Below are 565,643 nucleotides of genomic sequence, written 5' to 3' on the forward strand. Positions count from 1 at the left end.
GTGAGCTGACCCTGGGGTGAAGGCTCTTCTACACCTGGCATGTCAGAACTTTGAAACAAGACTCGCAAAGACCAGGCTGGCCTCCAAGCTGTTAACTGCCCTTTAGCACGAAACTCAAGATTCTTAAAAGAAGGCCAACAAGATCTAGGGTCTCGACAATTCTGCATGTATAGCCTCCAGCACCCAATTAAACGTTACTAGACATGTGAGGAGGCAGGACCATGTGACCGAGCAGAAAAAGCAGCCAACAGAAAGAGACCCAGAAATGACATAGACAATGGAATTAGCAGATAAGCATTTAAAACAGATATTATGATAGTTAAAATGGATAACAAACAAGAACCTACTGTATAGCACAGGGAACTCTGCTCAATATTATGTAACAGCCTAAATGGGAAAAGAATTTGAAAAAGAATAGATACATGTATATGTATAACTGAATCACTTTCCTGTACACCTGAAACTATCACAACAGCGTTAATCAACTATACTCCATATAAAATTAAAAGTTAAAAAAAAAACCAGATTTTATAACTATTCAGAGGATGTAAAAGGAGCCTTGACCATAATCAAAAGAGAAAGTGTCATACTGAATCAAATGACAATTCCAAAGACAAAAATATACAAGATATGAACATTTAAAAATGTACTGGATGGAAGTAACAGCAGATTAGACACTACGGAAGGAAAGATCAGGGAACTTGAAGATAGGACAACATATGCTATCCAACCTAAAGCACAGAGAGGAAAAAGCCTGGGGAAAATGAGCAGAGGCTTGCTGATCTGTGAACTGACATCAAGAAGTCTAACGGTACGTGTAATCAGAGGCCCAAAAGGGTGAGGGGGAGAACGGTGGTTAATTTAAAAAATGGCTGAAAAATTTCCCAGTGGGCTAAACCCTCAAGCCCGCAGATCCAAGAGCCTCAATGATCTCAAAATGGCATGAATCCAAAGAACTCCACACCAGGACACACAACAAGTCAAAGGGCTAAAAACCATTAATAGAAAATCCTGAGAATAAAGATGAGAATAACGGCTGATCCGTATCAGAAACACAGCAAGCTGAGAACATGGGGACATCTTTAAAGTGACAAAGGAGAACAAAACTGTCAGCCAAGATGTCCATTTCTAGCAAAACGTCTTTCAGGAAGGAAAGTGAAATCAAGACATTGTAGGACAAAAGCTGGGAGAATTCATCACTAACAGACCTGCACTACCGTGAATGTCAAAGGAAGTTTTCTGGGCCATAAGAAAATGATAAGAGATGTAAATTCAGGTCTGCACAAGGCATAGCAGCCCCCTGGAAATTGTGAATATGTGGATAAACGTGACAGATTTTTTTCTCTGTGTGTTTTTTTTAAAGATTTTTTTTGGATGTGGACCATTTTTAAAACATCTTTATTGAATTTGTTACAATATTGCATCTGTTTATTTTTTCTTTTTTTTGGCCCTGAGGCACGTGGGATCTTAGCTCCCTGACCGGGGATCAAACCCACACCCCCTGCATTGGAAGGTGAAGTCTTAACCACTGGGCTGTCAGGGAAGCCCTTCCATGTGTTTTAAACAGATTCTTTTCAGGATAATAGATATTGAAAGCAAAACTAATGACAGTGCACTATGGAGTTTTTAACATATGTAGAAGTAAAATACAATAAAAACCCAAAAGACAGGAAGAGAGCGTAGAAATATACAGTTGTAAAGTTCATATATTTTACATGAAGTGATATACGGTCACTTGAAGATAGATACTGATAAATTGAAGATAAAGCCCAATCCAATGCTTAATAATAAAAATCTCAGCCGTATAGGAATAGAAGGAACTTGCTCATCCCGGTAAAGGCCATCTACAGCTGACATCATACCTGATGGTGAAAAACTGAGATTTTCTCCTCCATCTCTGGAACGAGGCAAACGTGTTCACTTTCACCACTGCTATTCAGTGTTGCTCCTGGCCAGAGCAATGCGGCAAGAAAAAGCAATAAAAGGCATACATTTTGGAAAGGAAGAAGTCTGTTTCTGTCTCTGTCTCTGTCTCTCTGTCTCTGTCCCTCTGTCTCTGTCTGTCTCTGCCTCTGTCTCTGTCTCTCTGCCTCTGTCTCTGTCTCTCTGTCTCTGTCTGTCTCTCTGTCTCTGCCTCTGTCTCTGTCTCTGTCTCTTTGTCTCCCCCATCCCCCCTCTGCCTCCCTTGCTTCCCAGAGGAAACCACTACTTTGAATTTGGTGTGTTTCCAGCTCATGCATGTTTTTGCTCTTTTCCTACACATGTGTGTCACCATAAATAGTCTTCAATGTGCTTCCTTGAACTTCTAAACTCTGTAAATTGTAGCAGGCAGAAGGCCTGTACTCATGGGCTCCATGCTGGATGGGTCCTGGCAGGGCTCGGGCAGCTGAGTGTTGGAGGGTGGGCCCACCCCAGATGCCTGCAGCAAGGCCAGGCTGGGGGCCCCGAGCTCGTCCTGGGCCCAGCCGTAGGCCCCCTGCTCCTTCCACCCCCTGATCCCAGCCTGGACGTCATGGGGGAAGGGTTCCTCCGAGGGCAGGCTGGGTGGCCTGGGGGCAGGCACAGTGGCGGCGGGGACCAGTCTCGCCAGCCTGGGCAGAAAGTGATTGAAGGTGTTCCAGGGCCTCCAAAACTTTGAGCTTCGTGGTGGACCCTTTCCTCAAGGTGGAGATGGGCAGGACACACTGTTTTCAAAAAATCATTGAATTGAGTTATAATGTACATAAAACAAGATTGCCCCTTTAACATGTAGTTAGATGAGTTTTCAACAAGTGCATCGTTGCATAAACACGATGGATAGGGAACACTACCTCACCCCAGGCGGCTTCCTCACGCCCTTGGCAGTCCAGCCGCCCTCCCCAGCCCCAGCCCCAGCCCTGGGCGCTCACTGGCCGGCTCCCCCTTGCTCAGGGATCCCGGCGCCTGCAGCTTCCTCCACGGGGCCTGGTGGGGAGCCCTGGCTGCGAGTTTTGTTGGGTGCCTCAGCAGTGGCTCCTTTCCTGAGGAGTGGAATTCCTTCCTTGGGTGCCCCACAGATGGTTTTCGGAGACAGACTATACAGACGATGGCCGACCAGACGTGAAAGAGGACTTAGACCTCTGCCCCACGACGGATGGGAAACAGCTCAGGCAGCTAAACCGGAAGCTCCACACCAGTCGGCCAGGACCTGCTCAGGCCGGGCCGCTCAGTTTGGTCCCTGCTTCCAACTCAGGACCAGCCAGAGAAAGCCAGGTGTGACCCCAACCAATCCCGTGGGGCGCCCCCATTATAGTCAGTGCCTGCAGATCCCCCAGGCCCTCAGCCCCCATCAGGGCACACCCAATGAAGCTCCCCCACTCCTCTGCCCACCTTTGAGTCTGTGCCAGTGCAGGCCTGGCTGCGTCAGGCTCTGAGTAAATGGCCTTGGCCTCTTTTCGTGGTGGGGGGCCTTCCTTTATTTCCACGGTTTACATACTCACTCAGCAGTGGATAACCTTCGGGCTCTGTCCAGCGCAGCTATGATGAGCTGAGCTGACACAGCTGAGCTGATGAGCTGAGCTGAGCTATGTCTCAGCGCTGCTGAGAACAGGGACACACAGACGTCTGTGTGGCGGCATGTTTTCAGTTCACTGCCTTTCAGAGGCAGGCTCCTGCTCTGCATCGACTGGAAGGCCTGGTGGGCTCAGGAGTCCGGGGGCCACAGCTGGATCCCAGGAGAGCAGAGCTGACCCCCTCCCTTGGGGTTTTGGGTGGGCCCCAGGCCCTCTGCGGGGCCTCAGCTGGTGCCCGGGCTTCCCCATCTTGTAACCTTGGAATTCCGTCCTCTCTGCCCTGGAACTCTGGAGCAAAGCCCGCTTCCCTTTCCTGAATGGGGCGTGAGGTTTGAGGGGGATGTTGCCAGGCGGTACTGAGCCCAATGCTCTTCCCTTCATGGGGACCGCAGTCCGGGCTGTGGCTGGAAGCCTCCTCCCGCCCCAGAATCCCCCTCTGAGCATCTTCTTCTCCTGGGCACCTCTTTCCGGTCCCTTTGTCCCCACAAAAGCCAGCCTGCGTCTGGCCAGTTTACCCTGAATTAGGACATTTCTCAATTTTGGGGAGACTTTTGCTGTCCCGAGACATAAAGTTAAGGGTTCTCAGAATAGCTTCTCTGCAAATAACTGACGGTCTCACTTGGCCCAAAATGAATCCGAAGGGGAATTCAAAAGCATCTCTTCTCCCAGAAAACAGATTCCTCATTGACATTTTCCTCCTGTTGGTTTTTCCCTTGTTTCCAAAATGGAGTCTTTCCTCGACCCTTTGTGCCAGGAGCTGGGCCTCAGGGAGACAGAGTCTGCTTGTCAGCCTGTTCTGTGTATCTCTGCCCTCTTTTCCTCTAGGGTCTCCCTGACAATGGGGCTCTTATCAGACAGGCTCGTGTCCCGGGATACTCCTCTCCCCTCAGCAGAATACGGAGAAAGGCTGCTGGGCTGAACAAAGATGGGAGGGCTGGTCCCCTACAGCAGCCCAGCTGGGAGCTCGGGGAGGGTGTGACGGGGTGTGCTGGAGACCAGCACTCAAGCTTTCGGAGGTGTGGCCATGCATCTGTTCTGTGACTGACATCATTTGTCCTCCGAGAACGGGAGTGTATTTCCCAAAGTGTGTCTGTGTCCGGAGCTCTGGGGCAAACCCCACATCTGAACATGGGCTTCAGATTTCAGGGTGTCAGTCACACCAGGGAGGAAATCACCTTGAAATGTTTAACTGATTCCCCCAACCAATCCCTCCCTGGGAACATGCACTTACTTGACTCTGTGAAGAAAGTAAAAAGGCCCAGTGCCCGGATTTAGGTCCAGGAATCCTGTTCCAAGATCAGCTGCAGTTCCTTCCCTCTGGTGGCTCCTGGTGCTGCTGTTTAGGGACACGAGGCCTTTCTCCCTCCCGTTACCTCCTCAGAGTACGTTCAGACCCCTCCAGAGGCACTGGAGGTCCCAGAATCCATGTTGAGTGAGGGTCCTTACAGCAAACCATCCATCCAGCATTCGTCCACCCATCCACCCATTCATCCATCCATCCATCCATCAACCATCCACCCATCCACCATCCACCCATCCATCCATCCATCCATCCGTCCATCCACCATCCATCCATCCATCCATCCGTCCATCCACCCACCCATCCATCCATCCACCATCCACCCATCCATCCATCCATCCATCCGTCCATCCACCATCCATCCATCCATCCATCCGTCCATCCACCCACCCATCCATCCATCCACCATCCACCCATCCATCCATCCATCCATCCGTCCATCCACCATCCATCCATCCATCCACCATTCACCCACCCATCCATCCATCCATCCATCCATCCATCCCCACATCCATCCATCCATCATCCATTCATTCCTTCACTGCTTTGTGCAAGCTGCCTTCTACTGAGTGTTTCAAGCCAGGCTTTGGGGATGGAGAAATAAATCAGGTCACTTTCCATCTTCAAAGTCCCCAAATCCAGTGCATGTAATAGTTTCTGACTCTGTGAACAGACAGAGGCTAAGGGGCTCCTGCATGTTCTGGGAGCCTGAGATGTCATCTGTGGGGGAGACTCTGGACCCCAGGCACTTGAAAGCCTTGGGGAGAAGGGAGATGCTGCCCGATTTCTGTTTGACGTGAAATCTTGTTTTCTTCCTGCCTTAAACGTCTGGGGAGGACCATGGGCCATGGTGGTGTGGGTGGGTTGTTTGGTCAGAGAGGCACCTCATCAGGTCTCTTTGGGTGAGGAGGGTGCCGCCCACATCAACCCGTGCTCTGGGGAGGATTGGCCACTGGTGTGAGAGTGCTCGTAATTTGAGAGCCATCTCCCGTGGCTTGAGTGGTGAAGGTGGTGTGTAAGGGGGGGCCAAGGAGCTTTGGGGATGGAGAGGAGGCCGGGACTGTGTGCCAGGGAAGAAGTTACCTGTGGGAATGCTCAGGTGAGTCAGCAGTGGAGGCCTTGCTTATGAGCAGGTGTCAGGCAACATAAATGTCACCTACGGAAGCCCCACCTGGAGATGCTGGAAGGCCAGCCAGCGGCGTCCACTCTCCGGGGAAGCTGCCTTTGTCGTGGTGACCCTCTACCACCCAAAACTTCCAGCCGAGGGTTTTCCAGACATGCCACCTCCGGCCTGGCACCCTCCAGGTGTGCCCACCTCCAGGCAGGGCTGCCCCTGAACATGCCTGTGTTGGAGGAGCGGGGGTCTGCGGGGAGTCTGCCAGCAGGAGGTGGCAGTGAGGAGCCCGGGAGAAGTACGGGGACCCGGCCAGGGTGGGGGCTATTTGTATGTGGCAGGCGAGGCTGGCCCAGAGGCTTCGGGCCTAGAGGACACCTGAGTGACACTAATTAACCTCTGTGTCACCGGAAAGTAGAGGGTGAGGGTTCGGGCACCCCCCCGGGTGGTCTCACAAGGCCTAGTTCGGCACAGAGCACCCGCCCTTTGCAGTTTAATGATTCAAGGCCTCTCGGTCAGAGCAGAATCAGACTGGGGGGGCCCCTGTGAAGAAGGTCCCCAAGAAGGAGTACGCAGAAGGAGGGGTGCCCTGAGGGCTGGGTCGGCGCTCCCTGCAGCCTGGGCAATTGCTCAGCCTCTGTCCTTCCGGCACGCGTGAGGGTGGGCCCACCTCAGGAGGACACACCTGGAGACCACCACCCTCACTGCAAGGCCATCCAGGGGAGTTGGTGCCCTCTCTGAGTCTGGAAAACGGGAGCAGCAAGGGGACCTGCCCTGGCGGTGGTGTCAGGAAGATGGCACAGGGGTGTCTCCATCAGGACGGGTGGAGAACCTTGCCACGCCCCAACTCTCAAGTCCATCGCCCCCCGCCCTCCCCAGAGGCCTCTGTTCTCCCTGAATGAAGCAGGAGGGCACGGAGGCTTAGAAAAGCACACAGATTTATTGCATATCAATCTCATGTATAAATTCATCGTAGCTTCGGAAAGATTACATTTGGTGTACAGTCCTAGACTACAGCGTCAGCCTCGAAATCGGCGTCTCCTAGGCTTCACCTTAAAGACGTTTCTCTACACAAGTACATCTGTCTTTATCACAAGCATCCAAATGAAATCTGCAGAATCGCTCTCTGAATGACTCCTACACTTGGTGTCCTTTTTATTTCCTTCTCCCACAGCGATTTCCGTATGGATTAAGAACTGCATCTTCCGCGTGGGCAGTTCGAGACGTCTAGTCTTGAGGACGTAGACCCTAATCACAGATTCAGTAACTGCATCTACGGGATTTTCCTTTCTGTAAAAATTTCACGAACAGACACGGTAATGACTGCTACACACGAGCCATGCACAGTTTACTTAGAACAGAAGCAATTTACAATCGGGGGACGTGGGACACACACCAGCCTCCTTCTCAATGGTTTTTTAAAAAACATTCTATGAAAACCAGACATTTACATTTGATTTCTTTTACAACATTATATAGCTCTGAAAGAAAATAAAAGAAACCGAATCTGTAATGTAACAATGGTGAAGGATGACATGGGTGCACAGGTTTGGAGTGTCACCAGCGTACGCATACAGATGCTTTCAGTGCCGTATTCTGACACGGGGCTCAGCTTCCCTCGTCTGGAACAGAACAGAGGATGCAAAATGCATGGAAAGGAACCTTTAGGGTTACTTTGTTCACAAGTGAATTGCACATTTGGAAACTCAAGCTGCCTTTTCATTTCATCTTCTTTTATTTTTTTCCAAAAGTGGTAATATGAATCAGTGACAGAAAAGAAATAAAACAAAAACACTGGAATGGCAGGAGAAAAGGATCGCTCCTTGGAATAACGTGAGGACGTCTTAGTCACAGTATCACTCATTGCTACAGAGACACAGTTTCATGGCTTTTGAGACCCGGCTGACCTCCACCGACCAGGAGCAACCGTATCTTCGCGTCCCCAGCCGGGAGGGGAGCGAGGTGCCCGGCTCCCTGTCCGTCCCCCTACCCCGGGCAGCAGTGCAGGGTGCTCTCCCGGGGGGTGCTGCCCCTTGCCCCTCCCCCAGGACAGCACAGTGAATACAGCTCAGTAGATTTCAGTCACTTGGCCGGGGGGCCGGGGCACAGGGGCTCCATAATCCAGTGCTTGAGGCTTCGGGGCGAACACGAGGGATGTGTATTCAGGTAAGTGCTTTGTGAACTGAGGAAGCAGCCAGGACAGAGAAGGCCGAGGGCCCTCAGGGCTTCCAGGGCCAGTCAGGGTCTGGACACACTGGCTGCACCCTTGGCTTTGTGCAGGAAGGCCACGCCGGCCGGGCAGTCTCTCAGGCTCACCCTGTCCACTCGTCCGCACCCCAGGGTCCCAGGCCAGATGCAGGAGCGCACGCCCCTGGGTTCAGATCGGGGGGCTGAAGGGCTGGCCGGCCAAAGCATTGGCTGCCCTGGGATCCTACCCCATGGTCCTGGGAATGAGAGGGTGTGGGTCCTCGGGGGACTGGGGTTTGAGGGGCGGAGGAGGGAAAGGGGAGGGGGCTTCCTTTCGAATTTCCATTTGGGGGTAAGTGTCCACAGTCCAGAGAGGGAAGCAGCAGAGGCTCGACCGAAGGGTCCTGGCCCCGGACACACCTGGCCCAGTGGGACACCCAGTCCACAGCCCTGACCCTGGCCACCCGCCCACGGACAGAGTGGTCAGCCAGCCAGCTGCCTGCTGTGTCTGCGCTCCGAAGCTGGGATCTTGGAATTCTCCAGCCCGGGCTCCCTGGCTCCCAGACCCCAACCCCAGAGGGTCCCCCGGCACGTGGCGGCGTTGGGGCCTGAACAAGCAGCTGGTGCTAGAGCCCACGGGGCAGAGAAAGGCCAGAGGGGGGGCAGCTCGCTGTGGTTGGGAGCAACGCTAAGCTCTGAAACCGGGCTTCACGGACACACCAGGCATAGGAAGTAAGTGCTTTCTTTGCCCAGGGGTACAAGGACAGACCCCACCTCACCCCCCAGGCCGGCCAAGTGTTCAGGCCAGAGGAGAAACTGGGCTTGCTCTAATCGTTTTCAGAAGGACAAGAAAACAGGACTTAAAATGTGCAACCGGGCTTCTTGGGGAAGGGGAAGAAAAGAAGGAAAGGGAAGAGATAATGTTTAAGAAGATCGCCCACAGAAGTCCGACCGTGACGGTCACAGAGAGACCAGAGGTGAACGGCAGGGCCGGGCCGCAGGGAACAGACCCTCGGGTCTCCCCCAGCCCAAACGTCCTGTTTTGGACTGAGAGAGTCATATCGCAAAAAAAAGCACACACCTTATTCTTTAGCAGAAGAAATCATATAATTTGGGTTTACAGAAATGGGGAGCTGGTATCTGAGGTTGACTTTTCAAGGGGGTCCCATCTCGGCGGAGGGGAAGTTGGAAATTCCTACACACCAGGCGGGTCTGGCCGAGGCGGGTCGAGGATGCCTCCGAGCAGGTGTGAGCCCGACGTTGAGTCTGCAGATCCTCACGGGTGTGGCCACGGCCCGTCCTCCACCAGCAGCTTCTCCGGCTGCCCCGGGGGCGACCTTCCAGCCGGCGCCCACATGCCAGGTGCTCTGAGCCTGTCACCTCGACTGGATCTGGGAAGGGCCAAAGCCCTTTCACTGGGACCCGCAGGTCTGTGCGCCCCCGGGGACTCCCCACCGCAGGTCTCCAGCACGAGGCTGGACCCCCAGTGCCCGGGTGGACGATTGTCTTGGCCTGGAGTGGCTGAACGCTTGGCCACTCCACAGCCGTTTGTATTTTCACACGTTTTTTAGGGCAACTTGGGAGATTTTTTTTTTTTCTCTTCTTCTCAGGATGCTATTCTGCTTCTTATCTTCCAAACAAGAAAAGAAATAAATAGAGCACTTGTCTTAAACGCAGCTGAAACTCAAATTGAACAGAAACACATGATTGTCTGGAAAACGGGCAGCAGGATCTGCTGGGCGCGGGGGACGCGGGGTATTTGGCACTTTCAAAACGGCCCCACTCCCTGGTTACTGATCACACATCACACGACCTTATTACACGGTTTTGGTCCTTCACTAGATACTTATATTAACATTATTTCTTCACAATAAGAATGTCTAATGCCAAAAATACTGTTAAGGAAGAAATAAAATAAGAAAAGAAATGAATTAGAAAAAATTACAAGTTATATACAGATTAAGGTCAATTCCATCAGGGAAAACAAACGATTACTCGAAATTGGCCCCTACGGGAATAATTTAAAGCCCATCCGAGTGGAGAAGTAGCCTGGTCCCCGGGGAGGCGCCGTCCCCACGGGGCTGTGCTGTCTTTGCTCTTTGCGGTAGGTCGCGTCTGGACGCCCTTCGTTCTGGAGCCGGGTCCTGCCCGCCAGGAGCCCACACAAAGAGCGAAGTGGCAGTCGTGTCTTGGGGTGTCAGGTGCACGTGGAGCTTGGCGGCCTGGAGCAAAAGGGAGCCTTGAAGTGTGGCCCCCGGTGGCCCCCGCGGAGGCCCGCTTCCTCCCCCTTGTCCGTCTGACCGGGGGTGGGTGAGGGCTGGAGATCCGAACGTGACCGGCAGGCCTGCCTTCTGAGGACGGTGGCGGGCGGGCTGGTGTGGGGTGGCCGAGGCACAGCCCTTGTGGGGAGAACATCAGGGAACCAGCCACCGCTCCGCCCTCCCCCACACAACCGGGCGTCTGGATGGGGGCCACGGGCACGAATCGCGTGGCACACGATGACAGGCACATCTCCGAGTCCCAGCCTTGGGCCAGCCCAGGACACCGTATCTGATTCCCGGGCACAGTCCGAAACTGCTCACGGGAGTCGGCCCCCCAAACTCAGTTCTGCCCGGGGGGGACCCCAGAATCACCTTGGCTTTACAAATACGGTCAGAGATAGAAAATTTCTCTGCATCTACAGTATAAAGAACACCCCCAAAGGCAGTGCTGGCTCCCAGGCAGGTTTGGGTTTGCAAATAAGCGGAGATTTCAAAGCAATGCAAAATTACTTTTAAAAAACAATTGGCAAGTCACTTTTTGATTTTGCTTTTTAAAAAATACTGTCTATTTTTAAAACCACATGCTTAAATAGACTCTGTCGTCAATAAGATTACCAAAAGGGTCATTCTTGTAATCTTCATTATAAAAATCATCTGGGCGATTCCCTCCTTAGAGCACACCCAGCTGTCCGTTCCCTCTCGAGACAGCACGCGGGCGCCTGGGAGCGGCCCGCCGGCCTCAGTTTGGGGTTCAAATCCCACCCTCGCCCACGGGCTTGACTCTGCAAAGCAGCCCCCCCGCGCTGCACCCGGACACTGTGAGCTGAACCATCTCGAACGCCGTCCTCAAGACCAGTTCTTAGAGCCGGTGAAACCCTACGACGGCTCCGAGGACTCCGGGTTCTGAGTTTTCGTTGGAAAAGTTAAAGTTGGACCATGGCCGGCGGCACAGACGCTGAGGAGAGGTCAGACGCAGGTGACAAGGGGTCTCCTCGGCCCCGGGCCGCTCTGGCTCCCCAAGGCCCTGGCCTCCATCTTCCGCAGCTGGGATTTCTGTCGGGACGTCGGGGGCCCGTGGTGGCCTCGCTTGGACTCTGACCCCAGCCCTTCGGGGGGCAGTCAGAGGTGGTTGATGGGGTTGAAGGCTCCGGACTCTGGCGTGGCTCCCGCGATGTTCAACCAAGCGTCCAGAGGACTCTGGGAGGAGGTGTGGAGAGGAGCGTCCTCAGAAAGGGACAGCATCATTGCATACGCCTGGCGGGAGAGAGGGCGGGGCACACACGGGACGGGCAGGTGAGCGGTGCGGGCTGCGGTCCTGCGGACCCCAGGCCGGCCCCGTCCCCTCCCGGCCTCCCACCCGCTCTGGCTGGCCTCAGCTCCAGAGGTAGATGAGGGCAGAGGCGCGGGGGGCCGGCCCACAGAGGAGGAAGGCGCGGTGGGGGGAGCTCTGTCAGGCGCTTGTGCAGAGTGCCACGAAGACCCTCAGCCTCTTTGGGGCACATCCCCCCTTGCAGTCGCCTCCACATCCCCTGGCGATCAGCACGCGTCCCCAGGCAAGTGTGCTCTTTGGGAGGGACTGGGAATGCTGGGAGTTATTGCTAAGACCCTGTCAACGAGGCTCAGGCCCTGCCTGGTGAGGCCTGTCCCCTGTGGATGACCATGGTGGCAGCACAGAGATATTCTGGGGAAACGATGTGCAGCGTTTCTGAGACGTGCCTCTGGCCTGGAGCCCGGCTTAGCCCACAGGGCATGAGCAGACGGGAGCGGGGGCCGCTCAGAGCAGGCGGGCTGGGGGGATGTCCCCCCGAGTTCACGCTCCGACAGCATTAGTAAAAAGACGAAGACAGACATGCAAACAGCTCTTGCTGAGGTTCAGGTGGGCTGCAGAGAGCTGAGTGAAACCCCGAGCCCCCCAGACTGGAGAGAAGCAGGAGGCAGGCTCCTGCGACACCTGTGCTGAGGAACGGGACGTGCCCAGCCGGCCGGGTGCCCGCTGACCCCGTCACGGCTGTCGCTTGCAATCCTGACCCCCAACGGGGCAGCGTCCTTCGAGAAGACCCTGGGCTATCATCATCCCTGCTCGGGTAGAGGCAGAGGGAGGCCAATGCAGCCACAAGGGCAGGGCACCTGCTGTGGACGCCTCCCTCCAGGGACGTGAGGACGGGGACCCACGCGTCCGCGAGCACTGCGGGGGGAGCGCCCCCGTGACGGTCTCGCTTGCGTTCATCTGCCCTCAACCTCTCCCTGCCCCACCCCACTTGTGGGCAAGGGCAGTCACTTGGGGGTCTCTCTAGCCGATGCAATAGGCGCAGGAGGTGTCCCCAGGCAGACGTGGGATGGTCACAGCGAGAGGCGAGGCTGTCCCTGGTGGCGGGGGGCGCGGCTGCCGCCTGCCGTCCAGCCTGGGGAAGGCGAGGGGGTGGGCTCTGGCGGGTACCTACCTGGTTCTTAGCCTGCCTGTACAGGGTCTGTTTTAAAGTCTCAGAATCTAAGGTGGAATTAAGCACATCTTTAACTTCCAATGCTTCCTCAGCTGCTCTGCGGAGATCCAGCCCCTTCCCAAAAGTCGGCATCGGCTCCAAAGCCAACAGACCGCCTGGTCGCTCCTCAACACACCTGCACCAACGACCGGAGAGGGGCCTGCCGTTAGCCGGCCTGGCCTCTCGCCACCTCTCTGATGCCCCACAGCTGGCTCCATGCCTGCATGCGCGTCACGGCATCTCCACGGGCCACGTGCACGAGGAGACAGACACACGGACACACAGACACCTGGACGGAAGCCACACGGATGCAGGAGAGCGACAGAGGGAGATGAGTACGTGCACACACTGCAAGCAGCAGGCGGGGCGCTTGGGCCTCAGGGATGGGGGCAGCCGGGGACACCTCGGTTCCCGAGAATCTGGGCGGCCCGGGGCTCCTGACCCCAGCACTCAGGGCTGGGAGGAAACGGGCCGTCTCGGAAAGGCCTCCGGTATCTACGGGCCTCCCCCAGGAGGATCATGGAACGCCGGCAGCCTCACCGGTGCCGAAAGCAGGCGGCGAGCGGTCGGGACCTGGGGGATGTGGCTGTGGTTCACCTGCTTCCAGAACTGTGGGTGCTCAGCCCCCGCCCCTCACAGCCTGCTGGAGGCCAGATGTCACCGCTCTGGGTTCTTCCGCAGGGCCGGACACGGCCCGCGGGTCCAGGACCAGCTCCCTCTCAGCCGTCCCCTCCCCCAATCTGCTTCCGGGCCTGGGGAAGCGTGTGTGTTTGCGCGCGCGTGCGGGTGTGGGGGGCTGGAGCCCTGACCCCCTTTCCTGGGGCCCGGCCTCACCCCCGCCTGCACACAGAAGTCCCTGCAGTAGGAACGCCTGCTGGGAAGGAGGGTGAACCCCGCTGGGCGGATGGTGGGTGTGGGAACGAGGTCCCCCCGGTGCGCGGGGCACCCGGGGGCCGGGGGCCGGCGCCCACCTTCGGGTGTGGTCGAAGCCCATGGCCAGGGAGGCGGGCCCGTCCTCCTCGTCCTCGCAGGCAGCCTGGGGCTCCGGCGTGGGGCACACGGTGTCGTCCTGGGACCTCCCCGCCAGGCTGTCGCCGTCGTCCTCCAGCTCGTCCTCTTCCTCCTCCTCTGCATCCTCGGGCTTCCCGCCGGCCAGGCCCGGGCACGGGGGGGCACCGTCCAGGTCCTGGACTTCCGGCCTGAAATGACACGGACGGAGCTGGCCACAGACGCCCAGAGGCCAGTGGGTCACGCCTCCGCCTTCCCTGACGGCCGCCCCGCCCCCTTCGAAGGCAGCCTGCCCCCCCGCGGTCACTGAACTCTCAGAGCCAGGGTCCTGGGTGGCTCGGCTGCCATCCTTGTGGAGTGAGTGACTCAGGCCGAGAAGGGGGACTGCTGAGGCCTGGGCAGGGGCTGGGTGGGCACCGCTCGGCGGCAGGGCTCCTGTTATGCCAGCGAGGACAGCGGGCCACTCAGTGGCTCAGGGAAGGAAGCCACGGCCGGGCCGGTGGGGAAGGGGGCTCTGGGCTTGGGCACCGCACAAGGGGCGCCCTTGGGGGGGCTCAGAGCATGGGAGGGCTGCTGGCCCGGCCCTGATGGATGCTTGCTCCCACCGCCCGCCGTGAGGACATGAGGACAGGGCGGCCCCTCCGCAGATGGAGCGTCTGGGATCCAGGGTCCCGGACCACGCGGACCGGGCTGTTGTCAGCGATGGAAACCCGCCAGGGGGCTCTCTCCTGCAGCCCGGACCCCACCTCATTTCCCTTGGGGTCCCTGCAGCCGGGCGAGCCTTTCCCACCCTGGGTCCTCATCACTGAAAGCAGAAAACAAGCAGTGAGGGACAGGTTGCTCATTCCCTTCAGGAAATGTCACCAGCTGTGTCTGGTGCGTCTGCAAGTCTGTGACCAGGGGCTGCGGCCACAGGTGGGCTGGGCCCGAGGCCATCTGGGCGGGGGTCCGACACGTGGGCGGGGGGGGTGGAGGGCGAAGCACACGCTTCCGGAGCCCGAGTTCGGAGCCCCCCGTCCCCGCTCCTCCTGGACCCCACACGGCCCACGGGAGTCTGTTCACTGCTGTCAGGGGAGACTCAGGCTCCCGCTCGGGGCACCAAGGCGAGAGGATACGTCCCCCCCGAGTGGTCACCACTTCCAAATGCAGAGAGGGTGGGGGGCCGGGCTGAGCTGGGGGAGACCCCGATGGCCCTGCTCTCGCCCGTCCCTGTCTTCACTTCTTCTCTTTCCACAGGGACGTATGCGGATACTGAGAGCTGACCTGCCCTCCAGGACGGGCAGGACCCCAGCACATTTCCCTTGTCACCAGGTGCACGCCCGTCCACCGCGGTGAGGACCCCAGAGCCAGGTCCTGCCTCCCACTCTGGGTCTTGGTAGGGTCCCCTTGGACAGGGCTTGCCATCTCGGAGCCCACGCCCTCCCAGGGACGTGGGAACAGGCCCCACGCTGAGGGCTGGTGCACAGTGCAGGTGGGGAGCCCTGCGCCCCGGGGCTCGGATCAGTGCAAAGCCCTGTGTGTCAGTTGAGCAAGCCTGAGCTCTCTGTGCAGGTTTATACGTGAGCCCCTCTCTGTAGGAGCAGCAACCTCGAGCGCTTTGTCTCTGCGTCCCCAACCCCGCCCTGCATAGAGGGTCTGCTCGTTGGTGGGAGGCCTGCATCGAGCATCAGAGCTCGCTGGGTGGGGACAGGGGCGGATATGGCGGGGACAGAGCGGGGGATCTGGCTGGAGACGGCTTCAGACAGAGAGGACACCAGGACGAGTGTCCAGGCCTCCACACGGCTGCCTGGGGCGGGGGAGTCTCCCCGAGGCCACCGCACCAGAGTAGCACGGCTGCGGCTCAGACAGCGGGGATCCACCCCTCCCTGTCCTGGAGTCTAGACGTCCCAGGTCCCGGTGTCACAGGGCTGCTTCTCCTCCCGGCTCCTCCCCTGGACTCCAGCGGGGTGCTGGCGATGCTTGGGACTCCTTGGCTTGTGGGCACATCACCCGATCTCTGCGTTGTCCTCACACGGCACCTCCCTGTGCGTGTGTGTGTCCCAATCTCCCCCTTTTCTAAGGACACCAGTCCTATCGGACATGGGCCACCCGACTCCAGTAAGACCTTATCTTAACTAATTACAACTTAAGACCCTATTTCCAAATAAGGTCACACTCTGAGGTGCTGGAGATTAGGATTTCAACATAGGAATTTGGGGGGGACAGGATTCAGCCCAGGAGTTTCTGGGATTGTAGGGCCAGGAAGCCTGGCAGGCCCTCAATTCTCACTGACGGTCAAGAGAAAGATGCTGGTTCTGGATGTTAGTACTGGCCCCTAATAGGACCGCCAGCATCCTACCGCTTTCCGCACGTTAGCCGACAAACGTCAACCGTGACCATGGTCTCCATATCCGACAACGATGTGCAGGCACCTCCAGGGGCTCCCGGCTCCCGGGATGCAGCGTCAGCAGGCGGGGCCAGCCGAGGGCCTGGGTTGGCACGGGACGTGAGGCCAGCCTCCTCTGAGCCCCACGGACTGCCCCCCAGGGGCCCTGGTTGAAACGTTCTGCTCCGTGGGGTTAGGATGGTGCCGTCCCTTCTTCCCTCTGGGGACAACCCCTCTGTCTGGTGGCTCTCCTGGAGTGTCCTCCTCGTGGCTGAGAGCTGGGCCTGTCACCCAAGCCTGAGGTGTGGGAGCCACCCGGCGCGGCCGCCCACCCCAGGGAGGATGCCCCGGGCATGTGTCAGTTCTCGTCTGGCTTTGCCCTGGGCACAAAGGAAGAGTCTTCAACAGCTAGGACGTGCCTCGTGGCCCAGCCCCTGGGTGCTCAGGTCCGTGACTTTGAAGGCGGAGATCACAGAGCTTGAACTACGCACAGCTCTCAGAGCCGTGGGGCGCTGTCTGAGCACAACTCCACACCCCGGAGCAGATGGCAGGGCCTGGGTTCCCATGAGACCATAGCGTGTGCCCAGAGCCAAGGACGGCCATGGGCACTTTGTTGGCCGTAGAGCAGGCAGCGCTGCCCCCAGGAGTGAGGTCTCCACTGCCAGCCAGGCTCTGGGATGTGCAGCCCATGGCCAGCCTCTCCCACTTCCCCTCCTCTGAGCCCACCCAGGCGCCAGGTGAGATCACCTTCCCGGGCATAGATTCAGGACTTAGCAGAGCCAGAAACAGTCCAAGTGTCATGTCATGCCCATCTGTAGATTTGACAGGTCTTTTTGGTGCCCCTGCTCTGCCCCCAGGGGCACCAGTGATGTGGGAACAGACAGGCTCTTGGGGAGCTGGGTGTCCTGGGGGACCCTCGTCACCTTGCTGGAGATGGGTGGGGAGGGACCCGGGCCCTGGGGCCGCAAAGCCACAGCCCACCCACTCCTCTGGGCCTCTGCAGAATTAGGGGAGCACATCCCTGAGGACTTTTGGAGTTTGGGCATCTCTGATTCTCTGCCAGCTGAGCCCCGGGATGGAGGTTATGCAGAATACCCTCCGCATCCCTGAATTCCCAATTCTGCCGTTCTCCTGCCTCTGTGTGTGTGTATTTAAAGGGGCAGCACTCTTGCTAAGCAACCTTTTCTGCCTCGGATTAAATGAGAATGTTCTGGAGTTTCAGAGGCGCGGCAGGTCTCATGGCAGGAGCCATCGCCTGGCCCATGTCCGGCTGCACGTCTCAACCGTGAGGCCAAACTGTACCATTTAGGCCTGTGTGCTGGTACCACACTGAGCGTGTGACACACGCCATCAGGCCAGGGCGCCTGTTCTAATCGCCCTCTGCAGGTGGAGAAACCGAGGCAGAGAGGGGGCTGGGATGGACACTGGCTGCAGAGCCCACGGGCCTCGCCCTCTGCGGTGGGCCTGGGGTCCCTGGTGCTGGGACGCGGGACCCTGCTGTGGGCGTGACCATACAGGTGACCATGCAGAGTCCAGAGCTTCCTGGGGCCCCGGGATGGGTTTCTTACCGTTTGTCTGTTCGCGTTGTTGCTTGGTTCATCTCGCTGTTGGCAATAAAGTTTCTGATTTCTGAGAAATAGGCGTCTTCCTTTTCATCTAAAAGTGCATGGTGGTCCGACTCGGAGGCGGGGGAGGAGGTGCTGGTCGCCAGGTGGTTCGTGAGGACCCCCGAATGCTGGCTCACTGCAGAGGGGCAGCGTCAGAGGGGGGCGTCCCTCAGCTGAGCCCCTCCCTCCGTGGCGCACCAGTGGCGGGGCGGGCAGCCAAGGAGGGTGCGCATTTGGGGCGCTCTCAGGGAACCCACTTCTTGGGAAGACCCAAGAGCACAAGATTCTCCGTAATGACAACGGTTTGAGGGGTGACTGCAAGCTTCCCCACAGAGCTAGCTTGAGTTCCCTTCGGCCCCGCCCCCTCCCCGCCGGACAGACCCCCACCTGGAGCGTGCTCGTGCTCATGCTTCTTCAGGTGTCTGTCCAGGTTGGTCTGCTGCCCGAAGCAGCGGTTGCACAGGTGGCATTTGAAGGGCTTCTCCTTGTTGTGGATGTTCCGGACGTGCCGCTGGAGGTTGGAGGAGATGCTGAAGGAGCGGTCGCAGTACTTACACCTGTAAGACACGGCGCCTCAGCGGAGCCCCTGGCCTTGAGGAGACCCCCGAGGGCCCTGGGAGGCGGTCCTGGCGAAGCTGCCCCTGGGCGGTGGATGGTGTCGGATTGCGCCCTGAACAGGCCAGGGGGACCCTCTGGGGCCTGCGCCCCTGGGTGGGCAGCACCGGGACCCTCTGGCGTCTCCCCTCATCTCTCAACCTCTCTGCTGTCTGGGTCCGCCCAGCGCAGAGGCCAGGGCCTGGCGGTCCACGGCAGAGGGCGGCGTGCTCCTGGCGGCCTCACGGGGGCACCCGCGCACCAGGAAAGATACTCCTGGCAGGTTTTCTTGGGAAGGAGCCCAGACCCGCTGCCTGCAACCTTCCTCCCTGGCGGAGAACCCTCCCCTGGCCTGGTCCCGGCCCCTCTCCACAGGTCCTTGGGTGGACCGCATCTCCCTTGGGGCCTCAGCTGGCCAGTCCACTAACAGGGCACGGGGGCTGCCCCAACTCTCTCGAGCATCCTTCACTGCCCTGAGGTGAAGAGGCCTCCCAGCCTCACCCCGTCAGGTGGCCTCCGTCCACGGACCCCCTTCAGTGGGGGGCGCCCTCAGCCCCTCTGCAGGGGCACCCGCTGCCAGGCTGCACGGCACACTTGGGAAATTAGAAAAAGGCGCTCTTTCCTCCAGATGCTTCTGTTGTCAGAATATTGTCGTGACCCCCACAAGTTTACCAGAGCAAAGCGCTTTACTGACGGGAAGTTGCCATGAGGCACGATTTGAGACGCCTGCCATGTGCAGGTCCCCGTGGGTGTGGGGCCTCGTGCGGGCACAGCCTTCACGACCACCCTTGGAGGCCCCGAGGGCGGGGAAAGGGAGGGTGATCACCCATGGGAACTGACAGAGGGGCCTGAGCACTGCCGGCACTGAGAGAATGAGAGAGAGAGAGAGAGCCGGGGAGGGAGACGGAGGACCCACAGCCGCCAGCTCCACCCACGGGAACTGACAGAGGGGCCTGAGCACTGCCGGCACTGAGAGAATGAGAGGGAGAGAGAGCCGGGGCCGGGGGACGGAGGACCCACAGCCGCCAGCTCTGCAAACAGTGCCACCTCCTCCTGGCGGCAGGAGTCCGGGCCAAGGCCGTCCACTGCTCCCACCCGCTCTGCACGCCCAGCTGGGCCATGGCAGAGGGACTCCGGCTCGGGGGTCTCCAGTCGCACACGTGTGCGAGCGTCTCAGAGTGCTCTTGCACACACGTGTGGCTATGTCCACTCTTGCGGGTGCAGGTGCGTGTGCACACGTGTTGGTGGGCACGCTCGTGTGCACCTGGCCTCAGAACTCCCCCAGGGATGCTCATCCAAGTCTCAGATGCACAGGGGCACCGAAACACCCATCCCTGCGCTCAGGTCTCCTCCTGCTTCGGAAACGAGCTTCCCCGGAGCGACAAGCAGAGAGGCGAGCACGGCAGGACGCTGAGCGGCCGAGCCCTTCAGGAGGCAGAGTCTGTGCAGCCAGTGCAGAGGGGCATGAGCTCGGGACGTCAGGTTCACCCAGAGGGCGTGGCTGGAAGGCGTGGGGACCTGCCGTGAGGCCGCGGCCTGGCATTCCTGCAGGGGCCGGTGGCCGTGCTCCAGCACAGCGTACTGGTCACGAGTGCTCGGTCACGTGCACGGGGACATGTCTGAGGACGCTCTGGGGCCCTGGCCTCCCATCTGCGGCCGGGCTGGCGGGGGCCTTTCTGGTGCCGCCCACCCAGAACCCGAGGTGCCCGCCTGACACTTGACATTCAGAGGCTGGCCCTGCCCGGGGAGTCCGGGCAACCTCCGTGTTCGCAGGGCCCCCACGAGCCGCCGCTGGGGCCCAGGAGCTGAGCTTTCCCTGCTGAAGGGGTGGCAGCCTTATGAAGCTCTGTCCTGGTAGGTCGAGAGGCTCCAAGTTACCCCCGCCTCTCCTCCTGCGGGATAACCCCTGGGGAGAGGGGCCCAGCTGGAGGGAGCCCCTACGGCTCCCCTGGTGTGATTCTGGGGCTCATTTACTCAGTTCCCGAAGCTTCCACATTCTGCCTGAGGCCAGGCTAACGCTGGCTCCCTCCATGGCAGATGGGCTAAGAGCTGTCGGTGATCTACACACTAACCCCCTGGGCTCCCCGTGAGCCACCCTCGGCCTCCTCTGCTGCTAGGTGCCAGGCCGGCCTGTTGGGCCAGCTGAGCTGCCCCCGGGCCCCTGGGTGTCCCTGGGACATGGAACCTTGGTCCTCCCACAGCCTCGTGACTTGGACCCACGTCCTGGCTGCCAGCACCGGGAAGGTGGTTATCTTGTCTTTCTCGGCCTGCGGTGCCAGAGAAGTTGGGCTGGGGCTTGAGCTCTCTCCCTGGCTGGGCTGAGCAGAGATGCTCGGGTGTCCTCTGACCTGGCGCTCCCCTCTCGACGGTCCAGAAAGGAGGATTCTTACATCCCAGCCTGCACCATCTCGCTCCCCCACTCTGCCCCCAGCACACCCCCAAAGTTACAGAAACCCTCCACCCCCAGTGGCGCCAGGCTCGCCCGTAGGGCGAGTGCAAGGCCAAGCTGGCCCCAGCCCGGGTCTGGGCGTTCGCCCCCTGCCTGTCCAACAGGCTTCACACGGGCTGCGTGGTGCGCCCGCCTTGGTCTACACAGGTGCCTGCACACTTAGCCTCCTTTCCCTGTATCTTTGGAAATTCAGGGACCCTCTGCGAGCTCCACCAGCGGCCGTGCATCACCCCAGAGCAGTGGGAACTCTGAGGACAAAACAGGATTGGCCGAGGAGCTCATCACAGACCTGAGACCTCCCAGCCCCAACCTCTGCGGGGCTGGGAGGGGCTGGGGGGGGCTGGGGGGGCAGCGGCGCGTTCGATTTGGCCACGGAGCCCTGAACCTGGCCCTCTCGTGGTCCTAATCTAAATAAATGGCCCAGAGAAGTACATTTGAAATTTTGGGGACTGGTGAGCCCAGGGCTGCGAGGGAGCAGGGCTCTCAGAGCAGCTGGGATTTGCGTTGTAAATAAGCTGACGAGTGGCTGGTGAAATTTACGGCTGTGCTGTATAAAATAACACACCATCGTGCTCCAGCAGGAGTGGGAGAGCAGAGACCCGCGCTGGCCACGGCGGCGGGCAGGAAGGGCCTCGAGGGGACCTTGCTGTGACCGCATCTGCCGCCGCCCTGGGAAAGCCAGCCATGGTAGAGACCCAGCACCACGTGGGGAGGGTGAAATGGCCCTTGGGGGGCTGGCAGCGTCCTCCCCGGGACCCAGTGGGGCCACACCAGCCATCACAGGGAGAAAAGCCTTCGGTCTTTGTAAGCGAGGAAAGGAAAGAAAGAAGAGATTTTGAAACCCAGCCCTAACAATAAAATGAGCAAAGAAAGGACACCTATGGGCCACCCGTAGCCCCGACAGAAATGGTAACAGGACCTTGCTGGGTGCTTTGACTTAACACAGTCAGCGAGACGGGGAGCCAGATGGGGACGTGAGCATCCTTAAAGCCGGAATCCCAGGTCCCGCCAGGAGCCCACGGCCAGTCCACGAGCGCTCGCATCCGGAGTGTGACTCGAGGCCCCCCACCCTGGGCAGCAGCTGGGGGGACCCCTGAGCACGGCAGCTGCCAGCACAGATGAAGGAAGCGGCCCCCCTCATTCCCAGTCCAGTTTTTATATCTCTCCTCCCACGTCTCAATAAGCCCTCCGTGCCGGAGCTTGAAGGAATGTGTCACCAACTGCCCCTCGCCCCGCAGCTGCACGCAAAGATCTCGAAGCCAGGACACGGGCTGGGCCGGGCAGAGGTGTGACCTCCTCTCCAGCAAACGCATCAGTCACACTAAGGGGTCTGTCTTTCTCTTGCTTGTGAGGGGCACACATGCAGCACACACACGTGGGCTCCGGGCAGGCGGTGGGCGGTTTTCATCAGACCTGGCCTGGGCCAGCAACGGGCTTCTGTGGACAGACCTGCACATTTTCCTTCTCCAATTCAAGACGTTCTGATTCACAGAGTGAGCCCAGAAGCCTCAGTGACGTCACAAGCACCGTCCCACACCCCAAACTCCTCATTGTAGGCTGCCTTGAACCAGACGTGGTCAGGATTTGCAGCGCAAACTTTCAAAGCAATCATTGTTACCCACGTCGAAACTCACAGATTGGAAAGGGCAAAAGAAATCGATGATAATTAAATCCTTCTATAAACACGGCCCCGACGCCCCAGGGGCTCTTACACGCAACACTGTCCAGAAGTTGGTTCTCCTTACAGAAAACACACGTGGCTCCTTTCCAGGGAGGGAACCAGGCCAAACCAGCCTCCATTAAGTTGTAAGCCACTTTTTGAGGGGAATGGGGTGGAGGGGGGTGTTGTGGGCAGGCCGAGGGCACTGAACAGATGAGGTGAGCTGACGCTTACCCGGCCAGGACAGGGCACGGGGACTGTGACACTTGCAGGGGTCCCTGTGTGGCCGCCCGGCCGAGGGATGGGGACACACCCCCAATCTCCAGGGCCAGTGGGTGACTCCCAGCTCTGTGCGGCGGCCAGAGGACAGGAATCTCATGTTGCCAACTTAAAACCACACCAAACCCCTTACTCCCGGTGACTGCTGTTCACCAGACAGCCCAGAATGTCGTCCTGGCATTGGGACCAGCGTTTCCCCAATTTGCCTCACGGTCACCATCTCCAGGGACTCCCAGGGTTCCCCTGGGTGGGGTCCCCAAAAGACAGGGCACTACCCTCAGCTCTTTTCCTGCCCGACAAACGCCCCAGGGACCAAGGGGAAAGGCCAGAATGGTAAACTACCATGGCCATGATCTCGGACCCCCGGCAGGTCAGGGGCGTCTCTAAGCCTGGGGCTCCAAGTCTTTGAAATGGGGTGATGCCTCCACTAGTTGTGAACATGAAATGCACTGGCTCTCACACCCCGCCCCCCCCCCATGCGCTTGTGACCACACCTCTGCAGGCAGGAGCCCAGGCACCGCGGAGCGAGGTTGGGGGCAGAGGCGGCGTCCGTCCAGGGCGGTCAGGGGGATGTAAGGAATCCCTCAGGATGCCCCACGCTTGGCTGGGACCCGCATTTGCACGGAGCTCCTTTTCCTCTGAGACCAGCCCACCCCGCCGTAGGCGCTTGCCCTGGTCCCCTGCCCAGGGCTAGGTCAGCGAGGGCTGCCGGCCGTGGTGAGGGGGGCAGAGTGGGGCTGGGTGGTGGTGAGGCTGAGGCTCCCCCCGCCAGACCACCCCTGGGCCTGGCTTCTCTGCGCCAGTCGACACCCCAGCGGCAGGTGGGAGGGTTGCTCCTGAGCACCCTTCTGGGTCGGCAGATGGGAACCTTCCGGTAGCCTAACCTTTACAACGCCCCTGGGCGCAGGGCGGCTGAGGGGCCAGGAGGGAGGGGCGCAGGTCCCACCCGTCGCCCTTCCTGTCCGCCAGGAGCCTGCACCCCCTGCCGGGCGGGCTCCTACCTGTACGGCTGCTCCCCGGTGTGTGTCCTCAGGTGCCTCGTGAGGTTTGCTGATCGGGGGAAGATCTTGCCACAGTACCTGGAGTGGAGGGGTGGGTGAGGGATGCGTGAAGCAGACGCACGGCCGAGACTCGGGCGCCCGGGTGCTTTCCTGGTGCTGCTTCTCCCACACCTGGGGGCAGGTGGCCCGGCGGCACACCCTGGATTTCAGTCTCTCCTCGGCCCCGGGGCCCAGCTGAGCCTCACAGAGAAGCTGGACTCGCGCCACTGGGCAGACGGCACTGGCCCACCCTGGCCCGCTCGGGGCCGTCCCCCACCGCAATCCCCCCGCTGCCAAGCAGTTTCTCAGCCCCGGAGCCCGGCCTCGGCCGAGCCGGCAAGGACCGGCCTGCACAAGCCCGTGCACCTGGGGCCGGACCATGTCTCCCCAGCACTGGGCTCCCCACCGGCCCCAGAGCTGTGGTTAAACACTGACCGCGGCACCTCAGCCTCCGGCCTTGCGAATTCCGACCGGCCGGCCAAGTTTGCACTTTCTTGCGCTCACGGGAGCACAACCTGGTGGGGGGCACGTGCATATCTCTGGGGAATGATGTCAAGGGGACAACGGGCCATCGGTTGCTACCACGCTGTACCCGGGCTGAGACTGAGAGCTTTCTCCTGGAAGTGCAGGCGCACGGGCCAGCGTGGCACCTGTGGCCACTCTGCCGGGGCCGCCCCAGGGGCTCTCAGCGTCTCACCTGCACGTGTAGCGCTCCTTGCCCTTCCTGAGGATGGGGTCCGAGAGCGTCGGGGGTGGGGACCGGAAGTTGAAGGGGTGGGGGGGGAGGGGCTGCAAGGAGCTGCCGGATTCCGCCTTCATGGCCGCAAAGCTCTCCAGCTTCTCAGTCATGGTCTCGATGGCTGACATCTGTTGGCAGGAGAGCAGGAGAGACTATGGGGCGCCCCCGAGCCGCCCCCTCTTTTGACGCGCGGGAACCCGCCCCCACGGGCATCTGGGGGTCCTGGATGACTGAGCACGTCACGGGCCCCCAGGACAAGGAGGTCGTCTCTGGAACCCATGGTCTCCTCCTTCTTCTTGACCACTGGGCTGGGTTCTTTTGCTTTCTGCGGCCAGCCCTGCTCTTGTCCTTGCCTGGAACCCCGTCACAGTCCAGGGTCTAGGCCGGGAGAGCTGCAACTGCCCTGCCCCAGCCAACCTGCGCTGGGTGAGAAGTGGGTGACGCGGGCTGCCGACACCTGCAATTACACAGCCCTTTACTTTGAGACAAGCCAGCAAGGCCCTGCTGGCTCGACTCTTGGCCAGCACTCCTGACGGCTAGTTTGGGTTAAAGACAGAATTACATCCCTTTTTTTTTTTTTTGGAGTGGTGAAAAATTGATAGCTACCTGAATCAATCTCAGGTTAAAACATGAATCACGAGCCTGAGGCACTACCAGCACCTAGGGGCAGCAGGCCATAATTGCGGGCAAAGCGCTAAAAGGAAATTCAACAGCCTAAGGTTGGATTCCACTAACTGAATGTTCGTAATGATAACTCCAACGTGACATGGCACAGGACACAGTGACACAGGCAAGAGGGGCTGCCTCGCTGCTCCTCGGAGATGCCAAGGCGTTGCCTGGGGAGGAGAAGGGAGTCACCTCCTCCTGGCATTGGTCATTTCCAGCTGGCGGGCAGGGTTCTGATCAGAATCCCAGGCTGCACCTGCCCTGAGGCCCTGGGGCTGGGGGACAGGAGAGGGGAGGGGGCTGCACAGGCCTCAGCAGCACTTCTCCCCCGGAGAGTACCCGCTGCAAGCCAGGCCCCATGGGAGGGATGAGGCCAGAAAAGGAAGAGCTTTCATTATGCCCCGAGCCCCTCAAGGTTTAGGCTGGGGAACAACCGACTGGTTACAATAAAACACCAGAAAGGGGTTTACAAACAGAAAATGGGGTCCATCCTAGTGGCTGAGCCTCTCTTGACCCTGGGCTGCCCCTGGGCCCTGGCCAGCTCTGTCCAGTTGCAGGGCTTTGGGCCTCGCCACCCTTGTGGGGCAGGCACGGTCCCCATCAGATGCACACGATGCTTCCAGCCACGGGTGGCCCCACCCATCCCCACTGATGGACAGATGGACACGGCCTTGCCCCTCAGCTGCCGTCCAGCCTCTCATTTAGCCCCTCCACGGCCCGGATGATGGGACCTGGGCATACGGACTGCTGCTCATCTGCCTGTGGGTCTCAGTTTTAGCCAGAGCCGTGGGAGGCTCTGGGACTCTCCACCACCCCAGACTCCCCAGGACCCCAGAGGTGGTGAGGGGCAGTGGGCTGGCAGGACTGCCTCACCCTGCACCCCATACACCTGCGCGTCGGGCCTCAGCAATGAAAGGCCCTGGCAAGGTCCTGCCAGGCAGCTGACCAACGCAGCCTGGCGTCTTCGTGCAGTGGTGACCCCTAGACTTTGTAGAGCCCACAAGTTCTCCTGTCCGAGTGACGGTCTGACCTCAGACCATTTAATCAGGCGACTTACTAGTCCTCTCTCCCGCCCCCACCCCTGGCTCTGGGCCCGCGGGCAGGCAGCAGGGCTGGCAGGTGGGGGGAGCGGGCAGCAGGCACAATGGGCAGCCGGGCCCCCGCCAGGCCCCTCTTCCTCAGGCCTGGGAGGGTCCGGCCTGCCTGGCCCACGCCGCCTGAGCAGATATTCCCGGCCGAGCTCCCGCACAAACACAAACACAGGATGTGCCTGGCTGGCCTGCCGGCTTGTTCCAGCCGGTCCTGAGGAAATCAGGGGAAGTTCTTAACCAAACTCCGAGGCCCCAGCAAGACAATGGGAGGCTCTAAGTTTAGCTGTGAACCCAGGCAGGGCACAGGTTCCACAAACCGGGGGGTTTGTCCCAGGCGGGAAACTCGGAGCGAGAGAACAATGCCTGGGTCTGGAGTCTGGGCCCAGGCCTGTCCCACAGCTCAGCCCCCGGCCCCTCCGGCTGGGACAGGGGAGGCCTGTGGCTCTGGGGAGGGGGCTGGGTCCCAAGCAGTGAGGACAGGTGGGCACCGGGGCAGGGAATCAGGGGGACTCCGCCGGCCCTGCTGCTTACTCCCACTCCTGCCACCTCTCTGCACCCACCCCTTGGGAGGACGCGGCCAGGGGCACACAGGAGTGCCTGTAGGCTTGGTGGGGTCTGCGGCCACTGCCCAGACTTGGGGGTTCTCTTTCCCAGACCCCTGATTCTAGTCTTGGCAGGCGGCCTCTCCACCCTCTGCATCCCCGGGTGAGGGCGGTCCCCCTGCCCACTGCCCCCCGGGACGCCCTGCCCTCGACGCCAGTCCCTCTGCTGCTGTCCTGCTCCCTACTGCCTCTGCCCCCTGCACTCAGGCCCTTCTTCTCCTGCTCTTTTCCCTTAAGGATCCCCGAGTCCCTCACACTGGAGAGACTGCTGGTGTCCACACCTCCCCGGCTCTCTCGTGTCTATTCTCCCTACATTCAGAATTCTTGTGTTTGCTCCATCCAATCTGCTGCCCACTGCCCCATGCAAGTTCACTCCCCCTCCTAGAGCTTGAGCCGCAGGTCAATGAGGCCCCTTGTGGACCCACAGGGTGCCCCCACAGAGAACCACCCTCCTTCCTCACCCGTCCCGGCCCTTCCCATCCTCCCCAGCCTCAAAGAGACCTGTGGGTTTTCAGGGACGGGAAGCGGAGACCCGCCTGGGGTGTGTGCCTTGGCCCGTACGGACCTTGGGGCTCCTGGCTGGGCCTTACCTGGGGGTGGAAGAGCAGTGGGGACGGCCGCAGGTACTTCTCCTTAAGGGCTCCCACCGGGTCGGTCACCTTCCGCTTCTCCACCCTGCTGGACAGCAACACAGAGGGTTACGGACCCCACCGAGCGGCCCAGCGTTGGGCGGGGAGGCGCTGGGGCCCCCGCCCCTCTGGGCGCCCACCCGTGCCCCGTCGGTCACGAGCTGGGGGGCCACCACAGCGGCCCAGCTTCCATGTCCCCTGTGGCCACGTCCCACCTGACGCTGTGGGGACGTCTGTGACCCAGCCTCACAGTCGCCTGCCGAGCACACGCTCCCCATCACCGTGCCCAGGTCTGGACCCTTTCGAGTCTCCCCAGTGTCCACCCCCTCCCCCCCCAGCTGCTGGCACCCAGGCACGTGAGGAACACTTGATGCTGGAGCCGGGAACCTTCTGAAGGGCCCGTGTGCACCAGCCTCTGCCAACCGGCCTGTCAGCCCAGCGAGGGCTCCCCCGAAGCAGAACGTGGAGCACACGGGGGCTGCCACCTACACCCCACGTCCCTCTCCCTCCCGGCCCATGGCACAGGCACTCTGCCTGATGGGGCGGATACACGTGAGTGACCGGTAGGTCTCTATCCTGGGGAGGCTGCAGGGCCTCCCCGCGGCAGCCAGGCAGGGCCTACCTAAAACCTCAAGAGAGCTACTGGAGGTGACAATTCTAGAACATTCCCCAAATGCCAGGACAGCTGTCAGTCACAAGCAGAGGAGGTGGCCATCCCTCCTCTCCCCGACCCCTCCTCTACTGTGTCCCAAGGAGGCCTCCCTCAGTTTCCCCTGGGGGATCGTCGAGATTTACAAAGTGGGATCTGGTGAGGCCTGCCGCCTCCCCACAGGCAGCCACAGCTGCGGTGACCCGCCGCCTCGCTTGCCTGGGGCCACGCTCCCAACCCTCTTAGGCTCAGCTCTGCCCCCAGGGGACTGGCTGGGGCCTTGACCGGAGCAGGACGGGGATGGCCGCAAGGACAGGGGCCCAGAGGCGGGAGCACCCGGGGAGCGCAGGCGGCCACAGGTGACCCCACCGAGACCCCAAGCCGCTTCCAAGGGGAGGAGGTGGTCTCCACGTGGGAAGTTGGCTTGAGGGGCACCCCGCTTTGCAGGGCTTAGCAGAGGCCCTGTTCAAAGCTGGACTGAGTTGGCCTTTCAACAGGCCCCCTGGGGGGCGTGGTGTGGCCCGAGAGGAAGGGGCCCCACTTCGGGGGGTTGTTAAATGTCTTCTTCTGCCTCTTCCCGACTTCTGTGTCTAGCGACAGCCGAGCAGGCTGCTCCAGGCGACCCCCGCCAGCTGACCCCACAGACCCCAGGGGACACGTGCTCTTCCAAGGCACGTGGCTTTTGTCACCACACCGTCCCCAACCCATCTTGCAGAGACAGCAGCACGTGGCGGTGAGAGGGGCTGGAAGGCTGGGGGGTCGCCAGCCTGGCGGTGTTAGGGTTCCTTCACCCTGGGGGAGGGAGGATTGTGGGTATACGTCCACAGTCACTGCCGGGGCGTGGCCTGTGGGGAGTTTCGCTGGAGTCACCCCAGAACCATCCAGGAGCTGAGGGGACCCTGTCCCCTAGCCCTGGGCCAGCCTGTTAACAGGCAGTGACAGTCGCCCACACCTTCACTTGGAGGTGAATCTCCCCGACACCATGAGTGTTTATCTTGACTGGGCTTGGGGGGCGGTGGGGAGAAAATTTGGAGCTAATCCACTCTCGGGCATTTTGCTGGTGCCTGTGTACAAAGTTGGGGGCCAGGCAGCCCCTCCATCAGCCACTGTACTCTAAATCCTGAGGGCAAGAGCCTAGCACACGCCGGGGCTCGGAGGGGCTCGGACAGGACCCGGGTTGGGGGCGCCTGTGGCCAGTTCCCGCCTCGGGGCCCAACTGGCTGCTCCCCCAGCTTCCAGAAAAAGGCCCAAGGCCCTAAACCAGGCCTGGAAGTGGGAGGAGAGGGGCACAGGAGGGTTGGGGTCCAGGAGGAGAGCTGGGACGGGGCGGACAAGGACGCCAGGGCCTGAGAAGCCACAGTTAACCGAGAGCCTCTTGCAGGCCTGCTGGCTCCGACTCTGGAGGCCTGACAGCAGAGTCCCTCCCTAGGTCTCCAATCCTGCCCCCCTGCTCTGCACAAGGGCGGCTCCTCCCGGGGGGGCATCCTCCCTCAGGCCCCAGGTGTCTGCTGGCTCCCCGTGGGTCCCGGAGATTCTTATTCTAACTGGCAGGTGCTCCCTGGGCCTTTGATGGCTATGTTCACCCCAGAAACCCGATGAGCTGCTGTCAGCAAACCATCCATGGATGGCGTGTTCTTAAAGAAAGACCCAAGGGGGGCATTTTTCATGTTTCCTGTGATGACGCCAGCAGGACCTGGCAGGAAACGGGACCGGCAGCAGACGCAGGCCGGCCAGGGCCCTGGGCGAGCGTGGAGGGCGGGGACCCAAGTCGGCGCCAGGGGGCGGAGCAGGAGACTGGCCCATCGCCCTCGCCGGCAGCTCTGCCACCATTTCCTTCCACTGCACCTTTAGCAGAGGTGACCTCACCTGCACACCCATCCCCAGGTCCTGCCTGGCCCCTGGGGAATAGCAGCCCTCAAGGCAGCCACATGCTCCCTGAATGCCCGTGGGGACACGCTTACGTGTGTGCACGCGGGCCCCTCCCACACAGAGCCGTGGGCCTGTATCAGGGGCTGAGCCAACACGCCTGCCTGCCTGCCCCTCCAGGCCCCCTCCCAGGCCCGTCCACGGGCACAGCCCCCTCCTCAGGGCTCAGCCCGCCCAGCACCCCCAGGACACGTGTGGTGGGAGGTCAGACCCCTCTCACCTAACAAACCCGCCTGACCAAACCGTGCCCAGAAGCCGGGGAGGGGGATTCAATTGGCCCCTCGCTGGGAAGGTGCCAGAGGAATGGGACACTGCTTTTTGGCAAACCTTCCAAAGCTTCCTCCTTCCTTCCTCCCCCTCCTCCCGCTGGGAACCAGCAGCTCGTCCTCTGGTCTCCCCTGGGCCACCAGAAGCCCCAGCTGTGGAGCAGCCATAGGGAAGCAGGGACGCTGAAGCGGAGGGAAGAGCCAGGAGTGTCGTGGGCAGAGTCTGTGCAGAGAAGGTGGCTGGAGCCTCCAGCGGGTGCATGTCTGGGGCGGAGTCTGAGGGCAGGCTGCCGGGGAGGGGTGGGGGTGGGGGTGGGGGTGGGGGGTGGGGGGGGTGGGTGGGGGGTGGGGGGAGGTAAGGGCTCGAGAGAGGACGGCAGGGGTCCCCCAGCGCCTGTCAGCGAGAGGGAGCCAGGGGTGCCCAGGAGACCCCACCAGCTGCCCACCCCAGGAAAGGGCCGAGCCGGGCATGGGCCCCAAGCGGCACGGACACCCCAGAGCCGAGGTGCCTGCTGATGCCGCAAAGGCAGAGGGACGAAGCCTGGGGGGCAGGCGAGAGCGTCCCCTCCCGCCGCCGCACCCGCCTGGCGGCCCACCTGGGTGGCGGCCCCTCTGGAGAGCGGGTGAGGGCGGGGCATGTTAATACCTGTAGATGGGGTCCATGAAGAAGGGCGACGGCCTGGCGTAGTGCAGGGACGGCTGCTGAGGCAGCTGCGCCGGGCACGCCTTGGGCGGCCCCTCCCCGGCCCCCAGCCTGCGCTCGCCATACACGTGGTTCTTGCGCGGCTCCCGGGTCCCTCCGTTCTGGCTGGCGCGCACGCGGCTGCCGATGCTCAGGTCCAGCGGCTGCTCCTCGCTGGATGCCGGGGCCGGGGGCACCTTGGGCGCCGGCAGGACGGGCTTGGCCTCTTTGGGTTTGGTGGTGAGGTCGAAGGGTGACTCGGCGCTGGGGCCAGCGGCCTTGAGGGCGTCCCGGGGCGACTTTGGCTCGGCCTTGACCAGCAGGCTGTGCGCGAGGGCGCGGTCTGTGAAGGGGTACAGGGAGTGGGGGAGGTTGGGCAGGAGCTGGAAGGGGAACACGGAGTGGTAGGGCAGCGCGCCCAGCTTCTTCTCCTGCGCGCCCACAAAGCCGGGCCCGAAGTACTTCTCGGCGATGGACGCGATGGCCCTGATGGAGTCGCCCGCGGCGCCCGACGCTGTCAGCAGCTGCTCCTCGGGCGGTGGGAAGAAGTGCTGGGAGTAGAAGACGGGCACCTCGCCTGTGCTCTCCGGGGCGCCGGGCGCCGCCGCGCCGCCCCCAAGCTCGCGCTTGCCCTCGGCCGCCTTGCCCCTGTCCGTGGTCTTGTCGCGATCGCTGTCCACGTCGCTGTCCAGGTCGGAGCCCGTGCCCGTGGTTGTGTCCAGGTCAGTCCCGGTGGTGGTGTTGATATCCTCGAAGTCGCTGCCGTCGGACAGGTCGCTGCCCCGGGGCTTGAGCTTGGCGGCATATGCGTCCTCCAGGCGGCTCTCCGGCTTCTCCTCGGGCCCCGCGGCCGCCGTGGAGCCCTGCCCACTGCTGCCGATGGCGGAGACGAGGGGCAGGGCCGGGTTGCCCATGGGGCTGGGGAGCTTGGCGTCCTGCGTGTGGTTCCGGGGGCTCTTGAGCAGCGGCATGGGAGGTAGCAGGGGCGGCCGGGGGTACAGGGACGGAGGGAAGACGCCCGGGAAGCTGGGCGTGAGTGCGGGGAAGGCGGGGGGCGCCGCCGAGAAGGGCAGGCTCCCCGGGTGCGGCCTGGAGGGGAAGTACTCGTTGAAGCCCAGGCTGGCGTGGTTGAGGCTGGGGGGTGGCTTGGCCTTGTCCATCATGGGGCTGGGGGTCAGGGGCAGGCCCGGAGCGAAGATGCTGCCCGGCGTGTAATGGTTCTTGCCCTCGCAGAAGCGCCGGTGCTTGTTGAGGGAAGAGGTAGTGCTGAACATCTGCCCACAGTCCTTGCACTTGATCTGCGTACGGCAGTCGGCGTGCATGCGCTTGTGGCGGCACAGGTTGGAGAACTGCGTGTAGGACTTGTGGCAGACCTCACCTGAAACGTCAGCAGAAGCGAAGACCGGCAGCTATGAAATGATGGAAACCCTGCGCTGCAGGGTCCCGGGGGTGGAGGGCCAGGGCGCTCTGGCCTCGGTGACCAGGAGCAGCGTGTGCTTAGGTACGTGAGCGTCTGTGTGTGTGTGTGCGCGTGTGCGGGCATATGCGTCACTGTGTGTACCTGCATATGTGCCCACATGTGTATGCGTGATGCATGTGTGGACACGTGCCCGTGGACACGTTCACACGCGTGTGTACATCATACTTCAGGTGTGTACGTCATACCTGTGTGCTTGCACGCGCGTGCGCACGCATACGTACAGATGCGCGTGCACCCGACCTGGGACTGGCCTCTGGTGACCAGCACGGATTGGCAAGGACATTCCCGTGCCTTCCCGGGGATCCTGGGCCAGCCTGGGTAGGTCTCCAGCTGCCTCGACCTCCTCTGCTGGAGAAAGGGGCCCTGCCGCTCTCTGTGCCCTCCCACCCCCATGAGTTTGCCATGTGGTGCCAAGGCCTTCAGAATCGTTCCCAGAGACAAAGTCGTGGCACGCCATCACGTCTGCAGCTGCACCAGCCGCCCAGAACACCCACCCACCCTCCCTGCCGTGTCAGCTGCGCTGCTCCAGCCAGGGCGAGGGAAACACCCACCCCCGGGCTAGGTCTCCCACCTTGTAAAGTTTAAAATGCTCTCAGCTTTCTGCCCTCTTTCTGTCCCAGGACCTGTGACCTGCACCCAGGACGGGAAGGCCTCAGGAGGGACCGGCCCCTTGGGGCTCCTAGTCCTGGAGGCTGGGCTTTGGGAGCACGGGTCCTGGCTGTGTGAGGTCACCGTCTGGGGGGGGCCTGAAGGTGGAGATGGGAGGGGAGCCACGTGGAGAGGGCTAGTTCCACGTTTGAGAAAGTCGAAAACTCTCCAAACTGGGACGGAGAGGCCGCACCAGCTCTGGTTGCCAGACGCCGGCCTCTGCTCTTAACAGGAGAGGGTGGTGGCGGCCGAGGCCAAACGCCAGGACCCAGAGGCCCTGGGGACCCAGTCTCGGCCATTTTCCCAACGGCCTGTGAGCTGAGTGTCGGCCAACTGCCAGTTTTTCTTTCTGCTCGTTTTTCTAACCAGCAAGGGAGGAATGAACACACACACACACACACATACGCACACACACACATGCATGCACACACATGCGCACGCACACATGCACACACACGCGCGCACACACACGCATACACACACACACACACGCGCACACACGCTGTGTGTGTCTCTCTCTGCAGGACGATTTGCCTCTTAAATGCAGCCCCAGTGGAAACAATGATTTCCGCGCATTTCTTGCTCACCGCACACTCTCCACTGCCTGATGTCACGCGATTCTAGCTGGGCGCGCTGGCCCTCAGGTGATCCTGTCCTTTAATCACAATATCTATTTATATGAACGGCTCTGCCTTCCTGGTCGTCTGGCTTGGCGGGACGTTTTCAAGGCTGACGGAGAAGAGCACTGCCCCATTTGATGAAATCTGCCCATTTTGGGAGGCGGCTGGTGCAGAGAGGCTGTGCCACAGATGGTCTATAAATACCCACAGGCCTCTGCCAGCCCTAGGGGGAGAAAGGCCGCTGCCCAGCTCAGGGCACCTGGCCAGACCAGTGATACCTTGCTGTACCCCCGGCCCCCGAAGAGGCTCTGTGACACCCTCTGCCCCCCACAGCAGGCCTCTGTGGCACCTCGTTAGTGGCTGCTGCCATCCTGAGCTTGGAAACTGGCCTTGAGCAGGCTCCCACCCAAGGCAGCTCTCAGGAGGGGCCCCTGGGGCCAGTGGCCATGCCTGGGCACAGGGAGCCTGGGACCCTTGCTTCCTACCCACCCACTCACACGATAAAGGGATCCTGCAGAGATGCTGGGGCTACAGAGAGGCCTCTGGGAGACTGAGGTCCTTGGAGAGGCAGGTCCTGGCCCTGGGATGGCTGACCGCTGGCTTAGAGCCGGTGATGGGAGGTGGCTGCCTGCAGGGGCTGGGAAAGGCCTGGGCAGCCCACAGTGAACTGGACGTGGGACCAGCGCCTAGTGGATGGTGCCCCAGGCCCTGCTGGGATGCAGAGGGGCCCTGGCCAGTACTTATTCTGATCAGCAGTTTCTTCTCCTGTAGGGTATGTGCAGGGATGCACACACACACACACACACACACGCACACACATGCACATGTACATACTCACTCCTAAGAAGGTCCTTTCTAAAACGTGCCCAAAGGAGCCTGTCTGCCTGTGTGCACGGATACACCCTCGCCCCGACCCCTCACACTTGAGTTTCCCGATGCAAGACACCCCACCGGGAGATTATGCTGCCTTGGGCTGTGTGGTCAGTGAGGCTGGGACTTGGGGCAGGTTTCGGTGCCCATCATGTGTGTTGTGTGTGGGCGCCCAGGGGCCGCCCGGCGGGGGATGGAGTCTGTGCACGAGTGACCGGCCGCCGTGAGCCCTTGCTCCCCCTGTGGCCCATCTTTTCTCAGAAGCGCTGTATCATTTACCCACTGCTCATTTGTTCGCAGCTTCCTTTCCAAACCTGACCCCCTTAACCGTGGGCCAAAGGATGCTCTGCCCTGGTCGAGAGGACGTGCAGGCTGATGTCCACGTCTAAGCTAACTTCTAACGTTTGCATCTCCCTCTCATACGTGGCACCTGGCCAAGTCTGGGGTTTTCTCTTTCGCTTTACCCCCTTGGCCAAAAGCCAAGGCCCAAGGTGGGCACGGGGCACAGACGAGAGGCGGAGGGCTGCCGATAACCGGTGGGGCCCGTCCAGGCTGCCCGTGTCCTCCCCATCTGCACACAGAGTCCGTGCAGGCAGCGGAAATGGTGGGCTCGGACCCTGCCCGACTGCTGAGGTTCCCAGAACTTACGCTGTGACTACAATCCAACAAGACTTCACAAAGCCCATTTGCGCGCCCAGAGAAGAAATGACTTGTAAGCCTGTGTGCAAGTCTCCTCTCCAAGCTTTGCTGAAAAGCTTAGAAACCTATGACAGATGCACTCACGTGCACTTCCTCCCACAGAGGGACTTGCTGGGACGCTCATCCTGGAAGCAGGATATGCACCAGGCCCAAAGCCCCGGCCCCCAGCCTCTACTCCCACCCAGCTCACTCCTTCCTGGCCCCTCCCAGAGGGAATGGGCCCTGCTCCCATCGAGACTCGGATGCTCTTTCCAGGGTCTGCAGGTGAAAGGGGTGGTGAGGAAGAGGAAGATGGCCCCAGTGAGGTGGCCACCAGGCAGAGTGCTCTCTCCCTCTGCTTCCTGGACCAAGGGAGCAGGTGACCCAGGCAGGCCGGGGGCTCAGTCACCTCTAGCAGGACAGCTGGAAGTTTGGGCTCGAGGCAGTGGGCAGGAGGGGGGCCCAGACTCAGCTATTCAACAAAGGCCCGAGAAGCCAGTCAGCATGGCCTCTCTGGGGAAGGAGTCAGCCCTGCACAAGCCCCAAGTTGGTGAAAACACCCAGAGCCCAGTCTTCCAGCTCCCAGAGTCACCCCTGACACACAGTGACGTGCTGGAGCCCGAGAGGCCCCAGGCTGCCCAGTCTGGGCTCAAGAGCCAGGCCCCTTGAGCTGGAATCCGGGCCCTGCCGCCGAGCCTTGAGGGCCTGGTCATTTAACGTTTCCACGCGTTTCCTCCTCTGTCAGTTCCCTTCAGCTGGACATAGTGTGGCCCCTGCTCCATAAGATTTTGGAAGGATGCTGTGAGGTCATGTGTGTGAAATGACGGCTCAGCACAATCTCATGTGGACGATGAGTCAGCGCGACGCTGGTGTGAATGATGAGTCAGCGCTGTGTTGGCATGAACCGTGACTCAGCAAAACCTCGTGTGAAATGAGACTTGGCGCAATGCTAGGCAGAGAAGAACCTTCAGTATCTTCCAAACTCCGAGAACCGGGGTCATGTCCCCGCGGTGGCCCACCAGAGCCCCAGGCCCAACCCCTGTGACCTCTGACCCCTCTCTCCCCAAACGCACCCCAACCTCAAGGCCTCTGTGCTCACAGCCCCCTGTCGCGCGCCCTCTCTCCAGGCACCCCCTTGGCTCACCCCCATGCCTCCTCCAGCCCTCTGCTAGGACGCCTCTCGCCCAACAGACCATCCTGACCTCCCAGCACGTGGACAGGACAGCACCCACCTGGACACCTGGAGAGCCTCCTGACCCTGCACTCCCGCCCCTCCCCGTGATGTGCCTGTCACGGGTGCTGTTATGATCTGTGTGGCTTAGCCTCTGTCTTCTCCACTGGCAGGTAGAGCTCCATGAGGACAGGGGTCCAGTTATTTACAGCTGGCCCCGGCTGCCCGGGTCAGGGCAGGCACACAGCCCGTGCTCCCCAAAGGCTGCTGGGGGGTGAACAGCAGAACCTGGGGGGCAGCAGTGGGACCATCATATACCTGCTGGAGCTCAGGGCAGCACGTGCGTGTGGGGAAGAGGAGGGGAAGTGGGGGGCAGTGGGCTGCTGGGTCCTTCTGCAGGACCCGGATTTCCTCACCACCCACTGCCCACCTCTGGCCACTGGAGGGGCGAGCAAGGGGGAGGAACCAAGGAGGGCAGCCAGGCCTGGGCTTCTCGCGGCAGAGGTGTCAGCAGCTGCCGCCAGTGTTTTCTGGACAGACGGGGTCCCACAGGCGGGGAAGAGCCTGGGGTTTTCAAGCCTTGGCCTGACCCCCAAGCGCCCCCACCTCACGGCTGGAAGCCCAGGCTAGGGGGCCACTCACATATGAAAGGTTTGACGGTGCTGTGGATGTGTTTGTGCTGCTTGAGGCCCGAGGACGTGGCGAACGTCTTCCCGCAGTCGGGGCAGGCGTGGGCCCGGGCGCCCACGTGCTGGGAGCGGATGTGCCGCTGCAGGTTGCTGGGGTCCGTGAACACCTGGGGACAGAAACACCGGCGAGTTACTCCCCGCCTATTGGTTGCTCCCCTGCGGGCCTGGGTCTGGCCACGGGATGGGGGTCTCCCTGGCTGCTCTGCCCCTGCACTGAGCCTGGCCCGGCGGGTCTCTGCTGTAGCGGTGACCCCCTGCATGGCTTTCAGTGAGCCGTCAGGCCTCCCTTGACTGTGTTTCTTCAACGATAATTCTCGAGAGAACTGTCACCCTGAAGATGCTTGAGACAGGAGCTCAGAAGCGTTCTTAAGCTCCAGTACTTTGACCCATGACAGCCTGTCCTGCCACGTTGACAGGAACCCTGAGAGGACCCAGGTCTGGCCCCGGGCCCTCCCCCGCTGTGCTACCCAGCCCACTTCCTCTCTTCCCCCAACGACTCAGGGGCCCGTCACCTGCATCTCGACAGTGGGGGCGGGGCCGGGCTTGCAACCATGTTACCTTCACACAGTTTTCACATTCGAAGCGCTTGCCACTGTCGTGGGACATCTGGTGGCGGATGAGGTTGGACTTCCAGTTGAAGGCCTTGGGACACTGGTCGCACTTGTACTCTCGCTCCTCTGTGTGGACGATCATGTGCTGCTCCAAGCTGCACACAGTGGACGGGGGTCACTGTGGGTCCCCCCCCTGCCCGCTGCCCGGGAGGGAAGGGCCCCAGCCCAGCACGGCCTGCTCCCGGCAGCCCCTTGGAGCCCCTGCCACTGTCTCCTGCTCAGAGGGCAGAGTGAGGTCTGGCAGCCGGTCTGTCTATCTCCCCCCTGGACAGGGCAAAAGGGGATGGACGGGAAGGCATGGCCTTCCCACGTGGGATGGGGGGGAAGCCAGTGCATGGACAGAGCTCGGGCCCTCACCCAAGACCACCCCCGAGGCACCCAGCGGCAGGCGGGGTCCCAGCTCAAAACAACTTTCACCTTGACGCTAACCCTGGGCCTAAGAAAAACGGGGTCTGGAGACTTCCAACACTGCCACGAGCCCCAGAGTGGGGACGAGGCCCAGGAGACCCAAGGCCACCCTCTGAGTGACCTGGGGTTGCTCGCTGAGAGGCTGCCCGCCGTGCACACACCATGGAGGTCAGCGGGGAGTGAGGGCCGGCGTCTCCAAAGGAGATGTGATAGGCGGGGCGGGCACAGCTGCTGGGCGGGGGCGGCTGCACTTGGACGAACCAGCAGCTTGGAGCCCCCTCCTCTCGGGGGACGTCCCGCTTCTCCTCCTGTCCCAGGTATGACCGTTAATCTTCATGAACAAGGCAGCAATACATCATGGCCCGTTAATTACGGGGCCCAGCCATCCATTTAGATCAGAAACGCCTGGTTCTCGAGCACCCGGCAGATTGTAGCTTTTCCCCTGTTGTTAATTGTGATTTATGTGTTTATGTAAAGAAAACACGGACCCTCTTGAGCGGCGCTTACCGCCAAGGGCCTCAGTCGGGATTTGCCCAAACTCTTATTTTCTCAGTCATCCGTTCAGGGTGGAGGATTTCCCGTCCCCAGGGGGCTGTGACAGGACTGGCATCCAATTCTCCGCAATCCCACAGCCAGTTAGTGACCTGATGGGGTTTTACTCTGACTTTGCAGGGCTGCCCTGGAGGATATTCTCAGAGGCAGAGGAGGGGCCCACATTGGGAAGGTCTTCACTGGTCCCTGGAACACTGGGACTGCCCGGCCTGCTTCTCCCCACATGGGTCCCCGGGGCTCTGCTCCCAGGGGCTAAGGAGGCCACGTCCGGCCATCACACAGCTGGCCTGGCATCTGTGCCCACGTCTGTGAAGTCTCCGGGACAGGTGGGGGGCCCCAGGGGAAGCAGAGGCTGGAGCCTGGGGTGGGGGTGAGGGGACCCCTGGGGGCCCTTTCCTACTCCTGCCCACTGTCTGAGAAGTGTGTCCGAGGGCCAGGCGCTCCAGGAAGCCCCTGGGCCGCATCCCGCAGCCTGGTCCTGGACCTCACCACGGTGGCCCTGGGGCCTCACCCCTGTCTGTCTCCACAACTCGGCCCTGACCCCAGGATGGTGGGGCCAGTGGTGGGTGGCTCGACCTGGTGACTTGCGGCTCCTTCGTGGAGGGGGGGGGGCTCTGACCCGGGGCCTGGCCTTTATGGTCAGAACAGTGACCACCGGTGGCCTCCAACCACCAGCTGGCGGGCCTGCTCTGTCCCCAGGGGCGGATGAGCTGGCCAGGGTACCTGCCCCTGAGGTATGTCTCCACCTGTCCTTGGAGCTTTGGGCCTGTCAGCCTGGGCAGGCCTGAGGGGTCAGGGGTGACCTCTGCCTTTCTGAGGGCTTCCTCTGTGCCCGTAGGGCCTGCCGACCCGGCAGTCCTTGACTGGCTTCTGGGGGCGTGGCGGGGCGGGGCAGGGCCGGGGCGGGGCGGGGCGGCACCTGTACTTGGTGGGGAACATCCGCTCGCAGTCCTTGCACTCGTGGGCCTGCCCGTCGGTGCCCCCGCCGCCCAGGCCCTCGGGCTTGAGCTCGTCGGCCAGGCCCTCGTAGAGCACGGCCCCCACCGAGCTGCACGCGTACTTCTTGTGGCGCCGCAGGTCCAGCTTGGACGGGAAGAGTTCGTCACACGCGTCGCAGCGGAACGTGGGGTCCTCTGCGAGGGAGAGAGGGTGGGCGGTGGACGGGCGGCCCTGGACCTGCCCCAGGCCCGCCCCAGGCCCGGGGCTGCAGGGGGTGCCTCCCTCACCGGCTGTGCCCCCTCCCGCATCCTCCCCGCCCTCCTGCTGGACCTGGGAGAGGCTGCCCCGGGGCGGGGGACACGGAGGCGGCAGGGACCTGCGTCTGCCCCACAAGAAACACGGAGAAGCGCTGGGCCCCTCCCCGCGCCTCGGGAGCAGAGAAGGAAGGCTGGCCAAGAGCTTTGTGTATGAATCAGAAGAGAGACGGCACGGCTCCAATGCGTATCATAAACGATTGTCGTCAAGGTCAAACAAATAAAAGGGAGGCGGCTATTATGAAGTTTACAAGGCAGCATCCTGAGGACCCTGCCAAGCCAAACAGCTCAGAGTGTGAGTCCCCAGGGAAGGACCTCCGGGCCCATCCCCAGCCCGTGGCTGCCCCGGCACAGCTTTTCCCTGGAGCAGGGGTCCCCCTCCCCGCCGAGGACCACCTCGTGTTCCCCGCAGGTCTGAACAGAGAACCTGCACGAAAAGCTCCAGCACAAATGAATCGAAAGGTGTGCTGCTGAGTGGCTGTGTGAACGCGTGTGCGCTCCTTGTGCACGGGTGTGCAGCTGTGTGTGTGCACGGGTGTGCACGTGGGTGAATATCTGAGCACGTCTGCCTCCTTATCAGGACACCTTCGCGTGGATGTGCAGGCATGTTTGTGCATCTGCACTCGTGTTTGTGCTGGTGTCATGTATTCCTGTGCACGTGTGCATGTGTTTCTGTCGCCGCCACAGGTGTGAAAAATGTGTGTGTCCGTATATCTGCACACTTGCGCACAGGTGCATGCAAGTGTGCCTGAGGGGGCACATCTGCATTTGTGCACGTTTGTGTGTTCCTGTGTGTGATTACTTGGCACACGTGAATGGATATGTCCCTGTGCACGCATGTGTGTTATGTGCGCACACGCATATTAAGTATATGAATTCGTTTGCATGATTGACCATGTGTTAAGTGTGTTGGGTGTGCATGTGTATACGTGAGTGCGTGCACATTTGTGTGTGAATATGCATTTGTGTGCCTGTAAATGTGTGTGCAATTGTGTGTGTGAATATGTGTGCATGGGTGTGTGTGTGAATGTTATGTGATTGTACTTGTGCGCATGAGTTAGTGTGTTTGTGTGAACCTGGGTGGGTATGTGTGCATTTTTGCACGAGTGTGAGTGTGTGTGTGCGCACGTGAACAAGGACCTCTGGGCCTGGCAGTGGGCAAAGCCGTAACCTTGGGCTGGATGCTGACTAAAAGGGCCTGACCCTCAGGGGTGCAGAAGCCAGGGAGGTGGGGGAGATGGGGGCAGGCAGAAGGACCACCATCCACGTCTCAGGACAGGGGGCAGCTCTGCAACCTGGGCCTGTGGGCGGGGGCAGGGCGGGGGTAGGGGAGGACTCCTCGAGACTGGAAGCTTCCCTGAGCCTGAGGGCGAAGGTACCGCTCCCGGCGTCTGGCCACACCCGGTGCCCCCACTGGTGGGCACCCAGAGTCCCCCACGCCCAAGGGGGACACTCCTGTGGGATCCATCTCTGAGATGCCCCCGGGCCTTGGATGAAGCCCTTGGACACACACAGAGGCAGCTGTCACCTTCCCTGGGTGACAGGGGAGAGCTGCGGGGAGGAGAGGAGGCCAGGGGACGCGTGTGTGGGGGGCAGGCCAGGCGGGCCCAGCGCTGGTCAGACACAGCCGAGTCCCAGCGTCCTGGCCTGCTCGCCGGCAGGAGGCTGCGGTCAAGAAAGTGCTTGAACAAGGAGGGGAAAAGCCAGCTCGTGCTCAGAGTCTGGGGAGCCCAGTTACAACCCCCAGCCCTGCTCTGGGCGCGGGGACCTGAGCTGAACTCGGGGCTTAGAAGGCTCTGCCCCCACCCAGTATCCCAGAAAGGCCATCCCTGGACCTGCCCCTGACACGTGCTGAGCCACAGAACAGACTGGAAGGAGGCAAGAGGGCCAGCCGGTCCTCAGCAATCACAGAAGCCCAGGACGGAGGGCGGCCGCGCCAGTGACCCTCGAACCAGCGTTTGCGAACACAAGGCCAGCAGGACCCCGGCGTCCCCACCAGCGGGCAGCCCCACTGGGCAGAAGGAATAGGAGGCGGTGGGCTAAGTCAGAAAAGATTCTAAAACGAGGCCCACTGAGGCCCCGGGCCGGTCCCCGGGTGCTGGGGTGGAGCCCCAAACACAGTCCCGGGAGGGGGCCGGTGGGAAAGGAGGGCACACATCACAAGCTAGTCACCTGGCAAGTCTGCAAGATGCTGCCTCTAAAACAGCAGGGAGCCTGAATGCTGCTTTCAGGGAAATGGCCGCTGTGACGTGGAGGCGGGGACCCTCCACGTGGCAGGCTCCACCCCGGGAACTTTATATGGTGTCCCCTCCCCCGAGCTCCGCATCAGTCCGCATGCTTTGTCACCGGTAAATGGAGGAGGCCGGGGGAGGCTACCTGGCTCCCCCCGGGGCACCCAGAGGGGAGGTGGCAGAGCTGTGTTCGTGGAGCCGTCGCTCTGCTGGGTGCCCGGGGCAGGCGGTTGAGTCCCAGCTTCCCGCTGAGGGTATAAGAAAGGCACCCATGTGGCGTGCGTGTGGGCACGCACTGTCATCCACCCGCCCCCGCAGGCCTTCCCTGTCCTTAGGAACGTGGATTCCTTTCCACTGGGTCTGAGTACCAAGAACACCATTTTAGAACAGAACCGGATGCATAGACCCCGCAAAACTGCTCTCGTGGGCTTGTTCGGACTTCCTGGGCCGGAATGAGGCTGAGGGGGGCCCCCTCCCACCAGCATCAAGATGAAGTTAGAAATGCTAGTTTGTATCTTACTCTTTCTGGACCCACCTAAGAACAGTCACCAAAGTTGAAATTTGCAAACAAAGACAAGAAGAAGGGCCAGCCCCACCCGTTCATAGCCCCACCCGTTCCTAGCCCCACCCACCCATAGCCCCACCCACCCATAGCCCCACCCATCCATAGCACTGACCAACTTATGTTTCCAGTTTGGATCTGGACTTTGGATTTACAATGAAAATTCAGCCTGTTTCTCACTCTGAAGGCATTTGAGGGCGTCCTGGAGGCAGTGGAACCAGCCGTGGAGGGCACCCTCTCCTCCATTGCCCTCATCCCATCACCAGCCCAAGTTTGCTGCTGTCCAAGGACAGAGCCGAGGACAGGACACGTCCAAGTCTCGCTCACCTGTGCCATGGTGTGGACAGGTGTCCCAACGACTTCCACGCAGGTACAGTTGACATTGAATACACACCCAGGGCAAGCTGGACGGGGCAAGAAGGATGTGCCCAGTGCACGTGGTTTTCACTTTCCCAGCAAAAGCAACTCCATTTTAAAGAAATACTAGAGTATGTTACACTCGGGTTCCATTATGTTTATTGTGTTGTATTGCTGTATTATATTATATTATGCCTGTCTCATGCTTTATACCCAATACAATGCAGCCTCTTGATCTTTTTTGGAGAGGGGGGAAAAGTTAATAAATTTGAGCCTTTCTCAAAAGAAAGGCATATTTGAAAGGAAATGATTTTCTTTATTTTCCCCCAAGGGCAAGAAGTTCTCCTGAAAGAGAAATCTTTCCCCTCTCCATTGAAAGAGTAAAAACAAAATAAGAAGTCCCTGGAACTAATGAATCTGAAAGTGGCTTCCCTCGGCTCTGAATCACTTGTAGGTAAATGGGAACTGAATTTCTTTACAAAGGGGCAACTTTGAAAGAGCATTGCCAGTCCCAGGTCTGCAGGACTGGGGCTGTTTCCCCCAGCGAACTGGCAAAGCAGCCCCCACCCCCATTTCTTCCATGACACCTGGACGTTGTCCTGGCAGAGCCCCTGCCCCCAACAAGAGCACGCAGAATTGTGATTCAGAACTGAAGTCTCTTCATCTAAATCTGGGGAGGCCGTGGACCGGGGCTGAAGCTCTGTCTTCTACCCAAACCAAAGTAAACCAAGGCCATGGCGGCCTGATGTTCTGTTTGTCAAGTCTCAGCCTCACGTCTATCTGAAGTTCTATCAGCAACTTTTCAAGGCAAAGCAGGAATGTAGCAGGAAAATACATCAGTGCCTAATGGCTTCAGGGAACCCAGGGGGACACAATTATGTGGCATCTGCATGCTAAGCTACCAGACTGGAGGCTCAAAAGCCCTCAAGAGCGCACTCCAAATTCCTGCCGCGATAAGGGGCCGCTGCATTTAGCTGGGGCTGGGATAAAAGATTTTTTATGATAATTATCTTAGTCAGGAACATTTTTACATTCTCTTTCTGCGTGATTCAGAGTTAACTGGGTGCAGGGGGGTGCGGGGGGGTGCGGGGGGGACTGTTGAGAGGTGAAGGAGTGATCTTGACAGCAAAGGGTATAGAGAGTCAAATATTTGATGTGGGACTATTATGTGCCGAAAGCAATTAGCCCACAAACGTCTGGTAAATTATTAGGAAAATGTAGACACAGGTTATTGAAGATCGGGCGTTGGAAGGGGGACAGGAATCAAGGTTTTTGAAACCTTTTGGAAGAAAGACATGTCATCATACAAACGAAACCCCACCACCGGGCGCACTCCTTGGGTTAGGCAGATTTATCTCTCTGCCTTCTTGTGCATTATCTAAGATTCACAGGTCTTTTCAACAATTATTTTAAGTAAAGTGAGACCACCCCTCTGCTACCCAGAGCTCAGCCATTCTTTTCTCCATGGCTTAATTAAAACCAAAGTCTAGAGGAGAGCATGCGTAGGGCCGTCTTGCAGAATTGTCCTTCTGTGGAGATAGCCTTTGGAACAACTCACGGGCACACAGTGCTGCCCCACAAAGGTGGGCCACACTCGGGACCACAAAGGTCGCTCTGCTTCCTGCTAATTCCAACGCCCAGCTCCCTGGCCCAGCCAAGCGCACCCCCGGGCCATGACATTGGAGCAGTTCCTTAGAGAAACTTGCAGTAAGTGGCGTTAATCATTAACCCCTGGAGTGTTTGGAGGGGAGGGGAAGAAAGACAGGAAGGGAAAGACCAACCTCCCCCCTTTCTCTAGCAGGAATGGAATCCTGAGCTCCGGAGATGGCCAGAAGGAGAGGCTGCCTGTCTGCTCATTGCTGGGGTCTCATTCAAAGAAGACACACGGTCTACTCAGCAGCTGCGCTTAGGGAGTTAACGGACCAGCTGGTACTCCGCTGCCAACGCAGCGTCCTCCAACCGGACTTTTCCTCAGCGGCTTAAAAACGATTCCAGAATCCCAAGGCTTAGCGACGTGGATGAAGGAAAAGAAATCTGGATTTCAGAAATCCGAGCTTATACGAGACTGTGATTTTCTCAAGCGTCCTCTGATGTGCCTGAGCATGGATGAACAAGGAAGGGAAGTATGTCTACTGGACAAACGCCAAGTGACCAACCGAGAGGAAAGGACATTTGGGACGCTTCCCGCAGTCCTGCTGAAAGAGCTCAGTGGCCACCGAACCACCGAGGAGCCCGCCGAAGCCCTAAATCTTCCCTCTCACCACATAAATTTTCCCTTAACCTGTCTCTGGGACTTTTTGCTTTTAACTGCAGATGGGCGTTACTTTCAAAGACACTTATGGCATCAGTGCCCTCTCTTAAATGAGACCGAAACTTTCCCCTGGCACAGACTCTGGAGGCAAAGGTTTCCAAGCCGCAAAATGGTTTTGTTTGTTTTTAAGTCATGTAGAGAACAGGCAATGCTGCTGCTGCTAATACTAATTATGCAGTTAAAAAAAAATCGCCTAGGACTCTACCACTGCAGAGCTGTAACCTAGGACTCTACCACTGCAGAGCTGTAACCTAGGACTCTACCACTGCAGAGCTGTAACCTAGGACTCTACCGCTGCAGAGCTGTAACCTAGGACTCTACCGCTGCAGAGCTGTAACCTAGGACTCTACCGCTGCAGAGCTGTAACCTAGGACTCTACCGCTGCAGAGCTGTAACCTAGGACTCTACCGCTGCAGAGCTGTAACCTAGGACTCTACCGCAGCAGAGCTGTAACCTAGGACTCTACCGCTGCAGAGCTGTAACCTAGGACTCTACCGCAGCAGAGCTGTAACCTAGGAATCTACCGCTGCAGAGCTGTAACCTAGGACTCTACCACAGCAGAGCTGTAACCTAGGACTCTACCACTGCAGAGCTGTAACCTAGGACTCTACCACTGCAGAACTGTAACCTAGGACTCTACCGCTGCAGAGCTGTAACCTAGGACTCTACCGCTGCAGAGCTGTAACCTAGGACTGTACCGCTGCAGAGCTGTAACCTAGGACTGTACCGCTGCAGAGCTGTAACCTAGGACTGTACCGCTGCAGAGCTGTAACCTAGGACTGTACCGCTGCAGAGCTGTAACCTAGGACTCTACCACTGCAGAGCTGTAACCTAGGACTCTACCGCTACAGAGCTGTAACCTAGGACTCCACCGCTACAGAGCTGTAAGGCGGCAGGACACCCATCCACACGCACTGTCTGAAGTCGTCTCGAATTCAGGGTGTGGCCCATGTAACCCAAGGAAGGAGAAAGCAAAGCGCTTAGGTTAAGAAGTTGTTAGGAAGAGGCTGGTTCTCTCATTTGGGGTCCGGGTGGTGGGCCTTGGGCAGCAGCCGGGGGACCCCCGGCCCCTGTCACGTGGCCCGAAGTGATGGGAGCTCCAGGCGTCTGCTCCTGTGGGTGGGGGCTTACCATCCAGGCTGGGGGGCACCGTCCCCAGGGAGTACGAGCCTTCTTTCACGTGGACCAGTAGCTCTTCTCCTGGCTCAATGTCCTTAATGACTTTATAATAAATCTATGACGGAGAAACCAGGGAGAAAGCGTCAGCATTGGCGGCCTTGCTGCTTAAAAGCCCATCGCGCACACCCAGCCCGCACGCCACTGACACTGCTCACTGGGGGGCTGGCCCGCTGGCCACTTGACCTGCCTTCTAATTGCTGCTAAGAGGTTCCCCTTTGGAACTTGACAGAACACACGCAGAAGGACTAGAGTCTATTTTTAACTTGTTTGACCCAGATTTTGGATATTGATAAAAGGGGTGCAAAAGGAAATAGGTGAGGATTAGCTCCAAAGTTCCCAAGCAGGGCGAGTCCTAGAGGGAAATATTAGGAAAAGTGGATTTTTCATCAGGAGTGGAGCCTGGGCTGATTCCCGGGTTCCTTTTGTCAGTATGTATGTAAGACACCCTTTGCCGTCTGGGGGCGGGGCGGGGTCTTCAGGGGGCTCGAGAGTGAATTTGGATGTTTATGAAGGTGACTATGAACACAGACGGAGGCCCGATCAGCAGGTGTGAGTCTCAGGTGAGCGTGGACGCCACTTGTGCCTGCCGCAAGCTCGGTGCCAGCAGCCGTTGGCGGTCTGAGATGGGGGACACCTCTGAAAACAGAGATGGGTCAGGTGGGGCTCAGGGTAGAGTCTGCAGCCTGGAGCAAGCTCTGAGGGACGTCCAGCCTCAGTACTCCGAGCAGCCCCGTACCCTGCCAAGGTGTCCCCTGAAAAAAACACCGTCTGCATGGGAGGTGGCAGCCACGATCTGGAGAACCCCAGCAACTCAGAAGGGCAGCACGACAGGGCCCATCGGGGATGGAGCCCAGGGACCATCGGGGATGGAGCCCAGGGACCAGGCTTCAACAGCCTGGGGGGCTTTGGGAGAGGATGGGGCCTTCCTTGCCTTTCCAGACCCTACCTGGGAGCCCCTTCCCTCCCTGGGGACCAGGGACACAGCTCCCCTGCGTGGGGGCACCCACTCCTCACGTGAGCAGGGCTGACGCCAGGAGCCCTGCATCTTAAATGGCAGGCAGCAGAGTACATTACTCTCAGGCCAGTCCACTTCCTAGCATGCTGGCACGTGGTGTTTGGGTCTTTCTTCAGATACCAGTAACCAAGGAGCTTCCAGGAGCCTGAAAGCTCGGCCACAGGACTGGCTGGGGGGCCAGAGAAGGACCCGAGACGAAGTCCCTCTGCCCTGGGAGACCTGGGGGCTGAGGCTTCTCCAGGCCATTTCCATCCGAGGTCCCACAGCACCACCCTCCCCATGGAGGACATGGCGGTTAGGTGTCAGGCCAGGCTTCCCAGAAGCAGCTGGCCTGGTTGTGGCCCCAGGGACTGAGCTGGGCACCGGCCTGCCGGTCTTCCTCCTCCCGCCCCCGGGTCCCGCCCTGGGGAAACATCTGGAAGGCTGAGCTTCCTCATCTCTGGTGGGGCCCCTTTCCCCCTTCTCCCCAGGCCAAGTCCAGCTTGGACGCCCTCACAGCCAGTCTCGACTAACTGCCGAATGACACCAATGTGCTCTCAAAGGGACAGCAGAGCCACACTGCGTCCCCAAACGCCCAGCCGAACACTTGGGACTGCGGAACTGCACCCAGTGGAAGAGTATGCGCATGCGCAGATGGCTTACCAATGTGCAGAGTTCCTTTCCCTGCGCTCGTTAGGAATTTCATTTCGCAACTATTCCCTGGCACGTCGCTAAAATAATGATGAGATTTTGAAAATGGAGACTAGAAACTGTACCATATTACCTTCTGTAATTAAATCAATTGTTATTAAGCTCCCAGTTTTGTATTATTTTACCTAAAAATTACACAGTGGCTGAATCATTGTTTTAAAAAATCAGACTCGAGTCACTGTATTTTTTTTTTTTTTTGCGGTACGCGGGCCTCTCACTGCTGTGGCCTCTCCCGTTGCAGAGCACAGGCTCCGGACACGCAGGCTCAGTGGCCACGGCTCATGGGCCCAGCCGCTCTGCGACATGTGGGATCCTCCCGGACCGGGACACGAACCCGTGTCTCCTGCATCGGCAGGCGGACTCTCAACCGCTGCGCCACCAGGGAAGCCCGAGTCACTGTATTTTAAAATCGGACCCAGAGTGAACCCCACGTTTCAACAAAGCTCGGAGGAGCCCCTGAGCCATCCCGGGGAGGTGAGTCAGGTTTTATTAATACACGGGAACAATCGCACTTTCATCCCCGCGGCGGTGAGTGAGCGCATCCAGCAAGTGCAGGCTTAATGCGCCCGCGGGCCGCTGAGTTCCCGCGCGCAGGCTGGGGCGGGCCCGGCGGCGCGGTGTCTTCTCGAGGGTCCCCGTTAGAGGGCAATGTGGACCCGCCCGCAGCATCTTTCCCGGCCGCGCCGCCCGCCCCCCCCCCCGCCCCCACCCCGCGCCAGCCCGCTAGCGCCAGGGACGCGCGAGACCCGCGGCACTCTCAGACCCGGTCCCGGCTCTGCGGCGGCCGCATCCTCCCGCGGCCGGATGCTGGGCTCGTGCTCCAGCCGGGCTGCCGGGGATGGCGCGGCCCGCCTCCCTCCTCCGCCTCCCCCTCCGACCCCCTCTGTGGGCCACCCAGCCTTCCAGGACCCCCACCCCACCCCACCTCTCCGAGGGCCCTCGGACCCCCAGAACCCCGCCCACCCCTCACTGGGAGGCTGCCCGGGTCCCCTCCCCCCCACCCCTCCCAGCTCTGAGGGCTGCACTACCTCCTGCTCCCTCTTCCCACGCCCCACCCCGCTCCGACCTCCTCGGAGGCCGCCTGGCCTCGGGGGGAACCGACCCTCCCCAGTCGCCGCCGGAGGGTCTAGCGCGCTGGCCGTGGGATGCAGTTTTGTGCGCAGTGGACACCCCCGCCCCGGCCTGGGACCCTCGGGGCAGCCCGGGCGCCTAGCAGGGGCCACCTCGACTTTGAGCCGCAGTCGGAATTAAGCGCTGTTAGCGCTGATCGCAGAGCCTGGGGCGGGGCTGGGGGCGGTGGGCGTCCCCGACCTGCCTCCACCTTGAGGACGGGGCGCGGCGGCGAACCGGAGACCACTCGAACTTTCCCAAGCTCAGCCGGTCCGCCTTTGCCAAGGGCGCCCGGGTGCGCGGGCCGCCCTGGTCCACACGAAGGCCGCCAGTGCTTTTACGACCCGTTCGCAGTGGCACCGAGGTCTTATCAGCCAGACGCGCAGAGAAAGACCCGGTTCCTGGTCTGCGGGGTCGGGTGACTTCCCGGGACAAAGGCCGGGCTTAGGTGGGACTGAGGCCTGGGCAGTCTCCTGGCTTACAGGGCACAATTACAAATTGCGCATTGACTGTACCGGCAGGCCCCTTCCGTTCGGGGCCCGTAATAAATTATTATTGCAACCCCTTAAACATTCCTAAAGTCGGTTTACAACCTGCCTTTCATTGTATGCCCCTCCGTGGGTCATATTCAGACCCCAGGGCCAAGTGGGCATCACGGACGGGCTGAGTCCTAAGGCTTTGCACAAGAGGGAAGACAGAAGCCTGTTCTCCAGGGAAGAAGGAGCCCTGGCCTCGGATGCCCTTTCGTTCCCAGGCTCAGCGCAGACCTGCCTTTGTCGGCATCTGAGTACCCAGGCCTGTCTCTAACAGCAGCAGCCCTGACACTGTTTAAACTCGCCTCAGTCCTTGGACTGTGTAGCAAGGCAGAGCTGGAATTTTCTCTCTGGTTTCAGGATCTGAGGGTGGGGGCCGGGCGGGGGGAACCCAGAGCAACAGCTGAGTTTACTAGCGCCAATAAATGTCTGCTCTAAACGGCTTTAAAAAATAACAATGCCAAACAGACCTGATCCCAAGTTAAGTCCTTGTTCAGCATTTCAGTTCTCTTTGGAACAGCGAGACCTGATTGAACACGGGCGGGCGACACCAGCAAGGGGGCCTCGGGATTCTAACTGTATTTACCCCGACCCGGCCTAGTTTCTTCCCCTGTTACAATCTCTAGACACAAAGAGACAGCTTCTTGTAGGTGAACGGAGCTGGGAAAAATAAGTGGCCACGTTCTCAGCAAAAGACGGAGAAACTGCCTGAGGAAAGTTGGGTTTCTTACGGGCCACATTCAGCGAGACCCAGCCTTTTAAGAAAATGAACATCATTTTCTTTTCCTCCAGCAACATTCTTTAAGACAAAGAAATATTTCAAATTGATGATGGCTGACACTTTGGGATATTTTCTCCTTAGAGTTCCTTAAGTTTGTTTCTGTTTTTAATACCAAGTTAGTTTCACAAGGATAGGTACTATTTTCAAACATGAAGACTTACGTTCCACAATTTTTGTTCCTCCTTAATCTTAGAATTTTAAAATTTGAATAGGTGAACAGCTCCATCCAACCTACACTGGGTAGAAATGACTAGACTGCAGACTTCCAGCCTGTAGGTTGAATTCAGGCCAAAGCTGTGCTCTCCCCTCCCTGGAGCAAACGGTTTTCTTAAAAAACATGAAAGTGATAAGTGAACTGGACCATGTTTCCCCGCTGCCCGCCCCCCCGCCACCCCCGACCAGTTTGAGAAATTTTAAAGGCGTATTTGAGTAAAGTAGGTGAAATCTCTTTCACGGTGCTTATCTTAAAAAAAAATTGAACCTCTCTCCATCCTGGATTTCAGAATTCACTTGTGCTTCAATTTGTGAAGGCTTTCGGCGTGGTGCACAAGGGGCTTTTCACGAAAGAGAAGCACACAGCGAGGGGAATTTGCATTGCTCTAAGATCTTGATGAAAAGCAAATTCACCCAGTGGCCAGTCTGCCTTCGGAGAGGGGAGGCTGGTCTGAGGGGTATCCCTGGGCATTTTTGGTCTCTCAGGATCCCCAGAGTGGTGAGGTGGGTCCTAGCGCCGCCTCATTGCTTCAAGACCTTTGGAATTGTCACCATGTTTCTTCATTACTTGCTGTCCCCAAACGTGGACCATCTCTCTCTGGGAAAGTTGGTGGACACTGGAGTCCTGAGGCTGGTGGAGAGGTTGAGCATTTGGAGTTTAAAAAACAGCCCAGGTGATGCTCCAGGATGGAGCAGGGAAGCAAGCGTTCGGAGCTGCCGAGGGTCTGGGCAGGTGTTTATTTCCCTTTGCCTTCACTGTGGGAACCTTTCCCTGGCCGTTTCAGAGCAGGGTAGGAGCAAGGGGACGGCCAGCCACTCTGGGTGCGTTCGGCACCACCCGCAGGCTCCAGGGACGAGCAGACAGTTCTTTCCTTAGGCCGAGAGAGGGGAGAAAGCTTGTCATCTTTGGGATTCGCCGCTTTCCTCTCTTCCCAAGTGTGGCTGAAGCAGCGTGTGCCTAAACCTTTACTTTTTGCTGTTATATGTTCTGCCACCTTCCCAGCAGCTCAGCATTGAAAAACATCTCTCTCTCTATCTCTTCTTAGTTGTACAGTTTGTACCTGGATGTTACAATTATATTTGTTATCTATGAATTATTATATTTATATATAATACAAAAATATATAGAATACAGTTTGTACCTAGATTTCATTTTAATGTATATATATATATATATATAGTGTAAATTATTGGTCACAGTTAGATTGTCTTCATTATTCTTAAGTGCCTTCTTCTAATAAGGTATCCCACTTAATTAAGAAGAAAACAATATAAATTCTGGTAAATGATGATAGCCAGTATCGTGAATGGATACCTTGCCCTTTGCCCCAAAGGGGGTCAGTTTGCTCCAAAGAGTAAAATCCAACAGCTTTCTGACTCAAAACAAATTTGCTGTATTTTTTGTCTTTTGTCTATTGGTTAAGAAGCGCTAAAATGAATTCCCCATCCTTCTCATTTTCAAACGGAAAATTGTATCTAATTGTTTGGAAGCTACCATTTAAACCGGCCCATCCATTTACGATTTTTAATTAAAAAAAACTGTGGAGGGAGTGATGGGCTGTCCGGCAACAGGGCAGAGCAGGGCGGTGGACGTTGCCTGCCTGTCGTGGAAAATCCTAGCCCTGGCGGATCGCTCGCCCTGACGTGGGGGTAGGCGGTGGGGGAGGGGAGGTGGTCCACACCGGAGCAGCGGAAATGAAAGCAAAAGAAAACGCCATGAGCTTTGGCCCCGGAACACCAGGTTCTCATTAGAAACAAGTGTTGGCTCTCAAAGACAGGGTGCTGCGTGGCTATCCGTTGGCTCATCTGCTAATGAAATTCCTTTGTTTAACACACTGCGAAGGAGATTAGCCTTTGTCTGCTTCCACTTTGGGGAGACTCGGCCCCTCTCCTCAGGCTGATCCCCTCACTTGCCCTCGGAAGGTGCTGTCAGTGGTGGGTTTTCCTCATGCCCGGCCAGCTCCGGCCGTGGGGGTGCAGCGCGGGCCTCACAGCCCCTCCGAGGCGTGCTGGGGGCTCCGACCCCCAAGTCGCGCTCCCCAACACGTGTGTGTGTGACCCCAGCATCATGTGGTACCATCTTCAGCCCCACCGGCCACCTGAGCCCCGGCCACCGCCATCCTTGCCCTGCTGCGGCAACGTGGGAACGGGAGAGGGAGCCGGGCCGCGCACTGGCCTCCTCCTGCCTTTGCTTCCTCGGGTGGGCACTTTATTTCCAAGCTCTCGTTTTCTTTCTTACCATTAAAACAAATCCAAGAACAGACCCTGTCTGTGTCTTCTGAAACAGCTCAAACCAACTTGTTTGCTCATAATCGTGGGAGAAAGAACCAGCAGGGGGGATCTGAGGGTCTCGCGTTTTCCAAAAAGAAAAGTGGGGGTTGGAGGCTGCTGGGGCAACGGTCGAGCCTCCAGCGTGAACCAAGTCTCCCGTGGGCTCCTTGCCTTCTCTTCCTGCTAAGCTGGGAAAGTAAATCAAAGCACCCCAGGCTCTACAGCTATGGTCTGACCACCCCCCAAAAATCCCAGAGGATGCCATGTTCCGCCACAGCTGTCTGCTGTGGGTGTTTCGTTCCTAGCACCTGGGCAGCCCTAAAGCTTGTGTGGCCTCAGGACCGCCTGTGGGTTCTATGCAGTAGCAAACCACAAGTCACCTTTAGGTGATGCGCTGGGTGCAGGGGGACATTCATGGCCCCCCTGGCCTTTGCTGCCTGGGGCTCGCCCCTCCAGAGCTGCACAGAGGAGGGCTAAGGCTGTGCTGAAGCAGGAGTGACGGGCCGGTCACCTCTCCCCGAGGTCCGCTGGGGCAGGGACCGCTTTGAGCCACAGGGCTCCAAGAGGGGCACAGATGAGGACCTGGGGGAGGGGCCCTGAGCACGGCCCTGCGTCCCACGGCTGGGCGGGGGGCACGTGGTCAGTGGCCTGAGCGGCTCCGGGGAGAACGAGGCCCGACCAGATGGAAGGAGGCCATCCTGGGGGGCTGCACTGCCCAGTGCCTGGGCTCCCCGAGCACCCACGAAGCAGCTGGAGGGCTGCCAGCCGCTCAGAACCTCACGGGGCATGGGGGGTACGTCTGTCCCCACGGCCCGTCTGGCCACAGGCAAAGGCCGTGCTGGGCTGAGGGGTGTGAGACCCCCTGACCTCCGCTCGCTGCCCCACGTGGGTCTCTCCGGAGGACTCGGGACCATCCAGGGGGCCCGTCCGGAGCTGCCTCAAGTCCTCTGGCCGCTGTGGCTTCTGGAACGTTCTCTCTAAGACACCCTCTCCTGCCTGGTCTCCTTTGTCCTCTGGACACTGGGGCTCATGGTTACGAACTTCAAGTCAGTGCTCTTCTGACGGAAGTCACCTCTCTACAGAGTACCATCTGGAAACACTGTTCCCAGAAGCCGCTTTTATGGATCTGAGATCTTCAACCCGGTTCCTTCCCTGTGTCTGTGCTGTGTTGCAGGAGGTGGTGTGTGTGTGTGTGTGTGTGTGTGTGTGTGTGTGTGTGGGGGGGGTGGGGAGCAGAGGAGAGAAAGGGAAATTGTTCACTTAAGTGTGTTTGTGTGTTTGTATGAGTGTGTGTCGTCGGCGGGGGGCGGGGGAGGGGGAGTTCCCTAAGTGGCAGGAAATGCGGGTGGAAACTCTTGGGATTATGGAAATCTGAGAAACCCCATTAATATCGTGTAATGTTTCCTTCTCAAAGAGATGCCTGTCTTCAAAAATCTTTGTTTTATTATTAATATTTCAGGGACGTTTTTATCCCAGCTCTACACAGGGTCAAGCCGGTCGCTTTGCAGCACGCTGAGTTGCCAGCGCTCGGGACCGGGGGACGGAAGGAAAGACTTTCTGCTGGGCTGCATGGCCATCCGAGAGAGCACGTCAGGCTCTGAGAGACTGTCTACAAAATAGTTCGAAATCTAGCATACTCCTTTCAAAACTATATTTCTAAAATTCACTTCATTCAAACCAACAAATACTGAGAATCTGTGTGTATTTCAGAGCAGTTTTCCTATTACTATTAGAGTTTAAAATTGTGTTATTTCTCAAATTGTGTTATCCCTCAAATTGCCCATCTTCCTTTGAGATCTGAGATGCGGCCGCCCCCCCCCCCCCCACCCCTTGGCTCCTGTTTTCCTGGTGTTTGGAGGCCACTGCCATGCCGTTAAGTTTGGAGATGGGGACGTTGGCGGGAATCCTGGTTGCCCCGTGCCAGCAGGAATCACCCACCATGGTCCCAGGAGGCAGGGCAGAGGGTCCTCTCTCCCTTGGAGGATGCAGGGTTTGAAAGGCCCTGGGTGGAGAAATTTTACTGCTTCCGGCCGTTTCATTTTTTTTATAGATTTATTTATTTTTATTTATTTTTGGCTGCGTCGGGTCTTCGTTGCTCCGCGCGGGCTTTCTCTAGTTACAGTGAACGGGGGCTACTCTTCATCGTGGTGGCTTCCTTGTTGCGGAGCACGGGCTCTAGGCGCACGGGCTTCAGTAGTTGTGGCATGTGGGCTCACTTGTTGTGGCTCGCAGGCTCTAGAGCGCAGGCTCAGTCGTTGTGGCGCACGGGCCTAGTTGCTCCACGGCATGTGGGATCTTCCTGGACCAGGGCTCGAACCCGTGTTCCCTGCACTAGCAGGCGGATTCTTAACCACTGCGCCACCAGGGAAGCCCCCAGGCCATTTCATTGTTGTTTTTGCTTAAATAGGCACCAGAGTCCTCTCCGAGCCTGTGAACTAAGATGGGGATCATAAATCCCCCAGCTTTAGACTGCTAGAAGCATCAGCAGGCGAGGATGAAATCTTGATGTTACGTTGGGTTTAAGTATTCGAGTCAGGTATGGTTGCGAACGTAGGATGGAGCTTGGTAAAGCACTGGGGTATAAAAGTGCGGTTAAATGAAAGGGAACCCATGAGTTTAGGGTACTCCTGTCCACTGGTCCTGAAGAAGGAAAGAGTTTGCTGCCAAGTAGTTAATTCCATTTGGACCCTGCGTGGAGCTGAAATAAAAGCCAACCTGAAACATTAATAATAAAACAAAGATGTCGGAAGACAGGCTTCTCTTTGAGAAGACGCTACGGCTGCATTTTCTGCATTTTCAAAAGCTTGCCACATAAAGGCACCTACCAAACATTTCTTTTTTAAACAAAATATCTGGATCCTTCATTATTTTATGCTGCATCTCACAAAAGTGCAGTCCTGGCCCCGGCCTCCCGGTATCTTTTTCACTGCCCCTCGGCTCCCAGACACACGACCAAGGACACATGTTCTTTGCAAAGACAGACAACGGAAGGACCATCTTCCCACGTGCCTTAACCCTGATTCTCCTTCACTCACATTTCACGTTCATCTGGAAGGGGGAAGTGTCTTTTCTTTTTAATTTTTATGATTATCCTTTTCCTTTATTTCCTCAATATATTTTGCAATTAAAAAAACCCTTTTTTTCAAAATGTTGGGTTCTCAGTGGAAGCTGTAGACCTCTCAGTAGCAGAGGTGGATTGGAGCATCGCTAGATCGTGTCAGTGGAGGGAGGGCTGCTCGGTCCAGGCTGAGCCCCATGGCCGGGGACGGGGCTGAGCAGATGAGGGCGAGGTGCTCGGCAGCTCACGCGGGCCCCGGGGCCTCCTGGGTGTGTGCCGTCTGCATTTCTTTATGCAAAACTGTCTCTCTAAAGTCGAAGAGCCTCAAACGGCTTTTAGAGGTTTGCACTGGCGACTCGAAGCTGCACCCCCTGTTATGTGGTCTCCACAAACCTTTTTTAAAGCAATGGAATCCTTTTTGCAAATGAAATCTCACGCGAAACCCCAAGACAGAGGCGAAAGCAGACTCCTCTGCTGGAAGCGGCTGGGCCCCCGGGCATCTCGAGGAAGCCGTACCCTGGGGACCCAGTGAAAGCGTGGCCTGAGGGGCCTGGCTCTGAGCAGGGTCTCTGGGGGCCACTTGCAAAGTCGTAATTAAAGACATTAAAGGACTAAGGTTCCTTCGTGGTGGAAACTCCGCGCGGCATCTTCTGTCCTGATTGGTTCCTGATACTGGATGCCTGCAGCCCCGGGCCGGCACAGACGTGGAGCAGCGGGAAGGGTCCAGCGTGCCGAGGGGCGTCTTCGGCCTCTTGGGGGCCGGCAGCAGAAGCCAAAGCATCCCTTGGCCCTGGTGTGGCCTGGGCTGAAGTCAGGGCCACGCAGCTCAGGAAAGATATCAGTTGGCTCCCAGCAGGGCCAGGATTTTGTGCCCAAACAGGGCTAGTCCCCTCCGCAGGCTGGCTGGGCTGCCACAGCTATTCTTGGCGGTTCTGGGCAGCTGGGGCCTCACCTCAGCCTTCCAGACAGCCAGTGCGGACCCTTCCGGGCAGCTTGGATAAACAGCCACTTAGACACGATTCTCAAGGACAGGGTTCTCTACTTCTCTACTTCTCTCACGGGGCTGGCATTTGTCGGAATGTGGACCCTGAAGTTTCAGACCCGCCCGCTCCCGGCCATGTGTCTTCCCATAAGCCTCAAGCCCCATCAGCCCCGGAGCAAAGGCTCTGATGGAGCATCCGGGGGTGTCGCTGGGTTCCCGGAAACTCAGCACTGGCTAAGTGTCGGGTAGCCCCCCGCTGCAGGACGGGCTTGGTAGACATGTGGCTAACCCTTCACCTCGGCGGCTCCACTCCCCTCCCTCCCGGTGCCAGGGCCCCAAGGCCGAGGCTCTGTGCGTGCCCGGACCCACCTGCTCGTTGATCTGACACATGGTGAGGTTCTGGTCGTCACAGGAGCACGCCACGCGGATGTACTTGAGCCAGCTGCCGGCCCCGGCCTGATTAGCGTCCACACAGAACTTCCCACTGCCCAGGTCTTCGGAGATCTGCCCGACAAGAAAGAAAACCAAGAAAGGTCAGAGGCATCCTGTGCGCTACAGCCGACACACTCTACGTTTGCCCAGCAAGAGAGCCCGCTGTTTGGGTGCAGAGTAGGAAGGCAGGCCAGCCTCTGGACATCAGCCGACCCTCCGGGCATCAGCCAGGCCCTCAGCCCACCAAGCCCACCGACGCCCAGGCGTCTCCGGGAGGGAGCCCGACGCGGAGGTAGGAGGACTGCCCTGTCTTTTCTCACCGAGCAGATCGCTGCCCTGGCACAGATATAAAAGTGCCAACGGCCTTGTGAAAACTCCCCAGCAAGCAGCCCCACATGTGAGAAAGCAGAGGCCGCAGTGTCCGAGGGCAGAGACCTCTGCTGAGAGCACTGGGTTGGGCTGGGGGTGAGCGGTCTCGAAGGTGACGTTGTGGTCGGGGTGTGGCTGCGGGCGAATCTCGACGCGTGTGCGCCTGTGAGTGTGCGTGTGCCAGCGTGCACGCTCACAGCAGTGTGCACGCCACCCTGCAAGAAGGAACATCATTTGGTTTTCTTAAAAGTGGAAGTTTCCATCTGACGCTGGTGTTTGCAGAAGCCCAGCCGGCAGAGGCCCCACGGGCCCGACTGGCCTCAGGTACTTTGCCACTGCTCTTGTTTTCTGAACGCCCTTCTGACAGGCAGAGGCCCGGGGCTTCTCCGGCGTGCGCACCTCTGAGCAGGTCGTTTCCCAGAAGACCGACCTGACTGCTGTCCCTGCTGAGAGGGGGATGCCCCAAAGCCGCCGGGCGCCGAGGTGGACGCTGCAGGCACAGTCCCTCCCACCTGCTCTGATCAGTGCCTGCTCAGGGGCCCGAATCCAGAGCCGTGGAGGCCAGTGGCATCGTGGGCAAGCTTCCTGGGCAGCTGAGCCGGGAGGCTGGGAGGGAAGGAGGGAGGGGCTGAGGCCACCACCACACTGAGGGCTGGAAGTAGGTGTCCAGGAGGTCGGGAGTGTCCAGGTGGGCAGGGGTATCTAGGTGGGTAGGGGTGATGGGAACAGGGTGTCAGAAGGACTCAGTGAAGTCAGGGCAGGGGGTAGGGACATGTCTTAGCACAAACAGAGGAGGCCGACCCCAGGCGCACGGCCCCTGTTCCCCTGGGAGGTCTCCCCAGTGCCGCCTGATGAACAGGTAAGGACCCGAGAAGGGAGGGAGGCTGCCCCTGAGGCCTGGAGAAGCCCCTTCTGGCCAGAGAACCAGATGCTCTGTAAACGGCTCAGGTGCCTCCCAAACGCCCACGGACACCTTCTAAATGGCCCAGGGTCCCGCCTGGCCTGTGAGTCAGTGAGGTTTTGGGAAGCAGCCGCCTTGCTGTGGGAGGGCCTAGAACCGACCTCTAGTCATACTGTGCCTCCAAACCCCATGGGCCCCCGGAGCCCACGGCAGCCCCTCCTGTCATGACGAGTCTCTGAGGGGCCGCCAAGCTGACCTGGAAGGGGCTGTGAGCCCACAGGCCTCCGTTCTGACGATTCTCCATTTGGGGGACTTCAACCAAACGGCCCTAATTCTGAAAGAGCGCCTGGGCCAGTGTGGCCACAGGGAGGCTGCCCAGCCCAGCCTCTGGTCCTTGGCTGCCAGGGGTGAAGGGACACGGCCGCTCTGGGCCCCATCGGGAGGCCACTGTGGGCTTGTGGGGGGCAGGCCACACGGGAGAGGCCCCTCTCCTGACGTAACGCCTCTCACGGGCCCCTTCTCTTACCTCCCACCCCCAGTGCAGGAAACCCGCAAGAGAGACCCACCAAGCAAAGCTGTGGGTAGCGGCACCGTCACTTGGCGAGGCCCCCGGCCACCTGGCTCCATCACAGGGAGGGAGAGGGGCCGGTTGGCCAAGACCCAGGGACTCCCTCACCCCCCACCCCCCCACCCCCCCAACCCCTCCCCCACCCCATCCCTGTGCCTCCCACCCAGCGTCTTCACAGGTGGGTGTAGGCGGGCGGCTGCCAGTCTCTCTGTCTCTGTCTCTTTGCCTGTGTCTCTCGGTCTCCTCCCCCGACCCATGGTCCAGTCTGGACTAGCAGAGACGGTCAGTGATGCTGTGAGCCGTCACAACCAGCGCAGGGCCCTCCTGCGTCTCCCGTCCCCCCCAGAGAGCGTGCTTGACCCCGCGGTTCTCAAAGGATGTGTGGGGTTGGCCAGAAAAGCGCGGGAGGCCGGATGCAGGCATGGCCCGTTGCCTCTCAGTTCCGGTAGATTCTGCGACACTGCAGGGCGGCTGGAAGACCCCAGGCTCATCCCCCAGCCCCACACCCGAGCCCTGCCTGACCTAGGAGCAAATCCACACTTCTGCCGGCACACCTGTGGGCACACGCACAGACCCACCATGGCAGCACTGCCTCACGGAGAGTAACTTCTGTGTGGCTGGGCCCTCCCTCCTGAACGTCCCCTCTCGGCCCTCTGGAAACAGGCCTCTCTCTCCTCCACGTGACAGCCCTGCAGGTATTTGGACACGGCCCTCGTTCAGCAAACAGCTCCGGGCCTCTCAAGCGCGTCTGAATGTGGACACGGCCGGTGGCTAACCTGCACGGACACTGCTCTGGGGCCTCTGGCCATGTGGCCATCCTTCTTGGGGTGCAGGGCCCAAAATTCAGAGGCAAAAACTCCTCCAGGGCCCCGCTGCCCAGCTCCAGGGGGTGTCTTCTCTCTGGTGAGCAGCCCCTCCCGGGAAACGTCCCTCCTCCTCAACCCGGAGAACCTGCTCCCCCAGCCCCGACCATCTGGACCACCGCAGGGTGCCACTTACTTCCTGAAGGTCCCTGAACGTCCTTAAAGGTCCGGGGGCCCCTTCACCCTCATGGCCACCCTGGCTGGCTTTCTGGGGTGACAGAGGAGGTGTTGGTTAATGCCTTCCACCCAAAGAGACTAAAACTCTCCCTCTGAGAGGCAGCAGGGAACGGCTGACCTTTCCTCCAGGGAAGGCACAAGAAGCCCTGGTCTTGGGGCCCTGAACCAGTGATGCGGGGCCAGGTTGGGCAGTGGGGCTCACCCCGATGCCAGGACCACGTCTCTATCCCGTCTCTGTGTAGAGAGTCCAGCCCTGTGGGGCACACTGGGGCGTACCTGGGTGATGGAGCCGGGCCAGGGGGCGGGGGCGGGGGGCGCAGGCAGGAGCCCGGCCTGGAAGCTGCTGCTTTTCTGCCTCAGATCAGAGAAACACTCCCAGGAGCGGCCCTGGGCCTGGGCCTCGGGCCAGGTGGACAGGGTGCCGCAGGCTTGGCTTCTTGTTTGGGGCGTGGACGGGCCATGCCGTTTCTGATTACAGAAAGGGCGGAAAGGGAGCGACGTTTGTCTCTCTCTGGCCTCCTTTCCTTCTGTCTCTGGCCTTCTCTCCAGGGTCTCCGCCGTGGCCAAGCTGGGCCCTCTGGGGTGCTCACGCCATGAGCCGCGTGGGCTCAGGCCTTTCTTGGTACCAGCACTGCCCCTTCTTCATCACTGCGGACCTCCCAGGCAGGGGCTGTCATTGCGCATTTTCAGGACATGAGAGGGAGGCTCCAGGAGCAGGGCTGGGCCCAGTCCAGGGCCCCCACATGCTGTCTGAGCCGGATCGAGGACCAGAGAGAGGGTCTGCGTCCCGGCTCCAGGACCCACAGGACTCAGCACGCCCTGGGATCCAGAAAGCAGGCCCGGGCCGTCACAGGTCCCCCCTCCCGCCTCTCTTGGAATGAGACTTTCCAGGGCCCATAAGGACGGGTCATGTCACTCTCTGCCCAGATCAGCAGGGCCTGAGGCCTGGTTTGGTCTGTGCTCAGAGCCGTGCCCCAGGAGGCCAATACAGGTAGAAGTGGACGAAGCAGGTACAGGTGACTGCAGAGCCCCCGCCCCAGGCTGCGAGCTCGGTTCTGCTTCTGCACAAGGCATGCACCAGGGAGGGTGTGACGGAAGGAAAGAGTTGGCCCAGTTGCCCCCTAACCAATCGCCTAGGGCAACGTTAGCAGGCAGCGGCCTGGAGGCTGCCATGGCCTCGGGGCTTGGTCTCTCTGCAGATCTGAGGTCCGGCCCCTCTGCCTGATCGCATCCAAAGCTTGGCTCTGGGCAGTTTGGGGCTGAGCCTTGGGGGTCCCGGAGCCTCCAAAGGAAGCTGCCCTCCTGCCCGCTCTCCCCCACTTGGCCTTCCAGGCCTTTCCACTCCTCGTCCCCCCACCAGCTTCCCCAGCTCATAAATCACCCCCACCAGAAAGGCCTGGTTATGAAGCAAAGGCATAGAAAACTCTTCAACTTGACAATTGTTTTTGCGCATCATTTGAGGTTTCCTGCACCTCGAATTTGTGGGCTCGCTGCTGGGCTGCTCTCTCACGTTTAATGGGCGTGGCCAGCCTCCGGCCATCTGGGGTTGTGCGTGCCGGCGGGAATGCCAACACATCTGTCGTCAGCCGCCTAATGGGCTCCGAGCGGGCGGGAAGGAACGGGCCTGGGAGTCCGGTCCCTCGGCCGCGCGTCCTGCCTCTGCAGCTCAGCTCCATGGAGGCCTGGGCCTCGCGTCCGCTTCCAGCTCGGGGAGGACCCAGGGGGCAGATCTCATCCTTCTCACCCTGACCCCTTCTTTAAGCTGATCCAGAGCCACGAGCTCAGCCGCCAAGCTGTGTGGGGCTGTCCTGCCCACACGCACCTGCACGTGCGTAACACAGACACACAGACACACGCACACACGCACACACACGCCAAGACTTATGGCATCCACGAGTAGCTGAACAGAAAGTCCATCTTGTGATGGAAGGCGGCGGGGGGAGGCCTTCTGGAAACACCTCTGCTGGGCGCAGTGTGGAGCCTGGATGAGCTCGCAAATCCTCTGTCCTGACTCTCATTATGGGGCTGGTGGTGACATGAACAAGCACCAGGGAGAAATGCGGCCAGTGGGGAGCGGTCGCACGGCTGCCCAGCAGACAGGAGTCCTGGCAGGAGGGTCATGGGGCCCCACCTGCTCAGGCTGAGAGGAAGGTCGGGGGTGGGGGAGAAAGGAGGGGGAGAAGGAGGGAGGAGGGGGGAAGGAGGGGGGAGGGAGGGAGGGAGGGGAGGGAGGGGAGGGGGGAGGGAGGGAGGGGAGGGAGGGAGGGGGGGAGGGAGGGAGGGAGGGGAGGGAGGGGGGGAGGGAGGGAGGGAGGGGAGGGAGGGAGGGAGGGAGGGAGGGAGGGGGAGGGAAGGAGGGAGGGGAGGGAGGGGAGGGAGGAGGGAGGGGGAGAGAGGGAGGGGGAGAGAGGGAGGGGGAGGGAGGGGGAGGGGGAGGGGGAGGGGAGGGAGGGGAGGGAGGGAGGGGAGGGAGGGAGGGGGGGAGGGAGGGGGAGGGAGGGGAGGGAGGGAGGGGGGAGGGAGGGAGGGGGGAGGGAGGGGAGGGAGGGAGGGGGAGGGAGGGAGGGAGGGGGGAGGGGAGGGAGGGGGAGGGAGGGGGAGGGAGGGAGGGGGAGGGAGGGAGGGAGGAGGAGGGAGGGGGAGGGAGGGAGGGAGGGGGAGGGAGGGGGAGGAGGGGGAGGGGGGGAGGGAGGGGGGAGGGAGGGGGCTGCTTCGAGGAGGAACTCATGGACACTGTTCTTCCAAGATGGAGGCCAGTCTGTCTCTGAAGCTCACGGCGGGGGGTGGGTAGAGAGAGCCAGTGTCCATGGGACTTGTGCCCAAAGGAGCCGCGTGGGGTTCCTAGGACACCCCTGCTGACCGTGACCTCCGTGGGACAGTTCCAGGGCATTGTGGGGGGATAAGGGCCGGGGTCCCTCGGTCTCAGGGACCCAAGAGCACAGCCCAGGATGGAGATTCTGCAGAGGGAGCTGGGTGCCCGACAGCTTGCTGATGGTGCAGCAGGGCACGGCCCCAAGCCCCTGCCTGGGGGAATTCACTCATGTTAGCGATGGGCAGAATCTCTCAGCTTAGAGCCAGACCTCAGAAACCACACTCTATGTGTTCGGGGGCCGCAGATGCCTTCAAAGGTCAGACCAGAAATCACTTACACACCCAAGTGCTATATAAACACCTCCGGGGTTCTCAGACCCTCTCCCCTCAAAATCCTGACAGCCAGGTGCCCCGGCGCTCCCTGGGGTTCACAGACCATCTCCCACAAAACACCCAGATATTCGATGCTGCTGCGTTCCCAGGGTGCACGGCCCTGGGGGCCCAGCCTGGAGCCCAGGAAGCAGAGCTCACGGCCGCTGGACTTTCCTCTTTCCTCCCCATCTCCTTTGGCCCCTCCTCCCCATCTCCTTCAGCCCCTCCTCCCCTTCCATCGGATTCTTATTTTACTTCTCCCTTTTTCTTCTTTTCCTCCTCAGGCCAGGGCTGCACATGAGGGGCCAGCTCTCCCAGAAGCATCTGTGCAGTTTGCAGAAAACCAGAGGGTGAGAAGGCGGCAAAGCGGAGAGGTTTGGTCTGCTCCGTGCATCGCCTGGGCTGGAGCAGAACTTAACGTGCCTGATCTCGCAACAGCACCCAGGGGACAAGAAGAGAGGCTTTGGTGAACGTGGGGCTCTGTGGGCTATTCCGAGGGTCCCTGGCCCCTGGTTTGGCCTGAGCACAGCCCTGCTCCTGGCCCGAGTCGGGTGTCTGGGGGCTCGGCTTCCTCCCAGCCTGTCCCGTACATCACGGCAAGTCGGCAGGCTGTGTCTCATCGGCCGTGGGCCATAGCCCTGACCCATCAGAAATAAACGGGCCAACTGGTGATTGAAACTAGTGCCCTGAAGTCTGCAGGGAAATAAATGAGTGAGAAACTTGCTCAGACACAGAAACCCCTCAGGGCGATCGGCAACTGGAGGGGTCTGATGAAACCTCAGGACCAGCAGCTGAGACGTCCCTATCGGCAGCCTGTGGGGTGGGTGAGAAGCCTTGCAAAGGGATGAGCGCCCCGTCACTGTGGGGATTCAAGGACCATCTCTCCAGGGTGCTCCAAAGGGAGACCGGACCTCTGACCATAGGTGCCTTTCCAGCCCTGACATTATGAATTCCGAACCTGACAACGTGGGGATTTTCTGGGCTCCAGCCTCAGTTTCCCCTTTGGAACTGGAAAGCCTTTTCCCTGCTTTCCAGCTGCGTGGAGGCCTGCGGCTCCCTGCAGGGAGCGCACACCGTAAGGATCACTTGGTTTGCTCTTGGTAGCTCCTTGAAGACACCCCGAACAGAGCCCCCTTCCCACAGCTCTGCCGGCTTCAAGGGCACGTGTGCTGCGGGGACATATGTGTGGCCACGATGGCTGTGGGCATCTGCTGCTTCCCTGGCTGTCTGTACCTGCTCATCTGCTCTTCAGAAATGTGCCAGGTTGGGAGTTGGCTGTGCCCACTACAGGATGAAGAGGGTGCTGGTCAGAAGCAGGGCCTCTTCCTGGGTCTGCTGCGTAGGTAAGAAGCCCAGACTCCTGGCCAGTCGGGAATCTTCCGTGGGCTGCCCAGGGCCCCCGAGAGACAAACCAGCCCTGGCAGTGAGTAGGAGAAGGCCCCCAGCAAACAGGTCTACCCTGTGCCTCCTGCTTCAAGAATCCCTCTGCCCTCAATGTTCACAGAAGCACTACTTACCATACCCAGGACATAGAAGCAACCTGAGTGCCTGTTGACGGAGGAACGGATAAAGAAGATGTGGCACGTATGTACAATGGAATATTACTCGGCCATAAAAAGAATGAAATCATGCCATTTGCAGCGACATGGATGGACCTAGAGATTGTCACACTGAGTGAAGTAAGTCAGACAGAGAAAGAGAAATATCATATGATATCGCTTACATGCGGAATCTAAAAAAATGGTACAAATGAACTTACTTACAAAACAGAAATAGAGTCACAGATGTAGAAAACAATCTTATGGTTACCAGGGGGGGAAGGTGGGGGGAGGGATAAATTGGGAAATTGGATTGACAGTTACACATGGCTGTAAATAAAATAGATAATTAATAAGGACCTACTGTAGAGCACAGGGAACTCTACTCAACACTCTGTAATGACCTGCACGGGAACAGAATCTAAAAAGGCGTGGATACGTGTATATGTGTAACCGACTCACTTTGCTGTACAGGAGAAGCTAACACCACACTGTAAATCAGGTATACTCCAATCAAAATTAATTTAAAAAAAGAGAATCCCTCAGCCCACCTGTGTGTGGGGCTATTGCATCATAGTCGGAGGTTCTTGGGGTGTCCCCAGAGAGAAAGCCCCTGGTCCCTGAAGAGAGCCTGGGCCCGGCCTCAGCCCCCAGCAGGAGGGGGCCCTCCTCGCAGACCCAAGCCAGAGGCTGAGCCACGGGCTGCCTGGCGGAAGCCCCCGGCCCCTCTCTCAGGGGGGTGGCGGGCAGCTTCGGCCACCCCCAGACGGCACTTTTGCCCAGAGGCTCCACCTTCAGCATAATGCTGGTAGCAGATGGTGGTACAAGACTTCTGTGGCCTTTCTGCGGCATTTCTCACAAGCACTGAGATGGGATTTCAGTTGCTGTGTGGACACCAGGGTCAAAGCAAGAATTTCAGGCTGAACCTGGACCTGCCAAGGAGGACAAACAACTGCGGACCCCAGACCTGGTCCCAGATTCCTGGCCTCCCTTTTACTCAACCTTGAGGAGATGGCTGGTGTCGCCAGGGCAGCTCCCTGCCAGATGGGTTCTTGCAGAAGTTTCCATCCCCAAGTAATACAGGTGCAAACCCTGCCCCTCTCTGTCCCCCTGCCCTGGCACTGCAGTGGGGGACCCACGAATGTCTTATGGAGGCCCCTGTGCAACCATGCAGCAGGGGCTCCCAACAAACACCGGCACAGACGGCCCAGCCTTGCCCAGCTCCAGCCTCAAAGGGGTTCTGCTTCTTGCAGGATGAAAATGTCCACATCTGGTCCAGCCAACAACAGCTGGACCTGGGCGCTGACCAGAGAGTTTGATACTCAGGGAAGGGCAGAATCATGAGAAGCCATCCACGTGCCAACACCGGGATGGTTTGGACAGGTGAAGGCTATTGGTGCAGAGAAGCCTCCCCAGATCCTGGCCCGGCTTGTAAAGTCCCCCCCAGCTAGCAAGGTCCTGGCCTCACCGCAGGCTGCAGCCTGCCCCGCTCCCTGGGCTGCCATGGCTAAATCGCTAACAGCCCAAACACATTTTCAAACCCTGATCTGATTGGAATTTGGGTCCGGAGCAGAAGTCTCTGAGCCTAAATTCTGCACATAAGCGCAGACTCAGCTGTGACATTCTGAAGTGACACACTTGTGTTTGTTTCTTGATCATAAAAAAGATTGGGAAAAAAAAAGCCCAAACGCCCCAAACCAAAGGTTTGTGGCAGCATCCCTGCGAGGGCCGAGGCGGGAGCCCGGGGGCTGCCCACAGGAAGCGGTTTCTCTGTCGTTGAGTTAATGCGAGGCCCCCGGGAGGTGTCACATTCATAACCTTTTTCTGGTCACATTGATGGTGACAAACTGCAGAGCTTGTGACGGGGCATCCCCCCCCCGCCCCGCCCCGCCCCCTAGCAGGTGCAGGAGGAATTCCCACAATGGCTTGCCTGCTGTAGATGGAGGGGTGGGACTTTCCAAAGAGAGCACGCGTGCTCCCTGAGGCCAGACGTAGGGGGCTGCCCGCAACTTCTCTTGGCCAGACAGAAGTCCCAAGCGTGGGAGCCGAACGCCAGGCTGAGGAGCCCACCTAGGATGCCCTGGGCTTCCTCACCCACCTCTCTGCCCCTTGGCTGGGATTCTGCTCCCTCCGGCCCACGACCTCAGCCCAGGGCCTGTGGCCCTCAGACTCTCTCAGACGACCCTGTCACCGTGGACAACAGCCAACACAGGCTGCACCTAGGAGTGACGTCCAGATGCAGCCCTCAGAGAAGTAGACACATTTGGGCGGAGGAATGCTCAGTCTTCCCCCTGTCTTCCTCTTAGACATCCTCTTGTTCTCTGGAGGGCAGTGACGTGCAGAGCCTGCCCTGGGGCTCTTTCCACCCCACCCTTGGTCAGGAGGAGGCCACTACAGACTGCTGACGTTGCCTCACTGCTGGCTGCTGCTGGGTCTCATTCCCGGGTCCCTAGATGCTCCCCTCCCTGATGGAGAGCCTCTGTTGTAGCCACATTTGTAGATGAGGAAACTGAGCACAGAGGAGTGAAGTAACTGGGCTAATGTTGCACAGCTGGAAAGGAGCAGATCAGCTGGACACTGTGCACTGGCTGCCTGTCTTGCCCATTTTATGACCTGTGGGGACCACGTATCCTGGCCGGTCCTCCCCTTCTCACCTCTGTTCTTCCTGAGGATGGTGGCCAAGAGCAACTGAAGCTTCCCTAGAGCCTCACCAAGGACAAGTGTTCACACAGGGCTCACTGAACAAGTCCATGGAAGGATGGGTGGTGGATGGATGAGTGGATGCTTGGATGGATGGATGAATGGTTGGATGGATGGATGGATGGGTGGATGGATAGATGGATAGTTGGTCAATGGATGGTTGGATGGATGGATAAGTGGATGATGGATGGATGGATGGTTGGATGATTGGATGGATAGATTGATGGATGGATAGATAGATGGGTGGATGGATGGATGGATGGATGGATGGATAGATGGATAGATGGATGGATGATGGATAGATGGATGGTTGGTCGATGGATGGGTGGATGGATGGATAGATGAATGGTTGGATGGATGGATGGATAGATTGATGGATGGTTAGATGGACGGATAGATGGATGGAGGGATGGATGAATGGTTGCATGGTTGGATGGATGAATGGTTGGATGAGTGGTTGGATGGATGGATGGTAGATGGGTGGATGAATGAATGGATAAGTGGATGGATGGGTGGATGGATGGGTGGATGGATGGATGGATGAGTGGATGGATTAATGGATGGTTGGTTGGGTGGATGGATAGATGGATGAGGCACAGAATTCCCCCAACCTGCCCAGACACTTCTGGCTTTCTCCAACTCCCAAGGTGAGATATAAGGATACATTCTACCAAGAGTTGTAAAGGTGGCAGAACACAGGAACACCTCTCCCAAGAGGACTGCACTGATCCCACACATTGGGGTGGGACCCTCTGAGGGGCTCTCACTGCCCCTGCCCCATCACAGTAAGGATGATGGTAGACGGTGGTTGTCCTGTCCACATAATTTCTTTCTCTTCCCCTGAATGATGAGGGCTTCGAAGGTTTCATCTGGCCGATTCCCATGGCCAGGCTACAGTGGGTGCTCAATAAATGTTTGGGTGACAAATAATGAGTAGGTGCCTCAAGACAACGGAGAACTTCCCCCAATATTCCATAGGGCTTTGCCCAAGGGTCTTTCTTTCCTCACATCCCCTTGTCGCATTCCGGACCCTCTTCCTTCTCATTCTCCCACGGATTCTGCTGAAGGACATACAAACCCTCCTTTTAGTCCCTCTCTGGAAATCAGTTGCAATTTTTCCTGGATCCAGTGTTACAGTGTTTCTCTCCTGTGCACAGTGTTGCAGTGTAATTTTCCCCCGAAGTCATTGTGGCAACATCCTCTTTCCAGGACAGAGGCCAGGCTGGCTTGTCCATCTCAGCACCCTGTGGGACCTGGCACACAGTAGGTGCTCGTAGAATGTCTGGCGGTGGCCAGGACGCATCCAGCAGGGTTATATTTAGTGCCTCCCCTGCCACTGACTCAGTCCCTCTGGGCCCATCCTTCTTCCTTCTCTGGGGGACACGTCAGTCTGGAGAAGCTCCGTGACTCATCGCCTCTGTATCAGGCCTCATGTTTTGAAATCAGCTCCTGCAAATAGTTCCAGTCTCAATGGGACGAATCTAAGCCCCATCACGAGCATTGCTCGTTGCTCTTTGATGGACAAAAATGGCCACGGGAAGAGATCCTGGTGCGGACGGCGTCTGAATGCCTGGCTAGAGGCCAGCTCTGGTTTCCTCCCCCAGCACCCGGGTGCCACATGTGAGAGCGCTGGCCGGGGCCTGGGCCTTGGTTTTGGCTTTACAGAGAGAGGAGGCGTGTTTCTCTCTGAACAGTTGGTTGTAATCGCTCCACTTCCTAGGATTCAGCTGTCACCTAGTGGCTGAGTGGGGAGGGGTCCCGGGGTCCTGGAACTGTAACCCAGTGGGCTCATCCTTTCTCTTGCCCTCAACCCTCCCAGCACATTGGACGTGGAGTGTTAAGAGTCTGGGGTTGTGATGCCACTTTTTTTTTTTAAAATTAATTAATTAATTAATTAATTTTTTGGCTGTATTGGGTCTTCATTTCTGTGCAAGGGCTTTCTCTAGTTGCGGCAAGCGGGGGCCACTCTTCATCGCGGTGCGCGGGCCTCTCACTATCTCGGCCTCTCTTGCTGCGGAGCACGTGCTCCACATGCGCAGGCTCAGTAGTTGTGGCTCACGGGTCTAGTTGCTCCACGGCATGTGGGATCTTCCCAGACCAGGGCTCGATCCCACGTCCCCTGCATTGGCAAGCAGATTCTCAACCACTGCGCCACCTGGGAAGCCCAATGCCACTTTTCTGGATCCTGTCGTCTCCCTCTGGATTCCTCCGTTCTCGGGAGCTGTCACCCTGGCCAGAGGTCATCAGGTTGCTCACTGATGGACCCTGAGCCTCACGCCAGGCCTGCTCTTGGATGTGAGCTCAGCCTGAGATGTTGTCCTGGGAACCCAAAGCCGGCTTCCTTCCCAAGCTGTGGGCATGTTGGGTCTGACCAGCAAGTTTGAAAATGATTCATAGGCAGAGGTGAGGCAAAGTCAGTCTTGAATGACAAATGGAACCAATTAAATTCAATCGCTCTCCTTCTCTCCCCGTGTTCCAGCCAGTTCCTACAGCCAGTCACCTTTGACGAAATATATTAAAGGAATTAAGAGTATGTCCCCCACAATGATATTACCTGGACCCCTTTCAAGTCCACACCAGTCAAGTGCAAACATCTATTCAAGCCCAGGAAATACAATTGAAACGGTTTATTAAAAATCTAATCACCAGCATTTATATGACACAAATGGTTCTGAACAGCACCACCAGCCCCACAGCCTCTTCAGGGGCAGCACAATGCAGCCGATTACCCGGAATTTAAATGGGGGTGTTTAAGAGCCTCGGAACGTTTAAATCGGGTCTTTTTTTGTGGGTTCTGCTATTGTATTTTTCTCTTTGGAAAAAGGCGAAGGATGGGAGGACACATTTTCTTTCCTCCTCTGAGTGAGCTTCATAGGACTTATTCTGGCAGATCTGTTGCTATTGATGTTGTCAGGACGTGAATAAAACCCATGGGAAAAGGGGACACCCCGCTTTGCTTAATTAAAGCAGCGTGGCTCGCCCGGCTGCTGTCCTGAGTCGGGACACCTCCCAGGTGACCGGATTGGAGCTCCCTCAAGATGAGGGGCTGCTTGCGTGCAGAGACGGTTCCCTTCTTCCCCAGGGTGGAGGCGGCTGGGGCTCTGTCTCTGGGGGAGGGGCAGTTGGTGGTCTCCTTTGCCTCTTGGCTTCCTGGATCTCTGGCTCCCGCACAGACGGTCAGAACGGCTGTGGGTACAGAAGGGTTTCCTCTGAAGCCTTCCTAGCCAGCTGCAGGCACCCAGAGCTTGATGGTCACAGAGTCTCCAGGGGCCGAGACCCCCCAGACTTCCTCCGGATGGACGTGCTGCAGACCTGGTCTTTGGTGTGACTTCTGAGCTGGGAACTATGTCCTGGAGACTCTGCCAGAGCTGCCCCACGTGGTGACTGGCCTCCAGCCCCACGCGGCAAGGTTTGGGGCCGCTCCGGGCAGGCAGGCGGTCCTCAGCCATCCCTGGGAGGTTGAGGATGCTCACCGAGCTGGTGGTTTCCCTAAGTGGCACACGGCTCTTCCCCTCTGTCAGGGCCTGGGCTCTTTTCTAGAAGGTTCCCTGACTCTGTGAGGAGAGTCAGCCCTTAGGGATGTCAGATGGAAAATGTCCCTCAACCCCCTTTTCCTTCACCTCTCACTCTCTAAACATACATTCCTTTACTTTTATTTTAAATTCTTTTTGTTTAGTCTTCCTCTCCGAATGATGACTATTTTAAAATTATCTTTTAAGGAAAAATAATCACTTTGATTCCTTCCCAAGTGTTTTTTTTTTTTTTGAAGACGTGTGTTTTTTTTTCCTATTTAATGCCTAATTTAATTTTTTAAAAAGTAATGGAAAATATAACAGAATCAAAACATTTAAACTAAGTACACTCACTTCCTACTCCACTAATTCTTTGTCCTATCAACCATGAATTACGAAACATAAGTTCGTAAATGTAATTACTTTAACATGCGTGACTGCTTCCACTTCTGTCAATATTTTACATTTATGTGTATATAGTCCATGGTGGAAACTCTCTCTGAAGACACCATCTCCTTAAAAGCTTGAGGAGCTCCTTAGAGGCACGGTCAACAGCTGACACATAAAGTTGGAGTAGACGCCTTTGGAATTTGGCTTCTCGCAGGTGCCGTACAAGGACCAAGGTGCATTTGAAAATGGATCTCCAGCTGGGTGGGCCCCAGGCTACAGCATCAAGGTGATTTTCTTTAGACTCATATTCACAGAGGTGCCTGATTCTTGGGGTGCCCTGCACAACAGCCTGCGGGGGCTGAGAGGGTGTCAGATGCGTTGCTTATGCATTGCCTTTGTGACTGAGGACTCTGGGGCTCATCCTGGCAGTGCTGGGCGGCAGGTCCTGCTTGGGGTCCTGGGCTGTGACCCCTTGGACGCCATCTCTGGGAAAGGCATACCCTGCCAGGTCCGGGTCTCTGCCAGCTGCACCTTGGGGAGGGCAGGGCAGGCGGTGGTGGCACGTGGAGATGCAGCTCAGGGTGACTGGTTGCTTTGCCGGGTCCACTGTTGCTGTGGCCCCAAGGCACGTGGGTGTGACCCCTCACAGAGGCAGCTCTGAGTCCCACACCCAGGACCGGGTCCCTGCATGATGGCTGGGGAGAAAATCCACCACGCGAGGGTTTTCTGTAGAGGCTGGGGGAGAAATTTCTGGATCACATGGACCTCAGACGCTAGGCTGCTTTCATGACCAGCTCCCTTGCAGACAGTAACTGGGTTTCATTTTGGGGGTGGGGGTGTGTCTCTCCCGCTTTGCCAAGGCCCCTCTCACTTGAGCTTGGCCCTTTCTCCTCCAGCGACTTGAATGGGACAAGCTTTTCTCATTTTCGTGTATTTGGGTAGAAGAGGATCAAATTAGGTTGGATCTTCATCTCGCACGGCTTCTGGAGGGCCGTCCGTTCACAGGAACCTCAGAAAGTAAGCAGTCTCTTTGGAGAGCCTGTAAGTGGAGACTTGGACCCAAGACCAGGGCGCCGCAGGGCTGCATGCGAGTTTCTGGGTGACGGACACGTGGGCGCAGCTCTCAGGGAGGTGCCGGGCTGGTGGCCCCGTCAGGTCCCTGCGTGTCCCAAAAAGCCACGTGGCTGTTGGTGAGCCGGGCTGGTGGTCAGCCGAAAAGGAGCTTCTCCCGTGTCCCCACCCTCCTGGCAACAGCTTGCATTCTCGGCCGGTGGAGACCTGCCCAAATCACGCCCCACCGTGCAATGCACACGCACAACCTCCTGCCACTGGAAAAGGAGAGGCGACCTCCCACCCCCACGACAGCTAGATCCCCAAGCCGCAGGGACCCCTCTGCTCATCGAAGGGCAAACACCAGAGATGCTTGCTCCTTCTTAAACGGGTCGACATCTCGAAAACAAAGCAGAGCAAAATAAAACACGCCGGTGCCACCCCTCACTCCCCTCCCCCTCGCCACAAAGTTCCCTTTGTGCCCCGGGAGGCTGGGCTGGACCCGACTGGGTGTTCGAAGACACACTTACAGCCTGGTATTATGCAACAGGATGGTAACCGCACATTCTAATAAAAAAATAAACTAAATAATAATAAACATTTGACCTAGAGTAAAGATCTTTCACGAGACGCCCTAATCACTTTTCTGCTCCGACCTCAGTTTTTTCTGGACCGGCTCCAGGGAGCCCGGGGTGGTGCGACAGCCTTTTTCTTGGAGGGAACAAAAGGTCTTTTTTAGTCCTAAGGGCTGTCAAGTTTATCCAAATATTCTCAGCTTACTACTAGCCCCTTTCTGAATTGATATTTCCAATAAAAGGACACTTTGTATCTTTAAGCCACTCGGCCCGCCGAGCGAGGATGCCGAGGGCAGGGAAGCCCGCTGCACAGCCCCTTCGGCCACTTCCTCGGAGACAGGCGGGAAGAAGGCGGCCCCAGTGTGACGGGGTGGGAGTGGGCCGAGCGCAGGGGTCCAGGCTGTGTGCCGACGGACGGAGAAGACGGAACCCACAGAGGGTCCCCCCGCACCGCACCCCGAGCCAAGGCATGGCCACGGCCCTGCGTCCTCCGGCATCTGTTCCCGTTTTGGCCGGGCCCGTCTAGTCTGTGCTCTGCTGCCAAGCATGTTAAGTCGTGAGCACGCCTGGTGACGGAGGGAGAGTGCGTTTCAGCCAGGCTGAGCTGTGCCGTGCCAGGCCTGTGCTCCTGGCGGTCAGCGCTCCGGCCTCACTGGAGCCCACCTTTCACGAAAGGCAAGGGCTGTTCTTAACACTGACTGGCTCCACCCCATCTGCCAGACCACCTTCCACTAGCCAGCCCCGGGGCCCGGTCCTGCGTGTGCATGTGCATTCGAGTGCGTGTGTGCACATGAGTGCACGTGTGAGCATGTGAGTGCGTGTGCACAGTGCACGTGTGTGCTTTCCATTGCATGTGTACAGTGCGTGTGTGCATGTGCACGTGTGTGCGTTCCATTGCATGTGTACAGTGCGTGTGTGCATGTGCATGTGTGTGCACGTGAGTGCACGTGTGAGCATGTGAGTGCGTGTGCACAGTGCCCGTGTGCACCCCCACGTGTGCACTCCCCCTTCAGAGCGGCCTCCGCAGCCCCACAAAGGGCACTTCCTTCCCTCCCCAGCCTCCGCCAAACGGCTCTGATCAGCGTTAATGATAATTCCCATTAATCACCTTCGGCTCCGCTGCAGCTGGAAGCAAGGCTGCGGCGAGGTGACAGAGCCATTTAGGCGGTATTTACGATTTGCGAGCACAGCGGCAGCACCGGGCCCTGACACCGCTGGCCCGCGACTGACATCAGGGCTGACATTTGGGGCTGCCGGCTGCCCGGCACAGGGCCTCAGTGTTTCTTCTTTGTGCCCAACATCAGGGATGCCGCCAGCCCCAGGCCCCTCCTCCTGCACAGGGTGGCAGCTCCTTCAGGGCCGATGGTGGAGGGAGGGGGCCTTCGGGGAGTGGGCAGCCTGCCCCCGAGCCGAGATGGAAGAAGCAGGAGGGGCATGCGTATCTGCCAGAAGCCCCCTCCTTCCTTCCCGAGGACAGCCGCCCCTCTTCCTCTCCCGGGGGATGGTCAACTGCTCTGGTTTGCGCTCCCTTGGACCCCGGCACAGACTCCCCTGCGCAGGGGTGGGACTGTGTCTGCTCCACTTGGGACCCTCGACAGCACACAGTAGGCGCTTGGGGGCTGAGCGCACAGTGGGAGGGGCTGCATTGCCCTCCCAGGAACCTGACCGGAGCCCGCACCCCACACCCTGGAGCTGCCATCCCCTTCCCTCAGTCATTGCCGAGCCCGGGCGACCTTGCAACTCAAATCACTCATTCCCAGACAGACCACAGAGAACCCTCCCTCTTGTGACTCAGGGTTGCCTCCAGGGGACCCCCTCCTCGTACAGCCCCATCCACCGCGTCACCCCCCACTGAGATGCACCCGGTTTATTCTGGGGACCCCTGTTATCTCCCTTTTATGTCCACTCGCAGCCCTGCCCTGGGGATGCTCCCTGCGGGGTCAGATGGCAGTGGCACAGGTGTGGGAAGAACGGTGCTGGTGAAGGATCGGGCCACCCTAAGCACCCCACTTCCCTCAGAAGCAATAGAAGTGTCTTTCTCGGGGCTCTGGGGGCAGGGCGATCGGCCCTACTTGTCAGCTTCTGGTCCCCCGGCTGGACCACGATAATTAAAACTGTGCTCCGGCTCTGGTTTCTATAAGGCCCACCTGTTCCCCTGGGCCGCTGGGGGAGGGGGAATAATTGCCCAGGCAGCAAATAACTATGTTGCCATCAGCGGGGATTAATTTTGCCTGGGCACCAGGGGGCCACATGCAGGGGCACAGGGTCATTACTAGGCTGTTGCTGGGGAAGGGGCGGGCAGCAGTGGCCCCAGGTGGTGACATTTTGGATGTAGACATTTTGTTAAGGTCTGGGTTGAAATGGAAAAGGAGCCATTGCCGGGACCTCTCCAGAAAGTGCTGGGTGGGTGGGTGTGGCTGACAGATGAGCAGCTCTGATCCACTGTGCTAACCCGGGTCCTTCAAGGCTGCAGCATCGCCAGACCCGTCTGTGTTCCTGTTACAAGGTCAGCTGCTCTGCAGGGCTGTTCGGGGTCCACTTAATGACAAACCAGGAACCCCCGAAGAGCCGTTAAACCGCCTCCACCCCAGACCTCACACCCGGAGGAAAAACTTCTAAAGTATATGAACTCCCACGCCACGGAGAGAACAGGGTGGGTTTGACCGCTGTGCCCTTCCAGAAGCCCACCTGAAGCTCTCGGAGAGCTGAACCCATATAGCAGCCTGGTGGGAGCGGACGGCCGGGAGAGCATCCCTTAGACCGTCATCTGGGAGCTCCTATGCCCATGGCCACGTGCAGCCTAGACCATGCCCCGAACCCATGGAGAAGATAAAGGCATTCATTCACATGTCCAAAGACCTCCGGGGCTGATTCCAGCGGACGGTGCTGATGCGGGCCCTTCTGGTCCCTAATCCAGTAGCATCTGCTTTCAGTTGAGTGGTTTTTACTGGGGTGGGGACGGCACGGACCTGGGTGTTGTTTTGTTTCGGGTTTTCCCCCCTCCCCCTCCCCCTTCCCTGCTTCTCGTCCTTCCCTGCTCCTTCCCTGCTTTCAGTTGAGTGGTTTTTACCGGGGGTGGGGACGGCACGGACCTGGGTTTTGTTTTGTTTTGGGTTTTCCCCCCTCCCCCTCCCCCTTCCCTGCTTCTCGTCCTTCCTCTTCCTCGGGATTTTGGTCCCAACATGGAGTTTCGTGAACGTCTCCTCGGGGAGTCTGTAGTCACCTCCTGCCACGTGCAGGCCGGCGTGGGAGCTTGTTGGAAGGTGGCCTTTTGCAGGCTGGGGGAGCTTCTTACGGATTCTTTTCTTATGAAGTCCATGGTGGGCCACACTCTCAGGAATGAAGACATCTTGAATGACACTCGGGCCCCGTGGGAAAATCCAACTGCTTCACCGAGGGGCGAAGCCGCCTCGTGTGGGGCCTGGGGTGGGTGTTGAAGCCACGGCTGCCCGGCCTCGCCTGGATTCCTCGGCTCTGAGCTTTCCTGGGCTGTCAACCCAGTGATTCCTTCCACAGTGGGAGGAAGTCCCCAGAAATGAGGCCTCCCCTCGGATGTTTAATTAAGGATGATGTAGCGTGTCCATTTCACGTAGGTGTTAAACTAGTTGTCAAAGGAGAACAAGAATGGACAAACCGCAATTAATTGGACACGAGCCCGTTACCCAAGGGCTGGGCGGCCCCTCTAACACGGACGGTGCGGCCTCGCACCTCGGGGTGGGTGGGAGGTCTGAGGCACCTGCCTTTGGCGCCTGACTTGTGAAGCTCAGGGGTCCCTGTCTTCCCCTGGGGGAGCAGTCATGAGGGGGTCCTTCACTGGTCCCTGAATAATGCGGCTACAAGTTTTGGGATCTTCAAGGGCCTGCTTTCCAGAGAGCTCTGAAGACATACAGTCCTGTTGCTTAGAAAGAGCTCTGTATGTTTATATCTATCTAACCATCTACCTACCCACCTACCTATCTATCTATACTTCTTTTTTTTTTTTTTTTTTTTTGCGGTACGCGGGCCTCTCACTGCTGTGGCCTCTCCCGTTGCGGAGCACAGGCTCCGGACGCGCAGGCTCAGCGGCCATGGCTCACGGGCCCAGCTGCTCCGCGGCACGTGGGATCCTCCCGGACTGGGGCACGAACCCGCGTCCCCCGCATCGGCAGGCGGACTCCCAACCACTGCGCCACCAGGGAAGCCCTCTATCTATACTTTAAATCATGTTCTCGACGCCCTTTGCAACCTAAGGTGAGGCTGTGTTCGTAGCCCCATTTCCGTAAGTGACCGGGGGCTGGTCTTCTGGTGACCGTCCAGCCCCCGCCCCATGTCCCTGCTTCCCTGCCTGCCCCCATCTCCTCCCCTCCAGGGAGGCCCCTGCCCACCTGCACAGCCACGCCTCCTGTTGAATCCTTCCCTCCTGCAGCAGGACCCACGACTTGCGCTGGTGCACACCTGTGTCGTCTTCCTGGTTCTCAGGGAAGGACTCCCGGGGCGCCCCATGCACAGGGTGGGCGAGCCCTATGCCACCACATCCCCTCTGGGTCACGGCGTTTTCAGACAAGATTGAGATCAGCATTATAGACGCCCAGAGAGGGACTGAGGCTTTTGCTAGGAGAGGGCGGCCAAGCTCACCAGAGCCAAAATGAGGCCACTCCAGACCCTCGGACAAAAGTCCACTCGGAGGTGGGACTGAGTCCAGAGAGGGTACCTTCCTTCACCTTTCCATCGGTGTCCCGGGGCTCGCTGGCCACCGTCTGGGCCCATTTCCCAAAGTCCAGGACACACCCACCTTGTTCCCGCCTCCGAGGAAGTTGGGGTTTGGCAGGTGTTCTGCCCGGATGAACGTCAGGGTGGCACCCGGTGAGATTTGGACGCCCCATAGACCAGTGTGTGGCTGTGCTCCACGAACCTCTCTCTCCCTCTCTCTCTCTCCCTCTCAGCATGTTTCTTTCCTTAACCAAACAATGCTTTTCCTGGGCGACACACAACCTCGGCACGGTTGTTCTGTGTGCTTGAAGCAGGGGCTCCCAACTGTCCGCAACATGGAGAAGTTCTGGGTAGCTAACACCCCGTGCTGGCTCCTGTCCCACAAGGTGTCACCGTCCGCAGAGACCCCGTCGCGGTCCACTCCCCCTGGTCTCCCGCTCCCCTGGGGAGATGGGTGCGGGTGAGGCGTGTGGGCTGAGGTGGGGCCCTGCGGCGCGAAGCGGACTGTGCTTCAAAGGCAGGGGCTTCTGAATGGGCATCCGTGGCCCTGTCCACCCACCGGGTCAGAGCTGAAATGTGGGACGAGGGATGTTCTCTTCAAACCGTCCGCACTTGAAAAAGGCTTTTCACGCGGCTCAGCGGCACACGGTTCTGCAGACACTGCCCTGATTGTTGTCAGCGTCTTGGCACAATCGTCCAGAAGTGGCTGGTGGAGGAAAGGAAAGTGCCCAGAAGCCCCGGGCCGCAGCCCTTCCCTCCTCCCTGCTGGGGGACGGTGCCAGCACGTTTAGCACCCCTTGGGGGAATTTCCAGGGATGTTCCACTTTGGAAAACCGGAGCAGTTGGTCCACAGGGGAACTGGGAGGTGCGGGGCGCTAGGGCCGTCACCTCCTGTCACCCTGGGGCAGTCTCCCCTCCCATCGTGGCCCCTGCCCTGGCGGCCCCGTCGGACGCAGCGTGGCCCCGCTGAGCTCTTCCCCCTTCCCTTCCCCCAGAACCCGGCGAGGATGCAGACAGCCCAATCTCCAGAGGTCAAAGTGGGCGCCCCCTCCAGCCCCTCCCCCCGGAGCCCACGCTCAGGGCAGACCCGCCTCTGCGGGGGCTGATTCTCAGTCCAGGACCCCAAAGGCCAGGGCGATGGGGGCCCCCGCGACCCAGGGGAATGCCCCCCACTCGGCCGTTCTTGGCCTCCGCTTCCCGTCGGGGACCTGTGCCCACTGGAGAGGGGCCTGCCCGCCATGGGGCACGACGACCCGGTCCCAGAACAAAGAGTAGCTCAGGGTCTGGAAGGATAAGCTGCTTCCTGAGGTGACCGGCCACCCTTGCCTGCAAGTCCTGTCCACCACGTTTGGGCAGCAGTGAAAACATCCCCCTGGACTCACGTCCCCGGTCCACCCACATCTGGTCATCATTACAACGCCTTGTCCTGGACGACGAGTTAAAAGATGCGTTTGATTCAAATATGTGACAATTAGGGACAGGGGACCGTGGCCCTGCCGACAGGAATGCATGGCGTTAACCACATGCGCCGGTTGCTTCTCGCTGGCCGTGGAGCCACCGAGGGGGCCCCGCCGCACCCGGAGGGCTGGCAGCCTTCTTGACCGAGTCGTCTGCGTCTTCAGGGGCTGCCTGGCTGCCCGTGGGCGTGGCCCCTACAAAGGCACACGCTCAGGGCCTCAGTTTTCTGAGCGACCTTCCACATTCCACATCCAAGGCCCCTGTCTGATTCCAGCTTCTAAATAAACACACCTTCTTGCAAGGGTGGTGCTTCGAATGGGGGCTCGTTTCCAGGCTTCTGGCTGTCGCTGTCCCCTTCAGTTACACGGAGGACACTTTTTTCCCCCCCCTCTGGGGGAAAAAACGTTAAGATTGCCAACAATTTTCTAAAGATCCTTTAAAGGAGGACCCGGGGAGATGGAGCTGTGAAAGTTGGTGAGGGTAAACCATGATGACAGGTGGAGTCGGGGGTGAAATTCGAGCCCCAGAGTAACTGCAGGAAGAGATTCCTTGCAGATGGCGCGGACAGCCCTGCATCAGGGAGGTGGCGGCGGCCCCTCCGACGGGGCCACGGGAGGCTGGCTGTTTGTGCGTCTTCCGGGGACCCTGTCTCCAGCCCTGAGACCCTCAGGGGACGGAGGGGAGACCCTCATGGCCTTGAGATACACGTGGTCAGGGTGGCCGTGTTCGTGATCTTTAACACCAGGGATAAAGGAGTCCTCCTTCCCGGGACACCGGCCTCCGCTGCGCGAGGGTTTGACTTGTGCCCTCGATTCTCTGAACTTAGAAAATGATTCTGAGTTCAAAAAATGTCTGCGTAATTAAAGACTCCAGTGGGCAAACGGAGGCTGCGTACGTAGCTGAAAGACGACCCTGCTGACAGTGTTCGCTGCAACTGTGGTAACGTTCTTCTGCTGCCAGTACACGGGCGCTGGCCCTTGTTCAAGTCTCCACGATCCTCTATTCCAGCACCAAGCGATGTCCATTCCCCTCAAAATGGTCTGAGCTGGGAGTGAGCCCACCTCCTTGCTTGTCATGAGTCATCACGCACGGAGACTGTGCAGAGTCTCGGGATACGGTGGAAATCAGACCTGATGTCCGTTCGTTGGGTCCTGTTACCTTTGGAACTACTTGCACAGGCGTGGTGGTGTTTTTTCTGGGCGTCCCATCTGGTCTGCAGCCCCTTGGAGACCATTACCCTTGTCGTCACACTTTTAAAGATGTTCGAGGGCTCTCAGCAAAGGTTGGGGGCGGCGGGAGGGGGGGGTCACTCCCTGCCTCTTCCCAGGGCTCCGCCTACACGCCCGCAGCTCTCTGAGGCCACAGACGGGCATCTGGAGGTCGGCAGCTGGCTACTTGCCACGGCCGCCAAGGTCTTCTGCCTTCGAGCCCCTGGCTGCCGCCCTGCCCAGGCTGAGCCTGTGAGAGGCGGGACCCGGAGTTTTACAGTGACTTTTACCCTCGTTCAGAGACGTGGGACAAACTGCCCTTCAAGGTGGAAAGTGGCCCACTGCACTGTGTTCCTGTTGCCCACACTGACCCAGGCACGGGGCCCCATCCCTGTCCTGGCCCTGGGGACACACTTGTGCACGAGGGCGGGACATGGGGACCGTTGACACTACTGTCACCTCTTCCTTCAAGTGAAACGGCTTCTGTGTACTCGGATTCTGGCGTCATCCGAAGAGCACGGCGAGATTTACCCGCCCTGCGCCTTTTTGCAGCAGCGTTAATACACGTTAACGGCTTTGTTCCGTTAGGATCACAGCCTCAGCGGGTTTCTCCACCTCACAACTGTGGACATTGTGGTCCCCTCACTCTCTGCTGGGGGTGCATCCAGGGCACTGCTGGTGTTGAACAGCATCCCTGGGCTCTACCCACCAGCTCCCAGCGGCGACAGACAGAAATGTCTCCAGATACTGTCGATGGCCCCTGGAGGGCAGAGTGGCCCGCGGTGGAGAGCCACTGGTGGGAGGCACAGTCGTTGAGGCGGGAGGACCTCTCTGCCATCGCTGTCAGGCTTCCGGGAGCGTGCGGCTGGGTCGGCAGCTTAATCATCAGAATGGGTCTGGGTGAGATTACCCCGTGAACGGCACCTGCACCTCTCCTAAGGGCACCGGTCCAGGGCCCATGGGGAAAACTGCTTCCTGGATCCAGAGAAGGGAGAAGGCGGTGTGGGCGGGGCCTGGGGCTCTAGAAAACTCCGCAGGTGAGCCGTGTGGAGGGGATCCGCCCAGGCACGTGGTGGGTGCCACGCCGACTGCATCAGGTTGCCCATGGCTGACGCCTGGGGCCCAGGATGGGGAGAAGGCTGCGGAAGCTCCTCTGGCTCAGCCCGGGCTGGTGCCGTAGGAAGCGACGGCCCTCCATCCGGTGCGCGCAGTGCCGAGGGTCCTTGGAAGGAAGCGTCTTATCCATTCAGGAAGCGCAGGCCCCAGATGGAGAGAGAACGCCGCGTCTCTGCTGGGCCATGGGCAGAGTGGGAGCCCGGGGACGGCTGGGCACAGGATCTGGGCTTCCTCCTGGGCCCGGGCTGTTGCGGAGCACAAGCCACTCCTCTGTGCCCAGTGCCCAGCTAAGGATGGTGGCGGATCTCGCTGGGTGGGGTGAGGGTCCCCTGGTGTCCCCACGCTGTGTCTGTGTGGGCAAGCTGCAGCCAGGACGCAGGCTCTGGATCCGGGCCGGGCGCTGGCCGGCGTGTCTGCTCCAAGTCCGGAGGGATGGGAAGTGGAGCCGCCCCACCTGTTTGGAGACCAGCATCCCAGCCTCCTGGACCCAGGGTGGTGGCACTGCCTCAGTTCCCTGAGCAGCCCTGCAGTGTGGGGACTTTCTTCGCGGGGGTGGCCCAGCTTCCAGGACCCTGCCTCCGAATCTGGGCCTCAGGGAGAGTGGCCGGCTCTGTCCGGCAGTCGGGGCAGCACCCCCCGGAGCTCCCGGCTCCTCCCCGTCCTGCTGCCCGATCTGCCCACGTGACTCCACTTGCCTTGCCATCAGCGAGCTCGTCTGTGAAATGGGTATAAGGGCAGTGCCTCCCTCGGGGCTAGTGTAAACCTTAACCAAGAGCACAGATGGCACCTGGACATACCAGCGTTCAGAGGGCTGGCTCTGCTGCCGCTGTTTTTATTTCTAAACGCTCTGCCAGCAGTCAGGGGGCAGGGGCAGGGGACGTCGTCCTCTGGATTTCTCTCCGCCGTGTTGCCCTGCTGGAGAATGAGGACTTCAGACACCTCCTCCCCCTCGCGTCTCCTCGGAGGGGCTGGGGGTGAGCCCTGACGCAGGCCTCCCTCCGGCTGATCAGACGGCGGCCGCACATCCTGAAGTGGACAGCCGCTCGCGTCTGCCCAGAGCTGCTCCCCCGGCTGAGAGATGACGGCTCGGCGGGGAGGGGCTGGGCGGCTTTGGAACAAGTCCACAAATACCAGACACGCTGGGCCTGCTCGGGGCCGGTGCGACGATCCATCTGCCCGCAGCATGCTGATGTGGGCAAGGAGATTGTTTGCTTAAGATTAGGGAAGTTTTGCTAATGCCACCATGGGAGTCATGGGAAGAGCATACGACCCCGTTTGCAGAAGAGCGTGGAGGGGTCTTGGGCCCTGAAAATTGCACTTGATTCAAGGCGTAGGTGGCAGCTGTCACTCTGTCACCGACAGGCCAGTTGTTCTTGTCGGGAGGTGCCCGGAGGAGCTGGTACTCTGTGTCTCCGGCCACGTTATTCTCTGATCTCATGGCCGGGGTGATGGGGCAGGGGAGAATAGGGGATGGCAGGCGTCCTGATTTCCAGAGGTGGCTCGTGGCCTGGAGTTTGGGAGGTCAGCCCGGCACCCTGTCCAGCTCTGTCCACGGGGCCAGGGGCTTAGCTTCCTGCTGCTCTCCTCTGCGTGATCCAAGGGGCACTCAGGTCCACAGTAGAGTGAATGCCACCCTCATTTTACTGCCGTGGCCGCATCCTCCCTAATCAGGGTCCCTCCCAGCCACCCCTTCAAGCAAGAGCTGCTGCCGGAAAAGCCTCTGAAACCGATTTCCTGCGAGGAAAGAGCAGGAGCCGTGACGTCCTCTCTCCCGGGCCTCCTGCATCCCAGCCACGGGGAGCAGACTCTGTGTGGCCTGTGGGGTGCGGAGGGGGCGGCTTGGGGCTCCAGCACCCAGACCCCGGGGCACCCGCGGCCTCACGCACACCCCGGGGAGGCTCAGCTGGATGGGGCGGTTGAGCCCTCGTTTACCGGGCACGGCAAGGAGACCAAGCTGCTCCCACCCAGCTGAAGGCATGGAAATGAAGGTGTGGGGTGCTGGAGCTCTGTTTATGATTGGAGGACTGCGGGCGAGACCAGGGACAGAGTTGGCTGAGGCGAGGCGGTGGGTTCAGAGGAGAGCCTGCGTGCTGTCTCCCCGCCACGGTTCAGCCCTGTCGCCCTGGGCCCACCCCTGCTGGTCTCCCACCCGCACCCCGTCCAACCTCAGCCCCCGTCCCCGCCTCAGGACCGCTGACCCCAGAGCTCCGTGTGCCCCTCCCACACCTGCATGTCTGGGTGTCCTGAGGCCCTTGCTCCAATCCCCCACAGCCGGCCCCCCAGCTGGTCCCACTGCAATGCCCTTCTCCCTCTGGTCATGCTTCCCCAGGCTGTGGGATGCCCGCTCTGGCCAGCCCAGACCCGGCCGTGCAGACCTTCCTCTCGCCTTGGCACACACGGTGCTTGCCTCCTGGGGCCCCACCCGCACTTTGGACGCGTGGCCTTGGCCAGCGAGAGGTCCCCGCGCTGCCCAGCCCGTCTGGGTATCAGACACGCGACCTCTTGCCTTCTCTATCCTGAACAGTCCTTGCTGGCAGGTGGGTCAGGATCTCAGAGGTCCTGGTCCCAGCAAGCACTGTGACAGGCAAAGCTGCCTTCTCCTTAGATTCCCTCCCATGTCCTGTAATTCGGAATCCCTGGTCACCTGACTTTGGATTAATTCTTATCCGTTTATGGTGTCGACCGGAACAGTCTCTGGAGACAAGCACCTCAACTAGGAACCAGCTCCATGAGCGTGGAGAGCCCCTGAGAGCCTGGAATTCACTGGGCTCCACATCTCTTGGGACCCGGTGGCCAGGCCAGTGGGCTGAGCAGCCCAGGCCTCAACTGTGTGTGGTCGCCGGGCCTCTTTGGCCTCTGGAAAGGCCACTGGGCTGCTCCGGGCAATGCTGCTGGCTCAGCTGGGAGCCGGGACAAATTCTGGGGAGGGGGTCCATGGTTCGGGGCAGCACAGAAAGATGCGGACCCTGGAGGCTGGAGGCCTGGCCTCAGTGGCCACCGGCTCAGCTGCTCTCTGTGTGTCTGGCCGTCCCCAGACCCGCAGGAGCCTGAGCTTTGGTCATCTATGTCTCTGCAGAGCTCACGGGAGGCCACGAGGATGAACTGAGGAGGGAGGGCGACCAGCTTTGCGACTAGAGTGTTCTGCCCATGCGGTCCAGGTCACCCGTAGATTACGACCTTGGCCTGTGGTCACCTCAATCCTTACATGGAGTGTAAGAGGCTGACCAGTGAGAATACCCTTGAAGATGGTGTTTTGGGGCAACCCCCGGGACAAATGCAAGAGGCCGCCGCACAGCCTCACGATGGGCACCCCTGGGCCAGGCCCACGTCCAAGGTGTGACCGGAGGTGCCCTGGGCCTCCCCCTTCTGCTGTGCGGGCACCCTGGACGCCGCTGTGCAGGTGAGCGGAGCCCGTGCGCTAAGTGGATCACAACAGATTATCCAGCGTCGTAAACTTCCAGCACACCCCACTCAGCGGCATTTCACACGTGGTTAACTTTTACGACAAACTCCAGGAGGAAGCATGATGGCTGCGGAGCAGAGGAAGGCGGGCGGGTCCCAGCCTGGGGGTGAGGGGGGCTGGTTGGGGGCCAGTTGGCGAGCTCTCGGGGCACACGGTGGCTGCCTCTCCCGCCTCGCTCTGGTTCCTCCTTGGGGGCTGCCCAGGTACAGCCCAGAGCCCGGCCCCGCACAGCCCCCAAGGGGCCCCCGGCCACTCCTGGGGATAAGCCTGCAGGCTGAGCGCCCCAAAGCCCGCCCTCTGCCCGCACTCAGGTCCCGCCGCAGACGCCGCTGTCCCCTCCCCTCCTTTCCATCCCTCTGCACAGGACGTGGAACTTTTATGTCTACCAACTGTGGCCCGACCTCCACCCTGAGCTGTCCATTGTTCATTAAACTGGGCAGAGGCCCTGGTGGGGACCCTGAAACTGGGGGGTGGGGAGTGGGGACGGAGGCTAATGTCTGTTTTCAATATGCGGCCAATCACGGCCCCTTTTTTTCTGTTTAGTATAATTTTATACTGGGTGGATGTATTTAGGGCCTGAATGGCTTGACAGTGATGATTAATACCGTGCATTAGAAGATTCCAGAGCAAGTACTCGGGGCCGCTGAGCAGCCCCGTTCTCATCAGATGGCCCAGCCCGCAGGCTATTAAAAGCAGCAGGGGACCTTGAGGCTTAATCACAGAGGCTGGGCCCGCGGAGGGAGAAGAAAGGGAAAGGAAAAGAGAACAAATGAAATGATAGAAGGAGAGGGAGGAAATGCTACTGGAATCCCGTCCCCCCCACGCGCAGCCAGCAGGCGGGGCTGGGGGCGGGCGGAGGCAGTGAAGGGGAAAGGACTCAGGAGGGCATTTAGGGGGAGAAAAACAATTAAAAACTGCAGCCACCGCCAGAGACCACAACTCTGTGATGGGAAGTCTGCAAGGGGCGGGCGGCGCTGGGCTGGGGGAGACAGAAATAAATCAGCCGGTGAGCGAGAGGCACAGCCCCGAGCCCGTGGGGGGAGAGGGCACCGGAGGAGGTGGGCCCTCCACTCGCCGGTCCCCCCTCCGGAGGACGGCCACGTGCACGTTCCCTCCCAAGAGCGTTCCCTTTGGATGTGAAGCGTGGGGACATCCTACTCTCGGGATCTGGAAGGGGGGCCAGGGCAGGGCTGACGTTGGCACATCTGGGCCACCCTCGGGCATCACCTCCTCTTGCCCCAGGAGGCTGGATACCAGGTCACAGCACCGTCGGGGGCCCCTGCTCGGGGAGAGTGTGTGCCTGAGTCCCCACCAGGGACCAGAGCCCCACAGAGTGGGCTGGGGGGGCGGTGCAGGGAGCATGGTCCAAGCAAGGCGCTACAGTGCAAAGTAGGACACGGCGTGGCCTGGCGATGGCAGAGCTGTGGTCTGGGGACAGCAGGCAGGGCTGGGGAGCCCTCGTGTGCCTCCCGTCTGGGAAGAAACCCTTCCTGATTGGAAAAGGTGAAGTTCCAGGCAGAGGGAGGCTTGGTTCTATCTGAAAACGCAGCTCTCAGGACCATTTTCAGAGCCCCTCTGTTTGGCGGGGGAGGAAAGAGTCAGTTTGGAGACAGAGGAGCCCCACCCAGCAGGGACCTGCCCCCTTCGCCGGTGCGAGGCGTTGATGGGCCCAGACCCTCCAGGGCCAGTGCGGGAAAAGATGAATAAGAGACAATAACAGTCCTCTGAACTTTTACATCAAAAATACGGGTCACCGGCCTAAGTGAGGTCGGAGGTCAGGGTGCTCCTTGGGGACTGTGTGCTGGCCGGCAACGGGGGCGGGAAGGCGGGGAACCAGCAGCCCTGGACCTCGCCCAGCCCTGTGGGGCTGCACAGCCCTGGGCACCCGGCTTCAGAATGGGGGCGGGGAGGTGCCCTGGGACCCCAAGTGGCCCCTGCACACAGTTTTCTCCCTAAACCCAGCCCAGGCGAATATGCTTTCCGGTCCAAATCTCCAGGTGGGCCTTCAGACTACCTGTCCTGGGCGGGGTCTCTTCCACCTGAAAGGCCGGCGGAGGGGGCACTCGTGCCAATCCCTTCTGTGGGTTCCCTCTGCCTGCCCATTGCCTGGTGGGCTAGGATGTGTCCGGCGTGCAAGCAGCTGCCGGTCGGGGCTGTCGTGGACCCTTGGGGGTGCGACTCTACTCGGACACCCCCAAGCCAGTGGACACGCTCCTCCCCCCACGACGCCACACCTACCCAGAGAAGGACAACCGCCCCAGGGCTCAGGGCCCCTCGGTCCGTCTGGCCTGGGAGACCTGCCACACCAGCTCCACGGTCCCCAGAGGGCAGCCTACACCCCACCAGGGGGAGGGGGCCGTGCAAACATGCAATGGCACAGACAGTTCCCGCTCCCTGCTGGCTAGTTTTGGAAATGGTTTTCTGATTTGTTTTTCTCCCAGGCTTCAGAAGAAAAAGAGCTAAAGTGGAGCCCTGACGCCTCCTTCAGAGCCGGCCCTACAAGGACTGGGGCCGTGGGGCCCGGAAGGGCGAGGACTGGCCGAGCACCACCCGCCTGGGTACAAGATGCCCGTGAGGCCCAGAAGGAGGGAACCACGGGGCGCTGCATCGGGACGACGCCTCACGCAGAGCTCTTGCCGGGGAGGGAGCGACGGGTCTGGGCTGCCTGACTGCTTCCATGCTGGAGAGGCCCATGGGCACGCAGGCCCACGACAGGGGCCCTGCCCGAGGGCGCTCACTGGTGCAGCCACCCCGAGGCCCTGGACGAAGGCCAGCTGTGCCTGAGACCCACCGGGGCGGGGCCAGCTCCCTCTGCTTCCTCTGCCCCTTCGTTCTCCTGACGGAAGCCCACTCCATCCACCCCCAGCGGGAGGGGCCCCGGAGCGGCCTGGGCTGCCGGCGTCCCGTGGGCCACGCCGGACACTTGGCACTTTACGTTTGCACAGACACACACCTCGCCTGGGCCGGAGCTTTACACTCAAATGCTCACTGAGCCCGGACCCTGGCCGCAGCCTCTGGCCGCACAGACGAGGAAATGGAGGTGGAGGAGGGGGTGACGGTCAATCCGAGGGCCCCCAGCTCCAGAGTGGCGGAGCCCCCACCAGGGACCTGAGCCCCACAGGCACCCCCGTCCTCTTCTCTGGAGGACGAGCATCTCAGGGTAGAGGCAGGGCCCTACCTTCTGTTCTCCCTTGGCACTCGGCGCTCGGCACTTGGGGCTCAGGGCCGGGCCAGGCAGACAGCGAGCCCTGGGCTGGACTGAGCCGAGCTAAGTGTTCATGGCAGAGGGCAGCTGAGCAGACCCAGACCCAGGCCACTGGGGCCGTCGGGCTTTAGGCCCCTCACTCCCCACGCCCATCATAGCACCTGGCAGCGCACAGGCCCCACGAGCGTTCTGAAGAGCAGAGAACCCCCCAGGACAGATCCTGATGGCACGTCGAAGAACCCCCCGAGGCAGGGGAGCTACCCTTGACCTGGGAGGCTGGAGAAGGCACAGCCTGAGCCCTGACAGCTGCCCTTCCCCAGCAGCACGCCGGCTGGGGGTTCCCCTCGACTGGGCTGGGACAGGGATGCCTGCTGTGTTCAGGACGACTGGCTGACATGAGTGGGTGCTGGGCACCGACGGGCGGCGACAGACGGCTTGCTTCCCGCGGCCGCCACTTGCTGGGGCCTGACCTCCAGGTTATCAGGGGCCGCAGCCTGGGCGATGACCTCATTAAGCGCGGTGGCCACGTCAGCACCTTTCTGAAGCCTCTTTTATCACTCACAGCGTGCCGGGGCGGCCCCGTCGGCACCTCCTCCCTGACACGGCTCTATCTTATCTCCCTCGGGCGAGGGACCCTTGCTGGGAGCCAGCGAGCAGGTCTGGGAATGCCACGTCCAGACAGCCCGGCCATTGGCCCCCTTACAGGCGGGGGCAGGGCAGCGCCTGTGGACTGCGGGTTTCTGGCCGACGGAATTGTGCAGAAACGCATTGACTTCTGGCTCCTGAAATTCAATAATCATCACGGCGATTATGCGCGCGAAGCCCCAGGCTTTTCCTCCGCGGTTCTGCACACGGCGCCGGCCCCCATCACTCCGCGGCTCACCTGGGCCCAGGCCCGGTGGAGAGGAGGGTGACCGTCCCTGGGAAGAGCCCAGTGGCTGGTGTCAGGAGTCCTGCCTGGGGCGTGGGGGCACCAGCGTTCAAGGTCACCTCTCAGGAGGCACTTCTTGAGCTCCAGGAGGAGGGCTTGCAGAGCTGGCTCGTGTGCCCCCGCCGCCCCGCTCCGCCCTGCCCCGCACTGCCCTCCGCACACACTAGGGCTGCCTCTGCGAGGGCGGCCGAGCCACAGCTCTGATGAAGGGGTTCTTTGTCCCCTGCCCTTGGCCCGAGAGTGGAGGCACGGCGCTGAGGGCCGCCCCTCCTGCTGGCCTCTCTTCACTTTCCTTTTGCTTCTCCCGGGGCCTCCATTCGAATACTAAAAAGGGGCCCAACCAGGCAGCGAACGTTTGCCCCCAGAAAGCGCAGGCCTGGGCCCGTGTTGATGGAAGGCGCTGGGGGCCGGGCGGCAGGGAGAGCCCGAGCAAGCGGGTGGCTCCCCACACAGCCAAAACCAGCCCAGAAATGCCTGGGGGCCCCTCCGTGCTCCACTCGCACCCACTCCGCGTGGGAGCTGGGAGGGGGGCTTTTCTCCACCCAGGAGTCCTGCAAGAGCCCTGAGCACCCTTACCTGCAGCTCAGCTCCGATCTAGGCGGGATGAGCCACTGCGATACTCAGCCCAGGGTCCAGATCCTCAGGGGAGCCCAGGGCCTGGCACAGAGGACCCTGCGGCCACAGGGGACGGGCCCAGGAGAGGCTGCTGTGCAGGACAGGGTGCTGCCCTCCCTGCAGGGGGCCCGCGGGGCCAGTGCTTGACCACAGAGTGTTGGGGCGTTTGGGGTGGTGGCCAGGCCCAGGTCTGGCTTGGGGCAGGCTGCAGCTCGCTCGCACTGGGGCCCTGCTCCTCTGCCCGGGACCTGCCTGTCCACAGAGACCCGTCCCCGTGCCTCAGGCTCGGCAGCCTGAACCCTGCCCGGCACGGGGATGCTCTGCCTTCCCGCTGCCCCGCCGCAGCGGGCCCCTGGCTGCGTTCACTCCACAGGCACTAGTGAGCACCCACTGTATGCAGGGCTCGGCCCAGGGTGCAAAAGGGGGAGGAATGGAACCCCCAGGAGCAGGAGGACAGCACTCCTCAGTGGGACTCCGGTCACGTCCCCAGAACCAGGTCCAGACGCGCACAGCCTCTAAGGGTCTCTCCCTCCTCGGTCTTGTTTCCCACCTGGAATACGGCCCAAGGTCCCTTCCAGCATCTGGGCTCACTCCTGGCTGCCGGGTGCCTCCCTGCACGTGCCCTTGGGGTGGAACCTCATGTAAGATGATGATTCCAGGGCCGGTGGCATGGGAGTGTCCGCGCCCCGCCTGCCTTTCCGGGGCCATCGTCTGGGGCTCCCTCCACGCTCCCGGGATGAGATTTGGAAACTGGATCTTTTGAGGTCCTCGAGGAGACCACAGGGAGGCCGTGAGACATTTCCCCAGGCCCCCGCTCCCGCACCAGAGCCCAGGCCTCCCGGCCAGTGCTGAGCACTTTGGGAGGATCCGGTTGCAGCCCAAACCCCTGAGACAGATGTCGCGGGCATCTCAGATGAAAACACGATGCTCCAGGAGAGGGTGGCAGAGCCACACAGAGACGACTGGCAGGACTTGAGCCAATCCAACCGACCGATCAAACATTCTGTCTGTCCAGCCGCTCCCCACACGTGTGCACGGCGCTGGCTGGACACCAGGGTCGGGCGTGTGTCTGAACCACCAACCCACACCTCAAAGCAGAGGGGGTGCTATGCACAGGCACCAGAAGAGACCCCTGGCCTGGTGCAGCTGGGGCAAGAATGGACACTGGACACCGTTTCGAATGTACTTGGAGGACAGGGGAGTGGACCTGCTGGCCATCAAGACGGATCTCAGGGAGGAGATGGCTTTGGCATGGCTGCCGGGAGACCGGGGTGGGTGGAAGAGAGAGAAGGAGACCTCGGGACAGAGTGGCGGTGGGGAGGGTCATGCAGGACCCTCGGGCGTCCTCAGAGGAGCACGGGCTCCCAAGGAGAATGACGGGGAATCCAGCTGGGGGCACGTGGGGGGAACAGCATCCCCTCCTGAACGTCTGACTGCGATTCAGATGGTTGCCACCTTCAGTCGGGCAGGCCCCAACGTCCCGCCCAAGACCCGGGGCTCTCCTCGGCCCCCTTCGCCATGACAGCCACATCAGACGTCCAAGGCTCATCCGCTGGAAAGGCCAATGCCCCCCGCCCACTTCACACAGAACTCGAAGCACAGACACCTCTGCTGACGTGCCAGGGGAGGGCACCACCCCTCACCACCGTGGGGCAGAGCCCAAGGGAGAAACAAAAAAGGAAACCTGATAAACAGTTTCCATATCCAACATTTTCCACATTCAATTATTTTTAAATTAAATAATCTCTCCCTAGGAGAAAAAGGAAAGTTCCCGTTATGCTCAGCCCTGCCAGGCCTCACAAAGCCCACATTGTGGGGCCCTGGTGGAGAATGCGTCTCCTTGGAGCCCGCCCCTCAATGCCCCCTTTCATATTCACGCTCACAGGCAGCCCCTCATGCTGCCCCTGCACGGTGGAGACCCTGGACCACAGCCACACGGCCTCTGTGGGGCTCTTGTCAGCTCCCGGGAGCCCGGGGGGTGGGCACCAAGCAGCTCTGGGTGGAGCATAAAGACGCCAAGAAAAACTGAGCTGCAGGAGGCAGCGTGGAGAGGCGGCCGGGGCAGGGGTCCCGCTGCACCCGAGCGACCCACTCAGAACAACAGCTGGAAGGGCAGGGACTTTGCAAGCAGCCCGGTGGCATTCACGGCCCGAGTGCTCTTGCGACCCGTTGGGTGTCCTTAGGTGAGGTACTTAACCGGTTTGAGCCTCGCCGTCGCCAGCTGTAAAATGGGAAGGATGTGTCCCCGGGCTGTGGCGAGGATAACGGAACAAGGGCACCCGGACATGCATGCGGGGGCCCTGGAGGCTCCGGTTTCAGGGATGGAGGTGTAGCTTGTGTTAGACTCACCCTCCTGCAGACACAAATATACACTGTGGACAAAATAGTAAAAAAAAAAAAAAAAAAAAAAAAGATTCGAAGGCCTTAGAGGTGGAGTAAAAGCCTTGAAAGAAGTCCACAATTAACTGGCTTTTCCCTTGAGGCCCCGACCCAGTCCACTTGGCACAGGGCAGCTAGAAGTCCAGCAGAAAGCTTCAGTCTCATTGAATTTGGGTGTCAGAAGCTGGGGTTGGTGGCTGCCAGAGCAGCTGGACATCAAGAGGGGAATTCCTAGAGAGGACACAGCCATGGACAGGTGACCCTCAGTGTGCATCCAACCCCCCAAAGCTTGGGCTCACCCATGCATTGCCCATGCGTGGGGCACATTACAGGGAGCACAGGGGAAAGCAACGGCTGGAAGGCCAGGACGGCTGAGTAAGGACTTCAGCTGCTGCCCACCACGGCAGGGGAGGGAGAATCAGGAATCTGGGTCTCGTCCACTTGGAGTGGCTTGGTGAACACTTTTGATTTTCCATGAAAATTCTGGGAGGGCTATGCTTTAAGGGTAAAGCCTGCATCCTGAAACTAAGAGCAAAATGGAAACAGACACATCCTAACCAAGTGTTAGTCAAGCTTCTGCAAAATGAGCTCAAGGTGAGCAGCTGGTAACCGAAAGGCCTGTTAGAACAAAAACCAACACTCTTTGGAGAAAGATCACAGAACCTAAGGTTTCTACAGTGTATCATCTACAATACCCAATTCAATAAAAATTGTAAAATTGCTAAGTGTACAAAGAAATAGGAAAATGTGACCCTTAATCAAGGGAAAAATTAGCCAAGACAAACCATCTCTGATATGACCCAGATGTTGGCATTAGCAGACAAAAATTTCAAAGCTGCTATTGTAAGTATGTCCAAAGACTTAAAAGAAAATATGACCAGAAGGAATGAGTAGATAGGAAATGCCAAATGGAAACTGTATAAAGAACCAAATGGAAGTTCTAGAACTAACAAGTCCCTGGATGGGCAAGTTGGAGATGGCAGAAGGAAAGGTAAGTGAACTTAAAGACAGATCCATAAAAATTATCTAATCTAAAGAAAAAGAAAAAAATTGAAACAAAATGAACAGAGCCACAGTGACCTGTGGGACAATACTTGGTATGTGTGTAACAGGTCCCAGAAGGAGAGAGGAGATAGGAGATGGAGCAGGAAAGAAAAGCCTGAAAAAGCACTAACTGCACAGAGATTTAAAACATCCACTAATCGAACAACTCAGCTAAGGAAATGAAAAGGCAAGCCAAACACTGGGAGAAAATATTTGCAATATATATAAATAACTAAGGAAATGGATCCAGAATATATAAAGATCTCCTAAAAACTAATCAATAAAAAGACAAAAAAATCCAGGAAAAAAGTGGACAAAAGACTTGAACAAACATTTCGCAAAAGCAGTGACACCCAAGGCTAATAGGTGCATGACGTGAAAATACGCTCAAATATCCTTAGTCATCAGGGAAATGCCTCCTGAAACCACAGTGAAATGCTTCTTCATACCTGCTAAGATGGTTAAAATTGAAAAGATTGACAACACTGAACATCAATGAGAATTGGAGCGACGGGAGCACTCCACCATCGCTGGAGGGAAAGCAAAATGGTTCATCACTTTGGAAAATGGCTTGGCAACGTCTTATACGTTTAGTCATACATTTACCCTACGACCCAACAATTTTTACTCCTGGGTAACTTACACAAGAGAAATGAAAACTTAGGCCCAGAAAATGGTTTGTACGTGAATGTTCAAAGCAACTATACTCCTAACAGCCCAAATCTGGAGACGACCCAGAACGCCCATCCACAGGAGAATGGATACACCTGTGATCTATCCATACCATGCGATACTATTCTGTGATAACGAAGAATGAACTTCTGACAAATGCAGCAACATGGATGAATTTTAAACACTATTACGTGGAGCAGAAGAAGCTCCCCAAGAGAGTACAGACTGTGTCAGCCTCCTTTTATGAAGTTCAAAGACATTTGAAACTAGTTTAAGGAGAGAGAAATCAGAAGGGTGGTTGTCCGTCTGCCCTTGGGGAGTATTGACAGGGAGGGGCTGAGAGCGACGGTAACACACGCTGCCTCGGTCCTGGTGGTGGTTACATCAAAGTCACCCAAGCGCACACTTGTGACTCGGGCAGTGTATCATCGTACACCCCACGTGCGGGGGCCATGAGGCCGGGCCACCCGGGTTTGAGTCTCGGCTCTGCCACGGGCTCCGTGGGAGACCGTGCGCGTCTTAGACCCTCTGAGGGCCTCAGCTCTCCAATCAGCAAGTCAATCAACAGTGAGGATTGTGTTACAGTTGAATGAGGTGCTCAGGTCAAGCCCTGGAACGGAAGAAGATGCCCTTGTTAGCGCTCGCCGCTTTCTGTGTAGGGTGGGCTGGAGGCCCCTTTAGCACTTAGGGAGCTTTCAGCGTGTTCAGGGGCCATGGACGCTTCGCCCCACAAGCTGCCTTCGGAGCAGGGAGGGGCTTCTCTTCGGAAACACTCGTGAACTCCCCAAGGACGAGGACGGTGTGCACTGTGGATTCCGAGGGTATCTCTGGGGTTGAGGGGGAGGGTGTCAGGGACCTGGGGAGCCATGCTGACCAGGGCGGCCCTCGGAGCCCCCGGGTGTGCTGCTCTGGCGGTCTCTTCCCTGCTGAGCGAAGAGGCCGCAAAACATCATAGTAATTTTGGCTGGAAGCGGGGCTCGCTCCGGCTTTGAACTGTGAGATTTCCGATCTTTAAGTTAAGAAAGCGTGTGTGCTTTCTGACATCCTGGCTCCCCCGTTTCCGTGTGCTCCTCCTGGCGGGCCGCGCCGGCCAGGCCAGCCTGACACACTGATGGGGACTGTTGGGCTCCCTGGCCTCCCTGGCGACTCTCCCCTAGAGGCGGCCTCCAGGGCCACACGCGCCTCCCTGGTTGGACTGGATGCTCCCCGAGTCTCCGGCCCCTGCTGGGCTTGCGGGGGATGAGTGAGTTCCCGTCGCTGCCTTTCTCCTGATGGCTGGTTCAGGGCTCACGACATCCTCAGGCCACCTGGATCTGTCCCCTTACAGCAAAGGGGAAGCGAGGCTCACATGGGGCCACTTGGTTCATGAGAACGTGAGATCACACGTGACGTGCTCCCCAGCCTGGGGCCTCCAGCCCCGCCCTGCCTGGCCTGGCGTGAGGGTGGCCTGACGGGGTCCCGTCGGGCACAGGCTCGCTCACCCCAGCACGGGCTGGGCGGTTTCGTCCTGCGGCCGCACTCCTCCAGGGCTGGGCTCTGCTCCTCTGCCCATCTGGAGGTCACGGGGCACCGTCCTTCAGCCACCGCGTCCTCTGTTCCCGGTCCCTTCGGCCCCTTTGGCTGTTAATTCCATAAAGAGGCCATTGTTCATCTCGATGGTCTTTACAGAAGCACGTCGCCGGCGAGTGGAAACATTTAGTTAATAATTTAACACTGTGCTGTCTGCTGAATTTTCAGGCCCCCAAATAAGATCGATGGAGCTAACAATCGGCTTATTGAGTTTGCCGGTCGTTTCCTGAAGACACAGCCCAGCGTAGAGGGATGGTCACGGGCGGGGGAGTGGGGGCAGCACCGTGCGGGGAAACAAATGTAGATGGTATTGATGCAAGTTGTCAAAAATAATTGTTTTATTTTCCCTGGGAACGTTCCAGATACCCCCGGACGCACTGATCCGTGACGCCGGCTCCCGGGAAGCAGGAGGTTGGTGTTGGTCAGCATTTGCTGCCCCTCCCGAGATGTTCATCACATAAATGATCGTTCTGTTACCATCCATCTCCAAACTGTTCCAGGAGGGGGCAAAGGGAAGGAGAGGCAGTGACTCGCACCCCCTTCTGTTGGCCTTTCAGGGCACTTCTATGGGGCAGGCTTGGGGGGCCTGCCTCAGAGGGTTGGGGTGTCCGAGTCTGTCTGGAGTTTGGGGGAGGCTCTGGGACAAATGGAGCCAGGGCAGCCTCGTGGGCATGTCTGCAGCCTGGAGACACGGGAGACCGTGAGGCTCGGGCAGCGTGGGCAAGACCCCAGTAAGAGCACAGCTGCCACAGCTCTGCCCAGGACCCGAGGGAGGCCCAGCCCAGAACCCCCACCAGCCTTTTACTAGAAGAAAAGGGGGATCACGCTCTGTCCATGAGGACCCTGGATGGCAGGTTGCACAGCTGTCTGCCCTGGGGACCGTCCGGCAGCCCCGGAGAGCGAGAGATGCTTAGGGAGCATAGGGTCCCCAGTCCAGAGCCTGCCTAGGAGTTTTTCCAGCTCCAGCCTGCTGCCCAGAAGAACCACATCTTCCCATAGAACGAATGGGGGAGACTGTCTGACCCCGGGACCCAGCCCCCTGGCTGGGAGGGTTCCTTCTTCTGGGAGTGGACAGCTCTCGGTTGCTTCTGGCAGTAGGGGGAGCACGCCAGGCAGGCAAGGGGGGGCTCAGCCCCACCTCCCACATTTCTTCGGGGGGCGGGGGCAGGAGGCATCAAGTGAGCCCAATGAGGTTGTCGCCTTCACTGTCACTTCAGGAGGCAGTGGGGTCTCATGAGAGCAAGGTGATGGTCTCTCTGAAGCCCCCCCCCCCCACCTGTCTGGCCTCCTTGCCCGTGTCCCTTTGCTAGAACAAAACCTTACGGTCCTCTAAGTCCCAGCCCAAGCAGCACCTCCTCCAGGGATCCCTGGAGGATCTGCCAGGTGGGGGGGGACACCCTCTCCACCATGCTGAGCCCTTTCTAGGGTCCTGCGGACCACCTAGGATGGTCATCACTTGTCCATCCGTCTGTCCATTCATGTTTCCACGGCACCGATACACCAAGGCCTGCTGTGTCTCCTCCAGGCAGGAGCCAGGGATGCAAAGATGGGTGGGACACCTCCTGTCCCTGGGAAGGCTGTTTCCACTGGGAACAGTGTCCCACACAACACGGCTCGACTATCAGCGGCTGGAGGAGAGCATGGCCAGGAAACTGTGCTCCGGGAGGAGAAAGATCAGAGGATACCTCTGAGTGCCTGGAAAGGCAGGGCCTGGGACGGGCAGACAGGGGTAGGCAGTTCAGAAGCCACCTGTTAACAGCCTTCGAGCTGCAAATCTCCCCAGAGGGAGAAGGGCTCCAAGGCTAATGGTCACCCTCAGAATTAGGGTCTTCCCCCTCTCTGGTGTTTGGGGGAGCTTGGCACAGTCCCAGAAGAGGGGCAGAAATGGTTCAGTGGCTGCTGTCGGATGGGGCTCCACTGCCGCTAGTCCTGTGGACTCCGTCGACCCTCGCTGGCTCCAGACGCACCCCCCAGCTCCCAGCTGGTGCATGTATGCGTGTTTACACGCATGTGTGTACATGTGTGTATGCGCCTGTAGGCCTGTGTGTATGAATATGCGTGCCTCTGTGCGTGCATGTGTACGTTCACGTGCATGCATGTGCACGTGTGCTTGTGGGGCTGTGTGAATGTGCACACATGTGTGTACACACACACATGTCTTATGTGTGCAGGTGTGTGTGTGTGCCTGCATGTGTCTGTGCATGCACGTGTCACATGTCTACAAGGCTGTCTGTGCACGCACTCCTGCATGCATGCATGTGTGTGCACATGTATCTGGTGTGTGCACGTGGGCATGTGTGTGTGTGTTTTGTCTCTTCCCCTCCTCCTTCCTTTCCAGCACCAAAGCTCAGGGTCTCAGGCTCTAGATCCCCGGGTGAGAGGGGGTGGAAATGCAAATCAGTGAGAAACTCCACCTCCTGGGCCACCTGGCATTCCCAGGCAGAGGGCAAATGGAAGTGTCCCAAATCAACGGCTGGAACCCAGAGGGCTGTGTGGTGCGTGTCCACAATGCCCACTGCCCCGGGCCAGCAGCGCCCAGGTCCTCGGCCCCAGAGTGGACACGTAGCCATCCTCTGGCCTCTCCACCTGCCCTCAGAAACAAGGACCCTGCGGGGGATGTGTTGGGAACCCAGCTTGGTCTGGAGGCTCGCTCTGCCCCCAAGACTGCAGCTTCAGAAATCAAAGTCCTAAGAACTCAAACGAGGACTGTTCTCCTGAAAAGAAGGGAGGCTGCGGGCTCAGAGAGGCAGCAACCGGACGCTTTGGGCGCAGGCGGCGCTGGGAGCGCTCAGAACATCGGGGGAAGCACGTGTCTGCTCCCAGGCAGTCCCTGCCTCTCCTTCCTTCCGAATTAGACTTCCCAGCGGGTGTGCACATGTGCACGCACACACACACACGTGGACGCACATACGTATGTGGGTCCACACACACACACACACACACACACACACACACACACACACCCCACATGTGCACACAGGCACACAGATGCACATGGTCACAGGTGCACACCCCCCGCCCAAGCACAGTGCCCTCGTGTACGTGCCTGTATACACATGTACACACACATGAATGCCCCCCCACGAACCGGGTGTGTCTGGAAGCCCCCATGCAGCAGCCCCCATGCAGCAGCCCCCATGCAGCCTGGTGTTGGGCCCTCCGTCCTCCTTTTTCTGCCACCATCCTCCAGAGCACAGCTGGTGTGTAACTGGTCTAGTAACACTCGGGGGTACCTGTGTTTAGACCTGTCATAGCTTCCTCTGCCTGCTGCCCTACGGGATCAGGGAATCAGGAATTCCACGAGGGAGATTCACGGATGTAGGTCCTGACGACCAGAATGAGATCGGTGCTGGCCCGGCTCACCCGGACCAGACCCAGCCTCCGCCACCCCGAGCACTCGGCGGCCTGGCCCGCACGGCGCCTGGGAGCCTGTGAGCTGGCAGGGGCTGCAGGGGCACCTGGGGCATAGCGGGCAGGCGGGGCCCCACACGGGCCACACTGGCGCTTTCTACGAGGGTGTGGCACGGAGCACGGGATAACGGTGGATTTTGAAAGGAGATGTTTTACTTTGGAAAGTTTATTTGCAGATTTATGTCCGAGGGCGTGTTTGTTTTAAACCTTAGCCGGAGGTTAGATTTCAGATGTCCTCTGACTCCGCAGCTCCTTTGAAGTCCTGTTTATTTGTTTGGATTGGCCAGCCGGCAGCTCAAACGCACAAACCCTGCTTGGTTTAAGGCCTCGTTAAGTGCGCCTTTGGACACGCGCCGCGCTGGCTGTGACTGGGTGAAGATCGCGCCCTCGACGGATGGCTTTCCCGCGTCCTCTGAGGTTTCACGTCGTCTCTCACTCTCAATAACATTCTTTCATCCACTTTCCAAAGCGGAAGCTCTGAGAACGGGCCGCCTGGGAAGCGAGTTTCCTCCTGTGGGACCGGCCCCGCGCAGGCACGCGCCCACCACCTGCCTTTGCAGAAAGATGCTCGGTCCCCCAAACGCAGCCTCCGCTCCAGCCTCTGCCCAGGGCGCCGGGGGCTTCATGCACCGTGGCTCCTTCTGGTCGGGGCTGCAGTGTGGCGTGAGCCCGTGGACCTCTCCAGGGAAACACCCAGCCCCGCTCCTCCGGCCTGTGCTCATGTCACAGTGGGGCCGGGTCTCTGGCCCTGAGTGCACAGGGCAACTTTCTGCTGTTGGCAGCCACACTGTTTTCCGGGGCTGGGGACGGAAGCTGGGAGCAGAGGGCACAGGTCTCGGCTGCCCTCATCTGTGGAATGGGTCTGGGTAGAGTTCGCTGGGAGGGACAAGCTGGCAGCCCCCTTCCCTGTGATCCCTCTGGGGTTATCGTCCATGGCAGAGCGTGCAGTGGGCTGTGGAGACCTTGGGTGAAGCTGGAAGTGCCCAAGGTGGTGGTGGGCAGGGGGTGGGGGCACTGAGTCCAGGCGGCTCTCAGCCGTCTCCTCCCACGCTGGAGCCTCGTGGCCTCGGCTTCATGGGCCTGGTGGACTTGGTGGGCCCGTCCTGTGTCCGTCCTTCTTTCCCAAGCACAGGAGCTGACAGAGGCTCCAGCAAGCAGAAGGGGTGAGGTTGGACGGGCTAATATTTGATGGTGAACATGGGAACCTCAGAGACACCGTGGTGACCGGAACTGGAGGGCCTGGCCTGGCCACCTCGACTTTGGGGATGACCTGAGTGATGTCTAAGTGCCCTTCAGAGAAGGGGAGGGCTGGCTTTTGGGCTGACCCGCTGCCCTTGGCATCCCTCTTGGGCTCTGTGGCCTTGGGATGGGAGCCCCTGGGCCCGGGGCTGGGACCTGGGCCTGGGGCTCTTCAGGGGGAACTTCCGGCCTTGAGATGCTCCCTGTTTCTTTGCTGTTGTCACTGTGAGACCTGAGCTTCATGTCGTGTCAGGTGTGGAACCGCAGAGACTCCCACACTCCCGTGTAGGGTTGCTCTGTGAACCTGTGTCCGTCCATTCAACAGTTGAGGAAGCAGACACTTGGGATTGCGGGCAGCCTAGTCACACAGCTTGTAAACAAAATGTGCACCGAGTCAGTTAGACTCTGCGCCTGGGCCCTGGACTGCGATGGCTTCTGGCAGAGAGAAGATTCCAGAAGATTCCTTTGGAGGAAGGCACTCGAGGGGCAGGTCTCTCATCCTTAATCTTGTGGCTCAGGTCTGAGCCCCCCATTCCCATAATCCCAAAGTGAGCTGGGGAGGCAGGAAGTGCTCCAGAATCCGTGTTCTGGGGTGCACCCGGTACAGATGTAGCCCTGAGACCCATCCTTCTCCATCCAGGCTGCTGCACCTGGTCCTGCGAGCCTTCCTCTCGGGAGACGAGCCCCTCCGCTGCACACAGGGTCCTGGGCCTCCCAAGTCAGACCCCTACGCTGCCTTGGGGGGACCCTGATGCTCCTGCCTCATTTGCTCTGGCCCCCACCCCAAGGGTCTACCAGCATCCCCGGAAGGACAGGCACTCACCTCCTCAGGACACCTTAGCCCTCCTGCCCAGCACCCCTGCTGCCAGCCTGCTTACACTTTGTCACTATAAGACTAGATATTCCTTGCCTTAGGGTGGGGTTACGGCCTGATAAACCCATCAGAAGTTGAAAATATCCTAAGTCAAAAATGCGTGTAGTTCACCTGACCTACCAGACATCCCAGCTCAGCCTCGCCCACCTTAGCCGTGCTCAGAACGCTCACGCTAGCCCGCAGTGGGCAAAATCATCTTACACAAAGCCTATTTTATAACAAAGTGTTGACTCTCTCTTGCACTTTACTGGATGTTGTACTGACAGTGAAAACCAGCATGGTTATCTGGGTATAGAATGGTCATAAGTGTATCCATCGTTACCCTCGTGATCTCAGGGCTGACTAGGAGCTCTGGCACCGCCTAGCCTCACAAGAGAGTATATACCCCCTATCGCTACCCGGGAAAAGATCACAATTCAAAATTCAAAGTACGGTTTCTCAGAGAGTCAAAAAATGGGAAGTCGAAACATCATAAGCAGGGGACCATCTGTAGTAGGTAGAGCATAAGACCCGGCAATTCCATCTCTAGACACACACCCTAGAGACCTGAAAACAGGTGTTCAAACCAAACTCGAACGCAGATGTTCGCGGCAGCCCTGTTTACAATGACCAGAAGGCAGAAAACCCCACACGTCTAGCAAATGAGCAGATAATCCAAATGTGACCTATCACACGATGGAATATTATTCAGCCATAAAAAGGAACGCGTTCCTGACACGTGCTGCCACCAAAGTGAGCCCAAAAACACTGTGCTGAGAGAAAGTAGGCCAGACACTAAAGGCGGCATAACGTGCGATTCCATTCACAGGAAACGCCTGGAAGAGGGAAATGCATAGACAGGAAGTAGATTCATGGTTGCCAGGGGCTGGGCAGTGGGTAGGGGAAGTGACTCTAGTGGGTACAGGGTTTCCTTTTGGGGAATGAAATATTTGGAATTAGAGGTGAGAGTTGCACAACCCTGTGGATGGACTAAATGTCTCTGAACTGCACACTTTAAAATGGTTACAATGGTAAATGAATGTTATCTATAATTTGCAACAATAAGGAAACCGATTCTTAACACTTCGGATTGATTTAGGAAAAAACAAAAAACACCAAATTGACCCTCATAAAGAGCTCCAGGACCCCATCCTCTTCAGCCGCCTTTCTCCCCCTCCCGTGGACACGTCACACCCCTGGACGCTCCCAGGCTGGGGTGTGAGCAGCCCGGGGGCCCCCGGGAGCCTGTTTTCCTCCCAGGGTGGGGAGGCACCCTCCCTGCCATCCAAGGTGGAGGCAGGAGGCTGCGAGGCCCCGAGAGGAAGGACGGGGCTGCAGCTCAGCTCGGCTCACGGGAGCGAGGGCTGGCCTTGCTGCACCCAGCGGCCCGCGCCCCTCCGTGGGCTCCCCCTGCAGCCCCGCCAGCAGAGGCGCCATGATTGCTTGCCTAACCAGAGCTCCGCCTGTAACTACAGGGCTGCCTAATTGAAATGTATGAGAAACAATTAAGAGTAATTGGAATCAATTAATAGATGATTTTCTTGGGAACTAGTACACAATGTGAGGCAGAATCTAATTACAATTTCCAAGGGCACACATCTCCCCAATCAGGAGAGAGTGTGTTTCGTCGGCGAGTGGGAGAGGCCACCTCTGCACGAGGACCGCTGAGCCGGCGGGTAGGGGGGCAGCCGAGGCTGGACAGAGGCGGGCGGCCCCGCCCGAGCAGGGGGGTCTCCAGCCTTCCCACTGTCCAGGGGGTGCCCGCCCAGCCTCACGGCCAGGATTTATTTTTCAGGGATGCGGTTGAGCCACTGCCTGGGCGGGGAGGCCACCCTCCCTCGTCCTTTGAGACCTGGGGACATCTGTGTCAAGTGAAAAAAGACCCCAGGCCTGGAGTCCCAGAGCCCCTCTGCAGAGGAGCTGGGGTGACAGCTCGCCGCTGTTCCACGGAGCAGGGAGACGGCAATGAGGGGCCAATTAGCCCAGAACAGAGCCTCCGGGAGCCCAGGACGGGGGACCCAGGGGTGCACTCCTCAGCCTGTGCCAGAGCCTCTGCCCAGGGTGCCGGGCAACAGAGAAAGGCCGTCCCTGCCCGTTCCCACCAAGGGGTGTCCGGGCACCACGATCCCGCGGCGGCTAATTAGGGGATTTGGACGAATGTGCTTTTCCTTCAGGACCTGGCTCCCTTCTGAAAGCAGAGGCACGGAGAAGCCCTTCCCCCACCTCCCTCCACAATTTTTGTCATCTTTTCAGCCATCTCTGAGCCTGGACACAAAGCCTGGAGTATTCGTTCGCTCGTTCGTTCCTTCCTTCCTTCCTTCATGCAACAAAGGTGTCTGCGCACCTCTGGGCGGGGGCTCCGGTTTGGGGGATTCCGCCGACGGGCCATGTCCTCTGAGGAAGAACTAATCAACAGACGGGGGATAAAGGACCCCGGCGAGCTCCTTCCTCTGGGTGGTGGGGAGAAGCGGCCCCATCAGGCCGGCCTGGGGGCTGCTTGGTTCACAGGGCTGAAGCCCACCCAGGCGGGGGTGGAGGCCAGGGCGGGAGAGAGCCCGTCCCTGGGGAAGGGTCCCAGGCTGGGCCCGTTCCAGGCTGGCGGGCAGAGGCATCCTCCTTTCCTCCAGGCTGGAGCCCGGGTAGGCGGTGGGCGGCGGCGCCTGTCAGCGAGGGTTCAGCGTCCTCCTTATCAGATGCAACCGGGCGCTGCTTGCCACCCCCCCCACCCCCGGCGCTATTCTCCCACATTCAGGCCCACTTCCTGTGAGCTGAAAGCCAAGCTCTGGGCACAAAGGGCTGGTTCTTATCTCCTCACCCCCTGACCCCAGGTGGGCACACGAGGCAGCTCTAATTTCTGCCCAGAGTCGCAGGTGACAAAGTCTCTGGAGTGGGGTGCGGGGGCGGCGGGGTGAGGGGGGTAGTGCTCTCAGCTGCTCCCTCTTCAGCCCACCCGCAAAGGAGGTGCTCTGCTGTGGCCAAAGACCTGTGGGCCTTGCGAGGTCCCAGTCTTCCTCACGGTCATGGTCCGAACGCAGGTTGGAAAAGAATTTCCAGGCACAAGGCAGAATGTAAAGGAGACAGAATTTATTAGAGGGAAGGGTCGCTGCACCACGCTCAAGTGCTTCTCAAACAACCCCACCTCCGCCTGCCATAATCCCCCTGGTTGCTGGTTTTCTCTGATTGGACCCTTGTGCCCCACGCAGCCCACTGACACTCTATCTGCTCAGCTGTGGAAGGTGGGAAGAGTGCATGCTGGGGAGGGGGATTTGACAGGGGGTCTGGGGCTGGGGGCTGGCTGGGGGCAAGGCCGAGCCTGAGACCCCAGCGACCACCGAGAGGGTGGGTAGAGACAAAGGAAGCGCCACACTTTTTAGAGTTAAAGGGAATTGGGGCTGGAGGGGCTGCTGGGAAGCAGGAGGCCAGTGAAAGTAAGGGATGAGAAGAGGCAGGGCCAGGGGAGGGTCAGGCTGGGCGTCTGCAAGGTGGAATGTGTGCCCTCCGCTCAAGGTCACCACCGCTGGCATTCGGGCTACTGAGGTCTGCAGTTCTGGCCAGGCAAGGGTTAAGCACTGCAGTGTGACTTGACAAGTCCAAGGTGAAGTGGGTGGCCAGAGTCTCAAAGGCATCCTTAACCCCTCTTGGCTGGGAATTCTAGCTGTTGTTCTCCGGATAGACCCTCCCATGTCACTCGTCTGGGGAACCAGAGATGCTGGCAGCCCGGCAGGCTCGCGCTCTTAAAGGGACAGTGAGCCCTAAACCTTCCTACCGAGGGAACTTTTGTGGTTCTCCCACCCCAGCGCCTGGTGCGTTGCTTCTCAGCTGGGGGAGCTCCACTCAGCCCAGCGCAGATCCCAGGGATTGCCTGCTGGGTGGGTGCAGGGTGGGAGCAGGAAGAATGGCTGTCGTTACGGGGCGGGGGGGAGTTGGGGCGCTTCACCACGAGGAGCCTCTCCAGGGTCCCACACAGACTAGTGCGTGCCCGTGGACGCTTGATTTCCTGCAGCCGGAACAACTCGCAACCCACTGGGCTGGCAGCGGATTGAGCGAGGACCCACCCGGGCTGGCGAGCCTCTGTGCTCCCTGGGGACCTCCCAAGGCCGGAGGGCTATGCTGGCTGGTGGCCACCTGCCTGGATCCTCCCCAGCCTCCTTGGGTCTTAGTGGCATCAGGCAAACAGTGCGCCTGCAAGGGCCCCTCCTGGTGAGCCCCTTCCTTGCTCTGGTTTTCCTTTCTGAGGTCAGGATAATTCTAGACAGGCTGTTCAGTGCCTCAGCCACACCCAGTCCCAGGGGTCAAGGGTGAGCCCTCTGCTCCCTGCCCGGCCCCGTGAAGGTGCAGCCTCGACAAGCCAGCAAGGTCCCTTGCCCTCCCAGCCCACCATCCAGGGCATCATTGGCCCCACTCTCCGCAAGCCAGATGCCCGAATCCAGACAGGGAGATGCAGTGGAGGGGCGGGGGAAGGTGGGCTGGTGGGTCCGAGGGGTTGTGCCCTGATGCTTAGCCCTTTAGACGAAGAAGCAGGAGGAAAGTCCCCGTCCTCAGACCCTCATCGCATCTGCTTCCCACCCCAGAGGCCGGTGAGCCCAGGACTACCCCATCGCCGAGAATGTGGGTCTCCTGCCTTACACACAGACCCCCAAGCTCCCGCCTCCCTTAAGGTACAGGCGGAGTCCAGCCCCCAAGCCACGTGCTCCCCCAGCCCACCCTAGCACACGGCCACCAGGAATAAAAACACCGGGCTCCAGACCGGGCCCCTGGGTGAGGACGAACGGGGGAGCAGCCTCCCAGGCTGAGCCATGTGGGCTACTTAGAGGCTGAGGCTGCAGCCGCGCCCACAGGTGCACCCCGGTCCCCTCCAGGCAGACCAGCCACATCCAATCTGGGGTCCCCCTTGCATCGGCTCCGCCCACGCCTGCAGCCACACCTGACTTGAAGGCAATACGTTTAGGTGCCTTGGTGGACAGCTTGGGACGAGGGGAGCCAGCTGATGGGGGTGGGGTGCACGCTCATCCTCATTTTCCCACCAGAAAACGGGCGCAGGGAGCAGGCCCTGGAGAAAGCGGGGCACAGAGGCTCAGGTAAAGTGCCTGTGAGCCTGCCTGGCTGTAGAGCCAGCCCACGGGTTCCGGGGCCTCTGGAGTCCTCACCGGGCTGCGACAGCTGAGCCTGCTTCCGGGGTCTGGTAAAGCCCACCCCCAGTAAGAAAGCCTCTGCCTGGGACCGTCTTTGTCCCCAAGGAGGAGCTGTACAGTCTGGGGGGGCCCTTGTGACATGGGCGCCCACCGTGTCCCGTTGGCACCAGGCAGGACCCCGGGGCTGTTGCCCTTTGAAGCGGGAGGGTGTCTGCTTGTTTCCTACCAGCCTTTGCAAGAACCCTGCTGCCGGGCGAGTGATGAAACCTCCAGGCAGGCCGTCAGCCCCCCAGGGAAGGCAGGGTTGAGACAGGGGCTTTGGGGATTTGGTCCTCCTTCCCCCACCGTGACACTTGGCACCGTATGGGACAGTTTTGGTTGTCACTGTCATCTGGTGGGCAGAGGCCAGGGATGTTGCCAACACCCGACCCTGCAAAGGACAGCCCCCCAGGACAGATGATCTGAGCCCAATGTCAACGGTTTCCAGGTTGAGAAACCCTGACAAGGAAGCAGAGTCCCATAGCAGCTATGGGGGTGGGGCTGAGCTGGGGAGTTTCTTGGAGTCTCTCCGGGACCGGTCAGGTCACTGCCTAGCCCACACAGATAACCAGCCCCCCAAGGCTGTAGATGTGGACCCAGAGGCAGCCCCCAGGCTCCCCTGTTGGGGTTCCATTTCCAGAGCCCCTGCTCCTGTTTCCTAGGAGTCCCCAGGAACCCCCAGAGGTTTCAGCTTGTTTTCTCCCACGAAATGTCTTTTCGCCTCAGTGGACTAGGGGACCCTGTGCCCCGGGCACCCTGGGTCTCACCCCCACCCCTGCCATCGCTGAAATGGGGAGAACGGACCATCTGCTGGGACCTGGGCTGCGAGGGGCTGCCTGGAAAGGTCTGTCGGGAAGCAGGGTTCCGTCTTGAATCTCGGAGACCCCCACGCGGGGCTGCCCTGACCCTCTCACTGCCCTTCCCTCTGGGGCAAGTGGGCGATGGTGCCCAGGCCGTGCGTCTGGGGACCTCGGCGCCACCCCCAGCCCCCCCCCCCCCCCGCCCCGTGTGTCCTCCTTGCCACCGTGACGTGGCTTCTCAAACGCAGCCGGGCTCCAGGCCCCAGGTGTCTGCGAGTGGCAGCCGTGTGCTGCCCCGAGAGCCGACACGAGGTATCAGTAAACAGATCGGTGCCCGGGTCAGATAACTCATTGTCGGGATCAACAGAATTCCTGCCGGGACCCGCGGCGATCCTCCGTGCCATGTGTGGATGTGCGGACGGGGCGGGGGTGGCGGTGGAAAGATGACTCCAGGTGTGCGATTCTGGGGGTGGGGTGAGGGGACCGCGGGGACGGATGTCCGAGCAGACAGGGAGGCACACAGGTGGCTGGGGCCCAGGCAGAGGCTGGAGGCCGGAATCCCAAGGTGTCCTTGGGAACGACCTCCCTGACCTGGATTTGGGCTGTTTTACCCCTGAAATCTCAGGAGCTTCTGGGAGGTGGCTTTTAGGGGACTCTGCTGAGCGGCCATTCAGAAAGAAAAAGAAGGAGGATAAAGACAAAAAGGTTTTCAAACTCCCAACGTTCGCTTTGCAGAGCCTCCCAGGGCCTGCCTGCAGCACCCTCAGGGCATGTCTTCCCTCTGGACGCAGGGGCGTCTGGTCCTGGCCCTCCCAGGCCCCCAGCCCCGTCCCAGAGGCCCTCTCCTGCCAGGATGGGTGTCTGCAGAGGCCCACAGCAGCCTGGGGGGCCAGAGAGCAATTTCCTCTGAGACTAAGGAGGCGTTAGGCCCAGGGAGCCGAGTGTGTCCTGGTGTGACAGGTGTGTCTCTGCCCCACTCCCGGAGCCCAAGCGGCCTCCCCGGCCGGGGGGAGGTGTGGGAGCAGAGAATGCTGGGAGAGACAGCCGTCAAGGGCCTGTCTGGTGTGTGATGGGACAGGCGGCCATGTCCCCTTCCTCTGCCCTGGGCTCTGGCTCCCAGGCAGTGCAGAGACCTTCTTTCTGCTCCTCTGATGAGCTCTCAGGGGGCTGCACTCATGTTTGGAGATGGGGTGATGACGGAGCCTGGGGGCTGCACCCGGGGAGGGATGCCCACCCTGGCCATCAGCCATGGTCAACGGGCCTCCGGGCAGGGCCGAGATTCTAGCGCCAACCTGGCAGCACCCACCCTCCCCGAGAGCTGACCGTGGTCCCTGCAGTGGGTTCAACAGTGTCCCCCTAAAACCCACATCCCCCCCGAACCTCAGAATATGCCTTATTTGGAAATGGTGTCCTTTATTCTCCACGCAGGGACACTGCCTCCACGCAGGGACACTGCCCTCCACTTCCACGCAGGGACACTGCCCTCCACCTCCAAGGGGTGTCCCTGCTTTTGTCCCCCAGGGAGAGTGCTGACCCAGTAGGACTGGGCTGGCCCTTCAGCTGTGCCTGCCGGGTGGCCTGAGCCTGTCCCGAGAGCCAGGGGCCACCACGGCTGGTATCCTCTTAGTTGCCTCGTCCTGCTCTGAGCTCCGGGCTGGGGGGTTGGCCGCTCCCAGAGCCGGGGCTCCCCTCTGTGTGTGTGCAGGAAGTGTTCGGAGGCCGGGGTCTGGGGAGGGGCGTAAGGTGCCCCCAGGCTGGCCGGGGGCTTTGCCCAGACCTCTAGAGCATCCGTCCCTGGGGGCAGTTTCCCGGGGACTGGGGTCCAGGCCCAGGGGACAGCTGACTGCCAGGCCTGGACTTGGTGTCACGCCAGGTGAAGTCACATGTGGCCCCAGGATCGCTCACGGGGTTGAGAGCAGAGGGTGTGGGAGTGACAACAGACTCAAGGGGACAAGCCCCGTGGCTTCAAACCCGCCTACTCCCGGTGCCACGTCTGAGGGCCCTGCTAGGGCCTCAGGGCTTGGGAAGGGTCTGCCTGCCCAGCTGAGAGGCCATGCCCGGGAGGGACACGATGGCCTGGCGGAGACTGTCTGGCTTCTGGCCTGGGCGATGAGGTCCTTTCAGTCTGTCTCCAGGGAATGAATGAAGGAAGGAATGAATGACCTGTCAGGTTTGTGTCTCACCACCACCCGCCTGCCGTTCCAGCAGCAGCAATGTGGGGCGTGTGTGGGGAGATCGGAGGTCATAGAAAGAGGGTGGGAAGGTGACCGTGAGGCTCCAGGATGGTGACAGGGGGTGGAGGATGTGGCGGGGTGACCTCAGAGAGGGGACAGCGAACAGGTCGGTGTGGGGGCAGCCCTGCAAAGCAAGTCCCCTTCCTTGGGGTTCTGAGCTCCCCCCAGGCCCCGCCGGGAAGTCCTGCCCTGTACCCACTTTGTAGAGTGGCCGGGGGGGCCTCCCTGACCTGTCCTGTTGGCACGGGGTCCCCACCAGGCCTTGCTTCTCTGGCCGAGTGTCCAGGCGTGGCCACCCCTTCGGGCTTCTGACTCGAGGGTCATCCTTCAGCTACAGACCTTCTGCCCTCCCCAGGATAAGGTGGGGGGGATGGAGCCCCCCACCTGCCCCCTCTCCCCCCACCCCCAGCAGGCCCTTTCCTTTCCACTTCCTGAGAAGAGAAGAGGCTGCTCCTGGAGTCCCTGCCCAGCCCTGCCTGCGGCCCCAGCCGTCAGGAGCTCTCTAAGCTGAAAAGGCTCTTTGACATCATTACATAAGCCATCACATTGTTACCGGCCACGCCAGAAGTTGTAAATACTCGCGGAAAAAGCCCTCTTTGTTGACGAAGTTCTGGGATGTGGGGCCTTGCAGTTTTTACTGCTTTGGATTAAGGGCAATCAGGCCTGATAGAAAGTGCGCAGCCCGGGCACTTCTGTGCCCCTGATGGGGCTTTTTATGACCGCACGATCGGCTTCCAACGCCGGCAGCAGGGGCCCAGGGATTCCCTGTCCCAGGGCTCACAGGCTCCCCCGGTAGCTGGTGGCAGGTGGGACCACCACTGGTCCACACGAGCTTCCTTCTCCCTGGGCCCCTGGGGGATCCCCAGACAGAAGCCCCCAGCAGGAAGGAGATGCTTCCCCAGGAGGTGGGCAGGCACAGCTCCCATTCACTCGCAGCCCGGGTTACGCCCCAGCTCTGGCGGTGTGTGTGGCTTGGAGGTCAGGAGCCTGGAGACACCCTGCCCAGCTTGCCTGAACTTTCTGATTTTCCCCAAGTTCTTCCGAGTCCAGGTGGCCCAGCTTTCAAAGTTGCCTTGGGGATTGCAGATATCTTGTCATCCCCAACCTCACGATTTCCCGCAGCCGATACCAGTGAGGGACAGGGCTGCTGGTCAGCGCTGACATCTATATCAAACTTCTTAACCTCTGGAATATTTATCTCTTCACGCCTACAAATTACTATATATATATATGACACCAGACACCTCACGGAATCCCAAGCCTGAAAAGATGACGGTAGCATCTCATTTCCCACCAAAGGCACACAGCGCTCTAGCAAGAAGCTCACGGATGACCGTGGACCGTACGATGCCGGGATGCCCCACAGCCAACACACGAGCCCCTGCCCGGGAGCCCGACAGCGGGTCACAGTCAAGTTTCCCACGAGGCGGGGGCTACCCAGCCCCCGACACGCCAGCCCTGCCCTCGGCACCCACGGGCCCGCTCAACCCCACCGCCGCTCGGAACGTGGTTTGTTTCTCAGCATCGTTGGAAACGCAGGAGAACCACTGCTAGGTAACTGAACCACAGCCAGAAAGGAGAAAGTCCAGAGCACAAGCAGTCCCCACTTTAAAAAATACAGTGGAATTTTCTTTTGTTTCTCCCCAGGTCCTTAGCACGGGGGAGGTTCTGAATGAAGAAAGCAGATGAGCAGACACGGTGCCAAGGGACCGACATCTGGGTAACGAGACACTGTGCCCATCCAAGAAGGCCGCCAGGGGAGGGGCACTGTCCCGGGCCCTGGCCTGTGGGGCTGGAGGCCACGCACGGGACAGCAGCCTGTGACATCTGGGCCCGCCCAGGTCTGTACAGCAGGAAGGGGCCCAGAAATCAGCAAGGGTCTTGGGGTGTGGCATGGTGCCCTCCCCACCCGCGCCCCAGCTCCAAGGTGGGACCCGCCCACAGGCCGCAGGGGCTGGAGCCCGGTGTGTCCAGGAGTCTCTGTTGTTTTAAATTCTGTTTTCACAAGGTGCGTGGGATTTATAGGCCCCCGAAGGGAAGAAGGTGATGTAACTTGAGTCAATCAGCAGACTGTTTATCCCGGGCCGTTTTCTCCGTCTCTGAGCTCTGGAGACGCCCCGTGAGCATGTGACCTTCACAGAGGCCCACACACCGCACACGCCCACACGTGTACTGCTCACTCCTGCTTCACACCACAGCCAGGGTCGCTGGCACATGCTCCCGCCCCAGCACACGCACGCGCAGGCGCAGACACACACGGAGTCCCCCGAACCCTGGTGCAGGCCCCGTGGAGGATGCTCACACGCTTCCACATGCTTCTGCCCTCACACACCCCCTCCCCGATTCCCCGCACTCGCTTACTTTGTGAAACCCCAAGGTGCCCCCGTAGTGTTTCACTTGGCCCCTGGCAGCAGAGAGTAGGGTCCCCTGGGGAATGACGTACATTGTTACTGTGCGGGGCCCTGCCTAGCTGGGGGGGTGGGTGGATGCCACATGCCGGGGGGCAGCCGGCTCTGTCCCCTCTGAACTGTGACTCTCCCTGGGGCCTGGCTGGTAGCTAGAAGCTCTTCCTGTCACAGCCAGGGCTGGGCTGGGCTGGGCAGGGGCCCTGAGTCACCTGGGCTTGGGGAGAAACCTTTGGAGGGATGGATGGAGATCAAAGCACTGGGTTTTATCTCAGCAGGACCTTTGTGCAGAGCTGGGGAGCGTGGCTGCCGGGGCGGGGCGGGGGGGGTGCTCACATGTGAGGTTTCCTCCGGATGGCAGGTCCGCACCGACGATGCCCGCCTCTGCCCCATTCACGGTCAGATGCAGACTTTGTGTCCTGAGGTGACAACAGCAGTGACATGGGCCCCCTGGAAGACGAGCCTGGGCCCCGAGAACTCAGGTGCCCAGCAGCCCGCAGGCCCCGCACCCTCCCGGGAGGCAGCCCCAGCTTGGTGCTCACTTCGCACACACGTGTGTGACCACACGCACAACCCCATGTACCTTTGGGTTGGCCCGTGCGAAGGCCACTGCCTCATACTCAAAGTCCCAGGGACCTGTAGGGTCTGGGCCCTCACAGGCAGCAACGTATTTTCCTGTCTCGGCCCAGTTTAGGTTTCTTTTAACTTGGCGCACTTGTGCATTTTATTAAGGCGCTGCAGTGCAGCTAACTGACAGTAGAGGGGGTGAGCGTATGAGCGTACACTTTGCATTGCTCTGCATCCAGGAAGAAGGAAGCAGGTCTCTCGAGAGGTGGTACCTGGCTGTCGTGGCAGTGAGCGCTAAGCACCTTCCTCTAAGGGCAGCCTTGCCACTCCCTCCCTTCCTAGTCACCTGTCACGCGTGGCCAGCGTGTTTCTGACTGACTGGGGCGCTCAGCTGTGCTGTCCATAGGCCAGAAGGCCCATCAGTCTAACCCAGCTGGTCCTGCCTTGCTTTCCTGCAAGTGTGGGCAGACGATGCCAAAGCTCAGTGGAGAAGCCATGGAAAGCCATAGAAGGAAACGGTCCTTCTCAGGGACAATGGCTTCTAGTGCCATGTGGGTGAGCTGGGGTGGCACTGAGGAAAGACTCCCCCCCAGGGCGGCAGCAGGCTCTGCCCCCACTTTGGGGAAGCCAGTGTTACACCTCGGCCTCAGTTTCCCCAACTGCCATTGAGCCTGGAGGTCAGCCAGGTGCTCAGAGCCCTCCCTACCTTCCTTCCATCCCTGGAGTCAAGGGCCAGCCAGCAAGACGCCCACCCGTCCCCGCCACCCTGGGGGGCGTCTCCCCCGCTCGCCCCACAGTCTCCTCCCTCAGCTCGGCTGGGACCAGGAGGCCAGGCGTCCACCCCTGCCCCGGAGGCCGACGCTCCCAGGCTGGAGGAGGCTGGAGGAGGCTGGACTGTCTGGGGCAAATGCCCACGCTTGTCAGAAGAAAACAGTGGCTGCCTCTGACTCGCCTTCAAAGGTCGAGGTTCCTTGCCGGCTCCTGCACAGGGAGGAGGACCCCGTACGCTGGACCTGAAGGGGCCACACAGCCCAGCCTCACGCCCAGCTGTCCTCCCGCGGGGCCTTGGGACCAGCTAGACCCCCGACGGCTGCAGTCCTCGTGCGCCCCGGACACCACCCTCCATGGGTCCTGGAGGAACAATCTCGTCCCTGCTTCCCCGACGGACATCAAAGCGGGACTCCCGGGTCAGAACTCCCGGTGTCCCTTCAAATGTCACGGCATGTTTGTAGCCATTTACGGCATTAAAAATGTAAATGAATTAATCATAGCGCTCGGGGCCTCTATTTTTCATTCACAGCTGCATTTTTCTAAGGAAAGTGGGGTGAGTGCTGGCAGCCGCTGCAACTCCGTTGGCGTTTTGATTACTTTTTATTGTTACAAATCTTTCAATAAGCGGGGGAAACACACCCTCTATTGCTTTTTGGCTTGCCTGAACTATCTAGATGATGCTCGGAATGTAGAAATTTACTTTGTTACTTGCAATTTGGAAATGCGGTTGTTGAGCTTCCCCATCCTTCAGGGGAGTTCAAGGCCACGAGCGCTTGTCTGGCAAGGATGGAACTAAGAACCCCGAGTTGGAAAAGCAATTACACACGTGGCCCTCCCCCCATACACACCCCATACACACACGCCACACGTACACACACGTGCACATGTGCACACACGTACACACATATTGTCTTGACACTTTCTTCCCCACATTTTCTGGTTTAAATTGTAGAAGAATAAGAAGAAAAGTGACATGGAAAAAAGTGAAGTTGAGCCAGATAATTTTCTTAAAACACACACACACACAACACCCCACATCCTCAAGAACAGGAACGAGTTTGCACAAGCTGTAGGTGCATAGCCCGATAAGACGACGCAGAAAAGGGCTCGAAAGACATTCTTGCTGCAGTTATTAGAAGTCCTATATGTGTCTTCCCTTGTAATTGAATTTCACCGCATAATTTAAGAAAAGCCACACACAAAAAAACTTGTAGTAAAAAACTGGGGTATAATTTTCTTCAATCAACTCTGGCTCATGACTGCAATTACCCCAACCCTTTGCAAGCCTTGCTGTGATGCTCCGGGGACGGGCCTTGGAGCCGCCGTGGGTGGTGTCCTTTCATGTGCCTCTCAAACCCTTCTTTATTGTAAGGTTTCAAATTAGCGCTAGCAGCAATGAGCAAATTTGATAATTCGATCTCAAATTAGTTAATGTAATGTGCCAGTAACCACTAACTAGTGTATTACAAAGAGGAAAATGTATCTTTTTGGAGTTGGGATATAAAGTTGGCCAGCCTGTCATTTTGCCTTTGGAAACTTTTTTGGGTCTTTATTAAAAGGAAATAATCCTATAAGCAATGTGCATCCCTCTCGGCACTGGTGGTGCACGGAGGAGGGGGGAGGGTGTGTGGGGGCGGCTCGGGGCCGCGAGGCTCACCCCACCAGGCCTGCCCTCAGAGGGCTTCCCCGGTGTGCTGGGTCTGGAGGTCAAGGCCATCAGAGGTCCTGGGGAGGCGCTGAGAGGCGGGAGGGATCCACCTCCACGGCAGCTCCACTGTAGGAAGTCAGGTCCCGGAGGGAAATTCCGGTCAGGACCAAAGCAGGATGCTGTAGGGAGCCCAGGGACACCTAGCCCTGGAGACCTCCCGTGGTCCCACACCTTAATCCCAGGACCCCGTCTACCCAGGAATGGAGCCAGCACAAAGAAAAGGGCGCCTTGGCGAACACGGCCCTGGGTTGTCCATCCTGGCCAGCTGGGATCCCCCCGGGGTCAGTGAGGGTCTGGCTAGGAACACCCTTCTCCTGACCTCAGCCCTGTGGCTCCCGGGTCAGGGCCTGAAACATCACAGGAGCAGGCAGCATAGGGGCAGACACCCTTTGCAAGTGGCCAGAGAGGTAGTCTACCCAACTGTCACACTGTCAAACCAGACGGATCACGAGTGCACGCTTACCCAGTGCATCAGGTGCTTTCTGTGCACCAGGCTGTGGAGAGCCACTGCTCTGTGTCTGGGTTATGATATATGTCACTGCTTCCTGGCTACACTGTATCCCTCCTTCCTACACACTGCACCCCTGCTTCCTGCGACACTGCACCCCTGCTTCCTGTGACACCGCACCCCTGTTTCCTGCGACACCGCACTCCTGCTTCCTGAGACACCGCACCCCTGCTTCCTGAGACACCGCACCCCTGCTTCCTGAGACACCGCACCCCTGCTTCCTGCAACACCGCACCCCTGCTTCCTGAGACACCGCATCGAGACACCGCATCCCTGCTTCCTGAGACACCGCATCCCTGCTTCCTGCGACACCGCACCCCTGTTTCCTGCGACACCGCATCCCTGCTTCCTGAGACACCGCATCCCTGCTTCCTGCGACACCGCACCCCTGTTTCCTGAGACACCGCAACCCTGCTTCCTGCGACACCGCACCCCTGTTTCCTGAGACACCGCACCCCTGTTTCCTGAGACACCGCATCCCTGCTTCCTGACACACCGCACCCCTGCTTCCTGCTATACTGTATCCCTGTTTCCTGTGACACTGCACCCCTGCTTCCTGCGACACTGCACCCCTGCTTCCTGCTACACCGCACCCCTGCTTCCTGCAACACCGCACCCCTGCTTCCTGCAACACCGCATCCCTGCGTCCTGCGACACCGCATCCCTGCTTCCTGAGACACCGCACCCCTGCTTCCTGAGACACCGCACCCCTGCTTCCTGCAACACCGCACCCCTGCTTCCTGAGACACCGCATCCCTGCTTCCTGCGACACCGCACCCCTGTTTCCTGAGACACCGCACCCCTGCTTCCTGCGACACCGCACCCCTGCTTCCTGCTACACCGCACCCCTGCTTCCTGCAACACCGCATCCCTGCTTCCTGAGACACCGCATCCCTGCTTCCTGCGACACCGCACCCCTGTTTCCTGAGACACCGCACCCCTGCTTCCTGCAACACCGCACCCCTGCTTCCTGCAACACCGCATCCCTGCGTCCTGCAACACCGCATCCCTGCTTCCTGAGACACCGCGTCCCTGCTTCCTGAGACACCGCATCCCTGCTTCCTGAGACACCGCATCCCTGCTTCCTGAGACACCGCACCCCTGCTTCCTGCGACACCGCACCCCTGCTTCCTGAGACACTGCATCCCTGCTTCCTGCTATACTGTATCCCTGCTTCCTGAGACACCGCACCCCTGCTTCCTGCTATACTGTATCCCTGCTTCCTGAGACACCGCATCCCTGCTTCCTGAGACATCGCATCCCTGCTTCCTGAGACACCACACCCCTGCTTCCTGCTACACCTCATCCCTGCTTCCTGCAACACCGCACCCCTGCTTCCTGAGACACTGCATCCCTGCTTCCTGCTATACTGTATCCCTGTTTCCTGCGACACCGCATCCCTGCTTCCTGAGACACTGCATCCCTGCTTCCTGCTACACTGTCAGCTCCCTTCCTCTTCTCAGTTCCCCTCTCTCCTGGTTTCCTCCCAGAACTTGGTGTATATCGTTGATATTTAATAAGCACCTATTCTTCCCTGGATGCTGGATTGATGTGAGTTAAGACATGAGGGATTCGAGCTCTTTCAGGCTGGACCTGATCCCTGCCTTGGGAAACGCAGGTTTCTTTGGAATGAGAGGATAGTGCCCCCTCACCCCCCACGGCATGGGGTAAGCCCAGTAAGTAAAGTGGGAAAGAAGGGCTGGAAAGACTTTCGAAAGCTCCACCATGGCCCTGAACTTGCTACTTTAATCAGTCCTGAAAGGTCCCTCCCGCCCCCACACGCCCTCAGTCAGTGACAGACGACTCCGGCCTGAAACGGTTTAAAAAGGAACAGGAGACGCTCTTTATCTGTGTGGCCTGAGCCCACGTACTCCAGGAGAGCCCCAGCCCCTGTCCGGCTGAAAGCCACGGCTTGTTCTCTCATCTGATGGATGAAAGGAATTTGGAAGCCTGATACTGTCCCTGGAGATGTCATTCAAATCCTCAGATACCTTCTCCAGGCAGGGCCACCACCACCAGCCTACGCATCCCTTCCCCTGCCCGCCCCCCCCAGGCATCCTGGACCCTCACCTCTGAGCCAGGCTCTAATCAATAGAAACTAGAATGACGGGGGGCGCGGGGGTGGGTGGGGGTGGGAGGGAGGTGTCTCCGATTGGTAGCCAGGAAAGTAAAAACATGATTAGGAATGAAGTCGCTGGGGATGCTCTAAATTGGGGCTCTTTGAAACCAGCCTGGGCAGATCAGCTTTCCTTCATGGGGGGATTTCTTGTCAGTTCTCATGTAAAGGAAAAGGATGAAAAATGCAAAAGACAAAGCTTGTGGCCCCTCCTCTCCGGGCTGCACTGGGGACAGCGGCAATGTTCTCTTGGATCATTAAAAAAGTACAACAAAGAACAACAACTGCTAAGTGTTTCCTCTTAAAAAGAACAAAGAGAAAGCCACAGGTCTTAATGGTTCTTATTGATGGCTCATAAATGTGCCCATGTCCTTCAGCTAGACGCTCTTCCTTGCCAGTCCGCCTTGGTTTTATTCCAAGCTCCCCTTCCACCGCAACGCCCCCCCACCCAATAATAATTCAAACAAACTTTAGAATCTATAGATGCGGCATTCCAGAGTGATGGATTTCCCCTCTTCCTGAAATTCAAATATAAATCCCCCGGCCTTCTGCAGAGTAACCACGGCAGCCTGATTTATTCGGGCTGCTGCAGAGTTGCCCTGTAGACTTTCAAAAACTTGGAAAGGCAAAGAATGCGGGGAGAGGGAGAGGGAGGGAGGGAGAGGGGAGAGAGAGAGCGAGGGAGAGAGAGGCGCTACAGTGAGGTCCCTGCCTGCCCTGCTGGAGCTGCCATCCCGCCTGAGAGCAGGGGAGGGAGGGGATTTTGTTCAGAGCAATCCCATGCGCTCAGTCAATCCGTCTTTCCCCGGATATCGCTAATCTGCACATTTCTCTTCTTGTGTGATGTTACCATCGCTTTATCGCAAATGGGCTATGAAGACATTTGGAGCTGCTACTGTTGTGATCTATCCAAGATGAATAGGGGCAAAGGCTGAAATAAACTCCCCGTTTCCTGTCCCATCTGTCTGCCAGACTGCGGCTGCAGGTCAGGGCCATCCTCCCTCCAGGCTGGTAATTGCAAAAAAACGAAACAACTGAACCCAAACCAGAAGATCAAAGAGCTCAGGAGGAGAGGAGGAGGGGGCACTTTGCCGAGAGCACACTGGCTCCGGGGGCGAAGGCGATTAGGGGAAACAACAACGCAAACCCCAACCTCCCTTCATTAACAAAGCGCGGGACAGAAGGGGAGCGGGCAGCAGGGTACCCGGGCACGCCGGGCACGGGGCGGGGGGCAGACGCTCGCTCCATCTTCATCCTCGCCACCTCTGACCCACAGGCTCTCGGTCATCTGGTCATCAGATCAGCCACACGTGCAAGTCAATCCTTCAGCCTCCGTGGAGAGACATGATCTGCCCTCCCTCCGCCCCACCCCACCTCTGCCGCCTTCTCTCCAGGGCCGATGGGGCACCCCACCCGTGGCCCGGACACATTGTCCTCCTGTCCCCAAACATCCATCCCCTCCCACCACCTAGGACGTTCTGGTCACCGTGCCCACCACTGGCCTGGCCACCCCGGGACCCAGGTTTTCTGTCCTTAGATTTAAGCGACGGAGGGGTGGCCGGGTCTGTTTTTCGGGCCCCAGCCCCCGTGTGGAGGGAGGGTGTGTTCCTGCCAGAGGGTCACGCGCCCCTGAAAACTGTGGTGGCTGGACCTTGGTTCTGGGGTCCCACACTTGGTGACCCATTAATTACATTTGATATTCAAGTGGACGGCACTCCGCAACCAACCAACGCTTCCCCACCACCACGGGCAATAAATCGTAGCTGGGAGTGCTAACAGCACTCACATTTACTCCCATTAATTCTTCCTGTTTCTGAATGCTGGGTCGGGTCCAGATTCGCTGCATTACAAGCTTTCCTGCTGGAGAAGCGAGGCCTCTAGGCTGCGTTCCAGTTATCACTGGCAGCTACTACCTTCACACATTCGCAAATCCCAGACCCGCCGGGGCAGGAGGGAGCTCGGGGTTTGCTGGGGGTCAGCAGATTGCCGCGCTCGCAGCCCCTGGGAGGCGGTTCCAGCCCTCGAGGGGGCGGGCAGAGTGGGCCCCATGCAGCCCCGAGCCAGGGTGAGGGGCTTTGCCAGTGCAGCAGGCCCAAAGAAATGATTTCTAATTTGGGGGGAAAAGTTTCCATTCCCATTTTCATTTTTCTTTCCACTTCCTCCCTCTCACCTGGATTCTGGGAGGGGGTGGGGGGACCAGCAGGGCCGAGGGCAGCGCGCTCTCACCCTGAAATGCTCCTCGTTTCCTGACCTACCCGGAGCGATTTAAAATGTCCCAGGGAACCAGGCTCTTGCCTCACGAGGGTTTCTTGTAAATTCAGCGCCGAGCGCTTGCATGTTATGCTTCCCCTTCTGACTCAGGGCTTCTGTGATGATTCAGCTCCGGCGGCTCCGTGGGCAGAGTGGGTCTCCCTGAGTGTTTCGGGGGCAGCTAGCAGTTAAATTCCTTTCCGACGACTGCTCCCGCCTTAGGGTCTAACCCCTCATGGGCAGAAAGCCAAGGATGAGGCAGCGGAAACCGCATCCCCTCCACTGCCGGCTCGTTCGGAAAGGCAGCCACGGCTGGAGCAGAGGGCAAAGGTCTGCTGGGTCCCTCAGCAGGCACAGCGTGGCCCCTTCACAGGAAGACGCGGGCCTCCCAAAAGCCCTACGGTTGACAAACGCACACAGTGCCTTTAGGCTGTAGGCCCAAGGTACATGTGCGCGTGGGTGCCCACGCGTGTGTGCCTGTGTGTTTTGCAAAGCGTTTCTTCCCGGATGTCAGGATCACACGTGTTCAAAATCCAGGCGCACTGTTCAGAAGTTATTTCTGGAAAAATGTTGAATCTCATAGCAGCAATAAAAAGAAAATACTGCCTCAGCCAACATAAATGTCTATTTGGAACATGCTTGAAAAGCATTGGAATATTTGTGTAAGTTTGAAATTCCAGCCTTCGGAGGGGAGCAGCTTGGCCGTCCGTGGCTTCGAGGAGGGGGACGGAGGGTCCGTTTCCGAAAGTCCCGCACTGAGCTTGTCCGTCTGGTGGCCTGGACCTGCTGGCTCTGGGCTCCCGGATGGGCTCCCGGTGCTTTCCACCGAGGGAACGACGCCGACGCGGGACACGGCTAAGGTGGGGAAGTGGAGGGCAGGGTCCAGCCTCTGGGTCCGGCCTCGGAGGCGATGGGACAGCGGCCTCTTGCCCTCGGGGTCCTGGGGTCCCGCAGCCCAGTGCCTGCCCCACTGCTCTTCATGCTACCTAATCAGCCACACACCTGCCAATCGCCACCCTGACGGCTTCCTCGCTGGGGCCCCGCACTGACCCCTCGTCTGGCACCTGGTGGGCATGGGAATAAGCAGAGAAGAGCCCGATGGGGGCCAGGATGCTGGTGGCACTGCTGCTGCCTGCTGAGGGCCTGAGATGGGCCAGGCTGAGCACAGGTCCCTTTGCACATGACCTCATTCAGCCCCACTCCCGAGAGTGGGGTCCCAATTCACACGAGGGGAGACAGAAGCCAAGATCAGAGCCCGAGGCATCCTTCCAGGGACAGGCAGGCTACCAGCCTCCCAGGTCTGGACACTGCGGGCCAGGAGCTGACCTGTGAATCTAGGGAGGGGCTGGCAGAACAGACACTGGCTGGTGGCTGGGGCAGCCTCTCTGGACCCAGGGGCAAGGGTGGCTCTGTCTGCAAGGCAGACATGGGGGCATGTTGGAAAGATAGTGAACCCAACTTCCCTGATGGGAGGTGGGACAGAACCTGGGATGACAGACCAGCATCAGGGCTGCCTTTGGGGTCAGGCAGACCTGGGCTCCCACTCTCGCCCTTCTTGGCTGTGCCACCTGGGGGAGCTTCTGGACCTCTCTGTGCCTCAGTTTACCCATGGTCAGGTGAGGATTAAATGAAGACAAATCTGCCATGCTTGGCCCGGTCTTGACCTGTAAGTGGTCCTTGCCAATTCCTTGTCTCTCTCCCACTGCACCTCTGAGTTCCCTGGGACCTGCCCGCTGGGCCCGGGGATCTCAGCCCAGAAGGTTCCCCGGAGCCAGGATCGTGCCTTGGAGCCATAGGCACGAGCGAGGTGGACACCATCGGAGGGGCAGGCTTCCAGGCAATTTGGGGAAGAAATAAAGAATCTCTCTCTCTCGGCCTGGCTCCTCCTGTTTGTTTCCAAAAGTGAAAGAAAGCAAGAGAGAAAATGTAGACATACCGCGCCTACTTTTTGGGAAAAACAACAAAGATGCGTCCCTGGGGGGAGTGGCGCTAACACTGCAGGACTGTTGCAGGAGGTCTGGTTCTCATTAGCGGGAATGACTGCCCAGTCCCTGCACAGTTTGTGGCGCCTGCAGTGCGGGTTAACCCTTCCCGCCTCGCCACCCTTGGCCACGCGAGCGCGGTGGGCATCTCAGGCTGGGGGAGGGGGTCTCGGGCCAGGTGCAGCCGAGGACCCTGCCACCAATGACAGCTCACACTGGAGCTTGCACACTCATGTGCACACGTGTGCATGCACACGCTGGGACGCTTCTCCCTGGGGCTAGCTCATCTGAGGTTCTGCAAAGAGTCGCCAAAATAACTGAAGGGCAGGAGGGAGTGGGAGAGAGGAGGGGAAAGATCAAGGGTGGCCATGAAGGGGCCGAGGCAGTCTGGGTTGGGTCACACCATGTCCCCTCGGGTGAGAAGAGCTTGCTGGCTGCGCTTGTAGAGCAGGGGTGGCCATGGACATTGGGGACCGAGCGACCCAACTGATCGTGGCTCTGTCCCTGGGGAGCCTGGACCTCACGGCCGGGCTTGGCCAGGACCCCTTGGCATCCCAGAGGCCCCTGAGACTGTGATGTCAGGGGTGGCCGGAGCTGCGAGGAGGAGGGCGGGTGCTAGGACTCCACCAGGCTGCCATCACCTCACTTAGCCAGGGAGAGGGCATGTGGCAGTATGGCTGGGGGCTGGGGTCTTCCTGGGGATATGGGTGGGGGGACCTGGCTCACTGTGGGCTCCTGCCTTTGAGTTCACCTTTGAGCAGCCTTTGCCTGTATTATCTCAGTCAAGCTGTCCCAGGACCGCTATGGAGGGATCATTCTTGGTGACGCTCACTTTAGAGATGAGGGTGTGACTGTCTCATATCCTCAGCTGGGCAGGGGCAGGGGCAGAGCCCCAGCCTGCGGCCCTGGTGACTGAGTGTCCAGGCGCCAAGCCGTGCTTTAAAGTCTCAAACCAACAAGGACCTGCATGTGTGACAGTATCCTGGCTTCCAAGTGGAAAATGATTAAAATACAGTAAAATCCACTTGATGCACAAACGCGCACACACACTCAGTGAGATCGGGGTCTGGGGGTCCTCTCACTGGGGGTCAGGCTTTCTGCACCCCCACCCCTGCGTGGATCCCGGGGTCGGCGGGCGACAGGCTGCTCTCAGGCTTTCCTTGGAATATGTGGTCTGAACGTGGTGCTGGGTGCGCCTTGCAGTTGCTCTGAGGGGCCCATGGTAGAGGCGCCCACACTGGGCGCCCTCGGCCCCTAAGGTGGTGGTCGCTGAGGGGGACAGTGTGCATCCAGAGCCGTCGGCTTCAGCCCGGTGGGGCCTCAAGCTCGAGAGTCACAGCAAGCTCACTTAGGGCACTCGGTCCCCGAGGGATGTGGGAAGGGAATGATGATGATGATGATGGTGATGCTGGTGATGATGGTGATGGTGGTGATGATGGTGATGATGATGGTGATGATGGTGATAGTGGTGATGGTGGTGATGATGGTGATGATGATGGTGATGATGGTGATGATGATGGTGATGATGGTGATGATGGTGATGGTGATGATGATGGTGATGGTGATGGTGATGATGGTGATGGTGATGCTAATGATGATGGTGATGATGGTGATGATGGTGATGCTGGTGATGATGGTGATGGTGATGGTGATGATGATGATGGTGATGGTGGTGATGATGGTGATGATGGTGATGATGGTGATGGTGGTGATGGTGGTGATGGTGATGATGGTGATGGTGATGCTGGTGATGGTGATGATGGTGATGATGGTGATGATGGTGATGATGATGATGGTGATGATGGTGATGGTGACGATGGTGATGATGGTGGTGACGGTGATGATGGTGATGATGATGCTGGTGATGCTGGTGATGATGGTGGTGAAGATAATAATGATAATAGTTTTGACCTCCATTTATTAGGCATCTTCTCCATGCTGAGCGCTGCTGCTGTCTTTTTACTTTCAGCCCTCATTGCTTCCCTAAGATATTGTCTAAGATGTGACGTACATCCACAGAGAAGTCAAAAGAATTGCCCAAGGCCACAGACCTGGGACAGTGGGTGACCCTGAGAAGCCATGAAAATGCTCCCCATGTCCGGGGACACTGTGGCCAGACCACGCCCCGCCCTGAGTTGGGAGGGGCAGAGCCAGGCTTGGGTGTGGCACCCGGAGCAGACCCGCACCTCAGTGCAGCAGGGGACGTTTCTGATGGTCAGCACCAGGGCCCTTCCTGTGAGCCTTCCACCGTCACTGCTCCAAGGAAGCAGAGGGCAGACGCCCAGGGGACAAGAGAGGGCACACCCGGAGGAGTTCCTGTCACAGGAGGGGGAGTAAAAGGCCTTCACAAAGGGAACCAGGTGCTGGGCGGGGGTACGGGGAAGGGCAGAAGCCAGGTTTCCTCAGGTTCTCCCCATCCTTGGGGTGAAAACCTGGGGTGGGGACAAGTAGGGGCCTGGAGATGGCACAGATGGGATTTGGGGAATCGAGGTGGGGTGGGGGCATTGCTTGGTATTTCCCAAGGAGGAGCCATGGAAAATTAAACTCGCAGAGGATGTCCAGGCCACCTGGCACCACAGAGGGGGGCCAACCCCACATTATCTCCTGCACTGCGTTATCTTTCGTGGATCCCACCATCACCCCACAGCATCACTGTGTATCATGCTGCACGGCATCCCAGGTGCACTCTTACCACCATTTGTAAGAGAGGAAACTGAGTCACGGAGACGTTAACGTCACCTGCCACCATCACGCAGCCAGGAGGCGGCAAAGCCAGAAGACAAGCCAGCGGTCCGGCGGGAGCTCAGATCTGCAGGCTGCCCCTCGATGGGCGGCATCCGGGCCTGAGTTCGCTTCTTCCTCAGGGTGGTGAGAGGATACAGCAAACCCCCGCCCTGAGTTGGGGGCCTGGCAGTTACGGGCGAGCTGCTCTCTAAGAAAAGCAGGCGGCAGGACCCACATCACAAACTCGAGAAGGAGCTGCGGTGATTCGTACCCAGAATGGAGTCCCGCCCCCGGACACGGAGGAGTGGAAAATCAACCCCCCACCTCCGCCCAGCATACACTGTACTCCCAGCTATGGTCTCCTGGTGGGGAGCAGGGCCCTGCAGGCCACCACTGGGGCCTGATCCACGGATGCCACCAGTCGTGTGGTGTCCCACGTCCTGGTTTGCAGGAGGCTGAGGGGTCTCCGGGGACGCAGGACTTTCAGGGCTAAAACCGCGGCAGTCCTGTGCAGACAGTGTGGTTGAGTGCCTGCCGAGGCCGCGCAGCCGCGTGCCGTCAGAACCGTAGCACTGGGCAGGGGGAGGAAAGACACTGCGGGGCTAGGGACGGGGCGGACTGCCCAGCACTCCGTGGGGCGCACACAGGGCCACACGACGTGGTCCCCAGGACCGGAGACGGACGGGGATCAGGGAAGTGAGGTTGGAGCCCCCGGGACTGTGTCTGAGGTTGAGAGGTGCTCTCCTCTCCCCTCCCGGGGTGCGGGGGCGTATTTGCAGGTGACCCCCCCCTCGGAGAAGGTCACCCCACAGAACACAGAGCAAGACACTTGTAGAAGGCCGAGCGGTGGCAACACAAGACGGCACCCCGCGAATTGTACCTTTGAACTGGTGTATTGTTTGGTAGGTGAGTTGTATCTCAATAAAGCCATGTTAAACTGCAGTGTTTGCACAGGGCAGGCATTTTTCTGTGAAACCTTTAAAACTTCTCCGAAACATCCTACACCCGTGTGCAGTGGATTTTCACAGAGACGACCTCCATCTGTGACATTCCTCTGTCTCCGCGTGGCCGCGTCCAGGTGTAAAGAAAGTCCAGCCTTTCAGAACCATCAGGACCTGAGGCGTCTGAGGCTTTCCAGGTAAGAGAGGGGGTGTCCCTGTCAACCCCTCAGCTCTTTTATATGGAAGATTTCTAAAGCAGGTGCCCGGTTCCTGGCCTTCTTAAATAAGACAGCGTGTGTCGTGTGGCTCTCATTATACCTTGGATGTGATGCTGAGCTGCCCCCTCCAAGTGCGCCCCTGCGGTCCTAGGATGGAAGATGGCTGCAGTCCGACCAGCGGGGTGAGTGCTGCCCTTCCACTTCTGATCTGCTGGAGGCGCGGACCTCCGGAAACCAAGCCGCCTGCAAGTGTGGGAATCTGAGGAATCTGTTCTGAGCGGGCCCCTCCTGCAGGAGGGGACACCTCTGCCCAGAGACTTGGCCACTTTTCAGAGTCTGCAGTGACCTGGGCCTTACTCAACATCCAGCACATGGACTTGAAGAGAATAGAAAGGGAATCTCCCCAAGCTTAAGCCAGGGCCCAGCACCGGGGGGAGAGCAGCAAAGTGCTCTGTCCATGCATGAATAAATAAACGGCTGGGAAAGATGGAAAACAGGCTGGCAACTGCGTTTTCTTACCCAGAAGGGTTTTCTTCTCCGTCTTGGAACACAGCCCTGCTCTAAGAGGTGAGGTCACTGGCTGCTTGGCTTCTGCGGGGATGAGGCTCCTGTGTGATGTGGGGCTGCGAAGCTCGGGAGGGCAGCCCTCCCCGTCTCCAGCCATGCGTCCTGCCCTCACGGTGGGCTCCGGTGCCTGATGTCACACTGCTTTGTTGCCATGACAATCGGCCACACCAAAGGCTTGTATTGCCTGACGAACTTCAGCCAAAGTCAGGAGCGACACGTAAGAGGCCACGAGCAAGGGAGCAAATGGACTGAAAGAAAGAAGGAACTGAAGATCCACTTACACCTGAGTGTGCCACCGACCAGGCCCTGGACCCTTAAGACCAGACACCAGCCGGCGGCACCGGGAGGGCAAGGCGCTCCTTCTCTCCGGCCGGCCGGGGGCGCAGCTCTCCTGGGGTCTCGCCGTGCGTGCGCTCTGCACGCGGTTCCCTGCAGCCCCTCGGCTGGAATTGGGCTGTTTCAGTGTCTGTGGCAAGCTCTTCTGGGTGGGCTCTTTGTGAGCATTAATGGAAATATTCTTGCACAAAAGGACCAAAAAGCTTAACTGCTGCTTGGAAGGCGGGCAGCCTTCTGCATCCAAAACTCTTTCCAGCTCAGAGCATCTCAGATGTGCGTTCATTTACCATCCATCCTGGACAAGCCTTTCTCAATAGGGTCCATTCTGGGGGGTCAGAGTGCAGAGGTCCAGAGGGTACCTGTGCTCTGAGGCCACCCTGCCTTCTCTAGAGGATTCAGGGCCTTGCTGGACAGCTGGAGGCGGGCAGGGGTACAGGGGGGTGTGTCCAGCTCCATCAGACCGGCTCCCGGGGCAGCTGTGTCCTTTGTGCTGTCCTCAAGGCACACAGAAGTCCCCCTGGGGTTTGGCAGGGACCGGGCTCCGCGTCGTCCTCCTTGCTTGGAGAGCCAGGCCAGGGCGGTGGCTCTGCGGCTCGAAGGTGAAATGCAAGGCTTCGTTTGCACAAAATGAGCGGGCATTTCTATTGGTGTCAACAGACTAAGGCCTGACAAGAGAAAGCTCCCTGGGAAACGGCCTTCTTCCCTTCCTGCTCGTTCAGAGGCAACAACGCTCACACAGACGTGCCACCTCCACCCAAGCCCTCGGCTGGGCTCCTGCCACACTCACTGCCCGCAAGCATCTAAAAGCTGGCCTCCTGCACTCCCTAGCACTTCATCTCAGAAAGCAGCACACACAGGCTACACGTCACACCCGTGGGGATGCTACCATCAAAGACAGTGACGCTGAGCGTCAGTGAGCGTGTGGGGACGTAGCACCTGGTGCACCATCTTCGGGAAGGTAATACGTGACACCGCTGTGGAAAACAGACGATGGTTCCTCAAAAAGTTAAACGTAAAGTCCCCACATGACCCAACGAGTCCACTCGTCAGTATACGGCCAAGAGAAACGAAAACACAGGTCCACACAAACATGTGTGCGCGCACAGCCATAGCAGAACCACTCACAACCACCCGAAGTGGAAACAACCCAAACGTCCATCGACGGTGGGATGGACAAGCAAAGCGTGGCCTGTCCCCGCCGTGGGATATTATTGTACCGTAACCAGGATGAAGTCCTGACGCGTACACACTACAGCGTAGACGGACTCAAGACCTTATACTCAGGGAAAGAAGCCAGTCACAGAAAAGCCACATGTCGTAGGATCCCATTTATCTGAATGTCCCAAACAGGCAAACCCGTAGAGACAGAAAGTGGCTTCGTGGTTTCCAGGGGCTGGGAGAGGGGGATGGGCAGTGACTGCTAAGGGGTATGGAACCCCTTTTGGGGGTGACGAAAATTTTCTAAGATTAGGTGGTGGCCACGGTTCCACCACTCTACTCTCAATATACTAAAACCCAGCAAATTGTGCCATTCGAAAGGGCTGAGTTTACGGTATGTGGGTTATATTTCAATAAAACTGATCTATACACGTCGTAAGCTGATCTATACGCACATATACATGTTTACATTTACACAGCTGATTCTCATTATTGACAGATTCCGTATTTGCAGATTCATCTACTTGCTAAAACGCCTCTGTGAACCCAGACCGACCATCGCGGGGCTTCCTGTCACCCTGAAAGCGCGCGGAGGGGTGGACACGCGGGTTCCGTGTCACGCACGTTCCCAGCTGCGGCTGAGGGAGAGACGCTCTGCCTTCTAGTTTTGGCTCAGACTGTTATCAAGCTTCCTCTCCGCAGCCTCTTTAGTGTCATGTGTTCGGCATTTTGTGGGTTCTGCTGGTGATTCCCTATGTAAAATGACCCCAGCCTGGAGCTGAAGTGTGTCTAGCGTTTCTGGGCACAAGAAGGCTGCAATGCGCCCGACAGAGGAAATGTGTGTTGGATAAGCTTCCTTCAGGCGTGAGTGACAGCACTGCTGGCCGTGAGTGCAAAGTGAGTCAATGTTATGTATTAAATTCTGGTCTTTAAACAGAAACACGTAAAGCAAGTTATGTACTGATTGGCTGATGACAAGGTAGTGACCGGAGCTGGCAGGAACCTAGCCCCCAAAGTTCGCTAGGAGCACACTGGGTCAGCGCTCTCAAAGATAGTGCTGGTGGCGCCTTGTAGAACTTTACACGGATAGAGAAAGTCGGCTGTATATACATGGGTGCCACCTGCGTTCTCATTTACCGGGAGGGCTCCCCAAATCTGACCTGAGCTATACCTGTGTGCACCCAACGGCCAGGCACGTGCTGAATGCCCACCCTTGGGAGGGTCCTGAGCTGGAGGAGTCTGATGGAATAATCAGTCTTGAGGACACTCAGGTGGCCAACTAATAAGGCCACCGGGAAACATGGGGCACGCGTGGTTCAGGTGTGACATGGATGTCGGGAGGGAGTGCCCTGGATGCTGGGCCAGTTTGGGACGTGGCTTTGCTTGGGGAAGTAATAACCCACCGGACAGTCTGGTGGAACCCATTCTCTGGCTGGGCGCCTGTGTGTCTTTGCTGATTGGCAAACGTGCCTGTCCTGACCTGCGTTAACTCTGTAAGCCTCGGGCAGAGTCGCAGCTGAGGCTTGAAGAAACCCTTGTTGCAGGGGGCCGTGTCCTGCCATCCCATCGGGCTACGCACTGGTCACCAAGATGCTGTCCTTTGAAAATACAAAGACCACGGAGGGCTTGATAATCAAGGGGCCACTGAAAGTGACCAAAGCCAAACTTCCCTCTGTCTCTAGAGCACGTATCCCCAACCATGAAAGCATTTATTATTTTTTTTTCATGTGCTCATTCATCGGCAGGTATTCCTTGAACCCTGTGAGGGTTCAGGCTCTGGGGTTAGTCCTGTAGCCTTGTCCCCGAGAAACCTGCGCTGTGGAAGGGGGCTGGGAACAGGGAGACGCAGTTACTTGTAGGGATAAGGGCAGAAAGCAAACAGCGGCACCAGGAAGAGGATGACAGTAGAAACTGGAAGACACGCTGAGGGCCAGGCACAGACCTCGGCAGAGTCGGACGTGAGAGACAGAAGCTCACCCAGTGATCCGTGCACCCCAGGTATAGGGCACCCCACGGGCACCAGTGAATGGGTCATTGCTGGAAGAGGAAAGGTGTTCACGGAACTAGACGGGGATGAGGGGTCTGCAGCGTGAACACCCACAGGGGCTATGTCCCCAGCGGCAGAGTCAACGCCTCGCTGGCGGTGGCGGGGGTCAGGGCAGGAGTTTCAGGAGCACAGAGTGGGGCCCTTCATCCCGGGTGGCCCCAGCAGGACTGGAAGCAGAGCCAGCCCGTCATACGTGTGGTGCGAGGGTTCCGTCGGGTACGGACACCTTGACGCTGCAGGAAAGGCTTGCAGGAGAGTGAAAGGGGAAAGGAGGACTTTTTGCCCACATGTGGCCACAGCAGCACGAGAGTGCCTCTCCTCGGTGCCCCTGACAGCTCCAGAGCCGGCATATCTGTAAGACCCCTTCAGTTCTACACAAGCCCCCAGAACTGCGCCCCGGGGTCCAGGCAGGACGCCCGGACCTCCGTGAACAGAAGGGCTGGAAGAACGAGAGTTTCCCATGGGAACCCATCTCTCCCAGAGGAGCCCTCTCACTGCCTCTCCAGCTCACACGGAAAGAGCTGCCTCGTGTGAGTGCGGGCACCGAGGACAGGGTGCCACGTGGCCAGGCCTCTGCCGAAACCGTTTGTCGGCAGCCTGTGATGTATTAGGAAACAAAGGCCCATCGTCCAGAGCCGCCCCGTCCAACGGGCTCGCCGTTTACGCTGAAGACAATAAGGGGAAATCAAATGAAAACGTCACAGCCTCAGTGGTACCGGCCACGTTCTGCGACTCGGGGGCCGCATTTGGTTCATGGCTACCGTCTCGGCCAGCGAGGTTCTAGAGCACGTCCACCATCATATACAGTCCCCTTGCTCTAAGCCCCTGCCGCTGGGGTCATGCCTTCGAGGAGAAAGGACAGTGGATGCTCGGAGCCACGTGAGCGGGACACGGGGGGAGAGGGACGTAGGGCTCGGGCACGAGGGGACACACCTCCTGCAGCTCAGGGGCTGCTCAGCAGCTAATGTGAACCCACTTAAAGGACAGAAGATGCCCGACCGCCTTCCACTCAGCCCCGAGCCTTGGAAGATGCCGGGCCCCCCGAATCCTGCCCCACCTGCTTCTTTCCTCTCGTGGCTCCTGCAGGCCCCCTCGTGTGGGCTGGTGACATGGGAGCTGCTGGTGGACTTTGGATGCCATTGGGCGGTGGTTCCCTCTGGGCCGTGTTCCATCCTGGAGTGCTGGACCCTGGACTGACTTCCTTCCTGGTCTCACCTCCTGGCCCCCGTCCTGCCGCCGCCTTCCTACCTGGGGCAGCCTGCCTCTGACTCCTGTTCCGTCGCTGCCTGTCAGGGGGCCTAAGGGCAGGAGTCTGGCTCTGGTTTGATGCCGAGAGCCTTGGCCCCCCCTCTGATCCCTTCTGCCTGCCTGCCCTCACGCCACCCCCAGCCCGCAAAATACGCCCCCCCACACGCACACATGGATAGGGCTCCCTGGGTCCAGGACGTGGCCCCAGGCACTGGGACGGGCCACGAGGAGGACCCAGTCCCATAGGCCCCGGCGCCCGCGAAGGCAGGGTGGGGGGTCCGTAACGGCGAGGCCGCCCCTGGAGCACAGCCGCTGGGCAGGTTGTGGGTAGGTCAGGATGTTCAGAGTTCGGGGGCCGTTGTGGGCCTCAGTCCCAAATCTGCCCCCCACACCACTCTTCCCCTTCCTTCGGCTTGAACATAGTGCTGGAGTGATACGTGAAAAGATTCGTCTTAAAGAAAACACCGACCCTCCTTCCCAAGCGCTATCGTTTAATGCTCTGGCCCTTCTCCCCCTCAGGCCGCCTGTCGGCCTGCGGTCCTTGCACCCGGCCACCGTGAGCACCCGGCCCGCCCGCCTCTGCCCTCGGTCACCCTTTACTCATTCCTCTCACCCCTGCCTCCACCACAGGTTCCTCGGGGGCAAGGCCATTGCTTGAACGAATCACCCCGTTTGCAAGGGCCACACTGGGCAGCAGGAGGCCACCCCTTTGGCTCCTTCAAGGTCCCTCTCGGACCGTCAGAACCTGGGGCCCATCTGCGTGGGGCCCGATGGCATCTCAGTGGGGGCATCGGGCCAGAGCCTTGAGACCACCGGAGCTAGTCAGCTGGGCCGAGAACTGCCCCCCGCAGACGGCACTCGGCCCCGACGCCGCGGGCCGTTTTGACACAGAACTTGAGGGAATGAGGCCGGGGGCTGGGATTCGCGCAGCCCGTTGTTTGGTATGGTTTGAAGAAGGCCCCCCATGCTTCGGGGGGGACCCCGAGCTCAGCATCACAGTGGAGCTGCCCGAGTCCCTCCTCACTCCCCACCCTACGCTGCCCCCAGACGCGCTCCTGCTGCCTGGCCTTCCTGTGGGCTGAGGGTCACGCTTCGGTTACCCCAGGTCCCTGCAACCACTGTCGCCCTGGGGAGAGACAGGAACTTCTCCATTGAGCAGGGTGATTTACTCTCCCCTGGGGCTGCATGAGTGGTGTCTTCAGCCTACAGAATTTTGGAAGAATCTGGAGAAAAAAGAGCCCAACGCCCAGAAACCCAGACTAAACAAAGCCTCCAGTGGGCGAGCTGCGGTGCGGGCCTGGGAGCGGCTGCGTGGAGGCCAGGGCTGCTGAGTTCCAGGCGGGGCGGTGCCCCGGCCCCAGAGGTGAGGGTGAAGGGGCCCTTTGTTCGGGCACACGTGCAGGGCTACCTCTAATGAGAGCGGGAGCTGCACACCTGCATCAAAGGATGCCCCCTTCCCCTCCCCCACGGTGACCATGCTCCCGGGGGTCCAAGCAGGGGGCACGGGGGGTCAGCGAGGGTCCCAGATTCGAGCGTGCCCTCCATGAGCCCCTCATGGGAAGTCAGAGGCACCGGTGATGGGAGGAGCCCGACGGGAACTCGCCACGCGTTCTGGTTCCTGTGATACCCTCCTCCCTGCTCTCAGAGCAGGGCCCTCGTGGGGAGAGGGGAGCAGAGGCTAGAAGGCCTCAGGCTGTCTTGCCCGCTGTCCCACGTTCGTCCTGGGTGCTCTCTTAGAAGTGTCTTACCCACAGCAGTCAGGCATGTCTTTCTACACTGGGGCCCAGGCCTCCCGCATCAGTGGCTCTATAGAGGCAATGACAGCGGACACAGAGCTTCCGGTGGGGTCGGCCAGAGCTGGGGTCCCTAGAGAGGCAGCTTCCTAAAGGCCAGTCCCCGCCCCACAGGCAAGAGAGTGCCTCAGATAAGCCCCGCAACACCACTGAGGTCAGAGCGGGAGAGCTGGGCACTGACCCCACGGGCTTCGTTGGCTGTCTGGGGACAACCCAGAGGCCTCTGCGGGCCCTGCCCATCGTGAGCCTGCAGGCGAGCTGGGAGCGAAAGCCCTGAGCTGTAGGCTGGAGACCTCTGGGCGTCTTCTGAACCTGCCAAAGGTGGAGCAGAGATGGAGATGGAGAGAAGGTCCAGTCTGCCACCTGCTTCCTCCACGTGGAAGCAGCCCCTCAGGGGCCTCGTGGAAAAGGCCCGGGGGGCGCACAGCCCTCTCCATCCTGGGACGCCCCACGTCACAGTGCCTCTGAGCCAGGCTCTGCCCCGACACGGAAGCTCTTTCCACCTGCACTGCTTAACCTGTTTACCTGGATCTCGTCACCTGCTGCCTCCCTCAGGTGGGCACACAGGTGGGATGCCTGGGCCCGAGGGAAGCAGGGAAATGGTCCAGCCATGGCTCTTGTAGGGAAGCCAGAAGCCCACGCCTTATCACAGGAGAACGCGTGCATGTCCGTGCACACACACACATACGCACACCCTTTCTGAGCACCTGCTTGGAGCTGTGGGCGGCGCCCTTCAGAGACTCCAGCACCTGCAGGGCCGACATTAACCGGGAGATGATGCGAAACCCACTAGAGACGGAGCAACGGCCGTACTAACTCCCCACCACCCAGTGACCGTGGAGCGCCCTGCACAGACGGCGCGCAGGATTCCTCCATAAATCCTGTTCAACAAGCTCTTCACAACGAAACACCCTACTATTAGCCCAGACAACCACTTACTCAAAACAAATACTAGTCATGAGCTGAACGCAAACGTGGTCCCCAGTGATCACCGGTTCCTGGCCTGGGCACTTCAATCTCTCTATTTATGAAACAATAATGGAATTCTATTTAATGGCATGGTGCCCGGGTCCGCCGCCTCTGATGAGTTTGCATTCCAGCTTTGCCCCTGGCGATCAGCTCCTTCCCATTACCACCTCGTCCTGCTTCACAGATGGATGAATCACCGCTCAGATAGCAATACAACTTTTACCCACGTATTATTATCAAAACCAGGGTCCATGGCGATTTTCAAAGGTTTCATTCCGACACAGCGGATGGGCTGGGGATGCAGATGCAGACGCGGGCCTGATTACCATACCCCCATCCCCAGAAGCTGGTGGTGCGACTCTGGGCTTCTGGGCGGCGAGGGAGCCACCCGGGACACCTGGCTTTCTGGAGTGCTTGGTCGAGGCCCCTCCCTCCCTGGATGGGACCCTTCCCATCCCCTCCAGTGAACGTTGGAAGGCGCCAGGGGTTCATTCAACTGCCTCTGGGCCCTGGCCCATGTCAGGCATTAGGGTGGGATAGGGCGTCGATGGGATCTGGTCCCCCTCTTCGTGGGGTCACCGGTTCTTGTGAAAACCCAGGCATTAGATCATCCCCTGTGCTGGTAATTAACTGCAGAAAGACAAAGTCCAAGTTCATGCGACAGAACTGAACGCTTTCATCTAGGACAATTTAAGCGAGGTGAGTTGGAACCGTCCGCGCCTCCCTTGTAGCGCTCACCACCCCTTCAGCGACCTGGTCTGCTGGGCAGCCTAAAGATACTCAAGGTGCTGGTGGAGTATGTCAGGCGGGGCCGCATCTTTGCCTCTGCACAGATGCCCTGACACCTGTCCCTGGGGGTTGCGCCGGCCCAACGGGAAGCCGGCAGCCTTGTTCCCACCTCAGCTTTGTTTTAGGGGAGCAGGCAGCTTGTTTCCCTTTCCTGTCTCTCTCAACTCCACTCCCACCCCCACCCCCGCCTTCTTATCTCCCACCAGACCGCGCGGTCAAGGGTGAAGGTTACGTGTGTGCTACTCGCCAAGAGGGCTCTTTTCAACACTCGGGGAAGCAGACAGCAGTGCGGCCCGGGCGGACTCAACTCGCTCAAGTGCTCTTTATCTTTTCGTGCCTTCTGCTTCCCACGGGTGGAGACTCTGCAGGCCGGGGTGGAGGATCAAAGGCTCCCCGGATGTAGCCGGACGCGGCTTTGATTCACAGGGGCTAGAAATGCACGGGTTTAGAGAGGCCGGTCACCCCATCCCCTCCTCGCCTGCTCAGGCTGGCTCTGCGGGGCAATAATGTGGGTGTTGATTAACAGGCCTGAAGCTCGGCCACAGGATTCCTTCTGGCGCTGCCCTTGGACAGAACAACTCCACGTGTTTTCCCCTCAATAAATCTATCATGTGTGGAAGGTCATTAGCACGACCTTGAAAGGCAAGTGTCCCGCCAAGACCTCTTCAGCCCGTAGACTCTGGTCTCCAAACCGGCCTTTCTGGAACGATCATGTGCCTTCTCGCTGGGCTCCCGCTGCCGTGTCCAGCTTTGGGCCCCCCGGGAGCCCCTGTGCCGGCCACGGAGGGGGATGCGGCCCCAGGAGGAGCACGAGGGCCGTCCCGGGTGGGTGCCCAGCAGCGGGAGGCCTCTGTTACCTTCCCACAGGGAAGAACCTGGGAGAGCAGGGGCTGGAACTGGGCCTGTTCTCTGTCCCCCCCGCGGGGTCTCATCCTGAATTGGGCTTACCCGCAGGGCTGATTCACAGCACCAGCTGCACCCGGGCCCCACTCAGCGGGTCTGGGCTGGGCCCTGAGGACCTGCCTTTCTAACAAGGTCTCAGGTGATGCTGAGAGCTACAGGCTCCACGTACCACAGGTGTGGCACTTTTATTTAAAATGGGCACTGATTCAACTGATCGGCAGTAGGTGGCTGGGGGAGGTCCCGTCCCATGCTGGCCGGTGGTCAGTTTGCATGAGGAAATGGGGCACCAGGGGAAAGCCTGTGACCTGCGGGCTGGGATAAGCACAAAAGCACACGATGTCGACGGGACATCCCCCGGGGGCCTGTAGCCGTGCCTTTACCTCCTTTAACCTGCACAGGTTCCCCAGGTGTAGATGAAGAAACTGACGCTCAGGGAAGTGGGGCCCCTGAGGGGTCAGCAGTGGGCTGGCGCCGTGTCCAGGTGAGTGTGACTCAGGGCCTCTCCAGGGCCCCGTGTGGCATTTGGTTGGCCCTTCCGTGGGGACCCCTGACTACTAGGGCTATCTCCACCCAGGCCGTCCTCCACTCTGGTACACTGTGTTATCACTGCCCCAAAAGGAGGCCGCGTGGGTCACACTGTGCTGCAGACCTGCTTCCTCCACGCCTGCCGTGCGGCACCCCGCGAGGTCCCCGCGCTTGCCGGGTGTCCCTCCTGCCTGTCTCCGCGTGGCTGAGGCTGGGGACGGCCTCTCCCAGGCCCTGAAGTCAAGAGGCCAGGCTGCTCCTGTCACACCGTGGGACAGTTAATAAGGCCCCTGATGAAGGATGGGGATGCGTTTCTGCACCACTAATTTCCGTAACTATCGCTCTTTGAAAGACAGCTTGGGGCCTGGGCGCTCTCGGCCCTTCTAGACAGAGCTGTATTATGTGGCCAAGTTCAGGTTTCGTATCCCGTTTCAGGGATCTAATGCGGCTGCCTCGGAAAATTTTGCAACATTTTGTGATCCACAGCCCCCGTCTTGAGTTTCTTCCTCTGCTGAGCGTCCTCCTGGAGCCCACTTCTCTCCTGGGTGGTGGGGATGGCGTTCCCTCCCCGGCACGGAGCCGACTCGGGCTGGGGTTTACCATCGGAAGGGCCAGCGTTCGGGGAAAGGTGTGGGATCACCCCAGACTGGTCCCCACCACCGGAGGGGCTGCCAGACTCGTTGGGTCCAGGCCCAGAATGGTGTGAAGGGCAAGAGGGAGGGAGGGATGAGAGAATCACCTTTGGGACATAACTGGGTTCTGGCTGTCAGGGTTCCATCCTGGCCCTGTGGGAAGCAGAGCGTGTTCCAGCTCTCTGTGCCTTGGTTTCCTCATCTGAGAAACGAGGATGCTGAGACCCCCGCCCGTCATGAGGAAGAAAGGGGTGACACGTATGTGCAGGGGCCTCAGGGTCTGCAGGGTTGGCAGGCGTGCTCTCTTATTAATCTTTCCCATTTTCTACTCCCAAATGCCAGGACCCTGCGTTCTCGGGGACCCTGCCCAGGAGCCCAGTGTCCTGGTCAGTGTCGTCAGGATGCTAACTGTCGGCTCCAGGGACAGGTTTCCTTCACACCCAGCCTGGGGCCGCCTGGATGGGGCGGGGTGGGTTCAGGCAGTACTGGACACAGAGGCGGCCTGGGGGCCGGGGGAGGAGTCAGAGCCGGTCCGGGGGAGGAGTCAGGGCCGGGTCCGGGGGAGGAGTCAGGGCCGGGTCCTGTGAGCTTGTGAACACGCGTCTGCTCGGCACTTGCACGGCGGCAGCACAGGTTTTGGCCACTTCACCTGCCGCGTGGGATCTGTCCCATCCTCCAGACTCCTACAGCCGGGCCTGGGGCTGACTGTCCAGGCTGGGTCTCCTCAGGGTCTGTCCGCCTGCAGCAGCCTTGTCATCGTTGCTGGGTCCCCAGATTGTGGGGGCTTGTAGACCTGCAGGTTCCCCACTGACGCCCCTCCCCACACACAAAGTGTGTAGGACGCAGTGTGTCTGGTGCATACCCCTGTGTCCTGAGACCGCACGTCCAGTAGCCTGGCTCCTTCCCACCTGTGGTCCCCAGTTCGGTGCCTCCCCGTAACTGCAGAGACGGCCTCCCCTCCCCTTAGTGGTTCTCCACCTGAGCCCTGCAGCCAGTGACCAGTGAAAGTGGGAGAAGGAACCCCTGAGCCCCAGACGCAGCACCCCCCCTCCTCCCCAGGGATGGGGGTCTTCTCCCAGGGGTGATGGAGTCCAGGCCGAGGGCCAGCCCAGTGCCCTGCCACAAGGCCCTGAAAAGAGGTGGCCCCAGGGGGAGTGTGTCAGGCCCTCCCCACTTTGGAATATTGCAAAATCCCGAATCTGCTGGGCAGTGGCCAGAAGCAGGAGGAGAACACCTGTCTTCCCCCTGTGGCATCGGCTGAGAAGGGGCGTCCTGGACCCTTCCCCTTCCTACAACACGGGCCCCGGGCAGGGAGACAGGGAAGGCTGACCGGGCTCCTGAAGGGGGAGGCTCCCAACGGGCCAGGCCTCGGGGTGTCTCTCAGCCACACGCGGAGACTCAATCAGTAAACTCCCTGCAGCACAAGCTGCGGGAGGCCGAGGGGACCCAGAGACGGTAGGTAGGCGGCTCAGTCCCACGTCACTGCGGCCACTGCTGGGCTCCAGAGGCGGCACCTGCTCTGGGCCCTCGCTGGGCTCAGCCCCAGCCCCGGTGCTTGGGGCCGTGACCTGGACTTCCCAGTGAGGAGCCTGGGTACAGAAAGCAGAGAGGGGAGCACTTTCCTGGCGGTCCAGTGGTTTACACTCTGTGCTTCCACGGCAGGGGGTGCGGGTTCCATCCTTATTCGGGGAACTAAGATCCCACATGCTGCACGGAGTGGCCAAAAACAAACAAAAAACAACAGAGAGAAAAGTGTTGGGCAGAAAGCAGACAGGGGACCCCCGGGGTGGGCTTTCCCTGCTAACTGGGGGAGCAGAGTCTGGAGGACACCTTCTCCTGGCAGCCAGTGCTGTGGTGAAGAGCAGAAAAGGGGGTAGAAAGGGGGTCCGAGCTGCCCCTCAGCCCCGCCCCAGAGCGGGAGGTCCTGGGGACCTGCTGGAAGCTGACCCCGGGTCTCCGCTCACGGCACTGGACTGGGGGCCTGAGGGTCACAGGTCAGTCCTGGACAGCCAATCCCCCGAAATGCCAGAAAGTTCACCATGTTCTCCCTGAGGGGAAGACCGGCTGGTTCCCTGGGGATTCAGCCCATCGTGGCCCAGAGTGGACACTAGGGACCTTCCGGGCAGCCTGCTGGCTGTGAAGGCTTTGCCTCCTTGCCCGTGTGGCTCCGTACAGCCCTGGGCAGACGGCTTTGGGTTCTAGCCCTTTCCGCTTGCTAGCAGGCCAGCCGGGCAGCCCTTTGTTTCCCTCTCTGGAGCGGGGCCTCACAAGATTGAGCACCCAGCACACGAGACGGCGCCAACACGGAAGCGGATCAGACGGCACGCCTGGCATCATCGCCGGCATGGGAGGAACCAGGGCCGTGGAGGTGTGCGCACGCCCTAGAGATCCCCAGGCCCTGCGGTGGACGCAATGCCCAGAACCCTGCGACGGGAGCCTGGGGGCCCAGAGGGTCGGCAGGCATAGAGCAGGCGAGGATGCCCACCAAGAGGAAGGAAAGGAAACTGGCACCCCTCTCTGGAATGTTCTGGAAGGCTCATGTGTCACCAACCCCGGTCTCTCTTCCGTAGGGAGACGCCACTGCTGGGCCTGCGGGTGGGGTGGAGTGAGGTTGGGCCATCGCGGGGTGGACTGCAGACGCTTCTCCCGGACCCGCACACACTGCCTGCTTTATCAACACGTGCTTTTCATTACTCACAGGACGGAGGGTATTTTGTTGTCTGTATCCACTTGATTCAATTACAGGGACCACGGTGAGGGATATTCCCTGCAGGGGACCCAGCAAACGCTCCAGCGCCCGTGGACGGGGAGAGGGGGCCGGCAGCAGGGGAGGCGTGGGGAGAATGCTGACTCCTTTCCTTCCAAACTCCTGTAATTGACTTTTTAAAAAATGACATTAGCATTTAAATGGTCCCATCGTTATGAGGGTGAAGGTTCACTGGAATATGATCAATTTATCGAGCTCTTCAAATGTTCTTTGATATTTCTTTTCGGATGTGTCACGCCGCAGGGCCTCTCCACCCGCTCTTTGATTAGGCTCTGAGTCTGCACGGAGAGGTTGCCCAGTCCGCCTGCAGGGGGTCTGAGCTCTTCCCGCCGAGGTGTGCCTGCCTTGCACCCCTCTGCGTGTCTGGGGGGTGCCATGCTCTAGCGGTCAGCTACCTGGCCCACCTCCCCTGCCTCCCTGCCCACGCGCCAGCTGCCCTGGGAGCACCGGGGAGGGAGGCTGGGTGCCCCTGGGCTTGGGGCTGTGACACACCGGATGCGGACGTGGGGTGGGTGGGGGACAGAGCCCGGTCCTACCCTGGGGGCTAGAGCCCTGACCGAGCCCGGGGCCGGTGGTGGAGCCAAGATTTCTGCCCAGAGCTTTGTGGGTGGGGACCAGACACCAGCTGCAAGAGGGTCGCTTCGTGGCCTGGGAATGTTCAGCCAGAATTACAGGGATCAGGTGAAAATGTAAAATGACCTAAAGGAGAGCCCACGGAACAATGGGACGCAGGCAGGAGGGCAGAGCGGCTTTCCCAGAGACACCTGTACAGGTAATCAGAACGTCCAGGTGGCCAGCTGGGGGGGAGAGGCGCTTGCCCTCTGCGGGGTTGGGGCTGGGGGACAGGTGCCCTGAGCCAGACTTGGCTGGATGGCTGCGGTTCACACACCCACATCCTGGGCTCCCCAAGCTGTCCTGGGGGCCCTGAGAAACCTCACCAGGACATGCTCTGGGCTGGCCAGAACTTGGGGGGGCCCCGAGCGCCGGCTGGCATCCCTCCCACACCATCCAGGTACCCTCCGCTCCCGAGGCCCCGAGCTCTGCATGTAAGGACTGCGCTGGCTGGAGGAACCTGCCAGCATCCGCCTCCCGAAGCCCAGGGTCTCTGCAGGAGCACATCACGCTGGGGCTCGTGGCAGGGAAGGGGCCACGTGCCACTCGGGCACACTGGGCTTCCTTCAGAGGCTGCAGACTGCACTGCATATGCCAAGTCTGCTTTGGTCCTTTCCTCGCTTTGCCCTTGGCCCTGGGCAGGACCCTGTATCTCCGTGGCTCACGTGTGATCTCTGAAGTTCTCTAGATAGAAGGTCCTTTCAAGGAGCTGAACTGCCGGCGAGCAGTCCTCCCGCCCTGGCCCAAGGCGGGCCATCCGTGTCCCACCCCAAGGCCCTGAGCTTGGTCTGAAGGCCACTGTCTGTGTCAGGACCGTGTCCCCATTCTCCCAGGGTGAGGGTCTCTCTGGGGGACCCAAGCTGTCCCGACTGCTTGACACCAGAAGAGGACAGGGACCCAATGCCAACAGACGGCAGCACCTGACAGCAATCCCAGCATCCTATCCAGGGCTCCGGGGGGTTGGCTGGAGTGGGCGGGTGGGATCTACTCTCTGGGCTGGGTTACACGCCCCCATTGCCGAGGCTGTGTCCGTCCCCCGCAAATTGATTCCCGAGCGTGTGACTCGTACAACCTCCGCCAACAGCCTGATCCCGCGCGCCCTGGCAATGCTTCCAGGGCGGCTGCAAATCTAAACAGCTTGAGCTGTGTGGAGCCTGATTTTGTCAGCCCAGGGCCCCGTGCTGGCGTGGCCCGGAGGTTAGCGGGACCAGAGCAGTTTGGAAACGAGGTTCGGGCTGCTCAGAGGCTCCCACGCACGCAGAGCTTGTCTGACAAGGTCTTGACACCCCTGCAACCTGGAAGGCCACCCACGGTCTCTCCAGAACCCAATCTAATATTTCAGGAGAGCGTCGTTGTCACGAGCACAGGTTGGTTCGTGACTGCGTAGCTCCCCTCCCCGCCCTGGCCCCCAGCCAATCTGCACCTCCCATGCTGTCCTGCTGCTGGGGGACCTCGGTGCCCCCCACCCTCGGGAGGAGCCTTCGCTGTGAATCCCGCCCTGGCAAACAGCCCTCCACCTCCGGAGCCCTCGGGGGCCCCGTGCGGCCCACACGGCTCGTCTGCCCAGCGAGGCCCGTGTGTGGGGCTGGCATCCACTCGTCCAGCCAGGAAAACCAGACCAACGCTCCAAGTCATAACTGTCCCTGCAGTGAGTCACTGGAACGATAAACAAATTGCTTTGGAGGAACAAAAAAAATCATCCATTTGCCTCCAGGTGGAAAACCGACACTTTAGAAACAAAAAAACAAAAAAAACCCCAAACCCTCCATAAAGTATCTAAAGGTGCTTATTGAATGTGACGTCTGAACAAAGGCAGTTTCCAACCTGGAGAGGAAACGCTGTCTCCCCAGGCTGGACAGGAAAGCCTTACGGGCTGTTTGTTCTGTCCCTGCTCGGCTACTGTGTCATCACGGAAGAGCCCGAGGACCCCAACCCCACAAAATGCCGCACCGAGAGGTGTGAGGGTAGAGCCCGCTCGCGTCTCTCACGCCCAGAGGTGGAGGCGTGCCCCCGTCCCTGCTGCTTTCAGAGCTTTCTGAAGTGCTTTTGCTCTCGACAGAATTCCAGGCCACGGGGAAACCAGCTCATCATTTTGGCCGTATCTTCAATTGCTTTTCTACGAAAACTGACTTAGCAGAAGGTCCGTATGCCTCTCCCTCCCTCCCATCCCCAGGTAAACACAACCAGCTAAATGCTCTGAAAAACACTCACGCTGCAAGAACCACACGGTTTATATTAAAAGTCAGATGGGAGCTGGAAACGCTTGCCTCTTTCTTTTAAAGGTTCCCCAAAGGCAGATCACGTCTGGGGAAGCCGGGGCGTTTGATGCTGGTTTGCAAAGGCTTTCGGGGCTGCCGGGCTTTGGAGACAAGACGTCCCCCAAGCCGGCGATAGAGGGCGCCTTCACCCCAGCGGCTGGCAGCCTGGTAGCAGCCCCGGCCCCTGCGGGCCTGGGCCCCGGCTGCAAGAGGACCACCCCTCGGGTCCCCCCAGACCGCCTGCTGCCTGCCGCACGGAGCAACTGGGTCCCGCCAGCCGGGCCCTGCAAGCTTGGGGTCTTGAGATGCTCCTGCACCCCTAGGCAAGGAGCTGGGTTCTCACCCAAGTGTCACCCCTCAGAACTTGAGTTGTGTGCCCCCTGCCCTGGCACCTCCCTGGCAGGGAAGTCCGCCTGTGGCGGCATCTCGGGGCTAATGGGCACCCACGCCCGGACCACTGGGCCAGATTCCTACAAAATACGGTGTAGGGAAGGACAGAGGGAAGCCCACACGTGCTGATAAGTTTCTCCCCTCCACCTGGTCCCCCAGGGCTTCACCTTTTCTCTAGCAGAGGATGTTACAGAGACCTGGTCTATGCTCACTGAGAGATGACCCAATATCAAGGGAAATGCAGGAGAAAATAAAGGGAAATCCCCGCCACAAGCTGCCCTGATAGCACCTCGACCCTCACCGGGGCCTTGGGGGAAAGATGCCCCCATCTCGGTGCACCCCGGCTCCTCCCATGCTTCAGACAAATAAAATGTGGCCTGGGGGGACACCAGGGGTGGTCAGTTCACCTGGGGAGGGAATGAATCCAGGTTTACCGAGAATTACACAGGCAGCAACTCAAGCCGTAATAACCAAGTTTTCAATCGGCAGACTTCCCAGCCCCGCGTGGACACAGGCCACTGGCTTCCTCTGCAGGTGTTTTCCAGACACAAGACCGGGGTCCAGGCAGACCTCAGTGACCTTTACTCCTAAGACCCTCCGCCATCTCGTAGGAGGCGACCTTCCTCCTCCAGGGTGGACAGCCTGCCATGGTTGCTGGGAGGGGCAGGGCCGAGGGAGGGGCCTCCCGAAACAGAGGCCCTGGCAGAGCCGGCCCAGCCGACAAGGCATCCCAGGGTCCAGGGTCCCCCAGACTACCAGGGGTGGCCAGTCACCAGCCTGAGCGCCAGAGCTGGGGGCCGGGTCTCTGGGTCAAGGGGCCGGGAGCCTCTGCCTGGCTCACAGACAGCCCGCACCCCCCACCAGCCTGGTACCCAGGGCCAGTGCCAGAGCCTGGTTCTTACCGACTCTCCATGGAAACGCCTGCGTGCCAAAGCCAGCCCCACACACATTCCTCGTCTAGAACATTCTGAGAATGCACGGAGCAGCCCGTTTACAGGTAGGAGAGCGGAGCCAAGTTGGACACTAGCTTCAGATGCCTTCCGTTTGCAAGTCCAAAGGGGCTTCCTTGGTAAAAGAGAGAGTGCGTGGTTCCACGCCAGGGGCTGGGCCTGGGACCTGGGCAAATGCGGGGTCAATAAACGCACGTGAGGAAGTGATGGTTAGAAGATGGGGCCCTCTGCCGAAGGCCACCTCCGAGGACCTCTGGCCGCACAGAAGGCCTAAAAGATGTGTAAACCCCGTGGGAGGTTCAGGCCTGCGTCTCAAGGGGCCTTCGGAGCCCCTGAAAATGTTCTGCCACAGAACTTGCACTGGGATCACGTTCCCAGGGTACCCACCCTGCTCCTGGCTCCGTGAATTCATTCAGAAAGTATCCACTGCACACCTACTATGTTCAGGCTGGGCTCTGGGGGCCTAAAACTAGCAGTGACAGAAAAAGATTCTGCGGTCAGAGCCACGTCTGAATCACCAGGCTCTCGGGGGACCCTGCACATGCCACGGCTCTGGGCTCGTGGCTGACTTGGCCGCAGTCTGAGACACCTTGTCTATACCGGCAGGTCCCACAGGCGTGTCCTCAGGTGGAGACGGAGGGGAACCAGCAGGACAGAACGGCAAAATTCACAGTTAAAGAGAACACCTGGGTACCTGGCGGCATCGTTCTGGTGACCGGATGCCAAACATGCCCGCTTCTGCGTCCAGTGCCCCCTCCCAGCCCGTGCCCAGGGTTGCACATCAGTGTCACTGTACCTCCTCGGCTGCCCGGGAGGCTGACGGCATCGTCCCCACTTCACAGGCGAGTGACTTAGACTTGGAGAGTTTGGGGACTTGCCCAGTGTAGAGCTGCTAGCATGTGAAGAGCTGGGGAAGGTGTGCGGCAGTGTCCCCGCCTCCCAGCCAGAGCCAGCCTCCCTGCTCTGCTCCTGGAATTTCGGAAGGAACCACCTTGGTGACTTCAATGGCACCTCAAAATCCTCCCTTTGTTTCCAAGTGATTCTTCCAAATTCTGCCTGAGTCCCTGAGCGATTTTCCTTCCCGCCCGGCGTGCCGAGGGAACCCGGCCCTGGTTCCTCCTGGACTTCTGGTTCTAAGAGTGAGCATGCGACCCCAGGGAAGGCCGTCCACCCTGCTTCCTACTTGCACCAGGAACTGGTCCTGCCCAAGCATCCTTGTTCTTAGTATTGATTTTTTTCGAAGCTAAGTGCTGGTTTCAGACCTCAGCAAAGGTTTTAGATGGTGCCAGTGGGTACTGAAGGAACAGCCCGTGGTGGGAGCTGGGGAGCGGCTGCACCTGCACCCCATCACGTCAAGACAGAGGGGGTGATGGCAGCCCTGAGGTCCTAACGTGGATGCTCCCAGATGTGGGGCTGGACGCTGACAGTGGGGGGGCCGTGGGGAAGAGGGGAGACTGAGAGAAAAGCACTTCCTGTGCACGCAAGAGATGAGCCTGCTACAGAGCACTTCCCACCCTCCCAGGTCCACCTGCCCAGGTGAGACGGGGGTCCCTGCATGATAAGTGACATCCTCTGAGAAGGTCGTCGGTCTAGCTGGCTGTCCAGTGATGCTATACCATCACCCCCAACAGCCACTGCAGAACCTAAAATGCAAGAGCGCTAAAGCCATAGGGCAATACCCCATGGCGATACCCCAGGGTAAGTGGAAGAGGCGAAGGTCTGAGGTCGATCTCGGCTGTGAGCATGCAGACTTGATAAGTACGTGTGTACACGCCTGCACCGCCCTTGCCCACACACGCACACGCAAACACCTGTGCGCACAGGTAGGCACGCCCCTGACCATGGACACACATTCAGCTACTGCCGGTGGTCCCTCACTGGCTTAGTGCTGACAGTGGAATTGAGTGTCTCTTCCTAGAGCTTGGGTGTTTGTCTTTATAGATTAGCAGAGGAATCATGGGTAGTTTTGATTTCCTTATTTAAACGCTCTTTGTTTTCCTCTGCTTGCTTCACAAAGCATATACGTTATTATCATGATTGGGAGATAAGTCAATATTCCTTTTAAGAGATTTGGGATTCCACAAGGTTTTGTCCAAACGGGGCTCATGCTTTCCCAGTGACGTAATGGAGAAAACATCTACCCCCTCGGTGGTGGGCGTCTGGTGGCTCTGCACTGGCTGGCCTTCTGGGTGACGCTGCTCAGGGGACACGCTAGGCACAGGCTGGCTTCCCTGTCACCTCCCCGGTGGTCCCCGGCCTGACCTTAGCTCCAGGCCATGGATGGGCCTTTGGGCGGGCTTCCCTCTGTGGGAGCCCGGGCAGGTCGGAAGAAAGCCAGCCCAGGGCAGGGGTTGAGGCGCGGAGCCGAGGGGCCTGGCTGCCGTGCGGGGGCAGCTCCTCTGAGGCTGCCCGCACAGCCACCTGGGCAGGCGGCTGAGACCCGTCCAGCTCGGGCCCTCTGAATGCCCTGCCCTTCGCCTCTCTCTATAAGGGTCTGACACGAGGGCATTTACCCCCATTCCAGCTGTGCCCCGGGCCTGGCCTCAGGCTGTGCTAATCCCTGCTCTGGTCACCTTGCACCTGCCAGAGAGAGGGCCCTGCCCTGCCGCTGGGACCCAGGTCGAGACACCGCCTGCCCTTCTGGGCAGACAAGCAGGGCTGTGGGGCCCCGGTGAGCACAGGCCCTTGGGCAGGGGCGGTTCCCACCGCAGCCACCCCATCCCCACGGTTCAGGGGCCCAGGGCCGCTCTGGTGGCCACTGGTGCAGCTTCCACACCTGCTTCCTTTGCAAAGACAGCACAGAGGGAATGCACGGCCCGGCCCTGACAGCAGCAAGAGGCTGAGGAGGACACACAGAAGGTACGCTGTATGCCCAGGTCTCCCCAAGACCAGCTGCAGCTCTGACAGCTGGGGCAGGAAATACAGGGCCGGGGCTGGAGAGCCTATGGGGGGCTTTGAATAGTTCCCGCCCGGGGGCTTTGGGGAGCCTGGCCATCGGGAAATGGGGGGGTAGTTTGTGCTGGGTTTCACCCTCCCCTCCTAGATCTCTGTTTTTAGACCAGCGGAGGTTTTCTGAATTGAGATGCGTCTCCTGAAACACACCATCGGTCAATTGATCGATGCATTTGGAAAAGCTCCCGGGGGTCAGTATTCTACGGGTTGCTGAGGACGCAGACCTCAAGGGTGGGCCTTGCACTGAGATGCCCATGGCAACATCCAGCCACAGCTGCATAGCCGGTGGTCCGTCCGCGGCCGCTGTGGTTGCCGACGTGACCCCCAGGCTGTGGGCAGGTGTCTCGTGCCAGCACAGGGACGTCCCAGATGCGTCAAGCTTGCTGACCATCGTACTCTGCGTGGTGCACGGCGGGGGCCTCCAAACGCCACCAGGGCTGCAGTGGTCAATTAAGTGCTGCTGTGGGGACGTCCTGCTTAGACGTGAAATCACACTGGCCACCCGCGCTCTGCAGGCTGCTGGTGGGGTCCGACCTGCGGCAGGTCTTTATTTCGTCCCCCGTATGGCATCCAAACAGCAGGGGGCTTGCGGTGCTTCTCCTAAGAGGCGGCACCGGGCCATCCCTGGGAAAGGACATCGCGTTGGCTGGTGGTCCACGGGAGGGAGTGGGGTGTTGGGGGAGACCCAGAGAGGCCTCGAAAAGCTTTCTCTGCCACGGCAGGAAACGGGTCGAGCACCAGGCACGGACCGTGAGGACGGAGAGGCCGGCTATGCTGGGGTCTCGGGGCCCTTGGATGGTGGGTGGCGGGGGGGCCGTGATGACCAAGAAGAGCATCTTTATGTGAGTCAGGAAGTCCCCAGACACACAGTTTCCGAGGCCCCGGAGTCTGCAACCCCAAATGCCTGCTCTGGCCTCTCTCCTTTTTGGGTTACAGGACTCCCTGGCCCGACGGCAGCATCGGTTCACGTACAGCTCCCAGAGCGTGGGGTTCACGATCTCAGGAGGGCGAGCGCCTGTGTGCCTGAGTGTGTGCACGTGCGTGTGTGAGGGACTACCCCCAATTCCGGGGGTCTCCCGATATGCCCAGGCCCCAGTGTCGCAGGCATTTGCACCCACCCCGTCCCTAAGCCAGCCAGAGGCTTCCCTTCACTGTGCCCCTGTCTCTGCAGACAGGGCCAGGGAACAACATGCCCAGGAGAAGCCTGAGGGGGCTGCTCTGTGGAGGCGGCGGGACCTGCACAGGGCCCCCGGGGGGCCGTGCCGCTGATCTGCCCTCTGGTTTCCCAGCCGCCCTCCCAGGTGTGCAGGGCGGATGCCAGTGCCCCTGTGGGGAGGGGCAAGCCCATGGTGCTGGGTGGCGTCCCCAGTGGCACCTGGCCCAGGGCAGCCGGCCCTGGGGATGGGGCACTATCCCAACCTTCCGGTGGGTCCGATGGAAGGCAGACACATCCGTCTGGCCCACGTCACCCCGGCTGTGGGCCAGCCCCTCCTGAAGCCTGGTTCCTGTCTGTCTGCCGGCCGTCGTGTACAGTGACCACAGGCAGCAGGTGACGAATGGCCGATGTCAAGGCCTGTCCTGCCAACGGGGCCCGGAGGAAATGCGAGAGGCTCTCAGAATGGCTTTATGACCAACCTGTGGCCGCCGAGATGATCAATCATGTTGATCAGGGCAGGCAAACACGGGAGACGAGAGGCAGATGGCGGCCCGGAGGCTGGGGGTCAGTGCTGGGCGGGCGAGGGGCGGCCTGGGGAGGATGGCGTGTTGAATGCTAAGCCTGAAGGCTGTGCAGGCCCCGTGGACTCACGCTCGCTCCTTCCGTGACCAGGCTGGCCTCGGGACCCTGGCAGGGCGGCCCCGGGGGTGGAAAATGCCAGAACAGCACGGCAGAGGGATAGTTTGGGCATGGGGGGCGGTTCCCTCCCCCGGGAGGAATCAGAACCCGGGGAGTTTCTCTGCGATGGCTTTGTTCACAGACCTGGAGCTGGTGGTGGAGACAGGGGTGGGGGCCAAGCCACTGACCCCCTGGAGAAGGCCCTGCTGCTTCTCTGGGACCCAAGTCCCGAGCTACCTGAAGGCCGGTACCGGAGACAGCACGGGGATAGACATCACAAGAGCTGGGGCAGCTGGCCTTCCTGGCAAGGTGAGTCAGGTTGCTGCCTGTGTCCGCTTCGCACGGCCGGTTGTGCCAGGCCAGCTCCCTGGGCAGGGCCAGCTGCTGAGTTTCCAGATCCTAGCAGTTGCCCCCTTCCCGGACGGGTCCCAGAGAGCCCTGTGCAGGCGGGCGCTCCCTCCACCGAAGCGTGGTTTCTGGGCCGTCACGGGGTGGCTGCTCTGGGCCCCGGGCTCCCATCGTGGGCGAGTGCGGAGAGCCCCTGGCTAGGAGCGTGGGGCCCGAGGGGGTGGGAACGGGGGCCGCCGCTCTCGCTGTCCAGGCCAGGATGAATCAGACCTTTCCTGGGGAAGTGTCTCCCGCTCAAGGACATTTTAGTCAGACGTAATTGCTAGGAAAAATAAACCTGCCTTAACAGAAAACAGCTTTCCAGTTGTTTTTTTCCTCCTCGAAGCCTTTCAACTCCAGGTTTTGGCAAGTCCTGGCTGTGGGTAATTGTCAACACCGTGTAGTGTCCAGAGACCAAAACCAGGGGAACGGAAATGGCACCCGCAGCTGAGAGGGACCCGGGACGCGGCCCTGCAGGCACGCGTGTGCTCACGTGTGTGCACACGCCCTCGCCGAGCGCGCTGACCGCAGGCAAAAGGGAACTTTGTCTTGGCCACAGAGCAGGTGGCTCGGTGTGCCTTGGAGGCTCTGGTCCCAAGCAGGGAAGCTGGCGGGCCTCCCTGGGAGCGGCCGGAAGGGCCGCTATGGTGCGCAGGGCTCTCCCGGTTCAGGGTGGCTTCCTGGCTCTGCCTCCCTGTTCTCACGTCCCCCCCGCCCCCCCCCCGCCCAGTGAAGGTCACCCAGAGTACGGGAGAAGCCCCAGCAGCATCCTTCCTCGAGGAAACTGGATGGAGTCCCCGAGGGACTTGGAAAGCGGGCAGGGCTGGTCCAGCATTGGGTCCACAGCTGCGTCCCAAGCTGTCCCCCGAAAGAGCCCTCCCGGTGGCAGGACAGGGTGACGGGGCCGCGGTCGGGAGCAGACACGTCTACCGCTGGCACGTGAGATTTGTGTGCAGCTACCGCCGCTCTGTACCTGCCCCCTGGACGGGCCACCTGGACCCTCCTCCTCCCTCCGTCTCTGTCACTCTTTAGGGGTCCTGCCAAAGGGGCATGGGGGCAATGGGGCGCCAGGAACAGGCAGCTGTGGGGAGGCGGTGGGGGGCCTGGGGGACAGGACGCCCATCACTTTGTCATCACTGACGTCCCTTGTTCATTTCCAGGAACTTGTTACAGGCGCCGTCAAGCCCCCGGCTGACAGGTTGATGTTACTCACGTGGCTGGGTTCTGGAAAACTCAGGCTCATTTGCCAGGCAAAATTAATGAGAAAAGAAAGACTTTAACGAGATAATAGTCTATGGCTTCCACTGGGCCAGTCTCCCCGTGCGTCGCGGAACGTTCCACGTGAAATGACGCCGCACGCAAGGAAGCTGAGACGGGGCGCTGCTGGGTGGGCCCTCCCTGGCCCCCGGCCGGGACGTGCGGGTCCGCGCACCAGAACACCCATTTCTAAATCTCAAGCCCAAAGGAGCAAATGCACAGCGTTTGTGCGAGTCCTACACCCGAGCCCCGACCCAGGCCCAAGGCCCCTTCTCTTTCCTCCCTGCCCCCCAAAAACACAAAGGAGAAGAATGGAATGGAAAAGCCAGCAACGCGGCAGCAAAGTAAACCTTTCCTAATGGCCACCAAACTTGCTGAGTGTCAGTTAGTTACTCTGTGCACAGTCTGTAATAATCACGCAGCTCGGAGACAAGGCCGCTCTCTGGCAGGAGCCCCTGTGACAGGGCCTGGAAGGCAGGTGTTACTGTAATTAGCTATTGTTTGACTATGAAAAGTCAGGGCTGATTAAAGCCACTAAGCACAAGTGCACTATTTTGTTTCAAAGAATCTTATGAACTGCACGCTGGGGCCCTTTCAGAGAGGCCTCCCTTCCGCAGCCGGCAGTAATCAAACACGAAATCTGCATAAACCTTCAGGGTTTAATTCAAGCAGAGACCTTTCATTAGAAATATGTTACTTTATGAAATCTGGTCGCCAGCAAGGGGAGAAAAATGTGACTTCTTAAGAAGAGTGAATGGTACCTCTTTAGTGATTAACCCGAGATTAATGGAGGTCCCCACTGCTCGGCCTAAGTCCATTTTATTGCTAATTCATTTAGGTACCATTTCAGATACGCTGGATGGGGGTTACCTGCCAGGGCGACAGGTTTTGGCAAGCAAGGGTAGCCATTACGGTCAAATCCCAGAGACACTTTTTATTAAAGACGCTTTGAGCAGTGTCTTGTATTTAGTCTTTTTTTCCCCTTTCTTTTTGGGGGACTTTCTATTTAATGTACTCAATTAGTTAAAAATTCGGATCCTAATTCGTTAATCAGAGATGGATGTGACTGCTTCACTTTTAGCGGCCCCTCCCTTCCTTCCTTCCTTCCTTCCTTCCTTCCTTCCTTCCTTCCCTCCCCAGCGCTGAGTCCATGGCGAGGGCGTTGTACTTGGGACACACACCACCACACATGTGCACACACTCAGGCACACCCACCCATGTGCGCATGAGTACACGGGGCACACACATGTGCGCACACGCACAGTCTGTCCACCCACACTCATGGACAAATGCCCCCTCGTCCACACATGCACGCACGTGCCCACACTTACCCACCACCCACACAGATGCACACACACGTGCATGCACACACTCGCACTTGAACACATGGGGATCAAAGGGCTCTCAGGGCATCCTGGGTAGGATCGCAGTAGACGTGGAAGGGGGTCCCCCCACTCACCACTTCTGCCCCCAAAGCCCCCTCCCACGGCAGAGCATCCATTGCTCTTCTGGTCACTGGGACACCCGGGGGGCAGCCCCCACCCCTCTGTGAGCCCTTTTCACCTGGTTCAGAAGAAATAAGGGATCAGATGGGTGCGAACAGGGTCAGGACCTGCTAAGCCGTGGTGCCCCCCCAAGTCCTGCCCTTGGACTCCTCTCTGCTTCTGGGGAGGGCGCTCTGCCCTGTCTTCCCATTCCAAAGGCATCCCCTCCCATGCAGGCCCTGGCCGCCCCTCTGGCAGCAGCGGACCCGGGCTACCTGCCCAGGCTCAGGCGATGGACCGGCCGCTCCCTCCACAAAGGCACATTCTGACTCAAGGGACGTCCCTGCCCCCCTCCCAGGGAGTGGGGAGGGTGAGTCACAGCCCCAAGAAAGAGGGTGAATCAGTGTACGCGGGCTTCTCTCCTGCTCTAATCTCTTCCCCAGATTTGATTGGAGTCTTGGTTTATATCAAAAGGGAATCGAATAATACAGCAAAGAGCATGGAATCACGGAAAACACTGCTGTCGACAACTGTTGACATTTTATCCTGTTTGCCTGGAGTCTTTCTTTTCCATGGAAGAGACAGAGCTCCCCATGTAAGGGGGTGTCCTACTTTGGCTGGGACTCTCGGAGACCTGAGGGTCTGCCCAGTTCACGTGTCATCACGCCGTCCCTGGAGCTGGTCCCAGGGACCAACAAGGGTCTCCACACTCCAGGCCCCATACTGCTGGGAGAGTGGCCACAGGCTAATCACAGCGGTCCCCGCTTCCAAATCCATCACCAGCACGTGGCTGCCTGACGTGGTGTCGGGGCCCTGCTGCCCCTCCCGTCACTCTGCCCTTCCCTGTGTCCCAGCCGGGCGGGGGGACTCGAAACTCCCTATAAGTGCTGCTGCCACGCGCTTCCCGACGGCCGGCCCTCGCACTTTCTGTTCCCCTCGAGAACTCCCTTCCTGATGGCCTCTATTCCACCCTTTAGGTCCTGCCCCAGCCATCTCCACCCGGAAGCTTCCGCAGCACTGCCCACACCTCCCTTCAAACGGCCTGGCTGCCCCTCTGCCCCCAGCACCGTGAACTCTGTCTCCGTCCCCTGATTTAGGTGAGCCCAGACTGAGGGCGGGGCCACATAGGCCACGCGGGCGCACAGAGACGTGGTCAGTGAACAAGTAGACGGATGGATGGATGCAGGGAGACCCCGCCCCACCTTGGACCCGGTGCGGAGGCTGGGGCCACAAGGCTCATCCCAGGAGCGCCGTGGGCCTCGCCTCCCAGTGCTGGGGGCACCCTGTGGACGGTAGGTCTGTCTCTCACCATGTGTGGGGTCCCCCGGGTCGGCGGCAGGGGTCACTCTGTCCCTGCAGGTCCAGTGAGGGGGACAAGGCATGGAGAAGGGACCCCCGACTCTCTCAGAGGAAATGTAGGTCCTGGCCACGCCGTCACGGCCTCGTGTTTGTGGGGCACTGGCTGTGTGCCCCGCTGGGTCCTCAGTGCAAGCCCAGGAGGGTGACGTGACACAACCCATGACCACAGTCCCCACTATCTGGCCGGTGAGACACCTGAGGCTTGGGGTGCCCACCCCCGTCCCAGGGCCCAGGCCTGGTCCCACTGCCCCTTCACAGCTCACACGGCCACTGCCCCAGAGGGCACGGGGAGGGGGCCATTCCTCACCCTTGGGGCTGGGGGCACAGGGCAAGGAGGAGGCCGTGGGCTTGCCCACCTGGTCCAGGCCTGGAACACTCGTCCCACACCCATGTTAAGGCAGCAGCCCCAGAGCCGGCTTAGTGCCTCCCAGAAACCCGGCATCACATCAAGAGCTTCTGAATCACCCTCAACTAATGCACGACGGACATGCAGCCAATACACCAGTTACTCTAAAATCCACACTGTGTCCCAGGGGAAACATGACGATCGCTGGGTCACGGGGCTCTGAGCCCCCGGAGCTGGTGTGTCCGGAGCCCCTTCCAGGATCCCAGCCTTCCGCCAGCTCCCTGGGGGCCAGACCCCGCGTGGATGGCGCAGCAGGGTCCCGGGGGAGATCAACAGCTCGGGCTGCATGACGCCAGCTATGCATGCGCTCAGGGGAGAGCCCAGCACCTCTCCTGCTGAGGTTTTTTTTCCTGAGTCCTGAGAACTGCAAGTGAAAATGCATCCAGCCCCTGATCAGAGCCGGGGGTTGGGGGGACCCAAGACGCACAGGCTCCAGTCGCTCAGACCCCCTGCAGATGCGAGCTGATGACGCGCTTCCGGGCCACGAAAACAGTCCCTGTAGAACCTGCCCTGAAGGAAACTGTGAGCCAGATACCCCAGGGTGGAGTGCTTCCTGGGTGCCGGCCGTCCCTGGAAGCTTCCAGAATCTGCCACCCTCCTGCAGCCCACGAGGGCACCGGGTCCCAACCTGACCAGCCCTGGTCAGACAGCTGCCCCCAAAAGAGCGAACGGGCAAGCGGGGGCACTATCGTGGGGACTTGGTCTCCTTACAGGGGCCTCGGCTGTCACGTGACGGCGGGGCGTGGGGTGAGGAGGTGATTGTGCGGCCCATCCCACCTGCAGGACAGGGAGCTGAGGATGGAGTGTGTGTGGAGGGAGCAGAGAAGAGGAGGAGACTCCTCATGTCCAAAGGCAGGGCCGGGCAGACCCAGGTCAAGGTGAAGCCAGGGTCACCTGGCCTCTGAGGCAGGAGCATCCTTTCCCTGCCACCCAGGTCCACCTCCAGCTGACCGTGACGGACGGCCTGGCCTCGGCCCAGAACCGGAGCTGAGAGACACGGCCCAGGTTCCGTGCAGTTCCAGAGGCTGGTTCCACCTGCTGGCCTCCGTCTCCGGCCGGTTCATTGGGCGGTAAGTTGATTTACGGCACAGGCAGCTGTGAGGCCAAGGCTTCCTGGCAGCAGGGGCTGAGCCTGGCCCTGTCCCTGGCCGGCTGCAGGACCCGGGTGACCACAGCCTCTCTCCGGGCGGAGCTCCCAAGGGCTACCGTCTTGTCATTCTTGGATTTGGTTGGCAGTGACTTGAGAGTGAATTCTTTACCCAAACTTTTGCCGTTTGCTGTTCTCCGAGGCCCGTCAGCCATCAGGGAGTCCCCGCCTGCTGGCGCCTCTAGGGTCTGGGACGGCCACAGAAGAGCCCTCCCACCGGGGGGTAGGATGTGGGGGGCGTCCTCCATAATTTGGGGGGGTGCTTTCAGCTCCTCCCTCTCAGATATCTGGCACAGGGGGATTGGGCTTTAGATTCTGACCTTGAGACTTCCAGGACCCCAGAGGGGCCTGGCTGCCCAGCCACGGCCCTTAAAAATTAGAAGGACTTGCCCTGCACTGGCAGGGCTGGTGGGGCAGGGAGGAAGGCCACACTCCCCCAGGCCTGTCTAGCAAGGCTCTCCACCACTGCCAGCTGCTCCGCTCCCTTGAGCCCGAAACCTGTACCCGTGTGTCTCTGTTCTGCCCCCTGAAAAAGTGAGAAGCATGCCCAGCACCCCCATCTCTGAGACCCCCGTCTCCGAAGTGTCTAGCAGGGTCTGGTGGGCCTGCTTGCCAGGAAAGGCTCCTAGTGGGTGGGAGCCTTCAGTGGGTTACGGGGCCTCTGCACCTCACAGGGCGGGTCTCCAGCCCCAGGGCCTTTGCACCTCTGGAGGAGGTCCATGTAGTCAGTGGTTCTCCCCCAGCAGGAGGCAACACCACCCCCCGCCAGGGTGAGGCTGGAGACGAAAGCAGAGCAGCTGGGATTGGATGGGGAAGGCAAACGCCTCCCCTCCCCCGAGGCACTGGGGGACCTGGGGGCTGGGTCCCGGCCCAGGTCATCACTGACGGCCCTACAGCTTCCACATTCTAGGAAGGTTAGACTCTTCTAGTGGCCCCAGTGACCTCCTGGGCTGGGCTGGGAGGTGGAAGGCCCTCCTTGGAGGATCCTCTAAGGGACCGTTTCCCCACCCTGTTCACACTCCCTGGGATGGTGAGCGCTGTGGAGGCTGGGAGGACCCTCTGAGGGACCGTTTCCCCACGCTGTTCATACTCCCTGGGATGGTGAGTGCTGTGGAACCTGGGAGGACCCTCTAAGGGACCGTTTCCCCGCCCTGTTCACACTCCCTGGGATGGCGAGCGCTGTGGAGGCTGTGGCTTCCGCTGAGGACCATGCATCTTTCTTTACGAAGGGACAGGCGTTCTCTGACCTGCCCCAGGTAGCTGGGGCCTTGGGCCCGCCCACTGGCCAGGGCTGCCCACCACAAGCTGTAAGTCTCCAGTGGGGCTCCCTCACCCTCAGAGCCCGCCCTGCACAGCCGGCTGTCCTGTCCTCTGATACCCCATCTCACGGTTCTCTTTTAAATGCACGTGTTAATTATCTTACCACCGCTGTAATTTCTCCCTGTAGTCCATTAATTAAGGGGTCACGATCTGAGAGCATGTTTACCCAATAAGCTTTCTTTTTTAATTATCCTAATTGCTTGGAGACTGACAAAGACTCTACTCTTCCCCTCTGCGGGTGGATTAGCGAGTGACAAACACACGTGCACACGCGCCCCACCTGACGCCTGCCGAGGGGCTGGGCCCGCATCCACGGTGAGGTCAGGGGCTCTGGGTGGCCCCGTTCAAGCCCCAGGGCTGCTGGGAACATGGGACCGTGGGGCTGGCAGGTTCGCACCCAAGGCCTGCTCACCACGCGCTCACACACGTGTAGGAATGGGAGCCACGGCTGGTCGCTGTCAGAGGGCCTGGGAGCCAGCCTAGCAGGGGTATGGGCGCCTGCTGGCCGTGTCCCAGGGTCAGGGCTGGTCAGCTTGTTCTCACGGACGTTGTCTGTAAGCTGTAGGCAGACCCGGCCCTGATCTAAGCAGGACCTGAAAAGACAGCTTGGTCTCCTGGTAGGACTTGCTCAGAGCCAGTGTCAACGTCCTTCGTCCTATGAGTGGGGTTCCCTGTGGGCCAGGCCGGGCCTTGCCTCCCTGATGGAGGGGCTGGTACCTGCTCTACCCCATCTGCAGAAGCGGAGACAGGAGCTCTGGTCACCCAGGGGTCAGTGGGTCGGCCCTTCAGCCACTCTGCGGAGCCCATTCTCATTCTCAGAGCAGCTCTGGGTCAAAAGAGTGTGGACACTGGGATGTAAAATGGGGCAGCCACCAGGGATACAGTCTTGCGGTTCCCCCCCAAAGTTACCCAGTGTCACCACAGGATCCAGCAGGTCCAGTCCAGCTATTTACCTAAGAGAATGGAAATCAGGGGCTCAAACCCTGCACCCTGGGTCCTGGACCCTGGCACAAGCACATTCACTGCAGCGCTAGTCACAACAGCAAAGATGGGGCAACTCAGATGCCCATCCGTGGACGAACGGGTAAAGATGCGCTGGTCCATCCACGCAGCGGAACCTTTCTCAGCCACGAAAAGGAACGAAGGACCGACACAGGCTACGACGCAGGTGAACCTCGGAAACATGATGCTGCGTGAAAACCTTCAGACGCAAGGGCCACGTCAGCGACTCCATTTATACGAAGGGTCCGGAACAGGCAAACCACAGACGGAGACAGAGGTGGGCTGGTGCCGGGGGAGTGGGGGTGGGGGACGGGGTCCCCTCGAAGCTAAAATGAGTGCCTGGAACTAGGTAGGGGTGGTGGCTACACCCTCACAAATGCACTAAGTGACACAGAATTGTTCACTTTAAAGGACGGATTTGTATGTTTTGTGAATTTCACTTCAATAGAAACGAAAGAGACGAGGAGATGGCAGCCCCCCGCCCCCCACTCTTTCACTTCTTTCCCAGGGGGCTGTCCAGCTCCCGGGGCAATGATGGATCTGCGTCTGCCAAGGTGAGCGCAGGAACCCAGGGCAGAGGGGATCCATGCACTTGTTCTGCGGCGGATATGGTGGAGGGGTGTGCGGTGCTGGCGTCCTCTCCGGGCACCCGGCTGTGCCGGGCAAGCCCGCCCATTCCTTGCAAGTTTACGTCTCTTTAATAAAGATTAAGATGTCAGGGGGCCAGCCTTGCACAAAATCCACTTTTATTAACTTCTCATTACCAGCTGAAGGGTGAAGCCCATTTCTGAGCCTCTGAAGCAGCGAGAAGAAAATAGTTATTAAACGCGCGTTTAGGACGACCGGCGCTTACGGCCATTCTTGCTGACTCAGCGCGTGCGCTCACGCCTCCCCGGCTGGGCTCCAGTTGACGGGGACCTGGTGAAAAAGCGACCTCGCGGCCTGACCTGGGCTGGAGCCACCGGGCTCGGGATGCAGAGGGAGGAGGCCGGAGCTTGGCTGGCCAAGCTGGGTGGGCTCACGTGAGGGGATCACAGAGACGAGGGGCCCGGGGCCCTGACTGGAAACGGGTCCTGGGCGGCTCAGTGGGCACTGAGTTCGTGGTGCGCTGCACTGGCTGGACCTCGAGTCCCTCCAGCTGGGGTCGCTCTCATCTCCCCATTAACCACCTGCCGTTGCCATCCTTGCCTCTCGGGACGAACCCCACCATCCTCCTTCTCCAGGTGGCCCCTGGGCAAGGCTGTCACAGAGCCGCTGTCATTTCAGGGCCCCCAGACCAGGAAGCTAGTCCTGTTGACTTCACCCCGTCTCTCCAAGGCAACTCAGCACCCCTTTCCCAGGACCTCAGGGGGGTCCCCTGAACCACAGGTCCCTGGCATCCCAGCTCAGGGGACGATGCTCTCGTCCAGGCTGTTGATCACACTGTCCCTAGACCAGAGTCAGTTTGGCTCCATCTTCCTGTCACTCTCAGTGCCAGGGTTCGCCCCCACTCCCCTCCCCCTGCTCTCAGAGCTCCAGAGCCATCCAGCTCCCTCACAGCCCATCCGGGTTCCCATTTCCCGGATGGCCGCCCAAGCCCCAGGCTTCCTTGTACTCAGATGTCCTCTGGGACGTTCCTGGCGCATCTCAGGCATAAGGCGCACCGAGTACCAAGCTAACATCCCCACGTCCACCTGCCCCACCCCTTGCCCAGGCTCCTCCTGCAAATGGCAGCCCCCAGCCACCCCCGCAGGTGCCTTGGCCTCCTCGTGTCCATATGCTGATGCTTCTCCCTCAAAAGTACCCCGAATACATCACTTTTGTCATCTCCCTGGTCCCTCCCACGCCCAGCCATCTGCACCCTGGAATCCCTACTGCCCCCTCCCCTCGGAGCATGCCTTGATTCACCAGTGCCCGGGACGCCCAGCCAGGTCTGTGTTACTTTTGTTAGAACATCCCGAGCAGAACGAGACAGACGGGACGGGGCTCCACGGGTAGGGGCCTGACAATCACAGCTGCGGGCTCAGAGCCCAGCTCTAGCCCCGCGTGCAGCACGTCCTCAATAAACGTGTGCAGCGGGAACAGCTGAGGGGCCATGGGGACGGGGGCCACGTGCTAGATGGCCACGTGGGAACTTTGGGCAAAGTCTCACCACCGTGTGCCCGGAAGCCTGGTCTGCAGAGCGGGCTTACCCGTCCTGTGGGTGAAGCTGTGTGCCGGGGACAGTGCTGGGGACAATGCCAGGGACAGTGCCGGGAACAATGCCGGGGACAGTGCCGGTGCAGAGGAGGCTCTGCCGGATCGGTCCCCTGAGCCAGTGACTGAACGGACGGATGCTGACTTGAGGTCCCACCAGGCTCTGCCATCTGACCGCCGGTTGCTCTTCCAAAGGCTGTTGAAGACTTCTCCGCGTTTCTTACGTCAACTATTTAAGGAGCTGTTTCCCTCGATATCAGTCTTGCCCAAGCAGGCTCTCTGCGGAGCGAAGCAAGAGGTTTGCCAGGGAAACGGCTGCTGCACCCAGGGGGAGCCGTGGCAGGACACAAGGTGGGGGCCCACTGCTGTTGGCGCTCTGGCTGGATGTTGGGGGGGTTCCATTGGCGGAAGCCAGGTGAGGCGGCGCCGGCCCTCAGGCCCAGGGGGCAGAGGCCCCATGGCCAGCAGCGGCCTTGCTCTAAGCCTGTAGCGGGACGGCGGGGCAGCTTTCCCGCCACCTGACAGGTGCCCCGCAGGAGAGCAGCGCTCCCTACATGTTTGGGATCGTCCCGGAATTCTGGGCTGGGCCTCATTTTCCCACAACTGCGGTAAGGCTGCAACAAAGCCTGGTGAGAGGGGAGACCGGGCCTCGGGGCAATGGGATCGTCACGCCGGTCAGGGTCAACCAACCACGTTCTCAGAATGGCCTTCCATCCCTGGGCCTTCGACGCAACTGAAACCCAGGCAGAAGCGGCTCCGGGGCCGGCGACACACCCGGGGGAGCACGGGGGACACACCTGGGGGCAGAGCGTGGCCAGGCTCCAAGGGGACAGTTGAGCGTGTGCTGACAGCACTGGAGCAGAGGCGGCGCCCAGAGGAGCCGCTGTGCGGGCAGGGCCCCTGGCCTGGGAGCATTCCCGCCACAGACAGACCCTCCCGCCCGTGGGCAGGCAGGCTCCGCTGGGACAGGGGTCCGTTTTCAAGGAGCACAGCCAGCTTCGAGCCCTTTCCACACCCGGCAGCAACTCGGAGGGTGCGGACAGACTCTGAGCTGCCGTGGACTGAGGACCGAGCGCGGCCTGCACTCCTGTTGTCTGTTGTTATTATTATTATTACTGCTGTCATCGTGATCGCTTCAGGGCTTCCCTGCAACGAGCACTCGTGAAGGCTGGAGGCTTGTCTCTGTGGGTGCTCTGCAAGCTCTCCTCTTCCTCATGACCCCTTGTCAGGGAGGCCATTTTGGGGACAGGGCAGCCGGGGGCAGCTGTGAGGGAGTAGAGGCTGGTGGGGGCAATGGGGAGGCCCTGACGCAGACTTTCGGGTCTGCGTCACCTCTATGGCGCCCCGTCAGGGCCTCGCAAGACAGGCTCCTTCTGGCTCCGCCTCGATGGGCTCCATCAGTCCACAAACGGGTGCTGAACCCCTACCCTGGGTTCCCAAGTGCTGACAGAGGGAGTCCTGGGTCTTCAGGGTCCAGGGACTGCCCCACCCCCGCCCCAGGTGGGCCATGCACACTGATGGTGCAAACAGACCCTTGTCTGTCAAGGAGGGGCACATCACACTGCTAAGAGCACAGAGCCAGATGACCTGAGCTCAGACCCTGGCTCTAACCTCTCAGCTGTGTGACACTGCACAGGTTACTGACCCTCTCTGGGCCTCGTTTCCTCGTCTGCAGAACGGGTTCTAGTTGGTCTCGAGTGCTGGTCCCACAGCCAGCCTTCTGTAGCAGATGCCCGAGCTCACTTAGTTCTCTCTTTCCCAGAAAACAACCCGCACAGAGCCATTGGTTCAGCTCTGGGCAGCACGGTGGGTGGCTTGGGAAGGAAAGGGGACAGAGGGGTGGACAGCGCTGTCCCTTGCCATCCTGCCGCCTTGTGGCCCAGAACGGCAGCGTGACACGCTCCCTTTGACCAAGAAGCCAAGCAGGCCGCCGCCCAGGCCCACCGTCAGCTGAGCAAACCCGCGCCACGGGGACACTTCTGAGTTGGGGCCAGGGGGGCTGTGAAGGCAACGCCAGCTCTCCCGGACTCTGCCTCGACCACCAGGCCAGCCAGACCGGCACAGCTCCAGCCTCAGTGTGTCTGTCACCCGCAGAGGCGGGCAGGTCACCTGGGAATCTGGCTCCAGGACGGCCCCGGGCAGGTCCCCCCCAGCCCCGAGGGCCCGGCTGGGCGCAGAGTGTGGGTGGGCGGGCACTGTCCTGTGCCCCGTCCCCGCCCAGCAGGCACTCAATACCCGGCGCTCCGGGCCCTGTTTACCAGAGGGCGGGAGAGGGCCTTTCGCTGCTGTGTAAATAGTCTTTCCAAAGGCCTCTGCTTTCTCACCCGTCCGCTTTCCAAAGGCACATTATGAATTGGCGGCTTATCAGAAGGGCCGTCTGGCAGTTAAAAGATGTTTCCACGCATTGTGAAGCTGCATGGAAACCGAGTCATGTCAGCCCCGAGGACAAAGGAACTCAAGTGTTTGAGACGCAAAAATATTTTGACCCGACTACATCATTTTTCAAAGGAAGAAAGTAATTCGCAGCTCACAATTCACTTGCTATCTCACAGGAAGTCCTGTATTTCTTATTAACTCCCCAAGGCCTTCTTCTCTGGGTGAGAGGTCACCTCGGAGGGCCAGCGTGTGAGGGGCATTTACGAGTTTTCTTTCCGTCGCTTCCTGTTGTTTTTTTCTTCCAGGGCTGCCTCCTGTTTGTGAGGGACTAGCCACCACGCTGCTCCGAGCCTTATCTCCAGGGTTCTCCCAGACCAGGCACTGGAGCTGGGCACAGAATGTCTGCCCTGAGTTGCCAGGTCGGAAACCAAGGCCCCGAGAGGTTAAGTGACTTGTCCCAGGTCACGCCCATGATGGTGGAGCCAGTACAGGAAGTCCTGTGGTCTGGTTCCCTTTGTGGACATCTTCTCCTGGCTCTTTGGTTCCCTCGTGGAACGATGGTGTCTGGTGGGACCTCAAGGTTCATCATTATCAACATCACCACCATCATCATCACCAACATCTCCATCACCATGGTCACCACCCTCTCCATCATTGTCATCACCATCTCCTCGGTCTCACTCTGAGCCCTACACTTGTGCCACGTGCTACTTTAAGTGTGCTTTGCACACAGTAACTCATGTAATCGCTAAACACAACTTTGGAGCAGGAACTATGATCATCCCCATTTTACAGGAGAGGAAATTGAGGTCCTGAGAAGATAAGGAAGTCCTCTGACAGTCTTTTGCCTTCCAAGAGGTTCTTGCCACCACCAAATCCCCCCGGGCCCCAGAAAGTGCTGTGGACAGCCCTTCGTGTGGGCTGCAACTCGGGCCAGGCTGAGCAAGGTCCCCACTGCCTCTGAAGCTGTGTTTGGGGGCCTGGCCCCCAGAAGCACAGGAATCGGGGCAGTTCAGGAAGCGCTCCCCATGGCAGCACAGGGCACTCAATTGGGCTCCCAAGGCAAAGGCTGTACCCCGACCCCCGAGCGTAAGGATGCAGAAAGGGATCCAGGAGACACAAAGCTCCCCTCCTACCGTGTCCTGGAGGCAAATGATTGTCGTGTTGGGAAACCATGGGCCCAGAGAGGGGTGAGGGCTTTGAGGAGTATTACAGTGACACTTTGGGGTCAAAAGGTGATTATGAAAGGAGAATCACGGGTGTTTAATAAGGAAGCTGGGGTGAGGGACACACGCGTAGCACCTGCTGTGCTAAGGGGAAGGAAGACAGGACGCGGCAGCACAGTGACCGGTGAACCCACCCAGGAGAGGCAGCGGGAGCTGGCCCAGGCGAGGACCTGCCCTTGGTGCCTGGCTCTGGAGACCCACGCTTTCCTATCAGACACCAGGGACGGCCCAGAGGGTGAGCGGCGGGCCGTCCTGCACGATGCCTCGCTGGGTCCCCCCGGGCTTTCAGTGGGAGCAAGTGTGCCGCCTACTGTCTGCGTGGCCTTCGGGGGGGATTTGCCTGTCTGAACCCCAGGAAGACGAGCAGCTGCCTCACAGCGTTGCCACGAGGGCCCCGCACTCTGCAGATGTGACCGGAGCTCGTCACCTCTGCCAGGTTCAGGGACGCTGCAGTAAGCACGCAGATGTGGCCTCTGTCTCCCCGGGTCCTGGCCCCAACGTGGGCTGACTTTGCTCACAGGAGACACAGTCGCTGTGCCTCGCCTGCTGAGAACCTGGCATTAAGCCCTGTCCTGGGATCTGCCGGTCAGCGCCCACCCAGACCCTCCTCCTGGGTGAGCTTCACAAGAGACAGCCCTCCCCTGGGGCCGGTTCTACCTCTCAGGGGCTGCATGTGGGCGACACAGGACGAAGATGTCCACCGGCCCCCAGTGTGCCCACTGGTCCAGACCTTTCTGAGGGCTAATTTGAAGTTTTCCTCTACCTTGCCAGTTCCCTTTTATTGTACCTCTACATTTCTCGCCCAAAACAGAAATACAAAGGGAGGAAATCTATTCAAAATTCCTCCTCCTCATTTTATTTTTGTAGCTCTCCAGGGTGCCCATGCTTCAGATTCCCTTCCGATAATTATCTGCCCTTTCGGGGCCTTGGTAACCCAGAGCCTCGGGTTTGAGTGGCAGGAAGCAAGCGCTGGCCTGGCCGCGGCACACGGGACATCCTCGGTGACACTGAGACCCGCAAGCCTGGCCCGTCCCCTTGGCACTCAGCGCGAGTCTGGAGAAGCAGATTTTTATTATTCATTTTTGTCTTTGAATACCTCTCCTTACTCTCAGCTGATCTATGATGAACAGCACGTCAGACTCTTTTTATGCGATAATTTTCCATCCCCGGCAACACACACATTTCTGTGGCTAATACTCTGAATCTTGGCCATTGCTCAGGAATAACAGAGGCAAGGTTCCAACAGAAAATAATAAGTCTTGCTTTTTATGACTTAATTTATCAACACTATACTGGAGAAACATCTTGCTAACTGGGTAAGAAGAAACCGTTCGCCAGCACAGCCCCGGCTGATGGGAGTGGCGTCACATGGAGATGATGCATCCCGTCAGCAAACGGAGAGCCAGTGCTGAAGGAGCGATCATTCAAAGAAGGAAAGATTAAGTGAGAAAATGATACCCTCACGCCAATCTGTTAGATTAGGAGTCCCGCTCCTTCTGGCGTGCATCAATTTGTTATCCTCACAATTCTCCCCTTTCTATACTAGAGAACACAAAGGAGAATTGCCCAGAAATATGACTGCTTAGAAGCGCCAACCTACAGGGATAGGGCCAAGGCCATGTGACAAGATGGGGGCATTTCTACCCAAAATGCACAGAGCAGACAGCACAAGAAGTTCTTGGAAGCTTGCCCACCACTAGGAGGAGTGTCTGACCTGGGACATTGCAGCTGGGCATCACCAGGGGACCAGGGGCACCGAGAACAAAGGCTGTGGCAAACCATCTGCGCAGGTGATGGGTCTCAGAACGTGAGCCGTGAGGGCAGAGACCTGGTGGAACTCGGCCTGGTGTCTCCAGCACCTGGGACAGCGTCCTGCACACAGTAGGTGCTTGGTAAGTATTTGTTGAAGGGGTGAGTGAGTGAGTGAGTGAATGAAGGGGGTTTTGAGATGATGCAGAATGAGACAAAGCACCAGGAATTCCCTAAACGAATCAGTCAGGGTGAGTGAGGTTATGCCCCAATAACAAACAGTCTCCAAAACCCAGAGGCCTGGCAAAAGCTGCCTTTCTGCTGCATGTCTGGCGAATTCACAGGGTGGCTCTGCTTAATCACCTCAGGATCTATCTTTCTGGCTACAGTGTCCGAGGGCACAGAGCGCTGGAAGGTATCATGCTAGCCACTGGCCACTGAGCTAGAAGTGACCTGCATCTCTCACAGCCATTGGCCTGACAGCTCATCCAACCACAGGGCAGGCAGAAGGTCCATCCTACCTCGGTCCCAGAAGGCACAGTCAGACACGTGGCTGAACAGCACTGAGGGAGCCCACACGAAGGCCCGGGGGGGAACCCTGGACTACCAGGAGTTTATAATCTAACTAATGGGAATGCTCCCTGTGGACTGACCACGGTCACCTCAGTGGTAAGTCCTTCGCCACTTACAGTGTTGCTATGGGACAGGAACTGTATAAGCACTTTATGCGACTTAACATATTTAATAACTAACATACCCCATATAGATATTAATTTTAAAAAATCACCCATTATATCACCGCAAAGAATGACAGTATTTTTGTATATCACCTTCCAGCCTTTTCATATTACGTATGTCCTTAAACGTGAGCATATATTTTATGAAAGATGTGTGTGTGTGTATAATATGCCACTTTCTGAAAATCCTTTTTTTAAAGAAGTAACAGCCCTCATTTTTTAGAGCAGTTTTGGGTTTACAGGAAAATGAGTGGAAAGTATAGAGAGTCCCATGTACCCCCCTGCCGTCTCCCCCGCCAACGGCTTCCCCGGTTATTATCATCTTGTATTAGTGTGGCCACTTGTTACAGTTGGTGAGCCAATAGTGATACATCGTCTTTAAAGCCCCTGATTGACACTAGGGTTCACTCTTGGTGTTGTGTATTCACAGGTCTGGATAAATATGTGATAACATGTACCCACCAGTACAGTATCTTACAGGGTAGTTTCTCTGCCCTAAAAATCCTCTGTGCTCCCACATTCACCGCCACGCCCCAACCCCAGGCAACCACGATCTTTTTGCGTCTCCATAGTTTTGCCTTTTCCAGAACGTCATAGAGTTGGAGTCATAGAAAGTGCAGCCTTCTCAGACAGGCTTCTTTCACTTAATAACACGTATTTAAAGTTCCTCCATGTCTTTCTGTGGCCTAAGGGCAATGATGATTATGTGCGTCACCGCCCCCTCCTCTCCTGCCGCCACCACCAGAACAACACTGCCCATGTACCGTGCTGGATAAGGAAGAAACTGGACCCAACCATCAGTTTGGAACCAAGCCCAGCCGAGCCCAGACTAGATCAGCCAACTTGCAGACAGGTGAAGGTCAGTAAGTGTTGTTTTAAGTGTTAAGGGTTTGGGGTGGTTTGTTACACAGCGCCATTGTGTAATAGCTGACTGCTATTACACCAACTTCAATTACTCCAGCCCAACCCCCTCTTGCTTTTCTCTGAGTTCAATCGTATTTATTGTTCAATCATATTTACCCCAATTCTTGAAGGGTCTGGAGGGCAACACACAGTACAACATGAGACTTAGGAACACTTGCTTTGGAGTCTTGTGGCTGGCCCTGGAAAATCCCTGGCCTCCCCACTGAATCGTGTGGCCTTAGGCAACTGATAAACCGTCTGTTCCTTAATTTTCTATGCAGTAAAGTGGGAATAATAGTGCCTGGGGGTGATGGGGGTAAATGAGCCGATGTGTATATAGAGCCTGGCAGGCTTTCTGTAATGACAACACTGACCACGACGGCGGTAAGAACAGCAGCAGCGCCCGGCTCCCAGGGCTTGTGTTCAGGAGGGGACAGCCTCGTTGGGGGCAAGAGAGGCCCAATTCCACTTCCCCACAAGCCCACCCACCCATCTGCTGTCCTTCCTCCCCAACACCCGCTCCCCCTGCCTCCCATGCATCGACACAAGGCACAGTCAGCCTGCAGCGACATGACCCCAGAAGCTGCCTTGGGAGCTGGGGCAGAGGCTGGGGGCTCAGGGCCAGGCTCTGACAGGCCCCACGGGACCCTACCCCCACGCACCCATCTGTGCCTCACACACCTGTTGTACACACATGCAGGGAGCCACCTCCCATCTCAGAGAAGTCATGAGCAGAGGTGAGCTGAGAGGCGGGTGGACCTTCCGCGGCCCCGAGCCCGGGGCAGGTGCCTGTCGGGACAGCAGGCAGCTTCTCAGGCGGGCTGGGGAGGACACAGCCTTCCCCAAGAGGTTCCACCTGCCAGGCCGGCCTCGGAGACCCCCAGACGCCAGGAGGATGAGGCCCTCCCCGCTCTAGCTCAGGCCTGGGCCGAGAGAAGCAGTGGAAGGTTCTGTTCCCCACTCTCGGGACTGGGGGCCACCCAGGGCCCTGCCTGGAGACCACGTGCCCATGGTCCCCCTAGACCTTCACGGGTGGCCATCAGAGGCACGAGGGGACCTCAGGAAGCTGGCTCTCTCTGGAGTCCTGGATGTCCCGCCTGCACCCTGAGAGAGAAGTGACACACAGCTCAAACTGACCGGCCGTGGGAGGGGCCCTGAGGGCCCACAGCACCCGCCCGCCGCCGCCTTTTACCCTGGAGAGGGACGGGCCACCTTGACACCGTGTGTGTGTAAAACCAGAAGTCAGCCTTACACTCAGAACGATAATAATCGCACTGATGACCCGACGGCAGGTTTTGTGGAGCAAAGGTGAGCCGTGTGGCTTTCCCTGTGCCGCAGGCGGAGGACGCGCCCACGAGCCAGCAATGCCTGCCGAGGAGGCTCGTGTCTACTTTCAGAGCGGAAGGCGCTGAGGAGGCCTCAAGCTGGTATATTGTTCCCTCTTAATAGTGCGGCACAATTTAATTAACTCACCATTGCCCCCACCCGAAGGTGACAGAGTTTATTGACACCACCATCTGGCTCCTAGAAAGCCGGTAATGGAGACAGTAAATCCTCTTCATCACCTGCTGCCGGCGGAGGCCGCCTCTCCCCGCCACCTTCCCCAGCGCCGTCCCGCGAGGGCCGCCTGGACACCCCAAGGTGCTGCTGCGGTTTCCAGGAGAGCGAGGCAGGCACGACGCCTGTAACCTCTGACCCGCTGCAGGTGGTGTAGGGCCCGGCCCGCTGGTCCCCTGGCCAGGGCCACCCAGGGCCACGTGGGCCCCCTTGTCCCACACCAGTAACAATAACAGTAACAGTGGCTACAGGCCCCAAGGTCCATCCAGCTGGCCTGGCGACCAGAGCTGTGCCCGATTTATCACTGTCCTCCTGCTGCCCAGGCCGTGCAGGGCTCTGGATCATCATTTCCCCGTTCACAGGGGAGGAAACAGAAATGCAGAAGTTCAAGTTCAGGGCCTAGAGCCACACCACCCAGGGCAGAGCCAGGTTCAGAGCACCAGGGGTGGGCAGGGCGGAGGCGACGGACCCAGCATGGCCTCCCGACCCGGGTCTCCAGTGAGAAGGAAAGGGTCCTTTGTCTACTTTCCGGGTAATGTACGTTTTCAAGTTCTGAATCTGTCCTTTGAAATCAGCGATGTTTTGTCTGCCCTCGCTTGAGGTTTGGGCAGAAAGTGTCAGCAGGGTGGGGGAAGGGCCTGACCACAGAGATGTCACCTGCTCCCCATGTGCCCTGCCAGGAGCTGCTGCTGGACCCCAAGGAGGGGGGTCCCGCTGGCCGGGCTCTGACCCCCCTCACACCCACCTCCCTCCTGCAGGACCCCCACCCCAAGCTGCAGTCCAGAAGCCTTTCAGAAGGTTTCACGAGGGATGCTTCAGTATGAGAAAGAAAACCCAGCTCATTGCTTTCTCAGCAGCAAAAAATGAGGGAAAATTCACCTCTTATTTCTCCCACCCCCCAGGAGAGGTTCTCAGGGTTGGGTGGGTCCGTCTGAACAACGTGCCCCCTCTGCCTGCTCTGAGCCCCTGCCCCACCCCGTCCAGCTAAGACGAGGCCCTCCTCAGACACGCAGGTCTGCAGCAGGTAATAAATTACTGCGGAGGAAATTAATTACCTGCATCTCTCCCCAGCTTAATCTGATGGTTTAGGCTGACTTCAGGAGCCCTTAGGTTGGGCTGGGGGTGGTAAACTCAGCTCAGTTGCTGGGGGAACAAAATGCAAATCCAGCCTGGAGCTGCCTGCGACTCGCCCTCGACACCCTACTGCTGTTGGCCCATTAATCACCCTTATCTGCCTGGGAGGGGGCCACAGCGCCACGGCCCCCCAGAGGGCAAGTTCAGGTGCTGCGAGGTGGCGAGAGGGCAGAGTCCACCCGGGACGGCTGATGTGGAGGCGGCCAGGGCTTCCAGGCTGCGGCCCCTCCCTCAGGCTGGATTTTCTGCCGGCACCCGAGCCACCAGGGTCACGCCTAAGGGCCTCTTCAGATAAGCGTCTACAGTTGTGAAAAAATGAGGCCTCTGGGAGGGGCAGGGGGAGGGGCAAGAGCTAGACGCGGGGCTGGTCCCCAGCGGCTGAGGGTCCCCAAGGCCACCAGCCCAGAGCTGCTGCGGGAAGGGGACCGGCGGAGGCGGGGCTTTCCGACTTTCTGCGTCTTGGCCCCATTACACTTCTCCACCCGGCAGCCTTTGATTCAGCAAAATCAAGGATGCAAACTTCTTAGGAGTACTTAGTTTCCATGGCAACCGAAGCTGACCTCAACATTATTGTTCTCAAGAGGGGACTGACTTTACTATATGTTCATTCACTGAATTAATGGACTCCTGGTTCTTTTATCAGCAACCCCGAACAAAGGAAAGGGAAGCATGTCTCCGCAGGGCTTTCAGCCACTGTCCAGCCTTTGTCCGGGGCTTACCGGAACGAAGCAAGTCTATCCAGCCTGAGATTATCAAAATCAACTTGGAGCTGTCTCCGTGGCAGCTAAGCACACTTTGATTTCATAAAGACATAACCGATCCCACATGCAAATTATTAATTGTGAGCCCGGGCCTCTTAGGGCTTGGGACTCTGCTGTGATTTTTTTCAGGAATCAAGCGCGTTGTAGGTAAACTGCAATTGAATTATAGCACCTGGGTGGCTCCTGAGCGTTGCTGGCTGGGGGGTAAAGAGGAAAAGAAAAGGATTTCTAAAACTAACCTCGCCGGCACAGGCAAAGCACAACAGGGACAATCAACCTTGTTCTGGTCCCAGTGAGACCGGCCGACCGCGACGCGTGCTCACTGGCCCTAGTCCTGGGGTCTCAGGGCTGGAGCGTCTCCCCATCTCTTTTTTTTTTTTTTTTTTTTTTCGGTACACGGGCCTCTCACTGTCGTGGCCTCTCCCGTTGCAGAGCACAGGCTCCGGACGCGCAGGCTCAGCGGCCATGGCTCACGGGCCCAGCCGCTCCGCGGCACGTGGGATCCTCCCGGACCGGGGCACAAACCCGTGTCCCCTGCATCGGCAGGCGGACTCTCAACCACTGCACCATCAGGGAAGCCCTCCCCGTCTCTTGTTCCAGTCACAATCTTTCCTTCCCCACCAGCCTTCCTCACCCTCCAGCCGCCTGGAAAATACCTCTGCTTCCTCCAGGGGAAAAACAAGGCAAAGGAAATAAACCACATGAAGTGACACTGATCGCAGATGCCTGGCTCGAAACCCCCGAGGCACAGCCTGGTCGCAGCCTCCCCGAGACCTGGGGTGTGTGATCTTCTCAGCTAATTGCTGCACAAAAGACACTTAGCAGCTGCCTGTCCATCTCCACTCCCACCTTCCCGGGTTTCCTGGCTCCCGGTCATCCTTTATTAGCCTTCCGGTCCCTGGGGAAGGAGCCGGGAGTCCTGGGGCGCCCATTACCAGAGGCATTTCGCCCTGGCCAGGCTATATAAAACATGCACGTAGAACAGCCCAGTGGGACAGGCCGAGGTTCTCACATCCAAACAATCATTTCACGAATTATCATAATTATCAATCAATCACCCTATTTGGACAGTGCCAGGTTGGCTATCGGATGACTTTTATGACCTGTAGCATTTTGTACGGAATAGCAGAGAGAGATTTATGGACCTATCATGGTCCCTCGCCAGCAGTAGGGCTCTATTAGCTCAGCTTATTTTTGACTCTCCTTCAAAGCCTCGGGCTCCCCGCCCCTGGCCCGGAGCGCTGGCTGGGGTGGCCACAATCTGGGATGCTTCCGAAGACGCACCTGTCCCAGTCTGGTCCCAGCCCCACTGATGCGAATTCTTGATTCATTTATTTATTTTGGAGGGGCGGAGGCCGCATGGGCAGAGAAGTGGGGGGAGAAAAGAAGAAAGAAAAAGGTCACTTCCCTCTTCATTTTCTCCTGGTTGTACTGTATTAACATGTCCTTCCTTTTCAAGACGGTCAAAGAAAACAAGATAAAGCAAGACCATGGGACGGCTGCTGGGGGCCTGGTTCTTCCCCTTTCATATCACCAGAGAGATTGAATCAAAATTCTTCCAGCTGATACCATCTCCCCGGGTGGACCACACTCTTGTTAACGGATAAAATCAAGCCCTCCAGAAAGTCAAAGAATAAATTTAAGCCTTTTGCCAAATGTCTATCCTATTGGATTTTGATAAGACGGCCATTGAGTCTTAATAATGTCTTCCATCCATTTTCAGCGGGCCCTTAACACCGCTCTTTATTCGTCCCCAAAGCCTCTTTGCCCGGCCTTTTTATTACGGGCTCTGGCGGGCTCTCCAGGGAGCCAGGCGACCTGAGTGATGGATGGACAACTCGCTAGATTATCTCCTGCAGATGTTTGCTCTCCAGGAGCCCCGGGCTTTCCCTCTAAGTAAACAGAGACTAAAGAGAGTCAGCAGCAGCAGCAGTCCCAGAGGTCCCGGCCAGAGGCTAGAAAAGGCGACCAGCCCGACCTGCAGCCAAAGTGACTTCTGGGGGGAAGTGCGTGTGCAGCCCAAGTGCACACCTGGGCTAGTGAGGGGCGGCCAGGGCACCAGCACGGAGCATGAAAGCTCTGGGCTGCACTGTGCAGTGGAGATGGGGCTCCGGCAGGAGGATGCAGGAATGCAGAGATGGGGGAAGGGGTGGGGGGGTGAGGTGGGGAGGGTGGGAGGGTGGAGGGGGGGTGGGAGGGATGAAGACGGATGCGTGGCACTGCACGGGGACCCAGGGGAGACTGGGGGACAGAGGGACGTAGGAGGCCAGAGGGAGGTGGGAGACCACCAGGGGTGGGGATGGAGGGGACCGGAAGGAGGGGCACAGGAGAGTTGGGGGGAGGGGGATGGAGGGTTCTCAGGGGCGGGGCCAAGCCCGGTGCAGGCTCACAGGCTGCGGTCGCTGTCACTCCAACGCGAGCCCGGCCCTGAGCCATAGACCCTGGGTTCGAATTCCGCCTCCACTGCAGAAGTAGGGTCCGCTAGCCTCGCTGGGCCTGGATTCTGTCCCCCGTAAACTGTTTTTTTTTTTTTTTTTTTTTTTTTTTTGCGATACACGGGCCTCTCACTGCTGTGGCCTCTCCCGTTGTGGAGCACAGACTCCGGACGCGCAGGCTCAGCGGCCATGGCTCACGGGCCCAGCCGCTCCGCGGCATGTGGGATCTTCCCGGACCGGGGCACAAACCCGTGTCCCCTGCCTTGGCAGGAGGACTCTCAACCGCTGCGCCACCAGGGAAGCCCCCCTGTAAACTCTTGACAGGTGGATTCCACAGACAATTCATCAACCTGGCTCTTTAATACTGAGAATTTATAACCACCGCTTCCTACAAAACATCACTGTTTCTGCATCTCTTGTGTCAAGCCACTGATTGAATTAATTAGCCTCAGTTACATTTCAGCAACGCACACCAATAAAGAGCAGGAAGTGTGATTCAGTTAATCCTAAAGATGGAATAAGTGATGCTCAGAGGTGTCAGCTGACCAACCCAAGGCTGCACAGCCTCCAGCGCGGCCCCAGTGTCTCTTACGGCCCCCAGACGTGTGTGTCTTTGGAGGGGGAGACCCTTGTTCAGCCGGACATGAAAATCCTAAACCACAGGACTGGTAAATGGGGTCTACGTCCCATTACCAAGGAATTCGCTAAATTAGTCCTTACATAGCGCACTGAGACACGTGCGGTCCTCTTACGTAATAAGCTTATATGTATCTCCACAGCTGTAAGTGACACACCTGCTGGCAACCTGCACCCTCTATTTGGGAAGAAGGTCAAGGGAACGCTGTGATGACAGAACTCCGGCCCCGCAGTGGGACCCCAGCTGCCTTTGCACCCGAGTCTCTCTCAGCCCCTCCCTCCCTCCCTGGGAAGTGACCAGATGGTTCCAGACACCAGGCTTAGTTTTCGATCATCTACCAGTGTGACCTGGGTCGCTGGGCAGACGGCACCTGCACCCACCCCGTGAGTAGCTCTTGGAAGGACGTCTGGATCACGGTAGCCAAGGCCTGATGGCCCTGCCATTTGTAAAAGGAAAGGCCAATCGGGAGATGGCCCTGCCTCAGGGAACGGAGGATGTGCCAGTTCAAAGGCATCCTCTCCTCCTCACGACCTTAACATTAGACCCGACCTTTCGACCTTCCGCTTTGAACCTTGACCCCAGGCCGTCCCACCTCTAACCTCCGGCCTGGTGGGTGTCAGCCCGTCAGCCGCTTCTGTGTGGAAAGGACGACTGTTCCACGTTCTCTCTAGAAGTTAAGAGACGCGCTGACTGCAGTCCCTGCTCGTGGGAAGTGGAAATACCACAATTCTCTGAGATGTGGGAACGCTGCTTCAGCTGCTCTCGCCACCTTATCCTTTAAGAAAATACAAGTTCATTCCCAGAGGCAGGAAGGGGGAAGGGTTGCTGATGCCTTCAAGGAAGAGAGGCCTCAGGCCCCCGGGCAGCGGGACAGGGAGAGGACACCTTGTCCCAGCTCTGCTCAGACAAAAGGGTCCCCCCGGGGCCAGACACAGACCACAGCTATGGAGACGAACGAGGCCAGAAGGTCACCGCTGCCAGAGGTCACCCCTTCACGAGGTCACCACAGGGTCAGACAACGTCCCCCATTGCACAGTTTTCTCCAAAATCAACGTCTCCGGGGTTGACCCTGGTGAGAAGGGCAGGCCCCCATCCCGCACAGATCGGCCCCCCCAGACGGCGGCTGCCCCGAGGCCTTGGCTCTAACCAGCCAGCCAGACACAGGGAGAAAGTTACAAAGTTTGGCAGAACCAGCAAATTGCTTTCTTTTCACTTCCAGACCCAGAAAGGAATTTTCATTATGACGGGAACGCACGCTCAAGCGGTGGCGTTGGACCCTCCCAGAAGAGGTGACAGCACCCCGTGAGCACAGCTCCGTGATTCTGACATTAAGAAAACAGCCCTTGATAGGAGCTGGGTAGCCCCTGGCTGGCTCATCACCCCAGCCGCCCATGCTGTGCTTCCTGACGTGGTCGGGGTACCAGGAGGAGATGGGCTCTCTGCTTTGTCTGGGTGGTGCTTTGAAGCCAAGATGCCAGGAGAGAGAAGGCTATAGTAATCCTACTGGAAAACTCAAATACCGCATCAGCTACCGTGTGTGTGTGTTGGTGTGTGTGCACGTGTGTGCATTTGGGTGTACGTGTGTGCATGTGTGTCTCTGTGTGTACATGCATGTGCGTGTGTATGGATGGCCCGAATTCTATGGACGTTGAACTCCACCCGACGAACGGCGTCTGGGTTTTGGGGGTGATTTCTGCATCCCATCCCTCTGCCGTCTGTCTAACGTGCAGTGTGCACACGCAGGAACGTGCCTGCCTGTGGACGTCTGCTTTCCTCTGGGGGCGTGTGTATTTTTCTGGGCCTAGTTCACTCTCTGAACCTTTTGGAACTAAGGTTTGTCAACCGGCTGTTACCCATCACCAGGGGACGATGCGCACGTTGGCGCTTTCCTTCGCTTGGTGGTTTGCTTATTCAATGCCGTGCCCGAGCCCTCTTTGGAGGCTGAGGACTGCAAGCGGCTTTGCTGAATCTGCAGCCGATTGTGTGTTTTTTCTCTCTCTATTCTTTTCACGTGAGTATCCAGTGGAGATAGTTAAATAAACACAACCTGCATTTATTTAATTTCCACACGTCAGCCTGGCCTGAAGCATTCCCACAGGTTCGGGGCTTGCCTCGGTTCTCCGGAACTAGGATGGTTCCGTGAAGTGAGCCCCTACTGCTACACAGTGAGAACAAGCGTCCGTCCTAATCCCTCGGGAATCAGCGTTCTGCACACACGCCGGACCGCAGATAACCTCGTACTCGGGTGGACACTGGGCGGGAGGGGAGAAGGCGCAGACCAGCTCTCCTACCTTTTGAATGCAGCCCTCCTGGGACGACACCTCTGCGTCCGTCAGCATTTGCTGCAAAACAATTTGGAAAGGGGTTGTTAGTTTCCAACAAAAGGCGGTCCTCAAGCTACGGTGGGTTATACATCGCGCGAGCAGAGCGAGCGTGCTCTGAAATAACATGGGTAAGGCGGGTGGCTTCTTCAGGATAGGCAGGAGAACCGGGATCCTCCATTCCAACCGTTTGTTGCACAGCGATTTGTTGGGGTGGAGCTGCCCTGTGGAGTTCAGCCTGGTCCCGTAGTGACTGGGTACAGACCCACACGGAGGGTCCTTACTGCCCGCCGCACGTACGAGTAGGAATGGTCCAACGGGGGCACCGAGATGCCTGAAATGTGTAACAGGCTCCCTCCTTGTTTCCTGGGGTGAGCTCCTGCCCCAGCAGTGGGCGGTGGCAGCACCAGGAAGCCCTCCCCCCGCCCATGGGACACAGGCTTGGGACAGAGAGGACAGAAAAGTGCCCGTCGTTCTGGGTCTTTCTTCCACTGGACAGCTTTGGCTCGGAACTCTCCTTGGCTCGGCCCTGAAGAGCATTTTGCCTGGCTGGCATCTCCTCCTAACCACCAAGTTCCACTCCAGAGGGGTGGCATTTCAGCGACGGGTCCCAGAGCGCTTTCTAAGCTAAGCAAACCGACAAATTAGCTGTATCATTGGGATTTTCCCTTCTGGATCGCAAGCACCCTGCACAGACACGTACATAAATTTGTAATGTCATTTCCAGAAGAATAGAAAGCAAGATGGAAACTAATATTCGGAAAATAATAAGAGAAATGGGGTCAAAGCCAGGGTTTTTATTTCCCCTCCCCTTAAAATGACACTATTGCCTTTTCAAATGACAAGCGTGGAAGAGAGTGCCCGCTGGTGCCCACGCAGGCCAGGTCAGGGGACCGAGATGATGCGTTCCAAAATGCTGGCGGATTTGCCCAGGCTCAGCTGTAATAACAATAAGTCATATTTTTAAATGTTGAGAATTCTAACCAATTGGGGATTTTATGTTTCTTTTAATAGATTCTGAAATTGTGGTTTGGAATGCAACTAGGAGTGAAAACAGAGAATGAGACAGAAGAGAAGGACACGGAGACACCGGAGAGGTCTCCTCAGGAGAGCCAGCTAGACACCAGGTCACTAGTTGCTCTGTCCCCGCTGGCCCGGGCTGGACAGGCCCGGGGGAGACCTGGGGGCTGAGCTCTGCCAGCAGACGGGCTTGTGTAGCTTCCCTCTGGTCTGTCTGCTTTTCACTCCCAAAGCCGGAGCCTAGAGGGCTGGCTGGAGGCTCGGTCGACGCTGGGACAGGAGGAGAGAGAGGCTGACTGCTTGGATCCCAGGAAAGCCTTGGTGTCCAGGAAGGGACCGTGCTCCCCGGGGAGGGAGATGGCCCACTCTCCGGCCGCAGGCTGCCCGGGCCTGCGCCTGGACCGGAGGCCTTTGTCAGCATCACGCAGAACTGGGGTCTGAGCGCTGGCCCCGAGTCCTGTGATCACTAACAGGCCCCTTATGAAGGGGCGGCTTGAACCAGAGGGAGAAAAAAATGTGTATTAATTTTTCTAAGCCGCGCAGCCTCCAGGGCCCGGGACAAAACCACGGAAGGGGCGCACCCGTCCGAATGACTCCCCTTCCTGGGTCCTGTCCCCTCATGAAGGACAAAGGAGGCCCCTACCCAACGCCCGCCGTCGAGGAACTGGAGCCTCACGACCCAGCGGTGCCACTTCTCATCACCCTGCTGCTGTGACTCTTCCCAGAGAAGGGGCCTCAGGGACCCTCCCAAGTGTCACGAAGCCCGGCAAGGGTGCTGACCGCCAGGCGACTGTCCTGAGGAAAGTGACAAGCTGGCCTTCTCAGCCGGGCCCAGCTCATCACGTGCCCATGCAGGCCGTGCACTTGGTTACGGGCCAGGCTCGCCGTTGATTTGGGGGCACCTGGAGAAGCCACCCTTGGGAGACCTGTACCTGCCCATGGCCTGCAGGCCTGTGCTGGCGGCAAAGCTCTGGTTAGGGGTAGAGAGGCAGACGTTCAAACCGCACCTTCGTTGAAGGTCAAGATGCCAGCACAACACACCAAGCACAGCCCAGCACCGGGCGGGGCCGGGCGGGACCAGGCAGACGAAGGTCTCCCCAGTGCCCCTCGGAGCCTGCCCCTCGGCTCCCCCTGGACAGGCCTGGGGTGTGGGCAGTTGAGCTGCAGGACCACAGGTGAGCAGAACGGAGCCCCACCCAATCCAGTGATGCAGAGAGAGCTGGGGCCCTTGAGCCCAACCTGGCCGACACCCCCATCCGGAGGAAGCCTAACCCTCTGCCAACGACTCCGAAGAAAGAAGCATTCTCCTGACGGGGAGTGGGTTCTGGCAGCTTCTCCACGCCCGCCCTGAGGTACCGGCCCTCCTTGGTAGGTGTGCCTGCCGCAACCTCTGCTCTTTGCCCACTGCCGACCTCAGGCGCAAACCCGCCCCATGCGCCCCTCCTGGAGCCTCTCTCCGGCCTTCTCCCCGCCAAGGCCACCGCTTTGCTGAAAAACCTCTTTATGTTGCTCGTTGGGCCCTCGGCACACGCGCCGCTGGCCGGCCGGCTGCTGGCAGCGGCGGTCTCTGCTCTCAAGCCCGTCTCCGCACCGGCAGAAGTATTAGGTGTGTTTTGATTCGGCAGTTTAGCCAGAAAAGTGAGGTTTGACCTGGAGCATTTGCTTCTCTCGTGGGTCTCGGTGCCAGGATGGAGCTAAGTGGGGTTGCTCAAAGCATCTTTTTTGACTCTTAAAATAAATAGCCTCTGTTCTGCAAAAAGCCAGCCCAGAGGAGACACACACACAGACGTCCGTACGCTCACAGCTCCGGAGTTCTGGCGCGTCCCCCGAGGGGGCCAGGCTCTCTGCTTGGTGTCACAAACGGATCCCAGAAGGCTCTCTCCCTTCAAAACAGTCTGTTATTAAAGGATCTGAAAACATACCTACAGGAGGAAACCCAGACAGAGCCCCGACCTCGCGGCTTCCAAAACCAGAGAGAAGTGAATGAATTCCCCACCCCCTGCCCAAGTCTGGCCTGTGGTCCAAGGGGTCACCAAAGGTTCTCATTTACCGACCTCTTCCTCTTGGCCTTGGAGCCCAGGCCTCTCTCTAACCTGCTCCTTTCTGTCCACTGCTGCAGTCGCCTTTTCCACCCAAAGAGGTAGGTGTGTCTGCATCTAGAAGTGGCTACAAGCTGATTCCAAGGCCCCTCCGCTCGAAGAAGCCTCCATGGGCCGGGCCAGGGCCGTCTGCGCAGGTCACTGCTCAGGGCTGTCCCAGAAGACAGGGCTGGGGTTAGGGTTTGATAGAGGACCCCCTCCCGTGCCGACCTGGCTCTGAGCCTCAGTCTGCTGCCCTCCGGGAAACTGGGGGACACAGCCTGAGCAGGCAGGTCAAGACGGAGGCTGGGCCGCCTCCCAGCCCCGTGGTCAGCTGCTTTGGACTCTGCATCACCTGCCCTCTGAGGAGGGTTTCAGGCCCAACGAGGCAGCGCCCGCAAATGCCCGCAAATGCCCCCAACGCGCTCCCGCTCAGAGCTCATCGGATGCCCCTGTTGCGAGCTCATCTGAACTCCTGCAAAGAACGCCCAAGGCCTCACGTGTGCATCCTCCCTTCCTGGGAAGACAGGCTTTTTAAGGAACAATTCTCACGCTAAGTTTTCTGACCAAATCAAAGTCCTACCATGACAGCCACTTTCCCTGGTAGAAATGCCGCAGTGACCGGTGATGGGCACAGTAGCAGCGTGGTGACAGGAGGACAGCGGGGGCGGCGGGTGCTGTCCGGGCCCCCAAAGGCGGATCCCCCATCCTTCTCACGGCTGCCGCATCTGGGTGAGCGCTATTGTTATACCGGCTTTACAGGTAGGAGCTGGAGGCTCGGGAGCTGCAGGGACAGGGCAAAGATCAAAGAGCTGCTGGGTGCTGGAGGCTGCGTCCAAGCCCCGGCCTCCTGATTCTGGAGGAACGGGGGGCGGTGGGGCACTGGGTGGTGTGTCCGGTGGAAAGGAGCCACACGCCACCGACCCGTCCGACAGGGACTCACACCTGAACCCCGGCCAGACCATCCCCCTGCCAGGCCGGCCGTGTGGCCTGGGTGGGGTCCTGCTGGCAGCGCCCCCAGGAGCTGTCAGGGCGGTTAGGCACAGGCCAGCCCGCTCTGGCTCCTGAGCAAAGGCTCCAACGGTGTTGACACAAACTCTTGAGCTCTCAACTGGGAGTGGGTCACATTTATTTATTTTTTGCATTAAAAAAAAAAAAAAAACTCAGCTTAGCCGTGTTTGAGCTTCAGAAATGATTTTTTTGAAAGGCGCCTTGGACACTGTTTTTCACTTTTATGCCTAAACAGATACTTCTCAGTTCTTTCAAGTGAGATCTTACCCAATGAATGGAGACTCTCTCTTTACTCCTAAGAAAAATATTTACACAGTCAAGTATGGCACGAGAAAGGACCCAGGCTCCTTCGAGGGCCTGGCCGGAGCGCATCTAGGTCTCCGCATGCTGTTTACATTCCCAGCCCGGCATCTCCGCCCTCCCCTCCCCAAAGGCATTTCCCAAGCCTCCCGCTTGGGACCCTGAAGTCGGGGTACTGGGAGCGGCCCCTCCCCGGTGTGGGACAGGAGAAACCAGCCCTGCTTGAGTGACAGCCAAGTCCCACCTTCCCTACTTTTCCCTTTGGCCAACAAAAAACCTGGGCCCCCTGCGAGGGCTTTATCTAGACTCACCCCAGTTCTCCCAGATCCCCCCAGACCTCCACCCCGGAGCGGGGGCCTCTACGTCTCTTAGCCTCTGTGCAGTGCTTCGGGGCCTTATTAGCATAAGCTAACGAGGGGCGGACGGCTTCTCCTGGCCTACGCTTCCCTGCATGGCCCCAGCGCTCTGGGCATGGCTTGCCCGCTGTCAGATGTGCTGAGAACACTCTGTTTGCTGGCAGCCCCTGGCCGTGGGCACGCGCCCCTCTGCTGGACACCCTGCCCTGCCCGGGGCTGTCGGGTGCCCATACCTCCCCTCCTGCAGGACAGACGACTGAGTGAGTGAACGAATCACTCCCTCTGAGTCCCCCAGGTTTATGGTCCAGTCTGGCCTAGGTCCCCTTCACAGCCTCCTTCCAGAAGCACCCACTGGGCGCCTTTGGTCTGCCCTGCCCCATGGAAGGTGCCTTGGAGACATTTAAAGAAATATTGAAACCGCGTTGATTCCAGTGTCAGCTATTTTGGGGAAGAGGCAACGGCTGAAGCCCACCCGCTTCTCCAACAATACCAACGCGAACAGGGAGCCCCCTCAGAAGTTAGGGGTAGAGGTGGGCAGATAAGCTGGCCCAGAGGGCGGAAGGGACCGCCAGGTTCAGAGAGGCCCCGAGGGCCCCGCTGCCTTGGGCATCCTCAGGTGTCAGGCGGGGTTTCAATTTGCCTCTGAGGGTGAGTATGGATGCTGGTGCTGGCCAGGCAGATGGCTGGGGGCCGGGGGCAGGGGGAGCAGGGGAGGATACGGACAGGGTCGTAGGATACGGACAGGGACGGGTGGCCTCGTGTAAGGATACGGACAGGGACGGACAGGGACGGGTGGCCTCGTGTACGAGGATACGGACAGGGACGGGTGGCCTCGTGTAAGCCCTGGATGCTAAGTGGTGGCAGTCCTCGGGTCTTCCCTGCTCACCCGCCTGTTGACACGCCACGGTGGGCTCCGGGGGTGGGGGGAGGCCCAGAGCTCAGGCCGCAGGGCCCCGGTTCCCCACCATCAGCTGGGGGACCTGTCAGAGGCCGCCCGAAGGGACACAGCGAGATAGCAAGGAACAGAGGGCCGGCCGGGCCGGGCGCCGGGTGGGCTCACGTTAGGCATTAGAACTGAGAACAAGCCTCTGAGGGAGAGCGGCCGTCACCCTCTTCACAGATGAGAAAGGGGATCAGAGAGGTAGAGTAACCTTCCCACATGTGCACAGCTGGCGAGGGTGGACACAGGCGTCCACCTGCAGGGATGGAGAGTACGGGGCCCGTGGGGCAGGGGCACCGAAATAGGGCAGGGCTGTGCAGCCCCTTTGCCAAGGAAAGACTGAAGGCAGCCCAGGTGTGGACCTGCCTGGTCTCTGACCCCTGATCACCCAGGCATCTGACAAAGCAGGGCTCCCGCTGCAACCATCTTGCCAATAAAGAATCCAAAGAAATAAGGGCAGCGCCACCAGCCCCAGCTTCCTTCCAACCCACCGGCCACCTTGTAACAGCCCAGTACCTGAGCCGAACTCACCACGAACACTCCCCCAGCAGACGGCAAGTCCCTGGTCTTTCACTCGGAATCACAGGCCCCTCAGAGCCGTCTGGATGGGGGTCCCACCTGTCACTCCCGCCAGCTCCTGGCCTGGGCAGCAGCCCACCCAGGCCCCCAGGGCAGTGACACATGGCCCCCTTGGCCTGCCACCACTGTGACCTTGCCTTGTCCCCTGTGTCTGATGCCATGGGGACATGGGCGCACTTGGGGCAGGGCTCGGGCTGACCACCTTCCCTGGGGGCGGCAGTTGTTCTGGGGGGGTCATTTGCAAGGACCCCTGCTCCCCCAGGACTGCCCCCCAGAGCTATCCCTTTCAAGAGAGAAGAGAGTGCAGGTCACGCCCAGCTCAGGCCACCCAACCTCTGGCCGAGCCGTTCCAACAAGGCTCTGAATTCTCCCCCAGACCAAGTACAGGTTCCTCACACATTGGGCAGCTCGGGCCTCAGAGCCCGACCCCACAGACACCGCTCAGCCCTTGCTGTCACCATTTTGTGAATGGGGTGGCCTGGGTCCAACCCTGACCTGGCCTAGGAGCCCCTGCCCTCTTGTCCTGGCTCCAGCAGGAGCTCGTTCCCAGAGCTCCTACCTGGGGGCTCGGGTCCAGCTGGGCTCTGGACACAGAGAACAGTCTGGGGGGACGGGTCATGAGGGGGTTCAGGTCGGGGCGCCGACTAGGCAGGCGCTGGCAGGAGGAGGCCACTGGGTCCACGCTTGTGTCAGCCGCCGTGGCACGGGCTCTGCCAGGCAGTGAGCTGAGGCCTGAGCCCAGGTCGGCCTCCGCGGGCCCTCGTCCTGAGGAGGTGCGTGTTCCGTGTCCCACCTGGCCTCAGGGGACAGCTGCTTCCTCCTGCTTCCGGGAGATTGATGTCCCCAGAGGAAGTGCACATAAATCCTAAGAGCTGGGTGACGTGTGGCACATCCAATCAATGGCTCGTGACAGCCATAACTTTCAGCCTTCAGGAACCACTGGTGCGTCCAGGGGCCTCGCGATAGCCGGCTCCAGGAGCTGGAAACGCACCCCTGGAAACCAGGGAAGCAAACAGCTGTTTGTTCCTGGATCTGGTGCCAGAGCTTCCTCCTGAGCGTCTGGGTTCAAGAGGAGAAAGCCAAGAGCTGGAAGGAGCGTGTGGACTCGGGAGGCCTCAGACCCTGCGAGAGTCCCAGCTTTTCTAGAACGTTCTTTCACATTCCAAAAGCCCAGTGTCCCTGTGCGGCCGACCCTTCTGCGGCCCCAGAACGTTGGTCATCCATCGCGAGTGTCAGGCGCGTGCAGGACCGGCTTCCCGCGGCTTCCCTGCTGTGCTCAATCCCGTTCGCTTAAACCAACACCGGGCTCTGCCCATCGCAAACCAGAGGTGGCTCTGCCCACTCACGTCTGAAAATACGTCCTTCTGGGACCACTGCGGGCCATGCAGACTGGCTTCCGGACCTTCTGATAGCTGTGCTCCAGCCTCGCCCGGACACCTGGATGGCAGCCCATCTGGAGAAGCCGCCTCCGGGGCCCTGCAACCCGGGGGACTTTGCACCTTGGCGTCTCCCAAGGGGGAAAATAAATCACAGGTCAATTATCGGTGCTACACGCACATTTGTCTTTTATTCTCAACCCTTTTTAGTTATAGAAATAACCTGCGTATTGACAGAATCATATTAATGCACTTCAACTTGACCCCGCTTATCGATGACCTGTTTGTTAGATGATCCTTAATCATAAGTGAAGAAAAAGGGGTCATGGATCTCCAGCGACGGCTGCTCGACAGACGCAAGTCTGAAAGTCCAGAGACCCAAGGCCGGGATGCGGGTGGGGCTGGGCTGATGCTGAAATGTGACAACCCTCTCCCACCCCGCCCCGCCCACCGTGAATCCCCTGGGATTTGGGCTCTTCTTGGGCTGTGAATTCCCACCCCTCCTACTGGGGCATGGGGTCACCTTTAATAACTTGAAGGTGGGCGGGTCAGAGGTGATCACCCCCCATTTCAGCACAGAGTTGAATTTCAACTCCCGTAACAATGTCAGGCAGTGCTTTCCAGGGACGGAGAAGTGACACAATGTGAAAAGGCAGCCACCAGTGGTCCCTGTGCCCATGGGGGCAGTGACCTGGGGACAGAAGGCCTTTCCCCATCAAATTCTGGCCTTGTCTAATCCTCACCCTTTAATTATTCCACGTATTCACTCTGCAAATATTTGAGGACCCTCTCACTTTGGGGATCGCAGACTTCCAAGCGCGAAGTACATTGTTTCGAATCCCGATTATAATATTGTAGCAATGACAGTAATAATGGCCCAACTGCCAGCCCTGCGGAAGGCACAATAGTCTCTAATAATCCCCATTTGCCAGCTAAGCTCAGAGAGGTTGAGCTCCTCACCCGGCGTCACACAGCTGGGAAGAGGCCGAGCTGGGATTCCAACCAGGCCGCGCTCGAGCCGTTAGGTTGTGCAGCCTCCACAGATCTGGCTCCATCTGGGGAACGGGTCGGGGGTGGGCGGTGGGGAGGAGGGAGGGAAGGATGAGAAAGGGAGCTGGGCTTTCTCTCCCACAAAGGATGTTTCCAATCTGGGGGGAGGAGCCAGCCCTGCCGAGCCCGAGTGCCTGGGCTTTGGTCACAGCTGCCGCGCTAACTCGAGACCACCGTGCGTGGGGTCGGTAGGAGGTGGGGAGCCGCCCAGCAAGAGCTCACACTTTCCTAATGGGGCCCAATTACAGCAACAGCTGTGTGGAGGAATTCCGCACTGACCCGCTGTGGAAAATGGGCAGCCTTTGGAATCTTAGAGCATCCTTGCAACTGCCGTGCAGCCAGGAGCCCCCAGGGCCCGGGTCTGCTCTCTGGGGGGCAGGTTGAACCAGCAGAGCTGGGCCAGGCCACCCACTCCTATTCCGCCTCGAATTTCCAGGCAAAGCCCATGCCGTCCCCTGCCCCGCTTCTGCATTTCCAGCTCAGGGTCAGGCACGTTGGGGATGAGGGAACTTGGGAGGACTGCCCAGACTTGGGCGGGCCCGTGGCTCAGGCCGCCTGCCCTGGGCACGCCTGTCGGGGCTTCCCGGCCAACCTGGGGCGTCCGCTGGACCCTCCTTCCTCAGGGGCCTTGGCAGGGCGGGAGGCCGGCTCTCCCGCCCTCCATGCCCGTGTGCCCCTGCTAACCAGCCTTGATCTGCTCACCTGAGAAAAGGGGGCACACGCGTCGGAGGCTGGCGCTGTCCACGGCACCCCCTCCTGGGGTGGGGGGAAGGGGAGTGGCCTACAATAAGGTGCTCAGAAACCACAGTGGGGAGGAGGAGGGCTACCTTGGCCTCTGGCAGCGTCGGCGGGGCAAATCCAGCCTGTGGCCTGTGTCCATGTGGCTGTGAGCTACGAGGGCCGTTACATGTTTAAAGAGTTGTGAAAATAAAGAATATGCAACAGGGATCGCTCGTGGCACAAAAAGCCTGCCATGTTTACTGTCTGGTTCTCCGCAGAAGCAGCATGTGGCCCCCCCCCAGCCCAGGGCAGACACCATCACCAGAGGACGGAGGTGGGAGGTCTCGTGTCCTTGGAAATGCGGGCACGACGCTTCCCGAATCCTCGGTGAGCACGGAGGGTGGGGTGGGCAGAGACAGCTCCCCTGTCCCAGGGCAGCTTTGCTCAGTGGCCAAGAGACGGGGCAGCCCGCAAGCCGGGTTCCCAGAACACCTGATCCGGCGAACAGCTGCCGCGCCCGCCCGGCCCCCGCCCAGAGCACATTCTCAGCTGCAGCCTCCTGCCGGGAAGAGATGGTGTGAAATTGGAAGCAGTTTGAAACCGCTCGTTCCTTGTCTTTCTTTCCTTTCCTGTTTGTTCTCCAACAAGAAGCGCTTCAAGTTGTCATGAAGGAAATCTCCAAACACCCATTGGGATGTCCACCTCGAGCCCCTCAACATCCCGGTGGGACCCCTCAGATGGGGAGACCCTTCCCAGGGGGCAGGTCTGGTGGCCGAGAGGCCCTGGTTCATTGAGGTTCCGGCCTGGGGCACTCGGAGCGTGCGGGTGGGGGACACATCTTCATGACACTGGGGGACCTGGGTGCCCTCGCCAGCGCCTTCTGGAGAGCCCCCTGCTCATCAGGAATGGGTCGCAGGTCGTCATGGAGGCCGCTCTGGCTCTCGAGACCTCAGCTAGGGAGCTTGGTGCCCGAAGCTGCCCTCTGCCGAGTTCCCTTTAGCACGACGCCCAAGGATGCGCCTGTGTCACCTCGGGCCACAGTGACACCCCCAGAAGCGCAGAGAGTGACAGACACCGAAGGCACCTGCTGACCGTCCCGACTTCCGCACGGAGTGTGATTTCACACCGCATCCCCTCTTTCTAACGAGTCGCCAGCGGGCGAGAGGTCACGTCAGGGCAGAGAGCACACGTCACTCCCCTCCGGCCCCCGCCCGAGGTCTGAGATCTGAGGTCTGGATCCCACGGCTCTCCTGAGAGCCGGTGTCCAGCAGGCAAAACCCTCGGGACACGTGCACACCCCTGCCGCCTTCCTTCCTCTTTGTAGCCCTGAAAGCAAAGCAGGAGCTTCTTCAATCCTTCTCTGGTTTTCCTGCAACCGCCAGAGGTGAGCATGGGCAGCTGGAGCCCGGTCCACAGACCCTGGAGGAGCGGCGCGGGAACAGGCTCCCATCGGACCTGTAGCAGGACGGGCTGCAGGCTCGGGCCACGTGGGGGGAGGTGGGGTGACACTCTGGTGCTCGCTGCCATGCCTGTCACTTTAACATGACAAGGTCACCCTCTGCCTGCGGGATGGACTCAGGAAACCGACCCCCATCTGTGCCGGAGGTAGAGTGGGCACAGGGGCATGTGTGTCCCCAGGGCCGTCTGGAGGGGGGTCGGGAGGGCGCCTGGGGACCCCGCGGGCTGTGAGCCTCTCTGGTCCTGCCCCACAGCTCTGAGCTGGTCTGCAGGCCGTCGGCGCTGCCAGGGAAGACTGTCCACGCAGCCCGTGCCTGGGACAACATGGCCTCAGGGAAACACTGACCGCGTTCACAGAAATGTTCTTGGGGCCAGACGGAGTTTTAAAACTATTCTTGGAGCTGGGAGATTTTGTTCAGTAGCACAATTGATTTGCTTTTTCCAAAGACTGAGAAGAGAGCTGAGGTCTGCCGGGCTGCAAACCACACGAGGTCTGTGCAAGTACTGCCCGTGGGGGGCAGGGGGCGGGGGCAGCGTGTCCCACACCTGGAGAGAGACAGGCAGAGATGGGGGACATAAAGTGTCAGAGGCAGAGGGAGACAGAAGGAGAGAGAGAGGTGGAGGGGACAGAGACAGAGAGCGATGCGGGGAGAGACACAGAGAGCACACGCAGCCCCTGGAGACCCCTCCCGGCAGGGGCCCAGGAGAACCGGGGTAAACTGAGTGGGGAGGGCACGGGGACAGAGACTGGGGTCCCACGGGCCGAGCTCAGCAGGCCTGCGCCGTGGAGGTGGATGGCTCCCGGACAAAGCCAGCCTGAGCTCGTCAGAGACGAGCATCACACCTGCACGTGTGCACAGCCGCAGCTGGGCCGGCCTCCACCTCTCAGCACTTGGGGAGAACAGCGAGACGGGCCCCATGTTGGGTGCCTCACTGCTCCTCCTGGACGGCCCCGCCCCTGCCCCGGTCCCCGTCCGGCTGGGCAAGCCCTGCATCCTCATGCCCTTCATTTTTGGTTGTTTGGTTTGGTCTAACGGTCTCGATTACGGCACATTCGCGAACTTAAAAGACAGATTCCTCTGAGTGGAGGCTGCCCGGCCCCACAGAGTCGGCCCGCAGATGGAAGCTGACCTCTGGGCCATCTTCCTCCCCCAGCTCCACACCCGAGGCAAACATATCTGCGTGCCCTGGTCGGTTCGCTTTCCCTCCCCAGACACCCTGTGCTTCTCCGGGTTTCTGTGCCTGGGAGAGGCCCTCGGACTTGGACAGATGCCCCCCTCAGGACTCTTTAGAAGAGGGACATCCCTGCGGATGGAATCGCTGATGCCAGCTGACGGGGGCAGCCTCGTGGCGGGTGACTCGTTCTCGTCTGGTTTTCCTGTATCAGAAAAAAGGTTTACTTGTATGGAACGATAGAACTTGGGACACAGCAAGGAGGCCCCGTCTCACAACAGAGGACTGGACAAGTAATAAACTTGACCCCCGGGTGCCTGTGTGTGTGGGGGCCAGGACGGCGCGCCAGCCCCAAAGCCAACCGCAGACCAGCACCTGCCCCCAGAGCCCCGGGGCGGGCAGCCAGCTGGAGGAACTCTCCACAGCCAGCAAGGGAATCTGGCCTCTGCGTCTCACCCAGTCAGGTCCCAGAGCCGGGCCCTGAGTCCCCGATCCTGGGCTCCGATCTGGGGCCCACGGGTTCTGATTTCCTCCTGGCGCTGGCCATGAGCGGGCACGGCAGAGCTGGCCACGGCCGTGTCCCTGCTCTCTGGGCTGTCTGCTCTCTGAGCCCCTGCACTCAGCAGCTCATGCCTGAGAGACACCACAATCTTTTTACCCAATTTTCCAGCTGAGTTGACTGAGGCCCGCGAAGGTCAAGGAGCTTGCCCGGGGTCACTGAGTAACACGGCTAAGCCTCTGGCCTCGGGACGAGGATGCAGGACTCTGGTTCCTGTTCCTGGTCGCTTCACCAAAGACGCTTTCATAAATAATAGAAATAACAGGGCTTCGTTCTTCGCTGGAGGATGAACTCCCCAAACCACCGCCAGGGCTGTGGCCAGCCCACACTGCCAAGCCCTCGTGGGGTGCGAGTGGGCGCAGGCATTGGTTTGTCCCAGCCGTCCAGAGGCCTGGAAGCAGAGTCTGACGCTGGGTGCCCGCAACAGGGGCTGATGAGTCACCACTGACAGTTATTAGCCTATTGTCACACGTATGAATCGCCTCGTTCATACCACATGCCTATCCTTCAAGGGCTTTATTAACTGACATTAACCAACCCAATTAGCAAAAGACACTGTATTTGTGTAATTAGTAACTTGAGGCTTTATCCTGTCTTGCTCTTAAAGAGAAAAGGCATTTGAGGCTGATTAGCTTACACTGTACAATTAGAGAAGAGGTCGGGGCTCCGACAGAACGTTCTGATCCCCGGGGTCCCGTTAAGGTACCCGGCCCTCCAAAGACTCGCAGGGGTTTATGCTTGTGGTGTTTAAGCGTCTCCAATTGCTTCCTCTCGCATCCAAGCCCCTCCCTGCTGTTGGCATGGCCTTCACCATGAGGAAGGGGAAATATTTATTTTTATTATAAACGTAGAGGCCCAAGCAGTGAGGAACCTTGTTATTAAACCCTCCAAGCCCAGTTCTGCAGAAAAGCTCAAAATCCAACTCTGAGTACTGATTGCAAGGTTTTTTTTCTAATCGGACGCCAAGAGGAACTCAGTGGGGAAAGATGTGTCGGGGCCGGCCCTGGAGGGCAGCTCCTCTGTTTGCGTCTCTGAGCGAACAGGCCGGTTTCAGAGGGGCCAGATGTTCTAGCTAAGAGCTGCAGGCTGCAGGCTGCGTGTGTGCACGCCACACGGGACTTGCGAACCGGGCTCTCACCCCGTCTGAGTGATCGGGCTGCAAGGGGCTCACCAAGAGGGCCCCGTGTTGGAAGTGACCATGGTGCACGGGCCAGGGGCCCTTCTGCACGCCCCATGGGAGCCCCACACTCCATTTTTTTCATTTATTTTCTTTTAAGATTTTTTTTGATGGAAACCATTTTTATAGTCTTTATTGAATTTGTTACAATATTGCTTCTGTTTTATGTTTTGGTTCTTTGGCCGCGAGGCATGTGGGGTCTCAGCTCCCCGACCAGGGATCGAACCCACAGCCCCTGTGTTGAAAGGCGAAGTCTTAACCACTGGACTGCCAGGGAAGTCCCCTCAAACTTTAGTAGTTTGTGAACCTGCAGAGCAAGCTCTGTGGCTCTGGGTCACTCCCCCACTAGCTTTTCTTTTATTTGTATTTATTTACTAGGCGCGCCGGAAAACTCATAACCGGGGGTTGCTCGGACCATCTTCCCTCTGACCACCCTCGAGTTCTGGACGGGAAGGAAGATGGCCTCTGCCTTCCTTCCCGGCACCTGAGTCACCTGAATGAGGGAGCTGGTGTTTCACCAAAGCATCCTTGAACCTGCCCAGCTGCCCGGCACCGCCCACACCCCCAGGCTGAGCCATCCTGAACATAGCCGCATCGGTGATCCAGGCTGGCTGTCCCCTCACCCCCGGAGCACAGAGAAAGGCAAACCTCCTGCACGGAATTCCATTGTTCGACAGAGGCGACAGTCACCTTGCAGGGCCTGGCGGTGCGTGCGGCCTGGCTGCCCTGCCCACACGTCTGGCTGCCCCAGGAGCTCTGTCCCGGGATCCGACACTTCTGGGGGCGGAGCTGGATTTCCTGCTTGCAACCCAGATGCTCGAGCAGCGAGCAGACCTCCCCGACTTCATTCCAGGGCCCGTTTTAGAGGGACGGAGCCTTTTTTCAACTCCGTCAAGTAGGATTCTCAGGCTTTTTTTTTTTTTTCCATTACTTCTCAAAATGAAGTTCAAACGCTTTAAGTCTGAAAGGCTCATCTCTTTTCTGGTCATCCTTGCTTTTATTCTCTGCTGCCTGTTCTCATGCACTTGCGCGCACACGCACACAGACACACACGGACTATCTGCCCATCACAGGCAGGTGGGCACGAGTCCGCCGGGTGCTCACGGAAGGCAGGACAGACGAGGAGACCTGGGTGCAAACACTGCAGAAACCCCTTCAAAATATTTGGGTTTGTCAAAATCCCAAACCGCTGTTGCCAGGCACTTTTCCCGCTAGTGTTTGAGCCCTCGGGTATTTTAAAGGAAATGAAATCCGTGTGTTTCTGATTTATTTATACTTAACTCATCAAAATGCTGTTTTAAAGCACTATTTTGTGTCCAAAATGCCCTTTATGCCTTTTTTCCCTTCCAAACGAAAAGCCATGTTTTGCCAAGTGTATATGACCTTAAATGCTAACATATTCAAGGTGCTTTCGAAAATCCAGCTCGTGAAGTCCAAACAGACCTGAACTGGAACCGACGCCCACTGCCCCCAGAAACCCAGCGCTGGATGGGCAGGCGACACCTTTTGCCCCCCTGCTTTTAGCTCTGTGGCTCTGCCCCAAGCAGGGGGTCCACCTGTCCCCACCATTGGAGCCCCCTGGGGCTGTGTCCGGTGGGAAATGAGCAAAATTCCCAGAGACGAGAATCCCCCGTTCTAGGGTTTCACAGGCCCTCCCCGAGCTCTCGCTGGCCCAGCTCAAGGTCACCTTGAGTGTGGCCCCTGCTTGCCCCGAGGACAAGGGGGCAAATGCTCCTCCTGGGAGAGGCGGGGCTCCCTGGTCCTGTGGACCCCCAAGTGCCGTTTACCCCACTCGTCAGGGTAACCCTTCTGCCTCGTCACCCCCTTTGGACCTGCTGAGTGCAGGCAGCCAGGTGAGCACACAGTTCTGATGCCGGTTTAAACCACTTCAGACCAGCACAATATTTTCTCTCCACTAAGAGAAGAAAAAGGTGGCGGTGTCAGCCCTGAGCGAGTGCAGGAGGGGAGGGGACAGAGCCCCACTTGCCGGCTAGGTCACTTAGAGGGGGACAAGCTCAGGCCTCCAGAGGGATAAACAAATGCAGTGCTAGCAACACTGTCCCCTGACCTATAACACGGGGCTCAAGTGCTATGCTTTGGGTGTGATATTTATTTCTGGCCGATTTCATGCGATGGAGTTCAATTATGAATTTGATTGCTTTTTTTGTGCACGATATAAAATCCTTTATCCCCACAGCATTTAATTGTGTTCCCTGGCAGATTTGGTATTCATCATGGCCCTGCTGTCCCCAGCCCCAAAGATAAACCATCCAAGGGGCAATAAATGTCCACTCTGATTATTGATGCTTTCAGGGAAATTGATTATCTATTTGAGGGGCGGAGCAGGCTGATGTATTACTGCCTCTTTCCCTCACATGAGAGCTTCCCCGAAAGACAAATCTCTTGAACGGTGCAACGGATTTTCTATCATATTTAACATTTTCCAAAGTGATGCCGTTTTATCTTAATATTTGGAAAAGGAGGTACAGCTTCTGATGGAGCCCGGAATTCTCCGTCATCTGCTCGCGGCATTTAAAGTTGAGAAAAGCAATGAGATAACAACTCAGAGCCTGGTGGGGGGAGAGGGGCTGCTTCCTTATTCTGGTTGCACATCCTCTGTCCCACAGCCGCGGCTGAGCGCCGGGGCCCACGTGACATTCGCATCACATCTGTGATTTACTGAGAAATGTGCTCCCGGGGTTGTGATATTAGTGTGTGGTCCAAATATTCAGAATTCATGGAGTCTTTTCCTGCAACCCACGGGAAGAAAAGCAGGCTTTGGAAGGGTTTAATTGGATCCAAAGGGAAAAAAAATTCAAGCGATTTTAGTCTCGATTCAACACCACGTACTTTGATGGCCAGAACGGCTTTCTCCCTTTTGTCATAATTGTTTAAAATGCGTGTGGGGGAGGACCGTGTGGTGCTCACACACCTGTGTGGGGAGGTGCCGCCCTCTGGGCTGGGAAGGAGCCGAGTCCAGAGATGAACTTCGGCTCATCAGCATCGCTTCTATTAGTCAAAAGATAACAGGTGTTATAAACGCGAGTTTGCCTCCGCGAAAATCAATAGTGACTCCATAATCAACATTGTGATTAGCTGTACCCTGGTCACGATTAGCCCAGGCTGTGTTCATGCGATAATTCCCTAACGGCAGAAACAGGCCTTTATTTTGGCAGCGGCAGAGGCGGGGGATGGGGGTCACTTTGGCCTCATCCTGGCCCTCAGCAGATGCAGCGCACCTGTGGGCAGGTGGTCCCAGGGAGGACGCCCGGCTCACACTCGCTTCTGGGAGTCCTGGAGCTGTGCCTTCCACGGCTGATCTGAACGCCCGTCAGGCCTCCCTGGGCCTCCCTGAGAGTAGCCAGCCCCGGGCTTTGCTGGCAGGGTGGGCAAGTTGCATACTTTCTCCAGTCCCCTTTGGATGCAAAATGCCCGATCTTCGGGGTTTGGAAACCACCAGTGGAGGAATGACGGGTGGGTGCACCTGAAGGCACAGAATTGGCCGCGGTCACGGTGCTGAGGGCTGAGCTCTCCTCACTCCCAACACGAGGCCCCACCCTGGAAACATCCAAAGATTCTGCAAAATGCCGGTGCCTGGGCCCACCCCCGTCTCATGAGTGTCGTGGGTGTGGGCCAGGAGGGCGCGGGCATCGCAGTTCGTGAAAGCTCCCGGGTGATTCTGGAGTGCGGCCAGGGCGAGAGCAGTCCCAGCCCTGCACGGGGTCTGGGAGCAAGGCAGCTTGGCGGGGGTCTAGAACATCCCAGCAGGCTCCACCATCCGAAGCCCACCAAGAAAGGAGGGACGGTGGACGGCGGGCTGAGAGCTCCCACCCCTCATGGTGGAGGGAAGGAGGGAGAGCTTCCCAGAAGAAAGAGGAACCCAAGCATTGGGGCTGTGTGGAGCCTTGGGAAATGCATCCCAGGCCAGGACTGCCTGAGCAGCGGCCGGCAGGCGGGGGGCCAGCTCGCCCCTGCGGGCAGCGAGGTCTGTTGTCCTCGGCTCTTCCATCGGGCTGCTTGCTTTGTGGAGGGTGGGCCCCACGGGACCTGAGTGCAAGGTCATGGCGCCTGACGCTGAGGCCGGCCCTGTGGGTGCATCTTCCCTCCCCACCTGGGGCACGAGCACCAGGCCCGCAGGCCCCTGTCAGGGAGCAGTGAGTTTCCCGCCATCCAGAGCAGACCCCGGGGTCCAGGGAACAGAAGAGTGAGAAGCCATCATCACGAAGTTTCCTGTGCTGTTCTGTCCCCTGACAGGCTTTCCCGCACACATTTCTCCACACCACGAAAACTCGGAAAGGGGCTCCCGGGTCCTGAGCCTCAGAACGAGGGGAGAGTGATTCTCCATGAGGGACTCACGTGTGCATGCATGCGCATGCGTGTGTGCGCGTGTGGGTGCATGCCTGTGCTCCGTGTGCATGTGCACACACGTGTGTCCCTGCTACACCTGTGAGCACGCGTGTGTGTCACGTGCGCTCAGGCTCCGGCCCGCTCGGGGCCTAGTGCGAAGGGGCCGGATGCAAGACGCCCATCCTGCCTCTGCTCCTTTGGGAACTGTGCTGTGTGCACTGTGCATCTGAGGCCAGACTTCTTCATGATTGATGGCCTGGGTGAAGAAAATACAGTGCTTATAGACTGGGTCCACTCGGTACAAAGGGGTCCCACAATGCAGGCTCGGGCATTCTTCCCTTATTTGCACAAACACCATGCATCCAGGCAGCTCTTCGCATCTTGCAAAAAAAAGTCCCACATACATTATCCACTTTGATTGTCCCTCTTACGCTGTGAGGCAGCTCAGCAAGGTTAAGCGACTTGTCTGAGGTCACACAGCAGTAGAATGCACCAGTGCCTGGGGGAACCAAGTCCAGGCCTCTGCTTCCATCAGCTGGAGACTGTTTACCTAAGGTCAGAGTGAGACAGAGGCAGTGGGGCCCTGCTGGGACTTTCTCCAAGGTCTCCTTCTATACTAGTGCCGCACACGGTGGTCTAAAGCAGTGGCCATTCCAGGGCCGGCCCTGCCTGAGCCATCTCCACTGTCCACCTAATGGACCTCTGGCCTGTAATGTGCTGCTCCCCAGACAGTGTGTTGACTGCAGGGGTCCAGCGTCCTGGTGCAGCGTGGGTGCTCACACTGCGGAGTGCGGAGTAGCTGACAGATGCTGGCTTTGCTGGGATCGTGGTGGCTTTCTCAGGGCTGGGCCGTGTCGGGCTAGATGTCCTTTCTCGCCCAGGCAGCCTGTCTCTAAGAGGCCTCAGCAAGGACCTCCTCCGTGCAGGGCAGAGCATCGGCCTCCGGGGAGGTGAGCAGACGGCCTGCAGGCCTCCAGGCCGCTTGCATCTCTGTGCTCCTGTTTGCCCGGCTGTAGCAGCACTCCGTCCACTGGAACTGCTTCGAGGCTGGGCCCTTCTAGACCATTCCAAAGTTCACCCTCCACCTGGCCTTTCAGGTGGAGGGCACCACGGGCAGCCAAGGTGGGCAGCAAGTCCTGAGGACGACAGTGTGGCTTGCTCAGCCAGAGGCGGCTGGCGCTGCTCCAGAGTCTTCCCAGGCCCTGGTGACCTGGTCCAACGCCCACCGAGCGGACCAGGGGCGGAGGACACCAGGGGAGGCCTGCTGACACCTCCTGGACTGGCCCTGCAGGTGTGTCTGAGCCGGATCAGCTGCCCCAGCTGATGGCTAAGGTGCCGAGGCCTGGCTCCACATGTGTGAGCCGGCGGGGGTGATGGGCAGAATCTAGGGCCCGGACGCAAGGAGGAAGGTCCTCGGATGGAGAGCCGGCGCAGGCTGGGCTCCGAGCAAAGTGCTTGCACCTCCCCCGCTGCTCCCGTGAGTACTAGGCATCGTCTGCAAGGTGAGGCTCAGGTCTGAGATGCAGGCAAGCTTGTCCTGCAGAGTTCCGCCGCAGGCCCTTACCGTCCGAGGTTACGTGGTCAATGGTTTTCAGGAGAGGCTCATTATTACCTCGGTGCCGAACATCTGTGGCCAGCGCGGCCCCCTCGCCGGTTCCCCAGGGAGCCCCCATCAGTCTGGATCCTTATTCTACACCGACTTCATGGATCCCGAGGTCCTCCAGCCCACAGGGGGTTGGCCGTTCCGGGTCCTAAGGCTCACCCACGTCGGGGAGATGGTTCTCGAGATTCCAGGGGGAGCCCCCCACCTCCCCACGTCCCACATCAGCGGCTGGGGGCAAAGCCGGGTAAGCGTCGAGCATGGTGGGTTACGGCGCTCCGCCCGGCAGCGTCGAGCTGGCCCCTCTCCCGGGCCCGTTCAGTTATTAACCCTCGTAGGACATTATCTCGCACCGAATCTCCCGGGTGCAGAGCTGTGGCCGGGCTCTGGGAGAATGTTCTCGTCCTGTTCCCGAGCGCCGCAGACAGGCCTGGGTGATCATTAACCCGGCTCCTGATCCCCTCTGCTCTGAAGATGAGCCTGCCGCTCCCGGCCAGCCCCTGCCCTCTCCTCCCACGCTTGGACCCCTTCCCCCGCCCCAGCTCCGAGGGGAAAGAATGGGAAAGCAGGTCCTCCGGGAGCTGGCGCGGCAGACAATGGGCGTCTTGTGTGAGTAATTTAGCGCTGTGACCAGTCAAGCTGGTTTCTGGGCCCGCTGCCCTGACCCTCTTTAGAGAGGCTCGCTCTCTCCGGCACAGTGTGAAACATTTCCTTTCACTACACTGACACTCTGCAGATTGAGACATCAGCTTGGTCCAACTGCAGCAAATTAGCAATTTTTCTTTTGCTAATTGGAAATAAAAATGTTTGCTGAGGGAGCCGTTCGTCGGCATGCGGCTTTCGGTTTCTGTGCACCAGAAGGGCAGCGTTGAAAATGCGTCCCGAGAGGCTGCCCACCCCGGGGTGCCCCTCACCGCAAATCCTAAGGGGCCTCAGGGCTGTGGTGTGTGGACACGCCCCTCCCTGGCAGCTCACCTGGGACCTGGGCATCCCTCGCATCCCGGACCCGTGTCCTGGAGGAGCCAGGCCCCGGGGCTCCTGCCCCCACTTCAGAAAACCATTAGAATTGGGCAGGTTGCAAAGCTGTCGGGTGAGAAAGCCCTTTGCCGGGAGGAGGAAAGCAGAAAATCACGGGTGGGGAGCCAGGCAACCTGCACCGCTCCTAAGCCCCGAGCGTGGCCCGAGAGAGCCAGCTGGGCCATCTGATTTCTGAATAAGTGTGCAGCGGACGGCACGCCCTTGCCCCGGCACGCACCCGGGAAGCACCATCCTCCGGCCCCCCCCCAGGGGACTTGTAGCTTCAGCCCCCCTCAGTTCCAAGGGTGGAAAAGAGCCGGGCGCTTAGGTAGAAGGGGACGGAGGCTCCTGCCGGGGTGGAGAGGAAAAGAGGCCTTTTCTGCAGATTGGAACAAAGAAAGAAGAGCCTCAGGGAAGGCCCAGAGCATCCTTTCCAGAGGAAAGTGGCCCAGGACCTTCAGATCGAGTGAGGCGATTTGGAAATCTGCATATAAACGGACCCCCCCCCCCGCCCACCCCTCCCCGGGCACCCACATGCCTCGTGCCCGTGCACGCGTGTGAGCCTCAGGGCGGCCGCGTGCACAAGTGCGTGCTGGGGACCGGCGTCCAGCCTCTGGGGTCCACGGCGACCCCAGCTCCCCCGCGGTCCCCAGGGTCTCTCAGGAATCAGGCTGTCGGGCCAGCGCCTAAAGGGTTACCGTGTTCCCCCTCCCTGTTTTTCTGATAAAGCATTTGACAGCCATGCCTAATAATTCTTTCTGCTGGGTTTTTTTTCTTGATGTCTTTATGTGAATATGAAGCCAGAATGAAAGGCTTTGGGGGACCCCCACGAGAGAGGAAAAGCATGAAACAGGGGGGAAGAAAGACGGTGCGGGGGGCTCCCCGCAGTGAGCCAGGCATCTCCTTTGGCAGCCCGCACTTGGCTTCAGAGGGTCCTTTGTAAGTGGAAACGAGTCTTCTTCACTGGGCCACGACAATAGGTGTTTTGTCAGAGGGGGCCGGGTGAGGGAATCGCGGCTGCAAGGGGCTAGCCCCCGGGGCCTGCAGATGTTGGACGAGGGATGATTTATGGCTCCAGTGTCCTCAGTGGCATTTGGCTACCTTCCCAGACCCCAACGTCGGTGACGGAGGAGGGAGGAAGGCGAGGGGGGAGGGGGGACAGGGCGGCACGGCGGAGGGGCCCCCTGACACCTTGTCTGGGGGGGAACGGCAGCATGCCTGTACTTCAGGGCAGAGGAGAGGGCAACCCAACCAGTCCTGAACAAGCTTGCAGAGAACTTGAAGAAGCCAGGCTGAGGCTCTCAAGAACATTCCCACGTTTTTTTGTTTTTTTTTTAAAAAAAAGCTGCACGGGACGCGGCGACAGAGGAGCAACGACTTGGGTGAAAACGGTTTGCTCTCAGAAGCCACCGGCCTGGCCGCGGTGGCTGGCGCCCCGTCCACTTCCTGCACTGATGCGGTACCAGCCGCGTCCTCGCCCGGTTCCCCAGTGGCCGCCTGTGTTCCGGCAGCCAACAGCTGGCGTCGTTTCACCCGAGCAAGGAGCAGAGAGCGGCAGTTCTCCCTGGGTTCTGACCTGGCCCAAACCCGAGAGGCCGTAAACCCAAGTCCAACCAGGAGGGCTGTGCCCATGGGGCCCCCGCTCCCAGCCCAGACCAAGTTAAGTCTGGAGGAGACGGGCAGGGGCAGCCCGGCAGCCACGGCACGGTTTCCCGAAGCAGGAGCCTCTGAGCCGCCCGTGTGTCCCCAGTGCCACACCCGCCCAACCCCCATGCCAGACCCTGCTGAGCTGGCACGCCGGACACCAAGCCAAGGAGGTTCTGGGTTGTTGCCAGGGAAAATAAATTGCTGCTGGACAACTCACTCACAACCGAAAACCGCAGCTTCCTCGTGGAATCCCGCGTGGGGGAGAACTCCATTTTGGGCCTCATCCCGTTTTGGAAGGAGTTTTGAAAATACCAAAACTTGGATCGAGGAGCCCTGGCGGGGCAGGGTGGGGGGGGACGTTACATAAAAACATCGTCATCCCCGGTCCAGGGCTGGGTGTCCTGTCTCCCTCTGACCTCACAGCACTCCAGCCGGGAGCGGCGTTGGACAGCGAGTTTCATTATGTGCAGGAGGCAGCACGATCCTGGGTGGTGGGTTCGGGCCGTCAGGGGCAGCAGGGGCCCCTGGAAGGGACGGGGAGGGGCCCGGAGGCAGGGTGGGTGGCGGGTGCGGCGGACGGTGGGTGCTCGTTGCGGGACCGGCCGTCAGCGATCTGTCAGCTGCAGTGTGCGGTTGACAGCCCGGCAGCCACAGTCCCACCCTCTGTGACATCAAGAACGATTTCAACGGCTTTAGCCTCAGGTTCGGGCCGGGCCTTCGTTCCACAAGGCCAGACGTGGCCTAACGACAGTGTGGACCATGGCTCCTCTCCCAGGTCCCGGGAGACGCGGAGGCTCCCACCTACACAGTCTGCAACAGGCACGCAGTCTGCCCATCTAAGCCGGGTCCAGCAGGGAGAGCCACCCTGGAGCCCCGCTGGGCCACACGGCACTCTGAAACCCACGGGTCCCTGGATGGAGCATGCCGTGCGTGTCTCCTCCAGGCGGGCTGGAGCTCGGAGAGGCTCCAGTGTTCCTTCCGAGGAGGGGGCCCGGGCTGCGAGGACCCCCATGCACGCTCTGAGTGGCCATCGCCGTCCGGCTCTCAGCCCGTGGCACTGATGTGTCACCGCGCTGGCACGGACGTGAGAACCACTCCGGGCTTTTTTGTTCACAGGACAGTATTTGGACACAGCCCGTCCAGCGTCTTGAGGGCCTGGCAACTGCCACGTCAGCACAAGTATCCCCCCCGACTTTTCCCTGGGATATGCAGACACATTTTTCCCATGGAAAGAGAGTGTGGCCTTTGTGAGGGGGGCACGGCCAGCCCGGATTACAGTGAAGATTAATCCCAAACAAGAGACAAGCAAATTAGACAAAGGCCATCATACACTTCACTTTTCAATGGATGTTTTCATAAATGTATGAATAATTTAAATTATCATTGCCGAGTATTTATTCGAGTGTTTCAGGGGGAAAAATGCCTCCTCTTTTTTCTCCCTCGATTCTTTTCATTTTTGTCTCATCTCTTTTATGTGCTGCATAGGCTGTTTTCTTGCCATCTGAATCGGGCCGGGACAATGGGATGTATGCGGCTGAAGGGCTGCGGAAGAATGCCGCCCTTGTTGGTGATGCCGTGCTTGACATTGATTAATGAGGGTGCGGACACGGGCAGAATCTCTGAGAGCCAAGGGGGGATCAGAGGGCCCGAGGGCACCCCGAGGCGGAGGGCAGGGCTGGCAGGAGAAGGCCACGGCCACCCCTCCACGCCCAGTGGGAAAAGGCAGCGGGGGGACCCCAGCACCGGAGGGTCCTCTAAGGACAGGGCACCGGGAGGGAGCCCAGGTCCTCCATCTGCTTGGGGAGGGCGAGCGAGCCAAGATCCATGTGCCGGGGACACCGGGCAGTGCAGCCAACCTGCCCTTGCCGGCCAGCTCCCACCTCCCAGACACGCTGCCCCCCATCTAAGGGGGGCTGGCCCAGAGAGCGCGCCTCCGAAGGGGTCACAGTGGACCGTGGCCACGGCTAGGCCTTGATGAGTTTCCACGAGATGGGCCCTTTCTCCCTGATATGGGCCACGCATACCTGCCAGCCCCAAAACGGGTCTGGCCTCTTCTGTTCTGTTCTATCCCACTTCACCCTAGTCCATCCCCTCCTGCCCTGTTTATCTACTTATTTTTGTAATAGGAAACACGACCTGCGCCTGACCCCTCAACCGTGAGCTCAGGACGGACCCTCAGGACCAACGGAGGTGACGGTCAGCAGACGGGATGGTGTCACTGAGTGGCCTCGTGATGACAGCCCAGTCGGCTGAAATGAATGCCTTCAACAACCAACTGTGTAATCCACCTACAGAGGCCCCGGGGCTTAGTCCTGCCGCTGCTGACCTCCCAGATTGAGGGCCCGAAGGGAAGGTCCAGGAGGCAGACACCCAGGGCGCCACGCCAGGATCTCTGCCGGTGAAAGGGCAGGTCTGCAGCAGAGCTTGGGCTGGGGTCCCCTTGGCCAAGGTCAAGATTGTTGCAACCCTCTCCCCGGCTGCGGTGTTTCTCTTGCCAGGGCCTGACACGCTATGCGGATGAAGAAAGAGTCTGGAGACAGCGCCCACCTCTGAAGATGCTCCCATTTTGGGGGCCACCTCTCTGGCCTCCGCAGGATGGTGTCATGGTGACTCCTGCCATGGTCTCGGGGCCCAGCGAGCCCGACTGGGGCTCCCGCTTTGGGAATCAGCTCCTAAAAGCCGCCGTTGCTCTGTTCGGCCTGACAAAGGCGTTGTTGCTTAGACATACAGAGGTGGGGCTGGGAGTTGCCAGGTGTGGGCCCTCCGCAGGCCTAGAAGTTTCTGGTTTCTGTCCGACAGGAGAGTGAAGAAGACGCCTATCTAGTAGGGAAACCACTTCCCCTGCCCGTGCTCTCCCTGGGGAAGAAACATTTTACGGGGAAACGCTTTCACTGGGTGATGCTGACCCCCCTGGCCCCGGGGCCGGTTGTGCATCGCGCAGAAAAGGGGGCTGCGATGGCATGACCGTGGGTTCCAGACCAATGTGACCGAGTGGCCACGAGACTCAGACACGTGTGCAGGCACAGCGCCCCCGGCCGTTCCGTTCAGCTCGCCGGCCACTCCCTCTGCTCTGCATGCTTCTGAATTAATGGACCGGGCGAGCGGCCTTGATAATGATCTGGAATCGCAGGATTAATGGGGGGCGGCGAGGTCGTGTGGGAGGGCGCCCGCCTGGCCTTGTGAGTCCTCGGTCTACAGCCTGGCTGTGACCTTGTTTGTGGGTGACCTCGGGTGGACACGGCGTCCCGGAAACCCCGCTTCCCCACCTGGACAGAGTGGATCCGATTGGGAGCTGCTCTGCCTCCTGGCGTCCTGGGGAAACACTCGGTTAGAACACAAGGTGCTTAGGGCACGCCACGGACCAAGCTTGCATGTAGCGACCCACACTTCGGCCCAGGCCATTCCTCCCACGTTCAGATGCCCGCTCCCCGAGGGAGGTGAGCACAGACCCCCTCCAGGGGACCGCACACCATCACCCTACGAGCTGAACTGCAGGGCACCACCGGCCCACTTGTGGCTTCCCAGCCGGTGACAGTCCTGAGTGGCAAATTACAGCCATCACAATTTTATAATTACAGCGGCTGACGACCGGGGCCCCGCCCCATGCCCCCCAGCAAAGTACGGGGGGGCTGTGTCAGCAAATGAAGCAAACGTGGTTATATCTACAGCTTGATGGATTTGCTATGTTTAATTCATAAAGATTTGAGTGTTTTTCTTTTTTTTCCCTCCCTATTACCGGCTAATTTGGGGATCCAAAAATCTGTGTTTGTTGGTGCCATTGGCGGTGGTGGCCCCTTCCTGGCAAAGCAGGCGCTGCCAGTGTGGAGGATGGGGTTGGCGGAGGCTTCCGCGAGGCCTCCCAGGGAAGCACGTGGCAAGTGGACGGAGGGAGGGGGGCACCCCTTCCTTCCTCAGGTGACATCGTCCTACTGCAGGAAGTCCCTCCAGGTCCCCCGCCAGCAGCTCTGTTGGTTAGACCTTTTAAAACAGTGCTGCCGGGGCGGGGTGCAGGGGGCGAGAAACCCAGTGAAGCAAATGGCCGCGAACCCCGTCCCAGGAATGAGGGAGAGGATCCCTTACAGGGCCGGGCACTTAAAAACGGCCCCTTTGACGCTGAGCTTCATGGGGAGGACACAGAGCCGGGGGTGGTGACAGAGCCAGGCGTAAGGGCCACGGGACAGCACACGTTGGGCGGGAGCCAAAGGGACACTGCCTGGTTAATTTTAATTTGCGTGGAGCCCATATATTGGAGTAAGTGAGGCAGCAGCGACTCGGGGCCAGAGGACAAGCCGCCCTTCGCTCCAACTTTCAAGACTCCGGCAGTGCAGGGATTTGCAGCCAGGACCTCGGGGTGGGGGGGGCACCCCACGAGGATGGAGGGACGGATAGGCTTCGGCCCGCCTAGGGCGTCTGCATTGGGGCCAGCCCCGCCCTGTCCCAGCCTGGACTCCCAGATTCCTGCGGTGTCCCCACCTCAGGCCACCCTGCCCCCACCTTCCACTTGGGCTGGGGCTGGGGTTGGGGGGGCATCGAGATCACCTGAAAAGGCAGCCGGAGGGTGACCCAAGCCCTGAGCCCCGGCAGGGACAAATGAGAAGCTTAACTAGTGCAAGACGGCATAAAAGGGAGAGGGAAAAGGAAGAACAAAGCTTCCGCCAATTTGCTCTTTTGGGCTTTGTGAAAACTGGCCCCTTTCCCAGCGATCGCCCCCATTGAATGAGGTCGAGCGCGCAGCTCTTCCGCAGCTCTGATGGGTTTTCACGGGGTGGTGAATGGGGTGCAAATTAGCGGAGCCCTCGGGAGGCTTGTTACTGTCACTCCCAAGCTGACGTCCAGAGGCAACGTGAGCGCTAATCAATCCACAGAGCGCGCCCATTATCGGGGCAAGGTAGGAAGCTATTTACTGTCTTCTCTTTCGCGGGTCGTCCATTTTGCCCACTGCGGCGAGGCGTTCTGAGGGGACAGAGCCGCAGACGCACACCTTCGCCGCCTGCACACTCACGCTCAGGCCCTGGCTGCCAGTCACGGCACGCAAGCATGCACACATTCAAGTATGCACATACGCACGAGCACACATGCGTGCCTGCAATGCACACACATTCAATCACACCCATGCACGCACACACACAAGTCTGCACGCACATGCATGCACGCACACATGTACACACAAGCACATATGCAAGCACACACACATTCAAGTACATACACATGCATAAGCACACATACAAGAGCACACAAGCACACATACAAGTATGCATGCACACACAAACACATATACAGGCACACATGTGTGCACGTACAAGTGCACAAATGCCCACATTCAAGTATGCACACATGCACAAGCACACGCGTGTGAGCACTGTGTGCACACACAAGCACACACGCACACAGACATGGATGCACATACATGCACGTACACGCACATATACAAGTTTAAATGCATGCTCACACACATGCACACACAAGCACACATGCAAGCATACACACATGCACACATTCAAGTACACACGCATGCATGCACAAGCACACACAAAACATGGACGCACACACATGTACAAGCATATGCACAGGTTCACATGCGTGCACACACAAGCACGTATACACGCACACACAAGTATGCACACACGCACACGCACACACAAGCACACACCCCATGGAGGCACCCTGTGCCACTTCCTGCAGGTTTATTGCTCTCCAAGAACCAAGGCTGGCTGCTGGCTGAGATGCTGGGGTAAGCAGCCCCGCGGGTGGAGTGGGGCATGGAGGGTGGCCAGCCCTGTCTTCCCACGGCCGTGGCGAATGGCCTCAAGCAGGCCCCAGAAGAGCAAGGACAAGGGTGGCCCGGGGGACAGTGTCCCGGCATCTCAGAGCGGAGAGACGAGCGGAGCCAAACCACACTCGTTTCCAACACTGAACCCACTGACGCCCCGACGTAACCAAGACATTTCATTTCACGCTAGACCCGTCTTTCCTTAGGGGCCCACCAAGAGCTCATTTAAAACTAGATCAAGTCCACGGCTTCCGAAACTGGCAAACTAGGCCTTTAGAAGAGACACACCATCAAGCCGACCCTTTATTCATCTCGGGATTGAGGTGGACGTTTCCAGGGAGAGACTCACACTTACTTCTGATTGTTCTACTTAGAAAGAAATCAGTGCTGACAACGCGACCCAGGGGCTCACGGTGACCAGCTCGGTACCTGGCAGGCGGCAGCCTCTGAATGATAGACACACCTAAGGAGTGACTGAACAGGCGAACAAACGTCTAATGAACCAATAAAATAAGTAAATGCCTGATGAGTAAGTAAACCAACATACACTAGTAAGTTAATAAACAAGTATCCAAGTGAACAAAGGAGTATACATCTAGTGAGTGAATAAATATCTAATGAATGACTAGATAAACACATATGTACCTAGACGTCAAGAATAGCCCTTTCCAGAAGATGTGGTGTGTACACACACACACACACACACACACACACAATGGAATACTACTTAGCCACAAAAAAGAGTGAAATAATGTCATTTGCAGCAACATGGATGGACCTAGAGACTATCATACCAAGTGAAGTAAGTCAGAAAGAAATAGACAAATACCATATGATATCACTTATATGTGGAATCTAAAATATAACATAAATGAACTCATCTACGAAACAGAAACAGAGCCACAGACATGGAGAACAGACTTGTGGTTGCCAAGGCAGGGGGTGGGGGAGGGATGAACTGGGAGTTGGGATTAGCAGATGCAAACTATTATATATAGAATGGATAAACAACAAGGTGCTACTGTAGAGCGCAGGGAACTATATTCAATATCCTGTGATAAACCACAATGGAAAAGAATAAGAAAAAGAACGTATATATATGTATAACTGAATCACTTTGCTGTACAGCAGAAATTAATACAACATTGGAAATCAACCATACTTAAATGAAGTAAATTAAAAAAAAAAAAAAGAATACCCCTTCCAGCCCCTCGAATCCAGGGCACACATTCAACGGCAAATGCTCTTGGATTTTGATCCCTTAAACTTAGCATATGGTATCTGTTCTCTAGAGCATGTCTAGGAAATATTTTATCCGCCTTATCAGGTGGCTTAAGCTACTGAAATTGGACCTGAATGTCAAACACGCACGCACACGCGCGCGCACAGACACACACACACACACACACACACACACACACACCCCTCTGAGAGTCTCCTGTGACGCCCTGGACTGGGCTGCCTGCAGGTCTGGGCTCTGACCTAGATTCTGAGTCTGCCCAGCCTCTTCCTGTGTCTGCAGGATGGGTCACCTTCCTGGGCCTCAGTTTCCCCATCTGACACAGGAAGAACATTCCTCATGGCAATAGCTCAGAGCTGAACGGGTCACAGAGACAATGTCACCTGGAAGCCAGCCCTACTGCCCGTGCAGTTAGCCAGCCGCAAGCCCACAACAACGAAGTTTAACTGCCTATATGCTGCATATAAAGCACTATTTTCTGATAGAATAAATCAATATATTCATCTTCTAGACATTCACACCTGGGTTACTTTTTAAAGTAAGATGATACTAATAATCGCTGATTTTCTGTGGCTGAGAAAGAAAGGTAGCCTTAAAGTGTCAGAGGTCCTTCGTGTAAATGTCTCTAGAAAGTGCGACACTATTTCCTGTGCGAAATAAGGACTTTGCTAGTGGGCCGGCAGGAGAATGAACGACAGGGAACGTTTCGGGACTCCTCACTAGCCAGGGAGGGTAGAAGGCAGCTAGTGGCAGATACTTTTCTAGAACATCAGCCTTAGCCAGATCCTCTTTTTCTGCCAGTTTGGAAAATTCTGAAGACAGTCCTGGGCCGCGAGACACATCTGTGGCCCAGAACTCGGGGAGGGTACTGCCTGGGGTAGGTGGGGCTGAGTCTCCTGGGGTCAGTTGCCAGGGAAAACCCCAAAGCAAAAGGTGCACTTGCAGTAAACTGGTGTTGCCAAAGGCTCCTGACCTGGGGTCCCAGGAAGCTCCCCTGGGTGCCCGGCTTCCCCGCCCCTGGGGTGCCGTCAGCTGAAACGTGTGGAGGGAATACGGCCGCTACAGCCACTCCATGCTCAGCGCTGCTGGTCTGGTCCCCAAGGGAGCCCTTTATGGAAGTCACCTGTCCAAACCTCCCCAGGAAAAGGGAGCCTGGGTTGGCTCCAGTCTGTCCAAGGTCATGACGGGGCAGGTGTGGAGGTTGGGTCAACCCGTCAGCACCCGGGGACGGGCCACAGTGGAGCTGTATTCTCTGCTGTTGAATGCAGGGTGTTGCCTGGACTCCTGTGGTTTTAAGTGTGACCATGCTTGGTGAATCCCAATCGAAGGTTTATTTCATGTCCTTAACTTCCTGTCCCTTTCCTACTCCGGCATGAGCCTTTCCCAGATCTATCATTCATTTTTCTTGTCACTGGAGCCAAAACACTCCCATACTTTTGACTAAGACCTTCAAGGCCACCAGATGCCACCCAATGTCAGTCCTTCCCTAGCGAGCGTAGCCCCGATCATTCCCTTCTGAGTCTCTTGGAATTCCCAAGATGCCCTCGTGTTTGTAGATTCCCCAGAGTTATGCCCAAGGCCGCTCCCCAGCCCCCAAGCACAAGGAAGGCTGGAATAAGTCACCCAGACTGTGGAGATACCACCCCGACCCGCATAAGAGCATGAATGCCTGCTGAGGCGAGAGCAAAACGGTTCTGCGCAGAGCGCACCAGCTCCTTCCATCACCAAGAGCCTCTGCCTCTGTGTGGGGGTCCTGGCGGGGAAGCCACGGTGGCGTGTGTCCAGGTGACCCAGGCCGGGTCTGGATGGGCTGGAGAAGCCACTCCAGGGCCTGCGGCCTGCTCAGCCACCCAGAGGCTGGATCACAAGCTCATCCCTGTTCAGGGCCGGACAGAAGGCTGTAGAAGGGGCAGGAAGAGGCCCCTCCTCTGCTCTCTCCGTGTCTCAGCTGGGCTCTCCTGGATGCTTGCACTGCAGCCTCAGGACAAACCTGGGGGCCCCAAAACCGGCCACACCCTTCGAATAGAGAACAGGTGATGCCCAGGCCAGAGGCCATGTGGACGAGACCCCCCAGCCTGGTCCTGAGCCCACCAGCTACGTCACCCCCAGATCCTGCCTCAAAGGGGCCGATTGCACACGTTCCTCTCCTGATGCTGGCCGCTGGGCAGGAACGTGCACACGGTAGGAGATCCGAGGAGGGCTAAGGCAGGATGGGGCTTGAGGCGCGGGTCAGGGCAGAGCAGGACGCAGCCGGCGCCTGGGCCCCCTGGAGCCTGTAAGCCTCGTGGGTCCCCTGTGGGCACCTGGTCCTGGCAGAGAACAAAGGTCTCGGAGGGCACCACAGGAAACTGTTCCAGAGGAAGAAGCCGGAATAGGGGGCTCACGGGCTCCTACTTAAGTCCTGTGGTTCTTAACTGGGGGTTCCCACTGCCCAGGAGACACCGGCAATGTCTGGAGACACCTGGTCGTCACGATCGGGCTGGGGATGCTCCTGGCGTCCAGCCAACTAAACATCCTTTGTCGCCCACTGCAGGGAGTGCCAGGCCCCAAGAGTCAACGGAGCCAGAAATGCCTTTGTGGGGGTCACGCCACTTGCCCCTGCCCCCCCTTGGGCTGGTGCCCCTAGGACAGACAACCTGACTGTGGGGACCCCCACGGGCTGCAGAGGGACCGGCCCTCTGAACGTGGGACATGCAGGGCAGACCGTCCCCTCCACAGTCCCCATCACTGCAACAGCCCGAGGGGCTGGGATCCCTGTACAGACAGGCACTGAGGCTGGGGGCGGTGGTGGAGTGACATTTTCAAGGCGGAGCCAGGATTTGCATCCAGGGCTGTGGAAACGGGTCTTGAGGCCACGCAGCCTTAAGGCCAGTGAATCGGGCAAAGGGCCTTCCGGCGGTTGCTGCCCACAAGCAGGGATCATAACTAAATCTGAAGGCAGCTGCCTTAAAGCAGCGTCCGCTCCTACGCTAGCTCTGCCCAGCGACCCTGAACTCCAAATGTACTTGCTTCCCCCTTGAAACTCTCAATGGAAGCACAGTGGCCTCCGTGGGAGCAAAGCGTCAGTATCTGCACCAAGCGCGGAGGCCAAAGGCACTGAGATCGTAACGCTAGCTGCTCAAAAGGAAACTGGCCTTACATTTAGGTCTTTAGCCCATTTTGAGTTTCTTTTTGTGTACGGCATTCGGGAGCGTTCTAATTTCATTCTTTTACATGTAGCTGTCCAGTTTTCCCAGCACCACTTATCAAAGAGGCCGTCTTTTCTCCATTGTATATTCTTGCCTCCTTTATCAAAGGTAAGGTGACCATATGTGCATGGGTTTATCTCTGGAAAACATAGGCAGAACACTCTATGACATAAACCACAGCAAGATCCTTTTTGACCCACCTCCTAGAGAAATGGAAATAAAAACAAAAATAAACAAATGGGACCTAATGAACGTAAAAGCTTTTGCACAGCAAAGGAAAACATAAACAAGACGAAAAGACAACCCTCAGAATGGGAGAAAATATTTGCAAATGAAGCAACTGACAAAGGATTAATCTCCAAAATATACAAGCAGCTCATGAAGCTCAATATCAAAAAAACAACCAACCCAATCCAAAAATGGGCAGAAGACCTAAATAGACATTTCTCCAAAGAAGATATACAGATGGCCAACAAACACACGAAAGGATGCTCAATGTCATTAATCATTAGAGAAATGCAAATCAAAACTACAATGAGATATCATCTCACACCGGTCAGAATGGCCATCGTCAAAAAATCTACAAACAATAAATGCTGGAGAGCGTGTGGAGAAAAGGGAACCCTCTTGCACTGCTGGTGGGAATGTGAATTGGTACAGCCACTATGGAGAACAGTATGGAGGTTCCTTAAACAACTACAAATAGAACTACCATACGACCCAACAATCCCACTACTGGGCATGTACCCAGAGAAAACGATAATTCAAAAGGAGTCATGTACCACACTGTTCATTGCAGCTCTATTTACAATAGCCAGGACATGGAAGCAACCTAAGTGTCCATCGACAGATGGATGGATAAAGATGTGGCACATATATACAATGGAATATTACTCAGCCATGAAAAGAAACGAAATTGAGGTATTTGTAGTGAGGTGGATGGAACTAGAGTCTGTCATACAGAGTGAAGTTAGTCAGAGAAAAACAGATACCATATGCTAACACGTATATATGGAATCTAAAAAAAAAAAAAGGTTCTGAAGAAACTAGGGGCAGGACAGGAATAAAGACGCAGACGTAGAGAATGGACTTGAGGACATGGGGAAGGGGAAGGGTAAGCTGGGACAAAGTGAGAGAGTAGTACGGACATATATACACTACCAAACGTAAAATAGATAGCTAGTGGGAAGCAGCCGCATAGCACAGGGAGATCAGCTCGGTGCTTTGTGACCACCTAGAGGGGTGGGATAGGGAGGGTGGGAGAGAGATGCAAGAGGAAGGAGATACAGGGATACATGTATACGTATAGCTGATTCACTTTGCTATACAGCAGAAGATACCACAACACTATAAAGCAATTATACTCCAATAAAGATGTTAAAAAAAAAAAAAAAGGAAACTGGCTGGGCTCCTCCACCCAGGGCACTCACACAGCAGGGGCACTTGGAGGGGTGGAATTAATGAAATGACGTTGCATTTTGTAACTGCGAATTTCTTTCCCAGGCCTAACAAGGGGCTAATGCGCTGGGCTAGAGCCTCTGGGAAGTTCTTTTGGAGGCGCAAGCTGGCGGGGCTGGCACACTGGCCCCTGTGTGGACGCGTCCACCTGCCTGAAAGCCTCCTCCACCGACACCGTCCTTCAGGCTCTGGGTCCTGACTTGGCCAGTGGCTCCTTGGCCTTCTGTGGGCCCTGCCTGCCTTCCTGGGAGCTGGCGTACGGTGGAACACACAGGTGGCGTGCTCTCCTCCGTGCACCCCCGCGTGGGCTGCTCAGCGACTCAGAAGGGTCCTCGCTTCCTGGGCCAGACCCCGGGCTCGGGGAGCCCCTGCAGGGGGTTGGAGTCCCCAACTCCAGTCACCTCGCCTCCCCTGGGGCTGTTTCCTTACTGCTGCTCAGGAAACAGACTGATGGTCCACAGGAAAGTAAACGAACGGTACACCTGCCGTTTCCTACAGCAGCCAGGTCTCTGCCCTGCCGAGGGGCCCTCCCACTCCCCACACCAGACACGCAAGGGTCCCCGGGTGCCTCGCTGCCAATAAACGTGTGCTTGCTCATCCCCGAGGGCACAGGTCCAAGCCCACCCGGCAGCCTCCCCTGGAAACAGCCTCGCTCAGCCTGGGACTTGGGCACGGCTGTGCTTTCTCCCCAGCTTCCAGCCAAAGCTGCACAGTAAAATCAGAGACCGTCGAAAATGCTCGCGCTCTGCCACAGTTCTGTGCTGAGGAGCTCGTGAGCGTTCTGGAACAGGGGCTGTGAGGCTAGGCCCCGAGACACCTTGAAAGGGCCAGGACTTGCCGTCTACACGGGCATCGTTCTTGCACGGGCACCTGGCAGGCCTCGCCCACTCCATGGACGGGAGGGACACATGGGCCCCAGGGAGCAGTGGCACAGCCAGACTACCCGTGACACCCCGAAACGAAGGCAGCGCGCCAACAGCCCGATTCCATTCCTAAACACCCACTCTCGGGCACTGACGCTCGGGGACCCCCTCACGTTCACCGGACAGCCCTTCGGGGTCAACACAGGAGAGGTGTGACCGGGCTCAGGTCTGTGGGGGTCAGTGGGCTCTCAAAGGCCACCATCGGCAGCTCTGTGACCCCCGACAAGGCGCCTTTGCTGAGAGACTTGGGACAGCGGTGCTGCTTGGTGCCGTCAGGGACACGAACGAGGTGGGGTGCTGTGAACCGGTCCACGACTCCAGGAACCCCTGGGGAAAGCGAGCCTCATCGTGGGCTGGTCAGGGCCCAGCTGGACCAGGCAGGGGTGGCGGCTGTGCACCTCGCTCTCTGCAAAGCCCTGGAAGTCTGGAGTCGGGGCCCTTTGCGTCCCCCGGGCTTTCAGTTCCCCTACGAGAGGGTTAACTGCGCGGGACCCCGAGATTCCGGCCGCTAATCCGGCACATGCGGCCCACACTCCGAGGGTAGAGTGGGCAATGGTCAGCCGGCTCCCCTCGCTGTGGGGGACCGTGAATAGCAAATCAGCTTGTCCAAGTGGGCAATTACCAGGGGCCGAGCCAGCCTGTCCTCGGCTCCCCCCAGAGGCACCCCAGCCCCCAAAACCTCACACATACCACTTTCCTTTCATCTCCTCCAGGCCTGCCTGAGAATCAGATCCTGCCTCGTTCCTAATTCTTATTCTTTTTAGAAAACGGATTAGGAAAATCTCATCTGGAAAATTAATTAATGTGTGAATTCAACAAATATTTACTGAGCGTGGCACTTTGCTAAGTATTTAGTTTTTACATAACTTGTATGTTTCCCCCTCCCACTTTTGGTTGGCTGGTCAAGTTTCCGGCTGGTCCATTTCTGTATTTCACGCGTTTAGTTGCTATTTCCAATAATATTATTCTCTAATTCAACTATTAAGATATATTCTTGCATACCCAGTCGGCCACCAAAGCACATATTAAACCTCGAAATTTTAAGTGGAGACAGAAATCAAATGGCCTTGCCAGACGACTGGGGTCAGGCGTCCTTGGCGGCCACGGCCCCACTAACCCGGGTGACATGGCCCACGGTCCCAGGAGATCGCAGGAGACGGGGACTCTCTGGAGGCCCTTGATGAGTGCCCAGCGATTGTGTCCGCTGTCATCCCACCGCTGGCACTGGGGATTATTTTCAATGCCCCATTTTCCCGTCCCCCTAACCCTCCTGTCACTGGCTGTAGGTAAGTACACCCTCCTAGAGCAGCCCCCGCCCCCAGCCAGACAAAAGTGAACTGGCCTCCTCTTTCCCCAAGAAAGGAAGCCGAGCCTTTTCATGGGCTGTGAATGGGGCCCCTCATTTAGGCCGCATTATACCCGGGCCTTCATTTCCCCTTTCCTTCTTTCCCGCATTCAGGGGGGCTCTGACTTCAACTAATTCAATGACAATCCCGCCAGGCCTTCCCAGCTCCCGACCCGGGAGCACATTGTCTGGGGTGCAGCCTTCCCCTCGGCCGGGTCCGCTCTCCAATTAGCCAACTGCTGGGCCTTCTGTCCTCCCCGCTCCTCCCTGCCAGCCGCTCATTTTTAACCATTTCCTTTTGAACCGGACTGCGGAGGGCCCTTGGGGGAGAGCCTGGCGCCGGGTCAGCCGACCCGGGCTCAGGTCACACTCGTGCTGCAGAACCGGCACTGGCCTCGCAGAACACGTGAAGACCAGGCATAGGCGGACAGCCAGGCTCTGCTGTCCCAACCTCAGCCCACGCTGTCCTCCTGGGACGGCGAGGTGGCCAAGGCCTGCAGCTGGTCCTGCGGCGTCAGCACTGCCTCGGGGCTGGTCTGGGATGTCTTAGAGCTTTGGTCCCGATGACCGCTTTCTTCTGAATGTCGACACTGCATCTCTGACCCCCAAGCCAATCTCTCCTGCTTGAAGAAAAAGCGTCCCAAGGCCTGCAGGGAGCCACGTTCCCTCTGGTTTTTTCCGTCGCAGGTTCACGGAGTTCGTACACACACCCACACACACACGCGCGCACGCACAACGGGGCTCAGAAGAGGCGGGTGTCGGAGAGTGGTCAACCCAATACCCATGTTTATTCCACTGCTGTGATCTTCGAAAGAAAGACGTTGGAATTGGCTAAAAATGTCAACCCTGGGCTCTGACTTGGGTTAGCAAGGTTGTCATCAACTAAAGCCCTCCTGGGTCCCCACCCCTCATGCGCCCAACACAGGCACGGTTCCTCTTGGTGTCAGGAGGAGACCTGGCCGGGAGGGTTTGGGCACCAGCATCCACGCAGAGACACGGCACCGGGTGTGCGTCACCACTGGTTCCTCTCCTACAACACCTGGGGATGACTCAGTGCAGGTATTTGCTCTCTGAGGGTCTGTTATGAGCTGAATTGTGTCATCCCCCCCCCATTCATAGTTGAAGTCCTAACCCCAGCACCTCCTAATGTGACCTGATGTGGAAATAGAACGCTTACAGATGTAATTAGTTAAGATGAGGTCATGCCGGGGTGGGTGGGCCCCGGGGACAGGTCCCCCCTGAGAGGCTGCGGAGGGACCGCGGCCCTGCCGACATCCTGATCTGGGACCGCCAGCCAGCCTCCAGACTCTGAGAGGGTGTCTGGGTGAAGCTGCCCATCGCGGGCACTTTGCTGCCACAGCCCTAGGGCCCAGCGCGGGCAGCTCTGGGCGCAGCAGCTACCTCCTTACTGTCATGCGCCCTGCGTTCAGAAACATTCAGTATCCAATTGACCAATTGGCCGATTGTACAGGGAGAACTCACCAAGGCCGCCTTGGCCGTCACATCCTTATTTTCCAAGTCCTCATTGTTTGCTAAATCCAGTGTCTGAGGAGTGGGGTGGAGTCGTCTGTGGGGTACCTACTAAAGACCCCGCCCGGCCCCCTGCTTCTGCGTAACCTCCCGGAGAACTTGGTGAGCAAACTAGCATGTGGCTTTCCGCACCGCTCAGGAGGAGGTGGGAGGGAGACGGTACGCATATGCCTCCATGCATCCCTGTGGCTTCAAGGCTGGGTACCTCAACAGAGATGAGAAGGCCGTCAAGGGGGGCAGAGCTTCTGTGCGGAGAGACAGGGGCCAGGTGCTGGGGCTGGAGCCGCTGAGGGCCCCATGCTGACCCTTCAGTCCAGAGGATGTACCAGCCTTGCCCATCCCAGGGAGCAGACTTTACAGGAATACGTAAATGCAAAGGTTGCCGTGTGGGGCCCACGCATCTTGGCCTGTGTTTGGAATGTATTGAAAGTAGGCATTTCTTATTTCCAAGGGGTCCCCTGAAAGGGGCACATTCGGGTCCTCCAGCGAGGCAGTTCCCAAGGCTAAGAAGACTCGCGTGCATTTCAGCTCACAGTGGAAAGAGAGAGAAAGAGTTCTATGGAAATTTTAACCACCACGTGGTGGTGGAGGGACGTCCAGTGAAAAATTACTCACTTTCTCTTCCCCCCAGATCCAGCAAAGAAATCTCTCCCCCGCTCTCCACTTCCCCACCTCTCAAAGGTGAATACCAGAGTATTCAAATGACACACGCCTTCAGGACAATTCACTTCAATCCTTGCTTAGCAAGTGGAGAAACCGAGGCCCAGAGATGGGGCTGGCTGCGCGGGTCTCTATCCACGGCACGGCTCCCCCCCGCCTCGTGACACAGACATCTCGGTAACCTGTATGCTGCCTCTTAGAAAACCTCATGAATTTATCTGATGTTTAAAAGGAACAACAAGAGAAGGCTGGATGCGGCCATTCTAACCCTCATCTACTCAGCGTTAATGGGGGTGATGCCGTCCTGATAGCAGCATGGTAGGTCCTGGCTGTCCTGGGGCTTTGAAGGCCCTTGAAAGTGAAGGATTCAAGAACTGCCCCAACTCACGCAGGGCCAGGCAGCCAGCAGCCGGGCCAGGTCTCCCTGCACGTCCCCGCGTCTGCCGGATTCTCCCAGCGTGAGGGACGCATCTGTTTACTGGAAACAGGTGACAAGAGCAAATCCCAGTCTGGGAGCAGGAGTCTGATGTTCTAGGGGGCAGCCGGAAAGCCCTCCCGACCTCCGACCTCCACCCGGGAGGCACAGGGCGCTGGCGGGGCGCGGGGGTGGCTTAGCACAGCCGAGCCCCAGAGGGCAGTGGGCCCCTCGCTGCAGGGAGCCCTGCCTGGTGGATGTGTGACTTCCGTGGACCTGGACAGGCACAGCTAAAGCAAGGAAGCCAGAGGTACTGGGGCCAGTGCTCTGGGCTCAACCCCAGGGTGCAGAGGTGGGGAATCCTCCGGACCCAGCTGGAGCATCAGCCTCCCCTGTCCCAGCACGGAGGACCCACCCGAGGGAGCGGCCGCGAGAACCGTGCAGCTCTGCTGGGGAGCGGAAGCCCAGGCTCCCCAGGCCTCCCTAGGCCTGACCGGCCAGCTGATGGGGTGAGCCCATCTTCAATGTATTCTAGGTTCCAAGAAGGATTAAATTAGGAGGTCAATCCAAGACAGACCTTCAAAAGTTGGGGAATTCTGGTGTTGTCTTCGGGCTGTCAATGGGCCCCGGGTTCCCGCAGGAGCCTCTCCGGTTGGGGCCTGGTGTGGACTGTACGTCTGTCTGGGTGAAGCAAGTGTGGGAGAAGGCAGGGAGTCCGGGCTGCCAGGGTGTCACCGAGAAACTAGTGACTCTACCAACCTCAGTCCTGCAAGGCCCTTTGAGGGCTTGCTGCTCCAAGGGGCCGTCCCGCACCCTCAGGGCTGACTCAGAAGCCCCAGTGAAGACCAGAGTCCAGACCTCACCAGGGACTGGTCCCTGAGGGCTACCAGACTGACGGGGGAGCAGCAGAGGCACTGGGAGCTTAGCTGGCCCAGCGGCCCTTGGACAGGCCAGGCCCAGGCTGGGCTGCCCTCCCGAATGCCCAGGTCAATTCCTCGTGGGCTGGAGATTCCACCTCTCAGCCCCGGTGCCGCGTGTCCTCCATCCCTGGACGAGCTGTCAAGTCAGTGCCACGAGAGTCTCCCCCATGGCGATGCAGGCTTTATGGACAAGGCAAATACGTTCCCCTCAGCATGGCAGCCCCTATGATACAATCAGTGGAGTCTGAAGGCTTTTATCAAAATGCAAAACAGACCCCTTTTCCGTCTCCCTCCTCGAAGGAAGGCAACGAGGTTCACGCTCCCTGAGCTGCCTCCCCAGCGTCCTTGTGGCCCATCCCTGTCGTCGCTGTCGTCGTCATCCTCCCCCTCCCCCTCCTCCTCTATCCCCCCCGGCCTCTCAGCCATCCCTCGCTCTCTGCCCGTCCACCTGTGAGCTGCCACCCCAGAGCTCAGCGGCCTCCCCCGGGCGCTCCGGGGCCACAGGCCATTTCATCACCGTTATTTTTACTTAAGTCCAGCGTGCCTCATACTTTGTCCACGAGGTTTTACTTCGGCCCTGAAGGAGGCCAGGGCAGGGGGCTTGGCCACCTTGCCTGGACCCCGCCACCTGCAGGCCTCACCCTCTCTGACGAGCCCCATCCTTCCCCACGGCAACGCACAGTTCCCATCCCCGCGGACCCTGAGGTGCGCCATTGAGAACGAACCAGCCGGGCGTCCTAATACCCGTCCACCCCCACTTGGCAGTGCTCTCCCGGGCCTCCACTGAGTACCGGCTGAAAGGAAGGCTGATAAATTAGTCTAGAGGGAAACAAGGCGGCTTCTACTTGTAAAAGGTCATTGCGACTTTGTTCTGGGTGAGGGTTTATCTCAGCTGCCGCGGGGACAGACAATGCCTTGGGCCTAAAAGGCAGAAATCTTAGCTCTGCTCCTGAAATGACTGTGCTGATAAGCCGGAATGGACTTTAGAAAGATCTAAATGGGAAAGGAGTGGATGTAGGTATTGTTCAACATGATTGAACAGGGATGACACAATGGGATGTGCAATTAAACTGGGCATTAGCCCAGGAGGCAGGAACGCAGACTGAAAGCCAGACAAAGGTGCTCCCGTGGCCCGCTCAGGGCTGGTGATCCTGGCCCTGCCCTGGCAGCCGGGCAAGGGGCACAGCCGGGATAGCAGGACAGCAGGACGGGAGCCCCGCGTGCCCTGGGCGCTGCTGTGGAGGCTGGTGCCTCTCTTCAAGCCAACCCCCTGGAAACACGGTGGCACGTGTCACAGGGGGACAGGCACACAGGTGAGCAGGGACCGGCACGCTGGCTCCTGTGATGATGACAGGGCATCCTGTCTTAGCATCTTCCCACGCGGAGGAGCAGACGCGACCACCAACACCAACGCGCATCCTGTCGGCTGACTTAAACCGTCACCTTTAGGACGTTTTCTTCACTGTGCTCTAAGCAATATGAGGGCCGGGCGGGACGCCGCCCCAGGACACTGGCTCCGGGGGGTCCCGCGGGGCCTGCTGCCGTGCGCCCAGACTGACCTCTCACCCGGAGAGGCCCTCCTGGCCTGACCTGGCCTCGATCAGAGCAAACCCAGCTGCATCTCAGTGCCCAGCAGGGCCCCAGAGAGTGGAGGGAGCCCTACGCCAGCCCCGAGCAGAGCAGGAGAGGGTGGCCTGCTGGGGGACCCTCCGACAGCTGCTGCCCCTGGACGCGTGGTGAGCGGCTGCATCACCCTGGTTTCTGCTGAGGCCGAGGTGGCCTGTGACACGCTGAGAGCATTCCTAACCTGGGGATGACCAGCCCACAAAAATTCCCAACTCGAGAGAACCTTTGATAAGCGGGTCTGGCTGGGAGGTCCACGCCCTTGTCCCGTGACCCAGGGAGACCTTTTATGGCCTGCGAGGCCTGTGATGCTCATCTGACCCAGCAGGGAGGGAGGCCCAGGGAGGGGGTGGACGATGGGCCAGCCAAGGCCGTGCTGGGGGTCCCTGGGGAGCCTCCTGGCCAGTAGCTGCCGGCTCTCAGGAGGGGCCACCCTCCCGGCCCGTCCTGCTCTCTGCGAGGCCACTGCTGGGAAAGTACTTGAAATAATCTTTCCGTGTATATAAGCGACACTGCAGATGCCTCAGTCTTAGCAGGTGGGTCCCACCACTTGCTTCCTGCCTGGGGGAGGCGGGCTCAGCCCAGAGAGGGCCGGCCAGAGGCAGCCCAGGCCAAACCTGAGAGCTACCCCTGCTCGGCCGGCGGTGTGGGTGCAGACAGAGGAGGCTGAGGGGTACGTCTGAGCCACTCCACACCTTACTGGTCCCCGCTTCCCTGGAGGAGCTGGGGCCTGGGCCATCACCCACTGGACAGGGTGGTGGGGGTGGAACGCCCACGAGGGCTGGGGGCTGCTCTAACTGCGGCGGCTGGTGCACGGGGCCAGCGCGGCTGGCCCAGTCTCCGTTCTCGGCATGTGTTGGCTGCAGGAACTACAGGGGTAAGCGGCAAGGCAGAAGGGTGCCGCCTGGGGCTTCCCTGTCTGGTCCCTCGCCCCTGTGCTAACTTACCATGTGACCCTGTGGGACCCCCTTCCCTTTCTAGGGCTCGGGGTTCCCACCTGCACAGTGAGGGGGAGAAATGGTGATGCCCCAAGTAATCTCCAGGCGTGACACAGACGCTCGGTGCCCGGGAAGCACCCCCTGCCCCAAACTTGACCATCAGGCCATGCCCTTGGGCGGGTGTCGGGTCACTGGTCAGTCTCCAGCAGGCTCCCCTCCGGAGGACAGCAGTGCCAGTGGCCAGCTGTCGGGGTGCGGGTGGGATCGCTCCGGGGCCCCTTCCCGGCCTCACCTGCCGCCCAGAGCTCCACCAGGAGGACAGTGGGGCCGCTGGGCTGCGCCTGGCTCCGGGCTTGGGGGCAGTGGCGGAGGGGTGCGGGGGCAGGAGCAGGGAAATCCACGGCAAGCCCCTTTCTTGGGGCTTCCACCCGGGAATGGAGACCTCCCAGTGGCCCCTCTTCCACTGCTAAATAGAATGCAGATTCCTGGGGACCCCCGTCAGGAATTCTAACCCACTAGGTAAGGGTGGGGCCCCGAATCTGCATTTTGAAGGTGACTGGGGGATCCTCAGCACGACCGTTTGAGACCCGCAGCTCCGTGGGACCCACGCCTGAGGTGAGCAGGTGGCAAAGATGTCCTTTTAGATTCCTGGACTTTGCGCCTTGCAGGCTGATGGCCTGGGGCGGGGACCCCATGGTTCCTGCCTGAACACGTCTCCCCCTGCCAGCCAGGCCCCAGGCGCCCTGGGACCAGATCAGGATCCTGGCTCCAGAGAGGCTGATGGCTCTCTCCGGGGTCCAGAGAATTCCACAGCGGGGCACCCGAGGGGTGGACACTAATGCCCGCCAGGCCCTGCTACGGTTCATCGGGCTGGGACTTGGGATCTACTTACAGACAGAATGAGGACCACGGAGTAGAAAGCGCCTTGCGTGGCCAGCGTGTGCACACAGCAGGGGCCTAATGAACGCCAGGCCTTCCCCTCTCGCCCACGCTTTGGGCCACAGAGCAGCTGTCCAGTCAGCCTGCCCCAGCCTCGCCAGTCCCGCCCAGCACAGGGACCCAGGTGCCCTTGCCATCGTCCCTGAACGTGTGATCCCCATTTCCCTTAAAGAAAAAGGAGGCGGGAGGGCAGGAAGAGGTGACAGAGCACCCCATGCTTGCCGGCTTTCTGGGAGCCAGTGGGATAGGCTGAGCCCAGGTCCCCTGGGGAGGCTGAGCGGCCACCCGGAGGAGAAGCCATCTTGCCCTCCTTCCACCTTCCCACTCGCTCCCTTCTGACAACCCCAAGGCTATTTCCACGTCTCTGGTTCACAAGCAGCCTGCTCCAGGGTAAGGGCGGGCTTGTTGTCACTGGTGTGAGTGTGTGTGTGTTCCTGTGTGTGTGTGTGTGTGTGTGATACAAATGGTAACATACCATTTAAGAAGTTGGTATTCATGGACGTCTCTCGAATATGAAAAGAAAATATTTATTTCCTTTTTCGCTTGTGAATCAGAATGCTCTATTTAAAGAAAGTACCCTCTGCTGGACTGTGTCTGAGTTATTACCCCTTAAGGAAATAAAGAAGAACTACCAGGGAGGTATTCTTAGTCATTCTCTCTCCTTTTTCCGAAAATTCCTTATATACCCGTGCCTCGGAGCTGGGCCTAAGATAGTGCAGGATTTCATGGCATTCTTGGGCTAAAAACGTCTGGACCTGATGTCATGGTGCTTGGGAGAGATGGCAGAGGGTCTGCGCTGGGAGCGGTTCCCGAGGAAACGCGAGGGCATGGGTTTCTGTGTCCCCAGCCCTGCTGCACAAGCGCAGCCAGGCCGCCTCCCATTCGGCCCTGTTCCCACAGGACAGCCCCTCTCGTCGGATCCGGATTCCTGTTTGACAGCCTGGGAAGAGGTCCCCAAACCTGTTATCATCCAGGTGTTTCCACGGTGTGTGAACATTCACTGGGCGGCAGCTTAGACTTTGGACGCTTCCTGAATACACGTTACGCCTCCTAAACACATTCAGAAAATCATTCCAGGGGGACAAAAAGGCCCTGCCATGTTTCTAGGTCTAAAATAAAATTCCAGACCACGCAGAAGGAGGGTCAGTGTCAGGGGTGAATTAGCCGGCTGGGCAGAGGAGGGCAAAGTAAAGGGAGACTCCGGGCTCCCGTGTCCCTGCGGGGCGGGATGCTGCCGGGATGGTCCCAGTGTGTAACCTGGTGCCACGGAGAGAAAGGACAGAAAAGACTGGGGACTGAGAATACCAAGCCCTGTGAGTAAGGCCGTCAGACCAACAAGAGGCCCAGCCTTTACAGTGGAGACCGGTCCTGGCCCCCTTCCCCAACAGGCTTTCCCGCACGGCTGGAATTCCAAGAGTAAACACAGCAAGATGGTCTAAGACCCAAAAACAAAGAAGCAGAGAAGCATTGCCTCGGCATGGCCCGAGAGCACTTGCCCCGCGGGCTTCAGGGTGGAGAATGCACGGAAGAGGCTGAAGTGTGATCCTTGCACCAGGATGAACGTGGACGAGAGAGGGTAGGAAGTGTGCTCGTGTGTGTGTGTGTAGCACGGAGCACGGCCACCTGTACTTGGGCCGCAGGGGTGGCTCTGGGACAAGCCGTTCCCCGCAGTAGCATCGCCTGCGGAGTATCTGGATGCCCCCAGCGACCCAACGCAAATCGTCCCCCTTGCCTCCCGGGGCCCCTGGTGCAGATGCTGGAGGTCCGGAAGGATCCCCCACTTCTCCTTCTTTCCAGACTGGCTATTCTCACCCCCACGGCACATTCTAACTTCCTAGAAGTTTTCACAAACCCAGTGCTCAGGGAGGTTTCTTGGGACTTTTGGTTCAAAACCAGGACAGTCCTGGGCAAAACAGACACGGCTAGTCCCTCATCTGGCCAAAGCCTGGCGTCTCTCAGGTGAGGTCTGGGCACCTGCTTTTCTGATGCTCCAGGCGATTCCGTGTGAGGCTCTCGGATGGAGACCTCTGCTCTCAGGTCTCAGACGCCCGGGAAACGTCTGAAGGGCAGTCCTGACCTTCAAGTACCAGCTGTCACATTTTGCTCTGCAAACTTAGCAGACGCTGTCTAGAGCCAGGGCTTGTCCCTCCTCCCAGGCTGCGTGACCCTCCTCTCGGGGTCACCTGGAGCAGTGGGGGGCTGCTGAGCCCAGCTTTCCTCTCTCACCGTCCTGGGACCACAGGTCCATCCACGGGTGGGCTGGGGCTGAAAGAGCCGGGGATTCTGTGGCTGTCGGCAGTTCAGGGCCACAGAGGAGGTGCCCGCCGGCTGGACACCAGCTCTGCTTCCACAGGGCTGCTGGCGAATGACATGCCTGCGGGTGCAGACCAGCCGCCACTGTTGCTGTTCCTCCTGGAGGTTGAGCACCTCCTTCCTGAGCCTTGGGGAACGGCCAGGCCTGGCCATAGGGGCGCTGGCTGCCTCAGCTCTTTTGAGGCCGGACAGGCGCCCACAGCGCCAGGAGGTCAGTGCAGGGGGCAGGGCGCCGGGAAGCTCAGGCTTCCGGGGCTACCAGGTGCATCCAGGATCTTTCAGGTGACAAGTCCAGCACGTGTCTGTCTCCCGGTAGACGGGATTTCTCGTTTGGTCCTTATGCGGCAGGGACTAGAGAGAATCGAAGCCCATTCCCAAGAGCCTCGGGAACCCTGTCCCAGGGGTAGGTGGGTGCTTGGTTATAACAGGAGTCACTGCTGCCTGAGCCCAGGCCTTGATGGCCTTGGGGGCAGGGAGCCCCCGGGGTGTTGGTGAATCGTGCTCACATTCAGGGGTGTGGTAAGTTCAGCAGGAAAGAGGACAGGGTCCTTGAGGCCAGAGCGTGAGGGTGTAAATGCAGGAGAAGAAAGAAGTGGAGGCCCGTTCCCCACGGAGACCTGGGGCCAGCGCTGAGGTGCCCACGTGACTCCCGGCCAGGCTGGGGCAGGTGCCAGGGCGCAGAGGCCAGCCCCGCCCAGGAGCTCCTGCCCCTCCCCGTGTCGCACTGAATTTGGTCTCAGCCAGTCTTACATTAGCAGTAACGTCTCATAATCTGAGCGTGCGCGGCTGGGTAGCAGCTTTTGCCTGGAACATCCCCTGCCCTAGCATCTCGGGATGTGCTGGCAGCCCGTGGTCCTCGGGGGTGGCCGGTGGGTCCTGGCCCTCGCCAGAGCCATGCAGGGGGAGCCCTGGACCCCAGAGGAGCTGGCTTGGGGGCCGTGTGATGGTAGCACCCGAGAGACAGGGCAGCCTGAGGCCTTGGGGCAACTCCCCCTGTGACCCTGGAGCTTCCCACAGGCCCTGGCCCAGACACGGCCATTTGTTGATTGAGCAAATGAACACGTATATTAATATTCAGGAACCATAGCCAACGGGATGAGGTAATCCACTCAAGTCTGTTCTTCAGATAATTGAAGCCCCATCAATTCACGTTAACGTTTTCCACCAGCTCCTTAAACAGAGGCAGACGCATTTTTTTTCGACAGATGATGCTTGAGTGCCAGCTACAGGCTGGGCAAAGCTCTGGGCACCGGAGAGCCTGCCTTTCTGGGGGAGACAAGCGCTGCACCAGGAAACAAACAGAACCAGGTGCTTGCGGTGTGCAAACCACTCCTGCCACCTCCCCGTGGAGACCAGCACAGCTGCAGGGCCCCGCCTCGGGGGCAGGTGGCGCCTCTGAGGAGAGGGCGCCACAGCCCAGCTCCCTCTGGGCTGTCGCTCGCAGCCACCTCTTAATTAGCAAAATAAACAGCACGATGATAAATGTCATGATTTACTCAACAAATGATCAAAATCATTGTTTTTCAGACCCCAGGGCAATAAAATGCAATCACTGGGTGATTTATTCTGGGCAGGCTGTGTCTGGGGGGAGGGGTCCGGGAGTTCGAGCATCCTCCCGGGCACGAGGACAGACGACCTTCCTTTGAGATGGAGCCCACGGGGGCCGTTTCCACACACCCCACGCTCCCATCTGCGTCCAAGGATGCGGCTGCCAGGTCCGGGGAGCTCGCAGAGCCCATCTGTGCTTTCTTCCAAAATGACAGGGAGTCACTTCCTGGTGTCCCCCAAAGCACCCGGTGGGAGTGGGGGAAGGTTTAGAGTCATTGAATGTTCCTGACGCCCACATGGGGAGGAAGGGCAGATGAACAGAGGGGGGAGGGTGCCAGCCGCGGGGCGCACACGCACCTCCCCATTTTGCTCAAGTAAAATTCCTACATGAAACAAGGCTGCTCCTGCCACCTTGACCCTGAAAATGCCAGGTCACTCATGCTGCCCCAGCAGGGACAGAGGCATCGCGTCACCGGAAACCGTGTGCACCACAAAAAGAGAAAAGGAGATGGGACCCTTGGATTTTAGTTCAATGGAATGGTCCGCGATAGGAATTCTGTTCTCTGGGTAGAAAGAAAATTGTTTCCATGGTGTACCAAAAGGAGGGTAGGAATAATCGGTTTGACCTTGATTTTGAGCCCGTCCCCCGAGGGACACCCACCCTGTGCCTGCAAGGGGCTGTCTCTGGACCCCCCTCTCCTGCTGGACCCCAACACCAGACCTCACAGGAGCAAGCACACTCCGAGCCCGGCCAGGCCACAAAACGCTCCCACCACCCTCCGCCCCTCAGGGATCCAGATCCTCCCAGGCGCTCCCTCAGAGCTCCTTTGCCACCTTCGCTACAACGTCATTACCTGTTCTTTCTTCTCCGGGAACTAAACGTCATGTAAATTGTAGTAAAACCAAATCAACCTGATTTACGAAGCTTCATTACCAGCATGAGACTCAACATCGACGCACACACGACTCGGGACCGGACTGCAGGCCTTTGCGTATTGTCCCTGGGACCCGCCTCTGGCGGTCCTGCGTCTGCCCTGGCCTCCTTGGCTGTGACACTTAGGCCCTGACGCGTTGCTAGCGATTGTCTTGGTCGCCAGGCCTGCTCTGGGCTGAGCTGGCCGCAGGCCCGGGGACAGTGTCCCAGCAGGGGCATGTGAGGGCGTGGCCAGCGGCCTCACCTCGGGACTCCGGGGCTCGCTGGAGACCCTTCTGCGGTCCGGAGCCACAGAAGGATCCAGGCTCTGGAGGCTGGGCTTTCCGCCCCTAATCTCGAGCCCTGTTTGCAGCAGAGCAAAGGCGAGGACCACGCCTGCCCTTGAAGGGGCAGCAGCCGCCGCTCCTCTGGCCCAGACGCTGTCACACTCGAGCAGGGCACAGAAACAAAGTGACACATCGGTCGCCTGTTTCAGGATGCGAGTGAGGCTCTTTGAGTTCCACCCCAGAGACCCACGGTGCTAGAAAGAAACCACCTCGACCTTATGATTTATTTCAAGCAAAAGCGGGTTCGCCCTGATTTTCGGGGTGCCTACTTCGTCCTCCCCCTCCTTCCAGCCCGATTCTGCCCTTGGGGCTCGGCCACGATGACGGTGACACAGACAGCTGCTCACGACCGCATTGGACGGGACGGGACAGGAGGCCACGAAGCCCAGAGCAGGTGGTCAGGGCCCGGACTCGCCGAGGAAACAAAGTCAGATCCCGCCGGCGCGTCTGGAACTCTACGTGAGGACGTGGACCCGGCCGGCTCCGGGGGGAGGTGGCGGTCAGGTCACGGCCCCGGAATCAAGGCGCTGTCGGGGGAGGTGCCGTGGAGGGGAGCGTTCCCGCACGTACACGGAGGACAAGTGATATCGCGAAGTCAACAGGCACCACCGGGCAGATAAGAGCCACGGCCCGTACCAGGCCCGGCACCCAGGGCGGCGGCGATACGGGCTGTTTCTTTAAAAATAGAGCAAACAGAGGCCTGCATCAGAGCAGACGAGAGCCAGGTTGCCTCAAGGTCACCCATCTCACTACCCGTAGGGTCCGTTTGCCCTGCAGCATCTGAAGGCGCCTCCTAATTCAATAGTCCAGGCCTTTCCGAGCACGCGACACAACACCCCCAAATTCCTTCCGAACAGCCAGGCGGGAAGGACAGGACAGGCCGTCTGCAAAAAGCCACCGAACAGCCCAAACCACTTACCCGTCACGTTGTCCGAAGATGCTCTCCTCGGCCCAGCGAGGGCCAGCCACCCTGTGGGTCTCCGAAGAGCACACGACCTGCCTCCAGGAGGGCCGCACCTCCCAACTCCTCACCTCCCACCTCACCTTGCTCCCACCTGGCCGGCCGCTTCTGCAGGTGACCCGACCTCGAGAGGCACACACGGCGTCGGGCGCCTGGGGACAGCAGGGCACGGTCCAGCTGGCCGAGCTGCGGCCTCCCCCACTCTGGACCGTTGTGAATTCTGGCTGGCCTGCTCTTCTGTCCATCTGGTCAACCCACTACCCCTCTAAACCTTCCAGGTCTACAGAGCTCAGGCTGTCAGCTGGCACCCGGTAGGGGGCTTCTGTGTCCCCTGATGTCTACACTCCATGTGCTACCACAAGCCACACTCCACCAGCTTGCTGGAGAGCGGGGGCGTCCTGCGTCCGGGGCACCCCCGTGTCCTTGTGAAGGGCATGGCGGTCTCAGGTCTGCGGCCGCTGCCACCAGCACGTGCACCGACTCAAGCAGCCTCTTTGACCTTTACGGAGGGTTTCCAAAGCTGACGGGCCCGGGGGAGATGCTCAAGGGCTGCGGGGGGTCCAGGAGCTTCCCAGGGGTTAGGAAGAGGCCGTGCACATCTCTAGGGAGCAGCGGAGGCTCCAAGGCAGCCTTCCCAGCTGTAAAGACCCATGAGAGGGGAAAGACAGATCCAGATTCGCCCCTTGCTGTACACAGAACGCCGAGACGCACAGCTTGGGAACTTCTCCAAAGCCACGGAGCAGCTGCGGGGAGTCGGCTCCCCTGACCCCCGCTGCCCTGGTCCACTGTAGGGGACACGGCTGCCGGCCACACAAGGCCCTCTTCCCTCCTTGGACAGCGCGCCCCTTCCTAGAACTGACCTCCGTCCAAGCACTTTTGGAAGTTGTGAAACACCCAGAAGGAATCTGCGTTGGCATTTGCATTTTCCGTCCAGGCAGGGTCCCTGCCAAGAATACCACCGAGCATTGGCCCTGTGGAGCCAGCAGAAAGGCTAGGACCAGAGGGGAGAGCGCGCCTGTGGGGCCCACGGGCCTTCTGAGACCACCCTGAAAGCCCCCCCACTGGGGCCCAGCGACGCTCATGGCCCGAGCAGGATACCTCCAGAGGGAGGGCCGCCTTTGGGGGTGTCAGTGGCCGCCCCCCACCTAACCGGCCTCCCTCTCCTGACCGCACATGGGCTCCAGGACCCTCGAGCCAGGCCCAGGTCGTCAGGGAAATGTTAACCACAAGGTGCGCCTCTCTGTCCCCGCTCGTCTGAGAAGCGTGGGCTGCTCTCAGGGAGCCCGCTGACCGGGCAGCCCGGCAGGAGGCCCTTGGCATGGACGTGCCTGGGGCATCTGCGGCAGTGCGGCCACCAGGCACGTTTTACAAGCTGCCCCTGGCTGCTCCTGCCAGGAGGTGGGCCCCCATCTGAGGGGCCTTCCCGGGAGCAGAGACTCCTGCTCTGGGAGAGGCCATCCATCTCTGAGGTTCTGCCGAGATTGCAGCCTTAGCACCTAAGATCCAGACGGGAAGCTCGGGGGGTTTAAGACATGAGCTCATTAAAGACACATTTCCGGGAAGAGAGCGGGCACAGCGGACGGGGGCTGCCAGGCAGCTACGAGGCCCTCTGGTGTTTTCGGAGTCGCGTCATGCAAGCCGCAGGATAAAATAAGCCTGGGAAATGTGACATTCGAACGCTCTCTCCTACCCAGCCTCCTGCCCCCGGCGGCTCAGCTCACCCAGCCTTATAAACAGATGGAGCGCGAGATAAATGGCCACTATCAGTCACCCTGCACGACAGAGCTCACCTCCCAGCCGAAGTCCACCTCCTTCAGCGCGGCCCGGGGCGCCACCATGTACGGGCCAAACCGCTCCCCGACCTCCATCTTCTTCTTGGCCCAGATCCCCAGGCCGGCCCCGGGGATAGAGGACTCGCGGAGCTCGAAGTCCGGTGGGATGGGGATGTCCTCAGGAATGTAGACGGGGGCCTCGTAGGGCGAGCCTTCCTTGGGCGTGAAGTCCTCGCTGGTGGGGAAAGGGGACGGCGGCCCCATGGGGATGGGGGACATGATGCTGTCCTCGGTCTCGTCCTCGGCGCTCTCGCCAGCCAGCAGGTCGGGGTCCGGCCCGTACATGTTATTTACAATGTCGCCGTCACCTGGAGGAGACAAGGCAGCGTCAGGCTCTGCAGCTCGGCTTCCCAGGGCTCAAGGCTCGGGGACCACCTGGGACATGGGACAAACAGAACCAAGGGCGCCAGAGGCCCAGGGGTCACCCGGCCACCACCCCTGCCTGGGAGGCACGGCCTCTGCTAGGGGCTCCCAGGGGACTGTTCCAGCAGCGTCTTGGGGAGCAACGCAGACCCCTGGGGGGCTCCCCGAGGCCCCAGTGGCAGCCCGAGGACACGCTGGCCCGTTCTGCATTAGGACAGGAGGGAAGGAGGTGCCCACACTCCACGGGTCGGGGGTGGTGGGGGAAGCCGACACACCAGACACCCAGCCCGGGGCTGATGGGGAGGCATTCCTTCTGGAACTTCTTTGTGTCCGCAGCCTTGGAAATTAGGGAATGGGGGCAAGTCCCACGTTCTTGGGAGGACTCAGAATTGGGGTTACTGTGAAATTTACCCCAATACCTGGGCTGCTCTGGGCAGCTCAGTGGGGCCGGCTGGGTCCTGGGGAGAGTTCCTGGGAGTTCCCGATGAACTCATGGCAGGTTAGGACAGAGACCTGCTGAGGTCATGAGTATGGGACCCATGGGGTGGCAGGTCATGGGACTGAGCAAAAGGCTCCCCGGCTTGTCTGTCTGCTGTGGGTCTTTCTTCGGGGTCCAGCCCAAGAGACAGCTGGTGCCAAAACAGTGCCACCTAGGAGTTCACCCAAGGGTGGCCCGAGGCACAGAAAAGATAATAGAGTGGGCGGGGGAGAGACAGGGCAAGCAGGCAGGTCCAGCAGCGAGGAAAGCGGCTTCACTCCTTGGTATCGACCCGATAGTGGAAAACAGGGAGGCCGAGGGGTGAGGATTCCCGGCAGCGTTAACCCACAGCCCCTCAAGGGAGGGGCAACCCGAGTTCCATCCACAGACGAGGGGATCAACGCGTGTGGCCCATCCCCACAGCAGAATATTGATAATATAGAAAAGAGAAGAGGATCACGGACACGGGCTGCACACGGTGAGCCTTGCAAACGACCCTCAGAGCGAAGGAGGCTGAACACAAAAGGCCACACGTCCTACGACTTCATTTATGTGAAACGTCTGGAAAAAGCAAATCCACAGAGACAGAATCCATGTTGGGGGGGGACCGAGAGTGACCGACCGATTGGCACACGGTCTCCTCTGGGGGAAGGAGATGTTCTGGAACCAGACGGAGGGGGCGACTGCACACCCTGGTGACTGTGCCCCGTGTCCCTCAATTGTGCACTTTAAAAATGGTTCACTTTTGTATGCTGTGAGTTTCCCTCAATAAAATTAACGAAGTCAGAGGAGAGTGAGAGGAGGAGAGGGGAGGCCCGGGGGTGGGAGGCGCGCGGGCGGATTGCTCGTGGCTCGGAGCCCGCTGACCTCTGATCTAGATGCTTCTGCCCAAGTCCCTCCTTCTGGGACTTGAAAACCTTAGAAAGTGACCCAAAGGCTGTGGTCACTTTGGCCCTCGTCTCGCGGCCCCCTCCCTGCTCCTGAAAGGGTCGTCTCCAGGGAGACGGGAACTTTTCAGTACGAGTAAGATGACCTCAGATCCAACGGAGAAGTAACAAAATGTTTTCTTTCAAAAGAAACCAAAGTCTTAAAAAAAAGGGGGGGGGAATAACACTTATTTAATTTAGCAGTATTCACAGAAGTAATTATTATGTTTTATGTGGCCAATGGTTCCTTTTTAATTGACTTGTAGAATCCTTTCAAAAATGCAACAACGGAACGGCCGCTGTCGCTCCCCCATCCTGGGGACCCGAGGCTGTTTAGGTTTGAAAGAACACCCCGACCCTTCCTGGGGCTGCGCGCGCACCAAGGTGTATCGCGGGGATAATTAACGTGCCACCTTATCATGTGACCTGGTGACTGCACAGAGCTCCCAGCAGACTCAGGTAGGACCCCCCAGCGCGCTCCCTGACCCCTCCAGGGTCAGATGCCTTTGCTTCCGGGCCGGTGAGGAGTCCAGCTCTGTGCGTGTGAGGGCGCTGGGCAGAGAGCGGGGACGTGTCCCCGTCCCGTGCACATCCACCTCAGCGGGGACGTGCCCCCGTCCCGTGCACATCCACCTCAGGGCTCTTTTTGTTTTCCTGGGTTGTTTTTTGTTTTGTTGTGTTTTGTTTTCTTTCTGTTTGAATTCGACTTCCCCAAACTCGTCACCTTCTGGAGGAAAATCAGCGCTTGAAGGGCACGTTTGATTTCCTGGCCAAGCAAACAGCTTAGGAGGGAAAGGTGGTGTTTCCTGCTGATTAAAGGAAGGCTGTGCGTCGCCCACCTCCCACCCACCGCAGTCACCAAGGTTAAGTGATTGCCCGGAGCCGCCAGGAAAGCCCAGGTCTCGTTCGGCTGCCCCACTGCTGGTGGGGAGGGGGGCCTCTGTTTTCAGACGTGGCTGAGAGGAGGCCTAAGGGTGCGCAGAAAACATCTGGAGAAAAGGAGGCGCGCTGAGCAGCCCCCCAGGCCCTGCAAGAAGCAGGAAGCAGCTCAGATGCTGCTGGAGCCCGTGCAGGACCAGCACAAACTGTCCCCCCGACCCCGGGTCCCCGAGCAGCTGGGAGGCTGGATGGAAAGAGCATCCTCCCTCGGCCCAGTGCCCCAGCCGGACTGCCCTCAGGACGGGTGGCCCAGCAGGAGCCCCTCAGCCCCGGGCTGGCGGGCATTTCCAGGGAGGGGGCATCATTGCCCCCGGCCCCCGCCCCCTGCCACCCAGGCCTGTGACCACCGTCACATTCCCAGCCAGTGCTCTCCGGAAGGGCGGAATGCAGTGCCAGGAACACGAGCTTTTCATGACCTTGGGAATCCAGGCTGTGCCGTGGCGTGTTATTTACTCACGAGGAGACCAAGGTCCTTCACTGGGGTTCTGTGGTCGTTTCAGGCTCAGGGTTCATGACTGAGTCCGTCATCCCCAAAATTTCTCCTGGGAGATCCACCCAAATAATAAAAACGGGGAGGAGAGGGGAGGGGAGGGTGCAGGCAGCGACAGGAGTAAGAGGAGAGGCACGGAGCGACCCTGAGCCACGGCCACGGCAGTCAGGCCACAGGGCACCTGCCACTGGGGCCGGGGCCCAGCCAGGGTGGCAGGCTCTTGGCGGACTTCATGCCGAATCCCCGTTGGAGGCTTGTGTGCCCTCTCTCACCCAGATCCCTAAAGCCGCCCCTCCACCCCCAGAGAGCCCCATCCAAACATCAGACCCACGGCCAGGGTTTCAGGGTCTGGAGAGAGAGAAGGCCCCCAGTGAGCACCACTGTGCCTGACGGGCCGGGGGCAGAGGGTCCCTCCAGTCCCGTCGTGGGGCTGGCAGCCCTGCCATGGCTAAACGAGCAGTATCCCGGGACGGGGACATAAAGACCCCCGCCCTTCCCCGAAGCTCCAGCTCCTGGTTGCTTGTAACCCTGGAATCAGGCCGATTGAAGCCTCGATCTGCAGCCGGGGGCGTGCGAGGCGGGCTTCTCTGAGTCCCTGTGTGCTTTGCTCTGCTTCCTCCTTTATCGTGTGGCAGGATTTGTAGGAGAAGCCCTCAAACCATGCAGGGCACGGGCAAGGCCGTGGGCCGCCGCCAGGAGCCAGGAGTGAGCGGGTGGGTGTGTGGAAGAGGATGCGTGCATGCACGTGTGTACATGTGAGCGTGTGTGAGTGCGCGCACGTGTGCGAGCACGTGTGTGTGCAGTGTGTATGTAAAGAAGGGGCAACGGATCCTGACAACAGGCTCGAGGCGACCTCAGCCAGCCCCGGGCCTCCGCACGGCCCTGTAGGTGGCGGAACGTGGCTGCCTCTGTCCGGAGACCCCCAAGAGGAAGGGAGGAAAACGCCCCGTGTGGGGGCCGCCCTCCCACCTCCACCAGACGGGCGGCCGGGAGGGTCTCTGGGGGCCGTCGTACTGTAGTCTGCAGAGAGGTCAGGTGTCAGGGTGGACAGAACATCACGTGCTTGTCAGAAGACTGGCCGTTATTGGAAGAAGATGCTTCAATGCTCCTCCCTAAAAACACCTGCACCCAGCCTCCTGGGCCAGCCCTGTCCTGGGGTGCAGACCCCAACCTCTGACCTGGCAGCCTGCCCCTTGACACCCCCCTGGTCCAGCTGGAGCGTCTCTTTTGGGGCGGGGGTGCTACACATCACCCCACAGACACCAGGGCAGAGGCACCAGGAACAGGGGACGGTGTGCTTGGAAGAAGCCGTCTGGGCCCAGAGGTGAGCTCAGCCTGATGACGCCTGGGCCTCACCCCACAAATGCCACAGAGCTTCCTCCCCTGCACCCCCAGCACATGCTGTGAGACCCTCCTTTCCTCCCCCGAAAGAGAAACACCCTCAATGCAAACAGAACACACAGGTAGCGCCTTGGGGTAACACTGAAAAGGCATCCAGGCCTGGGTCTCATTGCCGGTTCAGTTGTGTCTCGCCCACATCACTGGGTTTAGAAGCGTAATTGGGTGTGTGACTGTCACAAGAAGGCAAAGTGGCTGCAGAGGCTCCCGCGGGGTGACACGTGGCCTGGGGGCCCAGCCTGCGGGACGAGGCAGCTTGACCAGTGGGCCCGAGCGCCCCCTCCCCCCAGCATAGCCTACGCAGCAATCGTCTCGGGGTCGGTGGGTCAAAAGCAAATTACCCTCAGCCAACTTGATGCTGACTCTGAATGGGGTTGGGGGGACTACTACCCCCCAACAGGGCAGAAGATAACCTTGCACGGTGGGAAAAGAGGGACCCCTGGACCCCCGTGAGCTGAGCTGCCCAGGAAGGGGACATGCTGGTGGCTGTGCTGGACCTGGAACTCGGCGGGGAGGACAGTCCACAGCGGAGTCCACCCAGGTGCCGAGAGATCACCTCGCTGTCTGCCCTCGGCCTTGGCCCGCCCTCCGTGGACCTGGGATGCTCGGCCCTGCCCACTGAGGACTCGTGGGCCAGATGGCCGCCTGCTTCCGGGCTACGCCTGAGGTCCTCCCTGCCCTCTGCAGCCGGCCCAGTCACTCCACAGACCCCAGCCCCGGAGGCTCTGCCCCCTGCTCAGGCCTCAGAGCCAATGGAACCGCTTCCTGTGTTCATCCCCAGAGGAGGGCCAGGCAGCCTGGCCTGGGCCGGCCCCTCCGCTATCAGCTGGCCACCCTGGAAGTGGCTGGGTTCCCGGAGCTGACCCCTTCTCCATGTAAGTTAGAATAAACGCACCCGCCCTGGGCAGCGACGGTGACACTTGCGGGAGTGGTATGATGGCCAGGCCCAGGCTCAGGTCTCCGTTGGCTCCCCGGAAGCTGCTGGCCGCCCACATCTCTTTCCAGGATCACGTCTGGGGCTGAAGTTTGTTACAAACCTCCTCCTCAGCCAGGGTCATGCCCAGGTCGGGTCAGGCCCCCAGCACATTTTGTGAGCCTCCCCCTTCCTGGAGCCCCAGGAGGCCCAGTGCAGACCCCGGGCCGGGAGCCCCCTTGGCCGTGCTGCATCCTGTGACCTCTTGGAGGAGTGGGGTTCTCGTGGGAGACCTGCCTGCCCGGCAAAGACGTAAGCCGGGTCCCACAGTGCTGACGCAAGGACACACGGGGACTGGGCGCCGAGGGACACTTCTTGGGTCAGACAGTGAGGTTGGCGCTGAGCTGAACTGAGCTGGGAGCTGCTCTCAGGTGCGGCCCCTTGTCTGAAGGAGCCCAGGTGCGATTAGGAGATGACGACAGATCCCAAGTGCCCCTGGAGACAGGACCCTACGGCGTGGCGTTCCAGCTGGGGGTCAGGCCAAGGTCCAGCAAGCCCCACACCCAGAGCTGCCCACGGGACACAGACCAGCTGGGGCGGCCCCCAGAGCATCGCCCGGAAGGCCGAGTCCAGTCTGAAAGGTGAGTCACTGGCAGAGCGGGGGCGGGGCCTCTGCGCATCCACACTGCCCGCTGACAGCAGAGCAGGGCAGCCACGGTGCACACGTGCAGGACTCAGCCTGGATGTGGGGGGCGTTCTGCCCCTCTAGCTCAGGGCTCCTCAGAGCGGGGTCCCCAGACCAGTGGCACCGGCATCCCCCGGCACTTCTGGAGATGCCGCTCCTGGGCTCCACCCAGACCTGCCCAACCTGAACCTGAGGGGGCTGGAGAGCCAAGCGTGAGAACCACTGTGGGAGCTCAGCAAGGGGGAGGGGCAGCCGCGTCTGAAGAGCCCTGAGGATCAGAGTGCATCGGGGGGATGGGACTCAGCACAGGGGAGCAAGTCGCCTTAACCCTTCTGGGAGCTCTCCCTGGCAATCTGGACCAGCACCCAACTGCACGGCCCCGTTTCATTCATCCCTGACCTGTTGCAAGTAATGGAAGACGCGCCACGCAGCAGGAGAAAAGCCGCCGTCACCGCATCTCCGGTAACCCTGCCTAGTCTGCACCTCAGACTGTTGTCCATCAGAAGCCCTTGGAGGAAGAAGTCTTTGTTAAAGGAGCCACATCCCAGCAGAGCTCGTCCCGGCCTGGTTCATTCCACGTACCGCACAAGCCGCCCAGGCTGGACAGGGAGGTGGGGTTTGCCAAGGGCTTCCCAAGGACGGAGCGAAAGCCTACCGCTGCCCGGCTCGCAGAGCAGCCTGCAAAGGGCCAGCCGCAGACACGAGCCGCTTACTTTTATCAACGAGTTTTGTGGGGTGAAAGGGGACGAGAGCTGCCACAGCATGTCCAAATGTTCCCCCTGTCCTGGTGTTGCCGGCAGGGACAGGACCCACAGGCCATGCAGGACACACTCCATTGCACCTCAGTGAGATGGGCTGGGCCAGGCTTTCCGGCCTTTTCAACGGAAGCCTCCTACACAGAGGCCACCAGACACCGGGCCGAGGACCTTCCGGAAGTGCCCTCTCCGGGATCTGTGGCGGCCCAGGTCTGAATTCCCTGTCGTATCATCAACAGCAAGGACCCCAGACCATGGTCTCTCCCAGGGAGAGGCAGGCTGGGGCACGGGCACCCCCAATCCCACAGCCAACTCCAGGTTTGAATGCCCAGGTAGTGATCAGTTTTACCAGGCCTGTCAATGCAGTATTTAAAACTTACTGTTCAAAAAAATGTTTTTTTAAGAGTTAAAGTTACTGTTCAGTCCAACTTATGAAAGGAACATGGTGGTCGCGGCGAAGCCAAGTGGAGAACAGACAAGCCACCCGGTCACGGCCCTGAGACCTCGGGCAGCACATCCCTGGCTGGCCACACGCCCATGCAACTTGAGGACCGTCCCGGAGAGACTGCAAAAGCAACCTCAGGACCACAGGGGGCCTGGTCAGAACACTGTCTGCCTCGGTTCTGCCCGCCTGTGTGTGACAGGTGCTGACAGGGCTCAGGGAGCACGCAGCCAGAACTGCGGTTACTCTAATTCCCGCCACGCCCCAGAGAGGAGGCAGAGATACGACTTCACCCGTCTTGTACATCATGGGAGGGACGCTCGGGGAGTGAGGACTTGCTCAAGGCCACACAGTTAGCCAGGGCCAAGCTGGGAGTGTTTAGACAGCCTTGATCTAAAGCGCTCAGACCCCGTATCACACAGCTCCGTGTTCCCACCCCTGTGCTCTAGATGCACCTTAAAGAGTGCCCAGCCTTCAGTGATGACCTTCCTCGTGTCCACAGAAGATACATAGGAAATGAATGGGTAAATGTATGGGTGGACGGTTCGGTCAGTGCATGGGTAGATGAGGGGATAAGTGGATGGGCAGATGGATAGATGGATGAATGGAGGGGAGGGGGATGGAAAGATGAGTAAGAAGATGGATAAATGGTGGATGGATTGTGGAATTGTGGTCAGTGGATGGTGGATGGATGGATGGGTGGTGGATGGGTAGTGGCATAATGGTGGGTGGTGGTTGGTGGGTGGAGAGATGATGATAGAATAATAGTGGATGGATTGTGGATAAATGGATAGATGGTAGATGGATGGGTGGATGGATGGATGGATGGTGGATGAACGAATGGTGGATGGGTGAATGGTGGATGGATGTTGGGATGAAGGGTGGATCAATGGATAGGTGGTTGGTGGGTAGACTGATCAATGGGTAGGTAGTGGATGGATGGGTGTATAGGGGATGAATGGATGGATAAAGGGATGGGGGCAAGGACGATCTTCCCTGAGATGAAGCCCCCTTAACAGGAGGCTCAAGTCTGAGTGGTTATTCTGAAGGCGATAGCTGGGCTTGCTAGGCCCAGACCCCACCTCTTGGAAGAGGGCCGGATGTCTCTGCTGCTCGTTCCGGGCATCCCTCCCTCCACCCACGCAGGGTGGCATGCCTGGTCCAGCAACATAGGGGTCGCGGGGCACATCTGTGATGCCGGGGTTCAGCCGCAGGCCTGCCTGGCCCTCTCACCTTCCACCGGAACCTTTTCAGAGAAACAAGATGGGCCTTTGGTTCCCATCCTCTGACTTTCACTTCTTGAATCAAGCAGAGAGGAGAGCTGTGTACTGCGCCCCTCAGAGACCCCCCAAACTTCTTCCCCAGAGCCTATAAGTCCCCGTGGTCTGTGACTGTCGCAAGGACCATCTCAGCTGCTGCTGGGGTGGGAGGGGAGGGACAGAGGGGTGAGCGCGTCAGAGGAGCCGGGCCTGGGGGAGCCACCGGCTCGGGCGGCGGAATAAGATGCCCTGATTTCCAATCAGGATTTCGGTGCAGCCACCTTCCCGCCCAGCGTAACAGGCGGGCGAAGCCCCCCCTCGGTGGGAGGGTCCTCGGGCCACAGCCCCACTTCCGGAAACGGTTTGCTAGAAAGAGAAACCTGGGAATTGACAGGGTCAGTCTCGCTATTGTCCTCGAGCTTTTAATCAACCGCAGCCACCACGGCGACCCCTCCCCCAGCCCTGGACCTTGGCTTTAAGACAGGAACTAAGAGTCCCCATTCCAGGAACGCCCCTGCCCAGGGCTGCGGCCACCAGGGGTCTCACCGCCTGCCCGAGCTGCCCAGGGCTGTGGCCACAGCGGGCACCTGGCTCCTGGCCTCCCCCTCGCCCGTCACCGCCGAGCTAAGCCCGGAGCAGAGCGCGGCTGTTGTTAACGCGGCAGATTAATAGCACCGGGAAAAGACGTTCCTGCAAACACGCTGAATATTAATAACAGTCGGTGGCCGTTTATATTTCCAAACCCACTCCAGGGACCTTGCCTGCAGGGACCGGAGGCCACGAGCCCCAGCTGCCGGGCTAATGGAGCTGCACTGTCATCAGGGCCCGGAGAGACCGGGAAGGCACAGGGCCTGGGGTCTCACCGCCCTGTCCCGGCCACGCCTGCGAGGGCCCGAGGTACGGACACCTTCCCCCGAAAGATGCAAGCTCCCCGCTCCTCTCCTCGTCCTGACAAAAGACGGCAACCACTTTCCTGGCTGCTGCCACACACGTGCACTTCTTTTGTCTCAAACCCTGAGCTGGTGGTGGCAGGTCCAGGCCTCTGACTTGGCTGGCTACTCCACCGGCCCCCACTGCCTCTGGTCACCTGATGGCCATCGGGAGCTGGTGCGACCCCCAAGACGTCATGGCCTGAATTGTGCCCCCAAAAGAGATGTGCAGGTGTTCGAACCCCCAGTACCTGTGGATGTGACCTGATCTGTAAATAAGGTCTCTGCCGGCATGACCAACTTACGATGAGGTCATTAAGGCGGCCCTGACCCAATGGCTGGTATCCTGATAAGAAGAGGGGATAGAGTCACTCAGAGAGACACCCAGGGAAGACGGCCACGTGATGACCAAGGCCTCCAAAGGGGAGACGGTAAACGTCTGCCGTTTGAAGCCCCCAGTTGAGGGTACTTTGTTACAGACACAAAGGCTCAGGCACATAGAGCAAAAGGCTGGAGGGCCCTGACCAGCCACGGTACGTGGCCCCGGGGCTGCCGTCACCTCTCACAGGGTCCCCCAACAGAAGCCCCCCCGCCTGCCCTCTGTTCTTAGTCTACCCGTAGCACCGAGTAGCAGGTCACCATCTACCCATTTTGCAGACGAAGAAACTGATGCCCAGAGGGTAAAGCAGCAGGTGAGGCCCCTGCCCTGGTCCCCACACGAGTCTCCACTGCCAAGCTCAGCCGACCTCAAGGTCAGATTCACCTCCCGGGGTCAGCCCTGCACGTCTGGGAGGACCAGAGGTGGTACAGAGGTGAATCCAGAAGGGGACCCAGAGGACCTGCTCCTGCCGCCCTCCCCTCCCACACGTGAGGTTGGTGGGTGGGCCCTGGGCGAGCGTCACACCCACCCCACACCCCCGGGGCCCCTGCGCCCTCCTCAGCATCCTGTCGGCAGCCTGGCCCCCGTGCCGTGGGACTGCCTCTGAGACAGCTCCGGGAGCCCGCTGCCCTCAGTGGCCCCACCCCAGGCCCCCACGGCCCAGCCGAGTGGCCACAGGGCTGTGAGGGGCTCTGCCGGCAGCCCAGACCACCTGGCCTTCCTTAAAGCCGGCGCATGATTCTAAGACGATTATTTCTCCGCGCAATGCTCGGGGGACTCCGGCTCTGGCGTGCCTATTTCAGGCCCCGCATCCACTATTTCCTCCCTGCCTCCGTTGCCCCGGGCAGGCTCTGAATGACTCGCGATGCCACTGTAATTTTGATCAAGGCTTGTTCCCGGTCAAAAGCCTCTTTGTTTCAGAGAGATGTGATTTGGCCTTTTTTCTTCCTCTCCTTTATTCCTTGGTTAATATACCACTTCCCTGAGCCCCGGGGGCAGCGAGGTAGCCCACAGATTGCTCGAATCTCATGTTTTTCTTCTAAATCACCGCCGACTCTCCCTGGCCCCTGTGCTAAGCACCGTGTGAGCCGGCGGCTCAAGCAGGGGGTGTCCCCTCACCCGTCACCTCCAGACTGTTAAGGCACCAGAGGGGCCCTGGGCCCCAAGACGTCCCCAAATGTCAAGGGACGTAGGCTCTACGCACCAACTCTGCAACCTCACATCTGGCAACACCACAGTGTGCTCTTGCAAAAACTGAAATAAAAGATGCATAGCGTAACATTTACCACCTTAATTATTTATAAGTGCACAGCTCAGTGGCATTAAGCACAGGCGTGCTGTTGTGCAAACATCACCACCATCATCTCCAGAACTTTCTCATCTTCCCAAACCGACACTCTGCCCCCATGAGACACTCACTGCCCACCCCGCCCCCAGCCCCCGGCCCCACCCTCCTCCTTTCTGTCTCTGTGAGTGTGACTCCTCCAAGGACCTCACAGAAGCGGGATCACACAGAATTTGTCCTTTTGTGTCTGGTTTATTTCACTCGACATCGTGTCCTCAGGGTCCATCCACGCTGGAGCCGGTGTCAGAATCTCCTCCCTTTTTAAGGCTGAATAATATTCTGTCGTATGGATGGACCACATTTTGCTTCTCCATCGTCTGACGATGGACACCTGGGTTGCTTCCACCTTCTTGGTGATGGTGAGTGATGCTGCCGTGAACATGGATGCACAGGGGTCTGTTTGAGTCCACAGTGCTTTCAGCATCACCGTAGCCCACAGGAGAGAAGGTTCTTACAGGCTGTTCGCCCAAAGTGAAACCAGCTTCCGTCCGTCAGCCCCTCACCCAGATCCTGGGCTCTCCCTCCCTCCCCGTCCTGGCTGATTCTCAGGTGCCGTAAACACAGACAGGCTCTCATTCCAATACGCCTACAGACGCTCTCTGGACCTCAGCCCCCACCCCCATAAAAGACGGGTACATCCAACCTGCCCAGAGGTTCAAGGTACCAGCGCACCCCGACGTGGGGACACTGTCATCGCACGATCGCCAGGGGCCCCATGCCGGACAGGGCGCACCAGCTGCCAGCAGGACCCACGGCACCGCTGGGCTCCTCGTTCCTCCAGTGTCCCTCTGTGCCCTGCGGTGCCCACACGCACTCCTCAGGAACAGGGGACCCCATTCTGCTGGACAGCACGGCCTTGGAGGCTCCCCAGTGAATGAGGCTTTGCTCTCTGGGTCTGGGGGCTGCTCTGGGATTTGGGGTTTGGGGACGCCCTCATCCAAGCTGGGTTTCAGAGGCACCTCCTCCGCTGGAGGGTCCCCAGGCCCCTCCCCTGCTCAGCCAGGTTTTCTGGGGCCTCAAGGTCCAAGGGCTGTGGAGTTCTGGACCCTCCAGACAGAGGAAGGGAGGAGGGACCCACGAGGGACGTGGCTCAGGTGCCGAGGGCAGCACGTGGCCAGGACGGGCGTGGAGAAGGGATCCCAACGGCCACAGGCGCGGTGAGGGGTGGGCCGGGGTGCGGACAATCCCCTGGCCCTAGTCAGCCGCCTCTGCTGGGGGTTTGGGGGGATGAGGCCGAGCCCCGGCACTGAGGGAGGAGCATGCAGCCGGCGGAGCGTCCTCCGCTGCGGTTCCCCCCGCCTGCGCGGCCCCGCCGAGGAGGAACGGGTCGACGCCGAGCCAGCACCCCGGCCACGCCGCCGCACTATTTATAGACACGTTTATCTCCTTAGTTCCCACCGACCCAGCCTCTGCGGCTCCATTCACAGGCCATGCAGTGGACAAGTGTTGCCCGAAAGAGAAACAGCTGAAGAGAGCGGTCCAGGGGTGCCCCTCTGCCCCCCTGGGGTCCCCGTGGGCTGGGGTGCCCGTGGGAGTGCAGGCGGGAGGGGCCGGCTCTGGGCAGGGTGGGTGGGGAGGACACGGCCCTGCTTGGAGATGCCATCAGCCGGACGCTTGGGAGGCGGAGCCCTTTCCTCCTGGGCTTCTGCTCCGCGGCCTCCGCTGCCATCGGAGCAGGCTTGGCGCTCCCAGCAGCTCGGGGTGCTCAAAATGAGAGCTGGGCCAGAGGAGGGGGCCGCCGTGTCCATTTGCCTGCAGCCCTGGAGATGGCGTGGCCGGCGGTGGGCGAGGGCTCCCTCGAGACCAGCTGGCTCCCTGCCCTACGCTCCCTGCCCCCACCCACCAGGGGTGGGGGGATCCTTAGGCTGAGCCCCTCGGAGGTCAGGACTGGGGGCTCAGGGCTTCTCAGCTCCCCCGTGGAAAGTGATGCCTTCTTGGGCCTCGGCTCTCAGGGGGCCGCGAAGACCCTCCCTTTGTCTCTGCTCTGCCCAGGCACCTGCTCCCATTCCCCTCTGCTCTCCTCTCTCAACTGCCCGGACATTAAGGGGCTGCAGACGGGAGGGACGAGGGGTCGGCTGGGGGTGCCCCGTCCTCCGGGCCACAGAGCCAGCGGCAGCCACAGCGCCCCTCTGGCAGCCTCACCCCTTGCAGACCCCGGGGGGGCTGCCCACTTCCACACACACACACACACACACACACACACACACACACTCCCAGCCCAGACCAGTCTCTAGCTTCGGCCGCCGCCGACACCCACCCTGGCCCTCCGGCCACTTTCTGCCCTAATCAAGACGTTTATAGTTTCAACCATCAAATAAAGTGCTTGACTCCACCGCGCCCAGCCCCCAGCTCAGCGGCTCTGCAGCTTCATTTAGCAGGCCAGTGGCGAGAAAAAAAAGGAAGAAAAAAATTCATTAATTTTTATTAACAGGGAGAGCCATTTGTTCCCTGTGACAATATTTGACTTGTCGAAATGATTTTCACCTCTGCCATGAGGTGGGCGCCCCCCACATACATCACCCGATTACTCGGAGCACGCTGGCCGCAGTCATTAGGCAGTGAATTAACGACAATCCCACCACTATTAATCACCCTGACAAAGGCGTGAGCTCGCTGCTGACCCGAGCGTGGCTGGCCCGGGACCTGCAGCCCGAGCAGAGGCCCGGGCGGCCCTGGGCGGCCCCGGGGGCTGCAGCAGCCACCAGGCCCTGCCGCGCCGGCCCCCGGCCTCCTGACACCAGCGTGGGGGGGGCAAGAACTGAGGTTTCTTCCTTGGGGACGGTGTTGTTTTACTGTCACCCTCCTCATCCAGGTGGTGACCGACATCCACGTGCCTGCCGGGAAGTTCACACCAATAACCTGACGGATCCCCGAGACACAGCCCAGCATCGAGGTCCATCATTACCCCCATTTTATGGATCAGGAAACTGAGGCACTGAAAGCCAGGACCTGCCCACGGGGCGGCACCGGGACTGAAATCCGGGTCTGATGAGCTGCGGCCTCTGCTCTGGCTCTGGCCCCCGTGACGAGGTCTCTGATGCCCCCGAGACAGCTGCTGCTGGAGGCGGAATCAGGGAAGCTAGTGAGGGTTTTCTCTGGTTCCTGATAAGCTTCACAAGAATATTTTCGGATTTGCACATACTCAGAATGGCGGGGCTGATGGGGCAAACCTTAGAAATCTGATGTTCATGAAGTTTATTGGCTCCTAGGGTCCCAAACTATGGGTTTTTTGGAAAAGGATGAGCAGAAAAGTCTCAGGTAGTACAGGAGATGCCCCACTTAGATGAGGGGAAAGTGAGGCTGGGAGGGACCTGAACAGGTGGGGCTGGGAGACCCCAAGGCAGGGACATCGCAGACCGGTTCTGGGGATTTCCGTCTCGCGAGAACAGCTCAGCTCTGGGCTGTAGACTCAACGGCAGCAGCCTTGGGTTCCCCTGAAATGGTCCCATTCCAGGTCCTTGAACCTGAGGGGTCGGCCCCCAGGAAGGAGGACGGGCAGAGGGTCTGGGCAGCACCCCGGGCTCTGCGTTAGCTAGACGACACGCCTGCCTTCGTAGCTCCTCTGCAGAGGGGAGCGATAGGCCCACCTGTCAGAGTCCTGGTGGGACCAGTGACGTGACATCTGCAGAGCACTTGACAAGGGCCGGGCAGGTGGCAGGTGGCCCAGGAAACACTGCCCCTCCCCTCACTCCCTGACACCACTTTAACCATTTTCGCACATTAATCCAATTAATCATCTCTACCTCTTAAACCAATGTCTTCCCATTAGCCCAGCCGTCAGATCTGTATTTCAGTCTGGTCTAAACCAGAGTTTGAAAGCCCGCGGGGCGAGGGGGGGTGGGGGAGGAGGGACTAACTCCCGACCCATTTGTCTTCTTTCTCTGGACTTCTCATTTTTTATGCTTCAGCAAATTTCCTAATTTTCCTCATTAGCGACTAATTCACAAGTCTCAACAATCTTTCCACCTGTTCCTTTCATCGTGGTGCTTGCGAGATGGGAAATAGCCCCTTGCTCACTTGTGTGATGCTGGGGCCGCTTCCCAGCAGACATGGGGGTGGGGCCGGGTGGTTCCACGGAGGCGCAAAGGGAACGAAGAGGTGGCACCTTCTGTGCTTCCATCGGATCCCCAGGCGGGCCCCCGGCCCCCACGGGACCCCTTGGTGACAACACCTGACCCAGCTCCTTCTGCCTCGGGGCCTCTCCCTAAACCCGCCTGCCCCGCGGCCCGCGGCCCGAGCTCCTGGGGCACAGGGAGCGTCCCACGGGCGGCTGGCTCCGGGTGGGGTGTTTCTCAGGAATCCCTTTCTCGTAAGGGTGCGTGGAGGCTGCTCATGCAGGACGGAGGCCTGGGGCTCTGAGTGAGTATCCTCCTTATTTTTCTCTCGACAGTATTCTTGGAACACTGCTTCTCAAGCTCGCTGCTGGTAGCAGTAGTCATGCAGTGTAGACCAGCACCGACTGGGCCCTCTCATGTGCCCTCAGCTCCTTCCAAGGCGGCAGGCAGGAGAGGCAGATGGAGCGCTGGTGAGACAGTGTCCGACCCTACTTACTGCATCCGGCTGTGTGTTCTCGGACAGGTGCCTGCAGGTCTCTGGGCCTCGTGGCAGCATCTAGACAGCACGGTAACACCGGGGCCTGCTTCTTAGGGCCACCCTGAGAGTGAAATGAGCTGACACAGGCAGGGGGGCTTCTGAGCACGCTGGACACCAGAATAGCTGGCCTGGTGAGCGTCCCACTTCACGGATGAGACCTGAGGTCACTCAGGCCAAGAACCTGGCCCGGGGTGACCTCACGCTTCTACCCGCCTCCAGCCGACCCTCAGGGAGACTCTGCCCAGCGCCCACCACCAGCAGGGCCCCTGGTCCCTGGCAATGCACAGGGGTTTCCATGGCATCAGCACTTTCTGTTTTAAGCAGAAGCCACAGGCCACTAGTGACACACTCCCGCAGAGCTGTACCACCCCGCGAAGGCCCCCCTTAATGGGACCCTGAGCCCAGTGGCAGCTGGTACATTTGAACGGGGCCCACCGCGGGCCTGGGGACTCACTGTCCTTCTAAGAATTACCCAAAAACACACTTAGAAAGCCGCATAATGGCCCACCGCACCTGGAGGGGACCCCAGGGCGTCTGCAAAGTAACCCCCGTGATGTCTGCCACCAGCCACGCCGGGAGGGCAGACTGTCTGGCTTCTCAGCGAGCTCTCTGGGAGCTGTTTCTCGTTACTCACTCGCATCACTTTGATTTGCTCTGCTAAGTGGAGGCTGTGGGAAAAGCTGGGCTTGGAAATCCATGCTTTCCTGGCACTTAATGAATTTCAGCCAAACGGAAAGCAAGGTGAGGCTCCATTGCAGCCTCAGATCCAGACACAGGAAGGACCAGGGGCTAAGAGGGGGCTCCACCCTACCATTCTGCCCCCTCAAGAGCCCACAGAGCCCCTCTCCAAGGCGCTTCCCAGCTTGCATTCTGCTGAGTGTTCAACATACCTGTGGTGCAGCCACAGGGAAAGGAAGCTGGGTCCACATTCCCGAGTCCAGGTGAGCCCCCACCCCTGGATCCAGGGGAGTCCCATCCCTGAGTCCAGGTGAGTCCCATCCCTGGATCCAGGTGAGCCCATCCCTGAGTCCAGGTGAGTCCATCCCTGAGTCCAGGTGAGCCCATCCCTGAGTCCAGGTGAGTCCCATCCCTGAGTCCAGGTGAGCCCATCCCTGAGTCCAGGTGAGTCCCATCCCTGAGTCCAGGTGAGTCCCATCCCTGAGTCCAGGTGAGTCCCATCCCTGAGTCTAGGTGAGCACCCACCCCTGAGTTAAGGGAAGCCCAGGTGAACCCCTAAGCCCAAATGAGCCCAGTCTCTGAGCCAGGGGGGTGGTCACCCCAGGAGATCACCTGCCTGTGATCAAGTCTTCCTGGGGAAGGGCTGAGCGGAGGAGGAGCTTGGAGCTTCTGCCACCAACCCCAGCCTGAGCCATGTCTGAGCATTTCCTCGTGTGCTGGGCCACCTCGCAGAGGCATGGCCTTTCCCCGCGGTGTCACAGATACGGGGGCTGGTGGGAGCCACCTGGAGGGCGGAGATCCCCCCCAACTATTGCACAGCTGGGGAGCAGGCCTGTGGTCCAAAATAGCAGGGGGGAGAGCAGGTCCGTCAGGGTCCCCTGTGCCCCGGCCCACCCGACTGACCCCCGTGGGATCTGGGCAGCCCATCGGAGGCTCAAGGCAGTCCCACAGCCCATTTCCCAGTAGCCCCCAACACGGCGCCTCCCCTGGAATTGCTTCCCTGCATCTTCTCCTGTCAACACGGCCAGGCCTGCATAGGGCGTCACCGACACAGGGCCATGACCTCATTTCTCTTGCAGGTCACCTCGCTCACCCCCGCCCCATCCAGGCCACCCGCTGCCACCAGCACTTAGCTAGCAATTCCTCACACTTTAAATCCATCCTTTCCAGACACACTTAGCCGACTACACGGTGGAAAAGTTTTCTGTCCGATCAGCAGATTGCTTGCGGGATTACGTCGCGGCCAGAGGGAGGCCGAGGGCAGGTTTCCAATTTGAAGAGCGAAAGCCTTTCGCTCACACGGCACAGAGGCTGGGGCTGCGATGCCCTAACCCGCGCGGCCCTGACGGCCTGCGTGCGTGAAAACCATTCTGGAAGCTGCCAGCCTCCTTCCCAGCTGACACTGATCATGTTTCTAAAAATTAAAACAAGGCAGCAACATCCTTCCATTTGAAGAACTCCGTCTTCTTCAACTGCCGATCACACTGTCTGCCAACCCCAGGACAACCTAAAATTACTCTAAATCACTTTTCAAACCTTAGAAAACCACGAAGCAGAATGATCTCCTGTGTTTATCACACATTATACTTAAGCTATTGGCCGGCCGTCTGAGCGGCATAGAAGTCACAGGGTGGCAGCCTCTGGAGTTTGTAGAAGACATGGGTTGGGGGGTTAGGCAGGCGAGGGCCAGAACCACAGACGAACTTCACCCCACGATCGTGTCAGAGGGGTCGGCGAGCTGGCTGGACAGAGGGTGGGGGTACCCAGGTGCCCGCAGCACCCCCAAGTGGCAGGAGCCACAGCCTGGCCAGGCAGACCTCTCCCCAGAGGCGCCCTGGGGAACACGGTTCCATGCGGGATGAATTGGGCAGGCATTCATTGTTGTGGGCTGGACAGTGTCCCCAGATTCACGTGTTGGAGCCCAGCATCTCAGAGTGTGACCTTGTTTGGAAATAGGATCACTGCAGATGTAATTAGGGAAGTTAAGATGAGGTCTTAGCGGGGCCCTAGTCCCATAAGACTGGTGTCCTATAAAGGAGGAGGTTTGGACACAGACACAGGGAGAGGCCGTGTGAAGGTGAAGCAGAGCTGGGGTCATGTGTCCACAAGCCAAAGAGCCCCAAGGATCACCAGCACCCCACCAGAGTCCAGGGGAGGGGCCGGGAGGAGGAACCAGCCCTGCGACACCTGGATCTCAGACTTCCGGCCTCAAGAACAGGAGAGGCAGATCCCTGCTGTCTGAGCCCCTGCTCTGGGGTACTTGTAGAAGCCAACACACCCACTAATCTCACTGATGGATTTCACTTCACATCTTTTAACTGAGCACCCACTGTGCACGATGGTCCAGGGGCTCATTCAGGCCGTCGGGAGGGACACATAGTTTGGACAATCAGGGTTTGCTGAGTGAGCTGCCCGTGTTTCTTAAAAACATCCTCTGCGGCTCGGTGCTGGGGGCTTCCACGAGCACCCCCTTCCTAAAGCGTTCTGGAAGCTGAGTTTGCAGGTCCCCAGGCCCTGCCTCTTGGAATGGTGCTACGCTGACCCTTGACTCCTGCCGCTGTGTGTCTGAGACTATAAAACGAGGACAGCCTCGCCCCTGCCTCATCACCGACTCAAGGTTAAGGGACAGCAGAGCCCAGACCCATGCCGCACGTGTCTACACTTTCCAAATCGCTCATCTTATTTCCCGACTCACCGCCGGGTCTCCCCAAACTGCCACCGGGATTATTCCCTCCTCGGCAGGTGTGTGTCTTCCTGTTCGGCTGGTTCACTGCTGTCAACCCTGAATTACTCCCTTCCCAGGGGCAGGGTCATTTCTGTCCGAACAGGCTGCTCACAAAACCAGGGTAAACAGGCGATGAATAAATGCGCAGAGACTGGGACCCGGGCAAGGGCACTGCGCTCCCGACGGCTCTGCAGCGCTGCCCGTTTGGAGCTCAGATGATCTTTGCTCCCCTGGGATCCACTGTTCCATCTTAAAAACATAAGCCAGCACGTCCGTAAGGACAGAAAGTAGGAGAGAGAGTGCCGCGGGCTGGGGGAGGGGCGGGGTGACGGTTTAAGGGGAGGCGTTTTTGTTGGAGGCGATGAAAAAGTTCTGGGACAGAGAGCAGAGAGAGGTGGCAGCCATGCGCACGGGGACGTCCTTAATGCGGCGAATCACACGCTCACTGATGGTCAAGAGGACAACTCGGATCTGTTGTCTATTTCACCGAAATCGGAAAGTTCTGGGGAGAAGCTGCTCCCAGCACCCCACCTCCTCCTTCCCATCTCCACCTCCGGCTCCTTCAGAAGAAACCCCGCGTCTCCCCCAGGTCACACACTCGCTCTCCCTCTTCCACACCCAGTGACACGCGTGTGGGGACCAATTGAGGACGCGGTGACTGCATGGGACGGGGAGGGTTTGTAGACCCAGGGCGGCCCCTCCGAGCCCCTCGTGGAGGAGAGAGACCCCTCCACCCGCCTCTGGAGAAACCTGCCGGCCCCGGAGCCTGGTGACAAAGTGCCTTCCGAGCAAGGGGACAAAGGGCACGGCCCAGGAAGTGATTTTAAACCTAAGGGTTCCCGCGTCTTTTGTTCAGCATCTTCGGGGCGCCTGAAAGGCCTGCTCACACTGCATCCAGTGAAAATCGCAGGAAGGCCGATGTCTGGGATCTCGTAACAGGGGCAGCGCCTGGTCGCGGGATGGAGCGAGCTCATGTTTTCTAAGACGCCGAGAAAAATCCCCACGCAGATGTCTGATCGCTCCAGAAAGCAGGCATGCTGACAGCCCCTCTGGACCGCGCTGGCTGCGCTTGGGAGCCATCTCTGGCAGCCGGGCGGGCAGGGGACACTTAATTGTGGGCCGTTCACTGGCAGGGAGCCCTGCCTCTTCCAGGGGCAGCCAGCATGGTAATGAGACAGTTTCTATGGAAATGAGCTTATAACTATTCATTTTCTCCCCATTCCCGACCCATCCACAAAGAGGTTTTCCAAAGTGACCCCCATTTTCCTACCCCCGACATGTCCTCACGCCATCGCCGAGCAGCTAATCAGCCTGAGGAGAAAGGAGAGAGGAAATGCAGGCCTTTGACAAGATGTGGGAAACCCCTCGGTCTGCACTCGCTGTGTCTGTGACCAGCAAACAAAAAGCCCTCGCCGGCCCCTTAGCCAAGTTTCCAGTAAACTTTCCCCTGAGTCCTCTGAGCGCGTTTTGTGTGGGTTTTCTGGTGGGATCTGAAGCACGCCTTTGCCATCTTTTGAGAAACTCTGCAAACCGTCCTGTTCTGCTGGAACGTTCGTGCCTGGCCTCCCTCACCTGTCGCCCGGTCCCCGCGAACCCGTCTTTCCTGGGACAGAAAAGGGCCCCAAGGGGGAGGGGGGTCAGGGTACCGTCCAGTCCGGTCGCTCACCCCCTTCAGGTGGTCAGGGATATGGGGAAGGGGGGCTACCAATTTCATCGCATTTCCTCTCCCTTCTTGGGGTCTCAGAAACTACAGGACAACATCGTCATGGGGAGAGGAGAAGGAAAAGAAGGGAAGCCACCAACCCACAGGGGAGTCTGCCTGAGACGCGGCGCAGGGGCTCAGACCTGGCCTCTTCCCGGCTGTGTGGCCTCAGGCCGACACTTGATCTCTCTGAGCCCTGCCCCCCATCTGGAAGTGGAGGTGGGCGGGCCCCCCTGGTCATTGCTGACTATTGAGGTCTTGTCACCCGCTGTCCCGGTACGGCCTGAGGACACTGGCCGAGAGGCGTCCTGACCCGGGCTCTGTCTGTGCCTCACCTACGCCTTGGGCACGAGGAAGGGGGACCCTATTTGCTCCTTGGGCCCCGGGGGGGCTCCCTGCCTCCTTCCCTTGAGGCCTCCTTACTCCAGGTGGGGGTGGGGGGGCGTTCCTTGAGGGCCTCTGTACCTTCAGGCCCCCGAGATGCCCGAGGGGTGCCTGTGCACACAGGAGGCGCTGCACGGATGCTGGCTGAGCTCATCCCTTCCTCAGGGCGGGAGGGGCGTGACGGTGTCCCAGGCTGACCCGTCAGCAGGTGATTTTGACACGGGCTGAGCACAGGAGACCCAGGACTCCGGGCAGGCGGTCTTGGCGTCCCACACCGGCCACTCACTGCCTCCCCAGCCCCCCCAGATGCCACACTCTCACCCAGGGCCTGACGCCCGCGGGCCCCCCAGCTCCATGTGCGGGGGTGAGACCCCTGGCCGCGGGAAGAGGATGCCCGGCTGCCCCGGCCAGGCCCTCGGTGAGCACGCGAGAAAGTGTGAAGGTTCCACCCTGGGGAGAGCGTGTGGGTCTCAGCAGATAAAAGTACAGGACACTCAGTCCTGAATTGCAGATAAACAACAGGCAAATTTTTACTCTAAGTGTGTCGCATGCCGGATGGAGGACTCTCTCCCACCCGCTCACCCTGGGCGGTGTCTGGGGCCGCCCCCAGGTACACGTGGGGCTGCAGCCTGGCACCCAGCTCCTGCAGACCAGGGGGCTAGATTATTAAAGAAAAGTATTTAACAAACCCTGACACCCAGACTCCTTCCCCCACCCAGAAGCTGATCGCATCCATTGCATCAACTTCTCCAGGTCTCGGTGTGGGGAGGGCGCCTTCTCAGCTGTTAAAGAAAGTATCAGTTTTAAAATTTAACTGACTCAGCAAAAACCCGAAACTACCAGTGGCTTAGGTACAGGATTAAAACACACACACACACACACACACACACACACACACACACACACACACACAATTTTAAATGCCTCTCATTTAAATAATCGTAGTACATTTTAAACAGAAAAAAGTTTGTAAGATCCAAATTGGGTCGGTTCCCTCTTTTGGAAAGCAGCCCCCTGGAGGACAAGACCCAAGTTTTACTTTGTCTTGTGTTTCATCTTTGCTGCAGTCAGGGTGCCTCTCAGGGTGCAGCCGGGTCTTTTGATGGAGAACATGGACCATTAAACGGAGAGGAGACCCCTCCCCGTCCTGAGACCCTGGGCGCTGGTGGTCCTTGCTAACACAGACCAGGAAGGTTTAGATGCCAAAGGTGTGGGGGAATTATGATCTCAGGTCATGTGTCGTGTATATGAAATACTTTACATGTATGACCAAGGGGTTTCCCACATCTTGTCATAATTAATTTAATTTATATATAACACACAGACACATAATTTATGTAATTTTTGTATATTATATACCTATACCTATATATAAAAGATAAACATACAAGACTGAAAACGTAAGCAAATATTATCTCTATGTGATAGGATGTGAGATTTTCATTTTAAAACTATGCTTCAGTATTTTCTACAATGAGGATCCATTATATTTATAATTTCATAATTCTTATAGCATGTGACAATTTATGTTAAACGTTTAGGTGGGAGAACAGAGTTCTCCGTGCAGAAGCTGCTGGGCCTGCGGCGGCAGGGGGCTGGACAGGAGTGGGTGCTGGGCCCTGGTGGCCCTGGGAGTGTCCTGCAGCATCACCAGCCTGGAAACTGCCCACCTGGGTGTCTCCCAGGACCTCTCCGCTTGCAGACAAGTCTGAACCACCCACGCAGAGCCTCCCGGTACAGCAGCTGACAGGGCGCCCCGTCAACTCCGGGAACTTTTCAGGAGGCATCTGTTCGGGCCATACGACCCTGCCCACAGAATAGGCCCAAGACTCCCCGAGTTTTCTGTAACACATGAGCCAGCGTTTCTCTGCAATCTCGATCTCTGTCTCTGACCCAGCATCTCTTTTCTGCACAGGTGGACCTGGTCCCTCCAAACTGGACCTAGCTGAGTCTCATGTCAGTGGGAATCTGTGCCCCCTCCCCACGCCGTTCTATTTCGAGTGCGGTCAGTGCAGGGCATGGAGCCTGGGGGAAGGGCTGCCAGCTAAAACACAGTAAATACGATCTAAAATGCAATCAATACAACGAAAAGCATGCTGTACTTGGGGCATACTTCTATTAAAGATTATACGCTGTTTATCTGGAATTCAAGCGTCACTGGGCATCCCGGGTTTTTCATCTGCTGATTCCGGCCCCCTTCCCTGGGGATCTGACGTTGGCTTGCGCTCAGCCATTGCAGGGGGACCTCCCTTTTGTACTTCCTGCTTTGTGAGCCCCACAGGCTGGCCGGGCAGGTGCTGAACCCCCTGTCCTGGAACCTCAGCCTGGGAGACCGGGTGGCCATGCCAGGCCCAGGTGAGCATTTGCCTCTCAGACCCTAGGCTGCCCCTCCTGCCCACCCCGGACCCAGTCACCACCTAGAGACTCGGTGACCTACGGCATGATGCCACGTGCAGACCTCACAACACGGGGCTCCCAAGTATCATTGGTCCCCCTCTGGACACTGTGGGAACCACTGGTCCCCATTGAGGCAGCTGCAGTCTGTGCCCCCTGGGCTCCCGGAGGCCACGTGGATGGTGCAGAGACCCCCGCAGATGCCTGACTCCCAGAAGCAGGTCTGGGAGGAGCCGGGGTGGTGGCCCACTGACCACAGAAGCACTGAGGCTCTGCACGGGTCCAACACTGTCTGCCGCAGAGAAAAATCTCCCCCAATAGGTATCTTTCCCTCTTTCCCGTTGCCATCAGTTAAAATCCATCCAAGCGCGGAGCTCAGGCCCTCAACGGGAGGAGGGAGACACCGGCAAGCAAGACCCTCCAAACCAGAAACACACTCTCGCCTCTTTGGAGGGGGGCATTGACTTGAATGGGGCCAATTCTTCTTGTTAATACCGGTCATCGACCTAAACGGACCCAGCCACAAAAGCAGACACAGCGGCTACTTATTTTCTCTGCAGAGAGAGAGACGGGCGAGGATTCTCTGCAGGAAATCATCTTTATCATTTTTCCTCCAAGAATAATTTCCCCCAAAGTCGCCCCAAATCAAATTGATCACAATTAACATTCAAACCGGCCCCAACCAAACGCGTCGCAACTGTTCTGCCACCCCAGGCCCGGCCCCATCTGTTGCTGGCCAGCAGAGCCCCTCATTCTATCATGGTCCAAGTAGGTTATGTGAATAAATGGGAGAGGAGGTCAACGAGATATATTAGCTCTGCGGGATATTCGTCATCCCTCCGTCTCTCCTTCTCCAGGAATATCAGTGATGAATTTGCAAATGGTTCTGGGTTATGACAGAGAGTTTTCTCTCTTCTTTATTTATCCCTCCTCTGAGCACCTTGATCAGAGGCCACAGTGACAAATGCATGAATAAAAGGCAGAGACAGTATTTTAGCAACGTGTTGTAAATCTCCTTCTACACATTATTGATTTAAGGAAGTCCATTACACCACACAGCTCTGAGGAGGAAGCAAAGGATAAGGCAGGAACGGCCCCGGCACGGAGGGTCGGTGAGAGGAAAGGAGAAACCCAGCCCTGTCCGCGAGCCGAGGTCGGGCTGGTCTCTCACCAAATCCCCGAAGCCTTCAACCACCGAGGTTTTATTTAATTGAAAGACGAAACATTTGCTTCCCACAAATGCAAGCACATTTTGCAAAGTGGGAAATAGCACAGCTTGCAATGCTCTTTCTTGAGGAGCTGGGACGGCGAGGCCCACGGGCTGCAGACGGCCGGGTGGGTCAGGAACTGCTGGCCCTTCCTGGAGGGAGGAAGCAGGAGAGCAGATGGGGGAGCTCAGGGAGGGAACAGTGCGCTGGCAACAAGGCAGCACCACCATGACATCCGGGCGCAAGCCGAGAGCCGGGCAGGGATGCCGGGAACCCGAAGCCAGAGTCCCTCCAGAGGATGCTAATCGGGGCGGCAGGCAGAGGTCACATCCCCGCCCGGCAGCCTGGGTTTTCTTCCCCCATTTTACTTTCTTTTAAAACCCTCCAAGAAAGGAGCCGCGGGCCCCGGCCCATAACCGAACTGTTGCCCAGAGACCCGGGAGCAGCCTCTCCCTGGGACCTTCCTGGGCAATTTGCAGGGAGACCACCAGCCCTGCAACCTGGGGGTCCCTGAAGAAAAGCCAGGACATCCTCGAGGTCAGGGAGGCCACTGCCCAGCTCAGGCCAGGATTCCCATCCCAGGGCTCTGGACCCCGCGTCACAGACCCGCGTGCGGCCGACCGGAGCTCTGGGGTCGGGGAAGAAGCAGCGTTTATTTCTAGAAGGGATGAAGGAGGTGGCTCACGAAGACCCTTCATCCAGCCACACAAACAGTTAGTTTTGGTGTTTGCGGGATTTTGTAACGACAGAATCTGGGTTTCTTTTTCTTTTGCTAAGACTGATTTTCCAGCAGTTTTCGTAAGTGTTCCTCCCCGGCCCTGCCCGACTGCCTTCACCCACACTCGTCCCCCGGGGTTCCTGATGTAAGGGAGCGAGGGTGCCTGCCGTGATGGCTGGGGTGCGGGTCTGCGCTTGCTCTGCGTGCCCTCCTCGGCCAAGACTGGCACCAAGGTCCCCCCACGGAGGCGTGAATCGGGATGCTCCGGCAATGAACACGTGCTGAAGGACTTGAGAACACCGGGGGCCCAGCTGGGACCTTGGGGGACACGGAAGTGGGAAGTGGGGAGAAGCCCCTGGAAGCCCTCTCAACCTGGAGCCCGGGGTCACAGGACGGCCGGGTCCTGGAGCTGGATGGGCCACGCCGCTGACGGCTGTCCTTCAGCCCCTTCTGACAGCGCCCCACGTGGCATCTGTCTCCCTGAAGTGTCAAGCCACTTCTGGAGAACGCACAGATGACTCTGTCCCCTCCTGTAAATGCCCGCCCAGTTGGGACAAGAGGACCCACCAGAAAATGTCCGCCCTGCTCCCGAGGGAGAGTGCGCCAGCCTGCGGCGACAGCCCCCATCAGCCCATTTGGGACACGGTGGTGGATGCCATGCAGGTCCTAATGACTCATCCCAGGCAAAGCCCCGGTGGGTCTGCGTGACGGCACAGCTGCTCACGGGAAAGCAGTGGCTCTAACATTAGAAACATACAGACAAAAGGGTTCACGGATCGGGAGAGACAGGATTGGAAGGGGGGCAAGAGATCCCAGGTGGATTTGACTTTATTTTTTGTTCATCAGCTTAATTGCGTCGGAAGCTGTGACTTTCTTTAAAGTGGAGCTCGGGGAAGGAAGACTCCCCGGCAACACGTTAAGTCAAAGTGCCCGAGTGTGGATCTCCGCGCAGATATGCATGTATTAATTTGAATTTTGCAAGACAAGTGTTGCATGTTATTAATATAATTGCCAGTTACAGAAACGGCATATTTACGGAGTTTTCTCTATAACCGCGCGCGACGCACCGCCCAACAGTGACAGTTTAATATTCAGCTGGTGTTTACTTAGCATATGACTGTTAATCAGCGTAAATTAAATGTGTACTTGAAACCTCCACTTAAAGCTCTGCTAATTATTTTTTGATCCAAACAGGACGGCCTCTTCCGGAGGGGGATTGGGCTCTCCAGGACCAAACATCAGTGAGAGAAGCTGTTGCCAGCGCTGAGGATCGTCCTCCAAAAGACCCAAGGCAGGTTCTTGTGGGCGTTTTCCCCGCAGCGAAGGATGGGGATTTCCCCGTGAACCCCGCTCTGGTTCAGCCCTGTGGCCAGCCCCATGCCAGGGACCCCAGCCTTCCACCCAGGAGAGCTAACTGTGCGTTGGTTGGGCGAAGGCTGTGCGTTCCATCCCGCTGAACTGCTGAACTGGGACCACGTTCCGGGCACAGGCAGTGTAGCCTGGACACGCGCACAGGCACACGTGGATACACGCGTGCACACGTGCACTCACATCCCAGGGCCCCATGCTGTTTCTGGCTCCACTCCCAGCCCCCCGCAGCCTCCACCCCGCTCAGCACTCCCGTCTCCTGTGAACACGAGCATGCGCGGGCCAGGAGGAGGACAGGGAGGAAAGAGCGGGCAGGCCCGGCAGGGAAGGCCGGGGATGGGGTCACTCCCTTCTCCCACTCAGAAGAGAAGAGGCAGACACGAGCACCGCCTGGGAGCAGCTCTGGCCTGCCGTCGGCCTCAGGCTATCTGGTCAGCCGCTCTGGGCTGGTACTTCCTGGACATCTCCTGCCTAAAGGCCCTTTAGAACAGCCTCTGTTGGGGCTCTCCTGGGGCTCAGGAGTCCTCCGGCCCTGGGCTCAGTGGGGAGAGAGGGGCCCCAGTAGGAAAGGTGGCATAGATAGCGGAGGACCAGCCTGAGCCTCTGGGCGAAGCTCATCCTGCCTGAGGACGAGAGCCTCCTGGGACACTGTCCTTCCTCAGGAGTCCTGGCCACCTGGGTGGTGTCTTCGCAACCCTCTGCAGGGGGCCTGGCCTGGGGGTTAGGACGCACGTGGACAGCAAGCAACACAATCCTGGAGACCACTGGCCCTTGCTCTCAGAGACCCCAGGGGGAGACATGACTCATACATAAGTGCATTCAGTGCTGTAGAAGGCGCCACAGTGGACAAGGGCCCACTGCAGAAAGAGGGTCACGGCAGGACCCCCACACGCTCCATACCCCCCCGAGCCTGCTTCTCTGTCAGAGACGGGGATCGAGTAGTGCCTGTTTAGAGGCCCAACGGGCCGGAGCAGAGACGGTGCCTGGCAGGTGAAGGAAGGCACTCAGTACATCTCAGTGGATGGTGGATGGAGAGAGAAATGGGTGGACACGTGGGTGGATGGATGGATGGTGGATGGATGGATGGATGGAGAGAAGGAGGGATGGATGGATGGATGGATGGTGGATGGATGGATGGACGGATGGAATGAGAGAAAGATGGATGGATGATGGATGGTGGATGGATGGATGGATGGACGAGTGAATGGTTGGATGAGTGAGACAGAGTCACCCTGAGAGCCTCCTCCTCTGGTCCCTTCTTCCCGGGCTCAGGGGAGCTTTAGACCATGGTCACCTCTTCTCCAGACCAGACAGGGGCACAAGGGTGCCCCAGGGCCCTGAGCCCACCTCCTGGTGAGGGGACACACACTGTGGCCCCATCTGCTGTGTCCAGAGACAAAGGCAGTGGGACCGCTGGATGACAACACAGGGGCCTGAGGTTCTGGTGACGATGCCATGACCAGGGGTCAAGGGTGACTCCCACAGAGTCCCAGCGCCTCACCTGAGGGCTGCCTCTCCCACCTCCCCACACGCCCCGGGGGATAAAGAGCAGGGTTCTGCTGAGGCTGCAACGTTGTGATTGTGAACCGGCTTCCCCCGACGTCTTTTTGTTCTCCCACTTGTTTGGAGTTCAAGTCCAGAGGGGACCCCCAGATTCCCTGGGGGCGGAGGGCAAGCGTGCATGCATGCGCTCGCAGTGGGCGTCTGCAGGGGCCGGAGAGGAAACGCCTCCTTCTCAGACAGCTGGGGGCCGCGTGTCCACATCAGACAAGGAAACGAGTTCTGGGAGGTGGCCCAGCTCCCCCAAAGCCCCTCCACTAACCAATGGAAGCCGGGGGTGCAGATTATGCCAGTGTGGTTGGGTGCTGGACGCTGCAGATGTGGGGAGGGATGTCTGTACCCGTCCTGGCCATCCGGGGTGTGTTGCCTCCTTTTAGGAGCTGCCCATCCCCTGGGGACACCACGCCAGCGGGTCCCCAGCACTCAGTGTCTAGCATGGACACACCCGGCCACACAGGCCCCTTGCCAGCATCTCTTGTCCACCAGCGACAGAGTCTTAGGAAACATGTGGGCTCCTGGCCCCACAGAGCACTGAGTGTTAACCCCAAGGACCAACGTCGGCCAGACCCCAGCAGGAGTCTGTCCCAGGCCCAGCGGGAACTGCGGCCTGAGGGTGTCTCAGACACTGTGTCTCCCCACACTGGAGTTGGACGGTCAGCCTCACTGCCCCAAGCTGGACTCTCTGTCCTGAGCAACTTAGTTGCCCGAGAAGTTAATTAATATGAACTGTCGGTTTCTCTCCTCCTGGTGAAATAAAATCCGGCAAAGTCTTGGCATAAAAATGGTGCTCCATGCCTGTGGGCCGGTGGCCACTTGAGGCCCCGCAGAGGCCAGCCTGGCCTTCGAGGCCATTGGCACGGGACCCTGCCGGCTGGGAGCGTCCGCCCTCCCTGCAGAGGGGCTGCGACGTTGTCTCGGGACAAGTCCTGCGTTCCTGACTCCCCAAGGATCCCTCACCGTGGGATCCACGACACAGACCACCTGCCATGAGTGACACCACAGCCACAGAACCGTGGGCCAGACCACAGAACCTCCAGATGGACGGGACCCTGGAGGTCGCTGTGGCCGGCGCCCCAGCAGCCTGAAGGGGACGCGGGCATAGAGGGCTTCAGGGACTTCCCAAACTGCTACCGGCCCCCAAGCCGACATTTCTTGCAGGAGGGAGAGCCAATGTGTGGGGGGATGTGGTGACTCCCCGCTGATTAAAACACAGCCGCGGATGCCCTGGCTTTCTAGAGGACTTTGGACACGTGCTACATAGAGAGGACGGACTTGGAGATGCTGTGGGCACTGGTGTCTCAGGGGAGCAGGGCAGCGAGTGAGGGGCCACGGTTCCCGTGAGCCGGTGGTACTCAAGTCAAGACCCCTCTGGGTACCAGGGCGGGATGAGTCCGGCGGGGCGGCCGTGTTGAATACCAGGGAGGGAGGAGCTGGGGCTGAGCGGGGCTGGAGGTCGGTCCTAGCGCTGCCTTGGGGCAACGCCCAGACCCCCTGCCTTGCCCACCTGGTGTCCAGGGACACCCTGCTCTCAGGTGACTCCCATCTGGATAGGCTGATACATAGGGCAGGTCAAGGGGTACAGACTATGGGACTGGGGGGAACTGGGACCGCCGAGATCCCAGGCCCAGCCCCAGAGAACACCCACACCCCGCGGGCTGCTCGGTTCACAGGGCTGAGGACGCGCCGGCCTCGCCCAGGTGATCAGGCTCGGCGTGGACCCACTTCTCTCAGGGGTCCAGCCCCAGCGGTGTCGGCTTCTTCTCTTGGTGGCTGTAAACCCAGAGGAGTGCAGTGGAGCCCCTTCCACGGGGGGGGGGGGGGGGGGGGGGGTCACTTCTTCTGCTACAAAACCCAGAATCACTCACAGATTCGCTCCCCCACACCACCCCCCCACTCGGCCACAGAAGGGACAGAAAGTTGCGGTGGGCAGGCTCTGTTTTCCCTTTTACAGACCAAAATGGAACCGAGGAGTCCTAAAAACCACTCATTGCTCCAGTTCCACTGGGAACAGGACCCGGGGAAGCCGCTACTTGGTGCTTCCAGAGGAAGGGCCCCAGAGAAGCAGGCAGCCGAGGTCAGGAGGCCGTGTGGAGCGGCCGCTCAGCCCTGCCCAGCAGGGAGCCCCCTAGACACTCGCGACCCCTTTTCAGCAGCCCCTCTACTGCCCGGGGAAGACGCCCTCAGGATTCTCCTGGAAAATTCCATCTCACAAGAGAGGTCATTGACTCAGACGGTGTGACCTTCCCACTGAAGCCTGGCCCTCTCAAGGTCATTCAAAGTCACCGCACTCAACAGCCCTGAGCACAAACAAACCTTCCTGCTCCAGTCGGAAGGAGGGTTTCTCTCCTCAAAGCTGCTTCTGGGAGCCCGAAGGGCTGCTCTGGACGCTCACAGGTGAACTGAATGTTCCGGCTCATCCGGGGTCATCACAGTGACCGCCCCCCCCGCCGTGGGTCCTGACTGTGCCACCGCCTATCACACACTGAACTCACAAGAAAGATTTGTCAGAAGAGGAAGCAGACAGAGAATATTCCACAAATTCAAATCAGTAGAACGCACCTCCTCAAACTGTCCTGAAAGACCTGGCACTTATGATGACCCCAGAGACACCTCTTAAGCTTTCAGAGAATGTTAAGCCTACAAGGTTCTTTCGTCAAATGGCTTAACTCCGAGCAAACTGAGGCTCAAAGGAGCGGGGAGGGACTGCCCGGTGTGGGCCGCGGGTGGTAGAGCCAGGGCTGGTCAGGGCATCCCCCATCAGGTGCGCAAGCGTGGGGCACACCTGTGCCGCGGTCCCGATGCTGGGGGAGGCCCCCTGGATCTGGCCCGGCCACACCTGGAGGAAGAACAAAAGGGTAGACGGTGGTGCACCGGGTCCAGGGAGCGCAGCACAGACGGCAAACCCGCCCCAGGCCTCCTCCCCGAGCGCTAGGGTCCCAGAGACACGGTTGCCTTCCCGTCTGCCTCCTGGATGGGGACGACTCAGGATAAGGGGGTGTCGAGGAAGCTGCAGGCTCCTTGGCGTCGCTGGCAAGGGCAGGGTGGGGGACCCAGCAAACACTGAGCCCTTTGCAGAGGACGCTCTGGCCAGAAAGAGACTTCTAGAACTCCGGGGACAGCTCAGCCAGGACACTGCACAGCTCACCTGAGGCTTGAAGACCTGGCATCCAGGGGGCCTCAGAGGCCCCGGGAAGGAGCCGACACACAGGAGGGCAAGCGGGCGTCTCCTGGATTCCAAAATCCAGAGCCCTAGCCCCAGGGCAAGGGCTGCCTGCAGAGGGGAAGCCCTGCCCCTCGGAAGTGGGAGGGAAGTTCAAGGAGGGGGTGCCAGCTGCTCTGGGGGAGGGGTGACTGACAGCTCCCAGCGCGTCAGCCCAACGGTGCGCGTCTGGAGGGCCGGCTCCCCTGAAGCCCCGGGCCCCTGGCTGTGCAGGGCTGCCTGGTGATGGTCAACCCTAGAGTGAAAGACCCCGAGGGGCCTCCGCCTGGGAGGCCGCTCTGTCCTGGCACCTGGCCTGCTCCCAGTGGCGTGACGTCACCCCCAGGACCCCTTCATTTCCCTGGGACTCCTGCTTCTCCCTCAGTCTGGGGTCCCCAGCGTGAAGCCACGCTGATACGCAACCAGCCCCAGCCGCCCACAAGGGCACGAGCTGCAGGCGCTATGCCAGGGCCTGCATGAGGGCATTCAGAGCAGGAGGGGCGGGCGCGAGGGCCTGGAGAGGAGACTGCCCCCTCGGAGGCCGGAAGCAAACGCTGCCCATCTGGGTCTCTCCAACGGCGGCTCAGAAGGTGAGCGGAAGAAGAAACTCACAGAGCAGAGCCCACGAGCAGGTGGCAGCAGGTGGCCCAGGAAGTCAACATCTGAATGGAGGGATCCTATGAAATGAAACAGGAAGCAGACCCTGATGTATACACGGTGAGCACGGCGCTGGGTCCGGCTGGAGCAAGTCGGCCCCCCTCCACCGGGGGAACCTGGAACCTCAGGCTTCTGCTCCTGACCTGAGGCCCAGGCTCCCGGATGGAAGCCAAGGACCTGCCAGTGACTTGGGACCCAGCCCCCATGCCCGGCACCTCACTGGCGAGCAATGCTGTCATGTGGACCAGATGCACCTGGGCCTCCCCAAGGAGCCAAAGATCAGACTGGGGTCCCATCCTTCACTAGGACACTGCAGGGCCATGGTGGTGGATGCCAGCACCTGGAGCCCACTGCTCAAGGAGGAGAAGACAGGAAAGGAGCGATAACCAGAGAGGGAGGGACACACAGGCAGCCCCCGGCCTGTATGGCCTCAGCTCACCCATAGCCTCACCTGGGCCGGCACCGCGGTACAAAGCGGGGTCACAAAGGCATCGGCATTTCCGAGTCCGCCTGAGTCCAATTGCTGGACAGCAGTCGGGGGGACAGCAGAGACATGAGTGGGACCGGGGGGACCACGTCACACACCAAGGCACACGGGTTTCCCCTCCTTCTCCTTGTCCAAGATTATCCAGCATGAGGAAGCATCCTCACATCACTACTTAGAAGTGAGCACACCACACACACGCACGCTCGTGTGCTCACACACACACAAGTGCACAGGCACATGTATGCACCTACACACACGTGCCCTCCTTGACGGCAGACTTCACGCTAGTTTTAAAGCACATCGTCTTTATAAACCGTTTCCAGGAGGATTCATGAATGCTTTACATCGTCCCTCAGAAACTGCAGGGGGCTGGTTCCAGGACCCCTGCAGACACCAAAACCCCTGGACGCTCACCTTCCTTATCTGAAACGGCACAGTATTTACACGTAACCTATGCACATCCTCCCACACACTTTAAGTCACTGCTAGGTTACTTCTAATACTTAATAGCAAATATGATGTAAATGCTATGGGAACAGTTGCCAGAGCCACACAGAGTCAAGTTCTGCCCTTTGGAACTTTCTAGGGTCTTGTTTTCAAGGATTTTCAGCCCGTGGTTGGTTGAATCAGCGGATATAGAAGCTGAGTATATGGTGGGCTGACCGTCTGTGCCCCCGATGGTTTGCCTTTCTCAGAGATCAGGGGGCACCAGCCGAGAGGCCCTCTCAGTACAAAGTCGATGCTCACTCCCTGATTCGTGGACCCCCATCTCTGCCAGAGCAGGTGAGGGGGTGTGGTTGCCCCCAGGAGTGCAGGAACTGAGACTTTGCTGTGACACAGAATCCTGACACCCCAGTGCATATGTCGGGTGGGGGGCGGGGTCTGAATGTTTTCCCCACCAACAAACCCTGGCCTGCAGAAGCCTGCATCCCATGGACCTAGAGACCTAGACATTATCATACTGAGTGAAGTAAGTCGGACAGAGAAAGAGTATCGTATGCTATTGCTTATATGCGGAATCTTAAAAAAAAAAAATGTTACAAAGGAACTTATTTACAAAACAGAAACAGACTCACAGGCTTAGAGAACGAACTTACGGCTACCAGGGGGGATGGGTGGGGGGGCGGGACAGCTAGGGAGTTTGGGATTGACATGTGCACACTGCTATATTTAAAATAGATAACCGGGCTTCCCTGGTGGCGAAGTGGTTGAGAGTCCGCCTGCCGATGCAGGGGACCCGGGTTCGTGCCCCGGTCCGGGAGGATCCCACATGCCGCGGAGCGGCTGGGCCCATGAGCCATGGCCGCTGAGCCTGCGCGTCCGGAGCCTGTGCTCCGCAACGGGAGAGGCTGCAACAGTGAGAGGCCCACGTACCGCAAAAAAAATAAATAAATAAATAAAATAAAATAGATAACCAACAAGGACCTACTATATAGCACAGGGAACTCTGCTCAATATTCTGTAATAATCTAATTGGGAAAAGAATTTGAACAAGAAAAAAAAAAGAAGCCTGCAACCCCTTATCCCGCCCCGACCCTCAGAGGCCTCGGGAGGTCCAGACCCAGCCGGGAGGCCACGGGATCCCCCAAGGTGGTGGTCACATCCTTCCTGACGCAGGGGGCTGCCTGACCTCTGGGCGACAGGGCTGCCCGCGTGCTGGGCGACAGGGGGCCAGGGCTTGCTCGGACACAGTAGACCGTTAACTGGACCCTGGCTAGACCCGTCGCACTTTCTTAACACAGTGATCGGGAGCCCTGGTGAGTTGGAAGGACCTCACCATGTGGCCGAGACCTGGTCTGGTGAGCTGGAGGCCCCTGCCCCCTGCTTGCAGGTAAGATCTCTTCCCTGGAGGGTGGGGGTGGGAGATTAGGAGAGGCAGGATGTGCCGGGCCGCAGGGGTGCAGCCCCTCCAGCCTCGGCCCTGACCACACAGACACGACCAGTGACGCCGGGGGAGGGGCTGGCGAGTGTTGCGCTTTGCACAGGAATTTTGATTACTTGACTCTGCTGCCCAGAGGAGGGGAGCCCTGGACGTGGCTGGATTAGGGTGACCTCAGGGAGGGGGGCGGGGAGACCTGGGGAGAAGCTCCCTGGACGGCGGGCCAGGTGGCATGGGGGTCCCAGGGGTCAGCTTCACAGATGTCTCTGAGGCAGAGGCCTCTGGGTCCCCCCAGGACAAGGGAAAGAGCTTCTCCTTTCTCGAGGTGGCAGCCAGGTGAGAGGACTCTCGGGGTCACCTGCTGGCCGTCCCTGCCCTGGTGGATGGAGAGAACAGACACCTGGCCCAGTTGACTCAGACGCGTCCCGCGTTGACCTTCTGGCCCCGGGGCGTCCTGGAACTCACTGAATTTTGGGGAAAGGGAGCGCCCTTTGCTGGGAGCTGCCCCCGGCAGATCCCTGGGTCTTGGCCTCAGGCAGGTGGCCAAGCCCCGCTGGGGAAGGGGGCTCGGCTTCCCCGTTTGTCAGCAGGGAGGTCACTGCAGCCGCCCGGGTGGGGTAGGACACCGATGGAATATTATTCAACTATAAACACTGAGGCCTTAATCCTCACAAGCAAAGTCAGCTCTCAGGAAAGAGTCTGCAACTCATATTAAGAGTAGCTTCATCCCTTCATTCATTTGCTTATTCACTCATTCTTATCACTCTATAATACATTTGTATTTTACTAAGATTCAAACTATAGGGCAAGACCTCAGGCCTCCTCTAACCATCCTGCTTGGGGCCTCCGTCCCCTGGGCCTTCTGCCCGGCTTCCCCGCAGGCCTCCCCTGGAGGCCTCGGTCTGGCCCGGCCGCCGCTCTGTCCGGCCTGACGGGATGGAAGTGGATGAGCATCGAGAATCATGGGGCAGGGCTGCTGCCCCTTCTCGGCAACGAGGACACCGAGACAGGAGAAGCTGGTCCCAGGGCTGCATCCACCAGTGAGGACGCAGCAGCCCAGGCTGACCCCACAGATGGCCAGTGCCCGTCGGAAGGCCGGGCCTCACACTCCCTCTCACGGACTCAGCTGCCCACATCCTGGGGCCCCAGCACCTTCTTCTGTGGGCAGTGGCGGCTGGGCCTCGCCCGCTGGTCCCATGGAGGTAGAACCAGCCTCCAGGGCTCAGGGGCATCCCTCCCACAGTGACGGGGCACAGGCGGTAGGAAGGGCCCGTCACCCAGGACTGTGGTGGGCAGAGGCCTGCAGCACCAGGAGGGGAAGTGGTTGCCTTCAACACTAGCAGGGACGACCCCTCCCCTAAAACAGCCTGCCTGAGCGTCTGCTGTGAGGACCCTGGGCTGACACCTCAGGGACACAGACCAGTCAGCCGGTCCCCGCTCCGAGCTGCAGACGCCGCCCCTCACGCTGGTTTCAGATTCAGGAGGCTCAGCCCTTGCCCTGAACCTCGCTGCTCATAAAAGAGAATCCCAGATGGTTTCAAACACTGTCGTCCTTTTCTTCTATGAGGAAGAGAGACAGGTGGAGAGCCGGGCTCCCATGGGCAGCGGGGAAGCCGGCGCTGCTGCCCGTCCCGATGCCCCGACGGCGGGCAGACCCACGTCCCCTCTGCCCCGCAGACCGGGGCTCCCTGTGCCCCTTACCTGAACAGCCGGTGAGACCGGGGCACTCGGGCCGAGGGGTCCCCCTCTGCCCCGTCCCGGAAGGGCCTCGAACCAGCCACGTGGCCTGGCAAGGCCCCGATACAGCGACACACGCTCTCTTTTTGCTTTTATTTAAAAAGACAGGCGGCCGAAAAGACAGAGTGCAGGCTTCTGCGTGTGGGCGTGTGTGCCCGTGTTCACCAGCCCCCGTGTGATCTAATGAGAAACATAGCCGGAGCCTGCGTCTGAGCAAATGTTTAGGATTCCCTAACGGAGAAGCTGCTACCGACGGATCGGGGCGCTGCCGAGGAAGCCCGGGAGCTGGCCGGGGGCGTGTGACGCCAGGTTACCCCTCGCCCGCGGAGACTACCTGGGACCCGGCCGACGAAGCACTTTGCCCGCAACACGTTGCCGCGGCTCTGCTGGCCGATAATTATGTGAACGTCCCGGTGCCCCGTGCTGATGCCGCGTACGTTAAGGTAAATGCCCGCTCTCGGGGGCACCAGCTCAAGGAACCCCCCCACCCCCCGACGCACAGGCTGTCTGTCCTGATGCCCAGGCCACCTGAGGACCACACAAGTTCTAGCTACGGCCTTCGAACGTCTGCTGCTGCTGCTGAGAACGCGCCCTCCTCCTGTGCATCCCCGAGACCCAGATGCAATTGTGAAAGTGAGATGAAGGACGTGGGCAGAACTGTGGCCGGAGCTGACCTGGCCAGCCCTCACCCCAGCGCCCGGGGCAGGGCTCCCACGCTCAGCCGGGCAGCAAGTCCCGAGCTTGTTCACAGATGTTTTCACTCGATTTGGTAAATGTGCTCCAGGTCTAAGACATCTCTGTTTGTTCTAGAAATCAAAAGGTCTTGCCTGGCTGTGAAAGACGCCTGGCCACCCCCGCCCGAGCCCCTCCCCACCCCTTCCTGGAGGACGAGACCCGTGAATGCACCGGGGCAGGGGGACGCAGGGGGACGCAGGGGGACGCAGGGGGCGGGGGATGCCAAGACTTTCGGTTTCTCCCGAGCTTCGTCTTACAACGTGCTCCCCGCTCCTGCAGGCTGAAGGTCTGCGTTTGGCTCAAGCCATGGTGTCCGTCCCCACAGCGGCCCATGAAGAGTGTGACCCCGAATTTAAGGAAGCACTTGCCCCAGTTGGGCCCGAGGGCCACCAGCTCCTGGGGGCCAGGAAAAAGGTCCCCTTCCGTAGCGACACAAGCCTCCGCCACAGGACGCCTGGGCCAGGCCAGGTCTTTGCTCGGCCACAAGGCGACCAATTTCAAGCGCTGTCACCACCACGAAGTAAGAGGGTGGGAATGGGTCCGAGGCTCAGCAAAGTGCTGATGCGTCCCACCGTCTCTGTCTTTCTCCTTCTCTATTTCTCTGTTTCCCTCCGGCTCTCAAAAAATCAGGACTGGCAAAGCACAACAGAATAAGGCTATTTATTTCCACAAAATCTATCATCCCCTGAAAGGGCCGCAGCGGCCAGTGTATTATTTACGCCTTGTCGGGATCCACCCTCCACTCCCTCACTCACATCCTCCGCAGCCGGGGGTGGGGGCAGGAGGGTGGGTAGGAGGGTCCGGGGAGAGGCCAGGCCCGGCTTTGATATCTCACTGATAACGTATTGTACAATTAGATCAATTTGACAATTTCCATTATGGCTGATAAAATATTTATTGAGCCTTGGAGATGATGTCTGGTCTCTGCACCATTTGTTCTGCTAATGGGGGGGCAGTGACGAGGCTGCAGACAGAGCTGGGAGCTGGGTCCTCACCCCCTCCTCCCCATTAGGTTTGCAAATTACCAGCACCAGTCGTAAATTACCACCCAGCCCAGCGAGATTGATGCCAGGCTGACAGGGTAGGTAGGTGACTTGTGATGACATTGTTTCGTGGAGGCATTAATCACGGCAGAAAGAGGAAATACCCTCAAATTGGCCCATACGTCTAAATATTAAGGAATGAGAAGCAGGCAGCTGGAGGATGGTTTTAGCAAGAGCTGGAAATTGGGAAATGAAAAACATTTTCTATTATTTAACAAATCATCTTAATAATTCCCAGTGTTTTTGCTCGGAGATCCGGGGAGCCCAGCCTGCAGGGACCAATCGCGCCGTGCTCTCTCGCCATCCCCGATGGTTAATAAAACGTGTCGGCCTCCGAGGCCGCCTTTGTCGCCGGATTTCCATGTTGGGGGAAAGGGGTGAACATCGGGAGTAAAAGCAAGTGTGGTGTCGCAGGCTGGGGCCGCCTGCCTGGCCGGTGCCTCCGCGGCAGCAAGGCTTTCTCTGAGGTGACGGATGCCGGACGCAGCCTCACTCGGGCCAAGCCCATCAGAGAGCCGCTCGCGTGCTCCGAAAACTGAGGCGGGGGGACCGGATGGGCTGCGGGGCTCGGGACGCAGGGAGGGGGTGCTCGGCCGTGGTCCCTACCTACAACCCACCATGCGGGGCGGCAAGCGTGCCCCACGTGCTGCTTCGAGGCCACGAGTGTCCACACTGGCCCGTCTTTACAGCGCTGAGCTGGGCTGTGCTGGTGAAATATCGCTGCAAAAGATAAATGGCCCTTAATGAATTGCCCCTAAGTTAGAGAGCCGACGTGGTTTTAATGGCAAATGAAAAATAAACACACCAATAAGTGAGTGAAAACGGTGGTCCGGGGCCGGTCCTCAGCAGAGACGGGTGGGGGTCGGAGAGGTTGGGGTCCGAGCCCAGACCCTTGGCCTGTGCCCTCCCGAGGCTGCCGGGCTCATCCTGAACTGGGGGCCCACTGGGAGCCCCCGGTAGCCACGTTTCTACTCGGAAGGCCACAGTGCAGAGTAATTAAATTAAATTGACGCTGTCCCTGCTTTGAGGCCACCCTTGATTTAAGGCCAGAAAAGGAAGCAATTAAATTTAATAAAAACCAGGTTCCTAAACAAAGATACAAGGCCGGAGCGCCATCCGGAGACTGGTCCGCCCGAGGGGGACACTTTGGGTGCTGCCGCTGTCGGCTTTAAAATAAAAGACACAGTCGCCTCCGAGCCTCTTGCTAACGCGCTGCTCTGAACGCCGGTCCCGCTAATGACTGTGTCAAACACCAGAGCCCACAGTCCTTCCCGGGGGGAGACGCATCAGCAGGCCGACTGCAGGGACCCGAAGCCCGCGTGCGTCTGGCAGGCGTCACTGAAGGTGGACCGTGGGGGCTCAAGGTCAGGGCGCATGGTCCCCCGGGGGACGTGTGAGGGGATGGCCGAGACGGGGGATGTGACGGGTGGGAGGTGCAGGCGCCCCGGCAGGCTTCCTGCTGAGCCCCCGGCGGTGTCCGTGCTCCCAGGCCCCCCACCTCGACCACACGCAGCCCAGGAGCCCTCCCTGTGATGGAGCGGCTCCCGCTCCTGCAGTAGCACCAGAGGTGGGGTGGGGGGACCGGAGTGGCAGTTTCTACAGAAGTTCTCCACTCGTGAGAACGCGAGAAATCACAGCCCAGCAGGGAGAGGGCGAACCACAGCAGGACAGCTGACCACGCCGGCCACTGTCCATGGTGGATTAACGGTGGCTGTGAGCTGGCCCTCCCCTGTGCGCCCCCCAGCACGTGGCACTGCGGGACTGCGCCCCGGAGGGGTTCAGTTCAGGCGGGTCTGGGCCCCAGCTGGAGCCCTCCCCCCACAACCGGCTAACTGCTCTGTCGCCTCGCTCTCCTGGCTGGATGACCGGTGTTTGCAGAGTGAGTCGTCTGCTATCAATCTGCTGCCTGCTTTGAGCAAAGGGGCAGGTGATTCATTATTTAAACATCAGTCCCCGCACCCCAGGGTCACCAAGGGCGGCGCAGCCCTGTGCTTCCAGGGTCCTCACGGAAATGGATGGGCTCTGGGGGGGTGGGGCGTGGTGAGGAGGGAGGCCGGCGGGGCTCCAGCCAGCGGGCGGGAGAGTGTCTTGTGCTGAGTTTCCCTGGGGAGGTCAGGACCCAGGACGGGCAGCAACGGTGCCAGGCAGGGCGAGAGTACAGGACATCCCTCTCCCCCGGCCAGCCCCTCCAAAACGAGGAACGCAGAGAAGTGCAAACGCGCTGTGTTTAGCTTTACCAGCCAGGATAAGTCACGGGAGACACTGCATCTCTGGGCAGCAGCTCCGAAGCCGCCCCAAGAACAGAAGCTCCATTATCTCATCCTAAAGGTCAAAGTTGAACGCCCACAGCACCGGGAAAACTAGTCGAGGGGGAGGTAGGAGGGCAGCGCAGGGGATGGCCCTTGTCCCTCCTCCCTACAAAAGGACGACGAAACAGCAGCAAAAGGAGAAAAATCCCAAATCCACCAGCCAGCCCCAATCCAGGGCGCCAGCTCATCCCCCAAGGTTTTCCAACTGAGTAACCAGATGGCCATGTGCCCCACCCCAGCCCATGTGTAGCTGGAAGGCCTGTGCCCTGGCACCTGCTGGGCCAGAGCAGAAAAGCCTTCTGGAACTTTCCAGAACTTTCCAGAGCTTTCTGTGCTGAGTTCTCCCACCTCCCAGGGGCTGATGCTGTTTTCTGAAAGGAAGGGTCTGTGACGAGAGGTCAGGCCCTCTTGGTTGCCCCCAACTCCCACGCAGGTCTAAGTGCTAGGGTGACGCACTGCCAGGGGAGCTCAGCTGGCTGAGTAACGGCTCGTTGGCTGGATGGGCCCAGGCACCCTAAGGAGACGCTGAAGATGCCGCCTGCACCTTGAAGAGGACACAGGACAGAGGCTCCAGAACACGCGGGGCTCTGAGGGCGCAGCCGTGACTCGGGGCAGACGCGGGGTCCGAGCGGCCTTCCTGGGGGACAGGACAAGCACAGACCCAGACACGACCTCAACCGGGCGGCCCGACTGTCGCCCCAGCACCTAGCGTCTCAAGGCTGGCTCAGCGAATCATTCTTGTAGCTCACGGGTGGGTTTGGCTTTCAATTCTCTAAGAGGTGGACGCAAAAAGGCTAAACGTCAGATGATGTCGAACTTGCGGCAGGTCCTTTGGATTTTACACGAAGCTCAGGGTGGATGCGGCCTCACCCTTTTCCTCCCCGAACTCCCAGATTACAGTTCTCTGACGGGGAAGATGGAGTAGGGGTTGGGGGGGACACACAAAATTACTTGAAAAGAGGTTTAGGGTTTCCCCCCTTTTCCCATCAGGCTCCATCCTCCCTGCTGCCCACCTGGCCAGTGGCCCTCGCCCCCCAAGGGGTCCTGAGACATCTCAGCCCAGAAACCACCAGACCTTCCCACACTGGACACGCAGGGGGTGCTGCTGGTGGCTCTGCTCCCAGTGGGAAAATTTCAGGGGCTTCTGTGAAGCAGCGTTTTCTTCTGCATCAGGGATATTTCCATGAACCCACTTTGTAGGAAACCTGATTCCCAGCTGCTGTGTGGAGGTGAGAGGGGAACTCAGGGTTCATGTATTCGAGAAGGAAGCCTTCTCGAGTCTTTCTTTATTCGTCACAGGAAGTCTCCACCCTCCTCCACCCACACGAAGCCACCTCCTCCAGGGAGCCCTCCAGGGCTCCACATCCACCCCGACTCGTAGCACCTCCCTGGCTAGCAGGCCAGGCACCCCGGGAGGGGGCTTCACTGCCAGAACATTCTGGGATCTTTGAGAGAAGCATCCTAAGGACTCAGCCTGGGTGGCTGGGGACAGCACCGGTAGCGTCCTCCAGGCAGCCACCACTGTCCCCAGAACTTATCGCACATGATGAGGCTTTGCAGGAGGGAGGGGTCAGCTCTGCATTCCTCGCTCCTTTCACGACAGGCTCATGTCTAAATCTGCACCGTGTGACCCATCTCACATGCTGGCTCTCGGGCCAGGTGGCTGCGAGGTCAGAGAGAGGGGAGAGGGGCCCGGGGGCCGCCCGAGGGTGCTGCTGCAGATACGGGCCTGCCCTCGGCCCCTGGATGCCTGGCCTGGGAGCAACCGGCAGCAGGGGCCGCCCCAGGTCTGAGCTGCACATCCCAGGCTGGGGCTGGACTCCACCTGCCTGCACGGCCTGGTGGCCTCTCTCTGACTCAGGTTCCTCATCTGTAAAGTGGGATAAGACTCCTGCCGCTGGCCCTCCCATCCACCCCATTTGCCTGATGACCTAACCCTGCGAAGAACCCCCCCAGGGCTCAGACCTCCCTCTGCACCAGCCCCAATCCAGAGCTCCCCTCAGTGACTTGGGCCAACGTGAAGGCTGCAAACGAGTCTCCGGCATCCCAAGCACTGGGGCTGCCCCATCACCCGTCACAGGACAGGAGGGGTACGGGCTGCAGTCTGCCCAAAGGAGGGGGCTCTCGCGTTGGGCGGCAAGGAGCCTGCAAGCGTCTACACAGCAGTGCGTTTGCCGGGAGGAGGAGGTGGGGACGAGGGGGGCAGGCAATGCCTGATAGCCCTATTTTTCTCTCCACGCCCAGTACCGGGAGCCGCTGCTCCAAGAAACAAGCATCTATGGCCTGGGACAGCTCGGGAGCCCTCAGAGCTGGCCCATCAGAGCTTGTGGACACAGGGACACGGCAATCATTGTGCCCAAAACTAGGAACCGGCTTCTGCCCACTCTGCAACCCAGAGAAACAGTGACAATAAGGCACTAGGGGTCGGGGGCCCCGGACACAGCCAGGCCTCGGTTCAAATCCCAGCAGCGAGCACTTTGGAGACTGTGGTCCTCGGAGAAACGCCCCCGGTCTCCCCAGGCCTCTGCCTCCTGTCTGTAAGATGGGCGACACCAGGGCTGAGCTCCTCGCATGCTGTGAGGACACTGGATGGTGTGTGATCCCCGGGGGGTGTCGCTCAGTGCCTCCACCTTCCCTGCCGTCAGCCAGCCTGGGTGGGGGGCGGCCCCTCTGTGCCCAGCCCCACCCCAGCCGGTGTCCTGTGGCTCTGGGGACAATACCAGCAAAACAAGCTCGTTGCACCTGGACGTTTGATTTCAACTGCTGTTAAATGAGAGGAGACGCCCTCGTGCTCACCCTCCAGGCTCACCACCCAGCACCCCAGGGAGGCCCCTGCCCCCTCCCCAGACCCCACCTTCCCTGGGCCGCTGGAGCACACTGAAGAGAGTCCCGGGGGACGGCACACGGGGTCCCGGCCGGAGAGCCAGGGGAAGGGAAGGGAAGGGGCAGCGGGGGTCTGTCTCAGGGCTGAACAATGCCAATACCTGTTTCTCGGGGTAACCCAACCCTATAATTACGCTGAGCCCCGGGGGTGTGCTGGGGCCACGGTGCCGATGCTCGGAAGGAGGCCGGGGAAGAGATCCCTCAGTTGTCACTGCCACGCCGGCACGCTGCGGCAGGTGTGCTCCGGTTACCGGGCTCACAGCCGGCGTGCTACCTGCCCGCGTGGAGCGGGGGCGCGGCTGGAGCCCGGAGCCCGCCAGGCTGGGCCCGCTGGCCTTGGCCACGGCTGCTCGGGCTCCTGGCACTGGACGTGCCGTGACGGCCCCTTCCCGGCGGCGCGGTCCCATTGTTTGCCCTCAGATAAGAGATGGGGGCTCGTGTTTTCTTTGCTTGAGAAAATGTCGGGCCCAAGGATGGTGTCTGCAAGACAGGAAGAGCTGGGCGCAAGGGAAGGGCTGCACTGGCCCACGCTTCCCCCCAGGTGCCCCTCCCCAGGGTCCCCACCTGCCCTCCGCCCAGCCTGGGGGGATGCAGGCTGGGGGCCCTCACGTTTGGCACCCGACCCCCAGGGTCCTCCAGGTCAACATGGGGACCACGGGTTCACCCTCCTTCCCGGGCAGAGCGGGGCCCGAGCCCTGGGGGCTCTTCCTTGGTTTCTGGGGTGCTCCGAAGCCCCCCCAAACAGATGGGCAGCCCAACTCTGCCAGGAAGATGCCCATCCTCCCTTCCACCCTGACCTGGCAGGAGGCCGGTGTGAGGACGTGGGGCCCCAGGCCCCAGCCTGTGGGTGGCCGGCAGCTTGGCCGTCTAATCCCCAGCTAATGCGACCCGATTCCCTCCACCAGGGAAGGTGGGTCCCGGGTGCCCCGTGTGGGCTGCGCCGTCGGGCCCCTCCACCGAACAAAAGGCCGCCTGTTCGCTGCCTCTGCCCCATCGCGGCTTAAGGACATTTTTGTCATTTTTGACCAGCTAATGTCTTGAAAAAGAAAATAAGTTCTAATCGCTTTAAGTTTAATCTTCACTGTTTTGAACACTCTAGGTGCCGATGCTGACTTTCCTGGACCAATTAGGTCCAGGCGCTGCTGCTCACAGCTCTCTTCCTGCCCCCCACCCCCCGACGCCCGCGGTGCGGGCAGAGGTGCCCTGGGAGTTGGCGTCAGCCGTGGATGAGACCCCCGCCCCCACGTCCTGTCCAGGGGACCCACGAAGCGCTGCCCTCTCAGGCCCAACTGTCGGTGCGTGGTCCCCGCCTCCCGGCCGCTGCTTGGGCTGTGCCCTCTGCCTGGCGTTCCTTCCCTCTGCCAACAGCTCCTCTGCCAGCCAAGTCCTCGTCTTTAAGAATCAAGCTGCGTGCCATGTTCCAGGGAACCTTCTGGGCTGCCAGTCTCCTCCCCTGCTGCTGGCCTCCTGGCCCTTCCCACACAATTCCCATTATTCGGGCAGAGGCTGTGTACGGGCCTCCCTTCCCATCGGCCGTCAGCTCCAAGGGGCCAGGCCTGGGACGCACGCATCTCCCGCCCCTGCACCGACCCGGGGCCCATCGTGAGCCTGGGTTCTGGGTGTCAGATCACTGGCTGAATGATTTCATGGGAGCCGTTACCCTTTCTGCAAAATGGAGCCGACGACTCCGTGTGCTGTGGGTTCTGTAGAAGTCCCATGAGATCAAACACGATGGTCGGGTGTCTCCCGGGGGCACTTGGTAAGGCGAGGGGAGGGCCCGGAGTGGCGGGTGCTGGGGTTAGCAGCTCGGGACCACAGGCTCTCAGTCGAAGGACCCCCACCCCCCAGGTCAGCTCCAGCCAAGCCTTCCTCTGGGGAGGCCCTGGCTGCTCCCACCCGAGGGCCCTGTACCAGGGGCCACGGAAAGCCAGCCCCGCGAAGCATTCCAGTGTGTTTCATCTCCTCCAACACCCAGTCAGGTCGTCCCTCTGCTCCGTGTGGGGAGGGGACAAGCGTGGCCACCACGCCAGAGCCTCATACCCACCCGTCCACCCACCAGTCAGATGCACAAGGGCCTCGGATCGCCGATGCGGCCACACCTGCCGCAGGTCTGAGGGCCCAGCCTCTCTGAAGCGCGCTGCTGCGGTGTCTTCTGTAAACATTCACCTTCCTGGGGCAGTCAAACACTGCTCGGTGCTAATTACAGGCCTGTTTCTCCATAAATTGGGGGCAGGAGCACAGTATTTGTGTTTGCAAGACGCAGGGGCCCCAGGCTGCCTTGCCAAAGCCACCCCGTGTCCCTTCAGGAAGCAAGGAATTCCTAAGCGGAGGCCCCCGTCTGTCCCACCAGGCTCTCCTCAGAGAATGCGGGACCAAAGGGTCACTTTGCTTCAAAGATAAGTCCTGTTTCAAATGAATCATCCTCTCTCTCTTAGGAAGCGGCAAGAGTACGGACAGCGTGGCTCAGAACGTTCTGGCCTCGTGTTGGCTCCAGGGAAGCCAGATCTGTCGGAAAGACAGGGGCTCGTGATGGGAGTAGGTGGAGAAGCCCCCTCCCACCCTTTCCTAGCATCTGGGGTCCGAGGCGGTGACCTATGCAGGATGCAGCCCATCTGCTTCTCGGAGCATGTGTTCTCCTCCTCTGGAAGGTTTCGGAAAGTTCCAGAAAGGCCTATGTGGGCTGGACCCTTAGGGCCCAAGGCACTGCTCTGACCAGGCCCAGGCTTCCTGTCCAGCCCCCAGCCAGCAGCCTCCTCTCCTTTGTCTGCTGGCCAGAGGAATCTGGGCAGGGACCAGGGCCTGTGTCCAGGTTCTGACGTTTCGTAAGCATCGTCGAAATAATAAGGCGATATAACGACCGCACATTTCTCCCCGCTGTGTGGCCACATCGCCCTTCGTCCCAGTTCCGAAATTTGCCCTCGCCCTCCTCGGCGCCCCGCCTTCCAAGCCGCTCAGGCTATAGAGACCCAGCCCCAAACTCTGATAAATAAGTTTAAACCTTTAAACAGTGCCCTTAATGCCCCATTGTGCCCCTGATTGCTCATTCCCCAGCTATATAATTAGCACATAAAGAACTCTCTCCTCCAAATGAAATGGCAGTAATTGGGTTTTTAAAAAAAACTAATTTAAACCCTAAACCCTTTGAAAAAAAATTGTCATTGTTTACATATTAAACGGACTAGCATTTTAAGTATTATGGGGCTAATTTAACAGGCTTGTCTAGGACGTGGGCCACAGGGCGAGGCCCGGAGGAGGGCCAGCGGCAGGAAAAGAGCCTCCCCTCTCACGACGAAGGGGGGGTGCCGGAACCCCAGGGCAGCCCTGTCACCGGGACAGAGCTCAGGGTCAAGGTCATCTTTCGGCCCTTGCTGAGCTGGGAGCTGCCCCAGCCTGCAGCCACCTCAGGGCGCTCAGACGGGGCGCGGGCACCGCGGAGCCGGCACAGACCAAGGGGCAGGGGGCCAGCACTTTCCCAATGGCACAGAAACATTTGCTTATTGTTTCTAGAATTGCCTCATTACGTTTACTTTCTGCATTGGAGTCAGTGGAGGGGGTGTAAGAATTTGAATTAGTTTCACTTCGAAATATTTTATTTTCATGCTAAAAAATCCTTTGAAGTAAACTGAATGAGAAATGGGCTGGGACGGCTATGAGCGAAAAGACAAAATTTTTGTGAAAACCTTTTTTTGAAAAAAAAAGAAAAAACTTGACTAAATGGAGACACAGATCATGTTCTTAAATGGGAAGGATTAAAAATCATAAAGTTTTCTATCCCCTGAATGTTAACCTAAACATGGAATAGACGCCAAAATTAATCTCTGTTGTTTAACTTGAAAAAAATGACTCCAAAGTTTATCTCGTGGTTGGGGGTTGGGAATATAAACCTGGACGATGATGATAGATGTTTAAAAGAGAAGGGGAACCTTGCTCTTTCACAGATTTGAATATTCAATATATTGTGCCAAGAGAATACAAATAAAAATAAGATAGCTGAGAATTTCGAGGTGGGGTGTAGACAGGAGGAAACGCAGAGCGGGGTCAACCACACACTGAACAGGGCAGGCTGGAGGGTCACAGCAACTTCACTGCCTCCCCGCAGGACCAGCCCACTCCCTCCCTCCGTCCCTCCGTCCCTCGAGCCACGCGTCAGAACAGTGACCCACAGGTGCAAGTTCCCAACACACCCTTGGAACCCACGAAACGGCCGGAAAGAAGCAAACAAGAAGATCTGCACCATCTCACGCGAGGTAGACGGTGTGAAGGGGACCGAGGGGTCCAACCGCACGAGAGTCACAAGTTGACATAAAATACAAAAATTCTGCACCACAAGTGAAGAGGTACCCAGCTCCCGACGGAAGGAAGGTGAAATCTGTCTGTCACGAGCTCTTGAAAATTCAGAAGCTGAAGCTGAGTGTCTCCAAGGGAAAGGCTGGCAGGGGGGTGGGCAGAGGAGGGGACGTTGAGTGTCAAGTCCCAGACATGCCCACTAAATCGGTGGGGGCGTCGGGGTACCGTCCACAGCTGGGGTGGCTGTGAGGAACGAGGCGCCTCAGTTTCCAAGCCCGAGGAAGTACCCAGGCTCTGACCACGCGAGGACTCAGCCCCGCTCCTCCTGGAGCCCGGACACTTGCTGCTGCCTTGGGGTTTGCTCGTGGTTTGCCAAGGACATATGGGGTTGGGGGCACAGGTGGGTGTGGACTGACCCTCGTGGCCTCCAGGTAGAGCCCGGCTGCCCACAGGCCCCAGGGACCTGGGAGTCAGGGGACCACTTAGCAGTGGGTGTGTATCTGGGGTCTCAGCACCTTCAGTCTTTCTTCAAATCATTCTGGAAACACTTCTGCCAGAGCAGGTCCTCTGCACGTGAGCGCAGCTGACCCTTGGTGGGTGCAGATGGCTCTGACCCTCCCGCGGCCCTAAGGCCAGGGGCACTGGGGGCTCCCCGAGCCCAGGCTGGGCTCCGTCCTTCCACAGGCCTGCTTTTTGTTCTCTTCCTTTATCGTTCTCATAGAACGAGGATCCTTATCTCATCAGGAGAAAACTGCCAGTAACTACGATGTAATGTATTATGTTAAATAAATTATATGTAATAGAATATAATCAACTATATTTACATGTGTACACTGTACACGCGTGTATACATACATGTACATACACAACACAGACAGAGAGAGAGGAACAGAGAAAGAGAATTTGTCAGTTTGGGGCAGGGCAAGTCTAAACCAAATCCTTTTTCTCTTCCAGGAGTTTCTGCTCTGCAGGGTTTGGGACCCAGTGCCTACGGAGCGCCCCACCCCCGCCTGTGGCACAGACACCCCCAGGCTCTGTCCTCAGGCTCTCCCACAGCCACGGGGAGGATGGGAATCTGCTGCAAAGGCCCCTGGGCTCCCATCCGGTCCTGCCTCTGCCCGTGAGCATCAGGATGGGTCCATGTGGGTTTCAAATGCGTGGGTGCTCTGAACCTGCCGCCCTCTGCACTGGTTGCAATACACAAGGGTGCACACGCGTGCGTGTGCACACACCCCAGGTTCCCCCCCGGCTGCTCCATCAGGCTGTGCAGACGGCCCTCACGCCAGGAAGGAAGTGGGCAGCGGTGACAACGCCCCCACCAGCCCCCCTTGGTCACCCTCCCCTCATTGCACACGGCCCTCCCACTTTCCAGACAGGACATCAGGCTGGTGACAATGGTGCCAGGCAGAGGCCAAGCAGACCCCAAATCCCAGTGAGGCACTGGCGGGACTGCAGACAAACATGACATCTGTCTGTCCAGCTCGTTCCCATGGAGCCCAGCTCGGGAACCTGGGTGGCCCGCTGCTATCACTGCCCAGAAAACACCAACTGACCGCCAGTGAGGTCACTGCCAGCATAAAGGAATGAAGGAGCAATCCCATAACAGTCTCAAGCCCGTTTCACCTAGGACAGAACAGGACCCAAAGTGGACTTCACGGCCCCGGAGCTTTCCGGCACCAGGCGCCTAGGGTCAGAGCGGTAAACAGATCGCTGCCTGTCACGCTGGGTGCTCCTTGCTTCCCTTTTGCTAAAGATAATTTTTCTACCAAATGCCAAGTCCGCGTGGCACACAGACCAATCTTTCTTTCTATGTTAAAGCACTCAGGAGGGCTCCTTCTCAGAGCTGATCCCTCAGCGGAGGGGCTGACCAGGGGGACAGGAGGCTGTGATTCAAGCACCGTCTGAAGTGGATGGAAATATACCGGCCCGTTTCGCAGGAATTAGCCATCTAGGCAGGACGCCGGGGGAAGCGTCCCAGTTGCCGGGAGCTTCCCGACAAGGGCAAGTCCAGAGCCTGACTCTCGGCACAGAATCCCTGTGACCACCCCATCCAGCTTTCTGGGCTCCTAAGTGAGCAGCCGGGGCTGACAGGCCTCCCCGGACCGGGGTCTGGTGGCCACTTCCCCGCTGCTTCCACTCACAGAGGCAAACCTGCCTCCGCCCAGGGGAGCCGACCAGCCCTGACCCAGGTCCCACCGTCCCCTGCCCTGCGGAGAAAGGGCCGGGTCTCGCGCACAGAGGGAGTGCAGTGGCCTGGAGCATCTATATTTGCTTAGCAGCAAGTCTTCCAAAATGAAACCAGAAACCAGGTCTAATCATTTGAGCCCGATAAAGATTCCCCAGGTGCCCAGGAATCCGGGCTGCGCCGCGCTGGTAACTAGCATCCTTTCTCTCCAGACCTACGGCTCCTGCAAGCCGCCAAATGAAGTACACTGGCTGCACCCACAGCGTGGAGGGGTGGGGGAGATCTATCTCACGAGGGCATCGTCTGGGTAAGATGATATCTGATGTAGCAAAACAAGAAAAGCAAAGTTCAAGAAAGCAGCGCGGATCAGCTTTTGGCCAAGTTTGCGCACGGCTGTTATGCATTTTCAACCACCCGATGCCAGACCGTAGCAGCCTCCCCTGCCAGGAACCAGGAGGGTCAGGCAAGGATCGCAGAGGAGCTCGGAGATTTGTCTTTAAAAAGCACGGTGCTGAAATCTATTTTGAGTTTTGCAAAACAAGAGGCCGTCGGGCCTATCTCCCTCCCTCCATCTCTTCTCTCTGACCTTTCCCTTTTCCTTTAAAGCTAGCCTCCCAGCCGCATTCCCCCTGCCGGCCTCCAGCTCCAGGCCTGGCTGGGCTGACCAAGGTGTCAGGACAGGATCCCAGCAGCTGTGTCCAGGACCACTCGCTGCCTTGCCCACTCCCAGCTCCAGGGCTTCCCAGGGCTTCCCAGCCGAGCCTGGGTGAAGCAGGCTCCCAGCCCTCCGAAGTCTGCCAGGACACACAGGGAGGGCATCTGGGGACTGCGAGCAAGTGCTGGCCCTGACATCGGAGAACCTGTGCTCCACCCCTGCCCCATGCACCAGCCACACAGAATCAGGAGCCTTTCTGGAATGTTCCTTGCACCTCCCTGCCTCTGCACCTTTGCTCGTGCTATTGCCAGCCCCAGTCTGGGCTGGGAGCCTCACCTCCTCCCCTCCCTCCGGAAGCATCTTCCCTACAGTATAGGCCCCAGGGGCTGGGGCCACTGGTCTGCCTGTGCTCCGGCCCCCCCAGCCCTCCATCTCCCACAGAGCATCAGCCAGCGCCCCTGGCCTCCCAAAGCCCACCTGGGGACCTCAAAGCCACACCAGGTGCCAGAACTACTTGTTTCTGAAGGCACCTCCACAAGGGCAAGAGAATCTGGATGCTGCCCGCAGGTCACCGGGCCCGTCACTCACTGTGCAACTGCCATCCGACCCTCAGGCCTCACCATATCCATCTGTACAATGGGTCCACTAGGGCAGTCCCCGCAGCACAGGGAGGAACTGAGCCACTGGGAGCCGGGAGGGACTGGCGGAGGAGGACGCACCCTGGCAGCTGGGCTAGGCTTGCCTGGGGCCTGGCTGGGCCGACACTGTTCCCAGGCACAGCCGGGCTGGCCGGATGAGGCCCGGGGACCTACCACCACCTCTGCCGGCCGGAGGAGCTGGGCCGGAGAAGGAGGCCACAATGGGCCCCTTTCTCCCCTAGTTGATTGAGACAGTTCAGTTGAGAATATTTAAACAGTTGTACATTCACAGATTGCAGCGAGGGGCGAGGAGACCTAAGGAGGGAGCCGGGATCAATGCATAATCAGATAACTGCCCGCTCCCCGGGCTTTAAGCGAAGATCAGCCACTCAGACCTCTAATTCCTCCTGCTAATTAAGCAGCCTGTTAATTGCTCTCGGGGCTTGTAATGCCCGTCATTATGCCTGTAACAGCCCGCTGACAGCAATGGGCCTGAGGCTCGGGGCCCACAAAGGAGCCCAGCCTTTAATGAGTCGCCGGAGCTGGGACCCCGCACCGTGGGCCGCGCCTCCCCTGGGTGCCTTTGCTCCCCCGAGGGGCCCGGCACAGAGGGGTCAGCGCCCCTCACGCCGACCAGACGGAGCACAATGCTGGGACTCGCCAGGATGGAGAGCAAAGGAGAGGCGCCCGGAGCCTGGCTCTTTCTTCCCTTGAGAACCTTGCCTGCTCCAGGGACCCGCATGACGGCTCCCCCAAAATTCACAGCTCCCTGAAATCTTCTCGAGCACCAGCCGGGTCAGCGTGGGGCCGCGTTTCCCGAGTGCACGTCCTGCTGTGCCGGTCACGCTGCCCTTCGGAGCCTCCGGGCAGCCGCTGAGCGGCCTGGAACAAGTGGCCTCACCTCTGGGGCCTCAGTTTCCCCTGTGTGACCTGGTGCTGATGGTGCTGGCCTCAGGGGGTCACAGGAGACCTGGGGGGCTGAACAGATCCCAGCCAGATATAACACAGAGGTGGCCCACCCCTCCTTCCACCCTCGTCAGTGGGCACCGAGCCCGGCCTCCGGGTTAGCTCCGGGGGGCTTTCAGGCCCAGAGCCCCAGGCCTGGGCTGTGCAGTAAGAGCCCAGACCCGGCCCGAGAGATTCCAGGCCCCCGAAGCCTGCTGGCAAAGGGAGGATGGGCCTTCCCGAGGAGGCACATTGCCGGGAGGCTCCCGTCACAAGCCCTGTTGCCTTTGGCCACTGAGGCCCCTGAGCAAGGATGAACTGTCAGGGCCGTTGGGCACAGAGCAACGCGGCAGGGCTGTGTTTGCTTTGGGTCTGCTGAGTGGGGTTCCTCTAGAGACCCACAAAGAGCCACAGAGAACACCAAGGGCCCAAGGGACTGGGGGAGGTGAAACCGGCAACTCTGAGCACAGGGGTGGGGAGGCTGGGGTGGGGGTGCAGGGGCTGGGGTGCAGGGGTGGGGGTGCAGGGGCTGGGGTGCAGGGGCTGGGGTGCCAGGGGGAGGCTGGGGTGGGGATGCAGGGGCTGGGGTGCAGGGGGGAGGCTGGGGTGGGGGTGCAGGGGTGGGGGTGCAGGGGTGGGGATGCAGGGGGGAGGCTGGGGTTGGGAAGCAGGGGTTGGGGTGCAGGGGTGGGGATGCAGGGGGGAGGCTGGGGTTGGGAAGCAGGGGCTGGGGTGCAGGGGCTGGGGTGCAGGGGTGGGGGTGCAGGGGTGGGGGTGCAGGGGCTGGGGTGCAGGGGTGGGGGTGCAGGGGCTGGGGTGCAGGGGCTGGGGTGCCAGGGGGAGGCTGGGGTGGGGATGCAGGGGCTGGGGTGCAGGGGTGGGGACGCAGGGGGGAGGCTGGGGTGGGGACGTAGGGGTTGGGGTGCAGGGGTGAGGGTGCAAGGGTGGGGATGCAGGGGTCGGGGTGCAGGGGTGGGGGTGCAGGAGTCGGGGTGCAGGGGTGGGGATGCAGGGGTCGGGGTGCAGGGGTGGGGATGCAGGGGTTGGGGTGCAGGGGTGGGGAGGCAGGGGTGGGGCTGCAGGCGTGGGGATGCTGGCCTGTGTGTGGGCGTGGCACTGCCTCCTTCCAGGGCTCCTTCCTTCCTTGCAGGTCTGCCCGGGGGAGGGGCCGCAGACCCCTGGGCCGGGCACAAGAGCCAGCGTGGGTTAGACATCACCATCTTGCCAATGTCCTCCCAAGGTCTAGAGGGCCACTGCGGTGCCAGGAAGCCAAGCAGGGGCCCAAGCCCTCACTCCTCCTTCCCCGCCCGGGGGCCAGGCAGGATGGCCCAGCGGCATAGCAGCCAGGCGGGGCCTGCTGGTACAGCCAGGGGGTCGGCCGTGGCCCAAGGGCCCTGCTGTGGCCTCTGCCTCTGTCCTGCCTGGTCCACTGTCTGCTACTGGACAGTGGTCACTTTGGAGGCCCCTGGCGAAGGTCACCACCGGCCCAGCAAGGCCAACAGCAATGCAGAGAAGCTGCAGGGGCTCAGAAGACACCGGGCTTCCTGCCAGGGCCGCTGCACCAGCTCCACAGGGGCGCTGGGGTCTCACACCTGATGCGGGGAGGCCACTCCCAGCCTGGGCACCAATGGCAGAGACAAAGTCCTGCCGGAAGCCTGCGGAGGCAGAGCCGTGCCCGCCCGTGGGGTGGGGGCTCCTCGGCCATGACCGTGGCTGGGACTCTGGCTGTGAGCGTTTCACAGACGCCGCCTCGTTCAGCCTGAGGAGGACACGAGTTCTTTTCTCTCCCCCAGATGAGGAGGGGCGGAGTGACTTAATCCACATCTAACCACCACCTTCTCCCCGATCCCAACTGAACTGACTGGACCCATGGCCTCCAGGGAGCGCACGGCAGGGCCTGGACTGGCTGCCCCCCCGGTTCTAGCTGCGTCCACGTCACCTAGGAGGCGGACGCTGCTCTCTGAAGGGAAAGGCAGTAAAGAGGAGGGTGGGAGTTCAAGTCACAGCATGGCGCCTCCTCCAGGAAGACCCCGTGGGCTCCAGGCACTCTCCCCCCGCGTCTGGGGGAAGCGTTTTACCTCGGCCTCCTCCCTCGCTTGGGGGTGTGCAGACTTGACGGGGGCCTCGAGACACACTGCCCTTAGCTCCCCCATCAACGACGGTCTCCTACAACCATCTCGCCAGCTCTCCCGGGCTCCCCTGCAGGTGTAGGCAGACAGGCTCCCAGACACGGCCAGGTGACATTGCGCAGCCCCTGGTCTCGTGTGGGAGGGGAGGTGCCCGGCGCCTGGGATAGGGTTCCGAGCTGCTTCACGGTAAGCGATTCAGGGCTGGGAATCGCAGCGCAGGAGGCAGCCAGGACGGGGATCCCCTGACTGTGTCCAGCTATGGCCGCAGCGGACACACAAAACCTGAGCGCACCCTCCTCCACGTCTCGGCCGTGGCACCAAAGACGGCAAGTGGCCCGGAGGGACGGATGGCTCCTTCGTGCGGTTCCCTGCCAGAGCTCCCGGCCCACCCTGCACCCTCCTGGGCCTCGGACTCCCCTCGCCCCTCCTTCCAGAGGGCCCTCCCTGGCTCAGCGTCTGGGCCACTGGGAGGCTGGGAGCCTGGTTTGAATTTGCGTGGCCGGGGCTGGTTCTCATTGCCGGCAGCCGCCTTCCCAGAGCCCCTACAGGAAGATTCAACCTGTTCAAAGTAGAAATAAAATAAAATACAGCGGCATCTCTCCACCCCTTATTAAATTAAAAATTCTGGCCAGTAAGGGAAACCCCTAAATTTGATTTCCTTTCCTGGACTGTTTTTGGTGGCGGGGGTCAGAGTCTGGAAGAAGGCAGGACTGTGGTATTTGTTGGATTGAGACGGTTCATTTTTTTCACTCATATAATGATCCTTTCTTTCCCCGGCCTGCACGTGAGTTGTGTTCACTCTGCCCAAACCCGTCACTCCTCCACGAGGTGCTCGGCACTGCCAAGGAGTCCTGGGCCGGGCCGGCCCCTCCGAGGGACCGTCGAGGCTTCTTGAAGGTGTAGGAGAGACGACTCCTCTGACCAGACACCTGACCCTCCCGAAAAAGCCTGCAGACACTGGATTTTCCCGGATCGGTGCCTTTGGGGGTTCACTCACCGCAGCAGCCCCATTTGACCGCCTGGGGGAGGACGGACGTGAGGCTGTGCGATCAGACAAAGAGGATGATTTGCAAAGAGAGTTTCGGGGCCAAGGTATCAGGAGTCGATTAGAAATAGTCAGATTGCCTATTTTACTTTTCCCCACATTGGACGGAGAGGTGGGTGGGCAAGGTGGGCAGGGGGTAGTCCTGACTGTGCTGCCACCCTCCTGGCCGCCGTGGGGCCCCTGACCTCCTCGGCATGTGCAGGGAAGGGGCCCGCGGTGAGCAGGGCTCCCCTAATAGAATCCATATTCCACCGGCTGCGCGTTTAATATAAAAGATCTGGCGATACCCACCGTCCGCCCTGCTCTGGTCCCACTGAAAGGCCTTTGTTCGGGGAGATTAGAGAAGGATTTGCTTTCATTTTTCACGATGTTTCACTCACTACATCACCGGGGTTATTGACGTGGCTGCAGCCCCTCCTCCCCTCACAGCCCGCCCAGTCCTCGCATTCCTGGGGTCTCCAGAGCCTTGGGGACAGGGTCCTGGCTGAAGGGACGCCTTCCCTGGGCCGGCTGCATCCGGCCAGGCTGCAGGCGACTGTCTAGGCCAGGCCACCGTCCCCACGAGGCTGCCTGGCTGCCCTCGGTCCTGCCCCGTGTCGCTAACCAGGCCCGTCCTCCCCTCCTGTCCAGACTCACATCTGTTTCTCTGCATGCCCTGGCCATTCTTCACTGCCACCCTTTGTCCCCCACTCCCGGGTCCCGGCCGGGGCCTGGGACACACTCGGGCGGAGCATCAGGGCCTGAGGGCTGGCGGCCGCACGATTCCCGCAGGTCTCGACAGAAACGGTTTTGTTCCGGTTGGGGGCCTCTGCGCTACGGCTTGATCTTACTGTGTTTTGTTTTAATTAAGAGCTGATCTTTTTCTGAGCCCATTCCTGAAAATAGCTCCATGTTGCTTTCCTCCAGGACATAAGGCTTTTAAAATAAAAGTCTTTCTTAAAAAACAAATAATGCTGTCCCCCCACCGCTCCCAGGCTCATTTTCACGGGCAGATGCCAGTGCCGGAGCTACTGTAGCCCCCCGGCCCTGCTGGGAGGGTGGGCTCCCGGGGCCCAGACCAGCTGAACCCAGCACGTGGAGGCCCGAGGCCGCCCTGTGGCCGGCGGGCTTCACGGGGAGGCCGGGCCCCGGGCCCTCCACTGCCCTCTGCCCGCAGCCACCACCCCCTCCGCCAGCCCGGCCTCCGGAGCCCGGGCACTAATTGGAGCATTTTCCTGCACAACAGAAAGAAAGAGGAGAAAACACCCACTTATGTTGTCCCAACATGAGATTCTGACATGTTAACAAGTTTATTATATCCTGTTTCTAATCTAAACACAGAACGAGTTCTCTCTGCAGAAGTGGGAAGTCGGCCCTAACGGTCTCTGGGGCCGCAGCCTCCCTTTGCTCCTGGCCCGGGCTCGGCCCGCTGCCCAGGGTCCCCTGCTCTGCCCGCCGGGGTCACTCCCACGGGGCCCTCCGCTCCTGGACAGCCCCCAGCACCTACCCAGGCTCTTCCCACTGAAGGCTGCAGAGGCCCCAGCCCACCCTGTCCTCCCTGGGGTCTGCAGGGCTCGAGGAGAAGGGGCTGGCAGGCAGAGCTTCACTCTGGCCATCCGGGTGGCGATGACCCTTTGAGGTCACTCACTAGAAGTAAAGGACAAGCACGCACCAGGGGTGATTTCGGTGAGGAACAAAGCCACCAGCTGCCCTTCAGCTCCCTCTGTCCCATCCTCCGGCAACACCCTGGGCAGGGCGGGTGCCCTTTACGCCTGCGGAATTTCACACCGCTCCTCAGCTCTCTTTATGTTTTGTCCATCTCCTGGCAGCTGGGGCGGACAAGGAACACAGCTCCCTGAATGCGGCCCAAGCGCATCAGACACATCCCCGAACCTTCCAGCGCCCGGGGAGGGGTGGCCGCCAGACTGTGAGTGGCGGCGGGGCGGGGGGGACACTTGATATTTGTGGAACAACATGATATGGGACCAGTGAGGAGACATCCTACAGATTTAATCCATCCCCTTAATGACTTGGATTTCAAGCTGCGAACTGATAAGAGCCCGGCGGCAGGGGCTGGCCCATCATCTTCCCACAGAGGCTCAGAGAAGCACCTGTGGACCCAAGCCAAGGATGGGCAATGGATGGCTGCAGCCACCGCCCCCCCAAGCATGGGGCCCCACATGCCAGAGGGGCCGCGCCCCAGTTCCCCCAGCCCTCGGGGAGAGACTACCAGCACCCGCTGTCTGGTGGGGCTCGATTCCAGGGCAAACAGGCAGAGCTGCCAGCCAGGAAGGGGGGCTCCCCGCTCCCCTCCCCAGAGACCGGACAGCAGCCGAGACCACCAGGCAGGGCAGGGGTCCTTCCTTCCTGCAGCTCTGGGGGCTGCAGGGAGCGGGGTGCACCCCTCCCCCAGCCTCCGCCCTCCCCCACGGCCTGCAGATGGGCCTGTCAGCTGCTAAGTAAGAGACAATCCAGCATGACCAGAGGGCAGGCCTTTCTCAGCTTCTGGAACAATTTTCAAACACTTAACTCCATGGCTTACATTAAGAAAAAGGATCAGTCATCAAAATCTCATTGTGCAGGCACGAAAACCTGGCGCCCCCTCCGTCCCCCATGTTCCCCAGTCCCGGTCCTCGGGCTCCTGCCAGCCCGGCTGCGCTGCCCCAGAACCCCGGCCGCAGCACGCTGCCCAGCCCAGCCCCCCGGGGGGCTGCAGAAAGGACACGGAGCAGGGGGGCCCCTAGGGAACGTGCTGCCGCAGTCATAGCCTCCGTGCCGAGGCCTCGGGCCCACTGAGGCCGCACCTCGTCCCACTTCCCCCAGCCCTGCCCAGACCAGCAGGGAGGCGGGGGCCGGACCCAGAGCCCCCCTCACCATGTGCTTTCAGAGAAATGACTTTCCAAGCCGGGGTCCGGAGGAAGGTAATTAACCAGACCCCAGAGGGCTGAGCCTGCAGTCGGCTCACCTGCCTGGCCACACAAAGAGCCACCACCGGGCCATGCCGGGCTGGCCACGGCGCTCCACGCGCACCACGAGGCAGGGGCGGCTTGTTCTCCTCCACCTGCACCTCGACAGGAAGCCCGCTGGGGTGAGAGGGGCGGCCGGCTGCTGCGGAAGGGCGAGCAGGGCTCAGCCGGGCAGGGCCGGCCCCGCGAGCCCCCGGACCACGGGCGCCCAGGTGGCGTCATGAGGCCACAAAGGCCCTCGGCTGAGAGAGGCGCTGAAAGCGGGGTGGAGGCGGCCCCAGGGCGGCCCCAGGGTGTCCCGGCCACGCCGCTCCCACCTCTCTAGGCCAGCCAAGCCGGTGGTCGAGGCCCTGCCTCGCCTGCCTCGCAGGCAAGCAATCCTGAGAGCTGAGATCGCGCAGACGCAGGGCCGCCCTCCAGAGACCCGGGCCGCTCTTCAGTGCTTCCTGCGACGGGAGTCCCCAGTGCCACCCGGCCACAGAGGCACTGCCCGTGGCCGCCTGTCCACAGGCCTACACACGCACGCCAAAGCACATGCGTGCACAGATGCTCACACGTGTGCACTCACACGTGTGCACACACATGTGCTCTCACATGCGCACACGTATTTGTGTGCCCCCAGCAGAGCCCCCGCGTGTGGGCCTGGTGCTCACGTCCCTTGGTGGCCCCCTCCCCACTTGAAGCCTCCTGCCCAGTGGCTGAGATCACGTCAGCCCTGTGGTCCCCAGGACAGTTTGCTGCCCATCCATGAACGCCATCCTGACACAGGCCAGAAAGCCACGCGGGAAGGCTTCCGTCTCTGAGCGCGGCTGGAAGTCTCCTTCCCCAGGAGCGTGGAAGAGTGGGAGGCCCAGGTGCCACGACCCAGGCCCTCCTGTAGGTCAAAGGAAAACACAGGAGCCTGCTTACAGCTCCGGGAAGAGCAGCGAGTGCTGGGTTTATGGCCCCATTGAAGAGTCAGGGCAAGGGGAGCTCAGACGCCTACAAGGACCACCCGGTCTGTGGTTCCAGCTCCCACCATCAGCATGAGGCCAGCCGTGCCCAGGCCCAGACACGCACGTGCCCTGGTCCTCTGGACCAAGCCGTCCCCCGGCCCTGCTCCCCACGCTGGAGATGGCCGAGCAGAGGCCAGAGAAAGACCCAGGCCTTTCCGTGAATCACCGGCTGGAAAACAGAAGACAGTAGAACGGGCCTGCATGGCAGCCGGGGGCAAGGTGGCCCTGAGCTCCCCACGCCCGCCTGGGCCCCAAGCCTCCCCCAACTGGCAGCTCTCCCTCGCTGCCCGGGGGCCGGTGATGCTGGGGCAGGATGGCGGCTGGCTCTGCGGCGGACCCCGGTCGGCTCCCAGCGGCCCTGCCTGGGCCCTTGAACCCCTGGTTCCAATCGGCCCCAGCCCTACAGGGTCTAATGTGACTTCCTCCTCCTAAAGAGGCCACGGCCGTGACCCCAGGAACAAGGGGCTGACCCTCCGGGGCCCTGCTGCCACTAGTATTTAAAATGGCCTTAAACCTGGCCCGCCCGGGGCAGCCCTCACAGAGCTGGGTGTGGAGAAGAAAAGCCCAGGAATGAATCATTCCAAGAGGACGTGAGCTGGCAAAGCCGTGACTACAATAACTAAGAGTGAAAACCTTGGTGGGGGGGGGGGGGTGGGGTCTACCCCACAGAGGACTGTGCTCCCCCGATAGGAGAGCCCGGCCAGTGCGCGGTTCTGGGGGAGCCTGTCACCCCACCCCCGCAAGCGACTGCGGGATGGGCTTCCTCGTCCATCTGGCGTTGCAAGCTCGCTCATCCCACACTCAGGATGGGTGCCGGCCCAGAATTCCTGGGGACCCCAGGTGTGAGTGGTGTCGAGACTGTGGTTGTCGCCTGGGCTGTGGCCAAGTGAGCGGCACTTTGCTGGGCTCCATTACACACGTCCACGTCCACGTATTTCTTCTGAAGGGTCTGGTGCTGAGCTGTGTGACAGCCAACAGAAGCCACGGTGACCTTTCCCTCCTGTTAGGGGCGGCCCTCAGGGTCAAAGCCCTATGCCGAGTCACCTGCCGGGGTGTGATCCACGGGCAGAGCCAGCCTGGGACCAGGTATGCTAGACAGCCAGACCAGTGGGGAGCTGCTCTGACCTGCCTCTTGCCCTGCCCCAGGTCCGTCCCCTGGAGGGGAGACCCCCATCACACCTGGCCTCGGCTTGGGACGCCCTGCGGTCGATGGGCCCACGTGGTGTCTGTAATCAGAGCCAGGGCTGGGGCCCTCCTGGGGCAGCCTCTATCCCAGGCAGGGAGAAAGAGAGGCCTGACAGGGCCTGGCCAGGGAAAACAAGGGTCCACATCCCAGAGTGACCAAGCCCAGGCCAGGGCTGCTGCCTGGGAGTGAGGTCAGTGGCACCCAGGCCAAGCTGCCATCTTGGGGGTGAAGAGACCAGGGAAACGGACCAAGCATCCCTCCCCGGTCCCCCGGCGCCTCCCCCACTGCACTGCTCACACGCACTTCTGTCCCTGGCTTTGGTTTTGGTTCTGTATACAGTAAGTACTCAACACAGGTGGAGCGAGCACCCCAGGGAATGGACACAGTGAGTGAGCCTCTCTTGGGTGACCTTCTGGCAGGCAAGGGCGCCTAGGGGCCTGGGACCATGCCTTCTACGGCGTCCTCCAGGTGGGGGCCCTGGCCCTGATGTGGAACACAGCCTCCTGGGGAGCCGCTGGGCAGGGAGGGGCTGCCACAGAGCCCCCCAGGCAGGCAGCCTGGACAGCGGCTCCCAGTACTGGACACAAGGTAGGCAGGCCACACCGCCCAGTCCCTGGGGAGACCAGAGAAGAGACAGGTGGAGCCCCAATATGGGAGTGGGCATCCGCGGCCTGGGTGCCCCTCCAGCGCGCTCCCCCGCGGCTGGACCCTCGGGCACGCCCTCACCCCGACATGGACGTGCGGCGCTGCGGGTGGCAAGTGCGGACGCCGCCATCGCCCCTTTGTCCTCGGGCGCGCTCGCGTGGCCTGCTGGGCTTGTTTAGAGCTGGGGGTATTTGCCACTTTCCAAGCCTGCCCCCACTCCTTCCCCGACGGGCGTTTACAGGGCACCACATTCTCACATCCCCCCACCCTCCCCGCGGGGAGAGTTGTCTGGGGCTCCCCCCCGCCCCTCACATGAGGGTCCCGTTGGCACGGACCCATTTGGCCCCATTATTCCACAGCAGGCATCTCCCAGTGACTCAACGAAACGAGTCCCACCGTCCTTTTCAACCACCATGGCAATGGCGAGCACAGAGAGGTGCTGCTCTTGACTCAGGGTCACACAGCAAGGAAGGGCTCAGTTGGAGTTGAGAGCCAAAGTCCTCAGGCTCCAAAGGCTGCATGCGAGGCACCGGGGGTGCCGCCATCCCCAAGGCACGGGCTGGTGGATGGGTGGGCAGGGGTGTGACCAGAGGAGAGAGAGGCCGGGACCCGCTGTGCAGAAGGGACTCCTCCTCTAACCAAGGGTCCGAGCCATCTGGCCGGCATCTCGGGGTCTGCAGGAGCCTTCTCTCTCCTCCCCCACCACCGACTTCTGGGCTCTTTCTCTTGTCCCCCAAGGCCGTCCTTGTGGCTGGTTTGGAGGCAGGAGTGATGCCTGGTTGGCGGGGCTCAGGGGACAGATGCTGAACGGGGACAACAGTGCAGGCGTCCTCGCGGCCCAGGAGCCCAGCAGCAGGGGCAGCCAGCTTTCCCTGAGTGTGACTGTGTGCGTGCAAGTGTGTGAGTGTACGGGGTGTGCGAGTGTGTGCACGTGTGTGCATGTGTGTGCACGAGTGTGTAAACGTGTGCTTGTGTGTGCTCGCGAGTGGGGGTAAATGCGGCTGTCTTCAAATGACACTGACACTGACATTTCAAAGGAACATCTAAAAGCCAATCTACATTTTAAAAACCTGGCAAATTTGTTGCTCAAATTCCTCCACACATTACTTGGTATTTAAAAACAAAATCAAACAAAACGTTGGCAAGCGGAGGAGACTACTCCAGTGCTTTTCCCCGCGCATCCCGAGTGTTTAAAATAAAAGAAGGAGAAATAGGAAATATTCTCAAGTCAAACTCTAACTCTTTACATCCCAGGCCCCTGAGCTCAGAGACTGCTGAGGGTGCAGCGCTGACCCCTCCCCACCCAGACCCCGGCACCTGCAGTGCAGGGAGGTGCTGGGGGGTGTCGGCACCTTGGGGGCATCCAGTGGGTAGGGGCCGGGGATACCCCTCAATGACCACGACGCCTCGGACAAGGGATCTTCCCGAACAAAGTGCCCACAGGGTGAGAAGCCCTGCTTCAAAGCTGCCCCGCCCGCCCCCGCTGCCCCCCCTCACACCCCGACTCCCTGCCTTGTTCCTAAAGCCTCTGCAACAACCACCTCCCTCCTTCTGTCCCTCCTTCCCACACCTTTACTGAGCACCTACTGCGTGTGGGAGCTGAGTCTCTCTGGGGCGTTGAGCCCCCATCACAGCATCTCTCTTCCTCTCACCCTTCCTCCCCACCGTCCCCTGGGCCCCCCTGGCCTCCCTCCTCCGGCCGTGGCAACACCACGGAAGGCAGAGCTCGGGGTGGGGGTGTGCGGGTGGAATGTTCTCGGCCCTCTGCAGAATCCAGACACCCAGACCCTCTCCAGGGGGGCCTCGGGTGGGAATGGGCACAGCTGTCCAGACAGACCCCAGGGAGCGGCTCTGAGTCAGTTCTCGGGCAGGCTCGGGTGCCGGGCGACCAGGACTGGTGCTGTCCGGGCTGCAGAGGGCCCGCCTGGAAGTGGGGGACAGTGTCCCGATCTTCTTAACGGTTTGCTGAGCCTGGAGTGAGTGGCGGGCCCTGGGCTGCGCCCTTTGCACACCTGACCTCAAGTCCCCAGGGTCCCTTCCCACCAGGACACCCCGCTGGCTGCCCCATCGACCCAGAGGGAGTCGCCCTGCCCTTCACCTCCCTGAATGGCTCCAATTAGGGGCATTGCAGACTCAGATAGATTCGTCAATAAGGTGTGACTTCCCCCTTAGTCACTGGTGCCCGGGCCCAGAGCAGCTGCTGGGCCGCGGGGAGGGGACCGTGGGGGGCGCAGCATGGACAGTCATCGCCGGGGCCCTGGGCGTGGGGTTCGAGCCGCCAGTCGCTGAAGTCATCAGTAGCAAAAATAAACACCCGGGCGAGAGGGGCCGGGCCCATAAAAGCAGGCGGTGCGGCTCCGGAGCGCCGAATGTTTACGAGCCCGCTGCCTCCCCGCCCCGTCCGCACGCGGGGCTCCGGTTTCATTTTATTTGGGGAAAACTTCTACTGCAGCAAAACAGTGCTCATGACTAAAGAAAAGCGGAACGTGGAGGCCGGGCACCGCGGCCGGCCTGATGCTCAGCGCTGCGTTTCCTCCGAGCGGGAATTCAGAGACAAAGGCGGCTCTTCTCTCCGTTCCCAGTGCCCTTTGTCGCCAGAGGAGAAACGCTGGCTTCCTCAAGGTCTGTTTAATCCTTTCAGGCGATGCCCCCATCCTACTTTGCCTTTACCTAAGACCTTTTTGGTATTTCCTTCCGATCCCCCCAAAAATAAAGGGAAAAAAAAAAAAGAAATGACAAGGAAATCAAGGAACTTCCCGAGCTGGTAAGCGCGGATGGGGCCGGAGTTTTATGAAAGTCTTTTCTATTTACTTCCCACCTAGATAAGATCTTAATCACAGCCCCCAAATTATCGGCACTGACATTTGTTGAGGCCGGGCCGCTCCCGCCCGCGCTGGCCATCAGCCTTTCTTCCTGCCCCCCTTTCAATGCGAGTTAATTTCGAGAACATGATTTATCTTGCTGGGCGAGCAGCGCCGAGGCGGCCCACCTCGACAAAGGGCGGGCTGGGGAGTGAATTGCAGCCGAGCTGTCCGGTGATTGGGTTCCGTGGGGAAGGAGAATAGGCAGCAGTATGTTGCCTGATGTGATGCTGGGCCTTTTCAGCCCGCAAAGAAAAAAAGATTAGGCTTCTGACGGCGGGGCTGACAGGCGAGCTCGGGGCAGCAGACAAAAGGCCGGTACCTGAAAGCCAGACCAAGCCGTCCCCCAAGGGGGGGCGTGCGCCCCAACCCGCCTCCTCTGCATGTGCTCAGGCGGCCTCAGCGCCCTCCACTGACCGCTCCCCACCTCGCTCTTGCCCTCTCCCTTCTCCCTCCACCCCCTCCTCCCTCTCCCCCTCCCCTTCATCCCTCCTCACCTCCCCCCTCCCCTTCCCCTCCTCCTCCCCCTTCTCCCTCCCCCTCCTCCACTTCCCCCTCCTCCCCTTCCCCTTCCCCTCCCCCCTCCTCCTCTTCCTCTCTACCTCTTCTTTCCTCTCCGTCCTCCCCCTCCTCCTCCTCCCCCTCCTCCCCTCCCCCTCCCTCCTTTTCCCTCTCTCCCTCTTTCTCCCTCCTCCCTGCCACCTCCCCACCCTCCCCTACAGCCCCAGGTCCTACAGTCAGGTCACTGCCTGGCTCTCAGCCCTCCTCGGTGTGCAGATTCCTCCCCGTCAGCACCCCCTCAAGAGGGAGAATCTTGTCCATCGTGTCCCCACCCCAGCCCCCAGCTCAGGGAACACACAGAGGCCTGTGCAGACCGGCCCCCATGGTCCGCCTGTCCCCCGGGGATCCGGCAGGGCAGGCTTCGAGCACGGGCGCAGGGTTCCAGCTGTGCCCAGGGTTGGGGTTTGACACTGGCTCAAGCGGCTGCCCTGGGGATGCCCAGGACCCTCCAGGGCACAGCCAGCATGGGGTCCTCCACCCCTGCCCAAGGCCTCCCTGGCCCGCACACTTGAAGCAGACCCGCTGGCCTGGGGCTGTGTCCTGGCCAGCGCCCCGCCACCATCCTGCCCAGACACCATCAATCTCTGGCCTCTCCTGATTTTGACACATCTCCCCCGGGAGCCGCAGGAGGGCAAGGACTGGGCCAACGTTCTTGTCCACTGACCAGCCCGTGTACTGACTCCCAGCCTGTGTCCACTCTCATGACCCGCACCCCACCCCCCACCCCCCCACCACCGGGTCCTTCTCTGGAGGTGACGGTGCTTGGACCTGCTTCCTTGGAGCTCTTGCTCCCAGTTAAAGGTGCTAAGCCTGCCATGTCCTGAAACTTCCCTCCAGGACCACAGGAATCCCACGACTCAGACAGCACGCTAGGGGAAGGAAAATTCACACCAAGCCAACCGTGACTTCCTGACAAAAATAAACCATCTCTTTGGATGTCAATTTGCAGGACTGTGAGAAAAGGCCTATTTTAGATCCACCGTGGTCACTGAAATACGCTAATTTGAATATGAGGGAGACAGAAGATCCTTGGGTGGGACAAGCAGAGGAACTCTGGGCAGGGGGCTCCGAGGCCCACCAGTTTCCGTCAGCACAGCCCTAGGCTGCCCAGAAGAGGTGTTGAGGTGGGTGGAGCCCCGGACCTCGAGGAGGCCCCAGGACCCAGCACAAAATCATCCTCTAAGAGGACAATGTTGTCCCTTCCCCAGCCCAAGGGACCAGCCCAAGTGTTCACAGGGAAGCCAGGCCCAGGAAGGCGGCACAAACCTGGGGGTGGGGCGGTGCCTCGCTTGCTGGCTCCAGGCCAGACAGAGGGTGGGTCCCAGCATCATGAAGTCTTTGCCTCGTGTCAGACAGACCAAGTTCACGGCCGGCCCGGGCACAGGCCCCATGCCCGAGAGCCGGTCAGCCACGCCCTCCCCCAGCTGCTTCTTCCCCTTCATGGGCGGGGGTGGGGGTGATGATGAGTGAAGGAAACACTGCCTGAAGCCCCCCCGCAGACCCAGCGCTGGCCTGCACGGTTGCTGTGCGGGAGATGCTGTGCTCCTCCTTACGTCAAGAGCGGGGGTGAAGGCTGCAGTCTCAGGCAGCCACCTGGAAATGGTGAGCCTGGGACTGCACTGCGTCTGGGGGGACGATGCCACCGCCCCAGAACAGAAGCCAGTTTCCGGGGTGATGAGCTTCCCCCCAAAGCTCTCATCACAGACGCCATGCGGATGGCGTTTGGGGACATTTGGCTTCGGAGACCCTGACTGCAGGGCCTCAGATGGGGCTAGAGATCCTCCCTCCCCACCCCCTCCCCCGGGGTGAATGCCATGCTGGTCACTGATGACCATGGTTTCCTGCCCTGATGCGAAGCCGTTCCCCCATCGCTGCTCAATTAATCCTTGGCTGAGGTCCCTGGTCTAATGGCTTGCGATGCGTCACTTGGCCCCCGGGAGCGTTAAGTATGAGACAGTTATTAAAAGACAGTTGACTTCTGGGAGCTCTGTGGAGTGGAATCATTTTAGCATCTGTTTAGAGAGCCACGCTGGGTGCTGGTACCAAGCAGGCATGAAATCACGGCCCCGAGTCCCTGGGGTTACAGGGGTGTGGCTGCTTCCGGCAGTGCCATCCCTTGGCTAATAGTAAAACAACAGCAGCAACAATGATAACGCGTACAAGTTCGTACCCACAGCATTCAGTCCCACCCGAGAAGCTGGCCGCTCACCCACCTGCAAACACTGATGAGCTCAGTAAGTACCCACGGTCCCACCACAAGGAGGACCTGAGACATCCAGAGAGAGGGGGAAAGCCCCGGCCTTTCTAGGGTAGCACACACCTGTATTTTCAATATATGTGACTTTACTTTACCCCATTTAACAATGCTCCGACGCCTTTGGGAACAATCCATGGTGATCCTAGAGTGAGGAGGCGTTGCTGCCCCTGGTTTCCTGTTCCAGTGTCCCCTCTCCTAAGGTTCAAGAAGAGAACCATCCTCTTGGGCCTGGCCCCCAGCCTCCTGGCAGCTCAGTCTGGCCTGGAGCGGCTGCCCTGGGGACCCCGTGGCTTCTGGATCTGTGAGTGCAGAGTGAGGCTGTGCGGACCAGTCTGAGCCTCACACCCTCTCTGTGCCTTGCCGCCCTCTAGCTGCCCTCTCAGGGCGGACCTCGGCGCCTGGCACCATGTCCACTTGCATCCACGTGCCTGTGACTAGCTTACGATGGTGACTGTGCAGTTCCCTCAGGCCCTGAGCATTGGCCGCCACGGGGCCAGTTGACCCATGGGAAGGGGGAGGAGATCCAAAAACCGACCCTCGCTTTGGTCTGTGGCCCTGCAGGTGACCTGGTGACATCTCAGATCACAGTCTAACACTGCCACACTACCAACCAGCTCAGAGAGTGGCTACCCACGTGGAGCATAAAATAAAGTTAGGTCCTGACCTCACACCATATACACAACCCCCGGTAGAAGGACTGAGGGATTTAAATACAGAAAGCAAAACTTCAACACTTCAAGAAGGAAGTGGGAGAGGATCTGACCTGGGGAGAGGGAAGGAATTGTTAACTGAGACACAAATGCACCGAGGACAGAAGACAACACTGATCGCTCAGGGTTCCCCACGCTCCCTCCCTGCACGAGGTGGGCACGTTCCCAAGCAATACAATCAGTTCGTCCGAGCAGGAAAGAGCTTGGCAGGGCCAAGACCGCCTTACAAAGGCAACCTCGGTAGCGCAGGTGCCTCTGTGGCTTTCCCTCAAGACCCCGCCCCGCCGCTACCCCTGAATGCAGGAGCCACACGCACGCACTTACGACCTCGCGGGAAAACCCAGCCCCAGGCCGGCCACACGGCTGCGTGGCCATGGAGGGCTGGCGCTCGGCCAAGCCCAGGGGCGGAGGGTGAGCAGGGACCTTCTGGGGGCTGTCCTTGGGGAAGCGCGTGGGCTGTGGCCAGCAGAGCTCCTAGGATCATGTGTAGCTCTAACAAGGGAAGGTGGTTCTAAGGTGTTAGTCCAGCGGGGAGGACAATAGGGGCTGAAAATCCGCCTGGGCCGCTTTCCATAATTATCGTGATACCCTACCAGGGTTGGCCACAAGCACAGCCCGTCGGGGGATATGGGCTGAGACCAGAGGAGTGAGCCCGGCAGGTACCTTGAGCCTGCTGGTGTTAAGGAGATCTGCAGGCTCCCTGTTGAGCATTAAATGATATATACTTAAAGGATTGCTCTATTTACATTAGAATTAGTCCAGCAGACTGACACCAAGGAATCGCTGGCTTCCAAATCCCAAGGCCGGTAATCCCCACGTAAGCCTCCCCGTCCAAACCACCTGGGCCCAGAATCCCGAGTCAGCAGCTCCCCGGGGCTGGCCGCCGGCTCCCAGTCTTTGCCTCTGCCCGCCCCCCCCGGGCCAGGCTGGGGTAAAAGCCAGTCTGCAATCCACCAGATTGTCCCCCCCAAGACCAGCAGAGCGGGGACCCTCCCAGCGGTGGGTTTCAAGAGCCCCACAGGGTGACCCTCTCCCTCGATGCCAAGCAGCTGTGCTCTCGAGCACGTGGCATCTACTCGGCTATGCTCCCCACAGCCCTGCTTCCTGGGCCCCAGGCCCCTGAAGCCAGAGCAGCAGGGTCCCTCGACGCCCATAGGGCTCCCACTGTCTCCGGCCCGACGAGGTCCGGGCTGCCCACTCCAGGCCACAATGCCAGGCTTGACCCCAGGCCACCTGACCCAGGGCCTGCCCCCCCCACCCCCCGACCACTGAGCAATCCTGCCCCTCTGACCAGGGCAGGGACTTCCCACTCTGCTTCCCATCAGCTGGGCTGGCAGGGCTCTGCCGGCCCCCAGAACAAGCTGTCAGGGGGCTACGCCTGCCCAGCCAGCCACATCAGACCTACAGACCCAGCTCGTGTGGCCCACTGGTGCCGGGTCAGCGATGGCTCTGCCTCCCATGCTGACCCAAAGGCAGGGGCCGGACCTGCCCCTCGGTGTGGCCCCGCAGGCCGGGCAGGTCAGGACAGAAACCTGGGGGTGTCCTCCCTGCCCACAGCCCACACGCAGCCCTTCAGCAGCTCCTGTAGTCCCAGCCCCGACCTTGCCCGCCCCCGCCCCTCCCCCTGGCCTGACAGGCAACCCCTCACCTGCACCCACTCAGGCACCCCTACTCCCTGTGCTGGAGCCCGCGGGGTCTTTGACACGCAGGACCGGGCTCGGGTTACCACCCGTGGGAAGCTCCTCTGGCGCAAGCTTCCGTTACACCTCGAGCAAAGCCAAGCCCTGCACCTCCCGCAGGCCACCCACCGGCCCTCCTCAAGGGCCCCAGCCCTCCAGCCCCTCCTGCAGCTTCTCCAGCGCCTCAAGCTTCCCCAGCCCCCGGGGGCGGTTTCCTCCCTCGGGCAGCCTGAGTGTCTCCTCCAGGCTCCGTTTCCGACCGCCCGCCTTCACCCAGAGAGCCCAGGCCCCGTCATCCTCTGGCATGAACACATTTGCTGCCCACTGGTGGTGCCCTCCCTGCGGGCTGCTCACCCTGCATTCCCCACGCCCCGCACTCGTGCCACGAGAGGAGCCGGCTGGGCTTTCCTCCGGGATGGGTCCTGCCCCAACCCTGCCAGCCAGAAACTGGGGACAGCAACCCCAGGGGTGGAGGCCAGGCCGAACTCGCAGGCCGTCCCCGCAGTGGGAGCCGAGATGGAGCCCCAGGGGACACACGGAGGGCGGTCCAGGCAGGGGGAGAGTCTTGTGGTGGTGGTGGTGGGGGTCCCTCTCCTGGTCTGGCTCCCCTCCTGGACGTTCCGTGGCCGGCTTGGCCCGCCGCCCTGAGGATCTCACCCATTTCCGCCCCTCCTGGGGAAGGGAAGGGGCAGAGCTGGGCCAGAGGTAGGGGAGGCCCCGGCCCGTCTCCGGGAGGGACCTGCAGCCCCTGGAGGGGCTGATCTGCATGCTGCTTGTGGGCCGAGCTAGGAATGTAATTACCGAGGGGGCCGCGCTTGCCCAGGAATGCATTTGGAAGGTTACCATAGGAATCGCTGGCCTATTCTTCCCGTGCGGCCTAATCACGGTCATGAGGAAAGGATTGGGGACAGGCCGCGGGTTACACCCAGGAGACGCGGAACAAAGCCCCCCCACACACACTCGCGCCTTAACCCTTTGGGGTCCAGACCAGTGACCGTGGGCGGCCCACACCTTCCCGAGTCAGGTCCAAGCACGCTGCCCCCCACTGCGCTTCCAGAAGAGTCCACCGGCCAGGACAGCAGCCAGAAGCGTCCAGGATGCATTGCCCACCCAAGCGCCTGTCTTTGAATGGATAGCAGGAATGAGGGGTGTTTAGGCCAGAGGTGAGCGGCCAGGGCCCTGCTCTGGGCCGGGCCGTGGAGGCGGCCAGACGGCCACGGTGGCCCAGAGCGGTGGACAGGATAAAAAGGACACGGGCCCTCGGTGCCCAGAAACACGGAGATGTGGGTTTATCCCGGTGGGCAGGGCAGGCCTGGAAGGCTGGGCTGGGGGAGACAGTGGGCAGCAGGAAGGAGCCGGGGCATGGCGGCGTCCAGTACGCTGGCCCCCGCTGCCGGGTGGAGAGCATGTGGCCCCCATGCCGGCTCCCGTCACTCAGTGCCGGCGGGCAGTGGGGTGGCCCTGGCTGTCTGGGGAGGCGAGCCGGCCTGCCCTCCTGCCCGGACACCCCTGAGCCAACGCCTGTGGTGCCATTCGTTCCAGAACAATCTGTCAGGTCCCGCCCCCATCCCTGCACCGCCAGTGCCTTCCTTCTGAGGGACTCACACTGACCCCCGCCCCCATCTCTCATCATGTCTTCCGCGAGCATTTATTGAGCGCCTACTGAATACCAGAAGCTGCTAGGTGCCAGAAGGGACAGGAAAACCATCTGGGGGGAGGGCCGGCCACAACCTAGAAATGCAGGGTCAGGGTACCATGGCGGGGAGGGGAGTGTGGGCTCTGGAGAAGGCTTTCGGAGAGGGGTCTGCATGGAAGAAGGAGCAGAGGGGAGATGGGGCTCTGGGATAGGCCATGAGCTCCTGCCCGAACGTGTGGGAGAGGTCGGCAGGGCCAGCCCTGCGGAACCTGAGGACAGTCCCGGCTCTTCTCACCTGCCCAGCGCCGGCTTCCTTGTTCCTGCATCCCTCTCCCCGAGGGGGATGAGGGTCTCTGGGGGTCAGCTTGGGCATCCCGCCCTCCTGGACCCCTGACTGGTGCACACAGCCCTGGGCAGGTGGGCCGACCAGGAGAGAAGGCAGCTCTCCCCCGGGCTGTCCTCGGGACTGGATCTCGGGCCCCTGTTTGAGGGCTCCCTCCTTCTGGAGGCGACTACACCTTCCCGGCCCCTCCAGAGCTGTCCGTCGGACAACCCCCCATCCTGGGATGAGCTTCACTCGCTTGCAGCAAACACAAGCTTCTAGAAGGGCAGCCCCGGTGCACGGAGGCTCCCGCCCTCCGCCACCTCCCAGCGAGGACTGCCGTCCCCGGGCTGCCTCTGTAAGGCCCCGCTTGCCTTCTGGAGGCCGCCTCCCAGGTCCCCACAAAGCCGCTTGTTAGCAGGTCCTCTGAAAAGACCGGAGGGGAGAGAGCGTGCGCTCGGCCCCCGAGCCACGCTGTTCTCAACAGACCTCGGGGGACCCTGGCTCCGTGGGATCCGCCATTCAGCGGTGACCCAAGGAGCTGTGTGTTGTCAACACGCCTTCACCGGGCCAAGGAGCAGCCTTGGGAAGAGGAAGGCAATTTGTTTGTGAATTTTGCCCTTTGTTATGGAAAGCTGTTGGGTTTTAAAAAATTGTAAAGGTTTGAACCGTTAACTCCCAGGGCAGTCCCGCCCTGTGGATGGGGAGGTTTAAGGATGTGTTTATTTCTTTAAAAAAACAAAACAAAACAAAACCCAAAAAACATACAGACTTGTTGTTAAGTAGCCGTATGCAAATCTCCCGGGGCTGCTGGTTTTATTCTCTTGAAATCTTACTGAAAAGGCGCAGCCCCACAAAAATGAGAAAAATTGTGCTCTCCAGTCAAGCCCTGATTTCCATGGACGTTTCTCAGGTTCAAGGCCTCTCTTTTAAGCTCTTTTGGCCTTTCAAAAAGGAGCGTTTGTGCTAATTGCAGATTTCTCGCCCCCTCTCGGCACATCTGCTCACAGGCCGCCCAGAGGCCCCGATCACGTTTGGGCTCTGCGGTCAGGACACCCCCACGTGAGGCGTTCCTGCCTCATCCTCGCCAAGGGCCTGGGCGATCCTGGGGGTCCATTTGCAATCAGGTTTCTGGGGGGGTGTTGGAATATCATCACAGACGATGGTGTTTGGAGAGGCAAACCAAGTGCGGTCTCAGGTCGACGCAGATCGTGGGGAAGGGCATTGTTTCAGGTCGAATTATGACCCCCAAACTTGTGTGTTGGCATCCTGACCCCAAGACCTCAGAGCGTGACAGTATTTGGAAATAGGGCCTTTACAGGGGTGACTAAGGTAACATGGGGGCGTAGGGTGGGCCCTAATCCCATGTGACTGATATCTTTATAAGAAGAGGAGATAGGGGCTTCCCTGATGACACAGTGGTTAAGAATCTGCCTGCCAAGGCAGGGGACATGGGTTCAAGCCCTGATCCCACATGCTGTGAAGCAACTAAGCCCGTGCGCCACAAATACTGAACCTGCGCTCTAGAGCCTGCGTGCCACAACTACCGAGCCCACGCGCCACAACTACTGAAGCCCACGTGCCTAAGAGCCCGTGCTCCGCAACAAGAGAAGCCACCGCAACGAGAAGCCCGCCTGCCACAACGAAGAGTAGCCCCCGCTCGCCGCAACTAGAGAAAGCCCGCACGCGTCAACAGAGACCCAACACAGCCAAAAATAAATAAATAAATAAAAATTTATTAAAAAAAACAAAAAAGAAGCAGAGGAGATAAGGACACAGACACACACGGGGGGACGACCAGGTGAGGACACAGGGAGGAGATGGCCATCTACATGCCGAGGAGAGAGGCCTCGGGAGGAACCGGCCTTGCCTACACCTGGATCTCAGACGTCCAGCCTCCAGGACTGGGGGAGGAAAAACGTCTGTGGGTTAAGCCGCCCTGTGTGTGGTGCTTTGCCAGGGCTGCCCCAGGAACCCAGGACAGGCTCAGTGAGGGGCCGGAGCCACCCAGCCATCCTCTGCTGCCCGACCCCAGGGTGAGGGAGGATGTGTTGGATCCGAGCCCCAGGCCGGGATGAGCCTGCACGGGTGTCACCACCGCACAGACACGACCCGGCGGCTTCTGGTCTGAAGGAAGGCGGGCATTCGGCGCACACGGGGACTCTCACTCCACTGTGATGCTATCATTCATGTCCAAAACTACCGGCCAGTGGGGCACAATCTCATCTAAAGTAAGAAGGAGGGGAGGAGCCGGGTGGGAAGCCGAATGTTCTGGAAAAGTCTACCTCAGACACAGCTGTGCCTCACAGGCCATCCTGCTGCACGAGCTCCCGCTCTGCTCTCGGCTCGTGAAGTTCTGCAATAGGAACCAGCCTGCTCGTTCAGGCAATGGCTGGGGTCCTCCCTCCAAGGAGTGGGGAGGGGGGTTCCAGAAACATCTACAACAGAGCATCAAAGCCCATGAACCTGGGAAACTTCACACCCAGCACAGAAAACCCCGATTAGCACTTCCCCAAACACCCAGAGACCAAGACGCGGGGCATTCTGAATCCACAAGTGCCTTCCAGGAGAGCAGCCAGAGGTCCCCCGCCTGCTGGTCAGAGCTGGGGGTGAGGCCTTGAGTGTTGATCGCAGACACTCTCAACCAAGACCCCCAAGCCCAGAGGTGTCCACCGGTGACAGCCTTCGCTCCCGGCACTAGGGCATTCCACGACTACGTCTCGAGCGACTGCTCTGTGTGCAGCCAGCCCAGCTGAGCCTCCAGCACCAGGGAGAGGGACAGCCCCAGGGGCGCACCTGCAAGCCCTCCCTCCCTGAACATCTCCCCAGCCCTGCAGAAAGACGGCCGTGGGCACCTCGCTGCACCACGGATCGCCTGGGTGGCCTGGACACATGGCCTCGCGCCAAGTTCTGCATCTGTATAATGGGCATTACCCAGGGATGCTGACTGCAATTGAACGAGGCATCACTGTGGCCCGGGGGTCCCCAGGGGGGGCTCCTACTCCTTGCCCAAACTCATCTTGTTAATTAGCCCCCCCCCCCCCCCGTGTAGTTCAGGTTTAAAAGGAGCCCAGTTGCTAAAAGTGTCAGGACGCTGCCCCTGGATCCTGCCCCCCTGCCTTAGATGCAGGGGGTGGATGGGGCAGCCGGGGCCGGCCGTGCTTTGAGGACGGCCCCTAGCCAGGGGCTCTCTGCCCCCACCCATGGCTCCACTGCTGGGTCCACCTGGGCTGTGCAGGCTTGGAAGGCACAGGGATGGAGTGGCTTCTCTAGGAAGTTCCAGGTGGCTGAGGTCAACGCCTCCTCAGCCCAATCTGCCCTGAAGACCCCTGCTGCTCCCTTCCCGCCGCTGGCTCTCCCTCTGACCCCACCAAGCTCGCACCCTCTCTGGGGCCCTCCCCTGGACGGCTCTGCCGGGGACCCCAGGGCTCCGGGCCTCCTCTCCCCAGTGGGTGAGGTGCGTGTCCCAAGGTGCAGCGGGGACCTCCCTGCAAGGAGGTGCCACCCCACTCCGAAGGTGCCCGGACAGACGCATCCAAACACGTCCGCTCACGCTGCCGAGTGGCCGCCATTCACACAGATAAGCCCCTTTAGAAACGAGGGGGGATTTAATTCAGCGTCTGAGTGACAGCGCGAAGATTTATCCCCTGCCCAGACAATACAGCACTGGGGCTTTAATCTCCCCCAGACAATGCACTGCGGCTCGGCCCTCATCGCGGGCTTTTCCCACGATGCTGGTGATTAGCTGAGGTGCCCTGGATGAAGCACTATCTCTCGGGAAGCGTGTCTGCGTCTCCGTCATCCAGGCCGGCGGGGAGGTGGGGGAAGGTTGGGCTCCTCTGGGCACCATCTCTGTTCCCCCAGCCAGAGGGGCACAGCCAGGGTCTTCCCTCCCTGGCCTTCCCAGGTGCCCGGCAGGCCCAGGTGAGCCCAGGTAAGCGCACACCTGAGCAAGAGGCTGCTTCCACTCTGATCACACCCGCCGCAGATGCTGCAGTTCACCCAGCGCAGGGTGGCCTCTCCCCAGCTGGACACCTGCCCAGGTCCTGGCCCTTTTTAGGGGCCCCGTGGCCAATGCTTCCCCCCTCCTCCTCCTGGAAGCTCCAGGCCAGAGTGTCAGCCAGTGACAAAGCGACAGGGGTCACCTTGAAGCGAGCTCCTCCTTTTCCGACAGCGCAGCCTCATTTGCTACCTCTTGGAGGGGCTCCAGCCCAATCACCAGGACCACCTGTGGTGTCTCCCCTTCCCTTGGAGGGTAAGGACCACGTTTATCCATCATCTTCCACGCCCACAAGCCCAAGCCCAGGCAGGATCCCCCCTCCCCCCACTCCCTTGCCCTCTGAAACGACCGAGGAGGCCTCCCGCTGACCTAGGCGGGCATCTCTCCTCCTCAAGGGAAAGTTACAAGGGGGCTTGTTCCCGAGCAGACGGCATGAGCGGGGGCTCTCAGAGCACCCGCCCCAGAAGAGCTGGCCCCGTGCCCTTCTCCAGGCCTGCGGGATGCCACGTGGGAGGCACCTGTGAAGGGCCCCGTCCACCGAACGAGGGTGCATGTCTGCGGGGCGTCCGTGGAGCCGCGTGAGGGTGCTGCCCCCCGTCACGCTCCTCTCAGCAGCCCCGCCTGCGGTAGAGCCGGTGGACAAGAGCGGACGCTTTATCTCCTTCCCTCTTTCTCGCGTGCCTACTATGAGCCAGGGCCCAGGTCTCCGGCTCCCCTCACCCATCACCTGACCCCACCCCCTGCTCAGCCACTGGGCCCAGGGCCCCCAGGAGCCAGCCCAGCCCACAGGACCTAGCCCTGGGGTCTTTCAGAACCGGGCTGCAGAAGGCCCCCCATCCCCGCCGGTGCCTTCTCCCTCCCCCCATCCCCTTTACCTTCCACGGCCCCCTTCCCAGGGGAGAAGCCCCAGGGAGGGGTTTGTCTACACGGACCTGTCATACCCTGGAGAGCCTGGCTCTGCACCCGCCCCATGGCTCACAGTCACCACGTGCCCCAGCCGCCACTTCTCCCTCGGCTCACTCCACACATGTGTGGGGCCCCCGTGGTCCAACAGCCCACCGCCTGGACGGTCCCGCTCAGCCCTCGTCCATCTCCCGGACACATGTCCCTCCACGCAGGGCCAGGGAGGTGGGGCGGCCCAGCCTGGGGCCCTGCGGCCGGTGGTGGGAGAGGCACCGGGCAGAGAACTTAAAACAGTAACAGGAGAAGCTGTTCGTCGTCTGCCTTCTATTACCACCATGTGCAGCCACTCCGAACACAGTCAGGGGTCCAGTGCCCCTCCCTGGGGACTGTTAATCCGGGCGTCCCCACCAACACAGCGGCGACACAGCTAGACCAAAGCACCGAAAGCTTCACCCGCATGGCGCCCTCCTCCTTGCCAGCCTGGTGCTCTGTGTGGAGACAGCCCTGCCCCCACCGAACACCCCTCCTGAAGTTGGGACCTGGGGCGGGCTGTCGTGGCTCTGCCATTCCACAGATGGCAGCATGCCAACCGCGGTGGAAGTCAGCACCGACCTCAGCTGTGCGGCAGGAGGGGACTGCAGCAGTCGCCCCGACGCCCCCACCTGCACTTACCAAACCACCTGGGGATGCCCTCTGAGTCTAAAATCCAAAACCCGGAAACCGTCCAATGCAGAGGCCGGCAGTGCTAAGTGTAAAGGTCATGGAGACGGGCCTTCTTCCCTTTTAGGAGTAGTTGTTTGAAAGGTAAAGAAATGAATCAAGAAAACCATGATCGTGGGGACCTTCCTGGCGGTCCAGTGGTTAAGACTCCAAGCTTCCACTGCAGGGGCACAGGTTCGCTCCCATGACATCCTGCAGGCGCGCGGCTCGGCCAAAAACAAAACAACACCAAACAGGAAAACGTGATCGTGATAGTTACCGGGTTGTGACTAAAACGTTTTTGTCACATAGAGGAGAGCAGAGTTAACAATGACAGTGGTGGGTGTCAAACCCCAGGACGCGATGCTGCCCCGCGGCCACCTGCCCAAGGCCCGCCACCTGCAGGGCTGGCTTGGCCTCATCCTCGCCAGATCTCCCTGACCCTCCAAGCTGGCGTTCGGGGGCCCCCAGCCCCGTGCGCCCCTCTAGTGGGACAGCTGGGCCTTGTCTCTCTTCCCCACCATGCTGGTCACTCCCGAGGCCCGGGGCACCCTGACATGTGCCCGGCACACACTGAGTGCCCACAAAGGTCAGCCAAGTGGCTCATCCTGACGGAGGGGGGAAATGGGGCGTCTGGCAGAGGGGGTGACCTTGGCCTTTCCCTGGACATGGCCCCCAGGAGGCCAGCCACACCTGCAGAGCTGCTCCTGTCCAACACTGCGCCCTGCGCCCGGGCACCCCTACCTTGCTTTGGGAGGCAAGGACCACCCCCAAAAAGCCACCAGAGGCAGGAAGAGATGCCCTACAACCACGCCCCAGAGGGGTCTTCCTATCAACAGCCTAGCCTGAGCCAGTTCCTAGAATTTCACTGCAAAGGTCCTCAAATTGCAAAACCAGCTGGGGCGTCCACCTGCCCCTCCCCCCACCCAGGCTGGCAGGCAAGGGCCTCTGACCGGGCGCTCGGCAGGTGGGTCCCCTGGCTCTCCCTCCTCGGTGAGGCTCTGGCCACTCACCAGCACGTGCCAAGTGCCCTTTGCCAGGTCCCAGGGTTAACACGGGTGGGACACGGCCCCTGCCCTCCAGGGCCACACGGCTGGGAGTGCAAGGAAGCGGCTTCTGCCTGCGCTGGGGCAGAAGAGGCTTCAGAGAGCAGCCTCTGTCCACCCAAATGAAGTCAGGACTCTTTGAAGAGCTTGTGAGTGACCCTGGCCCACAGGGAAGCTCTCTGCTCCTCGAGACCCAGCTCCCCTCCTGTCCTGGCAAATCCCTCATTCCTGGCCAGAAGGGGGTTTGGTGAGAGGCACCTGGGCAGAAGTGGCCATGGGGACCCGGAGGCCCCTGCATAGGCATTCAGGGGAGGTGGCCAGCAGGGAGCCCCTCCCACCCAGCCTGGGGGTGAAGCCTCGCCCATCCTGCCCCAGCTCGTGGCAGCACCAGCCCAGAAGAACCCGCTGGGCCGTGGCTGAGGAAGGGGAGCCTGGGGAGAGATCTTCCCACCTCCGGGCATCCGACCTGGTTTGGGGAACCCAGAGCAGTGCAGGGAAGCTGCAGCCAGTCTGCAGGGCCCTCGGCCGGGGTCAGGGACATCAGCGGGACTCAGGGCAAAACTCACATCCTGGCCTGGGTGTGCTGCTTTACACACTGGGAAGGACCCTTGGCTTCACTGAAGGCCCCTTGCCCACGAGGTGAGCACAGACAGCAAAGGCGGCTTGGAGGAGTTTCTAAGCCTTCAGGGCGCGGGGCCGGGTAGGGGTGGGGGGCGTGGTTGTAGGGCATCTCTTCCTGCCTCTGGTGGCTTTTTGGGGGTGGTCCTTGCCTCCCAAAGAACTGGCCCCCGGAAGGGCAGGTCAGACTCCCTTCCCGGAGAGTTGGGGTCCTGGCTGGGGGCTGCCTGGACAGAGTGGGGGTGAACTCTGCTGTGGATGGGGACCCTGCCCGCATGTCGCAGTGATGGGCACTGAGAGGAGGGGACCCCGGGGCAGGCGCCCCAGAACCCCCCACCCCAGGTCTCCTCGCAGCCCTGCGTTGCCACGGCGGCTGCAACAGACCCGGGAGTCCAAGCACCTTCAGCGTCCCCACCGGCCTTCTGCCCTGTGAGCCATGTGCCTGGACCACCCCGGGCATCTCTGCCAGTGACCAGGCGCAGAGCCCGTGCTCTGCACCAGCATCCTGGCTGCTCAGAGGAACCTTCTCAGACCCTTTCCGCTGGGCCTGTGGCAGCCACTGCCCCAGCCCCGCAGCATGGCGCAGTGGCCACGTCTCCAGGACCCCCAGAAATTCCCCCTGGCGAGACGGGTAGCAGCACCGGGACGGAGGCCCGCTGGGAGCTGCGAGTTTTGGGGGTGATGCGTTTTTAAGATCTTTTCAACTGTGGTTCGGGCGACAGTGTTTCTGTGAGATGAGAGGACCCTGGCCAGCTCCTGCCTGATTTGTAACCCCAGGGGAGACCGAGATGCAGAGATGGCAGCCTTGCTGCTACCTTAGTATTCCTGCTGTGGAGGATGGTGCACTAGAGCCCAGTTGAGCCTAGCTGCTCCCAGCTGCCCCGCCCAGGGGGCATCCTCACCCCAGTCCTGTAGACAAGGAAATGGACTCAGGTGAGGAAAGCTGCCCCAGGTCTCTCGGCCAATGAAGGACCATCAAAATCCTGAGCTCTTCCAGCCAAGCCACACCCTGTCCTTCGGCTCATCCAGCGACCCTGATGCCCTGCCCTTGACCTTTCTCATGACCTCGGCAATGCAGGCGGCTTCTCTGAATTGCTCTCTCCTCACGGGCGGAAACGGGCTGCGGCATCGTTGACCCCAGCCCTGGCCTCACGGTCCCCAGGGACACACACCTCGAATGCCCTCAGGCAGACGCGTCTCTCCTAGGGAAAACCTGAGGGACGGAGTGAAGAGGCGGCGGCGGGAGGAGGGCGCGGCGGGGACTGGCATGACACCCCTTTAAAACGCGGCACCAAGTGACCAGCAAATGGCCCCGCTGGTCCACCTCAGTGGGCTGCAGGGCAGAGGGCTCACGACGGGGGCAACTGGGCTCGCCCTCCTGGCCACTCCAAGGGAAACCGAGGAAGCCCAGCGCCCTGCAGGGCACCCACCTCTCTGCCTACTCACCATCCGCCCAGCTCCAAGGCCCAGCTGCCCGCTCCGGAAGCTTCCGGGGCTTGCCAGCCCCAGGCCCGGGCCCCCTTCCTCTTCAGGGCCCCAGGACGGCGCTGACAGTGTGAAGGCAGGGATGGGACTGAGGGAGGCTGGGAAGGTGCACGGGGCCGGGAAAGAGGAAGAGGCCGGACCAGAGGGGAAGTGCGGGCCGGTGAGGGGCTCTCGCCCCCGCCGAGGTGTGGGTTCTAAAAGCAGACCCTCCCCTTTCTAAGCACACGTCCCCGGCACCCCCTCCTCCTCCAGTGACCTCATTCCTTCCCAACTGATGGTCCGACTTGGCTGGGGCAGCCGGGGTAGAGGGGGAGGCGGCAGCGAGGGGCCCTTCCCCTCCAGTGGGCGGCGCGGGGCGCCTGGTCCAGGGCGTGGTAGGGCCGGGTCCACCACACACCCGAAGTGGACGGGCCGCAGGCCACGGGGGCTGAGAGGCCGCAAGCCACCCTTGCCCAGGCGGGATGGAAGGGCAGGTCCGGGGCACTTCACAGGGAGGTGGCCCAGGGACAGAGGTCACTGGGCATTTGTAAAGCAAAAGCGGGGAGGGAGGGTGGCTGAGCCGGGTTCCATCCTGACACCTCGTGCCTGCCGTCAAGTTCTCTCTGCCGAGACCAAAGGATCTTCTACTTAAACCATGGACCATGGAGTGGGGGACAGTGTGAGGAGCCCCCAGGGCGGCCCCTGAGCAGATGGTGCGCCCCCTGGACACCCCAAGTGGAGAGTCCACTCCTACAAGGCCCCTCCCCACCCAGCCCCTGCTTCCCCCGGCACCTGCAGGGCCAGCCCCACCTAGAATGGGTACAGGGTCCCCGAGGGCTGTCTGGACAAGAAGGCCCAGCCCAGGCTTCGTCCCAAATGCAATTGCTGAGCTGGAACCCGGACCGGCAGCTGCAGCCGGGGCCACAGTGGCCAACCGGGCAAGCCCCGTCCTCTCACCGAGGTGGGAGCTGTGTCCAGGGAGGCCCTGGGCGGGCCCAGAACCAGCTTCCCTTCCCGCGGCCCACTGCCCGGCCTCACGGCCTCTGTTCACGTTCCTGAACTAACCACAGTGTTCCCCAGACTCTGGGGTCTTCCTTCTCCTCTCCCCGTCCCGCTTCCCCAGGGCGGCGGGGCTGCTCTCACGGGCACACGTGCCGCTTGGCTCAGGAGGGCCCTGGGAGGGAGGGGGCCTCCGAGCCCAGCCCGGCTGAGGCCTGGTCACACGCTTCGCCACACCCCAAACTACTGAGAATACACCCGCTTCCCAGTCGCTCTGCTTTCTCTTGTGAACCCCAGAGGGTGAGCCCAGGCCCCTTCTGGGTGGGCAGCCATGGTGTGTTCAGACCACGCTGACCCACCACAGGGCTCCTGGGCCGCGGACAAGAGGGTTACTGCCTTCTCACCACAAGCGGGTGGACGGGACAGCGGGAGACCCCTGACTGCCCGCCAGCACGGCTCCCAGCACCCCGGCCGGTGCCTAGTAAGGGTGACCGTGGGGCCCCCTGGGGTCAGCACTTCCCCGGGCCGGAGGGGCAGCAGAGCGGGGCCTGGCCATCTGTGCACGGCAATGTGGGGACGTGGGAGGGGCCTGGAAAGGCAGAGACCCCAGCCCCCAGTCCTGCTCGGGTCCTGGCTTTGTCTCACCCAGCTCGGAAAATTCCCCAGGCTGATGCAAGACACCGGGGGTTCCGTACCTCGGTGGTGCCCCCTTCCTGGCCCACGGGCCCTGCAGACGCTGTCCCTGCCCCCTTCCTGGCCCACGGGATTCTCACAGCGGGGGTGGGAGGCGTATGGCCTGGAGTCCCCACAGGGACGGCACCGGCCGGGAGGTTTCCACGGGGTCCCTGCCCACTTGAGCGGGAGCGAAGGGGCAGGCGGGATGAGCCGGGTGTGTCCGGAAGGCGCCGCATCCTCCGTCCGCCGAGCCCGGGGATGCCAGTGTTGGCCACTAAACCACACCCATAAGTGAGCCGCTCCAGCACGGGAGCCACCCCCCAGCACGGCTCGCCGGGGCCCAGCGTGGGTGACGGCTGCCCTCTGCAGGGTCGAGGCCAGGCACCGAACCTGTCAGGGGCTGAGAAGCAGCCGCCCTCAGGTCCCCAAACCTCCCTCTGATCACGGATTCGGATCCTGAGACGGGAGGTTGGAGAACCCACTGTTTACTTAACATGGATTTATTTTTAAGTCAGTCCATTCTGAAAATTCCACAGCTGCCCTAGATGCTTAGAAGCCAAGGGGAAGCAGCAAGGCAGGCTGGGAACCTCAGGTGTGCGTGGGTCCGCCCCCCCCCCCCCCCGCTGTTCCAGGTGCCCTCAGTGCCCCAGCGCCCACCCCACCCACGAGCCCCGGGCCCTGGCACTGTGAGTTCCTCCTGCCCTGAGCACTCAGACGCTGGTTTCTGGGTCACCGGCAACCACAGACCACACTGGCTGTGGCCACTGCTTTTCCCCAGACCACGGCCCCTGGCCAGAGCCACAGCTTCTGTCTGGAGCTTCCTGGAACACAGCAGCCTGACCACTGAACCACACAGGTCCACATCCTGCGGTGACTTTCAAAACTTCTCAGCGCGCGGGGAAATTTACCAAGAACTCCCTCCTTGACCCACCCGCTTAGCCAGGCTGGGCGTGCCCAGGCCTGCCACCCCACCCCAGCCCGGAGCACCCCCTTCCTGCCCTGTACGTCAGGGCCCGTCTGCATGGCCCGTTGCTCTGCTATGGTCCAGGCAGGGGCTGACATTTGCCCCGAGATTCAGCGGGCATCTAACGCTGTCTGCCTCTGACCCCAGGCTCGCCTGGGCCCTGGACAGGACTGTGGGCGGTGAGAACACCCCCGCCCCAGCCAGGTCAGGAGGAGCAGTGACCAGGGGAGTCACGGGCAAGCCTGTCAGCCGGGGCTCCCTGCTGGTTCTGGGCCATCACAGAGCCGAGCTGTCATCTCCAGAGGCAGGAAAATTCCTCCATAGAACCCGGAAAGCCCGCTGGGCCCGAACTCCCAGCCGCCCACGGCGTCATTCTGATCGCCCACTTCAAAGGTGCTGAGAAGGCTACGGCAGCAGCCTTCACCATCTTCCCTGGGTTTTAAAGGTTTTGCCCTGAGACATCACGGCCCCCCTGAGACAAGTGGAGACTGGCCCCACCCCGCCCACATTCCCAGCCCGGGGGCAGCCTGGGGACCCCGAAATATATCAGCCCCCCACCTCACAGCACAGTGCCCAGGCAGGGGCTGCCCGGCCAGAGGGAGGAGGGCTCCACGCCAGGCGGCATCCAACTCGGGACTCATCTAGAACCTTCTGCAGAAGCCCCGGTGGGAGGCCCAGACGTCCCAACTGGGTTTCCATTTCCCGCTGGCGGACCATAGGTGGTGGGCATCCACCAGGATCCCTAAAACTAAACGGCACATTTTACCCTGGAACTGAAAAGGGAACTCCGAGCGGAGCTCGCAGACCGCCCCTTGGCCAGGCCCGCAAAGCCCTCTCCCGGACGCGTCGTGCCCTGGGTGCTGGCGGCCAGCTTGGGGGCCCGCAGGGTGCGGCAGGAAGGCTTAGGACGTGCGGTGGGAAAGGTGGCTGACGGCACGCAGCACCCTCTGCCTCGGGGTCCACTCTGGGACCTCGCACCACACCGTCTCCACCGGGCCACCTCTCCCGTCCCCTTAAGGGTCTGGGCCCAGCTCCAGAGCCACAGGATGGAGGTCTGGACTGTCAGCGTGGCCTCTGGGCCGGGGGGAGCGCCTGCACGTGCACCCCACAGGGGGACCCGTATGTCAGGGCTTGTCGGCCACTGGCTCAGTCTTATCCATTATGTCGGGGTCACATCTCCCCAGGAGGCCTTCCCAGGCCCCCCGCCCAAAGCAGCTCTCCCCGCCCAGCTCCTCATCACCCTGAGTTTCTCGGCAGTTCTCACATGTGACCACTCGTCAGTGTGCTCACCTGGGAGATAGGTCCCCGAGGACCGGCCCTTCCTCTCCTGCCCTGTTCTCAGCCCTGACTCCACGGCTCACACAGCAGTGGCAGGTGGCGGCCACTCGATAAACCTGTGACCACTGAAAGCAGGCGGCCCTGCCCAGAGTGCCTGCCGCGTGTGTCTACAGCAGGGATGACACCTTCCCGTGTGTCTGCAGGAGGGACCGCACCTGCAGCCTGTGCGTCCACGGCGGGGACGGGGGACAGCAGGGCAGGAGCCTGAAGGCCCCCAGGATTGGTACCAGCTCGGGGGGACCCGCAGAAGTCAGCCCAGGTGCCCTCCTGGGCCACCTGTCTGTGGGTGGCCATGTCCTGCAGCCCCTTGCCAGTCTCCTGGAGACAGGGGAGCGCGGGCAGGCTCTCGCCGGAAAGCATGGGAGGAGGTGTGGCCATGGCCCCAGCCTTTCTTATCGACTCCCACGTGGATCTGAGCATTTCTGAAACTGGAGGAAACCAGGAAGGGGAGCTTTGGGAGAAGCAAGAACTGGCCTCGTGGTGCCGTGCCCTGTGGGAAGTCCAGCACAGCCACGTCCAGGCCATCGCCACTCCCCGCTCCCCGCCCCTGTCCACCGCAGTGAGTGTCACGTGACCAGCAGGTCTGGGCCCTTAGAGCTAAGAGCCCCTTCCTGACCGGAGCCCCGACTTCAGGGCAGCCTTTGGTGGGGGAGCGAGACTCCTCAAGAGGCCGCGACCAGGCCTCCCTCTAGCTCTGCTGGGCATCTGTGGACAAGAAGACACTGCCGCTGCCGTCGTGGTCTTGCCTGTCCTGAGAGCCCCATGTCTGGGAGCCTCAGAGCTGGGGTTTCGGGGAGGAACTCGGGGAAGCTGCCCTGTCCGCCTCCAGGCTCCCCGCAGACCCCACACAGGGGTCGGGAGCGGAGATGGGCTCCCCCAACCCTGGGAGCCTGGGGAGCTGGGCACGAAGGCTCTGCTTTCAGCCCAAGGGTCTCGTTCACAACGTGTCCCCCTGCCCCCAAGCAGGGATGGCTCTGCTGCTTCGGGAAACGGGGATCAGGCGCCCTGCTTAGTCTCCGGGGAACGCAGCTACAAGGAGAGACACTTTCGATTTGAGGTCGGGGTGCCTCAGCCGGAGGCCAAAGGTGGGGAGGATTGGGGGTTCCAGTGAGAGGTTGCCGTTGGCATCAGAGGGAGCGGGGAGCCCCCAGGCCATGCCCGGGGGCGTGACTAGCCCAGCCCCCTCAGGGTGCGCCCCTGGCCCGCCTCTCGAGCGGACGCGTGCCTGGCGGGGGCACAAGGGGCGGCCCAGCTTCTTTGGTCAAAACGGCCACTTGATTCCTGAGGCTTTTCCACCGTTACAGGGGCCACCCTGTGTCCCCTCCAGGACAGCGATGTCTCTGGGCTGCTTCCGGGATGCCAGCGACTCATCCACCTCTCCTGGCGGCAGGGGGACGGGCCGTGCCTGGACGGTCACCGAGGGGCGGAGGAGCTGGATTTGAACCCGGGCCCGTCTAGGACAAAGCCGGGGTCCCTAACTGTCTGCCACGCCCAGGGGCAGCCCTTACCTTCCTGACCCCCGGGCTGTAACTTGGTGGGTACTTTTATCCCACTTGCCCAGTTAGGCTGTGAGCACGTGGCCAGCCAGGAGAGAGTTTCCTAGACATTGGGGGAAGCAGAGGGACCCCCGTCACTGTCACTGAGGAAATGAGTGGATGGACAGGTGGACGAATGAAGGGACTTTGAGCCCCGGTCACAGTCCCTCGGGTGCTCTCCGGGCGACCGGCAGGTGCGGGAAAGCCAACACGAGTGTGTTCCTATTCTCACTAAATCAAAGAAACGCCCATAGGGAGTGGACTGGGGCCTCAGGACAAACACTGGGATTAGGCTGGGCCTGGAGCAGAGGTGATAAAAGAGGGGAATTTGCCCAAACGCACAGGAGAGGGTCTGGCCTGCGCCTGGCGGGCACTTCTGCCTCCGTAAGGAAACTGTTGTCTAAAAAAGGCTGATTGACCGGCACGCGTTTTCTGGCCTAGGGACATTTCATCTCTCCTGTACAGGAGCACAGGCAGCTGCTGTGCTCAGAGAGTCTCCCGCCCTCCAGCACCTCCCGCCCCATCAGTGAAGTCGGCAGACCCCCTCTAGCTCCAGGTGGGTGGACAGGCTCCGCTCCAGCCCACTCTGTGGAGGATGCAGGCCCAGGCAGAGGCGGCTTTGGTGCACAGGGACACAAGGCTGCATAGGAGAGGAGGCCCAGGGCCCACACGTTTCAGAGGGTGATGCTCGACTGCGATCTCAGCCGGGTACCACGATGCAGGCAGCAGGGATACAAAGAGCTACGGGGTCCGTGCACATCTTCTGGCGGGGGTGGTGCCGGCACAGGTCACCTCTGTCTGTCCGTGGCAGGGCCACGCCTGTGAAATTCCCCAAGGCTGTGGCCCCTGACAGGGAGAGGACGGGTGAGGTGACAAGTGACCAAGTGCTGCGCAGCCCTAGAAACACCTGCATCTTCCAGGTGCACGTGGGGAGAGGGTCCCTTAGTCCTTCTGGAGAGGGACTGGGGTTCGGAACTAGAAAAGCATCCCAGAGCTATGGGAAAAGGCAGGGGCCGCTGAGTGGGCAGCACAGAAAGCTGCCCAGGGCTTGGGAGCTGGCATTCAGGCACTGCTGGCCTCATTTCTTCCAGGAAAAACTCCCCTGTCCATTCTCACCCAAAGGAAGGGTCATCCCCAGGAGTGGGCAGGGGGAGAGGGTGGGCACGGGGGGTGGGGATCTTCCGTAAATGCTTTTCATGCCCCCACTCACTCCCACCTCAACCAAGAAGCAGCTGTAAGTTTATTCAAACACATGAGAACCCGCACGGGGAAAAGGCTGTCTAGGGGATGCTGCCGTTGGTTTCTGGATCATCCTCAGTGACTCTGGCCCCCAGTTCCCTGATTTAATGCAACAGAGACCCCAGAGCCCGGCCTCCCATCTCTTCCAAGAGGGGTTTTCTCAACCAAACAGAACCGGCGTGTACACACTGCACGGACAGCAGCAGCTGAGGTCACGGCTGGAGTGGCAGAGAGAACGTATAAAATAGACGGTCCTGTTAGAAGTTTCGACCTCATAAATCCCCGCCGCGCTGCCGGCTGGCTTTAGAAGGTGAGAGAAACAACATTACAAAGCGAAATGAGGGGAGGAAAAGGAATGTAGCATGAAGGCCAAAGAGCAGGGAAGTAACAGGGGGACGGAGGAAACGCAGCTCACGGAGAAATTCAGTCTAATCTTTGCTCAACCGCAAGCGGGAGGCCGGACCCCAGTGCCACCGACAGAAACGTGCCTCCCTCCCTGGAAAATTGATTTGTCAACAACCAGTGGCTCGTCCAAAGGCATCTCAAGGTTGTTTAAAAAAAAAAAAATGTAATGATGAAAACCACAGGCAACGGTTTGCACGACCGAGAGACGTTTGTGAGAAAAGGGGATTCCAACAATAATGCGACTGCTGGATGGATGGTCTGGAAAGGTCGGATTTGTAACATCTGAGGGCACATGGGGCATCCCTAGCTAAGAATTCGTTTACAAAAAAAAAAAATCAAAGTTGGTTTCAATCTCCTCCTGTGATCTAAAAACTCCCTCCTACAAACCCAAGAAATGTGAATTTCCTCATTTGGGGTTGAGTTGCCTGCCAAGTGCCAGGAAGGACCCTTGACCTGACCCCGATGTGGACGGCGGTTCCCCACTGGGACCCCCGGGCCATGTGAGTGGCACAGTGACCCAGAGGGTGGAGCCCGGGGGGCATTCCCGGCACCATGGCTTCTCAGGCCCTGACATGGGGTCTCTTTCTGCTGCAGACTGGCTGCCCAGGTGGGAAGCCCCCTCCCCATCCAGCTTCTGTCGCCAGAAGACGGCGGCCCTCCAGCCCCCCGCTCGTATGGGTGGGTCGGCTGACGCAGGTGACCCCCTTTAAGAAGCAAACCTCACCTTACCCTTCACCTCCAAAGGAGCAGGCGCTTCCAAGGAGGGGGCGGGCTGTGTGCAGGTCCCCCCCAACCCCGGCCACTGAGCGGAGTCCAGTCCCAACTGCAAACACGTGGTGCTGGTCTGCGAGTTGCCATTGCTCGGACCTCGGCTTCCTCTTTCCTTCTTTCTCCTCCCCCCGCCCGCCCCCCCCCCTGCACCAACACTTTTGTTAGAGGAGAATATCATGTTTAGATTGCGGAATTCCATCACTTAATTGCTTCACGACTGGAAATTTCAGGAGGGTTCTCGTTTTTCGCAGAAATCTCCGGGCGCAAGCACGTTCTGTAGATCTTTTGCCTAATTAACAGCAAACTCATAAAAATACATAAATAAATAAGGCAAGCACCGACATTACGCAAAGAACCCTTCATTTGCTCCAAGAGGAAGCCTCGACAGTGGGACAATTCGGTGAAACCTCCACCCGAAAGGTCTCAGGAGAGGACGGAGGTGGCTGGGCCTGGGGTCCGGCCCCGGATGGGAGGGTCTGCTCTGCCCAGGCTCTGGGGCCCAGCGCTCATGGGTTCCAACCCGCAGCGCAGCCGGATCAGCCCCCACGGCTCTCTCTCGGGCCCCCTGCTTCCACACAGACCAGCACGTCCAGACGAAAATGCAGCCTGGGGAGGAGGTCAGGCAGCGGGATGGTGGGTGGGAGCCAGGCCAACGACTGGGGCTCGAGCTGTCTCTGTTCTGAGGGTGTGCAGGGCCGGGGGTGTGGGGAGACGTCTCGTGGGGCGGCCTGGGCCCTGGGGGAGCCTTCCTGAGCCAGAGGGCCAGGCCCTGCAGCACCAGACGGGGGCACGGGGTGAACTTCAGCTGCAGCATCAACTCCAGGCTGAAGGGATGCTGAGCCTGGGGGGTCAGAAGCAGTGACCCCGGAGTCCAGACCGGCCGTTCTGGCGGTGAGACCCTGACGTGGACCTCGCTGGGCAAGTGCCCTATATAAAGACCCCCGTATGCACGAGTGTTCCCTGAGCAGGCCTCAGTTTCCCCGTCTGCCTTCTCCCTGAAAAGAGGGGAGCTGAGGTGCGTGCACAAGGCGCTCGGGGTAGATGGCGGCCCAGCCACCCCAGGCCACCATTACCTTCAGTGGTGCCTGTGGACACTTCTAAGGCCACCCTGAATCAGGCTAGAGGAAGGTGCCGGCTCCGTGCCCAGACCAGCGGGTCTGTGGTCAGGTGCCGAAAGCCTCAGAGCCCCAAGCACGCAAGAGCCCACACGTCAGTCAAGCCACGCATCCGGAGCGCCAATCCTCAGGGCCTGTGCCCACCTGGGGCCCCACGGGCCCGGGACGGATCCCGACCGAGGCCTCCCACAGGCACCCTGAGAAGACCTGCCGTGGACGCTGCTGTGGCCCCTGCCAGGAGGCAAGTGAGCCCAGGGGCAGGACGCTGACTTCCAGGAGGGACAGGAAAGCTGGTTCTTGATTCAACCACAGGCCCAGAAGTTACGGGTCACCTGTGTCCCAGAGGGAGCACTGAGCTCAGAGAGGCTGCGTGGCTCGGGTCTCAGCTTGTGGGAAGCGGGTGCGGGATTCGGGAGGGGTCTGTGTGAGCCCCAAGCCTACGCCACCTGCCCCCTAACAGCCAGATGGTGAGCCCTGACGCCCCACCCAGAGGGAGAGTCAGGAAGGAAGCCGTCCAGCTCCTGCCCCGGTCGGTCCCTCCTTCCTGCACCCATCCCAGAGCTGTTTGGAGTCACATTCAGCGAGTTGAACCTCCCACATCTCTGGTCCTCCCAGGCTCTGCCCTGTAGCAGACCAAGTTCATCCCTGGGCTGTGGAATGATTCCCACCCAGTGAGGCAGAGACCCCCACCGCTGCGGCTTTAAACACCCTGGGGTCCTAAACCCAGCATCCCGCCGAGATGCCGGTGTGTCTTCCAGACGGCGATGCCACCTGCACGGGTGTGGGATGTGCCCGGGGTCCACCTGGACTTGCGTTCTAGAGTCAGGAGTAGGTCTTGGGCACCAGCCCGGAGCAGCTGGATGTGCCCACGTCCACTGACAGAGACGGGAACCATCTGGGGAGAGACGGGGCAGGAAAGGGGGCCTGGAGGTTTGGCGGAAATAAGTCCCAAGCAGCCCACAGCCCAGCCAGCCCTTGCAGCAGGTGTGCGGGTCCACCTGGTGCTTCCACCCAGGAGCCCGCAGGCTTCCTGACTGCAGCTCACAACGGGCACCCAAGAGCTCCCGGCCCGAGAGCCGCCCCGTCTGCCCTCCCCACAACAGCTGCGTCCACTGGGCCCCGCACGGTGACTCCCCCCGAGGGAGGCCGCGAAAAGCCCTGTCTGGAAAGTAAGATGCTGCCCGGTCTCTCCAGACTTTGTTTTTTGAAGCAGGCAGGAGCCCCGGGTACGGGACCCGACAGACGCGGTCTGGACTCAAATTCTCCAGGGCGAGGGTAGAGCGGACGGAGCCTCCCTGGCTCAAATGTCCTGGGCCAGCGGCCTCCACTCTGGGGCCGCACCTCAAATTTCGGCGACAGAAAGGCCACAGAAAGCAGTCCGCTTTATCGGCGGCCTGCGCGAGCTCTATATTGCCGTGGCCCATTGCCCCCAGCATTCCATGCCTCCCGGGGGGGGCAGATAATCCCACAAAGGGCCTCATGCCAGAGCCCGATGTTGCAAAGTGCTTTCTCCAGCCGCTGAGTGCTTTTGACTCCATCAGCGAGGGGTTCGCAGGAATCTCCTTACTGGGCCCCAGGGTTCAGATCGAATGTCCCTTTGAAAGGGCCAGAGGGGACCCTGTGCCCCTGCTCCTGGGTCTGCGTGACACCAGATCCAGCCCGTCCTGGCTGGGCTCTTGGAGGCCACTGCTTGTCCCGCCCCAGAGGGTAGGGCCCCCAACACCCCAGGGCCTGTGGGGAGGAGGGAAAGGCCGTCCCCTGGCCCGGCAGATGCCGAGACCCTCTCTCTTGCCGGGAGCCCACGACCAGCACTCGGACTCACTGTCCCAGCCTCCCTCTCCTCTCACTCCGTCTACAGGACTGTGGGACCACGGAGGCCCAGTGACAGCCCCCTGAGTGAGGGTCCCCTTCACCTGCCTAGAACACACTCCTCTCTGATGTCGACGTATCAGCCTCCTACATCGTCCAAGCCTTGAAAGCAGAGCCTGGCTCGTGCAGTCACGTCTGTGTGCAAGGAGACCTCTGGGTATGTGTGCGCACATGTGTGTGTGTGCACGCACTTGTTGCACGAACACACTGCACTGTGTGACTTGGGCGGGTGTGCCTGCACGTGTGTGTGCATGCACAGGTTGCATGTACCCGTGGGCACGTGTAAATATGTGTGCACACGTGTGCGTGCACATGCACTTGTGTTGCATGTGTGCCATGTGCATGCACGATGCAAGTGTGCTGCCTCATACGAGTGTGCCAGTGCATGTATGTGCATGTGTGCCTGTACACACGTGTGCGCGCGTGTGTGTGCCAGCTCACACGTCAGACCGATGACAGCAAAGCCCCAGTATCCCGTGGTTCTCTGAGCGAGTCCTTGGCATGTCCCCCTAGACAGCATCAGAGCCACAGCCTCAGGGGTCAGAGCAGCAGCTGGATACCTAATGGCCCAGCGAGGAGAAACTCTTCCCCCCTTTCAGCTTTGGGACCTGTCACTCAGCACAAGTCCCCTGGAACTAAACCAAACAGGAGACCCCAAAAGACAGGGTCTGCTCTAATGCCTAGAGGGGATGCACCCCCCTCCCCAGGGCAGGAAGCTTGCCACGGCCCCCAGCTCTACTCCTCCCAGGAACTCGGTGGTGGAGGCCCCAGCCCGGGTCACACGGAGAGCACAGCCACCCCAGGCAACCCCCAGCCCTCCGCGTGACAGTGACTGAACGCCTCCGCCGGGGCCCAGGGACCGGCATGGAGACCTGCCCAGTGTTTCACATTCGTCTGCTCTGCACTCATCACAATATTGTCTGGAAGAGCTTTTTCATCTTTAGGCCACATCCAGAGGTCCCCCGGGGAGACTGCTCAGCCCCACACAGTCACACACAAATCTGCCTTCTGCCAGGTGCAAGAAAATTCCAGAAACCCAAAGTAGCTGCTAACAATGACAGCCCGGATCCTGCAGAGAATAACAGCAAGAATAATACCACGCTCAAGCGCCCTGCAGACGTTATCCCAGCCTTCACTCCCCCTCCAGCAAGCCGGGGCCTGGTTTCCCCAGGTCACTTGCTTACGGGCAACCCTCTTCTCCGTCTCCGCCATGGCCAAGGGTGGTTCCAGATGAGGACGGGCCATTGTCCCTGTGACACAGGTCCAGCTGGCCTGGAGGTGCCCCTGGAGACTGCAGGGCCCCACAGCCTTTCATCATGCCCCCCGCCCAGAGACCCCCCTGCCCACCTTCCCTTCCCCCCAGTAGCCTAGGGCCCCAAGGCCAGACTTCCACCCCAGCGGCCAAGGCTCAGCCCGCAGGTGGGCCCACCAAGTTCCTCTGGTTTGGTCCAAGGTCAGCTGAGGTCATGGAGCTGCGCATCCCGTTGGAATCTGGGAAGTGAAGACCAAGAGCCAGCCCTGTGGGCTCCGGGCTGGGAGCTGGTGGGATGGGGCCCCTGGTGGTGCGCGCTGGGGGCTCCCCACATCCCCGGGGCGCCCTGGCTTCATGGCCCGGTTCTGCCTGCTGGCCGAGGGCCCTGAAGGCCTCTGCCTCCGGGCCAGGCAAGGCGGGGGCGATTCAGCTTGGTTTTGCCGTCACAGATTCGGCGAGTGTCGGGGGCTTCTTCAAGGAGGAAAGTCATCCCGGCCCCGGCCCTTCCCACGCACCCTGCGGCCAAGCCGTGCCCACTGCTGGCGACCACCACCCCGGGACGGGAACCAGCATCGTGGTCACAGTTTCCCAGGAGGCCCAGGTCCTGCCAAGCCCAGCTCAGGCCTCGCTGAATCGAGGCATCTCCGCACCCCCAGGCCCTGCAGGTGAGGCCAAGTATTATGCTCTGTCTGGTGGATAAAGAATCAGGGGTTCTTTGTCAGAAAACTCAAGGCTGCGTTCCTCCACGCCCGGCCCTCCCCTCACTCTGCCACGCCGAGTCTGTGGGTCAAAGGGGGGTGTCTCCCGGGGGAGGAGAAAGGCCCTGGGCTGCGGTAATGGGCTTCTCACCCTCGCCGTGGCCATCAGCCCCCCTCCTCTTTGAATGAGGGTAGTCTGTCACGGTCGGGAGGCAACCTAAAACCCCGGGTAAACGGAGACCTGGGTTCCTGATCCAGGCTGCCGGCCGCAGGGACCAGCGGCTCGGCCGAGATGGGCCTGCTCCGAGCCGCCGCCGTCATTAGCAGATGAGATTCGATAACCAACGGCAGCCTCGAGCAGCTTTATCTAACCTTCGGAAGGTAAGATTAACACCTTCGATGGAGAGAAAGTTAAGACTCGGGGGCCCCTTCGCTTTGCAAGTCTGACTCCCAGCCGTGAAACGAGAGCCCCCCTTGGGCCGGCGATCTGCCCGGAGATTTCTGAGCAATCTTAATTTCCACTGGTTTTTTTTTAAGCCCTTTTGTTCCTAAGGACACTCAGCCAAACGTGAGGCCGCCGAAACTCCACCCCCCACCCCCCACCGCCCGCGGGGACACTCTCCAGCACGCGCACGTGCTCAGTACGGACGTGCGGGGGAGCCGAGCGTCGGGGACCCAAGCCCCCCGTCTCAGCCGGCTTATGTCAGAGATGCCACATCTCCACAGGCTCCGGGTAAACGTGAAAAGCTCCTGTTGGCCCAGGGTTACTTGTTGCTGCTCTGATTTCATTCGCACAGAAGAAGACAGGGACCCCGGTTCCCCTGGCCAGAAACCTGTGAGAAGCCCCCTGGTCGGAAAGGGCACTGGGCTGGTTCAAGGCTGCCTCGGCTCCGCGGGAGGAGCGGCCGGTGGATGCTTTCACAACCGACATCGGTGCGGTGGACGGCACGGACTTTGGGAGGGCGGAGGAGCGCGCCCGGCATCCTGTCGTGGGGCTTATTTTTAAAGTCACGTCAAATCACTTCCAGGGAAAAATTGATCTGTCTCTGATAGCTTTTCCTCCTGCTAACGTGATAAATAAATAATTAGCCACATCGTTGGGCTGGTTCGTTAAAGGAAAGGATGGCTGGATGGGCCGAGATAGAGAAGCCGATCAGGAAGACGGAGCCCGGCTGTGACCGCCCCCCCACGTTTTATGACACCATTTGTATTCTGTCAGTCACAAGCTTTACGTTCAGCCCAAGCTGGGAACTGAATACCCTATTCAGAGAGGTACTCACGGGCGTGTTATTGCAATTTAATATTTTCGCACACAGACACATCATTATCTCGGAACCTGACACTGGCAGCATAATTCTGTAATTTTTCAAGAGGGCCTAATTTTTCTAATGTGAGCGTGAGGGCCCGGGATGATCTAAACAGCCCCCTCTCCTCTTTGTTTCTGCTCAGGGGTTATAAACTGCAGGAAAGTGCTCACACGTCGGCCTCTCTGCACCTCTGAACTTCTCCCGTCTCTGCTCTCGCTACAACCAGCTTCAAACGGCTCTGGGCTGGGAGGCCCGGCTGCCGCAGCCCCCGTTCCAGACGCTGCGGGGAGCTAAGTGGCGTCGGAGGACAGAGAGAGCGAGGGGGTCTTTGCAGAGCACAAGTGGGCAGGGAGGTGCAGCACAGCTGACAAAAAAGAACGGCCTGAGGGTGCGTCTCATTCAGACAGCAGACCCAGGCTTGCCCGGGAGTGCCCGCATACGTGTGCACGCACAGCACACACGTGGATGTGTCCGCACGCTCCCCAGAGACCACCTCGGCACGTTGTCCAGATGAAGGGTGTATGTCAGGGGCCGCGTCTCCCTCGAGCTGCATCAGTTCTGGCCAACAAAATGCTCCCCGGCTTTCAGGCAGTTCAAGAATGCACTGGCTTTTCCAAGAATGAGCTGAGAGTGATTTGCGAAGAAGGCCGGCTTCCCAGGAAGGCATCTCGGGACGAGCAGGTGGCAGCGAAGAGGAAGGTGGCACAGCCCGTGCCCCACGCTGTTTGCTGCAGCCCCAAGCAGCTCGATGTTTACCGAGCAGTCCACGTTCTGTGTGTCACAAGCTCCCTCCCGAAAGGGACCCCGGGGGCCTTCAGGCAGCCTGGCGTTCTTCTCCTCACTGACACCGCAGAAATAGTACTCAGGACCCCACCTCGATCTAACCCTGACAGCAGCAGGGCGACGCGTGGGGAGAGGGGTGCCCCATAGCCACGTCTGAACCTGGGGGCTGGGAAAGGCTGTCGGGTCAGCACAGGCCGGTGACGCTCATTCCAACACAGTGAGGACCTCATCCTCTCGCCTTCCCGGAACCAAGGGCGGAAGCGGTCTCCGTGGCAAAAATATAAATTCTAGGGACATGGCCTCACTCTGAACCTTCCCAAGGAAGCGTCACCTGAGGGCAAAACAGTGCCAGGGAGCAACAGGGGCCCCGGCTCATCTGCGCCAGGGAGGGAGGAGGGACCCCAGGGCTCTCCTGCGGTCAGCACTCCGGGCTTCCCCAGTGAGCGTGATTTTCAGTCTTTGTTTCAACGTTTTAAGGACGAGGTGACCAGGCATCTCTGAAGAGGCTGTTACAGCCCATTGAGCAGATACAAATGTCTGAGCGTTTTTAAGTGCCCGCCCCTTCCCCTCTGAGAAGCAGCTAGACAGAGCAGCTTAGATGGGAGACTGTTATATGAATCCATATCTCAGCATAACGTTGACTGCCAGCACCTGAATGCAGATACGGAACTAAGCTGTGTCCCAGGAAAGGTTCCCGGTCCTGTTCAGTTCCCATCCGTCATTGCTTGACCCAGGCATTTCCCTCCTGTGCTGAAATGCTGGAGGTGCCCTGCCTGCCACTGGTACTGGTGAAGCACTACACAAATTTCATGTGAGCCACTGAATTTAAGGGCCGGGGGGCTCACTGAAGCAACGACAGCTAGGAAACCTCCTCTCTGGCATCCCTCCCTCCCTCCCTCCCTCTCCTTCTGGCCTTTCTAACTTGAACTAGAGAAGTTGGTTGGGAGTTCCGCCACCCCTCCATCAGCACAGAGCCAGGGCTCGGGAGGCCCGAGAGAGCTTGGGGCCTCCAGATGTGCTGAGCTGGGGGCAGCCTGCTGGCTCGCTCCCCTTCCGAACAGTTTGAACACAGAAGCCCAGCCCCCACACAAGGACCTGCTGGCCGGTGAGGGCCAAGAGTCAGGTGGGCACCTGTGACTGCCCAGACTCATCACACTGCCCAGGGCGCGGGGACATCACCACATCGTCCTCCAGGTGGGTCGCCCCGGGCAAGCATCCCGCAGCTGCCCGGGACCCTCAGGCACGTCTCAGAGCCCGGCACACAGTAGGCCCACGGACAACGTTCAGGGATGAATGGACGGATGGAACAGAGCAGCCAAAACAAATAGAAGACCTGAGCCTGCAGGACGTGGGAGGCGTCTGACGAGAAAAGAGCCGGCAGATGCCACCAGCTGTTGGAACCCCGAAGGCAGATGTGAGGATGGAAAAGGCTTAGCGTGGCTGAGGGGCCGGGAAGGCGGCTGGAGGGAGGGGCCCAACACACCCCAGCACCTGTGCTCCCCGGTTGGAAGATAAAATCACCAGCTAAGGACCGTGTGTGCTTTATGTCCCGGCTGAACTGGACGGCCGGAATCGAAGTATCAAAGTGGATGCTTTGCTGTGGCCCCGAACGGCCCCCACGGAGGCAGGTGGCCGTGGACCAACAAAGCATCTTCCCAACCAGGCCCGGGAGGTAAAAGTGACACTCGGTCCTGACTGTCTGTCTGCCTGGAGAGCGGTGTCCCGACTCAGCCCCACCCCGCCCGAGGACCCTCGCCTCCAGGCAGAATCACCTCCCCGAATGCCATGGACCCTTCCAGAACCTTCTGTGTGGTCATGCCTGCCTGCAGCCAGAGACGAAGCACACAAGGCGCAAGATACCCAGGCGTCCACACCCTGCAGCCCCTCTGACCGAGTCACAACTCACTTTCACCCTCCAGGACGGCCCCCCTTCACCGGCTTCAAAGGCGGGGGCTGGTGGTCCTGAGCCAAGGCAGGCGTGGCGGTCGGGAGGGGGCACAGCCCAGCCCAGAGTCGAGTGGACGGAGTGCGGGCTCCGGGGACTAAGAACTCCATCCTGCCGAGCCCGTCCCTCGGGGCCGACTCTGGGGTGCGGTCCCCCTGCAGCCTCAGGGGCAGCACTCACGGGGCCGAAGGGCAGAGCCTCGGTATTTGCACCAAGCGTCCAGCTCTGTTATTCCTTCTAAAGTAGGAAAGTGGACAAAGCCACTCATTTCTCAACTCGGCAGAGCCTGAAAAGAAAGCAGACCTCACGCCTGACGACCGCCCTGGGCTCATGGAGTCACGGTGACTCGGCCTGGTCCCCAGAGCCGGGGGTCTCCGGAGATCCAGCCTGGGCCCTCCCGGCCCTGGCCCTCCAGCCACGGCCATGAGAAACAGGAGGGGGCTTCAGACCCAAAGAGGAGGTGCCGGGGTCTCCCTCATGCCTCACCATCACCCCACATCAAAATTCATTACGGAATATAAATTGTATGCCAAAAATCAAATCTCCCTAAATCCATCCAGGGGAGTCAGGAGGCTAAAGGGCAGGGTGATAGCTCTTAATGTGGCCAGAAGTGCCCAAGTATGTTTCTGGAACCTTCCTAGGAAACCCCTGCATGCGTTCCCGGAACCCGTCTCCTCCCACATCAGCGGGACAGCAGCCCTGGTGCCTGGCTTCAAACCGAGCCGCCTGGGGTCTTTCCTTCCTGTTAATTCCCCTTGGCATTGCCTGGGGCTGGGAGGGAGACAGGCCCCCAGAGGAAGCCCATGGCGCCAGCACAGGGACAGTGACAGTGGGCACGCAGGCTGAGCCGGTGTGTCCTGCCCCTCCACACCCCCATGCTGGGGAAGCAGAGGCTTTGGAGCACGACTCAGGGCTCCTCGAAAAGCATCTCAGAACCAGGAGGCGGCTGGTCAGAGGAGCCCTGCACTGTGCCCACATCCTCTTCCACAGATGAATCTAAGCATCTCCAGCCACGTACCTGCGGGAGGGAGAAGCAAGCGTCCTCCACCACCGGCCTCATAACTGCAGAGCAGCTCGGGCTGGGCCAGGGCTCGCGTGGGCAACTCGGCTCCCAACACGCACACACTGGGGATCACCCCCTAACGCACCCCATGCTGGATGGGGTGCAGACCAAAGGCACACACCTTCCTGGAAATTGGTGACCTGCTGAGAAGCGGCACAAGTCTGGTGAATTTCCTAACCGAGTTCATTTTGCAGAATCCTCACGTCAGGTTCAGAAAGTGGGTGTTTGGGGTGACCGGTTATCTCTTCGGAGATGAGCAGAGCACTTCCCCAAGTTGGAGCCCGCGAACACCGTCCACGGAGTGGCTTTGCTCCCATGCCTGTAGAGCCTGTTTGTGGGCCTCTCCTCCCACCTGGGGGGCCCAGAGGGGAAGGCTGGGTACGCTAAGGGCTCTGCAGCATCTTGGGGTCCCCTCTGCCCCGAGGCGAATTTTAGATGAGCCTCTTGCTGCATCAACCACTCCACCTCAAGGGCAGGGTCAGGTCAGAATGAAAAAGGGACCCAGCGCTCGTCAGATTTGTTTAAATATAGGCTCCACCGTCTCCACCCTGAAAGATGCGTGTTTGGGGTTGAGAATGGCACACGCGTCAGATGGAAAATGTGCACGGGGTAATGTGGAGCCTTATTTGGAGGAGATAAAATATTCACCAGGACCCAGCCATGTTTTAAAATGATTATAAATTATTTTAACAGTGCATTTGCAAAGGGTTATAAAAACAGCCATAATATATTTTTTTCCTTAGATTCTAGAATTACCAGTGTGACAGCTAATGCAATAATGATTTGTTTCAAATGCCAGTGTTTAAGCTGTAGAAAGCTGATTTTATACATTTTTCCAGTAGGCCGCATTGTAGTTAATGAAATTAAACACACCAATCGCATTTGTCCCCAGGGGACGAGGAACTGAACACACCACTGGTTTATTTTTTTATTAAAATAAATTGCAGCCGGCAAGATGGACTAATTGCATACAGAATTGAAAAAGAAACATTCCATTGATATAATTAAGCCAATTTTCATGGACAGAAATAGTTATGGTGGATATAAAATAAGCAAAGCCTTCACCAGAATCTGACTTTCTTCCTTTTTTTTCCCGCAGAATGTTAACTATTAAACAAATATGTATCTCAGGCCAGCACACTCCTATCTGCGGCCCCAGGGCATTGTTCCCCGGAGTCCAGGGAGAGGCCGCAGGCCTGGCCAGAGCGCCTTCAGACCGAGGAGGATTGGTGAAAGCCGGAGAGAGGAGAGTGGTCAGAGCAGAAGCGGCCACCCCCCTTGCCCTGGGAGCTTGGGAGCACTGTCCGGCCTGGAACGGCCACCGTGGCCCTGGCTGGAGCTTGTGAGGTGCCCAGACTTGAGGAACAGAGGCCGATTCCGGGCTGGACCTGAAACTGCAGCCACCGGCTCCCCCGCCCTGCGGGTCAGGTCCACCACGGCCACAGTTCCTCCTCTCCCCGATTGCCTGGGGGGGAGGGGGGAGGATTATTTCCCTCCAGATTTGCGGTGGGTGTGGGGGTAGGGGCGCGAGGGGGGAGCCAGCAGGTCCTACACCTCCGGCGTTGGCTCAAGGGAAAGGCAGTAAGTGGGGTGCAGACGAGGCCAACCCCTGGTCAACACTCCAGCTCTCCTGCACCTGTCCTTGGGAGAGGACACCCAGAGCCAGGGGCTGGAGACCCTAGCAAGGCCTCTGCCCAGCCTGCGTGGGGAGAGCAGAGTGGAAGAGTCCAGTCCCGGGCGGAGAGAGAAACCAGTCTGAAGCAGGCGAGTGCACAAGGCACCCAGTTGCTTTCACAAGCTGTAAGCACATGGATGTCTTACTTGCTTTTTAAGAACAGACCTGTTACAAGCTGACCGTTGGCCCCGGGAAAATGCTTAAAACCTGACACATTAAATAAAATAAAATAAAATAAAATCCTCGGAATTAACTGCAGCCTGCAGTGCCCTGGTGGGGGGCGGGGTGCTAAATAAGAAACCCTGGAGGGCTTCAAAGAACATTCAGTTTCACCATTAACTTGCTGTGTGATCTTGTCGGGTTATTTGACCTCTCTGTGCCCTGGGTTTCTTACCCAGAAAAGTGGCGCCGGCTAGCCACGCTTTGTCCTCCTCAGGGTCAGTGAACGGGGTGGGTCATGCCTCCCAAGCGGACCGTGAACACCTTTACGGGACCGTCGCCCGGAGGCTGCAGCGGCACGGAAACATGGGCGGCGGCTCAGGCTGCAGCCCGCTCGGGTCTCCCCGCAGGTGCGTGCCAGAGTGCACGGACCCCAGCGGCAAGTTCGGCGAAAGGCAGGGCTCGTTCCTGGGAAGCCGAACGCCCACCCCCGCCTCGGTTTTCCCGCACCGGCCCGACTTAGACCCAGCCTTCCGGGCCCGCTGCCGCATCTCTCCCGGCCCAGGTCCGCGAAGCGACTTGGAACCGCACACGGCCTGCAGCCCGCGGAGTCTGAGCGAGGGTCAGCAGTCGGGAGGGCTGAGGAGCCCGCCCTCCTCGTTCCAGGAAGCCCAGGGAGGCGGGGACCCCTGGGCCCAGACTGCGGTCCTGGAGGAGGAGGTCTGGGCTGAGACCAGGGGCTCGGCGAGGCCACCGCCACCGACCCGCTGCGCGGTGTAGACGCGGGCGCTCCTCGCGCCGCGCCGTAGTTGCCGCGACTTTGTGCGCAGAGAACCTCGGGCCGCGGCGACCATCCGCTCAGCCTGGGGACCCCCGGCCCGGCCCGGCGCGTCTGGAGCCCCGGGCAGCCTGAGTCCGCGCCCGCAGTTAGGCCGGGCCGGCTCCCTCCACCTCGAGAAGTTTCTTGCCCGCCGCGCGCGGGGACGGCGCCCAGGCTGTTCCTAGAGTCCTCCTGCGCCGGCTACGTGAGCTGCAGCGTCCAAGACTTGTTACACGGGTTTGATTCAAAACCTGATAAATTGTATTTAACGCTATTTGAAATTTTTAAACGAAATTATTCACAAGATTTTTAATCCTGGACAATTTTTGTTGAAACTCTAATTATAGGTCACCTTAATTACCAGCCCAGCCCCCAAGGATCCCTAATTGCCTCCTAATTGAATAAAACAGGGGGCTAATCGCGCCCACGGCGGCGGCCCAGCGAGCTGGCGCGCCTCCCCCAGGGGTTGGTTGATGGGACCCCCGGGCCGGCCTCTCCGCCCGCACCAGGCCTCTCAACAGAAACGAGGGACTGGGTCCCCTGCCCTGAGCTCTGCCCAGAAGGGAGACGCCCGGTGCGTAGGGGGCCGCGGGCGGGGAGGGTGGAGGAGGACCGGCCCGCACCTGCACCACGACAGCAGCCAACGGGAGCAGCGGGGCGGCCCTGAGCGGCGCAGGGTGACTGGGGACCCCAGGGCAGAGCGGGTGCCCTTCCCCCAGGGAGCCCGTCGGGAGGTCACTCCACGAACAGGGATCCCCCCTCCAGCGGGGCCTCGGCACCCTGGCACGCCCGCGGGGGCCCCCCCCCCGGCAAGCCAGAGCCTTCGGGCCATCAGCGCACCGCCGCAGGGCACCTGGCCTTGGCCGCCAGCCCCGCACCCCGCCCCTCCACCGCAGCCTCCGCGTTTTCGCCCGAAGCGGGGTAAGCCGCCAGACTCCCGCTGGACATTTCCTGGCGCTGCTGCCCTACCAAGCATCCAGATGGGAGGCTGCTGTCCGGCTCCTGGGAGAGGACGAGTGGAAGAGGCAGGCCTCCGCCCTCCCCCACCCCCGAGGGTGGGAGAAGGCTGGGCCCAGCAGAGCTGCAGCCTGGCCTGTCTCTGCCGGGGAGAAGGAACCGGCTGGCAGCTCAGCCTACAGCCAGGCTCCCCCCACCCTGTCACACACATCAGTCTCCAGGGAGGCGCACGGAGCCTTCATCCAGCAGAGGCAGTGCCCTCACCCACACCCCAGGGGCTAGGTGGCAGTCAGCAGCTGTCTGGAGGAGACTCTTCCCGGGCCTGCAAGATGCAGTGTCTCGGACTCTGGGGTCTGTCACCTCCACGGGGATTAGGCCTCACGGGCCCTTCCATGAGGGCCCTGGCTGGTTGCTGTTTCGGGGCCACATCCTTCCTCCCACTGGGTCCCTATCTGCCCACCTGGCCCCCAACAGCGGCAGAAACACGAAGCTTTTGTGTGGCATTTCATTTTTAAGTGTGGGCAGGGACGGCCCCATTTCCCCACCGGCCAGCAAAGCCTAGCCGTGTGTGAGGGGACCCTGGCCCCGACCTGTCCTCACCCCGCTCAGGCTTCCCAGGCCCAGCTTGAGATGGAGGGCTTCCCAGCAGCTGACCTGCAGCCCTGGCCTGAGTGCCCCAGTGTCCTCTGACCTTACAAGCTCAACTCACAGCCCCCAGTGTGGGCCCCAAAGTTCCTACCAACTCAGCCAGCACGCAGACCCAGCGGGAGAGACCCCCTGGAGTGGGGTCCTGGGGAAACACAAACAAAATCAGAGCCCCAGATGCACCCTCTAGGGCAGCCCCCCAAGCTCTGGATGGGGGGGGGTCACACCCCAGCCCCGACCTGGCTGTCCTTCCATGCCTGGTACACGGCTGCAGGCACAACCCAGTCCCGCACACTGGCCTCGGAACCATGACCTCTTCCCTGCTCCCAGCCCCCTGACCCTGGCCGAGATGTGGCTTGGAGGGAGAGGTTCTGTTGGTGGCACTGGGTCTGCCCCACTGCCTCGGATTCAGGTAATGGAGTCAGGTCCCTCGGGACGCCCACATCTGCTTAAAATATTGTCCAAAGAAATGAAATTTCTCAGTGGATCCAGTGATCTGTGTCGGGCAGGCAGCGAGGTCCCATGCCTGCCTGGGCCACCTTTTTGGGGAGGGCTGGGGGCAGCTGTCCTGGCTGTGGAGCACAGGCAGGAGGGGTTCCCACAGCTCACTCCAGTGTGGCTCCAGCTGGGTCTGGGCCTGACAGCCCTGCTCCGCGCCGGCTTTTTCTCAATAAGGACTCCCAGGAAAAGAAACTCTGTGCTCTGCCCTACCTTTGGGTCCAGTTCTCCCACCTCTGAGCCGGGCTGCAGGTCGCTGCCAGGCACCCATTCTAAGGCCCTAGGCAGAGCCGGGCCGGGAACCTTCCCCACCTGGCTGGCGTGGAGTACACAGAGAGCTGAGGGCCAGACGGGCAGCCGGCGGGCGTGGGACGCTCACAAGTTTCCGCGGCCGCGCCGAGCACCCTGAGCCGGCCTCTCGCTTGCAGCGAAGGCCCGGCGAGAATTCGGCCGCTTTCCACTTTCTCGCTCCAGCTTCGGGCCCTTCCTCGGGAGAGCCTGACCCGGGCAGCCTGCCGCCGGGGAGCCGAGCCACTGAGGAGATCCGCGGTGCACAAACAGACCCTGACACGCACACGAACACGCATACTCCGCGCGCCCGCCGGCGGGCAGATAGCACGCGCGCAAGCCACCGAACGCGGGGCCTTGTTCGCACCAAGAGGGGCCAGAGGTCACGGGAGGCCGGGGAGGCCGAAGCCACGAGCCCTGGGCAGAGGAGACCGGCTGGAAATGGGCGCTTCAACGAGGGGCCCCGAGCGGCTGCGGGCGGAGTCCAGGGTCGTCCTGCGGAAGCTGGGAGCTGCTTTTCCCCCGCGGGCCCGACGCGAGGCCTACGACTCGGGGGGAGGGGGCGGTGCGGCTGAGCCTCTGCCGAGCACCGAACCGAGAGGGTAGGACTTCTTCGGAAAAGTGCCGCGAGTTTCGCGCCCCCCGGCTCACGCTTGGGGGCTCGGCCCTGCGTGCTGCGAGGCCCGGACGGGCAGGGTCGGGCCCAGGAGGACCGGACCAATCGGCCTGGTGGTCCGGCAGGGATTCCCCAGGGGAGCAGGCCAGGCGCCCCTTCTGCGGGTGGGCGGGCGGCCGCGGAGGAGGGGGCGGCGAGAGCTGGAGGAGCCGAGAACGCTCGGGACGGCGCTCGCCGCTTCGCTGCAGCCGGGCCGCGGCCGGGCTTCGGGAGCCGCGCTCGCCGGGCCGCGGCGCCGCCGCCCCCACCTGCCCGCCTCTCGGGCCGCAGCCCCGGGCCCGCGGGCCTGGCACCGGATGGCGCCGGCGGCCGGGGCGCGGAGGGCGCGCGGATGGCCCCAGGCGCGGCGGCGGTCTGTGGGGCGGGCGGCGAGCGCACCAGGCCGGCGGCGAGGACCGGGCTGGCGGCGGGCTGCGCGCGCGGAGCCCTGGGCTCGGCCCGAGACGGAGCGAAAGAGAAAGTAAGACCGGGGACCGGGCAGTCTCGCCGGGGGCAGCTCTGTCCCCGCCGGGCCTCGGGGCGGTGCCAGGCGAACGGGCGCGGGAGGGTCCGAGCGGGGCCGAGGTCGGCGGCGGCGGCGGGGAGGAAGGCGGCCCAGTGGGAACTCTCCTGCCGGGAGCACCGGCGCCGGGGCGGCCGCGCGGGCTGCCGGAGTCGCGCAGGAGCGCCCGCCACCGCGCGGGGCACCAGTTGGGAATAAACTTCACGACCATAGTTCCAAGCCCAGGAAAACGCCTCCATTTTGCTCCCCCAGTGGCTGTGGCTGTCCTGCCGTCGCCACCCCTGCCCTTGCGCCCGAGGAACCGGGTGGGCGCCGGCCCGCGCCCCCTCCTGCGCCCCCTCCCCGGCTCGGGGTCTCCCTCCTCTGCGCCCGGCTGGCGGACGCCAAAGGCGGTGCTCTAGCGCCCACTATTTCAAAAGCCCGGAATATGATTTGACCAGGACTGAGAGCCACTCGGAGAGAGAGGGAGAGAGCGAGCGAGGAGGAAAAAGTTGCTCTCCCCTTTCGTCAACTTTTCGCTAACTTTCGCTTTTCGCTCCCCTCCACCCCCAGCCCTCCCCCTCCGCCCCCCTCCCCGGCCCCCACCGCGCGCCTCGGGTTCCCGGGCCCGAGCGCTTGACACTGGGGGGGGGAGGGGGTTCGGCGAGGAGGGGGCCGGCGCCTTCGGGGAGCGCGCGGCCCGGGCGCCCCGAGCCTCCGCGCCGAGCCCGGCCGCCCCGGAGCGCGGGAGGCGGAGCAGCCCCCGGGCCGCGCGGCCGATCCGGGGGCCGAGAGCCTGAGGCGCGCCGGCCGCGCCCCGACGCGCACCCCTGGCCCGGGCGCCCCGGCCCCGCGGCCCGGGCCCGGCGGCGCGGCGCGGCCGAGCGCGGGAGACTTACTTTTGGCTAGCTTCCTCGCCCTCGCCTTGGATCGCATGGTGTCGGCTCGCGGAATCTCTCTCCTCCTCCTTGAGTCCAGAAGCAGCTACACACTATCTTCATCTCCCCAGCATTGTCAGTTTGGACACCTTCGCACATGCGCACAGAGCACTCAATCTGACACCCCTCGCCGGGGCCAAAAAAACTTTGCAATGTATTCATCATCCTCATCGTCGCGCCGCCGCCGCCGCCGCCGCCTCCTCGGCGCGGGATTGGGGGGCTCTCCTCGGCCTTCCTGGTCTTCACCTCACTTATCTCTCTCCCCCCTCCCCTCCCTCCCCCTTCCTCCCCCCTCCCTCCCCCTCCCTCCCCCCTCCCTCCCCCCTCCCCTTTCAGCGCAGCTCGGAACTGGCCCTTTAAGAAAACATTCCGTGCTCGGCGCTCCCGCCCGGGGCCCGCACCCCGGACACTTTAAAAGGACCCAGGTGGCCCCGGAGGCGAGGTGACTATTCGCCCCCCCCTTCCCCTGAGTCGCGTCGCGCTGCTGCTCCCGCCCCAGCTGGGGCCGAAGATGGAGTGGCGGCGGCGTTTGTCCTCGAGACTTCCTTGGATATGGGGGCAAACGCGCCGACAGTTCGGACGCGGGTCTGGCTGGTTTTGCTTCGTCTTATTGCATTTTATTACTAATTAAAAAGCTTTGCGTTCACCGTCGCCCCAGCCCGCTTTCCTGTTGGCTCTCCCCTCCGCCCCTGCCCCTGGCCCGCGATCGCCCGAACCCGGCTCCTTCGAAGCCCCCTTCGGGCCCCGCCGCCCCCCTCGGGCCTCCCCGGCCCCCGCCCCCGCCCCCACCCCGCCCCCACCCCTTCGCCCCCACCCAACCGCTCTAGCTTCGGGCTCCGCGGCTCAAAAACAACAGCAGCAGCGCCGCCAGCTCCGCGCTCCGCCACTGCCCGGGCCGGCGGGCGGGACTCGGACCCGCCGCCCTCGGTCCCGCACGGAGCCGCAGGGAGCAGTGCGCCGGGCACTGGGGAGGCGGCGCCGGGGCAGCCGTCCCAGCGCCGGGCGCCCTGCACCTCGCCGCCTCGGGCGGGCCCGCTCTCTCCTGCCTCCGCGGCCCCAGGTGAGTACCCAGCGGCGCGAGCGCCCGAGCTGGGCCACCTCGAGCGACCGGAGCCTCTGGGGACACGTCCCCCTGGCCTCGCGCGGCCCAGGTGCGTCTCGGGCGGGAGAGCCGGCGAAGGAGCAGGTGCCGGAGCGCGGGCGGGAGCCGACTGGGCGTTCCTTCTGCCCCACTGCCCTCAAATTCGGAGGGGCGGCGGCGGAGGGGCAGGCTGGGCGCAGGCAGCGTGTTCCGGGCCCAGGGGCCTGGAGGGGACGCTGAGAACTGCTCACTCGAGTATGTCTGGGATTCGAGAAGGAATTGGAAGCAAACGGAGGCGCTGACCCCCGCGCTCTTTCAAGTACCAGGGTTCTGCCAGGCCGCGGGACTTGCAGCTGCCAGAGAGTCTCCCTGAGCCGGGGAGGGGTCGTGTGCGCGGTGCGGGGTCTCTGCCGCCCTGGGTGGGCTCCGGGCCGTGCCCCTCCCCTTTGTTGTGCAGTGAGACCAGTGGCGCCTCCGCTGGGACCTACATTCGGAACCCCGCGTCCTCGCCATAAAGGAGGTGAACTGGCAATGTCCAAGGAGCTGCCCCCAAAACCTCGGGGTCCTAGCAGAGGCGCCCCGATGCCGAGGGGCGCATGGCCCACGCTACCCCAGAGGAAAGCCCGACGGAGCCGGGCTTGTCAAAAGCCAGCGGCGGCAGCACGCTGAGCCTTCCACCCTGGCCTCTCGGCCGTCCTCAGCCGCTTCCCTGCCGGGATTCGAACCCCGACGGAGCCCCCACTGCTGGGGGGTGGTGTGTCCAGGCTTGAGCCCGCTCGCTTGCTGACCCGGACGGAGAAGGCGCTCTCTGCCCGGCCGGGATGCCCACTGACCGCCGCCTCTGTTGTTTCCGGCCCTTGGTGAGTGTTGCCTGCGGTGGCGGCCCTAATTCACCGTCAGCTCAGTCCCCTGGCCTGCAGCCCTCCAAGGGCCTGTGGCTCGCCGCCTCCCCCTCGATGCCTCCCGAACCCTGACCATCTTTCCTCAGGGACTGGGCAGAGAACCCCCAGGCTCAGAGGCCCCCGGGGCTTGGAGGAGAGTCGCCACGGGGGGCTAGGGCATGGCTGCAAGTCCTCGTGGGCTCAGAGTCCTCTCAAGCCGAGGGTGTGTCGGGGGGGGGGGTCGCTGGGACAGGCAGGAAGGGAGCTGGAGCCCCCCGCTCTGGAGCTGGAGCCCCCCCGCTCTGGAGCTGTCTCCCTCGCCCAGCCACGGCAGGCTCCAGCGGGGAGCAGAACTGCGCTGGGGCGCTGGCCAGAAGAGCACAGACACAGGGTCTCCCTCCCGCCTCGGCACCCCAGATTCTCCCAGCCAGGTTAGGTGTGAGGCCTGGGGGGAATACAGTGGCTCCCGTGAAGCCCTCCCACCTGCAGAGAGGGGGTCCCCTCCGCACCCCACCCCCAGCTTAGCACGGCTTCTCCCACCCGGGTGGCAGCCGGCAGGACCCGAGGTCAGGAAGGCCCAACCTCTTCTGGGGGTGCCCCAGCTCACTCAGGCCCTCTCTGTGCTCCCTCCCTCAGCTCATGAGGTGGTTAAAATTGTGGGGCAGCCTCCGGACTCTGGGACTGCACCCTTGCCGGGGCCCAGGAGAGGCGGGCAGGCGTCCGGGGAGAGGGCCCGGCTGTGCTGTCTCTTGCCCGTGTCCCCTAGGGCCCTGGAGGGTGGGGAGAACTACAGCTCAGAGCCTGCCTGGGGAGGGGTAAGCTAGTGACCAAGGGAGACAGCCGAGGTGCCGACACCCCCAGGGTGCCAGCCACATCAGCTTGAGAAGCCCAGGCAGGCGTCCCCAAGGCCATGGCCCCGGCCAAGGTTGGGTCCCGGCCTGGCCAGGCCCTGCCCCCGCGTGGTGAGACTTAGACCTGACGGGGAGCAGGTCAGGCCTCAGGGAGAGTCCTGAGGAGCAAAAGGGTGGAGCAGGGAAAATCAGAGGCAGGTCCTCCGGGGCGCCCAGCTCTGTGTCCTGCCCCACCGCTGACATGAAGAGACTTAGGGAAACAGGTTGGGCCAGGGGGGCTCAGCCAGAATAAGGCAGTTTTCATTTCAATGGTACTAAAAGGTTTAAAGGCTGTTTTCAAACTGAGCTAAGCTTTGGGGAATTCTTGTGGCCGGCCCAGAGCTGGGGCCAGGGGACTCCGCACTGGGGTGGGAGCACACAAGTGCCGCCCAGCCCGTCCCTGGTACCCTCATCAGGGGCTTCTGTCCCTGCCAGGCTGTCCGAGGCTGGTGACGTGTGGGTCGCCCACAGTGATGTGCTCTACACCCTGTGGAGTTTGGGAACAGACTTCAACGCTGCGGTCTAGGGGACGGGAGGGGGCACTTTTACCACCAACTTCTCCCGCAGCCTAGAATCCTGCTTCAGGCCAGAGCTCAGCACACTCCCAGCCTCACCAGCAAGCAAGGAGGTGCAGCTGGAGACCCAAGACCCAATGAACTCCTTTGGGAAGAGGCTGGGCTTGGGAGAGAGCAGGTGAAGTTGGTCCTGCAGGGCTATCGTAAGCCTCACTGTGGGCCCCGGGGCTCCCAAGAAGCCCATTTGTAGTAAACCACACTGGGGTATAGTACACTCCCAGCGTCCACACTGTGGGGCTAGAGGAAGGGGCCCCATGCCAACTGGAAGGGGCCGTGCCTGTGGAGAGGAGGTCCACGTCGTGAGATCTGTGGGCCTGGAGGTGCAGGGTCAGAGCCGTCCAGCAGCCCAGCCCAGGACCTCAGGCCCAGGGAGCCCCTCTGCACACTGTGGCTGCGGGGTGGGAACAGGCAGCCAACGGGCCAGACGCACTGACCCTGCTAGGTTCCCGCTGCTTTCCTCCACGTTCCCCTCTGTGTTCACCGAACTCGCCCTTGGGCTCCAGGCACTCAGTCTCCTGGCTGCATCGGATGACGGTCAGGTTCTGTTCACCCTCCAGTTTCTGCTCAGAAAAGAGTAGCTGAGAGAATAAAGGCAGGCTCCGTTCATTTACACGGGGACGCCTCTCAGGAGATCCGGAATCGCCCCGGGAGGTGTCCAAACCACCGGTCCTCGCCCCACCCCCGACTTAGGGCCACTGAGTGAGGCCAAGATGGGGGTCTCCCTCTCTGGGCACATCCTGCCGCACACTAGGTGGAAATGGCTCCCACTTGAGCAGCAGCAGGAGACCACTCGGGATGCTTGGGGACAAGCAGTATGGTTCCCACTGCACACAGAAGGAAGCGGAAATGGTCTCTGTGGCCAGCAGGGGACCCAGTCGGGGACTGAATGCAGAGGGCTTCCAGCCTGGGGTGAAGAGTGTTTGGTCCAGCATGGGGTGGGGGGCACAGGCAACCCACAGAGCCCTTTCCTCCCCAGCCGGGCCTCCACACTGGCCCCATGGTGGGTGCTGCCCCAGCACTGCATCTCAGCCCCAGACTGGGACCACAGGAGCCTCCCTGGACCCTGGGGTTAATATTTCAGACCTCCTTTTGCCCCTCTTCCTACCCCAGGCCCAGAGACACTCGCTGTGACCCAGGTAAGTTTAGAAGCCAGAAGCACACAGGACCTGATTTCTGGCCAGCGAGTTCAGAAGCTATGTGGCGGCTCAGAGCGGAGGCCTTCCGGCACCCACACCCAGTCCCTGGTTCTGGAGTGGGTCGCAGAGAGGGTTGGGGACGCTCCCAACCAAGACTTCCCAGGAATGTGAGCCATGGAGCTGATTGCGAACAAACCCCAGATGTTTAGAAGCCTACTTCCTTCTCAGGCAGGAGGACGCTCTCTCTTGTAGACGGGCAGCCTCTTGGGAGGGCTTCGGTGATTCCTCTGCCGGGATCTTGGAGTCCTGGCTCAGGCCACCATCTTGCAGGAGCGCAGGTGCCCGTAAGGGGCACCTGGGGTCTGCCACGTGCTTCGGCGGGATGTGATCAGGAGTTTTGTTTTCTTTTTTTTTAATTTAAGAGATGGAGGCTGTGAGCTTGAACTCCCTCGTTTGAGCCAGGTGGGAGTTGACTCCAGTATCTCGGCCCAAACCAGCACCCCAAGAAGCGCAGAAAGTCCCTGGCGACTCGTTCCCCCGCAGCGCGCAAAGCGGGCGGGACTCAGCGGCTAAGTCCCCGGGCTCCAGCAACCGCGCGGGCTCCGGCTCCGGCCTCGGCCGCCGAGCGCAATAAACGGAATCGGTTTCCCACGCTTCCCCTCTCCATGCCAGAACTTTTCAAAACTCGCTTAAGAATTCCGTCGTCCAGTTTGCGCGGGTCCTGAGCCTCGCGTTCACCCCGCACCGCCTGGAGAGAGGACCCTCGCGCCGCCCGCACCCCCGGCCGCCCGCCCGCGCACGCGGGGAGCAACTTCGTTCCCCTCAGCGCCCTGGCCCTGCGGCGCGGGCAGAGCTCCGCCCCGCAGAGGTGGCACTGCGGTCGCTACGGAACGCTGCCCGCGTAGACGCGGCCGCCGCCTTCTGCTCCAGGTTCCGGCTGCGCGCAGGCAGGGCCCTGGCAACAACGAAAACGGAGAGCCGCGTCGCTTTCCGGGCGTCCGAGTCCCGGGAGCCTCTGGGTGGGAACCCGCCCTCCGCGTCCCCAGACGCCTCAGAGCCGAGCAGACTCCCCCATCCACACCTCGGTTTGCCAAGCCCTCTTCTCTGCGTCCTCTGAACCTTGGTCCCTGCCCCTGCACCGCGACCCCGTTAGTCTGTAAACCAAATTTCGCCTTTGGTCCTGCCGCCTCCTTCCGACGTAACCGTGCAGGAGGATTTCTTCACGCCTCAGTTTCCCCATCTGTGCAATGGGGCAAAATACTCCTGCGCCCCTCCCAGGGTTGATGTGGGATTGGCAGGGAGAGCGGAGGGTGGAAAACGCCCGGCGGGGCCCAGCGCTGCCCACCTTTTGGGGCTCAGAGGTCGTGCCCAGACTGGAAGGGGCCCAGGGTTGCTCTTGAGCGATCGCTGCCCTCCCCCTTTTCTCCCCCCGCCCCCACCCCAGAACTCCCCTCTCCCCGGAGCGGTAGCGGAGGTGCCAGGGTCCCTCTCGTTGCCCAAGCGTCTCCAGTCTCCGCCCTGTCCCTGGACAGGGTTTCCCTCGCCCTGGGCGGTTCTCTCAGTTTCCTTTGGGGCCCGGATGCAGGGAGGTTTAACACAACAGGCTCCAACTCTCGGGGTGGTACCACCGGGCACCCAAAACCTCACAGAGGGTGGGTGCTGGGGATGCCGGGGGAGGGGGACAGGCGATAGAAGCCCTGATTCCAGCTGAGCTCGCAGAAGGGAATTTGACCCCGTCCCTCCCCCTCCCCACGCCGCGGGGTGTCGGGCTTCTGGGCGGGGCCCTGGGGCGTGACCCAGGGCTTAGAGATCAACCTTAAACTAGCCCAGCTAGTGATGAGGGAGGGAATAGGGAGCTAGGGGAGCTCGGGGAAGGGCACGGCCTGTTCAAACCGTCCAGGCTGCCCACTGCTTCTGGGCAGGACCAGTGGAGGATGGGGGGGTGGCCAGGGGGCGCCAAGTGGACACACCCTCCCCAGGTCCCCTTGACCTGCCACTAAACCAGTAATCGCCGGCGGCTCTCTGAACCGGCAAGAAAACGGAAGAGACCAGGACCGCCCCAGGCAGGGAAAAAAATTACCTCTTGTGCTGAGTGACCCGAAGCTGAAGGAATCAGTTGGGGATTCCTGTCCGCTGGGGCAGGGCTGGCTGCTTCTGCCCCTGGCGCCCAAGCGCAGGACCCGGGGGCTCTAGGAAGCGAGCAGGGCTCCGCTGCCCCTGCCAGGGCTTCTCCACCTTCTCTCCCTTCTGCGAGGGCAGTGGGGCTCCGTCGCCCGTCCTCCTTCTCAAATCTGCACGAGGTTCCCCGGTGAAGGAAGGAACGGTGGCCGGAATGGCAGAGACATGCTAACACAGGGCCCTGCGCCTGCAGCTCAAGCAGGTCAGGGGTCCTCCTTGAGGACTGAGGGACTAGGGTAGCAGCCCCTCACGCATGGGGCACCCCCCCATGATATCAGTGGAACTATGATGAGTGCCTTGCCGGGTGGGGGGCAGCAGAGGGATTGCCTGGGCACTGCCCTCACCCTCACTAACACAGGACGCCTCCCCTGCCCCCCCGAAGGACAAGCAGACTGCTGGGGGGAGAGGGGGGGCAGGAGGTGCTCAGCTTAGAGCCAGCTCCTTCCCCATGCCACCTGGGACTCTGGGTCAGCCCCCCACCGGCCTCCTGGGCACCCCAATTTCCTGCTGTGCAGTGTGGGGTGCTGTGGGCACAGCTGCCTGCAGGGGCGGGGCCTGGCACCTCCTGGGAGCGCTTGAGCACTTGGAGAGGGGACTGCTAATGGCCGGAGTCCCTGCACCCTCTGACCCCTCCTCTCTCAGCACCAAGCCCTGCTCCCAGGGCTCTGAGCTGGATTCGTGGAGGGCAGATCCTCGCTCCCTTGCTGGACACAGAGGGCAGATCGGGCCAGGACTCAGGATGGGGCTCCCGGGAGCCGTGGGTCCCCCTCACCCTGCAGCTCTGAACACACTCCCAGAGTCAGGCCCACCCTCTTGACCTTTGTCTGGTCAGAGGAGAGGCTGTCTGAGGGCCAGCTGGTCTCCTGGCACCTGCCTTCAGTGCTTCTTATAGGTCGCCACCTGCCCCCTGAGAGGCCAAGGCTCTCAGACTGCGTGCAGACCTAATAGTCATTCATCCATTCATCGATGTACGGCCAGAGGCTCTGGTAGGGCTGGTGCGCCTGGAGCTACAGTCGCGGCTCAGGCTGAACGTGAAGCCTGTTCCTCCAGCAGACCTGCAGCTTCCCGAGCATCTTACCCTCCCCTCCCCCGCTCCCCCCAGGGTCCCAGTGCCTGGCCCACACCTGGGAGTGTGCTTGGAGCTCAGTGAATGAATGAACGAATGAACGAATGAAGAGGGCTGAGTGAGCAGAAGGTGACCCTGGGACACCTGAAGGCTAATTTCAGCCCAGGAGACCGAGGGGGCGGGGGCAGCCTTCCGGGGATGGCAGTGGCGGCGCAGCCCCGTGCTCAGTGCCCCGTCCTTCAGCTGTCCTGATCCAAAAAGGGCTTCCCTGCATCCAGCAGCCTGTGCCGAGGGACCGGGACGACGCAGCAGTGAGCAAGCCACCCAGGCCCCCGGCTGCAAGGTGCAGGGTGTGCAAAAGGGAAGCCCACTTGCTCTGGGGGGTGGGGTCGGTGGGATGATGGAGGCAGGGGACAGTGGCAGAAAGAGCATCCTCGGGCGACATGTGGTCTCTCCATTGGGTTCCCTGGCCTGGGGTGATGGAGCCCGGGTGGTGCTGGAGTGATGGAGCCGGGTGGTGCTGGTGCCTGTACCAGGCAGGGTGCTGGTGGCCGCCCAGCTCACTCCCATCCCCGGGCGGCATCACCGTGCGTGTGACCCTCACGATAACCCCACACCGTGGAACCGCAGTCAGGAGAAACTGGTGCTCAGAGGTGCAAGGACTTCCCACAGAGCTGGGACAGTGGGAGTCACCTGCTGGACACAGATCCCTGTTCCAGGTGACACACAGCAGGATGTTTTCAGGGTTTGCGGAGGACAGACGGACACACCGCCGTGGAGGGAGGGGTCTTCATCCGGGACCTTTCCTGGGTTTCATGTGGTACCAGGATTGTGAGCTCCAGAGGGGGCTCTGGCCTCTGGGTCACCATGTGCTCCTGACAGTGACCGTGTCCAGAAAGACTCAGCCACTGGGGCTGGCATTTTCTCAGAGTCCAGCTGTCGCTGGGGAGTCAGGCCAGTGGCTGACTGCCACCCAGTGGCATCCCAGGACCATTCTGGGGCCGTCCCCGGGGCGTAGACCAGTGGCTTCGGGTGCCCAGTTTGGAGCTAACATTTCAAGCAAGTCAGGCTCAGAATCTGGGCTTCCAGGAAGAAATTTCCAATCATGAAATGTGTCATTTGAGAAAATATATGTGTCAGTTAAGTGTGCGCTGAGCCTGGACCACATGGGACATGGTTGTTCTAATAAACATGAATGAGCCAGTTTTCACATTAGAGAAATAACAGTTTCAAGTGGAAATGTGGCACTTTTAAAAGGGGTTAATTAATAAACAGCAGGTAATTGTTCACGGCACATGGTGGCAGAGGGTAATTTTCATTTTAGAGTAGAGAAGGGCCAAATGTGCCCCCCCCCACCGCAAACTTAGATTTTTTGTGTAATAATCACCTTGGCTTCACCTCCGCCTTTAATTTTTACAGCTGGAGCTGTTTATCATCGCTCCAACTTTCGCTAAAAAGGAAAAACTATCACTTAAACAAAGCCATTGAAAACTCAGCATCATATGTGGGTTTCTTAACATAAATAAATCATGCAAACCAAGATTTATGTTCTCCCAATGATGTCATGCGCTGAAGGCTGCCTTCCCAATCAAATCAACAGCTAGGGACTCTCCTTTTGTGCGTGTGCTTTTTGCAAAATAAGAAGAGCCGCTCTGGCATCCTCGTTGCTCTTTTCTCCGCTGTGCCCAGGACATCAGAAAGGCTTCTCCCTGGATCAGCAGAAGTGGGTGTAAAAGGTGGCCACAGCTTCAACGCCACAGACTGCATTTCAAGCCTTTGTTTTGGAAACCTAAGTTCTGAGTTGAAAGACTATTAAAGCTTCCCGAAGGGTTTGTTCAGACCCCAGCAGAAGCTGAGGGCCCTGTGGGTCTCCCAGCACCTGGGATGAGAGCCATCACATTGAAATGAATGAGGAAGGTGAAAATACCACCAGTGATGCATCCGCACTACAGAGGAGTGTTCGGCCGCAGCAAGGAGCAAAGGCCTGACGCAGACCTCCATGGGCACGGACTCCGAATAAAGCTAGTCAGACCAGGCCACATACCGTACAATGCCACCTATGGGACGTATCCAGGATGGGCAAATCCATAGAGACAGAAAAGAGGCCAGTGTTTGCCAGGGCCAGAGGAGAGGGATGTGGAGGGGACTGCTTCCTTAGCACAGGGTTTCCCTCCGGGAAGATGAAAATGTTCTGGAACTCGATAGCCCACTTTAAAACAGGGAACGTCATGCTGTGTGAATTGTATCTCAGTAAATCGCTTATTTGAAAATCACGACTGAGTGTGTATGTTTCAACAGCTTTATGCTCTTAAAGGTTTTTCAGTTTTGAAATGAGCGTGCAGATGGATGAGTGTGTAAGAGGCACGTGTAGACCTGCAGGGGGTAACGTGAGCGCTGGCCCCAGCTCCTGGGTGAAGCATAAGCACGTGACCATTTTCTTCACAGCTCTCCGTGCAGCCCCCTTTCCCTAACTGTGTCGCCTTCCCACCAGCCCAGAGGTAACCACCCCCAGGTTTTTGTGTTAACCATCTCCTTGACTTGACTTCCAGCTTTATCGTGTAATATAGATCCTGAAACTGTGCGTCCAGCCACAGGAGCTTTTCCTCAAATTGCAGTGAGTGAGGAACATTAAAGTCATCAGTAGTGGGTGCGTGAAACGTGGTGAATCCAAAGTGTGACATATTTCTCAGCCAGCGACGGGAATGGAGTCCTCACCCGTGTTACAGCATGGAGGGCCCTTGAAAACATGATGCTCAGTGGGAGAAGACAGTCACAAAAGGCCACATATTGTATGACGCTGTTGATATAAAGTGCCCCAACTAGGCACATCCAGAGGGACAGAACACAGATCAGTGGCTGCCCACCTGTGGAAGGAACAGCAGTGGCATCTCAGCAGGTGGAGGTTGCAAGAGATGAGCCAGACCACCGTGCGGCTCCAGCCCCTGGGCGTGGACAAGAAGCCCTCAGCTGGAAGCCAGCAGGAAACTAAGGCTGACCGAGGTCAGGTGCCCGGTGATCGCAGTGTGGGTGATGTATGCGTTCAAGAACACACGTTCATTGTGCACCTGCTACGTGCCAGGGCAGCCATAGCCCCAAGGATATAGCAGTGACTGAAACAGACGAAAGACTCTCCCTCCCCCACCAGCTCCCTTTCTCATGGGGAGGGAGCCATAAGCCAGATGCAGCGGATGGAAGGCTGTACTACTGTGAGAATAAGGAAAGAGGAGAGGTGAGGGTTTGGGGCTGAGGAGCGTGCAATTCTCAATAAGGAGGCCTGGGGAGACTTCCCTGAGGTGGTGGCATTTGAGCAGGGATGTGAGGGAGTGAGAAGGGTGCCATGTGCACATCGAGAGGAACAGCATTTGGGCAACGGGAACAGCCAGTGCGGAGTGCCCAGAGGCAAAAGCACCCAGTGCTGGAGCAGAAGGAAGGAGGAAGAGGAACAGGAAATCAGTCAGGGGGTAGTGGGCTGGGGGAGGCCGCAGACTGAGGCTGTGGCTGGAATTAAGATGGTTAATCAGCTGACCTCGAGGTAGGGAGAGCGTCTCCTGGGTTACGTGGCTGGACCCAGTGTCATCACAGGCTCCTTAAATGTGGTAGAGGGAAGCAGAAAGAGTCAGATGGTTTTGCTGGCTTTGCATACGGAAGGGGCCAGGAGCCAAGGAGAGCAGGCAGCCTCTAGAAGACGGAAAAGGCAAGAAACTCTATTCTAGACCCTCCAGAAAAGAAAGCAGCCTGACCAATGATACTTTGATTTTCACCCAGTGAGACTCACTTCAGACTTCTGACCTGCAGACTAGTAAAATGGTAAATCTGTGCTATTTCAGGCTACATTACAGCGACCACAGGAAACTCATACGGGGGGGACAGGAACCTCATCCATCTGTGGTGAAGACAAGCTGGGTCAAGATAAAGGTCTGAGCCAGGCTCACCCAAGTTAATCCAGAGGACAGTGGCTGCGGGGACGTTGGTCATGGCCGTCCTCACATCCGGTTCCTACTCACTCTGCTCCAGTATGGATGGACCAGTTGCCCTTGACATCCCACCCATGGCCACAAGCCTAGAAGGTCTGGTCGTTATCCCCTAGGGAATGCCTTTGCATCTTCTGCTCCCTAGTGCTTGTATTTTCTTGGCTTACTTTCTCACATTTGTGGAGCACATCCTGCAGTAACTTCTGGTAAACTGGAAGATACATTTCATTTTTAGGACCTCACGTGTCTGAAAATGCCTTTATTCTTCCACCACCCGGAATGCTAGCCTGGCTGGGTGTAAAATTCTAGATTGGAGATGATTTTCACCCAGAATTTTAAGAGTTTTGCCCCACTGTCTTCTTGCTTCGAGGGTGGCTGTTGAGAAGTCCAAGGAGATTCTGTTTCCTTATACTTTGTACGTGACTTGCTTTTTTGTCTTTGGAATCCATAGACTCTCCTCATCGTCCCAAGTGTTCCTCTGTTTCACAGTGACGCACCTCAAGCGTCTGATTTCATCCACAGTGGGTTCTTTCAAGCTGGAAGCTTACGTCCTCCAGCTCTAGGAACGTTTCTTGAAACGCTGTGTTGCTGATTTTCCACTGTTTCCTCTGTTCTTTGCCTTTGGAAACTGATAGTTAGCATGAAGTCTTCTTCTGCCCATGTGGTCCGGGTGTCGTCCTAATGGCTTTGTACTACTTGTTTCAGTCTCTGCCTTTCCTCCAATATCTGCTGATCCTTGGCTGTCTGCCCATGATCCAGAGGGTGTAGTACAGAGCTGGTTGGAAGATCTGAGAGGGCGGGGGGGGGGGGGCTGTTGCCTTTGAGATTCACAGAAGGGTGGTCCTGGGAACACTTGGTGACGTCATCCTTAGGGACCAATCTAATTCCCAGTGATTGAGGCAGGGGCATGGCTGCCAGTCTTCTGGGGGCCACGTTGGGGTGAAGACAGGGGTAAGGCTGCCTGCATTCCAGGGAATAGAACTTGGGGCTTTCCTGACATGGGGGAGGGGCGGCTGGAGGGGGAGGGGATCTAGGACTCGAACTTCCTCACAAACCCCTTTCACGTCCGCTTTCCTGACCGTAGCCACTTGTGCACTCCTCATTTAGAGGTGCTTTTATGGCCAATCCTGAGATTGGGGGTGCTCTCTGTCCTAACTCTGGTAAAATCTCGCATTTCCACTCTCCATTGAGGGCTGTGTCTCTTGTCAGTGACCCGGTTACCGTGGCTCCATGCAGTTCGGCTTTTAGACACTTGTGGTTTCTCTGTCCTCTCCACCTCGTGGGTAAATGTCTTTTAACATCACTTTATTGTGGGTGCAGTGTGTTTGCAGTGAGAGGACTGTCACGTGTGTTTAACCTGCTGTCTTCAGTGGAGGATTTTGTGGCTCTTAGAGAAGCCGTGTCCATTCTTAGGTCTGGGCCTGGTACTCTGCAGGGGCCAGCCTCTCCAAACAAGTTTTCCTGGGTTCCGATGGGTTAGTTCCCCAGAGCCTCCCCCATGGCACATTCCAGCAAAAAAGACTTGATGCATGGAGTCTGTTGGTTCCACTGATATGTCCTGGGGTGGGGGGACCTTCAGGGACATCAACTGAAATATTAACAGCGGTTTTCTCTGAGTGATGGGATTTCAGGATATTATAACTTTTTTCTGTTATGCTTATGTGCATTTTAATTTTTCTCCAGGCAGTATATATTAGTTGTGTAATTGTTACAATGTTTAAAATTAAGAACAAAATCCTATCTGTCTTTGAGAGCCGGCGCAGACATCCTGGAGCTTCTCCTGGTCCCACTGCCGGTACTGCTGCCTCACCGCATGTGTGAGGGGGCATTAAATACAACTTTATTTTCTAAAGATTAACTTGATTTTGAAATCAGAGCCTCATTTCTCACAGGGTGTGGAAGACTGGGACACGCCCTGAGCTTGTGACTCAGTTTCCCGGTTGTTTCAGATGGGGGGAGGGGCATCTGGGCTTCGAACCTTGGGCGGGGGGGATGGGGGGAAGGGGGGCAGGCGTGGGCAGGAGTGAAGGCTCTGGGGAGAGCTGCCCCTCCCCACCCTGCGACCTGTTCGGGTCTCAGTTTCCTCACCTGCAAATGTGAGAACAGCACCCACCTGTGGACTGTTTTGGGGTGAAGGTTGCTGATGTGTGTGAAGGGCTGAGAATCCTACACAGAAAATTTACCATCGCAACCATTTTTAAGTGCACAGTGCAGTGGCATTAAGCACGTTCACACTGTTGTGCAACCATCACCACCATCTGGTCTCCTGAACTTTCTCATCGTCCCGAGCTGACACACTGCCTCAACTAGACACTCACTCCCCACCCCTCCCCCACCCGTGACACCCATCCTTCTCCTTTCTGTCTGGATGTGCCTCCTCTAGGGACCTCACATGAGTGGCACCAGACAATATTTTGTGTCTGGCGGGCACAGTGTCCTCGAGGTTCATCCGTGTTGTAACAGGCGTCAGCATCTCCTTCCTTGTCGGGGTGCCTGTTACCGCAGAGTGAACTGGACCCCCCTGGGGCACCCATGCGGCCGTGGATGGACACTCAGCTGCTTCCACCTTGCCGGGCTGCTTTCCACAATGTTCTTCTTCTGCATCTCGCTAGTGGTGTGGGATTGCTTTTGCTCCTCTGCACAGGGTGGGGGTGTTGCAGCCCTCTTCGGGGGCGTCTTTGGGGGTGTAGGTACCTCTGTCTTCTCCCTCCTGACTCTGAGCCCCCGAAGGCCGCACAGGGTCTGATCTGATTTGCCCCGGTCCCCCGTGGGTGTGAGGTGGGCACCTCCTCCGAAGCCCCCACTCAGAAGTGGACAACTTTACCTCGGAGTCGAGATTCTACTCACTCTCCAGCTGGGGCTGGACCCCAAGGGGTGCTGAAGACTCCGGCGGCTCCCAGGTCAGGTCCTCCCCTCGTCCTGGACCCCAGGAGGACACGGGGGATGGGCAGAGCCCTGCTGGGGAGGGGGAATCAGGAGCTCTTTGCTGAGGGCTTGAGGGCAGAGACTGGCCTCCATCCACACACTTAAAAAGAAGGCTATGATGGTCAGAGCCAGGGGCGCAGTCCCAGGGCTCCTGGCATCTCCCCCCAGCGCCCTCTCCTACTCTCTCCACCCCAGGCCAGGCCCTCGGCCTCAGTAGCCTCCAGGGAAGGAAGGCTGCACCCCAGACCCCAGCCTCCCCTGAAAAAAGTGACCCTTGGAAAACCTACTAAAACGGGGCTCCTTCCGGGCACCAGGCATCGGGATGCTTACAAGTGCCAGGGTGAGATTCGCCTGAGATGCGAGATGCAGGCGTCACAAACAGAGCCACTGGCAGCACGCCTGCAGGATGAAGGAGGACTTTGTAAACAGACAGGAGGCGCCGGGGAAGGGTCCTTGCGGAGGAAGCAGCCTTCCAGGGCACCTTGTAGCCCCTGGGGGCCCACACCAGGGTGGGCTCTGCACAAACCCACCCAGAGAGCTCCAGACTTTCCATTCCACCAGGGATCCCTCCCTGCACATGGACACGGAGGATGCAGCCCCTTGGGCACTGCAGGAGGGGAGTTTACCAGAGGTGCAAGGCCATCTCCCCCAGGAAGCCCTCCTGACACTCTCCAGCCCAGTGGAACTTAGCTCCCATTCTTGGTGCGTCCAGGATGTACGTGGGCTGCAGTCTCGAGCACAGGAGCAGCTGGGGTCCCGTGGGAGGGGATTACAGGCTGACACCCACTATGCTGGCTCAGAGAATGGGCTCCAGCAGAGGCCCCAGTGGGGCTGTGTGGTCAAAAGAGACCCGAACAGAGAAGCGCATGGAGGCAGGTCGCCTCGCGCTGAGCCCTGGAAGGATGGGGTGGGTGGACCCCCTCCCTGTAGCGGGATGGGTCATCTGCCCCCCCTGCTGGCTGCCTGGTACTCCTCCACCATCCCCCATCCTCCACACCCTGTCTGCCCACGCCTTCTCCAGGACAGGGGACCGGGGGCTCCACAGGGGCTTGGTTCCCTCCGGCCAGGGGCGCCATCCCCTCCTCCTGCACCACCCTGAGTGGAGCTGGCTCCCCCCATGCCCCTGCTTGTGGACACATGAGGATCCCGAGGGTCCACTCATCAGGGCTGCCAGCCAGGAGGGTGCCATGGCCAAGTTGGCAGATGGTGGTCTGGTGGGACCCCTGGGCCTGTCCCAGGACACAGGCCTTATTCCCCACCAACAAGGGCAGCTATTTTCCATTCACAGTAACCAGCTGCAATCGGTACCCTCTGCTGCCGCCTCTTCCAGGCTGCCCCCGTCTCTCACCTGCACTCTTAACTGCAAACGCCTCCTGCCTGGTCCTCAAACTATTATCTCCCCCCATACAACTCTCAGGGTGCCACTCATAGAGGGGGTGGGCTTCTTACCTGGTTTATTTCCCTTTATTCTCCAATGCCTGGCAGAGAGTGTGACACAGGCGAGATGATTGATAGTTTGGATGGATGGATGGATGGATAAATGGATAGATGGAAGGATGGCTGGCTGGCTGGATGGATAAATGGATGGATGGAAGGATGGATGGATGGATGGATGGATAAATGGATGGACGGAAGGATGGATGGATGGATGGATGGATAAATGGATGGATGGAAGGATGGCTGGATGGATGGATAAATGGATAGATGGAAGGATGGATGGATGGATGGATGGATGCATGGATAGACGGATGGGTGGATGAATGAATGGATTGATAGACGGATGGATATATTCATGGATAGATGGATGGGTAGATGAATGAATGGATTGATATATTCATGGAGGATTGATATATTCATGGAGGATGGGTGTACAGATGCTTGGATGAATGGGTATATGAAGAATGTGTGGGTGGGTGGATGGATGGATGGACCACCTGCCCGATGAATGAAGGAAATTGAGTTTCATGATGAAACTGGGAATGAACTGGGGAAACTGAGGTCTAGCAGGGGGTGGGGTGGAGCTTGCTCAAGGTCACAGGGCACAAAGGCAACAGAGCTGGCCCAGGACCCCAGACCTCTGTTCTCCCTGCCCAGCTGCCTGCAGGGATACATTTCACCTGGACAAACAGGCAGGACCCATGTGTCTGCCATTGGCCCCAGGGGAGCCCAGGACCTGCCCCTCCTCCCCTCTGTCCATAGGCGCCTGCAGGAAGCACAGCTCTCCCATCTGCCCTTCCTGGCCATGGCACGCTGGGTGGAGGACCCAGAAAAGGAAAGATGGTGCCCACTTGGGGCTGCTAATCAGAACAAATAAGATGATGGGCTTGAAGGGACCAGGCGAATGGTGGTCACATGGCACCTGTGCCCAGCCCCTTCCAGACACTCTTCCCTTTGCCCCTGTTCTGCTTAAACTACTCTCAGGGGGTCTCCAGAGACGTCCAAGTGGTCCATGCCCCATCCTCATCTTCTTTGTGCCCCTGTAGCATTGCACGTGGGTGTCCAGCTCGCTCCTAAAACCGGACACCCCCCCCCATGCCCACAGCCTTGCTGAGACCCCTCCCCGTGACAGGCTCCTGGGTCGGCAAATCCTCAAGTCCAGGGTGCTCCATGGTGTGCAGGAAGCCCCAGGGGAGGTGCCCTGGGATGTAGGAGTCTCCCATCTGTCCAACTTTCCTGCACACCCTGCCCCTGTGCAACACGCAGCCACGTGTTTCATATAACCACGGGCACAGCCCAGGCCCAGCTCTTCCCAGCCCCACGCCGACACATTCTCCCTTGTGTGTCCCTGGGCCTCTGACCTTGCCCGCCACAGGGGCTAATGATGAACCTGGCTGGGCCTCTCAGGACCCTCCCAGGGTCAGGGTCTTGGGACCATCCCTGAGGCTCACAGGCTGTCATCTTGGGCTGGGGTTTTCCCCAGCTCTGGGGGGCATGGCATAGCCTCCTCCGGGGTCTTTGGCCCAAGAGGGGACTCCCTGGCCCATCAAGGTCCCCTGGAGGGCGGCCCCAGGCTCTCTGTAAACGAGGCGCTGCAGAGAACAGCCGCCCTGGGCTCCAGGGTTTTTATGGGTTTGCCTTAAAGATTTTATTTCCAGAAAAAAACGAAAGCAATTAATCCAAATTACAGAGTAGTCATTTGCAATAATATTTGCTTTAAATACATGTATTTTTTTTAAACCCCTAAGCTGTGAGCCTCCAGTGAGTTCGAGGGGAAGGACACCTTGAAATAATTACATTTTTTGCTCACTTTATGTTGTGAAAATGGCTTAGTCGTTTTGGGGAAGACTTGTAAAATGGTCAGCTGACTCACTTATGAAGGCAACGTTATGTTTTCTCCAGATTCTGCAGAATAGCCACGCTGCCTCGAAGGTGGATTTCTTCCAAAGGCACCTCAAGCGCTGGTCCAGCTGCCTCTTACCCCAGCCCCGAGCGGCCAGGAGAGCAACCCCCTTCCCGGAGGTACTCCTGCTGGGTGGCATCAGGACACCAGGAAGACAGGGGTCCAGCATGGCGGGGTCCATGCGCTGGCAGACACGCCAACCACCCTACTCAGGTGTGTGGGAGGAAAGGGCCCCAGGTTCACCTGCTCGCTTTGTCCCAGTGATGATTGGGGAACTTGCCCACTGTGATAAGCGCAGCCCAGAGAGAGGGCAGCCCAGCCCAGCTAGGACCCTCTGGCCAATGACCATGAACGGTGAGAGGCTTAGACGCTTGGAAAATGAGAATTCACTAAAAGATTAGATTGTGCTCAGGACAACATCAGTACCTTCAATCGTGCTGGGTCAGAACACCTGGTTTTGGTGCCAGTGCAGCCCCTGAGCACCCAGGGACCTTGGGCAGGAGTTTTCCCATCTGTTTCCCCAGATATTTTACCATCCAGTGCCTCGTCCCCAGACTTATGACTTGTAGATATGTTCCCCCAGGATTCGGCGTGCCTTTTCATTTTCTCAACAGTGTCTTTTGAAGAACAAACTTCTTAATTTTAGTAAATTAAAATTTTAAAATAAAAATATGAAAAAGATTATATATGTGTATAACGGAGTCACTTCGCTGTACAGCAGAAATTAACACGACATTGTAAGTCAACAAAAATCGACTTCAATAAAAAAAATTTTTAATTTATAATTTGTACTTTTGTTTCTGTCCTGTTTAAAAAAATCTTTGCCCACTCCAAAGCTGCTAAGATTTTCTACTGTGTCTTCTCTAAAAGTTTTATAGTTTCATTTCTGTTTAGATCTGGGATCTATTTTGATTTCGTTTTTGTGTGCGGTGTGTGGTGAGGGTTGAAGTTCATTTCTTTGAGTACGGGTGTCCAGTTGTTCCAGCATCATTTGTTGAAAAGTCTATGACTTCCCCACTGAATTGCCTGGGCAAGCTTTTCAAACATTAATTGACCAAATATGCGTGGCTCTCTTTGTGGACTCTGCTCCATTGATCTATGTATTCATCCTTCCATCAATGCCACACTGTCATCATCCCTCTAGCTTTATAATAAGCCTTGAGATACCATACAAGTCTTCCAACTTTTCTCTTCTTTTACAAAATTGATTAGGTTACTTTAGGGGGACTGTGTTTCCACATAAACATTAAAACTAGCTTGTTAATTTCTATAAGAAAGCTTTCTGGGATTTTTTTTTTTTTTAGTGTTATTGCTTTGAATCTACAGAGCAATTTCAGGAAAATTGTCATTCTAACAATACCGAACCTTCCAATCCATGAGCATGGTATATCTCTCCATTTATTTAGATCTTTAATTTATTTCAGTGATACTTGGTAGTTTTCAGTGTATGAGCCTTCACATTTTTTCTTTTGGTTAAATTGATTGCTAAACTCATAATTTTTATTCTATGGTAATTTTTAAATTTTCCATTTACAATTGTTCATTGTTAGTATGTAGAAGTTCAATTAATTTTTGTACATTGAACTTTTGTACATTGTTATCTTGCTAAACTCACTTATTAGTTCTTGTAGATTTCTTGTAGTTTCCCTCAGATTTTCTACATAGATAAATATGTTGTCTACACCTATTTCTTCTTAGGTGAACACTAGTAGTTTGTGTTTTTCAGGAAATTTATACTTTTCATCTTAGTTTTCAAATGTATTAGCATAAAGTTGTTCATAGCATCCTTTATTATTCTTTTATTGTCTGTAGGCTTGGTAGTGATGTCCCCTCTTTTATTTCAGGCATTGGTAATTTGTGTCTTTTCTCTTTTCTTCCTGATAATTTTGGTTAGAGATTTATCGATAAACATTTTCAAGAACAGGTTTTGGTTTTATTGATTCTTCCTGTTGTTTTCTATTTCACTTATTTTCTCTCTTAGCTTTATTATTTCCTTCTGCTTACCTTGAATTTAATTTTTCTTCATTTTATAGTTCTTACAGAGGGAGCACAGATTATTAATTTGAAATTTTTCTTCTTTTCTAATATAAGAATTTAATGTTACAAGTTTTCCTCCAAGCACTGCTTAACTGTATCCCACAAATTTAAAAATACTGTGTTTTCATTGTTATTCAGTTTTAAATATTTTCTAATTTCTTTTGTGATTTATTTTTTGACTCATGAGTTATCTAGAAGTGTGTTGGTTACTTTCCAAGTATTTGGGGATTTCCAGATATTGTCTGTTACTGACTTCTAGTTTAATTCTCCTGTAGTCAGAAAACATATGCTGCATGATTTTAATCCTTTTAAATGTATTGGGACTTGTTTTATGGCTCAGAATATGGTCTCCCTTAATGACTCTTTTATGTCCATATGGAAAGAATGTGAATCTGAATAAACCTTTATTGAAGTTAATATAGCAGCTCCTGCTTTCTTTTGGTTGGTGGTTACATGGTGTATCTTTTTCCATCCTTTTACTTTTAACTTATCTATTTTGTTTTGTATTTAATGTGAGTTCCTTGTACACAGCATATAGTTGGGTTTTGATTTTCTTTTAATCCAATCTTACAATTTCTTCCTTTAAATTGGAAGGTTTAGGCCATTTACATTTAATGTGGTTATATATATGGTTGGGTTTAAATATACTATGTTACTATTTGTTTTCACATCTCATTTCTTTGTTGTTCTTGTTTTCCTGCCCTCTTGAATTAAATGAATGTTTTCAAATATCCATTTTACCTACAATATGGGATTATTAGCTATACCTTTTCTCTTTGGTGATTCCTGTAGAGTTTATGTCTTTACATCATTAAATTATCAAAGTGCGTTCAAAGAATGTTATACCACTTCACTTATGGTGTAAAAACCTTACAGTAGGTTTCCCCTTTTGTTTCCATTTCTTCTCTTCTGTCCTTTGTGCTATTGTCGTAAATTTCACTTACTTATAAAACTTTTAATACCTTGTCATTATTTTCCTCTGAGAAGTTAATTATGTTTTAAATTTTAAAAATTCAAACTAAGCACTCTTTTATCTACACACATATTTATCATTTCTAATATTCTTTCTCTGTGTAGGTTCATATTTCCATCTGGCATAATTTTCCTTTTGTATAAAGAATGTTATTTAACATTTATTGTAGTGCTGGTCTACTGACCATAAAGTCTCTCCACTTTAATTTTGACCGAAATATTATTTTGCCGTCACTTGAAAGATATTTTTCTTGGGCACAGAATTCTAGGTTTCTTCCTTCAGTACTTTGAAGAAGTCTCTCCATTGTCTTCCAGCTTGTGTAGTTTCTGATGAGAAATATATTTATATACTTATCTTTGTTCATTTGTACATAATATATCTCTTATTCTCTGGCTGCTTGTAAGATTGTCCCTTTATCTCCTTAGAAATTTGGTTATGATATACTTGGGTATGGTTGTCTTCTTATTGTTTTCTGCTTGGAGTTCACTGAGATCCTTGGATCTGTGAGTTTACAATGTTGTTGTTGTTTAATGAAATTTTTAATACTTTCAGCCATGATTTCTTCAGATACTTTCCTGTCCTTCATATCCCTCATCCCCATCAGAGATGCTGATGACATGTATGTTAGACCACTTCTTATTATCCCACTCATCACTGTTGCTCTGTTCATTTTTTCAGTCGTTTTTTTCTTTTTTATATGTATATAACTTTGGATAATTTCTACTGCTCTCTTAAAAGATCCCATTGATCTTTTTTCTTTTTTAAAAAAAATTCTGGGGCTTCCCTGGTGGTGCAGTGGTTGAGAGTCCGCCTGCCGATGCAGGGGACACGGGTTCGTGCCCCAGTCCGGGAAGATCCCACATGCCGTGGAGCGGCTGGGCCCGTGAGCCATGGCCACTGAGCCTGCGCGTCCAGAGCCTGTGCTCCGCGACGGGAGAGGCCACAACAGTGAGAGGCCCGCGTACCACAAAAAAAAAAAAAAAAAAAAATTCTGTAGCATCTAATCTGCTTTTAATCACATTTGGTGTATTTTTTCCATTTCAGACCATGTATTTTTTCAACTCTAGAAGCTCATTTTGGGTCTTTTTAATCTCTTCTATTTTTCTCCTTATCATATTTATGTTTTCCTCTGCCCTTTTGATGACATAGACTATACTTACAATAGCTGATTTAACATTCATTTATTGTATTTCTATCATCTGTGTCATGCCTGGGTCTATTCTTACTTCACTGGTTTTCCTCGTGGTGATGAGGCATATATTCCTGCTTCTTTTCAGACCAAAAATCAGACTATTATTTTACTCTTCAAGAAGTTGCAAAGGAGCACACAGAGTTTCAATAGACACTTTGCTCATCCTGTCCTAGTGTTAACACTGTACATCACCCTGGCACGGCTGTGCACGCCGGGACGTTCAGCTCGGCACAATGCTTTTGACTTATCTCTGCACTTCATTTGAATTTCACCAATTGTGAAAATGCGGGAGACTCTGGACCCGTCTCTCCACTCACCAGGAGCTCTGGGCTCGGTTTAGATTCTCCTCCCTGCACTGCAGCCTGGAAACTCTCTGCAGACAGTGAGCTGGGGCAGGAGTTACACACTTATTACAAACTCAAACAGACACAGTGCCTCACACCTGTCTGGGACAGGTGATACATTTTGAGGCGTGCCATGAAGCTTCAGGGACCTCCCATTCAAGGCCACATAGTGTCAAATCCTGTTACCAAAGACTTGTTCCTTCCTACTTTAAAAAGAGGAATGAAAACCGTGAGAACCTCACTACTGCTGTATTTCCTGAGGGAGGAAGACAGGAAAAAAATGTTGGTGGAATACGCACCTGCTGTGAGGTAGGTTTTTCACCTACCTCTCACTGAATCTACCTTGTCTCCCGAATACACCTGAGGCAGGTGCTACCATCTACCCTGTCCCCTGCACACACCCGAGGCAAGCACCACACTCTACCTTGACCTGTGTACACACCTGAGGCAAGTACCACAATTCACACCTTGTTCCCTTCACACACCTGAGCCAGGTATTGCTGTACCCATTCCCTAGGTGAGGCCCCTGAGGAGCCTTTCAGGAGTTCACCCAGACCTCAGAGCCACTGAGCGCAGGCGTCTTTCTGGCCTTCCCTCCAGGGGAAGCTGCTCTCTCCTTCAGCTCCTCCAGCACTGGGGAGAAGACAGAGCATTGGGAGGGCGGCAGGGCCCTAGAGCTCAGAGCCCGCCCCACACTCGCCTCCTTCCACGAGGCTTCCTGCCACTGCTGAGCCATGCTGGCCTCAGGGAGCAGGTCCCCCAATCTTCCGGCCCCTGGTGAGCTCCCAGGTCTTTCTTTATGCCCAACTGAGATATTAAACAAGGAACTTAGGGAAGACTTTGAGATAAAATGGGCATGTTTCTGGGAAAATACAAAATGCCAAACCTGGCCCAAGAAGAAATAGAAAACTTAAATAGATCAAAATTGGGAAACAAAGCACTTACCCTTCTCAAAAAAGTGCCGTATGCCAAGACAGTTTACAGGGGAGTTCTTGCAAGGGACAGATAAGTCATATATATGTATACATATATTTCTAGAAAATAATAAAAGGGGTAAAACAACCTGTTTCACTTTAAGAGACAGGTGTCAATTTGGTGCTAAATTTGGATCAGGTCAACAAAAGGAAAGGAAGTAAAGGCATGTATAAACACAGGCGGGAACATCTTGAGTAAAACATTGGCTACCTGGATCCAACCATGTGTTTTAAAATATACACTCACCAGACTAGCTACAGTTGAAAAGACCAAACCCCACATGCTGGCGAAAGCTCCCATACAGTGTTGATGGGGTATTTTGGGGAAAGATATGCTGGTTTCTTATAAACCTAAACATACGACTACCCCATGACCCAGAAATCCCACTTCGAGATGTTTACTCAAGAGAAATGAAAACATGTCCACAAAGTGACTTGTAAAAGAATGTTCATAGCAAATTTATTCATAATGTCAAAACACCGGAAACATCCTATATGTCCACCAGTGGGAGGATGATCCAACCGTCCTTGCAGCAATGAAATCAGTTGGACCCCCGATCCACCCAAAGACACAGCGAACCCCCAAACCTTCATGTTGACTGAAAGAAGCCAGACACAGAAGGGTACCTACCACGTAACCCAGTTTACGTGCAGTTCTGGAGCAAAGCAAAACTAATTAGGATGAAAACCTCAGAGCTCTGTTTACCTCTGGGAAGGCGAGCGGGGCAGGAATGTGAGGGAGATTTTGGGGTGACTGTTTTGCATCTCCTGGGTTTGGGTCACACCCAGGTGAGTGCATTTGGCAAAGTCATTGTATGTAAATTTTACCACAAAAGAAATAAAAAGGACCTTGCAGGAATATTAAACTCTAGTTAAGGATACACCTGCTGCAGTATTTAGGGGAAAGTGAGCTGAGGTTTGCAACTTACCTTGAAATGCATCAAAAAATAAATAAAATGAATTATTGGATAGATAGAGGGAGAGACGAATGGATAGCTGTGTGATAAGGGATGTTTTGCAAAATATTAATATAAATGGTGTAAAACATTTTATTAGCTGTACATTTTATTAGCTGTATATTAATCTCAATGGCAGGTATATAGGTAGGTGTTCATTGTAAAATTCAACTTTTCTATATGTTTGAAAATTTTTGTAATAAAATGTTGGGAAAGATACATCATGATCAAATATTGTTTTATCTTATGAATGCAAAGATGTTTTAAATTCAGAAAATTGATCAATTCATATTAAGGGACTAAGGAAAAATTAACAGGTGTGGAAAGAGCGTGTGATAGAGGTTTATCTCTTTCTGTCTTTCTAAGGGTGCCCAGAGGACTGGGAACAAGAAGAAGCTTTCTGGGACTTCCTTGGTGGCACAGTGGTTAAGAATCCACCCGTCAAGGCAGGGGACACGGGTTCGAGCCCTGGTCCAGGAAGATCCAGCATGCCGCGGGAGCAACTAAGCCCGTGTGCCACAACTACTGAGCCTGTACTCTAGAGCCCGCGTGCCACAACTACTGAGCCCGCGTGCCACAACTACTGAAGACCACACACCTAGAGCCTGTGCTCCACAACAAGAGAAGCCACGGCAATGAGAAGCCTGTGTACCACAATGAAGAGTAGCCCCCGCTCGCCACAACTAGAGAAAGCCCGCGTGCAGCAACGAAGACCCAACGCAGCCAAAAATGAATAAATTAATTAAATTAAAAACAAAAAGAAGAAGAAGAAGCTGTCTTAACTTGGTGAAGGTGGTCTTCAAATAACCTAGAGCAGGTTTCTCATGTCACGGAGTTTGGAAGCATCCTTTTTGCCATCAGGTACAACACAAGGATACCTGCCCCTCCACCACCACGACTGCTCCGTGGAGCTTAAGGGTCCTGACACCTCAATCAGACACAAACGAGAAATAAACATCTAAGAACTGAAAGGAAGGAATTGACCTATTGTTATTTGTAAGAATAGAGATAGAATAATCACATAAAAAGAAAAACAAGAAAGATCATCTATATAAGGTTCACCCATATAACAGTCCTCAGTAACTAAGACAAACAACAACAGCAACAACAAAATAATCAGTTAAGCGAGTTCAGCAAGATTCCAGATTAGAGATCCTCTTACAGACATCCTAGCATGCCTCTGCACTGACCGCAGTCAATTAGAAAAGGTAATAAAAAATAAGGTGCATTCACGTTAGAAGCAGCGTCTCCCAGGTACCTAGGAATTTGTCTAACAAAGAATTCACAAGGCTTTTCAGAGAAATGCTTGATCTCTCTTAAAGCATGAAACATGATGGCTAGAAGTGAGATGGACAGGACGACTCAGCATTGCAGAGACGGCCGTTCTCTGTTTCATCTTTAGAGTCCGTTCCAGTCCAATCAAAATCTCATCATTGTGTTCGGAGGATCTCATTCATTTATTCTAACATGGACGTGGCTGAAAATAGTTAAGAAATTTTTGAAAAGAAGAGCCAGGCTACTAGACCTCTAGACCTCTACAGCCAGGCTACTAGACCACCAGACCTCTACAGAACTACAGGAATAAAGCAAATGAAACAGCACGGTGTGAGCGTGGCGTGGAGAACAGAGCTTGCAAAGAGGCCTAGGTGACCACGGGTGTCCGCTCTGGGGAAGGGACAGACAGTGGCGTGAGTGCATTAGGAAAACAGACTCACTGTGTGGAAAAAAACAGCCCCTTGCACACGTGCTCTTCGGCCAGATCAAGTCCTGGGTGTGAATGATAAAACCACAGCAGTTTTATTAATGGAAGGAAAAGTGGGGGTGATATCTTTGTCATCGTGGGGCAGTAACGAATTCTTCCATTAGACCTACATCTTTCCCTGGAGCTGGGAGTTAAGGGATTCGGCTCCATTGAAATTAAAGATTTAAACAGATATAAAAATACAAAACAGATAAAGAGATCTGTCCAGTGAAGAACACAGTGGGGAAAGTTCACAGCATGAAGTTACAACGAAAACAACTGAGTGATTAATTCAGAATGTAATCTGAATTGGGACAAGCTACCGCTGAAAACACTTGGGGAAGGGGTCACTTCAGTGGCCAACACATGCGTGGAGAATTCTCAGACTCAACAGTAATCAGACGAATGCAAATTTTTCAAAAGATTTTCCGCCTCACACCCAACCAATTTGCAGAAATTTGAAAGTCAAATAATTCCTGGTGTGGGTGAGAATGTCGGGGGGCCCCCTGTCCTGTAAGGAGAGGGGTGGACGGGTTGGGTGTCCAGGGTGGAATCAGGCAGAGCTTAGTGAAACTACTCCATCATCCGTCGCCCACTCCAGGGACCTGCTCCCGGGTCCGCGCAGGGTGCCATGGGGTGCCCGTCTCAGGGGGACAGTGGGTGTCTGCCAGGGGGGGTGGGACACAGGGAGGAAAAGCCACGGAAGGGCCAGAGACAACGGTCTGGGGGTTGATGCTGGCAGGTGGATAAATCTTTAAAACCATGCTGATGACTGAAAAGTACATGAAGCCATGTGAAACCGACAGCACAGGAGCAAGTTAATTACACAACACACACGACACATACGCACGTGTACACACCACGTGCAGCACAGAGCCCTGGAAACGGCCCCCTCCCGCCCCCATACCAGGGGCTGGAAACTGGGGCTGTCGAGGCAGAGATGCCCCCTCTGGGCTCACGGCGTTAGCAGCAGGTGAGGTGCCAAAGGGACCAGCCGGCCCCAGTGCATCTCAGCAGGTGCCAGCTTGGTCACAGACCATGAGAAGACCTTCCCTCAGCCCCCCAGCCACCTTCCCCGGCTCCAGGCCTGACTCCCCTGGAGCACACGAGCCCTGGGTCCTGGCTCCTGACCTGTCCAGGCTTTGAGCTGGGGGAGAGGCGAGGGGCAGGGGACTTGGACCGTGAGACCCGCCCCCACTCCCGAACGCTGCTAACTGGGGCTCCAGCTGGCCCTGAGGGGGGCAGTTCCAGCAGGGGCAGAGGGATCTGAGACCCTCCCTGTTACTGGATGTCCATCCCCGCCTGCCTCACCCCTCGGTCTCTCTCTCAGCCAGTTTCCTACACTTTCTAGCTTTTCTACATTTTATAGATGAGGAAGCAGAGTCACAGAGCGACCAGAGAGATGACCTTCCTGCGGGGACAGAGCTGATGACAGCAGCCTCGGGTCCAGAGCTGTTGGACCCGAGGCTGCTGACCAACCCCATACCTGGGCTTAACTGTTCCCAGCCACCTCGGCAGGTAAGCAAAGTGGGGTCAACGGGGACAGGAAGGACACCCCAGGGTCTGGAGGCAGTGGGTGGCACGGGGGCCAGGGCCACGAGTGGAAGTCGCCAAGAGCTTGGTTAGGCATCAAGGGTGGGGGGACTCTCACCAACTCTGGGCTCTGCAGGCCATGGCCGAGGCTCAGAGGAGTCCCGTCGAGGAGCGGGTCCTGGGCGGGACGGGGTCTCCCTGATCCGCTGTGGGCCTGGGTACCTCCACGCTCGGCCTCCCCACCCCCAGGAAGAGGTCCTTGGACTTGGTCTTGCTGAGAGCCAGAGCTGCCAGGGCCTGGTCACTGAGTCCTCCCTCAGGCTCAGGCACCCCATGCAGGGGCGTCAGGTCCCCCCAAAAGCCCGAAGCATTACCTCAGCCCCTGATGGCTGCAGGCACCCAACCAGGCTGCCCGGGCTAGAGTCCAAGGCCTCTGGGACGAAGCATGGCTGAGGCCCCAGGCACAGCCAGCGGCCACCCCTACAGGTGTCCAGCAGTAACCCCACCCCAGGCTATTAATGGTGTGATTTCCAATCTCTCCCTGTGCTTTCCCCTCCTGGGCATCACCGAAGAGCTCAAAGCACACTTTGGCCCTTGAAATGTGTTCTTTGCTGGGGGACACGAACAACACTTGCAGCTCAGCAGCGGGCAGAGAATCCCGCTCCCTTGCCTTGACCCAGCTGTGCTTCCCGAGACGGATCAGCTCCCCTGGCCGCCCTGCCAGCACCCCAGGCAGGGATCTGCACGGGGCCAGCCTGTGCCCGGAGGCGAGGAACCTCGTCTGGGGACCAGCGCTGCAAGGGACCAGGTCTTCATCCAACCCCTTGGTTCTGTCCAGGAAATAGCCTCTGTCTTCCAGCTAAAGGTTTGGGGCCGAAGGTTTCCTTACACCCGAGACAGAGAGAAAAGCATTTAGAATAAAAGTGGTTGTGTAATCCTGGCGGAAAGAATGATTTTGGTCTCAAGTAATCCCCAGCAGAAACGCTGGAGTCATTTCAGACTCTGGCCGCACACGCGCTTCAGCTGGGGAGGGGGCCAACTGGACGAGGTTAGGAGGAGAGAAGCCGCAGGACAGCAGGACAAAGTAAGTCCTGGAGTCATCTCACCGAGTCTGGCTTGGATTTCCTTCTCTGTCTTCGTATACGGCTTCCAGGAAGGAGGGTCTTGACTCCTCCTGGATGGTCCGGGCAGTGAGATGTGAAGTCCAGCCTCATCGCACCACGTGGCTCTGGGCCTGGGGACCCCTGCTCGCCCACCCCTCGGCCCCCCGGCTGATTGCTGCGAGCGGGCCCCGCTGCAGAAGATGCTCTGCGGAAGGGACGGAGGGAGACGGGCTGGGACACTGCTCTTCAGAGCCTTGGGCAAGAAGCCAGAGCAGGTGCCCCAGGCTCACGGGGTGAGGAGCAAGAGGCAGCCTCAGGCGCGCCTCCAACACCCGTCATGAGAAGAGACCTCGTTCTCTAAGCAGCTCTCTCCTGGAAACTTTAGATTCAAGAAGTACAAAGCGGGGACCACGCTTACCGGTCCTGATACCTTTCTTCCGGGCTTGGCCCACCAGGGGCTGCCTCCCAAGGGGTGAGCCTGAGCTCCTGACTGGGGAAACCCTCACCCCACATTCTCCCCACAGCCCCTTCACCCCTCCGGCCTCAAAGCAGGTCTGCAGACCAAGCACTGGGCATCACTTCTGAGCATCTCCTGCCCCCACACCCCGCTCCCCACGCCCGCTCCTCCCAGGGCTGCCAGGCCTGGGGCAGAATCTTGGTGGGAACTCGCGGTTGGGTCTAAATACCAGTTCCTGTCATTCCCCCGTGGGTGCCCAGGCTGGGGCGTCCTGCCACCCTAGGCATCCCTGACCTGCTGGTGCCCCAGACGCCCACAGTGCGCTCAGGGCCAGATGGGAGGGGCCCACCGTGTGTGTGTGCTGCCCTGATGCAGTGGGACCCTCAGCCCCCGCCCTGCTCTGCGCTTGTCGGGGAAACCCTGCCTCTGCAAGATGGTTCAGGCCAAGGAGTCGCGTTTTTACTGTCACTGGCTGCTCACGTGCGTCTGGCTCGCAGATCTCGGGCGCTTCATTTGCATGGCAAGCAATGGCCGTCCCGGGGCCCAGGTGCCATCCGGGCCGACCCGGATGTGCAGCTGATTGCTGTGGTGGGCCTCACTCCGTGTGTGCGCACCTGTGTGCGAGCGCCTGTGCGTCTCTGTGTGTCTGTGGGTGCACGCGTGTCTCTGTGTGCATGTGCACACACGCGTGTATATGTGAGCTGCATGCCTGTACACACATGCACACGTGTGTATCTCTCTGCGTGCAGATGTGTGCGTAAACGTGCATCTGCGTGTGTGTATCCCCCCGCAGCCTGCAGCACACGTCCACACAAGTTGGGAGGCCCCCCAGGACGCAGGAGGTGACAGGTGAGAGGACCAGGGCTCAGGGTCGGGGCCACTGGGTCCTCGCAGGCATTGAGGCCAGAGTCACGGACGATGCACCAGCCCAAGGGATCCCTCAGCTCGGCCGCTCCCCAGGCCCCCAGCGAGTTACGTTCGTGGATCGCCTTCAACAACAACAGTGATTTTCCCCTAAATCTGGGCTTCGCTGTGGTTTTATGGCAGAAATGAAATTTGTATTTGTGTTCTGAAAGCTTGACACCTGCTTCTCATCCACCAGCTTTCAGAAAAGCGAGTTGGTTTCCTATGTCTTGCAAAGGGGCTGAGCCACATGGTGTGAGGTTTGTATCAGTGTCACGGGGAACTCAGGGCGTAGAGGGCTGGCGTCCAGCCCCTCCCCGGACTCCTCAGTGGCCCGACATCGCTTTCTGTGTGTGTCACCCTCGGGCACAAGCACCTCTGGAGACTCAGAGATCTGAGTGCAAACGCGAGGAGTTTAGTCAGTGCAGCCACAAGGGCCACGTGCCCACATGCCCACAGCAGAGACACGACCCGAAGTGCCAGGCAAAGCAGGCCTGGCGGCCTGTGGTGAGCGGGTCTGCGCTCAGCAAACGGACCCCACCTCTGAACCCAGGATCCAGCAGCCCTGCAAGGTCTGCCCAGCTCAGGCCCCAGGGCTCTCCCAGGGTCCTCCTGCCACCCCTGCACGGTGGGACACACTCAACAGCAGGGGAATTTTGAGCAGAAAGTGTGTTGCACTAAATGTCATAAACAGTTTCCATTGTGTTCTGTATTAGTAAGGGTCCTCCAGAGAAACAGAAGCAATAGGGTGTGCGTGTGTGTGTGCGTGTGTGTGTGTGCGTGTGTGTGTGTGCGTGTGTGTGTGTGTGTGTGCGCGCGCGTGTGCGTGTGTGTGTGTGTGTGTGTGTGTGTGTGTGCGTGTGTGTGGAGAGAGACCGGGGAACTGGGCAGCTCGAGCACGGAGGCCGTCTGCAGGCAGGACTCCTTCCTGCTGAGGAAGGTCAGTCTTGGTTCCAGCCAGGCCTTCGATTGATGGGGTGAGGCCCTCCACGGTTTGCAGGGCAATCTGCTTCACTCAGAGTCCGCTTAGATGTTGATCTCATTACAAAGCATCCTCCCAGCAACATCTGGACCCATGTGGGACCTGATGTCTGTGCACCATGGCCTAGTCGAGAGGACACAGAAGATTGGCCATCACAAGTCCTTGCAGACCTGCCGACACATGAAGAGTAGAAAACATGCTCTGAGCCCCACATTCAGCACTGAGTTTCCCAGGAGTTGACAGGCGTGCTGACCAGCCCCGGGAGGCCTGACCACCTGGCCTGGGGCCCTCGGGCTTCGCGGGCAGGGAGAGCCTTCGAGGCTGAATCCAGGAGGGTGGCGCCAGAGGGGAGAGGATGGGGGTGCTTGTGCCTTTTCCAGGGAGGACCTGGTGTTTTCCTCCCGTGGGCTTCCAGAACCCACCCCCCGCCCAAGACAACCATCCCTGGAATGACCAGAGGAAGGGTTTGAGCCACAGGGAAGCGTGGGCCGCAGGCACTGGGGCTGGGACGGCTCGCACGCTAGACCCCAGGAACGGCCCACAGAGTCAGAGATGCTGGGCAAATGCAGCACGGATGCATCTGTCTGTCACGGGCGAAAATCTGTGGTTTCCGGTGGCACACACCACCGTCTGTCTGCACATCCGTGAAGGAAAAGCAGAGAACTCTGGGTTGGACAGAGAGACATGGACGGAGGGGCCAGGGAGCCCACCTACCGTAGGTGGAGAGGGAGGGAGGGGTCTGGGAGCCACCCTGGGGAGGTACATTCCCCTGCTCCAGGCTCATGAGCCCCCTCTGGGAGGGTTCAAAAGGGGTCCACAGAGCCTGCCAGCGTCATTGCATTAGCAGGGATGTCCAGGCTGCTGACCAGAGCAGCATGGGGAGAGTGGGCCGGGCCCCGGACCGAGAGCCTGGGGGTGCACTCTGTGATGATGGCTGGACCTGGGTCCAGGGCTCTCCATCAGGGGACATGCCCCAGATGCAAGGAAGACCACGGGCCTCCCAGTGTCCTTGCCAGGGCTTCCCCAGGTCTACGGTCAGCTCCGATGACCTGCCCAGCCCTCGCAGCCCAGGAGCCACATCTCTTGCAGCAGGACGCGTCAGGGCTGGCTTGGGTGTACAGCCGGGGGGTGTGGGTGCATTTCTGCCCCTGCACACAGCTGCTAGTCTGGGACGGTCCTGTGTTCCAGGCTCCCCTCTTTCTGCTAAAAGAGGACAAGGGTTGCTTGGGCCAGTTGCCTCCCCACTCTGAGAGGGGACCACCCAGGGCTCTGAGCACGGAGGCTGAGGAGACCGGCGGAAAGTCATCAGCTGTGGTCCTTCCATTGCCTGGTGACCCTGCTTGGAGCTGAGATGCCGGGGCCCCCACCAGGGCAGTGGTATGCGGGTACCAGCGGGGCGGGGCTCTGTTGGGGAGTTGCGGCCACTCCCCTACCAGGGCTCCCGGCGAGCTTCCGGCATCACGGTGGGGAGTAATACACGGAAGGAGCCTCATTGGCCAAAGTCTCTGCAGCCCCAGTGGGTCCCCGCGGGACCCAGAGCAGTCTCTGGCGAGGGTCCGAGGGCCTGCTGCTTCCCGCTTCCCCGGGGCCTTAGAAACGAGCTTCTCGCGGGCTCACAGGTTTTTCTGGTTAAGCTCCTTACCGCCCACAGGCACAAGCCACAGCCAGTATTTTCAGTCTTTATAGAGTCTTACTTCCACTTTCTGATTGATGCTCCTGGGGATGTTTTATGTGAAACACTCTCGAGCCCCTGGGAGATAAAAGGCCCCTCCAGCGGGATGGAGTGTCTCCTTCCTTCCCTCATCTGTCTTCATAAAGCTCTGCTTCCTGGCCCCGCCCGCCTCCCACGTGGGTGCAGGGTGGTGGCTGTGCTCTTGCGGGGACCACCTTGGCCTGTCCTGCCAGGACTGCAGCCGGGGGGCGGGGGGCGGGGGTGTGCTGCTCCCTGCCCCCCGGGGCGGGCAATACCTCCCCCGAGCCACTCATGTTGCGGCAGAGAAGCATTGGCCAGAAAGCAGGAAGCTCCCTCTGTACAAAGAGGGCTCTGAACGAGGGTACGAGCCCCCTCTCGTCTGCACCTCCTCCCTGGGCCTCCCCATCACCCTCTCGCTTGAAGCCTGGACCTGGGCCCCTCCGTAGGGCCCATTTGGGGGCATCCCCCATGCTCCAGATCCTTACCAGGCTTAGGGCACCCTGCTGCAGGGAATGGCGGGGTCCCCGTCTTCCCCAAGTCACAGGTGGCACCTGACCCTCCGTTGTGAATTTCCAGGCTGTGAGCCTGGGGTCGGGGCTGCCCTGGCTCCTGTCGGAACCTCCGGGGCCCACTTGGCCCGGCCCAGAGTTGCTGCTGGATGAGCAAGTGTTAAGTGAACAGACTGGACTCGAAGCGTCCCTCGGGCGCAGAGAAAGGAAGGCAAAAGCCTCCCCATCCGTGCCCCCCAACACAAGGTTTGTGGGTGAAATGTCCGCGTCTAGCGGGTGGAGGGGAGGAGACTCTGGAAGCGCCACCCCCGTCTCCCCCAGGGTGTTGGGGTGACCCTGGGGCCCAGCTGGCCTCAAGCAGCCCGTCACAGCACAGGCCTCACAGCACAGGCCTCACAGCACAGGCCTGTCGCGGGGAAGCTGAGACCCGCGTCCGGCCCCAGCCCCGCCTCCCCGGCCTCCCCCTAATTAGGCCCAACGATTTCACACTCTGGAGCCGGACGGTGCTTGTTTTCGCTACCCGAGCAGCCCATCCTCACCGACCCCGGGTTGCATAACTGGGAGGTATCCACTTACTCTGGCTGACGCCTCTCGCCGAGGCCTGAACCGGGGCCGCGGTGGGCGGACCAGCCCCCCGTGTTCCCTCCCTGCCAGGCGTGGGGTGGGGTCCCCCCGGTGACCCCCAACCCCGTGGGCAGGCTGGCAGCGGCGGGCGGGGCCCCCAGCTCTGGGGGCCAGGAACGGTCACCTCTGAGCAGAGTTGGCCGACATGGGTGGTGGCAGGCCGTGGGGTTGCCTCCACCCTCTGACTGCATCTCTGCCCAGCGTCATCCCCAGCCCTGCCAGCACTGAGGGCCTCTGGTCAAGAGACAACTGTGGGGCGGGGAGCCAATCCTAGAAACGCCCTGCCTGGTGTCTTGGTCCCTGGCCAGGCCCCTCGTGAGTAGCGCCTGGTGCCCCAGCTGCAACCCCTGTGGGCCCTGGATGTGGCCCAGCTGCCCACGTGCGAAGCCATCCCGGGGTCCTGGGCCCTTACAGCCCATCCAGCCTCTTCCCTCAGCTCCTGCCGCCAGAGGTGGAGTGAGGGAAACAGGAGATTTGAATAATGGGAGAAAATTATTATGTCTTCGTGTGAGCTGGAGCCCAGCCCTGTTCCCTGTGAGGGTGATAACCAGGGACGCCGTGTCTAACGTTTCCGAGCTCTGAGCCAGGGCCGGCTGTGACAATAAGAGCATTGTTCCCAGTGTCGGGCATTGTCACCGGCTCAGAGCCCCAAACACACGGGATCGGCAGGCGCGGGGCACCCCCAGAAAGACGAGAGCCGCGGCGGGGCTGAGAGCAGAGGAGGGGGACCCGGCCTGCCGCTGACGGCGCTGCCTGGGGCTGCGACAGGGACCGGTGGGAGGGTCCGGGGCACCCTTGGTGGGGGGCAGAGGTTTTCATTTGTAGCAAAACTACGAGGCTGGAACTGGCTCTGGCTCCCCGGCCTGAGAGCCGGCGAGGGGCCCAGGAGTTCGGGACCTGCCTTAGGAGGTCACCTCTTGGGACGAGAGCTGGCACCATGCCAGGTCCCAGGGACCCGAGAGCCACCACCTTCTGGGGAGCCGGGTCCTTGCTGCAGAGCCCCTGCCCCGCCATGAGCAAGCTGCGGGGGGCGGGGTGAGTGGGTGTGGCCAGAGCCCCCTGGACCTGGCAGGGACAGGGGCACCACCCCCAGGGGCCCACCGGCCAGCTCAACACCGTCGAATCCCAACTAGCCCGAGCGTGTGCCGGCCGTTCCCTCTCAGACGACCCACTCCCCCCCGAACATTCTAGGAACGATGGGAAGAGCGAGACTCAGCCCCCCTCAGTCAGCGCTGGCCCTGCCTCCCTCTGTCCTGCTTCAGGCCGGGTGGGCAGGAGGTTGGGGGCAGGGGAGCCCGGCTGTCAGCGCCCTCTGGGCCCGCCCCGAGGCCTGGCCACTGTGCCCCTTCCCCTTATTTGCAGCTGCAAACACACCTGCTCTTCCCGGGACAGGTGTCCACTCTGGCCCGTGCCCAGGACAAGGTTGTGGCCGGCAGCAGATGCCACTCCTCAGAGCACGGCCTCTCTGTGCTGGCACCTGGCCTGCGAGGAAGGAGACTGAGGCCGGACCCAGGCCTCGGCGGGACTGTCCGGCTCCGGGCGCCTGCCTGGACCCCTGGGTTCTCCTGGCCTGGGGCCTGGGCTCTCATGGCGCCTGCTAGAAGCACCAGGCTTTGTGCAGCCACACAGCATCTCCCACAGTCCCGTGTCGACCCCTAGCTGGCCCTCAACGCCCCCCCATTGCCACCCCTTTGAGCCGGGGCCTTGGGGCCGCACACGTGGGCCTGCACCGCCAGGGCTACCATGGCCCAGAACCCAGGGCACCAGGTGGCGTGGCTACACTGGTCCTTCTTTGGGCCCCTGGCAGCCTGAGTCCAGCACGTCCCTTCTGAGGGTCGAGACCGTCAAGCTTCTCCGCCCCCAGGTGCCTAGTGTTCCCAGGGCGGCTGGGCTCCTCTCGGAGAAGGGCCCACCACCTGGGCCTTCAGAGGGGTCAGAACGGGCCGGGGCAGGGGTGTTGTCAGGATGGGGCTGCCCTGGGGGAGGGTCCTGGCTCTGTGTCTTGCCCCCGGGCCTCCTCCCAGTGGCATCGTCCCCACCAGCATCCCCCGATCCTCTCGTCATCTCGATTCTCTCGCCGGGTTCCTGGAGTGCAAGGCTAAACTCTTAAGCATCCGTAAATCCCCCTTGCGTGGAAGCTGTCTAGCTGTACAACATTCAAGCTGTCCACACTTGTAGCTCACTTCTTTAGCAGTCTCTCGTGCAGGCAGGGGCCCTGGGATCCCGCTGTCCTAGCGCCAGAGGAGCCCCGTCCCCACGCTGGGGAAAGGCATGGGTAGGGAAAACACAGGGGTTGCAGGGTGACTCAGGGCCTGAAGGTGCCCCCTGCCCCACCCCTACCCACATGCAGCTGTTGGCCATCCGGCCTCAGGCCCCGGCTCCGCGGGGGAGAAGGACCCTGTGGAGGCTTAGCCTGTCTGGCTCTGTTTGTCTCCTTCAGAACAGGAGCTGGGACCACGCCCCCGCCCCAGGCAGCCCCCTCTGCCCGAAGGCCCTGGGGAGAGCGTCCCACGTGGGTCTTCAAACCTCAGGGCAGAGTCTGGAGGTGGGAGGGGCACCAAGCCCGGGCCTCTGGACACAGGCTCTGAGGTGCTCGTGGTCTGGACGGCACCTGGTCCGTGTAGGTGGCGGGCGCTGCACACAGTGGAAACTGCTCAGGCCACTTCGGGTCGGGGGTCCGCATGCAGAGCCTGCTGGCTGCAGGACTTGGAAACCCCCCATCCTTCCCAGGCTCTGGCACTGTACCCTGAGGGGTCCTTCACAGCACACAGTGGCGCCGGGGGTTGGATCCAAGTTCACACCTCTGCCCGTGGTCCCGTCCCCTCCTCAGCAGCTGCATCCACCCCCGGGGGACAGAACAGCGTGGCCACTCCCTGCAGGCCCACCCCCTCGGGCACGGTGGGGCATGTCCAGGGCTGCCATGGAGACCCTCAGAGTGGAAACTGTGGGCTCCAGGGACAGGCAGTGTGGGCACAGGGATCAGAGGTTATTCCCAGTGGATGCTCTGCCCACCCCACCTGAAGGTCAAGGCCAGGACCCCCTGTGCCCATGGCTGGTCGCTGTGGCTCTGGGCAGGGAGCCCGCTGGTGACCAGTCCTGCCTGGGAGAAGCATTGTCAGGGCCCAGGGATGCACCGGGCTCCTCAGAGGTGACCCACCACCTGGAGGGTGGACCACAGCTGAGCAGAGAGGAGCCCCCCACAGAGCAGGGCAGCCGGGCAGCTCTGGGCATGTCGGGCACGTCTGCAGCCGCCGTCACGCTCCTCGGCAGGCCCAGGGGATGCCTTGGCTGCACGTGGCCCCTCCGTTAGGATCGGCTGTGAATTCGGGGGCCTCTGTTCCAGGTGGGGTGGCCCCTGGAAAGGACATAGCCACACCTGTCATACTTTGTCCTTCTGGGGGCTGGCGGCCTCTCCTTCATGCACTTAGATGCCCAAGGACATCCTCAGCTCAGCCCTCAGAGAAGAGTCCCTTCTCCCACAGGATCCTGGCACCAGTGATGTCTCGCCCCCAGCTCAAGTCGTGTGGAGGGACAGGCACTTGTCCTCATGGACATACACAGTGGCCGTCACAGCCTCCATCTGTCCACAATGAGGCCTGGGGTTTGGCTGAGGGGTGGAGGACCCTAAAGCACCAGGTGCCCCCAGACTACTGCATCGTAACCTGATTCTCTCCAGGACTCGTGGCTCCTCCATCAGAGGCTGGGACCACTGGAGCCCCTGGTGACAGAGGCGCCTTCAGATCTCCCCCATGACGTCCCAGGAGGTTGCTGTGCCATGGAGTGGCCGATGGGGTGCTTGAGGGAGCACACCTTCAGCCTGAGTCCCACACCAGGGCAGCACTGCTTGTGTCTGGTTCCCACCATGTCACATGGTTTTGGGGGTACTCCACAATCATGGCCAGGATCTCTCATGGAACCCGTTTTCTGAGTCCCCTGCAGAAACCTGTTCCACTGTCCAGAGTGGGAGCTGGGCTTTGGGGGGGGGGTGTGGAGTGGAGCATCACAGCTGGGGCCACCGTAGAGTATGGGGCAGCCCTGAGCCCTGTCCACCCTCACGGAGGGGCCTGGACTACAAAGTCATACCACTGGCCTTCAGGATATGAGTGGTCACCTCTGGCAGGGCTGGGAGAGAGGCCCTTGGCAGCGATACGGAGGGCCTGACATCATCTTGGCCCCACTAGAGATACTGGCGGGTCAGTCTCACTCAGAGCCAGGGTTATGCTCAGGCATGACTGGCCTCTGCTCTCCACGTCCTCCTCTCCTGTCCGTGAATTCTGAACCTCAAGCAGAGCTGGCCGGCCTGTAGCATTCCATCCCGTCTTGCATCCATATGTTGCTTCACAGAAAGATCTTGTTCAGGACCAAAGGGATGGGAAGGGGTCTGAAGAGGCTTCTGTCAAGATGTGAGGAGTGGGAACCCATATCTTAGAAACAGGAAAACTGGCTCAGTTCACTCCTTGGCCTCCTGACAGGCAGGGCCCGAGGAGCTCAAAGCCAGAGAAAGGCTTCTCTTCCCTCCTCTGGGACTTAGCCCACGCCATCCCCAAGCCCTGATCTTTCACATTAGACATCTCCAGGACAAAGAAGGGGTCAAGCTGTGGATGGGAAGGCTGAACTCGGGGCTACTTTATTTCTCCTCCCTCATTAGCAGCAGCCTATAGTCTGCCTGACACTCCCCTGGAACCTCCCACCCCCCTCAAGGAAGCCAGAATTGGAAGTCAGATCAGTTTCAAAGTGTCTGATATGGATTCTGTCAGGGAATTGGGGAGCTACTTTCCCTCTCTACACCCCAAGCAGCACCCCAAACTGAGTGCTGAAGATGACCTAGAGGAGAGAAAACCACTATTGTCACCACCATACCCACCATCACCATCACCACCACCACCACCATCACCACCATCACCACCACCACCATCACCACCATCACCACCACCACCATCATCACCATCATCATCACCATCACCACCACCATCACTATCATCACCATCATCATCATCACCATCACCACCACCACCACCATCATCATCATCATCATCACCATAACCACCATCACCATCACCATCATCATGATCACCATCACCACCAGCATCACTATCATCACCATCACCATCATCACCATCACCACCACCACCATCATCACCACCATCATCACCATCATCATCACCACCATCACCATCATCATCACCATCATCACCATCATCATCACCATCATCATCATCACCATCATCATCATCACCACCACCACCATCATCACCATCACCATAACCACCATCACCATCATCACCATCATCACCATCACCATCATCACCATCACCATCATCACCATCATCACCATCACGACCACCATCATCCTCACCATCACCACCACCATCATCATCACCATCATCACCATCACCATCATCACCATCACCATCATCACCATCACCACCACCATCATCATCACCATCATCATCACCATCATCACCATCATCATCATCACCATAACCACCATCACCATCATCACCATCACCATCATCACCATCATCATCATCATCACCATCATCAACATCACCACCATCATCATCACCATCATCACCATCATCATCACCATCACCATCACCATCATCATCATCATCACCATCACCATCATCATCATCATCACCATCACCATCATCATCATCATCACCATCATCATCACCATCATCACCATCACCATCACCATCATCATCATCATCACCATCACCATCATCATCACCATCACCATCATCATCACCACCATCATCATCACCATCATCATCATCACCACCATCATCATCACCATCATCATCATCACCATCATCACCACCATCATCATCACCATCAGCAGCAGCAGCCACCATGTGAGAAGCAGAGGATCCTTTATTATGTTTTATTTTATTTTATTTTTTAATAGCTCTTTATTGGAGTATAATTGCTTCACAATACTGTTAGTTTCTATTGTACAATAAAGTGAATCAGTCATACGCATACACATGTCCCCATATCCCCTCCCTCCTGAGCCTCCCTCCCAGCCTCTCTAACCCACCCCTCTAGGGAAGCAGAATATCTTGAATAGAAAAAAAAAAGAGGTTTTAGTTATATTTTATTTAAGATGTAGTTTGGTAACACAAGGGCAGTCTTGGGTGGAGAATGGTGGAGAAAGAGCCCTGGACTGGGAATCTGGGCTGAGCTCTGCTGCCAGCTCCCCGAGCCTTGACATTCTCTCCTGTAAAACAGTGATCCTGAAAGGGAAGGTGTTGAGGGTGGGTCCAGTGGCCTCTCCAAGTTCCCCTGCGACCTTCAGGTATGATGGAATGAAATGAAAACATTACCCAGGAGCCCCCTTCCTCCAGGTCCTCTCTGTTACAACTAAACATCCTGGTCGTAACACAACAAGCAAACACAGGAAGCATCTGGAAGGCAGGAAGGTGGTAGGCTGCTGAGGACTTGGGGGGGCTCCCTGGGCTTCCTTATCATCACCCATATATCCCCACAGGGCACCACAGAGGCCTCCAACCCCAAATCTCTAACAGGCACAGACAAAACACCCCAAGTAAATCCTGTTCCCCTGGGCAAAGTGTGACCTAACAATAGAATGCCTTTGGGGAATGTCCTCCTCCAAATGCCAAACACACACCATGCCCCACCCCTGCGGTTTCAGTGGCCAGAGTGGAGAGCTGACCTAACGTACCACTCCACCCACTGCCCACCTCCAGGGGCTCCAGTTCCCCTGCTGGGGTAGTGTTGGTGGGGTCCAGGGATGGACTGAGGCCCAGCCACATCCAGCAGCAACGAGACCGGATGAGGTGGTGTGGGCAGCATCTTGTCAGCCCTGCTTCACCCCCACCCCTTGTGTCTGTGCGGTCCTGCAGGGGTCTGACCCCCCGCCTCACCCAGCATGAACACGACAGAAGGTGGCAGGGGGAGGTGAGCTAGCTGACACTCTGCCTCCCCTCCCCTGGTGTCCCCTCCCCTGGGGTCATTTAACCCCCACTCAGGGGCAGCAAGGCAAGAAGGGTTAGTGGGGCTGAGAGGGGAGCTGAGACTCTACCCCACCTGTCTGTAAGAAGGCTGTGTGAGCAGTGAGCACCTTGCTGGGGAGGTGTCAGTGGGGCCCCCTGGAGAGCTGAACACACCCAGCCTTCACGCTCCGCTGCCGCAGGGGGACTGCCTGCCACAGAAGGATTAAATAGGAACCAGAGTCTCAGGATATCCCAAATGTCCCGGGTGAAATACAAAATCACTTATCATACCAGGAGCCAGGAGCATCGTAATGTGAATGAGAAACGACAAACAGCAGATGTGGTTGTCAGAGCAGATGGAGATGAACCAATTGTCGAGGTTATCTGGGTAAAGGTTTTAAAGCAACCATCATAAAGACATTTCAGCAAGCAGTGACTAATTCCCTTGAGACAGATGCAAAAATGGAAACTCTCAGCAAATAATTAAACGTTATAAAAAGAGAACCAAGTGGAAATTATCAAACTAAAAAACATAACTCAAATAAAAGCGTGTTGGAAAGACTCAAAAATAGTGTGTGATGCCAGAGGGTAGAATCCCCGACTTTCACGACAGGTGAATAGAATTTACCCAACCTGAAAACCGAGTAGACTGGAAAATGATGAACGAAGCCTCAGGGGCCTGTGGGACAAAAACAAAATGGCAAACTTTGGTATCCTTAGAGACCCAGAAGGATAGAAAAGAGAGTAGACTGTAAAAATATTAGACGAAATAATAGCACAAACCTTCCCAAGTTTGACAAAGGACATGTCTGCAGATTCAAGAGGCTAGATAAATCTCAAATAGGATAAAGCCAAAGAAATCCATGCCAAGACGCATCATAATTAAACTTCTGAAAACTAAAGACAATGAAAAAGTCTTGAAAGCGGCCAGAGAGACATAACGCATTACCTATAGGGAAACACCAATCAAATAATAAGATTTCTGATCTGAAACCACAGAGGCCATGGAGAAGGAACCAGCACAATATTCTTCAAGTGCTGAAAGAAAATGGTTAACTGTGAATTCTATATCCAGCAAAAATATCCTTCAGGGATGACGGGGAAGTAAAGACATTCTCAGATGTTGGCAACTAAGAGAATCTGTTGCTAGCAAACCTACCCTTAAAGAACTGCTAAGGGAAGTTCTCTAAAAAAAAATAATAATAATAATAGCACAGAGCCAAAAGGTGGCTCGGAACTCCAGAAAGGGCAAAAGAACATGGGATTGGGTAAAAATAGTGGTCATCATATTAGACCCTTCTCATGAGTTTCTGAAATCCTTTGAGGGTTGAAGGAAAAACTTAAGACAGTTCTATTTCAAAGTTGGGAGGGTAAAGAGACCTAAATACACTTCACTCCAAGTGGTAAAAATGTTATTACCAGTGGGTGGTCGTGTTGACTCAGAGCAATCACCAAGAAATCAACAGAAAGCAGTACACTCAAACCTTCCCAATAAATCCAGGTGGAGTCCTAAAAAGTGTTCTAGTAAAACCCAGAGGAAGGGATTCCCGAAGCAGGGTCGTTGGCCCAACACGCAGCAAGCGAAACGCCGAGATGCCGAAGTTTGCAGCAGAGAAGAGGCTTGTTCATGAGGCAGCCAAGCGAGGAGATGGGAGAACCAGCCTCAGACCAGCCTCCCCCCCGCCCCCCCGCCAAAGGCAGGGGGCTTGAGATGTTTATGAGCTAAAGAAGCAGGGTGGGCTTAGGATGGGGCAAGGTGATTAGAGGTCGGGAAAAGGTGAGGTCAACGGTGTTCTGCGCAGGCATATCTGAGTTACATGCTTCCTCATGGGATGTGTGTTCAAAAATGTTGGCGCTTTGTATGATCCGGGGGTGGAGTTTGGGGCCCCCTAACGTCAAAAGGTCACTCATCGGACACCTGCACAGGCCCAGTTTTAGGGTCAGTGGTCCCAACTAGTCTTAGCTGGCTCGAACTTGAACTAGACACAGCTGACTCCAACTTTCTGGCAAACAACTCGGGCAAACATCTTATTGTTTGGGCTACATGAATCTTGGAGGGTGTGCAATTTGCAATAGCATAATTAAGTGAAGGCAGGCTACAAGCAGAGGGATTTTTAACAAGCTGTAAGGCTAGCCCAAGAATTTCTGTCAGACACCAGTTTCTGTTAACCCTATGGGGCACGGTTTCAAAGGTGAGAAAAAGGAAACAGAGGAAACAGGAAACAATAAAATGGCAGACTTAAGATGGAACGTATTACCTTAAATGTAAACCGTCTACAAATGCCAATTACAAGACAGAAATTGGTGGATTTTTTAAAAACACAACCCAGCTATATGCGATCTTCCAATACACCATATGCACATTTCAAATATGACATAAGTAGTTTGAAGGTAAACACATAGGAAAAGATATACCAGGCAAACATTAAATACACAAACACACGCAATTTAGATAGATGGGTTTATTTCATTCAGGATGAATTTCTTCAGTAAAATTTCCTAAAAGTAAGATTTCCCCTCCCTCTGTACTACCTCTCATTCCTTCCTTCCTTCCTCCACCAACCCGTGGTGCCTACCCTTCTGTTCTTTTCTTTATGGCTTATAACCCCATAAAAACACATATTCACTTATATATGTACATACCAACGTGCACAGGTATACACGGGGAAGTACCATTGCTTTCTTTAACAAAAAAGGGGGGATTCATTTTATAAAGGCACCTCTGTATTTTTTTTGTTGTTGTTCTGTATTTTTTAATAAAGTTTGTAATCCAATGGACACACAAAACTGCGTTGAGAAAAAGTTTCATAAATTAATGTGTTAGGAAGTTGGGGGAGAGGTCAAGGTCACAGGAAGAAGGGAAGCCAGTCTTTATAGAGTCTTTTTGTGTGTGTGACACTTCCAAATTGTGGGAGCAGGGACCGTGCTGTAAGGAAGCGCACTTGTACAAATGAGTGACAATACAAAATCTGAGTATGAAAATAAGATTTTCTCTGCAAACACATTTTTGGCACAGATTTTTAAAAAAATATATGTCGGGGAATTTGATTTTTAAGTCAGTATTATATATATATTATATGTTTATATATCCACACATCCCAAGTTCTGCATGTTCCACCACGAGGGAAAATCCTTCCGTTTGCTCTTTTCTGATTGTAAACTACATCCTGGGTGAATCAAAGATGGTGGCGGCAGGTGAATTAAGAGAGGTGACATCCAAATGAGCAAGGGGAAGGGAGGGGTGGGCACAACACAGCCCAATGAAATGTTCCTTGACCCCAAGGTTTCAGCAGAAGCTTGAAGTCCTGCATGAGAGTCTGCGATGTGTGTGCGACGTGTTCACGTACACCAAGACATTCAGGGTGTCACAGCCTGTCTTCACTGTACAAAAGTCCAAGTCACTAATTTAGTGCAAAGGCAGTTCTGTTTTGTTTCTTAAAAACAAAAACAACAATTTTTTTTGGAAGAAAAAGTATTTATTTGACACCTTTACAAAAATAGTTAGGCACATAATTTTCATATTATGTCACCTGATTTACATATCTCAATCCTCGGTACCTTTTAAAAACACTAAAATGGTCATTTGGTAAATCGAATCTGTATTGAAAAAATACTGTGATAGGCCAACATTTGTAGACAAACTCAGTTGATCATCAGCACGAGAAAGAAACATTTATGAACAAAATAATCTCTAAAAAGATTTTTGTGAGACAAAAAATCTAACTAGTAGATTTCTTTTTAAAAAGTATTTTCAAGGCTTCCCTGGTGGCGCAGTGGTTGAGAGTCTGCCTGCCGATGCAGGGGACACAGGTTCGTGCCCCAGTCCAGGAGGATCCCACATGCCGCGGAGTGGCTGGGCCCGTGAGCCATGGCCGCTGAGCCTGCGCGTCCGGAGCCTGTGCTCCGCAACGGGAGAGGCCACAGCAGTGAGAGGCCCACGTACCGCAAAAAAAAAAAAAAAAAAGTATTTTCAAAAAAGCAAGCTTAAAAACAAAACCCACCATAGAATACCTCCTCATACCATGATGAAGTGACATCCTAACAGTAAGAACTAGAAGGTGGGTTTAGAAAACAGCAATGGTGCCAGAGGTTCACACACACCAACTGACAAAAGCCTGGACAGAGAGGCAGCATGAAGTTGATGCATTTAATTCGAGGAAGGGAATTACTGCCCACTGCCCTGTTCCTTTTCTCCAAAAAGAGGAAAGAGAAACCCAGCCTCAAGGTGTCTGCAGGTCCATTGGTTGGTGGTCTGTCCTTGGGCTAAATGTCAGGTAAACATACTAGCAGCTCCACTGCCCAGGGGCAGCTCTGTATTTTCCACTTCTCTCCCAGTAATATTTTGAGAGAGTTCCACCCCATCGATGTGGGAAAATTCCCTGTATGCATAATTTATTCAAATGTGATCTTACTGATGGCCATTCACTTTGTCTCCAATATTTACCCCCAAACAGTGCTATAAACATCTCTGAACGTAGAAACAAATAGAAACATCACGGTAATCAAGCCCCGATTCTTCAGGTCCCCCGGGAGCAGCCTCTTCACAGGGCCTTAAACAGAGGGTGATTCCTGCTGCTGACAGGCCCCATGCGCCCAGGACAGGGGGTGCATTCCACTCATAAAAGCACAGTGATAGCCCTATGGTGCCGTCCCAGGGGAGGATTTCGTGACCTCAGAACAGGGCAGCATTCCTGCCTGTTCCTGCCCCCACTCCCGACCCACCTAAGACACAGGTTTAAAATGCAGAGTCCAGGCTCTGGGCAGGAGGCCTTGGCCCCTGCTTTGAGCACGAACTCTACAGATGGACCTCAACTCATGACCCAGGGCTTTCTCGGGAGAAACGGGGCTGGGGGACAGAACCAGTGAAAAGAGATTCGCCACCAGGGTCAGAAATTATTCTGGTGCCCCCGAGAATGAACCAAGCCCGACGTGGCCAAAGGCTGCACCGTTTTGTCCTTTATTGAACATCCCGTGGTTGCCCAACGGTGAGCTTCCTCCCCACCGCAGCCACCCTGCGCGCGGGCCCCTCAGAAGCACCTTCTCTGAACCACGGACGTCCCAAACTCCTTGAAGTCCGCAGAGGTGACCCACATCTGCTTGAAGCTGCTCAGGGAAGTGACAATGGAGGCGCCAATCCACGTGGAGAAGCAGCGGTCGGGCGGCGCTGTGACCTTGATGGTGGTCCCTTTGGAAGCCGCCTGCTCCAGCTCCCTCAGAAGACGGCCATCCAGCCCCCGGAAGAGCGTGGTGCCCCCGGACAGCACCATCTCCCCATAGAGCATCTTCTGGATGTCGGCGTCACACTTGGCGATGCTGCTGGAGACCATTTTGGAGAGGCCTGGGCTTTGGACACCCAGCTGCTCAGGCGAGAACAGGGCCTCGGGCGCCTGGTACAGCTGGTCCCCGATACGGACGATGCTGCCGTCGGGCAGCTTGTACTCCCTGAGCACCTCCTCTGCCCTCCGCGACAGCTCCTTCTCCGGCTCCAGGGCCACATAGCAGAGCTTCTCCTTGATGTCGTCCACCAGGGCTTTGTCCAGCACACACGGGAAGGTCCTCCCGCTGGCCAGCAGCAGCCGGGTGAGGTGCTCCGTGATGTCTCTCCCCGCCACGTAGAGCTTGGTGGTGGCGTGGGGCAGGGAGTAGCCCTCAAAGATGGGGACGGCGCAGGTGACCCCGTCCCCACTGTCCACCACCAGGCCCGTGACGCAGGCCGAGGCGTAGAGGGCCAGCACGGCCTGGTCCGACAGGTAGAAGGCGGGCACGTGGAAGCTCTCAAACATCACCTCGGCCATCTTCTCCCGGGCCTCCCTGGGGTTCAGCAGGTGCTCCGTCACGAGCACCGGCCGGTCGCTGGCTTTGACCCCCAGCTCCCACTCGAACAGGTGCTTCCAGAGCTTCTCCATGTCGTCCCAGCCCGTGATCAGGCCTCGCTCGATGGGGTAGTGCAGGCGTAAGACCTCGTCCCTGTGCAGGGCCTCTTCCCCCACAAAGTACTTCTGATTGGCCCCTGCCGAAGGCATCTTGAACTTGGGGTGCCCCACGACGGAGTGGACGACGTGGCGGGGGCCAACCTCTCCAGACAGGCCTGCCTTACAGAGCCCGGACCCATTGTCAAATATGACAGCTGGACAATCTAACACGTGTGGGTTAAACATGCCTGTGGCATCCTCATCCGCGCTTGGCCAGAATGAAGACGGAAGCCTCCTGGGCCACCTTGTGACGTATGAGGCTCCTCCGGAAGCTTCGAGGGCACAGGATTCCGCGGTTCTCGGGGCGTCTCCCCGGCAGGGCTAGCGGCCGGCCGGTCCCCGAGAGCCCTCCATCCCCACCCACGGATCTGCTCTCCTCTCAGGAAGCCGGGGCTGCTGAGGCCTTTTCAGGAATGACGTCGCATATGTGACAATCCAGCCAAGGCAACCATTGTCCTCAGCCAGCGTCGGGGGCCTTTGGGGGTGGGGTCTCTGCCCCCCCTCACCTGGTGAGACTCCAGAAGGGGAAGTCCAGCTGTTCCCGCAGGCCGTGTTGAGGAGCCTGTTGTGGAACCTGGAACCAGTGAAGCAGCCCATAAAACTGGCATCTCTGGCCCTCTGTTTGGAGGGAGCTGCTGTTTGGAGGGTGACAAACACACTTCTCTTTGCTACAGGGGAAGACCGAGCACCAGGCAGAGGTCCAGGTTAGAGGAGCAATGCCCAGGGCTCCGACACAGTAAGCACTCAGAACATAGTTTTGGAGTGCAGACTCCTCCAGGAAGCTCTCAGGGATTTCTCTTCTCTTTACCTCATGAACCCTGACCCTGTCTCACAGGGTAGCTGCTAAGCAGAGCCCTCTGGGCCTATTGGCTCTCTCTCGGGGCACACGTACCCCTGCTCTGGCTTGAGGTCAAGGGCCCTCCTTGCTCTCTGCAGCCCCGGAAGTGCTGTCACAAACAACATCCAGTGGCTGTGGGTTGGGAACCCAGTGGCCTGTGAAGACAGGGATCTGAGGTTTCATCGGCTGGGGGGGCAGCCCTGACTGGAGCCCCGGACATCTCTGTTTTGGGCCCGTGACACAGTTGGCCAAGCCCACTGAAGCACTGTCAGAAGTGATCAGGTCACCAAGTCTGAGGCTGAGAGTCAGGCCGGAGGGCAGTGAGGCTGCCGGTTTAGCCAAGCCCATGAGGGCAGGGGGCGCCCACTCCAGCCTCCCGGAGAACCAGGGTGTGCCTGGGCTGCTTTCCAGCTCAGGAGGAGAAACTGGGAGGGAGCTCAGACTAGGCAACCAGGGCTGACTTTTTTCTTGAGGAAGCTGGAGCCGGTCTTAGAGAACAAAATGCTAACTTGGTGTTCTGTCGTATCCGAAATCACCCTCCAGGCCAGCTCCTGCCCAACCAGAAAGCTTTCCCAGGAGACAAGCTCCCCTCCAGGTCCCCTCACCTCCCCCTGCCGGTGGCCCTCTCTGCATGTCCTGCCGGCCCTTCTAAACCCACCAGGAAAAAGTGAAAAAGTGTCATCATGTAGGGTGGATGCACAGCGTGGGCGTGTGTTACAGACACGTGGTGTAGACCAGCGACACGGACGCGCAGCTTTGTGGGAACCCCTGGGGCTCAGCCTGGGGGAGTCAATAAAGACTTGGTATTACTGAGATTGTCCCACAAAGGACACCTCTACGTGGAAGTGGAATCAGATGCACGCTGGGGTTGACGCTGAGAGAAGACGCACCCCCAGACTATAGAGCCCAGAACCACAGCTACCACTATGGGGGCCTCTAAGATTTGGGGCCCAACGTTCAGGGGAGCGCGTGTGCCTAGAGGCTGCTGGGTCGAGGACGGTCCTTAGGGCGGTGTCTTGGGGGTTCCAGCCTGCTTACATCGCAAAAGCCCTGTGCACTGGGCTTCTCGGGCTTTGCTGTTTCCCATTGTTGCCAAACGCTCCCAGCTGAATCAGGAGGAGTGTGACCTCAAGCCTTTTCAATTTTGGCCCTAAAAGTGGCCCACATGGGTGGTGATGTAACCATGCTGGGTGCAGAGGTCAAACGCAGGGGTGGGGCCCTTCGGTGTGTCCTGGGGGCCCAGGGCTGGCTGGGGCACGGAGGTTTGCAGGGGGACAGAGCAGGAGGAAGGACAAACGTTCATGCAAAGCTCGGACTGACCAGCTGGGTGGGAGGGTGTTCCGAGGCCTCACCGCACCCCACAGCTGTGACAGCACACAGCACAATGTGTAACAATGTCCCGGGGCAGCCGGCCAGACCTGGTGCAGGTCCCATGGGCACACGCAGCCCCCTCCCTGTTCTCTGCAGGCCCGGCGTGCATGACAGCCAGCAGGGCAAGTCCAGGCCCCTCCACCAGTTGCCAAACCTGTAGCGGGCAGTTCTCTGTCCCCCTGTGACCGCTGCCCATCCCAGACAAGCTCAGACCCTCGAGGACAGAGCTGTGAAAGCTGGGCTATCCATCAGGGCTGAGGCTCCAAGCAAAGCCATCCAAGGAGCTCCAGGACCCCTTTTCCTGAATGTTTTCACTCTCCCTGATGAGCCTGGGTCTGGGACCCCAGCCACTCCTGGCCACCCATGGCCATTGGGTGCCACGCGCCTGGCAGAGCAGGCCCCGGGGAAGCAGTCGCCACTTTTCTCCTCTCTGTGCACTTGGGCAAACCAGTTCTCTGCTGGCCACTGGGCCAGCTCCCCTGCTGCATTCCTGCATCTGCTGTCAGAGCCCCACCTCAGGCTCGGGGAAGGCTTCTGCATACTGGTATAAGTGTCTGAACCGGCTCATAGATTGTCCATCACCTGGAGAGGCAGGAAGGCTCTGAGGACCCCACCCCCAAGAAGTGGGATACTCCCTGGGGGGTGACACCACGTGGGCACTGAGAAAACCAGTGGGTTTATGAGCTACGTGATGTCGTGTTGGTTTCAAGCTCGCCCCGGGACAGAGACTCCACCCCGTGGTGCCCAGGTGCCCGGGAGCCGCTGCTCAGCCTCCTTCCTCTTCCTGTCTGCTGCCCGTCCCTCCAGCCACCTGGGTCAGGACGTCTGGGAGGGGCCGCGTGCATCTCGGCGCAGGTGTCCACGTCGACGGCCACAGCGGTCCTGTGGCCCCTTCAAGGGATGCGATGCCCTGAGCATTCGCTGCAGGGGGTGTGTTTGCTATTAACCCAGGGACGGTTGCCCTCTCCCAGCCCAGTTAGAAGCCTCCCTCCGGGGCCGCCCTGCCCCCACCCCATGCCGGCCATGCCTCGTAAATCGCTTGAGCGAGTTTATGGGAGAACTGGCCATAACTCCATCTCCCTCCGCAGGGCAAGGCTCACGCTGTGATTACTCTGCAGGGCACTTGCTTCCGCCCTGTGCAGGAAGGCTCGCTCTGGTTCTGCCCCAGCAGTCACACCCAGCAGCAGCCCCCAGCTCCCACACGGCCCCCAGGCCCATGCCCTCGATGGGAGGTGGACAGCAACTGGGCAGCCTTGGGCGGCTGCCGGGCATTTAGACTTGGGAGTGGGTAGCCCTGGGTCTGCTGGGCACCCCTGCTTCCCACCGCCCTGGCTACTGAGCCTGGGCCACCCGAGCCCTGGGCCAGGTCTCCCTGTCTGTCCCGTCGTCCCTCAGTCCATCTTTCACCGACGCCCAGAGCCTCTGCCGATTAGTGACCAGCAGACTGGACCTATTAGTACCAGCTGGCATCTGGTGGCCAGATCCTGCTTGCTGAGGGCCTGGGCCCGTGTGAGCCGGCAGCCTGAAGGAACAGGGCGACTCTGCGGTTGGCAAGATGGGCACTGCTCAGGCAAGAGAGAGGACAGTGTACCTGTCAGAGGGAGTTTGTGGGAGCCCAGGGGCCATGGGTGCCTGCAGGTGCCCCCGGGGATGGTTGCTCTTCCACCTCTCTGCCCCAGGCATTCCCAGAGGAGCCCAGAGGCCTGAGCACTCTTCCTGGGAGCCTAGCCCCTTTGAATCTCTGAGATGGAACTTGTATCTCCTACGCACCCATCCATTTTTCCATTCCCCATCCATTCATCCAGCTACGGTTCATCCTTCCATCCATTCACTCATCCACCCACCCACACATCTATCTATCCATCCACCCATCCATCCATGCATCCATCCGTCCATCCGTCCATCCATCCTTCCATCTACCCACCCAATCCATCCCTCCATCCATCTAACCTCCTATTTAATTATCTCCCCTCCTCCCACCCCACCCGCCCTCCCATCTACCTTTCCTTTCTTAGTAGCTGAACTGAGCATCCGGTCTTGTCTCTGTCCACCTCCTTTCTTGGTAACCTTTGGACTTCAGCAGAGCCTTTTGGGTCCCCACAGTTGCCAGCACAGCACCCGTGAGTCCTGCCTGCTCTGTTGTCCTCTTCCAACCAGCTGGGGCTGAAATGACGCCCCTAGGTCACTCCCCTCTCAGCCTCCCGTGAGGCTGGCTCACTAAACTGGGTGGGATGGGGCAGGCCTGGCCCACCTCGGCCAACGTGACACCAGTGAAAGTCGGTGTTCCTGGGGCAGAAGGAAGGAGTTGGCAGCCAGCTGACGTGCTCTGGGGAGCTTAGTAAGGCGGCCCTTGGTGGGGCCATCCACGGTCCAGCATCGCTTAGAGGACACCCCACTGAGTGGTCGAGCGACACAGACCCATTTGGGCGCGAGACCGTCTGAAGCCAGACCACCAGTTACCCCGCCCCGGCTTTTTGCCTCTCACTCGCATGGAACCCTGGTCCTGAGCACTCAGAAAATGTTTAAGAAGTATATTTTTGTTGGAGAAACTTTGGAAAACACACGAACAGCATTACGAGGCGGATAGAAAGTACCCCTGACGCTACCTCGCTAAGCCCTGCTGGTATCTCGCTACGCCCCTTGGGGATGAGCTGTAACCACACGCAGCTTTCCACTGGACTGTCTCATGTCCGTCAACCTTCCTCCCATCCTGCGGGTGCTCCCAGAGTCTTCCCACAGCTGCTTCTCTGGGTCCGTGCTTCCAGGCTGGGGCCCGCAAGCCTCCCCACCCCACCCCCGGGCTCCATCCTTCTCACCCTGCCTGCCTCACTTTCCGCGGTGCCGGCTGCTCAGGCCCACGCAGAGGCCTCCTGCAGAGCCCCGGGGAGACCCCGTGCAGGGCCGGCTGGCGGGGGGGTTTGTCTTGCCTTCCAGGAGCTCTCGGTCACGCATTGAATTGGGGTTGCTGGTGGCTCAGGGGCCACGTGACCCCAGGGCTGTGGGAGAGGATCTGAGGCTGATCACCCCTCACCTGTCGTAGTGGGACCCCTGTGGGTGTGTCCACGGCCCGAGGGCAACGGCTTTCCTTGTTCATTGCTCACCTGGGTGGAGGTGGGTCGGGGGTGGGCAGTGATGGTAGGAGAATGTGGAGGGGCCTCAGACTTCACCTGGGGCAGCTCCCCTCCCCTCCTCCTTCTAAGTGGATCTCACGAGGCGCCCCCCCCACCCCCGGTCAGAGCCAGCAGCAGGCTACCTGAGGGTCAGAGCTGCCCCCGCCCCAGACGCTTCAGCAGGTGTCAGCCGGGAGGGCCGCTGCCCTGCAGAGGTGCCCTGTGTGACCACGGCCTCCTGCTGCTGCCCCCAGCCTAGCACCTCCGGCCTTTCGCCAGGGGCCCCCACCTCGCAGACAGGCAGGTCCGTGGAGGGGGCGGCGTGGGGCTCCTTCTCTGGCTGCCGGCCTCCAGCTCCCCACCCTGGCCCCAGGGCGTCCCCACCTCCCCGCTCACCTGCGCAACCTCACACCCCCTCCTAACCGGTGCTGTGACAGGTCCCTGGTCATTTTGTTCCGAAGTGACACAGGCTTTTGCGCGCCGGTGGGCGTGCAGGTGGAGGCCCTCCCGGCCCCGCCCTGTGCACACTGCTCACTGTCTGGCCGCCTTATGGTGCTGTTTGCTTCTGCAGCTTGTGGACAGTCATCTGGGTCAAGGGTGCTGTGACAGGCCGGCCCATCGAGCCTCATAAGCGTCGAGGCTGCCGATGCCGTGGAGACCGGTCACCGCTTCGGAGGACGTGCGCCTCTGTGGCCGGAGGGAGGGGACCAGCCCCACCCGGCCCCCAACCGGCAGGAGACACAGCAGGCCTCCCTGGACAGGTGACGAGCCCCACCTGGGCACATGCTGGGCAGAGAGGTGGACCCTCCCCTGGGACAGGTGTGACTGCAACCAAGACTGAGGTTTTGGGGATCCAGGTTCTGGCTCCAACAGGACAGGGGACCCCTGTAACAGCTCCAGGGCTGTGCGAGGGGCCCACGGACCTCGGCAGGCTGGGAAAGGCAGCCCCTCAGGAACGCCTCTCCTGATGGGGCTCTCGGGTGGGTGTCGGACATCAGGAACTCTAACCGCATGGCCCAAGCCCACGCGTCAGGGACGTGGATGCAGGTTTTTTGGCCTTCCCAGCACAGCCCACTGTGGTCCAGAGACCCAGGACTGCCACCTGGGGGGCTGCCCTCATAGCTCAGCTGCTATAACTGAATACTCCAGGCTGGGCGGCTCACACAGCAGACATTTAGTCCTCACAGCTCTGGAGGCTGGACGTCCGAGATCCGGGTCAGTTCCCGGCGAGGTCCTGCTTCCTGGGCTCCCTCTGTGTCCTCATGGGGCCGAGAGGGCTAACTCTGGTGAATCTTCCTCTTGTTTTAAGGGCGCTAATCCCACCATGGGCCCCATCCTCATGACCTCATCTCACCCTAATCTCCTCCCAAAGACCCCACCTCCAAATACCACTGCACTGGGGGTCAGGGTTTCAACATAGGAATTGGGGGTGGGGGGACACATTCAGCCCATAGCAGGGGCCGTCCTGTCCGTCCCTCCATGGAAGGGAGCAGGAGATTTCCTCTGAGGGCAAGATTGCCGGAGGCCAGGCCGTCAGCACTCGCAGTCCACTGGCCGGTTCTCGGCGCCTTGGCCTCACCTAACTGCTTGGTGTCACCTAACCATGCATCCACCCTGGTTGCAGAGATGGGGAGAGAGAGCCCAGACGTGCTGAGATGCCAGCACCTCTGCCCAGGAGGCGGAGGTGGGCAGAGGGGAGGGGGAGGGGGTCCGAGGAGAGGGCAGCCAGAGGGCCGGCCAGGGGCCTCACCTGTCTCCAGAGGAACAGGGGACAAACTCATGGGCAGTGCAGTCCTCTCTCCTCCTGGACTTGGAAACCTTGGGGGCCTGTCGTGTCCCCTTCTGGGACGATGCATGTGCATGGTGTGGGCCATAGGCACCCTGCCCACCCGAGGCAGCGGAGGTGGACAGACTGGAGACAGCCCTGGAGCTGGCCTCTGGTCACTGCTGGGCCAGCCCGAGAGGCTCCATCAGCCGGGGCAGGAGAGCGACGGCCTCGCCATGCATTCTGTCCCTTTTGCTTTCATTCTCCTGACTTTGCTCTAAAGGTAACAGGCTTTTGACTGGAAACGTTACGGCAACGGACCCTGTAGAGTGACAGAGGAAGACCCCTCCTCACCACCTCCCCCACCGGTGTTTCTCCAAATGTGGCCACAGTCACCACTGGGTCTGAATCTTCCAGATGTTTTCTAGGCACAAGTACCTATGGAAACACCCAGAAATAGGCTTTTGCTGCTCTGCCCTCTCCCGGGGAGCATCACACCCTTGTCCGTGAGCCCGCAGAGCGCGGCCTTGACCTTCTCACGGCCGCTCGGTGACCGTCATCCACTTGACCTAATTCGTCTGTACAATCTCCACTGAGGTTTTTCCATTTAATAATTTTTCAGTTATTGAGGGTTTTCCGATTTTTTTAAACTATCACAAATGAAGCCATGGTTGATATTCCCCACGTACCCCTCTCCACCTGCTTGGTGTGGTCGAGGGCCAGACTCTGACTCAGGACCACGCAGGGAAGTCTGCACACGTTTACAGCGTGGAGGGAGCTACCGGGGTCTGAGGCCCCATTTTTTTAAATTTAATTTTTATTTTATATTGAAGTAGAGTTGATTTACAATGTTGTGTTAGTTGCAGGTGTACAGCAAAGTGATTCAGTTATACATATACATATATTCATTCTTTTTCAGATTCTTTTCCCATATAGGATATTACAGAGTATTAAGTAGAGTTCCCTGTGCTATACAGTAAGTCCTTGTTGTTTATCTGTTTTATATATAGTAGTGTGTATATGTCAATCCCAATCTCCCAATTTATCCCTTCCCCCACCTTCCCCCTTTGGTAACCATAAGTTTGCTTTCTGTGTCTGTGAGTCCGTTTTATAAATAAATTCATCTGTATCATCTTTTCAGATTCCACATGTAAGTGATATCATATGGTATTTGTCTTTCTCTCTCTGACTTACTTCACTTAGTATGATAATCTCTAGGTCCATCCATGTTGCTGCAAATGACATTATTTCATTCTTTTTGATGGTTGAGTAATATTCCATTGTGTGTGTGTGTGTGTGTGTGTGTGTGTGTATACACACATACCACATCTTGTTTATCCATTCATCTGTTGATGGGCATTTAGGAAAATGCTCAAACCAATAAAATGAGAAATGAAAAAGGAGAAGTTACACCTGACACTGCAGAAATACAAAGGATCATAAGAGACTACTACAAGCAACCCTACGGCAACGAAATGAACAACCTAGAAGAAATGGACAAATTCTGAGGCCCCAGTTTTCAGAGGTGATGGAGCAAGTCTTAAAGGGTCTCTCTGCTTGCCAGGTGTTATAAAACATCCATGTGGAATGTCAGAGGGAGGCGTGGTTAGAATGGCAACACCTGCCGTGTCCCTCTCCTCCGGCTACTGTGACAAAGGACGGCAGCTGAGGGCCTTACACAACATACACTTCTTATCTCACGGCTCCATGGGCCTGGAATCTGGGCGTGGCTCAGCTGGAGCCGTGGCTTGGGCCCCTCATCAGGTGGCCAGCCAGCTGCCGGCCGGGCTGCGGTCTCATCTGAAGGCTGGGCAGGGAGGTGAGGAGGGCTCTGCTTCCCAGCTCACACACGTGGCTGTCGGCAGGCCTCGGTCCCTCGCCGCGGTGCCCTTCCAGGAAGCCTCGCAATGACACGGCAGCTGGCTTCCCTTAGAGCAATCCTGGGTGGGGGAGGGGGGACACCCAGGACAGAAGCACCTTTATAACCTGATCTCGGGAGTGATGTCTCATCACCTCTGCTGTTTCAGAAGCGAGTCAGCCCAGTGCGGACCAGGGGATGGTGTTACTAAAGGCACATGTGCCGGGAGATGGGGCCATTGAGGGCCGTCTTGGAGGCTGCCTGCCCGGAGCACTGACCAGAGCACCAGGACCCGGGTGGAGGGTCGCCGGCGGGCAGCTCAGACCCCAGCACAGCTTCTCCAGCCTTGGTTTCCTCAGCTCAGCAGGGATGTCGCCTGATGCCTGGCAGCTCAGGGCACTGATGGAGTTTAAGGGGAAAAGGGTGTGCGGCCATCTGGGGAGAGCAGGGGACACAGATCGACTGGTGGGAGCACCTGGCTGGGAGCCGCCTCTTCTGGGACCCTCCTGGCAGCCTAGCTTATGTAAAACACCGCCGCGGCCACTTCTCATTGCTTCGAAATGCTATGTCCTGACCTAGGACATCCCCAGGGGACCTAGGGCCCCGCCCCCGCCCCTGCATCCACCAGCCACCCAGGCCTCCCTGGCCCCAGAGTCTCGGAGCTGCCCGCCACACCCCCACCCGTGCGGCCCTCAAAAAAGAGGTCTCCCGCCCCCTGCTGGCGCCCCGCTGGAACCGCCTCGAGATCTGGGACGGTGGCGGGGGAGCGGCAGGGGGCGGGGCCGGCGCTCGGGAACAAAGGAGGCTTGTTAGCTTCATGGAGGCAGGACACTGGGGGGAGGAAAAAAAATCAATGTTTGCTAAATAGGAGAAAAAAATCACCCTGCCTCAGTGGGGAAAAGGTTTATTTTCAAGTGTATTAAAGTGATTACCCAGAGGAAAAGCGGAGCAAATGAACAAGTGTGTAGAGTGGTGAGTCGCCCGTTTTCCCAGGGAGCTCGGAAGAGCAGAGCTTGCACGCTGCCCGCCCCCCCCCCCCCCCACAAGCCGGACACAGCCAAGCTTTCGGTTTTAAATAGTTTATAACATTTCAGAGGCAGCGTCTAAGTGAGGGCCGTCCCTGGAGAGGCCCTGCAGACCTCTGCGTTTAGCCAGTGATAAATAACCCGGGGCACGCAGGGCCCGGAAGGATCCCAGATTTAATTCAAATAATTTAAAATCTAATGTTGAAAGAGCTCTTTGCATGCATGGGCCGTGCGCGTTTCCAGCTGGAGAAAGAAAAGGCTTTGTGTTCTGGGTGGGGGCAGGGTGACAGGCTGGAACCCAAGGTTCGGGGACTAACCTTTTCACCATGTGCTGATTCCAGCCAGCTAGCCGACATTTTTCATATTGTAAGTGGCATCGGTTCTGAAAGCCAGACGTGGGGGGAACATGTTTTATCCTCTCCGTGGAGTTTCGACTCCAGGTGAAAGGATTTTCGTCCACGGCGAGGCTGCTTCCTCACAAGCCCATGGCGAGAAGTGGAGGGGCTGCCCCTTCTCCGAGGGTGCTCGTCCCTCCCCGACAGCTTGGGTTTCTAGGTGGAGGTGTCTTGATGCGGACACGGTCCCCCGCGGCTGCATACCTTCTGGGGCCCCGTAGAGCAGTCCCCATCATGGTGGGGGCCCGGGGCCCATCTGAGGACGGAGCCCCCCATTGGCCTCGCTCCCTTCCAGCCTGATCCACACATCAGGAAAGTGGCCGGGGCCACCAGGAGATGGGTCCCAAGAGACTGGAATCGTGGCTGAGACAGGCCGGAGAATCCACGCTCAGCTTTGAAGGATGTGTGAACCTGTGTGTTGTGTCATTGTCACCCCAAGATTCACGGCCACCAAGAACCTCGGAACATGACCACGTTCGGCAACAGGGTCTTTGCAGATGCAGTCAGATAAGTTGAGATGAGGTCATGTTGGATCAGAATGGGCCCTAGTTCCAATGACTCGTGTCCTTGGAAGAAGCAAAAACAGAGACACACAGGGAGACGGCCACGTGACAGCAGAAGCAGGGGTGATGTGTCTACAAGCCAAGAACAGCTGGCAGCACCAGATGCTGGGGAGAGGCACATAGCAGACGGTCCCTGGAGCCTCCAGAAGGAGCCAGGCATGCCCACACCTGGACTCAGGCTTCTGGCCTCCAGACCGCGGGAGAGCATGTTTCTGTGGTGTCAAGCCCTTGGCAGTGGTGTTTTGTTACAACAGCCCGGAAGATTCACAGGACAACGGTGAGGTCTGAGCTGTGTACCTGCAACCAGCATCCATCTGTTGACATTATGTAAACACAGGTGCCGTGATGGGTGACGAAAAGCATCCCCTCTGTGAGCTGCTTCCCTTGCCGGAGCCACTCTGAGGCAGCGCCGGGTGCCCTGAGCCTGCGGACACACCTCCGCAGCAGCTTCCCCTGCAGCCGCGGAACGTCGATGGGGATGAAACACACCCAGCAGCTTGCCTTCCTAAAATGACCCATTTCCCCTGTCCTGACTGTTCTTTTTCTTTTTAAGAGGATCTACAGGACCTTCTCTTAAAAGGTACCCAAAAGGCAACCTCTCATGTTCAGCATTCGTTCCCAGCTTGGGTGGCGGACGCCCTGGAGCATCCTGGAGGAGAGGAGGCTGGAGGAGCTCTTGGCACAGGGAGGCATCCCCCCATCTCAGCCCCAGGCCGCATCTCACTGTCCCCCCTGGCGGCGTCAGACTCTGGGCAACTGGCCACAGATCTAGGATGCCGGGGGCTGGGGACAAGATTTCTGTACAAATAAACACTGCTGGCCTATGAAGAGGGAGACCTTCCAGGGCACTCAGGAGAAGCCTCCCTGGGCAGAGCCAGGATCATGTATCTGAGATCTTGGTGGTGAGTATGGGGGGGAGGGGGGCCCTCCAACCACCAGGCATTTCCTGACCCAAGGCAGGGAGAACCGGACCCCCGAGCCCCCTCCTCCTGTGCTCTCTCTGCCTGACTCCTTCCCGGCTGACAACCATCTCAGTGCTCAGGGAACGGCAGTCCCGGTTGGTGGGCACAGCAAAGCATCTGGCCAGGCCGGCTGCCGCAGATGGGGAAGGTGGTGAAAATGTACGGATCAGCTGGTGTCGTTGCCGCTTCTGTCCTTCAAGCTGAACAAAATCCATGGCCAGACCGCGTCCAGAGGCCTGAGGCCAGCTGGCCCTGCCCACTCCCCACCCTCACCGTCCTCTAGATCCTCGGGGTCGGGGGTGCCTCTTCTCCCCAGCTTGGGGACAATTTCCTCCAAATTTCCAGACATCTGCACAAAGGCTCAGGGGAGCTTCATGGACCACCCTCTCCACCTGTCCTGCCCAACAGGGTAGCCGCAGCCTCTTGTGGCCGTGTCCATCGACAGGCTCAGTGCCCCAGGCCACCGGGCAGTAGCCACATGTGGCTGGTGGCTGACAGGCTGGACATGCCTGCGCAGGCCTGCCCACCGGGGCATGGAGGTCTGTGGACAGTGATATCTGGGGCCACGCCTTCCACGATAACCCCTGAGCTCCGCGCCCGGCGTCCCCCGACGTGGCCGGTTAATCAGGGGTGTGCCCGTGTGTGGAGTTTTTGACTTTAGCCCCGGTTGGCAGAGGTGGGGTTACCACCTGCCCTAGGACTTGCATGTCCTAAGCCTTTTTCCTTGTTTATCTGCAGATTTAACCGGGCGTCCTGACTTGTATTTGCAGACCTGGCCACCGCACGTGCGTGCGCCCAGCTCACAGGCCTGGGTCCTACGCTCTCCGGGGTGGGCGTGTTCGTGACTGGCGTTTTCCTCGTAGGAACCTCAAACACGCAGCAGTACTGCGTCAAGAGCTTGCCCCATCCCATCGGAAAGAGGCAGACGAGGGAGGAACGTAAGCCTCGGGGAGCCCGGCGCGGGAGAGCTGTGCCCCCCGGGCATCCGTGCCACAGACATGCCTGGAGCTTTCCAGAAAGGAATTCAACCTAAAAATGGAAACCGGCGCCCCTCCCCCACGCCCCCGCCTGTCTGTCCAGACTCCCAAGAGAGGGACCCCTGGAAAACCAGCGGCAGACACTTCAAACAGTCACACCGCACTCGCCATTCTCACAAGGGCCGGGAGGTAACCATTACCCGTGCTCGGCCCTTATCACCACGTTCCCAAGCAGCTCGGTTAGCCTGAAACAGCTAGACCCAAGAGGCCCGGGAGCTCGGCGGGTGCCAGGAACCCGGGACAGGGTCCGCCGCCCTGGGGGAGAGCAGCGGTCCCGCCTCCCCTGCCTGTGTCCTTCAGTGGCCGAATCTTTGAGGATGTTGTTTCCAAGGTTCAGTGCAGACCAGGCTGGGGTCCCCACCTTGCCCTCCCACTGCACCACGGCGTGTACCGAGCCCCTGGCTGAGCGCGCTGGGCCGTTCGGTGGGGGAAGTGGGGTGGGCAGGGGGCAAGGCAACAAATACACGTCCAGGTGGTGTCGGAGCCGGGTGCGCGACGTGAAGAATATGAAACAGGGTTCGGGACAAATGGGCTGAGGGACGGGTGGTTGCAGTCGTCTCCACTGAGCCAAGGCCCCAAAGACAAGACAGAGGGTGCCGTGGGGGAGCTGGCAGCAGAGCTCTCCAGCGCGGCAAGGGAAGAGCATGGGGCGGGCAAAGGCCCTGGGGCAGGAAGGATGTCATCATCCCTAGTCCTCTGCTGACCGTGAAAAGCTGGCTCTCGGATTCGGGGTGTTTCCCCGTCAGCCTTGACCTGGTAAGTAAAGAGGTCCATGCCGGGGGAAGCACCACACCCAATGCCAGCAGATGCCGGGGGCGGCCAGGCTTTGGGGTCAGGGCTGGGCTGGGCTGAGGCGGCCTGGAGCCCAGGGCTCAGGTCCCCTCGCCTTCAGCCCTTTCTCTGTTTTGTGTGGCCACAGCCGGGGTCCTTTCCACAGAACGTGGCCGAGTGGCCTGGCCTTCCCAAGAGGGAGGCTCCAGGGAAAGCCGTCACCCCCACGGAGAGGCCTGAGGGGCTCCATCTGTAACGGCCAATGTCTCAGCTTTGTCAAGTGGCCCCAACGCCCTGGCTTGGGGCCCCCCACCTGTGGGCAGGGGGCAGGGCTGGTGGGCCTGCCGGGGCTCCTCTCCCAGCCTGAGTGTCAGGCTGAGCTGGAGGGGAGCTGAGCGCCCGATTCACTCTTGCCTCCCAGGAGCCCGTGAGCATCTCTGCAGAATGATGGGCAAAGGTGGGGTTCTCTGTAAGTGGAATTCATTTCGGTTATTCGCTCGGCCTCCTAAGAGTGGATAACTTCCCACGGTGATGGGAAGTTATACGTCTTTGCACAGGGGTGTCATCTGCTCCTTAACGATCAAATCCTTGAGGTGGGATTTCTGGGTCAGACTCCCCCTTAACCACCTGTCTGAGTCAGTTCAGGCTGCTTTCTTGCTGTGTCCAGACATAGGAGATGGGGCAGAAGGGAGACAGAAAAAGAGAGAGAGTGAGTGCCCTGGTCTCCTCTTCCTCTTCTCAGGGCACTAATCTCTTCATGGGGTCCCACCCTCGTGGCCTCATCTAAGCCTAGCCGCCTCCCAGGGGCTGCACCCCGACTCCCATCACATCGGGAGTTCGGACTTCGACACTTGAATTTGGGGGACGCAGTGCAGCTCATAGCACAGCGCCAGCTGCAGGGACATCGAGGCTGTAGTGCTGCCCCCTGCAGAGGTGACACTGGAGGACATGGTGAGGGGAGGCTTCCTCAGGCAGAGCTTTGGGTAGAGAGAGAAGTGGGGGGGTCTACACGAACTCGTGGGCAGTGGTGAACGCTTCGTGAGCTGCTCGAGGGCTGGGAGGAAACCGACAAGAAGAGAGGGGACGAGCAGGTCTAGGGAAGAGGCGTTTGGATGGACCTCGAGGAGGGGCCAGAGTCACATGACGATGTCCACCAGGGGCACCGAGCAGCCCCGTGGACAAGATGGCTGGACCAGTCCTCGGGCAGCCTCTGTCCTCGGCCCTGCCTGTTTTGGGCAGAGCGTTCATGGATGGAGTAGGCATAGCAATAGAGTTTGAAGCTACCGTCTGGACTTCTTCTCACTGCGGTTGATGTAATTCTACTCTTGCTGTATGTCCAGCTCTCAGTATCAGGGACTGACCCTAAAGTCCCTGTCATGACACCACAACATCCCCCAAAGAAACCAACCAGCCGCTCGGTGGCCAGTTGGTTACGTGGAAACATTTCCATGCCGGAAATTCCGGGGTTCATCCTGATGGGTTGTGTTCTAGGTGTGGGTTTGCTTCTCCTGCACGTGGAATGATCTCCTCGGGCACCATAACCAAGAACTCAGAATGTCCAATTCAGTAACAGAGGGTCTTGAACCATGTTGCCTCTGACCATGGACCTACTGGTCCTACCATGCACCACACTATCCAGAACGGGCCAGCCTGGCAGAGGGATGGATGGGCCCCTGTGGCGCAGCTCAGAATGAGGACATTCTGGAATGTGGAGTGCTATTCCTCCATTTAGGGGGTGCTCCTTAAGCCAGGAACAACTGTATGGTGCTGTGGCCACACCTGGTTGAACACATGGACTTCAGAACCAAGTAGACAACGGGTGGTCCCTCTTACCATCACCCCAAGTGACTCACTTTGGGAATGGGAGCTTCCCATCCTCACACATTTGGCTCTGTGGTTCCCAGAAGAACACATTTCCACCAGGGATTACAGTCGTAGGAGTCCCACTGAATCTAGGACAGTTCCCTCTAGTTATTCGTGCCTCATTGTACCAGTAAACCAGCAGACACAAGAGAGCCATTGCCCTGGAAGGAATAATTGATCCTGACCGTCGGGTGGCAGGAAGGGGGACTGCTATATGGTGGGATACAGAGGAACGTGCCTGGCATTCGTAGGATCCGCTGAGATCATTCATACGAGCTTTGGGACGCCAGAGCCCAGTTTTAACTGTAAATGGGCAAGTACAGTAATTATGGCCTTAAAGGGCGGAGTAACTAGGACTTCTAGTGGGTCCCCTCAGTAGTCAAGTCAGCTAGACCTGGAGGAGAACTGATTCGGGGGAGGACGGCTAGAATAAGGAGATGACGAGCGCCAGTTGTAGTCTTGAGACCCACTGTAGCTGTGGGGCTGCTGTTTAACACAGTGACTGTCTTATAACCTTTCCCAGGAATTCAGACCAGCCTCATGGAGCACCTGTGGCTGGATGAGGTGAACTTACTGTGGGAAGGAGGTGACTCTGAGGCTGCGAGGGCGAAGTGTAGTAGACCCTATTGGGGCCCCTCTCAGAGTCTCGGTCAGTGGCGCCGTCTCCCCGCTGCCTGAGTGCTGGGTGCTAATGGCTTATGTCGCCTCCTTTTGAGAATTGCTTTCAGGTGCCCTAGAAGTTATGTAACCCCCAGGGGAGAGTCCTGGCCAATGACAGTAGAGTATAAAAGGAGAGACCTTGGTCTCTGCAGCACACTCTATGCTCTGGAGCCCAACCCCTTATGTTGCAGAGACTCTGCTGAGACCACAAGGGACCAGCTCTTTCCATGCCCTGCTTCTGCCCCTCCCTTGCAGGCTTTTGCTGGTTAACATGTCCCTGATACACACAACTACACCCGGGGTCAGGGGAAGTGGACCCAAGGAAGACACTTGAGCTGACCCTTGCTGCTGGCTGGGCGACTAGAATTTTCCCTATGAAAAATGTGTCAGGAAAAACCATGGTAATTCCACTATGCACTCCAGAGTGAGAAAATCCTGTGTTCAAATCCCAGATCTGCAACTTCGTAGCTCTGCGGCTATGAGCAGCTCCCTCCCTTACCCTTCTTAACTTTCATTCTTTGTAAAGTGTGGAGAATAATGGAAACCCCAGGAAACTGAAAGGTTTAAATGACATGGCGCCCATAAGACACTTAGTAGAACACCTGCTCATGGGTCAGCGCTCAGGGCACAGTGGTCACTGATGACACAGCGATGATAACAATGATGGAGACATTTGGTTCGACCACATCAGACTCCACCCTCTCACTGGTCTCTCTAACAATCGGATTTGAGTAAAAACAGGGCCCCAGCCATCTAAATGCCTGGAGCTTAATCCCAGCCACTCTGTGGCTTTCTAAATTTAGAGCTTATAAAATTACTATGTGGTTGGAAAGCAGGGAAAAAGGAAAAAAGTGGAATTGTGTGAATATACATATTCAAATGCTGGGGTTGAGGGAGATATGATATTTACGTCCTGATGACTGGGATATTCCCAAATATTTTTCCTAAGAAAACAGCAACCCTCTGGACAATTCCACCACCTATTCAGTCCTTAGTCTACACATCTCTCCCTGCTGGATTTTGAACCCCATTAAGATAGATGCATTCTTTTCACCAAGGGAGAGTCCTTGGTAATCTAGTAATCACCCTCATTCCCAGCCCATAAAGTTCCCTTATAGAAATAGATCAGCTTCCAGGAGTACCAAATTCATCCTGACCTCTCCCAGGGCATCCCCTCCGTCTTAGTCAGTGTTAACTGCTTAGCAGACCACCACAGGCTGGGGGACTCATAAAGAACAGATATTTATTTCTCACAGTCTGGAGGCTGGAAGTCCAAGGTCACAGTGCTGGCAGATTCAGTGTCTGGTGAGGGCTCACCTCCTCGTCAATAGACGGCCATCTTCTTGCTGTGTCCTCACATGGTGGAAGGGATGAGGGAGCTCTCTGTGGTCCCTTTCATAAGGGCACTAATCCCATTTATGAGGGCTCCACCCCCATGACCTAATCACCTCCCAAAGACCTCACCTCCTAGCCCCATCACATTAGGGTTTAGGATTCCAACGTATGGATTTTGGGGACAAACATTCAGTCCATAACACTCTTCTTCTAACATCTCCTGGCACCTGCTGTAGTGAGCAGACAATCTCCCCACTGAACTTTGGTCTATGCACCTTCCACTATTTCCACGGACAGGGGAGGCTCCTGAGTCCCTAACAATAGTCCTGGAAGCTCTAGGCTGCTGCTTCAGGAAAAGTAGGTCCCTTTATGGATACAAAGAGGCTCTGGGACAACAGGAGGCTCCCTTAGTCCTGGCTGTCAGCAGCACCCTAAATAAACACTCCCCTCCCACCACATTAAACACCTCCTGTGAGGACCACAGGTGGACTGGATAGTCCTGAGGAACCCTGGACCCAGGTCAGACTCTCTCACCTGCATGCAAGATAATTGTACTCACTGTCTTCATCGTCGTTGTACCTGTTGCATTTTGGTAGTTACGTGTGTATGTTTACGTGAGCAGTAAAATAGACAGTGCTCCTTTTTTTCCCTAGGAATATTCCCATCAAGATCACCTGAGAACACTTCTGAATAAAAACTAGCTTAGAAATGCCAGGCAAATATGATACACATCTTTTAAAAGGAGATCTGAACTTGCAGAAGAGTAATGGAAATTTCCATGACCCAAAATAGTAATTGAGGTGAGCTAACACTGTGGCTGCCTGGGGGCTGGCTCCCAGATGCTGGTCTTGATAAGGGGCTTGAAATGAGCTCCCAGAACAGGGGATGAAGCCCATAGGCACCAAAGGGGAAAGTGTTTGGACTGAGACTTCTGCGTGAAGCCATGGTCCCCATACAATCTCAGTGAAAGGAATGAGTATGAACAAAATCCTCCTAGCGGCACACAAATATCACAAGAAAGCTCGCCACGCTTTACCTTGACTGAGATGGAAGTTTTTAAAATCGGAAGAGAAGCATTTTCAGAATGGTGGAGTAAGAACCTCCAAAACTCTGCTCCTCCAGAAAAGCAAGGCGAACACTTGAAAAAATGACCAAAAACAACTTTTTTTAGGACTCTAGAAATTCATCTAAGGCCTCCAATAAGTTGAAGAGCATTTCTTCAATAAAATGGTTGAATCTTAAGAGCAGCGAGCTTTGTGGCATTTTAACTTGCCCTCTACCCCATTCCCTTCTCCCAACAGTGTGGTGGCCTAAAAACCAACAGCATGTCAGTAACAGTTGCTATAAAAAAACAGCAGCCCAATGGGCACTGGTGGGGGAAGTTCCAACGTATTCCTGGGAATCCAGAAATCCACGTACACGTGCAAGGGGGTGCACGTGCCCAGGAAAAATCTGAGACGGCCCGAATCTCTCACCTCCAGCTGAGTCTGGGACTCTGTACAAGGAGGAATTGAAGGCTAAGGCAGAGCAGTAACCTGCCTGCTGGAGCACTGAGGTGCCCTCATCACAGTCTGAGAGATTTATCGATCAATGGTGTTCAAGGGAATCTCTGTCCAAACATTCGTTAACCACTGAGCGAACCAAGCAGAGACTTCAGTGGCCACAGATGACAAAGAATACAGACTTTATAGAATTTTTTCAGGAAAGTCACTAAATAAACACACAGTAGCAATAGCAAAAACTCTAGGCTGACAGGAATCTAATTTCCAGAGTTGTCACACTATATTATCTAAAATGTTCACTTTTGAATTTTTTTTTTTTTTTTTTTGGCCACTCCATGCAGCTTGTAGGATCTTAGTTCCCCCACCAGGGATTGAGCCCAGGCCCTCGACAGTGAGAACGCAGAGTCCTAACCACTGGACCACCAGGGAATTCCCCAAAATGATCACTTTTCAACAAAAAATGATAAGACTTGAACAGAAACAGCACAGTGAGGTCAATAAGAGAGAAAAGAAAGAGCAGTCAGTAGAAACTTCCCCTGAGGAAGCCCAAGCATTGGACTTACTAGACAAAGATATATATTTTTTAATTTATTTATTTTATTTACTTATTTTTGGCTGCGTTGGGTCTTCATTGCTGCATGTGGGCTTTCTCTAGTTGCGGCGAGTGGGGGCTACTCTTCATTGCAGTGCGTGGGCTTCTCATTGTGGTGGTTCCTCTTGTTGCAGAGCATGGGCTCTAGGCACACGGGCTTCAGTAGCATCATGCAGCCTCAGTAGTTGTGGCTCATGGGCTATAGAGCGCAGACTCAGTAGTTGTGGTGCACTTGCTTAGTTGCTCCATGGCCTGTGGGATCTTCCCAGACCAGGGCTCGAACCTGTGTCCCCTGGATTGGCAGGCAGATTCTTAACCACTGCACCACCAGGGAAGCCCTAGACAAAGATTTAAATCAGCTACTATAAATATGTTCAAAGAACTAAAGGGAATCATGTCTAGAGAACTAAAGAAAAACATAAGAATGACCTCTCACCAAGTAGAGAATGTCAATAAAAAGGTAAAAATTATTTTTAAAATAATTAAAGAGAAATTCTGGGACTTCCCTGGTGGTGCAGTGCTTAAGAATCTGCCTGCCAATGCAGGGGACATGGATTTGATCCCTGGTCTGGGAAGATCCTATATGCCATGGAGCAACTAAGCCCATGCACCAAAACTACTGAGCCTGTGTTCTAGAGCCCACAAGCCATAACTACTGAGCCCACGAGCCACAGTTATTGAGCCAACATGCCACAACTACTGAAGCCCATGCACCTAAGCCCATGCTCCGCAACAAGAGAAGCCACCTCAATGAGAAGCTCATTCACAACAACGAAGAGTAGCCCCTGCTTGCCACAACTAGAGAAAGCCCACGTGCAGCAACGAAGACCCAACGCAGCCAAAAATTAATTAATTAATTATTTTAAAAAAGAATTCTGGGGTTGAAATTATAATAACTGACATGAAAAAAAAATCACTACATGGGCTCAAGAGCAGATTTGAGCAGAAGAAAGAACCAGTGAACTTGAAGTTAGGTAAATTGAGATAATCCATTCTGAAGAGCAGAAAGAAAAAGGAATTTAAAAGAATCAATAGAGGCCCAGAGACCTGTGGGATACCATCCAGCATGACAGCATACACATAATGGAAGACCCAGAATGAGAGGGAGAAAGGGGCAGAAAGAAATTTGAAGAAACAATGGCCAAAATTTCCCAATTTTGATGGAAAACTTTATACATCAAAGAGGTTCAGTGAACTACAAGTAGAACAAACTACAAGAGTTCCGCCCCAAGACACATCATAGTCAAACTGCCAAGAGACAGAGGCAGTGTTAAAACAGCAAAAGAAAAGATGACTTTCCACGAGACACTTTAAGTCAGAAGGCAGTGGGATCATATACTCAAAACACTGAAAGAAACGTGCTACCATCCAAGAATCTATATCCAGAAAAGCTACCCTTCAGAAATAAACAAGAAATCCAGACACTCCAAGATAAACAGAGTGAAACAATTCGTCACCAGCAGACCTGCCCTACAAGAAACGCTAAAGGAAGTTCTTCAGGTTGAAATGAAAGGACACTAGACAGTATGTTGAATCCACACAAAGAAATGAAAAGTACCTATAAAGAGAACTACAAAGGTAAACATAAAAGATGCTATAAATGTATTTTTTGGTTGTAATTATTTTCTTATTCAATTTGATTTAGAAGATAACTGTGTACAATAATACTTAGGAAACTGTGCTGATGGGCTTAATATGTATAAAGATGTAATTTTTACAACAATATGGCACAAAATGGGGGAGTGAATAGAGGGAGCTATACAGAAAAGCAAAGTTTCTGTATAAATAATAAATTATTATTTATTAATATAAATAATATATTATCTAAATAATATAGATAATAAATTAAGTTGATATTAATTCTAACTGGCTTACAATCATTTAAGATGTTCATTGTAATCCCCAGAGAAAACACTAAGAAAATATAGTAAAAGAAGCAACAGTAGAAATAAATTGGCACACAGAAAGCACCTATTTTATACAAAAGAAAGTGGTAATGAAGGAACATGGGAACAAAAATGACATAAGACATATAGAAAACAAACAGCAAAATCAGAGACATAAATTTTACATTATTTGAACTACACTTAATGTAAATGGATTAACTCTTCTTATCAAAAGGCAGAGACTTGTCTTTTGAATAGATTAATAAAAATCATAATCTAACTACACACTGTGTACAAAAGACACATGTTAGTCTCAGAGACACAAATAGTTTGAAAGTAAAAGGATGGGGGAATATACCATGCAAAACAGACATCAAAAGAAAGCCAGAATGGCTATATTCATATCAGATAAGATAAACTTTAAGACAAAAATGGCATGGGAAACAAAGAAGGACATTTTCTAATGATAAAAAGAATTTTTCAGGAAGACATAACAATTATAAACATATCTTTCTAAAAGCAGAGCCCTGAAATACATGAAACAAAAACTGATGGAATTGAAGAAAGAAACGGACAATTCACAATAATAGTTGGAGCTTTCAATACCCCAGTTTTCATAATGAATAGACCTGGGAAGGAGATCACCAAGGAAATGGAAGACTTCAAAAGCACCCTAAGACAACCGCACCTAACAGACATCTACAGAGCACTCCACCCAACAACAGCAGAGTGCACGTTCTGCTCGGTGCACATAAAACATTCTCCAGGGGAGACCACACGTTAGGTCATAACACAAGTCTCAATAAGCTTAAAAGGACTGAAATCATACACAGTGTGTTCTCAGACCACAATGGAATGAAAGTAGACATCAATAACAGAAGAAGAATTGGGAAATTCACAAATATGTAGATTCTGGGTTTGTCTATCAGGATGATTCTGGAGAGGTTCCCATCTGAATCAGTGGACTCAGTAAAGCAGGCTGCCCTCTCTGAAGTAGATGGGCCTCGTCCAACCAGCTGAAGGCCTGAATAGAACAAAAAGTCTGGCCCTCCCATGAGTAAGAGGGAACGCCTCCTGCCTGACCACCTTCAAGATAGGACATCGGTTTTCTCCTGCCTCAGGCTTGAACTGAAACACCAACTCTCTCATCACTTCCTGGGTCTTGATCCTGTCAGCTCTTGGAGCTACACCATCAGCTCTTCTGGTTCTCAAGTTTCTTCCAAACATTTAAAAAAGAACCCTGCACAAACTATTACAAAAAATAGAAGAGGGAATATTTTCTTTCTTTTTTTTTTTTTTAATAAATGTATTTATTTTTGGCTGCGTTGGGTCTTCATTGATGCGTGCAGTGAGCAGGGGCTTCTCTTCGTTGTGGTGCACAGGCTTCTCATTGCGGTGGCTTCTCTTGTTGCGGAGCACAGGCTCTAAGCACATGGGCTTCAGCAGTTGTGGCATGTGGGCTCAGTAGTTGTGGCTCACGGGTTTTGTTGCTCCACAGCATGTGGGACCTTCCCAGACCAGGGATCGAACCTGTGTCCCCTGCATTGGCAGGCAGATTTCTAACCACTGCATCACCAGGGAAGTCCTGGGAATATTTTCTTTCTATGAAGGCAATAATATCCCAATACTAAAGTCAGACAAAGACATCCCAAGAAAAGAAAACTAAACTAGAATCTAGAAAAAAGACTAGAATCCTTTATGAATATTGATGTAAAAACCATCCAAAATACTAGCAATTTGAATCCAATGACATAATATAAAAAAGTTTATACACTATGACCAATGGGAATCTATGCAAAGAAAGTAAAACTAGTTTAACATATGAAAATCAATTAATCTAATACAGCAAATTAATAGAATAAAGGACAAAAACAACATAATCCTCTTAATAAAGGCAGAAGAATCATTTGACAAAATTCAACACCATTTCATGGTAAAAACACTCAACAAACAAGGAATATAAGGAGATTTCCTCAATCTGATAAAGGACATCTATGAAAAACCAACAGCTAATATCATACTTAACACTGAAACTCTGAAAGATTTTCCTTAACATCGGGAATAAAACAAGGATGGCAGCTCTCTCATCACTTCAGCATTGTACTGGGGGTAACTGCCAGGGCAATTAAGCAAGAAAAAGAAATGAATGTCATCCAGTTTAGAGAAGAAGCAAAACTATGTTTATTCACAGATGACATAGTCTTGTATATAGAAAATCCTAAGGAATAGGATCTATTAGAACTAATAACCAAGATATTTGTAGGCTACAAGATCAATGTACAAAAACCAATTATATCTCTACACACTAGCAACAAACTCTCTGAAAACGAAATTAATAAAACCACTTCATTTATGATAACTAGCTTCAAAAAGAATGAAATCCTTAGGAACAAATTGAACAAAAGCTGTTCATGACTTGTACACTCAAAATTCTAAAACACTGTTGAAAGGAATTAAAAACCTAAATAATGGAAAGACATTTATGTTCATGGATCAGAAGACTTAATATTGTGAAAATGGCAATATTCCCCTAATTGATCCAGAGAGTCAATGAAATCTCTATCAGATTCCCATTGGCTTTTTTTTAAAACAGTAATTGACAATCTTATCCTAAAATCCATATGCAAATCCAAAGGAACCAGAAGAGTCAAAACAACCTTGGAAAAAAATGAACAAATGGGAAGGAGGTGCGTGTCTGAAGGACACAGGAACCAATCAAAAGAGCTTTCAGTGGCCAAAGCTGGAACCATTTGAGTAATATGATAAATAATAATGGTATTAGATTAAAACCCAGAGGGGAAAATATCCATGGGTCCATAAACGATTAAATAGATGAATAAATGTGGAAGAATAGGCAACTCTTCTGTTCAGAAACATTTCAGTTAATAAGTGTAAAATGAATGGATGGAAATATTAAAATCATCATTAGAAAACCACAATAATCATTGCTGTAGGCAGGGTCCATCAATAAAAGCTAAAATTAGTAGTTAAAGGTTTAAGGACAAACAGGATATTTGTATAGCCTCAAAGTATTTCCCCTCAAATATTTCCATAAGTTACAAATGGAAAATAGTAACTTTACAGTGTAAAACCTGACAGAGACCACCTTATCCAAGAGGTCAGGGTTAACATCATCTGTCCTAAGACATAGTGACATCACTGCTCCCTGACAGCATGCACTGAGAAGGACGTAGCATTTTTGTGGCATTCTTTCCTCAAAATGCCAAACTCCATGTAATCATGAGAAAACAAAAGAAACTCAAGTTTGTAGACATTCTTCTAAATACCTGACGTGTACTCTTTAAAAGTGTCAAGGTCCATGAACGACAAGGAAAGACAAGGATGTCACAGATTGGAAGAGACGACATGCCAACCGACCACAGTGGACTGGATCCTGGAACAGAAAAAGCACATTGGTAGGAATGCTGCTGAAATCCAAAGGAGGTCTAGAATTTAGTCTTTTTAAAAAACTTACTAAAAAAGAAATACGAACATCAGCAAAAATCTCTTACCATTAGACATAATGCAAAATAGACCCATGAAACACACCATTAGAATCGCATCATTTTAGAGGGTTGTCTCCAAAATATTCAATAAATAAAAATTCCAAATCTAAACACTTTCACAAAATACTAACAAAGAAATAACCCCCCCAAATCGTTTAACAAAGCTAAAATCACTTTGATAGACAAGAGCAGACAAAGGCAATACAAGAAGCGGAAATTATGAGCTAAATCCACCTACGAACAGAGATTTTTAAAATTCATAAATAATACAGCCAAAAATTAAATTCAGCAAAATGAAACATGCAAACAGATAAAAGACAAACTATCATTACCTAACTGGGTTTATCAGAGCAATGCAAATGGTTTAACATTAGAAAGTTTAATTCACATCAATTACCTTGAGTATTAATTAGGCTTAGGTTTAAAGCATTTGACAAAAAAGTCAAATACGCAGTAAACACATAAGGTTTAATTCTCCCAGGGGTGGAAAGAGGCCATCCATAGCTAGTGTGGCAGTTCCCTTTAGGAGGTTGTCTGAGGGTTCAGGCTCTCTCTATTATTTTGTCCTCTCCGCCTCTAAGGTGCGACCCTCAGCTGTCTGACCCAGGAAGATTCAAAACCACAACCACATGTCTATGTAGGACAGAGGCCACAAGAAAGATCAGAACAACCTTATGTGCACAATCCTGAAATTGTCCATTCACTTCAACTCCCATGAGTCAAATTGTTGCCATGACTACAACTAGCTGCAAGGGAGGCTGGGTTGTCATTCTGGGCAGTCATCCACTGAGCTCACAGCCTGCAATTCTACTGTTGTGAGAGAACAAATGGATTTCCATCTACGTATTACACCATCTCAGAGCCCCAGCTGTGTCAGTGATGTGTGCCTCTCCCTGGATCTGGGTAGAACCCTGGGAGACCCATCATCTACCCCCGATGCAGCCAACCCACAACAGGGTGAACAGGAACTTAATTGCAAGTGTGATTAAGGTGGCAAATCAGTAGATAGGGCGATTTTCCTCAGTGGGCCTCACCTACTCACATGAGCCCTTGAAGGGAGCAGTGCTGTTCCAGGGGAAGAGCTTTGGAGCCTCTTCCATTAGAGAGAGCCATTATACATGAGGGACAGTCTTCATTGCTGGCTCTGATGTTGGAGGGGGCCACCTGGCAAGGACTTGGAGCCGAGACCAGACCCTGGCAGCCAGCCAGCAAGAAAGCAAAGGCCTTAGTTCTGCAACCACAGGGAACTGATTTTTGCCAACAACCATGAGCTCCAAAGAGGGTTCCAAACTTCAGAAAGGAACACGATCCAGAGGACACCTTGACTACAGTCTTGTGCAACCCTGAGCAGAGAATGGTCACTGGATTCTTGACCCACAGAAGCTCCGAGACAATAGGTGATGTTCTCAGCCACTAAGGCTGTGGTATTTGTTACACAGCTTAGAAGACTGATACACGTCCCATCTCTGTTTACAACTTCCTAGCTCCATGCTGATTTCATCCTCATCCTCACAGACTCGGAGCAGAACAGAGCTCAGAAACAGATGCATACTTACAAGGACACTTGCTTCTGACAAAGATGGTAGGACAGAAGAGTAGGGAGAGGATGGTATTTTTAATCAGTTGCGCTGGGTCAATTGGATAGTTGTACAGTGAAAAAATGAAACTTGGCCCTTACCTCACACCATGCAAAAAATATATATTCTAGGTGGAGGGCAGCTCTAATTGGGAAAGGAAAAACAATAAAGCTTCTAGAGGGTTTTGTGGACTATGTTCATGACCTCACCAGGCCAAGACTTTGAACAGGGCACCCCAACTGAATTATGTGAAATGAAGGGATTCTATCCATTACAAAAGGCAATTATGGGAGTCAAAAGAAGCGAGAGCATGGGCCAGGACCTCTGCAGCAATGTAAGTGACAAAAGGATGGCTTCTAGAATCACAGGGAAAGTGCGCGGATCAGTAAGTCTCAGCAGGCAACCTTAGGGAAACACGGGGCGCGACTGAGCCAGGCTCTTCATGAAGGTGGAGCAGCAAATGGCCAGAAAGCATGAAACAATCCCAGCCTTTTTAGCCTCCAGGAAAATGCAAATTAAGACCGCGATAAGCTATCCCGGCTTGGCTAAACTGGAAAGGCTGACAACGCAAGTCAGCAGGAACGGGGAGCAACAGGAACCCTCCCGCTTGGCCAGAGGGGCAAGTTCATGCCCAAAAGCAGCGGCACACAGGTGTATCCACAGGCATCCACAGGACTGTGGATAAGACCCTTCATCAAAATATCATAAAACTGGAGACAGCTCGGAAGTAGAATGGATGGATAAATAATTCATTTAAACAAGCGAATGCTTCAGGGGGACAGAGACCCACCAGCACTTACACCCTGCAGGAAACCACAAGACTCACCCACAGAACATGCCACATGGTCCCTCCTGCCTGAAGTTCAGAAACACAGAATGAATCCACGGTGTCATGTCAGGATAGTCACTACCTTTGGTGCCAAAGGTGGGGTCGTGACGGGGAGGACCCGAGGGGACTTGTGGGGTTCCAGAACGTTCCGTTTCTGCCTCTGGGTGCTGAATGCATGGGTGCGCCCACTTCGTGAAAATTCACCCAGTTGCACACTTACGACTTCTGCATTTTTTTTTTCCTGTATGTATGTTGTCTTTTAATAAAATGTTCATTTAAAAAAACACAAGAGAAAGCAAAATGACAAAGGATTCCAGTAGAAAATTGGGTAAAAGCTATCAGGGGCTTTTATAGGGCCGGTAACAGGAATGCCTGAACTCCTGGCAGAGATGCTCAAACTCACGAGCCCCCAGGGAGCTGCTCATCAAAGCGGGAGTGCCAGGCCCCCAGAGCCCAGCCGGGCACTGGAAGAGGTCTGCTGACACCAGTGCTGGGGACCTCTGTCACATCGCCAGCAGCTGGAGGCACCCGTGTTGACGCAGCGCCCCCAAGTGACCTGGCAATTTCGCAGGTGAAGACATGCCTGCCTGGCAATCCGCTCTTAAGAAGCTCACTTGTGGGTGTCAAGGAACCTTTGCAAGAAGGTCCATCTTAGTGCCGTTCACAATAGCAGAACCTGGGAAGGGCCCGGGGTGCCATCCCCAGGAGAGGGGGCGAACATGGGGGCGTGGGGCTCACACCCACCGACCGGCATCTTCACACAGCAGCGTGGCTGCGGCCCCGGTCAGCCCTCGGGGAAGCCAACACCAGCAGATGCCCTTCAACCAACACGCGAAGAACTGAGTGTGTGACCCTGACAGGAGGATGCAGGCCAGGCCTGGGGACAGTCAATGCCACACCGAGAGATGCTGGGGGACACAGAACGGGATCGAAGGCCATCCGTGGGACCAATGTGACAAAGGCGGTGTCAGTGTGAGTGGGGATGGGGGTGGCATGTTATCCTCCATACTTTTTTCTATGTTGGAAAGATTCCATGCTTCTGAACAATCCAGAAATAAGAACGACGGTGGCCTCAGAAAGCTCTCCCTGGGGAGCCTCCCTGCCCCATCATCCACCCTTCTCAGCCTGATGGAGACGGCACCTCCCCGGGCAGACCCGTCCGCCAGTCCCCTTGCTGATTTCATACCTGGGCCACAGCCACAGCCGGTCTCTGGGACATGGTTTGCTCATCTCCCCCAAGGGATGTGTGTCGTGGGGTAGCTTCCTAAAGGGGCGTTTCGGTTCCCAAGGGGAACAGACCTGAGTTCTGACCCCACCTCCCCAAGTCACCAGCTCCCCAGCCTGCAGTGACTTCCTGGGTCCCTCCCACTGCCCGCACCCGGAGGACCCCCACAGTGAGGCAGGCAGAGTGTGTGCTGGCCCAGGAAGGCTCTGCCACCACCAGAGGGGTGATGGGCTGAAGGGCCAGATTCAGGGTACAGCTACCTGGGCCAGGGTCGTGGTGACACTGACCATCCTTGCTGTGACCCTGGGCAAGTCCTCTGCTGCCGGACAAAGGAAGGCCTGGCAGCAGGACCCTGAAGCTCGCAGCATGCTGGGCCCGGGTTCCCACAGCAGGGACCTTGGGCAGGGGTCACAGGAGGGCCACCACCCTGCTTGACCTGCATTTCCCTGGCCTGGGGCTCTTAGAGGGCAGGAGAGGAAGGCTAGCCAACCCCAAGTTAATGGCCCCTGACTCTCACTTCCTCAGTTGTTAAGCCCCCCTCCCCTCTGCCCACTAAGTATCTGGAGGTTTTCCAGAGCCCTGAGCCTGAGAAGGGATTTCTTGGGGGATTTGGTTTGGACAAGGAGAGCCTTTCCTGTAGGAAGGGCCTCCAGGTGCCGGCCCCCAGCTCCAGACAGAGGGCCTGTCCTTCATCTCGCCCCTGTGCACATGCAAAGTGGAGTCACTGACTTCCTGGTCCTTCTGGCCTCCATTGGGCCACCAGCACAGGCCACCCAGCCACCCCATAGCCCATGCACCAGCCCACGAGACTGTCCCATGTACACCCCAGAAGGGAGGGAGTTCATGCACCAGCTGGACACTTAGTAGGAGCTGAGTAAGTACTAACTGAATGGATAGACGTGTGAATGGATGGATAGACTTGTGTGTGGGTGGATGGATGGATGGATGGGTGAAAGGGTGGATGGATGGATGGGTGGATGGGTGGATGGATGGATGGATGGGTGGATGATGGATGGATGGATGGGTGGATGGATGGATGGATGGATGGATGAATGGATAGATAGCTGGATGGGTGGATAGATGGATGGATGATGGATGGATGGGTGGATGGATGAATGGATAGATAGCTGGATGGGTGGATGGGTGGATGGATGGTGGATGAATGGATGGATGGATGGATGAATGGACAGATAGCTGGATGGGTGGATGGGTGGATGGGTGGATGGATGTGGGTGGATGGGTTGGGTTCTACCTGAAGCCAAGTTTTCCTCCTGAGACACTTGTTTAGATAAATCCTACCAACCACTCCCCAGGCTCTCAGGAGTACTAGCAAACCGGAGTCCTCACTGGCCAGGAAGCCATACTTGGTTTAGCTTTTATGACAGAAACAGCACTGTAAGGACCTGAGGCAGCTTCCAGACCTTGATCAGCCGGATCAGGGGTGCTTTGGATGGGCTGGGTGGCTTCAGGGCCCCTGTCAGTCTCCCTCTTAGCAGTGTTCTGACGTTCACCCTGGCGGGATGGGGCAGGCAGGTGAGGGGCACCTTAGGACAGCAAGGAGATAGGCTCTTCCCAGGTCCCAAGTGGAGCTGGGAGCCTCGGGACTGGCATCTTTCTCTGAAAAAGTGGAAGGCATGACAAAGTCCATTCTGCTCAGCAATGGACTGGAACCTGTGTGTAACCACCATCAGCCCTGGCTCAGAAGTTTCCTCGGGATGGGAAGACAGCTAAGACACTGAAAGCAGGAGCAGTCTTGCAAGGAGCAAACGCGGGAGTTTGCGAGGCAGCAGTGCATCGGCGGGGACACAAGTGGTGTCTGGATGGGGAGGCTGCCTAACTAAGGGGAGGCCACGTCTGTGGGACCCTTGGTCTTGGAGCAGGACGGGCAGATGTCCGGGAAGGGTGTGGATCCCGAGGTCTGGAAGGGCCTGAAGCCTCAGCCCAGGGGAGAGGCAAGAGCAGTGTCCCCTGGGACACAGTCGGCCGAGTGGGGGGACGTCTTGATTGCAGCAACGGCCTCGCCCTTGGAGGTTTGCTAAGAGGCCGTCGCCGTCTCTGTGCAGAGTATTAGTGAGTTCTGTATATGCCAATAAAAAAATAAAAGCCACTATTAAAATGAACCCCTGGCACATACCTGGTTTCGATCACAGAGGAACTGGCCTTTTGCACTGGAATTTGCAGCATCTGTTCCAATTAAGCCTTGCTTTTCAGCTTAAAGATATTAGCCTGATCACTCGTGTTCTGTTTGGACATGAATAGCGCATTGTCTGCCCCGAGCAGCGCTGCAGCCTTGCAGACACCATTAAACAGCTTGGCGGCCCAATTAGAAGTGGAGGTGGGCTGGCAGGGGTGGGAGCGGGGGTTGACCACCACGGCCAGGCTCCTCGTGGACACAGGTGGGGGGACAGCTAACGTGGACCACGTGTGGCAGGGCGGGCTCTGTGACAAGCACAGACTTAGCCATCTTGACGCTGGTGTGCCCTGTGGCCAAGCAAGGCGGCCGGAGCAGGGAGCAGGCAGCCCCCAGTGGGGCCTGACAGACAGGCGTCTGGGCAGGTGCTGCGACCCAGAGTTCTCACGGGAGACCCGGGCAGCGTTCACGTCCGTGTCTGCCATCCTCGCACGAGCCCCTCCCTCCCCTGGTGGCACATGAACATACTCGCACACATTCACACACACTCTCACATTCTCATTCACGGGCTTTCACAGGCACACACACACACACACACACACACACACACACACACACACACTCTTACTCACGCATATGGAACTGCAAGTACCACACCATCCCCTCTCCCGCCCCCTGTGACCAGCACACTATCTTACGATTGCCTTTTTTTCTGCTTAAATGCCAAACTTAGGAAACATGTCTGGGCAAATTGAGGGGTCCAGTCAAGAAGAAAGGGTGTTTGAAAAGATGGATGGGTGGATGGATAGATGGATGGATGGATGGGTGGATGGTTAGATGGGTGGATGGATGGGTGGGTGAGTGGATGGATGGATGGATGGATGGATAGATGGGTAGATGGGTGGATGGATGGATGGATGGATGGATGGGTGGATGGATGGATGGATGGGTGGTTGGGTGGGTGGATGGATGGATGGATGGGTGGATGGATGGATGGATGGGTGGATGGGTGGGTGGATGGATGGATGGATGGATGGGTGGGTGAGTGGATGGAAGAAAGGATTATGCATAGCTGGCTGGATGGATGTGATGAATCTATGTGTGTGTATGTATGTGTGGTGGGTGGATGGGTGGATGGACGGATGGATGGATAAGGAGTAGCTAGGTAGGTAAGTAGAGCTATGTGATGGAAGATACTAGAAGCCAATATAATGGAGTGGGATTCTGATTATTTCCCATTTCTTCCTCTCACTTTCTAGCCTCTCCACATTCTCTATAGCAAACACACATTACTTCCATAATCTGACATAGACAGAGACCAAGGGGGGAAGAATTCTGAGGCACCAAGTAGCTGGCCTGTCCCCGCACTTGGTTTTGAGACAGAGGGGCCTCTCTCTCCTCTGGCTCGGCTGGCAGCCGCTATGACATCACCCCTATGGCGTGTAACTTGAGAAGCGTGTCAGGAAGCATTGGGACTGATTGATCACGCGTGCTGGTGTCCTCTCCCAGGAGGCCTCGGGGCAGGTCCGATGGGCAGCTGGCTGTGTCTCTCAGCTGTGCTTAGGCTGAGAGCTGAATCTTCACCCCACGGGCAGAACTCTGCCAATGAGCCCGGGATGATCACGTTTCAGACGAGCCAGCCACGGCTGGCATCAGGGTGCATCCCTGCTAGGGTCGCCCCCTCCCCCTCTCAGCCCAGCCCCCTGGGTGGGCTGCAGTTGCTGCTTCTTCTCCGGACAAGACAAGACGGATGGTGGGGCAGCTGCGGGAGGCTGGCCGAGGCATCAGGACAGCCGTGGCTGGATGGCGGGGTCGGGAGGTGGACGGGGTCCAGGCAGCATCAGCCACACGCTGGAATGGAGACAGCCGCCCTATCTGGTTTCTGTCTGAGGCCACGGGAGGAGCAGGTGCATTTGCGAGGCCCGGGGAGTGTGGGTTCTATCGGGGTTACTCCTCGACGCCTTGGGCTGAGGCTGCGAGATAGAACCACCGTCTGCCCCGGAGGGTGGTGTAGGAGCAGCGTGAGAGCTCAGCTCCGTGCCTGACAGGAAGGGACCGGCCAGTGGTCCTGTCTGGGCCCCTGGGACAGGACTCAGAGCTCCCATCTCTGGTGGGTTTCGGGGATCACGTGGATATCCCACCCCTGGGACGGAAAACCCCCAACAGGAAGGCTGCATGGGACAACCTCCATTCCCCCCACTCCAGTATCGTTTCTGTGCCCCCAGCAGGCGAGACTCATGCCCAGGAAACGGGCCCCTCATGACGTGGGAGGGGTCTCTCCTGAGGTCCCCTGTTATTTTTTATCAAGCAAGCACTCAGGACATGGTCTCCCAGCTAGGATACCCCGGAATCCCTCGTTGCAGAGACGCCCACATGCCTGAAGCTTGCAAGCGCACCCTCTGTCATCTCGGAAGTGCTGGGGCCAGGCCCTAGGGGCCGATACCTGGGCCTGGCGAGGGCCCCTCACTGCCCAGAGCCCCGCTTCATCCACCTCAGGGTCTCCAAGGCGACTGGCTGGAAGAAGCCAGGAGTCAGCCTCTGCTTTGATGCATCTTCCGGGCTTGCCAGGGAGGATGGAGGGCCTGCCACTGGCCCCTGTGAATACCCTTTGGTGTTTTTTGAGCAACACCGCTAGACACTGGGCCCGAGTCCCCACACCCACCCGGAAGTGGGTCTGACCACCTGGCAGAAGGACCCAGCCTGGACCAGGTGCTGTTTCAAACCCTCACGACAACTCCTGGGGCCAGAAATCGTTCTTGTTCTCACTCCCACCAGAGGGACCTGGAGCTCAGAGAGGTGAAGCAATCTGTCTGAAGTCACATAGATTTTAAGCAGCAGAGCCAGGACTTGAGCTGAGCAGGGCTGTTGTCTCCCCCAATCACCTCCTCCCTGGCATCAGGTCGAAAGGCCCAGGCTGGGCCCACGGTCCCCGCCCCCCCGTGGGGCTGGCCCACTGCACCGTATTAGCTAATGCAGTGCACAAAAGATGTTAAAGAAAAAAATCAATTTATGATAAAACATGATAAATGATAAAGACAATTACCTTTATGTTCAAGAGAAACGGGGAGAAAGCTCTTAGTTAAATTGCTGTCTTATAACTACCCAAGGATCTATTTTCAGACACTGTTCAATGTTTTTTCTTCTTTTCCTGGAGAAATCCACCTTCTCTCTGCCCCGTGTGTGCCAGGCTCGGGCTGGGAGGACACACGTCTGCAGAGCCCACCAGACCCCCACCTGGCACCGGCTGTCCCAGCAGAGCCCCCTCCCAAGGGCCGGGGCGAGCGGGGGTCCCCAGGATGCCTTTCCAAAGCTGTTGAAAGGTGAACTTTGGGGGCCTTGAAGGCAACCTTGCCTTCCTTCCGTGGTGTGGGGAGACGGGTCAGGCCCCCCTCACCAAGGCAGTTAAAAAGTAAACACAGCCCCCAAACCACGTTAAATATGTTAAGAAAACACACGGCAGGCGGTGTAGATATTAGGTCATTTCTCATAAATATTAATACCGGAGTTTTCCAACGGGCAAAATTAACGAAACAAAGATGCCTCTTCACTTGCAACCTCATATACTAGACGTCCCTGGAATAGACCCAGCAGGGAGGGGAAAACCGAGTCAATTCAGCCCAAAAAAAGGCTTCTCTGCACTCGCACGGAGGCTGCCAGTTGAGGTTGGCAGGAGGCGGGCTCTCCAGAGCCTGGAGCTGACCGGCCGAGGTGGGCAATGCTTCAGTGAGAAAGGGCGAGGCGGGGCCAGGGCTCCATCAGGCCTGGGAGCTGCCCTCGGCGGGCTTCGAGCATCTCACCCTCGGGCCCCCAGGCGCTTGCTCCCACCCTGCCCGACCGTGTGTGGAGAGATGCTGGTACAGTGCCCCCTTTCTGCAGGGAGTTTTCTCAGGCTCCCTGGACCACCCCTCAGGGCCAGGACCCCGTGTATCCCCCAGATGGGGCTGGCCTCCCGAAGCCCCTGGGGAGAGAGTTCATGACTTCACCCGCGTGCTGGCAGCATCCCGAGTCTGCGGCCTCTCTCTTCGGGGTCTGTGCACCGTGGTCCCCCTGTGTGGGCCCCAGGGTGTCCTGCAGGGAGAGGGCCCGACGCTCTGCCCTCGTCTCTCCAGCCCGTCGGCCCAAAGGAGGCCGGGAAGGAGCAGAGGAAGGTAGTCCGCAGTGGCCACGTGGGCCGGTGTTGGGCGCCAGGCTTGCCCTGATTCTCCAGATGCAGCCGTCATGGCGGCTGCACCAGTAGCTGCTGCACCAGTAGCTGCCGCCCAGCTCAGCCCGAGCAGACGGCAGCGAGGAAAGGACTCTGGACGGAAGAAAACCTCATTGTAAAAACTAAAAAGCGTCTGCACGGACTGGCCGCACAGTTGGTGGACGACCCCAGCAAGCCTCTTCGTCTGCAACGAGGGCCACGGGAACACTGGTCCAGGGGCCTTGCTGCCCCAAAGTGGGATGACCCCGGAGGCCCCATGGACCCACACACTGAGGCCGGGCCTGGCACCAGCTGGGACTCAGGTGCTGGAACCCGGTGGACGTGGCCCAGGTTGTGTCTGTGTTGCCTGCCCGCCTGGAACAGGTACCTAGAGGCCCTTCACCTCTGATTACCTACTTACTTTTCACTTGAAAGGGTGGTTGTGAAGTTTGACCATTGAACACATATAAAGAGAAGATTCATGATCAAGTGGCTCAAACCAGGGGACCCGGGGGCCTTTGAAAAGCAGCAAAGGAAGAGACGTTTGGAAAAGGTGCGTCGCCTACAGAAACACAGAAACACGCACATAAGGAGGACAGCAGAGGCCCTGTGAGGAAGGCAGTGGGGAAAGTCCTGGAAGGAAAAATCCCGTGAGCTCAGAATCCCACACCCAGTGAGAACAGCTTTCCAATGCAAAAGGGAAACAAAGGCCTTTTCGGACACACTAAGGCTGAACGAATTCATCGCTGGCTATAACTCACACCAGCAGCAACATTAGAGGAATTGAACAGCTGACACACCTGACAACAGATGAATCTCAAAGGGATCCTGTGAGTGAAGGAGAGTCCATCCTGAGTGAGTCCATTTGAACAAAACTCGAGGAAACACAAACCAGGCTGGAGCGGTAGGAGGCAGACCAGCGCTTGCCCGGGGTCGGGGGTGGGCTGACGAGGAGAGGAGGTGACAATGGGACACAGGGGGACTCTAGGGTGATGGGTATGGTCAGTCTTTATTATAGTGATGGTTTCACAGGCGTACACCTATGTCAAAACTTACAGTCACCTGTTTTAAATAGTGTGGCTTCCTGAATGTCAACTATACCCCAATAAAGACCCCCCTTAAGCTGTTAGAAAAGAACACAGGACAGTGCCTGACATGTGACAGTACACAGCCTGTACATGCTGACATTGCCCCAAACCATTTACGATGGGGGTAAATAAGTGAATGAATGAGCTCACCCTCCACTAGCTCTTGTGTGGGTCCATTTCACAGATGGAGCCCAGGCAGGCTGAGGGACAGTGGCTGGGGTCTGGCCCGCCCCCAGGGCACTCCAGTAGAGGTGCGCCCTTATCCCAACTCCACTGCTTGGAGGAGCCCCCTGGGAACCTCACTCTTGCTGGGTTATTTTTGGAGCTGCTAATGACTCTGTTTTCCTTTCCAATGACCTCAAGTGTTCCACTGCCCCAGACTCCACCTCCTGCACCGTGTGCCCAGAGCCCGAGGGCCCCCTCTGGGCGTCCCTCGCCCTGCCTTGGTTTACTCTCCCGTGTGCCCCTTACCGTGGCTGCTGCCCTCGGATGGGGTGGTCAAGAGAGGAGCAGTGCCCACAGGTGTCGTGCGGGTGAGGGGAGATCCGGGGGCCTCCGCCCACCAGCCCCAGCCTCTGCACTGCCTCCCAGGCCAGGGAGCGGGGCTGGAGCTCGCCTTGGCCTCTGGGCCTGGGCCGTCCGGACGAGTCTGAGGGTTGTCAGTCGCCTTCGCTAACACTTGCGGGGAAAATGCACACAGCATTTTATTAGCCCAAAGCCACTTTTCCCCTTGATTTCCAAACCCCTGTGTATTTATAAAGGAAATTTAATCGGGTTGTTTTTAATTCTCTCACACTTAACTCATCAAAACGCTATTTGGTAAGAGTGAGAGCAGACCAAGGGTTTCTCTGAAGTTGAGGTCCGAGGGCTGCACAGGGCTCGCCAAGCAGCTGGGTCCACCCTGGAAGGACACGCGGGGCCGAGGTGGCGTTTCCTTCAGCGGAGGTGCCTCCTGCCCTGAGGGGCCGGGAAAAGGTCCTGCAGGGGCGTAGAGGGGGTGGCCCTCCCCAGCCAGCATGACCCCACCTTCCATCGAGGTTCTGGGGAATCTTAGAACATGGATCCAGCACCCCAGGTTCAGCCCAAGTTTGGTCCAGCCCCCAGCTCTGAGGCCAGGTGGTCCAAGGACACAGAGGGGGACGTGGAGGCTGTGCTTCTGGCCCACCCGACAGCCCCCTTGAGACAGAAGGCATCTCCAGGAAGGAGGGGAGTGGTGTCCGCAGATGCCCGGCATAAGCCTGACCTCAGAGTCCAGGAGGCCGAGCCCAGTGGGTGGACATCTCTGCTGCCCGCCGACGGCCAGGAATGCTGCGCAGCCGTGTGTCCAGAACACAGCGTCCATCCATGGAACATGCTGTCCACAGTTTGTGAGAATTCGGCCCTGCTGCCCTTCCTTCTGCCGGGAGAGGTCCAGCTGGTCACGCCAGGATGGGAAGGAGACAGCAGGAGCATCCTCCCCAGCCAGAGGGCAGGGGGCGTCCATGAGTGTCCGAGAGAGGGACCCAAGACAGCTGGGCACCAACACACCTCTGCCCTGAAGTAGCTGCAAAGCCGCTGGAAATGGGGTGCAAAGCGTTAACAAGCAAAACACGGGGTAGCCCCGGGCAGAGCAGAGCTGGGCGGCCAAGGAGCAGACGGGTCTGAGAATCCAGGCGTCCCGGCATGGTTTGCGGTGTCAGGGGTGAGGAGGGCCGGGCAGCCAGACCCCGGGCCCAGAAGAGTCCTGGTGAGGACAGGGGAGGCCACTGTCTTCTGGGCACGGCCCTGTGTCTCCTCCCCCTGGCTTGGATGGACACCCCGACACCCCAGTGGGGGTGGGACACAGGCAGGAGCAGGCACCGCTGGGCTCCCCACACATGCATGCACACACACATATGCATGCACACACATGCACACACACATGCATGCACACACATGCACACGCACTCACGCGCACACATGCATGCATGCACACACACACACACACACTCCCACTCAGACACTTCACACCCTCGTGATGCACTCACGCTGAGGTCCCCTGGCCCCACCTCCCCTGGCTGTCCTCCACGTCACCAGCTCCGCCAAGTGTGCAACTGGGCGGGGGCACCTCCTCCTGAAGGGCCAGCCCCTCCCCTCTCAGGGCCTATTGGTCACTCAGGGTCCAGCCCTGGGCTATCCCGCCTTCTCTTCCTTGTCCTCCGGAGCAAAGAGTGGGGAGGGGAGATGCTGTGTGGAAGAGCCCCCCACCCGTGAGGACTAGTCAGGGGCGTCTCGGGGCTGCTGCTGCACCCCCATCGCTCTCCCAGGCAGGGGGTCCAGCCGGAGCTGCCATGCAGGGTCCAGGGAGTTGGGAAGACTCTGACACCCACCCCTACCCCCAAGGAGCCCAGAGTTGGCTGCCCTGGACCCCCGCCCTCCCCGCTGCTGCCCAGTGACTCCGAAGGCTTCGCAGGGGTCGGTGGGCGTGCTCAGACGCCAGCTGGGGTCCTCTGCCGCGGGGGAGGCAGGGCTCTGACAGGTGGCTGCAATCACCCCTGGGGCAAGTGTGGACCTGTCGGCCCAGCCCAGGGGGACTTGGGAGCGCATGGACGACACCTGTCCTCACTCCTCAGCCCATGGTCCCCTCCAGCTCCTGGGTGCCCTCCTGGCCCAGCTCGGGGCCTGGCTTGTGCAGGGCGTGGGGACCTGAGGACAACCCGGCTTGACCCTGCCTGGGGGTAGGGCCTCAGTCCAGTGGGGAGGTGACCGGTGGCCCAGCAGTAAGAGTCCCGTATGGCCAGTGCTGGGACAGGGAGGGACAGGGCCCCGAATCCACGTGGGGCAGGGCCTGGCGGAGAGGAAAGGATAGCGGGAGGAGAGGAGGGGTTGGTGACTTAGTCTGGGCAGCAAGTACCAGCCAGCCCTTCAGCACGCTCCAGGCTGGTGGGCAGCACGGGGCGACGGGCAGCCCCTGAGCGGGAGGCGGGGTCTGGCCTGGGAGGATGGAGTGGCAGCAAGAGCCTGGGGGTCCCTGAAACCCCTCCAAACTCTGGAGGCCTCCAGAGCAGAGGACAAGCCGTCACGCTTGTGGGCTTGTGGGCAGGCCAGCTTCTGGGTTTTTTGCCGTCTGTCTGAGATAAAACAGGCCCTTTGGAAGGAGAACCAGCCCCCAAGTGATACTCCAAACAGTCCCCCTTGGCCCTGGGGCTTCCTCCGACCAGAGGGTGCTGGTGGGTGACGACAGGGAACCAGAACAGACCCTCCAGGCTGCCCACCGCAGTTGTCTGGTCCCACACAGGCCCCAGGTGCCCTGCAGCCCAGAGACCCAGGGGTTCCTCCCCACCAAAGCAAGTGTCCCAGGTCACCCCAAAAGTGGCCCTACCTCAGCCACCAGGAAGTTGACCTTGGCCCAGCCACAAGGGCCCATGTCCACCCTCTGAGGAAGAAGGTGGGCAGCCCTGGCCAGGGTACTGGGCAGCTGGGCCCTGGGGGGCTACAGTCCATGGCCAGCCCGCCCGGAGGGGTGAGGGCGGGAGGCGGCCGTGCAGGGCACAGTCAGTGGCCTTTCTATTCCATTTGATTTCGCGTCCTCTGAGCATCCGTCCCCTCTCTCCCTAATAGAATTACTCTTATCTGCAAGTGATTTAAACTCTAAGGTTTACTGAAGATTTAAAGAGTGTGAACACAGTTGGAATGTTTTAAACTAACAGTACAAGTTGCATTTTAAGAAAATAATTAACTCCCGGGGGAGGTGTGGGTTTTGGAGCAATGACAGACTTTCAAGGCTGCCTTCCCTATATGGAGTTTCCAAATAATAAAATATCTTTGATTCCCTGCTGATGTCAGACGAGAACCTGTTAGTGTGCAAGCAAACTGTCATTTTTTTTAAGAGGGCCCATTAGCGTCTTAAAGACGCAGGAGGGGCCTTCGCGGAGGGCACAGGGTCTGGGGCAAGCCTGTGCAGAGCGGCCTCAGGGCTCTCGGGGTCTGTCAGCCGCGTGCCTTCTCCTACAGGGTCCCAGGCCTCTCTCCTGGGCACACAGAGGGCCCCGTCCCCAGCCAAGGGGCCGGGCATCGCCTGGTGAGCCCCAGGTACCCCATCGGCCACAGCGCCGTGTCCCCTAAGCGCAGCGGCAATGTTGCCCACCCAGGCCTGGGGAGGGTGCGCGTCTCCCCAGGAGGGGCCCAGCCCTAGAGAACGACAGTGTGGTCTCTGGGACCTGGGCTTTGGGGGCAGCCCCTCGGGGGTCCATCCCTTGCGCTATGCTCACACTTGACCTTGTATAACGCCCAGAGAAGCGCTCTCATCAGATTTCCTTTGCTGCTCACGAAACCCGGAGGGGGGCCCATCCCACTTCTCAGACTGGAGCTGCAAGGCTCAAGGAGGCTCAGAACTGCCGAGAGGGGCCCGGTACCCAGGAAGCGTGTCCGCAGAGCCCAGCCAGGGCTCCCTCTGTGGCCCCCTTGTCCTGCCCTCTCCAAGTTTGGGCTGGCAATGGGTCCCAGCCTTCTCACCGGGTCTCTAGCTCCAAGGACAGAGTGCAGGCCGTGGAGTTAGAACTCACTGCTGAGCCCAGGCAGGAAATACGAACACTGGTGACCTGGAGAGGTGGGAATGGAGGGAGCAGGTTGGACAACCAGGAGGGCCTCCCTGCCACAGTGGCAGCCCGTTCCAGGGCTGGTTCACACTCCCTGGAGTACCTCATGTGATCCAACCACCAGCCGTCCCCAGGGTCACGGTGCCAGGAACTCAGTCAGCAGATACTCACTGTGCCAAGTTTGCGTCAGGCCCCGTGCCGTCCAGGAGCCTCCATGTGGGGCCATCACTGCTGAGAGCCCGGGGCCGGCGCATCCTCCGCTTTGGCCAGGGACAAAGCTTGTAGGGTCTACAGTGTAGACCACTGCCAAGAACAGGGGGTCCTGGGGGCCCTGGGGGAGCCGGCCCCTTCACACAGCATCCCTGGGCTTTCCTGAGGCCCTTGGGCCATGTCTGGAGCCCAGCAGCCCCAAATCTTCTAGCAGGTGCAGAGGGTGAGTACAGACATGCTCCTTCACACAATTCCTAAGATGCAGTCAGAGCATATGCTGGGGCAAGGCTGGCAGTCCAGCGGTCCCCACACCCTGCCTGTGCCTGGACCACCTTGAGGGAAGCCCGGAGGGTCGGTTCTGCCCAGCACCCCTGAGGGAGGACTTTGGAAGGCTCTGGGCCGTCCTGCCCCTCGCTCCAGTCCCTCCTCGGAGGGAGCAGCTCCTGGGGTGGGGTCCGAGGGGGGACCAACCCTTCCCCTCCCAAGTCCCAGGAGCAGGCCTGGCGGGAGGGGTGGCAGGTGGGGAGAAACTGTTGTCATTTGTCCAGTTCCCTCACACCTCCCGGCAAACCTCTACTTCTCAGGAAAAATTCTTTCTGGTAATTTACTTGCAAAACATTTGGCCATTAACACCCAGCCGAGAGTGGATGGCGGGTCACAGACTGTTAAATTCTCCACCCCTGGGTCCCGTCGGCCCATGTCACGCTGCCTGCCGCTCCCCTCCCGCCAGCTCAGCCTTGGCCTCTGGTGGGGCTGGGGGTCCCGTCCTCAGGGGCGCCGGGGCCCGTGAGAGATCCTTCCCTGGCCCCCCATCCGGGGGCCTTTCCGGCTGCCCATCAGGAGGACTCCATGTCCTGGACCGTCTGTGAGGTCACACGCAGCAAAGTATCCCGGGCTCACCTGGACGTCTGCACCCAGTGGGGATGGGAGGCCCGGGAACCCAGGATTCCAACCCCACACGGCCAGGTGGGCGCCCCCGACGGCACAAGCCACAGGTCACGACCCCTCCCATCGGGCCGCGCGTGAGCACTGTGCCAAGGCTGGGGGCCTCACAGGAGCCTTGGTTTCCAGGCACCGAGGGACAAGAAGATGTGCCCCCCATGACCTGGGGGGCAGACGCTTCTCTGCCAGCCCCAAGGCCTCACTGCTGGGCTGCTCAGGGAAGGAGAAGACTTCTGGCAGCCAGACACCCCGACACACACACCCCCATGGAGAAGGAGGGCAGCCAGAGGTGGCACCTGCCCAGGCTCACAGCAGGTGGCCACTGTCCTCCAAGGTCAAGTTCAGTCACCTGTGTGTGGTGGGAGTGACAGATACGCGGATACTCGTGGTCCAGGCTGGCCCGGGACCCTCCCACCTCTCAGCCCTTAGCTGCCTCCCCCCAAAACCAAAAACCACTGGAGAGCACTGGTGCTGGGTGGTGGAGAGCACAGCTTCAGAGGCGGTGGATCCGGGAAGAGTGGGGGGCATGGCCTCACAGAGGATGTGTGCCCGTGTGCCTGCATGTCCACGCGACCCTGTGTGCATCCGTGTGTGCGTGCATACGGGGCGTGGTGTCACACATGTTTTGGTGAGAAAGCAGGTCAGCATTTTGGGGGGAGAGGAAAGGGAAGGAGAGGGAGTCCCAGGAGCCCTGGAGATTGGGCGTGGTGTGGCGGGCTCCAGGGTCACGCTTCCCCGCCCACCACCACTGCACCCCAAGCCTGGTCCCGGGCCCCTGAGGGGACATCGGGCATTGAGCACTGCTTGGGGACCTTCATACTCACTTGGACCCTGGACACAGAACACAGAGCCCACTAGGGAGCCACTCAAGGTCACACAGCTGGGAAGCGGGTAACCAGGATTCAGCCCAAAGCTGGGGTCCAGGCTAGCTTCCAAGGAGGCCAGGGACCACCCCCCAGACCGGCACTCAAAACCTTGGCCCACCAGGGCTGGGGACATCCCAGGGATGCAGGGACTTTGGGGGCTGCTTTTGGGGGGAGCTTGTGTGACCCCAGCCCTGGCCTCGGAGAGGTCAAGTCCAGCAGGGCAGGAGTTTCACACCCAGGAAGGCCTGAGGCTCAGCTGGGCTTGCCCACTGGTGCTGTCTTTGCTCGGGAAGGCCGGAGGGAAGAGCCTTTCCCCCTGAGAGATGGGAAACTGAGACTCAGAGAGTGTTCGTTAGGACGCTCAATTGCAAGTGACAGAAACTGCAACGCGAAGCAGCGTCAGGCAGACAGACTGGCCCCGCGGCTGCAGTTCTCCCTCCAGGGTTCGTGGCTCAGACAAAGCTGCCAGTGCTGGTGGCTCTGGGGTCTCAGCCTCCGGGAAAGACCCTTTCCAGACCCCTCTGCCCCCTCCCGCCACACCAAATGGGTTTACAAAGACCTGTGTGGTGCACCAGAGAAACGACCACTATCATTAAGGGATTTAACGACAGCTTTGCCCAATACTGGGGATTTGTTATGTCTCTCGTTACCCATTTTAACATGCACATCGCCCTGCCGTGTGGCCCCGCCTGCAGCCTGCCCTCTCCTCTGCCGCGTGTCACGTTCATTAGAAGGCATTTTACGAAGCCACCGTCACAGATCCTCGGCCAACCCACTGCCGGGGCTGTGGGCATCATGTCGTGCCCTGGGTGGCGGGCGAGCACCCGCGGGTCTCTCTGCCCACCCTGTGTGCCAGGAGAGGGCCTCTGCGCCCAGACTCCACCCCTCCCTGAAGCCCCCAGCAGGGTGAGGGGGGCAAGAGTCGGGACAGACCCCAGACGGCAGTCTGCCATAGCCGTTCCCCCAGCTGTGTGATCCCAGGTGAGCCCGGGCCTCCTCTCTGAAGCCCAGCTTCCCCGGGAGTGAGAATAAGCAGGAAAGTGACTTTCAACTTCTTTTAGCAGCAGGATTCTGTTTGCCCACAAACCACCAAATAGCATAAAAACTAAATGAAGGCAGAACTGAAGCAGATTCTGTAGAAGCAAAACTTGGCCACCCTGTACCCACCCCAGGAGGACTTGGAGCCCCCCAAATCCCGGGGGGGGATTGGAACACAGCCGGAAGCCATTGGGCCCGAGGCCTGTGGGTGCCCCCAGCTCTATGACTTGAGCCGAGGGCCCTGCAGCCCTGCCCCGCCAGCCAGCCTCGGGCACGGGGGCCCTGCCAGCCTGCAGGGTCCCCCAGCTCCACGGCCCGGGGACGGCTGCAGGAGGAGTAGCTAATTCCAAAGGCTGAGCTCCAGCCTCCAGCAAGCGAGTGCCACCCGCTTCAGTGTGTCTTCTGAGCCCTCTGCCCCGAGCCCAGGGCCCCGTGGACACCGCCCGGATGAAGCCTCCGTTTACAAGTGGGGAATGTCACTTCCCTGAGGGGCAGCTGGAGGCAAGGCCACTTGTAGCCGAGGTTAATTCCTGCCAAGACGTTTCCAGACGAGCCAGACGACAGCTGAAGGAGCTGGGTGAAGAGGGCACGGGTGGACGGGGAGCCCCTGGTCCTTCCGGTTCCGGAGCCGGAGACCCGCGGGCACTGACAACAGTCCAGACTGGCCAGCCAGGCCTGGATGGTCGTGGCCTCCGGGTGCCCAGAGCCCCCGCCATGCGGCCAGGGACGCTGGGCAGCCACCAAACGTGGATCCCATCATGTGGACTCTGCGAGCCGTGTCCACACCACGACGACAAGGGGCCGGAGCAGGGTTTGTAGCTCGCCAACCCCCCTGCACCTAGCGCCGTGCTGGTTCTGAAGATGCTGGTGAATAAGTGGCTCTAAAGAGCTCAGTGATGGGGCCGGGGCGAGGCCCGAGGCTGCTGTGTGCGCGGCAGGTGTGCAGAGAGGAGGGCGGGGGCAACGTCCCCCGGGTCCCTGCTGCCGCTGGGCCTCCAGCGCATAGGGACGTGCTGGATAGAGGCAGCAACCACTTCGCCCCTTATTCTGGAAGGATCCCCGGGTATGGACACCTTCCCTGAGGTCCCCTGGTCTTCCCTCCCTTCCCCAGACAAAAGCCCATGGGACAAGAATCTGCCGAAGCCAGGAGAGAGCGGGGAGTCCAGCCCAGCTGTGACGAGCTCCCCCGCCCCCCAGAAAGCAGTGAAGGGCTAAATCAATAGTAAAGCCTGCCGCTCCGGCCCTGCCTCCCGGTCAGGTTGGCCATGGCCCGGCGATCGCGCCCACAATACCCCGCATTCATTACGCTCCTTAAAAATGGTGTGCTGTGTCTGGAAAACAGGAAGTGGCCGTCAGTCTCCCGTGTAAAAGCCATCTGAGGCCCGTGGACCAGGCATGTTCTCAATCAGGAAGCAGGCAGTAAATAAACATTTATGTCCCGCGGCTGCGCGCACCCGCCTGCCCCGGGCTGCAAAGGGGCACGGAGAGCGGAAATTTGTTTAGCCCTATAAAAGCACACGCCGTATATCAATAGATGATTAAAAATGGAAACGCGGCTGGCTAATGGACGGTATTGATTTTAATAAGCGTTAAGTACATGGCGTTCAAAGATAAGGGCTGGCGGGCCATCTCTCCACGATCCGAGAAAGCGACTCACTCAAGGGCAAAGAAAAGCCTCTTTTCCAAATTGGAACTTTCCCCGGCGCAGGAGGGTCTGGGGGAGTGCTTTCCAAGTCGGCGTCCATTTCGGAACATCGAGTGTGACTTGAATGACGTATTAAATTATTTCTGCCCTGGGGTCGAGCACGCTGCCCTCCAAACGGTAGCAGCACAAACTCCAGGCGGCTCCGCGTCACGGGATCCGGCCAGGACCCTGCAGCACATCCGAGCCCCGTCGGGGCCCACCCTGGGCTGCGTAGATGCTCCTGTCCACCCTGGGTCGCCCCCTTTCGTGTGGAACCGCCCAGGTTCCAGGGGTGCAGCCCCGTCAGGGCAGCCCACGCTGAACGGCCCGCACTCATCCGAACTTTATTCCTAAACCCGAAAGTGGCCCGGACACCCCGGGGCTCCACAGCTGCACTAAGTCTTGTACTGAGCGCAGGTGTGCTCTGGCTCGGTTCACACGAGGACGGGCAGGAGGGACCCGCACAGCGAGGCAGCGGCTCCTGAGCCCTGAGATGGTCACAGCCGGCAGCGGGACCCCAGGGCCCTGTGCCCTCCTGCCTCTCGGCTGCACGGCTGGTCGCCGAGTGACCGCTCAGCAAGTGTGTCCGGAGGGAGGGGCTGGCTCCTCCTGGGCATTCGCTGCCTGAGGGCTTGGCCAACGCCAGCCCAGCGGTCACCTGCTGCCCCACAGAGATGCGACCGTGACTCTCCCAAGCTCCAGGCTTCCCTGACCACCCAGGGGGCTTGGGGGACCTGCGCCATCCATAAGCCTGGTTCTTCTCACGCCGTGGCCATGAGGGGGCCCACAGCGCTCTGGGCCCTGAGGGTCGGGACCACAAGCCAGACACCCACCCAGAACATCAGGTGTCTGCTTGGGACCGGGTGGGGTCTGGCCAGGAAGTTCCCAGGCTGGGAAAGACCGCAGGGCATCCTAACCATCACAGGCAGCCACTTAGAATTTTCTGATAAATTATTTTGTCTCGTGCCTGCTTTCCAGGCGACCTCTTTGGCCTCCAGATGTCTTATAAATCATTTCCCCTTGAGTGGGAACTGAATGCTACCCAAGTCTCAGCTCCGAAGTGGGTGAGCTTCTTTTCCAAGGAGATTCTTCATCTGACCCCACTGGCTGGTCAGGTCCAGGCTGGGCCATGAGGTGAGGGGCAGGTTCAAGGTGGGGGATGGTTTGGGGGGGGTCCCTGGCCCTGAGGGACAGATTTTCTTAGAAAATTGGAAGGTAAGAGTGTAGATAGGCTGGTCCTGGTGGGAGGAGGAGTGCGTTTGTGTCTTGGGGCTGCCATAACAGATTACTACAAACTAAACGTTTATTCTCTCACAGTTCTGGGGGCCAGGGCCATGCTCCCTCCAAAGCCTCTGGGGAAGATCCCTCTGTCCCCGCGTGGCCATCCATCCACTGTATGCGTCTCCCCCGTGGGTCCAAATCTCCCTCTTCTCCTAAGGACAGCCGTCGTTTGATCAGGGTCCACCCTAATGACCTCATCTTAACTTGACCACATCTGCAAAGATCTTATTTCCAAATAAGCCCGCCTTCGCATGTGCTGGTGGACACGAATTTGGGAGACACTGTTCAATCCATTACAGGGGGTCAACCAAGTCCCCCTAGGGACAGACCCCCTCCACCCTCCATTCCCCAAAGTGCTGGTTCTGTCCCACAGTGGGGGCTCTGAGCACAGGCACTGGGGTGATCTGTCTGTGCTGCAGGCCCCCTCCAGGGCTCCCCCCTTGCTTTGATGCCCCCCAAGCTCCCAGGGCCAGTTTAGTCCAACCTCAGACCTCTCGTCCTTCAAGCGTCAACTGCAAGTCTTGGCCTGATGCCCCCTCCTCGGAAAGGCCTCCTCCCATTGCATCCCCAGAACGTCTGCTCCTTTCCTCTAGTTCCTACATCATAATTTGTAATGATACGTTAGGTTATTTTTGTTCCTGTAAGACGTGAGCTCCACTAAGGCACAGACTTATCTGCCTGTTCACCATCATATCCCTGAGCCGACATGGTGCTTGATAAATGACCACTTGGGCAATAGTCATTGAATGAAGGTGTGGAAGGATGGATGGATGGATGGATGGATGGATGGATGGGAAATGGATAGATGACTGAATGGGTGAATGGATGGTTAGGTGGTTGGATGGGTAGATGGGTGGATGGACGGATGGGTGAACGGGTGGGTGGATGGGTAGATGGACAGATGGGTGGGTGAGTGAGTGGATGGATGGGTGAATGAATAGATGAATGGATGAATGAGTAAACAGATGGATGGATGGATGGATGGATGGGTGAGTGAGTGGACAACTGCCTTACTCAGTGTTGCCTCTTCAGGTCCAGCACAGACCACCGCACGTGGAAGGTATTCAGGGGGCAGAGGGTAATGGAGGACACAGAAAGAAGGAAGGAACATGGTGGGTAAGTAAGAAGGTTTGGACCCTCACATCGAGGTAACAGAAGCAATCACGGGGCATCAAGCTTCCGCCCCACCTCCTGAGATCGGAGCAGGCGTGTTTTCACAGGGCACGGCACACGGCAGCCCCAGGCACTGGCTGCCCGGGGACATTTGTGGAAGACGCCCTCAGGCCCATTTTCACTTTGCTCCGGGGTCACGATGCAGCCGCTCTCCCCACTAGGTAAGGTGATACTTTTTGCGTTTTGCCCTAAGACTTCCCCTTCTTCAGAGTCAGACAGTTTTCCCAGAAAGGGCCAGGAAGTGATAGTTTAGGCTTTGTGGGCCTGAAGGACTCACCTCTGCTGCTGGGTAGTGAAAGCAGCCACGGGAAACACCGGACAAGTCGGCAGGGCTGTGTTCCAATGAAACTTAATGGACACAAGCTTGAATTTCCTATGAAGTTCACGTGTCACGAAATGTCATTCTTCATTCTTTTCAGCCTTTTAAAAATGTCAAAACCTCTCTGAGATCATGGTCCGTTCCAGAACAGACGGCAGGCCAGATTACGTCTGTCGGCTGTCACCTGCCAACCTCTAGCCTAGAGGCAGGGCGCTTCCTTTTCTCCCTAATATTCTACAGTTTGGTGAACATGCGCGTGCTCATCCCATAAATCAGGAATCTATCAAATCTATCGGGATCTGATAGACTGCGGGCAGATTCCCTCCCACATTGCCCCTTTCCCGACCAAAGAAAAAACCACCTACGTATGGTGTTGGGTCAGCAACCACCACAGTCACACCACGTAACAGAGCTCCCCAAAGCAGCGTCTCCCAGCCGCAGGCACCGGTCATCACACCCGCGGTCAGCAGGCCGGTGCGGTCTGGCTGAGGGACGCTGGGCCCCCTGGGCAGCTCTGCCCAGGGCTGTGGCCGGGAGGCTGTGCTGTGTGCCTGCTGGGGCCTGGAGCGCAGGACCCGTGAGCCCCGGGCCCGCTCTCAGCAGTGAGTGTGCCCAGCAGGTGGGCGGGATCACACCTCCATCCGGAGAAGTCACGGGGCACAAAGTTCACAGTGGGGGCCACCCTGCACAGCCGAAGAGGAGGGGTGAGTATTTGCTGAGCAACAAGCCAAACTGTCACATATGTTCTTGTTAGTTTCTCTAAGTGACTATTAATTCCGTTAATAGCCTGTGGGCCCTGCGTGCCCGGAGCTGTGTCCACGCTACTCGCCTCCAGAAAGCACTGAGCAAATATTTGTTTGGCGAGAGTGACACCCAGATGTCTGTTCTCCTATCCACATGGCATTATTGCCCCTCTTTCTCTCCGGCATCCTCGCAGCAGCTGTGCTGGAGGAGTGGGCAGGAGACACCCCAGCCTCAAGATGCCTTCCTGTCGGTCCAGCCCTGGCAGGCCGCTCAGCTGCCCCAACAAAGCACCACAGATAGGGAGCTTCAACAAAGACACTTATCCTCTCCCAGTACTGGAGGCTGGAATCCGAGATCCAGGTGTGGACAGGGCTGCTTCCTCCCCAGGTTCTCTCCCTGGCGTGTAGACGGCCGTCTTCTCCCCGTGTCCTCACTTGTTCATCTTTGTACATGTCTGTGTCCTGATTTCCTCTTCCTATTAGGACACCTGTCCTTGAATCAGGACCCACCCATAAGGCCTCATTTTACCTTAATCCCCTCTGTAAAGACCCCATCTCCAAGTACAGTCACGTTCAGAGGTCCTGAGGGTTAGGGCTTCAACTTATGAATCGTGAGGGGCAGGGACACAGTTCAGCCCGTAACACAGGAGCTCGCCAAAGAGGCGGGCTCTGTCCTCCAAAACAGAGTTGCGGGGACTCCGAGGGTTATAACCCAGCCAGGCCGCTAGCACCCCACAGCCGCCCACGGGTCTGTCAGGCCCTTGAGCCCGTGGAAGAAACGTGCCCACGTGGATGCCTGGTGAGACACAGAGGGAGCCAGAGCCCGGCTGCTCGTTTGCTGGTCGCGCTAATATCTTGTCTCTAAAATGCCAGTCGTCATCCCTGGATTGAGGGCTTCCATTTCTCGGCCAGCACAGTTACTTGGCGGTCATGACCACACGTGCACACACCAAGGCTGCAAGCCCGGCCTTCCCAGCTCAGACTCCTTGCCGGCAATTTGAGATTCTTAGAGAAACGCTTAGCAGAGGTGGGCACCGGCACCCCAGCCCTGGAGCGGGGGTCTTGCTGAGAAGCAGGGACCAGGAGGGAAAACATTCACAGGACACTCAGGGCCCAAACCAGAGGCCAAAGCCCCACGAGAGGGGACAGCCCCCCGCGGGAACACTCCCACAGGCGGGGGTTAGGCGTGTGCCGCTGAGGCCTGTTTCATGCTATGTGACGTCAAATGGGGCTTATGTTTGGAAAGGGGTTAGGAGAAGTCAGATCTCTCTGGGAACCTCATTTACACCTTCATTTATGCCCCGAGGAGGGCTCGCAGGTGGGTGATCCCCAGGCCCCCACGAGACAGGTGGCGGGCGACCCTCGTGGCCCAGCTCCCAGGGCTTCCTGGCCCATCCTGCCGTTCCCCCCACCTGAGTCTGTCACAAAGAGCCGAGGGTGAAGGTGCTGATGTCCGAACGTTCCGCAGCTGTGCTCAGACCCTGGAGGCCTCACGGGCAGCCGCAAGTCCATTGCCAACGCTAGCACCTGCTGCAGAGGAGAATTCCACGAGGAAAGGACAGCCTGGGACACAAGCCTGCTCAGCCCACGTGCCGAGGGTCCTTTCGAGGTCCTCGCTGGGTTGGGGAGGCAATGTTTATTTGGCCCAACTGTCAGAGGCTTAGCAACGGTCCAGCCCTGTCACCTGCAACAACTCCAGAAGGCAGATATCCCTCCCTCCCCCCTCCCCGGGTGCCCCGGGGGAGGGCAGGCCAGGGTCCATCCAAGGGCTGGCGCGATACCGGCCTGCCCTGTCTCCCTCTGAAAGCTTCCCTAGAGTGGGGAGAATCCCGCAGGAGCCCATGAGCAAGCCTCTGCCACGTGCTGATGAGGCTGTCTCCATCACAGGTGACGGGCCAAAGACGCAGTTAGCAGGTGAGGCCGCGGCAACGCCCTGTGTGAGCTCCGGCCGCCCGGGCCGGCCTGGGGGAATCATACCAGCTCCCCTAAGGCTGGATCAAGGAAGGCATGATCCCCTCCTTAACAGCTGTAGTTTTAAATTTTTATCACTTTCCTCCATGTTTGTAACTGAACACTTCGGTTAACTAAATATGTCTTGGCTTAATGATATCTAACAAATTGTAACTTAGAGAAAAAAAAAAAAATCCAGAAGAACGAAAACACCCAGGTACGGTGTGCGTCTCTCCCTTTGCGTCTTTCGGGCCATCCAGCTTGGTGTCCTTGGGACGCACCTGCCCTGTGCGTCCCAACCGGGACGGGGATCCCAGGGCTCCACTGGCCAATGGGGCAGGCGGAGCACACAGCAAACGTGCATGGGGGCCCCACGGGGTCTTCCCTCCGTCTTTTGCTCCTCCTAGCAAGGGAATAAAGCTGTCCCACCTCCTCTGACTGTTTTGGAACTTCTCACTAACTGACATTTGCATCTCCTCTTTACTGGCATCTCTTCTTATCTCTAGTTAAAGCAGAAAGAGAAAGTGCGGTGACCACAGGCTGCCTTGAGATTTCTAAAGTCAATTTCTTCTATAATTTATTTTCCCTGTCAACCAACCAGTCAGTGCTTCAGCCCTGCCCCTTGGCTGGGTGCAAGAAATCAGCACATATGGGCCCTTCTTGCCAACCCGGGGATCCTGCCATGACGATCTGGCCTTTCAGGAATCTCTAACCACCACTGCCTGCCCCCATCCACTTCAGTCCCCAGGACAGCATCCTTCCCCAACCACGGTTGGCTGGGATGGTGACAGTCACACCTTGAATAGAGCAGAAGGTGGCCCAGGAGGCCGTGTGCAGGCCGGCCTGGCTACTTCACCTGGATGCCCTGAGCTCCTGGGGAGGAGTGGACTGTTCGTCCACCCGCCCAGGCCAGGGCACAACCCCGGGGGTGCCACACACATCCTTGTCGTTGGAGACATACCTGTTTATTGCAATGCTTCCAGCCAACAGCAGTCATGTGTCTTCTAACTCAGCAGATCCCCTCACCATGGGATGAAGACGCTGTTGCTCGTGGGCATTCTGGGGAAGGACAGATTCCCTCCACTGGGCTCCAGCCCATGAGGTTGCCCAGGGGTCATCATGAGGAAGCAGTGCTATGTCCAGTCCCATCCCCCACTCTGCTGCCCATCAGATGAGGTCCTGGGGACACGGGTTCTGCCCTGCCCCATGCAGTGCCGACAGAGCAGGGCCTCTCTCCTGACCGGGGCCCAGGGCCCTAGGACTGTGCCATATACCATATATGGATGGTGTCCCTATATGGGTGGCTCTGTATCTCTACTCTGACAATTGTCTCTTTGTCCTTGTAACTATCTCACATTGCTTAAGTGCTAAAGCTTTGTAAGACCTGCTTTATCTGTGGGGCCAGAACTTCCTCTTTGTTCTTCACAAGTGATTTGGCTCTTCCAAATTCACTGATTCCCATATAAATTTAAACATTAGGCTGTAAGTTTCCACAGAGAAATGGATGGGATTTTTATCGTGGTTGCATTGATTCTGCAGATTGATCTGTAGCAGTAGACTTCTTCACCTGAGTTTTCCAATCTATGAATATGATATGCCCCTTAATGAATTCATGCTTTCCTTAATTTTTCTGATGGTTTATAGTTTCCTGTGATAAAGTTTGCATATCTTTCACTAGATTCGCCACAGCATTTGATATTTTTGGTACTATTATAAATGGTAACTTCAAAAAATTTTTATTTTCTCTTGGTTGCTAAAATATATAGAAATGTTTGCTAAACTTACTTATTAACATTCATAATGAATCTATAGACTCTTAAAGTTTATTTACATAATCATATCACCTATAAATTTTGACAACAGTATATCTTCCTTTCTAATAGTTATAACTTTTATTACTTTTTCTTGCATTATTGCACTAGCTAGAATCACTAGTCTAGAATTTAACAGAACTTGTAGTAGCAAGCATTCTTGTCTTGTTCCCAGTCTTGGAGAACTTTCAACAATTCACCATCATGTGTGATATTTGTTGTAGGTTTTGCATATTTACTTTGTCAGGTTAAGGAAGCTGCCTTCAATTCCTAGTTTGTTAATTTTCTAAAATTGTGAATGGATATTGAATTTTCTCATATGCTTTTTCTTAATTTATTGAGATTATCATGTGATTTTCACCCTATTCCATTTATGTGCTTAATTACATTGATTAATTTTATGAATTTTAACCCAATTTTTCGTTCCTAGAAAAAGATCTAACCTAGTCAAATTATATTACTTTTTTCTTTTTTTTAATGGAAGTATAGTTGATTTACAATGTTGTACCAATCTCTGCTGTACAGCAAAGTGACTTAGACACATATACATTCTTTTTTTATATTTTTTTCCATTATGGTTTATCACAGGATAAACCGAGTGCAGTTCCCTGTGCTATACATTAGGAGCTTGTAGTTTATCCAAAGTTATATTATTTTTATATACGGATAATTCTGAGTTGATTAATGTTTGTTTAGGATCTTTGAATCCAAATGCAGAAGTGATGAACAATCGCTCTGTGTGACATTTCTTGTGATGTCTTTGTCCCTCTTTGGTATCAAGATTATGCTGGGTTTGTAAACCTAGTTGAGGAGAGTGACCTTTTTTCACTTTCAGCTGAAAGTGACTCTTTCAATACAAGAGTTTGTATAAGACTGGCATAATTTCTTAAATGCTGATAGAATTAAACAGGCAAGTTAATTTGTACCTAGAGTTTTCTTTGGGGGAAGGGTTTTCATTACAGAGACAATTTCTTTAACAGTTATACAATTGTTTAGATTTTCAGTTTCTTCTTATGATGGTTTTAACTTTTATATTTCAAGAACTTTATTTCAGTCACATGTTCTAATTGATTAGCATAAAATCTTTTTAAAATACTTTCCAAATCTGTAGTGATTTTCCCCTTATTCCTTCCTAACATTGGCTATTTGCACTTTTTTGTTCTCTCTCTCTCTCTCTCTCTCTCTCTTAGGCTTATTAATTTTATTAGTCTTGTAAAGAATCTATTTTGGGTTTTATTTTCTTACCTTCAATTTCTATTTCATCAATATCTTCTCTTTATCATTTTCTTCTTTTTACTTTTTTTGGAGTTTTTTTAATTACTTCTTGAGATGACTGTTTATATAATTGATTTCCTTTTTTTTTTCTTCTTTTTTAATACACTTAATGGTAAAAATTTACCTTCAAAAATACTTTGGCTTCATACCACACATTATGGTGTAACATATTTTTGGTTGTCATTAAACATTTTTATTTCCAAAGGGATTGTTTTCTTTGACTTGTTAGTTATTTTAGAATACCTTTCTTAATTCCCAAAATTTCAAGGTTTTTATTATTGTTATCTGTTTTTTATTTCTAGTTTAATTCCACATGATTCTGATCCTCTGAAATGTTTTAAAACTTTTATTTTATATATATATATATATATATATGTATATATATATATTAGCATTTGGAGGTGCATGGCATATCCATGTCCATGAGGTTAAGCTGCTGATCATGTTATTTAAATCTTTTGTATCCTTCATGACATTTTGTCTACTTGTTCAATTTGTTGCTGAGAGATTTGTGTCAGGATCCACTCTGAATCTGTCAGTTTCTTCTTTTAATTCTATCAATTCTTGCTTTATTTATTATTATTTCTATTTGAGAATATGTTATCAGGTGGCTTTGCATTTAGAATCCATACATCTTCACAATGAATTGAACATCTTATCAACATAAAATGTCCACCTTTCTCTCTGGTAATGCTCTTTGCCTTGAAGTCTACTTTATCCGGTCTCAGTGCAGCTGCTCCAGTTTTCTAATGTAAGTCCTTCCTAGCACATTTTTTTAAAACTTTTTATGTCAACTTGCTTTTATCCTTATATTTAGATTGTAGCTTTTATAAATAATTTATACTTGGATTTTTCTTATGTAGATTTTTATAAACAAAATGTATTTGGATGTTTTTATTGAGCATGACAGGTTTTGTTTTTTAATTAGAGCACTTTATTTGCATTTAATGAAAGTAATGATATATTTGTGGTTAAATATATCTTTTCATTACTTTTTATCTGGCCTGAATGATCTATGCTCCTTTTCTTCTCCTTTCTTGATTTTTTTTGATCCTTTCAACTTTTAAAATTAACTCATTCCCCATTATGTCATTATTTATACATATATTTCTATTCACTTAGCAGTTACTCTAGAGATTATAGCATCCATCCTTGAAGTCAAGGTCAAAGGACAATGCAAAGACATTAGAATAGCTTAATTCCATTTTATTCTCCCCAACTTACATGTTTTTATATTATGCATCCTAACCATATACATATGTAAAACCCCAGACATTGTTAATTTTTGTTGATACAGTCAATTTTCATATAGATTAAACCATATGTTTACAGTTTGCAGTGCTTTTTTTGAACATTTCACTGTTTCCTTTAGTGAGCATCCGCTGGTGACAAGTTCTCAGATTTTGTTTGTCTAGAAATTTCTTTATTTGCTTTCTTTCTTGAAATACACTTTTGCTGTCTGTATAATTCTAGATAGACAGACATACTGGTTCATTATTGTTGCAATATCTTCCCAGTGAAGGTGGATGGGCGATGGTTCTTCACCACGGTGATTCCTCCACCATCTTTTCATAGCCCTCCTCACATCTGTAACCTGAACCTTCATGGACCTGTTTGGGCTTTGTAGGACTTCTTGAATCTGTCTTTGGATGTATTTTGTCAATTTTAGAAATTTTTCATCCATTATCTAGGCAAATATTGCTTCTCTCTGTTCTCTCTCTCTCTCTCCTTCCCCTTGGATCCAATTAGAAGTCTGTAGCATTGTTTGCTTTATTCCCTATGAGTTTTAAGTTCTCATCTGTATTTTCCATAGTTTTCTTTCTTGCTGCTGCAGATCGTTTTTTCTCCTATCAGTCTTCCAGTTCTTTAATTCTCTCTCCATCTGTGTCTAATTTGTTGTCCAATGTATCCATTGACTTAATGTTTATTATTATATTTTTAGGTTCTTGATTTTCATTTAGTTCTTTTTTATAGTTTTTAGCTTTCTGATAAAATTCTAACTCATTTAATGTTTGTGTCTGATAATCCAATATTTGGAGCTCCTGCAAGTCTGTCTATATTTCCTATTGTTTTCTTGGTTTTCATTTACATTGTCTTATCTCCTCATATATCTAGTTATTTTTTGTCAAGTGCCAATCATTATATTTTTTAAATAACTAAAAATAATCTGAGGCTTAGACTTATGTTATTAATATCTTCCTCACCAGAGGACACATGTTTGTTTCTGACAAGCAGAAGGCGCCACTCTAACCCAGGACCACCTTAGTCCAACTTCAGGCAATGAGACGATTTGCAGACTCTCAGTGTCCCAGCGAGATGCTGCGAGGGGAGAGGCAGCCCTAAACACTAAGCACCCCTTGACTGTCACCTGCATTATGTTCCTCTAATTCTCCATTGCTTTCTGGACTCTGATTCAAGCTGGTTTGGCCCGTCTTCAGTGGGAGGGTTGGTCTGAATTATCTATTTGCTTTTACTGTTCACAAAAGTCTTTCTCTGGTCCACAGTTCACTTTCTGAGGCACAGGCACAAAGCTGTGAGGCCCGAGGCTTTAACTGAGGCCTGAGGGGAAACTGGATGGTGAAGGAGATCTTCCCAATAGGTCTGGGCACTGAGCACCACCGGGAAGGGCCAGGGTAGCCAGAGGACCACAGCAGAGTGGAATCCAGCTGTGAGTTTGGGTGCAAGGATTCTCATGGCAAGAAATGGTAAACACAAGAGTCCCTCACATCTGCCCCTCAGAAGCTCGTGCTGTATCCCGCCTGACCTGCCACAGCTGCAGCATCGCTGGTTGACCACGGCCACTTGGTCATGGTCCCCAGTCACCCAGCTCAGACACCATCAGACCAAACCTCTGAGTCTCATGGCTGAGAGGAGAGAGAGAGGTGAGGGAAAGGTGGAGTGAGAGGGAGGGAAAGAGGGAGGGAATGGGTAGAGACACAGACGTGGAGGGTGGAGAGGAGATGTTTGGGCCAGGGAAGCAGAGCCAGGAGACCGAGAAGCACAGAGTTGGGAGAGGCCTGGGCAGAGAAAGGAGAGGCCAGAGGGAGAGTGACCGAGAGATGAAGAAAGGCCACTTTTGTTCCCCCTGCCCTCGGTCAGGGTCTCACCCCCACCTCCATGCCTCCCCACTTCCAACCCCCTCTCCTTTCTTCTTGTTCACATCACCCCAGCTTCTTGGACCCGGCCTTGCAGCCTAGGAGCTCGGATGAAAACCCCGTCTCATCTGAGCCAGGGTCTCTGCCCTCCCCCTCACCATCCCCCATCCCCTGATGGGCACAAGCTGTCTGTCCCCTTGGACACTCAGGCCCAGAACAAGCTTCCCCAGGGTCATGATCTCCACATGGGGTTGACAAGGCTGCCATCTCACCCCCACTTCTCAGCTACTTTTGACTCTGGATGGGGAAGCACATTCCTGCTACGGGGCAGGGGGGTGAGGGGGGAGTAGGCAGGTCCTGGGAGCTGGAGGGGGTGGGGACAGAAGCTCTTCCTCCTGGTGGGTGTCTGCAGCTCAAGGCTACGAACAGCCCCCACTCAGACGCTGGTTCCCCACATTTCCAAGCTACCAGGTCAAGGAAGGTCGGCCCCGCACCCACCTGTCCTGCCACCCACCTCCCACCCACGCAGGTTTGATCTTGGTGGAGGCAGGCGGCCGGCAGCTCTGAGGAGCGGGTGAGGGCCAGCCGAACTCGCTGTCTCCACGGCTGCCCGAGATTTTCTGGGCAAGTCTCTAACCCTGGATGACACTTCTGGACGCTCCGCGTTTCCACGTGCCGGAATTCCAGCCACGCAGTTGCTTGAATCCATCCCCCGCCTCCTCACTAAGGGCCTCCGATGGCACTGGACCTGCCCCTTCCGCCCACCCTGCCCAGGGTTGTGGATCCGGTTTCCATTCTGAGTTTGCCTTTGAAGATGGCATCGAATGCATGACCCAGAGGCTTGTCTCATCCCACAAGTATGTTTCAGCTCAGAGGTTACCCAAAATAGATCTATCTACGAAGGCTCCGCTTAGGCAAAGTGAAGATGCAGGACTGGTTGGAGTGAAAGCAAAGCCAGCCTCGGTCGCTGCCCCAGACAACGCGGAGCGTTTACTGAGATTTGGGGGAGTCCCTGGGGCTCGCGGGTGTGCATGCCTGAGCTCTTAGGAGGGAACAGAAGCCCGGGCTCTCTGGGCAGGGAACCCTCTCAGGGGGGCCACGCAGGAGCTGCCTGTGCTGGCTCTCCCAGGTTGGGTGCTGTGGGCCCAGCAGGAAGCCAGGGACCCAGAGAGCCCAGACTTGCCCTCTGCCGCTCACCTGCCCCCCCCCCACCCTGCAGATGACCCCCAAGCCGAGGCTCCCGTGCTTTCTCCCCACTCTCTCCCTGCAAGACCTGTTTCTTCCCCGAAGACAAGCTCACACCCTCCGCCTGCTGACAAGGCCAGCCCCCACGAACCTCCAGGGGCACTGCCCCAGGTGGAAAGCAATGGGGCAGGGATTTGAGCCCAGCCTGGCTGGTAGCAGATTCTCTGCTGATCACTACTGTCCTACAGCCTGGGGCAACCCTGGCGCATGGGGCGGCAGGCCAGGGGGGCAGTGACTCACAGGACAGACCCAGCAATGTTCCTGCTTGACGGCCCGTGGAATCACTCGTTCCTCTTTTGCAGCGAAACAGATATACGATTGGGTAGATTTCAAAAATCACAAGAACGTGTGAGCTAGGAAGGGAAGCTACTGAAGGCATCTGTTTGGAGCTGTAATCGTTTCCTGGAGCTGCCGTGACAAAGTGCTGTGAACCTAGTGACCGAAAACAACAGAAATGGATACTCTCTCAGCCCTGAAAGACAGGATCCCCCAGTCAAGGTGTGGGCAGGGCTGCACTGCCTCCGGAGGCCCAAGGGGAGGCCCCTTCCGTGGCTTTCTCCAGCTTTGGGAGGCCGCCTGCAAGCCGGGGCGCTCCTGGGCTGTGGCCGCATCACTGCGACCCTGCATCCTTGTCACACAGCCTCTCACGTGGGTTAGGGGCCCCCAACCCAACACGACCTCATCCTAACTAGTTAAATCTGCAGAGCCCTGATTTCCAAATCAAATAAGGTCACATTCTGAGTTTCTGGGTAGACATGAATTTGGGGGAGACCACGTTCACCCCAGGACAGGAGCCATCGGCTCGTGGATGCCAGCCAGTCCTCAGCCCCACAGTGTATACCGACATCCCCTGCCTGCACCAGCAGGACCTAGAAGCAGTGCCCTGGTTATCACCACTAGATCCCGTCCCAGAGCAGGGCTGTCCTTACGCTGTGAGTGCAGGGGGAGGGGCCGCCAGGCTCACAGGCAATGGGGTCACCAGCTGAGTGTGCCTGCCAGGGACACGGAACTAGGGCATCCCTCCTCCCTCTGGGATCCTGGCATTCCCGGCCATCCAGGCTGAGAGGTTAGTACGGCACCAGAAGCCAGCCCTGCATGGACAGCACGTGAGACTCACTCCTGTGCCCACCAGCACCAGCGCCCATGGAGTCGGCCCAGCCCTGCAGCCGGGACCACTTCCGAGCCAGTGCCAACCCCCCCAGTGTACAAAGGTGGCCTCGGTGGTGTTGATTAAACACGCAGCACCGTGCTGACCCTGAGCAGGCCAGGTGAGAGCCCAATAATACAGACAGATTCGAGGGGCCCTAAAAGGCTCAAAAGGTTAATATTTGCACAACTCCTGAACGCCCACAAATTAGCTAACTACACACGGCTAACTGGTAGGCATACAGCTGGGGAGGAGGCCTTCTCGGAAGCACGGGCCGCTGTAATTGATGAGGATGATATCCTTTTAATTGCCTGCGTGTAGGCGGCTTGGGCAGCAGCCCCGTGCCCGCCCCATCGCCCAGTGACCGTGGAGAGCGACAGGTGCTCTCCAGGGCGTCCTGTCTGCAAACAAGGTTGCCTTCCCCAGGAAGGGCCCAGCCGAGAGGAAGTGTTACCGGGCACCCCTGCCCTGGAGGTTATCCCACTGTCCCGGGAGTGGAGCTGAGGCCGTGATCCCAAAGAAAGGTCCCAACCCAGCTCCCCAATGCCCACTCACTGTGCCCCCATCCCTGGCAGACATCTGCCTCCTGGCCTCTTCCACCACCAGGTTTCCCCGCGGCCTGGACATCTCCCGCCTGGGCCGACCCTTGGGGTCTCAGCAGAAAGGCTGGCTCGTCCGAGGCATCCCCAGCCCTCCGGTCAAGGGCCCCCTGGCGGACCCCTCTCCCTCTGCACCGTTCGTTCTCTTCCTCACGTTTGACCACAGGCTGTAAATACCGGGCTTCTTGTCCAGCCCACGGGGGCAGGGGCTCGTCCAGCCCCATTCCCTGGCTGGCCCTCACCTCCGAGCACATGACTGGCGCCGAGTGGACAGCTGCTGGGAGAGCAGAGGGCACAGGCAAGGGGCCTAGGGGGGCCCACCCACGCCGGGGCCCCCAGGTGAGTGAGAAGCTGCTTTGCCCTCCGACGGCTGTCTGCTCCGGGCTGAGCCTGCCACGCCCCAGGCTCTGCTCTAAGCCTCCACGTGGTCCCCTCCCAAAGGCACCCACCCCACGCAGGGCTGGCGTCAGGGGTGAGACCTGCAGGATCCGGGCTCAGAAGGGCCACACTTGGGACTCTGTTTTCACCATCTCACACACTGCCTCGAGTTTGTGCTGAATTAGTGCGGTCCAATGGGATGATGGGGGCTCACTCCCCGAGGGGTCTCAGCCCCCTGGCCCCAGTGCCCTGGTTCTGCCCAGTCCCCCTCCCCACCGCCAAGGCTGAATTTCACCAAGCTTGGTCTTTGGAGCCTCTGTGGATGAGCAATAGTTGCTCGGGGGAGAGAAGACATGTCCCCAAATGACACAGAAGTCTCCCTGTGGGGCTGCGGCTCAGGACACACGGGGCAGGTGGTCCCCAAGTTCCTGGCCTCTGGGGGCGGAAGGCGGAAGGGTCAGCCTCTGGGTGGGGGGCCAAGAGGATCCTGGGGCCCAGGCCTGTATGGACATCCTCAGGGTCTAGTGGGAACCAGGAAGGCGCCAGGGGTCCTGGCGGGCACGGTTCATTGTTCTGTTTCCATAAAATCACTTAAGTGGCAACTGGCCTTGAAATTGATCCCTGATTAGAGCCGGTTGGAAGCCACGTTGAATTAATGATGCAGCCAACAGCCATCTTTCCCCAAATGTTTTTTATAGCAGCAGTGGGGGAAGGGGGTGGGTAGAAGGGGGACAACTTCAAATAAAAGAGGTTTGGGGCCCTGTTATGTTTTGCTAATACTTGAATTTTACCTAAGATTACTTTTTCTCCCATATTTAATATATTGTTTTAAATAAAAATTCCTAATAAATCTTGAGAGAAATATGTCATAGCAGAGCTTAAAAACCATAGTGCCATATATAACAGCTCATAAAACATTCTACCCAAATAGCCAAAATTGTAGGGCGTTGGACCAGAAGTAGTTACCTCCAGGAGCGGCCTTTTATTAGCTACTAACATTAAGAAAGGGCAGTGCTGTTTCTTAGCCAGATAATTAAGTACCGTTTTCTCTTTTCTAATTCTATAAAATTAAACTTCCTGTTTTAAAGGTCTGGAGAGGCCTTGGGCAAAGGGTCCAGGGATGAGCCCTGAGGGCAAAATCAGGGAAACAGCAAAGGCCTTATGTGTCCAAGACCATAAAACGCAGGGCTTGGAAAAACACGCCGCAGTCAGCAAAAGCTTGCAGGCCGTGAATCAGAGATCCATTCTCTCACGTCATTTTGACTAATCCATTAAATCGTGGTGCCCAGGGCTCCAGCAGAAACAGAAGCTGCAGCTGGCCCGCACCTCCAACCTCTGTGTTATTCAAGCCCCACGAGCAGTGGCTCACGGCTGGTTCTGGGGCCGGGCGAAGACCAGACGGTGGGCAGCAGGGTAGCCGCTGTCCCGATGGGGAGTCGCCTGCTTTAACCGCCAAGGGTGAGGGAGCCAGAGGGGACTGAGTTTCCTGAGGCCGCAGACCCACCCGGAACTGACCGGTTCCCAGTGCGCAAGAATTTCTTCCTCATCACGGGAAATAAATCTTAGATCACACCGCAGGCACCTTCATTTGATTTCAGTTTGGTGGTTTGGGGGCCTTTTTGCTTGTACGTGTAGACAAATTCTTAATGAGTATTTAAAGTATCCAACAACACAGACAGGTGGGCGGCTCTGTGGTCACAGACAGACCGACAGGACAGTTCTCTCCACGAGACGCGGGCGCCAACGCGCCAGCCCCACGATGTGATTCTCCGCTGGCTCCCGCAGCCCTCTCCTGCTTCTGGCCCTCCAGTGGTGACCACGTAGGTGACCCTCCTGGGGTGACTGCCTGCCCCACCCACATGGGCTGCTCCCCGACCCAGAGCCAGGCTGGAAGGGGGCCGAGGGTCAAAAGTCAGTGTGAAATCTGGAAGCGCCGCCCACGGGAGCTAGGGTCTGGGTACCAGGCCAGGCGGGGAATGCATTTCTCACCTAGACGTGGTGGGGGGTCGGGGCTGGTGCCAGCGGATGTTCTGGGACAGACAGAGGCGGTTGAAATAGCACCGACCGACCCGCGAATGCGGCTTTTCATCTGGAGGGAGGCTCGGCTGGCGCTCCCAGCCCTGCGGATGGTGGCCTCCGGTGCTTTGCCGACGGGACTGCGTGTCTGAGAGGGATGGACGGTTTCCGTCAAGTGCGCTGAGCGCTCCAACCCCGATGCCCATCAGGGGCCCAGAGCTCCAGGGCAGCAGCCTCTCACGGGCTGCAGGGAGGCTGGTCACTCCCAGCCCCCGGACCCCCTCCCTCCCCAGGCCCATCCTGACCACACGCTCCCAGAAGCTGTAGGCTCACAGCCCGCCTTCCAGGCCAAACCCTTCTGCACATGTATGGAATTGCACACGTTCATTTTCATAGCAAAATACTTGCTAAATCTTAAGAGAAAAATGTAAGTCTTTTATGTGGTTATTAAGATTTCAGCCAAGTCAGGTTATCAGATGTCAGACATCTGTATAGACACTTTTACTCCAGATCGCCTCTAAGATAAAACCCCGCTCCTCTGTCCTGGCAAAGAGCGCTCGGGGATACCCCCAGGCCGGTCTGTGCCAAGAGGGGTCCCCGGAGGAAAGCCAAGTGCCACCCACACACTGACATGCACACACACGTGCTCACACGCACGCACACATTAACACAGACTGATGCGCACACACACACTGACAACACTGACGTTCACACACTGACACACACACACTGGCACGCTCACACACACCCTCGTTGGGAGACACTAAAGAGAACTTTTAAATCATCCGAGTTCCATCCTCCTGTTCTGAAGGCTAAGGGCTGTGCTCGGCTCTGATCCCGCCTGTGAAAGGCCCCGGCTGGCAGGGTCCCCCCGCCCCATGCAGGGCCCCCGGGGGGCCCTGACTCTGTAAGAGTGACAGAGAGATGGACATCAAGGTGGGAGCGGACAGCCCAGCGGTTCAGGTGCCCCTGCTCTGGAGGCCAATTCCACCCGCCCCCCAGGGTTTCTCCAGACAGGGGCTGATGGTCAACGAAAGGGGACCCAGCCCTGGCATGAACAGTGTTCCCCATGGGTGGGTTTATGAATACAAAAAGTTCCATAGATGTGTTAATAACAAGCATTTATTTACTTAATGGGTCACCTTTATTTTTAAAGTAAGGTTGCATGACTATCAGATGGTGGGGGGGGTCCGAGGCACATCTGTAATGGGTGGTCTTGGGCCAGCACTGGCCCTGAGGTGCTGCACCGTGGGGTATGGCATGGGGTAGCCAAGGTAGAGAGGGGCTAGTTATGTCACGGTAGCTACATGTAGGTCTCTCATGGTAGCTGTGTTTCTCTGTCTCTGTCTCTGTCTCTGTCTCTCTCTCACCACTGAGCGCATTTCCTTTCCAGGGTTGGAATCGTGCACCCAAATGGAAATCACTGGTTCCCACACTGGCGTCCTGAGGGCCTGTGAAAGTGGGTGTCCGGAGTGAGGGGGCACATCAGAGGCCGTGTCCAGGAAGTGATTGGTCATCCCGTCCTCGTGTTCATGGCCTCCACGGCTCTGCGTCCCCAGGAGCGCCTGCAGGACCAACCCAGCGCCCACGGCTGAGCCAGCCCCAAACCCTGGGAGGAAGGCCTGGCTGGGCTAGGAGGGCCAGTGCCCCCCGGCACTTTAATTGGCAACAGCCAGCAGACGCAGCCACATGTGGGGTCATTTCAAAGACAATAAATCAGGAACTTTCAAGACTGGCGCCCTGCCAAGGCAGAGAGAGGGGCTAGGACAATGGCAGCGCCGCGGCCCCGCATCCAGGGTGACCCAGAGGCCAGAGGTGGCGGGACGGGGGAGAAATAGATGAGCTTTGTCTCCAACAAGTCTTTGTGGTCAGCCCGGGGCTGGAAGTTTACACAGAAGGAATGTGTCCTCAGTGAGAGGAAGGGCCACACCGAGGGGCCACTGGGTTTGAAGGGACCCTCGGCTGTGAACACAGCTCCCAGGGCGCCCGATCCAGAGAGCAGAGGTGAGGGGGTCCTCAGGAGTCAGCAAGGCAGGGCTTTCCGGTTCTGAATGGGGAAACTGAGGCCAGCAGGGAGATGACTTGCCAAAGTCGCTGGGCAGCCCCAGGACAGAACGCAGCCCCTGACTCTGCCTGAGACACGTGGGCACATGGCCCCACCCAGGGAGCCGGGACAGAGCACACCCAGGAGTGAGGGTCAGCGGCGCATGGCAGGGCAGCATCACTGAGAAGGCTGGCGTCCTGCAGGGGCCCCACCACCGGCAGTGACACAGCAACACATGAGGGTGAGGCCCGTGCGCCCTGTCCCCAGCACAGAGCTGCCCTCCTTATAATCCAAATGCCTCTGAGGGGTCTGCTTTAGAGGAAGCCCATTTTAAATCATCATCATTATAGGTCAGCTCCATTTAACCCCCAAGAACTCTATGAGGGAAGCCCTATCAACTAAGCCCATTTTACAGATGAGGAAACTGAGGCTCAAAGGGTTTAAGGGACCTGCCAAAGGTTATACAACTAAGTCAGTGGCAGACCTGGAATCAAACCAGGAGCCAGCCCTCCTTCTTCTCTGAAAGAAGGGAGACAGGATTAAAAATTGGAAGCCCGATTCAGGAATCCAACTGCTCACCAGGAGGGCAAACAAAGGAAGCTGGAGAGACTCAGGAAGGAGAATGTACCTGCCCAAGACATAGCATCATGAATTGTCATAATATTGGGGAAAGATGCCCTTAGAAGGTTCGAGGGCTGGGGTGGGGGGAGCAGATCATATACAAATTATCAGGAATAAAATGCCACCAGACAATGAGGAAACATTTTCAAAATTCTGAAGGAAGTAATTTCCAGTCTAGGATCCAGGATCCAGGGAAACACACAATCAAGAGTGTTGATAGAGTAGAAACAATTTCAAAGATCCAAAGGCTTCAAAGTTTTACTTTGCATGAGCCTTTTCTCAGAAAGCTACTTGAGGATGTACTCCAGTAAATCAAAGGCATAAACCGAAAAGTAGATTCAATGGGACTCAGGAGACAGGTAATTCAAAACCGGAGAGAAGCAGAGAAATGCCCACGGTGATGGTGAAAGCAAGTCCCAAGACAACCACTGCACTGGTGACCTCAGATGAGGTGAGAAAAATGGTTAATAGCACCTCCTTTCCTTCCCAAATGTGTCCCAAGTGAAGTAATAACTAATGAGCAACCAGAACAGCATGAAGGGAAAAAAAGGAGGATCTGAGGGGTCAGCTCCAAGAAAATAAATAAGTGAAACACGGAAAGTGGATACATTTGGCCATTTTTAGAGAAATCTTACAGCTCTTTAATTAGGAACAGCTGCATAGAAACGTATGCAAATGAAAATATAAGGCAATTGCTAATACAGGCAAATTCAAAAGTTGCTTAAGAAAGGAAATGAAATCATAGTTCTTTCCGTGGCTTAGCTGAGAATAGTATCCACACGTTCTTAAGAAAGTAAACCCTGAAAACTGATGTAGTAAAAAATCGTGGGGAGACTAAACTGACAGTTGTATGTGAAGAGGGTTAAGTCTTTATCCTCCGACAGCACAAAGGCAACAGGACGTTGTTACAATTAGTTATGTGATGTAAGGTATAAACATGTCATTTTAAAACATAAAGATAAATTCAGATAAAACTCTGAGGAGGACTTCCCTGGTGGTCCAGTGGCTAAGACTCCACACTCCCAATGCAGGGGGCCCGGGTCAGGGAACTAGATCCCGCATGCCGCAGCTAAGAGTTCGCATGCCACAACTAAAAGATCCCTCACACAGCAATGAAGATCTTGCGTGCCGCAGCTAAGACCCGACGCAGACAAATAAATAAATATTAAAAAAAAAAAAACTCTGAGGGAGTTGAAATGGCTGTTTTGGGTGGCAGAAATCAGAAGGCTGATGAGAAGTGGAGGTCATCCACTCTCCTTATTAGCCTTATACTATGTAAGTGTATAATTTTGACAAAATATTTCCATGTGTAATTCAGATACAAAATAAAGCAACAGAAAAAAGGAAGAAAGTGGAAGACCACAGGGGCGTGCTCCACTTCAGGGCCGTATGGAGGGCCCCCTGGTGTGTGGGCCTCTGAGCATTTCCTTCTGGGTCCTGAGGCTCTAGTGGCCCTCATAGCTGTCCCCACCCAGCTGGGGTCTCGTCCTCAGAAACACAGAGATGCCAGCAGGTAAATGGATTTCCAGCCACGGTGTGGGGAGTTGCTGCTGCTGACAGACCCCTCTCGACAAGAAGTCAAATGTGGGAATCCAGGCCAGGCCACGGTGGGGAGCCAGACAGAGTGTCCAAACGGGACCCTGAAGGCCGGCCTCCCGGGAGCACGGCTGGGGTGCAAGGTGAGACACACCCGCGCCTCCCAGGCCCACCTTCTACCACGCTGAGAAGAGGCAAACGGCGGATCTCAGACTTCAGGGCTGTATTACCTCTCCCCACCCCCTCCCCCCCCAGCAGCCTCATGCCCCCCCACGTGTCGCTGAATTGGTGCTGGTTCCAGCTCTGTTGTAAACTCCAGGGGAAAGAGGGGACCGTGGTGCTCTTCCCAGGACATGGGGCTATAGCCAGCCAGCCCTCTTTCCACCCTTCCTGGAAGCCCCCAGCTCGTGCCCACAGCAGGATGGATGGCGTGGCCCTGCCGTGTGCCCGTCTCCACATCCGTGGATGGCCCAGGACAAGTGGGGATGGACAGGAACTCTTGTCACCGACCCTGCAGATCGGGCACAGCAAACGTTTCTGCAACACGCTCTTCCCTTTGCAAAATTCTCCCTCTGGTGTCCCCTGGGAAGGGGCTGCACAGCTGCCACACGCAACAGGGCTCGGGCTCCCTGAGAAGGGGGCCGAGGCGAGAAGGGCTGTGTCGGAACCCCACATCGTGCTGACTCCAGGCAGGCTCTCGGTGAGGCTGGGCTCTGGGGACCGAGGGTGGGCTCCCAGCTGAGCCTTTGGGCCTGGTGTGCACAAGGCCCCTCCTGGCAGCACTGGGAGACAGGACCACTGGCCCCAAAGTGTCTCCACCTCCCCCGGTCCCGGGGCGAGCAACAATTTCTCACCTTGCTTAGCAACAGGCTTCTCTCTAGGAGTGACCAGGCCCCCTGCTGAAGGGTGTGTGTGTGTGTGCGTGTGTGTGTGTGCGCGCGTGCGCCCGTGCACGTGTGTGCACACGTGTGTGTGATGCGTATATGTGTGTGTGCACCCACGTGCATGCCTGCATGTAAGCGTGTGCAGCGCCCCCAAAGGTGCTAACTGAAGGGTCAGGAAACGGGGCAGAAATGGTGAAATGAAAATGCACAGGGCTTATATTCCTTCTCACCCTCAACAGATCACTGAAACTAGGGGGCAAACCTGGGCCTCCCTGAGTCCGTGAGGCTCCTCGGAGGGTCTCTGCCCGGGCATCTGCCCCAGAGGCAGAGGTCCTGCCCCAACCAAACGTGGCCATCTAGCCAAGCGGGCCCTTCCTTCCTCATCCGCGGCTCACGACGGCGGGAATTCCCACCTTCTTAGAGCAAAAACAACAGAAACACTCAAACCCAGGGGTCATGAGCAAAGCCCCGGAGACACCTGTCCTGTGACCCAGCACGAGCCAGGAGGACACGTCACTCCCGAAGCTGACGTCTGTGGGTCTCAGCTCTGAGACCCGAGCATCCGAGCGCGCCCGGCGGGGCGAGCGCTCAGGGTCTCCAGACGCCTCTGCTCCCGGCTGCCGCCTCATCCTCGTGCCCCGGAGCCAGGCTCTGCCCTGTCCTGCAGGCCTGGAGGGGCCCACGCTGTGCCCAGCCCAGGGAGGAGGCTGGCGCTGAGCTTTCTCTGACGCCCGGTGGGAGCATTTCTGTGCAGGCCCACATTCCAGGATTGCTAGCCTGGGCCTGGTGTTGAAAGACGGCACAAATGATAAATTAAATGAGAAGGAAATGGCTGAGGGCCCCCATTCATAACCCAGAGTCCAAGGCGCCGGGCCCATGAATCTCCCCTTGAGCATTGCTGCGCTCATAAAGGTCCGATTCACGCCAGAGCCAGCCGTGCGGACCTGCCCGATCAGGATTTACCCCCAGCGGCTGGGGAAACGGAGGCTGGGGCATGGAGGCTGGGGACACACACGTGGACTCGCCTTCGGCCCATTGTTCCAAAGGGATTTTCCGTCTTCCTGCCCTCCCCCACTTTCTTACCCAAATAAGAGGGTGATGGTCACCTCACAGGACCCCCACCCTCTCCTGGCCTCTCGGCCTCTCTGGAAGCCCTGGCCCAGGTGTACAGAGAACAGTTAATTGCAAAAACGTGTGAGTGGGGCAGCCCAGCCCGCCCACCGCATGGCCCTTTTCCTGGGTAATGAATTCAAGCGCACGGGAAATGCCAGCACGAAGAGCGGGGCCAGAAAGGGGAGGGGCTCTGTCCCCTCCCAAACACGCTCCCGGCCACTTAATCTTCCGCCTGGGTCAACACAGCGACGGCTTTGCTCCGACTCCGAGGCCCCCCGCCCCCATCAGAAGGTGAACTTGGATCACTGGGTACAAGCATCAGGCCAAGGGAACGGCAAGTGGGCAAAGCGGTAAGTATGTCTTTCAACAACAACTGAGTCTTGTTTAATCTTCGCTTCTGAAGGATTCGGTCATTTCAGGGTCAAGGTGATTTAGTTCAGGGCTTCCCCCTCTCCCACACCCCCGGGACGCCCAGAGACCAGGGCGGTCCCAGACATCGGGTGGGTCCCGGGCATCTCGGGCTCCAGGCTGGTACCTGTGGATGCCTTGGTCCCTCCGACCCCTTGGCGATGAGGTCCAGCCCTGGCCTGCGGTGATGCCCCCACCCGTCCGCTAGTTTGAGCCTCTCTGCTGCCGTTGCACGACTGTCCCTGGTCACCGCAGGCTTTCAGGACTTCGGGGTGGCCCTGGGCACACACAGCTCCTTCCTCCTCTGCCACCTCCCCTGCCTGCCCGGCTGGGAGCTCAGGCCACCCCTCCAAGACAGGAGCCGCCGTGACCCAGGTGCAGGGCAGCCTGGCAGGGGAGGGTCGGGGCTGAGCCCAGGGGCCTGCTTCCCAGGGAGCCCTGCACCCCCAGGTCCACCTCGTCAGGAGTAGAGGGACAGGCCAGCACCGAGGGGTCCAGTCACACATTTCCCCAAATCCTCGGCAGACAGAAAGGCCTAGAATCTTCTGCCCCAGGGCAGCTCGATTCTCCAGCCTCACCCGGTACATCTCCTTGGGCCTGCGATCATGGCCGGCCCCCCAGCAGGGGAAGGAGACAGGGAGTGGTGGCGCCCCATCAGTTAACTCGTCATGATGTCACCCCCAATCCCATTGACACATCTGTGTCCGTGGAGCGAACTCTGGGCTGAGAGGAGGTGAGATCACGCGATCGCGGGGTTCGAGCCCGGAGGGTGGAGCCTGGGGTGGGGCGGGGGCCCAGCAGGACGCAGGCGGCTCACTCTGCGGGGTAAGCAGAGGAAAGCTAGCGGGGCGTCCTGTACAAGACGCGGGTGGGGCTGGGGTGGAGGGGGCAGCGATGATACCCCCAGGGCTCTGAGCAGGGGGGCCCCTGCAGGGGACAGGCAGCTGGCAGTTACGGGGCCGGCGTGGGGAAGGGACCCAGGGAGTCCCGCAGTGCCTCCCGCTGGCCGAACCCAGCCAGAGGCAGAGCCGGGAGCCCAGGGGCCGCCTTCGCGGCCAGGCTCCCGGGCCGCCCACCACACCCACCTCGGACCCTGGGGTGCAAAGCAGGTAGAGACAGGCAGGCGGAGCCGGGGGCCATGATGCCCCCATCCATCTTCTCAAAGCAGTTCTCATGCTGCAAAGGTGGCGGCCATAAGGAGGGGGGCGGAGCTGTTGACCACGTGACTGGAGGCTGACGTCTGACCTCGGGGCGGGGTCGGCACCCTCTGGACCACCAGGGCAGGGCCATGCCTCGCAAAGCCAAGGAAGGCATCAACCCAAGCAGAGAACCTGCCACCCCAAGCTGGGCACTCCTAGCGGGCATAGAACGTTACCCTATTGTCCACCGGGCTGGAGCCGGCTCCTCGGACCTCGTGCAATGGCCCTGAGGGGTGACGGAGGCTCTGAGCCCCCGGCCACTGTGTGGGGCGTGACCTGGGGCCGCGTCGCACAGCACCACGGCCAGGCTCAGACGGCAGGGGGCCCGCTTTCCCCGTCTGGAGGCGTCACAGGGCCGCGGCCCCTGCACCGGACTCGGTGGGCTGCTGGCAATCCTCGGGGCTCCTCCGCTTCAGCTCAGCTCCATCTTCACACGGCCTCTCCCTGTACACATCCACATTTCCTCCTTTACAAGTCCCACTGGGTTAGGGCCCCCCTAAGACCTCGTTTTCACTCGCTCTTTGGCAAAGCCCCTATTTCCAAATAAGGTCACATTCTGAGGTACTTCAGACTTCAAGGTGGAAACTGGGGAGCGCAGTTCAGTCCACTGCAGATGCTGAGGAGGTCCGCATGCACCGGAGGCCCTGCCCCCACTGACGGGCCTCCACGGAAGGAGCAAACCCAGGCCCAGCTCCCCTTCAGAAGGTCCTGGTGACAGAGCCGGGCCCACCCAGGGCGTCACAAGGGTTTTGCACCAGAGCTGTAGCGAGGGAGCCTCTGTGTGCGGCCTGGTCCCCAAGACCCCAGGGGCACAGGACCCCGGCTGCTTCAGGCAGAGGCTGGAAGTGGCGCACAACCACCTAGCCCGCCTGGGTGGCTCAGCCATTCCCCCCGTTAGGGCCAGCGCAGGACCCACTGCTCTCGGCCCCGACGGCCACAGTTGTCCGGGCTTCAATCCCCCCGACCATCCTGGAAACACTCCTGCAGAGGCGGGTTGGGTTACAGTCACAACTTCTGACTTCAAGGGCCGTAAAACAGACACCCTGAGCATGCTTTCCGCCTTTTCTCCAGCATTAGCCGCTCACCCGATACTTAACTCTGAGGTTCCAGTTTCCTGAAAGCTGATGACACGCTGGAGCCCAGGGCCGGTGGTCGCCCCGCGTGTAATGAGCATGTACGCGGCTCCAGCCGGGGTCACAGACAGGCATGTCGCCCGGGCCGTCATTTTCTTTCATTACCCACCGGATTGGGTTTATCGGTCTTTTCTACCTGAAAAGCTTCCAGCATAAAAGATGAAGAGAGCGTTCTCCTGGGGCCTGCTGTGGCTTCACCTCGCTCCGGAGGTCAAGGGCAGAACAGAAGCCCCGCCCCGCATCCCCACACAAGGAATCCAGACGCGGCGGCCAGGCCAGCTTCTGCTCCCAGCGGAGGGTGCTGTGCCCGCTTCATCTCTGCTCTAAGTGGTCTCAAACTTTCTCTGCCTTGGTGTCCGTCACTTTCCCAACGGGCTCCAGAACCGAGGCCCTCAGGAGAGGGCTCTGCGGCAGATGAGGCGCCCCGGAGCCCAGAAGGGCAGGCTCCCCGTTTCTAGCAAGCCAACACCGCCGGCTTGTGGCTCCACCGAAGTGACGGATGTCTGAGAACAGAGACCGGGGGACGGGGGAACAAGAGGAAGAGAACTGACCCTCCCTGCGCACCTACTGCGCTCCTGACCTCGTGTCCTCAGAGCCCTGGGAGCTGCCAGTGGACGAAGGTCACCGGGGCCGGGGAAGGGAAGTAGCTTGTGCAGATCAGCCCCTACACCGGGTCGCCAGCCCTCAAATCCCCCTGCTGCTTCTCCTGCACCCCGAGTTCCCAGAGGGCAGGGGCGACCATGGGACACGGCGGGCGGGCAGGCGGGCGGGCGGGCAGGAGTGGGTCCCAGGTGGGTTTGCTGGGGGCGGGCGTGCTACGGGTGGGGCTCCTTCCCAGTCTGGGAGCCGAGATGCCGAGCGGGGGGCCCAGAGGGAGGGCTGCAGGGGTGAGAATGCAGGTAAGGACACAGCCGTGCAGCACGGGCGCTTCTGGGGCCAAGATTATTCCACGTGATCCCGAAATAGTGGACTCACGGCCTGAAGCCTCTGTCCACACCCAGGGCGTGTGCGAACCTCACTTAATTTGTGACAGTGCGTCAGCATGGTGACAGGTGTCGCTCCTGAGGCAGGATGCTGGCAATGGGCGGAGGTGGCAGAGCCCTGCACTCCCTGCCCGCTATTCTGTACATCGGAGACTGCTCTGAAATGTAGTGTCTACGAATTTTTTTAAGGCGAATAGACGGGCTGCTGCCCCACCCCCAGAAGCACGCAGTCGAGGTAGCAGAACCAGACAAAGGAAAGAGAGAAGCTGCCGTTGGGCAGCCTCAGACCGAAGCCTGGGGGCCCCGGCAGCCCTACTCACGGGGGATCTGCCGGAAACGAAGGGCTCTGCTGTCCAACGGCATCCGGACCCTCCCACCTCCTCCAAGACCCCGGCCTCAGTCCCCACACGGGTCTCTCACGCCCCCCGAGCAGTCCTGGGCCCTGCAGAGGCCCTGCCCTTGCTGAGAGGTGGCCCAGGGCCCTGCACAGCCAGCCAGGCCCCCATACTGCCCTCCACCTGGGGTTAGGGATTGAATGAAGCAAGAGACCCACAGGCGCAGCTGGTTGACACGTGTCCCCCCGGCCTGGAGTCCCACAGGGCCACACTGGTGTCCTCCCTCTCCAGGCATCGCCCACTCCTGTCCTGGGTCCCCATGTCCTGTCCTGTGTCTCCAGTCCCTGTGCTATGTCCCCATGTCCTGTCCTGGGCCCCCATGTCTTGTCCCGTGTCTCCATGTCCTGTCCTGGGTCCCCATGTCCTGTCCTGTGTCCCCATGTCTTGTCCTGTGTCTCCAGTCCCTGTGCTATGTCCCCATGTCCTGTCCTGTGTCCCCATGTCCTGTCCTGTGTCTCCAGTCCCTGTCCTGTGTCCCCATGTCTTGTCCTGTGTCCCCATGTCTTGTCCTGTGTCTCCAGTCCCTGTGCTATGCCCCCATTCCTGTCCTGTGTCTCCAGTCCCTGTCCTGTGTCCCCATGTCCTGTCCTGTGTCTCCAGTCCCTGTCCTGTGTCCCCATGTCCTGTCCTGTGTCTCCAGTCCCTGTCCTGTGTCCCCATGTCTTGTCCCGTGTCTCCAGTCCCTGTGCTATGTCCCCATGTCCTGTCCTGGGTCCCCATGTCCTGTCCTGTGTCCCCATGTCTTGTCCTGTGTCTCCAGTCCCTGTGCTATGTCCCCAGTCCCTGTCCTGTGTCCCCATGTCCTGTCCTGGGTCCCCATGTCCTGTCCTGTGCCTCCAGTCCCTGTCCTGTGTCCCCATGTCTTGTCCCGTGTCTCCAGTCCCTGTGCTATGTCCCCATTCCTGTCCTGGGTCCCCATGTCCTGCTCTGCGTCCCCCAGTCCCTCTTCTGTGATGCTACCCCACCCCATGTGGCCATGGTGGAGAGTTAAGTCCACACCATCCCTCAAGACCAGGAGGGGCGTGCACAGTGGGATGACCCTGTGGGGACGCGGAGAAGACAGCCATCTACATGCTGAGGAGAGAGGCCTCAGGAGGAACCAGCCCTGCCCACACCTGATCTCAGACTTGGAGCCTCCAGGGCTGCTCAGTCATGTTTCCCAGGTCTTGGGTCTTGATATTCTGTTCAGAACATCAGGAAGACCCAGATTTGAGAAGCACACACTTGGAACGGAGCAGGGGGTGGGGCTCGTAGAGGCCAAGCCAGCCCAAGGCAGAGCTCGGGATCCGGGGGCCAGGACGACTGACCCCGCCAGCAAGAAGATCTGGAGCCCCCGTGGGCTCTGGGGGAAGCAGCAGCCTCCAGGCTAGAGGTCCCTGATGTGCAGCCACGTCAAGCAGTTCCCATGAAGGCCCCCCAAGCAATTCCCCTCACTTGATCGGTGGTTTCACAAACTCGGGGTTCGAATGCCTTTAGTCCGCACACGCCGTCGGCTGCAGTAATTCCCATGAACTCCCCTTGCCTGATGTGAGACACTTTCCACATTCATGTCACCCGCCTGGCTCGGAAAGGGTGTTCACCCTGCCTGACGGCTTGACCAACCCATTGGTTCTTCTTTGCCTACATTCATTCATTCAACAATTTGTTACTATTGAATACATGCGTCCCCATACGCAGGTCTGGCTGCGAAGTACGAGGGACGGGACAAGACAGAGTCCCTGTTCTCAGGCGATGCATAGTCCGGCAGCAAAGCCACCGTGCGGAGAGAAGTCCCAGGTGCGGGAGAGCCGAGACCCCAGCCTCAGACTCGCCGGCCCCGCCGCAGCCTGGGCTCCTGGCCCGTGAACTTCCAGAGTAAAGGGAAATTCATCCAAAATTAGAGCCCTTAAAAAAAAGAAAAAGACCAGGAGGGACCCGCCCACCCCCAGGGGGCCCCACACCTTCCCAAACCCTCCACGCCCTTCACACCCGGCCATCTCTGCCCACACCTGCCCTCTGCCCGACGGAGGCCCACGCACTGTCCCCAGCCCGGCCATCCCCTCTCTGCAGCACCTGCTGGGCCCCAGTGCGGCGTCAGCGTTCCCTAGCCTGCCCCACGCCTCCTACACGGGTCTGCAAGCTGACGAAAGCCCTGCATCTGCAGCGCTAGCTGGACCAGGCACGCGGTCCACTCAGAGCGTGAGTACGGCCGCCCCCTGCCCCGTGAGCCCCAGGCCGGCCGCCCGGGCTGCTCTGCTGCCCGTCCCTGCTTCAGGGGATGGCTCGCCTTGAGCTGGGGCCGACAGACACATTTCCCCGCCCCACGCCAGCCCAAGAGCCAGAAGGACGGCTGCACCCCGGGCCACACAGGGGCTGAATGGCCACACAAGGCCCCTGCCCGGGCAGCACGGGAGCCGCCCTGGGAGTGACCGGCGCTCCGGCCAGGCCGGCACAGGGCTGCCCGTGACCCGCAGGGCTCCTGTGCGCGGCAATCCCGCCCCACACTCTGAAGCCAGCGCCCCCCCAGCCCAGATGTTCTGTGGAGACACATCTGTGGGCCGCATGTGACCAGATGATCTGCAGAAACGGGGCCCCGGGAGGGAAGAGACCTTAACAGCAGAGCCGTAAAGACTCTCCCACCCTGGATGTGCTCACAAGAGGGTCCTTACTGGGCATCATAAAAATATCGCGCCTGCTTACCCGGGGTTTATAACGCAATAAAATGTAAACAGACAGCTTTTCAGATCAAAGTAGCATCAATAACAGCCGCACTGGCTTCTGGAGCGAAGTCAATACATCGGAGGGTTTTCAGCTCAAAACCGTTCTGGCACTGACACCTCCAAACTGCCAAGCTGGGGAGGGGGCGGCCGCAGCCCCCGGGACCCACGGGCGCACGTGTCCACTTACAACGTGGCTGTTGGGACCCTGACCCACAGGCCTCGGCTGCCCGGGGTCACCCTGCCCTGCCCAACTGTGGTCCCACACAGGGTGGGGGGAGGTCCAGCCTCTTAACTGCCCCCCGATCGAGGCCAGGCTGGGGCTCCCTGAGGAACCTCCGGAAGCCAAGCCCAACCGTTAGCCCCCCAGCTCTCCGCCAGGTCTCTGCACTTTGAGCTGGAGGCCTGGGCTGCCTGTGTTTCCCTAAACAGTAACCGGAGGCCATCCTGGCCCTCAGTTCCCTCAACAACCATCCCAAATCCCACATCTCCTTAGGGCCTCAGAGCAACTCATGAGCGCCCCTGAGACCCCCTGGGATCTCCCTGATCCCTGTGTGCACACGGGGCAAGTCCACAGGCTGAGACGTGTGCCCACTCGTGCTCCTGTCGGGGGTGTGTGTGTGTGTGTGTGTGTGTGTGTGTGTGTGTTTCGGTGAGATGTGGTCACGGACGGACCTTCAGAAGCCATCTCTTTCCTCTTCCAGCTACTGCTCCTCCCGGATAAAGGGCTTCCCCGCCTCCCGAGTGAGACATGTGCTGGCCTTGCCCGGCCCAGGGGTTTCTGGGTCGCAGCCCTCACTCCTCAGACCGTGGTCTGCATCGTGGGGTTGGACCAGTGCTGGGAGCGAGGGGCCCGGACACTGGCTTTCCAGGTAGGGGAGCCAGATTTAGCCAAGAAAAACACAGGGTGCGCAGTTATGTTTAGATTTTAGATGAGCAACGAGTGACTTTTAGCCTGAGAACGCTCTGAATATTGCACAAGACACGTGGCCAGGGGCTGAACTGGGTCCCCCCAAACGGTTATGTTGGAGCCCTAACCCCCCAGACCTCAGAATGCGATGGTATTGGGGGGTGGGGTCTTTACAGACCGAATTAAAGAGAGGTTGCTCTCATGGGCCCTGCTCCAATCGGACTGATGTCCTTATAAAAAAGGGAGGTCAGGACACAGGCCCAGGGGACGGCCATGGGGGAAACAGGGAGAAGACAGCGTCTACGCGCCAAGGAGAGTAGGCCTGGGAGCCTTGCCCACGCCCGGTCTCGGACACCTGCCTCCAGGACGGGGGGGAGTGAATCGTGCTGTGTAAGGTGCCCCTGTGCTATGTGTTGTGGCGACCCCCACACACACTAATACACGGAGTTATACGGAAAAGTCATCTGTCGTTTCTTTAAATCAAAATTTAACTGGGCCACCTCCCCTCCCCTCTCCAGACGGTAGAGCCTACGCCTTCACCTCAGCGGCCACCAGAGACGTCCCCCCGTCCCCGCGCAAGCCTTGGGCTCTTCCTGTGGCCGACCACACCGGGGGTATGAGCTGTGGCCTCAACTTTGGCAGCCCACGGCCACCACAGGGAGCCCACTGCCCATCGCAGACACCCGGTCTGTCCCTGGTCGGCGGGGTCGCCCCCTGAGCCACCTGGGCGGGGTGTAAAGGTCGACCCCACCAGCTCTGGAGGGCGGGGGGGTCCTCGGGACTCTCAGTGATATTCTAGGCTTTCCCTGAGTTGGGAAAACAGACGCTGGCTGTGGGCTCAGAGCAGGAGTCGTGGGGAGGAGGAGCATCAGAGGCCTGGGAACATCCAACCGGGCGGCAGACACCTGCTCTGAGCAGCCATCCAGCCCACGAAGACCTTATTTGCTGGAACTCTCCCTGGCACGACACAGCAGCGGGCAGCGACAGGAGGAGCAAGGAAGGGACCCAACGCCCTGGAAGCTGCAGAGCTCGCCTGGACTGGCCAGCGGTGCCTTGGTCGCAGCCTCCAATCTTCTCCACGGGGCTCAAATGAATTACCGCAGTAATGAAAGCAGCAGTGGTTCTGTGAAGACAGCCCAGGGGTCCGTAGTTATTCTCTGTCTCCACGATTTTCATGCCGTGTTTGTTCCGATTATAAGCGAAAACACGGTCTGTCTCACCCACATCTCTGCAAAGCTAGCACATTAGTGGGAATGTCCAGCTGGGTCCCCGTGTCCCCCGGGCCCTGACTGGGGAGCCCATCACAAACTGGTGCACCCGCGTGCATGCTCCGGACCTGCGTGCACACGTGTGCATGGGCTCCCCTGGGCCCTGCACACGCCAGGGACCAGGATGGACAGCAAGGGGGCCTCCCAGAGTGGACTGTGCTTTGGACAGAAACCATGTAGAGATTGTTCTACTGCCAGAGAACACCCCGTGTCATCGAGGGATGGGACCAGTCCAGCCATGCTCCTTCCCCGGCCCTACTGGGCACCCAAGCTTGTGCCTGAGGACCCCGAGAGAGGCGCGGCTGCATCGCCACCCCCCCATACCCAGGAGGCTTCCGTGAGCACTGCAGCGGGCGATCTGATTCCAAATGTGCTTGTCTAAAAATATCCCCTTTCTGTGTATTTTGACTCCAAGCCTGAGAACACGAACGGGTTTCCGTAGAGAGCAGGAGACGTGAAACCTGAAACATCTTGGAGTGATTTGGGCACTTTCTTCACGGGACATTCTCTCCTGTTGTAACATGATGGGGTTTCTCCTGAATTTCAAACATCAATTTGGCCAAGGCGAGCGGAGTGTTTGGTCTTCCGAACCGTGAAGATCTGAGACCGTAAACTGTTGTTGCTTAAATGTTTCAAAGCATAACATTGACACCGACTTTTGCTGTAAAACAATCCGGGAAACGTAACAGCCCTAAGCTGTTTTACGCGGCGCAGCAAATCGCTCCCGACACTGACACTGGGGTGCATGGAGGCCACTGCACCATCCGGCCCTGGGACAGGAAGGCGAGCGGGGCTGGGGCGCCCCGTGGCCCAGGGTTAGGGTGTGGTGGCCTCTTGGGGGGTCACTTTTATGAAGTGACAGACGCCTTGGTGTGAGGCGTGCCTTGGCACACACACAAAAGAAGAGAGAGTGCTGGGCTTCCCTGGTGGTGCAGTGGTTGAGAGTCCGCCTGCCGATGCAGGGGACACGGGTTCGTGCCCCGGTCCGGGAAGATCCCACATGCTGTGGAGCGGCTGGGCCCGTGAGCCATGGCCGCTGAGCCTGCACGTCCGGAGCCTGTGCTCCGCAACGGGAGGGGCCACAGCAGTGAGAGGCCCGCGTACCGCAAAAAAAAAAAAAAAAAAAAAAAAAGAGAGAGTGCTTTTTCCTCTCCTTAAAGGGGGCGGGGATCACGGACACACACACATTCATGCTTCTGGGTCCCCAGCTTCGCGTGCAAGGGACATGACAGCTCACGGACGCCCTGGAGCTGCTGAGAACGTGACGCGTTTTCCTGCTCCTCGGAGGTGAGCTTGGAATCTGAGGCCAGACCCAGCAGGGCCCGCCTGGATCAGGTGGGATCATGGGACGCTTCCTACCTTCCTACCTTTCATTTGAACTCAGTTGATGAGATTTCATTCTGTGAATTTCACATCTGGCTGGGACTCTCTGTCTTAGAGGCTAAAATCATACAACATAGAGCTGAGCGTGATGTTTCCGCAAGACGGGAGGGCCGGGGCTCCCACCTGCAGGGCGGCCGATGGACCAGGTGGGAGCCCCGCCTGCCCAGCCCCAGCCTTCAGCCTCACGTGTCCCTTGCAGGCCAGGGCCCTCTTGTCCCCAGGATGTCCCACTGCCCTCATGAGGGAGGGGCTGCTCCAAGGCCACTGACACCAGGAGGGGTTGGAGGGACGTAGCTGCTGAAATTCTCAGAAGAGCCTCTCTCCTCTCTGAAATCCCAGCAACCCAGAAGCAGACCCTCTGAGATGGCAGACCGGCCAGGGCCCAGGAGGGATGGGAGAGGGGAGGGGCTTCCGGGGGTGTCCGGCCCTCAGGCTGCACTGGAGGCGCCCCGTGCTGGGACCAGCTGCTCAGTCCTGGCCCCAGGTTAGCCCTCGGCCTGGGAATCCTGCTGCCCAAGAATTCCCCGGAATTCCTCACTGTACACTTGGGATGGTGCCGAGACCTGGGCTCCATGAAGCCAGCTGCACCCAGAGGGGTCCACCGGGAGGAAATGCACCCCAAAATAAAAACATCCATGTGAGATAGAATTTCCTAAGAGCTTTTTAGAATCTCGATATAATCCCAGACTCCCATTTTTAGCCATTAACCTGTCCAAGCGATTAAGTGCACTAAATAATTCTATAAATGGTAAAAAAAACAAACAGCAAAAAAAAACATTGATAATATAAGGCCCTGAGTAACCTTTCTCACCCTAAAATTAAAGACCCCTGGACGGAGGAGTTGGGGACACACAAAGCTGTCCCCCAAGGCAAGAGTCCCCTCAACTGCACACGTGGGGCAGACGAAGAAGCTGAGGCCCAGGGTCACCTCCTGTGGGAAGGGGGAGGGCCCTGGGGATGGGGAACACACCGACATCAGCCTGTCCTCGGGCCAGCCGAGCTCTGGGCTCAGGGACAAGACAGACCCCTCTTCGGGAGCTCAGGGCGGGGAGGCCAGAGAGCCGATCAGACCGGTCCCGCCCTGAGCCCAGCTGAACCCCCACATGGAGGGGCAGGCTCAGCACCCCCTGCCCACCCCTCCCCGCCACACCTGCCCACCATCCTGGGGGCAAGGATGGCTGGGCGTTCGAGGGTTAGGAACAAGCAGACGTGATGAAGGAGCCAGGCCACGGGGTGCAGGTCAATGGCGGGGACAGAACAAGTCTGATCCCGTCCACTCCTCGGCGCTGCCTTGCCCGCCCCACGTGGCACCTCCGCAGGGCACCGGGGCAGATCCCGTGGTCCTCCGGCCACGCAGCTGCCTGACGTCTGGGAGCATCTCTCTCTAGTCAGGAAGGCGTTTTGTCTTTCATTCCAGCCTCGGCCCCTCCTGCGTGGGGTGGCAGAAGAGAAGCAGTGCAGGGCGTCTGGTCCAGAGTGGGTCCCCCCCAGGGCTGAAGGGTGAAGGGGTCAAGGGAGGTGGAGGTCACCCCGCCGCCTGCCCCGCTGTCCCCAAGGCCGAGCTGTGTGTCTTCATCTCTGGGTGGGGCACTGTCACTCTCTCCTGACCAGGCTCGAGCCCCCCCACTCCTTCTAGAACAGGGGAGCATTGGGTGCGAAGGGAGGGGTCCCCGGTCTGCAAGGGCCTCCCGCCCTGGAAGGGCCTCCCGCCCTGGAACTCTCCAGAGCGAGGCGAGCCCCGGACCCCGTCCCTCGCGTGACCCCCACCTCCTTGGATACACTTGAAGCGTCAGCTCACTCAGCCCCACCCTGTCCCCAGGGCCTCGGGTGCTGACGGGGGTAAGGTGGCAAGGAGGCAAGGACAGGCACCGGCCCCCGAGCAGGACGTGGCCAGTCCGTGTGCAGCGGTAACGGTTTCCCATTGTTGCTGGAACAAATTTCCATAAACTTGGGGGCTGAAAACAGCACACATTTATTCTCTTAAATTCCAGATGTCAGACGGCCGACACCAGCCGCCCAGGGCTGCAAGACCAGTCCAGCGCCCTGCCTTCCCCATGACTGAGGCCAACCCAGTCAGAGGGGCCCAGGCCCGGGGAAGATGCGTGACTCCAGGGCCGAGTCCAGGGCGGGCAAATCCACACACACAGAGTAGGTTTGTGGTCGCCAGGGGCTGGCAGGGGTCCGGGAGTGGTGGTGAGAGCTGAAGGGAACAGGGGTTTGGGGGTGATGAAAATGTTCTGAAGTTGTCTGTGGGGTGGTGGCGTGGATCTGTGAACATCCTGCCAGCGCTGAACCGTACTTGACGCGGCTGCGCCGTGTGCTCCGCCAATTACTGCTCGAGAGAGCTGTTGAAGAAACGGTTGCTGTGGGGGCGGGACTGCGCTGATGCTGGGACCCCAGCCCGGTGCCCTCCCCACCCGTCCCACCATCACACCACTGCCTGGCCCTGCGGGTGGCGGATCGGTCCTCAGCTCCCACTCAGGAGTCTCCAGGGCAGGGCTCGTCCCGGGTTCTTTGTTTTGTTCTTTCCACGAACTCTCACCACTAGGGTTGCCCAACAATATCCGGGACGCCCAGTTATTCCCGACTTTCAGATCAGCAGCACTTCATGTTTTGGTGTAAATATGTCTTGATATTGTATGGGACACACTTGCGTAAAGCGTGACTCGTTGATCTGAACTCAAATTTAACTGCGAGTCCTGCATTTGTATTTGCTAAATCTGGCCACCCTGCCTGGAGCCCTGTGTGGGCGCACACTCAGATCCCAGGACCCGGAGGAGGGCAGATCCCAGAGGGGATGGAACTGGGCCCGGGTCCCCGCCCAGGGTGGACGCGGCTGCAGTGGCGACCACTTACCACCAGGGGGCTCCGGGTGCCAGTGCTTTCCCGGGCACCCCGCTCGGCACCCCTGCCCCAGACCTAGGGTGTGGAGACCAGAGGCGGGGGGGAGCCCCATGCAAGGATGGCTTTGCTCCCATGTTTCCCCAGCTGTGCTGCTGTCGGGAGCTCAGCTCGGCCCTTCCCTCCTTGAAGCTGCAGCATCAGCACGAGACCCGGGGTGGGGGACCCCCAAACCTGGGGGATCCCCAGCCCTCAGCTGAGAGGCTGAAGCAGAGGTTCCCGGTCAACACACGAGGAGCAGGGGCCTTGGAGGTGCCCCCAGTGTCTATTCTTTATTCTGTCCTGTTTCTAAATGAGTTTGAGCCTGTTAATTCCTCTGAACTTGGCGACATCAGCTCACCCTGGAGGGGTCCCTGTGGGCGACCCTGCCCTACCGTCCCCCCATGGATCCCCGACTACTCAGGACACAGCCCCCCTGCTCCCACCTTGGGCTCCAGCACAAAATTCGTCCTCATCTCTCCAAGGCCCGAGCTGGGGCCCAGGGACGGGCCGGGGCAGGGGTTTCAGCTCCCCCTCCTCTATCAGCTTCCCTCCCCCTCACCCCAAATAAGTATCTAACCTGTGTCCACAGTCCAAGCGTGGCTTCTGGAAACCGGCAGGGAATGTCCCGCTGCCGCAGACAGGAGCCCACCCGCTGCGCAGAGAGGAGGGAGGGCCAAGGCCTGGAAGGGCAACGATGACCAAGCATGGGGCAGCTCTTCGGGACCAGCCAGGGACCCCGAGTCAGAGGACAGTCAGAAAGGAGGGCGGCAGCGACGGCTCCGAGCTGCTCATGGAGGCCCGGAGGGAGGGGCCTGTGGGCCTGATGTGCTCCGAGCTGGCCAGGAGTAGGGCCAGGAGGCGCCACGCCTCTGGGAAAACTGGGTCCTCAGGGACCTCAGGGATCTGGAGCCAGGCAGCCAGTTTCAACTCCTGATTCCCCCACTTCCTGGCTGTGTGACCTTGGGCGAGTGGCTTGACCTCTCTGTGCCGACCTCCGTGTGAGGCAGCTGTGGAGGATAGTGAGTTAACTAACTTGCACACGGCTGCTAGAGCCGTGCCCGGTGCAGCTGCACTGTGAACATGAGGCCCCGGTCTCTGTGGCCGGAGCCCATGGGTGGATAAGCGTGGCCTGGGGGACCCCTGAGCCTGGCCACACTGGTCCACCATGATGGTGGGCTTGGCTGGGAAGTTTGGACTGAGGGAGTGTGTGGCATCCGGGGGCCCAAGGAGGGCAGCTGTGAGCAGAGGCCGGGCAGGACCAGGTGTTGTCAGGGCAGGAGGGAGCTGTGGGGCGTCCCCAGACCCTAAGTACAGGGAGGGCGGGACTCGGGGCAGGGGGTACCACCTTCCCCCAGCCCCGAGACAGTCCCTCAGCTGAGCCAGGGCTGGCTGGCGGGGTGCTGAGCCAGCCCCCTCCACGAGGGGTTTGGGGGTGGCGTTCACATCCCCACCCGCGGGGGACACCCCTCCACAGCTGCTTGGGGAGCCGGCTGTCACGTGGGCTTTGCTGTGGGCTTTCTCCCTCCCAACTTTTGATATTTGGGGCCCACTTTTATATTTTAATGCATGTTTTTATGGAAATATTTATGGTACACATGTAACACATAAAACACCATTGTAAAGTCGTTTTGCCCCAATGTTGCTGAAATAAATGACGTTGTTAGTGTTGTAATTTCGCAGGGTTCTCTCTGGCCGTAATGAGAATGGTCTGGGCCCGCTTTGGCTTCCGCGCCTGTCTGCTCACAGGCTCCTGCCTGGAGACGGGCCTGGCCTTGGACCCCCGGTGATGTCCTAAGAAGACCGCTAGAAGCTGGCAACCCCATCTGGACACGCCTCGGTTTCCTCGCCTGTAAACGGGCGGCTGTGTACCCTCAGGGCCACTCTCTTCTGACTCAGGAAATAGGAACACATGACAATCCAGGGACCATGTTCCCGCCCTGGCTGAATGGCCTCTCGAGAATTCCTACCCTGACCGACAAATCTGCTTCCAGGTCTGGAAGTTTCTTCCCCCCAGGAGCCTGGAATTCTGCTCTGACCAAGGACACCCCCGGGCCGTCCTCAGTCACAAGACTCAAGAACACATAGTCCCTTTGGTCCAACCTTCCCACTGGCCTGAAAGGTGCACAGCTCGGGCTGGTCACCGACATGAGCGGGTTTAAAAATTAATGCACAGACATCGAAAAGCCTTCTTCAGCCTCGGAAGTTTTCTGCCTCTCCATCCTGGGGAGGCCCAGCAATGAATAACTGAGCGGTCACACTGTGAAACCTCTTGGTGGGAAGGAAAATGAATTATCATTAAAAGCAGCGCTGGGGTTCCAGGAAGGTGGGTAACAGAGCAGAGTAGACGTGCAAGTAAACAACAGCCCCAGGGGACCCCAGGCGGGACCTGGCACAGAGCGAGGGCCACGGTGGCTGAGGGCCCGACCCACTCCCCATCCTGCCGTCTGCATCTGCAGGATGGCGACCGTCGGGTATGTCTCCTGTGGGCAACGCGGGCACCAGACGGCCAAGATGCCAGCATCCACTTGGAGACTACTTAGGTGGCAGGGTTATTATCAGCAGTAGCACAAGGGCCAGACCATGCCCGGAAAACCCCACTGTCTCCTAGAAAGTTCCGCAGGCAATGTGACAAAGCACACATTAATTTCAGAAAGAGGGTCTGTCTGTCCATCCAATTCCCCTGTAACCAGGTACTGACCACTGGTGGCGGGCACGGGGCAGTGTCCATCTTACACCCATTTTCAGATGAGAAAAGGTGGGTCAGAAACAGCTGTGCTTCCCCAGGTTACCAGTGGGGACAAGAGCACAAAACAAGCCAGGTCTCCTTCCTCCGCTCCCACCACCTGCCGTCTGGAGTCGCGAAGACCAGAGTGTCAGGATGAACGTGCACACATCTGTGTCGTCTGCTGAAACATCTGTGCAAAGGCCGGGAGCAGGCCAGCCCTGGGCCAGACCTTCAGCACCTCCTGCACATAACAAGCGCGGAAAGAGGCAGGATGAGCTTGTGAAAACCGATTCCCCAGATCTCCCAAGATCTCACAACTTCTCCCCCGTTTCTGAGACGCAAGATACCAGGTGTCCACGTGATAGAAAATATGAGTTGACTGGAGAGACCCTGCAGCCGGCATGAGGCTGGGAGGTGGAGCCTGGGGGTCCCCAGCAGGACCCCCACAGAGGCCTGACCCCCACACACACAGCCCACCCTCAGGCAGAGGGACCTTGGGCAAGTCGCTTTATCCCCTCGGCCTCAGGCTCCCTGCTTGTAAGAGGCCTCGGAAGGGCTCACAGTGTCCTGGTGCCAGGGGTTGAACTGTATCCCCCCCCCCACAAAAGGCATGGTGACGTCCCAACCCCCAGTACCTGTGAACACAATCTTATTGGGAGATAGGGTCTTTGCAGATATAACCAGGTCAACGTGAGGGCATTGGGGTGGGCCCTGCCCTACACGACTGGTGTCCTTATAAGAAGAGGAGACAGTCACAGGGAGAAGACGGCCACGTGACAGCAGAGGCAGAGACTGGGGTGCTGTGGCCACAAGCCAGGGGACACCTGGAGTCCCCAGAACCTGGAAGAGGCAGGAGGGATCCTCCCCGAAGCCTCAGAGAGGGCGTGGCCCTTTGGACACCTTGATTCCAGACTTCCAGGCTTCACGACCAGGAACGAGCAAACTTCTGTTGTTTTCAGCTCCCAGCTGTGGGGCTTTGTCGTCCCGGGCGTCCTGGGAAACTCACACGGGCTGGTGCTCGAGGCATTTTGTCGACCCGGGCGTCCTGGGAAACTCACACGGGCTGGTGCTCGAGGCATACAGTGGGCACTAAATAAACAAGGGGTGTCCAGGTGCTCACGAAACAAGGAATGACAGGACAGAAAGGGACAGGAAGGGAGGGAGCCTGGGGCTTTTAAACTTCGCCCGGGGCTCCCTCCTGCTTGCTGTCTGCTCAGCTCCCCTGGGCTTTGTGGAACAGCTGCTCCGGCTGGTGGGACGCAGGCCTGACCCCGGGGGCCCACAGCTGGTGGGGTACCGGGCCAGGCTTCAGGGGCCGACAGCCAGTAGGGTCACAGGGACAGACCTCAGGGACCAATGGCTGGTCAGGGTACAGGGACAGACCCCAGGGGACCCACGCTGATGGGGGTGCAGGGAACGACCCCATGGGCCACCATCCAGACCGAGCCCTGCACCCCAAGAAGTGGGCCAGTCTGCAGAGCAGCTCACATGCAGCTCCCCGCACCCAGCCCCCAGCTGCCCCAGTAAATACGCATCTCCTCTGTTTTCGCCATCACCTTTCTTTATTTATTCATTTTGGGGGGTTAAATGAGCGCTTCCTTTTGTTCCCAGCAAATACGTCTTCCACATTTTTACACGTTTTAAATATTCACTCGTGTAAAGGAACGAAGACACACATAGTTATTTATTATTTAGGGCACTTTTCCTCTGATAAAACAGAAACCCCGCATCTGAAGGGGCCTTCTACATTTTATTTCCATTAACGCCTCTCGTTAAAGTTTAAAGCCTGCTTTGTCCCCATACTCGAGGGCTGATATTTCCGTCTGTCAGGGAACACGATTGTGCTTGTCGACATGACAGGGAGAAAAAAGAGCAAACAGGAAGGGAAATGCCAGCCTGTCAGCTGCGCGATGGGGCCAAGGCAATGCAGGCGGCCCTCGGGTCAGGACCGGCCTCGGGAACAAGGCCCCAGACCGGGGCCGGGGGTGGGGAGATGCCGCCCGTCTCCATGGTGACTCGGGACCAGAGAGTCCCGGCCGGCCGCCCACCAGCCCGGGTGGCCGCGGCCTCAGACCCACACGCAGGGGCCTGAGACAGGTTCGGATGCAGACGTGTAAGCGCCACACGTGGGGCACGAGGACTCAGCTCGTGTGCACACCCAGAGCAGGGCTGTGGCTCTCCTCGCCCACCGCGTCCACACTCAGATGCACAGAGTGCGGCCTCGCACACCCACGCACACACCGAGGCTGGCCCGCCAGGCATGCCCCCCATCCCTGGGCCTGTGCAGGCAGCCCCATGCGCCGTAGGGCACGTGGTCTGTCTGAGGGCCAGAGGGGCCCGGGGCCCTGAGTCCTGGGTGGGCCCTTAAAGAGTGTGCATGCATGTGCGTAGGAGTATGTGCATGTGTGTACACATCTGAGAATGTGTGCATGTGTGTGCGTGTGAATGTGTGCACTCATCTGTACATGTGTGTGCATGTGTGTGTGAATGTGTGTGCATGTGTCCGTGAGCACATGTGCACACGTGTGTGCGTGTGCCTGTCTGCTTATGTGCACACGTGCGTGCATGTGAATGTGAGTACCGGTCTGTGTCTGTGTGCATGTGTGTGCACGGGAACTTTGTCCGTCTCACCCCCTCCGTCCACTCTCTAAATGCCTTGGGAAAGACTCCAGAACAGACCCAGTAAAACGCGTGGGGAAGGGGCTTACTTTCCACCCAAAGGGCTTCAAGTTTCGATGCAGGTGTTTGGGGAACAGAGAACTGGGGACAAGTTACGTCACTACACTACCCGGGTCCCACCTGGTCCAGGCTGTTCCCAGGCCTTCCCAGACCTGGGGTCTCCTGGAAAGGGCTTCCCCTGCCGGGGGCTGAGCTGGCAGCACCCAGGACCACCGCCCCTGCAGGCAGCACCGCCCAGTCCTCCGAGGATGCGGCCACGGGGCGGGCTCTCCCCGCTCACACCCGCCAGCACCCAGGGGACGGAGCTGGCCGCAGGGTCCTTCCTGGCGGGGACGAGGGGCTGGGCCTGTGTCTCCATCCTCCTCAGGAGGACTTTCTGATGAAATAGTTTCTGCCTCCCTCTGGAATCTCCGGAGGCCCCAACAGCTAGGGCAGGGTCCCAGGCCTTGCCGGGAATCACGGCCGATGGCCAGCCTCCCCGTCCCAGGCCCTGATTCTCACCATCAGACCCAAATGCTTGTTTGTAGAATAAATCCTCAGGCAAGATCAAGGGGGCGGAGAATCCCCCACTGCCCAGCCCAGCCACTCCTGGGGCCTCCCAAGCCTCTGGCCTCCAGGGAGAGGCCCTTTGACGCTGGAACCAGTCGGCTCAGGAAGCTTCCCAGCAGAGCCCGGCAGACGCGGATGGCGTGGGAAGAAGAAGCCGGCCCAGGAGGCGGACGGCCCAGGTGACCTGGAGCAGACGGCAAGACGGCCCGTGCATTGAGAAGACTCCTCGGGCAGGCAGGGGGTGGGCAGCAAATGCAGGGCAGGGGCCGGGCTGGTCAGCTTTCCCAGGGGAGACCCTGCTGGGGGCAGGTGGAGAGCGGCACCGCCAGCCACGGGCAGAAGGGCCCAAACAATTTAGGATGCTCACTGCACATCAGAGGAAGCAGACTGCCTGGGCCACCTCTGCCCGTGCACCCCTCAGACCCGTGCTCCTCCCCCTTGCTCCCTGCCCTGGTGCGGGCAGCAGCCATGGCACCTGTGTCCTCTGGCTCCCAGAGGTTCCATCCAGTGGGAGCCCATGCAGGTGACGGAGGGGCACATGAATCAGGGGAGTTGGCATCTTCTCCCGGCTGGGCTTGCCCCGCCCCCAGGCCCCAGCTCCTCTGATGGCTGTCCCGACCCCTCATGTTCTTGCATCCCGGGCACCTCTCTCTGCCCTCACCCTCCAGGCCAGGGACAGTCAGGTCCTGCGCTGCCCATATTAAATCCTGCTGGGTCTGGTCCCCACCAGGACACTGCAGCCCCCGATCTGTGCCCCTGAGAGCCAGTGCCTTTCCGAGGAGGGCAGTGGTCCCAGGAGGCTGGGGGCCAACGATAAATGTGTCCCCAAGAGCTAGCTCTGGAGCCAGAGTGCCAGGGGCTGGGGGACTCCCCTCCTTCTGTCCCTGGTCCTCCCCAGCAGGCCCTGGCCAAGCTCTCCTGTCCTGGGAGCCCCCGAGTGGGGCCTGGCTCTCATCAGACTGGCCCCATGGGCAGAGCCAGCTCTGTTCCCATGGCGGCCATGCAGGGGTGACCAGGGGTGCCCTCCACCATCTAGGATCTCAGGGGAGGAAGAGGCCAGAAAAGCTGTCATGGCAACCCTTGTCCCCAGACTTCCAGCTCATAAAGGGTGGGCATGGCCCCAAGGACAGAGCAGGGCATGTGACCACATGTGCAAGCTGAGTGACCCCAGCCCAGGCTGTGACCCCTCTGGGGTGAGAAGTCATGGCCTGGAAGGGGTGGTGGGAGGGCCAAGGGGGCCAACGAGGTGTGGAGGCTGCCATCAGCCAGCAAGTGGACAACATGGACACACTGCATGGTGCACCCTGACGTCTGGGTTTGATTGTGTGGTGTGCCTGCCCAGTGTGGACCCACAGCAGAGGGCGCAGAGCCAGGCCATGAAGCTCTGGGCTCCTGGAGGGAGGCCCAGCTGGGTGGGAAGGACATGGCCCAGGGCAGTTTCTCCTGTGGGACAGAACCACCAGCCTGGAAAAGATTCTCCCAAGGGCAGGGACCAACACTGATCTGCAAGGAAAGTAGGGCTGCACTCGATTAGTGATGTCTGCCCCGGACACGGGAAGGGGCCATAATGGAATGAGTGCCACCTACTGGCCTTTCCCGCCCTAAGGGCACAGCCTAGCACAGGACACAGGGCTGGGAGGTCGCTTTTTCTGTGTTGTCTTCCCGCCAGGCTGTGAACACATCCTGGACCGTGACCTGCTTGAAGACACCAGCATCTGGAGGGCTCAGGGAATGTCTGCTGAGTGAATGAATGAAGCAACCCATGAAAGGAGTCTGGGGAGGCACTGCGGCTCTATCCCCACTCCCTGGTCCGCTAAGTCAGCAGACGTCCCTGAAGGCATAGGACAAGGCTGTACAGGGGGACCAGAACCGCCGGGGGAGCAGAAGGCTGGGCCGTGTCAGGCAGGCAGGGGTGGGTCCCAAGGCCTGGACCAGGGCTGTTCAGGGTGAGGATGGAGCCGGGGCCCTGATGCAGCAGACACCGTCTCCCATCCGCCTGCCGCTTGTGGCTGCTGACACCAGCATCTCCCCACTTCAGCTCAGACGGAAACACTGGAAGCGTCACCTCTAATTACTATTTCTCATGCTCGATCTTCTTTTTTTTTTTCAAGAAAGACTTTATGGTGGTGACAAGGATCTTAAAGAGAAGTTCGCTGGGCCCAAATGGGGCCAGGGCCCCTGCCAGGGCTCTCCGTGACTCAGGCCTGAGTGGTCCAGCCTCCAGGACACCACCTGGAGGTCCTGCAAAGGAAGCCTGTAATTAAGACGTGGACACTGGGGACGATCAGGCGCAAGGCCCTGGCCGCCAGGATGACGTTAACAGCCGCCAACTGCCCAGGAGCCCGGTCTTGAGGCAAAGCGGGCAGGGGTGCAGCCTCTGGGACTGGCCCTCTGAGGAAGGGCTGCCAGCAGGCTGCACGCACCCCAGCCACCCTCAGAGGGGTGGCCGGCGGGTACGAGGACCACGCCAGTGACAGAATCACATTTAGAGAAGAGCTGCCTCCGTCCGTGGGGTGAAAACTGCCCCCTGGGAATAGCCACCCGGAAGCCCCCGGTCGCCCCCTGAGGGCTCGTCATCGGGTAAGAGGCTTGCTCCGGTGCTGCCAGCCTCACTCGGCGCCCACCTCCCGGGCCTCTGGACACCCCTTGTGGAGCAGGTGGGACGAGAGCTGCTCTCCGCACCTGCAGAGAAGATGGGAAGAGAAGCGACTTCCCACGGCCTGGGAGGGGCAACCGGAGAGTCACACGAAGCCGGGGCCCCCTTGGGACCCCACAGGTGTGCACACGCGGGCACCCGCTCCCGCAGCCCCTGCTCTTTGTCTCCGGCGGCCTCCAGGACACTCAGCAGTGGCTCCCGTTGAGGGAAAAGGCACATCGGGCCCAGCTCGACGGCAGCCGCGTCGTGCCTCCTCGCTCTGCCACGGCCTCTAAGTGCCACCGGCCCACGGAGGCGCAATCTGTCCCCCGGGCGGCGGGCGCCTGACAGGTGGGTGAGAAATGCCGCCGCAGCGAGATTTATTGAACAGCAAGGCGGCGGCCGGGATGGTGCTGGCTGGTCCTCCCACACTGAATTATCTCTGGCAGAAATAAAAATCAGCAGAGCGCTGGGTTTAGATGGGCTACGATCTATTAGCAGGAAATTGGACTGTCACCAGCGTGCCATGTTCATTTTGGCTGATTAAAGAGATATTAATCTACTGTCACTGCTACAGCTCTGTCGGCAGAGCTAACAGGCCACGGAGGCAGGGCTGCCTCGGGGGCAACAGCAGACAGGGCCACGCAGCACACGGATCTGCTCCAAGGCCACCGCACCTGGGAGGGGCTGCCGCCCTCCCCGGGGACACGACAGGTCCCGGAGCAGTCACCAGCACCGAGGGCACAGAATAACCACTGTGGACCCAAGGCTGCGGGCGCCCCAGTTCCCGAGCTGCATCTCTTCTTCTGAGGGGTGGGCGCGTCCCCGCACTCAGGGTCACCTGCGGGGCCTGCCCTCACCTGCAGAGAAGGGTGGGAACCTTACCCACGGTGCTGCCACGTCTCCTGCCAGGCTCGGGTCCCCGCTGGCCACAGGCTTGATGGGACCAAGCAAACGTCAGGATGGTTTAGCAAGAGTGGCTTTGTGGGCTCCTGGAGGCTCAGACCCACAGAGGAGACCCTCGCCAGCGGTGTCCCCCGCAGGCCCCGACGGGCTGCTCAGAGACCAAGTCAAAGGCTCCGTCCATGTGGACACAGCCCAGGGGCCGCCCACACTTCCTCAGCCTGGCGCTCTGGACAGCGGGGTCCCACATGGTCCAGAACGGCCTGGAGGAAACGCACTGGACGGTGATGTGGCGCCTACTGAATACCTTACCAACCCAGCTCCCCTGGGAGTGCCTCTGGGGTTGGGTCCTATTATATTAAGACCCACACAGACAGCCTCATTTTACCTTAATTATCTCTTTAAAGATGCAGATACAGCCATGTCCTGAGGCACGAGGGCTTGGTGTTTCAACATGTAAATCTGGGGAAATAAAAACACCCACAACACCTCCTTTTCCTCAAACCTCGTCCCTCCTCTGAGCAGCGGTGGCTTATGGGGAATGAAGCCCAGCCTCTCTAGGGCATCACACAAGCACCAGTGCGGTCCCAGGCGAGGGGAGGGGACCCTCACCAGCTCCCGCTGAGTCCACAGCTGAGCTGATCGGAGTTTGGGGGCAGTTCGCCTCGAATCCCTCGCAGCCGCTCCATCAACATCCGGAGGCCGAGCGCGGCGGTGCGTGGGCCGCATGAAATATTCAGGAGAGTTCTATTAGTGAATTAACTATTTATCGATTTATAATTTAAAAGAGGCATGCCCCGCCGCTAACAAAGATCCCACACCGACTCTTGATTCTGAGAGCCGTGGCGCACCACTGCCCCCAGAGACTCCCAGTGGCAGCCCCCGCCCCGGAGGGCAGGGGAGGGCGAGACGGGGGGCCCAGTGCGGCCCCTGCCCAGCGACGTCTCCTCTGTCCCGAGACCTGAGCCACGCTGGCCACGTGGCTGCCGCTCTAAAAACCCGCCGAGACACACGGCTTACACGTACCAGATCATTCGGGCCTCACGGACCCCCGACAAGCTCGTCTTTTTAAGAAAATTAATCTTTCTTAGAGCAGCTTTAGGTTCAAGCAAAACTGAGGGAAAGGCACAGAGAGTTCCCAGATCTCCTGCCCACATCCCGCCTCCACACACACCCTCCCCTCTGTCAGCATCCCCACGGAGGATGTATCTGTCACAATGGACACACCTGCACGGACACGTCGTGACCACCCAGAGTCCACAGTCTGCACGTCGCGTTCCCTCTTGCTGTTGTACATTCTACGGGTTTGGACAAATGTAGAAAGACACGTATCCATCATGATGGTGTCATACAGAGTGTTCTCACTGCCCTAAAATGCTCTGCTCTCTGCGTGCTCATTCCTCCCCACCCAACGCCTGGCGAGCCCTGATCTTGTTGCCGTCCCCGGAGACTGGACCTTTCCGGAATGTCGCAGAGCCGGAATCACAGAGCGTAGCCTCGTCTCGCCTGGTAACGTGCGTCTAAGTCTGGAGGCAGGTGTGCTGGTCGTGCCCGTTTTGCAGACTCAGACAGGAAAGGCAATCAGCCAAGGTCACCCATGGGCCCCTGGCGGAGCCTGGATGGACACCTGCTCCAGACCCTTCTGCTGCCTGGTGGTCCCAAGGGACGCCGGCACACAGAGGCCCCAGACCCGGCCAGACGCAGCCCTGTCGCGGGCAGTGTGGACCCGGTCTGCAGTTCTCCGGCCGAGGCCTGACCCCGAGTCTTTCCCAGCCACACTTCAGAGCTGGCGCAGTGCTGGGCCAGCCTCTGCGGAGGGGACAGAGGGGACGCCAGAGCTCCCGCAGCCCCGCCCTCACTCCCAGGACCAGGACTCGACACAGACGTCAGGATTATGGGGGTTGGGTGGCACGCGCTGTAAATAATCACTGTTTTAGGATGCGCGCATCACGCCCCTAACGGCACTGCCGGGGCTCAGGATGAAGACCAGGAAGATGATTACCAGCACATCAGGCTCCAGGTGGTAATGACGTCTATTAGAGACGACACGCCAGGAAAATCCCTGGATTTTCAAGCTCCCCCCTGTGGAGACAGGCGCTCCCGCACAGCCTGGACGCACACAGCTGGACGCACACCATGGACGCAGCCCACAGAGGGGTGCCCGGCTCCGGCTGGGGCACCGCCCGGGCCCTCCCGCGGAGGGGTCTTCTGTGAGCACCCCAGGACAACCTCCTCCCTCTGCCTCATCTGTGAGTGCCTGTCCAGCCTTGAAGGGTCAGCCGTAGCCTGGACACCATCGCTAGAATCCTGGCAAGAAAGAGATGGCCTGGGCCCGCAGGAGAGGAAGGGGAGGCTGTATGGGGCTGTCTACAGGGGCTCGGTAGGCTGAGGGCCCAGCAACAGGTAAAGGATGAAGAAACTCAGCAGCAGTGGTTTTAACCCCCCAGGAGGAAATGGGTCCCTCTCCAGCCCTCTGACCTCAGGGCCCAAACTCCCCGGGAAGCCAGAGGGCAGCGCAGCAGAGAGGGGTCCTTACAGGTCAGCCTCAGGGACACAGGGTCAGGCGGCAGAGGAAGACAGTGGGCCTGCAGGGGCTGGAGGGCAATGTCCACGGGGGACGCTCACTAGCCCCGATGGACCTGTCACCCGTCAGTCACTGGGGGACTTGCTGGTGCCCAGCAGCTGCAGTCAGTGTCAAGGGCTGCAGCCCCAACTTGTGCTGAATTTCGGGGAGACACTGCTGGCTGGTGGGCAGGGCTGCCCTGTTGCCCGGTCGCTGTGGACTGCTCAGTCAGCCTGGGACCATCCACTTGGGTCCAGCATGCCTAGCCCAGGGCAGCGGTTGAACCATCAGAGGACTGACCGCCCACCGTCAAGATCCTCTGGGCCTCTGTCTGCGTGGAGGCCCCACACCAGCAGCTATCGGAGGGGAAGATGGGTGGGAAGGCCAGATGTCCAGGCTGCCCCCTGAGCTGATGACTGGATGAATGAATGAGTGAATGCATGAATGAATGCATGAAATGCAAAGGACCCTGGGAGTTCTGCAGACGGAGCCCTGCCCAGGATCCCCCTTCTGGTGTTCCAGGATCCATCAGGGTGAGCGGCTTGCAAACAGGCTGGGCCAGGGAGACCGAGCCGGCATCTCCGTGCCCCCAGCCAGCCACTCAGAGGTGCTGCGTCCCAGTCGGGGCCAGAGCTCGCCCCCCAGAGTCAGAAGGCAGCTGAGGGATCCCTTGTGGCTAAGGGGCTGCCTTTCTGGAGAAAGAAGACCGCCAACCAGGTTTATGCCACAAAACGGATCTTCCCATTCTTGAAGAAGCAGAAATGAACGTTTCCAGGGTGTGTGCTTGAGGCTTGCCTGTTCTCATCCGCACGGAAGCCTGGGAGTCGGGCCGAGAGCCTCTCAGGGGCTCACCAAGGCTGTGTCCACGGTCACCTGGGGCAGCACAGGGCTCGAATGCAGGGGGCACAGTGAGAGGCGGGGCTTGCGCCTCTGTCTGTGGGGGTCGGTTTCTCCGAAGCTTCACTCCCATTACTAATGGGCTGTGAGGCCAACACACCTGCGAGAGCCAAAGGAAGGGGGCTCCAGTCCGCCCCGCCCCCCCCGTGGGGCTGATGCTGGGCGGGAGACCGGGAGGGCGAGGCCGTCTCCCTGCCAGTCGGAGCCGTCTGGTTCCCTTGGACGTCCCGGGTACGTGCATCTGCACCCCTTCATTCATTCATTCAGCAAGTACTCCCCGGGGCGCCTGCCGGGCCCCAGGCTCCAAGGCAGGTCAGGGGAGACAAAACAAACAGGGCGCCTGATCATGGAGCCTTCCCCTATACAGAGAGACCGAGAATCAGCAAATGAAAGAGAGCGGAGAGCGCCATGCTGACAGGACGAGGCCAACCCCACAGGCGTGACGGGCAAGCATCCCAAGGGACCCCGAGTGTGAGTCGGGAGCAGAGCAGCCGGGTGGACGTCAGGGCAGAGGTGGCCCTTCGGGGAAGTGGGCGTGGGATGTCCCGCACCTCGGTCTGGGGCGGGGGGGCTGTGTGCTTCATGGGATTAACTTCTACCTGGATAATGAAGAGAGGATGGGAGGAAAGAAAACACCAGGAGACGTGCTGGGGAGAGACCGGGGCTGCCCTGGATCGGAGGCAGGGAAACCGGCCCCAAGGACACATCGTGGTGTCGTCTGGCTCTGAGCAGCAAGAAGGACCCTGTCCTGCAAAACCTGGGGCAAGAGCAGTGGGGGGAGGGGCATAAGCACCCTGTGGGTGGGGGTGGCTCTAACAGGGCCTGGCCAGCCGACCCCCGGCCTCCCAGCGCCGTGCCCATCATGCTTCCCACCTTCTCCCTCCGAGGCCCATGCAGAGGACGGTCCCCACGTCACCGCCCGCTGCTGAAATACACAGGGTGGTTCAGGTTCTCCTGACTGGACGCCGTGCCAGCAGTGACCCGAGGATCCAAACTGCCTCTGCTGAGGGTCTGGGACAGCTTGACCGTGTCCTTGCCAAGGAAAACGGGCCCTAGAAGCCTGGGCCCCACAATGGCTTCACAGCTGATGGAACGGTCACCTATGTTCCTTTTGAAGTCTGTACCTTGGGGAACAAGTGGTGGCCACACTTGACCATGACGGTAGGAGTGGCCACTGCAGAGGGGGCGGGGCTGACATCCATTCCCAGGGGAACTCGTGGGGCTGGTGAGCGGCCCTGGGGTCCTGGGTGGTGGAGCAGGGACGTTTGGATGGACGTGGCCAGAGATGAAGGTCTTGGGCTCTGCGTCTCAGAAAGAGAACCCACCCCCACCCCCCAACCCCGCCAGAGAAACTCGCCACCATTGTCAGGAGACCCTGGCACAGTTCCATCAGGCAGTCGCTTGGCAAAGAGCTCCTGGTCTCCCCGAGATCCAGCCGCATCCCCCCTCTCGCATCTGGGCCACGGCTGAGTCAGATCTCGGCCTCTCTCCTGACTTAAATGCCCCGAGAAGAGAAAGCTTTGCTACAAAATCTCAGGACATGGCTGGAGAGCCAATTTTTCAGGTGTTGCTCCAAGCATGAGATGCAAGGTCAATTCCATCTGAGTTTCCCGACATGGGTTCACTCACCAGAGCTTGTGGACTTGCTGGGTTGGCTGACGCAGCTCCAGGAGGTTGGGCGCTGGCGGACAGAACCTGGGCTAAACGGCGGCCAGCGGCCGAGCTGAGAACTTCACGTGCAGCCCACACCCCACGGCGCCTGGGAGCTGGCCTGGGAAAGAAGGCATCGGCGAGGGGCCTCCGCTCCATGCTCCGTGTGTGTCAAATGCCCCCACCTCCCTCTTACGAGGACGCTTACGAGGGCTTTTAGGGCCGACCCGGATGGTTCAGGATGGGCTCCCATCTCAACATCCTGGCCTCGATCCATCCGCAAAGACTTCGTTCCCAGGTTCCAGGAGGAGGACCTTGCATATTTTGGCCGTATTCCAGCCAGCCATACGCATTGGGGCGGGACCCCGATTCCAGTGGGAATGACAAGGTCCTGAAGTAGCCACAGTCAGGCCATCAACCAGCTGAGGACAAGAGCCGTGCTGGGCTGTGGATGGAGTGGCCATTAGAAGGTTTAGTGCCCATCGTCACGGCTACCTGATCCCGGCGTCTCTCGGGACAGAGTAGGTGGAGGGTCCAGGGAAATGTGATCGACCCACACAACAGGACACCTCCCTGAGTAGAGCTGTCACTGCGAGAGTCGTGCCTGTCACCCAGGTCCCCTGAAGCCGGTTCACAATCTGAGTCCCAGGTTGAGGGCAGATGGGGACCTCCAGGAAGGATCCAGAAACACCAACCCAAGAACAAACTCTGATCTGCCCCAAAGAGGCCTGCAGGATATTAGCAGGCTGTCTGTGCTCCCAAAACAGGCTTGCAGACATTACAGGTTCCTGGGGACCCCAGACACCACGGCATCCCCCAGCCACATGCTCAGGTGACACAAAAGAGCTGGCCCTCATCCACCCCAGTGGGCTCTGTGGCCTCAGGGATTGGAATACATGTGTGGGAGGTGGACGGGTCTCAGGGAAGGACCCTGGATAAGCTCTTCTCAACCTCCCGGCCGAGGACCTTCTTCACGGTGGGGCCGTCCCGTGCATTGCAGGGCGTTTAGCAGCACCCTGGCTCCTACACCACTAAACACCAGTGTCCTCCCCTAGTTGTGACAACCGAAAAGTGTCCAGATGCTGCCAGATGTCCCGGGGAGGAGGGTCTCCCACAGTTGAGAGCCACTGCTCTGGATTCTTCTAAATTTAATCAGGTGATGAGCCTTGGTGCACTTTCCAATCGTGGAAACTCTACTGAGAAAATCAGCAAAGCCGCGGGCAGGACACACGATGGATTTGGTGAACGTGTTTTCCTTGTGTCCACGTGGAGCATGTGCTCCCACACGGCAGACGTGATGTCCCCTTTTGGATCCTGTCTTTGACCCCTGTTAGTCTCCCACGTGATGCCCTAATCTTATCTACAAAGATCTCAGTCACCCTGAGGTCACAGGGCGTCGCCCTGGTCCATCGAGCACGACACCAAGGCCACCGATCCTGGAGATCGGGAATTGGCAAATGTCTTGGATGGCTTGATAAGATCCATGTGCACCAGAGGGTGGATAATAAACTCATGAAAATTGAGGGGTCAGATGCGTGGGTGAGGCTTCTGGGGGACCAGGTCTGAAACATGGATCCTCTGAGGGGAAGCAGAAGCCGCCTCTCACGTACTGTGCCTAGAAGGAGCAACGCCATTCGGGGAGCTGTCTGGATCGTGGAAGCAAATCACCCCACACTCCCCCCGCTGCACCCAGGAGTGGGCTGCTCCTATTTCCAGGGCGATCCAGAGGTTTCCAGTTTTGAGCGGAGCCCAAGGCAAGAGCTGTGGATGTGGGCTGCGGGACGCTCTGCTCTGCTGACGTCATCACCCGGCATTTCCAACGGCGACGGAAGTGTTTGCAGCAAATAGGGACGCTGCTTGGAACCCCAAAGAAACCAGAGCCGGGAATCACAGTGTGGAAAGCTAGGGTTCGGAAGCAAAGTCATGTCTCCCCCGAGAGTAACTTCTCCTTTGAAGGATGAGCTCCTGGTCCCCTACTGTGCCCCAGACCCAATGCCTGACTGCTGACATCAGGTCAATCTGAGCTGTTCACCACCCACTGGGTTATTCGGGCCGAGAAACCGTCAGGTCACGCATGGCGGCACCAATCTGCCACCGCATAGGAACGGCGTCTCGGAACTCCAGCTGGTCAGGAAGGGACAAAGATGCAGAGAGGAGAGGTGGCCAGGACTCCTGGAAAATGCATCCTTTGACCCATTACCATCCTCCCTCGCCCCCAGCTTCACGGGGACTTCCTTACGAGCTTTGATGGAAGACAAAAAACTTAGGCTTGGTTGATACATGGTTCTGAACTGGCTTCTGTCACCGGCCAGAAGTAACTTAGAGTGATGCAGTGCTAGTCCGGCTGGTCCTGAAGATGGAGGAGGAGAAAGCCATCCAGCGGGCCGAACACCCAACACCACATGTGTTTGTCCTCTTTATCAAGACAGAAAGGTGGCCACAGGTGGGATGGACAGCAACTCCAGAGATTCCAGAGATGTACCAGTGGTTGCCCAGCATGCCCCGGGGTTTAGAAAGAGGAAGCTGGTGACCTGGAATCTGAAGGAAGGGTCTGGGGTGGCCCTTCTGGAGCAAACACAGCTGTGAAGATGCTCTTGCCCCGTCAGGTGCACAGAAGGGCGTCCATGCAGACAGAGGAGGCTCTGGAATCCAGGCAGACCACTTGGGGGGAACGTCTCCCCAGCTGCCCTGGTGCCTGCTCAGGGTCCCTCACAGAGTGGCCGTGGTGGCAGGGAGGGTGATTGTTGTGGACTGAGTTATGTCCCCCAAAAAACATACATACAAGTCCTAACACCTAGTACCTGTGACCATGATGATTTAGGGCAGGGTCTTCTTCGCAGATGGAACCAACTTAAGATGAGGTCATTAGGCTGAGCCCCAACCCAATGGACTGGTGACATTCTAAGAAGAGGATAAGGCCATGTGACGACAGAGGCAGAGATTGAAGTGACATAGCCACAAGCCCAGGAATACCTGGGGCCGCCAAAAGCAGGAGGGGGCCGGCAGGACCCTCCCTTGGAGCTTAGGACGGAATCCCCTGGATTTCAAACTTCTGGCCTCCAGACTGGGAAAGAACAAATTTCTGCCGTTCTAAGCCCCCTGGTCGGTGGCACTTTGCTGGGTGACCCGTAAACAAAGGTTAGGCTGGGGTTCAGTGATGCGGGCTTCAGGCCAAGCTCAGCCCCGTCACCTCTGCCCTGTGACTTACCTGCCCCAAACAGAAGCTCCCGCTGGGACCCTCATGCGGCACATTTTCCTGGGCACTTGCGCCACCCGCTGGTGTCTGGCAGGTGACCCTGGAGCTCTGCCATCACAGAGGGGCAGCAAGTTGTCCTCTCCGCACGGAGATCGCCTTCCCTGCCGTGAGGTCTCAGAGGGCTCAGCCGTCTGTGGACGTGCGTTACACACCCGTCCCCATGCTGGCACTCCACCCAGCACTGCTCCCGACCAAAGATGCCCATTCATGGTAAAAGTATGTGGGTGGGCTCAGCGATGGGCTCTGCCCTCCCGTTTCTCTGGTCCCCGTCACGTCAAGCCTACTGAAGTCTCCGTCCGGTGCCAGTTGGGCTGCCTCACCATGAAAGGCTGGGCCTCTGTCCCAGGGTGTGATTTATGTCTTGAATCAACAAGCTGCTTGTCCCAAGGCCAGATTCCAGGTCCAAGAAGCCAGGGGCAGAAGAAGTGGTGCCTCTCACTCACACCTACTAAGCCAGGACCTTTGTTCCCGACCCTGCGGCCTTGGACTCTGCTGGTTCAGACGCCCTGATTCCCGAGAGAGATGCTTCCTCCAGTTGACATAACAGTGGTTCCATGGAATAGAAGTCGAGACTGGCAGCTGGCCTTTGGGGCCCCGCCCACCCCTGAACCAACTGGCCCGGTGACAGTGCGTGTGCCACCGGGGACCGTTGACGCCCCCTCCAAAGGGGACATTGGAGGAGGAAGACTGGGCCCCAGGGCACCCCCCCCAGTGTGAAAGTCAGTGGAGAAGCACAGCATCTGAAAAAGGGCAAAGCAGGATGCCCGAGGATTCAGACCCTTTAACGAGGTTACACTGAGTCACCCTACCCAGACAGAACCCCAGCCCGCTGAGATGCCAGGTGAGCCAAGGAGGCAGATCGAGCAAAGATGGTAAATGTGGGCTGTGCCTCAGGGTCGGGTATGGAACCCAGACTACAGCCCCATCACATCCGTGCGCCTTCTCATACAGGCGCGTGCACGTGCGCGTGCGTGTCCTGGTTCCCTTCTCCCGCGCTCTTCCTTTCCCGTTGTTATTTGATTAATATACGGTGGGCAGTGGTTAACTTGACAATCTATTCTATGACTCCAAAATGTTCACATACGAACATTTATTCAAAAATATACAACACATATGACATCACAACTGAACTAAGAGAGAAACGAACCTTGCCAGAGATGAATGCCGCCTCTGTCGCCAGGAAACGCGTGTCGGGATGCTGGGATTTTGTGGCCCCTTTAACCAAAGGAGGTGACAGTGTCTCTGTTTTTCTGACGGGTAATTGCATCTCGTTAGGCAGAAGCACTCACAGGTTGCCATCGTCGACCAGGGCTGGACGTACATCCAGGTAAGAGGGGTGTGTCCAGCCAAGGGGAGGCCAGTGCTGGCCGTCTGATATGTTGTCTCTGGGCTCCCAGCTGCCCTTTCACACACTGGGCTGCTGGGTGAGGACCCCGCCGATGACGTCCCCCTGGCCAGCCGGCTTCCTGTGCGGCTCTGCCAACTGGGGCCCTGGAGGGCGGTGGGGAGGCAGGTGAGGGCGGTGGGGAGGCAGGTGAGGGCGGAGAGGACATTTATACGTCGCCCCTGTTACTTTCGTCCCAGGCACTGGCCCCTGGTCCCGTCGGCCACAGTTGATGCTGGCCGCCAGCTTCTTTCAGCAGAACCAGCCCGTGGTGCCTCACAGGGGCACCAGCAGCCGCTGGGGAGGCCCCTGCTCAGAAGAGAGACGCCCCCAGGCCCATGGGCTGCTCTCCCAGCTCCTGGGTCCTGAAGACTCATGCCTGTCTCCCTGCAGGTCCTGTCCCTGGGTCACACGCATGACCCCTTGGGCCTTCCCAATGCTCCTGAACCAGCGCCTCCGTTGAATCCCTGCGCTCTGGGCTCCTGGCTGGGCCCGGCTGAGCAGCCCTCCCGGCTCGGCACGTGGGAACCTCGTGGCTGCACAGACAGGCTGCGCCGGATGCCCGGCCGGCGGAAGACATGCTCCTCAACGTCGCAGCCAGGAGCTATGATGACACCTGCTGGAGGGGAACCATTCATAACCAGCCCTGACGTCACTTCCCATGTGTCCCTGCCAAAACGCGCCAGCTCACGTGAGCCTCCCAGCAGCCCGCGAGGACCACTGTGACGCGCTGCACCGTGCCCCCAGGCCCACGTGCTGAGGCCCTCACCACCAGGACCTCAGAATGGAGCTCACGTGAGCCTCCCAGCTGCCCGCGAGGACCACTGTGACGCGCTGCACCGTGCCCCCAGGCCCACGTGCTGAGGCCCTAACCACCAGGACCTCAGAATGGGACTTATTTGGGGATTAGGGTCTTAGCAGATGCAATTAGTTAAGATGAGGTCCTACTGGAATCGGGCGGCCCCTAATCCCATAGGACTGGTGTCCTTCGAAAAAGGGGATTTGGACACAGACATGCACTGGGAGATACTGTGTGGGGACAAAGCAGAGCCGGGGTGATGTGTCTATAAGCCAAGGAACTGCAAGGAGAGCCAGCAAACCGCCAGAGTCTGCGGGAGAGGCCGGGGGCGAGTCTTCCTCATCAGGGACTCAGCAGGAACAAGCCCTGCGGCACCTGGATCTCAGACTTCGGGCGGGGAGAGAGGGCTCCCTGCCATCTGAGCCCGGCCATAGGGCCGTGTGACGCGGCCCCGGGACACGCCCCCCACAGCGCCCCACCAGTGCTGGAGGCATCTCCATGCCCAGGGTTTGCTGCTTGTCTGTAGGTCACCCGGCACTGGCTTTACATCCCTGGGCTCACAGCCGGCTGGACCCTCCCACCTGCCCGACAGGTGCCCCAACAGGCACCAGTACATTGAGGGTGAAGATGGCAGGTCCACTCGAGAGGTGAGCGCTCTGGGTGGGTCTCGTGGGGGACATGGCCACAGCACCTGGAACCGGGGGCCCCCATGAGAACATTCACGCTGGGCCCGGCCTCCTGCCCTCCAGCAAATCGGGGCGAACTTCCAGGGGCCTGGGGAGGGCTTAGCTGTCCAAGGGCTCCCACACAGAGCCCCTTCCCATTGAGGCAGTGACACAGTGCAAACAACACAGCGGACACCCCAGGACCCCGAGTTTGAGCCCCTCTCCTCCCCCCCACTCTCTCCAGATCCCCCAGCTGGATCTTCTGAGGAAGTTCCTTAACTTCTCCACCCCTGAAGGGACAGTTACCACCAAGACCACGACTGTAGCTATTCACAGGGATGTCACTGAGCCGAGATGCACGGCACCTCGAAGACAAGGGAAGGGGGCTCTGGAGAGAGCGGTCTCCGTGCTAAGCAGGACGCACGCCGGGCAGCGCCAGCCGAGGATGCGGGCACTTGTGCTGGTGCTGGCGGTGTGGACCCGGCCGTGGCCCCCTGGGATTGGAACTGTCCACGCACGCCCAGGGATGCTGGGACAGGGTGGGGGCCAGAGCTGCCCTAGGCACCATCGGAAGCCCCATCCTGGGCTGCAGACCACCAGGACCCTGGGGACCACAGGCCCGGGGGTCCTCACGCTGAGGATGGGAAAGTCAGAGCAGAGCTAGGCCACAGCCGCCCAGCCGGGGGCCGCCCCCATGACCCCAGCGCGTGGATTCACACTCCAGAGGGTCTTCTGGGAAGTGAGTCGGGTCAGAGGGTGCAGGCCCTTCTCAGGTCCTTGACAAACTCAGCACCTTGTCCTCCTGAGAGGTCTGGACGGTGGGGCAGCCGAAAAGAGTCCTCAAGGCCAGCAGACTGCAAGGCCTCAGAGGCCCTGTGGCCCCCCAGGTGTCGTGTGCGCATGTGTGCATGTGTGAGTGTGCACATACACGTGTGAGCCTCTGGGGGGCGCCTCTGTGCATTTGTCAGGTCTGTGCCCATCTGTGCGCGTGCAGGCATCTCACGAGAGCGTGTGTGGGCGTGTGGGTTGCTGCATGGCCGCATGCCGTCACGCTCAGAATCGAAAAGAGAGAAGAGATCCTCTCTCTCCCCTGCCTTCCCCACGCCCGACATGGATCTAGCTCCCTGCTCCACGGACAGCAGGCCTGGGGGTCTCTGAACAGAGCAGAGACGTCTCCCTCCAGGACCCCATGCAAACCTCTGTGTGTCCAGGAACCCAGGCCCCGACGTGTGGTGGGCGCGGGCCAGGCTGCACCTTCGCTCCTCTCTCGTCTGCACCCTGGCCCAGGAACAATGTGGGAGTTCAGTGGCCAGAGCCACCGGAGCTCAGGATCCTCCCACAACACCTTCCCCAGAAAGTCCCCGCTGGCAGGGCCGCTCACGCGAGGCCAGTCAAGAGGACACCCCAGGGAGGGGCACAGAAGGACGGCATGCCAGAGAGAGGCTGGATGGGGAGGGGGGAGCCGGCACCCCCGTTCTGTGCCAGCAGGCCCTGCGTGGCCTTGGGAGATGTCGGGCTCTCACTCCGAGTCTCAGCTTCCCCACCTGATCCGAGGGGCGGCCGGGTCGTCCCAGCCCTTCCAGAGCCATGCTCCAGTGATGGCGTGTGAGGGGACGCCCCGCGGGCCTTGCCTTGGGCCAACCCCGGCTGTGGACGCAGTCCCGCCTCCAGCCGAGCCCTGACTGCCAGAGCTCCAGGTCTGGAGGGGGCAGGGCCTGCCCGCCCACCAGGCCAGGGTCTCCCCCGCCTCCCCACCCCCTCCTGGCAGCAGTACCTTCTCTCTGCTTTCCTGGGCTGTAGCTCTCGGCCTAATTATCTCTAACCTTCTGTTCGAAGACCCCTGTCCTTGCCTGATAAAAACCAGTAACTTTGAAAGCAAACTGGGTCTTAATTTTCCTTGACAGCCCTGCTTGAAGCATGCGGGCCGGGCTGGGGTTTAATTAAATGCACATTCGTATTCCAAACAAATTAAGTACAATTAAGGACCCCGAGTTATGGGTATCTATCACTCCGTGATGTTTTTGTAAAAATTACCCCATCGAGATCAAAGCCGGAGGATCCCTGCCTTAATTGCTTCATTAGGGCGCCGTGCACCAGGCTTCGAAAGGACCGGCCCTGGTGTCTCTTTGGGAATTACCCAAACGACGGCTCTCAGAGTAATTGCTTCCATATTTCTTTCTCGGAGACGGTCCGGCCTCCACGGATCAACTGCAAGGGCTTCAGGAACCCAGCTCTGCTCCGGTCCCCGCACCAGCAGCCGAGGCGTTTTCGTGGCGCCTGCACTGAGGCCCCGCTGGGCTGACTGGTGGGTGGGCTGCCCCCTGCCCTGCCCTGCCCACGCTTGGCCTCTCGGCCGGGCAGCTGGTGGCCCAGGGGGCACGGCCCAGGCCAGTCCGCAGGTCCCCCAGACAGGCCGACGTGCACTACACGGATCTCGACGGGTTGGTGTCCCCCGCACGGCCCACTCCTGGCCTCCCCGCTGCGGCTCCAAACCCCCGCTGAAGTCCCAGGCCTGTGGGGACCCAGCCACTTGCACGAGGCTGCAGGCAGGGGCCGAGCAGGGTCAGGAGGAGGCCCAGCAGCCCTGGCCTCCAGCCCTGCAGCCACTGCAGATGGCCCTTCCACCCACGGGGCACCCTCACCTGGGCCCACTCGGAAGGCCTCCTGTGTCGCCAGCCCCCGAGTGGGGGACGTGCGGGACCTTCCATGTGACCCCTCCAGGAGAGGGGAGCAGAGCCTCCACAGGGGTCCCGGCCACACGGCTGCCAAGGGAGGGCCTCTCACGCCAGCCCAGCTCCTACCGGGACCCGACAGCTGGGCCAGGACTACAGTGGCCCCAGGGCAACGTCCCAACTAGAGCTGTCAGATAAACAAGACATTGTTTTTAGTACAAGTGTGTCCCATGCTGCCCTGGGGGCGTCCTCACACCCAAAATGACTCACGTGTACCTGAAATCCAGGCGGACCTGGGCATCCTGCATTTTATTTCCTTGCATTCCGCCCCGCCCCGTCCTGGCCAGAACATCTGGAAGGGGGTGGAGAGGACACGGACCCCAGGTTCTGCTAAAGAATTTGCTTGTCCTCCGCAGCACCCCGGCCTCAGTGGACAAACGCCTGACAGGCAGCACGGTGGCTGGTTCTCTCCAGAAACACCCCAAGGCCTGAGATCACCCAGACACCCTGCCCTCCAAGCTGTGCCTGTGGCCTAACCCAGGGCCTCCTGCCCAGCTGCCCCCGCCGCCCACCCACTCCTCAGAGCCTCCCTGCCCAGCTGCCCCCGCCGCCCACCCACTCCTCACAGCCTCCCTGCCCAGCTGCCCCCGCCGCCCACCCACTCCTCACAGCCTCCTGCCCAGCTGCCCCCGCCGCCCGCCCACTCCTCAGAGCCTCCCCGCCCAGCTGCCCCCGCCGCCCACCCACGCCTCAGAGCCTCCCTGCCCAGCTGCCCCCGCCGCCCACCCACTCCTCAGAGCCTCCTCTGCAGACAGGTGAACGAGCGCCCTCTTGGACCGCAAACTCTAGGACTCTCCAGCCTAAAAAAGAAAAAGACCCCATGACATCCCGGGGACCCCCAGACTCTCTCACTCAGTCTCATCTTTGAGCCCATCCCACAAACACTGACCAGTTATGGAGGGTGGAGGAAGGGGCGTCGGGAGTGGCTGGCAGTGGCCCCGACACCCTCAGTCGCTGCTGGGCCAGGAGCTGCTGGGGGCGCAGACCTCATCCCCACCTGGTCCTCCCCGAGTCCACCCCACGCCTCAGCCACAGGTCAGGACAGCACCAAGTGCATTAACTCCACGCCACGCGTCCTGGAAGGTGCCCATCACGTGGGGGACGTTCTGTCAGTGCCACATCGCAGATTGAGAGTGGGGGGTCTTAATCCCAGGACCCCCAGAACCAGAGCAGAGCTCGTTTAGTGGGAATGGAAACGTCAAGGATGGATGCGCTCACCTAAAGGGGAGCTAAGGGCACCCATGGCTGATCCCGGGCACCGCGGCTGGAGTGGATGGACGCAGCAGAAGAGCAGTTGCTTCTCGACAGTGTCAGGCGGACTGGAGTGGACTCTCTGCCCTAGACAAGACCCCGCCGGGGTCCCAAGCCACCGTCCACACCAAAGCTGCTGCTCACAGAACGCCCCTGGTTACAGGGAGAGCGCTGGACACTTCCCCAGGGCACCCGCTGCCCACTGCCCGGAGCTGTGCACATGCTCAGGACCCACATGAGGCAGAAGAGGCTCCCGGTCTGTCTCCGGAAACCATCCACACTGCAGGAAAGCGATGCCTCTTAACCTGCTCTGCAGGGAAATCCTCAGATGCCAGAGAGGGGCCGGCCCTGCCAGACCCTGCTGCCACTGATGGCCCTGTGTCCCTAGAGCTCCAGGCCTGCCCATCAGGGAGGCCATCTCCTCTCCACTTTGCAGGGAATCACACATGGGAACAGTGCTTCCCATACTGTGTTCCGTGGAACACTAGGGGTTCCACAAGCAGTGAAAGCCTCAGCATTTATTCTCCCCTCCCCCCGTTAGGGCTGGACTGAGGCTGGACGCGGACCTTCTGATATCCTTCCACAGCCCGCCCATGGGGCAGGTGCTGCTAAAGTCTGTGAAGGTTCAGAGGCTAAGCGGCTGTCAGTCACGAGGCGGGGAGGGCTGGGTGGGAAATGAACCGAGCTGGCTTCCAGGACAAGGCCCATCCCAGCAGCCGCCCAGGTGGGGCTAGTCCTCTCCCTTCCAGGTCCAGGTGCACACGCAGCCCTCCTCCTGAGGGCGCATCTGGAGTGCAGGGACTGTAGCGCCGTGGCTCCCGGCCAAGCTGGACAGTGGTGTGTCATGGGCGGCCCAGGACACCCGCTGGGCTCGTTACCCACCAGCCAGCCTCACGCTGACGCGCTAATGGACGATACATTGTCGGTTAGCATGGCAGGGACGGGCCCGGGGCTCCCACCGTGAAACTTTAAGTAGAAATCAAAACAGGCTCTGAGATGGGTCAGCGGGGAAACGCCTGGGTCCGTCTGCTGGTGAAGCCTCCGCAACGAGTCAGAACCCCCTGCAGACCTCCCTGGGGAGCTGCCTCCACAGAGACCCCCACGTTCCCACGGAGGGTGCAGCCCAAGGAGGGGTGGCCCGGCGTCTGGACGTGCCCCTCTGACTCCCCTTGGAGCTCTCTGAGGTCTTGTTGAAAGGGCCCCCCACCTACCCTTGCTCCCCCACCCCCTTGTCCTGGAGCGAGAGCCTTGGGTGGCCCCTGGTCGAGGCTTCTGGTGGCAGGGGTCCCCCCTCTCCCCACCACACACAGGACTGTCATTCAGGACCGTCAGCTCCACTATCAAGGGAGAGGTAACAATGAGAAGATCTGCGCCCCCTACAGCAAGACTCCTCACCAGGGCCCCACGGCCCCCAACCCCACTCTCCTCCCCCGTTTAGCTCCCAGCCAGGCCTTCAGAACCACCCAGCACAGAACAGCTCTGACAGGGTCGGTGGGGCACCCTCACCCACCAATCCCTCCTCTGTTTCTCCATCCTCCCCTGGCAGCCCCGTGGTGGCCTCTGACATAGGCCATGACTGCCTGCAGCTTGGCCCCCCGGGGCCTACGGCTGCAGGATCCCACCCCCACTCTCCTTGGCCTGGCCGCCCCTTCTAGGTCCCTTCCTCTGTTCTCAGCCCCCCGCCTCTTTGTGTGGGGTCCCCGGGGCCCAGACTTGTGCCTCATCCGTCCACACTCAGAGACTCCCTCAGGCTCGGCCTCAAAGCCCACCCCCAGGTGTGGCCCGAGCACCCAGGGCCAGCAGCCCACCTGAGCCCTGACTGCCTCACCTGAGCGTTGGGTACCTGCTGGGCTCAATGTCAGGGCTGCAGCCGGCACTGTCCACACCCAGCCAGAGTGGTCCCCCCAACACTGTCCTCAGGCCAGGGACAGGTGACAGGAAGGGGCTCCCCCACGGTGTGCCTGACTCGGGGCCCCATGGAGGAGTCTCCCCACTCCACCATCCCAGCACAGCCCGTGCTACCACCTGCCCACGCAGGCCCCTACGGCTGCCTGAAAAGACATTTTCCCCCGAAGAGCCCTCAGGCCCCTGAACCCGGCAGCCCCCTAAGCCCCCCGATGTGGCCCTGACTGGAAACGGCACTCCACCCGCACCTGGTGCCGCCCCAGGAAGGAGCTTGGGAGCTGGAGAGAGAGAGTGAAGCTGAGGAGGCCAAGCAGGAAGCCCTGCCCTTGACTTGGGGGTGGCCGGGCCCCCAGACCACCTCCCATCCTGCCTCAAAGTGCAGCAGCGAAGGGAAGGCTCCAGTCATGGCGCAAGCCCTGGAGACCTCACAGTGACGGCCTTTCCCTGCGGGTGGGGTCCCTGCCATGCTGCTGGCCGCTTGGAGCCTGTGCCTCAGGACACCAAGGCTACCCCCGCTGGAACGACCCCCAGCGCCATCCCCACTTGGCATTGATGACCCCCTGCTGTGTCCTGGATGCTGGAGATGCAGAGGACCCCCTCCCTGCCCTCAGGTGAGGCGGCGTCTGCTGGGGAGAGACGCAGGAGCCTGGGCGCCATCCTCCCACCTCCACACCCCTCCCCTCTGTGTCTAGCGCCACCTCCATCCTGGCCCCGCTGGTCCTGCTCCCCAGAATGCAGCTCTGGCACCTGGGGTGCTGCTGGGGGTGCCTGACACACCCTAAGTTACACCCTTGCACGAGTCCTCCTCTTGAGGGCAAGCAGAACTTGTGACTTGCTTCTGGCCAGTAGAATATGGCAAAGGTGCCAGGAGCCATTCCCTTGAGTAGGTGGCATTAGGTAAGAAAGACTCATCTAAGCCACCCGGAGCGACATTGTCCTGCTGGCCTTAGAGCCGTGAGCTGCCAGGAGAGACCCCCACGGGCTGGGGCTTTTGGTGGCCTCTAGGAGCTTGGAGTGGCCTCCAGTCTCCAGCCAGCAGGAAGACAGGACCATTCGTCCCATAACCACAAGGAAAGGAATACCGCCAGCGCCTGCAGCAGGCAGGAAGCAGCCCCTCCCCGAGTCGAGCCCACAGGTGAGAGCGCAACCCGGCCGACACCATGAGTGCAGCCTGGAGAGACCCCGAGCGGAGGACCCAGCCAGGCCGTGCTGGACTCCTGACCTTTGGAAACCGCGGTGCTCAATGTGTGTTGTTTCAAGCCGCTCAGCGTGCAGTGCTCTGTTACCCAGCACAGATGACTGATGCACAAACACAAGGCCAGGGTGGGTCCTGCCGGTGAACGCCAGGTACAGATACTGAACAGGCACCCTTCCACCAGGAGCCCCAGAGCTCCGTATCTGCTGCCCTCCCGGGGGGCACCGACTGCCTCTGCTCACCGCCCCCCACCAAGACTGTCATCAGAGCCCAGCCCAGCCCACACGCTTTGCCGAGAAACTACCTGGAGGACACGGTCCACCCCACCTAGCCACCCCCGGGCCAGCCTGCCCTCCCCCATCCCGTCCCCCTGGGCCTGCCCCCGCCATCCCGCCCTCGGCACACCTGTCCTCCCGCTGCCCCTCGCAAAGGGCTGCCCTTCCTGCAAGGTCCACCTAGATGCCCCTCGTTTCTGGAGACTGGGGGCCCCCACGATGGGCCCTGGGCCCTCCTTCACACACCGTGCGGCCCTCCGCTGCAGGGTGAGCCTGGACGTGGGCAGACACTGGCCTGGTGCAGCCCCATGCACTCGGGGACCCCCGACGTATGCATGCTGGCATGCGCATGGGGGGTGGTGAGGAAAGGGGCAGAGCAGCGAGTGCACAGGCCAGTCCTGCTCTTGAGGCAATGTGGGCAGGGCAGGGGGTGCTGGAGGCTCTGGGGTGGCGTCTGAACAAGTGTACAGGCTGGTTAGAGCCAGCGGCGCCAGGAGGGCGGGACTGTGCCTGGGAGAGCTGTGGGGACACAGAGGACCAAGAGTCACCGTCAGGCTGGGCCATGAGGCCCCTGAGACGTGGTGGGAATGAGGCTTAATTAAGAGGGGGCTGGGCTCCTCCCCCAGAGACCCCAGGAGCCCAGCTGGGGCTGAAGCCGGGCATCCCCAAGGGCCCTGCCAGTTTCTATGGCCACCTGAGTGGCCTGGCCAGGGTCAGGGAGGGAGGGGATTCCACAGGACAGGGTGGCAGTGGTCTGGGGAGGGGGTCGGATGTGGCCTGGGGAAGAGATATCTGGACAGTGGTCGAGCAGCAGAGGGGTCGCCAGAGCTCAGCAACAGAGCCTGGGCTCCAGGGTTTGGGGGCCAGCAAGAGTTTAGGAAGGTCGTGGGGGGCGTTTGGGGCAGGCATAAGTTCACCCTGGGATATGGGGCTTGGGGGGCTCACAGCACCATGGAGATGGGCCAGGGGCACTGGGGGTGGGGGGCAGGTAGGCTCAGGGTCCACTCCAAGGTCACCAGCAGGGGTCACGACCTCAGGTGAGAAATAAGGCATTTTGGGTAAAGAAATGTCTCGAAGGGCTTCCCTGGTGGCGCAGTGGTTAATAATCCGCCTGCCAATGCAGGGGACACGGGTTCGAGCCCAGGTCCGGGAAGATCCCACATGCCGCGGAGTAAGTAAGCCCATGCTCCACTAATACTGAACCTGTGCTCTAGAGCCCGCGAGCCACAACTACTGAAGCCCGCATGCCGCAACTACTGAAGCCCGCGCGCCTAGAGCCTGTGCTCCACAACAAGAGAAGCCACCGCAATGAGAAGCCCGCGCACCGCAAGGAAGAGCAGCCCCCACTCGCCGCAACTAGAGAAAGCCCGCGCGCAGCAACGAAGACCCAACGCAGCCAAAAACAATAACAAAAATAAAATAAAGATGTGTATCTATAGAGGCTTATATTTTTTTAAAAAGAAAAAGAAATGTCACAGAGGGAGGAGGAGTGGCCAGAGGGGGAGCATTTGGAGCCCGGCCTCCCGGGGGGGGGTCACTCCCTGCCCCGACCATGGTCACCTGTGACCCCTGGGCAGTGGCCACGGGGACCACCTCTCCCTGGGACCCCACAGTGAAAATGGGGGGTGCGGGAGGGACACCCCCTGGTGAGTCTCCTCTCACGTTGAGTCCTTGTTGGAGGACATCTGGCCCTTCTCACGGGACCTGTCAGAGACTCGTGCTGGGGGGGACAGGGGGTTGGGGGAGCCCCTCACCCCTCCAGCGGCCTCTCCTCAAAGAGGACCGGATGTCGGGGGTCTCCACCTGCCCCCAGCACAGGGCTGCCCCAGGCTTCGAACATGCAGAACACAGGGGAGGGTGGGGTCAGGTGGTCTCTGCTCACTGGCTTCCTGAAGCCCCCGGGGGGGATGGGGTGGGCAGGGGATGTCCTGTGCTCTGAGTCCATGCCTGGGGGCACCCAGGGGCTGACCCAGGACCACAGAGGCCAGACCAGGGCAGGCAGCCCTGACCTCACTACCCCTCCCCACCCCGAGCTGGCGCTGGGGTATTGGGGGTGAGGGGAGGCCACTGCCCCCAGAGGGCAATATTCCAGTGGATGCCGGGCATGGATCTCAACCCGTGTGGGAGTGCAGGACTGTGGGTGACCAGGTGTGCCGGGTCCCTCCTCCCCGCCTCTCCCCCTCGTCCCCTCCCCACTGCTCTCCACCCACCCCATACTCAGCCCTTGGTCAGAAGGCCTCGCTTCAGTGTGACATTAACCAGGAAAGTCATTTCTGGCCAGGGCAGCAGAGGCGTTGGAGGGAGGGGTCTGGGTTAGGTCAGGTTCTGTGGGCCCAGTTGACCGGCCCGGCGCTGAGGATGGCGCCCACACCCGGCACACAGGACCAGAGAGCACTCAGCGCCTCCAAGGATGGATCCTGGGGGGAGATGGGCTGGGCGCAGGGGGCTCCTCGGTCGAGGGTGGGACGATGGGGAGCGACAGCAAGGGGCCAGTGGGCGGCATGACAGCTGAGATTGGTGTGTGGCCGGGTCAGCGGGTGGCAGCACAAAAAATGAGTCCCCGGGGCGGCAATAATTTTAAGTGTCAGGGAAAGTCAAGGTCGTACAGCCCTAGTCTGTGACGATTTCTGACCACAAACAAATATATATGAAAACGATCGCCCTGGGCACCAGCGCCGATGTGCGAGGAGGCTTAACCCCTGTGTGTCCAGGCGACCCCTCTCCCCCTGCTCGGTTCAACCAAGATTTAAGAATGGTCTCCGTGTGTTCACGTGAATCAATAATAGATGCACCATGAACACAGCTGGGCCCCCACCTGCAGCCTCCCCCGTCTAGGCATCCAGGCGTCCGGATGTAAGGCCCTCCTGCCCCGTGCAGGTCCCACATGGCTCAGCTCTGGGGAGCCCTCCTGGGCCCTGGTCCTTCCGCAGGCAGCACTGGCCAAGCCTGGCCCTTCTCTGCAGAGAGAGCCGTTGCTCCAGGCTGGTCAACACCCAGACTGCCCGTCCTCACCAGGATCCTCAATAAAAACAAGGAAACTGCTTCCCACGTGTGGTGCGTTGAACACTATCCCCCAAGTCCACGTCCACCCCAAACCCCAGAATGTGGCCTTATTTGGGAATTGGGTCTCACAGGTGCAGTTAGTCGAGGATTTTCAGATGAAATTATCCTGCACTTAGGAGGAGCCCTATTCCAACGGTGGGTGTCCATATAAGAGGAGGAGACAGTCACGGGGAGAAGACGGCCATGTGACAGCAGAGGCAGAGGCTGGAGGGATGCAGCCACAAGCCAGGGGACACCTGGAGCCCCCAGAATGTGGAAGACGCAGGAAGGATCCCCCCGGAGCCTCTGGAGGGAGCCCAGCCCTACTACACCCTCACTTCAGATTCCTGACCTCCAGGCTGTGAGAGGATCAGTTTCTCATATGTCAGGCCCCCCAGCCTGTGGTACTTGGTCTGGCAGCCCAGGAAACTAGTCCCAAGGTTGTTCAAGGCGCTGCCCCAGGCCTCCCTGTGCAACATCGTGGCCCAAGTCGGTCCTGCCCCTGCTCTGTGAATTCCCACAGGCATCAGGTTTCCCCTAAACACCCCACCCCTTCATGCAGAAGTCAGCAAAAACTCTAGGAAATATTTTGATGAAAAAGCGTCCACCTGGTACGGAAGACAGGGTCTTCCTCACTCCTGTACCCAGGGCCCAGAACCCCGCTCCCCAGAAAACAGGGCTCCCCCGCTAAACACCCTGTTGGAGGGCCCCCGTGTGGAGGTGGCCAGGCAGACATGGAGTCTGGTCTCGTCCCGACGGGTGGCAGGGCTCCAAGCAGCAGCGGCAAAGGCAAGCCCGTGATTTCCGCCGGGAGACCCAGAAAGTGGGCACCGCCAGCCGGCAGTGGGGAAAGAATAGGACAACATCGCTCCCGACTCCTGAAAGGACTCACGTTCCGTCAGCCACGTTGGCGCGATGACGGACACTGTGCGGCTTTACCTGGAGGGGCCAGGCCAGCTGCCCCGGTCGCCCCGTGCTTCCCAGCGCCGGGCTGTGCTCGGGAGCCAGGCTGCTACCCACAGGGTCACGCGCGTCCCTTGTTGCCCCTTCCCTGCAGGTGGGCCTGAGCCGTAACCGCGCTGCCTCCCTGAGTGCGCCCCCCTCGTCCTGTGCCGCACTGGGGGACATTGATCGCAAGTGAAACCCACCGTCTGAGCTTGACCGCCGCTTGTTTTCCATAATGGTATCTTCTCAACCTTGAAACTACTTTCTGTTTTGAAAATTATCTGACATCTGAAAATAAGCCGTATCCGAGGACAAATGCTGGCCGGTGTAGCCAAGACTGAGGAACCAGGAGCAAGTAAATGAGTTTTGGGTCTGCTGATCCGGCTGTTGGCGAAGCTGGAACAATATTCCTCCCCAGGCATGCTCGTACGCCAGCCTCTGCTCAAAGGCGGCCGAGGCTCTCACTGCCCCCAGCACTGAGCACAGCGTCCTGAGCTCGACCACTTGGACAAGGAAAGTCAAATCCGGTCCAGTGGCTGTTGACCTCTGGAAGCAACGACTCACACAGATGGACAGACGGACCCAACCCAGGAATCAGGGGCCACTGAGAAACGAAGGAGTGGGCTTCCTCAGGGCTGGCACTGATCGCCCTGGGTTCACCCGTGATGAGCACATGTGGGCACACATATGTGCATGCACCTGGGACACCGTGCACACACCGGGCAGGTGCAGGCACATACACGCACGTGCCCCCCACACACACACACACACACACACACAAGGAGAAAACACGTATGTGCACACACAGGATTCACACAGGCACACACATGGGGCACAGGTGAGTGGGTGCACACGGGGCACAGGACTGCACACGTGAGCTGGAATGTAAACAAAAGGTGCAAAGAGGACAGCTGTGACATCCCCAGGGGCTGAAGCTTCTGGGCTCTGGACGGGCACGTGGAGGGAAGGAGCCTAAGACCTGAAGGGGAAGACAGTAGCCCCGAGGGTGCATGAGCCCGGTGTTCCCAGGCTTCTCCCCACGCAGCTGCTGAGAGGACCTTCCTGTCCCTCAGGAAGAGGCTCTGCTCTCTGGAGAGGCCTGGCCTCTGCCCGCCTGGGCCCTACGGGGCTCTGCCCACCGGCCGACAGCCACCCAGACGGCAGGACACACTGGTTGGCACCCAGTGCGGCCATCAGCCGCGGGCTCAGCGCCCTGGGCTGTTCACGGTCGGGAGAGGCCATGGGCGGGCCCCCAGCTCAGGTGTGCGGGCGCAGCTCCAGCGAGGAAAGGGACCTCCCACGATGGCCCAGCAAAGCCGTGTCCCGGCTCCAGCGTTCCCAGTGGCTGCCCTTGACCGTGGGAGGCCCCCCAGCCCGGGGCACTGGAGAAACAGGGGTACAGCCCCAGCGCCCAGGGTGGGGTCCCAGCGGGGTCCTGGACCTGCACCCACGTTGCTTCTGGCAGCAGCTCCGCATCCGCCCGGCGAGCGCAGGCTGGCCGGCCCCCTTGCTATTTTGAGGCGAGGGGCACAGCGGCCGAGGCACCCTGTCGCCGGGAGCCAGGCAGGGGGAGGAGGGCAGAACCTTCAGAACTAATGTCAATTTTCTGCATCAAATATTTTGATAATTAAACAAAGCTGATCAGGAGAGGCGAGCAGCGGCTCCGGAGCTCAGGAAGCGGCCCATTAACTGGAGGCCCGCGAGCGCCCGCGGCGGCAGCCCCAGATTAATGACTCGGCCGTAATAGATTTCCCAAGCTCAGCCGCACGGGCGGTGCGGCCAGGAGGGGCTCGCAGCCCAGCCCACGGAGGCCGTTAAAGGGGCCGAGACAGTAAATCAAGGAGCCCACGGCCGACGGGGGGACTGTCTGACCCGAGGTGTCCCCCTCCCCCGGGGTGACAGGGTCTGCAATCTGAGCGACCGACTGGGAGCCCCCTTCAGACCACCTGGAGATGGACGTCCAGCCCCATGGCCACGCGACCAGAGAGGTGGCTCCAGGAAGAAAGCCCTACCCTACCCCCACCCAGCCACGCTCTCCCTGGAGGGCACGCCGTGTCCACAGTGGTGCAGAGGGGCAGACCCTGGGGCCCCTCACCAGCTGCCCTTCTGGTCTGCCCAGGAGATGCTCAGGCTGGGTGGCACTGCCTGAGGCCTGTCCCCAGACCTCGTCCACCTGACTCCCCTCCTGCCCACGTGGCTGTGAAGTATGGAAACCAGATGAAGGAAGCAGAGGCCTGATAGGATCACACGGCAGGGATAGGCTACACTGGGGATATTTTCCGGGGCTGGGGGTACTTAGGGGTAATGAAACCCAGGGCTGCTGAGCAGGGAGGGCAGGATGTGCTTTGGGGGCAGGCCCCACGCGGCCCTGGCCCCGCGAGGCAGCCGTACCGTGCAGGACGGGGCAGGCAGAGCCAGGGGCGCCCGCAGAGCCCCCCGCGCTTCCTCAGGACCCCTCGGGGAGTGGGAGGGTGGGAGCCGCCTGTCAGGTGATCTCCGAACTCACAGCGCTGGCACGTCAAGGGCACCCCTGGTTTGGGATCCTTCTCTGCAGACTCACTCCCCAGGTCTTGGAGGGGGATTTCACACACACAGAATGAAGGTACAATATGCCGTTCCTGGGGCTTCCGTTCAACACATGCTTATTGGGCAGCTGTGTGGGCCAGGCCCAGGAAGACAGCGGGGTCGGGGTGGACCCCACCTGGGCCCCGTCCTGTGAGGCTCATCTGCTTGGGCTGGCCGAGAGGAGCTGGGCAGTGGTCCCTGAGCGTGGCCTGCGTGCTCCCCCCGGGTACCCGGCCCTGGCAGCAGGAAGGGGTGGGGGCACGCTCCCCCGAGGCTTGACAACTCTGCCCCCGAAGAAGCTGTAACAATGCCTTTTCAGCAAAGCATTCCCTGGGGGTGGCAGGCAGGGTCGTGCCGGCCCTGAGCCAGTCTCCCTGCGCCTCCCCGGGAATGGCCAGCGGGTCCTCGGTCCCTGCCCAGTGTGGTGCTCAGGGTTCCCCTGCCAAGCTCTCCCTTCTCGGGCCCCAGGCCAGGGGACTGGCCGGGGTTGCCTGGGCCCATGGGAGGTGAGGGGAGACCCTGCTGTGCAGCGAGAGCTCCGCGGGGACTCTGACCTCAGCTGCTCCTGCTGTGCCACCCGCTTCCCGGGAGGAGAGGCTCCAGAGGGTGGGTGTCCTTGCTGCCTGCCTGGCCTGGGATCCCTCCACCAGCCCGTACCCCCTGTCCACTGCAGCCCCGTGACGCCCACCCACCCGCCCCCGGACACAAATGCTGCCCAAGGTGCCGCAGAGTCCCCCCACACTGTTCCACTGGCCAATCCCCCCCCACCCCCCAGGGTTGTCTCAACTGAAACCACTTGATCTCTGCAGTTTTCCATCCTTGAGGAGTGGAACCTCTCCGTATCTGCCCCAGCAGCCCTCTGGATACAATTTCTCTCCGTACAGACACATTCTAATTAGAATAATTTATCCAGACTGTGCTCCAGTGCCTAACCCTGCAGGTCAGCAGAGCCGGCACAGGCTGAGGGGGTTACGAGACGGAGATGCCAGTGGGGAGGGGGGAGTGCGAGGCTGCATGTGCAGGACCTCCCACGCCTGCAGTGTGTGTGCACACGTGTCTGTGCGTCCGTGTGCACGCCAGCTGGACTGAAGCCCAGGACGAGCTCCGGGAGCCTGCCCGGGGTGGAGAGGGGGTCACGTGGCCCCGGGACAGCTGCCTCTTCCCGCTGCATTTGTGCATCTAGCAAACACTTCTTTGGCACCTATGGTGTCCCCAGGAGTCCCCTGGTGAATGAACCAATCCAGTCCCCACCCTCTCTGAGCCCCCACTGTGGTGCCTCATGGGGGAGAGGGGAGGAGGGGCAGGGCAGCTGATAATTGGCCTGGTGTGACCACGTAGCCCAAGGGGCGGCCTCCAGACCCCCACGAGCCCTCTGCTCACAGCTCTGGCTGGCGTGCCAGCCACCCCCTGCCTCCACCGGGCACCACAGTGATGTGTGTGAGGTCGCTGCCAGCCCTGCGCTTTTGCAGAGGCTGTTCCCTCCAGGAGGGACACCCTTCCCTGCCTGGTTCACCCACCTCCTCGTATTCGCCACCACAACCTGAGAGGCGGCAGCTCCACCGTGGCGCCCCCCGTCCCTCAGGCTGTGCGGACCACCTGCCTCACTACCCTTCTGCCGGGTGTGAGGGACAGCTGCTCTGGAGTACGACTGTTCCCCTATGTCCATGTCTCCGTGGACCTCAAGCCCACAGGAGGGGCTCTCCCCATCCCCAGGGAGGCACGGGGGCAGGGGAGCTTTGCCTGGGGCTCCTCCAAACGTGGGCACCAGGTACCACATTGCCCGGTGGACAGTGGTTGCTCCACCTCCTCTGGCCACCTCCACCCCGCCCGTCCGTCCGTCCATCCATCCGTGACTGAGGTCCAGCCCGGGGCTCCCCCAGCAGCAGGCCTCCCGCTAGGGCCTGGGCGAAGAAGCCAAGGGGCCGGCTCCCCTACCCACCCCTCTGCAACAGCTCTTGGGAGCCGCGAGGGAGGGCTTGCTCTGAGTTAGCCAGGACCCCCACTTCCCTGAGACCCCGTCTCCCCGCCAGCCCCGTGGGCACGGTCGAGCATCCCTGGGAAGGGGGCCACAGCGGCTTACGTGCCTAGTCCCGCAGGGGCACGGAGGTCAAGGGGGCGCCGCCCCCACTGCTCCCAGCCGGCCTGCGAGTGCAGCACGTCTCAGCGGGCACCCGGCATTCCTCAGGCTCGAGCCCACAGCGGCCGGTCCCACCGGAGCACTCTGCCCCAGGCAGCAAACCGGTGCAGCCCCGCCAGGGCTCTGGGGGTCTGTGTGCACCCAGGGGCCCAGAGACGTCCTGACCGGCGGTGGGTTGTGGGCCAGCCGCGACACTCATGCAGCATGGCCAGCACCGCGGGACACAGCTGGGCCATACCCGCCATCCCGGGGATGAGGGGCAAGTGAACAGCAGAGCTGAGCATTGCGGTCCACGGGCCCCGCTCACCTACCAGGGGCGGGGGCTGGTGGCCGCTCAGGTCTGCAGTGGGCGTGGCTGCGGAGCTGAGGGGCCCTCACTCGTCTGCCCCTCAGCGTGAGGTGGTCACAGGCAGAACGTCCAGGAGCCCAGGGTTCATGGTAATAAAGGGCCCCGAAGGTCCCAATGTGGCTGGGGCCCATTGAGAAAACATAAGACATGTCTTTGGGGAGCAGTCGGACAAAACGGGGGCCAGGGAGGCAGCCCAGGGAGGGAGGGCCAGGCTTCCACTGCCAGAGCCCCGGGCTCGGGGATGGGGGGTCAGACACGTGGCCAAGAATGAGTAGCCGGAGAACAGGGGGGTGTCCCGCACAGAGCCGGGGTCTGGCGCAAACCCAGACCTTGGCCACCGGGAGCTCAGGGATCCAGCAGTCCTCTGAGCTAGGACCCCATCTCTGTCTGAGTCAGATGCAGCCCCACGTCCAGGCTGCCACCTAGAGACCCCACGTCCCAGCCACCCCAGGTCTAGATGCTCCACAGGCCCACCGAGATACAGCCCCCGCCCACACTGGGGGACCTGGCACCCCACCCACGCTGCTGCAGCTGGAGACCCCGCTCAAGGTCAAGAGCGGCCCCTGAGGTCTGCTGGGGGAACGGCCGAGCATCCGGCCACATGCAGTGTCAGCCCATACATCACGCGTGCGCCCAATCACGGCTGTCACTGTAACTACACAGCCGCTCGGGCAGTGCTATATTTCTATTGGCTGTGACAGCGGAGATAAATCTGCCCCAGCCAGTCCTCTGTGGGCAGCAGGCCGTAACGAGGACGGTGAGGCCAGTTGAGGCCGGCGCTGAGAGCCAAGGGTCCCCGCGACCCCAGGGCAGTGGGCATGACCTTGTGGCCGCCACCGCTGACAGAGGCCACTTCCCGCCTGCTGCCCCCCTGCCATAGCAGCGATGCCTGTTTGGGCGGGACTCAGGGCTCCTGACGACGGCCGCCCAACCCCTGTGGCTCCGCGTTTTAGGTTGTCACTTGCTGGCTGTGTGACCCTGGGCCAGTCACTGACCCTCTGTGGCCTCCCTTTCCGCCTCTGCACAGCAGGTGCCAATGCCCCCTCCCCCACCACTGCCCTTGGACTGAAAGGCGGTTTTTGCAAGCATCACTGCCGGGCCTGCAGTGCCCGCGTTGGGAGCTCGATAAATCCCTCAGGGCTGATGGATGCCACCCTCACCGCAGGGTCTCTCTGTACCCCTCGACTGACTTCCTTTCCTGCCTGGGCTCCCCGCCACTGATCCCTGAGTCCAAGCCCTGGCCGCACCTGGACCACCGACGCCAGCACAAAGGGCCGGCCTCCTTAGGCCAGGCTGGAAGGAATTGTCCCCAGGTTAGGCTGGGGGTCCCACCTCCATCTCTGAGACGCCCCAGGCTCCGGGCTCTGCACCACAGTGGCTTGCTGAATAATAACAACCCCAGTGCTAATAGCCAGCCCTCACGGATGTACGCCCTGCACCCCGCCGCCCCGCCCAGGCCCCGTGGTCCCCCTCTCAGCGAATCCTTCCCTCCCAGGCAGCTCGCAGCGCAAGGGGTCCAGCGGCCCAGGACTGGGGTATCTTCATGTGTCCTTTTCCCTCCCCTAACACGGAACCTGTGCCCAGGCCCAGGATTGCCAGACCCTCTCAGGATTGCAGCAGAGCGGACCCCAGGGCGGCGGTGCCCGGCCAGTGCGGCCTGCCCCCTCCATGTTTCCTGTGGCCTCTGTCCTCAGACCTTGCCCCAACTTCCTTTGTCAACCCCATTATCACACCTCTTTCTTCACCACTCTCCCTGGAGCCCACCTCCTCCCGTCCACTCTGCCTCGGTCCTCCCGATGGTCCCCGACGCCACCCTCTCTGTGTCACCCTGACCCTCCCTGGCCAGGTCAGCCTGCCGGTCTTCTCCACGCTGCCTCTGCTTCCAGCTCGGGAAACCCCAGTCCCATAGCGTGTGGGGCGGGACCAGCTCAAGCCTTACCACACACGCCCAGCGGGTGTCCCGGTGGGGAGCACCCACATGACCTCAAGTGGCCTCTGGACAGCTAACTGAGGACCTTTCCACGGAGCTGGGACTGAGGTTCATTTACTGAAAATACTGCAGGACCAAGGGAGGAGGTGATATCAGAGCACGCTGTCAAAACAGAAAATGACACCCGGTTCATCGGGCAAAACAGTTCAAAACAAGAAACGTCCCCTGGAGGTGCTCCGGCCATTCTAGGGCAGGCCAGGACGCTGGCACGAGCAGACCAGGGGAGGGCGGGTCCCCTGCCGTAAAGATGCCTGCAGCCTGGAAGGGGCCGGGACTCTGGCCACCCGCGTGCCCATCCCCACAACCCAGACACTACGGTTCCCCAAGAGCAAAGTGCTCCAGGCCAAGCTCACCGAGACACCCCCCAGGAGCAGAAGCGCCTGCCTCCGTGGCATTTCAGCGGAGGACGCGGCTGCCCCTAGGCACAGCCAGGCCCAAGGCCTCTGCCTGGGGCCGTGGAGACCCCTGGCCTCAGCAACAGCCCGGCAGGCCCAGTCAGTCTCTCCTGCCCCCCTGACGGGGAACACCAACTTCGGGGTGCTATGAGCGGCTGCCCGGCGGTGGCATTTACACTCCTCCAGCGGGAACACTGGAAACCTGCAGCAGCAGCTGGCAAAGGGGCAGACTGTGCGGCAGTGGATGCCAGCCCCTTCCTCGTCCCCTGGTCCCCGGGGAGGGTCCTGGGCGGCCTGTGCCCCGCGGCCCGCCCAGCAGGGAGACAGAGCCTCGTCCGTTTCCATCCACACCCGATCCGGTCCATGCGGGCCCCTCCCCACATCCCCGATAGATAATGGTTTAATAAGCGATCTGTTTTTTATTTAAAGGGTCGGCAGTAAAACCGAGATCACATTTCTCACTTGGTGGGTCAAAAAACCGCTTACGCTCATTTCTGCAATGTAAAGCGACACTCTATCAAACCAAACATTTCCAGATGTGCCCAGCTTGCGCCGAGGTGCGGGCGGCAGGCTGCAGGCTGAGCGGAGGCTGGGAAAGCAGGCTGGGAACACCACCTACTGGCCGGGAGCCGGTCCGTCCGCGCTCCTTCCTGCCCTGAGGTCCTGCAGCCGCAGCAGGTTCCTGGGGGTCGGAGCTCTGGGACCAGCCTTCCACCAGCACAGGCCAGCGGCCAGCCAGCTCCCAGGTGGGGGCATCCGGCTGTCCGCCCAGCCTCTCTGGCCACCTCCTGCCACCCACCGACCACCCCAGGGCACAGCAGCTGGAGGGGGGCCTGGAAAGCCGTTCTCCCAGGGGAGCTCGGATGTGGGCAGTACAGGGAACAGACGCAGTGTCCAATAATCATATGAAAATCCGGGAAGGGGAGGAGACCCAGGAGGGACTAACGCAGCCCCAGTCTGATTCGAGCCCCTTCCTCGCATGCCCAGGGCTGGGCCCCGCACCCCAGATTTGCTCCAAAGAGACTGATGGGTCTTAACCTAGAACAACAAACTCCCAGAGAGCATGGCATACGGGCAGGGCAGCCTGGAGTCCACCAGCTGCCCCATGCCCAGCAGGCCACGGCCATCGCTCACTCTCCAGGCCCCGGCACTGAGAACACAGAGGCCAGCCACGGGGCAGCTCCCCTGAACACAAAGACGAAAACAAACAGCGTCTAGGGCTGCAAGCTCCCTGAAAGCTACCAGATTCAGGTTCAGAAACCGACAGGCTGCCCAGGGCGACAGACGCCGCCGGGAGTGAGGAAAATGCTGGATGCGGGTTTGCGAGAGGGTTCCGGAAAGCCCACGGTCGCAGCTCCTGGACCTACCTGGGCCGTCTCCCAGGGTGACCACTGGAAACACACTTGCTGGCAGTCACCCTGAAACGAATTCCGTGGCTCCCCCCACAGTGTGCAGTTTTCACTCTGAATTAAGACCGCAGCCAACTCTAAATTTAATAATAGAGTTATAAACTCTTGAAAGGGTATGGATGGCTGACCGACCCCAGAGAGAAGAAGGAGGCTCTATAAATAGAAATCCTTGTACGCAAATTTCGGGATTCGGTCCAAAGCTTGTTGAATTACCTTTTGTGAGAACTCCATGTGTCTGTGTCGGTCCCGGCTGAGGCTGGGTGACAGGGGTGCCAGCAGGACTCCTGTGAGACCCTGCCCTGCAGGACCCACCGGGCTCTTCCTTCTGGTGGGGTCCCCACCCCAGAACCCAGTCTCCCACAGAGACCCAGCACCTGCGCCGACAGACAGACCGCAGGCGGGAGCCGGCTGGTCAGCGAGTGTGATCCTGCCTCCAGATGCGGGATGGAACCCGGTGTGCCCTGCCAGGGCGGCCTGACCGGAGCCAACTGGACGCCCGCGCCCCCCACCCCCCGTCGCCAGATCCCCAGACCATTCCCTCCCAGCCGTCCCATAAACGTGCATAACGGAAAATCCCTGGGGGGTCCCTGGGAGGACGGTCTCCCCCACACCCCGAGGGGTCTCTGAGATACCCAGTGTCCCCCCTCATCTCTCTAATGTTGAGTTTGCAGGACATCTGCTGGCAGGTGGCTTGTGCTCCCTCGTCACTCTGAGACCAGCTGGCAGAGCCAAAACCATGAGGTCACAGGAGCAGAAACCTACGGACTCAAGAATCTCTCAGCCGCCCCTTGCCGACACCCGCATCCCTCAGTCAGCCAACCCTCGGGGACCCTCTGTCCTGTAAGCTCTGACCTGAGGTGCCCGGGGCATCTCCTCAAACAGAATGTCCAGGGGCCACCTCCTTCCCGCCCACCCTATCTACGTCTCTGAACTTTGCCCACAAGGGTAACTAAGGGGCCCTCCCTGTGCATCCTGGGGCTTAAACATCCTGATGGAAGGAGATTGCAACGGAGACCACAGGAGTAAAACTTGAGGCTGTTCCTGGAGCAGATGCTCCCTCCTCCAAGCAGCCTCCTTGGTTTAACACCCCCTGATTCTGGCCGCTCCCGCCTACTCTGAGCTACTCAGCGGTGGAGTCCGGGCTTTCTTCATCTGTTCCTCCTGCCGTCCCACCACTGTCACCACCAGCGCCACCCCCCGCCCCAGTCCCTGGCACTGAAGGCCCATCTGGACGGCCTGATCATTCTCCATACGAAAGTGTTTGGTGCATTTTTAAAATAAAATAACACAGAATGAAAGTATGTTTGCTTTTGTCACAAATGAAGGCTTCGTGCTGGTCTTCTGCATCAGTTGCTAAGCCTTACATCACCCCAACATGGAGCAACTGTCACCCCTGCACAGAGCAGAGAAGCCGAGGGAGCCGAGGCGCCCACCGAGCACAGCCCAGCGCCTGGCCTGCGGGACACAAGGGCAGTGTGGAGGGTGTGGGTGTCAGTGGCTAACCCGTGAGTCCTCACAGGCTTGCACCCCCTTAACCCCCCAACCCTTGAACCCAAGTCCCCTCTCTGTCCCGGGCCTGGGCAGAGACTGGGCAGCTGAGGAGGGGGGTGAAGGGGTCACCCCTGCACAGGAGAGAACTCAGCAGCCCACTGGGGGGGTGCAGGGACTCAGAGAGGAGGGTCCAGTCTCAGGCTTCCCGGCGGCTTCCTGGAGGAGGAGGAATTGGAAGAGCCGGCAGGGCTTGCACCTGCGGGACAATGGTCCTGGGGGAAGGAACCCCGAATGTGGCCTTGGGGCACCTCCGGAAAGGTGAGAAACCCAAACACAGACAGATGGACAACAGGGAGAGGGCCACACCTGGGCCGGGGTATGTCTGGGCAGGTCAAGTCCAGGCATGGGGGGTGGGGAGGTCCCACGAGTGGATTGATAGCTGCGTTCCCGAATTTCATGTCACCTTTTAAATAACGCAGCAGGGGACGCAGGGAGAGAGACGCATGGACTTATATACACGACCAAACGTAAAATAGCTAGTGGGAAGCAGCCGCATAGCACGGGGAGATCAGCTCGGTGCTTTGTGACCACCTAGAGGGGTGGGATAGGGAGGGTGGGAGGGAGGGAGACGCAAGAGGGAGGAGATGTGGGAACATATGTTTATGTATAACTGATTCACTTTGTTATACAGCAGCAACTAACACACATTGTAAAGCAATTTTACTCCAATAAAGATGTTAAAATAAATAAATAACGCAGCAGTTTGGGGCACCACACTTTTCAGGACCCAAAACACCTCCCCCCGGGTGGCACCTAGGGAGATCTCACAGCAAAATCAAGTTCGTGCTGAAGCGGCATTTCAGCACCCGGAAGTGGGGACTGGGCGGTGCCTTGGATGGGTGCCCAGGGGCGGTGGAAAAACCCAGGAATCCTTCCCAAAGCAAAGGGGCGGTCAGGCCTGACCTTGACCCCATCCCTCCGGAAGGAAGGCGGAGCCCTCGGTCCCGCCGTGCCTCCCCCCTGCCCAGCGGAGGTCAGGAGCGTGACTAATGTTGGCCCACCTCCCGGGAGGGATGCTCTTCAATTCAGAAAGTGCGAAGCAGCGGCTCACAGCTACCCAGAGACCCCCTCCCAGAGAGAAGCCAGTGGCAGGCTGGACCCTGGGTCCCTGACTCGGAGCTGAGCAGTGGCTTGGGGGTGGCGGGTCGTGAAGCATAGATTTCACTTCCCGTGTACCTGCCCTCCCAGGTAGGACCCACTGGGAGATGATCTGCCGTCACTTCACCCCTGCCTGGCTGCCCAGCCCTTGTCCCCAGACAGCCCCTGTGACAGGCAGAGAGGAAAGAGAGGACTCCCACCCCTCGGCCGGCACTCCGGCCCTGCCCACCTCACAGAGGAGCCCTGGGCAGTGACCAGACCCAGGGCTTCCTTCCAGAAAAACATGTCCAGGAAGGGAGTCTTCTAAGAGAGGAGGCCTTCAAAGTCTTCAAGATGCAGCAGAACTAACTCCACCTCAGGGGGTCAGGGAAGGCTTCCTGGAGGAAGAGGCATTTAAGTGAAGGCAAAAGAGCTCACCAGGGTGAGGGGAGGTGGAGGGAGGGCAGTCAGCATCCAGAAGACCTGAAAACCCCGGGGGGGGGGGGGGAGTAGGGCCAGAGACAGCTGGTGGGGGTGGGGATAGGGTAGGCAGGTGAGGCCCAGGTCAGGCCCCTCCGCCTCCTAGCAGGTGAGGCCCAGAGCCTCACTTCCTCTATAAAGGGGTCAAAGCCATGACAGCCCAGGAGGGAGCCGAGCCAACCTGAAGTTCAGGCATCAGGGCCAGGGGCCCGGGGTGCTTCACACACACACAGAAGGAACTGTCGGTTCCCACGCCCTCAACCACCATGGGTCCTCCCACTGCTGAGGGCAGAGGCCGGCTCTCCGTACGGTGCAGGCGTGAGGACAGAGCCCTCAGTTGCCCCGTGATGCCCCGTCCTTGACAACATCCTCGGCAGTGAGGAGAGGACCCCTGAGCCCCTCAGAGCCCCCAGCTCGATTGAAGACGGTCGCCCTCCCGCCGACCTGCTGATGAGGGAGGGGATTTGCGCTCCTGCCCGGTGAGCGGCTCCCGTGCCCGCCTGAGCCGGGACTCTGCTCTGCATGGCTGGGCCCTCGGGAGCCCCAGGGGCTTGGGACCTGGGGTGGGTGTGTTTGGGGCCAGAAGAAGAACTCTGGCTCCAGGGGATATGGGGGTCCAGCCCAGCCCAACGTTACTACCCAACACCTACAATGGGCCGGCCTGGTTCTGGGGGCTAAGGACCAACAGAAAACTAGCAAGACGTCCCTGGAGCCCGGAGAGAATTTAGGGTCTGGGGGTCCTCCTGACTCCTCCCCTCCCCCATGCTGCCCCCAGCTCAGGCCTCAAGGCCTCGCCTGGACCACCCAGTGTGCCACTCTTCTGACACCTTCTCCTGGCTCTGCCCCGTCACCCCTCCTCCACAGGCTTCCATGACTCCCCTGGGCTCAGACCTGCTCCCAGGTGCCCCTTCCCCAGCTCGGAGACCCACACCTTTCTGCTCACGGGCCCGCCCCCCACCTACCCCCGACTCTCTGTCTCAGCTCCAGGCCTTTGCACACGCTGAGTCCAGCCTGGGACACCCTCCCTCCGTCAGCCACCAGGGAGAAGCAGCCCTCTCTAGTCAGGAGGCCCCCGGCCCAGCCCCCGGCTGTGAAGCCCACCTCCTTCTGGCCCAGCAGAGGAGGCCTGGCCAGCCAGGACCACGAGGCCAGTGCAGCAGTGCCAGACCCCAAGTCCACGCAGAGACCCTGTAACAGACCCCTGGTGGGGGCCACCACCTGCTCGGCCCTGCTCCACTGGGCAGCACCTCCCTCTGAGGGTGGGGGCAGGGGGCCAGCCTCTGCTGATGAGCTGAGTGCAAACCTGGCAAGCTCTGTCAAAATATTTTTAGCATTTGTTCTGTTTAAAAACCCTGAGGTATTAGAGTGCACTAATCTTTAAAAAGGTTAATTTATTCATAGAGATTTTGACAGAGATGTATGGCACGGTGCAGCCGCGGCCCTTTCCCGGGGGGGAGCACACTCACGGAGAGCCGCACACAGACAGGCCGGACCCTCCCCTCCTGCGGACCCCCCCCACCGGCACTGGCTGGACCACCCCCCCTCGCTCGCTGGCCTCTGCCCCATCTCGGGGGTGGGGCTCAGAAGACGGCCCTCCGCGTAAAAGTCAGGGCCCGGCTGCATCCCAGGCCAGCTCGAGGTCCCTACGCCTACTTCCTGTGATTTGAGAGCCACTGAGAAACCCCCTTCTCCAAAGCAGCCCCCCATCAGCCCCCCCAGGGCCTGGGTTGCACGCCCTAGTCAAGCCTGCAGTGAGCATTGCCCCCAGGGCTCCTTCAGGGTGTTCACAGCCTCGGGGGGAGGGCAGGTCAGCTTCTCCCTGGCGTTGGTCCAGATCCAGGGGGCCATGGGGACCCCATGGGCAGAGCACCCACTCTGTCAGGACCACGGCTTCTGGGAAGCAGGCGGCTCTGGGTTTGTGTGTTTTTAACAGTTTGTGGGACACCAAGATCAGTCCCACCCCAGGGCCTTTGCACCAGCTTCTCCCCCTGCCCAGGACTCTTGTGCAGACCTTCCTATGGTGGCTTATCCTCAGCATCCCGGCCTCAGCACAGACACCACCTCCTCCAGGAAGCCCTCCCTCACTGCCCGGGGATCAGCCCACAACCTGGGCCCCAACATTTCATGTTTCGTTTCTGTCAACTGTCCACTGCAAGGTATGTGTCCACCTGTCATCTGCCTGGTCCTGGCGGCCCCCCTACGGAGGGTGAGCACGAGGTGTGGGGCTTCTCATCAGCTGCTGTGTCCCAGCACCAGTTCCAGCCCAGGACCTATTCTCAGAGGCATTTGTAGAAATCTGAGGTCATGAATGTGTGGCCACACAGCTGCCTGGCCTCCGGAGGCCCCTCCAGTGTGCTGGTCCTGAGCTGGCTGGGCCAAGGTGGGCGACCATTGCCCTGGGGGAACCTGCAGAGCTTCCCGCCCCTCTTCTACCAGAGGGACGCGGTGACTGGCATCTCCGGGTATGGCCTCCCTGCTTCTGCAGAGCTGTTGCCTGCGACGGAGCCCCCAGGACCAGTGCTTGGGCTTCTCCGGCTCGGTGGTGCCTCCCCCGGGTCACCGCCTTCAACAGCCCCGCCGCCTCCCTGGGGGAGACTTGCCTGACTGGGCAGCGCAGCCCTGTGAGCCGGCCGGACCTTCCGGAGCAGCCTGGCCAGGACTGGCATCCTGTTCTGAGGCCGGCCCGCACCTGACTCTGGGTGAGGGGCTTTTCTTTCTGCAAAATGGGTCACCAGCTGGTGCGGCGGAACACACAGCCCCAAGCCTCGAGCGTGACGGAAGCTCAGCAAATGGCAGTGTGATGATCGGGGAGCCCCAACCAGGTGCAAAGTCCCCTCCTCCGCTCACGGGGCACCCCAAGACTTGGCTTGCACCCAAACCCAGAGGCGCACAGCACCTCCCCCGCTGTCGTCGGGCCACGGGGGCCGCCCGACGAGCCTGCCCCCCACATGGCTCCCCTCTTGGAAACCTCTCCGTGTCCTTGAAGTGAAGGGCAGCGCAGGGAGGTATGGGAGACAGATGCACCCCTGGGCCGCGGTAAACAAGGCGGGAGAGGGCGGGGATTGGGTTACGCCGGTGAAATATCGTAAAATAAATACAAGGACGGTTGGTATACTTCAGGTAAATTAGCCTGATTCAAGCTGTCAGCTTTAGGAAAAGTCTAAATAAACAGAGCTTGCCGTTTCTTCCCGGCATAGGAAGGGGCGAGGGCGCCCAGCCGGGCCAGGCAGCCATGCTAATCCGTCAACCTGCGGGCGGGCAGCGGCCTCGGACCGAGGGGCCGTGGGCGCGCGAGCCCCCCATAGAGGCGCCTGCTCAGCCGGATCCCACCCCCAGGTGCGCAGCCGGGGCCCCAAGCGCTTCCGAGCCTCCGTGGGGTCGGCGGGCTCTCAGGGACAGGGCACCAGCCAGCACGTCACCGCGCAGCGGCACGGGGTCCGGCACACCTGGTCCAGCTGACCAGCTGGGGGCAGGGTCTCAGGAGGGTCACCCCACCCTCAGAGCCTGGGCTTCCCCAGCAGTGAGACGAGGGCGGGGGTGACGACCGGAGCTCCCCGGGGTTCACGGTGGAGTCTCCCTCTAAGGAGGCCTGGCTGAGGTCACCAGCACAACGGTCACTACTCTGCACTGCATGACAGAAGCAGGGCCAGATTCAGGCCGGGGCTGGAGGGGCTGCCCGAGGCCCTGGACACCCTTCTCACCTCTCCACCCAGCCTCCTCCGGCATTCAGATTCCGGGGCTTCTGCCTTTCCGCAATAGCCATCTCTCTAGGGAAGCCTGTCCAGAGCTCCAGCCACAGACCAAGAGGCTTGCGAGAGTCCCGGGGGCAGGGCTGGCCCTGAGTGAGGGTCTCAGAACCGCCACTGGGGCAGCATCCTGCCCTGCCCTGCCCTGCCCTGTCTCTGTTTCTCTATTTCTCTCTCTCTCCATCTCTGTCTCCGTCTCTCTCTCTCTCCTCCCCCTCCCCCCATCGCTCATCCCCAAATCACAGCCGTGCTTCCACTTCCCTGGCTCCATCGAGGGCAGGCACACCTGGCTTGAAGGCCAGCCGGGCACCAGCGCCCGCGTGGTCTTGGAGCAGTCACCTAGGTCTCATGGGAGACTCTTGAGCTGTGAAAGAGCCCCTTTGGAGTCTCCAGTGGACGCAGGGCTACATCTGCATGCTCCCAGGTCCTCCGTCAGTGCCCGGTCACCCTCCCTCACCTCGGCCTGTCCAGGGCCCCCGCTGGACAGGGGTGGGAGGTTCAAGCCCTCCACCTGCCCTGATGACAAGGGCACCTCTCCATCCTGCTGAGAACCCAAGACCTGCAGGGGTCAGGCAGCCTCCCAGTGTCCCCGCCCCATCCCCAGAGCCCCATCTGCAGAGGGTGGGGTCTGGCTTTGCCAAGCCCGACAGAGGCCAGGTGGAGCCCCGGCCAGGGTTGCAGGGCACGGGGGAGACCAAGGAGCCCTCGTTTTGGATCCGGGCCACCCTAGTGCCCATCACTTGGGCCATTACGCCTGAGGGTCTTCCTGTGGGGTGAGAGCTCTCCCACGGCCCCACGAGGGGTTGAGCGCATCTGTGGAGGGGCTAAACCGAGGGTACCCCTTGTCCAGGCACTGGGCCCCTCCCCGGGTGACCCTTGGGAGAGGAAAGGGGTGTGAGTGGGGATGAGGCTCGAGCTGGCCCCGCCCACACCCCCAGCGGGGCTCGTGCCGGGTGAGGCCCTGAGCCCTCCGTAGGGACCCCTTACAATGGGAGCATTTTCTGGACTATGGTTAGTAAAGGCTCACAGGTCAGGGGTACGGAGGCCACCCCGCTCTGCACTAACTGGGCTTCTAAACGGCTGTGACGGGAGATGCTAAACGCTCTGCTTCCGTAGGAGGGGCTGCGTCCAGGAAGCAGACTTCAGGCGGAAAGCCCCTGTCACCGGCTTCAGGACCCACAGGCCCCCCCAGCCCCGAGGTCAGGAGCTCAGCTTCCAGCCCCGAACCCACAGGCCCCCCAGCCCCGAGGTCAGGAGCTCAGCTTCCAGCCCCGAACCCACAGGCCCCCCAGCCCCGAGGTCAGGAGCTCAGCTTCCAGCCCCGAGCCCACAGGCCCCCCCAGCCCCGAACCCACAGGCCCCCCCAGCCCCAAGGTCAGGAACTCAGCTTCCAGCCCCGAACCCACAGGCCCCCCAGCCCCAAGGTCAGGAGCTCAGCTTCCAGCCCCGCTCAGCCAGGCCTTTCCTGGGGCAGGGTTTTCAGAGGCCCCTGATGGACATGGCCTTGGCTTGAGGGCACTGGGGTCCGTGGACAGACCCTCGCCTGTCCAGCCGGCCCGACTCCCCACACCCCCTACCCTCCTTACCCCTGAGCCCCCGCACGCAGGGGCTGGGGGCAGGGGCACTGGGGGAGGATGTGAGAGGTCCTTGGGGCGGGCAGGAGGAAGCGGTTTGATCTTTGGGATGGAAGTTTGTTGATATCCATTTCCCTTCCTGGGGAAACCGTAGTCCTTCTTAATTCAGGGAAACAGGCTGGAATCAGCAGCCCCACCCCCAGAGACACCCCCACCGAGGGGCTCCAAGCTGAGCCTGTGTCAGGGCGTCGGGGATGAGGGACAGGAAAGGCCCCCAGCGGGAGCTGGGGCTTTGCCCACCCGAATGGGTGGCCTGGCAGGGCTGGGGCGGGTCCGTCCCCGGGGCGGCCTCCGCCTTTCCAAGTGCAGACTCGCTGTGGAGCGGGCAGCCAGCGGGCACCTCTGGTTTGGGTTTGCTGCCACTTGGCTACTTTCCAGCCTGGCTTCTCAGTGACACCTCGGGCCACGGGAGAGGAGGGGAGCGCAGAGCCACCCCTGGGGAAGGCCCCCTGCCCGCCCACTGCGGTGTATCTGGGCTGCCCCTCACTGCCCGGAGGTAGAGCTGGTGACCCCTGGCCTCCTTCCCTCTCTCCCTCCTGCTGGACCCAAACAGTCCTCTTGTACCCAAACAGTACAAGCCACGAAATTCATCAAAACTTCGGGGAGCTGGGGGCCGTGACAGGGGGAGGGGCATGGGCAGTGGATACCCAGAGACCCCATGCTGGGTCTGCAGTCGTAGCCAAGGCCCCATAAAGGGCTGCAGGCCCCAGACACTCCCGGGACTAAAGCCAGGGGTCGACCAGGTGACCCATCTCGAGCCAGAAGCCCTGCCTACTGGCCCCTGCCCGAGACCCCCCAGCGAGCAGTCACCCCCCTCACACCCACCCACGGAAAGAAGGCTTCGGGGCCCCGCTTGCTCCTGCAGTACAAGCTGACCTCCCCCGGGGTCTGGGCCCCAACCTGATGAGAACCTCCTTCCAAAACCTCCCCGAGAGCCTCAGGCTCCCCCTCGCCACGAAGTGTTTTGTGGGGCTGTGGCGGAAACCCCAGCTCCGTCACGTCGACCGGAGGGCACTGGGCCCCGGGAAGCAGCGGCTGGGGAGACGGGGCTACGGGGCCACATCCCCCCACCAGGCAATCGGTTCACATCCACAGCGCCCAGAGCCCGCTTGCCAGATGGGGGAATTGGGTATTTATCGCGGGCTATCGCTAACAAATGGATCATTACTGCGTTTACTTTGAAGAATTTGCAGCTCAAAGCTTGACACGCTGTTGTTTCAGCCCCGAGTGAACAGAACCTTTAAAATCCCTGATCAATTGCGCCTGAAGGTTTACACTAAATTTAACAAATGAAATCTGTTCCTGGCCCCGTGCACTCAGCCGGGGGCCACCACCCCCGCGCACGGCAGCCACTGGGCTCCGAGGATGGAGCCAGAGGGGGGTCAGGATCAGCCCGGCACCCAGACGCCCCAGGTGTGAATCGTGGCACCAATCAGAGCGAAAACTGCCCCGGTGGGTGGCACTCCCGTCGCTCACTCCTGCCTGATAACGAAGTCGATGCGCCCTCATGGCCGGGCAGGTTCCAGCCTCTCCAGGACGACACCCAGGACTACGGAGAGTAAATGAACACGGTGACCGTTGCCCCAGAAAACACCTGTCCTGCAGGCTGGGCCCGCCCACGTCCTCCGGCCCTGTGCACAGATACAGGGGGCCCCGCTCCCCGCAGCCTCCCAGGGGCACGTGGCGAGGGTCAGGCGGGGCTCCTGGCCTTCCGGCCTCCCTGGCTGGCATTCAGGGAGGCACTCGTATGGGTGGGTTTTATGTGGGGTCAGCCTCCCTCCGCAGGCCCGGCTCAAATGAGATGGTCCTTTGGTGGGGGCTGGGGAACTGGGCGTAAGTGGAGAAGGGCGGCCGCTGGTCAGAGGACAGGCCCTGCCGACCAGCAGCAAAGCTGGCCTTTGGGAGACGGGGGGTCGGCACCCAGGGCTGTGCCGAGTGTTCCAGGCAGCACAGTGTCCCCAGCTGGCAGGACGACCAAGACCCTCCACCCCAAAAGCAGGAAGGCTGGTCTGTGCCCAGGGTCTCCTTCCGCCAGCTCCCTGAGAGCTCGGGGAAGTTTCTTTGTTCTCTCTCAGAGGGAGCCAGATGGCTTTGGCCCGAGGTTGGCCTCGGGAACCAGAGCCCCTGAACAAGTGCCACCCTCCCTCTGGCAAAGGGGCCGCCTGGGCCTGGACGCGACCCCTGGGAGAAAGGGCCGCGCCACTAAAAGCCAAGGTGTCTGGACCTCACAGGGCCAGTGTCCGGAACCCTACACGCCCTCCAGGGACACCTCGCCCAGGACCGGGGGCGGTCACCCTGCGGTCCCTCCCCACTCCCCCGCCCCTCATCAGCTCCACCTGCCCGGAGGGAGGGGTCTTCCTCGGGACTCCTGGGTCTCCTGCCCACCCAAGCCCATTCCCGACTCTCCTGGGGGTGGGAAACAGCTCTTGGGACAGGAACACTGCCTGGGTGCCGGGCGGGATGCACAAGAAAGGGACAAAGGAGCCACTATTCCTGACACCCAGGCATGGCAAGAACTCGGCAAGCGTCTGTGTCCCAAACACAGGAGAGAAAGCCCTGCGTGCTGGGTTTTGTTTAGCTTTTAGAAGATCGCTAAGGAAGAAGCTAAACTGAGAAACCGTTCTTTAGTTAGCAAGAAGGGGGGTGGCGTCCCATAGGAGGGGTCTGGCCTGCGGACATCGGGGGGCCCAGCTCACCCGCAGCCTCACGTCAGGGTCCCGTGGACTCAAGCCCACGCCCGGGGCTTCCACGTGGCTCACAGCCACCAACAGACACGTCTCCTCTCCTCCTGACTCTCCTGGCCTCACCACCGGAGAGGGAAGTGGTGTCCCCACAGGAGACGCGGTCCTGGTGGTTTCCAAAACACAAAGAAGCCTGCTGCTGTCCCTGTGCAGCCAGCCACGTCCCCTCCAGACCCCACAGTGCGGGGAGGGGCGGCCTGTGGTGGGGTGCTGAGGGTCTGTCACCTGTACCCCCAGCTGTGTGGCCACTACCCTCCTCCAGCCCAGCCCTGCCTGGGGCTGGACGGTGTGGAGAGCGGTAACCAGCCCCGTGGGGACCCATCACAGTGCAAACCTTCTCCTCCCTCCCCAGCCAGACAGAGGCAGGGGGTACCTCCACACCCTATGCAGAACTGGTTATAGTGACACAAAACGTGTGCTCGCTGGCCCGTCACACTTCACCCCGTGCTCAGCCCCCTCCTATGCCACTCCCAAATTGACGGGTTGGTGAGATCTGTCCCCCAGCCCCAAGCCCTGCATCCAGGCTACCCGGAGTCCCAGGAGTACCAGGCGCCCCCCAGACGCAGGAACCCAAGGTGCTGCCCCTCCCGCAGGAGCCAGCACCTGGAGCGGGATATGATCCTGGACGCCACTGCCGCCCTCGCCGGGTGGACCGGGATGGAGGATGGAGGTCGCTGCCCCCTGAGACTCTGCCAGAGCCCCCAGGGCACTGAGGACGTGGCCCCGCCGCTGGGCAGTCTGTGGGCCAAGTCAGATCCTCTGCCTCTGCTGGCGGCCTGCTCTTCCCATCCCTCTTCTTGCAGGGCAGGCGAGGAGCGGACAGCCTCCTGCCGCGGCGTCCAGCCTCAGCCTCCCCCTCAAGCCATCCCCCCAGTCCAGGGGCAGCCTCTGGGGTGGTACGCGCTTCAGGGGACCTGGGACAGTTCCCTGAGCCCAGTGTGCTCACCCCCCGCACTCAGGCCTGACCCCTCCCTGGTTCATGGGGTTAAAGAGGTCCACTCACTGACCCCCAAATGGTCTTCCTGGTCCTGGCCTTCCCTGTCTCCCAGAAACCCCCCATCACACTCACCTCTTCCCCCAACCTGTCCCTCAAGGTTCAGCTTAAATCCCCATCTGCAGAGTCACCACTGGCTCCCTGACCCCCTGGGTCTCCCCACCCTCACAGCTTATTACACCAGACTGTTCCCAACTCTCTCAGGGCAAGTCCAGATCTCTCCACAGTCCTTCTAGCAACCACCCTGGCAGCTGTAGGGTGTGTGTATTCGTGAGTCAGTACACACGGGTGAGAGGGTTCGTACACATGCATGTGTGTACACGGGTTCATATACGTGCAGATTATGCATGAATTGGTGCACACATGTGCACATGGGTTAATGCACACACGTTTATACATGAATGAGTACACGCCTACATGTATACACAGGTTAGTGCACACATGTATATGCTGGTCAGTATGTGCGTGTGTACACACAGAGTAGCACACACATGTATGTGTGGGTTAGTATACACGCGTGTGTATACAAGGGTTAGTACACATGTATGTGTATGCAGTGTTGCTATACATGCATAATTTATCCAGTCTGTCTGCTGAGAGACACAGCAGTAACACCCCAGTAGCTGCAAGCACCTCAGCACCCAAACCTTGGCTTCTAATTCATTCTCCAATAACGGAGCCAGGGGTCCTCAGGGAACTGGATGACCGTAGGGCTGGAATGAAGGAAAATACAAGATGTGCCTGGAGCGCCTCATAGTGCAGAGAATGAGAAAGTACTTGAAAAACCGAAGTGTGGGGCATGTCAAAGGGACACAGACTCAACTGAATGAGCTTCCAACAGCTGAAGCTGCAAAACCTTGAGCCACAAAATAACTCACACAATATTGGATTATAACTGAAAGTATAAAATAGACGCCTATGAGCTCATGGTGATACAAATGAATGAGAGAGAAAGAAAGAAAGGAAGGAAGGAAGGAAGGAAGGGAAAGAACAAAAGAAAGAAAGAAAGAAAGAAAGGAAGGAAGGAAGGAAGGAGGAAGGAGGGAAGGAAGGAGGGAAGGAAGGAAGGAAGGAAGGAAGAAAGAAAGAAAGGAAGGAAGAAAGAAAGGAAGGAAGGAAGGAAGGAAGAAATAAAGGAAGGAAGGAAGAAAAGAAAGAAAGAAAGAAAAAAGGAAGGAAGGAAGGAAGAAAAGAAAGAAAGAAAAGAAAGAAAGAACAAAAGGAAGGAAGGAAGAAAAGAAAGAAAGAAAGGAAGAAAGAAAAGAAGAAAAGAAAGAAAGAAAAGAAAGAAAGAAAGGAAGGAAGAAAAGAAAGAAAGAATGAAAGAAAGGAAGGAAGGAAGAAAAGGAAGAAAGAAAAGAACGAACGAAAGAAAGAAAGGAAGAAAAGAAAGAAAGAAAAAGGAAGGAAGGAAAGAGAGAAAGAAAGGAAGGAAGGAAGGAAGGAAGAAAAAGAAAGAAAGGAAGAGAGGGAAAGAAAGAAAAAGGAAGGGAGGAGGAAGGAAGGAGAGAGAGAGAGGGAAGGGACATATCTTCCTGCCTGAGAAACACCACGTGTAGACACCCCTCCAGGAGGCGGAGCTTAGTCTCCACCACCACCCCCACTTCTGACCTTACAGAGGAGACACCTGGCAGATACCACCTTAATTAACCAGATGGTCCAGGCCAACATCCCCTGTGATGTCACGTGACCCCAGGACCCCCTGTGATATGACAGAGGGGCACCTCACCTCAGGGATGTTCTTCCCAAAACCCACAACCCCAGTCTAACCTTGAGAAAAACACCAGATAAGCCCAGAGAAGGGACTTCTTCCAGGACACCGGGCCAGTCTTCCTTGAGACTGACAAGGTAGTAGAAACAAGCGAAGGCCAAGGCTGTCACAGTGCTGATGAGACCAGGAGACAACACAGCTGAACGGCCCTGGACGGGGCTCTGTCCTGGCATGGGGGGACAGTAACAGGTGACTCAGAGTAGAGTCTGGGGTCCCATGCCAAGACCCTGGCAGGTCTTCCCAGGACGTGTGCTCACGGTGATGTTAACAGAAGGGCAGCAGGGTGGCAGGGTAGGGATGGTCTCTAGGAGGACCGGCCAGGGTCCTGGAGAAGGTCCACCAATCTTAGCTCGTCTGGTGTTCTTCTGGCAATTACACTGGAATGATGGGGTTTTGGAAAGTATCCTCAAAAGAGGGGTACATAGGAACTTCTGCACTCTCTGCAACTCTTCTGTTCATCTAAAATTATCCCAAAATTAATTTTGTTTAAAGATTCACCCCAGCACAGTGGCTTAATGGAGCCAATGCTCAAAATCTAGAAGCTGCCGATGGCCTGATCGTTACTGATTCACACCCTGGCTCTTCTGAGCACCTATGTGCACCGGATGCTGGGCTCTCCAGGGGAACTGAGGTCAGAGGCTGCAGGGAGCCTGGGGCCAGGACCTGAAGGACTGGCCAGGCCCTGGGCTTAGAGGACATTGGCTGCATGTCCGGTGAGTGGACTCCGCGGACACCAGGACAGTGAGGGTCTCCAGTGATGCCTGTCCCCCACTAAGGAGCAAGGAGGCCACAGATGCCACAGGACTGCATCCCCTGATCCTGAGACAAAGGCGGCTCTTAGCTGGTTTTCAGGGATCCCTGAAAACCAGAGGACCCCATCCAGGAAAAGAGTGGGAAACGGGCGACCTCCAGGTGCCCCACGGTGAGCTCAGCCCTGGGCCCCAAGCCAGGCTCCCCAAGCCCCGTGTAAAGGTGAGTGATCGGCCCCATTTCGAAGGAATCCCATTAACGACTGCTGAGCACATCCATAACTTCACCAACAGACTCAGTCCGCGAATCCCCAACGAGCCTGGGTCCCTGATTAATGCTAATGGCTTTTCTCACCAGCTGTGAAAATGCATTTTCCATAATTTAGCTGTCATTACAATGGGAAGGATTTATAAAACACAGGCGCACACTGTGTGCTTGAAGGCCTGGAGGGGAACAGCCCCAGGAAGCGCCAGGAAGCAGCTGGCCCTGCCCCCTGACGTGCAAGGGGGCAACCCTGGCCACACCTGGCACCTGCCTCCGGCTCCCAGGCCAGGAGGCAGTCCAGCCTCAGGGCGCAGTGCCTAGGATCCACCACGGAGCACAGAGCCTCTCCCGGGGCCAGGAGAGGGCGGGACAGCGACCCACCAGCTGGGACCAGGTCCCCCGCCAGCCCGCCTCTCTTGGAAGGAAGGAAAGAGAGAAGGCCGGAAGGTGCCCTCCTTGGCCTCTGGGTCCTGGAGCGGCACCCACACTGCAGCCGCGGACGGAGCCCCAGGTGATGGGCCGGTGTCTGGCGAGGGCAGCCTGAGGTCCACTGCCCCCTGCTCTCATCCGGCCCGCGGGGCACAGCAGCCCGTCCCACCCTGAGTGGTTTCTAGCACAAATGAATATCTGCAGAGGGTGCGGGGGTGGAGTGAGCAGGGGAAAGACCTCAAGCAGAGCCAGCATCGAATCAATTAACGCGAGTTCTTCCGAACAACGCCGCGCATGCTTTGCCTTCAATTAGCGGATCTTGCCGGGGCCGCTGCAGGCCCGGAGCCACTGCCACGGAAACTTTCCCCTTCTTGTTTTAATCTTCCACCGAGCCCGGCCTTTCGCCTCCAGCCCATCTAATTGAAACTAATCTTCGCGGGCAAGGCCTGTCTCTTCCCCCTAATCCTCCTCCGAGGAAGTTCACATGGTCCCAATTACAGCCACACCGGCCTCTTTTATTCCCGTCTGCGTCTCCCTCTGCCAGCCTCCTTTTTTGAAAGTCTGCATTATTAACTCCATGCTTGCAAGTTCCTGCCTGTCACGGGGCCGCGAGATGCTATCGCCGCTGCGATGGATAAGGTTACCACGAAAGCATTTTGTGGATTACGTTTCGCACAAAGGCGATAGAGGGCATGATAGCGCAGAACCAGTGAGTTCTGTGGGCGGAGGGGGAGCAGAGGAGTCTGGCCTGGGACCCGGGCTCTGCTGCCTGTGGCCGGTGGGCCAGAGTCGAGGGCATTTCTGGAAGCTTCCTGGAGGAGTGGAGAGGGAAAGGGGGAGCAGGGCAGCCCCGCAGGGCAGGACTCTCCGCTGTTGAAGCTGCTCGGCCCCAGCTGGCCCCCGATGGCGGGGCTGCTGCAAAGCGGGAGATGGGGTCTCTGGAGCTGCCCCAGTATTACCACAGCCAAACGGAAATCCTACATTTCCAGGCTGTCAAGAATGTCAAGTTTCCGTGCTCAGGGCTGGAATCCCATCGCCGCCCTGTGGGCACGCTGGCTATCGCGGCCAATCAGACCTCCGTTGGCAGCTGGGATGTCTCCGATTAATTTTTTTTTAAAGATAAACTGAAATAATCATTACTTAATGAAGGCAAGTCCCCAAACCCGGGGTCTAGGAAAGAGGAACGATGAAATGGGCCGCACTGCTGGGGGCCAGGTGGGGAGGGAGGCGTGCAGAGAGACAGGCCCCTCTCGTTACAGGCCACTCGGGGCCCGGGCTAAGCCACAAATGCCAGAATGCTGAGCAGAGGCCCAGATTTCTGCCCACGACCTTGCAGGGTCTTGGGTGAGGGTCTGCTGTCCTTGACCTTGATTCGAGCTTGATCATAAAATGAGAGGCACGTACATCACTCGCCTACCCCCAACCCCCCACCGTGCACACCAGCTGGCAGCCACGGCTACCCTAAAACAGTTCATGGAGTGGGAAGGAATTCCCCGCAGGAAAGGCCCAACAAAGACCCCTCTGGGTGGGACCCTCCTGACACACTTCCCTGGAGGCCTCTGCCCTTCGGGGCAGGACACAGAGCCCTGGATCACAGGCTGCTCTGAGCCAGTTCCTCAGAGCTCCGGCTTCCTGGGCCGAGTGAGACTGCAACCCGGGCAAGCCCTGACCAGGTAGGCACACCCGCTCGCCGCCCCCTCACTCTGTCCCCCAGCACCTGCTCTGCCGCCCCATCAGGCCCCGGACCCAGACCTGGGGAGCTGCTCCTCTTCTTGCATTTCTGTCCTGCCTCCCGCACCCCCTCCTTCACAGAAGCCCACGGACTAACGCAGGTACCGCTCCGAGCCTGGCTTTCTCACCTGTGTCCTGGAGCTGTACCTCCCAGCCCAGAAAAGGTGCGGACCGGGTCAGAGAATGTCCAACACAACACTGCCTAGCCCTGGGCCTGAGCGGCAGCACACACTCCCCCCAGCGAAGTCATTCCTCCTCCCTCTGTCTGTCAGAGTCTTTTGCTGCCTTTGGGCCTCCTCCAGGCAGGAGCCGGTACTGACCAGAGGCCCCAGGAGTCACCTCGTGAATGTGTCTCAGCTCCCAGTGGGGAGTGAGTCCCCAACAGGAGGACCAGACCCCCTCCTTGTGCTATGTCTTAGCATCCCAGCCCTTGGCACTGAGCGGACCTCACCCCCACTCAGCCCGGTGTTTTCCTGGCCTGGAGGGGCAGGGTGGTGGGTAGGGAGAGGAGACCATATGAAGAAGGGTGGGAAGACTCAGAGATCCTGCTCAAAGGCAGGAGAGAAAAATAAAGATCATAAAATACAATGAAATGTCAGGACAGCTAAAATCACAGAGACTGAGGATGCCAAGTGCTGGCAAGGATGTGGAACAATGAGAACTCAGCTAAGTGGTGCAGCCGTGCTGGAACAGTTGACCAGTTTCCTTTCAAGTTAAACCTAAACTTACCATAGGACCCAGCTATTTCACACCTAGGTATTTACCCAAGAAGTGAAAACATGTGTCCACCCAGGGACATGCAAGTGAATGTTCAAGGCAACTGTATTCATAGTAGCCCTGCATTGGAAACTACCCAGAAGTCCATCAACAGGGGAATGGATAGACACCCTGTGTTCCATCCATATAATGGATACATGCAATGGATATAATGTATGAATATATGGTAGACGCATGCAAGAGCTACAATGAATGGGTGAATGTAGTAGATACATATAGATACATGTATCAATGTATACAGTGGATGGATATATACAATAGGTACAATGAATGGTTACATATCATGAATACAGTGTATCTGTATATAATGGATGGATATATACAATAGGTACAGTGAATGGTTACATACAATGAATACAGTGTATCTATATACAATGGATGGATATATACAATAGGTACAATGAATGGTTACATACCATGAATACAGTGTATCTATATACAATGGATGGATATAAACAATAGGTACAATGAATGGTTACATACCATGAGTACAGTGTATCTATATACAATGGATGGATATATACAATAGGTACAATGAATGGTTACATACCATGAATACAGTGTATCTATATATAATGGATGGATATATACAATAGGTACAATGAATGGTTACATACAATGAATACAGTGTATCTATATACAATGGATGGCTATGTGGTAGATACATACTATGGACACAGTGGATGAGTACATACATTGGACATGTACAATGGATACAATGTATTAATATATACAATGGACAGATACATACACTGGATATAATGGATAACTATGTACAATGGATACCTACAGTGAATACAGTGTATCTAACGACTGCTTCTGTGCTGGATACATACGACGGATACAATGGCCGGGGGTAGAGGCATCTGCTGGAACAACGTATGGATATATGCAACCACTACCCAGCCTTGGAGAGGGTGAACTACATACATAACAACATAGATGAATCACAAAATAATTCTGCCGAGAGAAAGAAGTCAGACCAAAAAGAACACATACTTACTCTCCACTTGTGTAAAACTCTAGAAGAATAAAAACTAATCTATAGTGATAGGGGTCAGATCCAGGGTGGCCTGGGGTGGAAGGTGAAGGGGGATTTTCTGCAGAGGATGGAGAGAACTTTCTGGGGAGATGGCAATACACTATAGCTCGATTGGTGTGATGCCTTGTCCTGAGAAGTCAAGACTGGCTCAGGCTCACCCAAGGCAGAGCAGGGTTCATGCCCCCACCCCTTGGATAGTAGCCAGGTGCCTCAGGGTGCCAGCCCCATGCTCCATGCTGGTGCCAGTGATGGTAAAACAGGCCCATGATGCCCACAGTCATGAAACAGGACTGAAGATGAGGAAGTGGCGAGAAAAAGTGTGCTTTGTGTGTGTTGTGGTCAGTCTAGGAGGAAAACGGGCAGAGTTTCGTGAGAGAATAATGGGGACAGCTTCTTCAAGGGGGCGGAATGCTACTCTGAGGAGGTGACATCAAGCTGGACCCAAAGGACGGGAAGGAGTCAGCCGGGCAAAGGCTGTTTCCCTCCAGAGCCCAGGACAGGGGCAGGCCCGCGAGTGCCTGGGGCAGCTCTGGGCTCCAGAATGTGCCCGGAGACCAGAGGACAGGATGCGCGGGGGCCCCAGACCACAGCCTGCGCGGCGGTGAACTGGAGCAGTTGACGCAGGGGAACCAGCCAACCCGATTTCCCCGGGACTGAGGGGTCTCCGGGAGGCAGGACTTTCTGTTTCAAGACTGAGACAGTCCTACTCACCCTGGGTGGGGGACATGCAGGTTTCTTCAGTTCTCAAAGGGCCACTGGGTACAAAAGAAAGAAGACTGGGTTCTTTGCAGCTGGGCTGGAAGTGGGGGGATGGAGCAGCAGCACAAGAACCAGGCTCCGGGAGGCCGTGCCCGTGTCCTGAGGAGGGTCAGCGCCTCCTGCTGAGCTGTCTCCAAGCCCCTGCCCCAGGCACTTGTCTCCCTGGACAGAGATTCTGCGGGTCCCAGCCGGCCAGCTTCATGGCTGGATAATGGGATCACTAAGGATGGGGGTGGGGTGAGGAAAGCTCGGGGTCAGGAATATCGTGGCTCTTTCATTCAGGCAGCAGATGTCATAGGGACCTGACTCTGTGCAGGCACCATCCCAAGTACTAAGATGGAGCCCAAACGGGCACTGGGCTGGCTGGATGCTGGGGCTGCGCCGGACACAGCTCAGGGCACAGCTCGGCCAGGGGAGCCAAGACACAGAGGCAAAGCTGGGCCGATGAGCCTTCCCCAGGTCAACGTGAAAATGCCCGCAAGTGTCTGCTTCCTGTTCTTGAGAATAACAACCAGTCACAAAGGTGTGACGAACCAAACTTGGGGGAGCCCCCGTTTGTGCACAGGCTGAGAACATTCTCTCCAGGAGACGGTGCCACTGAGGCATCACAGCCATGAGCTCGTGGCTCTTCCTTTTTAAATTATCTTTTCCTAATGAATGACGGCTAGTTTTTCTTCTTCAGCAGACATAAGCAGGATGTACATTTCACAACTGACGTAGCTGATGTCAGCATTTTGGCAATTCTACCATGTTTCCGATGCGTATTTGTCTGTTCAGGCTGCCATAACAAAGTACAACAGATAAGGGGCTTAAACAACCGAAGTTCATTCTCTCCTGATTCTTGAGTCCAAGATCCAGGTGTCAGCAGGTTGGTTCCTCCTGAGGCCTGTCTCCCTGGTGGGTAGACAGCCGTCTTCTCCCAGTGTCCTCACACGGTCATCCTCCATGTGTGTCCTGATCTCTTCTTCTTATAAGGACACCAGTCACATTAGATTAGGGCCAACCCTAAGGACCTCATTTAATTTAAACACCTCTGTAAAGATGCCATCTCCAAATATGGTCACATCCTGAGACACTGGGGTTCAGGGCTTCAACCTAAGAATCTGGGCGCCGACACACTTCAGCCCACTTCCTGATGGTGCCGGTCTTCTCATCCTTTGGGAATCTGCAAACACACTGTCTCCCCTCCCGGCTGCCGCACACTTATGCCATTGTAGCCAGCAAAGCAGCACTTTCGTGTTAAAAGTGCGAAGCAAACAGTGGCAGGAACCATCGTGCATCCCCAAGCCCTGGCCCAGGCCGGTCACGTGGCTGTGTCCCGCCAATAGCAATCCAGAGGGTGGGGGGCCAGGCGGAGCCCTGATTCCTCTGCTCCCTCCCCTGGAAGCAAAGGGCTCAGACGGTGTGTTGCAGAAGGGGGCAACCTGGGTCCCCGAGGCCACCTGGGGACTCCCATTAAGGAGAGCCCCCCAGATCTTACGGGACTGTGACAAGAGCAAGAAGCAAACCCGGCTGCATTGTCATGAGAATTTAGGGGTTACTTTTTAAGCCTCAGAGAGCCCAGCAATTCCAAGTGACACACAGAATTAAACTTTACATCTCCAGTGATTATTCCCAACCACCTCTGAGATGAGTCACCCCAATCCTGCGCATTTCTGAAAACAGCATCATGTTGGAGGATCTGCACATCCCTGGCGCAGTCCAAAAAGAAAGGAACTCGCCCGTGTGAACTGAAAACCCAGCCCCAGATGGGACTCTCTGGGGATCCCTTTTCAACTCTGTTCTCTGAGACATGAATTCCCGAGGGACCCCGATTAAATCCATGTCTACACCTTAAAGATCTCATGTGGTCGAAGCCTCTGCTAAGGTAGACCGATACGGGGGAGTGGAGTAATTAGCGGTGTGGGGGTGAGAGGCCAGGGAGGGGGTGGCCAGTCAGGGGCGCGTCACAAAGGGCTGGTGGCCTGGATTGCAGCCAGGCGGGTGGGGAAGGGGCCGGTGCCTTCCTGAGACAGCAACCCGGGCTGGAGGCACCCGGCAGGTGCTTACATGCTTTTTGTCTTTTCTGACCCTTTCTCTCCATTAAACTGGAAGTTCGTCTTCACGCTGTAAGTCATCGAGAATGGTAGATGAGCTTGGCAGTTCTGAAGGAAACTTCTGGATAGTCAGATAAAAAGAGGAGCGAGACTCTGGCAGAAACTGTTTGCTAAATTCTACTGAGTGCTACCCATGTGTCAAGAGCCTGTTCTCCTAATGCTTTGCCCACATTTAATGCCCACAACAGCCCCGGCAGTAGGTATGTTAGCATCCCCGGTTGAGGGGTGCGGAAACCGAGGCACAGGTGAGTTATGGGGGTGGGGGGATGACTCAGAGAGAGGCAGCCAGGGTCCGGAACCCCAGCTGATAGCCCCACGTTGTGCCTCTCGCCACGCTGGACATGACATTGGAAGAAGCAGGTGAAATAGATGGAGAGATGACCAAGGCCAAAGAATTCCCAGCCCATCTTCAGTTTCACGTGACTCTCAAGGCAGCTCTCCACGCTCCATTGCAGAATCGGGATGTCCTTCCAAATTAGGCTCAATATTTGCAGTCAACCTGTTTCTCAAACAATTAAAGAAAACAGAAAAGGTCCACTTTGGGTAGTTGAATCACATGCACCACAGTTCAGTTTTGTAAAGAAATAACTATTTCATGCTCAGGATCCAAATAATTTTAATTTTAGAAGACATTTATTATACAGTGTCATACATTTCCCCTTCCACTATAGCTTTCAGCCAGCCACTTCTCCTCCCAATATAACTTTAACTCTGGAGAACGTGTATTCCGGACACACAACAAGAAGAAGGGGCTGCCATGTGGTCATGGAAAGAGAGATTGGAGGGAAGTAGCCACAAGCCAAAGAAAGCCACTAGAAGCCAAAAGAGGTAAGGAATAAAATCACCCCTAGAATGTCTGGAGGGATTGCAGCCTTCTCGCCACTTTGATTTGGAACTTCTGGCCTCCAGAACCGTGAGGGCATAAGATACTATTGGCTTTTCGCACTTCCCCCACCAGTTTGTGGTAATTTGTTATAGCAACCCTAGGACACTGACACCCTAGGCCAGCCAAGAGAGGAAAACTAAAAACAGACAATAGAAACAGGCCCACAGGTGATCCAGATACTGGAGTCATCAGAAAAAGGATTAACAAAGGCATATTTAAGAAAGTAGAAATTTTCACCAGGAATTTGGATTCCGTCAAAAATCATACATGGAATTCTAGAACTGAAAAAAAAAATGCCTTCAAAGGAACAATAATAGGACTGACAGTGGACTTCTCAACAGAAATGACAGAAGCCAGAAGCCAGCGTGAGTGTTATAAGTGCTGAGATAAAGTAACTGCCGTCTTAGAATTGTGATGCAAGAGGACAGAACTTCAAAAACAAAGGCCAACAGTTCCTTGAAAAGTTAAACATAGACTAACCTAGCAGCTCCACTCCTAGATGTAGGCTGGAGAGAAATGAAAACATACGTCCACACGAAGCTTGTACACAAATGTTTACAGCAGCTTTACACGCAAAAGCCCAACAGAGGAGGCAACTCAAATGTCCATCAGCTATTGAATGATGAACAAAATGGGGTCTACCCATATGATGGGTATATTATCAAGCCGTAAGAGGTACCAATTCACACTGCGCCATGGATGAACCTCAGAAACATTACACTCATTAAAAGAAGCCAGACACAAAACAGCACATCTGTGTGACTCCATTTACACAAAATGTCCCAAATTCAAATGTATAGAGACTCAAAGTATATTAGCGGTTGCATAGTGCTGGAAGAGGGAACAAGGAGTGACTTTACATCAGCGTGAGGTTTCTGTCCAAGGTGATGGAAATGTTCTAATATTAGATTGTGGTGACGGTTGTACAACTCTGCAAATATACTAAAATCCATTGACTCGTGTACTTAAAACACGAATATAGTGGTATGTAAGTAAAGCTCAAAAAAGTTGTTTTTTTAGTGAAAGCCAAAAACTTCTTGCAAATACAAAGTGAGAGAACTGACATGGCAACAACACACACACACACACACACACACACATGTTCAAAAGTTCTCAGGCAAAAGGAAAATTATCCCAACGTGGAGCAATGAAATACATGAGACAATTAAGTGCCCAGAAAGGATAACTAGGTGAATAAATATAAATGAGTTTTGTCTATATAAAACAATAATGATGATGTCTTATAGGCCTTTAAATATATGTAGAATTAACATATATCACAGCAATAATGCAAAATGCAAGAAAGGGTCAAAGGAGTTAAAGGTGTCTGTGTGGTACTCAGTTTAGTAGAGGTAACAGATCAAGCATGTTTCAATCTTTAAAGACTAGAAGAAGAATAAAATATACGATGTCTAACAAGCTAACAGAGAAAGAAAGGAATAAAACCACCAGAAACAAGAGGGAAAGGGATCAGATGGGCCCAATAGAAAATCTAATAGTCAGATGGTAAATTTAAAGCCCAAAATATCAGTAATTATATGTAAAAGTACTAAATGTTCCAATTAAAAGATAAAGATTGTCAGACTGTATTTAAAAAAAAAACTATATATTGCTTGTGACACACTTTGATTATGAAGATGCGAAAATCAAAATGAAAAAGATGGAAAACTCTGTGCCTCATAAAACTAACCCAAAGAAAGCCGGTGCCCTTCATGCACAGACATCAGAGACAGGCAGACATGAAGGAAAGAGTCTGGATGAGAGGTAAAGGGGGATGGTCACTCCATCAGGAAAACACAATACCTTTAATTTTTATGAAACTAATACTTCAAAACACATAAGGCAACAAGTGACAGATGTAAAGTGAGAAATTGGCGAGATTATAATTATAATGGGAAGTTGTTCATCTGCCTCAGCCTGTAATTGATAGGAAAAGCAAAAGTTCAGTAAGAATGTAGACAGCTTGAAAATGTGAATTAAAATGACACCCAATTTACAGATATACAACACTGTACCCCCAAACTGCAGGACACACATTCTTTTCAAGTATATAAGGAATGTTAACCAAAGTTTATCATATCCTGAGCAGAACACAGACCTCACAAACTTCAGGGGCAGGGTCAGGATGACAGACAGTAAGGTGAGGCTTCCAAAATATGAAGAGACATTCATTCCCAGATTCATGCAAGTACGGAGTTATCACTGATCACAGTGGAATTAGGCTAGAAGGCAATTATATAAAGGGAACTCTAATGCAGGGAAATTTTCCTGATAAGAAGAATTCTCAGAAAACAATAGAAGGAAACATTTTACCCTGATAAAGAGCATCTGCAAAAAGCCTAGAGCATGTATTACACTTCGTGGTGAAGGTCTCCCCAAGATCAGAAATGAAACAAGGATGTCTGTTCCCCCTGCATCTATTAAGCCTACACTGGAGGTCCCAGCCAGTGCAATATAGCAAGAAAAAGAAATTAAAGGCATTTGGTTGGAAAGGAAGAAATAAAACTTTTATTATTTGCAGACAACATGATTTTATATGCAAAATATCTTAAAGAATTCAAAAATAAACCATGAGTAAGTAAATTCATTGTGGTCACTGGGTCCAAGGTCAATATGCAAAAGTAAATTACACTTCTATGTGTTAGTGTTGTTGACCCACAACAAGAAATGAGATGGACCAACCCACCCCACATAAAATTTGGTTCAGATATAGATACTGCTGATCAGACATATAGACACACACATAAGCACGCACGCGCGCGCACACACACACACACACACACACACGTCCCAAGAGAATATAAGAAGGTTTACCACTCACACAATGAGGCTTTCTGGGGAGTGCATCGCTGACTCCCAGCCTAGTCTGGAAATGGCTTGAAAGAGCTTGGCCTGGGTTTATACAGTGGTTAGGGAGTGGGCAGGGTGAGGGCCCCACATACAGGCTGGGGCTTACAGGGACAATAAAAAAATTAGAAAATAAAACAACAGAAAATGAAATGATATTTACCATAACATAAAAAATCAAATACCTAAGAACAAGTGCATATAAATGTGCAATACCTCTCACAGAAAACTACAAAACATTGTTTTAAAAAGGTAATGATGAATGTGGAGAAAAGGGAATCCTCTTGCCCTTTTGGTAGAAATGTAAATTGCTGCAGCCACTGTGGAAAATAGTACAGAGATTCCTCAAAAAAGTGAAAATAGAAGTACCATATGATCCAGTAATTCCACTCCTGGGTATTTGTCTGAAGAAAACAAAAATACTAAATAGAAAAGATACATGCACCCCAGTGTTCATTGCAATACTATTTACAATAGCCAAGACATGGAAGCAACCTATGTGTACATCAACAGATGAAAGCATAAAGAAGTTGTGGTCATATATACAGTGGAATATTACTCAGCCATAAAAAAGAATTAAATAAGGCCATTTGGGAGAACATAGATGGACCTAGAGGGTATTATGCTAAGTGAAATAATTCAGACAAAGAAGGACAAATAAGAGTTGCAGCGGGGATAGGGGAGGATGCGGGTGGTGGCCATTTCTTCTAGATGCTAGGGAATGCAGCTGGACCTGGATCCAAAGCAGGCTCTCCATGTCAACCAGGCCCAGAGGGCAGCGCCTGGCTGGAGGACCAAGTGGAGCACAGAAGGCCAGCCACCCTGTGCCTTTGGATTGGAGAATTTAACCCATTTACATGTAAGCCATGTGGCTTACAGGGTCTTGGTGCTCCAGCCGGGTGTCAGGCCTGAGCCTCTGAGGTGGGAGGGCCAAGTTCAGGACATTGGACCACCAGAGACCTCCCAGACTCATGTAATATCAATCGGTGAGAGTTCTCCCCAAGATCTCTGTCTCAATGCTAAGACCCAGCTCTACTCAACGACCAGCAGGCTCCAGTGCTGGACTCCCCATGCCAAACAATCAGCAAGACAGGAACACAGCCCCACCCATTAGCAGAGAGGCTGCCTAAAATGATAATAAGTTCACAGACACCCCAAAACACATTAATGGACATGGCCCTGCCCACCAGAAAGACAAGACCCAGCCTCATCCACCAGAACACAGGCACCAGTCCCCTCCACCAGGAAGCCTACACAACCCACTGAACCAACCTTACCCACTGGGGGCAGACACCAAAGATGACAAGAAATACAAGCCTGCAGCCTGTGAGAGGGAGACCCCAAACACAGTAAGCTAAGCAAAATGAGAAGACAGAGAAATACACAGCAGATGAAGGAGCAAAGTAAAAACCCACCAGACCAAACAAATGAAGAGGAAATAGGCAGTCTACCTGAAAAGGAATTCAGAGTAATGATAGTAAAGATGATCCAAAATCTTGGAAAGAGAATGGAGAAAATACAAGAAACGTTTAACAAGGACCTAGAAGAACTAAAGAGCAAACAAACAATTATGCACAACACAATAAATGAAATTAAACATTCTCTAGAAGGAATCAATAGCAGAATAACTGAGGCAGAAGAATAGATAAGTGACCTGGAAGACAAAATAGTGGAAATAACTACCATAGAGCAGAATAAAGAAAAAAGAATGAAAAGAATAGAGGACAGTCTCAGAGACCTCTGGGACAACATTAAACACACCAACAATCGAAATATAGGGGTCTTAGAAGAAGAAGAGAAAAAGAAAGGGACTGAGAAAATACTTGAAGGGATTATAGTTGAAAACTTCCCTAATATGGGAATGGAAATAATCAATCAAGTTCTTCAGGAAGCACAGAGAGTCCCATACAGGATAAATCCAAGGAGAAACACGCCAAGACACATATTAATCAAACTATCAAAAATTAAATACAAAAAAAATATTAAAAAGCAGCAAGGCAAACACAACAAATAACATACAAGGCAATCCCCATAAGGTTAACAGCTGATCTTTCAGCAGAAACTCTACAAGCCAGAAGGGAGTGGCAGGACATATTTAAAGTGATGAAAGGGAAAAACCTACAACCAAGATCACTCTACCCAGCAAGGACCTCATTCAGATTCAACAGAGAAATTAAAACCTTTACAGACAAGCAAAAGCTAAGAGAATTCAGCACCAACAAACCAGCACTACAACAAATGCTAAAGGAACTTCTCTAGGTAGGAAACACAAGAGAAGGAAAATACCTACAATAACAAACCCAGAACAATTAAGAAAATGGTAATAGGAACCTACATATAGATAATTACTTAAATGTAAATGGATTAAATGCTCCAACCAAAAGACACAGGCTTGCTGAATGGACACAAAAACAAGACCCATATATGTGCTGTCTACAAGAGACCCACTGCAGACCTAGGGACACATACAGACTGAAAGTGAGGGGATGGAAAAAGATATTCCATGCAAATGGAAATCAAAAGAAAGCTGGAGTAGCAATTCTCATATCAGACAAAATAGATTTTAAAATAAAGACTATTACAAAAGACAAAGAAGGACACTACATAATGATCAAGGGATCAATCCAAGAAGAAGATATAACAATTGCAAATATTTATGCACCCAACATAGAAGCACCTCAATACATAAGGCAAATGCTAACAACCATAAAAGGGGAAATCGACAATAACACAATCATAGTAGGGGACTTTAACACCCCACTTTCACCAATGGACAGATCATCCAAAATGAAAATAAATAAGGAAACACAAGCTTTAAATGACACATTAAACAAGATGGACTTAATTGATATTTATAGGACATTCCATCCCAAAACAACAGAATACACTTTCTTCTCAAGTGCTCATGGAACATTCTCCAGGATAGATCATACCTTGGGTCACAAATCAAGGCTTGGTAAATTTAAGAAAATTGAAATTGTATCAAGTATCTTTTCTGACCACAACGCTATGAGACTAGGTATCAATTACAGGGGGGGAAAAACCTGTAAAAACTACAAACACATAGAGGCTAAACAACACACTACTTAATAACAAAGTGATCACTGAAGAAATCAAAGAGGAAATCAAAAAATACCTAAGAACAAATGACAATGAAAACATGATGGCCCAAAACCTATGAGATGTAGCAAAATAGTTCTAAGAGAGAAGTTTACAGCAATACAATCCTACCTCAGGAACAAGGGAAATGGCAAATAAACAACCTAACCTTATACCTAAAGCAATTAGAGAAAGAAGAACAAAAAAAAAAAAAAAGTTAGCAGAAGGAAAGAAATCACAAAAATCAGATCAGAAATAAATGAAAAAGACATGAAGGAAACAATAGCAAAGATCAATAAAACTAAAAGCTGGTTCTTTGAGAAGATAAACAAAATTGATAAACCATTAGGCAGACTCATCAAGAAAAAAAGGGAAAAGACTCAAATCAACAGCATTAGAAATGAAAAAGGAGAAGTAACAACTGACACTGCAGAAACACATAGGATCATGAGAGATTACTACAAGCAAATATATGCCAATAAAATGAACAACCTGAAAGAAATGGACAAATTCTTAGAAAAGCACAAAATTCCGAGACTGAATCAGGAAGAAATAGAATATATAAACAGACCAATCACAAGCACTGAAATTGAAACAACTGTGACTTAAAATCTTCCAACAGGGCTTCCCTGGTGGCGCAGTGGTTGGGAGTTCACCTGCCGATGCAGGGGACACGGGTTCATACCCCGGTCCGGGAAAACCCCACATGTCACGGAGCGGCTAGGCCCATGAGCCATGGCCACTGAGCCTGCGCAGCCGGAGCCTGTGCTCCACAACGGGAGAGGCCACAACAGTGAGAGGCCCACGTACCACAAAAAAAAAAAAAAAAAAAAAAATCTTCCAACAAAGGAAAGCCCATGACCGGATGGCTTCACAGGCCAATTTTATCAAACATTTAGAGAAGAGCTAACACCTATCCTTCTCAAACTCTTCCAAAATATAGCAGAGGGAGGAACACTCCCAAACTCATCCTACAAGGCCACCATCACCCTGATACCAAAACCAGATAAAGACGTCACAAGAAAAGAAAACTACAGGCCAATATCACTGATGAACATAGATACAAAAATCTTCAAAAAAATACTAGCAAAAAGAATCCAACAGCACATTAAAAGGATCATACAAAAAAAAAAAAAGGATCATACATCATGATCAAGTGGGGTTTATCCTAAGAATGAAATGATTCTTCAATATACAAAAATCAATTAATGTGAGAAAACCATATTAAAAAATTGAAGGATAAAAACCATATGATAATCTCAATAGATGCAGAAAAAGCTTTCAACAAAATTCAACACCCATTTATGATAAAAACCCTCCAGGAAGCAGACATAGAGGGAACTTACCTCAACATAATAAAGACCATATATGACAAACCCACAGCCAACATCGTTCTCAAAGGTGAAAAACTGAAACTATTTCCACTAAGATCAGGAACAAGACAAGGTTGCCCACTATTATTCAACACAGTTTTGGAAGTTTTAGCCACAGCAATCAGAGAAGAAAAAGAAATGAAAGGAATCTAAATTGGAAAAGAAGTAAAACTGTCACAGTTTGCAGATGACATGATACTATACATAGAGAATCCTAAAGAGGCTACCAGAAAACTACTAGAGCTAATCAATGAATTTGGTAAAGTAGCAGGATACAAAATTAATGCACAGAAACCTCTTGCATTCCTATACACCAATGATGAAAAATCTGAAAGAGAAATTAAGGAAACACTTCCATTTACCACTGCAACAAAAAGAATAAAATACCTAGGAATAAACCTACCTAAGGAGACAAAAGACTTGTATGAAGAAAACTATAAGACACTCATGAAAGAAATTAAAGATGATACAAACAGATGGAGAGATATACTATGTTCTTGGATTGGAAGAATCAACATTGTGAAAATGACTATACTACCTAAAGCAATCTACAGATTCAATGCAATCCCTATCAAACTACCAATGGCATTTTTCACAGACCTAGAACAAAAAAATTGCACAATTTGTATGGAAACACAAAAGACCCCGAATAGCCAAAGCAATCTTGAGAAAGAAAAACGGAGCTGGAGGAATCAGGCTCCCTGACTTCAGACTATACGACAAAGCTACAGTAATCAAGACAGTATGGTACTGGCACAAAAACAGAAATATAGATCAATGGAACAGAATAGAAAGCCCAGAGATTAAACCCACGCACATATGGTCACCTTACCTCTGATAAAGGAGACAAGAGAATACAATGGAGAAAAGACTTCCTCTTCAATAAGTGGTGCGGGGAAAACTGGACACCTACATGTAAAAGAATGAAATTAGAACACTTTCAAACACCATACACAAAAATAAATTCAAAAGACCTAAATGTAAGGCCAGACACTATAAAACTCTTAGAGGAAAACATAGGCAGAATGCTTTATGACATAAATCACAGCAAGATCCTTTTTGACCCACCTCCTAGAGAAATGGAAATTAAAACAAAAATAAACAAATGGGACCTAATGAAACTTAAAAGCTTTTGCACAGAAAAGGAAACCATAAAAAAGACGAAAAGACAACCCTCAGAATGGGAGAAAATATTTGCAAACAAAGCAACTGACAAAGAATTAATCTCCAAAATATACAAGCAACACATGCAGCTCAATATCTAAAAAACAAACAACCCAATCCAAAAATGGGCAGACGACCCAAATAGACATTTCTCCAAAGAAGATATACAGATTGCCAACAAACACATGAAAAGATGCTCAACATCACTAATTATTAGAGAAATGCAAATCAAAACTACAATGAGGTATCACCTCACACTGGTCAGAAAGGCCATCATCAAAAAATATACAAACAATAAATGTTGGAGAGGGTGTGGAGAAAAGGGAACCCTCTTGCACTGTTGGTGGGAATGTAAATTGATACAGCCACGATGGAGAGCAGTATGGAGGTTCCTTAAAAAACTAAAAATAGAACTACCATATGACCCAGCAATCCCACTACTGGGCATATACCCTGAGAAAAACATAATTCAAAAAGAGTCATGTACCACAATGTTCATTGCAGCACTATTTACAATAGCCAGGACATGGAAGCAACCTAAGTGTCCATTGACAGGTGAATGGATAAAGAAGATGTGGTCATATATACAATGGAATATTACTCAGCCATAAAAAGAAACGAAATTGAGGTATTTGTAGTGAGGTGGATGGACCTAGAGTCTGTCATACCAAGTGAAGTAAGTCAGAAAAAGAAAAACAAATACCATATGCTAACACATATATATGGAATCTAAAAAAAAAAAAAAAAGGTTCTGAAGAACCTAGGGGCAGCACAGGAATAAAGGCACAGATGTAAAGAATGGACTTGAGGACACAGGGAGGGGGAAGGGTAAGCTGGGACGAAGTGAGAGAGTGACATGGACATATATACACTACCAAATGTAAAATAGATAGCTAGTGGGAAGAAGCCACATAGCACAGGGAGATCAGCTCGGTGCTTTGTGACCACCTAGAGGGGTGGGATAGGGAGGGTGGGAGGGAGACGCAAGAGGGAGGAGACATGGGGATATATGTATATGTATAGCTGATTCACTTTGTTATACAGCAGAAACTAACACAACATTGTAAAGCAATTATACTCCAATAAAGACGTTAAAAAGAAAGGACAAATACTGTATGATTTTACTTATATGTGGAATCTAAAAAACAAAACAAATGAACAAACATAACTAAACAGAAACAGACTCATAGATACAGAGAACTAACAGGTGGTTGCCATAGGGGACAGGGTGGGGGGATGAGAGAAATAGGTGGAAGAGATTGAAATTTACAAACTGTCAGTTACAAAATAAATGAATCACCGGTATGAAATGTACAGTGTGAGGAATATAGTCAATTAACTGTGTAATACCTTTGTATGGTGACAGATCATAACTAGACATACCATGTGATCATTTTGAAATGTCTGGAAATATCGAATCACTATGTTGTGTTGTAGGTCAGTTATATTTCAAAAACCAACAAACATAGAAAAAGAGATCAGATTTGTGGTGAAGAGAGGGGGAATTGGATGAAGGCAGTCAAAAGGCACAAATTTAGCTTACTTATAAGGTAAATAAGTAATAGGGATGTAATGTCCAGCATGGTAATTAACACTGCTGTATGTTATATATGAAAGTTGTTCAGGGTAAATCCTAAGAGTCCTCATCACAAGAAAAAAAATGTTCTCTATTTCTTTAATTCTGTATCTATATGATGATGGGTGTTTGCTAAACTTACTGTGATAATCCCTTCACGATGTATGTACATCAAGTCATCAGCACGCTGCACACCTTAAATTTATACCGTGTTGGATGTCAGTTATACCCCGATGAAACTAGAAGAAAAAATAAATTCCTCGAAAAGCAATGATGAACCTAAACAAATGTAGGTTCCTATCATTTTCATGTCTTGAAATACAGTATTGTAACGATGTCAATTATCTCCAAATGAATACATGGATTCAATATTAATTTTGAAATTCCAACAAGTTGTTATTGGTGGAAGTTGACAAGGCAATTTTGAAGTGTATATGGAAATGAAAAGGGTCAGGAATAGGGAGAAAATCTTACAGGAGGACAATGCAGAGGACCTGCAGTACCCAATGTCAACATTCACCATGAAGCTACAATAACTAAGGAATTGTGGTGTTGGTACAAGGATGGACACACAGACCCATGAGACAGACCCAGTCAGGATAAAGGATAAAGGTGACATTGCAGTGTAAACAGGGGAAGATGGCTTTTCAAGAAAAAGTACAGAGTCATTTGGGTACCAATATGGGAAAAAATAAATCTAGATCCCTACTTCACACCACTCATAAATATCAATTCCTAGAACAATGTGAATTCTACATATGAAAGACAAAACAACAAAATTCCCAGAAGATAACTTGGAGAAAATTTGCATGACTCTGGTGTAGGCAAAGGTTTCTTGAGTAGAACACGTAAACACAGGCATAAGGCAAGAAAGTAAAAAGGCAAAGCACAGACTGAGAGCAAATATATCACATCCAGAACATATAGTGACCTTCTGCAAATCAGTAAGAACAGAAGACAACCAATAATCAAAACATGGGTAAAAGACGTGTATGGGCATTTCACAAAAGTTATTCTATAAGCAATTGGAAAAAAAAAAAAAACCTTGAAATGTCACTGCTCATCAGGAAAATGCTAATTAAAAGCACAATGGGACCCCTTACATGCCTACCAGAATGGCTAAAATTAAAGACTGGCGACACCTGTGTTGGTGAGGGCATGGAGCCCTGGAACTCCGGTTTGCTGCTACTGAGAATGGAAATCAGTGCAACTCTGGAAAACCGAGAAGCAGTGTTTACTGAAGCTGAACCTACACGTACCTCGTGACCCAGCAATTCCGCTCCGTGGTGTATGTGTTCCATGGAGATGTGAACACATCCACCAACCGACACGTACGACAGTGTTCAAAGCCACAGAACACGCAGCTGCCCAAGGCAGGCACAATCCAAGTGCCCACTGACAGTAGGATGGACGGAGACTGTGGCAGCTCCAAGGTGGCAACAAAGGTAGCAACTCTCAGCCCCACGTGCATGGATTAACCTCGTGGATTAATGCTGAGCGGAAGGAACCAGACACCAAAGAGACCACACATGTGATTCCATGTACGTAAAGTTCAGAAAGAGGCAAGACCAGGGTGTGTCGTGAGAGGTATGTGCTTTGCGGAGGAATGTGGAAATTGACAGCTGCGCAGTGCTCAGTGTACTCCCCACGCCACACGCTCGGATCGTGGGAATCAGATCGATCCGTGTGATGGCGTCCCTTCCTCGAGCAGCGTGGTGCTCCTGTGTAGAGGAGCCAGTGCCGCATTCCCTGCCTCTGAGCAGCACATGAAAGAGATGAACGCTCGTGGCCACGGGAGCTGCACTTGGCCCCTTCGGACATGCTTTCAGCTCTGCACTAAGACCAGAGGTTGGGACTGACATGTACACACTACTGTGTATAAAATAGATAAGTATGAGAACCTGCAGTATAGCACAGGGAACTCTACTCAGGGCTCTGTCGTGACCTAAATGGGAAGGAAAACTAAAAAAGAGCAGATACATGTATAGGTATAACTGATTCACCTTGCTGTACAGCAGGAACTAACACAACATTGTAAAGGAACTATACTCCAATAAAAATTAATTTAAAGAAAAAAGAGACAGAAGGGGGTGGCTGCCTGCCTCTCTCCTCTGCACAGAAATCAAAGCATCCACTGCTTCCTTGTGGGGCACAGGACTCTGGCTGGTCCCCCAGCAGCATTCCCAAACAGTGATGGTGAAATGAGATGTCCCTCCTGCCATGACAAGCTCCCAGTGACAATAGAATGAAGGGTAGAAGCACTCCTGGTCGCCTGGGCCAGGCACCAACTGTCCCCTGCCCCACCACAGCCTCAAAGACCCCCATACACCTGGGAGGCAGTGGGGCCAGAGCCGCTGTGTGCTTTCCTGGGCCAGAGCTTATGTCAGCTTTGTGGTTTGTCCTAAGACCTTCTCAGCAGGGGGTCAGTGAGCTTCTTTCATGCACTTTCTTTTTTTTTTTTAAACAGAACTGGAAGAATCAGGCTCCCTGACTTCAGACTATACTACAAAGCTACAGTAATCAAGACAGTATGGTACTGGCACACAAACAGAAATACAGATCAATGGAACAGGATAGAAAGCCCAGAGATTAAACCCACGCACATATGGTCACCTTATTTTTGATAAAGTAGGCAAGACTATACAATGGAGAAAAGACATCCTCTTCAATAAGTGGTGCTGGGAAAACTGGACACCTACATGTAAAAGAATGAAATTAGAACACTCCCTAACACCATACACACAAATAAACTCGAAATGGATTAAAGACCTAAATGTAAGACCAGACACTATAAAACTCTTTCATGCACTTTTGAATGACGTTTTCATCTCTTCTCAGCCTTTGGCAACACAATTCTTCCACTTAAAACTGAAAAGCATTTTGCAGTTGTCCTGAGGAAAGAAAAAAGAAAAAAAACCCATGCAATTGGATTTACCTGGAGATCCCTGAGCTTTTTTGGAAAAGAGGCAAAAGCTTCAAGGGCTCCGTGCCCGTAGCTGACAAAGTTCCATAACACATAACGCCCTGAGGGCCGGGGAGATGGATCTCGGGCCGCTGCAGGCCTTGCGCCCTGGTGCAGCCCTTCAGAACAAAATGATTATGATTTGCATAATGGGATTTCTGTGGAAATCATAATTAATCGTAAGTTTCACATTAGTGAGTGTGTAGGAACCCTTTCGCTTCACCAGTTTTTCATCAGAAACCACCATGCTGCCTGAAGACCACTGCAGGTGGCTGGGGACCACCCACGGCCCGTGGAGCACTCTGCAGGAATCTGGTCCGAGGCCAAGAGAGACACGGACAGGCTGGCAGTGCGGGAGCGGGGGCGGGGTGGGGGGCAGAGCGGCGAGAATGGGTTTAACAGGACTCTGTGGTTCTGCTATGCCTGGCCCAGGGTGGCAGACCTGGGGGTCCAGGCTGGGAGAGGCAGCCTGGCCAGGTGTGGGACCACAACTGCAGGACTCAGGTTTGAACAATAGTCCAACATGACCGCTCACTTGGTGTTTCATGCCCTACGGTAAGATTTATGGGACCGGGGAGCCGAAAGCATCTCCCGTGGGGCCCCCTCAATTTTCTCCAAATGGCCTCACAGGTCCTTGGGGCTCCAGCTTGATTCCAAATGGCTCCCCAGGGGCTGGACTCCCCCAGCCCACCAGCCCCCCACAGTCCAGCTCCAGCCCCGTGCCCCCTCCCCGCCCACCAGTCCCTTAGGCACCCCAGGGCACAGCCTTGAAACCCCGTCTCCAAACCCACAATCTTGGAACCCAGAACCTCTGGGGTCCCCAGGGCCTTGTGCCTCAACCACACATCCCAGATCTGGCCGGAAGGAGGCCGAGTTTCTGGAAGGCTCCAGGTGGTGGAATGCAGGCTGGGAGCCACATGCTCCCAGGGCGGGGCAGCCCACGGCTCGGGGAGGGGGCAGTGCACACAAAGTCCCCATTCTCCTCGCCACTGCCCTCTCTCCAGGGAACGCAGAGCCATGTCCAGATTTTCTGAGAAGGTTTCCTGTCCTGTGCCAGACGCTGCTCCTGCCAAAGCCTCTTTGTCCCCTGCTTCCTGACCACCTCCGCCTCCATAAACACCTTCAACCTCACGGTCTGGGAGCCGTGGGGTCAGCAGTGCTCGACCACCCAGCCCACGGCCAGCCTGCAGACCCCAGGGCCCTGCTTCTGCCTTTGCCATCTGTGCCCAGGACGGGCCGGGCAAGGGCAGTGACCCCTCCTGGCTCTGGGGGTGGCAGAGGAGAGGCCCTTGACCCCCATCCACCCAGGTCCCCGGTCTCTATGCGAGACTGGACCTGCCTGCCGAGGGCAGTTGGAGGGTTACCCGTCGGGTGCTGGGTGCTGACACTGCCTGGCTGGCATGCGGGGTGGTCCGTGTGCCTCACACGTGTGTGCACAGTCAGCCCACACGAGGCCACACGCAGGCCACACGGCACCACAGCACCAGGTTGAGGCCACTTTAAACAGCAAAATCACCAAAGAAAAGCCCAGAAACGTGGAAAACTCGGCACCAGGTAGGCCAGGGAAGGAACCTTGTCCCCACTGTGAGCCGAAGCTCACCCAGGGACCCGTGACTCGCGGCCCAACGTTTTCACGGCCCCCGCGTGTCTGTGAGTGACCACAGAAGTGCCGCGGGACAGACGCGGAGGCCACAGATAACCGTCAGCAGGGAGGCGGGTCTGAATAGTGAGGGTCGACGGTGCTGTATTTCCCGACTGTGCACTTTGAAAGGGTGAGTGGTGTGGTGCGTGATGACATCTCAAAAAAGCATGAAATAACATAAAACAAAGCCCGTCGGGAAGAAACAGAAAATCTCAAACGGCAACACACAGACCAGCCCCAGCACCCACTGGCCTTCAGCCCAACCCCTCAGAGAAGCCCCCCTCACCCCATACTTGTCCAGGAGGCCTGGTGCCCCCTCGGTGCTGCCCCCCCGCCCCCGGCCGCCAGGAAAGCATCAGAGACGGTCACCAGGGGACCATCCTCACACCCGCTGGCTCCCAGCCTCTTCTGGCTATATTAGGGAGAGTATGTTTTATTAATACTGGATATTAAAGTTTAATGCTGTGATTACAGGGGACAAATGGGGCTTTCGAGGAGTATTAGAGCTCCAGAGTGAGCCTGCGAGGGAGAGGGACGTTCGTCACGGCCCAGCAGGACGGCCGCCCCATCCATCACGCCCCCTGCCAGACTCCAGCTGTAATTGCCCCTGCGGGGTTCCTGCAGGGTCAGCCTTACCCCAGGGCTCTGAGGCCATGGGCACCAAGGTCCCCAAAGCACTCCTCCCCTCTCGCCCTGTGGACTGAGCCCGTGGGCAGCATGGCATCCCTGGTTTGCCATCTGGGCCCCTCGGGTCCTCCTCACCCGCTTCGTGGGTCTGGCGCCTTGGAAGCTCGGGTCCAGCAGGGTGGGGTGGGCGCTGGGGCTGCTGGAGGAGGGTTCCAGAAAGGGGAGAGGGCTGACCACCACGACGCCTGACTAGTGCCTCTGGGCAGAGGAAATGGGGTACAGAGCCCCCAGACGTGGCTTCAGCTCAGGCAGCCGGACATCTCACACTTGCTGGCCAACCAGCAAAGCAGACGTCTCCCTCCTGCCTCCCTGCGCCCAACACTGACTGCAGCTCAATTTCTCTCCACCGATGGGCCATGCCGCCTCTGCCCCCCGACAACAGCCCGACACACACGCCTTCGTTCTGCACAGGTGCCCGTCAATACGTATTGTGGGCACAGTGGAATCAACCAACACTTTGGGGAAGATGTTGCTGGTGATGAAAAGACCTGGTGACCCGGCCCCAGCACGGGCGTCCCATCAGCATCCACACTCACCAACAATTCCTGCCGCTCGGGCCCATGACCGTGGCAGGCATCACCAATCGATCGCCAGGTGCCTCTCTGTTGAGCTCAGACCCAGCCAGAGCCCGTCGGCCCATGGTGTGATCACAGCAGGCGTGCGAGGAGAAACCTGGCCAGATGTCCGACCTTCATGTGGGAAACAGAACTGTGGGTGGGGCAGCCTGGACACCCTCAGTGTCCCCTCGGGAAGGAAGCAAGAACGCAGACTTCCCACGCAGCTCTGCTCCTGGCTGCGCTCACACGCCCACCACCGGGCCCCAGGGTCCAGCACAGAGCTGGATGCAGCAGGTGCCTAATAAGTGTCTGTGGGTGGCCGTGAGCAGCCCTGGAGCCTCTGTGAAGTGTCTGCCTCCTGCCAGGGACCTGGGGAGACCTCAGAGGACCCCCCACCCCGACCCAGGCAGGCCCAGCCTGGGTCCCCTTCGGCCCAGGTCCCATGAGGGCAAGGGCCTGCTATGAGGACCCCGTGCTGCCTCCCCCGGGGAGCTCAGGCCGCCTCAGGGGATGGGAGCAGCTTGGTTCTGGGGCTCTGGGTGTCCGGGGGCGCAGGCTGAGGGGAGGGCCAGCGGGAAAAGCAGCTCTGGAAGGCTCCGCAGACGGGAACCATTATCCACGGCCACTGGGCCTGTCCTGGGAAGTCGTTAGTGTAAAAAGTAGCAGAAGCGGTGAGTGGAAACAGAGCCTCCCAGCAAAGTGGCCCCACGGGGAGTGACCTCCCCCAGAGGTGACCGCTTGGCCACAGCAACCTGCACAGGTGGAGACCGCAGCAGGGGACCGAAACTGCTCCTAGCCCCGGGATCCGGTCTTCAAGGCGGGAGCCAGGATGGGGCGGGGGAGTTCAGGGCCGAGGGGGCAGGGGGAAATCTGGGAGGCAGGATGCCCAGGGGCTGCTGCAGCAGCTCTTCCCTCCTGAATGCCCTTGACCTCGGCTCAGCGCTGGCTGGGGGCTCCGTGTCCCAGCAGCTCAGAGCACAAACAGAACGGGAGCTCACAGCCAGAAATGCCCAGAGAGACTCTGGTGAGGCCCTCCGTCTGCGGCACCCATCCATCCTGGGTGTCCCCGAGCAGCCCTGATTTCACAGAAGCACCGGCTGGAGCCTCAGCTCAGCCCTTAACGTGGAAGAGCCCAGCAGGGCAGTCGCGAGGCAGCACCGGGCTGGAGATTTTAGTCGGTGTGATGTCGCTGGCAGCTCAGTAGCTGGCGTCCAGGATGTAGCGGTCCTCCACGGGCGCTCGCACCCCTTCCTTGCGACTCGAGGGGTTAGAGAGAAGCAGAGGGGGTGGCTCAGGTAGGGGCAGAGGTGGCGGCAGCCAGGTGGGGCTGGAGGAAACCTGCTTCTCACTGGAGACTGTTGCACATTCTGAACTTTGCAATATGTTTTTTAAAATAAAATTCAATTAAAAATAAATACCCTCACGCTTGTCTGACTGCATATACCTCTCACCCGAGAAATGCTACCTGCCCCCAAAACAGGGAAGGGGGAACGTGTGTCACAGAGACCTGGGACCGCCTCTCTGTGTCAAAAGATTGCATCTAAAGCAGAAGGACGTCGCCCGGAATTTCAAAGACTCCCGTGTGATACGGTAGCCACTAGCTGTCCGTGGTGATTTCAATTTAAATTAATTAAAATAAATACAATTTAAAATCCAGCTCCAGAGTCACACTCGCTGCATCTCAAATGCTCATCTGCCACACGGGGCCATGGCTGCCCTTGCGGTCAGCGCGGATACAAGATGTTCCTGGCATCGCAGAAAGTTCAGACGCACGGCGCTGGGTTCCCTTGGCCACCAAGGCAGCTGTCTAGCGCCACCCTCCAGACTTCGCAGGGCTCTCCTGTAGGCAGTAGGAGCTCAGTACGAGTCCAGAGAGCCACAGCCCCGTTCGATGCCCGTGTTGATGCGGCGGTGCACCAGGAGCCGGACACAGCAGGACGAGCAATGGGAAGGGGCTGGTCGGGGCGGAGGGGGGCGTTGCTGAAGGAAGTGGAATATTGGTGAGCGAGCGCAGAAGACGGTCGGGGTGCCTGGTGAGCACAGACCCTGGAGGTGGGAGCCCTCCTAGGGGGCGGGGCAGGGATGATGCCGACCGAGCTGTGCACAGACCCCAGGTACGAGACCGGGTGATCTCAACGGCCTCCGACTTCCGGGCCGGCCAACTTCTCGAGGATTCTGATGGGCAGAAAGGATTTAGGAGGGAGGTCCAGACTCCATGGGAGTCAGAGGCCAGGGGACCTGGGACGGACACTGGGAGGTCTGTGCCTTGCAGGCAGCGTGTGTTGGGCATCCCACGGAGGGGAGCCGGGACCCCGCAGAGCCTGGTGGTCTCGGGGTCTCTATGCCGCCAAACCTCCTCCAACCCCGAAACCCCAAGCAGAACCTCCGAGGCCCGAGTCCCCCCCGTTCTCACCTGGGCCTGCTGACCGTTACTTAAAGCTGGAAGGACCAAATAATGCACCTAAAGAGACCCTGTCCTCGTGGTGTGTTTTTTATTTAATTTTCCAACGAACACACTCTTTTATCATCCAAAACCGTGAAAGTAAATTAAGAAGAAATGGGTTTCTCTCAATTAGGCTCAGCATTGCTTTGAGTAACTGCCTATAATTCTATTTAATGAAAAAATAAAATCATTATTCCACGTCTCCCCCGCCCTGTCACAGACCAACAGACGGCCTCCATTACCGTGCACCGTAGATTTATTTAATTAGAAAAATATTTTGTTTTCTCTGATTCTTTGGGAAAAGAAAAAAAAGAAAAAACCCTCCAGGCACAAAATTAATCAAATCTGTTACCTGGTGGTTAATAGCCCCTCCACCAGGCACCTCTCCGTCCACGCCACCGTTCCCACCCCGGCATTTCCACCCAAATCGGGATGCACCCCGCCCACAGGCCGCCCCCGTGCCTCCCTGGCTGTGTCTGCTAAACTCAGATGCCAAGATCCTCGCTGCCGGGCTGGGGACCCCCATGGCAGGCACATGAGGAAAGGGGCCAAATTCTTCTGTCGCCAGAAAGTATCAGTCCTCTGGGCACATACATAACGCGCAGGAAGCTGGCCGGGACGCACACGTGCTGCTGGTTACGAGGAGCACCCCCTGTGACCGTGCCCGTCCGGGAAGCAAACCCCCGCCCAGAGGCCTCCTCTGGCCCCCAGGGACCGGAGCTGGCCCGGGTGGTGGGAGAGACACCAGCCAATGGTACAGAAGATCTCACTCCCACCCTACACGTGGGGAGAAGCGGGATCCAGGCTCAGGCCCCTGTGACCCCATGGGGTGACCTCAAGTGACCCGCCCCCCCGCCCGGGGCCTCAGTGCCTTCACCGCCCTGAGGCACGTCCCTTACCGGGTCCCCAGAGCCCCTGTTCTGGCACTTTGGGCCACCTGGGCCCCTTCTCACAGACCCCAAGTAGTGACGTCCTCAGGGTCCGTCGGGGGGCGGAGGAGGGTGGACCGAGCAGGGCTGTCCTTGCCTTCAGGCCAGGGAAGTCTGGACGAGCACGGCCAGACTGGAGAAAGGGCTTCTGCTCCAGGGCCCGGCTCACGGGAGGCCCGAAAGACACTGAGAGCAGGTGAGGGGAGCGGCCAGGTCACGGGACTCGCAGCCCTACAGGTTCCTCCCTCCCCGCCCCCGCTTCCCTTCCCTCTCCCCCCCTCCTCTCCCACACCCCCTCCTCCAGAGCTGGCCAAGTCACAGTGCCCCTTCGTCCACTTGGGGAGGTGGGAACCTTCATGAGGGCATCCTTTTTGCCCTCATCCCGCCCAACCAGAGTGAAGGTGGGCACTCCCAGAGGGAACGTGTCTCCTTCTTGGGGGCTCTGGGGCCCGCCCGCAGCCCGCTGACTCATCTGGAGGCCAAGCCTGGGACCTGGCACCCCCCCAGCCAGCCTGCACACGGGGGACGGTCAGGAGTACGGCTTCCCCAGCGTGGAGGTACGTCAGCCACGCCGGGCAGAGGTCAGGCACGCGGCTGCGACCCCAGTCCTCAGGGCAGGGAGAGGTGTGACTGTCCCCAAGCTGGACCCCACTCACACCACAGGTGGCCCAGCAGGGGACAGGGTGAGGGTCACCAGCAGACAGACTCAGGGGCAGTTTACTTGCCTTAATGGAGCTCCCGCTGGGGACCCCGCCTCCACTGCCCCAAAGCTCAGACCACCCTTCTGGCCAGTTGGGGCCTAGCCCATTAGGACTCCACCATCTCACCCTCAGCTCAGGCCTGTGTCCACAGCCCCGGCCCTCCCCACACAGCTCCTCGAGGATGGGACCAAGGTCTCCGCAGCTGACCTAAGAGGGGGACGCCCACAAGTCCAGTCCACACCGCCTAGACCACAGCCAGCCATGCGATGGACTCCAGGCAGTGTGGACAGCCTGGGTAATTGAGCATCAGAAGAAGCTTTCCTCAAAATCCTCACCAATCCTGGCAGGACAGGGTTTGGGGAAGCAGGAGCATATGCTCTAAAATCCAGGCTTGTTAGCGGGTGCGGGGTGGCAGCTTCAGCTCAGGGAGCAGGGCTCCCCTGGGGTGAGAACAGGACGCACACCCACCCGCTGCCTGGAAGCCAGTGCCATCCTGTCACCTGTGACCGTGTGGTCCCCACGCACCCTGCTCCCAGGCACTTGTGTCCCAAGCCTCGGGACACCCTGATGTGTCCCTTACCCAGCCCTGAAGGGCTTGGAACAGGCATCTGGCTGAGTTCCTATTCTGCTCCACGGGGTCTGGACTTTGTAAGTTTCCTGGACACACAGGCACAGGCTCAGCTCAGCCCAGCAAGCCTGCCCGCCTCGCTCCCCCCAGACGCAGCCTGTGGCATCACAGGGTAGAGAACTTCTCTACCCAAGGCCACAGGAAGGGGGCTCACAGAGGAAAAGCTGGCCCTGGAGTCAGAGAACCTCAGAGAGCCTGAGGGCTGGCACGAAGCCGTCAATGGAATCACTTTGGCCCCGGAAGTGCTGGGAATTCCGCAGAAGTGTTTCCACCTGACCACTGGCAAATGCCCACCACTGCCCACCCGGCCTCCACCTGTTGGCACGTGACCCCGAAGAAGAGGACATTCCAATTACAGGCTATAAGGACACAGGGACACCAAGGAGAGAGGCCAGAGAAGGAACCAGCCCTGACACACCGACCTCAGCCACCAGCCTCCAGGACTGAGGAAGAACCCGGGTCCTTTTAAGCCACCTGGTCTGCACTGGGCCGCAGAGGGCAGGCCAGAGAGGCCGAGCTGCCCCCCGCACGGTGGTGGGTTACCACACGCGTGTCCTCCACAGCTGGAGTCACCCTGTGACCAGACGCCCCCTCCCCGGGGGAGGCTCCACCACACGCCACCGGCCCCCGACCCGGGGCTCAGACACGGCATGAACCACTCACCCCAGGGACTGGCCCGAGCTTCCTCTCCCAGGACCCTTTGGGGCAGCATCCCCGCCACTCTCCTGTACCCTGTGCTCACAGGGACACTCTGCAGGAAGGATGAACCACGGTGATTTCAGAGGGTCCTGACACAGAGCCAGGGGGAGACTCAGCCACGGCTCACAGGGAGGTGGGTGCTCCCAGGGGCAGCCCCACACCCAAGGCCGTCCCACGGGGTCCCAGCCTTTGCCTCTCCCGTGGCTGGGTTGCCTCACCTGCAGTCAGTCTTCCCATTAAGACAGAAAGACCGAAAACCCCAGAAACATCAAAAGAAGGGAGACAGTCAGAAATGAGCACCCCCAGGCTGGTTCTGGCATTTTCTGATGTAACCATGATGGTCATGTCCCGTGTGGTCAGCTCAACAGGGGCCCCCAAAGATGCCGTGTCCTCAGCCCTGGAACCCGCGACTACATCAGCTCACGTGGTGTATGAGTCGGGCTTCTCTAGGAGAACCGAGCCAACAGGATGTGTACACGGAAAGGGTTTATCACGAGGAATTTGCTCACTCGATGACGAGAAGCCCCAAGGTCAGAAGGCTGGAGGCCCAGCAGAGCGATGGTGTAAGCTCTGGCCCAGAGGCCAGCAGGGTTGAGACCCAGGAAGAGCGATGTGTCAGCTCAGAGCCTCAGGTCGAAGGCCGGCAGGAAGAGGAGTTCCCTCTCCCCAGGGGAGGGTGAGCCTTTCTGTTCTATTCAGGCCTCGCGGATTGGCGGGGGCCACCCACGTTAAGGAGGGCAGCCTGCTGCGCCCAGTCTGCTTCCTGAAATACTAATCTCATCCAGACTCACTCCCATAGATACCCCTGGATTCATGTTTGGCCCAATGTCTGGGCACCCCAAAGCCCAGACAAGCTGGCACATAAAATTAACCATCACGCTGGCGACAGGATTTGACAGATGGGATGAACTTAAGGACCTTGAGATGGGGGGTGTCGTCCCGGATTAACTGGATGGGCCTAATGTCATCACCAGGGTCCTTATGAGAGGGAGGCAGGAGGGTGAGAGTCAGAGAGGGAGATGTGAACATGGAAGCAGAGGCAGAGAGAGATCGAGAGAGATCGGGAGATGCTGCGCTGCTGGCTTTGAAGTTGGAGGGCGGGGTCTCAGCCAGAGACGCAGGCGCCTCTAGAAGCTGGAAGTGCAGGGAACAGATGCTCCCCGGAGCCTCCAGGAGGGACCCAGTTTCGTCCATACCTTTAGGACTCTGACCCCCGCCCCCTGCAATTCTAAGATAATAAATGTGTGTTGTTTTAAAGCTCTAGGTTTGTGGTAATTTGTTACGGTGGCCACAGGAAAATAACACACGCAGTCTGGCTTTTTTCCTCTTAATGTAACTCATTTTGTTGGCTGAATAGAACCCCATGATTACGTAGCGATTCTTTAGCCGTTCCTCCAGTGGTGGGCATTTGGGGGGCACCATAAGCAGCCCTGTGGGGGACATCCAGGCTCTCAGTGGCCCCCTTCCTGTCCCGCACCATTGCCTTTCCGTGGATTCCCAGCAGCGGGGTCTCTGCTGCTTTGAAGGCAGTTGTGATGTTTTCCAAAAGTCCCAGCCCCACCCTGTCAGCCCTGGATGGGGGAGGGGTTCTCCCTTTTGCTCATTTCGGGGCATCCCGGCCAGCTTTGAAAGACAGCTTGCTTCAATCTAGGCTTATCGCAGGGGGTGGAGGCTGTCACTCCTCCGAGGCTAGAGGCAGGTCCCAAGCCAGTGTCCTCATGGCCTCAGAGCCCCGCCAGCCACATGGGCTCTTCCGCCCTAATGGTGCCGGCTTCTCGGCAGATGGCCTGGCTGCCCTCCTTCCTGGTCTGGGCGGCTCCCTCTAGGCCTCTGTCCACTCAGTCCCCGGCCAGGAGAGGTGACCTGACCACGTGCAGCAGGCCACAGCGGGGGAGGACGGGCCCCCCACCCACCCCAGGCACGTTGCACCAACGCTGGTTCCAGCAGAACCGAGAACCCTGTGATCAGAACAGGATGGTGCAGAAAACCCATCTCTGTGCGTGTCAAAGGTCAGGAGCCCTCTGCCATCCCTGGGCCACCCCCATGGTTAGAACCTGGAAGTGGCTCAGTCTCAGCCCCAGTCCCCAGTCCTCCAGTCTTGGACTCGGTCTCCAGTCCAAGACCCATTAGAGCCGCAGGCTGTGCGGCCTTGATCAAGCCCCTGGCCCGCCCGCCTGGGTCTCCCCTCCCGTGCCATGGAGCAGCCTGGGGTGGCCCAAACACCCCTCTGTGCACCGTCTACCTGACCAAGCTCCCCAAGGCCAAGGGTGGACGCTCACAGACTAGCCAGGAGGGCGTGCGGCCAGCAGCCCCTCACCCCCAACCGTCCCACCCCATTCACGGTGACATCTCGGAGACCAGGTCCGAGGCCCCAGATCCCAGTCTCTGCAGAGGGCCTTTGTGCATCGGAGGTCCACTCCAACCAGCCTCCTGCATACACCGCCGGCCGCCTCCGCTGGGAGGACGGAGCTGTGCATGGAGCGCGGGCCCCCTCTGCTGGAGCCGGCGTGCAATGACCAGGGCAGGAATCGGTGGCCACCTTAATGGGGCTCAGGCCTTGGACCATGGGGCACAGAGGGCAGACCCCCTTCAGCTGAACAGAGCTGCAGACACGGTCCCCCAAGGCCAATGCCGACCACGGTCTGCATCTGCCGAGCGCTCACCGTGAGCGGGGCGTCCCTGAGCCGTCCTGGGGGACAGTGTCCCTGACCCCCGGCAGCCGCGAGGGGGCATCGTTAGACTGTTTTGCCGGGAAGGAAACTGAGGCACAGAGGGGAGACGCAGTGATCCGAGGTGAAGCTTGCTCGGGTGGGGGCCCCTCTCTCCAGAGGCCCCTCCCCTCTGGACAGGGAGAGCCTCACAGGCATGAAGGTCCTCAGTCACCCTCCACCCACAGCCCAGGCAGAGAGACTGAGCGCAGGCCCCGAGTCACCTGCTGGCCCCGTCGGGAGCTCTTCCCTCTGCAGCGCCTTGGTCTGGGGACTGCTGGCCTAGGGCTTCTGGGAGGGAGGCGACTGGGGAAAGGGAGAAGCACACTGGGGTGGACTCCGGCAGGAGGGGGCCCAGCACCACCCTCCCACCCCTAAGACTCCATCCCCAAAGCAGCTGTGGGCGGGGCCGGGAGCCCAGGTGGGGCCGGACGGGTGAGCGAGAGGCTCCCACTGCAGGCTCGTGGGGTCGCCCTGTGGCCTCCTTTCTGCCTGTTGCCAGGTCTCTCCTGGAACGCACCCCCTGGCCTGCACCCCCACGGTCAGCCATCCTTCCAGCCATCCCCCACCTGGGTGCTTCCCCAAGCCCTCGCCGATGTTGGCTCTGCGTTCAAGGCCTGACCCCACCACCCAGTGTCCAGGGCCGTCACACCACCAGAGGCCCCTGGCGGCCCAACACCCCTTCCCTGACACCCGGGCCTGGCCGACCCCAAGCCCAGCTCAGAGGTTTCAGGTCTCAGGCTCCGCCCGACGGCCCCCCCGGACGCCAGATTCAGCGGGCGACCCGCAGGACTCGCTGCCCAGGCAGATGCAGAGCTTCCTTCATCACATCACAGGCGGCTCCCCCCACTCTGAGGAGAAGGGCTGGTGGTCCCGGCAAAAATAAACAGCAGGCCGACTGTTTATCTGTCCTGACGGCAAAAGCTGGGCCATTTCTGACCACCGTGCCGTCGCTCCTGCGCGGGGCTGCAGCAGGACGCCGGCCGGGGCTCCAGCAGAACTACGCATCTGAGACTGAGCTCACCCCCGCCCCTCCCAGACGCCCCGTTCACTGGGGGCCTGGGGTCAGCACCCCTGCAGGCCTCCTGACACCCCGGCCCCCCAGCTTCCTGACCTCCACCCCACCCCTTGTCCCCCAGGTCCCCCCGACCTCCAACCCCCAGCCCCACAGCCCCTTGTTCCCAGGACCACCCCGTGGCCCCAGCTCTCTGGTCCCTAGGCTCCAGGTCCCTGGTCTGGCACTCCAGCCCCGCCTATGCACGCGGGAGGGGACCAGGATGGCCAGCCCATCTTCAGCCCCAGGAAATCCTCCACACGGTGATTCACGTGAGCCTGTTGACTGCCGTGAGCTCGGGGTCATGGCTACGAGGAGAAAACAGAGGCCCCTGAGGTTAGGGCAGGTGTCAGCTCTCACTCATAGCCTGGTGCGTCCACACGCACGCACACACGTACGCACACTCACAGGTACAATGGGCACACACGTGCGAACATGCATGTTTACGCACAGCGTGCACACATTCACACACACGTGGATGCGTCTGTGTCCACACTCAAATGCACACCTGCACGCGTGTGTGCATGCACCCACGGGAACGTATATACATGGGTGCACTGTAGGCACACACACAGGCACACACACACACACACATGCAGCCCCACACACCCGCAGGCAGACACAGCACACACACGCACGTGCACAGAGAGCGTCCATGTTTCCGGTGCTCTGAGAAGCTCAGGGCATCCCAGGGAGGAGGAAGGGCAGAGGAGTGGGTGGACGGGCCTGGTCTCTGCAGTGCTGGTTACGGGGGTCCTGAGATGCCCCTGAAGCAGCAAGGCCCCCAGTCAGCACCCACGGGCCCGTTGGGGCAGAGGGGAGAGGCACGTGTGGCCCCAGCTCTGAGTCAGGAAGGGCCTGGAGGCTTCTGCAACACCGCGGAGTGGGGAGCCCTGGAAGAGGTGGACGCTGCGCGCCCCCTCCTGCCCAGACAAGCTCAAGACATGGTTTTGTTTGAGTCCGAGAGTAAAAAGCGCTCTCAGACGTTCTGGCACACCACAATGTGGGACCAAGGTCAGAGCCGCCACAGCAGGCGAGAGCGTGCGGCCTTTGCGGGGAGTGGGGGCCTCGCCCCTGGGGCCATGGGAAGGCACTGGGCGGGGCTTCTCAGGAGAGAAACAGCGACAGGATGGGGCTCCGTCGACCAGCAGGCTCGGCCCCGGCAAGGCAACCCCGCTTTACGGGACCCCTGTATCTTGGCATCCCATAATACCACACTCTTTTTAAGACCCAAGACCCTGGAAGATGTGTGGGTGTACTTCCATGATTTCAGTGTTTCTAAAAATTCCAAACCTCACCTTTCATATCGTTAGGTCAGGATCAATGACTCAAGTGCTCGGTTTATGCAAAAAGAAACCCACACAGAGCTTCCCAGAAGTCTAGGCCGGCCGCCCTCAGGGGCCACAGTCTGCAGGCATGCAGCTGCAGCAGAAAGTGTCTGTGTAGGAGGAGCCCCAGCTCCAGTCCAAAGGAGTCCCAGCAAGGTGAAGTTTGTGCTGGATGGCAGAGGGAACGATACATGTATAATTGCTTCAGAAACTCCATGCAGACCACACGAAACCCAGGGAACAAAGAGGAAACTCTCTCTAAAGGACAATGATGACTTGCTGCCAGCACAAAAAGGGGAGTCCCTTAAAAACTGAGGGCTTCTCAAAGGCCACAGAACATGGCCTTTCGCCTCTCCCCTCATTGCCTCGTTTGCAAGCTGGTGTTGCAAGCATCCCACAAAGGTGGAATCCTGCCCCTGACCCTTTGGATCTGGGGTGAAGGATGCAAGTCCAGAGCAACCTGGGTGATCTGTGCTTTCTCTCTGTCTTTCTCTCTCCTCACCCTGCTTCTGCCCTGAGAACAGCTCAGACTGGCCTGTGGAGAAGGCTTAGGTGCCCAGCTTACAACCAGCCAACCCCCAAGGATGGGGGGGACACAGCCTGGCCTGCAGGGTCCCCTACCTGATCCACTGCTGACCAAAGAGATGTGAACAATAGTCAGCACTGATTATTTAAGCTTCGAGTGTTGGGGTGGTTTGTTACGCAGCTGTAGCTAACTGATACAGACAGGTTCACTTGGAGACAGAAGGATCAGAGACAGACATTTGGAGAAACAGCAATCTCCTCACCATTTTCTAAAGTATTGAGACACAGAAAGAGCTTTTGTCCAGCTGTTCTTACATGCATTAACTTTTTGTATAAGATACTTTGTTTTAATCCCCACCCACTCCCACCGCACGCCACAGCTGCTCCAGCCCAGGGGTCTTGTCCTTAAAAAGACCTTAAAAAGTTAAACATGTCCTTAAAAAGTTAAAATCCAGCTCTCCCTTAAGCTCTTGAGTAACACGCAGAAACCTTATCATCGTTTTCCTGACTTTAAAATTGCAACCATGGAACTTACCTGGTAGCGCAGTGGTTAAGAATCTGCCTTCTAATGCAGGGGACGCAAGTTTGATTCCTAGTCAGGAAACTAAGATCCCACATGCCTCAGGGCAACTAAGCCCGTGCACTCTAGAGCCCACGCCCCACAACTAGAGAGAAGCCCACGCACCTCAGCAAAGGGCGCACATATGTGCTGCAGCAAAAGATCCGATGCAGCCAATAAATAAATATTTTTTCAATAAATAAATAAAATAAAAATTAAGAAAATAAAATTGCAACCATAATTTTTAAAGGAGGGAGAGTAATTAAATGCTTGTAAACATTTTAGACATTAATAAGGGAATAAATTGTATTTCCTCTAAAATATTTCCATATTCTGATGAAACAAACCTCCCCAAGTACTTGTTAAATAACCCTTATAATTCCAATGAATTAAACTGATAAATATAGAAAAATCTTTAAATTCTCTTCAAATTCCGATACTGTTCACACTTAGTAAAGTGATCTTATGTCGTTCAGCTTAAAATTACAAACCTGAATCAATTATTTATAATTTTAAAGTAGAAGCCCAGGGCTAGTCTGTTGGACAATCTAATACACCAAATTCTCTTAAATATTGCAAGCACATAAAATACCAAAAAGAAATGATTTCTAAATTTAACAATAAGCTGTGGATAGTTTTGCTTTACTGTCATCTCCTTGCTGGATTCCTGTTCTCCGAGGGGACAGAGATGGTTACTCACCAGGGAACGATGACGTGCCCACTCCCAAGTGACCTTTCTCATGATCCGAGCGGCCGAGCTTTTTATAGCCACCGTGCAGTGGGCTCCAGCCCTAAAAAGGGTTGGTCTCACAGTCCAAGCCCGTGGGTTTAAATCCAGCCATCACTCAGTGCCCCTAGGGAAGCTGGCCACTCCTGCTCAGACGGGGGCTGGCCTCATTCCTGGAACCCAGCTGGTGAAGACCGGCAAAGCCCAGCAGAGCTGCGGCCAACCAAGCCTTCACGTGATACAGCTGAGAGAGAAACAGCTGTCGCGAGTCACTGAGATGCTGGGCGGGGCTGTTCCTGCAGCCGAAGTGACCACCGCACCTGTCTCTGCTCCTCTGGAAACACTGAAGCATCTTCTGAGCCTCAGCAGAGGGCACTGGACACCATCCTCACGTCCTTCAGCCCCGTCGCACCCTCTCACTCAGCTTGGATTCGCCTCTTCTTGCCCCCGGGGGCAAGGCCACAGCTCCTACGGGAAATGAAATGGCTCTGGATTCTGCCATCCCCCTTGGCTTCAGATCCTGCTGACGGTGGCGACCCTGATGGCTACGTGGAATCACGTCAGTCACTGGGCCAGGGACTCCTGGATTTACTGCGCCTCGCAGGCACTGCGTTTTTTACAAACTGAAGGTTGGTGGCCACCCTGCACCGAGCAAGTCTATCGATGCCATTTTTCCAACAGCATTTGCTCATTTCATGTCTCTGTGTCACATTTTGGTAATTCTCGCAATATCTCCAACTTTTTCCTTATTATTATATTTGTTATGGTGACCTGTGATCGCTGATGTTACTGTTGTAATTGCTTTGGCACATTTTAGCAATAAAGTACTTTTTGGTGAAGGAATGTACGTTGTGTTTTTAGACAGAATCCTATTGCACATGTAGTAGACTACAGTGTAATATAAACATAACTTTTATATGCACTAGGAAACCAGAGACTTCGCATGACTTGCTGTATTGCAATAGTCGCTTTATTGCTGTGGTCTGGAACCGAACCCGTGAGATCCCCAAGGTGCCCGTGGTGAGTTCCAAAATCACACTTTGCAGCATCTCCCAGATGGGCTCGGCAGCATGTCAGGAAGTCCTGTGGGTCGGGGGGTGGTTTCTGATTAAAGGTACCTGGCAGAGGCTTTGTTCACCCTTCAGGAACGTCCTAACACGTTAGACTATTAAAGGCTCTGAGAAGTCCTGCAATGAGAAAACCCGTTTACTTGTATTTAACCCTGTATTTTCCCCACCATGTTACATTGTGGTCATGTCACCCCTGTTGAAGACTGTATTATTTGTTCACAATTATCTGTTTCCCCCCATTTCCCAAGGTCCCCACGGTCAGAGCTTCTCCACCCTCCTGACTTGGGGCCTGGCCGCTTTGCGTCAGCTGAGGGAGGTGGAGCGCGTGCTGTTTGCTGGGCTCCGGCCTCTGGCTCCTGCCCTCCAGTTCTCACGGAATGTGACCAAGAAATAAGCAGCTGTTGTGAGCCTCTGAGATGCTGGGCGTGTCTGTGCTGCAGCCAAAGCTGACAGATGCAGAAAGTGGTACCCGAAAGACGGCCATGACGGCATCGTGACATTGGCTTTGGCGTAGAGGAAACTCATAGGAGGCTGCAAGAGTGGAGACCATGTCACGACATAGCCAAACAATCCCTGAAACAGATGCCTGTGATGACGGGGGGGCGGGGCAGACCCCGCACCCAGTGAGCGTGTGGCCCTGGGAAAGAGGCTCAGACGCAGGTCCTCGGCACTGAGCTGTCAATCGGCTGCATCCGATCGAAGGTACCACAAGAGGAGGGTCTGTTCACAGAAGGCGGAAAGGTGCATCCAGAAATGCTGGGGTCCAAGATGCAGCTCCTTCTCTTGAATAAAAGCAAAAGATTTCAGATTAAGACTCAGCCTGGGTACAAGGACCAGATCGGAGAATGGGGCTCCCGCCGTCTGTTGGGGTGGAGGCGCACTTAGCAGGAAACTGTGGTGAAGAGGACACGTCTGGAAAAGCCTGTGCTGGTCTCAGCTCTGCTCAACCTGATTCCGCACCACCCCCACCTTCTCTTTCCAGACCCCAGGCCGAGGGGTAGCCTTCAGCGGGGCCATGATGATCTCGTGTGAGGTGTGGCGGGCAGGATAATGACCCCCCAAACACATACACACCCCGATGTCTGGAATCCATGTATACGTGACCTGACACGGCAAAAGGAAGTTTGAGGATGGGATTAGGTGAAGGGTCCTGGGAGGGGGGTTATCCTGGATTATACAGGTGAGTCCAGTGTCATCACGAGGGTCCCCAGGGACCAGGAGGTTCCGAGTCACAGACAAGAAGTGACAGTGGGAGCAGAGTCCAGGGAGGAGAGGACACTGGGCTGCTGGCGGTGAGGATGGAGAACAAGCACATGAGCTGAGGAACGCGGGCACCTCTAGAAACAGATTCTCCCTGGAGGCTCCAGGAGGAGCCCGCCCTGCCCACACCTCGACTTTAGCCCCGTGAGCCTATCTGGGACGTCTGAACAGCAGAACTGTGAGAGAATAAATTCTGGTTGTTTTCCACCCCCTCACCTGTGACAGTGTTTTTGTAGGAAGCTGGTGGAAGGGGGAAGGGGTGGGGGCGAAGCCAAGCCTGCATTTCAGCTCCTCCTGATGGAGCCACGGGGCACGTGCGCCCACATCCCATTTGCCAGAGCTTGTCACGTGGCCACGCCTGAAGCCCCTGGGCCACAAAAGCCCGCTCCCCAACTGGGAAGCAGGCGCTCGGGTCCCGCCCGCACCCCACCGGTGAGGTTGTGCTCACAGAGCGGGATCAGGGCCCTCAGTCAAGGAAACCGTGCCGACCACCGGCAGTTCTCAGGCCTGTGGGGAGGCGTCCAGCCTGTCAGACAAGGGGGCGCAGAGAAGGCTGTGCCCTCAGCCCAGGGCTGCTGGCCCCCAGCTTCCACGGGGTCCCCAAAGAGCCCTGCTGCACCCACAGCATCAGGACCCCAGGGTGATCCTCACGCATGGGTCTCGGGGCCCCATTCCAGATCCAGTGAATCGGCCTCACCTGCCCGTGGAGCCCGGGAACCTCCTTTGTTCAACGGCCTTTAGGGTGAGACCAGAGGCCCAAGGACGTGGGGGCCGCCATGGTAGAGTTTGGATTCGGGTAGAGGCATGGGGCCAGACCACAGGTGACCATTCTCAGGTCTGTGTGCCCCTTGCCAGTGCCATTCCTTAGCCCTCAGGGGCACAGGGGTGGAGGGGCTGGCATCCATGCTCTTGAAGAGGTCCCCCTGCATGTCGGGGTGGCCACTGTCCCCCTGTGCTCCTTGGTCACCACGTCCCTGCTTCCCTTGAGAGAGGCTGGCACACACAGGTGTTGGCACGTCCCACACGGGGCTGTGCCAGCCCCCTGGGTCCCTCCAAGGTGGGAGGGCACGTGTAGCAGACCGCAGCCCCCCACAGCCAGGCCAACCGGGCGGGGTCAGGCGAGGCCCAGGTGACCCAGCAGAGGAGACGCGTGGGAGGGCTTTCGCCGCTGCCTCTTGTCCAGGGAGGACCAGCCCCCGCAGGGCGTCCACGGCAAATTCCGCCCGTGCCGAGTACTTTGTATGTACTAGGAGTGGTGCTGGGGGGCCTCTCTCCAGAGGACCAGCCCCCCTTCAATGGGGGGGCACAGGGGACCAAGAGGGGAGCTGAAGCTTCCCACTGTGGGAGGCAACATGGCCCTGTTGCCCAGCTCTGGAGTTTTCTGCGGGCATCAAGGTCCCAGAGCCAGGCTCGCGGCGGCAGCACCACCCCAGCACACCTACCGGCGACAGTCCGGAACCTCCCCGATCACTGGTTACCCGAGTGAAGAAGGGTCTTGTCAACCCCCGCCCCACCCCTCACGCGTTACCCCCGACTCAGAACCTCAGTGCACCTGTTCCCTGGAGGCTTAAACAGGACTTTGCTTTCTCACGGTCTGGAGGCTGGAAGTCCGAGCCCCAGGTGCTGGCAGGTTGGTGCCCCTGGACTCTGTGAGGGAGAATCTGGTCCAGGCTTCTCCCCAGCTTCTGCTTTGCCGGCGACCCTTGGCGTTCTGTTCCGTGGCTTGTAGATGCAGCGCCCGGTCCCTCTCCTCCGTGCTCATGTGGCGTCTCCCTGTGTGTGAGTCTGTGTACAGAGTTACCCCTTTTTACAAGAATGGTCCTGTTGGAGTGGGGCCCACGCTAATGACCTCCACTTCACTCGGTTCCCTCCATAAAGATCTCATCTCCAAATGTGGTTGAATTCTGAGGTAGGGGAGGGTATGACTCCAGTACATCTTTTGGGGGGACACGATTCCACCACTATACTTAGTGAACAGGTCTCTGTAAAGACCCTCTCACCCCCTCCCCCACCCCCGTTTCCTGGTTGCTGTAGAGAATGGAGCTTCCTGGGGGCCGTCCTGGACTCTAACACTCCCGCCCCCCCAGAGCCACCCCACCAGGACCACACAAGCGAGTGCTGGCATCTCCTCCTCACACGCTCCAAGGGGCCGCCCAACAGCCTCTGACACCGTGGACCCTGGAGGCGCAGGAGGACACCCACACGGGCAGCCTCACGTTCCGCAGCCCTAGCCCAGCACCCACAGGGTCCACGCCCACGTGGTCCCCTGTCCTGTGCATCTGCCGGCCCTGCGATTCCTCTGCTTCCCTCGAGGGCAGTGCTGAGCCCACCCCGAGATCATGAGGGAGGGGCTCCAGGAGACAGGGGTGTCCTGCAAGCCCTCTGCCTCAGCTGAGGTCTCTGGGTGGCAAGGGGAGGGGCCTGTGCTCCTCTAGGGGTCAAGGGTCTGCCTCTGCTGCCAGAGGACTAGGGACCCTCAGGCCAGAGCCTCAGGTGCCCCCACCGCGTGTCCCCAGCCAGGTTCTCGGGGTCCTGCTCCTCTGCTATCTATCACAACCCCACCCATGTCACAGGAGACCCTCAGAGGCCAAGCACCCAGCCGCCCTTGCAGCCCTGCCACCCACCGTTACGTCCTGGGCCTGCTTTCAGCGGGGTCTGCCCACAGTTTCAAGGGAACTTGGTAAGACTGTGTCCCTCCCCGTCCCACTGCCCTGTCACCCGTCAGCCACCCAAACCCACAGCCTTCTCTCGCTGAGGCTCTCCGCACAGGACACAGAGGCTGTCCTGCCACAGTCCCCATCGGCGCTGTTACCCTCACTCAAGTCACCGCCACGGTCACTGCACGTCCAGCCTCTTACCTTCCACCTGTACCTCTGCCCCTGCTGAGAACCTTAGCCCCACCAGGGCCCCAGGCCACTGAGAGATCAGCTCCAAAACGTCTTCCTGACGGTCTGCCTTCCAGGGCTACCTGGGTGTGGGCCCTGCAGAAAACACAGCCTAATAGGGAGGCTTTGGGGCTGCTATCTAACCAGGGAGCAGTGGGGAGGGAAGTGGAGGTGGGTGGCCACCAGATCGGGCCCCCATGGCACAGCGGCCTATGCCTGGGGCCTTCCCTCCTGCAGGGAAGGAGAGGTGGCCATCCACTGTCTCAGCTCCCCGGCCCTCCGGGTGTTCCCTTCTGCAGACTCTGGGCACCGCCCTGTGGCAGCATCAGCAGGCTGCCCTCCGGGGCCGGGAGGTATCACAGCTCACACCTCCGTGGGCTGGGAAGAGAGCAGGTGTGGGGCTGGAGCTTCTGCGTGGAGTGTGGGGATACCTGAAGCAGCAGGTGCAGGACCCAGAGGCCGGGGCCCAGGCTTGCCCAGGGGGACACGCTGACGGGGTCATCGCTGACCATACAGCCAAGGCTGGACGGGGAGGCCCCATCCCCATTAGTCAGCACCGGACAGCAGCTCTGGTGATGTGTGGGCAGGAGAGGGAAGTAAGAGGCCTTAAGAGGAGGAAAGAAAGCCAAGTGCTTCCAGGGGCATGATCCAGTGCCGGAAAATCCACCAGAATCAGTTAAAGGCTGTTCTAAGCCATGGGAAAAGTCAGCCACGTGACCTGGTCAGAACTAATGTAGAGAAGCCCGTGGCTCCCTTACAGGCAAACAAGCCACCTGAAGCTGCAACGGAAGAAAATGTCTGTAAAACAGCAACTGGTAAAAGAGATTAAGCAGCTCGGGTGACTCAGAAATGTGCAGGATCTAGATGAAACTGGCCAGCCTTCCTGAACTAACCAGTACGTTTAATAAAAATCCCCCTAAAATAGATAAACAACAAGGACCCACTGTACAGCACAGGGAACTATATTTAATATCTTGTGATAACCTATCATGGAAAAGAATCTGGAAAAGAACAGATACACTTTGCTGTTCACCCGAAACTGACACAACATTGCAAATCAACTACACTTCTATTAAAAAAAATTTTTCATCTACCTGAAATATGCCATGCAGCCTTTTATCGGGACCAATCAGATTTTAGAGTCCACACAGGGGACTTCCTTGGTGGCGCAGTGGTTAAAAATCCGCCTGCCAATGCAGGGGACACGGGTTCGAGCCCTGGTCCAGGAAGATCCCACATGCCGCTGAGCAACTAAGCCCGCGTGCCACAGTTACTGAGCCCGCGCTCTAGAGCCCGTGAGCCACAGCTACTGAAGCCCACGCGCCTAGAGCCTGAGCTCCGCAACAAGAGAAGCCACTGGGATGAGAAGCCCGCGCACCGCAACGAAGAGTAGCTCCCACTCGCAGCAACTAGGGAAAACCCGTGCGCAGCGATGAAGACCAAATGCAGCCAAAAATAAATAAATAAATTTTAAAAAATAAATAAATAAATAAAATAAAGTCCGCACGGCAAGGAAAGCATGAGAGAATGCCCCGATCTGGCCACTGGCTGGTCTTGTGAGCTCCCAATGGTTTATGCACATTTTAATGGGTGGAAAATATCAAAAGAAGAGTAGTCGTTTGTGACACGGGGAAGTAATGAAATGTAGGTGCCAGTGTCCATAACTGCAGCTTTAATGGCACACAGCCGGTCCACCTGCTGACCTTTGTGACCCCCTCTGTGCCCCGACGGCAGAGCTGGCTTGTGGCAACAGAGACCTGAGCCATGAATCGTGCACTCCTCACTCTCGGGGCCGCCCCTGCTCTGGGGTACCACGCAGCCTGACCTGGCCCCAGCTCCCCAGGGCTCCCTGAGTCCTGCCGCACGCCAGGCTGTGCCAGACTCCGGGAAGACGGGGGTCTGGGGTTGGGGGGGTCCCTGCCCTGGTGAGCTGACCTTCCAGCCAGCGAGATAGACAGTAAAACATGTGACTTGGTGGGTTCTGGATGGGGCAGCCAGACAGGCTCTCTGGGAGGAGAACCCTAACAGACTCAGAGTGGCACAAGTGAGCCACACCAGCATCTGGAGGGCGGGCGCTTTGGGAGACGGGAGAGGCAGGTGCAAAGGCCCCGGGGCAGGAACGCCCCTGGAGAGCGGTGCAGTCAGAGAGGGGACCCAGGGCTCATCAGACACCACGGTCACCCCCTCACAGGGCTGTTCTGTGGCAGGAGGGGTTGTAAGGCACAAGAGGCAGCTCAGAGCCGGACCCATAACTGGAGCTGGTGAGAGGAGTACGGACCTGCAGTTGGCCGAGGAGCTGCAGGTCCAGGACCGCGAGGAGGTGCAAACCTGGAGTATTTGGACTTTGTGTTGACAAAGACTGTCCTCTTGACCGAGCCTCAGACGGCCTCCTGGAGCCCCGTCCTCCACTAGGCCTTGTCCTTGGGCCCCGCCTTCAGCCTGCCCAGCCCAGTGGTAGCCAGAATCCCCCCGAATCAGTTAGGGGAGAGTGCCCACGCCCCCGAGACCTGATCAGTATCCACGGCCAATCAAATTCCTTCTCCCCGACCCCGATACCCCCCACCCTGGCCTCGCTTCAGCGAGAATCACCCTCCCCGTAACGTCTGCTCTTCTAACCTTCCACCCCCTCCCCCGTCCTGCTCTTTGCCTATAACTCGCCTTGTCCTGCGGTATGTGGACGGGAGCCTGACCCCTCTCCCCTGCTGCAGCAGTCCTGAGTGGAGACCTTACCATCTGAGCAAGTGTCAGAGCAATATCTTCTCTGACAGTGACCCCCCACCCCGGTCTCACCCGGCCCCGGCCAGATCCCCAGCTCTCCCTGACCATCCTGAGACCACAGCCCAAGTCGGACCCTAGACACTGCCAGGGGCCAGCCTGAGACTCGGGGCCCCCGGTTCATCGAGCCGCAATGCGTCCGATCATGGCGCCAGCTCCGTGAGGACACCCACCGCCCCCACCAGGAGGGCGGCTCGGCCCAACTTCATTAATCTAACGCTCGCGCACGTGTCAAGGTGCACAGCAATTTCTGTAAAAATGATCTGGCTGCTAATTAGGCTGTTTATAACTTGTTTCCCTGGTCGCTGATGATAATTACCATGCAAATTAGCTCGGGGAGGGAAGGCTCTGGCCCCAGTTCATTACCACGTTAATTACTGTTTGCTTGAGCAGGAGGGATATAGATGGCGGCATTTAGTGTAATGGGCGAGACGATAATTATACCAACGACATTTGGAAAAGTCATTTTGGTGTGTTATTTTTCTGCGTGATTAATGCTTCCGTGCCTGGTTGATAAACTTCGTTAGTTCAAACCAATATAGGCTCCGTACACACACCGGCCAGCAGGCGCGGCCCATTAATCTCCCCCCATCCCCGGATGGCTACAAAGTTTGGGAGGAAGGAAAAAGGCAAAGGAGAAAGTTGGGCAGCTTTGCGGGGAGGAAAACTTCCCGAACTTCTTGCTTTTAAGCAGCTGGTTCCTTGGAATCTGCTCTCACGGCCACGGCAGCTGGTAACTGTTTTAAGGTGCTGAATTTGGGGAGACCTGTGACGAGGCCAGCCTCCTCTCAGGGAGCCGGGCCGGGCTTCCCTCCTTCCTTTCTTCCTACCCTCCCTCCTTCCCTCCTTCCCTCCCACGTGTCAGGTAGGTGCCTGCTGGGCAGCAGCAGCCTTGTCCTGCTGGAGCCAACATTCCAACAACAAAAGCCAATAACAGACAAGTGGGCGATGCTGGGCAGTGAAGCAGGCGAGGGAGCAGAGGGGAACAGGGAGCTGTTTTAGATGAAACGGGGTCAGAGAAGGAAGTGAGGGAGGACGTGTGGCGGCAGAGAGGCCGGCAGTGCAAAGGCCCTGGGGCAGAAACAAGCTTGCCAGGGTACAGGGTGGGGCAGGCACAACAACAGAGCCAGTGTGGCTTAGCCGAATGACCAGGGTGCTGGGCGGGGCAGGTCCCAGGGGCAGGAGCTGTTGGTTTAGGGGAGCCCCAGAAGCCTCCCTGATAAAAAGAGGGGCCTTCTCCATCAGCCTAGGACCTCAACATCGCACACCTGCTCCTTCTAAAACGGGAGCTTCACCCACAACGTGCCCCTAAGGCGGAGGCCCCCTTGGCAAGCCACGGCCACTGTAATTGAGATTAGGAGACAGGTGGGCGATGGGCGAGGAGCGTGCTGGGGACGCAGCTCCCCGGCTGCATTATTGATGGAGGGATGACGAGCGGTACAGGTGTGGTCCCCGTGCCAGCCTGAGGGCTGCTGCAAGGAAGCTGCCTGCAGGAAGCTCGGGGAGAGGCCAGAAGAGGGAGGGGTCCATGCGCACGGCTGGTCAGCAGAGAGGGGGAGGGGCCCGAGAGGAGGGGTCTCCCCGTCCCAGGCTCCCGGTTCCAGACTCCAGAGGACCGTAAGGCCCGCAAATCCTGCCGATCTGGCAGGAGGGACGAGAAGCTGAAATTTCATCTGGTGACAAACAAGCCCCAGCCCACCCCGGTCCCCGGATCCCGCCAGTGTCCCCGTGGGTCCCCCGTTGCTGTTCTGATGTGTTCGGCCACTGCGCCACAGGTGAGCCTCCAGGGCTGAGGGAGGGGCTTCTCAGAGCCGGGGGGATGTGGGGGGTGTGGCGGGGGGGCAGGTTTTCCTGAGCCCTGGCAGCCAGGGGGCTCTGAGTGGCTCACACACTCTGGGAGAGCACCCTGGGGAGCACAGGACGGTGGGGCTCGCTGAGCCCAGAGAAATGACCAGGGCTGCTCCTGGCTCCTGGGGAGAGAGGAGAGCACCCCTGAGAGCCCAAGGTCAGCTTTGGGGGAGTTGGGTGCAGTCTCAGGCTGTTGCTAAGAGCTCCCCTTTCTAACCGAGGTTGGTGGAGAAGCAGGGAGCCTGACTTGCTGGCCGGTGCCTGGGGAGGAGGGGGCAGGCATGTTGGAGGCCAGTAGGCTGGGGGTCCCAGGAGAGCTCCCAGGGAGACAGGAGGGGCTCCATGGGCCCTCCCCTCCCTCGTGTGCGGGGTGGACAAGACCAGCTTGCCTCCAGGGTCGGGCCAAGGCCCCTGCTTGGAGCCTTGGCCATGGAGGCGGCTCACGGCCTTCAGGAGGCCCAGTAGCAGCCTCCGGGCCCCTGGTCCTCCCGGGGCCACAGCGGAGCCTGCAGGCAGGGCCACAGCGGAGCGGAACCAGACCTAGCACCCACCTCCCGATTTCGGGGCCCAGCGCTGGGATCAGGCCTGACCTTGCGGAGGCAGGTGCAAAGGCAGGGAATGGGCCAGGGTGAGCACACGCACCTGCTTTCGTGGAGGTGATGGGTAAACCGATGCCCTCCAGTCCCTCTCAGAGGAGCCCCGGGGGAGGGGCTCGTGAAGATTCAGAATGAGCTCCCGACAGGGCCGGGGAGCTGGTCCCCGGGCGAGCGACCCCACTGCTCCGCGTCTTTCCATCAAAAGGGCCCAGGAGTGCCCGGCACACCCCACCTCGAAGGAGGTAAAAGACACACAAGTGCAAGGTCAGCCTCAAGGCCATCGCCTACCGTCCACTTTCATGAACCACTTTTATTTCCAACTCCTTTGCCGCTCCTGCTACCACTGAAGACGGCTCTGGAAACGGGGGCTCAGCGCTCTCTCCAGCTGGCGGGCCTGTGTCCCAGTCAGGGCTGGGACTAGGCAGGGAGAACGTCCTCTTTGGGGGCAGTAACGGCGCTCGGAGGCTGTCAGCTCAGGGTGCTTCTTACTCCATTCCTGGCTCCGTGGGGCATCCATCCAAGCGTGTTCAGCTGGAGCCTTAACGCTTCCATCACAGTGACACCCCGTGTGCCCCTAAAACTGTGGATGAGTCACAAACTCCCCACAAAGACGTGGCCTGGCCTGGCCCGGCCTGTCAAGGTTTTGAGGGGCACAGCAGTGAAGGGCAAGTGCACTGAGTCACCTCCATCTGGATACGGGTAGAAATGGCGAGAATCCCACGGTAACGGACAGAAAGCAGCTTCCTTTTGAACTCAGTTGTCACACCACGGCCTGAAGCAACACACATCTGCACACAGGATACCTGCGCCTGGTCCAGCATCCTAAAGTTGCCCTGGGGTTACCTGTATCCAGGTGTGCTGCTCCCAGGTAGGGGCTGCGATCACAGCTTCTGGCCCACCGAGACCACTGGGCTCATCCGGCCAGCGCCCGAGGGTCCACGGGCACCATGTGCCAGGGCAGAGGCTCGGGGGACCAATCAGGCTAATGTGATAGCGAATGTCAGGCAGGACTGCTGCCTCCACGCCCCGGGCCCGTCCCACAGCCCTGGGACAGCCCAGCTCCATTACTGCTCTTGCCTAATTAGGGTACGAAAATGAAAGTAATCAAAGCCATGGGAGATCTCTCACCGCTCAGCTCGGGTATTGTGCCTTTGTGAATGTCAAGGAGCTAAAGAACGGGCCAGGAGCTGGACCTGGGGGCCAGGCCCTGCTGACCACACCTGCCTGACCCTTGCAGACCTTGAGCCCAGACTCTGACTGTGCCCGTGGAGCCCTCCCTAAAGGGCTGGTGGGCCACATCCCAGCGGCCAGGACCCTGGGGAGGACATCAGAGGCAGCAGCCCCCTCCCCTGCCCCTGCCCCACAGCATCCAGCGCACTAGTGGGCACTCCACCTGGTTCCCTGAGCCCCACAGAGGACCGGGGTTTCCCGGCATCTGGGAACCTTGGCATCTTGAATTGGGAGGGGCCCTAGCCCCAAACAGGACCACGTCTCCAGGGACGTGCAGCTCGGCGACCTGCCCAGAGGCCCCTGCCAGGGCTGGGCTCAGCGTCTCGGACCCCAGTGCCCCAGCAGCCGTGCCCACCTCTGCACCTCTTCACACTTACCCTCCTTGCTGCTGGGAGGGGGTGAGTCCTAAAATATCACCCCCACCCCATGCTGCCGGCCCTCCTCCACTACAGTCCAGGTGACCCTGGGCCAGCAGGTGCATGTCACAGCCCCTTAGGGCCACCTCCTGGGTCTCATCTCAAGAAGGGACAGGCCCTCTGCTCAGGAGTGGCGCCCAGGCCATTGGGAGTGGAGGTGGCTGGGCGTGCACACAAGGGTCTGGTCTGTCTGCCCAGCTGGGAGTAGCCTGTGGGGAGGGAGACCCAGGGCCAGTAGGAAGTCCTACAGGAGCCCAGGTGGACAGGGCGACTTGGGGGCCGGCTTCCTAGGAAGCAGCCTGCAGGAGGGGCACCAGCCCGTAGAAAGGGGCCCTGAACCAGCCGGACAGTTCTGGGGATGGCGGGGGCCCAGGGCTCCCGCATCGCCCCGGAGCTCCTTCCTCCCCTGTGAGTGTGATGAGGACGCGTGTGCGGCTAGCCCCAGACTGCAGGCAGCTCCTGCCCGGCGCCCAGGAGCGCCAAAGCCCCTACCCTCCTCCCCAGACTCGGGGCTCAGGCTGCCCAGAGCCTGGTCCTGGGGTGGCGTCTCTCCCGGCCCCTCCCTGTGCTCTGGTGGGACAGGGGGGCAGGGGGCAAGGTCAGCGGGGCGCAGGGGGCCTGGGGGACGGGGCGAAGTCCGAGGCAGGGGCGCGCCTGGCCGCTGGGGGCGCCGCTGAGCCGCCGAGCCGCCGGGGTGTTGACGGTGTCCCGGGAAACGGACCCGCCCTCCGGACCCGGGCGCTGCGGCGGTGGGCGCCTCTGGGAGCCCAGCCGCACGGACCCTCGGGCGGGGCCGCGTCCACCGCCCCTCCACCCGGCCCACAGCAGGTGGGGTGGCTCGAGCCTTTCCCTTCCCCGCGCGCCCCGCACGGCCTCGGAGCACAGGCGAGTGTGAGCGCGTTCGCACATTGGGGGGCGCCTGTGTGTGCACATGCGTGTGAGCGCGTGCGTGTGTGTGCACACGCGTGTGTGTGTCTCAGTGTGTGTCGGAGAGCATACACTGGGCGGGGGGCTTGTCTGCAGGCACTTTGGGATCCAGGAGAGGAAGGGCTATGAGCAATTCGTTCTTCAGGTCAGAAGGTTTGGGGACGGGGAGAGGCACGAGACAGGGCTGGTCCTGGAACTGACCTCAAAACCTGACCCTCCGGCCTGGGCCATCGTGGCTCCCCACTGCCACCCAAGAGCCGGCCAGGTGCCCCTCACCACCCCAGCACCCACCGCCCCCCCGCATTGCCCCCGTGTGGGAGGTGGGCACGGCTGTGGTCCTGAGGTTGGGTGAACAATAGAAACTTAGAGCCCTGAGAAGGTGTTGAGAAGGCCTGTGTGAGCTGGATTGATGGGAGGGGGTCTGCCTTCCTGAGGGGCTCTGTGCAGGGAGGGGCAGCAGGTGGAGTGAGGGCCACCCAACTCCTCCCTGGGTGGATCCTCTGGGGTCAGATGTCCACAGAGGGCCCATTGCTGAGTGGGCCCATTCTGCAGAAGAGGAAGCTGAGACCTAGAGGCAAAGAGCCGGCTGGGGGCCCGGCTTGGGAGGCGCCC

At 58.3% G+C, this 565,643-nt stretch overlaps 2 protein-coding genes across 3 annotated transcripts; both read right to left on the minus strand.

The window, feature by feature from the left end:
* Positions 1–6,897: 6,897 nt before the first annotated feature.
* PRDM16 (PR/SET domain 16) lies at positions 6,898–331,574 on the minus strand. 2 transcript variants are annotated; one of them, XM_004272306.3, is made up of 17 exons: positions 331,304–331,574; positions 226,235–226,584; positions 174,976–175,026; positions 57,767–57,901; positions 46,697–46,799; positions 39,771–39,984; positions 37,839–37,986; positions 37,234–37,387; positions 31,089–32,502; positions 27,563–27,650; positions 24,572–24,741; positions 23,836–23,913; positions 18,240–18,409; positions 17,814–17,988; positions 13,844–14,071; positions 12,834–13,008; positions 6,898–11,646 (listed from the first exon to the last, which is right to left on the minus strand). In XM_004272306.3, the coding sequence occupies exons 1-17, from the start codon at positions 331,338–331,340 to the stop codon at positions 11,512–11,514; spliced, it is 3,825 nt and encodes a 1,274-aa protein (XP_004272354.2). In that variant the 5' UTR covers positions 331,341–331,574; the 3' UTR covers positions 6,898–11,511. The 2 variants fall into 2 exon arrangements, with proteins under 2 accessions (XP_004272354.2, XP_049562049.1); XM_049706092.1 differs by lacking the exon at positions 6,898–11,646 and having other exon boundaries at positions 11,677–13,008.
* A 45,739-nt stretch (positions 331,575–377,313) lies between these two features.
* On the minus strand, positions 377,314–378,844 carry ACTRT2 (actin related protein T2). Its single transcript, XM_004272305.3, has one exon. The coding sequence runs from the start codon at positions 378,521–378,523 to the stop codon at positions 377,393–377,395; it is 1,131 nt and encodes a 376-aa protein (XP_004272353.1). The 5' UTR covers positions 378,524–378,844; the 3' UTR covers positions 377,314–377,392.
* Positions 378,845–565,643: the final 186,799 nt, after the last annotated feature.

This window comes from Orcinus orca, chromosome 1, assembly GCF_937001465.1.
Source record: "Orcinus orca chromosome 1, mOrcOrc1.1, whole genome shotgun sequence".
Taxonomy (NCBI): domain Eukaryota; kingdom Metazoa; phylum Chordata; class Mammalia; order Artiodactyla; family Delphinidae; genus Orcinus; species Orcinus orca.

Coding starts and splice junctions, on each gene's coding strand:
- PRDM16 (XM_049706092.1), bottom strand. CDS start 331,340: ATGCGATCCAAGGCGAGGGCGAGGAAGCTAGCCAAAA. Junction 37,987..39,770: donor ATGTTCCCCACCAAGTACAG/GTGCCGCCCCGC, acceptor CACTGTGTGCAG/CTTGGAGCAGCACATGATCG. Junction 32,503..37,233: donor CACCGTCAAACCTTTCATAT/GTGAGTGGCCCC, acceptor CTGACGTTTCAG/GTGAGGTCTGCCACAAGTCC.
- ACTRT2 (XM_004272305.3), bottom strand. CDS start 378,523: ATGTTTAACCCACACGTGTTAGATTGTCCAGCTGTCATATTTGACAAT.